Source organism: Callithrix jacchus, chromosome 12 (assembly GCF_049354715.1).
Source record: "Callithrix jacchus isolate 240 chromosome 12, calJac240_pri, whole genome shotgun sequence".
NCBI classification, from domain to species: domain Eukaryota; kingdom Metazoa; phylum Chordata; class Mammalia; order Primates; family Cebidae; genus Callithrix; species Callithrix jacchus.
Genome location: NC_133513.1, coordinates 83,865,610 through 84,338,412, shown reverse-complemented (window position 1 = coordinate 84,338,412; position 472,803 = coordinate 83,865,610). Strand labels below are relative to the sequence as shown.

Below are 472,803 nucleotides of genomic sequence, written 5' to 3'. Positions count from 1 at the left end.
GAAAAGAAATGAGGTCTTTGGTAATATCTTTAAGTCAATGCACCATTCCAGGAACAAAATATTGCCACACTTTTTTTTTTTCTTGTTATGTGAGATAATTAAAGGTATTTATTGCTTGAGTAACTTTGAGTCAGGTTAAGTTGAATGCAGGTCAGATGCACTCCTGATATAATGTGCTCCTCTCTGTTATGGGCTGCCTTGTGGCCTCTGCCCCCCAAAATTGGTATGTTGAAGCCCTAACTTCTGATATCTCTGAATGATTTTATTTGGAGATCGGGCCTTTATGGTGGTGATTAAGTCAAAAAATGAGGCTGTTGGGGTAGGTTTCTACTCCAATCTGACTAGTGTCCTTATGCTAAAAGAAAATTGGGACCCTCATACGTGCATGCTCAGAGTAAAGACCCTGTGAGGGCACAGCAAGAAGGAGGCCATCTACAAGCCAAGGCAAGAGCCTCAGGGAAAACCAAACCTGCCAACACCTTCATCTTAGGCTTCTCTCCTCCAGAACTGAAAGAAAACCAACTTCTATTGTTGAAGACAAGCAGTTTGTGGTATTTTGTTTTGTTAGTTCTAGCAACCTAATGTGCTCTCCATATGTAGATATGGAAAGGGCAAACATAGCCAATTATAATGGACAAAAGTGGGAGCGCAGATGAAATGGTCAGATCTGGTGGTCACATGCAACACCCAGGCAGAAAAGGATCCAGGCGGGGGAGGCAAGAGAATGGGCTGGCCAAATGCCCCCAGAGGAGAGCCGGCTGTACCCACTCAATCTCTCATCCTTCAGAGGCTAAAGCTTCTATACAATGGTACTAATTATAATGAGATAGTAAAGAGGCAGCAGGTTCAGGGGTGTCCAGTCTTTTGGCTTCCCTGAGCCACATTGGAAGAAGAATTGTATTGGGCCACACATAAAATACGTTAACACTAACAATAGCTGATGAGCTAAAAAAAAAAAAATTGCCAAAAATATCTCATGTTTTCAGAAAGTTTACATTCAAAGCCATCCTGGGCTGCAGGAGGCCTGCAGGCTGTGGGCTGGACAAGCTTGAGGTAAATGGTAAATGGAAATAGGATATCTGGTGACCATAGTTGATGAACAAAAGAGAGGAAGGGAGGCCCTACTGAAGGGACAAACACAGAGAGAGGAAAAACTCTGTATTCCTGGAAATGTCGATAAGCCAGATTCCTCTTTGTGTCACTGGGGCTTGGACAAGACACAGCAGGTCACAGACTTTCTGTGGAAGCAAGGCTCTGAGGTGGAAATCAAGTGAAAGCAGTTGCTGCTGTGTGGCTTCTGACTCATTACTTGGGAAGATGGCCAGTTTCATGTGGGATGCCTTCGATTCGTCCTTCTGGTTAGACCTGAGTTGGTCCTACTAATTTGGGGCTTTTTGAAGGAAACTGTGTGGTCCAACATATTGGCTAAGGTGTGAGTGAGGCAGAGTAACCACAAAACCAACTCAGATTAATTGAAGAAAAAAGAGGAACTTATTGGCTTACATAACTAGCAAGTCGAGTTTCACTGGATGGAGGGGCTCCTCCGGGTTGGTTTTCTTCCTCTACCTCTCTGCTTGTCTTGCCTCTATATGGCTTCACTCCTTTGACTGGCTCTTGCTCCATGACTGTCAAGAAAGCCGCTGGTTCTCCTGCCAAGAGTGTATAAATGGAATCCAATCATGAGGAAGAACCAAAAAACCTACACCAAGAAACATTTTACAAAACAACTGGCCTATCTTTAAAAAAAAAAAAAAAAAAGTCGATGTCATGAAAGATGTAGAAAGGCTGAAGTGCTCTTCAAATTAGTACATGTGCTGCTGAAGCAAGCACGTGCTTAAAGTAAGAGTGAAGAGGTAAAAACGAAATGCAAGATGCCATCCTGGATCCTGGATAAGGTAGATGGGGAAAGTTCATTATAACAAACATTATTAAGACAATTAATAGAACTTTGAAATATACCGTATATTAGAAAAGAAGATTGTTTCCATGTAAAATTTCCTGAATTTCGTCATTGTATTGTGGTTATGTAAAAGAGTTTCCTTGTTCCTAAGAGACAAATGCAAAGTAAGGATCATGGTATCGGCAATGTGCTCTCAAATAGCTCAATCACTACAACAAAAATCCTATACACATCATGTAATAAGTAATATGACAGAGGAGGTGAGAGACAGAAGGTGATTGATAAAGCAAATATAGCCAAGTGTTAATGTAGGTGAAGGACACACTAAAATCATTATTATTATTAATTTTTTAAAGATGGAGTCTCACTCTGTCACCCAGGCTGGAGTGCAGTGGCATGATCTCAGCTCACTAAAAACTGTTTCCCAAGTTCAAGCAATTCTCCTGCCTCAGCCTCCCAAGTAGCTGGGATGACGAGCACTGCCACTGTGGCTAATTTTTTTTTTTTTTTTTAAGGTAGAAACAGGGTTTCACCATGTTGGCCAGGCTGGTCTCAAACTCCTGACCTCAAGTGATCAGCCTGCCTCAGCCTCCCAAAATGCTGGGTTTATAGGCATGAGCCACCGTGCCCGGCCTTCATGGTTGAATTATTTTTAATTGAAATTTTTTTTAAAAGGTGTAGATGGCAGACCTCTTATTTCTTACCATCCATGTATCAATCTCAGGAGTCGAACTGGTTAGCCTGGAACATGTGGTCTTTCATCAAGAGTCAGGATTACACACTATGATTGACCGCCTCACCGGGTCTCACTGTGTCACCCAGGCTGGAGTGTAGTGGTATGATCATGGCTCACTGCGGCCTCAACTTCCTGGCCTCACGTGATCCTCCCAACTCAGCCTTTTGAGAAGCTGGGACCCAAGTAGTTGAGATGATAAGTTAGCACCACCATGCCTGGCTAATTTTTTAAAAAGTTTTTTGCAGGGATGAGGCCTTGCAAAAAGGCCAGCATATGTTGCCTATGCTGGTCTTGAACTCCTGGCTCAAGCAATCCTCCCACCTCAACCTCCCAAAGTGCTGGGATTATGGGTGTGAGCCAAGGTGCTTGACCTGGGATCACTAATTAAATCACTAATTTAAACCACTAATTAAATCACTAATTTAATGCTACTGAATACAGAAAGGTGATTCTGTTTAGTCTGGATCTGCGTGGCTGAAAGGTTCTGCCTTCAGGCCCTGTTATGATAGTCTGAAATGTGTCCCCCTTAAAATGTGTATGAAGTCCTAACCCTTGGTACCTCAGAATGTGACTGTAATTGGAGATAGGGTTTTTAAAAAGTAATTAAGTTAAAATGAGGGCATCAGGGTGGGCATTAATCCAATGACTGGTGTCCTTATAAGAAGCGATTACAATAGACACAGAGGAAAGACAGAGCAGATGGCAGCCTATAAACCAAGGAGAGAGCCTCAGAAGAAAGCAACCCTGCTGACGTCTTGACCTTGGACTTCTGGCCTTCAGAACTGTAAGAAAATTAATTTCTGGCCGGGTACAGTGGCTCATGCCTGTAATCCCTGTGCTTTGGGAAGCTGAGGCAGGTAGATCACTTGAGGTCAGGAGTTCAAGAGCAGCCTGGCCAATGTGGTGAAGGTGAAACCCCATCTCTACTAAAAAAAAATACAAAAATTAGTTGGGCATGGTGACACGTGCCTGTAGTCCCAGCTACTTGGAGGGCTAAGGCAGGAGAACTGCTTGAACCCAGGAGGTAGAGGTTGCAGTGAGCCAAGATTATACCACTGCATTCCAGCCAGAGTGACAGAATGAGACTCTGTCTCATTAGTAAATAAATAAATTTCTATTGGTTAACTAAAAAAAAAAAAAAAAAAAGAAACTCCCCAAAGAATCACAACCTCTCTCAGTCTTTTGTCTTACAGCTCCTGGTCTCCCAGATCCTCCTCTGCTGGTCATCCAATACCCACATGCTACCTGACTCCATCTCTCCAAGCCATCCCTTCCTTCGAAATGGCACCAAAGACAGATTTTTCTCAACAAATAGCTCCACATTTGAGCCTTTTTATGATTCCTTTCTCCCCTAAATTTTCCCATTTGGACCCAATTCCTCTTGGTCTCAGTTTTTTGTTTTTTTTTTTGAGATAGAGTCTTGGTCCATCGCCAGGCACCAGGCGCCAGGCTGGAGTGCAGTGGTGCCATCTCAGCTCACTGCAACCTCTGCCTCCCAGGTTCAAGCAATTCTCCTGCCTCAGCCTCCCCAGGCTGGGACAACAGGTGCGCGCCACCACACCCAGCTAATTTTTGTATTTTTAGTAGAGACGGGTTTCACTATGTTGGCCAGGATGGTCTCAATCTCATGACCTTGTGATCCTCCCTCCTTGGCCTCCCAAAGAGCTGGGATTACAGGCGTGAGCCACTGCGCCCGGCCAGTCTGTGTTCATGTGAAAAGTGTTACCTTTGGTGCTCTTTCTTACCTTGAGTTTACAGATCCCTATTTTAACTGGTCTTTAATCCAGGGAAGAGAAACCAATGGCAGGAGTTTCACACACAGAAGCAGTCCAAGGAGATGAGTGATTTGGGGCAGGTGGGCCTCTGGCTTCTTTTGCAACTTTCTGTGTTGGTGTCTTTTTCTTTTATCTTGGGCCAGAGTTTCTAACAGGGAGGCCGACCGCTGTCCCTCTCGGTTGGAGAAAGCCAGAATAGCCAAAAGGAACCAGGCCAAAGTCACTTCATTTTCTATCAAGCAGTTTTGACAACAGATTTGTTCCTAACCAGCAAAGCAGAGTTAACGATGAGGTGGCTGGAACTCAGTCAGTGTGGTCTTGGCTTAGCTACCTCTGAATTCAGCTTTTGTGAGAACAAGGCAAGATTTAGGGAGTCCATTTGCTGAGGGTGAAACTCATAAGGCTAAATGAGGAAAATTATTTGTCATATATTAATCAATTAATTAATTTATGAAAGACTGAATTGCATAGTTTTTAAGGTAGGCCCACATGTACATTCCTGAAAGTTGTGCTGTATTCTGCATAGCTCTAGAGGTGCTGTTCCCAAGGACTATACAGAGCAGCCCTAAGTGAGGGGCACTTGCTCTGAGATTGCATCTCCTGGTTTACGATCTATCTCTGCCACCTCCAACTATGTGACCTTAGATTAGATTCTTCACTGAGTCTGTCACCCAGTGGCCTCATATGTAAGCCGAGGATGATCCCTGCCTCAGAGGGTTGGCATGAGGATTAAGTGAGTAAATGCATTCTAAGTACTCTGGAACACATTCAATAGCATTGTAATTACCCATAAATTAAATTAAAGGGTTGGTAGAATACTCCTGGGAAACCATCTGGGGGTGGGGTCTTTGTAGGTGAGTTGGAAAGAGTGGGTGGGTGGGTTTTTTCCTGGACATTTTAAAGTCAAATCCCAGACAGCATCTTCTTGCATAATATATGTAATATACGCCTGTATATTGCAAATATTTTCAATATATGCGTGTAATAGAAAAGAAAAAAAAAACCAAAACCCACCAATAGACAATATCATTATTATACATATATAATTAGTAATTCCTACATACTGCTAATATCCAGTCCTTATTCAAATTTCCCTGTCTCAGTTTTTTGTATCCAAAATGTGTTTATTGGGATGGTTTCCCACTTTTCTTGAATCAGGGTGCCTTCAGTGCTGCTTTGCCAGAGGACCATCCTTCTGAGAGACTTGCTTTTCATTCTGCAAACTGGCTGAGAGCAGCAGAGCACTCAGCACCCAAACCCACAGTGTGTGTGTGGCTGAAGACTGAGGCAACTGTTTTGTATCCTGGGTATTTTACATCTGTGCAGTAGGAATTGGGGCTTTACCTTGGGTGCTTCTTGGGTTGTTCTTCTCTACCTGAGAGAGATGAAGGTGACCTGTTTAAAGAGGCTTATTCTTGTGGAGACATCATCATAGCCTGAAAGCTCAATTACTTTTTATAGTTGGTTTTCAAATCAGAATCAAAACCAAGCCCACACATTGTATCTATTTTATATTTTTTCCCGATTTGCTTTCAATTGGTGATTATCTCCTTTTCTCTGATCTTTTTCCATGAATCATTGGTCCTATAAAATTTCTACCTTCTGGATTTTGCTGATTACTTTCCCACAGTGTTGTGTAATTTATCCTCTGTCTCCTGCATTTCCTGCAAATTGATCCATTAGATTCATATTCTTGATTAATTTTTTTGTATGAAAATACTTCAAAGGCGGTGCTGAGTTATATCAGCAGGCGCATAGTATCTGGTTGTTTTATTTACGGCCAACCTGATCTCTTCGCTTAAAGTTCATAAAAAACATTCAGCCACTGAACATCGCTCTCCAGATCATTTAATTAGAAGTTACACAATACTGATTTTCTTCTTTCATTATAAAATGTTTATGTATGTTTTTCCATATTTATGATTTTTTTTTCTTTTTTTTTAGATGGAGTCTCACTCTGTCACCCAGGCTGGAGTGCAGTGGCGCGATCTCAACTCACTGCAACCTCTGCCTCCCAGGTTCAAGCGATTCTCTTGCCTCAACCTCCCGAGTAGCTGGGATTACAGACATGCACTACTGGGCCCAGCTAATTTTTCAGCAGAGACAGGATTTTGCCATTTTGGCCAGGCTGGCCTTGAACTCCTGATCTGTCTGCCTCGGCCTCCCAAAGTGCTGGGATTTCAGGTGTGAGCCACCAAGCCTGTCCCGGTTTATACCATAGTTTAATATTGTTAATCTTCCACTTATAGTTCTCTATTCTTAATTCTTAATCCTCCACTATAGAGTCCCTATTAATTTTCAAATATAAGCAATAATAAAATCAATGTATTCCTTTTCCTTTATAAACTTCTCATTCTCTTTCACCACCTAATTTTAGTCAATAATATTATTATTCTTAGTGTTTAGTCTCCATGCTGTGAAATGTGCTTTACCTCTCTCTCTTACTTGGCTTGTCTGCTTTTAATGACATCCTTTGACTCATCGAATTGTAAAGAAAAGGGCATCTGTGTATTTCTCTATTACCTACCACTCTGCTTTCCCTTTTCTTTCCTTTGGTTAGTTGTATCTTTTCTACATTGTTGGAATATATGGTGTTTGCCTTCTTTTCTGTCACCTTAATCCTCACATGTGTTTTCTTCATAGACCTGTGGTTAAATGAAATCTAATACATTCACTGCCCATCCTTTTATACAGTTTTTGTGCTCAGTATGTAATTCACATCAGTTGGTCCTCCAGTACGTTCCTCAAGAGGGATCATGAGAATAACATTTCCTGTTTTTACATGTTCAAAACTACTTGCCTATTAGCTTTTTAACTGAAAAATAATTTGGTTGGTACAAAGGAATATAATTTTTACCCTTTTCCTTCCCTCCCTTCCTCCCTCTCTCCCTTCCTTCTCTCCCCCTTCCCTTTTCTTCCTCCCCCATCTTCCTTCCTTCCTTCCTTCCTTCCTTCCTTCCTTCCTTCCTTCCTTCCTTCCTTCCTTCCTTCCTTCCTTCCTTCCCCTCTTCCCTTTCTTCCTCCTCCTTCCCCTCCATCACTCCCTTTTTCCCTCCCTCCCTCCCTCCCTCTCTCCCTCCTTCCTTCCTTCCTTCCTTTCTGTCCTATGTCCCTTCATTTCTCAAAACACTACTTGTGCGGGGCTCTCAGGGCATGTAGGGGAAATTGGAAGCAGGGGCGGGATGGGCAGAGAACTCATTGAACTGTGGCAACATGCAGCACACAAACACATTGTGGTTCTTTATTATTATTATTATTTGAGACAGGGTCTTGCACTGTCACACAGGCTGGAGTGTAGTGTCATGATCATAACTCATTGCAGCCTTGATCTCCTGGCCTCAAGCAATCCACCTGCCTCAGCCTCCAGAGTAGCTGGGACTACAGACTCATGTCACCATGCCCAGCTAATTTTTAAAGCAATTTTATGTAGAGTTGGGGGTCTCACTAAGTTGCCCAGGCTGGTGTCGAACACCTGGCCTCAAGCGATTCTCCCATTTGGCCTTCCAAAGTGCTGGAATTAAGGCATGAGCCACCATCACCCAGCCACATCCTGCTTCTTAAATGTTCCTCTAATAACCCTGTTACCCGAGACTTCTCACTGCTTTTTGCTACTCCTAGAAATCCTGGCCTCTTGCCATCTTGCTGGGTCCCCCGTCTTCCCCTTGAAGCAACGTCTCCCCATTCCTGTGCTCCTCATTGCCTCCCTCTGGGATTGTCCATGGAAACCTCAATGTCTTAAATAGTTAGGCCAGGAACCTAGTTCCTTAAGTCTGACTACTCTGCCTCAGCACCATGTTGTACGACTTCTTACTGCTGTGAAAAGACCCATCAGAGTGTTTTGTTAAAGTCAGAGTTCCTCAGTCCCCCAGACTCCCACTTCTATATCCTCTATTGCTCTAAAACTATCCTATTCCAGGCCAGCACAATTGTTCACTTGGCCTATTGCAGTGGCCTTATACCTGCCTCCCAGATGCCATGCTGGGCTTTCTTCAGGCCATAGTCTCCAGGCAGAGTGTTCTTTCCAAGACAATTATATCATCACACGACTTCCCTGCTAAAAATGCATTAGTGGGGCTGGGTGTAGTGGCTCATGCCTGTAATCCCAGCACTTTGGGAGGCCGAGGAGGGAGGATCACTTGAGGTTAGGAGTTCAAGATCAGCCTGGCCAATGTGGTGAAACCCCATCTCTACTAAAAATACAAAAATTAGCTGGGCATGGTGGTGGGCACCTATAATCCCAGCTACTTGGGAGGCTCAGGCAGGAGAATTACTTGAACCCAGGAGGTGGAGGTTGCAGTGAGCCAAGATCATGCCACTGCACTCCAGCCTGGGTGACAGAATGAGGCTCTGTCACACACACACAAAATATCATCAGTACCCAGTGTCCTTCAGATAAGAGCCCAAACCCTCAACATGCTCCCAAGGAAGGCTCTGCCTGAGTCCAGGCCTGCCTGCTCCACACCCTCATCTCATGCAGGGCTCTCTCTTGCTCTTGCCATACACACTGATTTTCCTTTTGTTCCAGTGCTCCTGATTCTCTCTAGTGGCCAGACCAGACCGGGGACTGGTGGTTGTGCTGTCTCCTACCAGCCCCTCTGTCCTCCCTCCTTTCAACTGGCCACCTCCCACTCCTCCTCCAAGTGTCTGCTTCAGGAGAATGTCCCTTACCTCTCCAAGTTTCCTGTACTTTCCTCTCCTGGTGTAGCACTTACAGTACTTAAAATTTTTGTCTAAGGTCTGCTTCCCCTGCTAGTGTGTGAGCTCTGTGAGGGAGGGACTGTTCAACAAGACTGTTGAACATAAGCGAGACTGTTACTGTCTTGTTTATGACTCTTTCTCCAACTCCTGATACAGCATCTGGCACAAATAATAAATAATTATAAATGGAATTGAACATCTAAAAGAATGCTGTGACTGCCCACTGGTGCCATGGACACTGATGATAATGAGAAAATCCCAGTAACTCAGAAATGAAGTCATCACTCTTTTAATGAAATCAATAATGCTGCATTAGACTGGGCATGGTGGCTCACCCCTATAATCCCAGCACTTTGGGAGGTCAAGGAGGATGGATCACCTGAGGTCAGGAGTTTGAGACCAGCCTGGTCAGCATGATGAAAAATACTAAAATACAAAAATCAGCTGAATGTGGTGGTGGGCACCTGTAATCTCAGCTACTTGGGAATCTGAGGCAGGAGCATGGCTTGAACTCAGGAGGTGGAGTTGTGGTAAGCTGCACCATTGCACTCCAGCCTGGGTGACAGAGTAAAACTCCATCTCAGAAAAAAAAGAATGCTGCATTACATTCAAATGCAGGTACCAGGATCCTGCCATTTCAAAGGAGAAAAAGAAAAAAAGTGCATTCAAAGCTGCCCAGCTGGTGCTTACAGAAACACTGCTCTGAGATGTTTCTTTCCCCACCCAGGAGAAAATATTTTTTAAGCTACGTTTCCAGAATATATAGTTGCATGCGAAATGCCTCAGCTCCTGCTGATGAAGTGATTTCCGCAGAGAACTGGCTGCCTTCCAAGAGGAAGGACGGGCTCCTGAGATGCCTCCGAAAAAGATGAAAGAATTTCCAAAATAACAGCTTAATGTTGTACCACATATGGGATTTTCAAATTTACAGCTGGTTAGAAAATCATTTCCGGCTTCAAACCATTTGAGTTACTGTCTCCATGGCTCCAAGCACCCAGAACTTCATTTGTCTCCTTGTTGCCAGGGGTTTCTCTGCCTTTTTCCTCCCCCGGCTGCTACCTTTCTGTTGATTATTTCAGTTCTGTGATACTAGCATTTGACAAAGTGTCCACATAGAATATAAGCTCTATGGAGATGGTGCCACATCTGGGCCTTGTCCCTTTGGGCCTGAAAAAGCTGGATCTTAATATATAGTCTTGAATTAATGAGTTCCAGATCAAAAGGTTGTATACTAATCAAAAAAGCATGTGAGAAAGAATCACTCATTGATATAAAAAAGAACACGGATACCAACCTAAACCCTTTATTTAAATACACTCATGCCCATATTACACACACACCCTGTTCCAGTTACTATTGCTGCTTAACAAACCACCCCAAAACTTAGTGGCTTAAAACAACCTTTTTAAAATTATGGTCATAGACTCTACGGGTCAGGAATTTAGATAGAGTACAAAGGGTGTGGCGTGCCTCTACTGCATGACGTCCAGGACTTCAGCTGGGAAGACTCAGAGGCTAGGGTGACTTGACAGGTGGGCTGGAATCATCTTGAGCCTCCTAAGCTGCTATGACTTGAAGACCAGGACTGCTGACGAGAGTACCTACGTGTCACCTCTCTGTGTGACTTGGATTTCCTCATAGCGTGCCAGCCTCTGGGTAGCTGGACTTCTTACATGGCTGGAAATGTTCCAGTAGCAAGATGGAAGCTGCATCACTTTTTATGACTCAGCCCCAGATGTCACGCTGGTCATTTCCTGCCATACTGTATTAGTCAAAGCAGTTCCAGGGCTACTGAGATTCAAAAGGAAGGGAAATTGACTGCCTCCAGATAGGGTCATGGCAAGGTCACAATGTAGACAGGTGATAATTTGTAATCATCTTTGGAAAATACAATCTGGCCCACTCTCTCGAGCTTCACCTCCTGATAGGTGGGTAACCGCTTCCACGTGTCGGATGCTGGAGGGCAAGACATTCAAATAACCTAAATCACCTGCAGTCAAGGTAATGTCAGACTCATTCTGAATCTCTGTGTGTGTGTGTTTGGTAGGGGGGGGCGGTGGCATTACGTTTTTCTTTTCAAGAAAGAGTCCCTGTCTTTTTCTTCTTAATCATGATTGATTTTGGCTTAGAAAATGATGTTTTTCATGCAAATATGTAGACAAGATGAAAGCAACATTTCCTACCTGTGTTATTTATTAAGACTTTAATTAAATGTGCTGATATGGTTTGGCTGTGTCCCCACCCAAATCTCATCTTGACTGTAATTCCCACAAATTTCCACGAGTTGTGGGAGGAACTCGGTGGGAGGTGATTGAATTATGGCGGCGGGTCTTTCCTACGCTGTTCTTGTGATAGTGAATGAGTCTCACAAGCTCTGATGGTTTTAAAAATGGAAGTTTCCCTGCACAAGCTCTGTCTTTGCTTGCCACCATCCATGTAAGATGTGACTTGTCTCTCTTTGCCTTCCACCGTGATTGTGAGGCCTCCCCAGCCACTTGAAGCTGTAAGTCTATTAAACCTCTTTCTTTTGCAAATTGCCCCGTCTCAGGTATGTCTTTATCCGCAGTGTGAAAATAAACTAATACATGCACCTTTGAAAAAAGGGCAAAAAGTTTGGAAAAAGTTTTATAAATGATATTTCCCCCTTATAAATTAATGCATATTATTATTATAAAAACTCTAAAGTCTGGCAGTAGAGAAATCTTTCAATTTTATTTATTTTGGGCACCTACTCAATGGTCAACAAAATATTTATTTCCACCCCTGGCATGATCTCTAATGAACTGAGGCTTTCTGGGCCTTGACTTCTTCATCTATAAGGTGTGATTTGAATGTCTCTTTAGAATAACGTCAGTTGTAAAAGATGCCCAGTAAATGGTAGCTCTTATTAGCATTATTATGCTGTTCTGGCTTCTTTTTGCAGGAAATCAACTGCCCCTCCATTCTTCCCCAGGCCTTCCCAATGAACAGAAAGCTGCAGTTTCCTCTCTGTATTCTTTCTCCACCCCCACTCCCCTCATGTGCCCCATTGACCCAGGTACAAGAAACCCAGCCTGCAGCTTCTGTAGTACCACATGCCTAGACTGAGGAAGGATCCACAAATGCCATTCTTCGTCAAACAGCCTTCCTTCGCGAAGTCCCACCAAGTAAGTGGAACCATTTCTGTGAAGACAAGACCCCTAATGAAAGGAAACGGAGTGGAAGGTGCTTAATTCCATTTGCTTCACATCCCCCCACCCCACTTCTCAGGCCCCAGAGCACTTTCCCGCCTCAGAGCAGGAGCTGCAGCCTTACTTTGCTCTGTCACAGCTGGGTTCATCCCCATCAAGGGGCTTAACAGGCAACCAGGGAGACTGCCACATATACAAACAATACGGTGGGGTGAGAGGAAGGTCTGTGGGGCACACCTGGAGCTGAACCTTGAGGCTCAAGCTGATATATGGGGCTGGAGTAAACTGGCAGAAGAAAGAACACATATTCGGCTCAGGATACCTGGATGCCTGTCCAACTTTGCTCCTTCCTGGCTGTGTGACCCAAAGTAAGTCACCTGCTCTCACTGGGCCTCAGTTTTCCTCACCTTAAAATAGTGCTGGGGCAGGACTCTTACACACAGATGATGGATTAGTTTAATTTTTGAAAATAGTGTGGTATTACCTTCTAAGGCGGAGCATCTGCCCACCCTATGACTCAGAAATTCCTAAAGACACCTACAAGAATGTGCAGAGCAGCACTTTTGTAATAGTGCCAGATTGGAAATTATCTGAATGTCCATTTACTGTGAATGGATAAATATGTCGTACTATATTCAGACAGCAAAATACTATGTAGCAATGAAAAAGCTATAAGCTACAATTATATGCAAGATCATTGGAATAATCTTGGAGACATGGTGTTGAGAGAAAAAGGTACAAATATTAATAGTTATATAAAGATCTAAACACAGAAAAATACCTCAATTTAAGACATTAGAAATAAGGACAGTAGTTATCTTTGGAGTCTAGCATCTGCAGGGAGGTACAGTGGTGCTTCTAGGGTGATGTTTTGTTTCTTGATATGGGTGCTGGTTACTTAAACTTTATTAAAAATTTACCAAACAAAAATGTTCTGAGCGATGTAGTGGGAAAAATCTCAGAAGTGGAAATTAGGAGACCAGAGTCCTGTTCCCAGCTCTGCACCGACCATCTCAAGATCTTGGGCAAGTCACTTCCCTTCTTTGGGCCTCACTTTCTCACACTTGTAAAATGAGAAAGTTGAGTTAGATGATATCTAAGGCCTGGTGGTCCCCAGGGCAGCTATCAGTTCCCTAAAACAACCCCAAATGAACCCACAGCAGAGTGCTTGTCATGCACATCACACATTAAGACAATTCTCCTTCCAGGTCACTGACCCTAAGCAATGCCAATTTAGAACCTAGAGTGGTCACTGAAGGTCCGTTTACTCTTGCCCATCAGTCTCATGGGGTTGTAGTGAGGATCCAGTGTAATGGTGTATGGCGAAGACGCTGTGTCAACTGGACAGAGATGATTTATTGTTGTGTTACCATAACAGCTCTAAGGCAAGGTCACAGTCTAACTTGTCCTTAGAGTGACTGCATTGAGGAGTAGGTGTACTATTGATGATACCGCTGATTATTTGAACTTGTAAACAGTTTATTGGGAGAAAGTTTTAGACAAACAGGCTGGAATTCATGGGATGGAGGTAGGTGTTGAAATCGGTTCAGCAAACAGAAATTTCCACAAAGCCTTTGCAACATTGGGCAGAATGTTCTCTGGACGAAAGGGAGCGGGTGGTTGTGGCTGTCCTGTCTGTGGTCCCTATTGAGACCTTTATCTTGTGCCCCCACATAGAACATTTGGGATTTGGCCAGTGAGTGACACCTGCCAGTCAGCCCAGGCTGCATGAGCTCCCACGCAGTGACAGTTGCCAATGTTTATTAAGTGCTTAATAAATGTCAGGGCCTGTGCTAATGTCTTACGAGCTTGTTCCATTTAGCCCTCATAATGGCCCTCTGAGTTGGGTTCTATTATCATTCCCTTTGTATAGGTAAAGAAACTGAAGATCGGAAAGGGCACATTCTTTGCTAAGATTTGAATCCACATCTTCTGACTCCATAGCCCATGTTTTAGATCCTGCTGTAGCCCTTGGCCTCAGAGAGTTTACACTCTCTGAATTCCGTGCCTCTGCCATGGAAATAAAAGTAATGCCTACCGAGCATCCACAAGGAGGCAAGCACCAAACACACAATTCCTAGGTCTTTGGGCCATGAGGTTCAGGTGGGTGTTGCTATCCTCTCTTAATAAGTGAAAGTGGGTCCCGACATGTTAACAAGTACAAAGTCACACACAGGAAATGAACATTTTAAATCTGCTTGGCCTAGCCCAGGAGTCCTTGCTCTTCATCTTTCTTCCTTCCTGGTCCTCCCTGAGCCTTCAGGTAGAAATGATTGCTCCCTTCTTGGGATTCTGTGGCTCTTTTAGTCTCTCCTACAGGGCACACAACCATGAACTGTATGTGAATCAGTGCGTATAAATTACATCAATGGTAAAATGATATACTCTAGACTTATCTAGCACAAACTGACCTCATAGTAAAAAATAATTTGCATAAGAAAATCGTATCTCCCTACTAGGTGGAAGGCTTTGAAAGGGTAAGGCCAGGGTTATTTCATCTTTGTGTTTTCTTTGACCCCATCCCAGGGGAGCAGAAAAGACATGCTAAGTTGCATGGGGTTTGGAGCAGGACTATAGACAACCTAGTTGTAGAGTCCTGGGGAAGAATTTAGGGGGTTGAGACTACCAAGATGGATCCTGAGATCTTATTGGCAGAGTGTAGTGAATTGGGACAAAGATCTCAGTTGGAGGGAGGGTGGTAGAAATTCTTGTCCTTTGGGGATTAACTGCCTGGACAAGTACTTTAGAAGAAATAGGGAAAAGTAGTAGGGATGTGGGTGCAGGGAAAAGAGGCTCCAACAGTTGATGCCAACCAGGAGTCATGGTGTCAGGCACTTCATAGAGACCCATCACTCTCACAGTTTTTTCTCTTTGGACTGCCCTTTCAGAGACACCAGGAAGACCTTGGCTTCACCCCATTGCTTTTCCTCTGTCCACATGGTTTTTCCTCAGTGCTGTGCAGAGGCATCGCTGGAGGCTTCAGGTATACTGATGAGAGGCAGAAGGTAGATCATGGAGAAAGGAAAGGCAGAGCCCATCCTGATCATGTGATGCAGTGCTGGCTGCCCCACACTGAGAAGCCAGGGCCGCAAAGCCATCTGGCAAACTGTCTAGGGCCAGTAATGATACAACTGTTGCAAGTTGACATGGCTCCAAGAGATCTTGAAAAGTTAGAGTGGCTTGGTCAAGCTTTTTGGGGAACCAGGGTGGAGCCTAGCACGGCCCTCACCAGGTACATGTCGGGGCAGGTCATGCTCTTCTCTCCTGGGGCTCCCCCTGCAGCTTCACACTGAGGAGCTGGACTAGCTGGGGGACTTTTTCTACTTATTAGGGCTCTGGAATCTCTGAAGTTCTGCAAAGACGCCATGAGAGAAGTGAGAAGCTGGGTGGTAGGAGTCCTGAAACACCTTCATTTCAATGAAGCAGCTCCTCTCTCACCTGCTTTCTGTACTTAGTTGATCATGGTCCCTGCAAGACTCTCTTCCTGCCTGTGCCAACCATATAACTGAGGTGAGGGCTGGGCAGTCTTCCTCTCTCTTCTCCCTCTATGGACGAGTGCACACGCACCCAAAATCACAAAGAAAGTTCATTCAGTTCTCTACTGTAGGTCACAGTGATGTATTAGAAAGTTCAGCTGGGCATGGTGGCTCACGCCTGTAATCTCAGCACTTTGGAAGGCCGAAGCAGGTGGATCACTTGACGTCAGGAGTTTGAGACCAGCCTGGCCAACATGGTGAAACCCGGTCTCTACTAAAAATATAAAAATTACCTGGACATGGAGGCGTACGCCCATAATCCCAGCTACTCAGGAGGCTGAGGCAGGAGAATCACTTGAACCCAGGAGGCAGAGGTTGCAGTGAGCCAAGATCATGCCATTGCACTCCAGCCTGGGCAACAAGAGCAAAACTCCATCTCAAAAAAAAAAAAAAAAAAAAGTTCAGACTATGGAAAGGAATAAAAAGCTGTTTGTTGAGAGGCCTCATTTGAGGGCAGCTCCACCAGTATGGGGCCTGTCTGCCAGTGCATTGGGATGTCTCAGGTGAGCCAGCCAAGCAGTTTTCCCCAGGCTCCCCCTTCTCTTCCACACACCCTTCTCTGCACCTACCCAGTGCCCTGGACTGGTTTAGTCCCTCTCATAGTCCACTCCCTGAGACCAGGTCATCTTCAAGCCTTGGGAAGGGAAGGAAGTGCTGTGATGCGTCAGCCCACTTTGGGGCTGGAGAGGAGGGAGAAGGCTGGCAACGCGGCTGGGGACTCGGGGAACCACTTGCTGTTTTGTGTTTTCTTGCATATCCTGGATGGCTAAATGGAAAATCTGGTGAAGCAAAAGCAGTTACTCTCCTGAAAAGATGACCAGATCTTTTTGGGCTTTCTTTGTTCTGAGATCATCCATCTCATTTGCAATGTTGCTTACAAAGTTTCTGGTGCTGTGAACGTTCCCTCCTGGATGGTCCCTGAGTTCTGACTCAGCCTAGAGGGTCTGTGGTTTTACGGGTTCCATCCTTCCTCAAAGGCAGCCTGTGATATTGGCCACAGTAAGACAGGCAAGAAAGAGGCCTTCAACAAATCAACCTTCAGTGGCACAAAAATGACTTTCCCATAACTCCCTTGAATTTGCAAATAGAACCTCAGAAGGAACAAAATCCTTCCATTGGAAAATAGCACCTCCTGAAGTCTCAGATTTCCCAACACTCCAACACTGCCATTGCAGGTAGGATTTTAGGTGGAAGACCTGGGTGGGGACTGTCTCCCCATTTCTCAAACACTGGCTTCTTAGCCAGTGGGGGAGTAGGGGTCCTCCTTTTCCAAGGCCTTCTCTGTGCTCTTGGGTGGGATGAAGGACCAGCCCTTTGGTACAGAGGTTAGCTGATTGTTTCCCTCATCATTGTGTCCTTGAAAGGTGGAACTGATGAGAGCAAAACTCTAGACAGCTCTGGAGGAGATGCTTTGGTTGTGAAAGGAGGCTGAATCTGAATAGGTGCTCCAGTTCTTATTCATTTCACCCCTGTAGAACAAAGCATATACTTCCAGCTTTCAAGAAAATGAAGCAGCACAGTGACTGGATTCATACGGTGTCACTGGGATTCGAGTTTGTTGGAGACAAAGCTTGGTGACTTCCTGGGGACAGACTTTGTTCCTAGGTAGTGAAAGCCTATTTTTTTTCTGGCCCCTGGGGGTGTCACGCAGAAGCAATGCTGTGCTACTCACTAATGCTGTATGTCCCCATCATCCTGTGTTGAATGCCCTGTCGTGGTTGGGGAAGACTATGGTGGCCGCACAAACACCAGCAAAGGGTGCAATGAGAAAGTGCTAGGCGGCACCTCCAGGCTGGTTACCAGCTGGACTGCCTTTCTGCACAGACTCCAGGCCTTTGTGAACCCTGGACAGATGCCCTATCCTGAGCCTCTGGGTAGATCTCAGGCTTTTTATGTGACTCTTCCAGTTCACATGGTGCTGGGTGGGTAAGGTAAACAACCTTGGTGATTTCTGGAAGCTGCTCCCATTTGTCTGCACCCATGTTTTCATGGGCCAGAACCATTCTGGGGTCTATGATCATATCACATTCAGTTCCATCAAGAGAATGGCCTGGTTGTAAAACTCCAACTTTAGGGAGCCAAGGCCCCCTAAGAAATTGTCAATACTACAGTGTTAACAAAGATGATGTGGCTTTGCAATGGGAACACACCAGCCCCTCAAACTTTTGATCCATTTATTACACATGCATCTCTGAGCAAACTGCTAAATGCTCCCCATTACTCCCCATAATCCCCAGTGTCCCAGTCCAAGGTGAAGAGAGGCATGAGTGGGCCATTACTGCACATCTGGGCCCAGAAAACTCTGAGGAGCCCCAGTTGGAATCCCAGGAAGGATCTTATTCAGTGGTTGACCACGGAGCAGCTGAGTGGGAAGAATGTGACTTTGGGAGTCCCACACATCTGCCTTGAATTCCAGCTCTGCTGCTTGCTAGCTGGTGACCTAGTTCTGGGCATCAGGGTATGAAAAGGGGGGTTGTGTTTAGTGACCTCCAGGATCCCTCCCTCTTGAAATCTCGGGGATTCTGCCCTGAGGAATAGGAACTGACCTATTTTGCCCTCATGTACTGAGTGTTTTCCAAAACAAAGTCTGGTTACTAATTACCTGACCTACATTTCCTGTGATTGCAATGGCAGGTGGCATATCTGCACACTTCTAAGGAGGAACTGGAAAGGAGCTAATAGGAAGCACTCAGAGGCAAGGTCCTTAAGGCTCACATTGGTTGGGCAGAATTCTGAAAATTTGGTTGATGCTATTCTTCATCAGTAAAAGGGGATTTTGGAAGATCCTCTTAGTCTTGAAACACAGATAAGCACTGTCCTAATATTTTCCTGGTTATAAAGAATAACATGAGCTTTTTCTATGTATTACATTGCAGACATGATGGCTCAGGAAGCCTATTGCTGCCTTCTCCCTGCTTCCTCAGCCCCCAGGATAAAGTGGTTAACAGTGGCTTATATTCTTGTGGGTATTTTCTCCATAGAAACAAACATATGAATCTATTGTTTTATGAAAATGAGATCGCACAACACATACTGATCTGCAGGTTGCTTTTTATACTTAACTGTGTATTTTGGACATTTGTCCATGTCTGTACATGCGATCTATTCTATTCCTTTTAATAATAAGACGTCGTCTTAATGCATTGGGAAATCAAGAAAAGGGAGGAAACCATGAAGTATATAAAGCTTTTCTTTCATTTTAAATATTATTTCTGCTGTATTGGGAACAGCAAAATATCTGAAATTGTTTGCAATACTTTAGATAACATTTACATTTTAAAAATAACAGGAATGCCAGGTGCCTGTAATCCCAGCACTTTGGGAGGCCAAGGTGGGCAGATCGTGAGGTCAGAAGATCAAGATTATCTTGGCTAACACACTGAAACCCCATCTCTACTAAAAATACAAAAAAGATTAACCAGGCATGGTGGCACGTGCCTGTTGGAGGCAGGCAACTACTTGGGAAGCCGAGGCAGGAGAATCACTTGAACCCGGGTGGCGGAGGTTGCAGTGAGCTGAGATTGCACCACTATAATCCAGCCTGTGCAACAGAGCAAGACTCCATCTCAAAAAAAAAAAAAAAAAAAAAAAATCACAGGAATGATAGTTATACCATTGTAGAAAATCAGTGAATAGGTGGGAAAGACTCAGTATGCCATTCTGACCATTCCTTATTATTATGTTCATTTTGTCTTCAATTCAACTATTCAGATAATAAAAAGCTTTCTGTGGCAGGCAAAGTACTGGCCCCCCAAAATGTTCATGCTCCAATCTCTGGAAGCTGTGAATGCTACCTGACATGGCAACTGGGACTTTGCAGATCTGATGGAGTGAAGGATTTTGCAATGGGTGAATTATCCTGGATGATTTGAGTGGGTACAGTGTGATCACAGAGGCCCTTATGAGTGAAAGAAGAAGGCAAGAGAGACGATGACACCCTGTGGCTTTGGAGATAAGGAAAAGGGTCACCAGCCAAGGCCAGTGGGCAGCTTCTGGAAACTGGAAAAGGCAGGAAGCTGATTCCCTCCCAGAGCTTCAAAAAGGGAGGCGTCCTTTCCCATACCTTGATTTTAGCCAAGTCACACCCATTTTGCACTTCTCATCTCCAGAACTGTGGGATAATACATTCATATAGTTTTAAGCCTCTGAATTTGTGGTAATTTGTTATAGCAGCCATAGGAAAAAAGCCCACCTTCATTCATTCGTTTGGCATGCTTACAAATGCTGCATCTGAAACCATGAACCCATGGCACATCTTGTGATTCTGGGTGACCAGGTTCTCCATATAACGTGGTCCTCTGGGGGATCCAAAGTTAGTGTGTGAAAATCTTTTTAGGTTATCAAAATCAAAAAGAAAAATGACAGGAAGAGCCATTGACTTCCAGGAGGATGCACGCAGACCCTGGAAGCCCATGGATTCAAGGATTTAAAGTATGCCAGAAAGGACATAGACTAGATATACTTGGCTTACTTAATGGTTGAATCATGGAGGCTCTGTGAGGTCCCTTGTCCAAGGTCACAGAGTGGGCTAGGGTCTGAGCAAAAGATGGTGTTTTCTCTCCAGTTCTGTGATGGTTCCTCTGATCTTTAGTGGGAACATGCTGGGACTTACCACAGAGCCCATCAGCACCTTCTATCAGTCACCCACTCTCTGCCAGGCTTCCAGTCTGGGAGTCACTGAGGGGTAGCAGGTGGAGGACTGCTGGACCCAGATTTGCCCATCCTGGGGGGACCTTCCTTTGCAACCTGCTTGCTCCTCATCCATCTCAACTAGCAGCCTGCCAGGCTCCCTGCTCAGAATCATTAGTATGTGTGTGTGTGTGTGTGTTCGGGGGGGTTGTACCCCCTTCTTGGTCCATTGTGGGTCTAGATGACTGAGCACTAACCCAGGCAGTCTTCCTGGGTGGCCACAATTTGTATTTGGGTTGAATTTCCCAATGCCCTCCTTTGAAGGGTCAGAGCAGGGAGGGCTTGGCAGCGGCATCCTCAGCTGTGACGTGCACAGAGAGCTTCCCAACTATTCCTTTGACCACTGGAACCTCAGAGGTGACAGTTGAGAAATAAAAGTAGGTCACTTGGTACAAAGTGGGGATTTATTCCTAGATCTCCAGCTTTCTCTCTTGAACCAGGAAAGTGATCATAGGCTCTCGGCACTTCAGAGGTCAATGCATAATAAACAAGAGCAGTTGTGTAACTTTTACTTAATGAATCACTGAGCTGTGATGAGGTGGGCTCTGGTTGGGGCCATTCATACTCTCAAAGAAGCCCAGTTCAGCAATAAAATCTGGAGACGGAAGCCGTGTTGATCAGACACCTCTGTCTAGGCACTTCACAGGCAGTCTTGCTAGGGTTAGATACCTGGCATCCATCAGCCCTGCTCCGATCAGGGTTCTAATGGAATAAACATAAGGCTAACTGGAGAGCAAACTGTCTTCTATAGCATTCAACTCCCAAGTATAGGGCTCTTTTGTTAAATCAGTTTGGAGAATATGACCCAAGATCTTGCCTGACTGCTAGCTGTCACCCAAATCTGCTTTCCTGTCTTCTTAGACAGACTCCTTTGCAGCAAGGTGTGGCTGTGTGTGGTGGATGTGCAGGTGTGCCTCCAGACGGGCCTTACTACAGCGAGTGCAGTCAGTAGACAATCTCCTGCCATCACCTCCATCAAGGTCGGCCTCAGCTGCAGAGCTTCATCCGCCTTGCTCAATGTCACACCCTACCAGGAGCCTCCTACCTCTGGGACCACATGAGGCGTGGCTCTTTTGGCCCCATAAAGGACACCTCCGACGGGTAACATCCATGCTAGAGCTCCCCACTGGGCTTGTCAGGACCGTGCTGTGGCTTGACTTCTCCTTCTGCCCGATTCTGTTTCTTCTCCCTTTCCTATCACAAGTATTGACTCCCAGTACACTTTATGCACCCCCAGATTTCATATTAGCATCTGCTCCTGAGAATGCAGCCTGCTCCTCTGTGTGACTGAGTTGTCTCTGACACAGTGTGAACAGGACTAGTGTGCACTATTTTTGGCCTGGCCCTTGAAACCTTCAGAGTGAAACCAACTTGCTTTCTCCTTCAGCCTGCTGAATACGGACCCCAACGATGCCCTGGGGGATAGTGAAGCCACCAGATGGAAGTAGCTTGGTGATCCTGAGAAGCAGAGATGGTTCGCTGACCTGAACATCCTTCCAGAACCGTTAAGTGAGTTAGAAATGAACTTCTACTATACAAAGCCACTGAAATTTGGGCCTACTCAAGCTTCTCTCCTCTCCTCATCTCCCTCTCCAGATGCAATGGCAGGTCTTCTGGGGGTTGGGACATTGATCAGAACTGCCTGGAAGCTCACTACAACCTCTCACTATACCTAGGCTCAAGCAGGCCAGATTCCCAGAGAACTAGAGGAAAGAACAAGGCTTGAGGTGCCTTTTCTGTGCAGAGATCCATATACTTCATTAAAATGTGGCCAATTGCTACCAGGCTCTCATAAATAAAGAAGCAGCTGCCCTCCCTTGGGGGCAGCAGTTGGAATGGAGAGAAAGTAAATTCCCATTCTAACAGTCCTTGAGGGAGAGGAAAATCAAAGGCCTGTCTTTTTGTGTGTGTCAAAGGTGGTATGCAGGAAGAGGAGCCATTTCCCCAACAATGGAATCATTCAATTCTTTCAGCAATTTACAAAGAGATACATAATGTGGATGGATAGATGATATATATCAATAGATGGATTATAGATAGGTAATAGAGATGGTACACAGATGAGGATGATAGATACAGATAAATGATAGGTTAATATATACAGAGATGATAGGTTGGTAGCTAGATAGGTAGGTAGGTAGGTAGGAAATTGAGGCTCAGAGTTACTGAGGTAGGTTCTTATGGTCACATAACTTGTATGGGACAGAGGAGGATTCAACTCTAGGTCTAGTTTGACTCAGAAGTGGGATTCAGGCTGGGGGTGGTGACTCACGCCTGTAATCCCAGCACTTTGGGTGGCCGAGGGGGGCGGATCACTTGAGGTCAGGAGTTTGAGACTAGCCTAGACAACATGGTGAAACCCTGTCTCTACTAAAAATACCAAAAAAATCAGCCAGGCGTGGTGGCATATGCCTGTAGTCCTAGTTACTTGGGAGGCTGAGGCAGGAGAATTGCTTGTACCCAGGAAGTGGAGGTTGCAGTGAGCTTAGATCGCATCATTGCACTCCAGCCTGGGCTACAGAGTGAGACTCGGACTCAAAGAAAAAAAAAAAAGAAGTGAGATTCAAAACCTAGCTCCACATCCTTTCTTCTGCTGAGGATGGCAAAGAACATGTTTCCTTTGCTCCATACACAGGGCTTCATTTGCCCAACATCATGTTTTGTTTGCTTTTGTTTTATCTTATGATGTTAAGAATTCGTCTACTTGTAGCTTGAATTTTGTCATTTAGTTGGTTTTTGTTTGTTTTAGGCATTTAAGGGCTGCATTCCCTAAATTCATGCATGTTCAAGCATGTTTTTTCACTTTTTTGTTTGAAGGACAACTCGGATTGGTGCACAATTTCTTAATAACCCCTTTTTTCAGAACTCTTGTCATGGGTTTATGACAAGTTTTTGTGCTGTTTGGGAAAACTGTGGCATATCTGAAGGAAATGCATGAGAGCTAAGGTCGAACAAATTGGGTTGAACAGTTGAAGAAAGCCTTTCATCCCTGGCCATTGTGTTTTGACTTGGAGTTGTTGGCAATAGAAAAACCATAGAAAGTTTCTTTTATTTTCTTTTTTCCATCAACCCTTTTTTTTTTTGAGATGAAGTCTTGCTCTGTCACTCACCCAGGCTGGAGTGCAATGGTGCGATCTTGGCTCACTGCAACCTCTGCCTCCTAGGTTCATGCAATTCTGCTTTAGCCTCCCGAGTAGCTGGGATTACTGGCACACACCACCACGCTTGGATAATTTTGTATTTTTAGTAGAGATGGGGTTCTGCCATGCTGGCCAGGCTGGTCTGGAACTCCTGGCTTCAGGTGATCTGCCCACCTTGGCCTCTCAAAGTGCTGGGATTACAGGTGTGAGCCACTGTGCTTGGCTTTTTTTCATCAACTTTAAGGTCCAGGGTACATGTGCAGGATGTGCAGGTTTGTTACACGGGTAAACTTATGCCATGGCGATTTGCTGTACAGATTAACCTATCACCTAGGTCTTAAGCCCAGCATCCATTAGCTGTTCTTCTCGATGCTCTCCCTCTCCACACCCCTCACATCAATAGGCCCCAGTGTGTGTTGTTCCCCTCCCTGTGTCCATGTGTTTTCATCGTTCAGCTTCCACTTATAAGAAAGAATATGTGATGTTTGGTTTTCTGTTGCTGTGTTAGTTTACTAAGGATCACAGCTTCCAGCTCCAACCATGTCCCTGCAAAGGACATAATCTCATTCCTTTTTATGGCTGCATAGTATTCCATGGTGTGTGTGTGTGTGTGTGTGTGTGTGTGTATACACACACACACACACACACACACTCCCTATTTTCTTTATCCAGTCTATCATTAATGGGGATTTGAATTGATTCCACGTCTTTCCTATTGTGAAGAGTGCTACAGAGAACATACACATGCATGTATCTTTGTAAAAGAATGATTTATATTCCTTTGGGTACATATCTAGTAATGAGATTGTTGGGTCAAATGGTATTTCTGCTTCTAGATCTTTGAGGAATCACCACACTGTCTTCTACAGTGGTTGAACTAACTTACATTCCCGCTAACAGTGTAAAAGTGTTCCTTTTTCTCTGAAACCTCACCAGCATCTGTCGTGTCTTGACTTTTTATCAATAGCCTTTCTGACTGGTGTGAGATGGTATCTCATTGTGTTTTTTTTTTTTTTTTTTTTTTTTTTGAGATGGAGTCTCGCTCTGTCACACAGGATGGAATGCAGTGGCGTGATCTCAGCTCACTGCAGACTCCAACTCCCAGGTTCGAGCAATTCTTTTGCTTCAGCCTCCCGAGTACCTGGGGTTACAAGCTCCTGCCATCACACTTTTAGCTCCTGCTAAAATTGTTTTGATATTTTTAGCAGAGATGGGGTTTCACCGTGTTGGACAGGCTGGTCTAAAATTCCTGACCTCTGGTGATCTGCCTGCCTTGGCCTCCCAAAGTGCTGAGATTATAGGTGTGGGCCACTGTGCCTGAGCTCATTGTGGTTTTGATTTGCATTTCTCCAATGATCAGTGATGTTGAGTTTTTTTCACATTTGTTGGCTACATGAATGTCTTCTTTTGAGAAGTTTTGTTCATGTCATTTGTCCACTTTTTAATGGGGTTGTATTTTTCTTGTAAATTTGTTGAAGTTCCTTGTAGACTCTGGATATTAGACCTCTGTCAGATCCTTGAGAGTTTCTGAGCAATGTGGTGGTGGGTTATATGCAGATGAGTTTGAGGCAGAAGAGACCCGTCACAGACTGGATTGGAGCTACTGCAATGATTAGTGGTCAAGACCTGTGAACAGGTGTATGTGGCACTTTATAAACAGGTACACTGTGGATACAGAATTGATGGGACTTAGCAACTACTTGGGTACAAAAGGGACACGGACAAAAGAGAAAGAGTTGTTAAACAACAATGCCTTGGGTTAACCTGGGGTGAGCAGGTAGATGGTGTCATTTATAGAGCTACAGTAGATGAGGAAGACAAAGGGGAACAGGAGGGAGAGGAGGAGGAGAAGGGGGGAATATGAAACCAGTGGCTGCATTTTGGAGGAGCTGATGGAGCTTCCCAGAGGCTGCTGAAATCTGGAACTAGAGTTCAGAGGAGGTTAGGGTGAGGAGCGGAGTAGAATTGGAAATAGTCCCTAAGTGTGTTGGATATGTCCAATATACTTTCTTTCTACAGGGAAATCCTTAGCCGTTTTCTAGAAGGCATTGTGAAATCAGGCTCTGAAATTCTGTCCTACCAAACTGTTTTCTTCTTCTTTTTTCTTTTTGGGAGAGAGAACTGTGGTCAAGGATGCAGGAAGCTGCCCCCCAAGGCCAAGTCACTACTGGGTGGGAACTACTGTTTTTTTGTTTTGTTTGAGGTTTTTTGTTTTTTGAAAGGAGAAAGATGGAAAAAAAAAGGAATGAAGGAGAGTAAGACAGAGGAAGAAAAAGAGGGAGAGAGAACAGGAATGTTGTTTTATTCTAAAAATGGGTATTGAAAACTTCTTTTATGCCAATAATTGTGCTTAATAATGGCCGATCAATATTTCCTTTAAAGCTATGAGTAGGTGTGGTGTGATACTGATAAGAATGTGTATTTTGTGTATTTAAAGTGGAAAGTTCTATAAATGTTTATTAAGTTTATTTGTTCTGGATCTGAGTTCAAGTCTTGGATAGCCTTATTAATTTTCTGTTTCATTGATCTATCTAATATTGATGTTGAAGTCTCCCACTATTATTGTGTGGGAGTCTAGGGAGTCTAAGTCTCTTTATAGGTCTTATGTATCTGGGTGTTCCTGTATTGGGTACGTATATATTTAGGATCGTTAGCTCAAACTGTTTTCTTCTAGGCAGTGACAAAATTGCCACCCCTGAAAAGCAGGAGAATCCTGGGCTCCATGCCATCCCCCTGCTGTTTGCAACTACATTTGATTCCACTTTTGTGTCTTTTCCCCTTTTTCGTGATTACTATTTGCTAGAAATTTATTGATTTTTCAATCTTTTCAAGAAAACTGCTCTTGGCCTTATATCTCATTTATACTGGTTTTATGTTTCCTCATTTAATTGTTTATTGATGCTTTTATCTTTCTTTCTCTTTTTGTTACCCATACCCCTTCCCTTAAATTTTTAATTTACTTGTTGATCCATTAATTTTATTTTTGGTAATTAATAAAAACATTTCAAGCTATAAATTTCCCCACAAATACTGCTTTGTCTGTATCCCAGGTAGTCAGATATACAGGTACTCACTGTCATGGTTTTATAAGTGGTCACTACTATAGTCATAATTTCTTTCTTGACCCAGAAGAAATTATTTTGTATATTGTAAAATTCTAAGAATATACATAATTGTTTTTGGAAGGCAGAAAGGGAAGCAAAGGGAAGTAAATAAATTATACAAGGTTACACACCATTAAGTGTCAGATTTAGGACTATAATCCAAATTGACTAACTTCTAGTCTAATCAGCAAGAAAATGTTTTCTCTACTTTCAGTGGAATGCTTCAAGCTTGGGAGTTTCTGGAAAGCCTCGTTAGCTGGGAGAGCATGTGAAATGGAAAACTGTGATGTTTTGAGTCAGACAAATGTCACTTCAAATTCTGCCTGGGCTCCTTGATAGCTGTGACCTCGGGCAGGCTTCTAGGCCTGAGTTTCAACTCACTTCTCTGAAATATGGAGAAAATAACATCAATTTTATGCTGCTGTTGTAAAGATTAAATGAAATGTAAAATTGTGTGCATAAAATGCCACATACACCATTAAGTGATCCATAAATATTTATCCCTGTTCCTTTAATATCCTATTGATGCCTGAGGTACTGAATAAAAATTAAGCAAAAATAAAAACATGCATAATCTCAGTGATACCACTGTTTACAAAGTGCAATATAACCTTTTAGAACATACACATAGTTATACACACAGTCATACGTGCGTGGTCTCATGCACATACATATGCTCAAAATTTGGACTGTACCATAAAGCTATCCTGTAACCTTTTTGTTTTTCTCCTTCTCAGTTAATGTACAGTGGCCACCACCACTCACTGCTGCTTCCTTCGACGAATGAGCAACTTGATCACTGGAGGTGAGCAGGTTGAGGCTCTGTGTAGTTTGGAGTTGAAAGGTAGCCCAAGACTGATGCGAACACAGGGCCTGGGGTGGGGGTTCAGAGGCATTTCCCAGAGGCTGAAACACTGAAGTTTTTTTATTGTACTTTAGGTTCTGGGGTACATGTGCAGATCATGCAGGATTGTTGCATAGGTACACACATGGGAATGTGGTTTGCTGCCTCCATCCCCCCGTCACCTACATCTGGCATATCTCCCCATCTTATCCCTCCCCTACCTCTCCACCCCACTACTGTCCCTCCCTTGGCTCCCATCAACAGACCCTAGTGTGTGATGCTCCCCTCCCTGTGTCCATATGTTTTCATTGTTCAGCACCCGCCTATGAGTGAGAACATGCAGTGTTTGATTTTCTATTCTTGTGTCAGTTTGCTGAGAATGAAGTTGGGATGTGAGCAGGTTTCTGTGAGTCAGGGAAACAGGCTATGAATTCAAGATGAAACCACTTACCCATGCAGGTCTCTGGTTCACTACACTGATTTGGTGCCTGCCCCATCAAGTCAAGAAGTCAGGCAGGATTTTACCTGAGTTTACTGACCCAGCACTGTGCTAGGTGCTAGGCAGGGACACAGGAAATACCTCTGCTCTCAAGCTGCTGATATGCACACATTTACCCATTACCAGTGTGAAAATAATACATCTGAGAAATGAAGATTGGTGTGAAGGGTATAAAAAAGATTTGCCTTTCAGCTAGATTTTTGTTTGTTTGTTTTGGGGGTTGGTGATGGCTCACGATAAGGTCTGACAGGGGAGAGAAAATTCTGGTCTGGGGAGGTTGTGGAGGGCAGGAGACTCAGCTAAGTTGGAATAGACAGGGAGGAGTTCATTGGTTGGAAAGGAACAGAAAGACCACAGAAGGCACTAGGTTGAGCAGGCAGTGACGGGACTGAACGGGGTGTGTTCAGGAGACAGTAAAGGACCTATCGGAAGTTGGTATGAGAGAACAAAAATCAATTATGCAAAATAAAAGTGTAACTTATGCTATGCTTTGCAGTTAGAAGGTGGTGAAATAAGCACCAGATACATCTTTGATTTGTAATAGGGAGGCAAATAATAAAAATAGAATTTTATAAAGATTAATTGTAGGGACCTTAGGAAAACTGGGAAAAGAATAAGTCTACAGACAGGGAAGTAAGTTAGTTATGAAGGGTTGAGTATCTAAACCACAGAGGAGGCTGTACAAATTGAGTAGGACAGTGTAAAGATGAAGCTTGTTGACATGGATGTTAAAGAGAAGGTAAAGTCAAAATGAGAGCAATGTTTACAAACCAAAAAAATTAGAAGAATAAGACTGCCAGTGGCAGCAATAGACAAGGTGGGCATATTGAAAGTCTTATAAATGAGGTGGCCTATATAATTGGAAACACAGCACAACATTGTGCTTGAGAAACTCTCCTGAAATAATTCTGTATATTTCCATCGTAATTTGTATGTGTGTACAAGTACACTTAGAAAAAGTAAAGTCTGGTTACAGAAAAACCTACCAGCTTAACTCAGTGGTGACTAATGCTTCTACTATATGCACAAGCTTTTATAATCTCTAAAGTGCATGAAAACATTGAGTTGCATAATTGTCATGAAAACCCTTAAGAAATTTTCTTGCTATGATATACATTTAAGATTTCATGAGATTCAGAATTACATCCGCTGCTTATGTTTATAAAGAATATGTGAATAAGACGCTGAGGATTAGCCTCCTTAAATATGATCACTCAATAAAAAGTGTTAAATAAATTAGCAAATATTAGTGCAATGGGCATGCTTCTATAGACCAAGCTGAAATGGAAGAGGCCATCTATTACTATAAACTTTTATAAATTCTGAACAACATATACACACACACATATGTATACACACATATATACACACACACACATCTATCTATCATCTATCTATCTATATTCAAGCTTGAAAGGAAGGGAAATAGATATGGGAAATAAGGAAGAAATGATAAGCCAGAAATAGGAAGCAGGTGCTGATATTAGGGTGACACATGATGATGAGCTCTCTAACGGATTTTAATGTCCACATGAGCTCAAAAGACATGTTGTAGGCCTCTTCAAGGTGAGGAGCCAAAACTAATTCTCTTGCATAAATCCTAGATCTTATTTAGAAGTGTTGCTCTGTCTATGAAAAGAAGACAGAAGAACTATACACATAAATCCCAACTGTGCCACTGTTAAGTGTGGGGTCCAAATTTACACAAGTGGAAAAGGAATTCTAATTGGAGAAGTTGACATAAAAATCTGTAGGAAACCTGTTTTTGGTTGAGATCAACATGAAACTGCTTTGCTAGGCTACTTACAGTATTCAGGACACACAGGATACCCAGAGGAAAAGATCATCCTTTAAATAGAAATATAAAATTAAAAGTTACAGATCACTGTGAGACAATGGAAGAACAAATAGAAAAATGAGTAATTCAAGGACTAAGGAGAGTAGAACAATTTAAAAGAGAACATTAAACAAGTATGCCAAAATTATTAAAGAAAACTGTATGAAGAAATGGTATGGAAAAAGAGCATGTGAATTTGAAAAGAAACCAAAATAGTTTCTAGAAACTAAAAAATGGAGCCACTGAGATTAAAAACTCAGTGGGTCAGTTAAACAACACATTAGGTACAGAGAAAGAGATGGAAGGATTGAATGAGATGGTTCAACATATGTTCAACAGGAAAAATTAGAGAGAACAGGAAAAAGCAATAGTCGAAGAGGAAACAGCTGAAGAATGTTTCCATAATTGATGAAAGATACCAATCTATAGTTCAAGAACCATAATGAATCTCAAGTGGGAGAAAAAATACACACATACACATGTTGTCTTTGATGATGTTCTACCATTTTTTTGAAAAAAAAAAAAAAAAAATCTTAAAAGTAGCCAGAGAATACTGTTTACAATAGCAAAGACCTGGAACCAACCCAAATGCCCACTGATGACAGACTGGACAAGGAAAATGTGGCACATATACACCATGGAATGCTATGCAGCCATAAAAAAGGATGACTTCAAGTCCTTTGTAGGAACATGGATGAATCTGGAAACCATCGTCAGCAAACTGACACAAGAACAGAAAATCAAACCCCACATGTTGTCACTCAGAGGCGGGTGTTGAACAATGAGAACACATGGACATAGGGAGGGGAGCATCACACACTGGGGTCTGTTGGCGGAGGCCAGGGGAGGCACAGTGTGGGGATGGGGAGGTTGGGGAGGGATAACATGGGGAGATGCCAGATACAGGTGACGGAGGAGGGAGGCAACAAACTACATTGCCATGTATGTATCTATGCAACAATCCTGCATGACGTCTGCACATGTACCCCAGAACCTAAAGTATGATTAAAAAAAAAATGTTGAAGCCCCACAAAAAGTAAATAAAAAATTAAAAACTTATAAAAAAGAACTTACTCATGTAACCAATTACCACCTGTTCCCCAAAATCCTATAAAAATAAAAAATATTAAAAGAAAAAAGAAAACATGTATAGATATGTCAGAAGTAAACATATAATTGCAAGTCTAGAAGAAAAAAAAAGTAGCCAGAGGAAAAAGAGAGATTACCAAGACATACAATTATACTAACAACAAAACCAAAGGTAATGGATTAATATATTAAAAACTGTAAGAGAAAATAATCATCAACCTACAAATATATGCTTAATCTTTCATGAATAAAGGCAACAGTTATTTAAAATTATTTGCTAGCAACCAACCTTCATTAAAAGAATTTCTAATAGATGTTCTTTAGGAGGAAGAGATTTGATCTCAGAGGTGGGTGAAGGATCATAGAAGAGGGAATGGTGTGTGAAGAAACCATAAATGTATGGTTAAATCTAAACATCATCTACATAAAATAATAATGACACCTTATTTTATGGATTACATTAACATTAAAAATTCATAATATAGTAAGTTCTCCTAAGCACTAGTTTAGGAGACATTATAATGCAAAGAATAGCTTGCATTTATAAAATATTTTAAACATATGGCTCTAATTGCCCAGTGTTAAAGAAATAAACTGAAGCCTGACTGACTATATAATTTTAATATTTGAAAATTTTCATCTAGAAATTAATTTAATACAATACAGACTTGTACAAAAATGACTTAAAAACTTCTAATCATACAGACAAAAATATGACTAAGCAAAGATTTTAAAAAAGGAGAGGACATTTAAAAAATACTGATAAATACTGAGTAATGCTTTAATTTACTGTGGCAGATACAAAAATCAGGAATTCATCAACAGATTACATATGTAAAAAAGTAACTACATGAATTTTCTAGCTTTTTAAATTAACAAAATGTAACAGTAGTGGTTTTTATTTTTTAAATGAGGTATTATTACACTGTAAACCAAAAACAGAGCATAAATAAAGGCAATGTGCAATTCTGTGATAAATGATTATAAATTTCAACTTAACAACAGATAACAAAAATTCTCTAGTTATTTATGGACTTCGTCATCAAAAAATTTGGCTTGCTTGTGTGGACTTCTTATTTAAAAGTGACACAGCAATGGATACACAAGCACATCATTAAACATGCAGACCAAGCCAACACAATTTTTCCATGAGTCATCTCTACCAAATAAAAACTGTTTACATTTTATTTAAAACACTTAAATCTGGTTTCTTATACAGGATTCTCTTGTGCTTATAAGAGGTAACCTACATTAAAAAGCTGATTTTCTAATTCAAGCAGTGTAAGAGAGAAGCAGTTTTATTTGCATACAGATTTCAAACAGAACAAAATGAAACAAAACCAGGATGCCTTTACTCCCTTAGTCTTTCCAAAATTTTTAAGAAATACTCTTGAAATAATATACCCAAGAGGAAAAGTGGAATCACTTCCATCTCCAAGAGAATAGTAAACAAAGTAACTCCTTTTCCTCAAAGATTTGTGGATTGGCTTCCGAACTGTTGGAGAACAAGCTGATTAGTTCCTTCACCCTGGAAGAATTCTGCTGGTTGGGTGCAGGAAGCATAGCAACAAAATAGCCTAGCCCAGAAAGATTTTGGGGAAAGTATTATTTGCACATGAACCATATGCTGGTACTAAATGCTGGTTTCATTATTATTGCAAATATAACTTCAGAGTTTTCTGAAGGAAAGCTGTCAAAGTATAGTAGAGAGGTCTTGGTTTCCTAATATTTCTAACATGCTAATAAAACTGCTTCATTTGCTGTAAATTAAAAAAATTTACTGTCTGACTTAACATGAAGTTTATTTTTACATACTACTTTATTAGAAATGCTAAAAAAAAGGGTACTTTGAATTTATTATATTCAGAATCCAGTGAAAAACAAACATTTTGGCCAAAACTTCGAATTTTATTTTTATACGAAGTTATATCATTTTGACACAAATGTTATTATTTTTTTCACTTTTGACAAATGCTTTAACCTACCTTTTTCAAAAATTAGTGTTTCGGTATAACTGGTGATCAAAAAATGTAGATATAAGTCTTGTACATCATTCAAAATATTTATAAAAGCAGTTATATTCTTTTGTGCTTGTAACTGACCTAATTCATCATGATTATTTAGATCTGATTTCTTTTCTTATATCTTGACCCTTTAAGAAGAAATGATCATTATACAAATATTACAGAGTACACAAGTGACTAGTTTACTGCTAATGTGCATGCAGACTAACAGCACTTAAAAGAATATAACCTTGAATCCAATTAGTCTGAAAATACTCTTGTACGATCATCTTTATACATATGTAAAAGCTGTGTACACATCTAAAACCCTGAATTTACTTTGTAAAAATAAATCTTTAGCAATAAATGGCACTATCAAAATCCCATTATTCTCAGGCTATTATGTAATTATTTACATGGTTTTCAGCAATAGCTGAAAAGAATCTTATAGGTCCCAAGCCAGAATATCAAAAAACCCTGTAAACTGCATTTGCAATGATACTGTGTTGTTTACCGCTATATGAAAATATGGCTACATGCCTTATGTTAACAATAATGTAGCTGTTTGTTTTGCTACTGTGTGCTAGCAGTGTACAATCTGCCACTGGGTACAACTATACCATAAATTCATTCTTCATTGCACTTTGCTTTCCCAGTGGAATGCCTGTGACAAACTATGTATAGAGAATGATAAAGTGCTCTAAAAAAAGAGGAACTGGACCATACCTGTCTCTGTCATGTGAACTTTTCCTTAAGCAATTTCTGTGTTTTTAGAAAATTATGCCTTTGTTGAACATACTTCATATTTGATTTTTTAAAAACTCAATACTTTAAAGTTGGTGAGCTTTGTGAAAGTGTTGAGACAGAAACATGAAAAGGCTAAAGGCACAGTAAGAGGGAAGTGAATGCTACATATAAAAGATTGTATTTCAAGTCTTCTAGGTTACTCAAGTCCAAAACCTTCTGAATTTGAAATTCCAATGATCAATTTCTGTTTCAGATCTTTTTTGCTCTTGTAGGGGGGAAGGCAAAGTTGATTGAAGCAGGTATGGGCCACAGGTAACCTAGGGAAAAATTAAAAAAAAAAACAACAAAGTCTTAAAACACACATAAAATGACTGTTACGCAACTTTAAAAAAATACCAGGACACACACATTCAAATCTATTTCACTCTGTTAAGCGATGACTCATCCATTCCTTCACTGAACAGATAATTACTGCGTACCTAACTATGTATCAGGCACCACTCTAGACACTAAGGCTATGGTTACAGACAAGACAAAGATAACCAATGTTACCACCTTCTTGAAACTCATTTAAGAAGCATTTTGTTGGAGTCGGACAGATATGAATTTGAATTCTGCTTTCCCCACTTACTATCTTGTTTGAGTTGTGTAATATCCCCAAATCCTAGTTTCCTCATCAACATGATAGGGTAAACCATCCAATTAGGCTGTCTAATAACCTCATCAGTTTGTTTAATAACCAGGAGTTCCCAATCCCAGGGCCAGAGATGGGTACCATTGTCTGTGGCCTGTTAGGAACTGGGCCACACAGCAGGTGGTGAGCAGCAGGCCAGTGAGCATTACTGCCTGAGCTTCGCCTCCTGTCAGGTCAGTGGCAGCATTAGATTCTCATAGGAGCAAGAACCCTATTGTGAACTGCACATGCAAGGAATCTAGGTTGCATGCTCTTTATGAGAATCTACTGCCTGATGACCCCAGGTGCAACAGTTTCATCCAAAACCATCACCACCTCCCACTCTCCTCACTCCTCCCTGGTTCTGTGGAAAAATTGTCTTACACAAAACCGATCCTGGTGCCAAAAAGGTTGAAGACTGATGGTTTAGAAGATTAAAAGGGTAATCTACACAAAACACCTAGCAGCTGAGGAGTAGATAATATAATGAATGATAGATACTACATTCCGTTTTTAGTATTAAAAAGTAATTTTAAATAGATCATTTTGGGGATACTAGATGCCCCTTGATGCACATGTAACAATTATCTTCTGAATCTTTTTGGTCATCTCCCCAACCCAATCCCTTCGGTCATCTCTTTCAACTATCTGATGATGTTGTTACCAACATTTAAGATTTTTTACAGCTATCTTAAGACTCCTTCAGTCCTTATATACTTCCCAGCATCAGAACAGCTGTCAGAGAAGTCAATGAGTAAAAATGGGAATACACTACAGAAAAGGAAGAAAAAGTAAGAAGTTTGTATGACTTAAAATTAAATTTTGAGAGCCCCCCTGTATTAAAAGACTTAAAACTATTAGAATCAGCATTTACTCAGTGTTTGGTCTATGATAAGCACTGAACTGAGTGCATTTACATGTGTTTTTTCCTTTAATTTAAGCCTCAAAGCAATCTAAATGTGGTTGTTCTCATTTTATTGGTGAGAAAAAATAGACATGTAAATATACAAGTAATCTGTTCAGGGATATAGAGCTGGCAAAGATGTAGGCCCAATATTCAAACCCAGGTTAGTCTGACTTAAAAATCTAGTGTTAATATGTAAGATTTAGCATTCTTATTTTTTATGCATCAGATATACATTTTATTTGTATGAAGTAAAAATATCATCAAATAACAAAGCAAAGAAAAAATGAAAATGCCAAGTCAGTTTTTTAGTATAATTTTTTCTAAAGTGCTCTTCTGTTTACAAGGTCCTAAGCTACACAACAACTTATGTTTATACAACTGTCTCATGCATCCATTCGATAACATTTTCCGAGTTATTTAAAACATTTGTTTTCCCTTCTTTCTGTTAAGGCTGAGGTTTCCAAGTTTATTTAATATCTGTCTACCTAGATACAAACTCTCTTAAAACTGAGGAAAACAATGTCAAGATTCTACCATAAGACTATCTTATGGAAATGTTTACTGAAGAAAACATATGTCTAGGATTATCTTAATCTATCAGGGGCTTCAGTAACATGCACTTGATGGGGGTGCAGGACCAAATTGTGTATATCTTTTAAGGTTGACAGGATGATTTGCAAAAGAAGCTGCTTAAGGACAAGCAGAGATGGAAAAGGATGTAATTTGAAATTTGCTTTGCAATCTTGGTCAATCTACATTACACTCTACTAAATAATCAGAATAATCACAAAATATTGCCAAGGGTTCATGCCATTTTAGGGGAAAAAAGCATTCTGAATACAATTAATGACTGAAGATTATATTCTCCATGGACTTCATTCTAAGAGGCACTGGGAGAAGGCATCTGGTCCTATCTATGAATTTAAAGTTGAAATCCTGTACTGGCTCATTGTGCCCATTATTATGTCCTCATTTCTTGGCCCTTTTCACTGATGCTATTCACTCTCTTTTCTGGACTCCTGTTATTCTCTGCTTCATTAACTTCTAATGAGTTGAGATACAATACAATATAACATGTTTTTCCTCTTTTATTTTAGGTTCAGGGGTACATGTGCAGGTTATGTAAGGTAAATTGCATGTCATGAGGGTTTGGTGTACAGATTATTTCATCACTCAGGTGATAAGTAAGTACCTGATAGGTAGTTTTTAAAATTCTTCTCCTCCTCCCACCCTAACCCCTCAAGTAGGTCTCAGTGTTTGTCATTCCCTTCCTTGTGTTGACATGTACGTAATGTTTAGCTCCCACTTATAAGAATATATGGTATTTGGTTTTCTGTTCCTGTGTTAGTTTGCTTGGGATGGAGCCTCCAGCTCCATCCATGTTGCTGCAAAGGACGTGATCTTGTTTTTTTTTTTTTTTTTTTTTATAATGGCGGATAGTATTCTGTGGTATATGTGTGTCACATTTTTTAAATCCAATCTTTGCTTTGTCAATAGTGCTGCAATGAACATATGCATGCATGTGTCTTTATGATAGAATGATTTCTATTCCTTTGGGTATATACCCAATAATGGAACTGCTGGGTTGAATGATAGTTCTCTTTTAAGTTCTTTAAGAAACCTCCAAACTGCTTTTCACAATGGCTGAAATAATTTACATTCCCATCAGCAGTGTATAAGCATTCCCTTTTCTCTGGAACCTTGTCAGAATCTGGTATTTTTTATTTTTAAATATAATAATAGCCATTCTGCCCACTGCGAGATGGTATCTCATTGTGGTTTTGATTTGCATTTCTCTAACGATTAGTGATCTTGAGCATTTTTTCATATGATTGTTGGCTGCATGTTGTCTTCTTCTGGAAAGTATCTGTTTGTGTCCTTTGCCTACTTTTTAATGAAATTATCATTCTTATTTAACAAAAATCCAGTGAATCTTCTATGGTGGGCCTTATAAGATAAATAGAAACTCCTCTTTTCAGGTGGAGTGTTGTCCTTGTCTTTTGAGGCATACCATTATGGTGTCAGATCAAAATGTTGTATGTTTTTGATGGTCAGTTTTATTCAATATATGTGAGATTCCACTGGGAATCCCAGAGTTGTTCTCAATTCATGTTGAAGCTATGTTAGCTCACATATTCTTGAAATAATAATAATTATTGGCAAATTTTGGAAGTAATGTCACCTTTGTATTAAAATAGATTACCCTTTTAAAATTGAAAATGTTTTTTAATATAAAATATTCTAAAATATTCATTTCTTTTAAGGAAACAAATCTATAATTTAAAAAACATCTCTTGAATTTTTTTTAAAACTAGTAAAAGAACTTTTAATTCTCTTGAATTTTTTCATTTTAGGACTTTAATTGTAAATTTTGTGTAGAAAATTTTAAATTATATATAGATATTTTGTGTTTTAAATGTAATATTGATGATTATATAAATACTATTCAAGAAACAGCTATTGGGCATAACCTCTGCCTTGAAGAACTAAATGATTCAGATATAAAGTACAATATGATAACTAGCACATAACTTCTACAATATATTTGCAAAACTTACTGAAGACATAATAACTTTTGGCTTTACAGAGGATGTCAACATTAAACCGTGACTTTAATAGTGGTAGCTGGCACATGTCACATGTAAAGTGAACAACTGGAAAGCATAGAAAAAGAAAGGCATAAAAATGTATCTAAGGAATTAGCAAAACAGCCTGTTAACTAAAGCATGGGAAGAAATGAAAACTGGGAAGTAGCCTGGGGTAGAAGACTAGAGCTTTATTTTACATTCTCTAGATTCTAGAACTTAAACTGGTAATAAAGTTATTGCCCAGGGAAATATCATGATCTAAATAGTGTTAAAGCACATGAGTTTAATAAGATAAAATAAGTTAATAATGAGGTAGAAGTAACTTTACCAGGGTGAAGGCAGTGGAAAGGCAAAGAACAGATTCCAGTTTTAAAATGAAAGGAAGAACTGAGATCACTCAGGGAATGTTCAATGTATGGGGCAGGAGAAAAAATGATTATAATCAAAGTTATGTCTATTTAAATTAGCTTTAGAAATGATAAGTTATTTGGGAAAAGGAGTAAGCTGATAAGCATTAATGCAGTAACACTGCTAGAAAATATTTTAAATCCATCATCATCATCACTTCATATACAAAAAGCATGAGATTAAAAAAAAAAAGAGGACTAGTATTAGAGGCACTTCTGTTACTAATTATAGTATCCCCACCCACCCCAGATAAAAAGAAAACTCCACAAACAAACCATATATCCCAACTTGATGATTTTCCTAAAAATAGAAAACACATTTCACTTTTAAATAAAAATGAATATTAGACAACATAATACAAAGTAACTAGGTTCTAAAAGAGACAATGAAACACTTATATGACCTAGCAAAGTAAAAAATTGTTAGAAATGAATTATTAGTATGTCTCAAAAACTAATAAGAGAGCTTTTACTCAAAATCTCTTACATTTCAACGCGATGTTTACTCTGAAGATTTTTCTATGAAAATAACTTCATATGAAATAAATCTCCTGATTCCAAATGTATTATTAGTAGTATTTTCAGTAACCTTTAGATTTAAATTAAATTAGATTCAGAAATTTACCAGTTAGTAGAAGTTTCATTCTTTGAGATTTTAAAGTTCAAATCAGCCATTCCTCCTACAGGTACTCTGTCACTCCCTGTAGTAAAATGTAACAACTTCTTTTGAAGATCAAGAGGAAATCCAAGCACGACATCCCAAAAGTATCTAGAGAATACCAAAGGAAATTTACATCAAATGTCTTGATAAAAATCCTAAAATAAAATAATATAAAGGACGCTCTAAGGAAAAGACCTTCCTTAAACATACATATTATCCTGAATGTAAAATTAAGGAATGGTGAGCTTCTATATATGTATTAGACTTTTGACTAACATTATTATAATATTTTTATAAAAGTATATAAGTAGTTCAGCAGTAGATAGTTAAGGAACCATTTTTCTCCTGTATAACTTTCAAGTCTGATTTTTCAACACAGTGCTATTAAACTGCTATTTGTAAGGACAGCATCCATGAAATTCTAGGAGCAAAGTCATTTTTTTAAAAGTAAAATCTCTACACTTTTGTAGAAATTTGTTTCTGGAATTTTCTCCAAAGAGAGTGATTTCATATTAAAATTCTCATAGACTTTCAGAGATAAAATAAGAATGTGGGGCTCTCTAATATTTCGACTAACTTAATTGATTCAAATATTGTAAACTACTCAAATAGATGAAGCACACTCTCTTCTGTTCCCTCTCCACAACCCCGCTATCATAAGTATAAAGAGCTCACTTTATAGTTAAGTCCGTTTTTGCATAGCCATCATACTGAGTACTTCTCTGCAGAGCATACATATCCAGGTCAGGACTTCCACAGACCAGAATTTCAACCTCTTCTGGACGAAGCAGCTGCCAATAATTATCAAAAACAATAATTAAAGAGTCATGGTTTTAAGTGGAATTTTAACTATTTTCACTGGATCAAATCACAAAAGTCATGACTTCTCATAGTAAATCAAACCATTTTTGTTGAAGAAAAATCTCTGGATATATTTTTCTTACCAAGGCAAGATATTTTTACTTCTGAAGTTTACAGATACTGTAAAATAGTGATTAGCAGTTTGCCAGAAAAACAAGCAAATGACTTTGCACAAATCCAAATTATTCTTCTCCAAAATCCTGCATAAAGCTCCAACATTTACTGATCCACCTACCTCCTTCCAATATCCCACACCTCCTGTGTGCACTGTAGATTATGGGTACTTGGTTATAGTCTGTCTTGTGTCTCTCTTCCTTGTTTTTTCACCTTTTAGATGGGTTAGTCTACCGCCTATAAAGATTAAAGTTCTAAAAACAGACCATGCTATGCCATTTAGTTCTTATTTTCCCTCTGTCCACTCCCACAACTACCAGAGTGTCATAAACAAAACTTAACTAGAGCTTAATAAAGTGTTTCTTTTTCAAATGTATTTTCAACAGTAAATATATGACAGAGGTTTCTCTAAAACAAGCTGGCAATAATATAAGCCACTTGCTTTTGCCCCAAAGCAATTTCTATAGTCCATTTCTCTCTCCCATGAAAAATAATTCAAAAGAAAGACCTTACTCCAATCTCTCATAATAAGAGATATTATAAGAATATTATGATAATATTTCTCATAATAAAACTAAGGGCGATACAAGTGGCATGATGAAGTGTGCCCTGGTTAGTTGGGGTGACTGAAAGGTACCCTATGATACTTCTGACATGGTATTCTAAATAGTAGCTGACCCATATTCACATGGCTAAGACAAGTCAGACCAATCTGAGTCCACCATAACTCTGGAGACAAACGACTTGCTAAGGTTAAAAGGCAACTCAGAGTTGCTGAGGGAGACCTGAGGTAGCAGAAAGCAGCTATACATATGTTCCTCAATTATTAAGGAGTTGGGGCTTTTGCCCTGGAGCTACATGTTAACTGTGGTGTGTGCCTTGTCCTTCAGTATTAAGATATTGAGTCCATGGACCCCTTTATTCACTCTACTTGGAGAAAGTTTGTGAAGCTCTAGAAGACGTAGTAGAAGGGGAGAAAAAATGAACTGACTGGATTTTTTCCCCTCTAGAGAATTAAGGCTGAAATGAGAGAACTATTTTTGTTATTAGTTCTACTTTTAAAAAGTAGAAAATATTTTCCATTTTTAAAAGCTTATCTACTAAAATATTTAATAATTATTTGTTAACATGATAATATTACAAAACCTAACTTAAAGCTTGATTTAAAGTTTTAAACTCACCATTAGGGCATTTGAAGCACACACACTATGAAATCCATAATAAAATGCAGCAAACTGCTTATAGATGGATTTGTTCAGAAGGAAGTCCGTATAAAGCTGTACATATTCTGAAAAGCAATTTTACATCTGTTAAACAGTAAAAGCAAATGGGAAATATAAATTCATTTTAATTAAAAATGGTATTAACTTGCCTTTCCTATTTTGATTGGTAACTGAAATTTTATCACCACCTGGCTTTAAATTATAGGACTTGATTATTCCAAATTCTTCTTGGAAAACCTGATGGGAGATGCCATCACACATATTAATATGGTCGATATAATAACAGACTTTGGTGAACAGATATGTAAAATTTAAAAAGAACAGATTTTCCCCCCTCCCTTCTAAACACATAAACTATAAAAAGTCTTAAGCTCTTGTAATATTAAGCTTCTTGTGTTAAGAACAAGGGGTCATAAAAGAATGATAGGGTTAAAAATAGTGCCTTAACTTAACCTTGCCTATACAGTTAAATACTTTAATGAAGCACACAACACTTGTGTGGTCATCTGGATAATATGCGAGTCTTTGGAGCTCTGTAGCTCACTGTAATTTCCATTTCCCAAATACTGTAAAAGGAGTGGAAATGAGAGAGTTTTGGTCTGAACCATTAGTTTCTATTCCTAACTTCTAATGTTGAAGCTAGAGGAGAGGCTTACTTTTAGAAATGGAAAAGTTCTGAGAAAGTAACCAACTCAAGGGGATATATAATTGCCTAGAGAGCCTGACCCTTAGTGAATTTCATTAAGCACTTTCACTGACTGCTCATCTACACATGTCTACTTTATCAGGTTAAGGTCCTTTAAGACAGAGGATTGCATGTATTGGTTAATCCTTGTTCATCTTTTCTAACATTGGGTATTTAATAACAAATTTCATTGTTCTATATGAAATTTATAATTAACAGATAACTAATTGCCCTTAACAGTACCTGAAATGTTGAATAGAAATCTTCTTCAACATTGCCTTCGTGTGATAAGAGTTCACTTAATCCATGGGCCAACTCCTATAAAAAGTAATCTGTTATGACTTTTTCAATCAAATAGCATTAGCTAGGATAGTTAAGTGGCTCTTCTACAGCTCACTCATATGTATATAAAGATAATATTTGACATGTATTTTCCAGGGCACAAAATGCTTAATGATTTCTACCACCCAGAAGCTAGGAAAAAATTCATTATGGGTCACAGATGGGGAAACTATCCGGTTGAAATCACAGGGACATAACTCTGGGGTCTATTCTTAAGCAGCAAGCTAAGCATACCTCTAATGTAGTGTCCATCATAATTCACTGCTATCTGCCACATTATTGTTTATGAATTTGTAGTATTTCTCTGTATCAATTTATATTCCTACAAAAATCTGCTAATGTTTTAGGACTCATATTTTAAACATAAAGCATATAGTTCACGCATGTGGATGCATGAATATACGGTTCATTACATATACAGTGCCCCCCACCCCCAAAGAAAACATTAAGCACACTAAAACAAACATTTTTCCGGCTGGGTGCAGTGGCCCGTGTCTGTAATCCCAGAAGTTTGGGAGGCTGAGGCAGGCGGATCACTTGAGGCCAGGAGTTCGAGATCAGCCTGGCCAATATGGCAAAACCCTGTCTCTACTTAAAAAAAAAAAAAAAAAAAAAAATAGCCAGGCATGGTGGCACATGCCTGTAATCTCAGCTACTTGGAAGGTTGAAGCACAAGAATCGCTTGAACCCAGGAGGCGGAGGTTGCAGTGAGCAGAGATGGTGCCACTGCACTCCAGCCTGGATAACAGAGTGAGACTCTGTCTAAACAAAAAAAAAAAGAAAGAAAAATTTTCTTACAGTATATAACTGAAGTTATCCATAAATATTTAAAAATAGAAAAACATGCAATATTTCAAAATTTTTAATTTTTATGAAAAATTAAAAGTTTTAAATTATTAGAAAAAGGTAAATAACAGCATGATTACAATGATTTTCTATATTTTACAGAATGAATTTTCTCTTCCTTTAAAACCACAAATTTTCATGCAAATCTAGGCTGGCATAGATTTGATATAACTGTCATCATTTAAAAATTATTAATAAAAACTATGTCACTGTTCACATAAAGAAACTAAGCTGAAAGGTTTAATAACTAATTCAAGCTCACAGAGCTAGTAAGTGGCAGAGCCTGGATTCGAATTACCGCCTCTCTAATGTCCAAGTCTATTCTACTGAGTTGTAAGAGCTTAAGAGCACTGCAAAGTGGGTGACAAGTCTCTCTGAAGGAGAAAGCTAGATGAAAAAGGAGATGAGTTATAAAGATAGAAGAAAACCTTACTTAAAAGTAAGAATACCATTCGGAGAAAAGAGACTGTACGGGTAGAAAACATGATTTAGCCTTAAAGGATGAGTTATTAATAACTTTATACTTACAGGCATAATTTGACATAAGTCGTCAACGGTAACACTGCAGATGCCTACTGGTATATTTTGATCACTAGGAATGATGGGAGGGCTCAATAATTTCTTGTAACAGCAGGGAGGAAAACGAATATCCAAGGTGATGCTGTTATAAACAGCTAGTCCCATAAGCTATGCATACTAAATGTTAAGCATTAACATAAAATCCATGACAACAAATGAGTTCTGAATTATGCATCAGTCTATTTCTTGCATACTTTTTTCAGATTTAACACTGACTTTCTAATTAGTCTCACATATTTCCTTTCCCCTCTTTCATTTATTTCCCCTTTATTTTACATAATATAATTCCTTGATTACAAAAAGTCATGTAAAAAGGAGTGGTTTAGTTGATAGTATTCAATGATTTCCCTAGAAAAGTTTATCTAAAATCACAACAGACAGCAACTTCAGACATGCCTGTAATTACTTAACATATAAAAAAAATTTTCTAAATTTAAACAAAGATGTTGGCAATTTTATAAGCAGCAGCAACGGTTTACTGAGTAGAACTCACTGTAGAATACTGATTTTGGAGATAGCCATTTTAGTTATTTTAAAATTAAATACAGACTATGTGTGAAGAGCTGTTGTTAATAATATCTCAATGTGCAGTTTGTCCCCTAATACCCTTTCTTTTATTAATCTGGTCTCTCAATTTCCATATATATGCTTTATAATTTATTCCAACAGATGAAGAGCTAAATGAAATAAACATATGGATATAAACATGCTATTTATAAATTAATAGGATAGATAATTTCCAACAGTAAAACTTGAAAGACTTGTTACTTGGAGTTTCTCAGTGTCAAAGTTAAAAAGCTATAGGTGTTATAAATTTTGCTCAGGATTATTTATTAGTTATATGGTGGAGTGTAACATTCATTTATGGAAAGAGGTTTTATATCAAATTTCACAATATATCAACAGTCAATTATTACATAAAGTTATTAAGAAGTAATTCATTTTATAGGCTCATAAGGAAATCTAAACATATGGACTAAGTAAATTACTGAAAATAACTTTTAAAAATTGGAAGACCACCAAAATTTCAATTTGCTAAGGTGTAATGAAGGCTGATAATAAGGCTTTATACTTCAAAATCATTGTATTAGAAACATACCACTGTCAGAACTACTAGAATAACATATCTTTGGTCCTGAAATTTTAAACCTGGAGATATATATGAAACCAACTATATTTTCTCAATGGTCATACCTGTTATTTCTCAAATTTCAGTTCCCAACCCCTTACTTGACCACAATCCACTCTCATCTCACATTTCTCCAATATAGTATCATGCTTTTACAGCACCAATTTTGCTTTCTATAGGTTTTATATTTGTGTGTGTGATAAACACACATAATAATGAGAGTAGCAATTATAATTTTTACACTTAATTGTTTAACTTGAAATATGGAACATCTAAACATGCTTAATATGCTCTTTTGGGTAATGACTAAATAGGAACGAATGTCTATTGCAAAAAAACAATTAGCAAATTCATAATTTTATGTATACTATCACTTAAAAATATAACTTAAAACTTTATTATAAATATTAGAATCAAAATATCATCCAAATCTAAATTGTGACTTATGAATATAAAGCATGACAAACATATATGTATGAAAATTTAAATATGTCATAGTATAGTGACAAATATCAATGATTAGGGCCTTCAATGAAGTTGAAACATTTCACAAATGATTACTTTAGATACTAGAATATAAACAGAGTCTTGGAATTGTTAAGTGTTATTCTTTTTGTGGAATTTAGCACTTTGGACTTTTAGACATGACAATATATACAAAATTTCAAGCTGAGTTTACTATCTCAATGTGCAGTTTGTCCCCTAATACCCTTTCTTTTATTAATCTGGTCTCTCAATTTCCATATATACGCCTTATAACTTATTCCAACAGATGTTAACAAAGACAGACATTCAAAGATGGCTCTTCATTCATTTTTGGATGGTATTTCCATAATTTTCAGTGTGCTCATTGCTGCTCTGTAACAAGCCCAGCACAATATAGCCATTTTTATTCTCATCATTCTCTCAGCTTATAATATCCCACTACTCTCATCAGCCATATGTTAATCAAATATAATTGTTCCATTTTTAAATCTCTATTCTCTCTGGGAGAAATACATTGTGTATTTTCCTTCTCAGAACTCCTTAGCACTTACTGCCATATGGTCATTTGACTCTGAGAACAGATGAAGAATTTCCCCCCGGCTTTAAACCTTCTTATCTCCAGTGCTTGCTTATTTATTTACTCTTCCCTCCTTTCTTTCACAAACAATTATATTTCTTGGAATCTAAAAAGCTAATGTAAAAGGCATCTTGTCCAGTCTCCTACCCAATGCAGAAATGCCCTTTACGATATACCTGATAGGAATCACAGGCTTGCAAATGGACTTATAAAATTTAAAAAATACTATAAAATAACACTATATTCTTTAAATATTCTAATTCCATTCAATTTTTATGGATCCTTCCTTTATGTTTCAGGATTTGGAGGCATGTTAAAGAGCTAGATTTAATTCTCCCAGTTTCAATTCAGTAAACTGAGGGAAATGAGCACAAAGTGAAAAAACAGAAAAAAAACTTCACTATAAATGGAAAATACTTTGATTTTTAAAAAAGTACCTTAAATTAGTGATAACTTCAATTATATGTGAAATAGGAAAGAACCATTTTTATTTTGAGATAAGGTTTTCAGAAAAAAAATCAAACTCATTTCTTTCAATTAATTAAATCTACTGACATATAGTGATATTACACAATGAAGATTACTGAAAATCTAATAGTACATTTGACAATAATACTTAATTTGGATAAAATGGTTAAAGAAAACAGTTTTCTGAAATACAGATAAAACCTTTAAAAATCTCTAATCTATTAGCACCTCCTAGTGGAAAGTTTAAAGGATACAATTCCAACCAATCGGAATTCAGAATAGTTGTCACATTTAAAGCTGCTAAACCAATGGCAGTGTGAATCCTTGTGATATGTAAACATGCCTAAAAAAAAAACACAAAAATAACTGTATTATTAACATGATTGAATTTAAAAAGTAGTAAACATGTACATGGCATCTCATCTATTAGAAGCTAATCAATTCAATAATAATTCTGTTATAAACCATCTTTCATGTTAAAATTTCAGATTTATTTAAGGGACTATATATTTGCAAATCTCAGCAAATATAAATATATATATTAAATATATAGGGAGAACATTTTATTTTCTTGAACCAAGGGTAGAAACAGGGTAAAGAGAAACTAATCAGATAACTTTATAAAAATTATAGTTTCATAGATTATAGATTATGATCAAAATTAATTTTGAGGATATCTGGAGACTTCAATTTATCACTGTCATCCCTATTTCCCATCACATACACATATAGAAAAGAAAGAAAGCTAAAGAATAAGGAAAACACTCAAAAGTCTCCTTTGAAAAGTTTAACAGATAGTAAGGATTATAAAGGTAGTTTCTGTAAAATAAAAATTAAATTTCAAAGGCTTATTTTTTCTCCATGAATTCTTATTTATTAAAATGACCCATTAATGAAAGAGGCTTTAAATGTTACTATAAAGCAAACTACAGTTTTGAGTTTTAATTTGAAATGTTTTTTATTTCAATGACAAATTAAATTTTCATGCATTTGACTTATTCAGAAAAGATATAGACGTCTTCTCATAAATGTTTAGTTTTAATCTTGATACATTTTGTGTAAGATTCCCAGTAGGAAAATCAACTAATCATCAATCAAACAAGTTTTTAAAATGTAAATAACCATCCTTAAACAATTATTCAACATTTATGATTGACAAAAAGTCTATAAAATCATAAAGTTAAAAATAAGGCTGACTATTTGACTCTAACAATTATGAAGAAACATGGTTTATAAAAAGTATATTAAATACTTACCATAATCTGGATGAAAAATTTGGCGAATGAGAAGAAGGAACCATTCTTTAGTCAAACCACCCATATCCAAACCAGCTTCCCCTACAAATGTAACTTTCAACTTCTTTTTCAAGTCTGCTCTTTTCCGGGTTAGCTATTTGAAGACATTATACAGGCAGAGGAGAACAAAGGGCAGTGAAAAAAAGAATTAACTTTTTAAATCCTGGGAAATGTGTTACATAGTCTTTTTTTTTTTAGATAGAGTCTTGCTCTATTGCCCAAGTTGGAGTGCAGTGGCACAATCTCGGCTCATTGCAACCTCCATCTCCCCAATTCAAGTGATTCCCCTGCTTCAGCCTCCTGAGTAGCTGGGACTACAGGTGCGTGCCACCACGCCTGGCTAATTTTTTGTATTTTAGTAGAGACAAAGTTTGAAAATGGCCAGGATGGTCTCGATCTCCTGACCTCATGATCTGCCTGCCTAGGCCTCCTAAAGTGTTGGGATTACAGGCATGAGCCACCGCACCCGGCCTTGGCAGTCTTTAACTTACTTGCCATGGTACAAAACTCCATCCACCCATTCATCCAATAAATCTGCCAAACACTGTGCGAGCTAGGTGTTTACTATGTTTTATAGATCAGGAAACGGAATTACAGAGTTCAGATACTGCCTCCTGGTATCTACTGCCTTCAAATTTTTAATTTAGCACAACATAAGACAATTCATTTCTTTTTGTTTTTTAACTCCCCATCAATGCTAAACTTTGAAAAATCACATAGCTAGGGCTGGGTGTGGTAGCTTGAGCCTGTAATCCCAGCTACTTGGGAGGCTGAGGTAGGAGGATGGCTTGAGACCCTGAGACCAGGAGTTTAAGGCAGCAGTGGGCTTTGATTGTACTACTACACTACAGCCTGGGTGACAAAATGAAACTTGTTGCCAACAAAAGAAAAAAAAATCACATAGCTAATCAGCCATTATCTTCTAATAACCATATATTAAGATCTAGCTGAAGCATTTTTATGATAATACATTAAAATGCAAGCAAAGTATGCTAGAGGTGAATAGGCCCAGTATAATATAGGTCAGACCTCTAATTTTATATAGTCTGAGACCTGGAGAAGTTAAATGACTTGTTACACATATAACCAGTAACAAAGGTGGGTCTGGAATCTAGGTTATATACTAAGAAACATTAATTACTCATTTAAGTGTTCTACATCAAATCCTTTTCTGGGGCATTCATGAACTATTAATAAGCATACAAACATGAATATAAGACAATTATGAATACAGACCTGATTTTGACTATGGTATCAAAATTTAAGGAAGCTTGGTATTTAACAAGATCTTAAAAAAAATTTAAGGAAGCACACTTATTGGCATACAGAAATAAAAATAAGTTTACCAGGGCCTGTTGGGGGGTGGGGGGTCTAGGGGGTGGAGGGATTGGGGAGGAATAACATTAGGAGAAATACCTAATGTAGATGATTGGGGGATGGATGCAGCAAACCACCATGGCAGGTGTATACCTATGTAACAATCCTGCACGAATTGCACATGTATCCCAGAACTTAAAGTTTAATAAAAACAAAACAAATACTACAGTAATCAAAACAGCATGGTACTGGTACCAAAACAGAGATATAGACCAATGGAACAAAACAGAGGCACCGGAGGCAAAACAACATACATACAACTATACAATCTTTGATAAACCTGACAAAAACAAGCAATGGGGCAAGGATTCCATGTTTAACAAATGGTGTTGGGAAAACTGGCTAGCCATGTGCAGAAAGCAGAAACTGGACCCCTTCCTGACACCTTACACTAAAATTAACTCCAGATGGATTAAAGACTTAAACATAAGACCTGGCACCATAAAAACCCTAGAAGGAAATCTAGGCAAAACTATCCAGGACATAGGAGTAGGCAAGGACTTCATGAACAAAACACCAAGAGCATTGGCAACAAAAGCCAAAATAGACAAATGGGACCTAATGAAACTCCACAGCTTCTGCACGGCAAAAGAAACAGTCACTAGAGTGGATCGGCAACCAACAGAATGGGAAAAAATTTTCGCAGTCTACCCATCTGACAAAGGGCTGATATCCAGAATTTACAAACAACTCAAGCAGATTTACAGGAAAAAAACAAACAAGCCCATTCAAAAGTGGGCAAAAGATATGAACAGATACTTTACGAAAGAAGACATATATGAGGCCAACAATCATATGAAAAAATGCTCATCGTCACTGGTCATCAGAGAGATGCAAATCAAAACCACATTGAGATACCATCTCACGCCAGTTAGAATGGCGATCATTAAAAAATCTGGAGACAACAGATGCTGGAGAGGATGTGGAGAAAAAGGAACACTGTTACACTGTTGGTGGGAGTGTAAATTAGTTCAACCATTGTGGAAGACGTGTGGCGATTCCTCAAGGCCTTAGAAATAGAAATTCCATTTGACCCAGCAATCCCATTACTGGGTATATATCCAAAAGACTATAAATCGTTCTACTATAAGGACACATGTACACGAATGTTCATTGCAGCACTATTTACAATAGCAAAGACCTGGAATCAACCCAAATGCCCATTGATAATAGACTGGATTGGAAAAATGTGGCACATATACACCATGGAATATTATGCAGCAATCAGAAATGATGAGTTCGTGTCGTTTGTAGGGACATGGATGAATCTGGAAAACATCATCCTCAGCAAACTGACACAAGAACAGAAAATGAAACACCGCATATTCTCACTCATAGGTGGGTGATGAAAAATGAGAACACATGGACACAGAAAGGGGAGTACTAAACACTGGGGTCTATTGGGGGGAAAAGGGGAGGGCCAGTGGGAGGGGGAGGTGGGGAGGGATAGCCTGGGGAGAAATGCCAAATGTGGGTGAAGGGGAGAAGAAAAGCAAAGCACACTGCCATGTGTGTACCTACGCAACTGTCTTGCATGCTCTGCTCATGTACCCCAAAACCTATAATCCAATAAAAAATTAAAAAAAAAACAAAAACAAAAAAAACCAAAAAAACAAAACAAATAAACAAAATAACAAATTTTAAAAAAAGTTTACTAAGATTTTTATGATAAATCATATTATAGAATTTTAAGCTTTAATTAATATCATTTTGGAATAAATTATACCTCATCAAGTGAATCGCTAACCAGATGTGTCCGTCTTACTTTCATATTTAGAAATAACATATTCATATCAGGTCTCTGTCTTCGAGATACTTTATCCACCAGACTTTGCTAATTAAATAAGAAAGTAAAAATTTTTGCTTTTACTTAGACTATAATTTCATTTAAAACATTTAAACACTCTAGTAAAAATAATTATTGTCTATGCCATTTCTTATATAAACAATTTTATAAAAATAAATTATACACATTTTGATTTGTGAAAATGATTATTATTATTTCATTTTGTAACAATGATAACCAAAGGGGATCCAAAGTGGAGGACCAAAAATCATTCACCTTTTATAGTAAAAAATGTTGCATCACAGTCTCCTCTCTTAAATAGCGAAGTTTTCTGTTTAATAAATATAAATATAAAATGGGAACATTTAAAGCAAGCTATATTTATGATGATAAACCTGGACTTAGGATTTTTTAGATATTGAATTTTCTCTAAAGGAACAATTAGTCTACTTTAAAAAGTGACTTGTCAACATGTATCAAAGACCATAACAATGTTCATACCCTTTATCCCAATAATCCTTCCACTAAAAATTCTAACTTAGAACATATTTTATACAGTACAATGTTTAACATAGCATTATCTATAAAAACAAAACTTTAGAAATATCTTAATATTTATACTGAATTAATTAATACTGAACTAATGAAACATAATACAGCTAGTAAAAAATAATGGTCATAAAAACTATGTAAATAGTACAAGGAAGGTACAACAGAAAAAAGTAGAAAATAAAATTGTGTTTACAATACTATTTCAACTCTGTTTCTTTTAAAGATACTATAGAAAAAATATAAAAAGAAAATTTACTAAAATGTTAATGGCTTTGCTTGGGCAATGGAGATGTAAGTGACTCAAAATTCTTTTGTCACCATTTTTCAAAATATAGGCACTAAATATGTGAAAAACAATGTATTTAAAAATATAAGGAATATATGGCATTTTTCATATAAAATCTACATGCTTATATATTTAAATAGTCTTAGACTATATCTCTTTTTGGTAACAATGAAAACTATTGTGCAGATTAAAGATAAACATTTCAGACTTCTCCATTTCTCCAATATACAATGCTAAATGCTATTAATAGCCTTTTGCTTCTCTGTGTCCTCACTTATCAAAGAAGTTTGCATTCATAGGATAGTGTGCTGTGTTGCGGACCGTTTTTCTGTTCCCAGTCTAGTTCCTGGGCACTGTCACATTGGAAATAACTAATAAACAAATTTATGCTAGGATGCTAATGGCAAACAAGGTTAGTAGCTACTCCTCCCATCAGGAATTCATATTTACTGGAAAATGCTCCAAAGGAAAAAATAACCCAGCAATGATACAATTCTCGACAGTCTGACTGAGAAAATTATTTTAGGTTAGAAACTTCTTTTGTATATTTAGATTGTACCATTTAAGTTCTTGCTTACACTATTTGTAAGACTGTCCTTGTATCAAAATAATCACCAGTCATTAAGTCCAAGTGATATGGCAATTTACAAGTTAAAATGTTGGGAAACACCCATAAAGAGCTGAATGCCACTTGACTCTCAATGTCAAGTGTCTACTCATTCGTTTCCATGCTCTGCAGAAAACTTAGCCTGTAACAGTCTACAACTGCTACTCTCATTCTTTAAAGTAGAAAAATTCCACAAAAAGATATTTGATTTCTTAAGTGTGAGTGACACAGAAAAAACTGCTTAGTCTTGCTAGTTTAATACAAACTGCTCATTCTGTTATGTACAAAAGCACTGTAGATTTTTTTACAAATATAAAAAAACAGTAGACCAAGTTGAAAAAAATATTAAAAAGGCGCATGACATTGTATGAGTACAACTAACAGAAAATGTCAGAGTAAGTAGCTATCTAGGCTAATTATTGAGCCAGTATCTACCCAAGATCAAGTAACAATTCTGGTGCTGAAGATACCTGTTTAAACTCATTCTTCAGGGGGGTAGTGTGACTTTGGAATTCCCTTGATGGGCATAGGCAATAACATTTCTTCTAATATTCCCATATTCAGTATAAGATGACTTTGAGATATCACCAGTTAGTCAAATCTTTTGTCCTTCTCTGTGATAGAAAGAAATACTCACCTTCTGGGAACTGAATTACTGAAGAATAAACATTCTTATTTTTTATAGTATTTTGATTATAATTTATGCTTTAGGATTCTTTTTATATTCTTGAACAAGATGGAAATCATTTCTTTTTACTCTAAATCTCTTTTTCAATTTAAGAAGACCACAGCCAAGCTTCCCTCTTTTAAAATGTGAGCAATTACATCATACAAGCAGATGATTGAAATACATAATCATTTAAGCATATAGTTTAGAGCTCTAACAAAAAAACCTCATTGAATCTGATATTTATTAGATAAAGTACATAACTTTACTGTCCTGAGCTGAAACACAAGGGGTAGGGAGTGGTAAAAACAGACTGAGTGATAACTTCATACTGCTTTACAATTTGCCTAAACTCAGTCTGACTGCTATTTCCAGCTTCTGTGGGTGTTCCTGTACTTTGATTTCCTAAGAACCAATAAAACGTCTTTCACATTCTTGGGACATATTTCTCAGTCCTCCAAGATATGCTTTTTGTTACGTTTTCTACTTTTTCAGTTTTTTCTGATTTTCATAAAACCTATAAAATGTTTCAGTGGTTTGCCTAATGACACTCAGTTTCACTGCAGCACTCAATGCTCTGCTGATTATCTAAGGTTGGTGGTATGGTATCTGCAAAACGAGGTCCAACAAGCTCTCAGTAATATAAATCTGTGAGAAGCATTTACTCTTCCTATTATATTTGTAATATAATGAGAAGCTGATCAGAAGAGATGAGTTAAATCTTGTCTCCCAAATTGTTAATAGTTTTTAAGCGCTTTTTGGGTGAGTATAACACAAATTTTGCTTTTAACATTCCTGATTATGCTAGAACAATTCACAAGACATTTAAATTATTTATTTACTATATTGATTATAGTCAGCATAAATATGTTTTTATAGCTGACTTACCCTTGCGATGTTTATCATCTGTTGCTCTGAGTCTCTTTGAATAATGATTTTTTTTGCAGCTATAGAAATAACGAATGGGTACTGACAGAAGGAAAACCTGCTCAACAAGTGAAAAAAGAAAAAGCAAAATGGTGTATTTTTAGCAAAATTATACTAAGGGAATCTAAGGTACCCCTTGTAGCAATATAAAACATTACTTCTGGATTGTGTTTTACCATATACGAAATGATTGTATGTGCATCACTTCTTTTAATTCTCACAGCCATGTGAAGAATGTATCATTACTAGAGATGTGCAATCCATTTATTCTCTGCAGAAGCTACATCAAAGGTTCTGAAATGTGTGCTAACCACTTACATTGTCTATACAAATAATTTCAATGTATATTATCACCTGTGAAAAACAAGGCCCACACCAGAACCAGGAGAAGTGTTGGTGAAATAGTACAGAAAACCCATGTGCTCAAAATTAATATAAGACTCCATCATTATATGGCAACTTCTGATGTATGAGCTTTAGAAATGAAAAAAATCTAACAATAACTATAGTATATAAAAAGTAAATATATTTTAAGACCAATAAAAAGACATCAGAAATGTATGTTGCATTTAGCATTATATTTAATGGTGTGGTAATGGGAAACGGTATGTATTTGTAATTACACATTATAATCAAAAGTTATGAAAATAACCTCTCCTAGGCTAGAACATTCTATGCTACACAAAAAAGCCACAAACTACACAGAAATAAATGCATTTAGAAAGAACAAATATGGCAGCAATGACACTTCAGGAGTTGGACTGCCATTCAAGGGAACTACAATGAATCCATCAGTTACAGCTGGAATCCATCTGAGCACAGTTGGGTGGTACAACTGTGACCACTGAGAAAAAAGGCATTATGAGGAAAAAGGATATAGCTTTAGTGTAAACTGAAAATGAGATGGCTTTTACCATAGGACAAAATTGTCAATAAATGTTAAAAGTTCTTCAGTACTGGTATATAATTACTTTGAATCATTAATGCTAACAAAAATTGGAAATAAAAAGAAAATACAATGAACTTAGTAAGATATGTATTAGTTTTATTATGTATTTTAGGACAGTGGTTCTCAACCTTTCCCTTGTCATGCACAAGAGAAATGATACTTTGTGAATGATACACTGAAATAAACAGATGAGGCTATTCGTGGCCAGAGTGACTTGCCATAGGGCTCCTGTCTCCTTCTAGGTTCAGGCTGGCTACCCAAGGGTTGAAGGGATCTTAGTATTAAAACCCTAATGTAACTCATTCTTGGTACACCAGTGTTGCGGCACAGTTTAGAGGAAGCTCCACATTATAAGATGTTATCACTGAAATATGCACAATAATTCTTGGAGTTTTGTGATTGTATCGATAACATGTTATTAAAATGGAAGGAAAAAGCATCTTTGTAAAATAAAATTTGCCAAGAAAATATCCATCACACTGACTAGGGTCCCCAGTACTTAAATTCTTATTCAGTTCTGAGTGTTCAGATGTGCTATGAGATGTGTCCAGAGGCCATTCTGTTTCAGGCCATTTCTGATAAAGAGGGTCCTTGAAGAGTATAACCAATTTACAAACTAATCTGGGGTTTTGAGGTTACTTATATCGATACCGTGTCTCTTTACTCAGATTCTTCTAGAATTAAATTTAATCTCCTGAACATCTCATGGCCTGAGGAGAAATTATGTTTGGAATAGTCTTGCTAGTTTAATCTAAACTAGAAGTGTGGCTATAAAGTGCAGTGAATTAAATAATTTGGTGACTGTTTTACAAATCTATTAATCATTATGATAAATAAGCTCTGGTGAGGCCCTTTCTCTTTTTATATTGCACCTAATGGACAAAGACTTTTTCTTACAAAAGAAAGGAGAAATGAAACGAATCTGTGTGTGTGTCTGTGTGTGATCAATATATTAGATAGGCATTTGCAAACCATGGCCCCGAGACAAATAATGGCCTACAACCTGTTTTTGTAAATAAAGTCATTTGGGACATAGACACACTTATTAATTTACATCCTGTCTAAGGCTACTTTTGTGCTAAAATAGTGAAACAGAATTTCTATAGCTTGTAGTGCTGAAAATATTTACCATCTAGTTCTTTACAGAAAAATTTTGTTTACCCCTGTGCATAGAATAGTAAGAGATAAGAAACTGCATACTAAGATAGAACCTCTCCCTTCTTGAAAAGATTCCATTAACCAAACCAAAACCAAATTATCATGTATATAAATTCAAAATGTAACATAAAAAGAAATTACTTTAATAAATATAATGGTGTTTCAAGGCAATCTGAAATGTATTTATGTATTTATATATAAAGGTATATGTAAACTTCACATAAACTTAAAATCTAGTCATTCTTTTGAATAGTGTTTCATTTAGGTGGATAATCAAAGGAACTTTTATTCATACCTGTGAGAGTTTCCAAAGTTTTGCCAAGTATGATATTCTTCCATGAGATCAATGTGATCCAATGTAGAATTATAGAAATCAGTATAAGGAATAAGGGGAGGGTGAGCTAAATTGTTTGCAGTATCTGTAAAGATAAATTCTCACATGAAGACCTTTTCCAACATGCACAAGATTCATTCTAATTATAAAAACATAATTTTAACGTCTACTAGGTAGTCTTCACCTAGAAACTCCTTTTTAAATAACTGCAGCTCTAAATGTAAAGGGTAATTTTTAAATTGTGATATAAATGCAGCTGATAGTTTCTTATTAAAAAAAAAAACTTGTAGTGAGGATTACAATAGTATTAAAGGGAATATGCAGATGGCCATTTGCTCCCATTTCTGTGTGTTCTCTCCTAGGGGTCCTCAGTAGTTAGTGGAAGTTTTTTTTTTTTTTTTTTTTTTTTTCCAGAAATCACTACATAGAGCAGCTCAAATGCACTTAATTGCCATAATACAGAATACTGCCCACTAAAAGGCATAAAGTTTTTTTCATGCTTACAAATTGTGAAACATAGTATCAAAGTAGAAAATAAAGTACAACTTTTTCCTTCACACTTTGCAGTTTACTTTATGCGATTCGTTTTGCTTCATGTTTTTCACATTTTGGTGCTTTTTGTTCGTGATTTTGCTATTTCAAAATGGCCAAGTGTAGTGCTAAAATGCTGTCTAGTGTTCCTAGCAAGAAGGTTGTGATGTGCTCTAAAGAGAAAATATGTATGTTAGAGAAGCTTCTTTCAGGCGTGAGTTATAGTGCTGCTGGCCCTGAGTTCAATGGTAATAAATCAATGACTTCTATTAAATAAAGTGTGTCTTTAAAAAAACACTCACAAAGCAAAGTTATATATTGATTGGTTGACAAAAGCATAAAGCTTTTTTCATGCTTATAAAATGTAAAATTTATTATCGAAGTAGAAAATAAGTTACAACTATTTCCTTCAAAGAAATGATTTAAAATTTAAGAATGCCTCTATAGTCTTTTGAAATCCTTAAGAAATATCCCTAATATGTAACAAAAGAAAAGTAAAAAATGATAGAATAATAAAAACCTACTAAGTAAAGCCAACACTTTAGCAGCTGATGGAATCCACCAGGAACACTTTGTTATAGGTGGAAATTCTTCAGGCTTTGCAGGAAACAGGCGTAAAGAAATAAATTGCAGCAATCTCTCTACCAGTTGTTTGAACCTCTTCTGGGACAATCTGGTAAAGATTTCAAAATAATTGCAATCAAAATTCACATTTTCTGTTTCCAAAATTATCTGTTAGATATCAAATTGCATCTTAAGCCACAACATTTTAGACTATTCCCTCAAATTCTGTTTCTTAAATTGCCAAATATTTGAAAAGATACAAAATCTTACCTTGAATATTATCTTAGTTAAATGAGAAATAAACACCAACATTACTATAAAGTTAGTAACATTTTATTTTTAAGACTCAATATTCAGTCAGTCTTCATTATTCATAGATTCTATACTTCTACATTTGCCTACTTGCTAAAATGTAATTGTTAATTCCCAAATCAATACTTGTGTTTCTATGGTTATTTGTGGAGATGTGAAAAACGTTGAGTCTCCTGACATGCACATTCCCAGCTGAGGTCAAAGTGATGTTCTGCCTTCTTTTAGCTCAATAATCTCTCTTTGCAAGTGTCCTTTATGCGATCCATTTAGCTTCATGTTTTTCACATTTTGGTGCTTTTTGTTGGTGATTTTGCTATTTCAAAATGGCCATGCGTAGTGCTCAAACGCTGTCTAGTGTTACCAATAAGAAGGTTGTGATGTGCCCTACAGAGAAAATATGTATGTTAGAGAAGCTTCTTTCAGGCATGAGTTATAGTGCTGCTGGCCCTGAGTTCAATGATAATCTTCAATGACATCTATTAAAGTGTGTCTTTAAAAAAACACTCATAAAGCAAAATTATATATTGACCTCTTAGACAAAAATGTGATCAGAGGATCACAGGAACCTAACCCTGCATTTTCTCTTGAAGCAATGGTTCTGTATTTATTAACTCTATGTTTGTGGTGATTTTATAGAATATAACTGCTATGACTAATAATTTACTGTATTTAAAATATCTTTTGGAAATATTTTGCCTTTCTGGTTTTTATCAGTCATAGAGAAGTCATTGTTCATGTGGGCATAGTTCTGTGAAAAAAGTATTATGCTTTTACAAATTGATATTGATGGCTAACCTATATTTTACAATGACATTTTTAGTTAAGGAGAAAGCACCATTTAAATAATGGTAAAATTCATGAATTTATAGATAGAAAATAAAAAGACATATATTAAAATAGTAGTGTCTGAGCAAATCTAGTTGCCATCTTTGAGATATATAAATAAACAATAGTAGGAATATGCTATATAAAAAGTGAAGGCAGTAGACAGAAATTCTCAACAGCTTGTGTAAGCAAATTGGTTACTTACATTAAAAACAGATTTTTCATTACCCTTTATATAGTACTAAAGTAGATTTTTATAATTGGCTTTTGAAGCACTGCGAATATAAGCACCATTTCTAACAACCTGAAAATATTTAAATATATTTTATTGTAAAATTACTAATACCAAATTTAAAACTGTGAGACTAAAAAAGTTCTTAATATCATAGAATGATTTACTTTTTAAACCAGTGAACTAGGAAATGATGGTCAGCTTCCACTAAGGTAGCTATCTGTCGTAGCAAGTGAGCATAGATGACATACGTAGATGTGTTATTAAACTGAGGATTCTGAAAAAGATATTAAAGATAATTGTGTTAAAATTCTGTTAACATGTAAAAGGAAAGACACTAAGCTTAATAACTGGTAAATTCAGGAAACAAAATTTGAGATTATAAAATAACAATAATCTATTTGTTATTCAACAGAGACTTTCATTTATACTGTGGCTATACAGTGAAAAGAGCATGGGCATGGAGATAAGACAGATCTGAGTCTGAGGGCTAATTCTACCATTTACTAGCTACGTGCCCTTAGGCATATTCCATACACTTTTATTTTCAATTTCTTTATCTGTAAAATGGGAATGATATTATCTATCTTAAGGGTTGTTGTGAGTATTGAAAAAGAAAACGTATATAAAGCACCTTCATAAAAAGTGCCTTCGTAAATGGTACCAGTCACTATCATCCAATTAAAAGCATAAAACCTGGATTTTCTTTGATTAAAACCTAGAAAAATGAAGAGCTGGTTGTGAAACTTTTGCCATTGTAAAATGAGTTAGCCTCATATCTCACAAAGAACAACGCGAGAACCACATACAGCTTCTGACAACTTTTAAATGATAAAGGGACACTAAAGGAATACTTGTAAAGTAAGAAAAACCTCTAGTTATGTTTCCAAAATCTCAAATTCTAGCACAATGTACATTTCAGCACATCATGGAAAAAATAAATACTATTGAAAAACACCTCCTAAAATTGTGAAAAATAAGAGAGAACCGTGTGTTTTTCAAAACTGACTGACAGAACAACTCAAAATTTGGGACTGACTTTAATTGATAACTTCATCTGGTGATGGTTCTTGAGAAGAACAAAATATAACCAGAGCTTATGGCTGATCAATATACTCACCTAAAATTTGAGCTCTGAGTCATCTTTCTAGCTTTTACTATCCTACATATCTTTATTCTTTCTTTTTTTTGTAGTTTTGAGTTTTGGCTCTTCTCTTACTTCTCTATTTTCCCTCCTTACATTTCTCTTCTTAACTACCTTTGGTCATTTTTGCCCCTCTTTTCTACTTTTTCCTTTTCTTCTTTCTCTACTTTCTATATCCCTACCCTGCATATTTTCTTTCATTAGACATATTAATATTATAATACCATAATATTGTACTACACACGATACTTAATATAGTTTTCCTTACTTTTAAATGAGATAATAATATACGTGGACAACTTTTATAAATTGTAAAGAATAATGTAAATGTATTACTAGTATGCTAGCTATGGTAATAATGTATTTCTTCCTCAAAAAATAATAAAAAGTAAAAATTACTTTTCATTTGTCTGGATCTTAATTTCTTTTTTTATCTATTAATCTGTGTCTATCAAGAGGAAAAGGTTCATCATCTTTGCTTTACAGCAAATTAAAAAAAGAACTCTTATCTTACCATGAGAATTCTAACTGAAGTTATTGAAAAATAGATAGTGAAGTGAAAAACATACTAGAAGGGAAAATAAAAGAAAATCTTGAAGCCCATTAAAACTAGTTACAAGAAAGAGGTTTGAATGGAGGAGGAGGAAGTGTTTCCATTCTGTTTGTTTCTGAATACTCTGGTGGAAACTAAATCAAAATTTTAATCTTACATAAAATTTAGCTTCTGATTATTTATTTGTTATGGCTTTAATCTTCTGGTTACAGGTAACTGTAATTCTAAAAAGAATCAATAATGTTGCCTAAAATGGTACTTAATATTTAATATCATTTCAGATATACATGTAGAGATTGTGGTCTGACTTAGACAACTTCAACGAAGTTCTGGTTCTCTTACCTGTAAAAGTATAAAATATGCTCTCAGATCATCTTTTGTTCGTGGACTGAAAAAGAAACAAGAATAATTTATTATGGATGAATGTTTAATCTCATAGCATCTAATTTAAAAAGACCAATAAATGTTTCTATGAAGAACTGAGTTGAGAAAAGCCAAAAACTAGGCTTAAATTAAAATGAGTTATTATTGAAAAGTGACATGTCCATAATATGCTGGGAATACAAGTGCTTCTGTGCCTCTCCTAGGCTGGTTCTGAAGATAGCTAAAGACTGAGCTAAATAGGCTATAACATTTTGTGAGGTAAATATGATTAAATCTGGAAGTAGTTAGGAGTGTAATAAAAAATCATCAATTTTAGAATACTTAGGTTTTTGTTTTAATAAAGGATAATCTTTACTAAAGAACATTTATGTATTAAAGAAAGAAAATATGCTTGTGTTTATAGGTCCATTCCTAAAGTGATATAGAAATGTCTATAAATCAAATCACACTTTGTATGTATCTAGTATGCTTCCAACAGAAAGAATCATGAAAAGTAAGTAATTTTTTCCATCTTAATCTGAATTCTCATATTATCAGATTTGACCAAGAACTTTTGTTACTCCCAAGGCTAATAAGGGTTTCTTGCCTGCTCAAGATCTAATAGGTAAATTCTCACAGATATCCGGAATTAACTTCTTGAATTAAAAATGGTTCACCTCTATGACAACCAGATGCAATTCATGATTCCTAACTGGGTCTTGGATTGAAAAACAAAACCCAGATTAAAGCTTTTGTTATTATCTATGCTGTCGAGTGTTTCTTTCTTGCCCACTCAAGATCTATTTGTATATATCATCTTTGCCTCTAAGTCCTTTCCTATCCTATCTAGAACTTCATAATCTTGCCAAGGTCATTTATGCCCACATAAATTATCAGGCATGTACAATAAATTTTATGAGTAGGTTTGATTTATTAGAATTTTTTAAATGATATTTTTACTATAAATATTCAGGAAGCAGTTAACCTCAGTTTGGCCTTAACTCTTCAGTCCTCAGACACTTAACTGAGAAGTAACAGGGGTTTCTTCTCTTTGAGGCTAGTAACTGATTTTCAGAAACATGAGATATAGGAAATATAATACAAGAAGGTCAATTTTCTTATAATAAGCAAGAGTTCCTAACAGAAAAACAGGCAAGTCTGCAATTAAAAAAGGTGAAAGTACATGGAAAACTTATAAAAGAATAAATAAAAATGGCAAACAAATGATAAAATGTTAAGCTTATTAGTATTAAGGAAAAGTACATAAAAATGAGATCCACTTTTCGTTTATCAAATTAGGCCAAGTTTTGTTACAAGGAGATACCACTGAGGTCTCAGTCAGGCCCTCTGCTGTTAGAAGTGTACATTATCAAAACTGCTTTGTGAAGAAATCTGACAAAATGTATTAAGCGTCTTAAAATGTTTACACTCTGATACGGTAATTCAATTTCTAAAACAATTTACATAAATACTCAGAAGATTTTTGTACAAAATATTCACTGTGGAATTATTCATATAAACAACCATTCTTAGAGAATGGTTAGGTAAATTACAATACATTCCTATTCTAGGTTATTAGTCCGACATTAAAAGTGTGGTTTAAGAAGGAAAATGCAAACAAATTACTAGAGTAATAAACTAAGGAAAATACCATTAAATTAAAAGTCACAAGAAACTATACAGTATGATTTTGTTTTAAAAACATGACTAGAAAAACACTGCAAAATATTAATATTTTTTTCTTTTCTTTTCTTTTCTTTTTTTTTTTTTTGAGACAGAGTCTCACTCTATTGCCCAGGCTGGAGTGCAGTAGCATGATCTTGGCTCACTGCAACCCTTGCCTCCAGGACTCAAACAATTCTCCTGCCTCAGTATCCTGAGTAAGCTGGAATTACAGAAATGTGTAACCATGTCCGACTAATATTTGATTTTTACTAGAAACGAGGTTTCATCATGTTGGCCAGGCTGGCACCTTCTTCTTTATACTTCCCCGACTTCTCCCTATTTTTTATAATAAGCATGAATTTCTTTCAAAATCAGAACAATTAAAATATTAATATAAACAACCATTAACAATTAAAATATTATTAAAATATATACGGTACATGTAACATTACATTGAAGAATTCTACTTAGGTATTACTTATTTATTTTTCATTATTTTTTTCACCACTAATGAGGAGGTATTACTTTTAAACTAGACTTAATATGAACATGTGAATTATAATTAATGGCATTCCTTTGGCTTTAATAGAAGTTATTATTGAAATAATATACTTTAATATACATTAAAATTTGTACTTTTAAAAGTATATTTTTATTTTATGCATATTCATGGTTCAAAACATTATCAATTAAATTGCCCATGATTCCTTATATAAGTATCTAATATTTAGTACTGAGAGAAAAAAATACTTTAATAGCTGGCCTTATGTGTCCTTATATTAGAAATGAGGAAAACTTTGCTCTGGCTACCAGGAAGCCCAAGGCTAAATTCAATGCTCATTATTTCAGTTAGGTTACTGAGGTAAGTACCCATTCCATTTTTGTTATGCATATATATCTGCATAGAAAAACCTACTTAAATTTAAAAGAATTCACAGATCTTTTTATGCCCATCTATAGGTCCTACTGAGGAGTCACAGATCTCAAGTTATACAGCTTTGTTGTAAATGGATTATAATTCCTTTCTCATCTATGTTATTATAACTCAACTAAAATATTTTCTGAGATATTTTATAACATATGTATAAAACAAATATACATATGTTAAAGATATATGATATGTGTAAGTTAGACATCTATACTGATTAGCGAAATATTGAAAATATTAGTTTACCCTTTCCATTCACGTAACAGGCTGTTAATGATTCCTTTTAATACTGTCTTCTGAATGTCTTGAGGCTGTAGGCAAAAGAAAACAATAAGGTAATTAGGATTATCTACTTCGGTGATGTTTATATGTTAATTATATTTACAGATCTGCTTCAATAGTTAAAATCAGACTTGACGACTTGGGACTGACACTTATAATAGTATTGATTTTACATTTAAGAACTCTAGAGAGCATCTGTTTGAGTTCTTTGTAAATTCTGGATATCAGCCCTTTGTCAGATGGGTAAACTGCAAAAATTTTTTCCCATTCTGTTGGATGCCGATTCACTCTAGTGACTGTTTCTTTTGCTGTGCAGAAGCTGTGGAGTTTGATTAGGTCCCATTTGTCTACTTTGGCTTTTGTTGCCAATGCTTTTAGTGTTTTGGTCATGAAGTCCTTGCCTACTCCTATGTCCTGAATAGTTTTGCCTAGATTTTCTTCTAGGGTTTTTATGGTGCCAGGTCTTATGTTTAAGCCTTTAAACCATCTGGAGTTAATTTTAGTGTAAAGTGTCAGGAAGGGGTCCAGTTTCTGCTTTCTGCACATGGCTAGCCAGTCTTCCCAACACCATTTATTAAACAGGGAGTCCTTTCCCCATTGCTTGTTTGTGTCAGGTTTATCAAAGACTATATGATTGTAGATATGTTGTGTTGCCTCCGATGCCTCTGTTCTGTTCCATTGGTCTATATTTCTGTTCTGGTATCAGCAGCATGCTGTTCTGATTACTGTAGCCTTGTAGTATAGTTTGAAGTCCAGTAGTGTGATGCCTCCCACTGTGTTCTTTTTGCTTAGAATTGCCTTGGCTATACGGGCTCTCTTTTGGTTCCATATGAAGTTCAAGGTGTTTTTTTCCAGTTCTGTGAAGAAAGGCAATGGTAGCTTGATGGGGATAGTGTTGAGTCTGTAAATTACTTTGGGCAGTATGGCCATTTTCACGATATTGATTCTTCCTAACCATGAACATGGAATGTTTCTCCATCTGTTTGTGTCCTCTCTTATTTCATTGAGCAGTGGTTTGTAGTTTTCCTTGAAGAGGTCCCTTACATTCCTTGTAAGTGTATTCTTAGGTATTTTATTCTCTTTGTAGCAATTATGAAAGGCAGTTCGTTCTTGATTTGGCTTTCTTTAAGTCTGTTATTGGTGTAGAGGAATGCTTGTGATTTTTGCACATTGATTTTATATCCTGAGACTGCTGAAGTTGCTTATCAGTTTCAGGAGTTTTTGGGCTGAGACAATGGGGTCTTCTAGATATACTATCATGTCATCTGCAAATAGAGACAATTTGGCTTCCTCCTTTCCTATTTGAATACCCTTTATTTCTTTTTCTTGCCTGATTGCTCTGGCTAGAACTTCCAGCACTATATTGAATAGGAGTGGTGAGAGAGGGCATCCTTGTCTAGTGCCAGATTTCAAAGGGAATGCTTCCAGTTTTTGCCCATTCAGTATGATACTGGCTGTTGGTGTGTCGTAAATAGCTTTTATTATTTTGAGATACGTTCCATCAATACCGAGTTTATTGAGGGTTTTTAGCATAAAGGGCTGTTGAATTTTGTCAAATGCCTTCTCTGCGTCAATTGAGATAATCATGTGGTTTTTGTTTTTGGTTCTGTTTATGTGGTGAATTACGTTTATAGACTTGCGTATGTTGAACCAGCCTTGCATCCCCCGGATGAATCCTACTTGATCATGATGGATAAGCTTTTTGATGTGCTGTTGCAATTGGCTTGCCAGTATTTTATTGAAGATTTTTGCATCTATGTTCATCATGGATTATTGGCCTGAAGTTTTCTTTTCTTGTTGAGTCTCTGCCGGGTTTTGGTATCAGGATGATGTTGGTCTCATAAAATGATTTGGGAAGGATTCCCTCTTTTTGGATTATTTGGAATAGTTTCAGAAGGAATGGTACCAGCTCCTCTTTGTGTGTCTGGTAGAATTTGGCTGTGAACCCATCTGGACCTGATCTCATGCCAGTTAGAATGGCAATCATTAAAAAATCTGGAGACAACAGATGCTGGAAAGTATGTGGAGAAACAGGAACACTTTTACACTGCTGGTGGGAGTGTAAATTAGTTCAACCATTGTGGAAGACAGTGTGGCGATTCCTCAAGGACCTAGAAATAGAAATTCCATTTGACCCAGCAATCCCATTACTGGGTATATAGCCAAAGGACTATAAATTGGTCTACTATAAGGACACATGCAAATGAATGTTCATTGCAGCACTGTGTACAATAGCAAAGATCTGGAACCAACCCAAATGCCCATTGATGATAGACTGGACTGGGAAAATGTGGCACGTATACACCATGGAATATTATGCAGCAATCAAAAATGATGAGTTTGTGTTGTTTGTAGGGACATGGATGAATCTGGAGAACATTCTCAGCAAACTGACACAGGAGCAGAAGATGAAATACCGCATATTCTCACTCATAGGCGGGTGATGAACAATGAGAACACAGGGGACACAGGGACGGGAGTACTACACACTGGGGTCTATTGGGGGGAATAGGGGAGGGACAGCGGGGTGGGGGAGCTGGGGAGGGATAGCATGGGGAGAAATGCCAAATGTGGGTGAAGGGGAGGAAGGCAGCAAAGCACACTGCCATGTGTGTACCTATGCAACTATCTTGCATGTTCTGCACATGTACCCCAAAACCTAAAATGCAATTAAAAAAAAAAGAACTCTAGAGAGCATCAATGACATAAGATTACAATATGAATATCCCGGGTATGTGTAGGGTACAACATACACAAACATATATGGTGATGGTTGATGACCAACAGAATTTTCACATAACTGGAAAATAAATTTCACTTTTCTTGACTTGACAGGATAGAATAATGAACATGAATCCAAGAGTAACATGTTTACTAATATAACATTACATTATAGTTTAATAATCTCAATACTAAAAATCTTATTTACTATCAAACATCCCAAGAATACATGAAAATAAAATACAACTAGGTAATACTTTAGTTTATAATAGTATAGAAGCTCCATTAACAAGAAACTTCAAATAATCAGTAAAATTTGTGTCATGTTATATGAAAGTGGTAAATGCCAATAAGCATATATTATGCCTTTATTTAAAACCACAACCATTACTTCCAAGACATGTCTGTCAGCACTCATTCAGCCTAGCTCTATGTCACATACACATATACATATATATATTTAATATATCATTCCTTTCTCTTCCTCTGCTTACAGTAACCCTGCACACCCAGAGATTACCCCTGCTCAACCACTTATTTAGCGTTTGCCCCTGAGCAACAAAAGCTGCAGGAGAAAAATCAAAGAAATGTGCTGACTGGACATACTTTAAGTTTATGATCACAAACCTCAAGAGGACACTCAATACCACTGATAGTCCCATATTTCTCTAGTTCATTTACTTCTCTACACTTCAAGACAACTATATTTGAAACCTTCTTATTCCTCAAATCTCTAACACCTTCTTCCCAGCATTGTTCCCAGTTATGACCTTGCTACATACTTTAGTGAGAAAGCAGATGCACCCAGATAAACAGATGCACTGTCGCACTGTAACTTCTACCAATTTGCCTACAACTGCACTTGACCAAGGCCAACCCCTTCATTTGAGTCCTACAACCCATCCCCTCCCATAACCTTGTCAAGGACATGGTTATTAAAGTTTTTTCTTATCTTTCCTGTATCATCCATTTCTCCCTCTCTACTAAAACATTCCTATTAGTATAACACAGACTACCATCACTGGCAAAGATTTGCCATTCTTCTCCACTTTGTTCTATGCCCTTGGAGGCTGACTCTGAAGGACTACATCAACTAGACTCCTTTGCCTTCTGACTGGGTTCAGCTAATAGAAAGCACTAGAAGAAAAGAAGAGAGTGAAATTGGGATATTTGTTCCCTCAGCTCCCCACCTGCAGGGTCACCATGGGATGGTTGTCATGGGTTGGCTGTGTCCCTAGAGTGAAAATCCCATCTCTTGTAAAGCAGCCCTCCCGCCCACAGCTCATCCCTAGATTCTCCCCTGGGGTACTGTGCTCTCCTTATGGTCTCACTTACTCTGCTAACCACTTTGTGAATAATCCAAGTTACCAATTTGAGTGTGCTGTCTGGTTACTACCAGGACTCTGACTGATATATTGCTTTTATTTAGAACATCTCATTTGGACCATTCATGTAGTATTCTAGCTACCCCCTCATTTCTCTGCTTCCCTTCATAGTGAAAGTTCTCAAGAATTATCTGTACTCACTATCTCTTCTTACTGTCTTTCAACTCATTCCAAATAGGCTTATTAATTAAAGTCTTACTAAAGTTATCAATTATCTATAGCTTATGAAAGACAATGGTCAATTCTGTCCAAACCTTACAAAATGTCTCAGCAACATCTGACCAGGTGGACTACTCCTTTCTTCTTTAAACACTTTGATCTCTCCTTTGCTAATGCCTTATCCATCTAATTAAATGGCAACAGTATCCATTCAGTTTCCTTTCTTGCCTTTGAGTGCCACATTCAATGTACTGGAACTTTTACTAGCTCTACTCCATAATTTATGAGTCCAAACATTTCTCATTATTTTCATTGCCAAAACTGCTAATCCAAATATCAACTTTTGCTCTAACTACTGCAATGCCTTCCTGACTCCTTTCTCTTGACACTCTACAGACCATTTTCTGCCAAGCATCTAGAGAGATCTTTCTTAACTATAAGTGATCCCTGCTTAAAACACTCAATCACTTTCCATTACAATACAATCAAACTCACATGGGCATATGCAGTCTGATCTCTTATCAACTTAGTGTCTCCTTTCTCCCTAATTCACCAAACTTTAATCACACAAGTCTTATTTTTGGATCTTCCAATTGTGTTCCCTTCTCAGGGCCTTTGTATTGGCTGAAACTTCTGTTAGTTCATACTAACAGTTAGTATGAACTACAGTTGGCTGGCTTTTTCTTCTCCACCTTTGGAAGAGTTCAGACCACCTGTCTGGCAATTTCTTAATTGGGGGTTTCTGCTAATTTCTTAGATTTGATTCAGGTTATGCATTTTGGAAGGGAAAACTCATAATGTGTCCTCAGTGTAGCACATGAACAAGCACGAGGTGTCAGTTTAGTGATTTATTTCAGATAATGAGTGAATCAATTATTACTATGATGGTTGCAAATCTTAATTTTTTAACTTTAAATTTCTTCTACGTTTATTATTACTTCAAATTTTACTGAGTTTTTAAAATTTTTAATTTTTGTGGGTATATTATTTATGTGGGTGTATATATAGGTTATATGAGATATTTTGATAGAGGCATGCAATGTGTAATAATCACATCAGGGTAAATAAAGTATCCATCACCTCAAGCATTTGTTGTGTTTCAAACAATCCAGTTACACTCTTGTAGTTATTTAAAAATGTACAACTAAATTATTTTTTACTATAGCCACCCTGTTGTGCTAGCAAATATTAGGTCTTATTAATTCTATTTTTTTGTACCCATTAACTATCCACCCTTTCCTCTGCCTTCCCCTCAATTATCCTTCCCAGCCTCTGGTAAGCATCCTTCTACTCTCAAGCTCCATTAATTCAATTGTTTTACTCTTTAGCACTCATTGATAAGTAAGAACATGTGCTTCTGGTTTTTCTGCACCTGGCTTATTTCACTTAATAAAATAACCTCCAGTTCCATCCACGTTGTTGCAAATGACAGGATCTCATTTTTTTTTTAAGGCTGAATCGTTTTCTATGGTGTATGTAAACTACATTTTCTCTACCCATTTGTCTAAATGGACACTTGGGTTGCTTCCAAATCTTGGCTATTATGAATAGTGCTGTAATGAAAATGAGAGTGTGGATATTTCTTTGATATATTAATTTCCTTTCTTTTGAATATATACTTAGGAGTGGATCATATTTTTAAAAATAGTGGATCTATTTGTAGTTTTTTGAGGAACCTCCAAACTGTTCTCCATAGAGGCTGTATTAATTTACATTCCCACCAACAGTGTATCAGGGTTCCCTTTCTTCCACATTCTTGCCAGCATTTGTTAATGCCTGTCTTTTGGAGAAAAGTCATTTTGACTGGGGTGACATCATCTCATTGTAGTTTTGACTCGTGTATCTCTGATGATCCATATTGTTGAGTACCTTTTCATATGCCTGTTTGCCATTTATATATCTCTTTTGAGAATTGTCTATTCAAATATTTTTGCCTATTTTTGATAGGATTATTAGATTTTAAGTTATTTTTTCTAGTTATATTTTGATTATTAATCTCTCATCAGGTGGGCGGTCTGCAAAATGTTTTCTCTCATTCTGTGAGTTGTTTCTTCATTTTGTTGATTGTTTTTTTCTGTGCAGAAGCTTTTTAACTTGATGTCATCCCATTTGTCCATGTTTGCTTTGGTTGCCTGTTTCCCGTGGGGTAGAACTCAAGAAGTCTTAGCCCACTCCAACGTCCTGCAGTTTCCTTTTAGTAGTTTCATAGTTTGAGGTCTTTAAGCATTTAATGCATTTTGATTTGATTTTTGTATATGGAAAGATATGGGTCTACTTTCATTTTTCTGCATAGGGATATTGTTTTCCCAGTAGCATTCACTGAAGAGACTGTTCTTTTTCCAAAGCATGTACTTGAAACATATGTCAAAAATGAGTTCACTGTTGATGTCTGGATTTATTTGTGGGTTCTCTCTTCTGTTCCACTGGTCTATATGACTATTCTTACACCATGCTGTTTTGGTTACTATTAAGTCTGTAGTATAATTTGAAGTCTGGTCATGTGATCCCACCAGTTTTATTCTTTTTGCCTAGGAAATCTTTGATTATTCAGGGACTTTGTAGTTCTGTATAAAAAGCTTTGGTTATTCAGGGACTTTGTGGTTCTGTATTAAAAAAATAGAATTGTTTTTTCTATTTCTGTGAAGATCAGTGGTATTTTGATAGGAACACATTTTACTATTAAAAAAGCCTTTCTTTGCTCTTACATTTATTTATATATTTACCTCCCTAGCAATAATGTACTTACTGATTATCAATATGGATATTTAATATCAGTATGGATCAGATACTTATTTTACCTAGTCAGTTATAATTTATTATTGTCACTTTTTAATAATTTGCAATTTAAAAAACTTATTTTAGGCTCAGGGATACATGTGCAGGTTATATAGGCAAACTGTATGCCATGGGGGTTTCGTATACAGATTATTTCATCACCCAGGTAATAAACATAGTACTTGATGGGTCGTTTTTTGATCTTCACTCTCCTTGCACTGTCCACCCTCAAGTAATCACCAGTATCTGTTGTTCCCCTCTTTCTGTCCATGTGTACTCTGTTTAGCTCTCTCTTGTGAGAACATGCAGTATTTGGTTTTCTGTTCCTGCATTAGTTCACTTAGGATAATAGCCTCTAGCTCTGTCCATAATGCTGCCAAGAAAATGATCTCATTCTTTTTATGACTTAATAGCATTCCATGGTGTATATATACCACGTTTTCTTTATCCAGTCTAAAGTCAATGAGCATTTAGGTTAATTTTATGTCTTTCATATCTTTGTTATTGTGAATAGTGCTGCAATAAACATATATGTACGAGTGTCTTTACGGTAGAATACTTTATATTCCTTTGGGTATACACTCAACAATGGAACTGCTGGGTCAAATGGTAGTTCTGTTTTAAGTTCTTTGAGGAACTGCCATGCTGCTTTCCACAATTGCTGAACTAATTCACGTTCCCAATGTGTACAATTGTTCCCTTTTTTTCCACAACCTCACTAGCATCCACTGTCTTTTTACTTTTCTTTTTGAACTTTTATTTTTTAGGTTGAGGGGTGCATATGCAGGTTTGTTATATAGGTAAATTGCATGGTGTGAGGTTTGGTGTATAGATTATTTCATCATCCAGGTAAATAAGCATAGTACCTGACAGGTAGTTTTTCTGATACTCTTCTGCCTCCCATCTTCCATCCTAATACAGGCCCCACTGTGTCTTGTTTTCCTTTTAGGTTTCATATGTTCTTGTTGTTTAGCTCCCACTTACAAAAGAGAGCATACAGTATTTGGTTTTCTGTTTCTGTGTTGGCTTACTGAGGATAATGGTCTCCAACTCCCTCCATGTTGTTGCAAAGGACATGATATAGTTCTTTTTTATGATTACGTGGCATCCCGTGGTATACATTTACCACATTTTCTTTATCCAGTCTACCACTGATGGGCATTTAGATTGATTCCATGTCTTCACTGTTGTGAAAAGTGCTGCAATGAACATACAGGTGACATGCGTCTTTATGGTAGAACAATTTATATTCCCTTGGGTATATACCCAATAATGGGATGGCTGATTCAAATGGTAATTAAGCTTTACACAATGGCTGAACTAATTTACATTATCAGCAGTGTATAAGCATTTCCTTTTCTCTGCAACCTCCCATTTTTTTTGACTTTTTAGTAACAGCCATTCTGACTGGTGTGAGATGTTATCTCATTGAGGTTTTGATTTGCATTTCTCTAATGATCAGCAATGCTGAGCATTTCTTCACATGCTTGTTGGACACACGTATGTCTTCTTTTGAAAAATGTCTGTTCATGTCCTTTGCCCACTTTTTAATGAAGTCATTTGCTTTTGCTTATTAATTTATTTGAGTTCTTTATAGATTCTGGGTATTAGACCTCTGTTGGATGCATAGTTTGCAAATATTTTCTCCTATTCTGCAGGTTGTCTATTTACTGTGTTGATAGTTTCGCCGTGCAGAAGCTCTTTAGTTTAATTAGGTCTCAATCACCAATTTTTGTTTTAGTCACAATTGCTTTTGGCATCTTTGTCATGTAATCTTTGCTAAGGCCTACATCCAGAATGACATTTCCTAGGTTATCTTCTAGGCTTTTTAGACTTTCAGTTTTTATATTAAAGTCTTTGTCTTGAGTTGGTTTTGTATATGGTGAAATAAATGGGTCCACTTTCAATCTTTTACATATAGCTAGCAGGTTATCCCAGCACTATTTATTGAACAGGGAATATTTTCTCTACTGCTTGTTTTTGTAGACTTTATCAAAGATCAGTTGGTTGTAGGTGTGTGTCATTGGTTCTAGGTTATCTATTCTGTTCCATTGGTCTGTGTCTGTTTCTGAACCAGTACCATGCTGTTTTGGTTGCTGTGGCTTGTAGTATAGTTTGAAGTCAGGTAATATAATGCCTCCAGCTTTGTTCTCTCTTTTTTAGGATTGCCTTGGCTAATCAGACCTTTTTTTCATTTTATATTAATTTTAAAAGTTTTTTTTTTCTAATTTTGTGAAGAATGCCATTGGTAGTTTGATTGGAATAGCACTAAATCTCTAAATTGCCTTGGGTAGTAAGGCCACTTTAATGATATTGATTCTTCCTATCCTTGAGCATGGAATGTTTCTCCATTTGTTTGTTCATATATAATTTCTTTGAGCAGGTTTTGTAATTTTCATTGTTAGTGCTCCTTACCTCACTGGTTAGCAATACTTGTAGGTATTTTATTCTTTTTTGTGGCTATTGTGAGTGGAACTGTGTTCATGATTTGGCTCTTAGCTTTGTCACTGATATATGGAAACGCTACTGATTTTTGTATATTGATTTAGTCAACTTTGCTGAAATTGTTCTTCAGGTCTAGGAGCTTTTAGGCAGAGGATACAGGGTTTTCTAGGTATAGAATAATGTCTTCAAATATTTGACTTCTTCTCTTCCTATTTGGATGCCTTCTTTTTCTTTCTCTTGCCTGCTCTGGCTAGGACTTCCAGTAATACATTGAATAGGAGTGGTGAAAGTGGGCATCCTTGTCCTGTGCTGGTTCTCAAGAGGAACACTTATAGCATTTGCTCATTCAATATGATGTTGGCTGTGGGTTTGTCACAGATGATTCCTATTATTTTGAGGTATGTTCCTTCAATGCCTAGTTGTTGAGGGTTTTTAACATGTAGGGAAGCTGAATTTTATCAAAAGCCTTTTCTGCATCTATTGAGATCTTCATGTGGTTTTCATGTGTTTGTGATGAATCACATTTACTCATATGTGTAGGCTGAACCAACCTTGTATCCTAGAGATAATGCTTAATTGATCATGGTGGATAGCTTGTTGATGTGCCGTTAGATTCAGTTTGCTACTATTTTGTTGAGGACTTTTGCATCAATGTTCATCAAGGATACTGGCCTGAAGTTTTCTTTTTGTATGTGTGTGTGTCTGCCACACACAAAAGATGATTATCAAGATGATGCTGGCCTTGCAGAATGAGTTAGGGAAGAGTCTCTCCTCAAGTTTTTGGAATAGTTTCAGTAGAAATGGTGCCAGCTTATTTGTACATCTGGTAGAATTTGGCTGTGAACTCATCTTGTTCTGGGCTTTATGGGGGGTTGGTAAGCTCTTTCTTATTGATTCCATTTCCGAGCTCATTATTGGTCTGTTCAGGGTTTCCATTACTTCACGGTTTCATCTTGGGAGGTTGTATGTTTCCAGGAATTTTTCCATTTCTTCTAGGTTTTCTAGTTTGTGTGCATAGGGGTGTTCATAGTGGTCTCTGGGGATTTTTGCATTTGTGTGGGGTAAAAGGTAATGTCCCCTTTGTTATTTCTGATTGTGTTTATTTGGATTTTCTGTTTTTCTTTATTACCCTAGCTAGTGGTCTATTAATCTTAGTCTTTCAAAAAACCAAATGCTGAATTTGTTGATCGTTTGTATCATCTTTTTATGTCTCAATTTCCTTCGGTTCAACTCTGATGTTGGTTATGTCTTGTCTTCTGCTACCTTTGGGGTTAGTTTGTGTTTGTGTCTATAGATCTTCTAGGTGTGATATTATGTTAACTTGAGATCTTTCTAACATTTTGATGTAGGCACTTAGCTCCATAAACTCTCCTTTCATGCTGCTTTAGCTGGGTCCCAGACATTCTGATATGTTGTATCTTTGTCCTCATTAGTTTGAACAAATTTCTTGATTTCTGCCTTAATTTCACTGCTTACCTAAAAGTCATCCAGGAGCAGATTGTTTAATTTCCTTATAACTGTATGCTTTTGAGTGTTTTTCTCAGAATGGATTTCTATTTTTATTGTGCTATGAATTCATTTTTTAAAAGTTTGCTGAGAACTGTTTTATGGTTCATTGTGTGGTCAATATTAAAGTATGTGTCATGTGCAGCTCAGAAGAATGTGTATTCTGTTGTTTTGGGGTGGAGAGTTCTGTAGATATCTGTTAGGTCCATTTGGTCAAATGACAAGTTCAGGTCCCATGTATCTTTGTTAGATTGTCCCTCAAACATCTAATACTGTTGGTGGGGTGTTGAAGTCTTCCACTATTATTGTGTGGTTATCTAAGTCTCCTTGAGATCTCTAAAGAACTTCCTTTATAAATCTAGGTGCTCCTGTATTAGGTACATATATATTTGGGATACTTAAGTCTTCTTGCTGAACTGAACTCTGTACCATCATGTAATGCTCTTGTCTTTTTTGATAGTTGTTGGTTTAAAAAGTCTGTTTAGTCTGAAATTGCAATACCAACCCCTCCTCTTTTTTCTTTTCATTTTTCTCACTAGAGCTTTCTCCATTGCTTTACTTTGAGCCTATGGAAGTCACTGTATGTGAGATGGGTCTCTTGAAGATAGCATATAGTTTGGTCTTTCTTCTTTATCCAATTTGCCACTCTGTGCCTTTATGTGGGCATTAGTCTTTTTACATTCCTGTAATCATGTTGTTAAGCTGGTTATTATGCAGAATTGGTTGTGTGGTTGCTTTATAGTGTCAGTGGTTTATGTGCTTAAGTATGTTTTTGTACTGGCTGGTAACAGTCTTTCCTTTCCATATTTAGCACTCCCTTAAGGATCTCTTGTAAGGCAGGTTTGGTGGTAACGAATTCCTTTAGCATTTACTTATCAGAAAATTATCTTATTTCTCCTTCGATTATGAAGCTTAGTTTGGCTGTATATGAAATTCTTGGCTGGAATATGTTTTTGTTAATAATGCTGAATATAGGCTCTCAATCTCTTCTGTATTGTAGGGTCTCTGCTCAAAGGTCTGCTGTTAGCCTGATAGGGTTCCCACTGGAGGTGATCTGCTCCTTCTCTCTAATTGCCTTTAACATTTTTTCATTCATTTTGACTTTGGAGAATCTGAGGACTGTGTGTCTTAGGGATGGTCATCTTGTATATTGCAGGAGTTCTCTGAATATCCTGAATTTGAATGTTGGCCTCTTTAGTGAAGTTGAGGAAATTTTCATGGATGATATACTCAAATAAGTTTTCCAAATGGCTTGCTTTATCTTCCTCTCTTTCCAAGATGTCGTTGAGTTGCAGATTTGGTCTCTTTACATAATCCCATATTTCCTGGAGGCTTTGTTAAGTCTTTCTTTAGCTTGGTCAATTCTGCTGTTAACATTTGCAACTGCATTCTATTTTTTTTTTTTTTTTTTGAGATAGTGTCTAACACTGTTGTTCAGGCTGCAGTGCGGTTGCACAATCATAGCCCACTGCAGTTTTGAACTCCTGGGCTCAAGTGATCCTCCCACTATAGCCTCCCAAGTACCTGGAACTATAAGCATGTACCACCACACCCAGTTAACTTTTAAAAACTTGTAGAGATAGGGGAAAATTTGTGAAGTGAGTTTTTCAGCTCTGTCAGACAGTTTCATTCTTTCTTAAAACAGCTATTTCATCTTTAATCTTCTGTATCATTTTATTGTATTCTTTAGATTCCTTATATTGGGCTTCTACTTTCTCCTGAATCTTAATGATCTTTGTTCCTATCCATATTCTGAATTCTATTTCTGTCATTTCAGCCTGGTTAAGACCTAATGCTGGGGAACTAGCGCAGTCATTAGGAGGTGAGAAGACACTGGCTTTTTGATTTGCCGGAGTTCTCATGCTGCTTCTTTCTCATCTGAGTGAGTTGACATTCCTTCAGTTTCTGGAGTTGTTATCCTTTGAATGGGATTTTGTTTTTGCTTATATCTTCTTTGATGCACTTGTGGGTTTGATTGTGGTATAAAGAGGGTTCAGTTGAATGGCTTTGTTTCTGGAAAATTGTAGTGGGCCAAGGCTCAGCTTAGCACTCCTGGGCTGCATACACTGAGCCCTTGGCTTTGTTCTCTGGCCCCTCAAGGTTAGGAACCTATTGTGCCAAAAGGGCTGAGGTCTTCTTGGCCCACTGACAATAACTCTGATGGGTGGTGCCTGAAAAAAAACTTCATTGGGGTGGTGGTAGTTGGATCTGTGCTTGCTTGCATGTGCCAGCAGCCACTCAGAGCTGTGTGGTGGGATGCATACACATCAGCCGGGGCAAGGTACTAGTGGAAGCAGGCTTGTGGCCTTGCTGCATGCTCTTGAGCTGGCAGTAGTAGTAGTACAGTATGTGTGGGGTGCTGGTGGGGGCAAGGATGCCGGCCTCTGTGCACATGCATTTGTACCAGCAGTGGTGGCAGCATGGGAGTAGAGGGTGTGAGTTGCTAGTGTCCATATGCACGTTTGCAGCAGCAATTGTGGCATGATTGGGCACCTGCATGCCAGTGGGGGAAGCAGAGTGTACTCATGCAGTAGTAGCATGGTGGGGTGCACACACCTACTGATGCAGTAGAAAGAAGTGAGGTCCCCTCACCCACAAACCTTGGAAAAGTGGTGGGAAGGTGACTACGGACAAATTCATGCTGGCAAAGCAGTGCAGGGGAGGTGGTTATGGAGGAAGGTTGCAGGTAGGGTGGTGTGTGTTGGTGGTGGCCACTCTGCTGGACTCTATGACGGTCAAGAGTGGTCTGCTGGTGAAAGACCTGTGCCCCAGGAAGTAACCTGGTTAGGCATAGAGGGTGCACTGCAAGTCAATGTGGCCAGGCTGGGCACCATCTCACAGGCAAGGCTGCCCTACTCTCTCCAGGTCTTGACAGTCATCTCAAGGGTAAAGTCTCCTAGAGGAGCATGGTGGGTCTTGACAGATGGGCATCCCTGGCCATGCTCCACTGCAGATGTTCCCATACCAAACCATCTGGGCTCCACACAGGCTGGAGTTCTGTCACTACCACCTGTGTAAGCAACTCTCCTGCTAGCTCAAGTGTCCATGGGGGTCATGGACTCTCCTGTTGCCAGGATTCTGAAGGTCCGTGGCAAGAGCAGGCTGCTTCTTGCCTGTTCAACTCACCCTTTCCACAGGAGTTGCTGGGGGTCATGAATGAGTTCCAGTACTTGGTAGCCCCACCCAGGTTTCCCAGCTCCTTCTCCCTTCAGCCCAGCATCTATGTCCTTCATCTGTCTAATCTCAATGCCTTCTCTCTGAAGATCTGCTTAGAGTGTGCCAGTCTTCCTGATGTCCAGTCTCTGGGTGGCAGATGTTCCTCCTGGATGCATCTAGTTGGCCATCTTGGCTGCACATCTCCATTATTGTTTCTTTAACAGCCCTTTAAGACTAGCTTCCTTCACTTAGCAATATGTATTTAATGTTTCTCGATGTCTTTTACGTCCATTTGGTATCTCATTTCTTCTTATCACTGAATAATTTCCATAATATGGAATGTACCACAGTTTATCCCTTCACATATGGAGGGACATTTTTGGTAATTAATAAGGCTGCTATAACCATTTGTGTGCAGGTTTTTGAGTGAACATAAATTTTTAACTCATTTGGGTAAATATGTATGAGTATAAGTGCAGGATCATATGGTAAGTCTGTTTAGCACTGGAAAAAAAATACAACGTATCAAAATTTGTGGGACATAACAAAAGCAGTGTTGAGAGGGCAATGTATAGCACTGAATGAATATATTAGCAAAAAAAATCTAACGTTAATCATTTAAGTGCCCACCTTAGGAAATTAAATACAAGGTAAGCAGAAGACAAGAAATATCAAAATTAGAGAAGTCAATGAAACTGAAAAAAGGGAATAGAGAAAATCAACATGACCAAATTATAATTTTTTTATTGCATTTTCGGTTTTGGGGTACATGTAAAGAACATGCAAGATTGATGCATAGGTACACACATGGCAGCGTGACTGGCTGCCTTCCTCCCCTTCACTTATATCTAGCATTTCTTGAAGAGATCAATAAAAGTGATAAATCTCTAGCAAGACTAATCACAAAAGAAAGTGAGAAAACACGAAACTAAATGAAAGATCATTCTCACGGTGATTCTATGGACATTAAAAGGATAATATAGGACTATTATGAGTAACTTTATGCTCATAAATTTCATAACCTAGATATGTTACTGAAAAACTGCATCTACCAAAATTAATATAAGGAGAAACAGATACTCTGAATAAGCCTGTGTCTATTAAAGGTACCAAATCAGTAATTGTTAACCTTCTAAAACAAAAAACACCAGGTCAGATGGCTTTAATGGTAAATTCTACCAAATATTTAAGAAATAAATGATACTAATTCTTTACAATTTCTTCCAGAAAACAGAAGCAGAGAGAATAAATTCTAAGTCATTCTGTGAGGCCAGCATTACCCTAATACTCAAACCAGAGAAAGATATTACAAGAAAGGAAAATTATAGGCCAATACCTCTCATGAACATAGATGCAAAAAATCCTCAACAAAATATTAGCAAATTGAACCAAAAATGTACAAAAATTATACAACACAACCAAGTGGGATTTATTTCAGTTTATGCAAATCTAGTTCAACATTTGAAAATCAAGTAATTCATCACATCAACAAGCTAAAAAAAAAAATCATGTGATCATATCAATAATGCAAAAGAAGCATCTGATGAAATCCAACACCCATTCATGATAAAAATTATCAGCAAACAAGAAATAGAAGCGAACTTTCTCAACTTGATAAAGAACATCTATTAAAAAACCTACAGCTAACATCATAATTAATAGTGAGATACTAGATGTTCCAGGTTCATTTTGTACTTTCCCCGCCTTGGTCTTAGAATTAGCCATTTCTCTAGGGAGCTATGTTTTTTTTTTTTTTTTAGTTTGAAATGGTATTTAGAAACCAAGATAAGTACAGTGAAGTACTTATTGCTACATTGCTACTGGCACATTATTGCTGTAGGCCCTTTCAGTGCACAGGACTAGAACATACACACTTGCATGCACACACATATATCTACATCTATTAAAAACCATGAGATCATTACAATGCCTCCAACTCAAATTTAATTCCCAGAATTGTTTTTAGCCTCCCTCATCCCATATTTGTATCTCCCTTTTCTAAAATGGGAAACCTGACTCCCAGAAACATTGATATATTTACTTATTTGTTTAGTTCAACAATACATAGAATGTAATTTCAGAATTATTTGTCTATAACACTGAGGGGGGAAAAATCCCAAACTACTAAGAAAAGTTAAAGATCTAGGATTACATAAAGTACTATGTATAAAGTTTTTCAGTCAAGGTTTTGAAAATATGATTATAGTATTCATTCAAAATAGAGTTAATTATTTTCTGTCTGTATTTCACTTTAGGGGTTTTCCCCTCATGTCTGTAGATTCAATTTTTTAATGTATATAAAACTTTAATATTTCAAGTCAAAAGAACTCAGAGAGGACTGGTCCATGCTGGGGTAGGCTGAGTGGCTGTCATGTGTGTTATGCCATGGGGCCTCATGCCAACCATGGCCAAGCTCTTGGTGCACAGGTAGCATGGTGTGTGCTCCAACTGTAGCTGTGTCAGCATGTTATGATGGAATCCAGTACTAGTCTGGCTACCAGAATCCTCAACAGTAAAGAGAAATACTCAAGGCTCTGCAGCACAGATGATGGCTACATTGGTCTTTAGTCTACAGAAAGCCCTCCTGGCCAGTCTTGGTTGATACCTATAATCCCAAGGGTTTGGGAGGCCAAGCAGGAGGACTGCTTGAGGCCAGGAGTCCAAGACCAGCCTGAGCAAACATATAATTATCTTATACCTTGTACCTTCAAGTTCCAGTGGAAGACCTTGGTAAAATAAAGTATCAGAGTATGTCCATCTGCAATATTTTTTATTTGCTTTCTTACTGACAGAAACCAGGAATATTTTAAGCCACAGAGTAAGTGTTCAAAATGTGAACACTTTCTCTGTTTACCAATCCTTGGCCAGCTCTGGTTTGGTTCACCAATAGTTTGTTCAGCATATAACTTGGGTCATTCTGGCCTTTGTAGATTAAGATGTTCTGTATATGTCATCCCTTTAAGAATTGGACTTTTGGCTGTTTCCTAATAAAAAAGGTAGGTAAGTGGTTATTATTGAGAATTTATACCCTATTGCTAGCAAATTTGTATTATGATCTTGTCTGCTAAAGATCATAGACTCAGCCTGAATCCCTTGAGGACTAGATTGCCTTAGGTTGATTCTATTTCCTAGTTTGCAAAAAATGACTTAGATTCAAAAGAAATTCAAATTAAAAAAAAAAATTAAGTTCAGAGAAATGTACTTAGGAATGGAATTATTGGGTTACAGAATATGCATATGGTTAGTGTTAGATCATGCCAAATACTTTTCCCAAAGTGGTTGTACCAATTTATGCTTACATGATCAAGGGATGAAAGTTCCAACTGTTCCACAATATTGCCAATACATGGTAAAGTTTTTGAATAATTTTATTAATTTTGACAGATGTGTAATGTTATTTTCATTTCTTTAATGACAAAGGATGTTTATATTTAATAGTGAAGTACTTAGGGCCAGGCACAGTGGCTCATGCCTGTAATCCCAGCACTTTGGGAGACCGAGGTGGGTGGATCACCTGAGGTCAGGAGTTCGAGACCAGCCTGACAAATACGGTGAAACCCCGTCTCTGAAAAAAAAAAATAGTAAAGTACTCATATTGGGAATAAGACAAAGAGGTCTGCTATTACTACTTTTATTCACAATTGTGAAAGAGGTCCCAGTCAATGCAAATACATGCATACATCCATATAAGACACAAGAATTAGGAGATAAAACTCTCCTTTTTAACAAATGACAAGACTGTATACATAGAAAATCCAAGTTAATTTACGGAGGTATTATTAGAATTAATGGATGAAGACAGCAAAGTTAATGGACTCCTGAATACAGGTTTGAATTGTGCAAGCCCACTTATGTACAGATTTTCTTTTACCTCTGCCACCTGAGACAGAAAGACCAACTCCTCCTCTTCCTCAGCCTACTCAGTAAGGATCAAGACCTTTAAAACAGTCCACTCCTACTTAATAGATAATAAATATCTTTTCTGTTCCTTATAATTTTCTTAATAACACTGCCTTTTCCTTAGCTTAATTTATTGTAAGAATACAGTATCTATGTAACATATAAAATATATGTTAACTGTTTATGCTATCAGTAAAACTTCTGGTCAACAATAGGCTATTATTGTTTCTGGGGAGTCAAAAGTTATACACCGATTTTTTTTTACTGCATGGGGGTTAGCACCCCAAATCCTCACATTGTTCAAGGGTCAACTGTATTCAGATAAAGTTAAAGATATGAAAGCAGTTCCATATATTAGTCACAATTGGAAAATGAAATTATAACAGCATCAAAAAACATGAAGTAACTAGAAATAAATGTAATGAGAAATGTGTAACACTTCCACCCAGAAAACTATAAAACATTACGAAGAGAAATTAAAGAAGACCTAGGTACCTAAAGGGATACAGTATGCTTATGGATTGAAAAGATGTCAGATTTTCACAAATTGATCTATAGCGGTAGGGTTCTCAAAATATGGTCCCTGGGTCAGAAGCATCAACATATCCTAAGAACTTCATTTTACAAATGAAAATTCTTGGGCTTCACCCAAGACCTACTGAATCTAAAATTCTGAATTTTAACAAGTCCTTCTTGAGATTCTGATAGAGGCTAATGTTTAAGAAACACTGATATACAGATTCAGCGCAATTCCAGTGTAATTAAATAACTTATCTCCTTTTGCTGAGTAAGTAAAGCATGATTTTAGCACGTCTTTCTTAAAAATGATTGGATAGAAAAGTATTTGCTGCTTATTTCATAGTTAAAAAATAAAAGAATAAAATAATCTAACTTTTTGAGAATTCCAGCCACATTTACTATAAAATTGCATCAGAATTTCTAAGGTAATTATGTTATAAGGTGATTTTTACAATATTTGTGTGGTTGCTTTTGAAATACAGAAGAGACAAAGAATTATACTACTTGCATGTCATAATACTTACAGTATTAATTAAGGTATCATATACAGCATTCACAAATTTAGCATTAATCCCAGAGTCTTCAATGGTATTAAATGAGGCAGTAGCATCTTTCTGCAAATTCAATTTAAGATTTAAGTATATTCAACATTTTAAAGACTATTCTTACTAATATTTGAACCGTACTATTCCTTCATAATTTCTACTATTTTTTAGTCTGATAATTAAAGAGAACTGTTAGACAAAACTTCTGAAAATAAAAAGAAATGTATAAAGATTATTTTAATAACTTTCTTTTTAAAAACTGAAAGAATGGAGTTAAACATTAACAACAGAGCAAGTAAAAACAATATTTAAGGGCTGGATGCAGTGGCTTACACCTGTAATCTGAGCACTTTGGGAGGCCAAGGTGGGAGGATCACCTGAGACCAGGAGTTTGAGACCAGCCTGGCCAACATGGTGAAACCCCGTTTCTACTACAAATAGAACAATTAGCCAAGTGTGGTGGTAGGCACCTGCAATCCCAGATACTCAGGAGCCTGAGGCATGAGAATTGCTTGATTCTGGGAGGTGGAGGCTGCAGTGAGCTGAGATTGTGCCACTGCATTCCAGCCTGGGCAACAACAGAATGAGACTCCATCTCAAAACAAAACAAAAAACCCTCCTAAAAAAACCCATGTACTTATACAATATTTGTAATATTACATAATTGTATACACTGTATAATTTCTGAAATCAATATATATGCATGTAGAAAATGAGGTAAATTTATTGTACCTTTTCGGAAAATTGAAAACTAAAAGTGAAATGAGAAACGCGTTTTATGTATAATTACCTTAAATGCAGCATTTAATTCTGGGAAAGAATCAAACGTTGTTAGATAAAAATCATGTACTGCTTTCCAATCTCCTGATGACTTAACTTTTTCTACATCTTCCCTAAAATAAAAACATACATTAACCATATTTATATATAGACATATTCAGATAAATTATCATTACCTTTTAATAAGTGTCACCAAACATGCAATACAAAATACTGAAACCAAATAAAGAAATATGTCCCAGTTAGTTAATATAGTTTATGGATTTATAATTCTTAATTGGATTAAGATACTAATCCAGCTTCAACTTTCCTATTTATTTTTTAAAAAAGATAATTCTTAACAAGTCTCTTTCAATGATCATTCTTTCCTTCCCTTCATAGCTAAACTCCTGGAGACTTTGTTTACATTCCGTCTTTATCATTCCCACTTAGTCCTCAAATACGCATTTGGATTTTTTTGAATGGTGACATAACTTCTATAGTATGTGTCACATCATAAATGAACTCTTATTTTTTAAAATGGTAAGTCTATTATTTAATTGCTACTTTTATCTCTTTTTGCCTATTTTTATTCACAGACTCTTACTTAATATTTCCTTTATTTTGCTGCAGCCTATCTAACTCTTACCTGTTATTCATACATTTATTTTCTTTCACCTTCAACTTGAGACATCTAGTCTTTTGAATCTCTACTCTTGGCTAATACGTTATAAAGATCATGAAGTTAAATTAATTTCTCAAATAAAGACATTAAATTATATGAAGTGCTGACATGCAGATGACTATACATTTACATAGTAAGTTGAAACTTACTGAAAGTCTTTCATAGTTTTGGGCTGGATAGGAAGAATACATTCTGGAAGGACTGGGGCCTTCACTTCGGATGATGATGCATCCATAGAGATACGCTGTTTTTGTCTAACATCAAGGCTAATTGATGGTTGGTCTCTCACTGTGAAGTATAAAAACACATTCAAAATAATGAATCATTAAACTTTTCCAAATTATAAAACACAAGATTAATTGAACATGAACAGAACACAAATGAATTATTTTGTATTACATTCACTTTGAGATTAAAGAAAAGCCAACCATAGTGAAGGGCACTTACTGGAGGGCTTATTCGCCCACTTCCCCACTTCATTCACAACACATATTAGGCTGTATCTTAACATTGATGTGTATAGTTAATATAGAGCTTCTTCCCTTTTCCCCTTCCCTCTCAAAATTGTCTGTCAATGTAATTAGCATTTCTTTCTTCTCCTCTCTTCCCAAAAGTCACCTTTCAGGGATTATTTCAATAAGGCTCAATGTTTTTAATGTTTATTAGCTTTTTGAATACAGTCCCTATTATTATAAGTCACACATTGCTTAATGATAAAGACACATTCTGAGAAACATGCCAGTAGGTGATTCTGTCACTATGTGAACATCATACAATGTACTTACACAAACCTAGATGGTATAGCTTACTATACACCAAGGGTATATGGTATAGCTTATTGCTCCCAGGCTACATATCTGTATAGCATTTTACTGTACTTAATACTGTAGGCAACTGTAATATAATGATAAGCATTTGTTTATTTAAACACATGTAAACACAGAAAAGGTATGGTTAAAATGTTATTACAATCTAGGGGACCACTGTCATGTATGTGGTCTATCCTTGACTGAAACGTCATGACTGTATATGCACTTATGTCCTCTATAAGTCTTATAATTTTGATTTATGAAAACAGAAAAGTATTTGAAACATTATTAGATTATTCTGTTTATATAATTTTGTCATTTGAAGAATGTTATATGAAAGAAATCACACCTATGTAACCTTTTCATATTGGTTTTGTTTTACTCAGCATAATTTTCTGGAGATTCATCCAAGTTGTTGCATATACAGATAGTTCATTCCTTTTTATTGTTTAATAGTATTCCACTATATGGTGTACCATGGCTTATTTAACTCTTCAACCATTGAAGGACATCTGTTTTTAGGTTATTGTAGATAAAGCTGCTAGAAACATTTGTGTAGAGGTTATTGGGTGAAAGAAGTCTTCATTTCTTTGAGGTAAATGTATGGCAGTTACATGTTTAGTTTTTTAACACACTGCCAAACTTGTTTTTCAGAGTGGCTGTACCATTTTACATTCCTACCAGCAATATATTAGTGATCCAGTTTCTCTATATCGTCACCAGCATTTGGTATTGTCACTATTTTTTATAGTTGTGTAATATTACTGTGTGCTTTTAATTCTCATTTTCCTAATGGTTAATCATGTTGAACATCTTTTAATGTGCTTAGTGTTCATATACCCTCTTCAGTGAAATGTCTCTTTACATCTTTTGTCTGTGTTTTAACTGGATTACTTACTTTTTTGCTGTTAAGTACTGAAAGTTCCTTATATAGTCTAGATAATAGTTCCTTGTCATATGTAAGTAGTTTGCATATGTTTTCTCTCACTTTGTAGCCTGTCTTTTCATCCTCTGCACAGGGTCTTTCTCAGAGCAAAATGGTTAAGTTTTGATGAAGACAAATTTATAAATTTTTCTTTTATGGATTATATTTTTGGTGTCAAGTCTTAAGAACTCTTTTCTAGCCCTAGAGGCCAAAGATTTTTTTTTTTTAATTTTTTATTGGATTTTAGGTTTTGGGGTACATGAGCAGAGCATGCAAGACAGTTGCGTAGGTACACACATGGCAGTGTGCTTTGCTTTCCTTCTCCCCTTCACCCACATTTGGCGTTTCTCCCCAGGCTATTCCTCCCCACCTCCCCCTCCCACTGGCCCTCCCCTTTTCCCCCCAATAGAGCCCAGTGTTTAGTACTCCCCTTTCTGTGTCCATGTGTTCTCATTTTTCATCACCCGCCTATGAGTGAGAATATGCGGTGTTTCATTTTCTGTTCTTGTGTCAGTTTGCTGAGGATGACGTTGTCCAGATTCATCCATGTCCCTACAAATGACACAAACTCATCATTTCTGATTGCTGCATAATATTCCATGGTGTATATGTGCCACATTTTTCCAATCCAGTCTATTATCAATGGGCATTTGGGTTGATTCCAGGTCTTTGCTATTGTAAACAGTGCTGCAATGAACATTCGTGTACATGTGTCCTTATAGTAGAATGATTTATAGTCTTTTGGATATATACCCAGTAATGGGATTGCTGGGTCAAATGGAATTTCTATTTCTAAGGCCTTGAGGAATCGCCACAGTCTTCCACAATGGTTGAACTAATTTACACTCCCACCAACAGTGTAGAAGTGTTCCTTTTTCTCCACATCCTCTCCAGCATCTGTTGTCTCCAGATTTTTTAATGATCACCATTCTAACTGGCGTGAGATGGTATCTCAATGTGGTTTTGATTTGCATCTCTCTGATGACCAGTGACGATGAGCATTTTTTCATATGATTGTTGGCCTCATATATGTCTTCTTTTGTAAAGTGTCTGTTCATATCCTTTGTCCACTTTTGAATGGGCTTGTTTTTTTCCTGTAAATCCGTTTGAGTTCTTTGTAAATTCTGGATATCAGCCCTTTGTCAGATGGGTAAACTGCAAAAATTTTTTCCCATTCTGTTGGTTGCTGATTCACTCTAGTGACTGTTTCTTTTGCCATGCAGAAGCTGTGGAGTTTGATTAGGTCCCATTTGTCTATTTTGGCTTTTGTTGCCAATGCTTTTGGTGTTTTGTTCATGAAGTCCTTGCCTACTCCTATGTCCTGGATAGTTTTGCCTAGATTTTCTTCTAGGGTTTTTATGGTGCCAGGTCTTATGTTTAAGTCTTTAATCCATCTGGAGTTAATTTTAGTGTAAGGCGTCAGGAAGGGGTCCAGTTTCTGCTTTCTGCACATGGCTAGCCAGTTTTCCCAACACCATTTGTTAAACAGGGGATCCTTTCCCCATTGCTTGTTTTTGTCAGGTTTATCAAAGATTGTATAGTTGTAGATATGTTGTGTTTCCTCTGGTGCCTCTGTTTTGTTCCATTGGTCTATATCTCTGTTTTGGTACCAGTACCATGCTGTTTTGATTACTGTAGTCTTGTAGTATAGTTTGAAATCCGGTAGTGTGATGCCCCCCACTGTGTTCTTTTTGCTTAGAATTGACTTGGCTACGCGGGCTCTCTTTTGGTTCCATATGAAGTTCATGGTGGTTTTTCCAGTTCTGTAAAGAAAGTCAATGGTAGCTTGATGGGGATAGCGTTGATTCTGTAAATTACTTTGGGCAGTATAGCCATTTTCACGATATTAATTCTTCCTAACCATGAACATGGAATGTTTCTCCATCTGTTTATGTCCTCCCTGATTTTGTTGAGCAGTGGTTTGTAGTTCTCCTTGAAGAGATCCCTTACGTTCCTTGTGAGTTGTATTCCAAGGTATTTTATTCTTTTTGTAGCAATTGTGAATGGCAGTTTGTTCTTGATTTGGCTTTCTTTAAGTCTGTTATTGGTGTAGACGAATGCTTGTGATTTTTGCACATTGATTTTATATCCTGAGACTTTGCTGAAGTTGCTTATCAGTTTCAGGAGTTTTTGGGCTGAGGCGATGGGGTCTTCTAGGTATACTATCATGTCGTCTGCAAATAGAGACAATTTGGCTTCCACCTTTCCTATTTGAATACCCTTTATTTCTTTTTCTTGCCTGATTGCTCTGGCTAGAACTTCCAGTACTATATTGAATAGGAGTGGTGAGAGAGGGCATCCTTGTCTAGTGCCGGATTTCAAAGGGAATGCTTCCAGTTTTTGCCCATTCAGTATGATATTGGCTGTTGGTTTGTCATAAATAGCTTTTATTACTTTGAGATACATTCCATCGATACCGAGTTTATTGAGGGTTTTTAGCATAAAGGGCTGTTGAATTTTGTCAAATGCCTTCTCTGCGTCAATTGAGATAATCATGTGGTTTTTGTCCTTGGTTCTGTTTATGTGGTGAATTACGTTTATAGACTTGCGTATGTTGAACCAGCCTTGCATCCCCGGGATGAATCCTACTGGATCATGGTGAATAAGTTTTTTGATTTGCTGTTGCAATCGGCTTGCCAATATTTTATTGAAGATTTTTGCATCTATGTTCATCATGGATATTGGCCTGAAGTTTTCTTTTCTTGTTGGGTCTCTGCCGGGTTTTGGTATCAGAATGATGTTGGTCTCGTAAAATGATTTGGGAAGGCTTCCCTCTTTTTGGATTGTTTGAAATAGTTTTAGAAGGAATGGTACCAGCTCCTCTTTGTGTGTCTGATAAAATTCGGCTGTGAATCCATCTGGACCTGGGCTTTTTTTGAGTGGTAGGCTCTTAATTGCTGCCTCAACTTCAGACCTTGTTATTGGTCTATTCATAGTTTCAGCTTCCTCCTGGTTTAGGCTTGGGAGGACACAGGAGTCCAGGAATTTATCCATTTCTTCCAGGTTTACTAGTTTATGTGCATAGAGTTGTTTGTAATATTCTCTGATGATGGTTTGAATTTCTGTGGAATCTGTGGTGATTTCCCCTTTATCATTTTTTATTGCATCTATTTGGTTGTTCTCTCTTTTCTTTTTAATCAATCTGGCTAGTGGTCTGTCTATTTTGTTGATCTTTTCAAAAAACCAGCTCTTGGATTTATTGATTTTTTGAAGCGTTTTTCGTGTCTCAATCTCTTTCAGTTCAGCTCTGATCTTAGTTATTTCTTGTCTTCTGCTGTGTTTTGAGTTTTTTTATCTTGCTCCTCTAGCTCTTTCAATTTTGACGATAGGTTGTCAATTTTGGATCTCTCCATTCTCCTCATATGGGCACTTATTGCTATATACTTTCCTCTAGAGACTGCTTTAAATGTTTCCCAGAGGTTCTGGCATGTTGTGTCTTCGTTCTCATTGGTTTCGAAGAACTTCTTTATTTCTGTCTTCATTTCATTGTTTACCCAGTCAACATTCAAGAGCCAGTTGTTCAGTTTCCATAAGATTTTTTACTTACAGTTTTATTTTTTTCTAAAAGTCCAATCATTTTACATTTAAGTCAATTATCCATTTTAACTTAATATTTGTATTAAGGTGTGAGTTTTGGGTTAGTGTTTATTATTTTTTGTCTATAGATATCCAATCACTCTGGCGCCATTTATTAAAAAGGCTATGTTTCCTCCACTGAATTGCATTTGCACTTTTGTCAAATTACAACTGGGCATATTTGTGTGGGTCTATTTCTGGGCCCTCTATTCCGTTCTACCAATCTTTGTATCTCTCCCTCCACTAGTATCTCAGTATGATTATTGTAGCTATATAACAAAAATCAGGTAGACTGATTCTCTTAACTCGATTCTCTAAAAGAACAGTTTTAGCCATTCTAGTTCTTCTGCCTTTCCAAGTAAATGTGAAAACAATCTTATTTATATCAACAAAAACAAACAAAAAACTTATGGGAATTTTCATAGGAATTGCATGAAATTTGTGTATGAATTTGGGGAGAACTGGCATCTTTACTACAGTAAGTATTCTAATCCATGAAGACGGTATGCCTTTGCACTTACTGACATCTTAACTTTTTTCATCAGCATGGTATAATTCTAAGCCTACATATTCTGTAATGTTTGCTAGATTTAAAACTTTTTCTTTTTAAGTCATTACAAATGACATGCATTTTTATTTTAATGTCCACGTGTTCACTGTTAACATAAAGAAATATAACTGATTTTGTGTTTATCTTGAATTCTTCAACCTTACTGAACTCACTTATTGATTCTAGGAAGGTTTTTTGGGGGAGATTTTATGGGATTTTTTTTTTTCATAGACAGTCACATCATCTGCAAACAAGGACAGTCTCATTTCTTATTTTCTAATCTACATTTTAAAAAAAGTCTTCTGCCTTTTGCATTGGCCAGAATTTAGAGCACTGAGTTGAGTAAGAGTAAGAGCAAACATACTTGCATTATTCCCACTCTTAAAAGAGAAAGCACTAAGTCTTGCCATTAAGAAAAAGGGTAAGCTTTATCAATATAAGGGTACTCCCTTTGATTCTTAGTATGTTGAATAAGAGTGCTAAGAGCAGACATCCTTGCCTTGTTCCTGACCTTTAGGTAAAAGCATTCAGTCTTTTCACATTTATAGAAAATGTTAACTGCAGGATTTTTCTAGATGCCGTTTATCAAGTAAAGAAAAATATTCTCTTATTTTTCTGGGAGTTTGAATTTTTTCATCATGAACAGGTGTTGGATTTTTGTCAAATGATTTTACTGCATGGAATCATTCCCAAATATGTTAGTATGGTGGATTACACTAATTGCCGGGAATGACCTTTCAGTCATGATGTGTAACTTTTCATACATTGCTGAATTTTATTTGCTAATATTTTGTTAAGAATTTCTGCCATCTATATTCCTGAGAGAGATTGATCTGTAATTTAATTTTTTTAACTATCTTTGTTTGGTTTTGTAATAAGTGTAATACCAGTATGTAAAATACAATAGGAAGTATTCCCTTCTCGTCTATTTTCTGGTAGAGATTGTACAAAAATGGTGTTAATTCTTTAAGCATTTGGTAGAATTCTCCTGTGAAACCATCCAGATGTGAATATTCCTTTTTTAAAGTTTTAAAACTAGAAACAATTTTCTTAGTGGCTATAGAACTATTCAAATGAACTATTTCAAACTAGAATTTCAATAGCTTTTGTTTTTTGAGGAATTGATCCATTTCATCTGAAATTTATGTGTGTAGAGTTGTTTGTAGTATTTCCTTATCTTTTTTGATGTTTACAGGGTCTGTATCTCCTATTTCATTTATGATACTGATAATCTGTTTTTGTCAGTCTTCCTAGAGGTTTGTCAATTTTATTGATCTTAACAAAGAACCATCTCTTTATTAATTTTTCTCAATTTTTTTGTTTTCAGTTTGACTGATTTTATCTTTATATTTCCTCCTTCCTGCTTGCTTTGGGCTGATTTTCTCTTCTTTTCCTAGGTCCATGAGCTAAAGGCTTAGATCTTTGTTTTGAAACTTCCCTCCTTTTCCAATATATGCATGACTGCCATAAATGTCCCTCTCAGCACTGCTATAGCGGTATCCCACAAAATTTTGATATATTTTAATTTTCACTCCATCCATTTTTTAATTTCCCTTGAGACTTCATATTTGAAATTAATTTGAATTTCCAAGAATTTTGAAAATGCTCCTGTTATTTTCTGTTACTGATTTCTAATATTATTACAGTCAGAAAACATACTTTGCGTTATCTCAACTCTTTAAAATTTCAGAGTTGTTTTATGGTCCAGAAAATAGTCAGTCCTATTGGCACCTGAAATACCATGTGTATTCTGTTGTTGGGTATAAATGTGGATTAGATCCTGTTGGTTGATAGTGGCATTGAGTTCTTCTATATATTTGTTGATTTTCTATCTAGTTTCATCAAATATATACTTAGGGTTGGAGACTTCAATACCTAATGGTGGATTTTTCTGTTTCTGCTTTCAGGTATTTTCTCTGCATCTTTTACATCTCTGCTCTTTGGTGTGTATGCATTTGAAATCACTATGTATTTTGGGTGATTATCCCTTCTATCATTACATAATGTTCCTCATGTGTCTCCATGAATTTAATTTGTTCTAAGCCCACTTTATCTGATACTATAATAATTTCTGTTTCCTTTGACTGATGTTTGCATGTTTCTTCCTCTATCCATTTGCTTCCAATCTGCTTACACTGTTACATTTGAAGTGAATTTATTATAAACACAATACAGTTGGGTCATATTTTTTGTTTACTCTGACAGTTATCTTTTATTTAGACTATTTACATTTAATGTAATTTTTGATAAGGTAGATCTTAAGTCTGTGATTTTATTTTCTTTTCTCTCTGTTTATCATATCTGTTATTTTTCCAGCCTTTGCATGTTAAAAATGTTTCAGAATTCTCTTGATTTATATATAGTGTTTCTGAGAAGTTTCTCTAGGTATTACCTTATAGATACATAATTTATCATAGGCTACTCTTATCATTTTACTAGTTGGAATAAAGTATAGAAATCCTACCTCCTTTGCCTACCCCTGTTTATAATTTTCTTTTTGTGTGTGTGACAGGGTCTTGCTCTTTCACTGAGGATGGGGTGTGGTAGTGTGACCATAGCTAACTGCAGCCTCAAATGCCTGGACTCAAGTGATCTTCCCATGTCAGCCTTCTGAGTAGCTAGGACTACAGGCATGCACCAACGTGTCTAATTTTTATTTTTTTTGTAGAGCAGAGTCTCACTATGTTCCCCAGGCTGGTCTCAAACTCTTGTTGTCCTCAAGCCATCCTCCTGTCTTGACCTCCCAAAGCACTGGGATTACAGGTATAAGTTGCTGTGCTCAGTCATAATTTTTGTTAAGTATTTCCTTTACATACATTTAGAACCACACCAGTGTTACAATTTTTGTTTCAACTACCAAATATAATTTAGAAAACAATAAAGGAGTAGGAAAGTCTACTGTATTTATCCACACTTTTGTTCATCACTTTCTTTCCTCTTTCCTAATATCTCAAGGTTCCTTCTTTTTTTTTTTGTTTCCTTTCTGTTTACAGAACTTCTTTATTCTTCTAGAGTGAATCTAATGACAACATTCTTAGTTTTTCTTCATCCAAAAATGTCTTGATTTCCCTTCCCTTCATTTCTAAAAAATATTTTCATCAGGTATACGATTCTGCATTGATAGTCCTTTTAGTATTTGAAAAATCCAGTAGCATATCCTTCTGGTGGCCTCCATGGATATTGAAGAGAAATCCGTTATTTAAATGGTTTTTCTGAGGGGCTGCATCTGGTGAGGGCCTTTTTGCTAATAGGGACTCTGCAGGGTCCTGAGGTGGTGCAGGGCATCATGTGGTGAGGGGGCTGAGTGTGCTAGCTCATAGCTCACTTCCTCTTTTTATAAAGCCAATGGTCTTATTCCCATAACCCATGATTCCATGGATGTATGAATGAATTAATCTATTCATAAGAGCAGAACCCTCATGACCCAATTACCTCTTAAAGGTCCCGCCTTTCAATATTGCTACACTGGGGATTACATTTCAACATGAATTTTGGTGGGGACAAATACTCAAATGACAGTATTTTCTTAAATGTGTCTATTTTTTCTGGCTGCTTTCAACATCTTTTTGTTGGTCTTCAGTTTTGACAGGCTTAATTATGATGTTTCTTGCTGTGGATTTCTTTGGATTTCTTCTGAATGAAGTTTGTTTAGCTTCTTGAATCTGCAGACTTATATCTTTCAACAAATGTAGGAAATATTCAGTAATTATTGGGTTATGTTTTCAGCCCTACTGTCTTTTCCTCTCATTCTAGGACTCTGATAATAGAAATATAACACCTTTTGTAATAGTATCAGAGGTCCCTGAGACTCTGTTGATATTTCATCTATTTTCTATTGTTAAGACTGAATAATTTCTATTGTTGTCTTCCACTTCATTGATTCCTATCCCCTCCATTCTGTGGTTGAGCCCATCCACTAAGCTTTTTACTTTGATTGTAGTATTTTCTCAAGTATTAACACTTCTAAATCAACAGAACGATTAATCTTACAGATTTTAAGTTCTACAATGAAATATACATATATAGAATCGTTATATTCTAATGTAATCAAGATATATTTTCAACTATGCAAACACAGCCACATCAGTAGTCACAGAAGTAACATAGCTAATAAGTTCTCCCTACCTTCTTTACCTGCCCTTGTATTCAAGCATGTACCCTTGGCTCTATCATCAGCATTAAAAAGCAAAGATAAATTTCGTTAGCATTGGAAAATATTTTAAACTTCCATATTAGAAGACAGCATACACATGCTAATTTTTTATACAAAAGCAATGGTTTCCAAACTTTACTGTAAATCAGAATAACCTGCAGAGCTTGTTAAAACGTTGAAACATAGACTGCTGGGCCCTCCCCAAAGTTTGTGATTCAGTAGGTCTGGAGTGGGGCACAAGAATTTGTATTTTTTATTACTAAAGTTCTAAGATAAATGTGCAGAAGGTACAGATTTCTTACATAGGTATACACGTGTCATGGTAGTTTGCTACATGTATCAATGTGTCACCTACATTAAGTATTTCTCCTAAAGCTATCTCTCCCTTAGCCCACAACCCCACAAGAGGCCCCAGTGTGTGATGTTCCCCTCCCTGTGTCTAATTGTTGAACTCCCATTTATGAGTGAGAACATATGGTGTTTGGTTTTCTGTTCCTGTGTTAGTTTGCTGAGAATGATGGTTTCCAGCTTCATCCATGTCCCTACAAAGGACATGAATCCATCCTTTCGTAAGGCTGCATAGTATTCCATGGTATATATGTGCCACATTTTCTTTATCCAGTCTATCACTGATGGGCATTTGGGTTGGTTCCAAATCTTTGCTATTGTGAACAGTGCTGCAATAAACATATGTATGCATGTGTCTTTATAGTAGAAAGATTTATAATCATTTGGGTATATACCCAGTAATAGGATTGCTGGGTCAAATGGTACATCTGGCTCTAGATCCTTGAGGAATTGCCAAACTGTCTTCCAGTGTAAAAAGCAGTGTAAAAGCACTTCTATTTCTCCACATCCTCTCCAGCATTTGTTGTTTCTGGACTTTTTAATGATCGCCATTCTAACTGGCATGAAATGGTATCTCATTGTGGTTTTGATTTGCATTTCTCTGATGACCAGTGATGATCACTTTTTCACATGTTTGTTTCATTAATGCCTCCTTTTAAAAAGTATCTGTTCATATTCTCCACCCTTTTTAAAATGAGATTTCTTTTTTTGTAAATATGCTTAAATTCCTTGTAGATTCTGGATATTAGCCCTTCGTCAGATGGATAGATTAAATTTTTCTCCCAATCTGTACGATGCCTGTTCACTCTGATAATAGTTTCTTTTGCTTTGAAGAAGCTCTTTAGTTTAATTTAATCCCTTTGTCTATTTTGGCTTTTGTTGCCATTGTTTTCGGTATTTCAGTCATGAAGTCTTTGCCCATGCCTATGTCCTGAATGATACTGCCTAGGTTTTCTTCTAGGGTTTTTATGGTTTTAGGTCTTAGGTATAAGTATTTAATCCATCTTAATTTTTGTAGAAGGTGTAAGAAAGTGGTCCAGATTCAGTTTCCTGTATTTGGCTAGCCAGTTTTTCCAACAGCATTTATTAAATAGAAAAACTTTTTTCCATTACTTGTTTTTATCAGGTTTGTTGAAGATCAGATGGTTGCAGATGTGTGGTGTTATTTCTGAGGCCTCTGTTCTCTTCCAATGGTCTATATATCCGTTTTGGTACCAGTACCACGCTGTTTTGGTTACTGCAGCCTTGTAGTATAGTCAGAAGTCAGGCAGTGTGATGCCTCCATCTTTGTTCCCTTTGCTTAGGATTGTATTGGCTATCTGGGCTACCTTTTGGTACCATATAAAATTTAAAGTGGCTTTTTTCTAATTCTGTGAGGAAAGTCAATGGTAGCTTGATGGGGATAGGAATGACTCTATAAATTACTTTGGGAAGTATGGCAATTTTCTTTTTTTTTTTAATTGCATTTTAGGTTTTGGGGGACATGTGCAGAACATGCAAGATAGTTGCATAGGTACACACGTGGCAGTGTGCTTTGCTGCCTTCCTCCCCTTCACCCACATTTGGCATTTCTCCCCATGCCATCCCTCCCCAGCTCCCCCCCTGCTGTCCCTCCCCTATTCCCCCCAGTAGATCCCAGTGTGTAGTGCTCCCTTCCCTGTGTCCATGTGTTCTCATTGTTCATCACCCGCCTATGAGTGAGAATATGCAGTATTTCATTTCCTGTTTTTGTGTCAGTTTGCTGAGAATGATGTTCTCCAGATTCATCCATGTCCCTACAAACGACATGAACTCATCATTTTTGATTGCTGCATAATATTCCATCGTGTATATGTGCCACATTTTCCCAATCCAGTCTATCATTGATGGGCATTTGGGTTGGTTCCAGGTCTTCGCTATTGTAAACAGTGCTGCAATGAACATTCATGTGCATGTGTCCTTATAGTAGACCGATTTATAGTCCTTTGGATGGGACTATAAATGGGATTGCTGGGTTAAATGGCATTTCTATTTCTAGGTCCTTGAGGAATTGCCACACTGTCTTCCACAATGGTTGAACTAATTTACACTCCAATCAGCAGTGTAGAAATGTTCCTATTTCTCCACATCCTCTCCAGCGTCTGTTGTCTCCAGATTTTTTAATGATCGCCATTCTAAGTGGCATGAGATAGTATCTCAATGTGGTTTTGATTTGCATCTCTCTAATGACAAGTGATGATGAGCATTTTTTCATATGTTTGTTGGCCTCGTGTATGTCTTCTTTTGTAAAGTGTCTGTTCATATCCTTTGCCCATTTTTGAATGGGCCTGTTTATTTTCTTCTTGTAAATCTGTTTTAGTTCTTTGTAAATTCTGGATATCAGCCCTTTGTCAGATGGGTAAACTGCAAAATTTTTTTCCCATTCTGTTGGTTGCCGATTCACTCTAGTGACTGTTTCTTTTGCCGTGCAGAAGCTGTGGAGTTTCCTTAGGTCCCATTTGTCTATTTTGGCTTTTGCTGCCAATGCTTTTGGTGTTTTGTTCATGAAGTCCTTGCCTACTTCTAGGTCCTGAATGGTTTTGCCTAGATTTTCTTCTAGGGTTTTTATGGTACTGGGACTTATGTTTAAGTCTTTAATCCATCTGGAGTTAATTTTAGTGTAAGGGGTCCAGTTTCTGCTTTCTGCACATGGCTAGCCAGTTTTCCCAACACCATTTATTAAACAGGGAATCCTTTCCCCATTGCTTGTTTTTGTCAGGTTCATCAAAGACTGTATGGTTGTAGATATGTTGTGTTGCCTCTGATGCCTCTGTGTTGTTCCATTGCGCTATATCTCTGTTTTGGTACCAGTACCATGCTGTTTTGATTACTGTAGCCTTGTAGTATAGTTTGAAGTGCGGTAGTGTGATGCCTCCTGCTGTGTTCTTTTTGCTTAGAATTGACTTGGCTATGCGGGCTCTCTTTTGGTTCCATATGAAGTTCAAGGTGTTTTTTTCCAGTTCTGTGAAGAAAGGCAATGGTAGCTTGATGGGGATAGCATTGAGTCTGTAAATTACTTTGGGCAGTATGGCCATTTTCACAATATTGATTCTTCCTAACCATGAACATGGAATGTTTTTCCAACTGTTTGTGTCCTCTCTTATTTTGTTGAGCAGTGGTTTGTAGTTTTCCTTAAAGAGGTCCCTTACGTTCCTTGTAAGTTGCATTCCTAGGTATTTTATTCTCTTTGTAGCAATTGTGAATGGCAGTTCATTCTTGATTTGGCTCTCTTGAAGTCTGTTATTGGTGTAGAGGAAGGCTTATGATTTTTGCACATTGATTTTATATTCTGAGACTTTGCTGAAGTTGCTTATCAGTTTCAGGAGTTTTTGGGCTGAGATGATGGGGTCTTCCAGATATACTATCATGTAATCTGCAAATAGAGACAATTTGGCTTCCTCCTATCCTATTTGAATACCCTTTATTTCTTTTTCTTGCCTGATTGCTCTGGCTAGAACTTCCAGTACTATATAGAATAGGAGTGGTGAGAGAGGGCATCCTTGTCTACTGCCAGATTTCAAAGGGAATGCTTCCAGTTTTTGCCCATTGAGTATGATATTCGCTGTTGGTTTGTCGTAAATAGCTTTTATTGTTTTGAGATACGTTCCATCCATACCGAGTTTATTGAGGGTTTTTAGCATAAAGGGCTACTGTTTTTTGTCAGGCAATTTTCATGTTATTGATTCTTCCTATCCATGAGCACGGAATGTTTTCCCATTTGTGTCCTTTCTTATTTCCTTGAGCAGTGATTTGTAGTTCTCCTTGAAGAGGGCCTTCACATCCCTTGTAAGCTGTATTCCAAAATATTTCATTCTTTTTGTAGCAATTGTGAATGGGAGTTCACTCATGATTTGGCTCTCTGTCTACTATTGGTATATTGAAATACTTGTGATTTTTGCACATTAATTTTGTATCCTGAGTCTTTGCTCAAGTTGCTTATCATGAGCTAAGAAGATTCTGGGCTGCAATGACAAAGTATTCTAAATATTACAATCATGTCATCTGCAAACAGAGACAATTTGACAGCTTTTCTTCCTATTTGAATACTCCTTATTTCTTTCTCTTTCCTGATTGCCCTGGCTGGAACTTCCAATACTATGTTGAAACCGAGTGGTGAGAGAGGGCATCCTTGTCTTGTGCTGGTTTTCAAAGAGAATTTTTCCAGCTTTTGCCCATTCACTATGATAGTGGCTGTGGGTTTATCATAAATAGCTCTTATTGTTTTGAGAAATGTTCCATAAATACCTAGTTTATTGACAGTTTTTAGCATGAAGAGGTGTTGAATTTTATCAAAGTTTTTATTGTATCTACAGAGATAATCATGTCGTTTTGTTTAATAATCATTGGTTCTGTTTATGTGATGGATTATGTCTATTGATTTGTGCATGTTGAACCAGCCATGCATCCCAGGGTTGGAGTCAACTTGATCATGGTGGATAAGCTTTTTGATGTGGTGCTGAATTTGGTTTAACAGTATTTTATTGAAGATTTTTACACTGATGTTCATCAGGGTTACTGGCCTGGAATTTTCCTTCTTTGTTGTGTCTCTGCCAGGTTTCGGTATCAGGACAATGCTGGCCTCACAAAATGAGTTAGGGAGTAGTCCCTCTTTTTTTCTTAAGCCCCTCCTAAGCTGATAAGCAACTTTGTTTGGAACAGTTTCAAAAGGAATGGTACCAGTTCCCCTTTGTGCCTCTGGTAGAATATGGCTGTCAATCTGACTGGTCCTGGGCTTTTCTTGATTGGTAGGGTGTGAATTACTGCTTCAATTTCAAAACATGTTATTGGTCTACTGCAGGATTCACTTCTCCAGGTTTAGTCTTGGGAGGGTGTATGTGTCCAGGAATTTATCCATTTCTTCTAGATTTTCTAGTATATTTGCATAGAGATATTTATAATATATGGTAATGGTAGTTTGTATTTCTATGGGATCAGTGGTGATATCCCCTTTATCATTTTGTATTATGTCTATTTGATTCTTCTCTCTTTTTTCCTTAGTCTGGTTAGCAGTCTATTTTGTTAATGTTTTCAAAAAAAACAGTTCCCGGATTCACTGATTTTTTTTCAAGTCTCTATCTCCTTCATTTCTGCTCTGATCTTAGTTATTTCTTGTCTTCTGCTAGTCTTTAAATTTGTTTGCTCTTGCTTCTCCAGTTATTTTAATTGTGATATTAGGGAGTTGATTTTAGATCTTTCCACTTTAGTGGGCATTTAGTGCTATAAATTTCCTTCTAAACAATGCTTTATCTGTGTCCTAAAGATTCCAGTATGTTGTGTCTTCATTCTCATTTGTTTCAAAGAACTTATTTATTTCTGCCTTAATTTTGTTATTTACCCAGGAGTCATTCAGGAGCATGTTATTCAATTTTAGAATAAGTGTTAAGTGGTGCTGAGAAAAAAGTATATTCTGTGGATTTGGGGTGGAGAGTTCTGTAGATGTCTATTAGGTTTGCTTGGTCCAGATCTGAGTTCAAGTCCTGCATATCCTTGTTGATTTCTGTCTGGTCAATCTGTCTAATATTGACAGTGGAGTGTTAAAGTTTCCCACTATTATTGTGTGGGAGTCTGAGTCTCTTTGTAGGTTAAGAACTTGCTTTATGTATCTGGGTGCTCCTGTATTTGGTACATATATATTTAGAATACTTAGCTCTTCTTGTTGCATTGATCCTTTTACCATTATGTAATGCCCTTGTCTCTTTTGATCTTTGTTGGTTTAAAGTCCGCTTTATCAGAGACTAGGATTGCAACCCCTGTTCTTTTTTGGTCTCCATTTGCTTGGTAAATCTTCTTCCATCCTTTTATTTTGAGTCTATGTGTGTCTCTGCACATGACATGGGTCTCCTGAATACAGCACACTGATGGATCTTGACTTTGTATTCAGTTTGCCAGTGTGTCTGTGTCTTTTGATTGGTACATTAACACTGTTTACTTTTAATGTTAATATTGTTATGTGTGAATTTGATTCTGCCATTTTGTTACTGGCTGGTTGTTTTGCCCATTAGTTGAGTCAGATTCTTCATTGTATCTTTGGTCTTTACCATCTGGTACATTTTTGCAGTGGCTGGTACTGGTTATTCCTTTCCATGTTTAGTGCTTTTGTCAGAAGCTCTTGTAAGGTAGGTCTAGTGGTGATGAAATATCTCAGCAATTGCTTGTCTGTAAAGGATTTTATTTCTCCTTCACTTATGAAGCTTAGTTTGGCTGGATACAAAATTCTGGGTTGAAAGTTCTTTTCTTTAAGGATGTTGAATATTGGCCCCCACTCTCTTCTGGCTTGTAGGGTTTCTGCCAAGAGATGTGATGTGAGTCTGATGGGCTTCCCTTTGTGGGTGACCCAACCTTTCTCTCTGGCTGCCCTTAGCATTTTTTTTCCTTCATTTCAACCCTTGTGAATCTGATGATTATGTGTCTTGGGGTTGCTCTTCTTGAGGATTATCTTTATGGTGTTCACTGTATTTCCTGGATTTGGATGTTGGTGTTGCCTTGCTAGGCTGGGGAAGTTATCTTGGATAATATCCTTAAGTGTTCTCCAGCTTGGATTCATTCTCCCCATCATATTCAGATACATTGATCAAGTGTAGATTAGGTCTTTTCATATAATCCCCTATTTCTTGGGGGCCCTGTTCATTTCTTTTCACTTTTTTTTCTCTAATCTTGCCTTCTCATTTTATTTCTTTGAGTTGATCTTCAATCTCTGATATCCTCTCTTCTGCCTGATCAATTTGGCTAATGAAACTTGTGTATGCGTCACAAAGATGTTGTGCTGTATTTTCAGCTCCATCAAGTCATTTATGTTCTCTAAGCTGGTTATTCTAGTGAGTATTTTGTCTAACCTTTTTTTCAAGGGTTTTGGTTTCTTTGCATTGGGTTAGAACATGTTCCTTTAGCTAAGAGAAGTTTATTACCCACCTTTGAAGCCAGCTTATGTCAATTCATCAAACTCATTCTCCATTCTGTTTTGTTCCCTTGCTGGTGAGGACTTGTGATCCCTTGGAGGAGAGGCATTGTGGTCTTTGAAGATTTCATCCTTTTGCACTGGTTTCTCCCCATCTTCATGGATTTATCTACCTTTGATCTTTGAAGTTGGTGATTTCTAATGGGGTCTCTGAGTGGACATCCTTTCTGCTGATGTTGAAGTTATTTCTTTTTGTTTTTAGTTTTCCTTCTAACAGTTAGGCCCCTTGGCTATAGGACTGCTAGAAGTCCACTCCAGACCTTGCATGCCTGGGAATCACCCACGGGTGCTGCAGAACAGCAAGTATTGCTGCCTAATCTTTCCTTTGGTAGCTTCATCCCATAAGGGTACCTGACAGTTGTCAGCTAGATCTCTCCTCTATGTGGCATCTTATGGTTATGCAGGAGTCAGGGAGTTACTTGAAGAGGCAGTCTGTCCCTTGTCTGCCTGTAGAGGTGCTGCTGGTCTGCCATGGGCTCAGTCCAACTGCCGTGTAAGCTTCCTCTGCTTTTGTTTATACAGGTAAGATCAGCTATGGCAGACGCTCTTCCCCTTCCTAGCTTGATCATCCCAGTTCAAGCCTGAACTGATGTGCTGGCTGCAAAACTCCCAAGCAAGAGGGCTTCAGTTTGCTGATCTTAGTGGAAGTGGGATCCAACAAGCTATATCACCTGTCTACTGCTTTCAGCTCCCTCTTTCTGGGGAGTGGGAAGTTCTGTCCTGCAGGCTCTCTCCATGCTAGTCAAATCATCTGCCCCGATCTGTGCCAACAACCTGCAGTGCCAGCCACAGCTGCTGCTCAGATCTGTGCTAGTAACTCGCAGAGCTTTTCAGCCTGGCAGCAATCTCCTTTTCTGTGGGTTGCAAAGGCCATGGGAGAAGTGCAGTACCTGAACCAGAGTACCAGAAGGGAAGAGACCCCGATCCTCCATCTAGTTGCACTTCCTGGGTGGGGCACTGCCCTGCCCTGCCTTGGTTTGTCCTCCTTGGGCTACACCCACTGTCCAACCAGTCCCATTGAAATGAAACCTGGTACCTTGGTTGGAAAAGCGGAGATTGCTTGCCTTCTGCATTGCTCTTGCTGGGAACTGCACTCCAGAGCTATTTGTATTCAGGCATCTTGGCGGAAATCCAGTCTGTGTCTTAACTGGGGGCATTTAGGCAGTTTACAGTTAAGGTTAACATTGTTATGTGTGAATCTGATCCTGTCATTATGATGCTAGCTAGTTATTTGGCTATTAGTTGATGCAGTTTCTTCAGTGTTGATGTTCTTTACACTTTGATGTATTTTTGCAGTGGCTGGTACTGGTTTTTCCTTTCCATATTTAGTGTTTCCTTCAGGAGCTCCTGTAAGGCAGGCTGGGTGTTGACAAAATCTCTCAGCATTTACTTGTCTGTAAAGGATTTTATTTCTCCATTGCTTATGCAGCTTAGTTTGGCTGGATATGAAATTCTGTTCTTCAAGAATGTTGAATACTGGCCCCTACTCTCTTCTGGCTTGTAGGGTTTCTGCAGAGATATCTGCTGTTAGTCTGATTGGCTTTGCTTTGTGGGTTACCTGATCTTTCTCTCTGGCTGCCCTTAACATTTTTTCCTTCATTTCAACCTTGGTGAATCTGACAGTTATGTGCCTTGGGATTGCTCTTCTCAAGGAGTATCTTTGTGGTGTTCTCTGTATTTCCTGAATTTGAATGTTGGCTTGTCTTGCTAGGTTGGGGAATTTCTCCTGGATAATATAATGAAAAGTGTTTTCCAACGTGGTTGCATTCTCCCCATCACTTTCAGGTAGACTAATCAAACGTATGTTTGGTCTTTTTCAATAGACCCATATTTCTTGGGGGCTTTGTTCATTTCGTTTCATTCTTCTTTTTCTAATCTTCTCTATAGGCTTTATTTCATTAAATTGATCACCAATCTCTGATATTTCTTCTTCTGCTTGATTGATTCAGGTATTGATACTTTCGTATGCTTCACAAAGATCTCATGCTGTGTTTTTCAGCTCCAGCAGGTCATTTATATTCTTCTCTAAACCGGTTATTCTAGTTAGCAATTCCTCTAACCTTTTCTCAAGGTTCTTAGCTTCCTTGCATTGGGTTAGAACATGCTCCTTTAGCTTGGAGAGTTCGTTATTACCCACCTTCTGAAGGCTACTTCTGTTAATCTGTCAAACTCATTCTTAGTCCAGTTTTTTTCCCTTGCTGGGAAGAACTTCTGATCCTTTGGAGGAAAAGTGGCATTGATGCTGTTTCTTTCTGTTTCTTTTTGTTAGTTTTCCTTCTAACAGTGAGGCCTCTCTGCTGCGGGTCTGCTGGAGTTTGCTGGAGGTTCACTCCAGACCCTGTTTGCCTTAGTATCAGCAGTGGAGGGTGCAGAATAGCAAAGATTGCTGCCTGTTCCTTCCTCTCAAAGCTTCAGAGAGGCACCCGCCAGATGCCATCCCGAGCTCTCCTGTATGAGGCGTTTGTTGATCCCTGCTGGGAGGTGTCTCCCAGTCAGAAGGCATGGAAGTCAGGGACCCACTTGAGGAGGCAGTCTGTCCCTTATCAGAGCTCAAGCATTGTGCTGGGAGATCCACTGCTGTCTTCAGAGCTGGCAGGCAGTAACATTTAAGTCTGCTGAAACTGCGCCCACAGCCTCCCATTTCCTTGGGAAGAATTTTCGTTTCTAACATGTTTCCAGGTGATGCTGATGCTGCTAGTCTGCACACCATACTGAGGAACACTATTCCATGGTTTCTGGTGATATAGAACAGTTTATTAAATATACTTCAGTTTTATAGTTAATTTTATATCCTTCATTAATTATGGAAATACCCAATTTCTAGTAATTTATATTCTAAACATAAATTGGACAGAGATTCAGTTTATAAGTGAAACTGAGGGAATGTGTTCTCTTTCTGGATCCATGAGGGGGTGTAGTTTTAAAGGCAAGAATTTCCCTGCAGAGTGCCCCTCTCCCATCTCTATCCATCCAGGAGATTCAATGGTTTATGTTTGAATTTTGTGGGCACAAGAAGAAAATAAAAGTCAATCACTCCAGCAGAAGTTCTAAGAAACTCCTTTCATTGGCCCAGCATTTTGGGGAAGGTGGAAATTTCTCCCAGGATAAATTCCCCTGCTTCTTCACTCGCACCAGATTTCCATCTCTCTGGAATCCCCTCCCACATGGTGGGAGCTGCCTTTCCCCTGTGGGATTTCCTGTCTGGAATCCCCTTCCATGCTCTTTGTGGAAGTCTTTCTCTTCTTCTCTTTTTTCTACCTGAATAAAATCACCTTTCTGCAACACTTCTTGGGTCCGATACTTACTTTTACAAGCCTACAGTGCACCTGCAGTGGTCCCATTGCTTACTCTTTAAGAGGTTGGAGACCAAGAACCCACAGCATTCTCTCGGGGGAGCTGTGCCTCACCAGCACCCAAGAAAAAACCCAGTTATAAAATTAGATATCTCCACAAATGACTTCTTATAGATTATACTTGGAAATCTTTATTTAAGGGAAAGAAAAGGGCATCTCAGCAGAAAACATAAATAATAGTCATCTCCTCTCTCCAACAACAGTTGCATAACTATTATCTCTTGTGGTTCCTCTATAGTTTTTCTTCCTGTTCACCAGGCTTATTTACCCTTTCTTATCCCTTCCCACACACTTTTTTCCAACCTGGCTATAAGCACCTACAATTAAACACAAACAGATTCATTCAAATATAAATTAACTTATTCACACACAGAACATATATACAGTTTTATGCCCACTCATTTTATTAATACCATGCTGAGGTGGACGAGTGAAATTTGAATTAGTAAGAGAACTGGATTTTGCCAGAGCCTGAGAATGGGCAGATTCTTACATAAGAGAAATAGTAATTCCAAGGCCAAGAGGATTACAGGGTAAGGTTAGAAATCGGAAGCCCAATTTGGATTTATTTTTAATTGAAAAAGTAACTTTAATTGAAGAGTCATGCAGAATCTTAACATACTATGTTAATGGAACATGAATCAGAAAGAAAGGTAGAATCCTTTGCTCAGATTAGTGAATGAAAACCAAACTACAAGATGTGACACTCAGCTATTAAGAAAAGTAACAGATCATAGCTTTTCTCAAGTCTCTGAATATCAAGGCATTGTTTCCAGAGACAGGCTTTCTGCCTGCTCTCACAGATGGTTATTAAAATATAATTCAAAAGGAGAAAATCAATAACTATGATGATGAGAGACTGATTAAATCTCAAAATGACATTATAAATAGAGGCAAGTCTTTGTTCTATCATGTGCAAACTTTTCTGCAATATAGAATACTGTAATAGTGAACAAAACAAAAATATATTTATCATGGAAAATCATTTAACTTTCATTCAGTGAATACTTAGGAGCACTGTGCTAAACTGATAAGCAGTAATCATTTTCCCTTTCTTTTAATATACTGTTGCCAATTTTAGTTGGTTGCTTAGAAACATTAAGTAAAACACTAGAAGCCAACATAAGAAGAATAAGGGCTGTGGTCGGGGTTGCCAATATATTAAAAAATGTGAAGATCAGAATATAACTATATATAAGAGTGTGAGATTATTAGCCAAATTTTGCGAGCTCACTGTTTTCATAGGCATCACAATTCTGGTTGGAAACTGGGAATATGAAGCTTTCTACAACTACAGTCTTTCTTCCACCAAAACAAAGACTGACATTTTAAATTGGCCAGGTGATTAGGAGATTGATAACTGTTCCTGGTTAGCCAGCATAGATGGCAACAGCAGTTTCAGAGGTAAGTAAGAGTCTTTATGGAGAGTCTTTATGGAGACTGGATATTCAGGAGGAAGAACCTGGGTTTCCCTTCCTTATCCCTCCACTGCTACAGAGGAAGTGCTGATATAAAAAGGTTTGCTGCTGGATACACATTCTTGCAAAATGCAGTACCTTGAGTTTCATTACAAATAATTTTTTTTGAGATGGACTTCTTCTCTTGTTACCCAGGCTGGAGTGAATTGGTGTGATCTTGGCTCACTGCAAACTCCACCTCCTGGATTCAAGCTATTCTCCTGCCTCAGACTCCCAAGAAGCTGGAATTACAGGCATGCACCACCATGCCTGGCTAATTTTGTATTTTTAATAGAGACGGCATTTCTTCATGTTGGTCTGGCTGGTCTCGAACTCCCAACCTCAGGTGAACCGCCTGCTTTGGCCACCCAAAGTGCTGGAATTATAGGTGTGAGCCACCACGCATAGCATAAATAATTTTAAATTAAATAAGTATGGGACTGGTCCTATTGCTGGCTGAGTTGTGAAATTTGTTAACTTTAGTAGGCAACTGAAAGTCCCTAGGCCTCAGTTTAGACACTATAAAATGAAAGAAGAGGAAGTGGTTGGCAAGATGGCCAAATAGGAACAGCTCTGGTCTGCAGCTCCCAGAGATATCAACTCAGAAGGTAGTGATTTCTGCATTTCCAACTGAGGTACCTGGCTCATTTCACTAGGACGGGTTATACAGTATGTACAGCCCACAGCGGGTGAGCCAAAGCAGGGTGGGGCATCACCTCACCAGAAAAGCACCACAAAGGGTAAGGGAACTCTCTCCCCTAGCCAAGGGAAGCCAGGAGGAACTGTGCCCTGAGAAATGGTACACTCTGGCCAGATACTATGCTTTTCCCACAGTCCTTGCAACCCACAGACCAGGAGATTCCCTCGGGTGCCTATGCCACCAGGGCCCTGGGTTTCAAGCACAAAACTGGGTGGCCATTTGGGAAGAAACTGAGCTAGCTGCGGGGTTTTTTTTTTTTTTTTCATATCCCAGTGGCACCTGGAATGCCAGCGAGACAGAACCGTTCACTCTCCTGGAAAGGGGGCTGCAGACAGAGAGTCAAGTTGTCTAGTTAGCAGATCCCACCCCCACAGAGCCCAACAAGCTATGATCTAGTCGCCTGAAATGCTTGCTGCCAACACAGCAGTCTGAAGTCGACCTGGGATGCTCAAGCTTGGTTGGAGGAGGTGCGTCCACCATTACTGAGTCTTAAGTAGGTGATTTCTGCCTAACAGTGTAAACAAAGCCTCCAGGAAATTCAAACTGGGTGGAGCCAACCTCAGCTAGGCAAAGCAGCTGTAGCCAGACTGCCTCTCTAGATTCCTCCTCTCTGGGCAGGGCATCTTTGAAAGAAAGGCAGTAGCCCAATCAGGGGCTTATAGATAAAACTCTCATCTCCCTGGTACAGAGCACCTAAGGGAAGGGGCAGCTGTGGGGGGTTTCAACAGGCTTAAATGTTACCACCTGCCAGCTCTGAAGACAGCAGTGGATCTCCCAGCACAGTGCTTGAGCTCTGATAAGGGACAGACTGCCTCCTCAAGTGGGTCCCTGACCTCTGTGCCTTCTGACTGGGAGACACCTCCCAGCAGGGGTCAACAGACACCGCATACAGGAGAGCTTGGGACGGCATCTGGCGGGTGCCTCTCTGAAGCTTTGAGAGGAAGAAACAGGCAGCAATTTTTGCTGTTCCACAGCCTCTGCTGCTGATACTGAGGCAAACAGGGTCTGGAGTGAACCTTCAGCAAACTCCAGCAAACCTGCAGCAGAGAAGCCTCACTGTTAGAAAGAAACTAATGAACAGAAAGGAATAGTAGCATCAACAACAATAAAGAGGACGTCCACACAAAAACCCCATCTGAAGGTCACCAACATCAAAGACCAAAAGTAGATATATCCACGAAGATGAGGAAAAACCAGCACAAAAAGACTGAAAATTCTAAAAACCAGAACACCTCTTCTCCTCCAAAGAGTCACAACTCCTCACCAGCAAGACAACTCCTTGCCAGCAAGGGAACAAAACTGGATGGAGAATGAGTTTGATGAATTGACAGAAGTAGGCTTCAGAAGGTGGGTAATAACAAACTCTTCTGAGCTAAAGGAGCATGTTCTAACCCAATGCAAGGAAGCTAAGAACCTTGAAAAAAGGTTAGAGGAATTGCTAACTAGAATAAACCGGTTTAGAGAACATAAAAGACCTGATGGAGCTAAAAAACAGAGCATGAGCACTTCATGAAGCATACACAAGTATCAATAGCCGAATCAATGAAGGCAAAGAAAGGATATCAGAGATTGAAGATCAACTTAATAAAATAAAGCATAAAAACCAGAGTAGAGAAAAAAGAATGAAAAGGACTGAACAAAGCCTCCAAGAAATATGAGACTATGTGAAAAGACCAAACATATGTTTGATTGGTGTATCTGAAAGTGACGAGAAGAATGGAATCAAGTTGGAAAATACTCTTCATATTATCCAGGAGAACTTCCCCAATTTGGCAAGACAGGCCAACATTCAAATTCAGGAAACATAGAGAACACCACAAAGATACTCCTTGAGAAGACCAATGCCAAGACACATAATTGTCAGATTTGCCAAGGTTGAAATGAAGAAAAAAATGTTAAGGGCAGCCAGAGAGAAAGGTTGAGTTACCCACAAAGGGAAGCCCATCAGACTAACAGCAGATCTCTCTGCAGAAACCTACAAGCCAGAAGAGAGTGGGGACCAATATTTAATGTTCTTAAAGAAACAAAATTTCAACCCAGAATTTCATGTCCAGCCAAATTAAGCTTCATAAGTGAAGGAGAAATAAAATCCATTACAGACAAGCAAATGCTGAGAGATTGTCACCATCAGGCCTGTCTTACAAGAGCACCTGAAGGAAGCACTAAATATGGAAAGGAAAAACTGGCAGCAGCCACTGCAAAAATACAGCAAATTGTAAAGAACACTGACACTGTGGAGAAACTGCGTCAACCAATGGGCAAAATAACTAGCTAGCAGCATAATGACAGGATCAAATTCACACAGAACAATATTAACAAGCCACAAACCAGCTAATTGCCCCAATTAAAAGACACAGACTGGCAAACTGGATAAAAAGTTCTGACCCATGGGTGTGCTGTATTCAGGAGACTCATCTTACGTGCAAAGACTAGGCTCAAAATAGAGGAATGAAGGAATATTTACCAAACAAATGGAAAGCAAAAAAAAAAAAAAAAGTGAGTTGCAATTCCAGACTCTGATAAAACAGACTTTTTTTTTTACCAACAAAGACCAAAAAAGACAAAGAAGGGCATTACACAATGGCAATGACATCAATGCAACAAGAAGCGCTAACTATCCTAAATATATATCCACCCAATACAGGAGCGTACAGATTCTTAAAGAAAGTTATTAGAGACCTACAAAGAGACTTAGACTCCCACCTAATAATAGTGGAAGACTTGAACACCCCACTGTCTGTATTAGACAGATCAATGAGACAAAAATTAACAAGGATATTCAGGACTTGAACTCAGCTCTGGACCAAGGATACCTAATAGATATCTAAAGAACTCTCCTCCCCAAATCCACAGAATATACATTCTTCTCAGCACCATATAACATTTATTCTAAAATTGACCACAGAATTGGAAGTAAAACACTCCTCAGCAAATGGAAAATAATGGAAATCATAACAAGCAGTTTCTCAGACCACAGTGCAATCAAATTAGAACTCAGGATTAAAAAACTCACTCAAAATCACACAACTACATGGAAACTGAACAACTTGCTCCTGAATGACTGCTGGGCAAATAACAAAATTAAGGCAGAAATAAATAAGTTCTTTGAAACTAATGAGAACGAATACAATGTACCAGAATCTGGGGATCACAGCTAAAGCAGTGTGGAGAGGCAAATTTATAGCACTAATTGCCCAGAGGAGAAAACAGGAAAGATCTAAAATCAACACTCTAACATCACAATTAAATGAACTAGAGAAGCAAGAGCAAACAAATCCAAAAGCTAGCAGAAGACAAGAAATAACTAAGATCAGAGAAGAACTGAAGGAGACAGAGATACAAAAATCCCTTCAAAAAAAATCAATGAAATCAGGAGCTGGTTTTTTGAAAACATTAACAAAATAGTTAGACCACTAGTCAGACTAATACAGAAGAAAAGAGAGAAGAATCAAATAGACACAGTACAAAATTATAAAGGGGATATAACCACTGATCCCACAGAAACACTAACTACCATCACAGCACACTATAAACATCTTTACACAAATAAACTTGAAAGTCTAGAAGAAATGGATTCATTCCTGGATACTTACACCCTCCCAAGACTAAACCAGGAAGAAGCTGAATCCCTGAATAGACCCATAACAAATTCTGAAATTGCAGCAGTAATTAATAGCCTACCAAACAAAAAAAACCCAGGACCAGACAGATTGCTCACCGAATTCTACCAGAGGTACAAAGAGGAACTGGTACCATATCTTCTGAAACTGTTCCAAATGATAAAAAAAGGGGGACTCCAATCCAACTCATTTTATAAGGCCGGCATCATCCTGATACCAAAACCTGGCAGAGACACAACAAAGAAAAATTTCAGGCCAATATCCCTGATGAACATCGATGCAAAAATCCTCACTAAAATACTGGCCAACCAAATCCAGCAAGCACATCAAAAAGTTTATCCACCACAATCAAGTCGGCTTTATCCCTGGGATGCCAAGCTGGTTCAACATATGCAAACCAATAAATGTAATCAGAACCAATGACAAAAACCACAATTATCTCAATAGATGCAGAAGAGACCTCTGATAAAATTCAACACTTCTCCATGTCAAAAATCTCAAACTAGGTAATAATGAAACATATCTCAAAATAAATGAGCTATTTATGACAAACCCAAAGCCAGTATCATACCAAATGGGCAAAAACTGAAAAAATTCTCTTTGAAAACCAGCACAAGACAAGGATGCCCTCTCTCAACACTCCATTTCAACATAGTATTGGAAGTTCTGGCCAGGGCAATCAGGAAAGAGAAAGAAATAGGGGTATTTGAATAGAAGAAAAAAAGTCAAATTGTCTCTGTTTACAGATGACATGATTGTATATTTAGAAAACTTTGTCATCTCAGCCCAGAATCTCCTAAAGCTTATGATAAGCAACTTCAGCAAAGTCTCAGGATACAAAATTAATGTGCAAAAATCATAAGCATTCCTATACACCAATAATAGAGAGCTTGAGTTAACTCCCATTGACAACTGCTACAGAGAGAATAAAATATACCTAGGATTACAACTAAACAAAGGATGTGAAGAACCTCTTTAAGGAGAACTACAACTCACTACTCAAGGAAATAAGAGAGGACACAAACAAATGGAAAAACATTCCATGCTCATGGATAGGAAAAATCAATATTGTGAAAATGGCCATACTGCCCGAAGTAATTTATAGATTCAATGCTATTCCCAACAAGCTACCACTGACCTACTTCATAGAATTTAGAAAAAACTACTTTAAATCTCACATGGAACCAAAAAGTGGCCCAGACAGCTAAGGCAATCCTAAGCAAAGAGAACAAAGATGGAGACAACATGCTACCTGACTTCTGACTATACTGCAATGCTACAGTAACCAAAACAGCATGGTACTGGTACCAAAACAGATATATAGACCAATAGAAGAGAACAGAGGGCTCAGAAATAACACCACATATCTACAACCATCTGATCTTCAACAAACCTGACAAAAACAAGCAATGGACAAAGGATTCTCTATTTAACAAATGATACTGGGCAAACTGGCTAGCCATATGCAGAAAACTATATCTGGACCCCTTCCTTACACTTTATACAAAAATTAACTCAAGATGGATAAAAGACTTAAACGTAGGACTTAAAACCATAAAATTTCTAGAAGAAAACCTAGGCAATATAATTCATGATATAGACATGGGCAAAGACTTCATGACTAAAACACCAAAAGCAATGGCAACTAAAGCCAAAATAGTCAAATGAGATCTAATTAAACTAAAGAGCTTCTGCACAGCAAAAGAAACTATTATCAGAGTGAACAGGCAACCTAAAGAATAGGAGAAAAATTTTGTAATCTATCCATCTGACAAAGGGCTAGTGACCAGAATTTACACAAATTTACAAGAAAACAACCCCATCAAAAAGTGGGCAAAGGATATGAACAGACATTTCTGAAAAGAAGACATTTATGCGGTCAACAAACATGAAAAGAAGGTTATCATCATTGGTCATTAGAGAAATGCAAATGAAAACCACATTGAGATGCCATCTCATGCCAGTTAGAATGGCAATCACTAAAAAGTCTGGAAATAGATGCTGGAGAGGATGTAGACAAATAGAAATTCTTTTACACTGTTGGTGGGAGTGTAAATTAGTTCAACCATTGTGGAATACAGTGTGGCAATTCCTCAAGGATCTAGAGTCAGAAATACCATTTGACCCAGCAATCCCATTACAAAGTATATACCCAAAGGATTATAAATCTTTCTACTATAAAGACATATGCACACGAATGTTTATTGCAGCACTGTTCACACTAGCAAAGACTTGGAACCAACCCAAATGCCCATCAACAATAGACTGGATAAAGAAAATGTGGCACATGTGAGGCCGGGTGCGGTGGCTCATGCCTATAATCCCCTCACTTTGGGAGGCTGAGGCAGGTAGATCACAAGGTCAAGAGATAGAGACCATCCTGGTCAACATGATGAAAACCCGTCTCTACTAAAAACACAAAAATTAGCTGGGCATGGTGGTACGTCCCTGTAGTCCCAACTACTTGGGAGGCTGAGGCAGGAGAATTGCCTGAACCCAGGAGGCGGAGGTTGCAGTGAGCCGAGATCGCGCCATTGCACTCCAGCCTGGGTAAAAGTGCGAAACTCTGTATCAAAAAAAAAAAAAAAAAAAAGAAAGAAAAGAAAACGTGGCACGTGTACACCATGGAATACTATGAAGTCATAAAAAATGATGAGTTCATGTCTTTTGCAGGGACATGGATGAGGCTGGAAACCATCATTCTCAGCAAACTAATACAGGAACAGAAAACCAAACACCGCATGTTCTCACTCATAAGTGGGAGCTGAACAATGAGAACACATGGACACAGGGAGGGGAACATCACATACTAGGGTCTGTTAGCGGGTGGTGGGCTAGGAGAGAGATAGCATTAGAAGAAATACCTAATGTAGATGATGGGTGTAGTAAACCACCATGGTACGTGAATACCTATGTAAAAAACTAGCATGTTCTGCACATGTATTCCAGAACTTAAAGGACAAAAAAAAAAGAGGATGGCTTAAGTCAGTCATTCCTAAGGTTTCAAAAAAGAACTTCAAGAGCCACCTCAGGGGAATGGGGCCGAATGAACAGGTTTACTCAGAGTAACTCAGCTTACTATAATTATGCTCTAAAAAATTGTATTTTTTAAGTGTTTTGTCACAATCAAAAACAAGTTTAAAAACCACTAGTTTAGATCATTTTTTAAGATTGCTTTCATCTCTACACTATTCAAGAACAAAATGGAAAAGACTTATAAATCTACCAAAAAGTTTTCAAATTCTCTAATACTGTAACCTATATAATGACCTGTAATAGTGGAATTCAGCATGTATGGAAATTTACAATGTATACATTGTCTATTGTAGAAAACAGATTTTTAATTATGAATTTCTGCCATAGAACACGGTATAAGAAAATTTCTAAAACAAACAAACTAAACTAAACTAAAAAAATAAACAACCAAACAAACAAATCTTTTTCTGGATCTACATTATGTTTATAAATTATTTTATATTCCCTCCACAAAAGATGGAGCCTAATTCTCCTTCCTTTGAATATGAGCCATCCTTAATGACTCCTTGCTAATCAACAAATGTGGCAGAAGTGAAGCTGCATGACTAGGTTATTAAAAGGCAGTAACATTTGTGCTTCGCTCTCTCAGGATGTTTGTCTTTGGAATTCAGTCATCATGCTGTGAGGAAGCCAAGGAGCCACCTGAAAAGGCCTTATGTAGGTGTTTCATCTAGGGTCCAAGCCTAGAGTCAGCATCAATCAGCAGGCAAAGGAGTGAGCAAGCCTTCAGGTAAGTCCAGCTTTCAGTATTCAAGCCCCCTCAGCTAATGCTCAGGAGAACAATGATGAGCTGTTCCCATTGATCCCCAGAGAAATTATGTATTTGTGAATAAAATAAACATTACTGGTATTTTAAGCCACCAAGTTTTGGGTGGTTTATTACTATACTCAATAGATACTTTAAAACGTATAAACAAATCACATAATCTCTCAGAATCTCATACTCCTTATCTGTTAAACAAAGAAACAAATGCAGGCTTTTCGGGTTAAGATGGCAGACTGAGCACATTTAATTCCTCCTGAAATTTCACTGGAACTACAGTAAAAGGTTCTGTTGTTTCAAAGGTATAAATCTATAAAGACAAATGGAACAGGTGAAATAGCCAGAGCCTCAAAGGTAAAAAACTACAAGGCAGAGATGTCAGTGAAAATGGGTTTAGTAGACCTGAAACAGCTAAATACCAAGACCCCATAAGGACAGATGAAAAGTAACTTGATTTACACTGCAGAATTCTTAAAGGGCACAGAATCAGAACTGGGAATATATGAGGGGAGGCGTAAATTAGAACTATAGTAAAAACTAAAGAAAAAGCTCCCTAGATCTCTCCCTTGTCACTACATAACTATCCCTCCTCCATCCCTACACAAGCAGAAGTCTGTAAATTCTTATTATTTGGAGAGGGTAAAACAGAGGTGCTTTGGACTAGCGAATGCCAGACACAGATGAGGTTATAAGAACTATACCAAGATATAGGGGCAGTAAACAACTAATTACTGAATACTAACTGATTGACCAATCAAGAGAGACTCCCAATCTCCTTCTTCCAACAAACAGAATACTTACCCTGCCCCTCCCTTGGACAGATTTGAAGACACTTTCATGGGGAATCTGATTAGGCTAAGAAGAAATAACTGAAGATACGACATCAGGGTTCCCCAATCAACAGGCCCCTCATATCACCTCATAATAAAGCTATGGTCAGAAAATCTTATTTATGCCTCACCTTCCAATTATCCATTTTAGTTCCCTACTATTAACCATGAGCAGAAAATCAAAGACTACCAACATGGAGGACAGAGACCAAAACAGACAAAAGCAACGTGGAGGAATCAGAAACCATGCAGGAAGAAGAAAAAAATTCTAAACCTATTACTAGCTTTCTCAGAGGAATAGAAGATAGTACAACCATGAAATAAAAGGGTATCATTAAAAAGAAAGATTCAGAGGGGAAAAAATTCTTCGCAATTAAAGGTATTATAGCAGAAGTAAAATACTCAATAGAAAAGTTTTGAGAAAATTCCCTAAATCATAAAGCAAAAGAGAAGGGAAATACAAGTAAAAATGTAAGAAAATTAGGAGTCCAGAAAGTCTGGCTTTAGAATAATAGGAGATCCAGAAAGAAAGAATAGAAAAAATAGAGGAGAGAAAATCATCAACAAAATAATTCAACAAAATTTTCTGGAATTTCAGGACGTAAAGCTGCTAGATGAGTATATAGCAGCACAAGGGATGAATACAAACCCACACCAAGGCACAACACTGCAACTTCAAAACCTCCAAGGCAAGAGATGGCTTGACAAGCTTCCAGAGAGACAGATACAAAGGTAGAAAGAGATCTGATTCAAAGGAACAGGAGTTACAGCTGCCTGGGGTGAAAACTACACTCTATACAGACTAGAATGAATGGCCTGAAATTTAGCAATGTTGACACCTGTCATCACCAAGACCCTGACTGCCTTTGTACTCTTTTTTAAAACTGAAGATAGAATATACAGGTGAGCCTACTTCTTATTCCTGGCTTGCCAGGGGTGTCATGAAGTCCCTGCTCTCTTCTTTCTCTGCCGACTCAGTTGAAGACATTCAGTTCACCTCACAGATTAAACCTATAGTACTCTTGACAGTTGGAGGGCTCTTTCTGACAGACATTTAATAGTGTCAATTGCAGCTCTGCCAGATGTCCCAAGAGGTGTCCTTTGTTTCTCAGGACTCATTCACACATTCACTCATTCAACTATAAAAATGGGAACAATAGTTAACCTCTGGACAGAAGGGTGGGGCAATATGATTGGGGTGGGCTCCCTGGGGCTTTTACAGTACCAGTAGTGCTCTTGAATGCTGAGTTCTTGGGTTTTAATTTTATTAAGATGTATAGAAATGTTGATTATCATCTTCTGCATTTAACACATTTTGGACTTTTAAAATGTGTGCCATCCGTTGCTGAGATAAGAGTAATGTTCCTGCCCTATCATAATACCTTCCTCCACAATATGTATACATTGTCATAGCATGAATTGAACTTCCTAAGACATAGGATTAAATATTTTTAAATGCTTTCATTCATATCTTTACAACTTCATAAGGTAGCTTCCTTATTATCCAATTTTACAAATGAGAAAATAAACACAGAGGGGTTAAACACATTTTCTAGAATTGTACAGTTTGTATGTTATGGAGCCAGAATTCAAACCCAGCCTGAAAAGCTACAAAAGCTGTGTTATTCTGACTGTTGAACAATGCCAAACCTTATATTATGTATAAAAACAAACAATATAATGAAAAACTAAATTCACATGGGTATAGGAGCTAGTAAACTGTAAGACGTCCAAAGAAAGAAAAAAAATTCAACAAGCATCAAGAAAAATCAATATATTAGGAAATTAACCATTTAAATAATAAAACTTAGGTGTAAATGACACTTTATGACTCAACATGCCAATTTCCTCATTCTATAAATGTTCAGTCATGATAAAAAACAAGAGGACTAAGTTATCTGTTTAAGGTCACACTGGCAGTTACAGGTAGCAGTTGAGTCAAAGACTCAGTTCTTAACTGACAATGTGTGAGTCTAGGCATGTAATAATAAATGAGTTACAATTTGAAGTATCCCTATATCAGTTTAGCACTTTGGTACTGCCTATGACTACTTCAATAGTGGCAGGCAGCTGAAATGAGGAAAGACCAGAATGGATTAGTCATAACAAGGGGTATTTACATCATTGTCTATGGATGACTTTTCTGAACATTTGGCAAAAAATAAAATTGAAGGTGGGAGAGAGAAAGGAAGAAAGATGGGAAAAAAAAGTCTGACTCACAGGACTTTAGCCATCAGAGCCAAATAAAGCAAATACATTCATTAGATTTTGGAGATGTACTTTTTACTAAGTTCAATGATGCATGTGTTTGTAAAACTGTAATAAAACCATCAGTGAAATGTTCTTTTATGAGGCTAGTTATAAAAACTTTTGAGTCTCCTCTCTATAAAGTTTTCTTTTATGAAATAGATGCCTTCGTCTGGACATATCTTACAGAACTTATTACAGCCTTGAGATTGGTTTGATATTCCAACAGGGCAAACATGCCAGAAACCCAGAAAAAGTACCTTCCATTCATTCATTACCTCATTCAGTAAATTATTAACTAATTATGGACTACATGTACCACATGCTGGGTCTTTAAAACAAACAGATGGATTCAAACTGAAGGAACTGTACATGCATTTACTCCTGGACCCAACAACCCCACTTCTAGAAATATCCTATAGATACACCTGCAGATGAACAGAGCGATATATGTATAGTCATTCATTGTGGCATTGTTTACAATAACAAAATAATGAACACAACTCACTTCTTTTAATAGGAATCTGAGTAAATAAATCCAGTTTACTTACTCCAGTAACAATGTACATCCAATATATTCCATCCAATGGAATATATTTGTAAAAAATAATAAAGCTTTCCATGTACTGATACAGAAAGATATCTAGAATACATGAACTGAACAAAAAGCAAGGTTCTAGATGATGTATACACAGTTACTCACCAAAGGTGGAAAATGAGAATATTTATTTATATTTGTTTGCATTTGCCTAAAAAAAACAACAGGAAAGAATACAAGAGACAACAAAAAGGAGAGTGAAAGTGAGATGTCTGAAACGTATTTATTTTTACATTTTTCATTTTTGAAAATGTGTTACCTATTCAATAAAAAGTTGAGTTTAATATAAAAAAGAAAATATAACTCTTCCCATAGGAAGAGCTAAGAAAAGTCAAATCCAAGTTTCCCACACTGACCAAGGGAAAGATCTGGGAGATTTAGTCTAAAGTCAGTCCATTCTCTAAGGAAATCTGTAGATGGAGTTATCTGGACCTTGAAAATACTTCTTCTAAGGTAGGAATCCTAATGTGGCAAGTCCTTTGCTTCCCCCAAATGGCAAGCCCTGTGCCAAGTTTCATCTAACAGCTGTCCCTCAAATTGCTCTTAGAGAAACTGTGAAACTCTGTGGTACTTGATCTGTGACAATCACAGGACTCACACACAAATCCCATCATTATTTCAGCTGAAGACCACTTGTTCTTCCCTGGCTATTTTAGAGTGACAAAGATCACAGGATGCTTTTATTCAAGGTGAGTAAAAACTGCAGAATTCATTATGTCATATCAAGGTTCTACTAAACTCATGAAATGGGTTGAGCTGGCTATTAGCTTGCTCCTAAGGTAAATGTCAGAGTTCATAGCTAATCTTTTCTGAACTACCTAGACTGCAATGATATTTTTAAAAATTTAGGGAAGAATTGCTTCATTTCTTTTAAAGATATTCTGTGCTGCTTAAAAATGTTTCAAGTGTGAAAGGGGCATCATAATTTTAGAAAGATACAAAAGTGTAAGAAAGGATGTAGTGCTAACCTCCTCTCCTCTATCACTTACCATCCAGGTTGTTTCTTAAAGATGTATCGCCACTAGCAGCTGTTATAGTAGGTGAAACTCCTACACTTTTCACATCTTTTTAAAAGGACAGCCAATTTGACAGGCATACCTAGTCATGTGATCCACAGGAAACAAAGGCATTCCTCAGCTGTTAGGTGAACCCACGCTGGGTTTTTGCAGTTTCCCTAATACCACTTGAAGATGAGACAGGGGAAACAAGCTGTCTGAGAATACCCAGCATAGGTCCTGCTACCAGAGAAGAGGGAGGAAAACTGTAATAACTGCTAAGAATGAGACATCTTTGAGAAAACATTCTTATTGGTAAGTAAGAGTGGCTTCCCAAGAGATCAAGTAATTATAAACATGCTTACATTTGGAAGAAGTAGTCTAACTTTCTATTCAATAAAATAATTACTTCCATAGTGCCCCTAACAAATGAACTTCACACCACACCTGAATTGAGGTGGCATCCAGATAGAACAGCTATGAGAATTCAGTACCAGGAGTTCTAATAAGATTTAAAAAAAGTCTGCTAAAAGGTCTACTCATCTAGAGTCAAAGTGACGTATGCAAATACTCCAAGTTCAGGTTGGGGCTAAGTCCAGATTCCACAAGACTGGCACAGATGAGAGGGAAGCAGACATCTGAGACACAGATGAGGTAGAAGCTCAAATAAGTGGATCATATTCAGAGTCAATATAGCCACTCAAAAACTTGTAGGCATATGAGTTGGCAAACTGACTTCAGAGATCAAGATGTTAGTATAGAAAGAATGGAGTAGATAGAAATCAGAGTGTGAACTCAAAGGTGCCTCCTTGGGGCAATATTGGCATGATGGAGGGGTGTGTGTATGCAAATAAATAAAAGAAAGAGGTCATCAAAAGCAAATGTTCAAAAATGAAGTATTATAAACACTAACCTGTAAGAATGTAGAATAGGTCTAGCACTGGCTTAGAGTGTCAAACAGAAAATCTCTATGTAAGAACAATTTATACCACATGCAGCTTATGGACATGGGTAATTTACCAGAAACTATGTCCTTAAATATTTCTAGGTTTGTTTTGTTTGGTTAGAATGTGAGGGGCATTTAAACCTTTGAAGGTTTGTCTTGTTACAAGGTGAGGGGCACTTAGAAGTATTTAAGTAATGTACATTTCCTGTGATAAAACAGTATAGCGCTACATAAAGAAACATTAATAATATATACAATTCTACCTCCCTGAGGAAACTATTAACAGATTGGTGAGCACCCTTCTATGCTCAAAGTACAAAAGGTTTCACCGCACTTAAAAACGTTGGAGTCATATTCTACCTATAATGATGTAACTTACTTTTTTCACTTTACAATGTATTGTCAGCATTTCTCTTAGTCACTTCAACATACATATCATATTCTTAATAGCAGCACAGTATTTGCAATATAGATTAACATAATTTAGTTAACTAATCTAATTAGATTGCTTCAAATATCACTACTATAAATAATGTACATTCTTTCCATTTATCTTTTTACCTATGTTACATCTCTATAATATTTATGGTAAGCTTTTCCATTCAAACTACCTTTTGGTCTTTAGATAATAGTTTTATAGCTTTCTCCATATAGATTTTACACATTTCCTTTTAGGTTTATTTCTAAGTATTTCATATATTTTCCATAAAGAATTCTAATTGATTACCACTCAAATATGGGCTATCTACTAAATATTTGCATACATACATTTATATAATAGATATATAAAAGATATATGTACATTTATTTTATTTATAATGTAGCCACCTCTCTAATCAAATTTGCTTATTATTCACGAGTTTTGTATTTCATTCTCTTACTCTAGGTAACAATCACCTAAAAATAAACATTTTGCTGTTTCCAGTAAATATGTATACGGCTTCTTTTTGTTGCAATAACTAGACCTATCAGAACAATGCTGAATAATTAATGTCTACTTTTTAAATAATTTAATGATATACTTTCAGCCAAAACATATTTAAAAATTATTTACCATTCTTGATGTTGGGGAAAACGAGATGTGCAGGTGAACTTCTGTTTTCAGCGGCTTCTTTCTTCGGGCTAACAGCTGAAATAAAACTGCTCAAAGTGGAAATCTGGCCTTTGGCTCCTCTGTCCAAACCCTAAAAACAGAAAAGTTAACATTGCTATTTAATTCCTATTACCTATACGTAAATCATTTTATTGCAAAAATCACAAACATTTATAAGAGACTTTAATTTGATGATACATAGACATACACATTTAACTTACCTTTTCTAGGACTTAACTGCAAGGGCCTTATCATCTAACCACTTACAAATTGAGAAGTTTGTAAATGGGAATAACAGTACCTATCTTACAGATTTATTGTAAAATTTAACAGAAATAATGCATATAATTAGCATTGTTCCTTGCACATTGTACACCCTCCATTAATGTTAACTACGACTTCAACTATGTATTTAAATAATACTATTTTTGTGACCTCCATAAATCTTATTTTTAATAAATAGCATGCATGTGATTCTTTACAGGCTGATTCACTGAAGGCTATCCTCTCATCTGATGCAACTTTACAGGTTCGGGTAGAGATAACCCTTTAGAGTTTATTTTTTCTAAACACTGTGATTGGGTATACCAGCATTTTTTTTCAGAAGTAGTGATAAGCACTTTGGGATCCTTAGGCACAGGTTTCAGCAATCTTCTAAAACACAGAATCTATCCATTAACACACCTTACACAAAATAACAACTCTATAAAATTCATAGTACATATTTGATTAATCAGTATTTTGTAATTAAACATAAAATCTTTACACATAAAGTACAAGATTAAGCTATAGAGCTGCCGCAGAGCTTATTTTCAGCGGAGATCTTTTTATACTATGTTCTAGCTTCCAGATGCTCAAGAGAATATAGTAGTTAACTTCTTTAACATCTACTTTTTAATTCTAAAGGTAGTATCTTCACTTCCATAGAAGAGGAAGAGTTTCTTTTTCATCTCCCTCTTAATTCACCAGAATGATCGCCATTTATCTTTCCAGAATTCACTCATATAACATAGCAGAAGCATTTACGCTCACTAAATTCCCCATTCTCTTAGTTAGGTAGAGCCATCTGATTAATTCTAATAGGCCACAGGTGGAAATTACATCTGTCATTTCTGGGTCAGAAAGTATCAGTGCATTTAAGACTGGGGCAAAACTCTAGTTCTCTCTTTTCAACTGTGGCAACCATCCAGGATGAGTTGTTACAGCATCTTAGCTTGGGTTCTTGAGTAACTATATGAAACAGAGCCAATTGTGACCAATGTTAGACTACACCATTTGCAATAAGAAATGTTAACAGGTTTCAAACACTGAAACTTGGGGCTAATTTATAACTGCAGAGTAGCCTATCATAACTTGCTTCTGAAGCTTTTTCCAGTGTTCAACATTTCTACAAAACCAATCATTCTTATTTATTCTTGTAATTTATTTAAACTGTTCCACTGAAATTATAATCGTTCTAATATTGGCCCTTCATGCTGGACATGAAATTCATCACAGAGATTGTCATACAGTGAATCTTGTGCATAGGTGCTATACTTTAGAGTAAATTTATTTTTTAAAAAATTAGTATAAAGGAGCCCAAAGACAATAAATTTCAGATACTATACACATAGAATTAAAAAGTCTCTGGAATTAACAGACTTTTAGAAATTAGTTAATTCCTTTATTTCACAGAAAGAAAAGTGGAATTATCTGAGACTCACCTGAAGTGACCTAACAAGCAATGGAGATGAAATGTGTACTAAATGGGAACCTGAGGGACACTTCCATGAGTAAAGTAAAGAAACATAAGCATTTTTTTGGTGTGACATCTTTGCTTGTTCATAGATTTTACTATAATTTGTTTTGTTTTTGCTTCTACTTGATTCTTGGCTAGATTTCAGCTTAGTAATGTCTGGGTTTATATTTCTGTGTTAGAAAACAAATTATTTATTGAGTACTTGTTACATACCTTCTACTACGGTAGCTTCTTTAATACATTATAACATTCCCATATGTATTTACACCCCATTTTATAGGTGGGGAAATTGAATTACCATGCCCATGTTCACAGAGCTGATAAATGTGAAGCCAGGATTCAAACTCCAGTTTGAAGGACCATGAAATCTGTATTCTTTTTTTAAATTAATTTTTAATTGAGATGGCGTTTTGCTGTTGTTACCCAGACTGGAGTGCAATGGCACGATCTTGGCTCACCGCAACCTCTGCCTCCTGGGTTCAAGCAATTCTCCTGCCTCAGCCTCCCGTGTAGCTGGGACTACAGGTGTGCACCACCATGTCCAGCTAATTTTTGTATTTTTAGTAGAGATGGGGTTTCACCTTGTTGACCAGGATGGTCTTGATCTCTTGACCTCGTGATCCACCCGCCTTGGCCTCCCAAAGTGCTGGATTACAGGCGTAAGCCACAGTGCCCGGCTGAAATCTGTATTCTTAACACTTATATTACAGTCTCTCACTTTAGCAGCTGCCACTAATTAAGGGCTTACCATGTGACAGTGGGTGTGTTAAACACATCAGACTTTTTTCACAGTAACCATTTGTGGATGATTTTTGTAATCTCTGCTTTTATGAGTTAAATTTAATCGCTTTAGGAACAATTCACTTAACCAGAGAAAATTACATAAGCAGAACTAATTGTACTTTAGAGAAACTTCTGATGTCTTAAGCCATCCAGGGAAGCTTTACATTTCCTTCTCTTTTCTTCCCCCTTCCTTCACCTTTTCTTAATAAAAGGAGGTCTCAAAGAATATTGCTTAGTTCACTTGCAGGATCTCCAAACGATAAAAATTAAAAATTCAATTAAGTTTTTCAACAACTATCAGTTATAATGTCTAGTGGATTTATAATGTAGAGTCTCAAAGAGAGAAAACTGAAGAGAGGTAAGACAGTGATACGTATTATCTTTCTATAAAATAGTAAATTACATAATTGCATAATATTGGTAAATTAAAGCAATTTATTCAAGTACACAAAACTAGTGTATTGATTAGGAAAATGAAATCTAAACAGGCTACATATTTGAAAAAGTAAATAATTCCATATTATATATATTAGAATGCTTAAATAAGAATTTTATTAACGACTGGAGCTAAGTTTGCTTATTTGTATGTTTTGTTCTGTCAGAAAATCTTAATCGTGGGAACAAATGCCAAACTGGACACACAAATTTGAAAGTTATAAGAAAGTAAACAATTTGTAAAATAAGGTTAGCCATGCTTATATAATAAATAGTCCCTCAGCAACAGACCTTTGTTAACAGTAAATATCCACAATAATTTAACACACGAAGGGAATTTCTTCATTGGCAACTGTCATGAATGTTATCTAAGATTAAGCAACAGTAGAATTTAGGGAGCAGTGCAGTTGGAATATAGAATCAAAAGGGAGAATGGTCTAGCAAGATATGACTAGAAAGGTAGGTAGTGGCCATATTATGAGGTCTTCAGGCTACAGAGTATAGATTCTATCCTGCACAGATATAGGGAAAAATCACTGAGGACTTCTAAGCAAGAAATGATATGATCATATCTGTATTTTAGAAAAAAAAAACCAATATGGTAGCAAGAAATGACATGATCATATCTGTATTTTAGAAAAAAATCACTAAGGTAGCAGTCTAGGGAACAGAATAAAGGACAGGAATACTGGAAGCTGAACAAGGCCTACTGGGAGAAATGAAATTTGAACAGAGATAGTAATAACCGGGAATGAAGAAGAATGGCAGCCTGGGCCAAGCAATGACAAAATGTTAACAGCTATTTCAGGTGTAAGTCTGAAGCATAATGAGAATGAACAAACCCTCCCATCAATTATAAAGTCAATGAAATGAACAATGTAAAATGCTTTCCTCAAATTTGAGAAGAATAGTCATATTTTGTATATGCCTACTGTATATATGCCTATTGTATAGAAGAGGGCATCTTTGAAGAAAATTCTAGACTGGGTTATATCAACATGATTTGTGAGTAACTATAAAAAGGAAACAATGCTCACTAGGCAAAAGAATGCTTTGCATGAAAAAATTATAAATTTTTATAACAGGGTTATTGTAATGTAGCAATAGAAAACCTACAACAAGCTTGTCCAACCCACAGCCCACAGGCCACATGCAGCCTAGGATGGCCTTGAATGCAGCCCAACCCAAATTTGTAAACTTTCTTAAAACATTTAAAAAATTTATGTAAGTTTTTTTTTTAGCTCGTCAGCCATAGTTTGTGTTAGTGTATTTTATGTGTGACACAAGATAATTCTTCTTCCAATGTGGTCCAAGGAAGCCAGAAGATTGGGTACACCTGATAATGTAAGGACAGAACTGTGGGAAATATTGGCACATATGATGTGAGCTGGCAAAGGAGATTAAAAATGAATGACCAAAGAGATAAGAAATCCAGAAGAAAGTGATGTGTTAAAAATAAGGGAGGATAAAGTTTCAAGAAAAAAAATGGTCAATAATGTTAAATAATAAAGAATAGTTAGGCCTAAAATGTGCTTAACTGAAATGGGCAATTATGAAATCTTAAGGACAGCTGAGACAACAGATTTAGGGTAATGGTAGTGGCAGGGACTATAAAAATAAATTGACAAATGAATGGGAAGTTAGAAAATGAAAGCAATGAGCAGGGATGGCTCAGAAGCTTTACTGATGGAGAAAAAAGTCTGAAGAGGGAAAGGTTTGAGGAAAAGCTGATAAGCACATTATCATGGCTGCCAAATCTAAAGTCCCGTTCTATTTAAATTGTCCACTCATGGTCCCCATAGCATTGCTATTATTCTTTGTGCAGGAATGGCTGTGGATTAGAGCAGGGACAGGCACTCGACCAAGAGGTAGCTCATCTGCAATTAGGGTAGCCATGTATTAGTTGGCTTGGCATGTTGGACACTGATGCTTCCTAGCAAGTCAATCAGAGGTCTTTCCAGATTTTAGAGGAATATAGAAAAGATTGACTAGCTAAGAGAGAATAGCAGAGGCACAAAAAACAGCCAGTCTCTGTTCCTGTTTGTTTTCTGGTTCCAATCCATGTGCATCATTCCAATAAATTCTCTTTTGCCAAAAGAAGGCAGAGTGAACTGATTTTCTTTCTTTTTTTTGTAACTAGAAAAGCTTAAATAACATAAAAAATCCTTGGTCTAATAAATCTCTTGTTTGTAAAATAATTGTGCTCTTGAAACTTTATACTTGAGATGACATGAAATTAATCATGTATACTTTCACAATTGATAGATTTAAGTAAATCCTCAAAACAGGAGTTGCCCCACATCAGCTTCCACAAAAGAAATCTTACAACCTAACACTTTCATGAGAAAAAAACCAGGCATCACTTCGTGCAATGGCAAACTGATTAATACTAGAGAATAAAATCAAGAAGTTATTGGGTATTAATATGACACCAAACTCCACACTACACTAAATGTTGAAGAACATTATTTTACAAACCTCCTGAAATTTGGATCACAGCTATTACATCTGGCTTGGTGAGAAGTTTAGTAAACGTTATCTATGTGTCCTACAGGAGAACACTAAAAGTGATGGCCTGGAATGTGGCCAGCTTACATACAGTGGGCTGGGTGGGGGGGTTGAACAATAAACTAGCAGGATACTCAACCAGCTGTTCCAGATTGAAGAAAAGTACAAACAGAGAACATAGGGAAAAACACTAAGAATTCATTGAGGGAAAAAACTACTTAACATATTTAAACCTGGCATAATAAATAACAGACCTGATTCTCTAGGCAGAGGCTAACCATACATACTCGAATTCAATAAACACTGCAAACAGCAGAAAAATGTTATGTAGTAATTACAACAACTAATCAAAAATCTTACTTCACAAGTCCCTTACGTGGGCTTCAATGGTCTTTTTGATGATATAGTCACACAAATGATATGTAAAATTATAGTATAAAATAATCTCAAAATATTGCAATACACAAATACTTAAGAGTCCCTGTTCTATTAACATAAATATTTTCAACCTTATTTTAAATTTTATTTGAATACATGAGTTCCTACTTTCAACCTCTATTGAGGAACAGTCTGAATCTTAAATTTCTGATTTCTTTATCATATTTTTCTACCAATGGCAATAAGAAGAATAACCATGGTTTTCCATAATTGCTTCTTAATTGACTAACAAGTTTTACTATATTCAAAATTCTGGTAAAATTTATTTTGATCATCCTCTCTACTCCAAAAGTTGCTTTAGAAGACCAGCATTTTTCTTCACATTCTACCCAGTCCTTGAAAGAGGAGTAAGTGCTGACTGTTCCAACATGAAACACTTTTCTGAATTAAAATATTTTAAATTGAATGCCTATGTCTACAAAATTCACCCTTTAGTCTCAATGAGTCCAGAAATCTGTGATGCATATAAAAACTACTTTTTCAAAAGAATGAGTGGCTTCCTGAGATATTGAGCAAAGGTTATGTCAAAAGACTGGTAAATAAAAGTATATTTATATGTTTCAAATTAAAACAGAAAATTTTAAGAAATCCTGCTTCACCAATCTTTATTAAACTGACCGAAACTACCAGTCAGGGCTATCCTGGAGGCAACAATATAACTTAGAGTCCACTATTAGGTTCTGATACTGGGTAAAGATATTTTGTTTCTCTTTTTGTATTTTTCACAGTTTCCTGTTAGGATGGTAGTTTATAAAATCAGAAATGCTAACTTTGTTATACATCCTTCTACTAAGATATGAAAAGTCAGCTACTTTCAAGGGGCAAACTTCCCTCCCAACCTACATAGCACCAGCCCAAGTTGGTTTAAGTGATATAAATCATATCTTTAAATGAAGACTAAGAAATAAGGATGTGGATTCCGAAACAAAATTTTGTCCCTGCCCCCACTGCCAAAAAATCAATGCAATTGATCATAAGATGGCTGAAAATTAGCCCTAAAAACATTAGTCCTGACTCAGAAATTTCAGTATTCATTTATCATTAGGAAAGCAAGGTGGCATCAGAGATTTTATTCATTTATTTTATTACATAGGAAAAGATAAAAATACATGAATACATTATGCTTCCACAGTAAAATAATATTAAAATGTGTAATTTGATGCAGTCAAAATTTCTCAACCAATTAAGTCTTGTTCTTCTTTTTAACAAAAACATCTAGAACAAAACCAAGTTAATTTGAAATATATTAAGCAGACTCAAATTTCAAACTGACTTTTCAATTCAGCTGAATTGGTAAAATCTCAATAATTTCTATTTTTAAAAGGCATACTCATTTAATTGTTCATTTCAAAAACATTTTCAATAGCTCACTAGAATATCACACAGATATCCTCCAAGTTACACATCTCAACTTAAGAACAAGTAGTTATTCATATAGCTCATCAGTATAATATTTTACCATACAAGAAGGGATTCTTCACTCAGAGGCAACTATAAAACTATTTAAAAAAAAAAAAGGAGAAAAAGTAGGGAAATCAAAGCTTCTCAGAGCTTTCTCAGCTCCATCTACTTCCTCACTCATCTTCTGTTGATCTTTCTCTACTCTTCTTCATCTCTAACTAAAAATAAAGTTAATTTCCAAACACTATGCCAAAAGTTGCTACTTGGCAATAGCAGCTGTAAACCTTTTGAATGATCTTTCTTTTCCCCTTCAAAAGAAGTTAATACAAACTGAGACATAAATCAGCCCCAAAGAGTTCAGAGAGTGTAAGACATCCCTTAATTCTGGGGGTTGGGAGGGGCAGGATAATAACTGATTTCGGGGGGACAGTGGAGGGTCAGACAGGTTTATAAAGGCAAAAGCAATACATACAGGACCTAAGGCTTGATATAGAAGGCTGTGGAAAAAAAGAATTAAATTCACAGAACAGGAGTAGCGTAGAAAGGGCTGGCTGGCTTACAAAAGGCTTTTCAGCTACAGATGTTGGTTTGGAAATACAATCATGTGTCTCTTAACAATGGGGATATTTTCTGAGACATGCTTCGTTAGACAACTTTGTAGCTGTGCAAACATCACAGAGTGCACTTATACAAATCTACATAGTATAGCTTATTACACATCTAGGTTATATGATATAGCTCATTGCTCATAGGCTACAAACACCTATAGAGCATGTTACCGTACTGAATACTGTAGAGAACTGTAACACAATGGTAAGTGTGCATCTAAACATACTTAAACATAGAAAAGGCATCTTTAAATATGTTTAGATTATGCGATCTGTCATTGACTGGAACATTGTTATGTGCCACATGACTTTAATAATCTCATGTAACATTAAGTGCTTACTTTGTACAAGGTTTTTTTCTAAATGTTTTATGTGTATTAATTTAGACTTCATTTCTACCTTAGGAGGTAGGCTCAAGTATTATTTTCCCCATTTTATAGACAGAGAGTTTCAAACAGATATTTGACTTTTTTGGAGGTTCTCTGGTTCACAATGTATACTAACCACTTTTCTCCAATTGTTAAATACAGTTATAAATTATTTGTGTCCTAACAGGTTATTTATGAAGGGGAGAATAAGCAAGCAATAAACTATGGCTTTGTAGTTTAAAAAAAAGTTGACAAAGAGACTTTACAACCCACTCAAACTTAGAGACATGCTGGATATGTATTTATACAGCCATAGCCCTCTCTTTTTATGTCTTAAGTTTCTTGGACTATTTTGCTTCAATCAAACTGATCTGACATATAATTTAATAATTTATTCACACCATAAAAAAAATCAGATATCCCAGAACAGATCTTTCCTGTAATTGTTCTATCTCTAGTAACAAAAATTTGAACAAATTTGTTACTGGACAACATGATTTTTTTCAAACTAGAAATACTGCTATAACTGCAGCTTCTTTGTACCACATGGCCCCTATTACCTATGACCACAGATACAGAAAGTTCAGAATTGGACAAAGAACATGAGTCAGAAACATCTCAGTTATAAAGCAACCTCTGTCCTTGACTAGCCATTTTAATCTTTAGCAGGGTACACATAACCTGCTCAGATTCCTTTTCTGTGAAGTGGGAAAATATCTTCCTCAAAGGGTTGTTGTGATTGCTTTTGGTTGCATTATTTAACTAAATAAAAGAATACATGGCAAATATTTAGCACAAAGTAGGCACACAATAAATAGCTATTATTGTTATAAACACTTATTTTGTATAGTTGTAATATCTGTAGTTTATTAAATTACTTAAAACATCATCACCATAGCATTCATTCTTTCCCGTCTTACCTCTTGTTTAGAACATAATGAACAAAGGGCACAAGATTTTCCGTGTAAGATTGTTCCAAATACCTAGCTGGGCATATTGTTGTTAAGTACACACACACACACACACAATTTTCTCTCTCTCTCTCTCTCTCTCTCTCTTTTGCTCTCTAATTTGGGATGCTGTTGACCTCACCTGGAAACCTCAGAGTCCTTTTCCTTTATTAATCTTTCTTCTCTTTCTTTTCTGCTGTCTAGTTAGGTTCCGTATAGTATGTATGCTTACATCCCTTACACTCTGTCCCATGGCCACCACCTTAGTGGATGTGCTCATCACCTCAGGTATGAGCTACAATGCTCCTTCCTTCACTTTCTTTCTCCTTTCTCCTCTAGTTAAACTATACACTACCACTAATTTCATTATGTTGTTCCTCTATTTCAGAAATTCCAATAGCTTCCCACTAACCACAGAAAAAACTGTCTAAGCTTCTCTGCCTAGTGATCTGGCTCCAGCCCGCATGCAATCTTTCTTCCCTCCCACAAATTCCCAGCATGCTTCCATTGGGTTCGCTTTATTACTTGCTAATTTTTCCCTTTAAGCCTTGATCATGTTGTTTTCCTCACTGGATTACTTTGCCCACTTTCTTCTGCCTATCCAAACCCTATCATTTTTCATGGCCAGCCAGCCTCAATCATTACCTTTACTTCAAGGCCTTTCTTCATAGTTCTGCACACAGTGATCTCCTTTCTCTCATCTCCGATAGCACAAATTGTTTCTATGGCTCATTTTAGCTTTTATATATTGCTTTGCTTTTCATATGTTAACCCTGTATACCCTGAGGCAGATACCATTTTTTAAAACCTTGTTTTTGCATTTTTTGTAGCACCTAGCACAAAGTTAAACATAACAGATGGTCGATAATTGGTAGTTACATTTTGTCCCAGGGACTCCATCAACCCCATTTACACGCACCTGATAAGCAAACTTCTCATTCTTGTTGCTGAACTTTCCATCAAATCCTCTCCACACAACTTAAGCTCACCCTCAAGCTCTTCCCCTCATCTTTCATTATGGGCTAGCATCCCTTTAAAATTCTCAACTAATTTCCTCCCATTTCTCTTCATCTCCCTGACCTAAGTCAAATCTAGCTCTTTCTGGAACCCACTGTACTGGTACCCTACTCCATGTAGAAACTCTCTTTTCTGTTCACCTGCAGGTATAGAAGTAGATAGTCAAATTCATCCTCACAGCCCCTGTTATTTCTGCCCCACCTCTGAGCATTTTCTTCCTTCTCATTCACCACTTTTTAAAATATTTGTAATACATCAGTAATTAATTTATAATAATCCACTCCAATCCATCAACCTCAGTAAATTTAATATTCATAACATCGGCCCTTCATAACCATACACTACTTCAAATTCTTTATTCTGCTTGACTCCATGGACTTTGCATCACCTCTCTACAGCAGCAAGGCCAAGATCCAAACACTGAAAGTCTCTGAGGGCTCTATCCTGAGCCTCTTGAACATCCTTACCTAGAACCACGTAACCTGCCATTCCTTTCAATTACCCACCATGCCTGATTTCTGCTGTGTCTCATCCACTTAATCCATGCCTGTCAGTAATCCATTTCAAATGCTGCTCCACAAACTAAGTAGATTTGGGCGAGGGCAGTTACAAAACACAGATTCCTACGTCTTGCCCGTGGAACTTTTAACTCAGCATATAGTCTCAAACTTCAATCTTAGTATACCCAGGGAATTAAATTAAAAAAAGATGCCTGAACAACATCCCCAGAAATACTGATTAAAAAGCCTGCATTTGGGCCTGGATAATGATGGCTTTAAAAGTTCCTCAGTTAATTCTTTTTTTTTTTTTTTGAGACGGAGTTTCGCTCTTATTACCCAGGCTGGAGTGCAATGGCGTGATCTCGGCTCACTGCAAGCTCTGCCTCCTGGGTTCAGCCAATTCTCCTGCCTCAGCCTCCTGAGTAGCTGGGATTACAGGCACGCGCCACCATGCCCAGCTAATTTTTTGTATTTTTAGTAGAGACAGGGTTTCACCATGTTGACCAGGATGGTCTCGATTTCTTGACCTCATGATCCACCCACCTCGGCCTCCCAAAGTGCTGGGATTACAGGCTTGAGCCACCGCGGTGGTTCCTCAGTTAATTCTACTGTGCATCTAAGGTTGAAAACCGGTACTCTAGGGTGAGATGTAGAACAGGACTTTAAGGTACTACCAAGGTAACTCTGTGGCCAGTCAGGTTTGAAACTTCTGTGTTAGGTACCTCCTGACTCCTGGAATGGACTTCATGCTTAGGTAGTCTTAGGATAAAACACTTTGGGACTGTCCTTTCCAGCATTCTTTTTCCCACCCCTGTTACCTTTCTATTAACATACAGGATACAACCTAAACTCTTCAACCTTAATTAGGGTCACTGTAAACTGATCTATTTATTTTAGTAAGCAGTCACATTCAATTGTTTCCACATTCTCATAAATATGATACAATGATTTTCTGAAAAAGTCACTATTATAGGGTCATGAATTGAGTCATAAACACAAAGTAGACAGGTAGAGCCATAAAGCTGGGGCAAAAAGGAATAATAACTGGAATATCTCAAAGAAAAAGTTATTGATGACAAGTAGGTTCATAAGCAAACCTCTAGGAGCTCTATTTAATCTACAGGAGGCTGAAAAACAACTAAAGAGGCCACAAGCTGTCTTTCCCTGCCCACCTACCTCACACACCAAGACCTTCTTTCCCTCCCCACACATACCATAGCCTTCTCTAGCTGCTGTGAAAGTCCATCACCATCCCAGTTCTCCTGTATTTCTTATTCTTTGAATGCACCAAGGACCAAGCACAGATTTTCTATACTTAGGCTCTTCACTGCTATAGCTCTGAATTGTAGCTTTGAAGTCTCTCTTTGACAAACACACACACACATATTCTGCTACAGATCCTGTCATAAATTCTGGTTTTTTTTTAGCTATCATAAAAAATCAGTGGTACTGACTCCAAAAGACTTTATAAGGCACAAGCGAGGCTGAGGCAGGAGAATGGCTTGAACCTGGGAGGTGGAGATTGCAGTGAGCTGAGATCGTGCCACTGCACTCCAGCCTGGTGACACAGCAAGACTCCGTTTCAATTAAAAAAAAAATACTCAAGTTTTTCTATGTATCTTTATCCTCTTCTATTCCAACTTACATCTTTTCAAAGTTTAATTCAAAATTTAAATTTTTTTCTTGAATATATTCTCTTTGTCTAGTAGTACAAGTCCATAATCCTCTATTTACAATTTCAAAGTCCTATAAATTCTTGAAACTGAAATATTTTTGCAACTCATTTAGAGGCAAAAACATTCACCTGTCCTGAACTGACTTGAAGCTACAGACTTTGTTCCCTTTAGCATGAACACATACATTTCACTGCAATTATTAATATGCTTGATTAGAGAGAACTGGCTAGGTCCTTACTGTGGGTATTAAATAACATACATGCACTCAATTACCTTTCTAAAATCTGAAAAACTTGAAATCCCAAAGCAAACTGTAGACCTGCATCCACACTTGCAAATTTTTATTCCAAAATGGCATTTTTTTCAGTTACACTGAGATAAACAGGTTTTTGGGAAAGCATTTGCTTGAGGACCTAAATCTACTCATTTAACTGTTTCTATAAGAACATGCATTTACTGTTTTAAACAACCAACTTAGAAATGAACTGCTAGAATTCTGTGAGTTAAAAACTTCCTATAAAAAATCTGAAAACCTGAGGTACTGGCATCAAGAGCCAGGTTTCCAAACAGCTGGGTGACAAATTCCTTCAAAGCATTTCCCAGGGTAATCCCTAACCCCAGCTCTAATCTACCAATCAACTGTAGCTACCCTTTTAAATGTGTATCATACAGCCCACAATTTGCTGCCTTGATTTAACTTAAAGAGCTTGTTTTAACAATTTCCAGTTATCACGGCCCTCAGACATTTTTTAAAACCTACCGAATCCAAACATTATTCCTAACACCAATACAGTACTTAACGAAGAGTGAGCTATTTTGGTAACTTCTTAGTCATTTTAAGAGGGAGGTTTTAAGAAATGAATTGCAAGTAGGAATAAAGAAAATGTATAATGTTCACTAAACTTTTACTATTTTGTCACACACAACTGCATGACAAGTCATGATCTTTAAATATATCAAAGCAAACTTTCAAAAAGTACTTAAATATTATGTCAAAATTAAAAATTGCAAAATCCGAGATTAATTTTTTTTAATTGTGCTTCAAATTAACCAGTCACCACCACCAGTAAAAATAGGGAAAGTGGGGGAGGGGGCTGCCCCATGACATCATCTGGCAATATGTAGTTTGAAGCCTGAGAGCGCTCTCCAAATAACCCTTAGGAAGATACAGCTGGGAAATCATCCCTGTCAAGCTTAGATAACTTGAGTTTAAATAAAAGGTTCAAAAAGCCTCCCCCAACCTGAGTCACATGTCTGTACCATATGAAAAATAAAACCATCACTGATGCATCTACCTCCCACTACCCTGACAGCAACGGAAAGGTCACAATTAAGCGGAAACTCGCCGCAGAGCCTGCTTAATCTGAAGGGGGAAGGGAAAGAAAAGCGAGGAAAAAGACAAAAATCTGCGCGCCTCCAAGGAAGGCAGGCACCTCTGCGGAAAACCCACTCCCGCCTGCTGACACCTATGCTCATCCAACAGATCATGCCGATTCAAGACGCAGGTCATGCTCTTCGAGAAAGTGGGGGCCCAAGCCCTAGAAAATAACCCAAACATCCAGCGGCACCGACCACCCCCAACATTTCCCGAGGGTGGAAGGTGTAGCTCCCGAAGTGTTCGGGGATGTCCACGAGGCACAACTCTTTATATTTCGGCCCAAGGAAGGGCGGCCTGGGTGCGTCTTCCTGCACTGCCCGGGGGACCCTAGGGGAGACGCGGGCCTCCCGGAGCCCCTCGCCCTGCCGCCGTCCCTCCCGACTCCCGCCGTCGGGGCGCCAGGCGGACCCGGCCCAGCACCTACCGCGGTCGCGCCGGCGCCTGCCGACACGATGGGCGGCAGCTTCTCGCGCTCCGGCTCCTTTCCTTTCCTCTCCTCAGGCGCGGCCGCCGCCACCACCAGCGGAGTGGCGGGCGAGGGTACCCGACCCGCCTCACTCATGTCGGGCCGGGCGGCGGGAGCGCCAGGCGGCGGCAGCGCCAAGTGGCGGCGGCGGCGGCCTCAATGTAGCAAGGGCTGGCGTTGCTGCTGCCGCCGCGGCCGCGAGAGGGCTCTGGGCGGCCGCTACCAGCCGCCGCCGCCGCCGCCACTCCGCCCCCGCGCCTTTGGGCGCGAGCCCGAGGCCGCGCGCCCCCACGACCACCCCCGCGCGCGACAGCCCCGCGGCGCGGCTCCCCTCCGCGCCCACAGGTTTCTTGCTCCCGCCTCCCCCGCCCACCCGGGGCTCGCGCGACGCGGCTCGGGAGCGCAGGCAGTAGCCGCCCTCATCAACCCTGAGAGAAGGCGCCGCGGTCGACGCCCGGCCGCCATGTTGTTTGCAGAGGGTCGTCCGAGATGACGAGGAGGGGACTCCCGCACCGGGGCAGTGCAGGAGAACCTAGACTAGGGATGGGCACTGAAGGAGACAAGTCGAGCCCTGCAAAGGGTTGGGCGGGGATAGAGTGTCCGAGTGGTACCAATAGGGCGGGACGTAAGCACAGACTACCCTTTACTGACGGCTCTGGCCTGCGGTGCCTAGTCCCGCGGACGAACGCCCTGCGGGTCTGGGCTGGTGGCCTTTTGCCTTTTTCTCCCAGGCGCCCACAAAGCTGCCAGCCTTTGGGCCTCTGCCCTCTTATGCTTGCCTACCCTTTTGAGCCCAGGAGAGGCGGCCCTGAGCCTGCGCAGCCTGAGGAGACAGCCTTTCCTGCTCAGCGACCGACCCTTTCGTACAAGCCTCGAGGGCCTCAACCTACACCGGCAAAGCCTGAAGGTGGGGAGGAGTGCGACGTGGTGGGCCCCACCTTCCCTCTTCCCCCACAGGATTGGACGGCCAGGCCACACTTTCCCTTCCTGTTCCTCATGTCCCTCTTTGACTGCCAAATCCGCCTCTCCTTTCCCGTTCCCACGCACCTACGTTTTGCTCTCTCCTCGCAACCCTTTGCTGCCTCCTATCCATCCCGTCTTTGTTCCTTTCTGTTTGTTAGAGATGTACGTACCCAAACCCTGCTGTACAGTCCTCAATCAAATCATTAGAAATAGGAGTAAGAACTTGAAAGCCGAAGAAGAGAGTTTTTAATTATTGAAATTAAAATATCCTCCACCTCCACCACCAGGACACCTAGACACTTTCCTTTGTTGTCGCCCTCTCCTTTTCCTTTTTCTCAGTCTACTGGAGCAGCAGAGACACCTGCTGATCTAGGAGGAGGGAGAGACTAAGAATGTGCTATATTGCCTATTAAAAGCAAGGAATTTCGATATTCAGGTCTATCAGATTTTTAATCCGTGCCTTCATTATTTTATTTGAGGTGGAGTGAATTTTTAGATTGAGTAACTAGGTCCAAATATAAGAACCAGAAATATCTCTGAAACAAACCCAAAGATGATTTGGGAGTATCTATTGTTTTACATAATTTGGAGTTATTAGTAAAACTAAGTACTAGTTATGGTGCATATGAGATGAGGTTGCATGTTTTTCAGACCCACAATTTGTAACAAGTAGATCTGAAGCAAGCAATGTTGCTTTCTAAATTATGAAATCTGACTTTAATTTATAGAAAGGCTTTCTACTTTAATATAATTGTTGTTGCCACCTATTGTTAATTAACAAAAGGTGTAGAAATAGTGCCATATAGTCAGCCAAAAAGTATTTCATTACTAATTAGCATTGAGGGAAAATGATGTATCCAGGAATTACTTTGAAGCATCCTCCTCCTTTCTATTAATATTTTTCTTAAATTCTTTTTCAGGATTTTCTTTCCTTTTTTACTGAAATGCTCATCCCATAGAGAGGAACATACCACTATTTTCTGCTTTAACAGGTCTGTATGCTGATCATTGATACAGCAACAATTCAACTGTTATTATTTTATAAAATGAAGCCTTGATTTTAACTGCAATTCCAGATATTCTGTGCTGCTAAGTCTAGGTTGATAGAACAAATACTAGAGGGAAAAGTATCCTCTTTCCTATTGTTTTCAACTAGATTTAGTAATTTGCTATAAAAATGCTTGGATGAGAAACCACTTGGATAACAGACCTTCTGCTTTCTTTTTTCATGTGTGAGACTAAATAAAAGTATGTCTGTACATGTAGTCACATTCAATAGAACAAAATGCTTAAATATTGGCAAAACAAGGCAAGTCAGAAATGTTAATTTCTGCTACTGCGCCAGAGTAGATATTAACCCATTTCTTAACAAATTCTGAGTAATTCATTTGTGAATTCTGTATTAAAAAAAAAAGATAATTTGTTCATGTTTCCTTTTACTTCTTATTAAATAAATGTCCTCAATCACACCACCTCATCCCTCCCTCATACATAGTCCAGGAGGGGGTTGGAGGGTGGGAATGGGGCCTGCTGGAAAGCTGTAGAATGATAGCTCTGGGGGAACTTGCGGTGTGCTTGAGAGACACATTACCAGCTGCCATCAGTGTATTTCTGGAGACCCAGGAGGGAAAAGAGTGTTGTAACGCAGGGCATACAGAGAGCACTGGCCATTCTGTACAGAGATATGGAGAAGGTGATTTTTAGCTATGCCAAGTGTCGGAAGTGCAACAGTGAGGGTATCCAAGTATAAACTCATTCGCTTTGGAAAAACTAGGAGTGTGGCACAAGAAGCATATCATGTTTCTAAGTCCAGATGGAAAATCTGAGCTCATTAATTTACCCATGGAGAATAGGGTTTTGCAGGGTGGGAGTGAGGGTTAGAGAACTCATTATTTCCCTGGAAGAAAAAGAAAGAAAGACAAAATTGCAAGGTAATAGAAGGTTGAAATAATAGATAACTTCTATTTTAATTACCTATAGTAATACTAATGTAAACAATAGCAAAATAGGTGCACAGGTCACCTAAGAATGGTTTATACCACTAATACCTTAATTTAGGTATAGCCATGAAATAGTGCAACTTATTTTTTAAAAAAGACATCTTTTATATATTTCAACTGACTGTTGTCCTAAAGTAAACTTAGGGAAATATACTTATTTTAGCCATGTTGACCAAATTAAAAAGATTGTTAGAACTCTTTCTTAGGTGTAATGATTGTGGATCTTTAAAATTACTCTTTAAAAAATAATTTGGCTGGGTACAGTGGCTCATGCCTGTAATTCTAAAACTTTGGGAGCCAAGGCAGGTGGCTCACTTGAGGTTAGTAGTTTGAAACTAGCTTGGCCAACATGGTGAAAGCCTGTCTCTACATACAAAAAAAAATTAGGTGGGCATTTTGGTGGGCCCCTGTAATCCCAGCTACTGGGGAGGCTGAGGTAGGAGAATTGCTTGAACCCGGGAGGCGGAGGTTGCAGTGAGCTGAGATCATACCACTGCACTCCAGCATGGGCAACAGAGTGAGACTCCATCTCAAAACAAAACAAAACAAAACAAAACAAAACAAAACAAAACAAAACAAAATCTTTATTAAAGAAAAAAAAGATGCTTTGTCATTACAGGAAAAATATTGAAAATATGGATTAGCAGAATGAGTTAAACTTTAGATATTCACTAAGACCTTGCTCTGTATCTTTACAAATCTCCTGTATTTACACACACACACACACACACCACACAGTGTTTCTTCCATTGTTTTTATAAAAATAGAACACTCTGAAAGACTGTTTTGAATCTTTGTAACTCATTCTTTAGAATAACCCCAGTGATGTGATAAATCTTTAGAGGATGTTTTTTAAAATTGCACAATGTTATACAGAGCCAAGAAGAATAAAGTGAGTGATCATCAAGCTTTGTATTTTTAATCAGACTTCTCTTGAATCTGTTCTCTGTCTGCATGACCATTGCCATTGACCTAATCAAGGCCTTCAACATCTCTAACCCCGATTATTTCCGTAGCCTGGCAACTGGTCTTGCCTTCAGTTTCTTACCTGCTCTAACAGCCACCAGAATGACCTCTTCAAAATATATAATTTCTTGCCAGCCCTTTGTTTTAAAATTCCGTAGTAGTCTTTCAAACCCTTTATGCTAAAAATTCCGCTTTCAAACCCTTTATGCTAGTGTGGCATTCTTCTGAATTCTTTCAAAAGAAGGCATTTTCTTAATATCCTAAATAGAATCATTCCTTTCTTTCTGCTACCAGATCATGTTGTATACATTATAGACCTGTTATAATACATCATAGTTATTTGTTTCCCTAATAAGTCATGGCATGGATGGGAAAGACTGTATCTAATTACTCCTTGAGTCCCCACTACCTGGAGTGTGCTATTGAGGAGGCACTCAGCAAACTCAGAAGAAAGGAAACAAAATGTTTTCTTGAAGTGGTTTATACAGGGGCTCTGAAATCTTTTCCAAAGATAAATTATAAAAATGCTCTGAGTGATGGACTAGACTCATTCAGATGATTTGGTCTTGATATTGCTTCTTTAAAATCTTAATCTTCTAGAGCAGTGCTATCAGTAGCACTTTCCGTAACAGGAGAAATGATCTATATCTGCACTGTCCAATATGGTAGCCAATTGCCTCATGTAGTTATTGGGCACTTGAAATGTATCTATTATCAGAGGAATTGAATTTTTAATTTTAGTTCATGTTATGTAAGGTATATTTGAACAGCCACATGTGACTAGTGGCCGCCATATTGGACAGTACATTTTAGAGCTGCATCTCAGCTGTAAAAGATCAAGTCCAAATTAGTGGCTCACTAATTAATGAGCCTCATTTGTATCTTAACCTCATTGTTCAGAATATATGTAAGCAAATGTTCACCAAAGTAATGAGAACAGGTTTAAAAGAGCTCTGATAAAAGCCTAAAAAAACTTCTTCCTTTTTTATTGTTTCTTTTTTAAATATTGTTTTCATAGGAATTTGCATTTGTTGTGAAACCAAATTTATGACGTGGCTGTATGTGTTTTCTAGTTGGTTTTGGATGTCCTCTTTAGATATTTTCAAAGGAAATGCTAATTAAAAAGTTCTAATTAGTGCTAATGCTAATTAGAGAGTTCTGCTTGATAAACTAGTTCTATAGAAATGCCACCTGTGAAATTTTAATAGTCTAACCTGGATATATTTATAACCCTTCTAAATTTAACCCCAATTTTACATTCATTTTCTACACAAAATCAAGAAAAACAACAAAACAAATCTCATATCAGAAAAATCCTATGCATGACATACCTATTTAAATTGTTCTTCAGTCTAAGTTAACTTGTGTATTCTAAAGCTGCTGAAGTCATCCAAACAAGTCAGAATGGCATATACTGCTATACATTTTTACCTTTTGTCTTGCTAAGAGTACCCTGATTTAATTTGGCATAACAGTATGCTCAAATAAAAGTGATTTCTTTTCTGGACTTTCTTGTGGCTAGGGGTGACCATATAACATTATTCTAGCCAATGAGATGTAAGCTGAACATTTTAGGGAAAATATTTGCTACCTTTATTCTTCCTGAAATGAAAATATGATATATGGACAGGGTGCTACAATCTTATACCAGGAGGCTGCAAGCATGAGGATGAAAGTCAAAACACTAAGGACAGGGTGATGGAGAGAGAGAAGGAATCTGGAACAGTCCTGAAACTATAGAACTGCTAAACGCGCTTGGACTGCCCATATCTGCATTTCTTTTTATGTGACACAAGTGAATCCCTATCTTGTTTAAATCCGTATTAGTTCTCTGTCATTTACAGCTAAACAATTCCTGTCACACTTAATGTATGCACGTATGTGCACATGCATGAGTGCGCGCGCGCGCACACACACACACACACACACACACACACACATATAAACCCATGGTTTTTTGTCTTAGTTCATTCCCAAACTTGTCAATTGGTTGAAATTCTACTGGTTTAACCTGTTGTTTGAGGCACAACTTTAATCAAGTAAAATAGCTATCTTCTTATCTCAATTCTATGATTAATAATAGTTCAGGAATTACAGTAACCTTTATAAAAACATGAATTTTCTTCTTCAGAGTTAGAAAAGATGCCTCTATACTTCAACTCATAGTATTAGAATAAAATTTGGAATTCTGAAAATTGGTTTTACTCCTGGCTCTTCCAATTTTTAACTATTTATGTAGTTCTGGCAAAATCACTGTATTTGAATTAATTTGCTTAACCTTGTATGAGTGTTGTGGAAAATGAAAAAACATGCAAAAGTGCTTTGTGAACTATGCTGCATTTTAGTGAATCCAACTTAATGAGCACTGCTAGGCACTAGAGACTGTGCTAAGCACTTTCCATGAATTTGTTCATGTCTTCTTCTCGGAAACCTGCTTTTAGTATTGCTGGAGAGTAGGGACTCATTCCCATTTCATAGATGGGCAAATTAAGGAATTATTTCTAGTAAACTGTTCAGATTCATCTCTGTTCTCTCCACAAAGCATAGACTAGCTGTTCGATAAATGTTTATGGAAGAATAAATGTTCATTTTATTTATTTTGCTATCCTATAATTGTGTACCACTTGGGACGTTATAAACCCAGAGTAGATTTGGCCACTTAATAAATGACTGCTATTGTAAGCCTACTCAGTGCCTCCCTGTTGTCCGGCATCCTAACAGGACATTTTCTTCTAGAGAAACTGAAATAATCAGCTATTACTGAGGTGAAAATCCAATCTAAGCATCTTTGGGTAATAACTCTCTGCCTTTAGAGGTTTTTAAGGACATATACAGATGATCCCTAGTCTTTAGCACACTTCCTGGCCCTCAGGCTCAACAAAGATTGTTGAATGGGTGAGCGTTAAATGCTTCACAGAGACTGCTTTTGGGGACTCGGCAACTATTAATATTATTTTATAATCATGCTTTGATCAGTAGGGTGCATTCTGGAAAGATTTTAGTAAATCTTGTATTCTTTAAACACATCAGGTATTGGAGTTGATTTACTTTTTAGTTTTTTTTTTAGCTTTATTGACGTGTAATTGAAAAATAAAAATTGTATAGATTTGAGGTATACAATGCAATGCTCTGAAATATGTGTATCTTGTGAAATAGTTACCACAATCAAACTAATATTTCTATTACCTCATATAATTACCTTTTTTTGTATGTGGTGAGAGCATTTAAGACCTCTCTTAGCAAATTTCAAGTATACAATATAGTATTATTAGCTCTAGTCACCATGCTGTTCATTAGATCTCCAGAACTTATCTTTTATGGTTCGAATGTGTCCCCTAGAGTTCATGTGCTATGAACGTAATCGCCATTGTAGTAATGAAACTTTTAAGAGGTAAGTAGGCCATGAGGGCTCTGTCTTCATGTATGAATTGATGCTTTTATCACAAGAGTGTATTTGTTATTATAGGAGTGGGTTTGTTATCCCGAGAGTGTGTTTCCTTATAGAAGAGTTTAGGCTTCTTTTGCCTCTCTCTCACTCTTTCTCACCGTTCTGCCTTCTGTAATGGAGTAACTCAGCAAGAAAACCCTCATCAGATGCTGGCACCAGAACTTTGAGCCAGTACATTTCTGTTCTTTATAAATTACCCATTCTGTAGTATTCCATGATAACAGCACAAAACAAAGGCATTATTTGTCCTACATAACTGAAATTTTCTACTTTTTAACCAACATCTCCCCATTTTTCCTGCCTCCCAGGCCATGGAAACCACCCTTCTACTCTCTGCTTCTATGAGTTTAACATTTTTAGATTCCACATATAAGTGAGGATCCATGCAGTATTTGTCTTTTTGTGCTTAGCTTATTTTACTTAGCATAATATCCTTTGGGTTCATCCTTGTCCCAAGTGACAGGATTTCCTTCTTTTTAAAGGCTGAATGACATTCCCGTGTGTGTGTGTGTGTGTGTGTGTGTGTGTCCATTCATTCATCACTTAGGTTGATTTCATTTCTTGGCTTTTGTAAATAATGCTGTAATGAATATGAAAATGCAGATATTAAGATACTGATTCCATTTCCTTTGCATGTGTATCTATTAATAGAAGTGGGATTCTTGGATCATATGGTAGTGAGGAACTTCTATATTACTTTCCATAATGGTTGTACCAATTTCCATTCCCACCAACAGTGCATAAGGGTTCTCTTTTCTCCAAATCCTCTCCAGCACTTGTTATCCTTTATCTTTTTTATAATAGCTGTTCTAATAGGTGTGAGGCAATATCTCAATGTGGTTTTGATTTGTACTTCTCTGATGATTAGAGATGTTGAACATTTTTAAATATGCCTGTTAGCCATTTGTGTGTCTTCTTTTGAGAAAAGTCTTTTCAGATCCTTTGCCCACTTTAAAATCAGTTTATTTGTCTTTTTGCCATTGAGTTGTTTGAATTCCTTACGTATTTTATGTATTAACCCCTTATCAGATGCATGGTTTGTAAATAATTTTTCCTACTGCATAGGTTGCCTCTTCACTCTGTTGATTGTTTCCTTTGCTATGCAGAAGCTTTTTAGTTCGATGCAATCTCATTTATCTATACTTGCTTCTCTTTCTTATACTTTTGTGATAATAGCCAAAATGTTCCTTTCTAAGACCTCTTTCAAGAAGCTTTTCCCCTATATTTTCTTCTAGTGGTTTTACAATTTCAGGTCTCACATTTAAGTCTTTAATCCATTCTGACCTGATTTTTGTAGATGGTGTGAGGTAAGGATCTAATTTTATTATTATTATTATTATTATTATTATTATTTGAGATGGAGTTTCACTCTTGTTTTTTGGCTAGAGTGCAATGGCATGATCTCAGCTCATTGCAACTTCCACCCCATGAGTTCAAGCAATTCTCCTGCCTCAGTCTCCTGAGTAGCTGGGATTACAGGCCTGGCCACCACTGTCAGCTAATTTTGTATTTTTAGTAGAGACAGGGTTTCACCATGTTGGTCAGGCTGGTCTTGATTTCCTGACCTCAGGTGATCTGCCCACCTTGGCCTCCCAAAGTGCTTGGATTACAGGTGTGAGACACTGCATCTGGCCTAATTTTATTCTTCTGCATGCAAATATACAGTTTTCTCAGTACCATTTATTGAATAAATTAACCTTTCCTCATTGTGTGTCCCTGGCACCTTTGTCAAAGATCAATTGACTTTAAATGAGTGGATTTATTTCTGAGGTCTCTCTTCTTTTTGATTGGTGTATGTGAATGTTTTCATGCCAGTATCATACTATTTTTATTTACTATAGCTTTGTAATATATTTTGAAATCAGGTAGTGTGATGCCTCCAGCTTTGCTCTTCTTGATCAGGATGACTTTGGCTATTTGATCTTTTGTGATTTCATGTGAATTTTAGGATTGCTTTTTCTATTTATGTAAAAAAAAAAGCCATTGGAATTTTGATAGAGATTACACTGAATATGTAGATTGCCTTGGGTAGTTTGGACATTTTAACAAATGGCATTGTTTTCTTAATTTCTTTTTTGAATAGTTAATTGTTAGTCTACAGGCTAATAATGTTGTGTGTTTATTTTACATCCTGCAACTTTACTAAATTTATTAGTTCTAACATTTTTTGTGGAGTCCTTAGAGTTTATTATACACACCGTCCCTTATGATGGTATTATTTATGAATTTTTGACTTTACAAGGAGTTTATTAAGATATAATCTCATTATAAATAGAGGAGTATCTGAATTATGATGGCTCACCTTATGATTTTTCAACCTTTTGATTGATTTATTGGGATATAACTTGACACATTCCAACTTAGAGATTTTCAACTTACCGTTGGTTTATTGGGATGTAACCACATTATAAATTTAGGGGCATCTGTGTGTAAGATCATGCCACCTCCAAACAGTGAAAAATTTACTTCTTCCTTTTCTATTTGATGACTTTTGTGTTTTCATCTTGTGTAATTGCTCTGACCAGGACTTCTAGTACTATGTTGAATAGAAATGGTAAGAGTGGGCATCTCTGTCTTGTTCCTGATCTTAGAGGAAAAGCTTTTAGCTTTTCACCATTAAGTACGATGTTAGCTGTGGGTGTGTCATATGTGGCCTTTATTAGATTGAGGTACATTCCTTCTATACCTAATTTGTTGAGCATTTTTATGATAAAAGGATTTGAATTTGGTCAAATGCTTTTTCTGCACCTACTGAGATGATCATATGATTTATATTCTTCATTCTGTTAATGTGGTATATCACATTTATTGATTTGAACTATCTTTGCATCCCAGGGATAAGTCCCATTTGATCATTATATATATGTTAATATGCTCTTGAAGTTGGTTTGCTAGTATTTTGTTGAAAATTTTTGTGGCTATATTCATCAGGGATATTGGTCTGTATTTTTCTTGTAGAATCCTTGTCTGGCTTAACATCAGAGTAATGTTGGTCATAAAATGAATCTGGAAGTGTTCCTCCTCTTCAATTTTTAGAAAAGTTTGAGAAAAATTAATGTTAATTATTCTGTAAAAGTTTGATAGAATTTACCAGTGAAGCCATCAGGTTCTGGGCCTTTTTTCTTGGGAGGTTTTTGGTTGCTGATTTAATCTCATTACCTATTATGGGTCTGTTCACATTGCCTACTTCTTCATGTCTTCAGCCTTATTAGGGTGTATGTTTATAGAAATTTATTCATTTCTTCTAGGTTACCCAACTTATTGCTATGCAGTTGCTCATTTTAGTCTCTTATGATCCTTTGTATTTCTGTACTATCAGTTGTAATGTTTACTCTTTCATTTGTAATTTTATTTGAGTCTCTTCTTCATTAGATTCGTCAATCTTACCTTTTCAAAAAATCAACTCTCAGTTTCGTTATTTTCAATAAATTTTTCTTGTCTCATTTTATTTATTTTTGTTTGGATCTTTATTTCTTTCCTTCTGTTAGCTTTTGTATGGTTTGTTCTATTTTCTAGTTCCTTAAAGTTAAAGGCTAAATTCTTTGAGATCTTTTTTTATTTTCTTAATATAGGCAGTCAGCACGACAAATTTCCCTCTTAGAACTGCTTTCACTATAAGTTTCGGTATATTGTTTCTTTTTTTTTTTTTCCTGAATGTTGTAACATTTAGCTACTTGCTTTTATTTAATATTAAAGTTTGCCATGGATTATTTTCTTGATTTAAATTAACATCTATTTGTTGAGCAAATTTTATATTACTTTTATTTTTTTATTTTTTATTTTTTATTGGATTTTAGGTTTTGGGGTACATGAGCAGAGCATGTAAGACAGTTGAGTAGGAACACACATGGCAGTGTGCTTCGCTTTCCTTCTCCCCTTCATCCACATTTGGCATTTCTCCCCAGGCTATCCCTCCCCACCTCCCCCTCCCACTGGCCCTCCCCTTTTCCCCCAATAGACCCCAGTGTTTAGTACTCCCCTTTCTGTTTCCATGTGTTCTCATTTTTCATCACCCGCCTATGAGTGAGAATATGCGGTGTTTCATTTTCTGTTCTTGTGTCAGTTTGCTGAGGATGACGTTCTCCAGATTCATCCATGTCCCTACAAATGACACAAACTCATCATTTCTGATTGCTGCATAATATTCCATGGTGTATATGTGCCACATCTTTCCAATCCAGTCTATTATCAATGGGCATTTGGGTTGATTCCAGGTCTTTGCTATTGTAAACAGTGCTGCAATGAACATTCGTGTACATGTGTCCTTATAGTAGAACGATTTGTAGTCTTTTGGATATATACCCAGTAATGGGATTGCTGGGTCAAATGGAATTTCTATTTCTAAGGCCTTGAGGAATCGCCACACTGTCTTCCACAATGGTTGAACTAATTTACACTCCCACCAACAGTGTAAAAGTGTTCCTTTTTCTCCACATCCTCTCTAGCATCTGTTGTCTCCAGATTTTTTAATGATCGCCATTCTAAGTGGCATGAGATGGTATCTCAATGTGGTTTTGATTTGCATCTCTCTGATGACCAGTGACGATGAGCATTTTTTCATATGATTGTTGGCCTCATATATGTCTTCTTTTGTAAAGTGTCTGTTCATATCCTTTGCCCACTTTTGAATGGGCTTGTTTGTTTTTTTCCTGTAACTCCGTTTGAGTTCTTTGTAAATTCTGGATATCAGCCCTTTGTCAGATGGGTAAACTGCAAAAATTTTTTCCCATTCTGTTGGTTGCCGATCCACTCTAGTGACTGTTTCTTTTGCAGAAGCTGCGGAGTTTCATTAGGTCCCATTTGTCTATTTTGGCTTTTGTTGCCAATGCTTTTGGTGTTTTGTTCATAAATTCCTTGCCTACTCCTATGTCCTGGATAGTTTTGCCTAGATTTCCTTCTAGGGTTTTTATGGTGCCAGGTCTTATGTTTAAGTCTTTAATCCATCTGGAGTTAATTTTAGTGTAAGGTGTCAGGAAGGGGTCCAGTTTCTGCTTTCTGCACATGGCTAGCCAGTTTTCCCAACACCATTTGTTAAACAGGGGATCCTTTCCCCCTTGCTTGTTTTTGTCAGGTTTATCAAAGATTGTATAGTTGTAGATGTGTTGTGTTGCCTCCGGTGCCTCTGTTTTGTTCCATTGGTCTATATCTCTGTTTTGGTACCAGTACCATGCTGTTTTGATTACTGTAGCCTTGTAGTATAGTTTGAAATCCGGTAGTGTGATGCCCCCCGCTGTGTTCTTTTTGCTTAGAATTGACTTGGCTATGCGGGCTCTCTTTTGGTTCCATATGAAGTTCATGGTGGTTTTTTCCAGTTCTGTGAAGAAAGTCAATGGTAGCTTGATGGGGATAGCGTTGATTCTGTAAATTACTTTGGGCAGTATAGCCATTTTCACAATATTAATTCTTCCTAACCATGAACATGGAATGTTTCTCCATCTGTTTGTGTCCTCTCTGATTTCATTGAGCAGTGGTTTGTAGTTCTCCTTGAAGAGGTCCCTTACGTTCCTTGTGAGTTGTATTCCAAGGTATTTTATTCTTTTTGTGGCAATTGTGAATGGTAGTTCGTTCTTGATTTGGCTTTCTTTAAGTCTGTTATTGGTGTAGACGAATGCTTGTGATTTTTGCACATTGATTTTATATCCTGAGACTTTGCTGAAGTTGCTTCTCAGTTTCAGGAGTTTTTGGGCTGAGGTGATGGGGTCTTCTAGGTATACTATCATGTCGTCTGCAAATAGAGACAATTTGGCTTCCACCTTTCCTATTTGAATACGCTTTATTTCTTTTTCTTGCCTGATTGCTCTGGCTAGAACTTCCAGAACTATATTAAATAGGAGTGGTGAAAGAGGGCATCCTTGTCTAGTGCCAGATTTCAAAGGGAATGCTTCCAGTTTTTGCCCATTCAGTATGATATTGGCTATTGGTTTGTCATAAATAGTTTTTATTACTTTGAGATATGTTCCATCGATACCGAGTTTATTGAGGGTTTTTAGCATAAAGGGCTGTTGAATTTTGTCGAATGCCTTCTCTGTGTCAGTTGAGATAATCATGTGGTTTTTGTTTTTGGTTCTGTTTATGTGGTGAATTACGTTTATAGACTTGCGTATGTTGAACCAGCCTTGCATCCCCGGGATGAATCCTACTTGATCATGGTGAATAAGTTTTGATTTGCTGTTGCATTTGGCTTGCCAATATTTTATTGAAGATTTTTGCATCTATGTTCATCATGGATATTGGCCTGAAGTTTTCTTTTCTTGTTGGGTCTCTGCCGGGTTTTGGTATCAGGATGATGTTGGTCTCGTAAAATGATTTGGGTGGTATATTGTTTCTATTTTTGTCTCAAGATTTACTTTTAACCTTTCAAAAAATTTCTTCTTAAATCATTGGTTGTTTCAGAGTATGTTAATTTCTACATATTTATGAATTTTTAAATTGTTTTTCTGTTATTGATTTTTAGTTTTATACTATTGTGGTACCAAAAGATGATTTCAATCTTATATTTGTTAAGACTTATTTTGTAGCCTAACATATCTATTTTGGAGATTGTTCACAGAACATGCACTTGCAAAGAATATGCATTCTACTGCCGTTGGATGGACTATTCTGTATATATCTGTTAAGTCCATTTGGTCTATAGTGTTGTTCAAGCCCTCTGTTTCCTTAGTGATTTTCTGTACAGATGATATATCCATTATTGAAAGCGGGGTGTTGAAATCATCTACTATTATCAAATTGCCATATATTTATTCCTTCAAGTCTATTAATATTTTGCTTTATACATTTATATGCTCTGATGCTAAGCACTTACATTTTATAACTGTTATATTCTCTTGATGAATTGACTCCTTTTTCATTATATAATGACCTTGTTTGTCTGTTATTACAGTTTTTGACCTATAATCTATTTTGTCAGACATAAGTATAGCTATTTCTGGCTCTCTTTTGGTTACTATTTGCATGGTATATATCCTTTTTCATCTCTTCACTCTGAGTCTATGTGTTGTCCATAAACCTAAAGTGAGTCTCTTGTGGGCAGCATGTAGTTGGATGCTGTGTTTGTTTTATACAATTATTCAGCAACACTATGTCTTTTGATTGGAGAATTTAATCCATTTACAATTAAATGAATTATTGATAGTAAGGACTGACTACATACAGTTTGAGTATCCCTAATCTGAAAATTCAAAATCCAGAATACTCCATATCTTAAAACTTTTTGAGGGGTGACATGATGCTCCAAGAAAATGTTCATTGGAACATTTTGGATTTTGGATTTTTGAATTAAAGATTCTGAGCTGGTCTGTATAATGAAAATATTCTAAAACCAAAAAAAAAAAAAAAAAAACTTAAATACCTCTAGCCCCACATTTCACATAAGGGATACTCAATCTATTCGGTCATTTTGTGAATTCTTTTCTGTTTTTAGTTTCTTTGTTTCTTTCCTTCTCTCTTGCTGCCTCCATTTGCTATTTGATGATTTTCTAAAGTGATATGCTTTAATATCTTTCTCTTTTGTGCAACCGACAGGTTTTTTTCCTTGTGCATACTATGGAACTTGCACAAGACGTCTTATAACAGCCTACTTTAAGTCAATAAAAGCTTAACTCTGACTGCATACAAAAACTCTGCACCTTAACTTCTCTCTCCCCTGCTCATAAGTTATGTTATTGATGCCACAATTTATATCTTTTTATGTTGTATATCTAGTAGCAAATTATTATTGCTATAGTTATTTTTAATACTTTTGTCTTTTATACTAGAGTTAAAATTGATTTACACACTACCACATTACAGTATTGGAGTATTCTGAATTTGACTATATTATTATCTTTATAATATTTTTTACTTTTGTATATTTTAGTGTTACTAATGATAATAATGTTACTTTCATTTCTGCTTGAAGAACTTTCTTTAGCATCTTTTATAAGTCGAGTGTAGTAGGAAGGAAATCCCTCAGCTTTTGTTTGTCTTTATCTCTCCTTCATTTCTGAAGGACAGCTTTGCCAATAGTGTTTCTGGTTGAAAATCTTACTCATATTATTCTTTCAGCACTTAGAAACGTGATCTCACTCTCTCCTTGCATGTGAGATCTCTGTTGAGAAATCTGACTATTAGCCGGATGCACTGAAATTCATTTTATGTGACAAATTGCTTTTCTTTTGCTGCTTCAAAATTCTTTCTCTTTGATTCTTGACAACTTGATTATAAGGTGTCTCAATGAATATCTCTTTATGTTTAATCTATTTAAAGTTCTTTGGGCTTGGTAAAGCCAGAGTTTCCATCTGCATATTTGGGAAGTTTTCTGTAATTATTTCTTTAAGCTTTCTTCCCTCTTTCTCTCTGCTTTTGTTTGAGTCTCTCTTGGCGGATATATTGGTTTGCTTGATGGTATCCCATAAGTCCTGCAGACCTTTTTCATTCTTTTGTTGTTGTTGTTCCTCTGACTGAATAATTTCAAGTAGCCTGTCATTGAGCTCACTGATTTCTTTCTTCTCCTTGATTTTGTCAGCTCGTTGAAACTTTCTATAGAATTTTTCAGTTGCATTATGTTTCTCAGCTCCAGATTTTCTGTTGGATTTATTTTGGTGTGGCTTCAATCTCTTTGTTGAACTTCTAATTTTGTTCAAGAATTGTTTTCCTGATTTTGTTTTGTTATCTATCTGCATTTCTTTTGCAGTTCACTGAGCCTCTTTAAGACAATCGTTTTGAATTGTTTGTCAGACAGTTTGTAGATTTCTATTTATTTAGGATCAGTAACTGATGATTTATTTTATTCCTTTAGGACTGTATGTTTTCTTGATCCTTTTGGCCTTGCTTTGGCATTTGTAGAAGTAGGCACATCTTTCAGTCTTTATAGACTGGCTTCAGCAAGGAAAGTACTTCACCAGTCAGCCCATCCAAAGATTCTGGGTGGGCTGACTGAAACGGTCTATTGGTGGGCTTCATACTAGAGTCCCCAAGTGATCTGAACTGGTGACTGTTTCCATGGGTGGATGGGCCTGGTGCTTCAATACCTGGAAGCTGGCCTGTTCCTAGAGTCTACTGGAGTGAACTTAGTGACTAGATCTGGGAGGATGGGCCTAGTGCTTGGCTCCATGAGGCCAGGCCTGGAGTCTAGGGTTGTAGGGGCTGGCCTGATGCCTGTGTTAATGGGGGCTAAACTGGCACTGAGGCAGGCCTTGATTCTGAGTCTGTAGAGGCTGGCCTCTTGCTGGGGTGGGCTTGGAGCCTGGGTCCTAGGAGTCTCAGGTGGCCAGTGTAGGTAGCCCTAGGATTCTCTGGGGCAGGCCTGGTGATGGGGTTTGCAGTGACATTTGATGTTCACTAAACTTTCCTTCCTCCCTCACACAGGGCCTTTCTATCCATACTACACTACTCAGGCTACTATTACTTGGGGGTAGAGTGATATAGATAATATGAAACTATCCTTTCCACTCTCTACAATGCATCTTTCCCCATCTCTATGCTCCACTGTGCCATAATCTCTCAGCTAGATTTCCCAGCTGTTGTGAAGGCATTCTCATGTATGGATGGTTGTTCAAATTGATATTTCTGTGAGGAAACTAGTGCTGGAAGCTCCTATTCTACCATCTTACTGATGCAATTCTGGAATTTACTTTTTAAAGAGCAGGCAAATATGAGATTGATTTCCAGTATCACTATTTAGGCAAAGGCATTAATACTCCTGAGATGCTAAAGAAAGTTCTTCAAGCAGAAATGAAGATTTACTCACATGGTAAATCTCCATAAAAAAAGGAGGTACTTTAAGCCTTCCTGGGGCCACTCTGTTATATTTTTCTTCAAAGGAGGCTGATGTGCTGTGTTATTTTAGCAGCCATAGGATAAAAGGATCCTGTGGTATGAGGATTGCCCACATGAGGACACCTTCCAGGATGTCAGGGAGTTCCTGGCTTCATGGTCTGTGCTAATGCAGTCTAATGATCAACCAAAAGAAAATCCCAAATGCACAAGTGAAAAAAATCCAAACTGTTGACACAGGTTTAATATCAGCTACTTTTATGTACAGCTGTATAAGTTCAAAAAAGCTATCCTATGTATATATACAAAAGTTGTTTATACACAGGTCTGTACATAAGGGTCTATACATTTATTTCCTCAGAACCCTTAGATGCCACCTTGTGGTGAGGACACCAACACTTCCTTCTTTGACCCTTCTGTTCAGTGCAAAGGAAATTTTCTTAGTCACAGAATGCTAAATGGCACTAAAATATCTACTTCTACAATATAGATGTATTAATATATTAGTAAAGAATCTCACAGTGGAAGTCAAGAAGTTCCATGATGATCTTGAAACTCATATGCTTTCATAATTTATACTGATCATAAACCTCTTTTGGAAACACATTTCTAAGGAGAAATCTGAATTCTTAGTGATGTCCACAACAATTTATATTGTTAGATTCTTTTGTTTATTGCTACTGATGAGACATTTGTCTATAAGCCCACAAAAGCTAGGCTCAATGTCAGTGCTCTCTGCTATTTCCCACAGATATGTCTCCATATCTGCTTTTAAGAGGGCACACAGCTCAAAGTAAATCAGTGCAAGTACGTCTCCTGGGTGATTCATTCAGGAATGGGAACTTGACCTAATTCAGGTTAGCAAGAGATGAAGTGTTTTTCCAGGATCGTTTAAGTCAGACTGCTTCTTTACATAGAGTACTTGCAGGAACAAGCTCTTCTCTCTTCCAAGATGTGGTGGAGGAAGCAAGTTCCCAGGAAATTGGAGATAGATCTCTTCAGAATGAAGCTGACGCCACGGAGGGCTGAGAGGAAGAAACAAAAGGAACCAGATGTTTGATGACGTTGATGAGCTACTGAACTCCTTTGACTCATTTAGTCCTCTTTATTTTAAGAAAGAGTTTGAGTTTTATTATTGTTGTCGTTGTTGTTGTTGTTATTACTTGCAACAAAACAAGTCCTAGCTGGGATGGTAACTTTGGGAGTGGGCCCATAAATCCTAATTTTTAATGATCTACTCCAGGTGATTCTGAAGCAGATGGTGGTAGATCTAGTCTAATATGTTTTGCCAGAATCATTTTCAGAGAGTAGTGGTGTTTGCTTCCTAATCTTAGTTTTGAAAACTTTTAAGGAAAACACATAGGTTAATTACAACATTTAACAAAATTATATTTAATGAATTGTATTTTGATGGATTGAGTCATTTGTCCATAATACATCTAACAGAGATAAATGCTCTTGAAACTTAAAATACATTTTATGCTTTTCTATAAGACATTATTTCATTGCAGCCGCAGTGACACCAATTTTAACTTTTTTATCTGTTGAAGTGGAGAAAATGGGCTTTAAGTAATCATTACTTAGTGAAAATTGAACTGTCATCTTAAATCGTTGACAGTCAGATTCGAAAATATAAACAAAACTAAGTTCCTGTACTCTTCAACTCCACACAAGTAAAAATGCTGCATAAAATTGATAGTACGATTATCATCATTTTACCCTTTCAGATGTCAGCTCATCCTATTCATCTATATTCTGTTGATGAAATAGTTAAATATTAAAAGTTAATGAATGCCAGTTAAAAATGGACCCCCAAAATGTATTGTTTATTAACCTATATCTTAGAGGATTAGGCATAAAAATATTTTATAAATGGCAATTCTTAAATATTCTTAATGTTAATTGAATTAATATTCAGTTATTTGAAGCTGCTCATTATATCTGTGATTAACCTTATACTTTTTTAAAGAGATGATGTTTCATAAGGAAAAGACATAAAGGGAAAAAGATTAAAATAATCTTAATATAGTCTTATAAAGGGCTGGGTGTGGTGGCACACGCCTGTAATTCCACCAATTTGGGAGGCTGAGGTGGGTGGATCACTGAGGTCAGGAGTTTGAGACTGGCCTGACCAACATGATGACACCCCATCTCTACTAAAGATACAAAAATTAGCTGGACATGGTTGTGGGCATCTGTAATCTCAGCTACTAGGGAGGCTCAACCAGGAGAATCACTTGAACCCAGGAGGCAGAGGTTGCAGTGAGCCAAGATCTCTCCATTGCACTCTAGCCTGGATGACAGAGGGAGACACCATCTCAAAAAAAAAAAAAAGTAAAAAAGAAAAAAAGTCTCATAAGATTCCAACCTGCCTTATTATTATTTTTTTAAATTTTATTTTATTTCTTTTGAGACAGGGTCTCATCTGTTGTCCAGGCTGAGGTGCAGTGGTGTGATCTCAGCTCACTGTAACCTCTGCCTCTTGGATTCAAGCAATTCTCCTGTCTCAGCCTCCTGAGTAGCTAGAATTACAGGCCCCTGCCACCATGCCCGGCTAATTTTTGTATTTTAAGTAGAAACAGGGTTTTGCCATGTTGGCCAGGCTGGTCTCAGACTCCTGACCTCAAGTGATTCGCCTTCTTCGGCCTCCCAATATGCTAGGATTATAGGCGTGAGCCACCACACATAGCTCCAACCTGCACTTTTAAAAGACCTTCATTCTATTAAATAAAATCATGTTATATGATTCTAAAACCCTTATCTGAGGCATGGATCTGAAATCTTGAGGCAAAAATTCCACTGGTTAGTACAGTAGGCAGAATATCTAAAATCATCTCCCAAGATGTTATATCCAGCTACCCAGGCCCTCTGTTGTGATGAGATTCAGTCCTGTGATGGTATGGTATTATATGGCATAGTTGACCTTAAGATCAGGAGAATATCCAGGTGGGCCTCATCTAATCAGATAGGCCCTGAAAACAGAAATGCTTTCTCTGGCTGGCAGCAGAGGTCAGAGAAATTCTCAGTATGAGAATTCTCTGTGTCATTGCTGGCTTTGATGTTAGAGGGAGCTACCTGAGAAGGAATATAAATGGCCCTAAGGAGCTGAGAGAGAGGTCCCTGGCTGACTGCCAGCCAGGAAACAGGGATCTGAGCCCCACAACTGCAAGGAACTGGATTCTGCCAACAATCTGAATGAGCTTTTAAGTGGGTTCTCTCTGGTAGAGCCTCCAGCCTTGTGAGCCCCTAAGTAGAGAAACCAGTCAAGTCTACCTGGACCTCTAACCCACAGAACTATGAGATCATGAATGATTTTTTAAAAATTAATTAAGTTTGTGATTTTTGACACCACAGTAGAAAACTAATGTAGTCAGGAAAATTGTGACCAAAATATTCAAGGTAGAAGGAATATCAGAGAGCTTCTATCCACTGGTGTCCTTGACAAAGAATGTCCCTAGACACAGTAGACAGTATGAAACCCAAACTCTTTCAAAGCTTTAAAAAGCTTAAATTAAGTCATATAATTATTAATCAAATAGTGCTGCACAGACCTGCTTCACCTTGATAAGCACTATTTCTTTGTTTTTACCCTTTCTTTGTTTTTGCCTAAGCACCACTTAAGCAGGGATGTTGACTCTTCTGTTTACTATTATCCTTAATGTCAAGAACAGAACCTGATAACCAGTAGGCATTCAATAAACAAATACATAATTAGGGCCAAAACTGTCATCATCAGTATTATAATGACACATTATTCAACTGCTAACAATTACTTATGCTTGAATTCATTAGAGAGATAATAATAAACTTCTTTGAATCTGTACATACAGTTAGATTGGCCAAATCATTCAAAACATAGGCTTCATGGGAAGGAAAAAGTAATAAAAGGGACATTAGTTATTAATTTGTGGTTTTTCTTTAAACATTTTTGTCCATTTCCACTTCAGAAAATCCACATGAGGAAACTGAAGCCAAGTGAGGTTAAGTAATAAATATGTAACTATTAGCTAAATTGTGGTACTGGATCTAAATGTTTATGATAGAAAGCTATTTAATCAAAATTAATCTGTCCATATTTAAAACTGATTGGTGCTTCTGCTAAATCAACTGTGGGAAGAGAAAGTGAAAACAGACTAAAAAAGCAGGCTTCAGAGCCACAGTCACCGGAACACAAACTCCATTCCATTTAGTTTAATTAAACACAACTTAGCAAACATCTATGATGTGCAAGATATTAATAGACACTCTTTGGGTTATGGGGATGAACAGACATGCCCAAATCCTCCTGGATTTCCAGTCTAGGAGGGGAGCTAAGGCATGAACCCAGGTAAATACAACACAAGATAGAATGCAAAGGGCACTAAGGGAGTACAAATAAAAGAACTATGGGAGCAAAACTGGTGGGGAGCTTTTTTTGTGGCTGGAAAGGTGGGGAAAAGTTTCACAGAGGAGGTGTCATCTGGTGCCCTGGCAATGGCACCGAGTGGAGTTTCCTCCAAAGTTTATTTACATTGTACAGAAGAAATGTCACATTGGAAACTTGTCCCTTGAGGCCTGGTGCAATGTCTCATGCCTGTAATCCCAGCACTTTCGGAGGCTGAGATGGGTGGGTCACTTGAGGTCAGGAGTTCAAGCCCAGCCTCAGTAACATGTCAAAACCCTATCTCTACTAAAAAATGCAAAAATTAGCCGGGCATGGTGGCATGCACCTGTAATCCAAGCTACCCAGGAGGCTGAAGCAGGAGAATCACTTGAACCTGGGAGGCAGTTTGCAGGGAGCTGAGATCACTCACTGCATTCCAGCCTGAGTGACAGAGTGAGACTCAGTCTCAAAAAGAAAGAAAGAAAAAGACACTTGCCCCTTGAATTCTTGTTTTATCACTGGCCTGAAGTCTAAACAGAAGGAAAACCAGCTGTAGAATTGCTATGTTCCAGAAATAAATATATAGAAACTTCTTAAACTGAAAGTTGCACTTGATTTGTATTTTACTGAATTACAAGGAAATAAGCACTCAAAATTCGTATTTCCTTATAATTCATTTCGTTGTTAAATACAATAATGCTTAATTCTACCTTGTGGTTAATGTGGAGGATGGAGCATTTTGAGAATATGAGAAGATACGGTACTAATTTATTAGGTTGGCTGCTTTCTGTCTGAGAGGAACCCCATCTCCAATCTCCTTTGTAGCTTGTTTTTTGTCTCCAGGCCAGGCAATTAATTCTTAACACTTCTTAGCACTCTGGCACTTAGTCTCTGTTTCAAGTGTTCTTTTTACATTTGTTGGATATTTCCTCAAACTTAAATACCAAATTGACTAAAAGGCGTGGAAAAAATTACAAAGTATATATGAGAAATACGATATTTTTTAAAAAGCTACTTTTATTCATCTGGAACTGCACCTGTGGTGTATAGTAATCTTGGTTACATTGCCCTCTAGTGGTGGTAGTAGGATATAATGTGCAAGAAGCATTTCCTTTTTGGTAGTCATTAACATTTATTGAGCATCTAATTGTGTAGGTAGGCTCTGAGGATATTGAGACAATTAAGAAACAGTTCCTACTCTTTGATTTCTCATTCTAGCAGGAGGTGCATTTCAGCATGGCACAGTGTGAAAAGAAACTATAGCAGAAGTACGTACAAAGGTCTATGAGTGCTCTGAGGAAGGAATAATTAATTCTAAGTGCATCCAGAAGAGCTTTTCAAATACATTACACTTGAGCAGCACCCTGAAGAGTTCATAGAAGTGTTTCAGGTATTCTGTCTTCAAGAGACTCATCTCAAATGCAGTGATACCCATAAGCTCAAGGTAAAGGGATGGGGAAAAAAGCAAGCAGATGTTGCTTTTCTTATTTAGACAAAGCAGACTTTAAAGAAACAAAGATCAAAAAGACAAAGGCATTACATAATGGCAAAGGGTTCAATTCAACAAGAAGAGTTGACTGTCCTAAATAGATATGCACCTGACATTGGAGCACCCAGATTCATAAAACAATTTATTAGAGACCTATGAAGGGACTTAGATAACCACACAATGACAGTGGGAGACTTCAACACCCAACTGACAGCATCAGACAGATCACTGAGGCAGGAAATTTAAAAAGATATTTGGGATCTAAACTCAACACTTGACCAAATGAACCTAACAGACATTTGCAGAACACTGCCCCCAACAACAGCAGAACATACATGGTTCTCATCTGCATATGCCACATACTCTAAGACAGACCACAAACTTGGCCATAAAGCAATTCTCAATAATTATAAAAAACTGAAATCATACCAACCATACTTGCAGACTACAGCACAATAAAAATAGAAATCAGTACTCAAAAAACTGCTGAAAACCACACAATTACATGGAAATTAAACAATCTGCTCCTGAATGACTTTTAGGTAAACAATGAAATTAATGCAGCAATTAGGACATTTTTTGAAATGAATGAAAACAAAGATACACCATATCAGAATCTTTGGGACACAGCTAAAGCAGTGTTGAGAGGAAAGTATAGTGCCTACATCACTAAATGCCTACATCAAAAAGTTAGAAAAATCTCAAATTAACAACCTAATATCACAACTAGAGGAACTAGAAAAGCAAGAGCAAACTAACCCCAATTCTAACAGAATCACCAAAATCAGAGCTGAACTAAACAAAATTCAGATGTGAAAAACCATACAAAAGATCAGTGAAACCAAAAGTTGGTTTTTTGAAAGAATAAATAAAATTGATAGATCACTGTATAGACTAATAAGAGAAGATCCAAATAAATGCAATTAGAAATGACAAAGGTGACATTACCATTGACCCCACAGAAATAAAAAAAAAATGCACAGAGACTATGAACACCCCTATGCACACAAACTAGAAAAGTTATAAGAAATGGATAAATTCCAGGAAACATACAATCCCCCCAAGATAGAACCAGGAAGAAGTTGACTGCCTGAACAGACCAATAATGAGTTCTGAAATTGAAACAGCAATTAAAAAAAAAAACCTACCAAACAGAAAAACTCCTGGACCAATTGGATTCACAGCTAAATTCTACCAGAAGTATAAAGAAGAGCTGGTACCAATCTAACTGAAACTATTCCAAAAAAAATCAAAAAAGGAGGGATTCCTTCCTAACTCATTCTGTAAGGCCAGCATCATTCTGATACCAAAATCTTGCAGAGACACAGCTTATTTAATTATCAAAATCCAGTTGATTTGTTGAATTTGCTTACATCGTGGGTGTCATGTCTTTTTGCTGTGGTGAGACTTTAGACAATTTCTGACTTCTGGGAGTCCAGTCAACACCTGTGCAGACTCTTGGACTATCCTGAGCTCAGCTACCATTCAGCTGCATACCTTAGGCAATTTATTCTGGTATATAAATATTTTTCAAGTGTGTGGAATAGGGGAATGAGTGAAAGGGTGAGCAGAGTAATTGTCTATGACCTAAGATCCTTCCCTCTGCAAAGGCCTGTAGGGAGGCAAACATGGGTGCTGGAAGCAGACAGAACTTAGGTCAAATCCTGGCTCTGCCATTTATTGTGTGATATTGGAAAGTGTTTTGGTTTCTCCGAATTCCAATTTTCTTATCTGTAAGAAGGAGTTATTAATACCTATCTCCAGGATTGCTGGAGGGATTAATAAGAATATATGAAAGACACCTGGCACCGAGAAAGTAATCTATAAAGATTAAGTACCTTCCCAACTCCCCTTAATCATTGAAACAAGCTTAAGCTGAACCAAACTTCCTCTTAAATATAGGTACAATAAAACAAATTTTATATGTGTTCCACTTTGCCAAAACTACCTAACATCTAGAAAAGGTGTTACCATCTGGAACTTGATTTCATATGTCTCATCTCACTGGATTCTCACACAACTACGGGAGGGAGGGCATCTTAACATCTTCTGTCCACCATTTACTGAGAGTCTGTTCTGTGCCAAATAAAATTCTGGGATTAAAGCACCCAATAGATGACCTCCAGAAGCCCCCACCCACCCCTAGTGAAGTAGGAAGAGGCAGATGATAAAACCAGCCACATTTCAGCTTAATAAATGCCATGGAACAGCTAAACAAAGGGTACTAATGGGGCATGGAGCAAGGACACCTAATTTAAGCTGGCCCTTGAGGTGAAGTGGGCAGGTAAATGGAATCAGGCAGAATAAGTAAGAGTTTTGGTGGGAGATGAGAGGAAGGGTACATATTTTGGGGGTGATGAAAGTGAGCAAATAAGGGAGAGAGCTGTGCAGAGGACAAATGGAGTGGACTTTTCTAGGAAGAGAAATCCCAACTTATTGAGTCTAGAAGACAAAAAGTCTATGTTTGTGATCAAATGAGTCTCTAGGTCATCACATTTTGGTCATTTATTTATCTGCATGGTGGACATAGTGTTATGGAATGGGCTTTGTAGCCCAGGTAACTCAAGCTTCTTAGAAAAACTAAGTTACTTCTATTGAAGTAACTTAGCCATGCTCCAATTAAGTACTGAATCAAAGTCATGAGTTAAAAATCAGCAGCATCTCTAATTCTCATCAGACAAGCAATAATTGTTTTTGGAGTTATGGTGCCTATACAATTATTTCATATATGCAGCTATTCCTGTGATTTTTTTCCTAAAGAAAACCATACATGTTCCAAACTATTAAAACTGCTTTTAAAAAGTGGGGAAAGTTTCTTAGCTAACTATATGATTTACTTATTCACTCTGTCTTTGCCCATTCCATCCATGCAAACTGCTGTTTGGCAGATGTGGCTGTCTTGGACTTATGCCCCCTTTTTTCAGCTGAAAACAAGAATGCCAGTACAGTACCCCTACTCTCTATCCTTGGTTTTGCTTTATGTGGTTTCAGAGACCTGAAGTCAACTGTCATCTGAAAATACTAAATAGAAAATTTCAGAAATAACCAATTAATAAGTTTTAAATTGTGTGCCTCTCTTAGTAGCACAATAAAATCTTGTGCCATCCTGTTCTGTCCTGTTCTGATGGGAATCCTCCCTTTGTCCAGAATATCCAACCTGTCTATGCTACCTGCCTGGTTAGCCACTTAGTAGTTACCTCAATTGTCACTGAATCACAGTGCTTGGTTCAAGGTCAGTAGCAGCCTAATGCTAAGTCACGATGCCTATGTCATTTACCTCACTTCATCTCATTGCATCACACACATCACATTTTATCATCTCACATCATCACAAGAAGGATGAGTAGGGTACAATAAGGTATTTTAAAACAGAGTGAGAGACCACATCCACATAACTTATAGTATATTTTTAGAATTGTTCTGTTTTATTATTAGCTATTGTTGCTAATCTCTTACTGTGTCTAAGTTATAAATTAAACTTCATCACAGATATGTATGTACAGGAACAAACATAGTACACATAGGTTTCTGGACCATCTGTGATTTCAGGCATGCACAGGGGATCTTGGAACATGTTCCCCATGGATAAAGGGGGGACTACTGTAGTGAGATAAAGGAACACAAAGCTTCCAAGCCCCGATGGTGACAGATTTGTGCTACAAGATGCACAGCAGATTTTCACTCTAACTTGGGAAGGGTTGAATTCTCTAGCCTTGATTACTGGCATGAACAACCAAACATTTACATTTTTAGAGTCTTTTTTTGAGTGAATGTTTGGTGTGTAGAACTCTTCCTCCAAGGATAATTTTAGCATGAAAAGTGCACCAAATTATTTCATATCCTGGCAAGTTTCAAAATATGAGTGGGTGAGTAAGGAAGGGTTTATTCATGCTCAGGAAATAACAACGGTGTCAGTACAATCGAAGAGGCTTGGAAAAAAATGTACACACACACACACACACACACAATCACACACACACATATGCACTCTCATTTTCCAGAAAATTTAAATTAATTTTAGCACACTGAGATTATGTTACTTGGGTGTTTTTTTTAAATGCCAAGGAATAAATTTACTTTGGCATTATAGACAAACAGTTCTAATCCACAGAAAAGAAGGCATAGAGTTTGGGCTTACAAAGTATCATGGCAGAATTACTGTTGCAAATGCAACATCTATCCCCTATATACCACCCCTTCTTTCCTGGGGCTTTCCCTCATGGAACACCAAAATATCAACAGGGCAAGCAAGGTAGAGATTCAGGGTATACGCAAATTATCCTGTGTGGTAGCAGAATATACATATGCAAGGGCAAAATGAAACACCGGGAAAGAATAAGTACACATCTATTTTTCAGAAATAATTACCCATGTTTGCTTGCATTCCTCATTCTTCTCCTTTTCATGCTTTCCTCCTACCTCCCAAGTTTTGAGAAAGGAATACAAGATGTAGTTTTTATGTACAATATCTTACCAGGTGGGCTGCTGTCATCCTTGCTAGCAGGTAAACAGTAGACCTGAAGTGACTGCTCTATTTCGGTATGTTTTGCAGAGTCCAAAACAACATAAGAGCTCAGTGTAATAGTTGTATGCACTTACATAATGAGAGTTAATCTACTAATGCATACCAGTTTAACTTGGGAAAATTTTATTTCTAAATGACTGGAGAACGTAGACAGTCTCTTACAATTTGATAATTCATACCTTTTTTCTTTGGCCTCAGTTCCTGACATATATAATAGTAAAATAAAAATGACCCACACTCCCACAGCATGGAGATGACTAATCTATGCACGTATCTCATGTATGACCTTGGCAGGGCCGTGATGAGGTGGGCTCCAGACCATGGTTGCTGGTTTGCCCAAGCACTATGTGTTCTGGCACTTGGCTGGAGTGGAGCACCACTGGGTGTTCTACACTTCACAGCCCACAGCTTTAAAGCAGGAGCAAAAAGAAGCAAATAGAAGTACACTGGAACTAGGAAGAGAAGCCTCCCCATCTGACAGCATCTGTGTGGTACCTGCATTGATAAAGCTTAACAGTGTGTTTGCTGCAAAGGAAAAAGGCTTAAAGAATCCAGCACTGTTAACACAGAGCAGGTAATGAGGAGTATGTTTGGAGCTGAGGGGCAATACATTGATAACTGGTTTATCACCCAAGCAGAAGGCAGGAAGGAAGCCTGCCCAGACATTAATTTTGGATGATTTGAGGAAGGCCAGTTTCACACAAAAGCAGGCTTCCTTTCTCTGGTTTTCCAGGGCAGAGGCTCTGAGTCCCTGAGAACTCTTAGCCCCTCATTATCTAGCTTGGGAAGTGGGAAGCCTAATTTTGCTGGAATCTCTCTCTCTCTCTCTCACAGTTCTCATTTGCTCAGTCACTTACTAAACTTTCAAAAAACTTTCCGCAAGACAGAAAAAAAACAAAAAGTGACTCTCTGATGCTTGTGATCTGTGGGGCCTTAGGAACCTGAGCCCAGGCAAGACTCTGTTTTCCTCCTTGAGTTAGACCAGGAACCTTCCCAGTCACACTGGAGATCCTCAGAGCCACTTAGTGGTCCTTTGCCTCCTAGTTGCTCCCACATCAAATTCTCCAGAGCTGCTCTTCTCCAGGCCCCCGTGTCTGCACTTTCTTAAGCTTTTCTCCAAGGCCCCTCTCTTGATAGGTGACCTGGCCATCTATTTTATCAAGATTTCAGGCTAAATGGTTTCACCTTCTTAGACTTCTCTTTCCTTTGTCTCAAATTCTTCCTCTTCTTTTTTTTTTTTTCATCTTTGAAGAAGAAATACCCCTCCTTGTGGTGCCCACCACAGCCCTGCTGAGTAGACAGTGGGGAGGATCTTGCGCTTGAGCCACAGATGATTACAATATGACTCAAAGCCAGATCATTTTGTTGGCCAAGACTGGACAATCTAGTTCTGCCATAGAAAAATTAAACTCAAAGATGAGAAGTAGTGCCTGTCTACAGGCTTGACCCCAAAATTGCTGTAGAGTCGGACTTGGGACTGACTATCTGGGCCACACACTAGGGAAGCAGAGAGTAGAAAGAGGATGAGGCAGAGAAGCAGAGACCAGAAAAAGGCAGTGTGTGGCCTTGGAGTGAATAAGATGGTGGAAATGGCTTCCAAAGCACTGTCCAGGTCTTATCAGGCTGCAGTCCAAACTTGGCTTCTGGAAAATTCCCCAAATTATGTCAGTATCTTCCAATTTTCACTTGTGCTAGTTTGAATTAGTATCTGTTCAATGCTAACTCTCTGCTTTGTCTCTTTCTAGGCCAAGGTTCTCAAGCTTGACATTAACATTTTGGATAAGAAAATTTGTTGTTGAGAGAGGTGTGTCCTATGCATTGTAGGTTGCTTTAGCAGCATCACTGGTCCCTGCCCACTAGATACCAGCCTCTTCCCGCAACCCTACCCTAGTTCTGATAACCAAATATGTCTCCAGGATTCTCAAGCCTCTGACCAGGAGGATGTCAAGATTTGGGGGCTGCCCTTCTCTGGGCAGTTTGGGGCCTTGGAGATGCAGTGGGCAGTAAGGTGTAGGGCTTTGGTCTGGTGAATAGTCCTCAGAGTGTGGACTGAGTTTTTCTGGCATTTTATTTATATGCTGCCTTTCTTTTCTAATCAATAATCTGTTTTGCCTGTGACACCATGCCTAGTGCTCTCTCTATCCCAGCTGCCCACTTGAAGCATTGCAAGGTTTGAAGCTGGTATTTTAAAACAAGGCAGAATTCAGAAGAGAGCGTAGGTGAGGCTATTTTAGTACTACTGTACTTCAGTACTTCAAAGTACTGGAATTACAGGTGTGAGCCATTGTGCCTGGCCTAAGCTATGGGGTGAAGTTCTGGGGCACCCAAGAAGGGCTTGAATGCAGATAAGAGTCTGAGATGAAATCAGTTCAGGTGGAGCTGATTATTGTGCTCCATTGAGATCTGGGAAGGGAAGCCTGCACCTGACTGCCCTAGTACCAGGACTTGGAGCCAACCAGTGAGATGATGAAAATGTTTCATGAAGATCACTCTAGTAGAGAGAGGGAAGACTCAACACAAAAATCAGAGCTTCTCCATAACTGAGATGTGAGATAATGAGGGTTAGAATGATGACAGTGACAAGAGAAATTGGCGGAACATAATGACAAATTTGATAGTGGAAATAAAGGAGAGGATTAAATAATAGGTTGCAAAGGAAAGGAAGCTGTTTCGGGTTGTCTGTAATCTATTGAGATGAATAGCTTGAAGGGCAACCTGACAGGCACTGCCACTGTTAAGAGCCCAGGTCTGCCTGGGAAGGAAGATTGGCCTAATCTAGTGTGCCTTTTCTTCTGACTTGAATGTGATGCAGTATGAATGCTGAGGCATGTGGTTCAGGCAATTCACAGAGGTTTCACCCAGGAAGCCAGCTGGCTGCCAACACACAGTACAGAGTGACATTCGTGTGTAGTGAATTGGACACAGTGAATGGTCTGGCTTTAACCCTGTTGGCAAGATGAGTTTTTCTCCCTCCCTCTTTTCCTTTCCCTGGAGCATGGCACACACCCAACTGCCCTCTGGGGTCAGACGTGCACTAAGGATAACAGAAAGGGGTCTTTTTTCATGCCAGACCTTCCTCCACCAAGACAGCTGTAAACTCTCTGTAGCTCTATCTCAGGGGGCTGTTGGGGGGTGGTAGGGAAAGAAAAGAAAAGCAGTTGGAGTGGCATGATTGACAATTGCAAGGCAAGCAGGGGAAGAGATATGATCAGAGACTGAGAGCAGAGGGGTTTAATAGGCTGAGAGGTGGTAGGGAACAAGGAGCATTTGATAAAGGAGGGCAGCTCCCTAGGGCATTGGGAGAGCAGGTACAGTGTGGGTGGCCCTGGAAATCGTGGACAAAGAAAGGCCAGGCAGGGGTGAAGCTTTAGAGAGGGTAGATGCTGTTGGGATCAGAGCAGGAAGTTACTGTTCTGAACATTCTTCTGTATGTGAGACTGATCAGCTCCGCTTTCATTTGCACTGTGAGAAACTGCTTTTCAGGAAAGACCTGTAGTAACCAAAGGTACAGAAATGAAAATGTAAGCACAATGCCAATGTATTGATTTTGTAATGAGAAAGAGCTCTCAACAGAGTAGAGTGCTCATGTCAGATCTGTCAGTTATCTCCCTGCAGGCAAGCCACAAGGGAGATTGAATTATGGCCAGGAGGTTGTAGATCAGCCCAGAACCAGAACAAGGGTAGCAGCTACATAACTCACATCAGGGGTGCAGCCTGCACAGAGATCACCTATCTTCTGGACAGTGCTTAGGTGACCCCAGCAACTTTTGCAAACTTTAAATTTTCTCTTTTTATTGTCTAGGCCACTGAAAACTACCTGCATCTAAACTTGCTAGTGAATTTAAATATTCAGATTCCAAGATATCATTCCAAATTTTTGAGAATTAAAATCTCAAGAGAGGAGCCCTGGAATCTGCATTTTTTTTTTTTTTTTTTTTTTTTGAGACGGAGTGTTGCTCTTGTTACCCAGGCTGGAGTGCAATGGTGCGATCTCGGCTCACCGCAACCTCCACCTCCTGGGTTCAGGCAATTCTCCTGCCTCAGCCTCCTGAGTAGCTGGGATTACAGGCATGCGCCACCATGCCCAGCTAATTTTTTTGTATTTTTAGTAGAGACGGGGTTTCACCATGTTGACCAGGATGGTCTCCATCTCTTGACCTCGTGATCCACCTGCCTTGGCCTCCCAAAGTGCTGGGATTACAGGCTTGAGCCACCGCGCCTGGCCTGCATTTTAAACTTTACAGAATTTATGAAGGTTAAATATAGTTTTAGGCCTACCATTCACTTTCTTTTCAGTCTTTCTTCAAGTGGAGTACATTTGATTCATTAGTTTTGTCCAGTTAAACTACTTACATGAGGTCTGGGAAGGTAATAACTCATTCCTTCTCTTTGATTCTAATCCATTAAATGATAAATACAAAAAGGTAAATGAGAATCTAAGTGTCAGTTGTTTGTTGTTTGTTTTTTGGTTGAGATGGGGTCTTAGTATGTTGCCCAGGCTGGTCTTAAACTCATGGGCTTATGGTCTTCTCCTGCCTCAGTCTTATTAAAGTACTGGGTGGAATTACAGGTGTGAGCCATTGTGCCTGGCCTGTGTCAGTTGCATATAGTACTCACTGGTCAGGCTTAGATTGACAAATGGACAGAGGCCTCTCAACGCTCTGTTATGACTTAGATCTTGGGATTTTTGCAGGCCTGAAGCTGGAGAATGATAGGGAGGCCCTGCTAGTGGGGATTTTTTGCACAGAGTGGAGATAGCGTCAGTTACCTATGCACAGGTCCAGAGGAAGTGAGATATAAAATGCTAAAACTATACTGGAACATGGGAACACTGCCTAGTAGATAGGTGGCCCTGCAAGTTCCTCCTCTTTCCATGCTGTCCCCGAAAGGGGCCAGTACCGACAGTTTCCCTCTAGAATCCCATGGAAATTCTGCTTCCTGGGGCTACTCTAAATTGGATTCCACTTGACTTCTCCATGAATTTTAGATATTATATAGTTTGGATATTTGTCTCTACCAAAAATCTCATGTTGAACTGTAATTCCCAGTGCTGGAAGAGGAGCCTGGTAGGAGATCTCTGGATCATGGGTTGTGGGTCCCTCATGGTTTGGGGCTGTCTTCATGATAGTGAGTGAGTTCTCGTGATATCTGATCCTTAAAGGTTGTGGCACCTCTTCCCCTCCTCTCACTTGGCTCTGCTTTCACCATATGAATTTCCTGCTTGTGCTTTGCCTTCTGCCATGATTAAAAGCTCTCTGAGGTTTCACCAGAAGTTGAGCAAATGCCAGCACCATAATTTCTGTAAAAGCCTACAGTACTGCAAGCCAATTAAATCTTTTTTAAAAATTGCCCAGTCTTGGGTTTTTCTTTAGTATTTCGAGAATGACCTAATATAAGACTTCACCTCTCCAGCCCAGTTTTTGGCTTAGCTCTTTCCTCCAGCTCAGTTTCTCCCATTGTCTCTAGTGAGGACTTCTGCCTCCCTTCTGCCCTCAAGGAAGTATACTCAGGCTCTGACCCTTCTGCCACTTCTCTGGGAAGACCAACAGTAATGGTTGGTTGGGCGCGGGGGTAGGGGAAGGTGGGGAGTTGGGCAGAGGCTGGACCCTGTTCTCAGTTACCTTTTCTTAGGCCTCCTCTGAAGCTACCTTCCCAATGATGGAGAGTTGGAGAATGATCGTTCAGTCAAGGGAAGAGGGCCATTTGTGTTTGTTCTCTAGACTCCCCAGAAAGCTCTGTCAGTGGTTTTTCACAACATTCAAAGTGAGCCTTGAGGAAGAGAGGGCTTAAATCAGCCTGAAATGGTCAGGATTGTTCCCCAGAGATGCTCTTCATGGTGAAGTAGGAGCAGAGATGCCTCGTGTGCTTGTGCAGCTTGTGGGGCAGCCCACTGTAGAAACTCACTGGTCAGTGGGGAAAAGGATGCAGTGTGACTGGAATAGGAGGGCATGTTTAGGAAACTGCAGGGACTTAGATACAGCAAAAGCCAGGAAACAAGTGGTGTGCGTCAAAGCCAAAATGTGGACAGGGCTTGCATCCTGATGGACATTCTATTATTCCAAGCTAGAAAGTTTGAGTTTTGCTTTGTGGTCAATGGTCTCCAAAGTGGTTCTAACCATCAATCATTGGGGATGTGCAAGGCGAACTACTGGGGTATGGAAAGAAAGCCTAAACATAATTACATTCATTTGAACAAAATCAATTTTATTGGGGGTATTTTGTGTTATCTGTTTTATGTTTAAAAAAAGGTAGAAATAAATGAAACATTCCTAAATTAAAATGTATAGATTGGCCTTGGCCCCCTCACTTAGTCCATCTGTCCAATATGTCATATATAGATCAAGAAGTATTATGAGTGAAGAGTGAGACTGGGAGCTCTGTAATCCAGTGAAGCTTTCATTAGTGCCTTCAGTCTTTGCTTCCTTTCAACATATAGCACATATTACAATTTATGTTGCCTGGTTAAATGGACTTACTGATTATATTTTGTCTAACTTTAAAAAATGGGCACATGGCTTAAGATAATGTTGCAAAGAAACTACAGATTACTAAAAAGCTTTTTTTTTTTCAAAATGGGCTGAGATACACCTAGATAGCTCACAGCAAATAGCTTTTAACCATATGAAAAGATATTCAGCCTAGCTCACAGCAAAGAAATGCAAATGAAAACCACACAAAGATACCACTTCCCACCTATCAGACTGGCAAAACTCCAGCAGTTTAACTCAGTACTCTATTGGTAAGGTTGTGGGGGAAGCCAGCACTCATACATTGCAGGGGGAAATGAAAAAAGGTACTACCTCTATGGAAAGCGTTTTATATTATCTAGTATAAGTACATAAACCAGAAATATTTTGTCAAACCAGATAGAAGGGAAACTATCAAAGACTACTGGGGCCATGTCAAAAGGATGGAGGAATCACCTTGGATAAGCTCCACTAACCAAAGATGGGACAAACAAAACCTTAACAAGAATCATAAGTGAAATGGATTGAAATACATGAAATATGTTTAAATCCATGAGTTCATAGTGATACAAAAAAATCTTTGGTTACATCTGGAGAATGATAGGGGAAAAAATCACTATTTTGAAAACTGGTAAATGAAGGGGAAAAACAAGCAGTTATCCTGCTTTTCTAATACAATTTCTATCCCTTGGGAAAAAAATACTTGCACTTAAGAACTATGTTTATAGAATATTCAGTCTACTAAGTGAAGAAGGCATGATAGAATTAGAATGTAACCATGAAGAGATTGTCTTTTTACATGTATTCTAGCTAAGAAATGAAGACAAATGATAGAATTAAACATCATAATGAATCTGTGAATTTATGCAATGATTTTCCAGGGCTACTAGTATCACCAAATGTGCATCCTGGTAGAGTTACACACCACCCATGAAGTCGTTTGGTTAAAAAAAAATGAACTTGAATTTGATTAAATGTCTATATATGATTACCAATTTACAGGAAATATAGGTGACAGAGGAATCTCTTAAATGACACCTGATCTTTGAGCAAAATGCAAGTGGTAAAAAACTCAATAGGATAACAGTTGTTTCCTTAGCACATAAATGGCAGAGAAAAAGAGAGCTAGAGGAGCCTATAAATTAAAATATGCTTAAGAAACATATAACCAACCACAATATATGCACATTATTTGGATGCTGATTATCTTAGTTCATTTTCTGCTGCTATAATAGCATATCACAGACTGGGTAATTTATAAAGAACAGAAGTTTATTTGGCTCATGGTTCTGGAGGCTGGGAAGTCCAAGAATATGGCAACAGCATCTGGCAACAGTCATCTTATGGCAGAAGGTGGAAAGGCAAATGAGCATGCAAGACAGAGACAGTAAGTGAGCTGAAAACTCCATTCTTTTATCAGGAGCCACTCCCATGACAAGTAATACATTTCTGCAATAAATGCATTAATCCATTCATAAGAGTGGAGCCATCATGACAATTTACCTCTTAAAGGTCTCATCTCTTAATACTATCACAGTGGCAATTAACTTTTAACATGAATTTTGAAAGGTACCATATCAATGATTCAAATAAACACAAAAACCAAAAAGTTTGAATTAATCAAAAAAGTTTGAAGACCGATTGCATATTCATGATATTAAGCAGTTATTGTTATATTTTTGGGGGGGATAATTAAGCAGTAGTTTGTTTTTTGGATGTACATGCTAAAAGAATTATAGATGAAATAATATAATACCTGGGATTCACTTCAGGATAATCCAGAATGAGGGAGGGCACTGTGAGAAATGGGTGGGAGTATAGAGAAGACAAAATTGGCTGTGAGTTGGTAATTTTCAAAACTGAGTAAAGGGCACATCAGGTTGATTATATGATCTCTACTTCTCTGTGAAAATGAATTTTTCTATAATAAAAATAATATAGATTTCTGCAAACAAAACTCAGATTGAAGATAATAAAATTACACAAATACCAACAAGAAGAAAATGGCAGAGCTGACATATGTACTCCTATGTCTGCCATTTGTCAGCCATCTAACAAGATAAGACTATAGCCTAATTAGAGCTGACACAAAGCTAGGGAAAATCATCTAAATTAACAAGACTATTTGAAATATTTTTAAGGATGAACTCTGATATTGTGCCTTAAGACATTAGCTAATAATAATATGACAATTTACTGATTAAAAGCATATTAAAAACTAAAACTTTACAACTATTCAAGGACTTCTACCCCTGGCCATGATGGAGGGACAGGGATTGACTGGACTTACTCTCCTGAGTTAAATGACCCCAAAACAAGCAAAATATATAAATCAGTGACTTTCAAACACTGAACAACAGGGAGTGCAGGACAGTCATCCCTAGAAGAAGAGAAACAAATAAGGCAAGTCCTATAATTATCCCAACTTACTGCTTAGAGACAATTTTGTGGGGCCACTGAACAGAAAGGACATCCCAAACAGTGCCTGCAGACACTGCACATTCAGGAGACATAGTTGAGATTCTAGAGAGATCAGTGTGGCTAGGGTTCACAAGGCAAAGTCCTGAAGAAGAGCTTTACAGAATCAGACCTCTGAAAATCTGCAGAGGAGTTCTTTCACTCTTTGACTAAGAAATCATTAGGACATGTGTGTGAGGAAACTACCAGAGGCCACCATAAAATACAATAAAAACAATTATTGGACCTCTCACAGGGCTTGAAATAATTTTCTTTTCCCCAAACTGGGATAGAGAAATCTCTGAATACACAGAGCATCAGATGGAGCACTCAGAAGGGTGTTGTCTCGGTAGTGGAACCAAAATAGCCCTGGACCATGGTTTCTCATTCTTGGCTCTATTGACATTTTGGGCTAATAATTATTTGTTGTAGGATGCTGTCCTGTGCATTATAGGATGTGTAGCAGTATCTCTAGCCTCCACCACTAGATGCCAGTAGCACTTCCCCTACCTCACCAGTTATAACAACCGAAAGTGTCTCCATAGACTAAAATGTTGCCTCTGGTTGAGATTAATTACTGAGATTAAAGCCTACTCTAGTTCTACCTAACAGAGCTGAAAAGCAAGGCACAAAAGGATTAAACTGTTTCTAAGGAACTCAACAGCATCACAGAACAAAGTTTAAAAAAGAACACAAAACAATGTAGGGTGCCAAAATATAAAATTCACCATACTTGGCATGTGGTTTTAAAAAAAATGCATACCTGCAAAGAAGCAGAAAAGACAATCTATGATGAGGAGGAAAATAAATTAATTAGAAACAGACTCAGAAATAACACAGATAATAAAATTAAGAGAGAAGGATATTAAAATATATATGATTAATATATTCCACTTGTTCAAGTAAGTAGACAAAAATATGAGCAGTTTTAAGAGACACATAGATGATATGAAAATGATGCACAGTGAACTCCTAAAGATAAAAAATTCAGTATCTAACATGACAAGTACACTGGATGGGATTAATAGCAGATTAGATACTTCAAAAGAAAAAAATAGTGAACTTGAAATTTTAGAATGAAAATCATACCATTAAAACATTACACAGTATCAGAGAGTTTTAGAACAGCTACAACTGATTTACCATAGTCATGATTAGAGTTTTGAAGAAGAAGAAAGGCTGAGGGCAAACACTTTTGAAGAAATAATGGCTGAAAAATTTCCAAATTTGATGAAAACTAAGTATCTAGAGATCCAAGTATCTCAATGAACCATAAGCAAATTAAAGATGAAAAATACCACACCAAGGGACATTCTAATCCAGTTGATTAAAATAAGTGATAAAGAGAAAAGTCTTAAAACAAAGAGCAAAAGTAAAAACACACATTAAATAAAGAAGAACAAAAGCAAGAATGACAGCAGATTTCTTGTTGGAAATAATGCAAGTAAAAAAAAAGGCAGTGGAATAGCATCTTTAAAGTACTGAAAGAGGAAAACTCTGTCAACTTGGAATTCTATACTCAGCAAAAATATTTTAAAAGTGAAAGCAAAATAAAAACTTTTTGCAGGCATTTAAAAAAAAACTGAAAAAATTTACCATTAGTAGACCGGTGCTACAAAGAAATCTTAAAAGAATTATTTCAAGGTAGAAGGAAAATGAAACCAGATGGAAGTCTAGATCTACCCAAAGGAATGAAGAGCACCTAAAATGGTTAACTATGTCGGTAAGTACAAAAGACTTTTTTCTTATTTTAAAATCTCTTTTAAAAGATCAAGACATTATTTTATGAGCCAGATTCTGCTTTTTCCAAAATCACTTAATAAGATAACGTTATTTCACTATTAGCTCATTCTTCAAACATTTCTGTTTTTATGTTTTATTATGTATTACTATTTTAGTCTGGTTATCCATGCACATTATTTATCAACAAAAAAAATACAGAGTTGCACGTTCGTCTTTTTTCTGATAGAATAATAATCAAAGTCTTGGAGATGACTGCTGTGGCCTATAAAGACAATTGTAGTGTCTCGAATAGTGGTATAATACTATTTTATTATTTAATTTGGCTCTTAGAAAAAAAATCACTGAGGTTAACAATATAGACAAATATTTGAAATTGTCTATATATTGGGGAGCTTGAAATGAGATTAAACTGCTGTGTTGAATGTGAGCTCTCAAAATCTGAGGTCATTCAAGAACCTTAAGCTAGCTAAACAACATTTGATTTTGGTGACAAAGTAAAGCAAAAAGACATGTGTCTCATCCTGGTTAATTGTTTCTGATTGTCTGCAACAAAGATAAGCCTCTAATTGTCTGCAACAACGATAAGCCTTTGAACTATTGAGGATTTTTAACTACTATAGAAATGAACTAGTGCTCACTTTATGGATTTGGAAACTGAGATGAAGTTACTTGCTTAAAATCACACAGCAAATTAATTGGATTGCAGTTGGCAGACAGTCACCTTATGTACTAGTCTATGAGGATACTGACACACATGAATTTCAAGCAGCAACATGACTCTTGGTTGTGACATCCTTAGGGTACCTTGTCTGCTGTGCAAAATATTTGTCACTAGGTGGCAATCCAGATGACACAGCACCACCAGATCGTGTGATTTCTCCTGTTTTGAATATCCATTTAAAGCAATCTAATGCTATTCATTCTTTGTTTGCATAAAATAAAGAAATTGCCTAAAAATTTACCTGGCTGTGACAGAATTAAATAAACATGATTTACAAGGATTGACAACAAACAGAAGAAAAACACTTGCAAACACATTTAGGAAGGAATGTTGGTTTGTTTACTATAGTGGCATCCTTTTGCAATAAATTAAACAGTTTGAAATTCCAGTTACTCATAGAAGTCACATAGAATCATCCAGTTTCCCCATTTAGCACAGTTACAGGTGTTTACTGGCCTATTTATTACAAGAAGAGTTTTCCAGGCCCATTCTACCTCAAAAACCTCTTATAAATCTGTCACCTCCTCACCATCTCTACTGCTGCTTCCCAGTCCCACTCTTATTATTGCTCTCCTGGACTCTTCCCTCCTAATTTGGCTTCCTGCTTTTATTCTTAACCCACTTCAAAGTCATGTCCCACACTGTTGTCTAAGTAGTGTTTTGAAAATATGAATCTGGTCAAGTTAATCCCCTGCTGAAAGTGCTTAATAGGGATTTCTGGGTTATTCACCACCAAGAAAATACAAAAAGTGATTCTCATAAGTTACTAACACTATAAGTGTATCAACTAATATTATTTGGAATGAAGCTAAGGAGCAGAAGCATGAGGCTACTCCCCTTACTTCATAGACAAAAGCATTCAACCCTGGGACAAGAGTGTTGTGGGGGAATAGGGGTGTGGGGATGGGTGAGTGACTATGGGAAGAGAGAGAGAGGGAGGCATTACCCTTATTACACAAGAACTACTTTCAGGGTGACCAAACTCAGGTACATCCTCCCTTCTCCCCACATAGGGTTGCAGTTTCTGATATTGTGAGATGGCTGGAAGCACTTACACTTGGCATGTGAGGTTCGTAGTTGCAAGAGACTGAATCTGAAAGAAGTGTTTCTGGGAGGGAAAGAAATATAGAGGGTTTTAAAGAATTCTGAAATATACTCCACTTCTCATGGAAAGGTAATCAGGCAAAAAGATCAAAAGACATCTCCCAAGGACTGCAAATTTATACCAAAATAAAAGGCATAAAAATTCAGAAAGTTATCTAGGACATAGAAATAACTGAGGTTAACAGTATAGACAATTACTTGAAATTGTCTACATATTGGGGAGCTTGAAATGAGATTAAGGTTCTGAGCAAAGAGGAGGATTTTGGTGGTAACTATGTGAATGGCAAGGGAAGCAAGGAGAAACTTATGTTTTCCTGTTTATGGACAAATGCCAGGACTCAATAGAACTTGCTTTTTTGATGAGTAAACTTAAAACAAACAACAAACACAGCACACAAATATTTTCTAGCTTGAAATATGGTAACATAACACTCTGAGGATGAGAAGAACTAATTTTTGAGAAAGACCTACTTCAAGGAGCTAATTTTATAAATAGTCTGTTTTGTACTCTTAAAATGTGGAGAATGTGGACTTCCTTCCTTCTTTTTAAATAATTAGAATGATAAATGAAACTGAAAAGGGAAAATGTTTTTATTTACTCTGATCTCCAGACCTTTGTAATAACACTATAGTCTGGCAGTCTGCACAGACCAAATGCTGATAGACACTCTTTTCAGCTATATTCAGAAACTGACAGAAGAACACACAGCTGAGTGTAACAAAAACATTCATATTTGAACAAGGTTTTCTCTGTGAATCTTTTCCTAAATAGAATTGGCAATTAGAAATCATATAAAAATCACATAAGTACTGGTAAAAGAAAAAAGGAAGAAAAGAAAATAATATCATCATATAAGACCCTGGAAAATACCAGAAATGATCATTGAATACTTCTAAATGGCATGAAGTGGAATAAAATGTGAATCACAAATCCCATTGTAATTTTATTAATTATGCACTGTCACAGATTAATTCATAGTTCTTTGGCTTTGTGTGTGTGTGTGTGTGTCCTATGGAGTGATATTAACACATAAATATAAATAGGTGACACTCAGTCTATTTTATTTTATTTATTTATTTTTTTTTAAGTTTTAAATCTTGTACAAGTTTAATGTCACTGTATCTTTACATATTCATTGGTACAATTCACATCAAATTTTATGCTTATTCATTTTTGCAAAGATATCATGTACACAAAGATACAATTCAGTAACTGAGAAACAAGTGAAACTTCTGACTATACTTTCAGATTTGTTCGATCATGATACTTCTGATAAGGATCGTCGACATACCAGTTTCGCCTCTTCCAGAAGGACGTCGTCATTTTATCTAAGAGTTTACTCTGGGTTTTATTGCAGAATACAAATTCCCTCAGTCGCTTTTTTCTCACAGGTTCCTTTTTCCATAGTTTTTTCTTATAACCAGCCTTTCTTCTCACCCAAAGTCCACAATGAAGTCGAAGAAACCTGTAGATGACAGCTTTCACAGTCTTTCTCTTGCCTTTTCGTGTACTGAAGTATGTTAGAGATCTGACTGGTAGCTTCAGGACACTTGGAAGCAAGGGGGCCACTCTATTAAGGGTCACTGAAGTACGCCCACATGTCAGGTTTTTCTCAGATGTGATAAGTCTGGAAGTGGAGGAAACAACTGATGTCTGAATGTGACCAAAACGTCCAGTGGACAATGCAGAAATAAGAGAGGCATTCTTGACACAGTTTCGATAGGTTGAAGATGCCAAAATATTTAGGGGCCGTAGGATTCCTGAAGCTGTTTTCACCGCACCAGCAAAAGCGCAGGCAGCCATCTTGCCAACCTATTTTAAGCACAGGTAGATTACCAAGAAAATATCCAAACATATAAATGAAATCTATCTGTCTACTTAGTCTGTTGTTACCAATGACCTGAATAGGTTTTAGTATATCTAGAAAATTTCAACAACAAACCATTGGATCCCACTTAAGTTTTCAATACCCATAATTCATGATGTGTAAATAGCATGCTGCCTTATCAGTAGTCACTAGATGAGAAGCCTTGTCTTCAAATGCCAGGACTTTGACATGATATGGTGTTTCGATTCTCATCAGAAGGGCTAAATTTCAGTAGCAGCTTGTTTCTAAAAGTACCCTGTACTTTAGCTGTGTAAATCTGTCCCTGTTACCTTCTAGGGAGCAAAGGGGGTGGGGGGTGGGGGGTGGGGTGACTCAGGCATACAGGAATAGGAAAGAACAGTGACTTCTTAGAAATAAAAACTTGAAATAAAACCCTTTGAGTCAACAGGGAAGATGCTACAATTGTGTGCATTTACACATATGCAAATCTATATTTAGAGATATGATTCACAGCCAGGAAGAATAGAGACTTTATATTTATACCTTATAAGATGTCTTCTTTTCCAGTTCTTCATGGATCAATATGAGAAAATAGGTGCTTTTGTTCCTTGTGATAACTTATGCAAACATTATTCTTCACAGTCTCTGGTAAGTTACAGAATCTCAAGATGTTGTACAAAGTACACTCATAAAGTAACTCTGGATTTGCAAATTCATCACATCTTGAATGCAACAATGATATTTTACACATTGACATCTTAGAATGTAGAAGTTCCTGTCAATGTTGGAAGTCTGTTACTGATTTTGTTTTCCTAAGATAACTCATCCGTATCTCAAAGGTGATAATCTCACCAGATCCTTTGTGGACAGTTCTCATTCTGAGTCTGTTTGGGATCTGTAGGGAATGAATTCAACCTAAGGAAGGCTAAAGAGGCCATATCTTGTTTAGGTCATAACCAAAAAGAGGAGTATGTTTAGGGCCAATGAAGGAGTTCAGAACTCACTGAAGAACTGACTAAGGCAAAAGACTGGAATGAACTTAGCCTGGACTGGATTCTACTATAGGCATGTTGTTACCCATGCCTTTCCAGGTTATTTTTGTCAAGAACCAATCAACCAGTGACTGGCTTGTACATCCATGGAATCTCTAAATCAGTGTATATCTTAGGGTAGGCCTATGGTTACCACCATATTATATCAGTTACAAGTGTACATCATCATGGAACTTGTGGAGTTACTTTGTAAAGGAAAAAAAAGTCATATAAATTAAAGACAAAAAACAAAATGTGGGAATATGAGCACTTAATGGAGTCCTAAATAATGGAATCTAGAGGGATCAGAGCACAACTAGTTATTCCTTTTGATCAGGAACACACTGGCAAAGACATCTGTAGTCAACATTCTAAGTTTGTAGGAGATATCTGAGGGAATAAAATGTCAATCAGCGAAGATAATCACAGGGAGCTCACAGGAAAATTAGCAGCAGAGCGTCAGTGAGGGTGAATGTAAAGTGGAGTGTGAAGAAATGCAATTCAAATTTGGATGATGAGAATGAACGTTAGACTATCAGATATGCTCACAGAAGCCCTAAGGTCACCCTGACCCAGTAAATAACTTTACCATGAAGTCTGGCTTGACATCTTTGGGAAGACCTCTGGAAGCAAGCTGAAAAGAATATGATCTTGCCATGTTTCAAAACCCCAATTTATCTGTATCTAGAAAAAAGGAAACATAAATGATCATTATGACAGGAAAAATCAATAGAACTGAAGGAGGTCCAAGAAAAGGCAATTGGAAAAATCCAGCAGATGGGGAAATATCTGGACAGTTTGAAAACTGTATTCTGATTCAGTTATCTGAACACTAAAAGGAGATATTGTCTTTGTCTGTGAATCTGTAAGAGAAACATGAAATTTGGATTATGATTTGTTTCCCAGTTCCTGGGATGCCACTTGAAATGCTACTAGTAACAATGATGATGATGATGATGACAATGACAACAATGATGGCAGCTCATATTTTTGTGCTTGATAAAGAATTCATACTTAGTGAATGCCTCTTGAATGACATGGGTCATTTGTTTTCATATTTCCTAATAACTCAGAAGCGAAGCTTCTAAGGTATCCCTCAGGGAAAAAGCAAGATTTTTCTGGGCCTGTTGAAACTCCTTTTGTCATTGAACCAAGTTTCCCAGTGTAGTAGGCAGCTATGTACAGAAGCCCAAGACATCCCAGTCCTCTCAGGTATTTAATGGTGTAGGATGGTGTTTGTTCATTTGGGAAATGGGAGCTTCCTGGATTGGTTATTGCAATTCAGGGTCCCCAGGAAGCAGATTCTGTGATGGAGATTGACATTCAGGAGATATTTTAGGGCCTTTTGGTGTCAAAGCTTATGGAAGGAAGGGAAAGTAAGCAGGATTGGGCAGAAGGAGAAACTGAGCTGTAATTTAGTCTCAACAGATGACTTAGCCAACTATACAGGGAGTTATGAAGATAGAGTAAAAGTACAGAGGAGTCTCAGGGACTTTATTCACTATGTTAATCAGTCATTAGATGTGAGGCCCCTTGAAAAGGAGATGTGTTGTTGGTCATCTTCAGCAGAGGTAATCCCCACAAAGGGCTGAAGGTGGAGTGTCAGTAGCAGTCCCAATATCTGGGAGGTGATTGGCCCTTCATTCTCAAAGGGAGATCTTGGCAGTTTATCCCACTGTCGCCCACACCTCTTGACATCCAGTTCCCATTTCTGATTTACATGGCTGAACAGCAAGAGGCTACTACTAAGGCTCTGTTTAGTAAAAGACAGTGGTTTAGTTTCCAAGTACAAGCCCTTGTGGAAATCAAGGAGCTGACAGATCTGCCATCAGTGGTCCTGGCTTTCCTTCCAAGACTCCTTTCTCCCTTTGCAATGCTTTTTCCTTTTTCTGCTCTTCCCTTCCTTGCCTGATGCACTTCTTCTCACCTCCCCTTACCTCTACCACAACCACCTTTCCAGTGGAAATAATTGGATAATTTCATTCACCCAAACTTGTCAATGACAGGACTCAATTTGCATTTCAATTTAAAACAGTCTTAGGCTAAAAGAGTGAAACCTTTTGCAATTTCAGGCTGTCTTGGGTGAGGGAACACTTTCCTGAATCTTAAGAATGAAGTGGTGTTGGGAGTTACCAATTTCTTGAAAGTTAAGTGTGGTCCTGGAGAGATCCCACAAAAACTGGTGTGGATGGGGCCAGAGGGAGAGAGGAGAAAAATAATCTTTTTGTGGAGGTTCTTGCCTGCCAGGCATGAATGACAACTGCTGATAAAACCGAGAGCTGGATCCCTCAGAGCGGTAATTGCTGCTGCCTAGCAACTCAGGCTAAAGAATGAAAGCAGAGGTTTTTCTATCCTGAACTAAGAATCTGTTCCTGGTCAACTGCAACCAATTGGTTAGAGTAAATCCAACTAGAGGGCTGGAGAAGCCAGACCTCTGTTAAAATGATGTTGGTGAAGGTAGTTTGCACAGAACTACAGATAGTTCATTAGTATTCTTCCCCGTCAATGATCCCACCTGTTCTACCTGCCACTATTCCACTTTTTAGTGGTAAGAACTTTTGATAACTTAAAAGAAGACTTTAAAAAGGAAGAATCTTAGAAGATTTTATTGATACATTGCAACCCTCTTTGTTTCAGGCTTGGCAATTTTCTCGAAGATTTTATGGGCTCAAGCATGTTGTAGAATTTGTGCCTTTACAGCTCCATCTAATCCCATCTTATTTGGGGAAACTCATGTCTTCCTTTAATACCTTCCTTTAATTTATACCATCATCAATAAATTTGGCATTGTATTTTGAAAATGTTACCCACGTTTTACATATCAGTGAGTTGTTCCCTAGAAGAAGCATATGTAAAATAAGTGAGTTATGAAGCAGTAGATTTGAAAAAATATTTACAGCTGTATTCACTGTCAATTCTGCTTCATATTGTACCTCTTCATTTTCAGTATAATTCTTCTCTACCATCAGTAATTTTTTATATTCCATTTGAATGTAAATCCATAAAGGCTGGGATTTTTTGTTTCTTCATTCATAGTTGTATTCCTGCACTGAGAATGGTACCTGGAATGTAGTTAGGGAATCAGCAAATATTTGTAAAATGAAATTAACATTTCCTGTTACCATCTAAAGGCTTGAAAATTCTCAAGCTGCCTTTTAGCTTCTCAGAACATCTTATTATCTCTCATCAAAATGAAATTGTCTTTGCTCCAATCTCTTTTTTGCTGATAATGACTTAGATAGTAGTTCTTTTGGTTTAGTATATTGGAAAGGTCAACTAGGAGTTACGCTTTTCAGGATTAATCAATAATTAGCTGGGGGAACATTGGGAAAGTCAAGTAAATTTTCTGGGTCTTCGTTTTTTCATATGTAAAAGGTGGTTTAACGATGCCTTTATGTTATAGGATTTTGAATTGGATCAAATAGCATAATGGTTAAAAGCAAGAACTCTGGATCCAGAGTCAAATCCTACCTTCTCCACTTCCTAATTGTATAACCTTAGGCAGGTTATTGAATTTTTTTATAAGCTTTAGTTTTCTTACATGTGAAATGGAGATAATTATACTACCCCTTCCATAGAATTATGGTGTAGATAAAAATAGTCAATATATGCAAAACACTTAAAACAGCGCCTGCCACATAAAAAGTGCCCAAGTACCCATCATGAATGTTAGGTATTATTATTAAGTGTAAAACACTTTTGGAAAATTGTGAATTGCTGTACAAATGGAAGGTAATTAGATTTCCATTTTAACAGGTCATTGATGGCTCAAGCTAAAATGAATGACTAATGCTGAAATTTTAGGCCCTGTGATTAGCTAGGGAATAAGTGATTTGGCATCTCTCAAATTGTACCTCATAGTTGGCTATGTATTCTGCCTATATGCAGAGCTGGCCTGAGGTTCCCATGTACAGGGAATTAACTGATACATTTATTCACAGTGACTTTGCCTTTCTGAGTTCTGTCATCATCCACCTGTGTGATGTTGGATGACTCAGTTAACTGAATTGATCCTGAGTTTCTTCATTTGCAAAATGGGAGCAATAACAGCTTATCGCCTTTTTCAGAGGATTAGTGAGAGACCCAAATAAGATATTCACAATTCAAATACCAGATAGAGCCATCCTTCTGCTGATTTTCCCTGACATTTTGATATGACTGTCCTCCTCTATATAAATAGTGGGCTGTTCAAACACTTTTTCTATCCAGACTCCCCTTTCATGCAAAGTTGTAAACAGACCCAATAAGTGGTCCAAGAAGCTACAGCCCAGTTCAAATAGACTGTGTGGGCAGAGGTAGTAGAGAAGGCTTACTGACTAATCATTCAGCCTGAATGAACAATCTCAGAGAAGTAGTGTTTGCAAATAACCAAATGGTCTAATTGGCTTAGTTTGGAAAGTTTAGATATTAAACTCCTTACTGAATTAATACATCTACATTCTTATTATGTTCCGTAAATATGAATTTTATAGGGTTGGGAAACTGGGGGTAGAATATGGAAGAGATTCAGGAAATGTTATCATTATTATTATTATTGAGACAGAGTCTCACTCTGTCACCCAGGCTGGAATGCAGTGGTATGATCTTGGCTCACTGAAACCTACACCTTCTGGGTTCAAACAATTCTTGTGCCTCAGCCTCCCAAGCAGCTGAGACTATAGGCATGCACCACTATGCCTATATTTTGTATTTGTTTTTAGTATAGATGGGGTTTTGCAATGTTGGCCAGGCTGGTCTTGAACTTCTGGCCTCAAATGATCTGCCTGCCTTGGCCTCCCAAAGTGCTGGTATTATAGGCATGAGCCACTGTGCCTGGCCTATTTTTATTTTTGTTTCAAATCCTGGTAAACTACTTTTGGCTATGATGGAATAACTGGTATTGGATTGTTATTCCTGTGGTAAGCAATCATAAGACTGGACACAATATATAAAGGAACTATTGTCAAACATTGGAAAACAGGCAGTGCAAACCATGATCCCTGAGAGAAACTTATAAGGTAAGTCCATACTGGTACAGCTTTCTGCCTAGGGACATTTTCCCAACCACAGTGCAGGGAGCTGTGATTTAAGCAAAGCATAGTAGTCCTGCTGAGCTGAGGAAATCTAGATCAGAGTTTGGGGTATCTGAAGTGGCTGGAATCTGCAAAGTAGGGCACCAGAGTTGAGAAGCAGCACAGAATAGTGAGAGAGGTCTTGAAGGGGCTTCTCAAGTTTTCGGCTGAGGATTGCAATCAAGTATTCAGGGTAAGACTGCACAAAGCTTACACAGCTGGGTGTAAGAACACAGAAAGTAAAGGTTAAGATGAACTAAGGAATGCTGGAGGTCCTCTGCAGCTACAGTGGAGGGACATCATTAACAGCTTGTTACCACCTCAAGAATCCAGCTTTGAGACCACAAGGGCCATGCCCTAAGAGGGATGCCCCATGCCTTAGAGTAAAGGCTGCTTTCTCAATCTTTTCTACAAAAGCCTAATATCAATCTCTCACAAGATGCACAGTTGAGGAGATTCCACACATCCACCCCAACAAAGTATAAAGCCAAACCTATACAAATTCAAGGTGGTTAGCCAGAAATTGATCTGCCTGTGAGAACAAAAATAAGATTATTTCTCAGACGATAACAGGATGCAGAGTTTCTATAATGTATTACGAACAATACCCAATGTACAATAAAAGATTACTAGATATGTAAAGAAACAGGAAAGCATAATCCACAGTCAAGAATAAAAGCAATCAATGAAATTATGTCTTAATGAATAAATAGATAGGGAATTTCAGCAGAGAAATATATACGTATATGAAGCAGCTATTGTCAAACATTGGGGAAAAAGCAACACAAATTATGATCCCTGAGAGAAACTCTTGAGGTATACCTCACATTGTTGCCTTTCTGCCTAGGAAAATCTCCACACTGAACTCTACATTCAGTTCACCTTTGAACTGAAAGTCTTCTCTAATGTGAAGCACGGAAGCAAAATAATATGAATAAAAGTAAGTAGAGCCTTACGAATGATGTGTTTAAAGTGAGGAACAAAGAAGAATCAAAGAAAAACCATGTTAACCCACAATTCTATATCCAGTGAAAATATATTTCAATAACTAGGGTGAAATAAAGACATTTTCAGATAAGTAAAAGCTTAAATAATTTATCACTAACAGATCTGCAACAAGAGACAAGCGAAATTCTTTAGGCTAATAGGAAATAATACAGAAGGAAAGTCATATTTAAGGGAGGAAAGACAAGCTCCAGAAATAGTAAATAAGAGATTACATTTTCAAGAAAATATTATTTTTTCTCATAATTTTCTTAAAAGTGAACTGCTAAAGCAAAATTAATAATGTTGTAATGGGATTTTACAACATTTATGGAAGTAAAAGATATGGCAGTGATAGCATGAAGGACAAGGGTTGGTGAGTAAATGGAATTATGCTGTTAGAAGTTGATTACAGACTGGAGACAAAAATTTGTAATACATAATCTGACACATGATTATATCCAGAATATATAAATAACTCTCATAGATTAATAGTAAGTCAAGCAACCCAATACAAAAGTGCACATTTGGACACTACAAAAGAAGACATACAGATAAGCCAATAAGCACATGAACACATACTCAACGTCTTTCATCATTAGGGAAATGCAATTTAAAACAAGAGGGACATTCTCTGACAAATCCACTAGAATGACTATAATTAAAAAGACTGACAACAGCAAATGTTGGTGAGAATCTAGAGCAACCAGAATTAATGATGTAAAATGATGCAATCTTTTTGGGGAACACTTTGGTAGTTTCTTATAAAGTTATGCATACACTTGCCATCAGTTCCTCTTCTAGGTGTTTGTCCAAAAGAACTGAAAGCATATCTCCACACAGGCTTGTATACATTTGTTTTGGCAGCTTTACTTAAAACAGACAAAAACTGGAAATAATCCAAATGTTCATCAAAAGGGGGAATGGATAAACAAATTATGGTACAACCATTGAATGATTTTCAGCAATAATAAGGAACAAGTATCGATATACACAACAAGATAAATAAATGTCAAAGGCTTATGCTGAGCCAAAGAAGCCAGACACAAAAGAGTGTATACCATATGATTCCATTTACATCAAACTTCAGAACAGGCATAATTAATCTCTATTGGTAGAAAACATATCAATGATTGCCTGAAGTCAGGCATGGGTGGATGCCTGCAGAGAGACATAAGGGAACTTTACGGGTGATGAAATGTTCTATATTTGTCTTTACTAGGGTGGAGGTTTCACAAATTATACATTTGTAAAAAATCATTGAACTGTATCCTAAAGTGGGTAGAGTTTACATTTTGTGAGTCTTCAATAAAGACAGTTTAAAAATTGACATGTTCACAACATTGGGGGTTGCTGTCACATAGCAGTTTTACTTTTGGACATAGCTCTAGGTACTTATGTTGCCCAGAAGTCCAGGTAAAGACCAAGGAATAATAACATAACAAAGGAAAAAGAGAAAATAAGAACTATATTAGAAACTATAAATTTATAGTTTCTAAATACTTGTTAGCTTAGAAATACAATGACAGGCCAGGCACAGTTGCTTACCCCTCTAATCCCAGCACTTTAGGGGGATGAGGTGGGTGGATCACTTGAGGTCAGAAGTTCAAGACCAGTATGGCCAACATGGTAAAACCCTATCTCTACTAAAAATATAAAAATTAGCCAGGTGTGTTGGCATGTGCCTGTAATCCCAGCTACTTGGGAGGCTGAAGCAAGAGAATTGCTTGAACCTTGGGGGTAGAGGTGGAGGTTGTAGTGAGCCAAGACTATGCCACTGTGCTCCAGCCTGGGCAACTGAGTGGGACTCCATCTCAATATATATATATTGAGATATATAACGACATGCTATATAATCTTTGAAGGGTAGGAAATGGCCATTGAATGGTGATGGGAAAGTGTATTAGTCCATTCTCACTCTCGTGCTGCTATGAAAAAATACTTGAGAATGGGTAACTTATTAAGGAAAGAGGTTTAATTAACTCACAGTTCAGCATGGTTGGGGAGGCCTCAGGAAACTTAGGATCGTGGCAGAAGGGGAAGCAAACACGTCCTTCTTCACATGGCAGCCGGAAGGAGAAGTGCTGAGCAAAATGGGGGAAAGTCCCTTATAAAATCATCAGATCTCGTGAGAACTCATTCACTGTCATGAGAACAGCATGAGGGTAACTTCCCCCATCATTCAGTTACCGCCCATTGGGTCCCTCCCAAAGCATATGGGGAACAATATAAGATGGGATTTGGGTGGGGACATAGCCAAACCATATCAGAAAGTTAGTTCATTCAAGTGAGTGTGGGAAACTCCTTCTCAAAATAGAAAAACTGGCATCCTATCCTGGTGTGTACCATCAGTAAAAAGCAATACATCCATGACTACCAACTTTATATGAATTAGAAGAGAGCTAAATGAATTCAACATTAAAACTCTGCTGAAAAGAACTGGCTCTTGAATGACTTACCAAGCTTGTCATCCCTTGGGCCATCATTTATAGAAATTGTGCTGGCAAAGAACTGAAGAAATTCATACAGAGATTAACTGATATCCTTTTAATAGAAAGTGGGCAGCAAGGGAGTTTAATGCAGTCATGTTTAAAAAGAGGCCATTCTGAAGTATTAAAAAGTTAGTCCAATAAAGGAGATTTCAGGAACAATGGATCCTAGTGAAGTGGGCCTAGTTTTTATTACCCTTGATCTCATATCACCAGAAGCAAGCTTTTCTCCCTCTCTGCAGAGGCCAGGAGATATTTTTCTCAGTTGGTAAACAAGTTTATCTTGGTAAACAAAATAAACAATTTGCATTTCCTTGGGAAAAAATACCATTATTTAAAGAGGTTTTAGATTTCACCTTTTAACCACTCAAAAAAAAAAAAGAAAAGAAGAAACTTACAAATGTAAAAAGACAAATGAGACAAATCGGCCAATTAAAATGCATTAAATGTATTGAAATGTATGGCCCTAACAATTTAAAGCCTTATTAGAGTACACAAAATGTCAAAACAAAGAAAAATATATAGGGAAATGTGAACACTACTAACTGAACATTGAATATATTCAGAAATTGTTGTTAAAAATGATTAGGTGTTATGATGGATTTGGGGTTTTTCTAAAATCATTTTTGTGTACACTGACATATTTGTGGATAAAATAATTTAATATCTGCCATTTGCCACTATATAATATGGGTGAGGAGAACTATACTACTTTGACTTAACATCAAATTCTTAAGGGAAAGTAGCTCATGGGATTAATTATTTTGGGTGAGCCTGAAAGTTTATTCTAGTATGATGCTCTGGGAAATAGCGTTGGTGTTTTCTCTTCAAGTATTTGAAGCATGCTTCTAACCAGAGCTGTAAGAACAGTATCAAGAGCCCTCATAGCTTTTTATTCTTTGGTTCAGAACTGCCTTATGCTCTGCTTCCTTTTCCTTCTGCCCATGACTTTCACAATCTCCAGCTTACTTGGCTTACAGCTGGTTACCCTCTCTTTCCCTGGTGCTGATTCCAGTTTGATGGCTCTGATTAAGCCTTGGCACTTCGTTGGCATGATGTTTCCAGCATGGACTCCTTTATCTCTGCATGCACCCCAACCACAGCCAAGCAGCACCATGTTCTCCAGTGTTCTCAACCTCCCAGGTATAACATTGGAAGAAGCTTCAAATAACCTGTTTGATGATGTGGAAAGGAGACTGATGTAATTGTATAATTTTCACATCTAACCATCAGAATTGGAAGAGAAAAGAGTAACACTATGGATGCATTAAAATTTCACTGATGAGTTGGATAAGCAGAATTACAGATATCACAGGAACAATACTGGAAACTGATTAAATTCGCTTTCTAGTTATACTTTGAATTTTTTTTTTTTTTTGGGGGGGGAGGAAGGCAGGAAGGAAGGGAAGAAGGACGGTAGGGAGGAAGGAAGGGATGAAGGAAGGAAGGAAGGGAGGAAGCGGGGAGGGAGGGAGGGAGGGAAGGGAAGAAAGGAAATCAAGCAATGAAAGAGACATTGCCGACCTGGATCTAGAGGTTTACAAGTTGATTTCTTTTTTTTTGAGAGAAGGAAAGAAAAAAAAATAATAAGTAAAGGAGAGGAAGAAAGAGGAAGAGAAAGAGGGAGAGTAAATGGAAATATTGCTTTATTTTGAAAAAAATTGGGTATTAATAATGGCCAATCAATGTTTCATTTAAACTAATGGGTAGGTGTGATGTGGTATTGACAAGAATGTATATTTTGTGTATTTGAAGTGGAGAGCTCTATAAATATTTATTAAGTTTACTTGTTCTGGATCTGAGTTCGAGTCCTTGATATCCTTATTAATTTTCTGTCTCATTGAATCTAAGTCTCCTATCTGGGTGTTAGGATCGTTAGCTCTTGTTGTTGCATTGATCCTTTTACCACTATGTCTTTGTTGCTTTAAAATCTATTTTATCCGATACAAGAATTGCAACTCCTGCTTTTTATTTATTTATTCTTTATTTTTGCTCTCCATTTGGTTGGTAAATCTTTCTCCATCCCTTTGTTTTGAGTCTTTGTGTATCCTTGCATGTAAAACAGGTCTGGATGTAACATGCCGTTGGGTTTTGGCTGTGTCTTTTGATTGGGAATTTAGTCAATTTAAATTTAGGGTTACTGCCATTTGATGTTGACTGGCTGTTTTATCCATGTGTTGGTGTAAATTCTTCTTTATGTTGGTGCTCTTTACTTTTTGGTGTATTTTTAGAAAGGCTAATACTGGTTGTTTCTTTCTGTGTGTAATGCTTCTTTCAGAAGCTCTTGTAAAGCAGGCCTGGTGGTAATAAAATCTCTGAGTTCTTGCTTGTTCATAAAAGATTTTATTTTTCCTTCAGTTGTGAAGCTTAGTTTGGCTGGATATGAAATTCTGGGCTGAAGGTTCTGTTCTTTGAGGATGTTGAATATTGGCCCCCACTCTCTTCTGGCCTGTAGAGTTTCTGCCAAGAGATCTGCTGTAAGTCTGATAGGCTTGCCTTTGTGGGTTATCCGACCTTTCTCTCTGGCTGCCCTTAGTATCCTCTCCTTCGTTTCAACCCTGGTGAATCTAACGATTATGTGCCTTGGGGTTGCTCTTCTTGAGGAATATCTTTGTGGTGTTCTCTGTATTACCTGGGGTTGAATGTTGACCTGCTTTGCTAGTTTAGGAAAATTTTCCTGAATAATATCCTGAAGGGTATTTTCCAGCTTGGATTCATTCTCTCCGTTGCATTCAGGTACACCTATCAAACGTAAATTTGGTCTTTTCACATAGTCCCACATTTCTTGGAGACTTTGCTCATTCCTTTTTATCCTTTTTTCTCTAATCTTTTCTTCACGTTTTATTTCATTAAGTTGGACTTTGACCTCTGATATCCCTTCTTCTGCTTGAACAATTCGAGTGTTTAAACCTGTGCATACTTCTCGGAGTTCCTGTATTGTATTCTTCAGTTCCATTAATTCACTCATACTCCGCTCTAAGTTGTCTATTCTCAATAGGATTTCATCAAGCCTTTTGTCAAAGTTCCTAGTTTCTTTACGTTGGGCTACAACATGTTCTTTTAACTCACCGAAGTTTGTTATTATCCATTCCTTGAAGAGTGATTCTGTCATCAGGAGGCGCTCGTTCTCCATCAAGCCTTGTTCCATTGTTGATGTGGAACTGTGATCATCTTTAGAGGGAGAGGCGTTCTGACTTTGAGCATTCTCAGCTTTTTTACGCTGGTTTCTTCCCGTCATTGTAAATTTATCCTCCTCTCGTCTTTGAAATTACCAACTTTCAGATTAGGTCTCTTGAGTGGACGTCCAGGTTGTTAGTTCCCAGGGCCAGAGCAGCGGCGTTAAAACTGATGGTGCTTTTCTGCCCAGGATTCTCCTGTCGGGCTTCCTTCTTGTTTCCGTAGTAGGCGACTCTGCCTTCCCGGGGCTCCAAACCTCGGTCAGAAGGGGAAGCGGTCCCGTTTACTCTGCTCCGAGAGCTGCCGCGCCGAGGTGCCGGCGGAACCGCTGCGCCGACCACGAGAGTCGCGCTGGCGACCCGTGTGTTTCCACCACTGGGGGATCTTCTGCTCCGTGAGCGACCAGACTTTGTCTGAAAGTGTGGCGTCCTCTAGTTCTCCGCGCCTTCCCTGAGAGCTGCAATCCCGGGATGTTAGCGATCGGCCATCTTGGATCGTTCTCTCTATACTTTGAATTTTATCAGAATGCTATAAATTGTCATTTTTCAAACTGCAGGCCATGTTTCTTTCATGGTTTGTAAAATTAATGGGCAGCATAAAACATTTTTAATGGATTAGACTAGACTAGTCTGGAATAAAATAAAGTGAAATATTAAAGTGAATCATACATAGTAAGAGTAAATATACTTTTGCAGAACTTTTGTTTTAGTTTTGCATGTGTGTGTGTTGTCACAGTATGAAATCAATTTCTTACTGTGACCATTATCAAAAATATTTGAAAATCCCTATGTAATGAATTTCTATATATGGTAGCAAAAAAACAAAAGGATTCAGGGGGCAAAAAAGATAACTGAAGGAAAATTTCTGTCAAAACAAAATCATAATAATTCAATAACTAACTTGTCACCTGAATCAGAGAACTAATCTATAGCAACCAGTCAGAAACCGTAAATAACCTGGCAGAAGGAACAGGCTACTAGATATCATCTGATTTGTTCTTTTTGTGTGGTTTTACTGACTACGTTTTCTTGTTGAATTTAAAAGGCCCTTCTCATTTTTGTAACTTGATAACTGCCATTTTCAGACTAGCATTTGTCTGTTTCTAAATGCAGCCCACAGAACACCAGCTGATGGTGGAAGGACTGAGGAAGGTTGTATAATTTTGTACAAGGTCCACCACAAGTGTAGCTAAAGAACTGCTCCAAAGTTTAGGTCATGGTAAAAACAAGGTAAGATGACATTAGTCACTCAAACACAGACTCAAGCTGCAGCAACTAATGCTCCTATAAGATTGGCTATATGCCTATGTCATATTTGGCTAAAGAATGGAAGCCCTTTGAAATCCCAGCAGGCATAGACCTACAAATTCTCAGCTAATGAGATTTTCATTTATTCTTACAGCTCCAGGGTGGAGAAAACAATTTCCCCCTTGCCAATTTTTTCTTTTACATAAAACATTAAGAACTAAGAGCTTTCATAGTGCCTACAAACCTGGAAATTTTTAATACAAATCCTCTAAAAGTTTGTAACACAGTTTATTGCTTTTTATTTAGAGCCTCCTCAAAATGGACTTGCATGTTCCCATTCTAGGAGTAAGTCCTATTCAAACCCTTTAAATCAAATCTGAGCATGGTGGCCCACACCTGTAATCCCAGCACTTTGGGAGGCTAAGCCGGGAAGACCACTTGAAATCAGGAGATTGAGAACAGCCTGGCCAATGTAGTGAAACCTCATCTCTACTAGAAATACAAAAATTAACCAGGCATGGAGGTGGGTGCCTGTAATCCCAGCTACCTGGGAGGCTGAGGCAGGAGAATAGCTTGAACCCAGGAGGCAGAGGCTACAGTGAGCTGAGATTGCACCATTGCACTCCAGTCTGGGTGACAGAGCAAGAATCTATCTCATAACAAAAACCAAAACCCAAACCAAAATCAAAAACAACAAACCCTTTAAATGAAGAGGTGAATCCCCATCTGGAAGGTACTGTGGAAGGGCATAATTATGATAGAGAATCTGTCTCAAAATAACATTTGAAAAATAAGTGTTCAAATTCTGATCAAGGGAGTCAGAAGGAAATAAGTGTTAAAGTCTTAAAAGGGGAAGGTAGGATGGAGAACACAAATGGAGGGAAATCTCAAGGCATGTGAAATGTACTTATCATATGGCTTCATAATGTACTCTTATTGGTGGTGTGTTCCTGGGCACTAAGAAGGCCAGGCCTACCATATTGAAAACAGAATGGAAGGGAGCAAGGTGTGGCTCCTCTGAGCAGTCACAGGTGATTCATTTAGGCCCAGCTGGGGCCCCAAGAAGGGACAGGGTGCAGTAGTGTGGACACCATGGGTTCCCAGGAACCATAGCAATCCACAGCTCCAGCTCAACAATGATGCAGACGAGGACCTTGCCAAGCTATCTTCTTCCAGAGAACAGACTCTGCTCAGGCTTATGTTCTTGCCTCATTGCAAGTTTCAAATGAGATGATGAGAATGGCATCTGGAACATTTCCTGGCAGAGAGGGCATTTCTTCCCTCCCCTCTCCTAGAGCTTGTTCCTTTTCTTACCTCTCTCTGTTCCTGCTCCACACTGAAAGAGCCTGGAAATGGAATGAGACCAAACCTTCATTCAAATCCAGCCTCCCTACTTGCTTGCTTAGAGCAAATCACTGGACTCCTCTAAGCCTCAGTTTCCTCAGCAACAAAATGAAGAGATAATAACTCTTATTTTATAGAGTCGTCTGAGGATTGGAAGAATGTACACAATGTGCTCTGCAAACATTCAACGCTCAAGGTCAGGGTTTCTCAACTTTGTACTTTAGCATTTTGGCCAGGTAATTCTTTGTTGCAGGGAGATGTCTTGTGCATTATAGAATGTTTAACAGAATCGCTGATCTCTACAAACTGGATAGCAGTAGTACCTTCCCTCTCCTCCCCACAGTCATGACAACAAAGAATGCCTCCCGATATTGCCAAAGGTCCCCCTGAGGGCTAAATCAGGCCTGGTTGACTATGACTTCCATCTTGCTTTCTTTTCTCTCTCTGTCTCTCTCTCCCTCTGAGTTTTGGGAAAGCAAACTGTCATGTTATGAACAGCCCAGATCACAAGTAACTGATGTCCCAAGCAAATAGCCAGCAAGCCCCTGAGGCCTGCTCACAGCCAGGAGAGTGACTTTGGAAAATGACCCTTCCTTGGTGGAGCTCTGAGATGACCGTAGACCTAGATGATGCACTGATTACATCGTATTCAGTATATATTAATACATTTTTCTTGGCTATCATCAGTGCTATACTAGTTTGTGTTCTCCTTTTCCTAAACATGTTTTATTATAAATGTAACAAATAGTTAATATAAAGAAATTGAAACAGTGGGGGAAAGCAGAATTTTTATGAGAATTAACCATTATTAACAATTTAGTATGTATCTTTCCAGATATTATTTTCCATGAAACACAATTATACCACATAAAGACTTTTTTTTTTAAAAAAAAAGATTCTTTGTTTCGAGAAATAGAAACCAAAGCAAACTGGCTTAAGCAGAAAGACTTACTTGGCTTGGATAACCAAAATTCTGGAAGCATAAGAATAGAATTAGGGATGATTGAAGCCAGGACTAATCATTCTCTTTGTCTCTCATCTCTGCATCTCAAGGTGTGTTGGCTTCATTCTCTCACATTGGGTTTTCCACGAGTCAAGGAATGCTTATGTCTTGACTTTCGCAATAGCTTGCAAGTAAGAGTTTGTAATGCAGATGTAAATTTCAGGAAAGCAGAAGTTACAGGCAAAATCATAAATCAATACATGGTACACATTGGTTTTTGGCCTGAAAAGGTGGGATATCTTGAAGTAGGGGCTTACAGGTCGTAGGCAGTTTCAAAGATTTTCTGATTGATTTGCAATTGTTTAAGGAAGAGAAGCTTTGTTTAAAAATGTAAAGTCAGCAGAAAGAATGTTAGCTCTGGCTCATGGGTGTGACTTCTCCTGGGACCCACAGGAAGAAATTTAAAACAAAAAATGGTTGTCAGAATTCAGTCCTCAGTTCTCCATTATCTGAGGTTTATGTGCCAGTGTATCCATTTGTTAGAGGTCCAGGTTTCTGGAAAATAAGGCAGGCACATATGTTAAGATGTTGTCTTTACTTTCTGTAGGGAACCAAACATCTAGGGATTCCACGTTCCTTGGCTATTATTTCAGGCTACCATTACCTTCTTGCTTGTCAAGCTGCTTATTCACTTTCAGGGCTAGCTGGGAGTCTGGAATTTCCCTTGAAGGAGCTCAAAATTTTTTTTTATTTCCATGTTTGGGGAGACCTACAGGCACCTAAAATGGGTCCCTGCTCCATCTCAGTACCTGGATTTTCACTTCCTTGCTAAATTAGTCAGTTATAAAAAGCAAATTCAGCTCTAGCCCACATCTGAGTAACTGAGACATTATCATCTCCACTTGGCAAAAACGGAAGCGTGAAATGTGAGTCAGTTGTTTTATTCCACTTCCTAGTAGAGAGAGACAGTTTCTCATCCCGTGTGAATCAAGTCATTCAGGAAGAAACTCAATCCCAGAGAATTATTCAGATGGAGATTGCAGCCCGCTCCTAATTAGACACAGGCTGACTCAGGGGCCAGGGCCTGATGCGGCTGGCGAGCAGCTGTCTCACAGGCTCACTTCTTACTCAGTCTCCTGGCACCTGTGCCTCCCTCTATCAGATAAATACAATTATAATTACTCTCTATTTAAGTGCAGCACAACCTGTTTTCCACGTTATATACACTCTCCACCCCCAAATACACACACCATCTTCTGAGGAGGTGGGTTCCAACTGCTGGAGGGCCCCGAGGTGCTACTAGCATGCAAGGCTGGAGGTGAACTCCCAGGCAGAGCTGAATTGCTCATCAGGAAGGGGATGGGGCGGCGCTGCAGGAAAACAAAAATTCCAGGAGAAAAAAACAGGAGAGGGAGACACAGGACCACAAGATCAGGAAAGGGGTCCAGGACAAAGAAGAATCCAGGTTGGAGACCAGATACTTCCAAAGAGAATTGGAGAGGTCAGGCTGAGATTTTGCATAGGAGTTTCCTATAGGATTTGTACAGGAGATTTTGTGTAGGAGCTTCCCATAGGATCTGTATAGGAGATTTTATAAAATTTTGTGTAGGAGTTTCCCATAGGATTTGTATAGGAGATTTTGTGTAGGAGTTTCCCACAGGATTTGTATAAGAGATTTTGTAAGATTTTATAGGAGTTTCCTATACAAAATCTTGGTCAACATCTATGTAGTTCATTAATGCTTTTGGTGGGGAGCAGATTGTCTATTTACTGGAAAGGAGAGAGATGCTGTGTGTCCTGCATCAAGGTTAGCAAGAGTTGAAAAGAGAGGCTGTTTGTGGGGATGGGAACATCTGAGTTACTCGTGTAGTTACAGTATTTTTTAAATGTCAGTTTGCCAGCCTAATCTGTGAGCTACATGGGAATAGGGATTGTCTCTTGTTAGCAGATCCCCAGTGCCTAGCACAATGTGAGCACATAATAGGTGTTCAAACATTTATTGTATGAATACACTGAATGCCTCTACTCAGTGGCTCCATACAACGTCTGATTCCCAACTGCACTGAAGACTAAAAGAATGCTTTTTGTCCCTGTGCCCAGGGTCCTCAGGGCACATTAGAAAGCTGACGATTTGGAGAATGGTCAGAGTGACAGCAGCAGCTTTAGTGCAATGCTTTCAAAAAGATATTCTTCAGCTCTCAGGAAGTGGTACTGCTGGCTGACAACACAGCTGGAACCCCATATACAGGAAATAACATGGGCCATCGAGATGCCCACTTTATTTCTAATAAGGAAGGCCAATCTGATTTCCATAAGTATTAAAGTCAAGTGTTGCTAAGGGATTTTGCATGCTGATTTATAGAGCAAAATAAAGCTTTGCTTGAAGAATACGTACATTCTTTCTCTGTTTACCCTCTGGAAACATCCATTGTAAAGAGAAATTGAACTTTAGCTGTACTCAATTGTGACACGTAGGAAGAAATGTAAAGTATATGTAGCAGCAACAACCTTCAATCTTTTCCTTGGGCTAAATGAAACATAATAAATTCAGAAGGAAGTGCTATAGGCTTCATGGTGTCTATAGCCATTTTAGAAGAAAATGGTATAAATGGTATTTTGAATCAGAAGATGTGGCTTGAAGGCCCAACTCAATCATTTACTGGCGATGTGAGTTCCAAGGCTTATTTTAATAATTGATTTTGATTTTGCTTAAGTCCTTAATTTCAATAAAAAGTACAATCTTGACTGTATAAAACCGGTAATAAAAATGTGGGAAGAATTTTTAAAAAGAGCAAGAAAAATATTCCTAATAATGATATTTTAATATTTCTTTATATTTGTAGTTTTTCTATTGTGTCTAGATATGTCTGTTTTGCTTAACTTCATTTGAGACCCAGTGTACTTCATCATTCCGAAGACTTATGTCTCTCTTTAATTCTGAAAATTTTTCTGATTTTATATTTTTCAGATACCCTTTATTCTTGCTACTTTGTTTTTCTGGTACTCCTATTTGGTAATGTTGAACTTTATCTAAAATCTGTGCTTCTGGAAAGCAGGGATGGTTATAAAATCTCTCCAGGCTTTTGTGTTCTGCAAACAGCTAACCTCAAAGGGCACCCTGCCCTTATATAGTCTGGTATAAGACACATCTCCATCCTTCCTTATGACTCTGTTAGACTCTTGATGACTCTCTTGTTTGCCTGCCTCTGCAAACCCAGGTTCCCTTTCTTTCCACTGAAACATTTCTTGTTAATGAACATTCATCTATTGCTATAGACTGAATAAAATCATCTCCTTAATTGCTTGGTGCACTTTGTCTTTGACATGTTAGACACACTGGATACATATATCATTAACTTTCTTACTCATTTATCTTTGTTTCTGCTTCTATTTCATGATGAATCTCCATCTCTTTATCTCTCTGTGTTACACTGTGAGTACTTTGTTCAAATCTATCTGCCAGTTCGCTAATTCTCTATTCAGTGTTAAATCTGATATTTAAACAGATTTTCATTTCTAAAAGTTCTATTTGTTCTCTCTCTCTCTCTCTCTCTCTCTGCCTATTCTTTTCACATCCCATTGTTATTTCATGATTATATCATTGCAAGACTTTTCCTTAGTTTAGCTAAAGACAGGGTCCTTGTCCCATGGCCATGAAAGTTCAGGCTTGTAGACAGTTTGAAGGGTGAGTAAGATAGGGTTTTATTGGGTGAAAAGGAAATAAAGGTAGACACAGGGACTCTCCATAAGGCCAGAGTTCCCCTGGTGTGCTTCTCACCTTGCAGCTTGAATCCCAGCTTCCACTCACAGGAAGAGGAGGGGCCAGGCTCCTACCCCCTGCAAGTGGGGTGAACTTCTGTGCCTCTACCCGGCAGACCAGTTGGAGTTTTGCCAGGGACCCCCTCCCACCTGGTTGTCTCAATATCTTTAATTATTTTAAATATACTTATATCTTAATTTCATAGATTGCTATATTTTCTATAGACCATGAAAATACTGCTTCTCCTGTTTGTTGCATCTACCAATTCTCCCTCGAGATAGATGGTTTACTCATGTAGTTTGTAGCTTCTTACTGTAAAGTTATCTTAGTGTTTCATTCACCTTGGAGGGTGATGGTGGCGACTCCTCTGTTCTCTGAATTGTCAAAATATCACTACAACACTATTCTGAGTTTGCTTCTACTTCAGTCCTAGAGTTTCACAAATCCTAGACCAAATTTTTTTTTTTTTTGATACTGGGTCTGACTCTGACACCTAGGCTGGAGTGCAGTAGCACAGTCTCACTCACTGTAGCCTCCACCTCCTGGGCCTAAGTGATCTTCTCACTTCAGTCCCCTGAGTAGCTGGGACTACAGGGGTGCACCACCACCCCTGGCTAATTTTTTGTATTGTTTTTTTGTAGAGACAGAGTTTCACCATTTTGCCCAGGCTGGTCTTGAACTCCTGGACTCAAGCGATCATCTGCCTAGGCCTCCCAAAGTGCTGAGACTACAGGCATGAGCTACCGTGCCCAGCCCAATTTTTTTTCAGTTTAATTTATTTAATTTTGAGACAGGGTATCACTGTGTTGCCCAGGCCAGAGTTCAGTGGTGGAATCTAGGCTCACTGTAACCTCCTCCACCTGGATTCAAGTGATTCTCCTGCCTCAGCCTCCCAAGTAGCTGGGATTACAGGCATGCACCACCATGCCCAGCTAGTTTTTGTATTTTTAGTAGAGACAGGTTCTCACCATGTTGCACAGGCTGGTCTCAAACTTCTGGCCTTAAGTGATCTGCCCCCTTCACCTTCCCAAAGTACTGGAATAAGAGATGTGAGCAGCCACACCAGGCCTTAATTTCTTTTTTTTAGAGACAGGGTCTTCCTCTTCTGCTGAGGCAGGAGTGCAGTGATGCCATCATAGCTCATTGGAGCCTTGATCTCCTGTGCTCAAGTGATCCTCCTGCCTTAGCCTTTCTAGTAACTTGGACAATAGGCATGGACTACTATACCTGGCTAATCTAAGACAAATTTTAATGTTAATTTATCACTTTGGTTTCCTGCAAGAGGAAGGTAGTGAAAATTTGGGCCCTATAACCATGTATGGCATGGGCTTTGATTTCTCATGAGTTATATATTTTCCATCCAGGTCCCTGGTTAACTTCAAGATCTTGACACTTTCCCAGGCTAGTGGATGGGGTTTTCCTAGTTCCATTTTCATAGATAGGATAGTTTTCTAAAATTCTCAGATTTTTTTTTCGTCAGAGACATAGTTCTAGTTCTGTCTTTATGGGAGCTGCTTACACACATAGGCTTTTAAAATTATCCCTTAATAAAAACAAACAAACAAATAAAACTGATCTGTTACAGATCTGTAAATCTTAATTCAAAAATAGTCTCCCATGGATCTCTATACAATTTCCACACCTCTCCTGTTGCCATAATATTGAATCGGATCATACAGATAGAGTGTCTGTTTTCCTCCCAACGTTGATCTCCATTATAAAACTCTCTTTGATTAATGGAGTTTTGGGAGATGCTGACTCAGTTGTAGTCAGCAATGGCAAGAGCAGACAAATTCAAATCTTCAAATGTTAAGCAGTGGAGGAAGAACGTCCATATGGGGAGGAAATTTGGGACCTTATAATTAGAGTCCCAAGAGAGTCTCCTTTCCTTTGCAAGTTACTGTTGCTATCACTATGCTGACTTAGAGGGTGGCTACTATTCCCTGTGCCTCTCTGTGAGCCCCATGTGGATCCACTTTCCTCACTTAAAATAGGGAAGAAAAAAGAGGTCAGGGACATAAAATAGAACTAGAAATGAGGCTCTTACAAGGAAATGTACTAAGCAGTTTTTACATACTTGCTATTGGTAGGGCATAAGTTTGTTTGTAAGCTTTCCAACTGCCAATTTTAAGTAGAAAACACAATTGGTGGCCAGGTGCGGTGGCTCACGCCTGTAATCCAAGCACTTTGGAGGCCAAGGTGAGAGGATCACCTGAGGTCGGGAGTTCAAGAAAACACAATTGGTTAACACATTTCATCTGTATTAGTCCCTTTTCACACTTCTATTAAAAAAAAAAACCTGGCCAGGAGCGGTGGCTCACACCTGTAATCCCAGCACTTTGGGAGGTCAAGGCAGGTGGTTCGCTTGAGTTCAGGAGTTTGAGACCAGCCAGGACAACATGGTGAAACCCTGTCTCTACAAAAAATACAAAAATTGGCCAGTCATTGGTGCTGGCACATGCCAGTAGTCCCAGCCACTTGGGAGGCTGAAGCAGGAGGATCATCTGAGTCCAGGAAGCAGAGGCTGCAGTGAGCCAAGATTATGCCACTCTACTCCAGCCTGGGTGAGAGAGTGAGATCCTGTCTTTAAAAAGAAAAAAGAAAGAGATACCTGAGACTGGGTAATTTATAAAGAAAGGAGGTGTAATTGGCTTGTGGTTCTGAGGGCTGTACAGAAAGCATAGAGGCTTCTGCTTCTTGGGAGGCCTCAGGGAACTTAAAATCTTGGCAGAAGGTGAAGAGAAAGCAACCATGTCTTACATGGCAGAGCAGGAGGAAAAGAGACAGTAGGGAGGTGCTACACATTTTTAAATAACTAGATCTCATGATAACTCACTAACTGATTGTCACAAGAACAGCACCAAGTGGGTGATGCTAAACCATTCAGCAAGGATCCACCTTCATATTTCAGTCACCTCCCACCATGTCCCACCTCTAACACTGGGGATTACAATTCAACATGAGATTTAGATGGGGACACAGATCCAAACCATGTCAGTAACTAAGAGATTAAAACAAATAAATACCTCAACTGAAGTTTTGGATGCTAATAAGTAAGGTGAATTAATATGAGGAGAAGTTGAAAGAAATACTTTGCTATATCACTTGGAGTGAAGAGTATTGGAACCCAGTTTTGTGCTTGAGGAAGAATAAATACACACTAAGCTGCCTTTTAAGGAGGGCAATTCTTCACAGATACCTTGTTTTTCTGGGTAGAAAATGCAGATTTGGGGCCAGAGCTTAAGGGAAACTATGAACTACCCTGGTCTTTCCCTATATTTCACTCGGCCTTCCTTCTAAATAAAAGTAGAGTTTAAAGTGGCATGACGTTTTCCCAGCCTGGCTAGAGAATCCACGTTTCCATCCAAGCCTTTTTGATGGTAAATTTCTCCTGGCACAGGCCCTTCCTTGTGTCTCCCAGATAATCAGTTTCTTACTTTCATATTTACTTTTCTAGTTTTTATTCTCCACTGATATTTGTTTCTGGGTCTCAGCCCTTTCAGGTTCCTATTACCCTTTCTTGTCATCCTACACACGAGGCTGAATGACCGACAACTAACAACTCTTCTCCTGAGTGGTACAACTCCATAATAGTTTTGCAAATCAAGGGGGTAGAATTGCCAAGGAGTGGATAATGTGCCTCTAGGAATTCTAGCCAGAGTTTTTCTCTAGCCACTGTATGTAGACTGGGCACTCTCTTCACTCAGCTTTTAATTTTTTGTTTTATTTTTTAGGTTAGGGGTTCTTTGAGAGACACTCCCCTGATTGGCTTTAATTTAGGGTGGTGGAAGGGCCTCTCAGACCTGAAAATCATGAGATTTGGGTTAGAAGGAACCATGTAACACTGAGTAAGTAATTCACTTTCCCACCTCATTCTTTATGTTCACATTTGATAAAAAAAGTTGAAATAGAATAGTAGATTTAAATGTTCTAAGATGCTGTTTTCCAAAGAAATTTTAATAGGCAACCCAATAGATAAAAAGAGAGTTGAGTGAGAACATGCAGTGTTAAGTTTTCTATTCCTGTGTTGGTTTGCTGAAGATGATGACTTCCAGCTTGATCCATGTCCCTGCAAAGGACATGATCTTATTTCTTTTTATGGCTACATAGTATTCTATGGTGTGTGTATGTACCACATTTTCTTTGTCCAGTCTCTCATTGATGGGCATGTGGTTTGGTTCCATGTCTTTGCTATTGTAAATAGTGCTGCAGTAAACATACATGTGCATTTATCTTTATAGTGGAATGGTTTATATTCCTTGAGGATTTGCCACACTGTCTTCCACAATGATTGAATTAATTTACATTCCCACCAACAGTGTAAAAGCATTCCTGTTTCTCCACAGTCTTGCCAGAATCTTTTGTTTCCTGACTTTTTAATAATCACCATTCTGACTGGTATGAGATGGTATCTCATTGTGGTTTTGATTTTCATTTCTCTGATGATCAGTGATGTTGAGCTTTTTTTTTTTTTTAATGTTAGCCATGTAAATGTCTTCTTTTGAGAAATGTCTGTTCATAGTCTTTGTCCACTTTTTGATGGGGTTTTTTCTTGTAAATTTGTTTAAGTTTCTTGTAAATTCTGGATATTAGACCTTTGTCAGATGGGCAGACTACAAAAATTATCTCTCATTCTGTAGGCTGCCTATTCACTCTGATAATAGTTTCTTGCTTAACTTTTTTTTTTAAAAAAACTGTCATATTGTTTCTCAAAGCAGCAGAATCATTTTACTTCCTCCTTCATTTTTGAAGGATAATTTTGCTGACTATAGAATTTTTGGCCTTTTTCAGCACTTTGAATACATTATGCCATTGCTTTCTGACATCCGTTGTTTCTGATGAGAAATCAGTTGTTAATCTTATTTAGGACCCCTGATGAGAAATGTTAAGTTTATGAATACTGATGAATACTGAGTGTATGATAGAATATATTATTTTCTAGGAAGAATGATGGCAAGGAAAACCTAGCCACCTCCCTCCCAAGTAGAAAACTACTTGGGACATTCCAAAGTGGCAGGACAATGCATGAATATCATAAACTGGTTAAAACAATTCTTTGAGATATCTGACCCTGCCCCCATGGTTCCCTCTTGGAGAATACCTTTTAGCTTGTTTGTAATCAGTGGTAAGCGGGTAACACCTGCCTACTTGGTATATTTTTGTGTTATGAGAAAATACCAGACAACTGTTTGTTAATTATAATCACCTGTTCAGAGAGAATAAATACGAGGATCAGAATCCGCTTGGGACCTTCAGCCTGAAATGCTGTCAGCTCCTGAGGCTCTCAGTTTGGAAGGCTGCTACTGCCCCCTGAGTAGAACTCACTTTGCTGTTCTGTCTGGATGTCTGCCTCTCATTTCCTTCAGCGCTGCCTGGGTGGGGGTCTCTACAGCTGAGCTGGCTCTTGGTAAGTAGCTCCCAGACATGAGGCTCAAATCCAGGATGAAGAGTTGCCTGAGCAATGGAGAGATGGGCATTTGGGTTGGTTCCATGTCTTTGCTATTGTAAATAGTGCTGCAGTAAACATACATGCGTATGTGCCTTTATAGTAGAATGATTTACATTCCTTTGAGTAGGAAGAGGCTATGCTGAAGGTATCCCGAGTACTCTTGAAAAAAAATTTCCCAGGGTAAACTGGGGGAGCTCGGAAAGCAGCCCAGGAACTTTTGAAGGAATCTCCCAAGTGAGTTATGGAGAACCTGGAAGTAAACCTAGAACTCTTAAGGAAAGAAATGGCCCAGGATTATTTGGGGGAGCTTGGAATTAGCCAGAGAACTCTCAGGGTGAGCTGGGGAGCTCAGTAATATTAGGGTAACAAAGATCAAGATCAAGAAAACGCAAGGCTTATTTGGTGTGGTGTATTTGGGCTTTGGTGCATTCTGCTCTGGAAATGTTTCAAGCAGACATTTAGGATGAAGATTCAGGAGAGGGAGTATCATGAAGTATATAGAAAAATTATAGAGCAAAAGGATGAGAAGTCAAATGAGGAAAAGGTGTGCCTGTCAGCCCCAATTCAATATCTTGTCGAGGGATGGCCTCCTGAAATTTCTCCGTTAAAGAAATTGGAAGCTACCTTGAAAGTGAAACTAGCTGTTTCTATTGCCGTGTGTACTCCTAGATCTACGGTAACTGGTGCAGGCGTGTAACCATTCCCGTTCAGGTAGGGATTTAACAGGGGAGAGAAAAGGGAGATTTAGAAGCTCGCAGGTTCGGTTGATTCTTAGAGATTTAGAGACTTTAACCCAAACTTGTTTATCTTTCTTTCAATTTTTACTATTTAAGACCTGTTGGACTGACGAGGCTAATATTCAAGCTAACATAAATGAGAAAGTTACATCAGGAAGTGAAAAAATTCCTTCTTTTGGAGCTGTTAAGCAGGGGCCGAAAGAGCCATATGCTGACTTTATAACTCAATTGCAAGAAGCCTTAAGAAAGGCCATATCAGACACAGAGGCTCAGGATATTGTTTTACGCTTACTGGCATTCGACAATACTAATTCTGAATGCCAGGCTGCTTTACAGCCACTTAAAGAGAAAACTCAGTAGATTAACTTTTAAGGCATGTGATGGAATGGTGGAAGTTTACATAAGGCTACTTTGCTAGCACAAGCTATGACTGGTCTTAAAGGGGATTCAGCTTTTCCTGGAGTGTGTTACAATTGTGGGGAAAAAAGGTCATACAAGAAAGAGATGTAGAAAAGGACAAAAAAAACAAGGCCTTTACCTTCCTTAAAGCAAAGAGTACTGAGCCCGGAGTATGTCCCAGATGTAGAAAAGGAAGGCAATAAGCAAATCAATGTCATTCAAAATTTGACAAGGAAGGAAATCCGATTTCAGGAAAAGGGTTGAGAGGCCCATCTCAGGCCCCCATCCAAACTGGGGCCTATCCAGTATGAACTGTTGAAAGGCTGGGAGCATAGCAGTAGATTTGTGCAGCTCTCAAAATGTGAGCATTTTTACCAGGAGGGCCACCACAAAAAATATCTACAGGAGTTTGTGGCCCTTTACCCTCCCGGAACCGTGGGCTTGCTTCCAGGGAGATCTAGTCTTAATGCTCAAGGAGTTAGAATTCATACAGGAGTTATCAATGCAGACTTTATAGGGGAAATTCAAATTGTAGTGTCATCCTCCGTTCCTTGGAATGCTGAGCCTGGGAATGCATATAGCTCAGCTTTTACTTATACCATATGAGAAAATAGGAAAAATTGAAACTAAAAGAACAAGAGGATTAGGAGGTACAAACAAACAAGACAGCAGAATACTGGGTAAATCAAATTACTGGTAAATGTCCTACATGTGAAATTACGCTTCACAGAAAGAAATTTAAAGGATTGATAGATACTAGAGCAGATGCTTCTATTATTATTTTCCAGCATTGGCCACTTTCTTGCCTGTGTAAAATGCTCAGTTCAATGTGTTTGGAGTAGGGCAGGCCTCTGAAGTACATCAAAGCAGTCACATTTAAGCCTGCGAGGAACCTGAGGGATGGCCTAGAACTATTCAGCCTGTTGTGATACAAATCCCTGTTAATTTACGGGGAAGAGATTTGTTACAGCAAGGGGGAGCTCAGATTTTAATACCTGAGCAATCATATAGTCCCCCAAGCCACCAAATGATGCAGGATATGGGCTATGTGCCAGTGATGAGAACTTAGGGCAATTAATCTGGTGGCGAGATCCACTCACAAAGAATTGGAAAAAGGCAATGTAATAATATGGGGTAGAAGATTTGCTTGTGTTTCTTCAGGTCCAAATCAACAATGAATGTGGGTACCATCCAGACATGTAAAGCCATATTGTGAGCCAGATACCAAAACAGACTTGCAGAGGACCCCCCAGTTGCAGAAATAGTGAGATTAACACTGAGGTGGGAGTACTGTTCCCACGAGAACACGCCAAACATCACCACTGACTTGGGGTCAAATCAAAAAGCTTTCACAAATGGTGGAGGAAAACCTGAAGAAAGCAGGACAGCCTATTACTGTGAGTAACCTGATGATGGCCATGATGACAATTATCACCATTACAGTATTTCTGGAGTTAGGGTAGAAGTAAAAGGAAGTTTCCAATATTGGACAAATATTCTTTCCTTCCTTTATTGGCATATGATCTCTGGCCTTAGTATTTCCTATAATAATTTAGGAAATAAAATAACAATGTTTTGGCCATCAAAACCTGAATACAGATAAGGTAAAAAATGGTCCCCTAAGTTAAAAACATTAATATGGGGAAATTGTGTTGTGGTAGAGGCTGAGGTGCTGTGCAACAATTCCTATGGAATTATTATTGATTATTGGTCCTCTAAGGGGATACTTAACATTGATTGCACTGGTCAGTCCTCTTGTAGTAACACGGAATTCAGATGGCAGATAAAGAACTACAACTATTTAGAATTTATCCCTATGGAGATTAACAACTCTACTGTCTGGAGAGATGGGGGATTAGTAGGACCACGACCAAAAATGGTGTGACCGATGATAAGAGCTGAATAAAAATAATTTTGAAAAATACCTGTGGCCCCAAAACCAATAAAAGTCTGGGAAGGAAAATATAATAGAAGATCAGGCCCTAATTCTTATTCATTAGAATTTAAAAGGAATAAAAAGCTCTTTAGATTCAGAGCTATGTTAAACCCCCCATTCTTTTGGTGGTGGGAGAGTTACAGATTGACTTTATTAACTCTAAAAGTGTAATGAGACTGAACATAATTGGGAGAGAATAAAAACATCACCTGGGGAAGACATGTTGGAAATCTATCACTGGATATGAGAAAATTTTAAAAACAAGTTTTTCAAGCTTCCTAAGCACAAGCACATCTTTGATTTCAGAATTTGAGGTGCTTGAGGGAGCTGCTGATGGATTGGCAGCTCTAAATCCAGCGACTTGGGTGACAGCACTTGGAGGATCTATGATTGCTGTTGTGATTATGTTATAGATCAGTTTTGTTTCTTTGTGTAGTCTACAGGTGCAGATCCCAAATCCTCCAAGATATAGTTTACCACATAAAGCTGTGTTTGCTTACCTACTTTGTTAAAACAAGAAGGGGGAAGATGTTGAGAAATGTTAAGTTTATGAATATTGATGAATGCTGAGTGTATGATAGAATATATTGTTTGCTAGGAAGAATGATGGCAAGGAAAATCTAGCTGCCCCCCACCCCACAAGTAGAAAACTACCTGGGGCATTCCAAAGTGGCAGGACAATGTATAAGTATCATACACCAGTTAAAACAATTATTTGAGATATCTGACCCTGCCCCTGTGGCTCCCTCGTGGAGAATACCTTTTAGCTTGTTTGTAATCAGTGGTAAGCAGGCAACAGCTGCCTACTTGGTATATTTTTGTCTTATGAGAAAATACCAAACACCTGTTTGTTAATAATAATCACCTGTTCAGAGACTATGTGGATCAGAATCTGCTTGAGGCCTTCAGTCTGGAATGCTGTCAGCTGCTGAACCTTTCAGTTCAGAAGGCTGCTGGCCCCCTGGATGTTCTGTCTGGGTGTCTGCCTCTCATTTCCTTCACCACCACGTGGATAGGGGTCTCTGTGGCCAAGCTGGCTCTCGGAAGATCCCTTGTATATGTTCAGTTGCTTCCATCTTGCTGCTTTCAAGATTCTTTTTTTTTTTTTCTTCTTTCTCTTTCTCTCTTTTTTTTGGCAGTCTTTATCACCCAGGCTGGAGTGCAGTGGTATGATCTTGGCTCACTGCAACCTCTGCCTCCCAAGTTCAAGTGATTCTCCCACCTCAGCCTCCTGAATAGTTGGGACTACAGGTGCACAACACCATGCCTGACTAATTTTTGTATTTTCAGTAGAGATGGGGTTTCGCTATGTTGGCCAGGCTGATCTTGAACACCTGACTCAGCCTCCCAAAGTGCTGGGATGATATGCACGAGCCGTCACACCTGGCCTGTCCCTGTCTTATAATAGTTTGATTATGATGTATCCACATATTTGTATCTCTTTGACTTTATCCTATTTGCATTGTGTTTAGCTTCCTGGATACCATAGGTTAATATTTTTAAATTTGGGAAGTTTTGGCCATTTTTCCTTCAAATTTATTTCTGCCCCTTTCTTCTCACATCTTCTTGTGAGACTTTCATTATGCATATGTTGATATGGTTGATGATGTCCATAGGTTTCTGATGCTGTCTCCCTCTCTCTATCTTTTTATATATTTTCTTTCTGTTCCTCACACTGGGTCATCTCAGTCATTTTCAAGTTTGCAGGCTCATTCTTCTACAAGCTCAAATCTGTAAGTCTCACTACTGACTTTTTCATTTTAATTATTATACTTTTTAACTCCAAAATTTCTGTTTTTCTTTTTAATAATCTCTATTCCTTCACTGATAGTCTCTACTTAGTGAGGCATCAGTCTTATACTTTCGTTCTTTGAACATATTTTAAATAGCTAATTTATATTCTTTGCTTATTGATTCTAATATCTGGGCTGCTTCAGCAATAGTTTACATTGAATGCTTTTTGCTTCTGTGTATGAGCCAAACTTGTTTCTTTGGTGACTTTTTGTTAAGAACTGGAGATTTAAAAAAATATAATGTTGTAACATTTGAAATAATATTTGTCTCTTCCCTAAGATTTGTAGTTGTTTCTGCATACTTGTTTGGTAACTTTCTTGAACTAATTTTATAAAGTTTTCATTCTTTGTAAATTTTGGCCAATAAAGTCTTCCTTGGCTCACTTAGTGGTTAGCTAATGATTGAACAAAAAAATTCTTGAATGCCTGGAACCAGTAAGTCTCCCAGCCTTTGCTCACTGGGTCTGTGTGTGATTTGAACACTGTTACAAAGAGTGAGGCAGGCAGTTTTAAACTCTGCCTTAGTCTTCACTTTCTGTTCTTCCTGTGTATGCAGAGCCTCAAGATTAGTTAGTTGTGAAAGCTTACGGTGAGGCCTTTTCAGTTCTTTCTTGGGCATACACAGAGCCATGGGCATATGTACAACTTTACATATGTACATAGCTATCTCAATGCCCAGGAATATCTCAGAGCCTTTTAATCACTGCCTGCACCACCCCCCCAACTCCCATGGAAATCTCATTCCCTAATTTTTTAAGTTTTTTGTTAGTTTCTAATTAGCCCCAACTGTTTTTGCCATCCTAGACAACTGTGGTGTTAAGCAATTGCCACTAATTGTTTTCAGTGAATACTCCCAGGGAAAGGCTGTTTGAAATGAGAGAGTTATGAGTCATGTCAAATAAAGATAAGCCCCACAATTTGCCATTTCTAGGTCCCTGCCATATTAGTCAAATGATAATTCTCTGAGAAAAGTGTTTTGGGGGAACTTAAAACCCATTCTGCCACTTGCTGTGGTTGCCAGGCTGCTGGTTTTTACTGAGTTTAGAGGACCTTTTTTAAGACTGCTGTGGAGCTAAGCAGAAGGGGGAAGGAATAGGGCAAATCAAAACACCACAAATCTTGCTGTTCTTACTGTTTCAGCCATTCATTTTAATTAATGCTTCTTGGATTATTGTCAGTATTTGGTTAATTTCCAGAGTTTTGGAAGTAGTGATTTCGACAACTTTTGCCAGTGTTCTTGTTGCTGTCACAGAGGAGCAAATTTTGGATATCTTTACTCCATCATTCCTGCTGATGTTGTCCTCTGTAGTGTTTAATTGTTTTAAATCCATGATCATATATAGATTTTAAAATAAAACAAATAATACATAAATGAGGAAAAACATAGAGCAAGTTTCAAAATTTGGTCAAGTTTTGGAACTTTGTGAACACAGTTGCTCTTTCTGTATAACTTGGGGGTAGGAAGCAAACTCTAATCCCTAGAAAGGTACGTGTAGACCCAAGTATACCACATATAGGACTTTCAGGCAAAATACAGGATGCCCAGTTAAAATGGAATTTCAGATAAAAGCAAATAATATTCTAGTATACATATGTCCCTAGTATTTCATGGAATATGCTTATACTAAAATTTTGCCTGTTATTTATCTGTAATTCAAATTAATTGGGGCATTCCAGGTTTATGTTGTTGTTGTTTGTTTGTCTTTGTTAAATCTTGCAACCCTAGCCACAAACAATACAAGTTCTGGCACTGCAAGAAACAGGAAGGCCTTCCTGCCCCCCACCTCACCCCACCCCCGAACCCGTGATGTGAACCTCTGAGAAGGCTGGCAGAGCACTTCTCAGCTGTCAGTGGAAGCCAGAATAGAGGTAAATAGGCTACTGATTGTACATTGGCCTGAGGGCAGACGAGTTCCCAGCGGTGGGAAGGAGAGGAACAATGCAAGCCAGCTGTGTTGAGAAGCACTGATTCTTCAGCCTTCGTGCTCCCAGTATCCATTCACACCCCAAACAGAACTCCAGCCTTGGCATCTATCCTGGGAAAGCCCCTTACTAGGAAAGCCACATTCACTGAGTTTCCAGAGGTTCACCTCCTCTTTGCCTTTGTTTCTCAAACTTCTGCTGTTTTCAGGTCTGCCATAGGATTCTGTGTATTTTTTGCCCTTTTTTAACTTTTATTTTTGACACATAATTGTAAGTATTTATGGGATACAGAGTGATATTTTGATACATATCTCTAATGTGTAATGATCAAAACAGGGTAATTAGGATATCTGTCACCTCAAACATTTATTTCTTTGTGTTGGGAATATTAAAAATCCTCTCTTCTAGCTATATAAAAATATATAATAACATTAACTCTCTTCACCCTACAGTGCTGTAGAATGTAAAAAAAAAAGTTATAGCTAGATGGCAGGAATAATTTAGAGGCCTAGTTACCTCTCTAGCCCCAGGATTTCTCTCAGACAGAACTAGTTCTAGTACTTATTTCTGCTATCTAGCTGTAACTTTTTCCTTTTTTTCTTTTGAGATAGCATCTTGCTCTGTCATCCAGGCTGGAGTGCAGTGGCATGATCTTGGCTCATTGCAACCTCTGCTTCCTGGGTTCAAGCGATTCTCTTGTGTCAGTCTCCTGAGTAGCTGGGATTACAGGCTCATGCTACTATGCCTAATTTTTGTATTTTTAGTAGAGATGGTGTTTTATCATGTTGGTGAGACTAGTCTTGAACTCCTGACCTCAGGTGATCTGCTCGCCTCTGCTTCCCAATCTAGCTGTAATTTTTAACCAACCTAACTCTATCCTTCTCAGCTTCTAATAACCATAACTTCATTCTCTACTTTGATTCCAATTGTTTTTTTAGCTCCCACATATAACATGGACTCTATATTATATTTTTGAAGAATATCCCATGAATGTGGGTTGGTTATGAGCCTCAGCCAAAGCCCCATCTTCATTCAGTGTTAGGAAAAGTATAAAGTCAACTCAAAATAACAAGTTTTGATCTCATTTATGTAATATATACATATATGTAGACATATTACATGTAATATATATGATCTCTATCTTGATCTGTATGTTTTTTACAAATGTATATTTCTTAAAAAGTTTTTTAATTGAAGTTTTTATTGAAGTATAACATATATGCAGAAATCATTAGTATAAGCCCAATAAATTCTCCTGAATGAATCTCAAGCTATGAATACAGTTTTAACCAAATTCAAGATGGAACATCTAGACTGAAAGACTTTTTTTCTCTCCTCTGTCCCAGAATCCTTACATGTGCTTAGAGACCTAGTTGCCTCTCTAGCTCCAGGATTTCTCTCATCTAAAGCACTCAGGTGTTTTTTTCTGTACCATATGTATCAGCTGTCAAATGCTAGTTTGAATCATGATCTATCTTGATATGGATGTGCCTTGTGTCCTCCATTGTACTGTGAGCTCCTTGATGCAGGAACCAAGTATGTTCCTCTTTATACCCCCACTCCTTAGCATTGTGCTACACAGTTCAATGAGTTTTGAATGATAATGGTATGACTGGCACTGATGCGTAATACATAGAATTAGCTCCATAGGTAGCCCTAGGATTGTTTTCTCTTAATGAACAGAATTTCATTCTGTTCCAGGGCATGAGACAGAATCATAGGTTTGAGCTGACCATAAAATACCTCCTACTTTGTTTACAATGCCAATTTCCCGTCATCCCCTAATCTCACATGGAAGATTGTTTCTGATGAAGTAATGGGCAATTTCCAAACCTCTGAGGCTTATTTAGGAAGCCTTGTATCCAGGGCACTAAAACTGCCAATCATTTGAACTCCTGGATAACCGATGATTCTGAATCTTGTTTGATTTTTTTAAAAGGTATTGTTGCCTTTCAAACTTAGCCAGAAAATCAATGCAGTGCAATTTAAAATGATTCCAATAGGCTTTCTCTTCCCAGTTTCTTTGGAAGATAAACAGCCCTAATTAAAATGTGTTAAGAAATATTTGTCTTCAGCTTCTTAAGAGAATTCCTCATTTTTGGTTTATTTTTCACAAAAATTTACTCAAAGCTCTATTTTATTTATTATTAAATCCTTCATTTACAGCAGTATGAAGACTATTAAGAATAGGATTATCACCATGATCTGTGGGCATTTTACATTTTTAATGGAGACCAGGGGTTTTCTCCAATCATAATTGTATAAAATGTCTTCCCAACTTTGAATTGTGAAAGATGCCCAGGAGTGAGCCATTTTCAGTACAGCAATGCAGAGGCTCCTTTGCTGTTGTTCATAATCCATTGCATATCCATTGCATGCCCCCTAGACAGGAGCAATTTTCTTTCACAGAGCTCCTTACCTGGATATGTTTCCAATTTATTTATTTGTTTTTGTCTTTGAGACAGAGTCTTGCTCTGTTGCCCAGGCTGGAATGAAGTGAGGCAACCTCGGATCGGCTCACTCCAACCTCTGCCTTCCGAGTTGAACTGATGAATGTGCTTCAGTCTCCCAAGGATATACGTTTCTAATCTGCTTTATTTTATAAACTGGGGAGCCCTTTGCTTATAGTAATAAATAAGATAATTTTCTGAAGAGTTCTGTTTTTGGTTGAACCCCTCAATACCAGTTGAACTCAAAATGTCTTTTCTATAGAGAACATAATCACAAGTTGTATTTGTTTGAATCCTTTCAAGAGCAGTGATACTTTCTTCATATTCTCACAACCTCAGGAGTCAAATTCCTGAAGCCAAGCATATGTTTGGTACTTACCAGCTGTGTGTCCTTGTGGCAAATTGCTTAATCTCTTTTGTTTCTTCCTCTACAGAATGAGGATGATGATAATACTGATTTCATAGAAGTGTAATAAGGATTAAGTGAAAGAACAAAGCTGGAGTGCTTAGCACACTCCACTCAGCAAAAGCTCAACAAATGTTAGCTATTGTTATTTCCACCGTATTGGGCTTTTTATTCAAATCCATGGAATTTTTAGAGACAGAAGTTTAGAGAAATTCCATAGTTACAGAGAACCACTACCAAATCTTTCAAACCTTTGCTCCCAGAAATACTCATATTTCTATTAAGGCCTCGATGTTTTGCCAGCTAATTTACTGTTGTTTCCTACCACTGGTATCCCACAAATGATACCACTCCCTTTTCCATTTCTTGTAACCAAATATGGCTAAACCTCTCCAACAGAAAGCTAGGAAGAAGGGGTAAAAGAAAACCAGAGCAAAATTAAACATTCTGTCCCTTTTCCAAGTATTTCTGGCAACTTGAGGCTGGTGTTAATACTAGTTAAACTGAGTGTTTTCAAAAAGGATACAAGTAAATGCCTATCTTCACACAGAATTGACATTTTCATCTCAGTAGGCTATATATATATAAAATACACTGTGACATTAGGGTGAACTGTTGGTACTCTCCCAAGATAGCCTTTATGTTGAAAGAGGCTGTGGAGTTATTGAAAATGCCTCTTTTATCTGCATAGATTTCCAGGCAAGATACACCCTGGGTGTGGATAGAAATACTCTTAGGGGGCAGAGAACAAGTCTTTGTATGACTACAGCAGTTAAATGCACCGACTGATATCACTAACAATAATGAATAAGCACCCTGAGAAAATTACCCCAAAGAGTACACAGATATGTGACAGGGCTTATGTCACATGACCCAGCAGGTTGTCAAGCCCTGGGGCAGCCATTCCAGTTGAAGAAACCAATGCCTTTTATATATTCATGTTTCTCAGGCAATGGGCCATGTTGTCCATTTTTATATAATGAGATTAATAAACCATTTGTCATTTCACATATATCTATCTTCTTGAAAATTCTTTGTAAGGAGGTGTCCAAGACTAAATGTGATTTTCCTTCTGGAATCCTTTTCCAATAGATGCTCTTCTTTTCCCTTGCTAGAAAACATTTTGAGAAAGCAATGGAATTGTTGGCTGTGACCTGTGGAAACTTCTAGATTTATTGTTAGAAGGCAAGTCAAAGCACATAATAAATAGCATTAACTATAATTGTGCAGTGAACATGCACAAGTCATAAGTTGCATGAGTCTTATGTTAGTGAATTTGAGTAACTGAGTAGATATAACTCATTCTCTTCGTCCTTATTTTTCTGTAGGGACATCCTCTGTGTTGTAAATTTTACGAAGGAGCCCCCATATCTTCTGGAGGCCTACAGATTTCCAGTTCTGCTGTGATTGAGCAGGTGAGTTTAATTCTGGGGCGCAACATTAGAAAGCCCTCTGTTGCCGCATAGCTAAACATGATTCTCCAACCAGATTGCTTCTTTAGGGCTTTTTCTGTGTTATTTCTTAGTCTCTTTCTTAACTGATTCTGAACTTTGACAGAGAAAAAGAGAGCAGTACTTACCCTTTAAATCCCTGATCTTTATCATTTATTGAGTAACTACTATGTGCCAGGCTCTCTGATCACATCATCTCATTTAATCTTCACTAGGCCCGTGAGTTTGACATTGTTATCCCCATTTTGCAGAAGATTTGAGGCCAGGGACATTCAGTGAATATCAATAAGGGGTGGAGCTGAGCTTTAAGTGCACAGTCCTCTGGTTCCAAAATTCATCCTCTGCTTTGCAGCGGTTTCCAAGCAGTTTCTACAAATAAAAGATTTCAAATCCAACATGCGAGACAGGAAACAGATAAGATGTTTTGGTTGTTATGTGGGTGGGGTCTCAGAGTCCCTCTCATCTCATTCCCCCACACTTCCTTCTCTGTGGCAACCCTGAATTGTGTCTCTATGTCTTTTCTAAGCATAGTTTGCAAGACACTGCCTTTCTGGATTTCCAAGTGATCTTTGCAACAAGATCACTCAAGCAGGGGGCTTCCAAGAATTGGGGTATAGTTCTCAATTCTCAGTTCCAAGAACAGCCAGAGGTATACTGACAGTCACCTCCCAATAACCAGATCCTTGCCTGTGTGTGCTTAGACCTGAGCAATCCTGGTCCTGGCCTGCCAGGCTGTGAGAAAAGATGAGATGTGATGCAGCTCAGCTCTTTGAAGGACCCCCAAGGTCAGGCCAATCCTTCCCACATGTGGGGAGTGCTGAGGGCTGAACAGAAAAGAGTAGGGTCTGCAAGGAAGGACACAGCCTCTAGAAGCTCTTCCTTACGTTGGAGGACAGCCACACATGGATAGGGCACGTTTTCAATGGAAAGGAGTGCAAAGCAAGGAAGAACAAATGGTTACATGTACAATTCTTTCCTTTCGTGCAAGTGAAAGGTCTAATTTATAAATTCTGCAAACCCTACTGACTGTGGAAAGATTTGGCCATATGGTAAGGTTTTCTACTGTTGCTGTGGCTGGAGAATATTTGTAGTTTAGACTAATTGCCAGAGATTAGTCACAGGGATGTACGAGATGAAGTCAGCCTTGCTCCCCTACATAGGGGCAGAGCTAGCTTCAATCACAAGATGTTTCTGTGAATGTTTTTTCCCCTCATTTCCTCTTAGAGCAGAATAATTTCTGAGCCTTTCTAGTAAGCAAGTCTTTGTTCAGTAACTAAGAACATCTCTTTGTAGAAGCCTCTAATAATTATGCTTATGACGCTCATCTTAACAGGTGTTACATTGCTTGTCTTAATTAAGCAGACTGCTTTCATTCCAGAAGCCTTTTATGATTTTAATTTACATTCTGATGGATTCTACATGTGCAGGCTCTGAAGGTTTTTTTTTTCTGAGACAGAGTCTTGCTCTTGTTGTCCAGGCTGGAGTGCAATAGCATGATCTTAGCTTACTGCAACCTCTGCCTCTCAGGTTCAAGCGATTCTCTTGTCTCAGCGTTCTAAGTAGCTAGGATTACTGGTATGCACCACCACGCCCAGCTAATTTTGTATTTTTAGTAGAGACAGGGTTTCGCCAGGTTGGTCAGGCTGGCCATGAACTCCTGACCTCAGGTGATCCACCTGCCTCAGCCTCCCAAAGTGCTGGGATACAGGCATGAGCTACCATGCCCGGCCTATTTTTACTTATGGAATAAGACAATCACTGATGAATGCTCATATGCCTGTATGTCTTTGTATATGCTTGGTCTGAAAATTAACAAAGGGTTCAATGGCCCCATTCAAGAGTAGAGAAGAAAAAATCAGGGATTTTCTACAGTGGTAATGCCCAGAGGCAATTGGTACAGTTGTTATTAATGTGTAGTGAATTTCCCGATTATTTAGCAGCTTACAATAATTATTGTATTTTGAGAATCAGGTTTAGAAATAGCTTGGCAGTTCTCACTGTCTCTCATGTGGTTGGGTCAGATATTGGCTGGGGTTGCACTCATTGGAAAGTTTGACTGAGCCAGATGTTTAACATGGCTCATGCACATGGCTGGTAGTTGACACTGGCTTTTTAAAATTTTTATTTTAATTTTTTATAGAGATGGGGTCCTGCCATGTTGACCAGGTCAGCCTTAAACTCCTGACCTGAAGCGATACTGCCATGCCAGCCTCCCAAAGCACTAGGACCACAGTGTGTGAGCCACTGTGCCCAATACTGGCTACTGACTGGGAGCTCAGCTGGGGCTGTTGACCAGAGGTCCACAAACACACGGCACCTCCAGCACAGCAATCCCAGGATAGTCCGAGTTCTTATGTGGTGACAGGGGCAGGCTCTCCTAAAATGAGCACCCTAAGAGGATCAGGTAGAAGCAGGATGCCTTTTCTGACAGCCTCAGAAGTTATGCCACACCACTTCCATTGCATTCTATTGGCTACAGCTGAGTCACAAGATAGGCCAGGAGTCAAGGGGAAAAAATATAGTTGCCCTAGCTCGATGAGAAGCATATCAAATAATTTTACTTACTATGTGCATTCTCCCAGATGACTGAGCCCAGAGATAAGACTTTTCCCCTTTGCTGATTTTATAGCTAAATACTAAGTTTCTCCTGTCTTTTCCCTTCTTTGTCCAGTACTGAAAAAAGGAACTTTATCCAGTTTTTATTTTTTACCTTTAAATTCTCAGTTAAAGAGAAGAAGAAAAATGTATCTTTGCTGTGTATTCATTGATTTGACAAATGTGTGTTATGTGTAAATGGGTGTCTGCTTCCTAACAAACTCATGACATAGCACAGCAAGACAGAGAGCTGTGTGTTTACAGTAATTCTATGTCCATGTGTGTGCAACTTGCAATAATAGTGACTATATGAGTGCTAAGAACAATGCTTTGGGAACTGGAAGGCTGCGGTTATTTCTGAGATTGGAGGAAGGAGAAAGGAGAGGCAACTTTTAAGGAGCCTCATCAGGGTCAATCATTGTAGTGTTTTGGGGCTGGATCTCACAGATAACTGGCTTAGAATCAGGTATTTGTAGTGGGGAAGAAAAGTATAGAAAAGATTTGTTCTGGAGTTTTTAACTTTCTGCCTTGTGCCTAGAGCTTTGCCTGGGAGAAAGTGGATATTAATAAATGCTATTTGACAAGAAAAGCAAGACTCAGTCTAATGAAACTATAAACTTTTTCAAAATTATAAAAATCTGGCCTCCCCATGTCTTTGTTGTTGATAAATTGCAATTAACTTATGTGACCAGCAAAATATTCAAAGCCAAGGCTGTCCAAGTGCTCAGTGACCATGTCATTTTTCATGTATTAATCTAGGCAGTAAGTAGTTATTGAGCACTGGCCGTGGGTCAGGAATGTACTAAACACAGGGATAAATTGGTGAACATGATATATCACATCAACCTTGGTTTGGAACATGGTTCTGTTTTGTTCAACTATGCTGAACTTGTACAAAGGGAATTGATTAACATTCAACTCAAAACTAAACAGGACTACTCCTTTCTGAAAGGGAAGTTGATATGGCTTCAATATCATCAAACCTATGCATGGAGAATTACCCCATCAGAACCACCTAGTGAAGCCCCAGATGCTGCTGTTAGTGCAGCATGTTGCCAGATTAGAATTTTGACTTTGAATGAGAGTGCAGAGATTGGAAGGATCAATGGTTCTTCCTTCCTAATATTTCCCCGCAGTGTGATGGAGGAAAATCAATTGGCTGTTAATGGAACATTGAAGACAAACTTCTACCTTAAAACAAACTGTCACTGTCCCTAGTGAGCAGAACTTCATATTATGTTTTCTGAAAGTTAAAAATCTCAATGAACAAAGATATTCTTTTTTTTTTGAGACGAAGTCTCACTCTGTCACCCAGGCTGGAGTGCAGTGGTGCAGTTTCAGCTCACTGTAACCTCTGCCTCCCAGGTTCAAGTGATTCTCCTGCCTCAGCCTTCTGAGTAGTTGGATTACAGGCATGTGCCACCATGCCCGGCTAATTTTTGTATTTTTAGTAGAGACGGGGTTCACCATGTTGGCCAGGCTGGTCTCGAACCCCTGACCTCAGATAATGTGCCTGCCTCAGCCTCCCAAAGTGCTAGGATTACAGGCATGAGCCACCACACCTGGCTAGACAAAGACAGATTCAATGCTATATTCCCTTTAGTTCTTCTCATCAAAATGATATGATCCTCCCCTTGTGTAAGCAGTATATCTCAATCTATTTTCAGATTTATATTTTATATTGTTTGCTGTGATTCATCTTGTTTTCAAAATACATATTCAAATCCCTTTTTAAAAGTGTGTTTACTTATGAGGAAAAGAGGCTCCCTTCCCTGTAGATCCTAAAACAATTTCTGGAAAGGTGGTACAGGAAGAGGGAAACTGGAGTTTACTCATGTACAAAATAGACAAAATGTGTAACTGGGGTTTGATAGTTCCTGACTTCAGCTGGTGGTCAACTCCTTCATTTCTCTCTAAATGTAGCTCTTATGTATTTTATAACAGTAAAAGCCATATTTCAAAATTTCTGAGTCTGTAGCCTTTTGGTCATTTTGTCACAAGTTGGACTTTGGGACTCTGATCTTGTGCCTACAGACACTGTAGGGTTAGAGGGAACAGCAGGAAAATTGGGGATATTGGCACATGCTGGTTATTCCTTGAAGCCTTCAAGAAAAGGATAGTGTAAGAGGCAAATTTAGATGAAAAGCGACATGCCTGAATACAGAAAGGGAAGACAGTCGAATTTTGCTAATACAGATCTTTCTGCCCATAACCTCCATAGTTTGGAGATTTTCAAGCTTGCACATCCCAGTTTTGTACAAAATTGATGCCCTTCTCCTACTCATCTCCCAAAAGGTAGAGAGAAAAAAAATTTCTCATGAGGTAAGATGATAGAATTGGGACAAAAGCAAATCTGACCCCTCATGCCTCCCCTTAATATCTCTCACCACACATCTTTTGTAAGACGGGAAGCACCATCTAGCTCAGGTCCACCCAGGAGGGCTGGGATCACAGGTGGTATCACCCCTCCCCTGTCTCACACCTTCTTCCACCACATGACTTTTGTTATCAATTGCCTCAAAGTGGAAGCCTTTAAACTTTGTGCTTGAAGGTGGAAAGATCACAGAGACAAGTGGTGACGAGGAGGCATTGTGGCTCTCACAGACCTCATTCAGACAAGATCACTGGCCATTGTCAGTGCCTGGAACTGAACAGAAGTGAATTTCAAACTGCTAAAAGTCTGGAACCATTCAAGTCCTATGGTCCTGAGGCCATAGACTCTGAATCTGCTGGAAGCAAGCTGTTAAATCTGGCAGCATCCAGGAGGGCATCTTCTTCAAGACTCACCCCAGAAATGGCCATTGAAGACAATGGGCAAGGGAGGCTCCAGTGAAGTGGAACCAGGGATGTCCAGGGGGCTGACAGAGAAACTCACTCGATTCCTGGGTCATAGAACTAGTATTTGCTATTCATGTCCTTCAGAAAATGCCATGTGCTATGGATCAGTGATGACAGTCACTTTTCTGAATGAAAGGTTTTATTGGGTTTATCTTATTTTTTTCTTGTCCTGAATGAAAAGTTTTGTTGGGTTTATCTTGTTTTTCTTGATAAGACATTAGGTTCTTTTCACTCATCGAAGGACTATGTGCATTTTGTGGAAGTCTGAGCATTTTTTTAACAATGTATGGAAGCCAGGAAATCAGAGGTAGACTGTGGAAGATGATGGTTCGGTAGTTGTTAGCCCAATAATCTTTCTCCCTGTCTGCCCTGCCAGAAGAACCATTGTTTTATTTGAAAGTCACGCGGGCAAGAGGACTGTATTTCACATTTTAGGAATAAACACTGTTATATGCCAAGTATGGTAATCTCATTCCCTTTGCCAGTAGTTGATTTTTCCAATGGACCTGGATGTAATCCTGGCTGATAAGAAGGGGTACATTTCTAAGGAAAGTTTCTACAGAGAGGGGCGGGTGGGCAAAGGGAAGCCACAGTATCGTTTGCTGTTGGAAGCTGTCATTTCTGGATGTGATTCATGGCATGGCCTCAGTCTAATTGGATGGCCAGGCTCTCCTTAGGTCAAGTCTGATATAGAAAGAATTCAGGTTCTTGTCCATGTTAGCCCAGCTCCATACTTCTTGTGATAAAAAAGAATAAATTTTCCTTATTTGTTAACCCAGTTTGTTAAGTTGAATTGGGGTTCTTGAATTGCATTCTAATGCTTATGGAGGATAAAGAAGAAAAACTACAGGTGTTGGTGGAATTTATATTCAGAATCTATCTCAAGGCAAGTCAAGAAAGGTTTACTAGGACAGCCTTGTGGATAATTTACTATTTGCTTGCTTGGTAAAAATTAGAATAGTATTGTTTTCCAGAAATTATGTAGACATTGCAATAAGGCATTATTTGTCTTTAGGGTCATTGAATGCTGTTTACTGAAATAAACAATATGCGGTCTGATTGGGTTTTTTTGAAAGGGTGGAAATGGAAGTCGGGGAGGTGTGGCAATGGAGAACACTGGGTCTCAACCTGCAGCATGTATTCGAATCACCTGGAAGTCTTGTTAAAACAGATTCCTGAGTTCCACCCTGATAGGTCCATGGCAGGCCTGAGAGTTTGCATTTCTAACAAGTTCCCAGGTAATACTGATGTTGCTGGCTTGGGACCACACTTTGAGAACTACAGAGCTCTGAGAGTGGCCCTTCTCGAGTCTGGCTACACATTAAAAATCACCTGGTAGTCCCCTCCCCACTGCCCTTGCAGAGACCAACTAAATCAGAATCTCTGGGAAGTGGGTGTCAGGTTACGGCTCAGCTCCACAGGTGATTCCAATGTGTATCCAGAGGCCATAATTAGTGCCTTACATCAACAAGACAAATTTAAAAATTACAGGGCAGAGAGAAGGCCCTTGGAGAGAGCCTTAGACACATGAAGTATAAGCTAAATTTTCATATGTCAGTCGATTTGATTAGTACTGACTGCCAAATAGCAAAAGAAGCCCCCACAGATACATGGGGTGGGGGAAGGCTCAGTACTTTTAAAATTTGTGAAGGGATCCCAAGAGCAAGTGTGAGAAGCAGCATTATTAGCTGTTTGGTGAATGATAGCACCTTCAGGAAGTGCCAGACTTGGGAGCGAACTCGGGTACCCTCCAGCCCAGCTCCTCATTTTACAGATGAGAAAACTGAGGCCCGGATCTCTAGAGGTTTGCAGGAAGGTCACCCAAGGGGCAATGACAGAGCCAGCCTTGGCCTCCGATGGCAGCTTCTGTACTTCCTGATTCCCACCCCGGGGATTCAGACGAGGGCAACGCACAATGCTTTCCCACAGGTGTTCCTACATTACCAGCGGATGCTGGGAACAGTTTTCTGTGGCTCATTCTTGCATAGAAAGAAGGCATTCCCCCTAATGGTTTTGAAATCTCGCCCCTCATGTTCACTGTGCTCACACAAAGCTCTTCTTTTTAGAAGCAGTTCTTTTCTTAGAACATTTCAAATGCAACAAATGCACATCCATCAGCGTGGAGCGGCAATCGGCAATCGGCAATCAGCTCCCTATTCTTTCCAGCCGGTGACCCAGGGCCTTCGCGCCCTGGAAACTCTCCACGGGGACACCGCGCCGTGCCAGGGAAGCTGGCCTCCACACAACCCGCTGTAAACAGCTTTGCAGAGATCTTTCACTGGAGGGCACAGATCCCTGGGATTGCTAGGCTGAGGTCTCTCATTCTTTCCGAAGTAAAGGAGACTGGCAAAGTTAAAGCAGGAATGAAAGAGCTTTAATCTTGTGAGGCGGTGGTGCTTATCTCAGCTGGGGTTAATTAGGAGGACATTCAAGCACTGGCAGTAGTCCACTCCTCGTTCTTGCATGCCCCAGCCCTGATAGCAGTGGGTTGCACTCTCCTTACCCTCCAGGTGGATCGGCTTCCTCCTGCCAGCCCCCAGAGGGCAAAGAACCACTGCGGGCTGATGGCGCCCTCTGGAGGCTGTGATGGGGAACTGTGTGTGTCAATTTTGCAGCCAGGGCTGCTTTCCCCTACCCTGCTTTCCAGAGGTCTCCTGCCCAGGTCGGGCTTCTCAGGGTCTCTTCCCCAGTACATTACACACACTCCTTCCTATGTGTGCACGCATAGACAGCAAAGCAACCAGAGGCATGCATACCCTTCTTTAGCCCCAGGTTTAGCTCAAGTCTTATCTGTCAGTTAATGCAGGGAAAAAAAACAATTCCACCTCCCTCTTTTTATTCCATTTGTGTTGCCCAGAGTTTAATCACATCTGACAAGACTCACAGGGGTGTTAGTGAAAGAACTCTACCAAAAGAAAGATACACCACCTGCACTGAAGTAAAACTGAGTGCAGTCAACAGATGTAATCCTGTAGGGCCTGGCCTGAGTGCCAGGCTCCCAGGTAGAGGAAACCACCATCCCAGTTTGCAGAGGACTGGTGGAACTCCTAGCTCATGAGATTGTTAAGTGCCGAAACTGGGACATTCCCATTAAAACTGGCAGTTGGTCACCCTATTTCAAGGACTTGGTGGTTCAGAGGTTTTGTCCTCCCAGGAGATTTCTCCCTGATTCAGTTGGGAGAAATGAAGGAACTCTAAGTGGGAAAGGAAAAGTGAAAGTAAGTTAAATAGCTCCTACAAGTTACCGCATTTGGGGAGCACCCATGGTCACACAGACGTGTAGGCAGGTGTATAGAGTACTCTGATTTGGATTTAATGCTGGATGAGTATTGATTTCATTTTTGAAGCATTCATACTAACCATGCATGCTTGTTAAAAGCAATCCCAAATTTTTGTCAAAGAAACATTAATAATTTTCATTTATGCATGTTTGTGTAGTTTCTTATTACTCTAGTCAAAAAGCTTATGCATCTCATAAAAGCCAAAAAGTAATAGCTACTTTTAACATTTTTTATTTTTATGGGTACATAGTTGGTGTATATATGTATGGGGTATATTAGATATTTTGCTACAGGCATACAATGCATTATAATCACATCAGGGTAAATGAGGTACCTGTCACCTCAAACATTTATCGTTTCTTTGTGTTACAGACATTCCAATTATACTCTTTTAGTTATTTTTAAATGTGCAATAAGTTACTGTTGACTGTAGTCACCCTGTTGTGCTGTCAAACATTTATCTGATTCATTCTAACTATATTTTTGTACCCATTAACCATCCACAATGTCCTCCCCTCCCTGCCACCCCTCCTAACCTATGTTAGCTGTTATCATTCTGCTCTGTATCTCCATGACTTCAACTGCTTTAGTTTTTAGTTCCCGCAAATGAGTGAGAACATGCAAAATTTGTCTTTCTGTGAATGGCTACTTTTTAATGAACACTTGACTACTCATAACTGCTCCAACTTTTTATTATACACAATTGATGCATGAGGAAACTGAGCCTTAGAGAGGCAGGTGACTTGCCCAAAGAAAGGGCAGAGAAATATTAACATTCAGGTCTCTGACCACAAAGCCTGTGATCTAAACCACACATACTTGATTTGTTTTGTATATGGTCTCTTCCCTTATATAAATAACACATTGCTTAACATTTTATAAGCATCTCCCTCCACTGTCATCCAAACAGTCTTTCCAGTCTGCTGTTAACCACCCCCACCCCCACCCCCCCGGCTCCAGTTTCTTTCCTGTGGCTTAGAATTTTGTTTTCTGATAAAGTGCTAGTGTCCTCTGTAAATTTCCCAGTTGACCAGGGGAGAACGGACTTGAGCTGCACTCACACCTGGAATTGAGTTTCATGGGGGAACGTTGGCAAGAAGCCACAAGCCTTAGCTGGCAGTCATTGGATAGGGAAATGACTTACTGAGAAAGAAACCCAAGGCACCTAAACAGCATTGGAGTAAACCATAGATTTTGTCCTTTCTGAGTTCACCTTTTATCTGTTTATGTATGTTACTTCTTGATACAGGGAACAAATTTGATGATATAGAACGGAATGAAGCTAAAAGTGAAAGTTTCTCATTACTTTCTCCTCACCTCAAACCACATGCTTCATTTTAGTTTTCTGTAAATATTACCTTTAAAGTAAAATTCAATCACAACATTTTCTACTTATGAAATTTACTCTTATAAATTTATTTTTAAAAATTATTTAACTTTCACCCACAATGCATGAGATCGCATTATGCTGCCATCACAAGTTAAAGGAAAAAACCACAGATTTCTCTTTTACAAATAAAGATTACAGATAAAAAAGAATCATTTATTGAGTTGGAAATTCTTTAGGCTGTTTGCATTTTATTTTCATTAGCCTCTAGCAGTTGAATTCACAAATGACATTTTTCTGTGGCTTTGTGCAGGGATCAAGCAGACCTTCATTCTTCCACTGAGCATTCATTGAGTGTCTTTCTGGTTGGCCATGTTCAGGCTATGACCCCACCAGCAGCCTATTGATACAGTATAGAAAAAAATAATAGAAAAAAAGAAAGAAAAGAAAAAACAGAAAGCACAGAAGTAGTAGATTATGTAACTATAACATGCAAGAAATGAAGATTCTCAAACCCAGAAACATTTGGTCCAGGTGCTATGACTGACATACTCCCTCTTTTCTCTTCCTTGTTTGTCCACAACACAAAAACCCCTAAGTTCTGAAATCTTTCGACCTGACCAGTTTCTCTCTCTGCATCATGGTCCCCAAACTCCAGAATCCCATTCTTGAAGAAAAGGCAAGACAGCCCACAGGTCTTTGAGATCATGCGCATTCCTGCATGGCTGTATGTCGGTTCTGCAGTAAAGCAAAGGGAAAGTCAAAGAGAAGCAGTAACCACAGAATGCAATTCAGTGCATATTTTTGCAGATCTTTTGCTAAGCTATAATCTATTATACTTTTGTGGTTTTGTTGGACTCTTCTAACTGGTTGAACCATCTGGTGGTTAAACAGTTGTGACCTTTCAGTGATTGGACAGAAAACACATGCTTTTGTTCCTTGTTTGTAACTTAATATATATATTTTTAAGCTCTTACTTTTTGAAGGGATTAACTTTGAACCAATATCAAGGTTTCTCTTTTAAAACAACCCATTCTTTGCTACTTGAAGCTTTATCACTTAAGAACTTTGTTTTTCACATTTGTATGTAGGAGGCCTTATGGGTTTTCAACCCGTTTATAATGGAAACCAATAATTGAGGGAAGAGGTCAACCTTAATTCAAGGCCCACCATGTGGAGGCAGAGAATTTCAGACTCCTCAGCACAATCACTTCACCAACAAAAACCTGGAGGGGTTGGGGAGAGAGATATGAAAGATAGATTTTTTTAAAAATGAAATTTTCTTTTTTAAAAACATTGATCTGTCACTCAGAAAAATGCATTGCGCATTTCCTGTGTTCCAAGCACTGTTCTAAGCACAGTGGAGATGACAGTGAGAAAAGGTGGACAAAGCTCCTGCTTATATGTAGGAGAGGAGAGAGGAGAGACAGATCATAAGCAAGTAAATCACTTATATTACTGGAGTTTTTAAGCTAGAAACATAATGTACTTTTACCATAAATTTGGATAATATAGAGGAGTATAAAGCAAGAAGTAATGGTGACCTTCCCAAGCTCCCTCCAAGTCCTTCCTCAAAGGTAATGATTATTGCAATTTAATGTGTACCCTCCCGGATTTCTACCATGTGTATGCAAATATATATGTTTATTGTGGGGGAGGGATCATAATGTACATATTACGTGGCAGTTGCCTTTCTCCTCCTTGGCAAGGTATTAGTTACAGCTTTCATCACCAGAACAGAGATCTACTACACTCTGCAAGGTCACGGTGTGAATATATGAATCCGTTCCTTTATTGGCAGGCATCTTGTTTCCATTTTCTTGTCATTACAAATACTGCTGCTGTGGACACTCTGTGTATTATGTCATTTGTAATGACAGTAGTGTTCCTAGGAGCTAGAATCCTTCAGCTGAAATATCTGGGTCAAAGGAGGCATGCACATTAGGCTGATTTTGCTGATGATTAAGGCATTTTAAAAACACATAGCAGGGAAAAAAGAAGAGATGAGGAGTCATAAAAACAAAATATCAGGAAAAGCAGCTCTTAGTGAAGAGTGCAAGCAGAGCAGGATGGGAGAAGAACTGACCACAGAATGTAATTATATCATCTCTTTGCCAGCCTCTCATGAATTTCCCGTAAATTCCATAGCAGGACAAAGTTATTTCATCTCAGCTCCACAAAAATACACGTGAATGGTTCTCATTTGGTACTATTTGCTTTAACTCATACTATGTTTTATGGAAACCCAGTAAGTGTTAGTCATTCAAGCCATCAAATATATATTGAATTTATCCTTACAGTACATTGTATTTATTTAATTCAGTCAGTAAATATTCCTAGAGTGCCTGATATGTGTCAGACACTGTGCTGAGTCCTAGAGATTCAGCAGTGAATCCAGTAGAGACCATCAAACTCAAAAGCCTAGCATGGGAGAGAGTTATTAATTCAATCCCGGAGCATAAAGTTGCCAGTGTGACATGCTAAGAAGATATCTGATATTTACAAGAGCCTCTGATGGAAGGCTTGATCCAATTGCAAAGGCCAGGAAAGTTTTCTCTGAAAAAAGGTTTCCTGAGCTAAGTTGGAAAAGGTTTGCTTACTAGGTAATAATGTGTAGGCTAAGACAGGAAGGGGTGCTTGGATTTACTTAGTTACATAGATTAAGAGGGAGGTAGTGGGGACATGATCAAAGCCTCAGCACTGGGGTAAAATTGGCAAGGATGGGATAGAAGAAAGCCAGGTGGGTCTGGATGGAACGTGTAGTTCATGACTAAGCATGAGGCTTTGTTGAACAATGTCAGCTTCACTGGAGAAGCCGAAGAGGACAATGGGATCCTTAAAGAACCTGACACTAGCACAATATCCAGCACACAGTAGGAGCTTTAAAAAGATTGATTAGGCGAGGCATGGTAGCTCACGCCTGTAATTCCAACACTGGGAGGCCGAGGCGGGTGGATCACAAGGTCAGGAGATTGAGACCACCCTGGCTAACATGGTGAAACCCCGTCTCTATTAAAAATACAAAAAATTAGCTGAGTGTGGTGGCATGCGTCTGTAGTTCCAGCTACTGGGGAGGCTGAGACAGGAGAATCACTTGAACTCAGGAGGTGGAGGTTGCAGTGAGCTGGGATAGTGTCACTGCACTCCAGCCTGGGTGACAGAGTGAGACTTCATCTCAAAAAAAAGATTGATTAAAGGCATAAAGGAATGATAGCTCATGACTAATTAAGCCTGAGCATTGAGCAACCATGCAGATACATCCCTGAATTTGCAGGGCTTAAAGCAAGTGTACAAATGAAGCCCACGTAGCATGTGCCTAAATAATTTAAAGTTATATATAATGCCACAGTCACAGACATCCTCTGTTCTTACCCAGGGCCCTGCAGTGTGATCCCCAGAGAATGACACTGGTGTTCTTCCCCTGGGCAGTTCTGCTGCCTGTCAACTTGACTGATGTCATGGCCCTGTCAAGGCAGGTGCGGTGGAAGCTGGCCCAGGCTCCCAGGTTACCTGGACCCACCTGGGCCCACTGGACCTGGGATGGAGACTGACTTGTCAAGTTGCCCAGGAATCCGGGTCTCCTGAAACTATCATCCAAGCAGAGGTGAAGTAGAAGGCACAGTGATCTGTCTGCCTGGATGTCCATCTGGGGTGATTTGGGGTATGTGACTTTAACCAAACAGCAGCCCTTCTCCATTTCCCAGGGCAAAACCCATCATCCCTCACTTCTCCTTCCTACCTGGGAGGCTCAATTGGATGGCATATCCTCTTGCCCCAGTCTAGGGGTGGTGTTGATACTGCAACTGTTTCTGTATTGATAATAGAAGCTTTGAGTTTGGGGTATAGAAGAATTACTGCTCATATTGTTCACTGAGGTGTCTCCTTTCTCTGGTGACCTCCCATGGACAGGCCCCGTGCTAGGGGCTGGGACATAGGGTTAAACACCAAGGCCTAGCCTGTGTGCTCAGGCAGCTTGCACCTTGGCTGGGATGACAGATTCTACACAAGCAGTTGCAATTGAGATGAATGTCACGAGAAGGGAGGTCCAGGGTGATGAAGATGGGCACAGCCACAGGCTAATCTAGTGAGTGGCCTACCTATGAATGAAGCCCACCTTGGTCCAACTCCTGCATCCTTTCTCATCTCCCCAGCACCGTACTATTCAACCCAGAGCCCTGAGGCTGCCTTGGAGGGGAACCCCAGTGGCAGCTCCTGGATGCCCCTCAGTGAGCACATCTTTAAGAGTCACAGACACCATCCTCCAGCTCTTTCCACCTCACTTCTGGGTCAGCCCAAAGGGAAAACTTCCCAGAACACAACCTGCCTGTTCAGCAAAGGATCTCCAAATGCTTCCGTGTGCGGAGCTTGAGAAATGGAGGGCGTTTGATGCCAATAGGCAGCACTGAGCAGCCCAGAGCAGCTGGCACTGACTCTGTGGTCAGGGGCAGAGGCTTCTGCATTTAGATCAGCAGCAGATTTGGCCTGTGGTGCATCAGACAGAGCTTCACTTTCCTTCTCTACAATCCAACTCTTGGCTCTCGGGGGCAGCTGTTCTGAAAGAGCCTGGACTGGACACGGTAAAGAAAGTCATGGGTGGCTCTCTCTTCATCTGCTTTTGCCATCAGGAGCTGAAATATGCCTGAAGGGCTGTGTGCCCTCTTGCTTCTGGACGAGGTAACCATAGAGAGAGCTGTGTTTTTCCTGGGAGCCTGAACAACCTTTGTTTCTCTGGCCACGAAGGTGGAAGAAACACAGAGGGAGAGTCTGCTCAGACCTAGTGATAATAAAGTGCCCAGGTGCTCTGGTTACCTGGGTGACTGGGACTCTCCTTCCAGTTTTCAAAGATATAGTCCAGGAACGAAGGAGGGAAAACTTATGCAGAGGCTTTTTGTGGAGTGAGCTGCACTGTGCATCCTCTGGGTAGAGGGGTGGAGGGTGCAGTTCCCTTCTCCCAAACCAGTGGGAATGGGGCTTCAGCAACACCTTAGGAAGGCTTGACAAGTGTGACTGCAGTTAAGGGATGCCTTGCCTGGAGTCCATGGACCCAGAGGAATCTGAAGACCAGAGGCCGTGCCCCTAGGCCAGAGGCATGGGGCAAGAGGAGGGAGAGAGAACGTGGCTGCTGCTGGATCAACACAGACTCCTCTTGGATAGTGGGTCAATGTTGCTTGACTCTTGGGGATGAGGTGAGGGACGGGCAATAGGAATATCAGTCAGGAGCCACTTAAGAGGAATCCTGCCCAAGATGGTAGCCTGTGGGAAGAGCGCACCCCTGTAGTAAGAGGCTGTGGGCCCTAACCCTGGAACAGGTGAGGGTTATGGGAAACTGCCCACTGAGATGGAGGCATGGCCCCTGGCAAGGCAAGTGGCAGCTGAGAGTTGGGAAGAGGATCCTCCAAAAAACCAAGCAAGATTTCTGAGAGCTTTAAATATCAGACAGGCCCAGATGGGCTGGAGCTGGTTTACAACCTCTTCTGCTCTCCATTCACCTTCCTCCCCAACCAAGTACCACAAATAGGAATGGGAGAAAAGGGAGGGAAACAGAAAACATCCAGGGATTGCTGAAGTTGATCTGTGGAAGGGTCTGTGAGAGGCAAAGACAAAATGAGCAAATGTTTTAATTTACATCTTGTGGGTTCTGTTAGTTCAGTATTGCATTTACATTTGTGTCACAGGGGCCACAGGGGAGAGATTATGGGATTTGCCCATTCTGCAGCCAGTCAGTGATGGAACCCAAACTGGAATCCATGGCCGCACCACTCCAGTGCCTGTGACAGGGCATGATGTGCAAAGCGCTGTGGAGGGAGCAGGCAAGAGCCACCTCTGGGGAGGGCAGAGAGTGGGTGGCACTGAAGAAGGCATGCCAGCACAGGTGCTGGGGCTGGGCCTGGTTGGAGGAGTGAGGGGCTGAGCTGGGGTGCTGGGTGGGGCAGCTAGTTCTGTGGGGAGCCCCTGGATAGGGCTAGTGGAAAAGGCTTTTCAAGATCCCTTCTCTCCTCCTCTCCACTCTCATCTAGAGCTTTACCCATGACCTCAAAACTTAGGTTACATTGAACTGAGGTCCTGTGCACTGGGGTGAGGGGTAAGATGTGCAGAGGACCCCACTCTTCCCCATCAGCATTTATTTTCATCTTGAGCACCACCCACACCACCCTGGGACCCTCGTGTTGTTTTCTGTTAACCTGGACAACTGCACTAGGCTTTTCATCTGTTTCCATTTCTATCCTACCCCTACCCCCTGACAGTCTATTTTCCACCAAGCTCCCAGCATGATCATTTAAAAATATAAATAAGATGATGTCAGTTCCCTGTTTAAAATCCTCTTACTGTGCTCAGAATAAAATACCAGCTTTTAAATATGGCCTGAAAGTGTCTCCGCGACCCGGCCCTGCCTTTCTGCAGAGCCCTCTTCCAGCCTTCTCCTGCTTCTGGCTCTGGCCACACTGGCCGCCTGCAGGTTGCTGGGCTGCCTAAGCTATCATTGTAATGATGACTTTTTCCTCAGGAAAAAGTTTCTTCCTCCTGCCCTTGGCCTGGCTAACTCCAGCTTATCCTTCAGGTCTCAGCTTCAATGTCATTTTCTTAGAAAGGTCCTCTCATTCTTTCTCATTGTGCTTATTTTCTTCAGAACTCACCACCACTCTTTTTATTATGTGTTTATTGTATGTGTTTAGCATCCAGCTCTTCCGCTGTTCTCACCTCCTGCAAGCTCTGCTCTTGTAAAGGTGGAACCTGCTCGGCTCGCCTCCGAGCCCCAGAGCCTAGCACAATACCTGGTATGTTGTGGGTACTCAAGACAGTGTGACCACATGAATGATGTACATGTTGTTTTTGACACACACTGGCCTCCAAGTGTCTGTCCTCCACATTGTCCCTCTTTGAGTGGCCAGGGGTCCTAAGTACAGTCTTCTCTGGATATCTTAGCTCTCAAACCCCTCAGGGCCAGTGCCCCTGAGGACAGGGCTACCCTTGGAAAAAGACCCATCGTGGAGACCCAAATACGTCCCTGGTGATTGTTTCCTAGTTACTTAGATTCACATTCACGTCAGTAAGATTGAGTTAAGAATGCCTGCCTCTTAAGTCAGTTCTGAAGAGTAAATGAGTGTGAGAGAAAGGGAGGACACTTCTAAAGTGTCTACTATGCACTTGAGCCGGTGCTATTAATAGGTCCTTTATGTATTAGCACATTCAGTGGGAATAAGTCTTATGAACCATCATGTGAATGTGATAGCTCTAGGCAAGCAGGATTTTGGCTACTTGGCAGAATTTTTAGATGTAAGTCAAATATAGAACATTGATATAACTAAGGGTTGAAATCTGCAGATGATCAGATAGAAAGAGATTGAAAACAACAGTGCTGTCATTTAGTGTGTACTCTGGCATTGCTCTGAATGCTTTATAACATATTTCATTCCTCCACGAACCTATGGGATACATTATAATAATTTCTGCTTCATAAATGAGGAAACTGAATCTCAATAAGATTAGGTGAATTGCCCAGTTATACAACAGAATGACCCTACATTTGGAGCCAGGTCTGTGGGGCACTGAGTAGCTCTGTTTTGGATTGAATTTGTGTCCTCCCCAAATGTGTATGTTGAAGTTCTAATTCCCAGAGCCTTAGAATATGACTGTATTTGGACATAAGGCCTTTAAAAAGGTGGTTTAGGTTGAATGAGGTTATAAGGATGGGACCTCAGTGCAATATGACTTGTGGCCTTATAAGAAGAGATGCCGAGCGTGGTGGCTCATGCTCATAATCCCAGCACTTTGGGAGGCTAAGGCAGGTGGATCACGAGGTCAGGAGATTGAGACCATCCTGGCCAACATGGTGAAACCCTGTCTCTACTAAAATACAAAGAATTAGCCAGGTGTGGTGGCATGCACCTGTAGTCCCAGCTATTTGGGAGGCTGAGGCAGGGGAATCGCTTGAACCTGGGAGGCAGAGGTTGTAGTGAGCCAAGATCATGCCACTGCATTCCAGCCTGGTGACAGAGCAAGACTAGGTCTCAGAAGAAGAAAGAAGAAAGAAGAAAAGAAGGAAGAAGAAGAAGGAAGAAGAAGAGGAGGAGGCGGAGACATTGAGGTGCTTGTGCACAGAGGGAGGGCCATGTGAGGTCACAGCGAGAAGGCAGCCATCTGCAAGCCCAGGGAGAGACCTTAGGAAGAACCAAACCTGACAACACCTTGACTTTGGACTTCCATCCTTCAGAACTCTGAGGAAAATAATTTTCTGTTGTTTAAGCTACCCAGCCTGCCTGTGGTATTTTGTTATATCAGTCCTAGCAAACTGATATGCTGTCTTACCTTCTGAGACAGGCTATTACCTTGCTGGCCCTTGGGCCTGATTAAAGAGGTCTGGCTGGAGGTTGGCAGTATTTACTGAAGGATCCAAGTTCAACTGCTCCTGCAATATGCTCTCTGCTATTTCCATTTTTCACTGTATGTGTGTGTGAAGTGAGTGAAAATCTGGTTTGCAAAGGAGAGTGACTCCAGGGGTGGGGCAGAAGACCGAAAGGAAAGAAGAATTGGATCTGGAAGAATAGGGAGAAGAGAAAGAAAAAGTATCAAGAGAATGAGATGAAGCTAGCAATGATGGTCCATGAAATGATAGAAAGGAACTGGAAACAGAGACAAGGAGAAGGGAGAGGCAAGGAAGCAACATGTGGGAAAAGGAAAGGAGAGTGTTAGAAGTGGCAGAGGATAGAGAAGACCAATAGAGAAGGAAAACAGGTAAAACAAAAGCACAAGGCAGGGAGGGACTTAGAAGAGGGAAAACAGAAGAGACAGAGGCGATGACAGTGAGGATGAAAATGTGCAGAAAGGCGAGGAGAGAAAAGAAGGCAGAAATAATGGGCTTTGCTTTCTCTGAGAGCCAGCTAGTGTGCACTGCTTTATCTTCTCTGCTCAGCTTCTCCCTCCTCCCACTGGTCAGTGCCATGTAGTTATAGGCCAGCTGCCTGGAATTAAGAATGCAGAGGGGGACCTGGGGAAGGAGAGGAAGCCACAGGCTACTGGGCAGGAGCCCTTGCCTGACCTCCTGCTCTTCAGGCCTGGGTGGTCCAGCAGAATGCCCGACTTTGCTCCCAGTAGGTCCCAGGTGCTGAGAGCTTCAGTAAGCTAATTTCAGAGAAGAAGAAAAGGAAGGGAGCAAAAAAAGGAGAGGCTGGCTGGGGACTGCCTGACACCCTGATATGAGCAATGACCCGGATGAGCTCCCCGGGGACCACAGCTCCATGCCAGAGCCCAAGGCTCTGATATGGGAATTCACTTCTTCACCTGTTCATCCCAGAGTTGTCTGGCATATGAATCTGGGGATATGGTGAGAAAAGGAGGACAGTTCCTGCCTTCCTAGAACTTAAGAAGCCGGTGGTGAAGAGGGAAGCATGTTTGCAAGGGGATGATGTACATAGTAAGTCTAAAAGCTCATGATCTAACAGGTGACTGCTGAGATCCTGGTTTCCTCAGCAGACAATGCTTCATGGAATTGGCTTCCTTTCTAGGGCTTTACTTGCTGCTTGCCCAGGGGTTCTACTTGGGCCATTGGTTTCAAGCATGTCTACTGACTAATGATCATGTAAGCTAACTTTAGCTTGTCGCCTCATTTGAGACTCACCAAAGCAGGTGGGACATATGATCTGATGCCACATAGCCTTCCTCTAGAAACTTATTATAAGAGGGAACACTGTCCACCTAAAGGAACACATCTTAATACTGGGATCTTACACAAGAGGATCAGGATGTCTGTTTTTAAAGTGAAGAGAGGCCCACCTGGTACCTTGGCATCTTTCATATACTTACTATACCGAAGTTCTGAAGGCAGAGATGGAGCCAGTGGGGGGACAGGAGATCGTTTCGGTGAGTGCTTAACTATGTCAGTAATGCTTGTCTTTCTGAAATTCAGTTTCTTTTCCCACTGTATACTGGTGCCAGTAACTATGTGTGTGTCTGTGAGGGTGGGGAAATACCACAGTAACTAAGTCAGCATTCTTCCCAAGCTCACAGTCTAATGGGAGTGCAAAGAAACATCAAAGATTGTGGTTGTGGTAAGAGAGCTAAGGGTTATAAAAGGGGAAGAAGTCTGGATAAGCTTGAGATGATGGACTAGAAATTGGTCTATGTAGGACAAATAGGATTTTGTAAAGAGGGGCAGGCCTTGGTAGGAAGAACAAGCTTTTGGAAGGTAGGGCAAGGCTTGGTAGGAGGAGCACAGTTTCTGATGAGAAGGGGCGTTATGGAGCTTCGCTCTGTAAGAGGAGTTGCACTTTGTAACGAGGCATAGGCGGGGGCTTTGTAGGAGGTACAGGGATTTAGGAGGAGCAGGGCTTTTATAGACAGAATAGGGCTTTGTATGGAGGAGTGGGCTTTGTAGGAACATGGCTGTGTAAGCAGGAGCAGGTCTTAGGAGCACATATTTGTAAGGAGAAACAGTGCTGGTAGCAGCATCAGAACTTTGTAAGGAGGAGCAGGGATCTGCAGGAAGAGCAGGGCTCTATAGGGAGAAGCAGGCTCTGTAAAGGAGCAGGGTTTGTAGCAGGATTGGGGCTTTGAAGGAAGTGCAAGGCTTTGTAAAGAGGAGCTGGACTTTGAAGAAGTGGGGATTCTAGGAGCAACGACATTGGAAAAAGCAGCTCTCTTTAAAAAGAAGGAGAGCTTTGTAAGGAGCAGGGTTTGCAGAAGGAGCGGGGCTTTGTAAAGATAAAGTGGAATTTGTAGGAGTGGTGCTTTGTAAGGAGGAGCAGTGCTTTGTAGGAGAAATAGGGCATTGTTAGGAGGAGCAGGGCTTCCTAAGGATAAGCAGAGATTGTTGAAGAAGTAGGGCTTTGTAAGGATGAGCAGGGTTCTGTCGGAGGAGAAGTGATTTGTAGTAGGAGGAATGCTTTGTACAAAGAACACTGCCTTGTAGGAGAAGCGGGGCTTTGTAGATAGAGTGGGGTTTTGTAGGGGAAACAAAGCTTTTTAAGGACGATCAGGGCTTTGTAGGAGGAGCAGGACTTCTCAGAGAGTAGAGCTTGCTGAAGGAGCAGGACTTCGCATGACAGCAGAGCCTTGAAGGAGGAAAAGGCTTTTGTGAGGAGAAAGAGGCCTTTGTGAGGAAGAAGAGGGATTTGTAGAAACAAGGTTTTGTAAGATGGAGCAGGGCTTTGTGGGAGCAGCAGGATGTGTAAAGAGGAGTAGGGCACTGAGAGAAGGAACAGGGCTTTGTAGGAGAAACAAGACTTCCAAGATTTCCTTGAGAGGACTAGATTCTTTTGAGGAGCTGGGTCTGTAGGAGGAGCAGGGTAAGGATACAGCAGAGCTTTTGTGGAGGAGCAAGGCACTATATGCAGAAACTGGGCTTGTAGGAGGAGCAGGGCTTCCTAGGAAGATGAGAAGTTCTTTTCAGGACCAGGTCTTTTTAGAGAGGAGAGGCTTTTGTAGTAGAGGTGCTTCCTGAGGAGCAGCTGGGCTTTGAAGATGGAACAGGCTCTGTGGGATGAGTGGGGCTTTGTGAGGAGGAGCAGAGCTTCCTAGAAGGAGGGGTGTGAAAGGAAGGTTGAGCTTTGTAAGGAGGAACAGGGCTTTGCTGGTTTCCACTGGTAGCGATTGCTGTGTATTTGTTCTCTCCAGGCATTATTCTCTATTTGGTTGCTAGGGGCAAATCCTGGCACTGCAAAGTCCATAGCAAGGGTTGGGGTGCCAAGTAGGGTTGTACATTGCTTCCAGCAAAAACTACCTGAATGTTCCCCAGCCGCATGAAGAGCACAGTGACTCCCAAACTTCTCAGGCCTGGCCTGAGTGCAGGACCCCTCTTTCACTTTCCAAAAGTGAAAAGGAAGTGCTGAGATTGTGTGGAGAAGACACTTCTAAGACCTAAGGAAACTGTGACCTCGTTTTGCAAATGTAGGGTGTGGCAGACATTAGCAGGTCACAGAACTTTCCTCTTCCTCCTTGGGATGTGGCTTCACTAGGTCCTCCAGCCTTGGTTGCAGTTAGGTGAAAGTATGTTCTGGTCTGTGACATGTGATGAAAGCAATGTGTGCTACATGTTCCAGCACTTCCCATGAGCAATCCTCTACATCCTTTCCCAGTCTGCAGCAGCCTTGAAGAGGGTGGAGCTCAAATACAGAAGGAAGCCAAATTCTGCTCAGAGGAAAAGCTGCTTTCCCTGTCTGAAGGACTGCCATGGTTTCACTAACATAAGACAAAGCTTCAGGCATCAAAATCACAATGGGCAGAGCTAGAAACCATCACAACATTCCTGACATAAATGTCTTGCTTTGGCTTAATGAATTCCTGAGGCAACTGTACACGGTGAGTATTAATAAAACAAAGCTCAGCTATGTAGCTGGCTGAAAGAAATAGTCTTTCAATTCACTTGGATTGGATCTGCCTTTGATTCCTAATTACTTTCAAGAATTTTTTTTGATTTAATCAAACAAAACAAAAAATTCTTCAAGGGGGTGTGTGTGTGTATATGTCTTAAGTAGTATTTGAGCAGTGTGCCATTTTAAAACTAAATAGCTGAGGAATCCTTAGAAAATATTTTGGAGAGGATATGGAGAAATAGGAACACTTTTACACTCTTGGTGGGAGTGTAAATTAGTTCAACCATTGTGGAAGACAGTGTGGCGATTCCTCAAGGACCTAGAAATAGAAATTCCATTTGACCCAGCAATCCCATTACTGGGTACAAATCCAAAGGATTATAAATCGTTCTATTATAAAGACACATGCACACATATGTTCACTGTGGCACTGTTTACAATAGCAAAGACCTGGAACCAACCCAATGATAGATTGGACAGGGATAATGTGGCACATATACACCATGGAATACTATGCAGCCATAAAAAACGATGAGTTCATGTCCTTTGTATGGACATGGATGAATCTGGAAACCATCATTCTCAGCAAACTGACACAAGAACAGAAAATCAAACACTGCATGTTCTCACTCATAGGTGAGTGTTGAACAATGAGAACACATGAACACAGGGAGGGGAGCATCACACACTGGGGTCTGTTGGGGGGTGGGGAGGTTGGGGAGGGATAACATGGGGAGAAATGCCAGATATAGGTGATGGGAGGAGGGGGATGGAGGCAGCAAACCACATTGCCATGTATGTACCTATGCAACAATCCTGCATGATCTGCACATGTACCCCAGAACCTAAAGTACAATTAAAAAAAAATTTATAATCTCAAATACTCAATAAATTTCAATAAAATTTACTACAGGACTAGTACTTAAAGGAGACATTTTTAATGAAGGTTGCAATCCACAACTAATATTAAAGATGACAAACAACAATAAATTATGCAACTGAATTTTTAATAACAAAGATACTATATTTTAACATGGTGAAATATACTTGGCTAAGTCCAGATTAAAAAAAAAAAGTAGCCCAACAGTACAATCATACAGCTTTGTACAGAACATTCCATAGATCAACAGAAAATACCTTTGAGCACAAAAATAAAAAATAAAGAGAATCTCTAAGCAGCATTTTATTTCTGCAAAAGACATATCTTGTATTGATTAAATATCTACAAGTGCTTTTCCTTTACAAAAATACATATATTCTTAATAGACTAAGTCATTAACAATGACCTGGTAATTCTTTCACTTCAATTTGAATGATTTATAAGCTCAATCTTACAACCACAAAAAGGTTTTTATTTGTATTAAGATGTTACCACTTTTGACAAAAAGCTTAAAATATTTTATATTTCAAAGGAAAATTAGCAACATAACTTTACAATATATTCTATGATATTTGACTGATTTTGAGGGCTACTCTATTTAAAACTGATGATCTCTGTTGTGTTGCTCAGATGCAGGAAAGCAGCAGAACCCTGGTACTCCCCCAACAAGCTCCTGTCGTGGACCACAGCTTCATAAGGACACTTAGGCCCCCACCCCCATTCTAAAAAATACAACAAAAGAAAACCGACCCCAAATGATGCTAGGCTGATCCCATTATATTTTAATGTGTAGAACTCCTGCTCCAGTGGACTGATGTGCACAGGATGGATAAATCTGTTGACTATCTCTACATCACCTAGAAATATTTAATCTTCATTTGCACTAGATTAGTTTCTTATTCCATGAAGCTCTATACAGTGGAAGAAAACTAGACTCGGTATTCAACATACATTTTACTTGATTCTAGATTTAAAATTATTAAAATTAAAAAATATTTTTGAAAAATGAGCCTCAGTTTTGAATCATAGAAAAAGGGGCACAACAAGTATACAGACACATTTGAATGAGCATTTAAAATAATTATTTTTAATTTTATAACTGTCTGAAAGGAAGTGCTCAAGCATTTTAATTCTATTTGCAAATATAGTAAGGAAAGCAAGTAAACATTATTTATGAAAACTGTATTACACTAGGAAGAGAATCACTTAAATTGGAAAAACATCACTGCAATAAAAACTATGAAAACTGTATTTTACATTTAAGCACAGTTTAATGAACTTTCAGTCTGATGTCTTCCATCAAAATGCTACTCAACTAGGTTTATCAAGTAAATCCAGAAACGGTTATTGTGTGCCTTGAAAGGGTTTGAGTCTCTGGTGTATTTAATATTTTTCATTATTTTCATAAACTAGATCTAGCAGACATGTTCCTTATTTTTGCCCAAACTGTAGGAATATATATTATAAAACATTGATAACTGCATTTCAAGTTTTTGTGTTTCTAATCCAGAAAAATTAAAGTTATGGCAAACTCATTCATTTTTGAACTACCAACAAATATCTTACTAGTATAAAGCTTAGCTTTCTGGAAAATTCCTTATGATAAACCAGAGTATGTAATAGAGTGTGCATCAATTTTTACCCTATCCAAAGAGATTTACCTAATGACCTATCAGAAAGACTTCATGAGTTTTACCTTTAAGGTAAATCCTATTCCTGCCCACAGCACAAATTCCCAAGAAGAAATGGTACAAGGGGGATAAGGAACTTCCTCTTGATGTACATGCTTGTTTTGTGACCCATATTGTCAAAGTTGGCTGTATGGCTAAATTCTAATAATAAACTAAGTGCTGAGAAAGAAGAGAAAGAGTTGCTTTTTTTTTGGAAATGAAGTTTTGCTCTGTCGCCCAGGTTGGAGTGCAGTGGTGTGATCTTGGCTCACTGCAACCCAACCTCTTCCTCCCGGGTTCAAGAGATTCTCCTGCCTCAGCCTCCCATGCAGCTAGGATTACAGGTGCCTGCCACCACACCCAGCTAATTTTTGTATTTTTAGTAGAGATGGGGTTTCACCATGTTGACCAGGCTGGTCTCAAACTCTTCACCTCAAATGGTCCACCTGCCTTGGCCTCCCAAAGTGCTGGGATCACAGGCATGAGCCACTGCACCTGGCCTACTGTTGCTTTTTAAGGGGGAAAAAAGCCACAGGTCCTTATGGAATATTTTGAATATAGAGACAGTACTTACATAAATCCCACAAAACGTACTCTTTTCTATACAAGTATGTCAGCACTTTTACCAAAGTCTATCTTTAATAAAATTTCTCATATTATGAAGAACACAGGAGCTAAATCTAAGCTTAATTTTAATTTACACTGCCTCCATGAAATAAAAAGCCTCTCAAATTGAAAATCTCACATTTCAAAGTATGTATTTCTCTCACTGTTCATGCAGAGGAAGGCTATTTGTTGTGTTTCTCTTTCTCACCTTTGAGGATTTCCTAAGATCTGTTAGATGATGCTGGAAAACAATAAACATATTTGAAAGGAAGTATGTCCTGATTATTGCAAGAAAAACCTGCATTTGACTGATCTCACCAAGAAAATTCAGTTTAAAGCCTTTCTTTGGTGATATTTCAGCAATTAATCAAGGTTATTGCCTAACTATATAAAATTAAATTGTAATTAAAAATTTCCAACCTCCAAACTGTTAAAACTGTCTCTCCAACATGGTTATTAATTTATTGTAAAATGTCTTTGGTGATATCTATATTCTTATGAAAATCTTTCCAAAAAAGATTAACTTACAAGAGCCTATTTAGTATGAAACCATTCATTGGAGACAGGTACAGATAACTCAAACTTTATGCAGTAAATTTAAAACAGAAATGCACTTTAGCAATGAGGCACTTTCTCTTAAATATTTCAGTAAAGCTAAACAGTTCACAATATTATATGACACACTTTTTTCCTTAAAGAATCAGTTGAAATTTAGATTACATTTGAGTGTGTAATGTAGTTGAGCAACGTCATTACATTTATAAAATATGGCACATTAGCATGGGATAGATGTTTAATGTATAAAGAAATAATATACTTCTCTAAAAGTAGTTAAAATACAGTACCCAAGTTACCTGCACTCCAGACTGAGTAATTACCTCATCAATGAGCATTTTAGTTTATTTTTTCATACTTTGTAAAAGTGTTTTGCTAATTTAGAGAAAAGGCCATATTTTGATTTCTCTATTAACTGATGTGATTACTTCAATTAAAGTAATGCTTATAAACCACAGTCATTCTTTATATCTAAGTTTCTTTGACCCTTTTATAGTTACAATTTCTAAGGCAGATAAAACAGATAACAAAATCTTTTATGGAAGTAAAGGTCTTTCAGTTTATTGCTTAAGAAACAACAGATTAAAGAAAACTTTTAGTTTTATTCTCTGATTTTACAGATTCAGATGATTATTCCTACATATAAATAATTCACTTTATAAGCACCCTAAACTTATAAAGCTAGCCACAGAAGTTGCCTGTATATTTTTTCTACACCTAGTTTCTTGCAAATTCTACAACCTGACTTAAGGGATAATTAACGGGGAATACAGTGTATTACTAGACATAAAAGTAGTCCTATCCTTAGAAAGCTATAGCTGAATATACCAAAAGAAGTCAGTTGAAGAAATCTGTGATTCTAGTAGTAATACGACATCACTTAGGACCATCAAAAAAATGTGTACCTTTCTCCAAATGACAGTTGATGCCTTTCTTTATGTAAGCTTTTCACATGTTTTGGCACATATTCCACAGCATTTCAATAAAAATGTTAATGCATTATCGGTAAATAGAGGAATTCTATATAAAACTATTCTCAGTTTCATCATTGCTTCCTATATATTTCCTTGGAAAATAGTGAAATTACATACGACAAGGCAACTGACCAAATTTAAAGAGATTTTGTAGATAAAATTCATTTATGGCCATTAAGTTTTGGCTGAGGGCGGCAAAAACATCAAAGTCTCACTTGTGATTTTTAAAATGCACTCTTAATTCATTCTGAATTGATTAAAATTAACTTCTATTTGCAAAACTATTTTAATCACTGACCTAGATGTGACAAATTTATAAGTAATTTTTTATAAATAAGTAATTTTTAAAGTTCTTAGGAATATCTGCGAACTGGGTTTCACAGCATAGAAAAATAATTTCTGTAGCTAGGTAGTAAATTCAGTTTTTTCAGCCATTTATAGTTAATGAAATCTGCCTTTTAAATTCTGCTTGTGAGCCATGCCAAGAATAAAAACAATCTAACAAAACAAAGTTAGGAAAGTATTGCTGTAACCTTTTTCACCAAATTTAGAATAACAGAAAAATTTAATAGACTTTTGACTCAAAAAAAGATACAAGGAAAAGATAATTATGAAGTTTCAGCCTTTTACATAGTGAAATGTATTAAGATTTACCTGTATTTTATATGTTTGCTATAGTTGTACAATATCTTATTTCTACGAATCATTTTGAAATTCAGAAGGCATTAATTTCTGATACATTTTACTGGAAAATGTGGGACATTTACCACATATGCAGTATAAAAACTAAATGTGTGTAATACACAGATTGTGCTCATGTCATATTTCTAAAATATTTTTCCTAGCTTTCAAGATTTCTAAGTTTCAAAGGTTAGCTTATTTGTTTCAAAGCAATTTCCAAATAAGTTTTTTGAAAACTGTAAATTTTAAAGGGTTTAAAATGACCGTTTTCATATAACTTAAGGTAAGACTTTCTTTGACTTGCAGACTAATTCTAAAATGAATGGAAGACTTAACAAAACTGCAAAATATAAGACATTTTCTATTTCTGATCTTAATGAACTCATGTATAAAACAATAATCCCATTTCCCCGATTACTACAGGATTTAAAATAAAATACCCTTAACCTATTAATTTTGGTTAGCATAGTTATTTTCTGTACTGCATTTGTTCTATTTTATGCATATAATTTGGAAATGTGAAAGGTAACTAAGAATTTTAATCTACAACTGTTGAGACTTTTGAAATCCATAAAATAGCTAATGTTATGTGCTCTAAAAATCCTATTATTTAAAATCATCATAACTCTCTGCATGCCACAATGACATATACCTAAGGCCAACTTAAAGAGAGAAATAATGCACTCATTGAACAACAGCAACAATGTAATGATACATGAAATGGGCTATACAATGACATTTCATGAAGCAGCACCTGCTTGTCATAAGGCATCATGAAAGAAGATTAACCTTACTTACACATTAATTTTATCAGAAGTAAATATGATCAGCTGCCAACATTTTGAATGGTTGGGAATCTAACTTCAGTTCAAGAGGTCACATACATTTTCAATCTGGAGGGCTAATGTGCCTTCCTTGTGCAATTGGTAGACTATACAGACAGATGCTTAGAATGTCTACAATTATGTTGTGCTCTAATGTTACAGAATAATTGGAATTCTTCGCAAAAGGACTTGCACACTCAAGAATGGACTTTTTTTTTCCACACAAAAAGCTTACCAAGAACAAGACGGTGGCTCAAAAACCACTTTTCTAAATATATTTCCATACAAAACAATTTCAAGATATAATTATTAGTTTCTTGTACAGTACACTATTTAAACAAGAATAAAATAGTAAGTATGTGAAAACTGCAACACCACAACAATTGAGCCGTTTTACTAGTGTAATTAAACATTAGAACAATCTTGGAACAGGCAAGCAAAATATTCAGAAGGCTGAATCATGGCGGCACACCTAACTGATTTTAACCGTGACTTGCACACTTTGAGACAACACAGATACCTTATGCAGATGGTTCAGTAGCAGAATGGCACTTGGTTTGCTCTTAATAGAAACAACATGAATGCAACTGACAATTTAGAGATAGACAATGGCTTATTTGCATGCTGAAAATCTGGTTGTGTTCCTCTAGTCCACACACCGTTAACTGTGCAATCTGTTGACGAGTAAACAAATAGTGCAGGATTCATCTCAGTGAGGTCTGGGCCCCTTGGTCTAACCAAAATCAATTCTTGGTCGATACTGCAATACCATAGGGTACGACTATAAAATAAAGACAGATAACAAATAAGACTGTATTTGGATAAAAACAACACAGTTTATACACAAAAAATTTTAAGAATTTGGGATAATTTACAATATTTCCTGGTACTAGTGATTACAACAGTTAAAATTTGAGTTACCATTAAAACTTGATTTCTTTGGATTGCCATTATTTTTCTAGAATCAGTCAAGTTTTCAATAATATGCAGCAGAGGTCAAGTTAAAAGGCCTACAGACATCATACAGGTTATATATATGACTAGTACTAGCATGACACTTAGGAGAGGCAGGACCTGGGAATGACTGAAAGTTATTTACCCTGCTTAACAGGCATTCAACTAATAACGCTATGACGTGACCAAGACAAATCAGCAGCCTGGATTCCACCAAAGCCTAGACTGCTGAGAGCCCACTAAATCACAAATTGACAAAGAGACTCCCTCTGCTAGGAACTTGTAAACCTGAAGCAGTGTTCACAAATCACATTTATTACAAAGTTTGACACATTTTTTTTTTTTTAGTATCTAAAATTTATTTTAATGATCCTTTAAAAAATATTGAAAAAGTAGCTAATTGTTCTATGAAGCATTTAGGTCACTGCCTCCTTCCAACAGTTGATACTACTAAACATTTGGATTTAACTATTACATAAAATAATTTAATGGTTCATACTGTTCTTCATGTCACTAATTATGTAGAAAAGGTATCATATAGCTGGCTATCACAGAACTAGAGAAGAAACAGCTTTTTTTGGATAAAGGCATATGCCATGCTACCTCTGTGTTTGTTTTTACCCTTTACCATATCTTACAGAACCAAAATATCAATAGTTTTCCTTTTCTTAAAGATGCAGATACCCCTACTCTTAAAATGAAATTTGAGGAGCTACTTTTATAGAATGAAGAAGGGGCTGGGATGGCCATTGACCAATGTTTCTCCATCTTAGTATATGTGAATACAAAAATATGGTACAAAGAACTTGGTATTCTTTCATACAGATAAAAGGGCTAGACTGAGATTAACAATCTTGAAATAGACCATTTCAGTGCTTACTATAGCTATGCTACACACTGGGAAGACTCAGTGTTGGAATCTGTCACCATTCAGCTCAAGATGGGACTAGAGGGTAGGAATATAAATACCCTCTGTCTTGCTCTCCCAGCTGAAGTACAGCAGATGCTACTACAGCTGTCTAAGGGCTGGAGTAAAAGTCTCAGACAGACTTTCAGGGTTTCCAGCATCTAAAACTTCTAAAACTGTTTTGGTTTTGTTTACTTGTTTTTAGTTTAAACTTTATTTAGTTACCTCTGAATCAGAATACCTGGGAGCAAAACACAGATATCTCCACTTTACTAAATTTCTGGATGTTTCTTAAGCCCAGTAAGATTCTGAGACGACCAGCATCCTTTCCATTCCATCTTACCCAACCCACAACTTGCCTTTCACTGTATTATTCTAGTTTTGTGTTTGATTCTTGTTGAATCTGCACACTTTCTGCAAATACATAAGCCACTCACTTTAGAATTCATTCATCATACATAGAAGTATCCATCAACAATTCTACTAGGGATAAAGGTACAAAGAGAAGTAAAGTGGCTTGACTGACAATGCTTAGGATTTTCTCAGTTTTTGGCTGAAGATAATTTTTTCTCCTCCAAGCAACCATTTTTGTGTGTTCTATAATTTTATTGAAATGTGTCACAACACTGAAAATTGTAAAGACATATTTTAAGTTCTATTAGTATTTCAGTTTGTTTTCTGAAATAAAATGGCACCACACAAACTATAATGAAATACAGCATATCATTACCTCTTAAAGTGTTAAGTGACTGCACTAACTAGACCTACATTTCAGTTTCTAGTCCTCAAGTCTCATTATGTACTAAAAATAAAGAACAGATACTTTCAAAGAATACATTTCAAATAAAATATATTTAGAAAATGATAAAACTGTCTTTGATGTCCTTTTTTCCTTAGAGAATAAATTATTTTTATCAAAACTTGTCTTTACTGTAGATATGGAAAACACAAAAAGGTATCAAGAAATGAACTGAGTTATAAGTCTCCTTTTGCTGTACATTTGAGTTTATTCCTTTTTTCTTAGCTATTATAACTTAATCTTAACCCACTGATCTATTTCTTTTGCCCCAGGATAGATTCCTAAAAGTGGAACTGCTAGTTCAAACAGCATACACATTTTAAAAGGCTTTTTGATAAATGCTGTTACACTGGTCTTTGAGAAAGTTGTTCTTTTTTTCTACATTTTTAAAAGAAATTTGAATGCCCATTACTCTATAGCCTCATCAATAATGAGTACTATTTTTTGCACCTCTTCATTTGGCAACTTAATAAGCATAAAATAGTATTTTATTTTTTCATTTCTTGACTTCTAAGGAAGGTCATCCTTTTTATACTTATTAGCCCACTGTTTCCTTCTTGTGTATCTTGCCTGATCATGTCCTTTGCTCATTTTTATGAAAAGCTGGGCTTTTTCTTACATTTGTATGAATTCTTTATGTATTAGTAACATTAAATCTTTCTCTATCATACATTGCAAATATATTTTGATATTGAACAATCACCACCTCAAAGAGGGTTTCCTTTGACTATCTCATTAAAAATACTTACCTATTTTTTCTTCTAACACTATAAATTTTAACCTGTTTATTTTTTGTCTGTTACCATCATTAGTGTAAGTTCCATGAAAGAAAAGATTTGTGTTCATTTTTACTTCTGTACCCCCAAGGGACTAGAAGAGTGCCCAATGCATAATATTCACTAGATATTTGTTAAAGTAATCTTTTTTCTGCATTAATTTGAATACCCTTTACAGACTCATACATACAAGGGTCTGTTCCTGAGCTATTCTTTTTATTCATATGTCTATGTTTAAGGCAGTACCCTATTTTAATTACTTCAGGCTATGTTTTAGTATGTGGTAGTGCACATTCCCTCTCAATACTCTTTGTAAAAACATGACTGATCAGAAGCATCTGTTGATATTTCCTTATGAGCTTTAGAAAGACTGACTTTGTCAAGTTAAACAAAGATCTGGTAAAAATGTGTTTGGAATTGCATTTAACTTTATAATTTAATTGTGGGGAGAACTGGCATCTTTATAAAATTTAATGTACTATTTAAATTTCTTAGGTATGAAATGAAATTTTGGATATATATGACAATGTCTTTGTTCTTAAGAAATATATGCTGAAGTGTTTAGTGATCAACTTTCCTGATACCTGCAATTTACTTTCAAATGATTAAAAAAAAATATATACACACAGATATATACAGATTGATTAATAAGGTAAGGAATTGGGAAGAGAGAGGGGAAGAGGAGGTGAAAATGTGGCAAAATATTAACTGATGAATCTAGGTAATGGTAATATTCCTTTGTATAACTATTTCAATTTTTTGTTTTGAAAAATTTTTAAATAGGAAAAACATCAGGACTTCACATTAAATTTTATCAAATACCTTTTTCAGTATCTACTGATGACTTTTTTTTTTTTGAGACGAAGTCTCGCTCTGTTGCCCAGGATGGAGTGCAGTGGCGTGATTTCGGCTCACTGCAACCTCTGCCTCCCAGGTTCAAGCCATTCTCCTGCCTCAGCCTCCTGAGTAGCTGGGACTATAGGTGTGTGCCACCACGCCTGGCTAATTTTTATATTTTTAGTAGAGATGGGGTTTCACCATGTTGGTCAGGCTGGTCTCAAACTCCTGACCTCATGATCTGCCCACCTCAGCCTCCCAAAGTGCTGGGACTACAAGCATGAGCCACCATGCCTGGCCTAATTTTTGTATTTTTAGTAGAGATGGGATTTCACCATGTTGGCCTGGCTGGTCTTGAACTCTTGACCTCATAATCTGCCTACCTCAGCCTCCCACAGTGCTGGGATTACAGGCGAGAGCCACTGCGCCCAGCCCTGATGATTTTTCTTAGTGTTTATATGTATAAAAAGTATATAAATATATATAACATATACATATTTAATCCCCTTCTCCCAACACTGTCATTCCTTCATTTCTGATTAAAATGATACTAAGTTTTGGTTTACTATTCTTTTACTATATTAGAATATTATTTATCATCTTTCTATTTATATTCAAAATGAGATTTGGTGCTAGTTTTCTAATTGTGGATTCCCTGTCAGTTTTTGCTATTTTAATAATGGCAAAGTGGAAGGATTCCACCTTCTGTAGTGATTCACAATAGATACAGCATAGAAATGATCTATTCCTTAAAAATTTGAGAATGTGACTATAAAATCATTTAGGTATCCTTTCAGGAAGTTAAAGGTGCATCCTATGAGCTAAAAGTTCAATTTTCTTACAGGACTATAATCCGTTAATGAGGTGTTGAAAGAATAAAAGAAAATTTGTATGAATTTACAAATTTGGTCTCACTCCAGTTTTTCTCTAATACTTTGGATCATGGTTTAAGGACATTTTCATTTCTAGGGAAATACATAGGCATCAATACCAAGTGTAAAAGCAGAAAGCCATGTATTACACAGGTTATAGCTACAGGAAGTGTTATCATTACAATTCAGCATCCCCAAATCAGCTATGAGGCTAAAGCAGCTGAAACATTTATACAACTCAGATATACACAAATCTCACCAGCTCAGTTAAATTATTTACCCCTCACCCTTATCTGCATAAAAAGAAAAATGATCTTGCTCCCTCCATGACTTGACTTGGCCTTCAGAGATGTTAAATTTACTTACTACATTGCTGAAAAGCTAGGATTTAAAGAGTGTGTATCAAAAAGCACATATTTTAATGAAGGCATGAGAATTCCCATATCACAGGATTGACAAAAAGGCTGAGGCAAATCTAAACTGCTAATTAAATGTTTTCAATTAGCAATTTCAAGTGATTCTTTTAATGCTTAATATACATTCATTTGTCCCAACTCCAAAACTGTAATAAACTGTTAAGTTTATTATATAATTACAATTATCCTTTCTCCCTCCTGGCTCCAAGGAAATAAAGATGAAAACTACTTTAATTACTGAAATAAAAGAACAATGGATATTTTATTATTTATTTGTTTGTTTGAGACAGGGTCTTGTTCTGTCACCCAGGCTAGGGTGCAGTGGCACAATCTCAGTTCACTGCAACTGCTACCTCCTGGGCTCAAGCAATCCACCCACCTCAACCTCTTAGGTAGCTGGGACTACAGGCGTGTACCAACCCATCCAGCTAATTTTTCCATTTTTTTTTGTAGATACAGAGTTTCACCATGTTGTCCAGGCTGGTCTTGCACTCCTGGGCTCAAGCAATCTGCCCACCTCAGCCTCCCAAACTGCTGAGATTACAGACGTGAGCCACTGTGTCTGGCCTAAAATTTATTTTTAAAAATTTTGTCTTGCTTTATATATATATATATATATTTTTTTTTTTGAGATAGAGTTTCACTCTTGTTGCCCAGGCTGGAGTGCCATGGCACAATCTCGGCTCACTGCATCCTCCGCCTCCCAGGTTCAAGCAATTCTCCTGCCTCAGCCTCTTGAGTAGCTGGGATTATAGGCATGTGCCACCACGTCCGGCTCATTTTTGTATTTTTAGTAGAGACGAGGTTTCTCCATGTTGGTCAGGCTGGTTTCAAACTCCCAACCTCAGGTGATCTGCCTGCCTTGGCCTCCCAGAATGCTGGGATTACAGGTGTGAGCCACTGCACCGAGCTGACTCCTGGCCTCAAGCAATCTTCTATCCTCAGCCTTCCAAAGCTCTGGAATTACAGGCATAAGCCACTATGCCTGGCCCAACAATGGATATTTTAAAGAAATGCTATGATCAATTCACAGGATTAAAGTTGATCATCAATTATGTCTGTACCCAACAATAGTCTTTACTATAACCTTGTCTATTTCTCAAATTTTTAGAATTTATCAGATAAACTTTCCTCAGACACATGTTCAAGTTTTCTTAGTGCATTATTAAATGCATTATGAAATCAGTTCACTATCATTTTTAAAGAAGTAACCCAAGTAAAGTACTTAGGGAAGGGCTAATAAGCAAGCTGTTATTTAGATTCACCTAATTTGGCATTTTATATTTCCCTTGTTGAATGATTCACTAAAAAATAACATTTCTGCAAAGAAAGTAATGTCTCAATCCAATATTGAGCAGAGATTTCTCAAGGACTGAAAGCAGTAATTATTAAAAATTTCTGACTCATAAATAATAGCCTTAACATTTCTAATTTCATTTTTAGTTCAGTAAAATTAAATAGATAATTCAGGAGAAATAAATAATGGGAAATCTTGGGTATATAAGTTGAAAAGATAAATTTTTTGTAGCTCCAATAACAATTAGTTTTACAAAGTCAAATGTCTTAGGAATTGAGTCTGGGATGAACGTGCTCACCGCCATGGTGTCATGATGGTCATATGTACAGTCGTGAGTGCCTCTTACCTGATACAAAGGGCCATCCTGAGAGCAGACTTGCGAAGCTGAGCAGTTCAGACACCGAAACTGCGGAGGAGATGAACTTATCAGATAAGAGGCATCCACAACTGGACACATATTTAAAATTGATTATTTAAAATATTTTAACGTCAAACACAAGAGTCAACATGATTAATGGTAAATAAACACTTTCCAAGAAAATGGTGGTTGTTTTTGAAAAAAAAAAAAAAAAAAAGACTTTAATAACTTAGTAATTGGTAAAATTTAGCTTGAAGCAATTTTAGCATCTAGATATGAGTTTTGTTTAATATTCTGCAAATGCGAAAATGGTGGCCTCTCCTTTCCAGAACGTTTTCAAATACTATTTCCTGGGAAAATCTCACTTGTTGCATACACAAGGGACATCCTCTTTCTTCCATCCTTTCCTGTGATCACTCTCTCCTGGATCTCTTCTTCAACTTCCCCTGAAAGTAATACTGTTCAAGGAGATCAGAGCTCTGAGAGGGACATGGAATTCCACTCAAACTATAAGGCATCTACTTTCTGTTTTACAAAAGTAGGTTATTTATATTGCTCAGATTAGATTAGCATTAGATTGTGAGCTCCTTGAATCTATATTTTAGTCACAGTGATCTTAATAGCTAAGGCCCAGAACTGGCACACATCAGCCACTGAGATGTTTTATGGATAAAGCAATGCAAGAACACGCTTTAAAACTATTGAGTAGATTTATTTGTAAACCTACTACTTTGAAACAATTTATTCACATTAAAAAATCATTCCCAAATTCTAATTTTTAAATATTATGCTAAACGATTATTAAATATAATTTTAATTGTAATTGGACTATAAAACATAAAATGTACTCTTTAAAATTATGCATATATGAATTCAACATTGCCTACTCTTCAAAATGGAAGAAAAATTAAATACATAAAAAATGTAAGGTACAAATTAACCAGGATATTTCTAACATAGCAAAGTAGGTTTTTTAAAGATATACTTTGAAAGAGTATTTAAATGAGCATTGATTAAAACAATTTGTAGCCTTTAAAATAAATTTTAATAAATTTTCTAGTTTCCCAAAATAGTAATTTTTTTCTCTAGCAGTCAGTTCTTAATTTTGGGTACTTTGTGTATCAACATGTTATAAGGCAGGCTCAGCTCTGCTATCCTTTAGCAACCTTATCCTTTCTCTCTGAAGAGTCACCAAATTCTGGTCTATCAAACTCTGCCTAACACTGAAAATCCTAAACAGGGTTCAACAAGGGTAAGCAGTAAAGTGGCAATTTCACTAAGTGATTCTCTTTTTTTTTTTCCTATTGATCTCTTTGGTATCAGTCAAGATGTCCACACTTGCTTTTCTTACAATTGCCTGCTAATGCAAATAAAGCAAAAGAAGACAAGCATAGTGCAGTAACTTTAGGTGCTGGACTGGCAGAGGTGGCTAGAAGACATAAAACTAAATCAGGATGATCTGGGAAAGGTGGCTGTACTGAGAACTACCCAAGAAAAGGTGAGCAGGAAGAATGTGAGTCCATGATGAAAGCTAAGGCTAAATAGAGATATTGACAATAAGCTCTCATGTATGAAACTAAGTGGAAGAGGAGAGAATTATAATCATAATGAAGGTGAATGTACATAAGCTACTAATAAAATAACATTTATCATGTCAGACACTCTACAAAACACTTTAGTATAGTTCATTAATTCTTAGTTTTACCCAGATTTTAAAGAATACAAAAACTGAAAACTGAGACAAAACCAGGAAGCAGGACACAACTGGAAGAAAATAGCTGTAACTCATAAAAGCCAAAGATTCATATTCAGTACACATAAAGAGCTCCTGGAATTCAATAAGAAAAAGAAAAACATCATGAAAAAAAATCAAGGCAATGAATATGAAAGGTGAGTTCACAGAAGAAATATAAAATTGATAATATGCAGTATTGATGAAAATGTCAAAAAATGGGCACTCTCCTACATTATTGGTATAATTATAAATTTCAAATAATATCCACTAAAACCTTTTCAGAGACAATTTGTATCTATCAACATTTAAAACATGCATACTCTTGAAAATCCACTTCTAAGAATCTAGCCAATGGATATGCTTGCATATGTGTAAAAAGACATATGTACTAGAATACCTTGCTTGTAATGTCAAAAAATTTGAAAAAAAATCTAAATGTCCACCAAAGAACTGTGTTAATTAAATTATGCTACAGCCACACAAATGTAATATTATTAATGTATTAAAAATTGTTTCAAAGATTACTGACTCTGCACAAGACACATTCCCAAATTTCAAAAAAAGTTGTAAAACAATACATATGATTCCATTTATGTTTCAAAAAATGTGATGACCCCTGGGCATGAATATTATAAAGAAAATCCAAGTATTAGATTGATGACAGACTAGATGACACAAGTCTCTTCCAAACTGAGATCTGATCTTGTAATTCTGCATCCTCAATTTATAGATGTGGAAACTACAGGGAAAGTCAGTAGTCACAGATCACATCTCCTGAAACACTATATTCAAAGGATGGTCCAAAGATCAGATGCATTAGCAGCTCCTGGGAGTGTGCCAGAAATACATTATCTTAAGCCTCACTCCCAGACCTACTGAGTCAGAATCTGTATTTTACCAAGATCCTCAGATGATTTACATTTGCATTAAAGATTGAGAAGCACTGTTTTTTTCTTTTTTCTCCCACTAATAAGAAAAAGATTAATGTCAATCTTGAGTACAGAATCTTGAGGTGGCAATACTGATATGAACTGAAAAAATTTCAAGAGCCAAGTCTGACCAGCTGTTAGTTTTGATTCCTAGAGATAAAAATCTTTCAAAAATGCATCATAGTAGAGACAAGGGTCTAGAGTGGGCAGGGACCATAGAAAACAGGCTGAGCCTGAAGTGGAACTGCCCCAAGATAAAGGAGAACAGTGGCACAGAATCTGTATGGTGCAGGGAAATACCCAACTATACTTGAGAAATTGAGGCAAAACCAATTCTCCTGAGATTCTTCATAAGAGGCTAGAAACAGAAAGAGGTAAATGGGTGATCTGAATATGGAGTATCCTTGTTGGAGATGAAAGACTCCAGGGGGCAAAGGGAGTATCCAATATGAGGAGGAAAGAAAATGACAGACTTACTCCCCATATGTAGAATAGGTGAGGAGACATCCCATAGTACCAAATAGAATTAAAAAACCGCAAAGATGCCAATTCCAGCCAAATCAATCTAGAAATAACCCAGTGCCAGTCACAATCCCATTCTAAAGCTCTCCTTGAAGAATAAATGGGTAAAACTAGCCAACACAATTTTCCAAAGAATAATTGAAGATTTTGCCCTAACAGGTACTAATACACATTATAAAGCAACCTAGAAGGCCCAACTACTTGCCCTATAAAACATGTTTAAACTTCATCCAAATTTATCCCAAAGAAAGTAGACAACTGCTCTTCAAGGAAAATTACAAGCCACTGCTCAACAAAATCAGAGAGGACACAAACAGATGGAGAAACATTCCATGTTCATGGTTAGGAAGAATTAATATCGTAAAAATGGCTATACTGCCCAAAGTAATTTACAGAATCAATGCTATACCCATCAAGCTACCATTGACTTTCTTCACAGAACTGGAAAAAACCACCATGAACTTCATATGGAACCAAAAGAGAGCCCGCATAGCCAAGTCAATTCTAAGCAAAAAGAACACAGCGGGGAGCATCACACTACTGGATTTCAAACTATACTACAAGGCTACAGTAATCAAAACAGCATGGTACTGGTACCAAAACAGAGATATAGACCAATGGAACAGAACAGAGGCATCGGAGGCAACACAACATATCTACAACCATAAAATCTTTGATAAACCAGACAAAAACAAGCAATGGGGAAAGGATTCCCTGTTCAACAAATGGTGTTGGGAAAACTGGCTAGCCATGTGCAGAAAGCAGAAACTGGACCCCTTCCTGACACCTTACACCAAAATTAACTCCAGATGGATTAAAGACTTAAACATAAGACCTGGCACCATCAAAACCCTAGAGGAAAATCTAGGCAAAACCATCCAGGACATAGGAGTAGGCAAGGACTTCATGAACAAAACACCAAAAGCATTGGCAACAAAGACCAAAATAGACAAATGGGACCTAATCAAACTCCACAGCTTCTGCAAAGCAAAAGAAACAGTCACTAGAGTGAATCGGCAACCAACAGAATGGGAAAAAATTTTTGCAGTTTACCCATCTGACAAAGGGCTGATATCCAGAATTTACAAAGAACTCAAACAGATTTAAAGGAAAAAAACAAACAAGCCCATTCAAAATTGGGCAAAGGATATGAACAGACACTTTATGAAAGAAGACATATATGAGGCCAACAATCATATGAAAAAATGCTCATCGTCACTGGTCATCAGAGAGATGCAAATCAAAACCACACTGAGATACCATCTCACGCCAGTTAGAATGGCGATTATTAAAAAATCTGGAGACAACAGATGCTGGAGAGGATGTGGAGAAAAAGGAACACTTTTAAACTGTTGGTGGGAGTGTAAATTAGTTCAACCATTGTGGAAGACAGCGTGGCGATTCCTCAAGGCCTTAGAAATAGAAATTCCATTTGACCCAGCAATCCCATTACTGGGTATATATCCAAAGGACTATAAATCGTTCTACTATGAGGACACATGCACACGAATGTTCATTGCAGCACTGTTTACAATAGCAAAGACCTGGAATCAACCAAAATGCCCATCGATGATAGACTGGACTGGGAAAATGTGGCACATATACACTATGAAATATTATGCAGCAATCAGAAATGAGGAGTTTGTGTTGTTTGTAGGGACATGGATGAATCTGGAGAACATCATTCTCAGCAAACTGACACAAGAACAGAAAATGAAACACCGCATATTCTCACTCACAGGCGGGTGATGAAAAATGAGAACACATGGACACAGGGAGGGGAGTACTAAACACTGGGGTCTATTGGGGGGAAAAGGGGAGGGCCAGCGGGAGGGGGAGGTGGGGCAGGATAGCCTGGGGAGAAATGCCAAGTGTGGGTGAAGGGGAGAAAGGAAGCAAAACACACTGCCATGTGTGTACCTATGCAACTGTCTTGCATGTTCTGCACATGTACCCCCAAACCTAAAATGCAATAAAAAATTAAAAAAAAAAAAAAAAAGAAAGTAGACAACTGGAGGGTTTTAGATAGGGGTGGTCAGCTCTTTATAAAAGCTAGATGATGTGTAATGCTGGTACAGAATAAGACCTGCTCACAAGAACAAAACAATGACTAGGAACATATAGATATATACACATATATGTACACACACACACACACACACATATGCATAGACATGGTGACGTCTCAAAACAATAAGGTTAAATATGGATTATTCAATACATTGTATTTCTAATTTAAAAATAATTTGAAATAAATTAGAATCTTAACCTTGTGTTTTTGTAGAACTAAATCTCAGGTAGATTAAAATTTTTAATACCAAAAAGTAATAGAAACAAGTAAAAGAACCACATGGTGGCCATTAGTTTAGGAAATAAGCTGACTCCAGTCTAAGGCAGAGCTAGTTAGCTGGTAAGTAGACTAGTAAGAGCTCTTCAGACATCCTGGCATCTTGCTGGCAGTGGATAATGAAGTGAGAAGGGATGTGATCACAACAATATGCTATAGGAGCTTAATCAAGAAATAATTGTTTTAGTGATACTGCTGCATTCGTCCACGTTACTCAACTGTCAGAATTCATCTGTTAATATTATAATAATTCGTAATTGGAAGCTGAACAAAAATTTAAAATTTATTTAACAGAAACAAATAGAAAGCTGAGATTTAAATAAATATTATTTTTAGGATCTATTTTGCATAACCATTACTTTATAAAAGATAACGTTTTCATTCAATTTACTCTTTGAACAAGTACTGATTGAATATATACACTGGGCACGGCTCTAGGTGCTGGAGATTTAGCAGTGAACAAACAAAAATCCCTGTCCTCAGATTACACTTTACTTGGGGGACAAACAATAAACATACAAATAAGAGGCATAATATGTCAGAGGTGGCAAGAAAGAGTATGGAAAACAGTAAGGCATAAAAAGGGAGTAAGAATGCCGTCGGTAGAGGGGGTTGTAATTTTAGAGGAGGTCAGAGGCCTCACTGAGAAGGTGACATAGAAGCAAAGTTACTTAAGTGAAGGGGGTAAAGGAAACCAGTTAGGTGGATACCGTGGGAGGTGAGGGCAAGCCAGGTGTGGTTGAGGAAACAGGCCAGTGTGGCTGCAGCGTTGTGAGGCCAGGGAGGCAGAGTAAACAATGAGGTGAGAGAGTATCTGGGGAGACTATATGGTGGCCACATATGTAGGTCTCTAGAAAGACTCTGATTTTTCCTAAATTAAACATTATTAAAGGAATCGGAGAATGGAGTGGGCATGTTCTAACCTGTTTTAAGAGGATCACTCCGGCTGCTGTGTGAAGTGAAGACAGAGGTTGGGCAAGTGTGGTGGCATGGCCTTGCTAGGAGATTGGCTATGGTGGGTTGGACCAGTAGTGAAGTGGAGGTAAGTGAGACATAGCTGGATTCTGAATGTATATTTTGATGGTAAAGGTTACTGAATTTGCTAAGGATGGATGAAAGAAAAAGAAGGCAGTCAGTGCTCACTTCAGGGATTTTGGTCTGAGCAACTGGAAAAATGGAGCTACCAATCTTAGAATTACTGAGGTTGTGATGACCGAGGGTGAAACAGGTTTGGAGGAGAGTAACCAAAAAACAGGTTTGTTACACCAACAAATGAAATGGGCTAAAGATTGCTTTACTGTTGCACTAAATGTAAAAGGCAGTAATTTTTCTGTTTATTGGTTTAGTTTCCACCTGAATGATAAACCATAGCTACTGAACCACTTTTCGAACTTTTACTAAAATAGGCCTTAAACAACTAAAACATTTAAACTATTCACAAATATGTAATCAGAAATGTAATTACATTAAGGACTGATTTAAATCATAGTCTCTTACTAAAAAATGTCTATAAATTAGCTCTTTCATACTTTGACATTAAAATAATGGCAGCTGGAGGAACTTTGGGAAGAGATCTTATAAAGAACAAGTGAGCACTCATAGAGGTCATGCAGTGGATGTCCACTTACATCTCTTTAACCTTAAAGCAAGTCTATTCATCAAGATGATTTCAAGCACTAAAACACATTGCAATGCCTACTAAACTATCAAAGAAAGCTGAAGTTATATTTAATACAGTATTATGTGTAATATCATAATATCCATTCCTCAACTGTGTTCGGTAAAAAAGAATTTACTACCTGTGCAATCTGTACCTGGTACCTGGAACATTTTGGTTGTAGGGATTAACTGAGGGTAATTGATACATGTACAGTCATTTAAAACATTATGTCACAGAAAGGCAGGTTGTAATTTACCAAATACAAAGGTAGGTAGATTTTTAAAAACATGAGCCACATAGATGTTTGATGAGTTCTTCAGGGGCACACACTATTTGGTGGCTGGTATTAGAATGTATTTTTCCCTTCTTGCTTTCCACTGTTAGTGAAAGCATTCAGTCTCATAAGAAAGGCTTTACCCAGGGTTTTTCCTATGTCTCAAGTAGGAAAAAAACCTTCTGATTTACAAATTTAGGTGCTTCACTTATTATTATATCATATAGAGACATTTCTTCTGCAAAAGAGCCAAGTATCTTACCCATAAGACAATGAATTTTTGAGGCTTGTAACAATTCCACAGATTTTTACATTCAATATAAATACGTTTTTGAAATACTGTTAACATGGCAACCCTCATTATATCTGAATTCCATATTACTTATTCTTGTGTGAGGTTAAATTTCTTAATGCTGTGTTATTTTTTATAATTTACATTTTCATTTACATTTCAGAAAATGTAATAAATCTAGTTTACAGAATAAATTACAGTTTAAGTATGACATATGGTATCATAAATACAACAGAAGATAATTTTAGAATTCCAAAAGATAATCTTAGAAGTTATCTAGTCCAACCTTCTAGTCAATCTTAATTCATGTTTATTTATGCACTCAGATTATGAAGAGAATTTCTGATAGCATTACTACTGTATTCCTTAGTCTCATATGTCAGTCCTACAATCCCTAGGTACCTCAAATTTCCCTAATATCCCATGCTTGAACCTAAGTTATAGTTACTGCTATAGAACTTAGAAGAACCTAAGTTACTATTGTATTCCTTAGTCTCATATCTCAGTCTCATATATCAGTCCTACAAACCAGAATCAAAGATATAGTTCAAAATACAAAATTCATCTTTTGGATTTTCTTCAGTTTTCTCCTTTGAATCATTTCTCCCATACTGCTTAGAGCCTAAGGCACAATAATCTAATTCTGGCATCAGAAAGCACTGCAAACTCACTTATCCTTAAGTCTGAGTTTATATTTTCAATGAAAAGGAGGTATCTGAAAGAAGATTATATAGATTCTACCCTATCTGTCCCCTCTACCACAACCAAAAATAAACTTTCTTGTCAACCATTAATCCTATTAGTCAGGGCAGAACTTAGTTTCCCTCCCTACCATTCCATATATATAGATGTTCCAATAATTTATTGGGTTTAAAAAAATGTTATCTTCTCTGTCTTGGTTAGTAAAGTCCTGAACATAATTTAGATGGGGTTCTAATCTCACTTTAAATCTGATAAAACCACATTTACCACAGACCTTCATTTTATACATGGGACCAATTTTCAGAGTGCTAGGAGAAAATAGTAACTAGAGGAATCAGTTTATTCTCTCTCCCAAGCTAATTTATCTTTTTTAGTTCCTAATATTGTTAAAAATTTGAGTAACATAATGGTATACAACTAAATATACACATAGTAAATATAAAAGCAATTTACGTTTTCGCCTCTTAGTCGCCATCTTGTCATGTAGATGAATTCCATAGTATGATCCTTCCCCATAATTTCACCATTGCACAGCACATCCAACTTTAAAAAGAATAATTATAGCTCTATTAACATAATGTTGAATTCGAAAGTATTTTGCACAGTTTTTGAAATTTCAAAAAATATTCAAATAGTTATAACAAAAGCATTAACCATTATTTTAAATAGAAAGCATATTCTTCTCATAAAGTGTCAACAATTTGGATATAAGTAACACACAGCACTGTTTATCTGGTCCCACATACCTGTATCTCAAGTCCATACACATAATTTACAAATGCAATGTAACTTTCTTAGTCAAAATCTAAGTGGGTGGTGCTTGCCTGTAATCCCAGCTACTCAGGAGGCTGAGGCAGAAGAATTGCCTGAACCCAGGAGGCAGAGGTTACGGTGAGCTGAGATCGCGCCATTGCACTCCAGCCTGGGTAACAAGAGCGAAACTCCGTCTCAAAAAAAAAAAGAAACCTCACAGTTCCTCTCAACTCCTTTGGCTTCTCAGTTCCTCTCTCAGAATTCTTTCACCTTCCCAAGATTTGAAGAGGTTACTTTCTTCTTATTAGTTTGGGCTTGAATAAGGAAATGAATGAATGTGGATAGTGATTTATAGGGTTTTAAAGGTGTATGAGAATTTTCAGTAATTACCAATAGCTAATTTGATACAAAAGTTAGGACTATGCCCCTGGTCTGTGTCTCTTAGGGCTGTCTGGCTTCCCTGGTTTGCCTGGTTGGTAATTTGCACAATACTTACAGGATCCTCTTCTCACTTTGCACAAAGCTTCGAAAAAATGTTGTACTTATCAGCGTTAACTTTTGCTCCAAGTAGCAGGAACCGAACAACCCCTAAATCTTGAAGAAGCATACAGGAACTGTGGCTATATTTCACTAATTCAACAAAGCATAATCAAGCAAATGTTTATCATCAATCCCTATAAATAAAATAACATTTTAGCTATCTAGCTATTAAAAACAAACTGGAAAGATTTCATTTGAAGTGTGGGAGAGGAAGAGGAATGAGGTTTAAATAATTCTTCGTCTGGCTAGAGACTACAGTTTTGAACTTTGTCTAAGATGAGTATAGTTTCAGTTAATTGTATTAGACATATGAAGCAAAGTTATTGATTTTTTATGATTTATGATGACTTACATGGATCCCAAAATGTTTTTCAGGCATCATTAACTCTTAAAAGAATAAAGGAGTCATTTCATTTTTCTTTATCTTGTTTATAAATAAATTCATAAGCAAAGTGAAGGGACTTACTTAGGATGCAATTGCTAATCAGGTATACTGCATCTATTAGCGTCATTTAGCAACTAAACTATCTTGCCCCAGTTAGCAATGCTGTTACAAAAGCTTCTGCTGTCAGGTATTTCATTAAATCATCCCCCTGCATGCTAGGCAGCAAAATAAGGGGGGAACTGAAAAAGATTCCTAAAGTCCTAGGAAAACTCCTTTGCACTGGGATAGATAAGGAGATGTCAGTGTACTGAATCTCTCCCTCCGCCACCTTTATAGAGAAATATGTACATGCCAGAGGTAAGACTATACAAAAGTAATAGTTCTCTTAGTAATAACAGCTTCCTAAAAATTAGAAAATGTTAACTCAATGAATCAGACTTAAAAGGAAATAAAACTGTACATGGTATTTTGGATGAAGAAAATAAAGTGTAAAACCAAATCATAAAAACAATTTTATTGTCTATTTTTCACTGTAGTCATATCTATACATTGTTATTATCATTTATTTTTACCAAGTACATTAGGCTTTGATACTTCCATAATTTTTTCCTATACAAAAGTTGATGTCTCTAGAATTTGAAAAAATATTTGTAGAACCATAATAACAATTGTTATTGTTATACTTTAAGTTCTGGGGTACACGAGCAGATCGTGCAGGGTTGTTACATAGGTATACACATGCCATGGTGGTTTGCTGCATCCATCCCCTCATCACCTACATTAGGTATTTCTCCTAATGTTATCCCTCTCCAATCTCCCCACCCCGTTATCCTTCCCCTAGGCCCCCCACCCCCAAACAGACCCCAGTGTGTGATGTTCCCACCCTGTATCCATGTGTTCTCATTGTTCAACACCCACTTATAAGTGAGAGCATGTGGTGTTTAGTTTTCTGTTCTTGTGTCAGTTTGCTGAGAATGATGGTTTCCAGCTTCATCCATGTCCCTGCAAAGAACATGAACCCATCCTTTTTTATGACTGCATAGTATTCCATGGTGTATATGTGTCACATTTTCTTTAACCAGTGTACCACTGATGGGCATTTGGGTTGGTTCCAAGTCTTTGCTATTGTAAACAGTGCTGCAATGAACACACATGTGCATGTGTCTTTATAACAGAATGATTTATAATCCTTTGGGTATATACCCAGTAACGGGATTGCTGGGTCAAATGGTATTTCTATTTCTAGATCCTTGAGGAATCGCCACACTGTCCTCCACTATGGTTGAACTAATTTACATTCCCACCAACAGTGTAAAAGCATTCCTATTTCTCCACATCCTCTCCAGCATCTGTTGTCTCCAGATTTTTAAATGATTGCCATTCTAACTGGCATGAGATAGTATCTCAATGTGGTTTGGATTTGCATTTCTCTAATGACCAGTGATGATGAGCATTTTTTCATATGTTTGTTGGTCTCATAAATGTCTTCTTTTGAAAAGTATCTGTTCATATCCTTTGCCCACTTTTTGATGGGGTTGTTTTTTTCTTGTAAATTTGTTTAAGTTCTTTGTAGATTCTGGATATTAGCCCTTTGTCAAATGGGTAGACTGCAAAAAAATTTTCCCATTTCGTTGGTTGCCAGTTCACTCTAATGACTGTTTCTTTTGCTGTGCAGAAGCTCTTAAGTTTAATTAGATCCCATTTATCTATTTTGGCTTTTGTTGCCATTGCTTTTGGTGTTTTAGTTGTGAAGTCCTTGCCTATACCTATGTCCTGAATGGCATTGCCTAGGTTTTCTTCTAGGGTTTTTATAATTTTAGGTCTTAGGTTTATATCTTTTAATCTACTGGAGTTAATTTTTGTATAAGGTCTAAGGAAGGGGTCCAGTTTTAGCTTTCTGCACAGGGCTAGTTTTTCCCAGTACCATTTATTAAATAGAAATCCTTTCCCCATTGCTTGTTTTTGTCAGGTTTGTCAAAGATCAGATGGTTGTAGATGTGCAGCGTTAATTCCAAGGCCCTCATTTGGTACTAGTACCATGCTGTTTTGATTACTGTAGCCTTGTAGTGTAGTTTGAAGTCAGGTAGTGTTACGACTCCAGCTTTGTTCTTTTTGTTTAGGATTGTCTTGGCTATGCAGGTTCTTTTTTGGTTCCATATGAGGTTAAAGGTGATTTTTTCCAGTTCTGTGAAGAAAGTCAATGGTAGCTTGATGGGGATAGCATTGAATCTATAAATTACTTTGGACAGTCTGGCCATTTTCACGATACTGATTTTTTTTAACCATGAGCATAGAATGTTTTTCCATTTGTTTGTGTCCTCTCTCATTTCCTTGAGCAGTGGTTTGTAGTTCTCCTTGAAGAGGTCTCTCACATCCTTTGTTAGTTGTATTCCCAGGTATTTTATTCTCTTTGCAGCAATTGTGAATGGGAGTTGACTCATGTTTTGGCTCTCAGTTTGTCTGTTATTGGTGTATAGGAATGCTTGTAATTTTTGCACATTGATTTTGTATCCTGAGACTTGGCTGAAGTTGCTTATCAGTTTAAGGAGATTTTGGGCTGAAACAATGGGGTCTTATAAATATACAATCATGTTGTCTGCAAATAGAGACAATTTGATTTCCTCTTTTCCTAAATGAATACCCTTTATTTCTTTTTGTCTAATTGCTCAGGCTAGAACTTCCAATACTATGTTCAATAGGAATGGTGAGACAGGGCATCCTTGTCTAGTGCCAGTTTTCAAAGAGAATGCTTCCAGTTTTTGGCCATTCAGTATGATATTGGCTGTGGGTTTGTGGTAAATAGCTTTTATTATTTTGAGATGCATTCCACTGATAACTAGTTTATTGAGAGTTTTTAACATCAAGGGCTGCTGAATTTTGTTGAAGGCTTTCTCTGCATCTACTGAGATAATCATGTGGTTTTTGTCTTTGGTTCTGTTTATGTGACAGATTATGTTTGTAGATTTGTATATGTTGAACCAGCCTTGCATCCCCAGGTTGAAGCCTACCTGATCATGATGGATAAGCATTTTGATGTGTTGTTGCATTCGGTTTGCCAGTATTTTATTGAAGATTTTTGCATCAATGTTCATCATGGATATTGGCCTGAAATTTTCTTTTTTAGTTGTGTCTCTGCCAGGTTTTGGCATCAAGATGATGTCGGTCTCATAAAATAGGGAGGATTTTCTCTTTTTGTATTATTTGGAATAGTTTCAGAAGGAATGGTACCAGCTCCTCTTTGTATGTCTGGTAGAAATCGGCTCTGAACCCGTCTGGACTCGGACTTTTTTTTGGTTGGTAGGCTATTAATTGCTGCTTCAATTTCAAACCTTGTTATTAGTCTATTCGGGGATTCAAATTCTTCCTGGTTTAGTCTTGGGAGGGTGTAAGTGTCCAGGAATTTATCCATTTTTTTCTAGATTTACTGGTTTATGTTTATGCATAAAGTTGTTTGTAGTAATCTCTGATGGAAGTTTGCATTTCTGTGGAATCAGTGGTGATATCCCCTTTATTATTTTTTATTGCATCTATTCTATTCTTCTCTTTTCTTTGTTATTAGTCTGGCTAGTGGTCTATTTTGTTGATCTTTTCAAAAAACCAGCTGATGGATTCATTGATTCTTTGAAAGGTTTTTTGTATCTCTATCTCCTTCAGTTCTGCTCTGATCTTAGTTATTTCTTGTCCTCTGCTAGCTTTTGAATGTTTGATCTTGCTTCTTTAGCTCTTTTAATTGTGACGTTAGGGTATTGATTTTAGATCTTTCCTCTCTTCTCATGTGGGCATTTAATACTATACATTTCCCTCTAGACACTGCTTTAAATGTGTCCCAGAGATTCTGGTACATTGTATCTTTGTTCTCATTGGTTTTGAAGAACATCTCTATTTCTGCCTACATTTCAGTATTTATCCAGTAGTCATTCAGGAGCATGTTGTTAAGTTTCCATGCAGTTGTGTGGTTTTGAGTGAGTTTCTTAATCCTGACGTCTAATATGATTGCACTGCGGTCTGAGACTGTTTGTTATGATTTCTGATCTTTTGCATTTGCTGAGGAGTGATTTATTTCCAATTACGTGTTCAATTTTAGAGTAAGTCCAATGTGGTGCTGAGAAGAATGTATATTCTGTGGATTTGGGGTTGAGAGTTCTGTAGATGTCTACTGGTGTGCTTGGTCCAGATCTGAGTTCAAGTCCTGGAAATCAAGTCCTGTCTAATATTGACAGCAGAGTGTTAAAGTATCCCACTATTATTGTGTGAGAGTCTAAGTCTCTTTGTAGATTGTTAAGAATTTGCTTTATGTATCTGGGTGCTCCTGTATTGGGTGCACATATGTTTAGGACAGTTAGCTCTTCTTGTTGCATTGATCCCTTTACCATTATGTAATTCCCTTGTCTCTTTTGTTCTTTGTTGGTTTAAAGTTCATTTTATCATAGACAAGGATTGCAACCCTTGCTTTTTTTTTCTCTCCATTTGCTTGGTAAATCTTCTTCCATCCCTTTATTTTGAGTCTATGTGTGTCTTTGCACATGATATGGGTCTCCTGAATACAGCACACTGATGGTTCTTGACACTCTATCCAATTTACCAGTCTGTATCTTTTGATTGGGGCATTTAGCCAGTTTACATTTAAGGTTAATATTGTTATGTGTGAATTTGATCCTGCCATTTTGATACTAGCTGGTTGTTTTGCCCGTAAGTTGATACAGTTTCTTCATTGTGTTGTTCGTCTTTATGATTTGGTACATTTTTGCAGTGGCTGGTACTGGTTGTTCCTTTCCATATTTAGTGCTTCCTTCAGGAGCTCTTGTAAGGCAGGCCTGGTGGTGATAAAATCTCTCAGCAGTTGCTTGTCCATAAAGGATTTTCTTTCTCCTTCACTTATGAAGCTTAGTTTGGCTGGATATGAAATTCTGGGTTGAAAGTTCTTTCCTTTAAGGATACTGAATATTGGCCCCCACTCTCTTCTGGCTTGTAGGGTTTCTGCCGAGAGATCCTCTGAGTTTGATGGGCTTCCCTTTGTGGGTAACCCTGACCTCTCTGGCTGCCCTTAGCATTTTTTCCTTCATTTCAACCCTGCTGAATGTGATGATTATGTGCCTTGGGGTTGCTCTTCTTGAGGAACATCTTTGTGGTATTCTCTGTATTTCCTGGATTTGAATGTTGGCCTACCTTGCTAGGTTGGGGAAATTCTCCATAATAACAATTTTTAACCCAAAGACTAGTCATTTGAGAGAAAATTTCAAATAAGCTCAGAATCAGAGGCTTCCTCAAAACATAGACATAATAACTGTCAATGTCTGTCACATTTTATTTCTCCTATGATGACTCTTTATGATATTCATATTATGGCAGATAGGCCAGAAATACTATTCTGCCTTTGATGTCCTTGTTTATATAGGAAACTAGTCCTGGTCTTTAATTTTGTTTTCTTTTTTTTTTGAGATGGAGTGTCACTCTGTCACCCAGGACGGAGTGCAGTGGTGCAGTCTTGGTTCATTGCAACCTCCGCCTCCCAGATTCAAGTGATTCTTGCCTCAGCCTCCTGAGCAGCTGGAATTATAGTCACCCGCCACCACACCCAGGTAATTTTTTTAGCTTTAGTAGACACGGGGTTTCACCATGTTGGCCAGGTTGGTCTCAAACTCCTGACCTCAGGTGATCCACCCACCTTGGCCTCCCCAAGTGCTGGGATTACAGGCATAAGCCCTGCCTGGTCTTTAATTTTCTAAATGCTAGTATCAGAACTCAAAAGGGAAGAAAGGGAAATTAATGAATTGTAAGATCAACATTTAGGCAGGTGAGAAATTATAGCCCTATTTCCTTACAATGTTTTAAAAACATTCTCTAAACATGGAACACATGAAAAGCTGTATTGTGATCAGTATCAGGGCAATTTACCTCTTCTGTAAATAAACTGGCAAATTACATTTATGCAGATATAATATGTTGGTTTTATGTAGCGTTAAATAAAACCATGTCTGCATTTCATAGAATTGTGATTAGTTATGAAATCCCTTGGGATAAAAAGACAATGTTTTACATTCTGTAGAAATCTATAAAGAATTGGTAATAATTGATCTCAAAGATCTCAGATAAAAAATGACATACCCTAAGGCATGAATACATTTAACTAGTATATTTATTTTGCGACTACTTAAAGTTCTTTAAATATCTCCTCTAATTATAAAACACTAAGTGTATTAGTATCATAGTTTATTCAGGATATGTTCAATTAGAAAATACATATTACTTAAGTAGAATAATACATTCTGAAAATTTTTAACATGAAAATAACGAACATTTCCACAAAAATTAATTTGAATATATTCTCAGTTTTCACTTTTGTTAGAATTTTACTTCAAATACTTTAATTATTGAAATGATCAAGGTTAGATATTATTTAACTTACCTCATAAGAACTTGGAAGTTTTAGTTTTAAACTTAGAAATTTTTTAATAGTTCCAACAGTTACACGTGTAGAACACCGAATGAATTTCTTCATTAAACCCTAAAGGAAATAAAGATTACTTGTTAAAATGTTCTATCTTGCTTTTGGTGAAACCATAGCTACCATTTCCACTATCATTTTGAATATTTTTAAAACATATTGTGAAACATTTTAATTCACAGTTTTTTAGTACTTGCAAGTAAAAATGTTCCTAATTCTTGCATACTTACATGACATTCTTTAAGAATGTATTATCATGTGTACTAGGAAAATCCTGGCAAATAGGCAATCTGCTTACCTCTAGACATTTTAGTAAAGAAAACATGAGTTTAAATTAAAAAGAAAAAACCAAAAGTCACAAGAAGCATAAAAATATTGTATTATGAAATATAACTTCTGAGACATTAGGGACATTTTCTAAAACATGCTATCACAGCTTTTAAACAATTTTAGAAAGAGCAGTGATTACAAATGGGACTCTGAGGAGCCAGAGAATTCAACAGAGAGAGGCTGGTTAGGCCACAGTATGTCCAATTAGAAGTTGCATAGTGTGGACCTTTGTGTTGGGGAGAATCATGTCGAGTCAGTGTTTGACAGGCTGTGTCAGTACTTTACTGGAAAAACAAGCTTTTATGTGCCTTGATGTATCTCATCTGTAAAATGTGCAGAGCACTACTAATTCACTCTTTAAGCTTGAATATCACTAAAATATAAGAACCAATCTAGAAGGGATACTCAAGCTGAAAATGAAGCAAAATTAGGTTGTAGACATAATAAACATGAACAATATGTGAAACAAAATTACATACCACAACCTCAAAAGTTATTGGAATACTAAAACACACAAAGCAACAATAGAATCTCTTAAAGATATTACTCCTATTCAAATGCATAGGAAATTAGGTCAGCATCTGGAACAACAACTTAGTGTTCTTAAATTCACTAAGTCAAAAGAAGAACTATTCAGTCAATGTTTATTTTCTAGCAAATGTTTTCCTAGCAAAATGTATTTCCTGACAAAGACCAACAGAAGTAAATTAATAAATAATACTTGGTCACAACACAGATGATAAAGTATCCATTAAAAGAAAACGGAAGTTAAAAGTTACATATAAAGCAACACATACTCTACCCATTTCAAATGTGAAGACCGATATTCTAGACAGCATGAAAACAAAGGGATAAATGTACAAGTCATCTTCTCTGTTATCTTCACACCTTCTCAAGAAGCCCAACGTTTCCCATTTTCTATTTTTACAAGCCCCAATTAAGACAGAGAAGAATATAAGGGTGTAGGTTGAGCATCCCCAACCCAAAATCTGAAATGCCCCCAAATCTGAAACTGAGGGCTTACATGACACACACTCATTTCAGATTTGGGAGGTTCAACTGTAAGTATATACAATACAAATATTCCAAAATCCAAAAAAATTCTGGTCCCAACCATTTTGGATAAGGGATATGAAACCTGTACTGGAAGACTCTTTAATACGTATGTTTTTTCATCTGACAAGAAATCAGGAAGAATCTCCAGAAATGATGTTGGTATCACTATTCATAATCCTTCAGACATTAATAGTTAATAGTTTTTATACTATTCACAAAGTTGTGCAACCTTTACCATGATCTAATTCCAAAATATTTTCATCGTCTCTCTAAGTAACCCCAAATTCATTAGCAGTCACTTCCCAACCTTCCCTCCTTCCAGCCCCTGACAACTGCTAATCTACTTTCTGTCTTTATCCTTGTCTGGACATTTCATATACATGGAACCACATAATACCTGACCTTTTATGCTTCGCTTCTTTCACTTAGCATAAAGTTTTCAAGGTTCATCCATGTTGTAGCATGTTTAGCATGTATCAGTACTTCACTGAAGTTTATGACTGAACAATATCACATTTTGTTTCATTTTGTTTTTCCATTCATCAGTTGACAGACATTTAGGTTGTTTTTACTTTGTGGCTATTATGAATAATGCTATTATGAATATACATATACAAGATTTTGTGTGAACATGTTTTCAATTCTTTTATACAGTAGTCCCTCCTTATCTGCAGTTTCATTTTCCTTGATTTCACTTACCCAGTCAGTATTTCTCTGTACAAAAATTCAAAATGTAAAATTCTAAAAATAATTCCTAAGTGTTAAGCTGCATACAATTCTGAGTAGCATGGTAAAATCTTGCATCATCCTACTCCATCCTGCCTGGAGTGGAATCTTCCCTTTGTCCATCATATTCATGCAGTATAGGCTGCCTGTCCATTAGTCACTTAGCTATCTCAGTTATCAAATCAAAATGCCAATATATACAGGGTTATCTGGTACTATCTGTGGTTGCAGCATCCACTGGGGGTCTTGTAACATATGCCCCACAGATAAGGGGGAACTACTGTGTATGATCATATACTTCGAAGTGGAATCACCAGGTCTCTTTGAGAAACTGCTAAACTGTTTTCCACAGTAGTTGCACTTTCACCTTCCCACTAGGAATGTATGAGGGTTCAATTATTCCACATTCTCTAACATTTATTATTTTCCTTAAAAAAAAGTCTGGCCATCCTAGTAGCTATGAAATGATATCTCATTGTGGTTTTGATTTGCAGAGCCCTAATGACTAGTGATGCTTAGCAACTTTTCCTGTGCTTATTGGTCATTTATATAACTTCCTTAGAGGAATGTCTATTCAAATCTTTAGGCTTTTTTTTCAAATTGGGTCACCTTTTTATTGATTTATAAGAGTTCTTCATATATCTGTATATTAAAGGCTTATCAGACATTATTAGCAAATATTTTTTCCCATTCTGTAAGCTTTTTCACTTTCTTAAGTGTCCTTTGATACACAAGAGTTTTACATTTTAATGAAGTCCAATTTATCTGTTTTTTTTTTCTTTTGCTGCTTATGCTTTTAGTGTCATTTCTAAGAATCCACTGCTAAATCCAAGGTCATGGGAATATCTTAATTTCCCTTTCCTCTTGGAAGGCTATAGATTTTTGATGAATATAGATTTACTAGTTGACCGTTTTCTTTAAGCACTCTGCATATATTATCCTACTGTCTTCTAGCCTCCACAGCTTTTGTTAAGAAACTGGCTACTAACACTACTGGGGGGGTCCTTTGTGTGTGAGTCACCTTTATATTGCTGCTTTCAAGATTCTCTCTTTGTCTTTCAATAATTTGATTATGATGTGACTAGTATGAATTTCTTTGAATTTATCATACCTGGAGTTTGTTAAGCTTCCCAGATGTTTAATATTTTTCATCAAATTCAGTTGTTTTTGGGGGGCCATTATTTCTTCAAATACACTTTCTGCCCTTTTTTCTCCATTTCCTCTATGTCTGGAACTTTCATGATGGGTATGCTGGTAAGCTTGATGGTGTCTACAGGTCTCTAAGGACCTGTTCATTTTTCTTCATTCTATTTTCTTTCTGTTTCTCAGACAGAATAATCTCAATTCATTAAACTTCAATTTTATAGGTTCTTTTTCTTTGGCTCAAGTCTGCTGTGAGCCTCACCCATAAAATTTTCATTCCAGTTGCTATACAACTCCAGAATATTAAAAAAATATTTGATATCCTATATTTGTTAATATAATTCTTGTATTTTCATATAGGTGATCAGACCATGGTTTTAGTTCTTTATACATATTTAAATAGATGATTTCAAACCTATGCCTAATAAGTGCAATGTCTGGGCTTCCTCAGGGACAGTTTCTGTTGACTGCTTCTTTTCCTGTGTATGGGTCATAAAGTCAGCTCTCTGTAACTGAAGTCCTACATTTGTAAATTCCACCAACCACAGATCAAAAATATTTTTAAAAACAATAAAAACAATACAGCAATAAAAATAATGCAGTTCAACAACTATTTGCATAGTATTTACATTGCACTAGGTATTACAAGTAATCTAGAGATGATTTAAAGTATATAGCAGGCTGTGCATAGGTTACATGCAAATACGGCACCATTTTATATAAGGGATATGGGATACACAGATTTTGTGATACATGAAGGGTCCTGGAGTTAATCCCCCCCATAATCTGATAGACCACTGTATTTGTTAGTATCTATCATATTTTAAATGATATAATGTTATAGCTAGACATTTTAAATGATATAATGTTGCAATGCTGGAAATCAGATTCCTGCCTGCTCTTCAGTCCTAAACTAATTCCATAAAGTCTGTATTCTTTACCATAGGTAGCCATGAAAGTTTCTGCCTAGAGGTCAGCTAATGATTGAACAGATATTTCTTTACACATCTGGAGCCATTAAGCTGCTTAGTCTTTTGCCAAGGATCTGGGGGTGTGTTTGGGGGCATATCTCCAACATCCAACCAAGGTGTTGACAACTCTGCCTTAGTCTTCACTTCTGGCTTGTGCAGAGTGCCTCAAGGTCAGGCAGAGGTGAGAGCTTAGGGCTTTCTCAGGTTTTTCCCAACATGCATACAACCCTGTGTATGTATGTGGCCCTCTAGATTTCAAGGAATATGTCAGAGATTTTTGAAGCTCCTAAGGACATATCACTTCACAGCTTTCCCTTTTAAGCTTTTTGGTTAGTCTCTTGTTTGGTCCAAATGTTATCTATAACTCAGGCAGCTGTAAAGTTAAAACATTTGTCTGTAACTGTTTTCGACAAATACCCCTTTCCCCAACCCAAAGAGAAGGCTTTTTCCATGGAGGCAAGCTCCAAGTCAAATCAAATACTGACAACCTTGTAAGTGGGGTCTTCTAGGAAACAACCAGACAGGTCAAATAATGACCTTTGGCAATGAGGCTTTAAAAGAGCTCTACCTCTGTCCTTTCCCTTTGGTGCCTGAGAGGCTGCAATGGGAAAGCAGGCTGTTATTTTCAAGGCTACTGCAGAGTTTGAGTTGGGGGGTGGAACTAAGCAAGTTAAAATGCCACAAAGCTCACCCTTTATACTAAGAGTTAGTAATCTTATTGATAAAATGCTCTACGGGCACTTATAAGCCTTTGGTTAATATTAGATCTCTAAAAAAGCTGATACCCAACATTTTTGCCAGTATTTTCATACTTATGGAGAAGTCAGTTTTCAGAGATACTTAGTCTACTCTTTTTATTGACATCCCATTCTTGACTTTGACTTCTGTATTACAAAAGCAGTAGGTATTCTGCATAAACTATACATGCAACTACTGCCCACCACATTTGAGAATCATACCCTACTGCAGAGGAATGAGATGGCAGAGAAAGCTATAAAGCAATACAGACATTGTGTCTCTGCCACTAAGGGATTTACAATCTAGTATCAAGGACAATGCACACATCAAATAAGATAGTGCCTAGAACTCTTAGGTGCATCCTTAATAGATAACAAACCAATCCCTAATTGAGGGATAAATATAAGTACTACAGAATTTCAGAGAAGGGATTCATTAGGTTGGGAAAAGCATCACAAAGAACAAAAATCTCTGGGTCTTGACAGAAGCAAGGACGGTGGAAGAGGAAAGAACAAAGGAAGGGTTGTTCAAAGTTTTAGAGGTCTTAAATATTCATAATACAAGCTTTTATGTATTCTAGATACAGATCTTTTATCAGATAATATGGTTTCCAACACACACACACACACACGCGCACACACACACACGCGCGTGCGCACGGGCAGGTGGGGGTGGGGAGGAGAGAGAAAGAGAATGAACATATACATAAAGGAATAATCACTTGTTTTGAAAGGAGAACTTACTAATGGGTTTGATGGGAGATAAACTTATTAAGAGAGGTGCTTGTTAGTGAAGGGCACTGAATGCTAATATAAGGAGTTATGACCATTGCACAGGCCAAAAGGTGGCAAACTTTTGGCCTATACAATGGCCATGTCCTCAGGCCAAATCTGGCTGGCCATCAATTTCTATGAGTAATGTTTTATTGAAACACAACCATATCCACTCATTTACTGTGCTGCTTTAGTGTTATAATGAATAAGTTGAGTAAACTGCAACAGAGACCATATGGCCTATAGAGCCTAAAATACCATCTGACCCTGAGATTGGTCATGGCCCTCACCCCAAGTCTTACATACACTCAGGCAAATGGCCCTAGCCCTGGATAACAAAAGAAAAATTAAGGCATAGAAAACACTTAATAACTACTTAAAAAAATCTAGATATAAGGATGAGCAGCACTAAACTGGGGGGAATTTTGCAGGACTTAGTAACTGGTTGAAAGAAAAGAGTAACAGGTCAAAGATGACGCCAAGCTTTCGAACTTATTTGACTGACTAAAAGACAGTAGTCATAATTGAAATGCATGTTTAAAGTTAGATGGAAGTATAATGAATTTGCCTTTAGACAAGTCAAGTTTCTGGTGTTAGTGAAATTCTCAACTGGTCTACTTAAAAATACTTCGAGATGTAATACTTCAGCTTGAGAAAGATAGCAGGGTTGGAAATTAGGACTTAAAAGTTCTTTGCATAAAGAGAAGAACAGACACAAGGCCCTACTTGAAGGTGGGATGGTAGGAGGAGAGACAGGATCGAAAAACTACCTATTGAGTATTATGCTTATTACCTGGGTGACAAAATAACCTTATACCAAACCCATGACATACAATTTATCTATATAAAAAACTTGCACATGTAACCCGAACTTAAAAGTTAAAAAATCCTTTGCGTGGTTGAAGCCACATAGAAAATGAAGAAGACCTCCTAAAATAAATATGGAGAAAGTATTAGGGCATATTCACATTTATCAAGTAGAAGGCAAGAAGTAGAGCTAGTAAAGACAAAGTAGGAATGGGCCAGGAAAAAAAGGAAGAATAAGAGAAGTCATTTATAAACTAAGAATGAAGGTACAAGGATGAAGAAAAGTCCATAAAGGTAAGAGTGAATGAATAAAATGTCAGCTAGAACAGAAAAGTGTCAAAGATTTCAAAAAAAAGAATAACAAGCAGGGGTGGTTAATTTTTCAGATAAATTTCTAAAATTCAGTATTTTATACTTTCATATGAGAAATCATGCAGAGAAGTAAACTTTACATTTGTTTATGAGAGGATATACAGCCTTTCCATTGATTTAACTTTCACTAGGTCCTAACTCATGTATTGGAGAGCTAAAGGATGACCATAAACTCTATAAAAAAGAACTTCCCAAAAAGGGGATTGACTTTTGGGAAAGACCATAAGAAACAACTGAAAATATTGGAAGAATAAATTGGTACAGTAATCATTTCTCTAAAGACAGATGCACTTCATTACATGCCCTGTCCAATAAACTCCCCTTAACAAAATTATAACTATTTCTATGTATAAGACCTAACCAAGTTCCTTGAGTGAAAAATGTTTTTTCTTACTAATTATATCTTTACTGCCTACTATTCACATAGTGGATAAATATTCTTTGAATTACTATGTTACGTATGTTGTTATAAAATGCTAGAAAAACTTAATCTGAGTTGAAAAATTGTTTTTCACTTCCTAATAGAAAAATGTCATTAAATATGTTAGTAAAAAAATCAGCTCACTAGCCTATAGACTTACACAGAGGAAGTAAAAGAAAATTAGAGACAATGAATATAGGCATTTGAATAAAACACAGATTACACAGAGATAAACAATATTCTCAGTGGCTGACATTTGCTAGGATAAAGTGACAAAAATCTAACAGTTAAAGTAGTGAAGATTTGTAATAAAAATAAAATCTGCTTTCAATAAAAAGGTAGAAAACATTATTAAAGTAATACCACTTAAAGACCAAAGAAAATCAATGAACGCAGAGTGTTTTAAACTTTCTATAAAGATCCTCTAAGAAATTAGCAGAGGCAGAGGAAAACAGTACCAGAAATGGAGATTCTATAGGAAATAACTGAGAGCCTTCAAGGAATTTAAAATTTCAGAGGCATTTTACAACCTCCAATTTTACTTCAAGACTAATTGATTAAATTATTCACAAAATACATTAGCCCTGACATGAAAATCTTGAGTTGCAAATAAAAATAGAGAAATAAAGGATGAAATTAGAAGACAATTAATAAAAGGGCTAGAATTACTGGTGACATGAAATTCTCAAAGTTTGTCACCATGCTTAAAAAACAGAAACTATGCATATGAACTCCCAACAAAGGTATAAAAGGAGGTGGAGAAAGAGAGGTGTGATTCTGCGCATTAGCCACTAGATGGTGGCATTGACCCAGGACGGTTCAGTTGCGGGAATTGTAACCATTTGTAAGCATAGGATTGTCAAAGAACGACATTTTACTTAATTACGTTAATTAAAACTTTGAAAGCAAGCACTTTGAAGCATTAGAAAATTTGTCAACAAATTACCAAGGGTTTACTATCAACTGATCATAAAAATACCACAGTCTTGTTCACTTACCTTTACTACATTGTCCCCCGATTGTCCATTATTTCGTAAACAATCTAGACAGATAGCAATTTGTGGGTCACTTCTGTGATAATCTTGATTTTCATCACCTTCTTCATCTACTTTCGGTTTGTCAACTTTTGAAGTAACATCTGTATAATTTAAACAAAACGCTATAAATGAAAATTGATTTTAAAGTTAAGCAATAATAATACATTGATTATCAAAAGAAAAATCAACTTAAAAAAATATCCTAACAGCTTTTTAAGAAGAACGTAGTATCTTTAAAATGTTCCAACCAACTCAACAATGGAATTTTTTTTTTTAATTGGAGACTTATTAACTTAGTTTAAGATTTCTAGGCTCACTATGGCATCCAAATGGAAGATTCAGGACTAGCTGTATTTAGCCAAAAAAATGATTACAATTAGTGATTAGACTACGTTAGAAAATGAACAGGATATAAAAAAATACTTCCAAATTATTTATATGTGTATATATAAATTATACTCGTTTATATACATAAGTATATGTTCAAATTCAAATGCTTCAAATTATAAAATTAAGTTCTCAAAATTTCAAATTACAAGATATAAAATCAGCTAGTGAAAAAAACGAGTATAATGATTTAGCTTTGTAACACATATATAGCTATTAATATATGTTACAACTCAAAGAAATCTGAATGGCATACTTTGTATTATATACAAATGTATTTCACCTATTACCTGTACCCTATAAATATTGCAGCTATATTTATCATGCATCTGTTGAGTAGCTTTAACTTTACGTTGGATACCCGTCATACAAGACCTGAGGGAACAATACTGAACCTACAGCCATCATCCTCACTCTCACAGTGGTCAGGATATGGGATGAAATAAAGGTAAATAAAAAAGACAAAAACAAAAAAGAAACCAGACAAAGATAGGATGGGAGAAGTAAAACGGACTATGCAGGCACATATAAAAGAGAGAGTAAACCCAAACTTTGGGAGTGAAGCAGAGGTTCAGGGATGATTTCCAGATGAAATACCTCTAAGATAAAACCTGAAAAAGTTAGCCAGCCAAACATTACATTGTAGAAAAGCCTCCCTGCAAAGTGACACACTAAATCCCCTTGGATACCTATAGTAAAAGCATTACAGGTGTACCATAAAGCAGGAAGGTGCGTTTTTTTTTCTACATGTTTTCTTCTGCTTCTTTATAGAGAATGCACATATACAGGAGTTGCCTTCTATGAATCAAACTCCCAGCTCCAACAAAAGATCCAAATTCTCCACCCAAGCTAAAGACCAAATACCATAAATACTTTTAAAAGGGAGAAGCAATAGGAAAAGGGAGATAAAATTCACAAAGTAGGCTACAGCCCTTCACAAGTCAATCTGTGATATGTAGAATAATAGAGTAAACCTACCACATAATTTCTGAGGACAATCTCCCAGGCTCCTGTCCTCTTGAACAGATAGTCAAAAACTGGAATATTTAATTAGCCTTATCTTATCTGTATTTTTATTACAGCACTACTACAATTGCTTATCGTTGTCTAATTGCAGTGTATATTTGGGTAAAACAAGTCCTATTTTAGTCATTTTTTTGGTCAGGCTTAGCTTCTTTGCCTTTTTTTTTGTTATAGATTAAAAATAGTCTCTTGCTACCTTACTGTAGTCATCAAAACTATTCTCAAACTTCCCCTTCTCTAAGAAAACAGCTTTGCACAGTTAAGTGGAACTAATAAAATGATAATCTCCATTTTACAGATTAAAAGAGAGAGATGGCATTTTCTCATTTACCTTCATCATGTATAATTGGCAATCCTATGATCTTACGGGAAAACCAAGATTGGGAGGCTGAACTCACAAGTGACCCCATAAGAACACACACACAGTCCTGAATAACTTTAAATGATATTTAGGACATCTCAAATTAAATATCATATTTTAAAAAATGGGAATGGTACTACTTTCTTATAATTTCATATATCCCTTTGTGTGAATTTTACACACATATATGTAATGCTAAAAGCCTTTTATCTGCTCAGTAATGTTTGCCCCTTTGCTGCAATTATTAAAAATTACTAATTGCTGAGTCTCTTGGAACCTAGAGGAGAAATTTGGACATGCAGCATAGGTGATGGGGAAAATTCCCATAAGCATCCAGAAATACTTTCTAAATTTCCATGACATATAGGTTTTTATCACCTGAGCTCTACTTAAAAAAACTTCATTCCAGAATATTAGAGCATAGTAAAATCTCCTGATCTGGGTCTCAGCCACATCTCAGTTCCCTCTCCTATAGAGACAAATGTACAAAAGAAATAAAACAAAAAACTCCTCACTGTTTAGTTGCAAGCTGTGGCTATTTCTCACTTCAGCTTCCTTTAGCTCCCTAGAAATTACTACTATAAACATCTAGCCAATTTTCTCTTTTATCTTTTCCCTTTTCTCTTCCCAAAGTCCAATTTCCTCTATTTTCAATTATCTTCTACTAAAGTGACTTCAGATTTACATTCATTTATAAAAAATCTCCTATAGAGAAAAAGGTTCATAATGTAAATAAAAGGAGCAGAAATTTTGTACAGGAAAAATGTGAGCCTGAAGAGAGCTATTAGTTCACCTAAGCTATGAAAAACTGACCAATTTAAGCTTTCAGAAACAGACATAAGAAAAAGTCACCTTGTCCATTTTCTTGAGGCTTATTTTTCTTCCAAAATTCAGATTCACGCTCAAGTTCTTCTAATTTAAATGAAAGAGAGTATAAAAAGAAAGTCATGAAATCTTTAATGGAAATGTTGATTTCATAAAACACAAAAGTCTGCAAGAACCCAAAGAGCCACTTACGTTCTCGGAGTCCAGGGACCAGCTTAAATATAATTTCCTCTAAAGTATTGTCCAACCTTGGAAAGGGGAGAGAAAGAATATACTAACAATGAAGACACCAAAATCTGACACGTAAATAGTCTGAGATGTAGATCTTACATGTATTACAAAATACAGAACATATACAATTTTAGCACATCTACTATACTACACTCTTCTGTCCAGGGAACACACCTATTTCCAGCCTTCCCCAGTAGTAGACTGATTACAAAAATGGTCCCAGTCCCCAGCTCTCTCTACATCCACACTCTTGAGCATGACTTTGAAATTCCTCCCTTGATTAAGGAGCGGAGTCTATCTCCCTGCCTTGGAAATATGGGCTGGCCTTAAAACTTGTTGAGGTCAGCAGAATGTGGCACAAGTGACTGTGCTTGGTTCTAAGTCTAAGCCTTAAGAGGCATCACATGCTTTTGTTTCTATTTCTCTCTCTTTCACAGAATCCTGCTAGCACGAGAACAAGGCTGGAGGATGAGAGACCATGTAGAAGAGACCAAGCTGCCCGGCTGAGGCCATTTTAGACTAGTTCACAAACAGCCCATCCCCCAAAATCAGCACAGCAGATTACCCAATGCACAGCAAACTGCATTTGCATGCGTGAGCCCAGCCAAGACCAGAAGAACCACCCAGCTAACCCAGGGAACCAGGAGGAATAGTAAATGCTTGCTTTTTCAAGCATCAGTTTAGGAGTTGCTGTTATGCAGCAAATAGCTGATACCCCCATTCTCAAAATTTCTACCACAGCTCTGGCTCTTTCCCATAAAGGAAACAATCTCCATTCCACTCTTCTGAGAAATGTAGACCACTTTATCTTTCTACCTTCTGAAATGAAAACTTCAAATATTTATCTTGACATTTTTCTTATTTTCTTTCCTGCTATATAATTTATCTTTTTCATGGCTTTTTGTCTCTAATCCCATTCTCTTGCCCCCACAGCACCCTCTTCCCACCCCATCTCCTTCATCCTGCTCAACAGCATTACTCTTCTACAAGACTACAAACACATAGAGGTTTCTTATATCTAAAAAAAGACCCAAAAACCTTTATTAACTCATTGTATTTTCAAACTATTATTCTGTTTCTCAATCTTTTCTTCTAACTGGAAAAAAATATGAAAGTAAAACCTACATTACTTCTGTCCCCTACTCTGTTTTGCTTCTTTTACTCTACTGAACTCTGCAAATCATCCATAACTTCCATACTGAATAGGTTTAAAAGTTTTAGAATTAAAATTTAAACTTAAAAATTCTTGTTTAAGTTTATATTTCTTCTATATTTCTCTGCAGCAGTTTGACAGTGTTGTCTGACACTGCCTGCCTCCCTGAAAATTTCCTTTGTTTTCATTTTTAAATTTTCCAAGTCTGTTCTTTCTTTGTTACTAAGTATTTTTCTTTTTCCCAGCTACTTTTAAATCTGATATTCTCCCTTGCTTTGTACTCTGCACTCCGACCTTTTCAAAGTTCTGTCTTCCTTGGGGATTTCATCTGCTTTGGTGGCTTCAAAACTAACATATAGACAGAGATCCATCCATGTATCTATCTACCTGCCTATATGTAACATCTCTCTGCTGAGTTCAAGTTCCATATTTCCAAAGGATGCTAAACATTTCAAGTACCTCCTTTTATTCATCTATGTCAAGATTGTCTCATCTATCCTTCTCCAATAAAATACTAAGTACCCCACCATTGTCTCACATTTTTAAATTAAATTTTTAAGTAATACCATAATTCTCCCAAATTGGCTCAAAATATGAGAAGGATCTTACCTTCTCTCTTTCCCTTCATTTACACATTTACTCACCAAACCACATCTGTCCCATCTATTCCTCCATCATTTCTTCCATTCCTTCAATTACCATCCTACTTTGAGCAGAGCAGAGACATCGTCATAATGAATCTTCCTAAAGTACTAATCTGATTGTGTTAGTTACCTCTCAAGAACTAATTTTTCCCTACTACCTGGCTTCATGTATTTACATAACTTCTGGTACTATTCACTCACTGTCTCTCTTTTCTAGCCAACTGGCTTATTTAATTATTTCAAGAACTCCCTGTCTTTTTCAATTCATTTTTTCTCCCTCGTTTTTTACATCCTGGCTCAAATATGCTTTATACTCTCCAACCAAACCAATGCTATCTTATTCAAGACGAAGTCACTTGTAAAGTTCTCCCAGACTATTTAATAGTGGGAGTGCATAAAAAAATAGCACTTCTCACTATGTACAAACAGATCAGGAATCACCTTAGTTTTATTTCTGTTTCCTTTGAAACATTACTTACCACTTTGATGTCCTTTCTGTCCTCTCAACCTAACTTAGGACTAATCTGTTCTATTGTCAGCCATTAAATCACCTCCATACATGTACCCTTGTCTCTATCTTACTTGCTCAAAATTATTTGGTACAACTTGGATTAAATACAACTTTCCTTCAACTCTGCACTGGTATCCATGGCTGCATAAAAACACAACCACACCACTTCAAATTCTAAACTACAACCCAAATATGCCTTTAAGTTTTCCAGGAATCATACTACACTCCCAAGTGTATTGATTCTCTCACTCTCCTTGACAACATGCTTTTTTCTCTCCCCAACTCTCCAAATCCCTTTCTCTGTCCTTAATTTTGGCTGATAAACACTTTCCTCTCAATGAAACATGTCAAAGCAAGGAAAAACAAACTTCCATAGGCCCTGGCCACCATACCTACTTATAGCATCAGTATTATGTACTCTCAGTTTGCCTGCCTGTTGCTACAAACATTTTTGTCAGTGCTCCTATTGAAAACCAGTGTCTCCTCTTAGGCTGTTAAGATTCCATTCCCTACTCTCTTATATTATTAACTTTCTACTTTCTACCGGATCATTCCCTTCAAATATGGCATTATTTCTCCCTTATCAAAACAAAATAAAGAACCTTCTTGGCTGCACTTGACAGTAACCCACCACCGCCCCCAATTTCTTTGCTCCCATTTGTAGCAAAACTCCTTAAAAGAGTTGTCTATACTCACTGTTGCTAATTCCTCTCCCCACTTTCCTCTCTTAAAACAATTCAATTAGGTTTTTGGTCTCACAGCTCCTTTAGAGTTGAGAGGAGCACTTGTAAGTGCTCTTTTCAAAGTTGATGACCTCCATGTTGCTTAATCTAATCATCAATTCTCAATCTTCACCTTGTTTGTACCCATAAACAACAAATGACACAGATGGATCACTCCATCTTCTTTGACATACGTACTGTATTCACTTGACTTCTAGGGCACTACACACTCCTGGATTTTCCTCTACCTCACTGGTTGCACCTTCTCAGTTTCTTCTGCTGGCTCCTCCTGTCTCTGAACACTTAATGCTGGAGTTCTCCAGGGCTCAGTCCTTGGTCCTTTACTCATTCTTCTCTGTACTTACTCCCTGAAGTGATCACATCCTGACTCACAGCTTGAAAAATCTTCTATATGCTAAAGACTACCAAATATTTATCTCTAGCACAGACCTCTCCCTTTGAGTTCCAGACCCATATATACACTTAACAACTTTCTCTGATCTCTGAAATGAATGATAAATCAACATGTCCACAATTTAAGTCCTGATCTACCCCTTCCGTGCTCTATTATGAATCTTCCCAACGAAGTTAATGGCAACTCCATTCTTCCAGTTGCTCAGGTCAGAAATCTTAAAGTCATGCTCACGTCAGAAATCTTAAAGTCATGTTCAACTCTTTTCTTTATCCTATATCCATTCTATCAGCAAACCTTGCTGAATCTACTTTAGAAATATATTCAGAATATGAGCATTTCTTGTCCCCTCTTCAGCTACTACCTCTCACCAGGGTCATTGCAATTACTTTCTAACTATTCTCCCTGCTTCTACCCTTGCCTTGCTATATGCAACGGTGTTCTCAATAGTCATCAAAATGTTCATGTCAGATCAATACTCCAACCAAAATCCTGCATAGGCTCCCCATTTCATTCAGAGTAAAAGATAAAATGTTTATAGTGGCCTATATGGCCCTTCATGATCTGGAATCTGATGATCTCTCTGCCCTTGTTATCCAGTATTCTGTCTCTCACTCATTGTTCTCCAGACACCCAGGTCTCCTTGCTGGTGGTCCAACGAGGTATATATACACTCTTGACTTAGGCACTTTGCACTGGCTGCTCCCTTTACCTGGAATAGGCATGCTTTCCCAGACCTATCCATGGTTAACCTCTCATAGTCTCCAAGTCTTTGCTTAAACTCACCTTCCCATGGAAGCCAATCCTCAACATCTCATTTAAAACTGCAATCTGCTGCTGCTCCCTTGACACTCCTAACCTCTTCACCCCACAACACTTCTCCCTTTCTTCCCTTTGTAATTTTCACTTTCTAACATACCATATAAGTTACTTATTATATGGTTTATTAAATGTCTCTCACTACAAAAATATTAAATCTACAAGGGCAAAGATCCTTACCTATTTTGTCTGCGAATGGACCTCAATCACCTAGAATAGTGTCTGGACATAGCAGGCATCCAGTAAATATTTGCTGAGTGAATGATTCCCCTCATGGAGGGGCATCTTCCTCCAACTTCCTTCTACTGTCTATATCAGTGATGTCCAATAGAAATATAATGTGAGTCAAATATGTAATTTTAAATTTTTAGTAGGCACATTAACATCAGTTACTTTATACTTTTTATGTAAAACTAACTTTAATGTTTTGTTATATATGAAAATATATTTAATAATACATTTAATAATTTTTATTTATTGAAGAATAAAGTTATCTTTAGTGGGAAAATATTTACACTGCTTCAGGTTTTAACTGAAATTAAATTATAAATTCCATTCCTCAGTTGCACTAGCAACATTGAAAGTGCTTAACAACCACATGTGGCTAATTGCTCCCATACTGGACAGTACAAACACAGACTGCTTGTTTCCCAGGCCTGCTGCACAACTGTCATATCTCTTCACCTCTCTGCTATGTTAGATTCCTTTATTCTTTCTTGGTTTATGCTCAAGCTTCCCAAAAGCTTACTGAGAAAAAGTACGCAGAAGGGAAATGTTTTGCTACATGTGCCACAGGCAATTTAGGCACCTAACGAAGGAGCCTAAATTCCCCTTATTGCTTGCTAACAAAATCCAATTATGTTCTGGCTGCAGTGTGGGCACCCCCTAGGATAATTCATGATTTGTTAAAGCATTTCAAAACCCACCATGCCACTTTACCTAGTGGGTGTCATGTGACCTAGTTTTGTCTAAAAGGAAGAAGCCTGCTATAGGAAACTTTGGTAAAGATCTTCCCCTCCCTACTAACTCCCTACCTCCTTAGTTCCCTGGTATACTCAGGCCTCTGAGGTCTGTTCAACTATCACCACCACCAGTTTGCTTTCTAGCTTTCAGTTTCTCCTCACATCTCTTTTACGATTTTTTCTTATCCTTTAAAAAGTGTTTACTGAGAACCTAACATGTTTTAGGAGCTATCCTAGGTGCCGAAGATACAGAGTATCTTGTTCTTATTATCTCTGAGTTTATGTCTTTAAAATAATTCCTTTGTAGTAATTTCAGAAGAATTTTAGGAGGAAAACAATTTCTATAAAGGATATCTTTAGATAATTTGAGAAAACCAGAATATGGAAGTTAGGTGAAAGTATTATACCAATGCAATCATACTGTGGTTATGTGATATAATATCCTTATTCTTAGGAAATACACACTGAAGTATTTAAGAGTAAGGGGCCATGATACATGTAACTTACCATCAAATAGTTCAGAAAAAATAAAGCATGCAGTACACATATGCTCATGACAAAACAAATGATATAAAATGTTAATAAGAGGCTAATCTGAGTGAACAGAATGCAAGTAGTTCTTGTACTACTTTTATTTGGGGGATTATTTCTAAGTTTGAAATTATTTCCAAATAAAAAGTTAAAAATATATGATGTTATACTTTAGCCAACAGATCAGATTTGATTAAACAGTGACTGGATTCCTTCAGGTATCTAATGGCCAGAACCAAGAGATTAAGATAAAATGCCTTATGATGTGGTCCTTTATGAACAGAGAAGGTAATTATTATTAACTGCTTTTATTTTTTTATTTTAATAAAAAATAAATTTTTAGTTTTTATTAACAGTTGGTAATTTTTCATTACAACTGGTTATTAACAGTTTTCTATTTTAAAATTAAGAAAAAAAATTATTTGAGAGAAAATGTTTGCTTTATTCTCTGAATTACTGAAGTCAGTTTCCTTACTGCAGTACTACTGATGTTTTAGGCTGGATAAATTTTGCTGTGTGGGGCCTATCCTGTTTATTGTGAGATGCTTAGTAGCATCCCTAGCCCCTACCTACTAGATGCCAGGAGCACCCACCCAGATCTGACAACCAAAAATGTCTCTAGATGTTGCTAAATGTATCCCGGGGCAAAATTACCCCTGGTTGAGAGGTACTGATAGAAATCCAACTAGAAGAAGGCTTGCTCAGAATTACAGACCAGAGTTGACCAGTGGTTCCCAAATGTTAGTGTATATTAGCATCACCTAGAGAGCTTGCTAAACTAAGTGAGCTCCAATCCCCAAGTTTCTGATTTAGCAGATCTGATGTGTGGCCTGAGAACTGTTGTTTCTAACATGATACTAATAGTTTGGGGATCACACTTTGAAAACCACAGGACTAGGCATTTACCTGTAGACAAATCATCCCAAACAGGCATTAAAATTGAAAAACAAAAGTCTGAAATGTAAGACTTGCAAATCCAGATTTATAGAATAATGGCAAACACCACATAGACATGAGAGTTATGAAAGTTTCCAGAGACTATCTAGCTCTATCTTTAGATGTGTAGCTTCTTAAAGATCACACAGGTGATCTGCATTAGAGCTATAGTGGATGGGAAACAATGGGATGAAAATGAGTCTAGTGGTGAGGACACATGGCCTGTAGCCAGAAAATGACATTTGAGGTACTCTGTGAAACCTTAGGTTAAATCATATCACTTCTCCAGATTTCAATAAAGGGATTTGGGTTAGAATCTCATAGACTACGTCCAGCTTTAAAAATATATGATTATACTGCGTAAGTTGAGGGGTAAACTTAAAAAAACTTTAAGTTTTACATAAATGTTTATATACTATTTTTTGAGTAAATGGTAAATTTAAAAATCAATAGGCCTAATATTAATTTTTCTCTGAGTTCTCCATCTTTCTACTACTGTGTAGCTCAACACAATACAGACTATTAAAATACTGAAAATACCTGTAACCTAAAGTCACTCTTACAGCCAAAGAGAAAGTTATACTTTTAATTTGGAAATGTATTTCTTAAATATTTAAGATGTAAAACCTTATTTTTAATATTTCTTAATAAAATACTTTAAAATAAAAATCATAAGACCTATATTAACTGAGTCAAGACATGAACTATTGTGACATATAATAAAAATTAAGAGCTCATTCAACTTAAATTAGATAAACTGTAAAATATATATCCTTACCTCAACATTTCTAATGGATTTGTCTCATGAACCTGGTTGCCACACCTTGGGCAATCATTGCTATCTTCAAAGTGCTGAACAATACAAGTCTTACAGACTAAGAAGAAAGAAAATGTTAGGTTAAAATGCATCATATTAACTTTCATTTAATGTTAAACTTAGTATAATTAGAAACAACTTAAAATACCTACAAGTAGAATATCATTATTTAATTAAACTTCAAAAACCTTATAATTGTAACACTGTAATAAAACCCAACTGAAATAAAAGTCTACTGCCACAAATAAAAAGCATACACTATTTTGCTTATTGTTTTTCTTAAATACATTCACATACCAAATACTACTCATCATCATAATAGACTAAAAAAGTTGGTGCATGTACATAAAATAGGTTTTTCTCATTTAAAGAAGTAGGACAGAGAAAGGTAAAAAGTAAGTCTGCATTTATTCCATTTGATAAACATTTATTTAAATGCAACATAAATAACTCTTAATATAACTCGAGAGTTTTCAACCTGTTTGCGTTACTTTTATTGGCAGGGTACTCCGGGGACAAACTGGGAGTTACAATGGACTTGCTAGCCTTGGCAGGGTGTAATGAGTTTCCACTCACAGGTACTGTAATTCCATGGAGCACAAAGTATCAACAGTGGTATCAAGCTGGGACAAAGGCATGAGAGGTAAATTGGAAGAATAACTGAAAAACTGACAGGGATAAATAAAATTTCAAATAAAGATTCTAAACAGAGACAATGGAAATATGACTTGTGGGTTTGGAGCCACAAGACTATACATACAGCCCACATTTCCTACAAATACTACTAATCTCTCTGGCTTTAAATCTTTCATCTTTCACTTAAGTGCTTCTACTACTTATTATGCCAATTGTTTTGCCCCAAAATCTTAGACACATTTACAACACCTGAAATATAAAATATTAATTCAATTACTCATTCTAATACCCTCCTCCATTCTATTACCCTGTATAACCTGAAGTTTTCACATGGTATAGATTGGATCTAATACTCCCCTTTCACAGCTGCATTCCAAGCTACTTCTTTCTCACTCTTCATGATCTACACTAAGAGTTTACCTAAATGTTTGGTCAAAAGTAAACACTAGGATTCTTACACATGAGATTAGGTTTGTTAGTGATAAGTAATATTTTTACCTGTCCCCCACCGCCCCCCGCCTCCAAAAAAAAAAATAAGGTAGAGACAGGGTGCTGGGAGCTGGCAGCTATTTTAAATAAAGTGATCAGGATAGTACCCCTTAGCTACCTGTAAATTGGTGACATTTGAGCAGATTTTTGTTAGATGAATGTACCTGAATCCCATACTCTCTACCTCTTTTCACCATTACACACAGCTCCTAGGATAACACCGCCTTCATGACAATTCTCACAAAATGTAGGTAAGAGACGGTATCAGAAAACCTTAAAATAAAAAAAGCTTAGATATAAAAAGTTTAGCCCAGGGCTATTATGTACAATTGAATACTTCCCCTTCTTCCCACATTTCATGTCCCCAAAAGGGTTTCTAAATGTCTTCTCAAGTCAAAGTAATCTTTGGGAAGAGAGGACTGCCTTGTTATGCCAAGTTGAAGTAGCATAAGACAAGCTGAATTCCTTCAGAAGACTGCTGGTATTTGTTCTTTTCTCAGGGATTCTAGATAAGTCTCTGAAATTTGGGAAAGGGACAAAAACAAAAACAAACAAAACCCAGATAAGAAACAAGAGTGGAGGAATTTTAAAAGCCTGATCCTGACATGGAGCTCTGATCCCTGTGGTTCAAAAGGTTTACTTTACTCAATGGTTTGGCAATTCCTGGTTGTCTACTGGGCTTGACCAAATAGAGCGGCATGTGACATGTCCAGAACAAGTCCTTACCTGGATCAGCCAAAAGGCTAAAGGTAGAATCCTATCCTCTCAGAAGCTCTACTAAGCTAGGCTGCTCATGAAAGAGTTGTAGGGCTCAAGCATCCAAAGGTGCACACATTAAAAGTAAAGTTATGCTCATTGCTTATGGTCAAAGCAGCACTAGTACCCAAGAACACTGGTAGCGAACAGTAATCTATATTCTAGATCTGGACTGCCCAATACAGTAGCCACTAGCCACATGTGGCCACTAAGCATTTAAAATGTGGCTAGTTTAAGGTGAGATGTAATGTTAAGTTCACACTAGACTTCAGATATAACGTGAAAAGGTAATCTCAATAATTTTTACAGTAATTACATGTTGAAATGGCAATATTTTAGATATATTGGGTTAATATATTATTAAAATTAATTTCAGTTGTTTTTTATAATGCGGCTACTACAAAATTTTAAATTATACACGTGGCTCACATTTTATCTCTACTGAAGGGTACTATTCTAGATGGAGACAGAACCTCTCCTATCAAGAGGGGAATTTATTTTCACTCTTGAGATACAGTATCTTACTCCACTTTTGCTGGTGAAAAAGAGGTTTCAATAGGCCCAGTCACCTGCCTACCCTGGTGAATGGCACCACAAAGACCTAAATCCAGGTTTTCTGATGTGAATTGTTTGTCTGAGACAAAATATCACTCTGTTGATCAGGCTGGAGTACAGTGGTGCGAGCTCGGCTCACTGCAACCTCTGTCTTCTGGGTTCAAGTGATTCTCCTGCCTCAGCCTCTCTGAGGCTGTAGCTGGGATTACGGGTGCCTACCACCACGCCAGGCTAATTACTTGTATTTTCAGTAGAGATGGGGTTGGCCAGGCTAGTCTCAAACTGCTGGCCTCAAGTGATCCGCCCGCCTTGGCCTCCCAAATTGCTAGGATTACAGGCATGAGTCACCATGCCCAGCCCTGATGTGAATTTTTTAAAACATTTTTTCAGCAGCTAATACCAAAAACTGTTTTTCCTGACAATTTTTTTCAGATAGTTTTAGTAAAAGACAACTTTAAGATGCTGAACAATGTAATATTTTGACTTGCTTTCTTTTTCCTTTGGATGATTTGGTGGTAGCTATCATTATCATTATCACAGTTAACAATGGGTTACCAGCCCTTATCCTAAATATGTACATGTATTCAACATATTATGTCCATGTATGCCCTAATCAACATATATTTTATTCAATACAATTTAGTAATCTAATCCTCACTACACCTCTATTAATTAGATAGCATTAAGCCTCTTATACATAAAAAATTGAATAGAGAATTTGAGCAAGTTGTCTAAAATTATGAAGCCAGTAAGTGATTAAAACCAGTATTTGAATCCATTTTCTTAACCAAGGTATGTGTAGGTGATACATTTACTTCACACTTTATTTACACAGATCTACAATATATAGAAAAAGAATGTCTTATCTCTTATTTTAGGAGCCTTAAATATGTCTAGTTGTACAATTAGATCTCCTTTTAAACAGTATATAGCCCTTTTCAGTAGTTTATTTGTTCCTTTAAAAAAATCTCTAGAAGATATATCTCCCACTTGGCTTTTAAAAACTGTTAAATAAAGCACAACCTTATATAAATTAAAACCTGAGGAAATCCAGGCTAGAAGCTAGAAGCTGGAAAAAGTAAGGTGAGGATTTGGTTTCCCTTAGATGCTTAAAAAACTTCTCAATACTATAAAACTCACATCTAATTCTTAGTTTATAATTTGAAGTCCATACTAGCAGTACAGCACATTTTAAAAATATCTTAAAGATTTAATGCCAGACTCTCTAACTGCTCAACTGCTGTAGTGGTTAACAAAATTGGTCCAAGAGTGATGTTTAAAGGGTCCTAGTCTAAGGTTAAGACTATGTATGCAGATGAAGTCAAGTCTTCATTCTCAACAGCCACTCCACAGACAGATTCTATAGCCATAAGAAACACCTGGGTCAGGGAGTTAAGCTTACCAAAGATGTCCTCAGGTGGGAAAACAAGCACTAACCAAATATCAGGCTTGGGCTCAGGACTTTGTATGAATTATAGTATGGACAGTTACTATCCTCCTTGGCAAGTGAGGAATGTAGTGCTGGAGAGCCTGAATAGGCTGCTTGCATCTGCCCAACTGTGCAGCAAAGATGGTATCCATCTCCAGGCTGTGCAGCTCCAGGCCTAAAATCCAAACCACTATGCAATGTATCTTAGAATTAATAACATTTGGTCCCTGGCATCAAAATAAAAAATTCATATCATATCTATATATTTATTATTATTTCTTTGTTTGAGACAGGGTCTAACTCTGGTCACCCAGGCTGGAGTGCAGTGTCATGATCATGGTTCACTGCAGCCTCAGACTCCTGGGCTCAAGTGATCCTCCTGCCTCAGCCTCCTGAGTAGTCGGGACTACAGGCACGGGCCACTGTATTAGTCCGTTTTCATGCTGCTGCTGAAGACATACTTGAGACTGGGCAACTTACAAAAGAGAGGTTTACTGAATTTAACAGGAGCAAGTCACATCTTACATGAATGGCAGCAGGCAAAAGGAGAGTTTATGCAAGGGAACGCCTTTTTTTTTTGAGATGGAGTCTTGCTCTGTCATCCAGGCTAGATTGCAGTGGCACAATCTTCCCTCACTACAACCTCCACCTCCCATGTTCAAGCGATTCTCCCACCTCAGTCTCCCGAGTACCTGGGACTACAGGCATGTGCTACCAATGACCAGCTAATTTTTGTATTTTTAGTAGAGATGGGTTTCACCATATTGGCTAGGTTGGTCTCAAACTCCCAATCTTGTGATCTGCCTGCCTTGGCCTCCCAAAGTGCTGACATTACCGGTGTGAGCCACTGCACCCACCCAGAAACTCCTTTTTTCAAAACCACCAGATTTTGTGAGACTTACTCACTATTTCAAGAACAGCAGGAGAAATACATGCCCCATGATTCAATTACCTCCCACTGGATTCCTCCCACCGTGTGGGAATTGCGGGAGTTACAATTCAATTTGAGATTTGGGTGGGGACACAGCCAAATCATATCGGCTACCATGCCCAGCTAATTTTTAAAATTTTTTGTAGAGATGGGATCTCACCATGTTGCCCAGGCTGGTCTCAAACTCCCACGTTAAAGCGATTCTCCTGCCTCACCCTCTCAAAGTGCTGGGATTAGCCAGCACTCCTGGCCCTTTACATTTACCCCATCACGAACATCATTAAACTTTTCCTAATGTTTTCTAAGTGAATTCCTTACTTTTACCATTTCTTAGATTTGAACTAGGTTGCTGGACAAATTAATAGAGAAATGGCCACTGCATCATCTAAAGCAGTGGCTCTAAAATTTAAATGGGCATCCAATCACTAATTTGAATCTTTAAAGAACTGACTCACAAGCTCCATCCCAGACCATTTAATTTAGAATATCTAGGAGATTAGCACCAGGACTATAACTCTGCAGAACGTTCACTGATGCAGCCAAAAGATAACTGGGAACCATTGGCCAAGGGAAATCAGAAGGTAATCACAAAAATCTTACTGACTAGTACCATTGTTAGGCTGCCCATTCCAGATTTGGCTCTCTGCTAAACCATCACTAGAAGTCACTTTATTATCACCATTAAGAAATCACTATGAAGGGACAAAAAATAATTAAAGAATTTGTGATCAATGTACTCTCTCCCTATAATGCAGATCTACATGAAAAACCAAGATAGTACAGCAGTTGTTCCAGATAATCTTGAGGCAGACTGCTTATATCTGAATTCCAATTCTGCCATTAGGCAAACTACTTACTTTGTGCCTTTGTGTACAAGGGAGATAACAAAGGTACCTATCTCACAGGGTTCTTGTGAGGCTTAAAGGAGATAATATATGTAAAGTTTACTGGTTTATAGTGTCTAGTAACTTGTAAGTATTCAATAAATGTGAGCATTATCATAAATTAGATTATTGGATGTGCATAAAATGAGAATCAGCATCAGAAAATTGAATAACATCAGACTATGATTAGTTTGATGCACTAATCATAAATAACAGCTATAGTACTGATGAAACCTGAAGTATCTCTCATTCACTGGTATTAATTCCCTGCCACCATTTCTACCTTAGTGATAGTCTTGCAACTCAAGTATGATGTTTAAGATACATTGCTTCACCTGAATAGGAAGGGCCTATCTTTGTATGAAGGACACTTCTTTAACTGGGGTGGGGTGAGGTGTGTGTCCAAGATTGACCAATGCTTTTCTATTATGCATTCTTTCCTTGGCTTTATGTTTAATTTTAACGTAAATTAAATTCCAGTATAGTCTTCGGTCTAGAAGCTATCTTGTTCTTCCACTAGCCAATTAGTTTGCATATAACTGCTCTGAGCTATCCTATTTCCTATTTTCAATTTCTTGAGGCCGTCTATATAAAAGGTACAAGGTCATTTGTCGTTGCTATCTTAGATGTATGTGTGGTCCACCTAGGTCTCTTATGTATCACAGAGAGAGAGCTTCCCAGCTTTGATGTCAAAATACACAAATTTCTGCCCTTGAGTGCTAATTCTGGTATAATTGATGATAAAACAATAATAATCTTTTCTCTCGTGTCTTTAAGTATCTTCATTCATTAGTAATGCTCTGTTTATTAAAACTGACCAAGGGTGACTTCCTTTGTTAAAATCTTTTGGATGTGTTGGTTTTATCTGTCAATTTAAATGCACATTTTTTTCTTCCTTCCTTAAGCAATTTACAATTTCATACACATTTCTTGATAATGCTCATTTTATATATATTTTTGTCTTGAAAACTCTTACCTGCTAACCGTTTTATAAGTAAACTCTGGTCATGTTCAAAGAGAAGAAGCATCAGTTTCCTGCTTTTGATACCTATATTTACACGTGAAACACTAATTTAAAAAAATTCCAGAATAGCTTTAATTTGCTTCCATGCAACAGTATCTTCTTATTTGTATAATGAACTAATTTTTCTCTTACATTATATATGAGATACATATATCTATCTATCTCATATAATGCACCACATATTGGCATATTTCTTTCAAAGGCCTATCAGAGTTCCAGTTTCACAGAGATCGCTAAGGACAGAACTATCTTCTACTGAGTAGAACACTTTATTATTATTATTATTTTTTTTTTTTTTTGCTAAGACAAAGGAACAAGCAGCAAAGCACACCTTGCTTGAAGAGGGTTAGGACAGAGTCTGGGGGCTTAAGCATGGTCTAGTTAGACTGAGCAAACCAGAAGATCTTGAATGGTCTAAGAAGGCAGGAAAGTTTACTCTACCTCTGTAGGCTGGCTTCTAGAGTCAAATGGGACCCTAAGATCACTGAGGCTGGTAGATCAGTGAGTGCTGCGATGGCCCCATTCTTTCTTATCAGTACAAATTCCATGACCAATCAAAAGAATCAATTCCTCACATATAACCTTGATAGCATCACTCTTTTATACTTTGACTACCCTTCTCCTTTATTCTTTGGTCATACTTGCTCAACTAAACTCTAATCCTGGCTAAATCTAACTCTCTACATACTCTGCCTTTACACAATTACAGTGGAACTTTGTGAAAGAAAAACATGCAACCATGCTGACTGGCCTCTCACCCTAAATTCATGACTATGAATCTCACGTGAATCCTTCATCTGCCAGGCTGTCATACTCAATGTCCCAAGTCCATTATGCTCTTGCCTGTATTTCACACCTTCTCCTGTCTCTTCAAACCCCAACATATCCTCCGCCATGCCATCCTCACTCTCCACTGAGGAGCTCACTTTCTATTTTAGTGAAAACAATAGGAAATAAAAGTAACTGGAACAAAGAGAATGTTTACCACCATACCTATTCACCTACTAGCATCTATTCTTTGTGTTCTGCCTGTTTCCAGAACTTTCATGTACGTATCTAAAGCCATCTTCTGCCCTATAAGCCAGATCCTGTTATCATGACCTGAGAACACTGATCCAGTAATTTTTCCTTTTCACTTACATCTTTTGCCATCTACTAAAGATTAATGACATTTAAACATATTTCCCCAGCTCAAGAAGAACCCCCAAAACCACATCTGTTCCCTACTTCCCTTATCAGCTATTTCTTTGCTCTCCTTTACAGTAAAACTCCTTGAGATACTGGCACTTACTCTCTTTAATTTCTCTCTTCCCATTCTTTTTTCACCTATACTTTATTAAGATTAAACACTTATATATCAATAGTACAATATTCGAAACCAGAAAATAAAAAATTTTCCATCTGCTGACATTATCCAAACTTTTGCTCCTACCACTCCATTGAAACTGCTCTTGAAAAGACTGCCATGACCTCTGCACTGCTAAATCTGTTCTCAACCCCATCTTACTCAACCCACTTATCACAGTTGATCTCATCTCAATACTGGGTGTTTACTTTGCCTTCCAGGACCCACCCTTCCCACTGTCCTCCTATCTCATTGATTCCTCCTTTTCTTCCTGATAGGTAAATGCCACAGTGGTGCCCCAAGGCTCAGTCTTTGGTTCTCCCTTCAAACTTTTTTTTTTTTTTTTGAGACGGAGTTTCACTCTTGTTACCCAGGCTGGAGTGCAATGGCGCGATCTCGGCTCACTGCAACCTCCGCCCCCTGGGTTCAGGCAATTCTCCTGCCTTAGCCTCCTGAGTAACTGGGATTACAGGCACACACCACCGTGCCCAACTAATTTTTTGTAATTTTTAGTAGAGACGGGGTTTCACCATGTTGACCAGGATGGTCTCGATCTGTTGACCTCGTGATCCACCCGCTTCGGCCTCCCAAACTGCTGGGATTACAGGCTTGAGCCACCGTGCCCAGCCCAAACTTTCATTGTTTAAATAATGATACATATACTGATCATTCCAGGAGTCGTATGTCAAGCTCCCAAATGAACATCTCCATTTGAACACCTCATAGCTTACATTCCTTTTTCTTTTCATGACCCACATACAATTCATTAGCAAATATGAATCTACCTTCAAAATCTATTAAGATTCAGATGACCTTGGTGCAAGCCATTACCATCTCCTGCCTGGATTACTGCAGTGGCCTCCTAACAGGTCTGCTTTCAACATCGTAGTGTGAGTGATTCTTTTAAACATAAGTCAGATCATTCTTCTACTCAAAACTCTGTCTAAAATGGACCTTCGTTTCTCTCAGAGTAAAAGTAAAATCCTTTACAAGAACTGTACCATGTGCCTGTGGCTTTGCCCACCCCCATCATGTCTCCTTCACTCACTGCTGTCCAGCCATATGGGTCTCAGGTCATTTCTCAACACATCAGTCACACTCCTGCTTTAGAGTCTTTAATCTTGCTATTCCCTCTACCTGAAACACGTCTCCCTGCAGATATCTGATTGGCTAACTCCTTTATCTGGTCTTTGTTCAAATGTCACTCTCTCTTTTTTTTTTTTTTTTGAGACGGAGTTTCGCTCTTGTTACCTAGGCTGGAGTGCAATGGCGCGATCTCGGCTCACTACAACCTCCGCCTCCTGGGTTCAGGCAATTCTCCTGCCTCAGCATCCTGGGTATCTGGGATTACAGGCAGGCGCCACCATGCCCAGATAATTTTTTGTATTTTTAGTAGAGACTGGGTTTCACCATGTTGACCAGGATGTTCTCGATCTCTTGACCTTGTGATCCACCCTCCTTGGCCTCCCAAAGTGCTGGGATTACAGGCGTGAGCCACCACGCCCGGCCCCAAATGTCACTCTCTTAATGACGCCTACCCTGAACACAACTACTTAAAATTGTAACACCTCATTGGCCAATTTCCTTTACTCAGCTTGACTTTCCCCTTTTATACAGTAGTCATCACCTAATATAATATACACTATGATTTGTTCATTGCCTACTAGGTTGCTTGAAGAGTCTCAAGTGTCTAAAATTGTATCTGGAAGACAAAGTGCTCAGTAGTGATTTATAATATAAATGAGAACACTATGGTTAGGAATGCTTAAAGGGAGCCAAAATTGTAGACCCTACCCATGTTACTATTGCAGTCAAGTCAGAAAGAAGCTTACATTTTCAACTAAAGGAAGGGATGAGATTCTGGGTTTACTAGTAAATTTTTTTTGACAATTAAAGTAAGTTAGGCCAGGCACTGGTAACTTGTGCCTGTAATCCCAGCACTATGGGAGGCTGAAGTGGGAGGACTGCTTGAGTCAAGGATTTCAAGACCAGCCTGGGAAACATGGTGAGATCCTATCTCTAAAATAAATAAATAGGCTGGGCACAGTGGCTCATGCCTATAATCCCAGCACTTTGGGAGGTCAAGGCAGGTGATCACTTGAGCCCAGGAGTTCAAGATCAGCCTGGGCAACATGGCAAAACCCCGTCTCTAAAAAGAAAACTAGTTGGGCATAGTGGTGCATACTTGTGACCCAGCTACTCAGAATGCTGAGATACGAAGATCGCTTGAGCCTGTGGAAGGTGGGGAGGTTGCAGTGAGTCAAGATCTTGCCACTGCACTCCAGCCTGGGTAACAGAGTGAGACCCTGTCTCTAAATAAATAATAAGTTAATTCAACGTAAACTAAAATATAACACTGACATTTTCTATGAATTGAATGTCAATGATTCTGACATTATATATTAATATATGTATATATGAATACATATATATTCTGAGAAAATATATCTTTGCTCACTGGTTTTAAAATTTTTGATATAATACTAGTAAAAACCAGTAAGTATAAAACATCGGTAGTTGTGAAGTCTTCAGGATATCCAAATGAAAATTATCATTCTCTTTTTTACGAAGTTAGACTAATTGTTCATAATGCTTATGTTGAACCCTTGTGCTAGACTCTTAAACATACCTGTATACTAACCGTGATTTCTAACCACGGATACTTTTGTATTTTAGGTTACATAATTTTTCTCAACCCAACACTGATATCAGTTCCAACCCATTCTGGTCAAGATATATTCTCAGAAGTCAATATAGAAGATTTCACTTTTTTACTTGTTATCCCTTGGTTTTGTGCGTTAGTGTCCACTGTGACACTTGCTCAACTGTTTAAATATTCCTTCCTATCTAATGCAGTTTTAAAAGCTAAAAGAACTATACACATAATTCTTCTTTAATATTATTACTAATAGATGACACTGAGATTAAGACCTATAATTATTCTTTTTTAAAAAAAGTCATCAAAATGAACACTATAATCACTTTCATGAATGAATGACTAGTTTCTGCCAAAATACTGTTTGAAATCTGTAACATCAGTATACCAATGACCTCATTTTTAGTGTATCTTAAAGCATCATATCTGCACCTACTGAGACTATAAATATAATATCTATTTTGGTCTTTGATTTTTATTCTAAAACATGTTTTTTATTCTTATTAAGAATACATTATTGCAAAGTTCAAAGCATACTTTTTTCATTAAAATGGCTGTTCATTCAGAAAAGTAAATTCAGATCAGTATTGGGTACCTAACAGTTACACCAGTCATGAAAACATAGAAGAGGTTTATTTTATAATAATATAAACTATAATTTTAAATTAGTATGTTGCTTAAAGAAATTTTAGAAAATAAAGCTAAGCAGAAAGAAAAAATAAAATTAGGAAAATGTAATGTTATATACATGTACCTGAGTCAGATATTCAGGATTCAGAATCCAGCTCTAGCCCTTACTGGCTGTGTTATTTAATCTTCCTCAGTCTTATCTCTGGAATAAGAATCTGAAATATGATTCCCTGAACCTTTGCAAAGATTGCTCCTTTCTATTATTTTAGTCTCTGCTCAGATGGGAACTCCCAAGAAAGACCTTTCTGTTCTTAACTCAGAGCATTTGTCATGCACAGCACCTGAAATTCCACTTTACTTGCTTATTGTCTGTCTCTCCTATTAGAACGTTAAGTTCTAGAAGGGCACAGACTATGCTTATTCTATTTATTGCTGTGTTGCAGTGGCTAGAATAATAATGACTGGCACATGTAAAACTTAATGAGCATTTGTTGATGTTTAAATAATGCCACTTAACCAGAATGGTTCTTGGTTGAGTTAAATAAAACAATGAATGAAAATCTCATGATACCCCATATAACAAATATTCAATAAACAACAGCTAATGTTTCATTCCTTTATTAGCATTTATTTTAACAACTCTATGATTAAAAGTACAAACTGCCTACTTTAAGGGATGCTAGTATTACAAATGTCTGGTCCAGAGCAGTGCTTCTTAAATGTTAGCATACCAGAGAATCACCTGCAGGGTTTGTTATTACAGATTTCTGGCCTTTTTTCCAGAGATTCTGAGTCAGTAAGTCTATGATGAAGCCCCAAAATTTGCATTTCTATCTAATAAGTTCCCAGGTGATGCTGCTGATGGTAGATGCAGCTAATTCAGAGACTGCACTTTGAGTCGTATGTGTATGTAGTGTAAGATTTTTAAAAACTGAGTATCAAAGCATCATGAGTTCTCTGTACCTTAAGTACATGTGTACTTATATTTGTTCAAAAACAATAAATGGTTGGTAAACTTTGCCATCTTATGATTAAGTTATTCCTTCTTGCATATTACCACATAAAATCAGAGTCTCTTATCACATCAACTATATTATCAATTAATCCTTCTTCTCAAGTTAACAACTAAGGATAACAATGTGTTTTTTGCAAATAATTTATTCTTAGGTTAGGGATTACTGCCATAATCTCTGAAGAACAGAAAGAGAAAAGAAAGCTTTCCTTTTTTGTACCACAGAACTCTATGTCTACAAACATCTTTTTTTTTTCTTTTTCTGAGGAAACAATCACTAAATTCTTACAGGGGCCTCTGATTACAAAAGGGTTAAGAACAAATATACTGTATTGGTCACATTTGAGCTGCTGGAACAAAGCTCCTTTGTCCTTAGTTTAAGTAAAAAGTCTTTCATTTTAAATCAACAACCTATACCACACCCAGCAGATAAATTCTAAGCAATTTTAAAGTTTCTCTTTTCACCAGGGTCACTTGGTAAAAGAGACAGAACATCCCTTAATCTAGGGCCATCAATTTCTAGCCCCCAGTTCAGAGTCTCTCCCTCTCCCTAGCTAAGATCCCAAAGATGCCTATGTAGATTCTAGGAGATAGTTTTACTAAATTTGTAATTCCTAACCAACACTGGCTATATGCCTTTCAAGTTACCTATCACTGCATTTGAATCTTGGAAAGGAAAAATACACAATAAAATAACTCACTAGCCATGCTAGTGAGTTAAATTTATTAATTTAAGCTTTTATTTAAGCTAGTGATCTTAAATTTATTAATTTAAGCTTTTATTGAGACACTTAACCCAAATGTGCCTGTGGTAGGGCACACCTTAGAGGGGATGAGTTTTAAAGGATGGGTAACTGCTAGCTGGGTAGAGGTGGCATTCATTCCAAGGAGAGCAAACAGCTGAACCAAGTATTTGCATGTATGAGTGTCAGGTGGTAGGGGAGGAAGTAGTAGGCAGAAAACAGTCACCACTAAGTAGCTTTAATTTATCCTGAGGGCAACAGGATAACTTTAGGAAATTGTAAGGTAGGTTAAGAGTGATAATGATGAAGATAGTAAGCTGTTTTTAATTATTACCACTTGGACACAGTTAGGAATGCGCTGCAGTGGCTTTGGTGAAATGTAGTAACAACCTGAATGAAAACAGTAACAGAGGGATGAAACTGAAGGGAGAGATTTGAGAAATATTAAAGAGAGGGACCAGCAGGACTTTGCCCAGTTTTGCTAATAAGGATAAAGACAGTCAAGCATGCAGCATATTTCTTGCTTGGATAACTGAATGCTGGCATCCCATTTGATCATTCGTAGATATGCTACATTTCAGGTGGCTTCAGGACATCCAAATGGACATCCAGTAGGATTCTGCAGCTAAGAAGAAAAGTGTAAGCCAAAAATAAAGATTTGAGAGGCCTCAACCATAGGTAGCTGAAGTCTCAGAGTAGATGAGTTCACATAGGAAAAAAATAAAACATTTAAATAAATGAGTTAGGAATTTCTTCTTGGTGTATAAGTTTGCTCAATAGAGTATATATTTCATATTTATCTTATTTACCACTCTACCCCCAGTGGCTAGTAAAGTGCCTGATACGTGATTACTATTTGAATAATTAAATAATTATTTGTGCAAATGTGTTTATTTCCTTTGGTTTGCTGGCTATTAAAATTATCTCACAGACATGTAAACCATGGCTAATGCAGATTTGGTTCATTCAGTTATTAAGTGATCATTTAAAGCTAAAACTCCTTTGTGTTTGAAGATTTTAACTCATTTAAAAATTTTATCTATCAAATGTCCTTAGCCTACTGAAGGGAAGTGGTATTAGTAAATGAAAAGAGTCTAGTTAAAAGATGTGGGTTTTATTATGCTTTTTTTTTTTTTGCATCTCCTGCCAGGGCTCTGGGCTGCCCCACCATCTCTACCTCCCATTTCCTTTTAATGAGCTCACCTTTTGGGCCCTTGTTTCTACATCTGAACGGCAGCCCAGCAATGCTGGCATCAACATTTCTGAGAGAATGGGGGAGAACCAACCTATCTGGTTTGAGGGTGAAGAAAGAGTTGAAATGCACTTGCATAGTCATCTGAAAGAAGACTGAAGTAACTTCATTTATCCATATCAAAACAGAGAGAGTTATTAATGATCCCTGCCCCCTGCCCATATGTAGTCCTTTGCACCACTACTCAAGGGCTACTATCTGTTTGAGATGTCATATGATTTGTAGCTTTAGGAATTTCACAAAACACAAGTTTCTTCAGCATTTCATTCTGCTCCAATGTCCAGATACACATCTGCTATTATATCATCCTATGTCATTCCTCATTGCACTTAACAGCATTTTTTTTAATATACTTCTTAACTTGATTGCTCTTTCTTCACTTGACTAGACAGTCCAGAAGGGCAGGTTCGATGTCTGGTTTTACACACAAATAATAAAGCTTCATTTATGTATTTCACACTTGAATAGTAGGACCAAAATCTTTGTATTTTCTTTCTTTTTTTTTTTTTAATTTTTAATTTTTTTTTTTTGAGACGGAGTTTCGCTCCAGTTACCCAGGCTGGAGTGCAATGGTGCAATCTCGGCTCACATCAACCTCCGCCTCCTGGGTTCAGGCAATTCTCCTGCCTCAGCCTCCTGAGTAGCTGGGAAAATCTTTGTATTTTCTTTTGCATCTCCATAAAAACTGGTGTTTGCTAATTCTTTACTTAACTCAATCTTTATAGCATCATAAAATTGTAGACTTTGTACAAAGTAAATTAAGATATCCTTTATATATGCCTAAGTCAAGATCTAAAATATTATGGGGTACCACAATGCCACTTAACATTTCTCACTTTCTGTCTTTCCCATTTGATCATTTGATTTTATAACCATCCCAAATTACAGAACAACTGTATCTATCCTACATTATATATGAGAAAACTTTCATATTTATATTGAGGCCTATAGGAAAAAACTGTCCCATTTGCAAAGTATTCCCTTATTTGTACAAATATATACTTGTATTTATTTGTATATAAATACTTCTAACAAGGGAATACTTTGCAAGTGGGACCGTTTTTACCTATAAGCTTCAATATAAATACAAACAAACAATATCGAAATCAAAGGACCTGAGAGTACATAAAGATTAGCGCTACCAGAATCCTTAGATCTCCTCAGACACATGGTGGAGTACCCGACTCCATAATTTACTCTACTTTCTGTGTTCTCTGTTGATGATAAAGTCCACATTTGGGACTTACCATTGTATTTAAATCACATTTCTAACATGTTTATTCTCTCTCAGTAAAGGGGCTTGATGGCCACCAAAGGATCTTTCAGGCCCGGATGACATGTGCAGTTAAACAGTCATTTAATTTACCCCTTTAGGCTTTAAATTGCTGTTGAGAACATTTAAAAAAAAAAAAAACCCTTTGCTTATAAGCTAATTGTTTATACTTCTATTAATCTTTTGTTTTCCTTTTTTTTTTTTTAAAAAAAGTTACATTTAAGTTGGGATTTCATTATGACCCAAAGAAAATTTTCTTCCAAAGGACACATATAAAATTTGTAGCATATAGATAGACATTGGAGAGTCTGTGCTTTCTTCTCATCATCCAGAGTTGGCAGTTTTTGCTGAATGAATCAAAAAATTAAGGACGACATACAAATGTTCAAAGAAGCAAAACAAAACACACTGTGGACTGGGTCCAGGTTCCATGCTAGGTGCAATGGGAAACAGGGAAGTAGAAGATAAAGTCCCCATGCTAGAGTAGCCAATTGGTTCTACCTTCAAAGTATGTCCATAATACAACAACCCTTCACCACCTCCATTTCATATCTTATAACCTTGGTTGAAGGCCCTATAATCTTTTAGCTTTCCTACAGTAACAGGCTTCTAACTGATTTGCTGTTCCTTGAACTGGCCAAGTGTATTTCTATCTCAAGGCCTCTGTACTTGATTTTCCCTTTACATAAGACTGCTCTTCCCATATATCCACAGATTCCTTCAGTCCCTTCAGGTTTCTGCTCAAATGTCATCACATCGAAGAGGCTGACACACTATAAAGTAACCCCATGTCTCCTCTCTACAATCGTGCTTTGTCCCTTTTCATACCACTTATCACTAACATGGCATATATTTTTTATTAGTTTTCCTATTAGGATTATACTTCTTGAGCAGAGACGTTTTTACCATATTGTGCCCTACTGTATCCTGTGTGCCCCAGCACAGTGCCTGGCACACAGAAAGTATTCAATAAATGTCTGTTCGATGATAAGTTAATTATTAACTATTCAAGTTAAATAACAATACAGGGCAACAGCAAACTAAAAATACAAGATAGTTTATAGTTAATTGCTAGTTTAATAGTATGTGCCAGTCATATCTCAAAGAAGTATACATCAGCATCACTTGGGAAGCTTTTCCAAAATACACATGCCCAGACCTTATCACAAGACCCACTGTATCTCCCCAGGCAGGGTCCTGAGCATGTGTATGCTTAGATAGCTGCCCAAATGATTGTATTTTTTATTGTGGTAAAATAAATGTAACATAAAATTTGCCATTTCAATCACTGCCAGATTATTCTATATAGCATCCATTTAAAACTACTGGTATAACACTATGTCAGTTCAGCAGAGCAAGAATAGCTGAAAGCTTACCAACAAAGAAAAAAAAAAGGTATCATGGTATATTAAAGAGCATGGGTTTTGGAGTTGAATATAGGTCCACCACTCAATAGCTATGAGACTAGACAAGTTACTTAACTGTGAGTTTCCACATTCATAAAACAAAGATAATCTCTATACCTTTTCTCTCTTGCTACATCCACTCCAAACTGCTCCCAGGCCACTGTAAATCTAAGACGAAATCAAGTATGTATCTATTTTGGTGCACATACTAGGCATTAAACTAGAACTTACTAGAATTATTTTCACTGAAATAAAAAATGAAATCATGCTGGCATAAACACAAAAAGTATGTGTAACCTTGGCATAAGTGGACAATAAAATATGTCTCTTCCTCTTCCAATGGGACAGTTGAGAATAAAATTTGCTAGGAGTTCCACAGGTATGATACTATTACAACAGTGATTCTCAAACTTGAGCATACTTCAAAATCACCTGAAGGGCTTGTTAAAAGACACATTGCTGGGCCCACTCTCAGAGTCTCCAATTCATTAAGTCTAGAGTAGGACCTGATAATCTGCATTTCTAACAAGTTCCTAGAACTTGTGATGACACTGGTGCCACTAGTCTAGGAATCACACTTTGAGAACAAGTGAATTAGAGTCTGCATATCCTAAAAGAATCTCTGAGATTAATTCCTTGAGTATTTTTTTTTAAAACCTGAAATACTTCACTTAAAAAAACCATAACTGACAATATGCTTATGATTTTTAGAATATTTTATAATGTGATAAAAGTCAACTATGGAGATTCAAATAACACAAGCAGAATTTCATGCCACTGGCATCCCAATTGCAAATATTCTGAAAATGAATTCAAAGTTAAAATAATTCTTAGAATCCTCATTTCTTAAAAGTTACAACTTAGATAAAAACAAAACATGGCAATTTTAATAGAACAAATGTACATATAACCTTTGACAGGTATAATAACCTAAAAGAATACTTACATGTATGGAGGCATTCTGTCACTGTGGTTGGCTTGATCAGATACCCTTTACAGATATAGCAGGTAATATAAGGATTAAAATCTTTCACCAAGTGTTTCCTTTGGGTAGCCATTCGTGGCTAGCTAAGACTGGCTTTAGTAGTTCGGGCAAAGAGGGGTCCTAAGTAGATGAAAGTCTGATCCCAGGAGCTGGTGTGGTGTTCCCAGTAGGACGTCCTGAGGCATGAGAACTAGCATCCAGATTTATCATGAGATCGTTGACCATCACTCCTTTTGGTGGTTCCGCTTTCCCATCTCTGTTTCCAAAATCATTTCAAAAAGATGAGAGAAAGAGGTATCAAATTCCTCATAACATATTAATGTCATTCTATTAAGAGCAAGTGTTGCATGTTCCCAGTTGGGTGAATAGGTGAATAGAATATATCCTTCACTGTACCATTAACTTGCAAATCTGCTATAATTTAATTTGGAATGACAAATTTATCCAGTCCTGGAACCTCACCTATCACCTCTATACTAAAGACACCCAAAGCTAGTAACGCCAGTTTGACATCTTTACCTCTTCACTAATGCATTTTAACTATCTGCTTGACTGATCTATTAGGAGTCCCTGCCAATACAAGTTAGAAGATTAAAAACAAGTCATTATCCTATCAAAATATTTCCCATTTCCGTTTAGAACCCTACATCCAGTTACAGAGTCAAATCAAGTTGATGTTCTCTGCCATTCCACGCTCGGCAGCTCTGCTTGTGTATCACCTCTACACCTGCAATCCATCGTATATTCTGCTACCAGGCACATTTTATTCTGTAGCACTTGGGTCGTCTTATCAACGAATGTGTCTTCTCTTTACAAACAGAAAAAATGTTTCTCATTCTGTCACGGAAGACCTTCTTCAGGTTAACCTTAATATACCCTTCAACAACTTTCTTCAACCTGAAGGGACCACTCCTCTCCCACCGTCCCCTCTGCAAGTTCTATGCACTCTATCAACAAGCCCTTTCTCTCCTCTGCAGTCTACCTATCCCCCGAACCCTTCTCCAATGCTATCCTCAGTGCAATTTTTCCCTAGTTTTTAATGCTTGCTTCTTTCCTGTTACATTTTCCTTTTATGATGATTTATAGTTACATTCATTCTTTACCTTCTTTATTAGACCAGAAACTCTCCAAAAGAAACTGGTCACATTTAGATTTATAACCTGGGTAACGTTACTTTCCTGTCTCAGGTTTTTTAACTGTAAAATACATATCCTTTCAGAAAACACAACATGAAAGATGTTTATTTTCCTAAGCGCATTCTATAAACAGGAACTTTCCCCTATCTTAGCTGGTAGCTAACTCATTGGTTAAGTATAAAGCAACCGGAAAGGTAAAAGGCATTCCATCAACACATACCCACTGCCAATGTGCAGGGAATAGGCTCTGCGTGTAATTATCCTATCCTCTTGGGAAATCGTATTCGTGGGTGTAACAGAAAGCAAGCATAATTAACAGACAGGGGATCAGGGTTCAGGCCCTTAGCCCTGTATGACCTTCAGCAAAGAGTTTCTTATCTGAGAAAGTTTCTCAGCTTTCTCTTCTATAAATTGGGATTAACTGCCTTGCCTTTCCCACAGGTTTGCCATGAAGCTCCAAAGTAAGACAAAGTCCTTTGGAAGAGGAAATGCACGGTCCCGACCTGAGGTGGTGCTAAGATCCTAAGGCACAGAGCCCTGTGACCAAGACAGTTAAGGGAAGCAAGAACTTGCAATGACCGGGCGGGGGCGAGGGGGAACTTTTCTGCGTTCTCCGACAGGATCCAGCGGCACAGGCCAGTGCGGTCCCAGGACCGCCGCGCCCGCTGGGCAGGTGCGCGGGCCCAGGCCCCGTGGGCGCGCTGCTCAGGCCAGGGAGAACGAGCCGCCTTTCCTAGGGCCGGAGTCGGCAGCCTGCCCCTCTCCCCGCAGACCAAGGAACGGCTCCGAAGTCCTCGCCCGGGCAGGTCGCCCCCGGCACCCGAAGGGTCTTCCAGGCTCCAGGCGGGGCCGGCCGGGGCAGGTGTCTGGAAGTGTCGCTCCCGCCTGAGGCGCAAACTTGGGCGGGGAGCCTGGGGTCCCGACCGCTCCCTAGCCCGCCTGGTACCTACCCAGCGGTCGCCACCGCCGCCGCTCCTCGCCCGCCAGCGCGCCAGCCTCAGAGTGAAGGAAAGTGAAAGAGAAACAGCACCCGCCGCGGCCTGGCCGGTCCCCGCACCCCGTCCGCTCTCCCCCTGCAGGCGGGAGCGCGCCGGCTCCGTGGGGCCACTCGGCTCAGGCCCGATAGGGCGCGGCGGGCCTCGGGGCCCAGGTCCGGTGCCGCCTCCAAGGGCAACTCCACCCTCTTCCAACCGGCGGCACCGCCCGACCCGCCTCCCGGCCACGCCCCCGCCTCCCGGCCACGCCCACCACCACGCCCGGAGGTCGCGCCCACTGCCTGCGCTCCTCGCAGGTGCAGCTGCCGCCTTGGCTCCTGTGCTACACGTAGCTCTGGCCAAATATTATCTCGCTTCTTCTTATCCTCACCACCCACCCCTTCGGTTGTTTTCATCATAACAATGACTGGCATATTTTTCTTGGCGGGTTTAAAAGCAACGGTCAGTGATGAGAGTGACTCACCCTGAGAATTTGTCTCCTCAGCTGGGTCTTCCCCAAGTCTGTCCCACCTGCGCCGAAGTGGGGACAAAGCCATCCCTTGACTTGCACCTTATTTGAAAATCACTAACGAACTTGTTACTGTAGCAGTGGGTCCAGAGATCATGGTCGTTGACAACTACAAGCAAACGGGAATGTTGTGGAGAGTGAGGGTGGGGGGAGGGTGAGTGTGGTAAAGCAGCATTACTGTTTGCAAGGTTCAAAACAAACAAAAAACCCAATACTCCTTCTAGTGGACTTTGAGATCTACAAGAGATCATTCACTGCAAAAACCATTCAAAAACGTGCATTTTAGAAGCCAGAGCAGTGACGGCTTAAAAAAATGACAATAATAGAGGGTAGCGGAGACTGTCAATGCAAAGTATTTGCTTTTTCTCCAACTGATAGGCATTAGCTTCTTACTAAAGTGATAGACGACTACGTGGAAAACCAACAAACTTAACCACTGTTCCTGCAGCCATACAGGTGTTCAAAGACTCACTTCAAATTTAAAATGCATCAAGCAGTAGACCAAGGCACTTTAAAAACTATCCATTTTATAGTCAAATTTTGACACAAGTTTAAAACTTGCCATTTCTAATATCACAATAAGAGCAATACATTTCCTGAAACAGCTTTAAATGACCACTTTCGTATAGTCCTTTAAAGAGCCATTTTGCAAAATCATACAGGCCAGTGTCCAAGCTGGGATTAACTTCATCAGTCACAACAATCACAGTGAGTAAGAGAAAACAAGTGAGGTAAAATGACTTAATGGCCGTAGGATTACTCTTTACCCTTCACATCTTTCATTTCAAAAACTAAACAGAACAATATGTGAAAAATCACACGATTTCTAGTGTGTTTAAGATATGCAATAGAAGATATTACTGTATACATACCACAACATATACAAATGACTTGTCCTATTTTGTGTCCAAAACTATTTTAAATATGTTTTAAAAGAGTAACAATAAAGTTCCAGGGGCTTAAATGTGATTGGTGACAAATCACAAGTGGGGTTAATCAGTATTTCTGAAGGAAACAAGCTTGAGGACATATGTTAGCAATGAAGGAAGGGGTCACAAACATGCTATAGAGCAGTACCTGAGGATGAATGTGGAGGTGGGGTTGCCAGAATGGACTTGGAATGAGAGAGAACTACAGCCTTAGGAAGGAAATCTGTGCTTTTTGTCTGGAGAGGCAGCATAGTTTGCAATGTTCTGTGGTTTCTCCTCTGCCCTCTTCAGCAACCATCCCATCTCTCCCACCCCAATTTAAAGGAATGCACACATACACAAAATAAAAGCAAGTCAAAAAACTCAAACATTTGTCAGGTTAAAAAAAAAATAATAGTAATGATAAGGCATGCTGCAAAAGGGCAATTTTCCTGTGTGATGTGTATGCAGATTTTAAGTATTTAAACATGGGACTTTCAGCTGCCGTGCTGCCTCTCCTTCTCCCCTGGGCTCCTTAACAGTTGCTTATTCTAGTCTAGTCCCTTGGTACTGCCAGTGGGGGCAGAGGATAAACCATGGAAGCTACAACATGAGGGGGTAGCTCTGATAACACATCTCAAGTACCGGTGGAACCCTCAAGTAAACAAAGGCCTGGAAGCAACTGGATATATAAGACCAGGAAAATAAAGGCAGGATAAAAGAATCAGCTGGGAGTCCCCTTAACAATAATCTACTTCAGTTTTCTCATTTTACAGATGTAGAAATCAAGATCCTGAGATGTAGCAAATTCATGATTACAGAGCTGATTTTGGTAGAGCCAAGACCAAAATAAAGGTGCCAGGTTCAGTTTTCTTTAATACCTCTTGAGAGTACTTCTCAAGTCCAAGAATTTAAGGGAGGTCTGGTAAGAAACAGATTAACTTTTTTTTTAAAAAAAAAGGAAGAAAGAAAGGGAAGAATAGATGAAGAAGGGGAAAAAATAACTGCCTAGATGGCACTTAGGAGTGAAATGGCCACTGGTGATTACCTATCAAAGAAGCATAATCCCAAAGTGATAAACTGTTGCATTTGAGTATTAGCCCACTCTTCCAGAGAACCACAAATGGCTCTTAATAACTCCTGGAACTACTTGGAGCTATCTGTATATCTAACAAATATTTTCATTACTTTATATTTATGTCTAGATGTTTATTTCATCTGTGGCTGGGCAATGGGTGAGTTCTACACTGAAAGTTCACATTCTTTTCCTGCCTAATAAATACATCATTAATTAACTGACTTTTAATGGCATGATGTGATTAGAAACTGTGGTTATATTTACATTTCCCTGAAATATTAAATATGATGAATTTTTAATTATTATAAATTATGTACCCAGGAATACGAATTAATATTTTAACAGAGTGCCTTTAACATAGAAACTATCTCTGTAATCTAAAAGCCTTCCTATAGAGATTATAGAAAATATTACAATTGAACATAAATGTCCCATAGGCCCACATAAATTTATTTCATGACCATGAATATTATAGCTCTAAATTTATGGTTGCCTAAAATCAGTGACAGAGGAATGAGAGGGGGAACAGAGAATTGAAGAGAACTTCCAATCAACCTTGACCATGTCTTTCTCTTACTGCACCCCCTCCAACAATCCAATAATTTTCAAGGACTTTACCTGCTAAATGTCTCTTGAATCCCTCCACTTAGCCACCTTGTTCAGATCACTATCCTCTCTACTCTCTATCACTCAATTAACTCTTAAATCGTCTTCCTACAGCTTTTTTCTGCCAAACCATCTTCCACAGCACAGCCAGAAGACTCTTCTAACTATATAAATTTGATGATGCTGTTCTCTGGCTTTAAAAATCCCCATTCCTAGAATAATACCCAAACACTTAATAAGGCCATTTCAGATCCCTGTCACTTTTATGGCCTCCCCACCCCTACTTGAACTCTGTGCTCAAGCCATAATGTAACCCTTTACTCTCCAAGTAGCTAGATAGGTCTTCTTCCAAATGAGCACCGTGTCTTTATCCCCTCACCCTTCCCCAACTCTGCTAAGTCTGGCCAACCCTTATATATCCTTTCAGATATCAGCTGAGTTCAAAGGTCACCTTCCTAGGCACTCGTTCAAAGCTGCAGAAGTCTCCTCTATACACATAGACCATAGTCATACATAACAACTCATACTTATCCTCTCAAATCAAATATCACACTGTCTTAGATTATCTGATTTACTCATCTGGACTTCCCACTAGAGTGTAAGCTCAGTGGATCCACTGCTTGGCTATACAACCCTAGCAGAGTAGATGGCAAAAAGCAAGTGTTCAAATAAATATTTATTGAAAAACTGAATAATTGCACACATTCTAAGAACTGATCCTATGTATTCTTTCTTGGGTTTCTTCTTGAAGGGATCTTTAAAAATAACGTGTTAAGGCATAATCCCTGCCTCACTGAATTATTAATTAAAATCACACCAGGGAGTACAGACTTATCTGCAAGAAACAATTATGGAGCAATATATCAAAATTTATTAATAAAGTGTTAAATGGAACATGATCAAGTGACAGAAACTCCAATTGAAAGAAGGAGCACTATGGGTGGACAAGAAATTAGTCCCATATGCCTACTCTGCCAGTTACAAAGACAACAAGACACAATCTCCAAAACTATGGATATGAATGTTAATGGCATATGAATGGTAAATGAGAAGGCCAGAAAAAAGTGTGTTAGCTGTCAACTCCAGCCTTACCACAGTCAGCGTCAGCAGCCTGGGCTGTGGTCTGAGAAGAGGCCCTGAAGGGCTGGGTGGTGAGATTGCCCCATCCCATCTCTTTTCAAAGGCAGCAGAATCAGCAAAAGAGGGCATATTTGGAAATAAGAATACTGCAGCTATGGGAACTAGATCAGACCTGACAGCCTCCCGAGGAGAAGGAGGTATGTTTTTATTTCCATGACGTTAAACAAGGGAATTTAAACGCTGACAGGTATTCTCCCTGACTAGCTTTTTGGATGACTATTATATGCATATTAAGAAGAATCTGTGAACAGGGAGTTTCAAAGTGCTTTTCACACAAGTCACCAAGACCGAGGTCTGTTCACTAACTATATTACTGAATTATAAAAGAGGAGGCTTTGATATGAGATCATTTCAATATTGCCTTTTTAATTTATTAAATTAAGAAAACTGCAGAAAAATCCAAGGAAGAGAAGTAATTACATATAATCATTTATGCTTTTAAAAAGCAAATTTTGTCAAGAATTGTTGTTCCTGATTTGAACAACTTACAATATTTCACTTCCCAAAAATGTTAGGAGGGTGATGCTTATTACAAGTACTGATGAGGAAGTTAATTAGAACTTCATGATTATGAATTCATAGATCATCATTTCCTTTACAATATTTCCATAACTATTGATTCTTTAATCCTTTTTACCAGTGAAGTCTGAAATTTTAAGTAGAGCACTCATTTCTACTAGAAAAGGAAAGACTTACTGTTATTAGAACCTGAACTTACAAACATAAATTGATTTTAAAATAACTGTATTCTGGCTTATATCCCCATTCAGAGATTCTCTGCTCCTTCCTTTCAATTTAGTTTAATCAATCTTTCTCTGGATCCATTTCCTTACTTGTCTTCCTCAGACCCAATGCAATCATTGTTAACTTTCTCCCTGTTCTGGTTATCACATTTTATCTGCAGTTCTTTAGCCTTTTGGCCATTCATCTGCTAGTCCTGCTCCTCTACCAACCAGTGTGCTCGTCTGCAAATCAGTACTACTAAAAATATGCTATCTCAGTCAACTGGGTTCTTAATGCTGCATTTTGTTTTGCTTTGTTCTTGTAATTACTCCTCTATATGCCTGGACACATTCTCACCTATTTCTCATAGCCACGATTTTGAATTTGATCAGTTCCCTTAAATTCTCTAACCAGAGGGAGCTGGGCATAGTCCCTTTTTCTGGTAGTAACCTCCCTGGAGAGAATTTCCTCTCCCCTACAGCATGCAATTGTGCTGCTTCTCCAGTAGTCCCACGGCCGTCTTCTCTCTGTGCATCTATCTTCACATGAGGTTTTCCTTGTTTGTCTCTCCTTTTCTTTAAATATGTATTTTTAAAGAAGAAGTCTCCTATGTCTCCCAGGCTGGAATGCAGGGGCGCAATCACAATTCACTGCAGCCTCGACCTCCTAGGCTCAAGTGATCCTCCCACTTCAGCCTCCAGAGTAGCTGGGACCACAGGTGCATGCCACCATGCTAAGACAATTTTTGTATTTTTTTTTTTTTTTGTAGTGACAGGCTTTCACCATAGTTCCCAGGCTGGCCTTGAGCTTCTGGGCTCAAGTAATCCACTCACCTTGGCCTCCCAAAGTGCTGGGATTACAGGTGTGAGCCACCATGCCCGACCTTCTCTTCTTATAAGGACATGAGTCTTATTGAATTTAGAGCCCAAATTGATTATACCTTCAAAGAATATGACCTTTCCAAATAAGGTCATATTCACAGGTAGCAGAGGCTAAGATTTCAACAGTTCTTTCTGAAAGACTCAATTCAATCCATCATAGCCATTTAGAATAAATCTGTTTAATGCTTAACATGTAGTACTTAACACTTAAGGTGGCCCATAATGAAGTTAATGAAAAAAGTACAGAAAAGTACTTATAATATCTGCCATAGAACTAATTTGTGCTACATATAGCCAAATAGATTACTTATACATACATGCATTTGTATATACAAATATGTACATATATATCCACATGTATATAGAGTATATTTTAAGGACTACACAGACTAAGAAATACATGTGTTTCTTCAAATATTTGTCATACTTTTGATTGATTCATCTCTTACATTTTCTAAAACACAAATAGCATTAATACTAATTAATAACTATTGATGCCAGTAAATGCATGGCATTATATTTGGAGTGCTATACAAGAAGCTATTAGCATTTACAAACTCTGACCCTTGAAACACTTAAAGTGCACATAAGAACACTCTCTATACCAGATATGGAAACATCCATAATATTCAGAATTAAGATACAGATGAACAGCACTTAGGAAGTAAAACTTATTGTGATTAAAATGTGAGTGGTTTGTAATATTATCCTTTGAAGATGCAATTTCTTCATATAGTATAACACATATGCTGTACAATTTTTCATAGCTTCTAATATGAAAATAAGTCTGAAGTGCAACTTATTCAGATCTTTCCAAAGACAGAAGACATCAAGCTTAATAAAAATCCAAACTTCCCATAAGTAAGTGAATTAAAATTACTTTGAGCTAAGAAAAAAATCTTAAGATTAAAGAAAAACTTTAAGGAAGAGTATTAAAACAGAACTCTTGTTTTTATAGAGAGCTGCCTTCCATTTTCTTACCTACCCAAAGTGTGAACACAACTAATAGAATTAGCAGGCATGCATTATAGAAGTTAGGCGCTACAATTCTTCTAGGGATATTCACAGTCATTTTCCACTTTGATTTATTCAGATTCAATTCTCTATCTCATTCCATTCAGTAAAATTGCCTCTGAGCACACAATATAAAATATTAATCAAGAACAAAAAGCAAACAAAACTTCCAAGTTACTTCTGGTGGAATAATTCATTTCCTCTAACTGACCAGAATAAGAGTTCTCTGTGACTTTTAAGGGACACTCCAAATTCCTCTGACCTAATTATTTCTCAGTGGCTTTCAGGCATGATCATTCATCAAATCTGTGAAATGGGGATGTAGTAAAAACACAATGGCCTTGTGCAATACTTCACTCCATGTATTTTCCTGTGCCTTCTTGAACAGAGTCTGGAAGTTATGGTGATACCTCTAACATCCCATCTTCAACTTTATGAAGGCAAAAGGCAATTTGACAAAGCTTTCTCAAGCTTCAATTAACCTATTCTATCAAGCTTTCTTTATTTCTCTCCCCTGCCTAATAACTAAAAATGGAATGAGCTCCTCCAAGTACCCAGCACTTTGCTAATTTTATATAATTTTTGTTTTATCATTTATAGCAACCCTATGAGATAAATAAAATCATTGTCCTCATCTTACAAATGAGGAAATCATGCCACAGAGAGTTTGTGTGACAACCAGTATCACGCTGTTCCTGATGGATGAAGCAGGAGTGGAACCTGGTGGTGCAACTCCTGAACCATCCCAGTGCTGCTCAAGCACCTTCCAGACCACTTTGCTCTGCAGCACTGCAACACCTCTGGGGCCTGGTTCCAGATCTCTATAACCTTGTCTTCACTCTTTCCAAGATAAAACCTCTACTTCAACAACAAGACCAGGTTTCTCATTATCCCTCAGACAGAGTGTGAATGTCATCCTCTAGCTTCTGCTTATACTGTGCCCGACTAACTGGAATGCTCTCCCTCCTCCTCTTCTTCACCATTCAGTTGCAGTTCTACATCCTCCTAAACTGTTCATTCTTCCAGCCTTTCTACCTCACAGGAATCACTCTTCCTATGAAAATAGAAGAACTGCTGGAGACCCATGGACCTATTCTACCTAAGTTGGTTTTGTGTTAGTACTGACATTTCACATTTATGCACATCAGGTCCACTAGTAAATGACCTGAAGAGAGGGACAAGTATGGCCCCTGCAAAGGCCTGGGAACCTGGCAGGAGCTCCACAAATGCTGGATGAATTTACAATAACCTCTAGAGCAATACAGTAAGATTAATACAGCATACTGTCAAGGAGTAACACTCTAAGAAATGATTTCAAAACTTTCAGACATTAAAGGCATCACCTAACTTTCCAGAACATTCTTTAACTTAAAAACCAATTTCCCCAGCTAATCACATCAACTAAGTATGCATTTCTGCGTCTTGATATAGCAAAGTCTGCATATGTATGTATGTGTATATATATATATATATCATATATATATATGATATATATATATATATGCATAAAGAGCCAGGGACTGACATTCAAGCAATGTTCAAACACAGTATTGGAAATCTAATGAGGAATTTAAGTTTGTTGTAATCAAAATAATGCTTGCAAAAAGCTGATAAGATGGGAAATGGAAGTAAAATGCACTCCATTACCATTCATTTTTTCTTTGGACCACTTATTTAACAAATATCTCCTAGTATACACTGCTTTAGGCACTGTAAATGATGTTACTATAGTCCTTTTAGATTTTTGTGTGAAGTAGCTGACTTGTCTGAGATTTTTTCATGTCAGAAAAAGATTACTCTTCTACATTTAAATGAGAGAATAGGTGAAATTTGATCTCCTACTTACTATCTCCAGAATATATACAAATTTTTGAGATGTTACAGAGATTTGGGTTAGAACTGGGAACATTTCTGATTTTCATTGGTTATTTTTAAAAGTAGCTCACAGGAGAGAGAAAGGGAGAGGCCAAACAGCAGAAAGCAGGTGTGGTCTAATTGGTACCGGGTGTCTAGCACCAGAGGCACTGAAACAGCCTTTCTGCTTTCCACCAGGTGTTGGCACCCAGCCATGACAAAGCCCCTGAATACTGTGCTAGTGGCCTCCACAGACCACAAGATCTGCTAGCCGTGCTTCTATAGCAACCACTGAACCTCTGTGGGCCAATGATCTCTTACCAGGCTAAGCCAATTATACATCTGACATTAGAGATCTTCAGGTGGCATCCTCTAACAAAGATGACTTAAAGGGTACCTACTTGTGTATCTTACTAGGTTTGCAGGTTAGTCTTTAGAATAATGTTTTCACAGTGTGGCTACGTTAAACACCCTTCTGTAACATATACATAATTGAGAGATGGAGAATAGAATTCATACTAACTCCACATTATTCAATGAACACAAGTGTGTGCTGTGACCAGAAGATGAAGCACAAGAGTTGTAGCACTTTCTGGTTGATAAAGGATCTCAAGCAGCAGGTAGACTGTTTGCAATAAAGGGAAAGGCATCCAACATCTCTCAGCAGACAGGTGGGGGCCCAGCCCCCTAGGAAGAAGGAAGTTTTAAGGGAGAGCAGTGGGGCATATGAAGTTGTGAATCATTTATATGTCAGAAATTGCCCAAGCTGTACAGACATCTAATGCTATGATCTGCTATCTATCTAAACGCTAAAAGTGACAAAAGACACAAATGGTAGAGATTAAAAGGAATAAACAACAAACAAAAACACCCATTTGGAAATCTCAATTGTTAATTGAGTTGACATGTGCATATTGGTTCCACATTGATTCATTCCCCAATGCTCTTCGGTAGCTAGTAAACTAAGAGACTCTACTCCTATCAGCCGATATCCTCTGATTTCTTTTTCTTTTTAATCTATGTTTTTATAAAGATGAAGCCTCCCTATGCTATCCAGGCTGGTCTCAAACTCCTGGTCTCAAATGACCCCCTGTCTTAGCCCATGCAAAAATGCTGGGATTACAGGTGTAATCTACAGGTGTGTGCTGCTGTGCCAGCCCCATCCACTGACTTCTGACAGACATCCAAAGAGGAAGTCCTCACTTGTAAAGGTCTCTTCTTCTTTAAGGAAGATCCTATCAATTAACATAATTAATAGACTAAGGGAAAATATTAGTCAGATGACAGATGAGTAAATGAAATTAGGTCAGAAAAAAATGATTAATGATAAAATGTAAATAATCAAGTTACTAAGCAGCACAAAATACTATGTATATTTGGAATTTTGAATGAATGAATTGAATGCATTGGTCACAAACTACAAATGACCAGAGTGCCAACCACAATCTGTCTAGAAATGACTTCAAAAGGGAAAAAAAATAAAATGTACTCCATTACCATTTGTTTGACCAAAAGCTACTGAAACTTGCCAACGGCAAAAAGCTTATACTCCTATAGAGCAAGTAAAATGAGCATTTACTTTTTGATTAGGAGAGCTCAAACTGCCTAACTTCCCTTGGTATCAATAAAGTTTAGATTGACTAACAAAGAAAACCAGTAGAGACACAGCTAACCCTGAAGGTGTCACTATTTCCTGTGGTCCCAGAAACTAGAAACTGAAGCCAGTTCCCTGAAAGGTCAGGATTTCAAGAGAAATGCGAAATAAGCAAGAGTGTGAGGAATGCAACATTCCTTATTATCATGATTTCTGGGACTCACGTAGGTGGGGTGCACGTCTTCTCCATGCCTATCAGAGTTCATACATTTTCCAGATCATTCTCTTCCATGATAATGAAGTGAATTTTCCATACTAATACAGGGAGAACAATGTGTTTTGGCTCTTCCCAATGAGCTCACAGATGCCTATAGCTTTGCTACTTCAGCCAGGGTCCACATCAGTATCGGCATCACCAGGGAGCTTGTTAGGAATGCAGAATATGGGCCTTCAGGTGATTCGTGTGCAATTAAAATTAAAGCAGCACTGTGAATGGACTAAAAATGTTTCTTACTCCTAGGATTAGGTATTTCTCTCCCCAGATGTCAAGGATTAGTGCAGTTAGGCCAACTCTAGGACAATCTGAACATCAAAATGAGCAACAGAAATGGATCATACACACTGAATTTAAAGAAAATAATCCATGAGTCCATATTTACAACAAGTAAGCAAATAAATGGGGGAAAAAGAAGACTCTTCTTTACAAGAGAATGTCAACTTACATCAGGAATGAAAGAATTATAAAACCACTATTTTGTAATCATTATTAATTGATTCAGGCAAGAATCTCCAGGGATCCTAAAAGTATTAAGAAAAAAATTCTTGGGGAGTAGGATATTTACACAGTTATACAGTGTCTCTCCATAGAGTCTAATTTCATGCAATAAAAACTGATACTATAAATGTATGAATTACAAAGGGGAAAAGGTACCTTTACAATGGAGAAATCCATTGGATGCTACCTAAACAGTGATTGCATTTAACAGCACTAATAATGGGACAATCTGACATTATGTACTGCTGAGATGATGCTCTTAGGAGGGTACATTAAAACATATGTAATATTTCTGCCCAAAATGTCTATCCTGACTATAATCATTTGGAAACATAAAGTAAGTCCACATTGAGGGCCATATTACAAAACAAATGGCCTATATTTTTCAAAAATATTAATGTCATGAAAGACAAAGAAAAATTGAGAAAGATTAAAGAAACTTGATAATCAAATATATCATGTGATTTTAGACTGTTTCTTGGATTAGTACTTCATTATTGTTAGGGTTATAAAGGATATCATTGGGACAGGTCTGCACATTAGATACTATTATAACAATGCCATATTTCCTGAATATGGTAACTGTATCTCCTTTCTTAGGTGATACAAACTGAAGTATTTGGAGGTAAAGGGTCATATCTGAAAATTGTAATAACATGTATATAGAGAGATAAAGCAAATGTGGCAAAATGTTAAACAATGAATCTAAGATATGTAGATGTTCACTGAAATATTTTGGCAACTTTTCTGTAGATTTTAAGAAGCTGAAAGTAGAAAAACTGTGAAAGATCAAAAGTAATGCAATGACAAATGGCTCATCTCACAACTCTCTAGAATACTATCACCAACTGCACATCCCTCACCAACCTGAATACAAGTAAATGACAGGCTGAAACGTGGTCTTAAACATAAATACAAGTAAATGACAGGCTGAAAACATTCCTCTTTAAAAGGTTTTTAGGAAAAGGGTCTTTCCAGGCTAAAAGCCCCTTCTTAGAAAATGCACCTCCTAATTCCTTTTACGGTGGGCCAGGCTATGTTATCAGAAGAGGAAATACAGTGAACCAGGCAAAGCCGCTGCTCTCATGGACCTTACATCCTAGTAGAAGGAAATAGGCAATAAACAAATAAATAAGGTTATACAGTGACCAGTGCTATAAAGGAAAATAAAACCAAGAGGGACTTGGGGGCAGTGCTATTTGAAACAGGGAGGTGAGAGGACTTAGGTGACATTTAGCATAGACCTGAATGAGGTAAGGGAATAAACTGTACAGGTAACCAGGCAAGGGGTGTACCAAGCAGAGAGTGCAGAATGTAAGGCAAAGGCATGGAGGCAGGATCACGCTCAGGAGTGGAGAGCAAGGGACAGAGCACAGGAAAGGAGGCCAGAGACCATGCAGTCCCTAACAGGCTTTTACTGAGACTTCACCCTTTAAGTTGATTGCTGCCTTCTACCATTTCTACCTACCCAATGTTCTTGGTCCAGACTGGCAACTATGCAGTTTCATGATGAAGCGACCACTGTGGGGAAATGTAGCCAGGTGTACTTCCCTAAGTGTGCTGAGGCTCCATGCAGGCTTCCCCTATCTGCTAGTTCCATCCCAGGTGGTATCTTTCTCATACTCTGCCTAATTTCTTTCTCCTTCCCACTCTTAACCCTCATTCAAAGGCATCAAAAATTGTCTCTGGTTTGAGAGATTTTTTTTAAAAAGTGGCTTATCATGGCTGATATATTGAAGAGTCATATTTATAACATTTAGTGCTTATTTTCACAGAAGTCACCATCCTTTCCAAATGTTACATCTGCACATACCTTTCCATTCTCCTTTAATCAAAGCTGCTTTTTTCTCTGAGTTCTGCTGTTCTGCTCCTTGATGTTAGGGACTACCCTGTTCACTCTTTTACTCCTAGTGACAAGCACAGACTTTGACACATAGTAGTTCTCTAATGAATATCTGTGACACTATTTTATAGGCAAAAGATTAAAAAGACGATTTCTTATTAGGCTGTTGCCAAAATGTTAGTATACCATGTCTTTCGGTTTCTGTTTGCTTGTTTTTTGGTATTGTTTTTTTCGAGACACAGTCTCACTGTGTCACTCAGGCTAGAGTACAGTGGCATGATCTCAGCTTAGTGCAACCTCCACCTCCTGGGTTCAAGCAATTCTTCTACCTCAGCCTCCCAAGGAGCTGGAATTACAGGCATATACCACTACACCTAACTAATTTTTATATTTTTAGTAGAGGTGGGGTTTTGCTATGTTGGCCAGGCTGGTCTCAAACACCTGACCCCAAGTGATATGCCCCCCTTGGCCTCCCAAAGTTCTGGGATTACAGGTGTGAACCACTGTGGCCTGAGTTTCATTAACTATAAATATACTGACGATGATTCTGATGTGGTCTGATGCAGGGCAAAGAGCTTGGCATAAAGTAGAAACTCTCTAGGTGTTTGATGGATAGAGAAATAGACAGACAAAAACAGATTAGCTAGGACGTGTGCGGGCTGGTCTCAGAAACCCATCATTTATAATATTTACAACATTGTTTCTATGGGAAAATGTACTTTGAGCTTGGCTCAAACAGTTTATGAATGAACGCTAGAATACAATCTTGTCACTTATAATACTAATATCTAGGTCTGTGGGTGTGTTTTTATTCACGGATTATCTATGAAGGATTTGGAGTGCCAGGTCTGACTTGGGGAAGGGTGGCAGGTATTTGCTACATGTTAGCTGAGGTGCGTGAGGGAGGGAGGGAGGGAGGGGAAGGGGGGGGAGAGAGAGAGAGAGAGAGAGAGAGAGAGAGAGAGAGAGAGAGAGAGAGAGAGAGAAAGAGAGAGAGAGAGAGAGAGAGAGAGAAAGTATATAAAATGCCTAGTCATTTAGAAACCCAGAAAAAAGAAAAATCATTCCTCAGTAAGCTTTCAAAACATTTGGGAACAATTGTGCTCAAGGCTGGATGACAGGGAAAATCAAAGAAATAAAGATTTTGCCCAACTTAGTGGCTCTAGAGAGAGAAAGAAATATATTTTATACATTTAAAATAATTTTATTTACATATCTAATCTCACTGGACCATAAGAATTTGGATCCTAAACTGTGTTACATATAACTTAGTTTACCCATAAAATTTTTAAAAATTGTTTATGTAGCTAAAAATTACAAGTTTACTAGATAGTTTATAGATATATTTCAATTTAAATATAGCTATGTATTCCAAATTTTAAGAAATATTAATTCTGGTATTTTATGAGAAATAAGTTAAAACTTGAACATCAAGGAAATCTTTCATCTCTGTGCTCAGATAAAGGCATTTATTACACTTCTTGATCTTGGTGACCTATCCAGAATCAAAACAATATCAAAAGTACTCATTTTCATAAAAGACAGTGAGGCAGTGAATGAGGGAAGAAATTTGAGGAAGAGAGAGTAAAAGGGTAGGACGTGGTAATAATGAATTGGCAGTGGGGAACTTTTGCTAAATACAACTATTTTTATCCTCGGAGCTATCCTTCTTAGCATTTTCTGGATTGTCATGTTTATTATCTTCCAAGACTTGAGAACCAAACATTTGTCTGGAAAGAAATGGCTCTACCATTTGATATCCATTTATTCTGTGTTTTAGTAACTTCCAAATAGGCTGTTTGTAAAAATGTGCCTGGAACACAATGGTAAATAAGATAGACCTGGCCTGGTTATCATGGAGTTTGCATTCTAGAAGAATTAATTTAATATCTATGAAGTAAATATTAGTTCAAAGTATGTAAGACAGTTATTTGAATGCAAACTTCTAACAAAAGGAGGAAAGACTAATGTAAGGTTTTTTTTTTAATGTAAACCTTAATTCAGATTAAGGTTTAATTCAAACCTAATCCAGTAAGTTCCACTTGTTATCCAATGCTGGAATCCCATCTAAGACATCCCTAACACCCCTCTTCCCTATCATAGGCTCGTCAGAATCTTTTATGAGGAGTAAAGAGTAGACATAAACTTATGCAAATTAAACAGTATATTTGTAATTCTAAAAGTTTCATCTTTATGAAAGCAAATAATCATTCAAAAAATGTTCTCTAAATTTAATCACTACTTTATCTGTAGTTCTGGTTATGTAAATTAGAACATTTCAATGATTTTTGTGGTGTCATGCTTCACAAACTCAACAATAAACAGCAAGCTAGTTGTACAATCACATTATGAAAACTGCATAAAAGTGTTAAATTAGCTTATACTGACACAATACTCATTTCAGAAAGGTGGACCTGACTGAAATCATTAGATTCACAAAACTTAAACAACCTAAAACAATCAGGTTTAGAACTTTTAAATATATGCACTTGTTTTTGTTGTTGACAGATCGCCTATATTGAAAGAATAAAATATCTATAAAATTTATTTCAATTTCAAAATTACAATGGAAATAAAAAATGTTAGAGAAAGGAGAAAACAATAAGAAAGAAAATTTCCATTAATGTAAGTAATTGGTTTGTCAGGATATTGTTTTGAAGAAATTAAAAACACGACTCAATACAAATATATATTAAGTGTATGTCAAAAATGTATTTTAACTCAGCAGGATGGTACATCTGGTTCACTGTAATATAGGAAAGACTGAGGTGTATACAGTCAATGAAAGAATACTGAAATAAGATTGCGAATTTAGATATAAAACTGGTTACTATCTATAGGACAATGAAACTATAACCTTTGGGGTTATCTTCAACAGAAATCATTTGCAGGTGATCAATCTACAAATTAACATCTAACTTCATAGAATCTGGATCCTAATAAATAGTAAGTTAAACAAAGGAACACATTCCTAGAAAATGACATGATCCTTGGCTGGTATCTTAAGTGCTCCAAGAAAACACTAAAAAGGCATGCAATCATCCTGTACCTTATTCCCAAATGTTGGATAATTTTCCTAAGTATTTTAATATGCAACAAAACCTTGGCTATACAAAGCCCTCATGAATTAGTCTTGATAGTGGCATGCTCTAGAGATCTAAATTAGCTCTTAAAATGCTTAGTTCCAAAAGGTTTGCTGGTAGATTGTAACTGAACCCTTCCCCTGCCCCCAACTCCATCAAGGCTGCAAAATCACCATTTTTTGTTTGCTTTCTTGCTTTTTTTTTTTAAAAAATCATGTTTGGTCTCTATTCTTCTGCATCAGAAAATTTGCTGCCTACACTGTATTGTTTCTAGTCATTTTCACCAACACATTTCTTTACTGCTTTTCTTCCTTTGAAAATATCCCCTCAAATGAACATTAATCATTCCAACCTTTCAAGCAAAGAATGATCTAACTCCTTCAACATAAATACATCTAAAAGTTGAGTCACAATTTGATAATAAGCATCATATTATATATCATAAATGGCTAATCTCTTTGCCCAACCACCCCTTGCCCCAACATTAAGAAGAACATTGAAAGTAACTTATTATTTAAGATCAATAAGTAGTTGATAACCTCTATTTACTAAAATCAATTAGGTAACAAGAAGGAAGTTTTCGAGGCTGCTAAGGAGTCAAATATAGTAAAAACTCCTGGCTGTATATTATATTACAGTATCCCTCATTTAGACTCTTAATAATTAACAGTAATGATGACTGCTATGCAATGACTGCTCACTATGTGCCAAATACTGTGCTAAGAGAGCTTACAAATGTATCCTACTTAATCCTCACAACAATCCTGTTAACTACTTTGTATTATTAGTCTCGTTTTTCAGAAGAATAAACTGAATCACAGAGAAGTAAATTAACTCTCTCCAGGTCACAATGGTGGGTTTTACTGAAATCATTAGGTTCACAAAAATTAATTAGCTTAAAACAATCAGATGACAATGGTAGTAGATTCATATCCAGGTTATTTTGCCTCAGAGTCTATAGGCTTAACCACCACACACATCTAAAAAGACAAAAGAACTATAAAAACAGATACATGGACCATCATCATTATGGCACTTATATAGCACATTTTAATATGAAGCCATGGTTCTAAGCAACGAACATATTTATTTATTTCTCACAATAACCTTATGGGGTGAGTACAATTATTCTCAATTTAGGGAAGAAGGAATTGAGGCAACGAGTGGTTATCCTGAGTCACAATGCTTCCCACTGTATAGAGGAAGAAACCAAAGCTTAATTTGCCCACTGCCCAATGACCACTAAGTGATTATATGCCAGGCTTGGATATAATCCTGGACAGTGTAGCTCCCAAGTCCAGGACCCTCCTTTAATGCCATCCTTCTTCTTTTAACAATTTTAAAAGCACAGTACCAGTAAACAGTCCTAACTCTTCAGAATGTCTGAGGTTGGAAATCACCACATTAAAGCATAGAACCATAACTAAATGTTCATTACAATAATCAAAAGTCATCAAGAACAGATTAACAGGTTTTCATTCAGCCCTGTTAAGAAGGAAAAAAGTAACATACTTAAGCAAAATAACATCCAAGATGAGTTTCTTTAAAAAAAAAAAAAAGTTTTTCTGGAAAATGAACTCAATTCAGAACAAATGAGGTGTTACAGTATTGGTAAAAAAAAAATCCTTCTGCAGACATTGTTTTTGTTCTTGCTGCCTTGGGGTTTCTCAGAATTCCCTCAGGGGCTGTGGGTGGTTGATGAGGAGGGGAGAAGATAGTTCTCCACTCCACTTTCAAACACATAGCTCTGTTTATGTAATTTTTTTTTGTTTTCATATTGGGCTTCCCCGTAAGCTTTCACTTTGATGGCACCTAACCTCATGTTTATAGTCTGAATGTGTTCCCCAAATTTGATGTGCTGAAAACTTAATCTTCAAATTCACATGTTGATGAAATTTGGAGGTGGGGCTTTGGGAGGTAATTAAGATTAGATAAACTCATTGGGGGACATGATAGGACTGGTGGCTTTATATGAAGAGAGACCTGAGCTAACACACTCAGACCCTCACCATATAATGCCTAGCTCAGAAAATTGCAGAGGGTCTCCACCAGCAAGAAGGCCCTCACTAGATACCTTGACCTTGGACATCTCAGCTTCCAGATATGTAGGCAACACATTTTTTTTTCTTTATAAATTACCCAGTCTAAGGCATTCAGCTGTAGCAACAGAAAACGAACAAAAGACAGCTCCCATGAAAATGTGGACTAAGTGGGCGGCCCTTCTCACTTTTATAAAACTTCCCCAATCACCTCCCTGGTGTCTCAGGAGTTCCACTTCACACTAATTTTCCATTAGCTTCTTGAATCTGGTGCTTGCCCAAGCTCTGACCACCCTCCCACCTGACCCTCCCTTTCCACTTCCCTCCATCAACAATAATCACAAACACTGTTAATGTTATCAACCTCCTACACAACAAGCTCTAGGTTAATATTTTTACATCAACTGCTTCATTGAATGCTCTCAACACTCTTGTGAATTGGGCTCTATAATTGGCCCCACTGTATAGAGGAAGAAACCAAAGCTTAATTTGCCCACTGCCCAATGACCACTAAGTGATGAATACAGAATGATAAATTAGATAGCTCACTAGAAAGGCCCCCAAGTCTTCACCAGTTCACGATCCTGCCTCTCTGTCCCTGTTAATCATGTTCAAATTTCCTACTGAGACTGCGTTCGAGACTGAGTATCTTAAAAACAAACAAAACAAAACAAAAAGCACCTTCCCTTCTGGAACAGCCCCTTACAGCAGCACCTCAACAATGACAAATGCAATGCACAACTTTCACTGCAATCTCTTCCATGCCTGTTGATATTAATGCTTATAAAATCTTCTCTGGTTCCTTCAAATATATATGTGCACTTCCCAGAACGGGGCTATATCCCCTTGTTCTTTCTATACCCTGACTCTCTTTTTACTGGATTACTTCAACAGTTTTGGGCACTGAGTAGGCATAAAGGACACTGGTCAGTAGTCAGGATACCAGAGTTCTGGTTCAGTTTCAGGCAGAACTAGAGCAGACACTGTCACTGTCTCCTCCCTCCTATCTCCTCCATGCTCATTTATACACAATGAAGACAGCATTCTTGAATACCTGTGGCTTTTATTCTGGCTCTGGGAGCAGGCTGGGTCCTCTTCCAGAGTGAGGAAGTTAGCATCCCCAGGAAACAGCCCTCAGTCAAGGAGGATGGGCAGTTGATGGGCCAGTAACCTAATTTCCTTATCCTTTGGGTAGAATAAGCTGAAGTGTGTAGACTAGTTCCCAGAGTTCCTTAAAGGGATTGAGCTCCAGTTGCCCACAGCAGTAATTCTCTTGAAATCATACCCTTTATTGCCTTCTTTTCCCTCCCTGTCCCACTTCTCTACTTCCCTGCTGGTATTTCTAGCGAGAACCTCTCAAATAAACCACTTACTCTCAAATTCTTGTCTTGGGGTCTGTTTCTTGGGAAACCACACTAAAGTTTCTTCTACCTTCTTTATTTACTCCACTTCCCTATCTGTCAAACAAGAGGGATGCATAAAGGATTTTTATGGCCTCTTTGACCCTAACATCCTATGATTTCAGTGAAATCAATCAAATTTCAATATTAAACTAAAACTGGCCTTGAAGGTTACTTCTTAACTAAAACACTGCATCATATCTTGGAGTCGTGGCTGAATTTCACCTACATTATTGTGGAAGATGCTGGGAAGCACAAATCAGATACCCCTTCAGAGATGCCTTTGGGCTGCACTTGACAGGCATACTGTTGGCCTCTTGCAAGGATGGCCTCAGATATGAAGATCCTCCTTGCCCAAGGTCACTTTCCCAAGCAAGTAAGGACTGAGGGAAGCTGGAGTATAAAGGCCTGGCTATCCCATCCCAAGTCAAGGAAACTCTGAGGAGTCATTCTAGTTCCAGAGCTCCCTGGCGTGCTGGCTCTACAGCTCAACTCCTCCTCAGCATCCTCTTGCTTCCTTCCCAACCTTCAAAGGTCATTCCCTAATAAACATCCTGGATGCAGAACTCCATCTGAGAGTCAGCTTCCCAGGGAACCCAACCTGTGACAAGTACATTTTCAATCTTTTTTGTTATGTCATAAAATTCATAGACTCTGGAACTTTGCTTGAGGAAGCACGAATGATCTTTGAATGTTGTAAGACCCAGAAAGTGGTAGAGACACAGAACAAAAAACTAAGCTTTTAATAAATAAGAAAGAGGCAGATACAAACCAGCCACGTATGTGATATAGTTTCAGTTTCCAAACAAAAACAAGAAATATGTAAAAGGTCAGCACAGCCAGTGAAACTGAGAGCTAAGATCTCAGATGAGAGTCACAGAGGATGATGAAAGAGAGGAACATCTGAGAGAGGAGGAGAAGAATGGCCTGGTTGAGAAAGGGAAGAAGACTAATACCAAACACACTCAGCCAAACATCATGGGTAGAAATAACCCATCTGAAGGAGGGCTCTTTATCTCAGAAAACTATATCCAATCCCTAAGAGGTACTGCCCTGTGGTATGACAAGGGCAAAATGTCATCCTGGGAATTGCTGTTAATTAAACTCAGGATTGGATCAATGCTGCTGAAGAGGCCATGGGAATTCCCCAAGGTGCTGCCACTAATCAGGGCTTTTACAGAAAACTTCTCCAACAAGATGGAAGGACAGAGACAAGCTTGGTCTCTGCAACCCACAGGCAGGTCTGCCTTCTAGAGAAAAAAACCAGTGATGCTGCTTTGCCAATGGTTATCCCGAACTGGTGGTTTGGGGTGACCTCCAGGGAAGTAGGGATACTAACGCTAGGTAAGGAGGGTGACTGAAATTTAAAACAAGGTGTCAGCAAACGTATTCCTGAGAAGATGGCATCTGGGCAAAGACCAAAAAAAACAGGTAAGGGAGTTGGTCTTACAGTTATCAAAAGGATAAGTGACTACACAGAGAGAAAGGAAAGGGCCCTAACCAGAAATGATGCTGATATCCAAGGTTCCACCATCAAGGAGGCCAGTGTGGTTGAGAATGAGCAGATGGGACTGAGCCTCAAGGAGGCAGGGTGGGTCATGCAGGTCCTTCAGGGCCACTGTAAGGACTGTGGGTTCAATCTGGAGAAGATGAAAAGCCAAGGAATCATAATTAGGTAAAATGACATGATGTGACACTTCTATTCCCCTTCTCTGGGTTTACTTTTCTCCACAGTATTTCTCATTGTCTGACAAAGTAAAAAGTTATATATTTATCTATCTCCACCCATTAGAATGTAAGCTCTGTAAGGGCAGGTATTTTTTTGTCTGTTTTGTTCACCAGTATAGTTTCATTTTCCCAATGTCTGGCACTTAGTAATCAATATTTATTGAATAAATGAATGAATCATCTTGAGAACAAGGAGAACTCTTTCCAAAATGGCAAGATGAATCCAGACAAATAAAATCTTGTTTCTATGTCCTTGGCAGTTCTGTTTGTAAGTAAGTGTTATGAGGCTGAAACAAAAAAAAAAATTTACTATCTCTTTTAGGCACTTGGGAGGGGCCCTAAAACTAAATATGTTTCTAATTTCTAATAACTGTATGCCCACAGTTCAGGGGGAAATCACAGAAGCATGAGCAGTTTGGGACATGTTACATTTGTAGGATTCATTCTTTAAACACATATTAAGTAACAGTATCTAAGAGATGCTCAATACTGACGTTTAAAATGCACAGGATTCCAGAGGTACTGCCTTTCTGCATAGGGCAGGCAGGCCATTCTCAAGGCAGGAGGGAAGAGGTCGGGGTCGGGAGGGGAGCACATACAAAGTACACTTGTTCCCTCCCTATCAGGATGAGGACTCTCCTTTGAAAATCACTGAACCAGGTGATTCTCAGAGTACCCTCTGATTGCAAAACGTTTGACATTCACTGGCAAAAGAAAATGTATCCTTTTCTTCATATAAAAGCTTCCAACACACCCACAGTTTAAGATCCAGAACATTTTGTTTAACCAGTTTAGATGTCTTTTCATGACATTTATGTTTCCAGATCAATCTGGACTCAATACATGACAAAAATGATTTCTGTTCACAATGGAAAAGAGAGTAGGTAAAATATAATTGAAATTTAATAAAACAAAATGAAAATGTATTGAAAATAGGAAGGAAAAAGGGGAATATGGTGGGAGAAGATGATATCCAGTACCTGTTGACAGAGGAGTCAGTAAAGGACCCATTTTCCCTCTGGAAGCAAGGCTCCCACGCACTCTCTATCACCATTAGCCCTTTCCTCAGTAAATTCAAAAGTTCTTTGTGAGCTCGTACCAGTCATTTAACCTCAGTGAGTCCCCATTGCTTCACTGTACAAAAGGGGCTACCTTACAAATCCCACTCGCCAGGGGTCGGGTAATATAATACACGGAGAACACTTGGCACAATGCCGGAACCACAGGAAGCCCTCACCCTCAATAAATGTCAGCAGTTGTGATAACACCGCCTGTGGAGATTTTATTTTCCAAAGATATATGTCTTTGCAGCCATCCTCAGAAAATAATACATCATGGAGTGGTCACACAGAGAGCGGGATGTACCCGAGGAGCCCAGGAGTCTCAGACTAGACCCAGGACATGAGAGTCAGTTCATGAGCTTTCAAATGATTCCCCCAGTCTTTAAGCCTCCCCTGCTGACGCCAAGTGGAATAGAGACAGGCCACACTGCTGACCAGATTCCAGATTCCTGACTCACAGAAACTGTGAGAGATAAACAATTACTGTTGTTTGAAATCATTAAGTTTCAGAGTAGTTTGTCATTCAGCATTAGATGACCAGGACATGCCATTAACTGGCATGCTTGTCCATGTCTAATATAAAAACCACATTACGTTATTTTTCTGTTTAAAAAGAGATTTGAATGGTTCCACATTATGCACAGGATAAAAAGAACCTGGAGGCTCCTCAACAGACTGGGAGACTCAAGGGAGGGGGGGATTATATCTTGTCCACCAGTGAATTTCCAGTGCCTCAGCAGTTCCTCATCCAGCAAGTGACTTCACCAGCTGGGATGAAACCAGATGACAGGGAAAAGAGTAAACAAAGAAGATGAATTATGAAAACCAGGTATTCAACAAGTATAGACAAAACTCCTTCCATGCAGTACTATTGTGAAGCTGCCCTCATAGAGTCTGTGAGGGGGACAAACAATAAATACATAAATAGAATCTGTCACCCTCTGAAATACTGAAAAATCACATTAGTGTAATGGAATGAAGTTGGGTAAGTATGTATCAGAGGTAGGGGATGGGATGGGATATTTTATCAGGACAGTAAGGAAGGTTTCTCTGAGGATACATTTCTGCTGCAACCGGCATGGTTTTGAAGCCATGGAACGATCTGGGAAAATAAAGGAACAAGAAGGCTTAGCAAGTGCAAAGGCTCTGGAGTGAGACGGCACTTTTCTCAAAGGTGTATGGTGGCATTTACTCCTTTAATTTCATGATCACAAACTTGTGCTTCCATGATGGTGTAGGACATGGGTGTTTCAATGTGCATGCACAGGTTTCTTGCTTAGAAAGTCTAATACATAAACATTTTAACTCTGTAAACTAAAATTTGGGTCTGATTATGGTCTATTGGCCAATATTTTAGCAGACATTGTAATTAGTACATTTCTGCACTGGACATCTTTGCCCCACATCACTCCTCTTGGCACTGACACTCCAGCCCTTGCTAACAGAATCTCACTTCAGCTGCACCACTCTGGGCCTTCTTCGCTACCATGTGGATTATCTGTAGGAAACCAGTGAGCCATTCTGACAAATGTGCAGTCCCATGATAGTCTTAACACCCCATGGGGCAACACTTGATCAGCAGGGGATGGGAGAAAGTGGACAAATAGTATCACCCACCCCAATTTTATCTAGTAACCAATTTTAAGGCACATTATTGGAGGGTGTCCTGTGGGAACAAGTCCCAATTGCCCACAATGGTGACCAAATTGACTAACAAACTTTGGATTGGGTTTCCTTCCTTCCCTAGTAACTTTTTCCAGTCTCAAATACTGTTCTTTGGGATTATTCCTCAAAATACACTAATTGGCCCTAATCCCCTGTTTAGAGTCTGCTACTTTAAAGAACCAGTCTAAGACAGCACTTAAATTTGATTTTTAAAAAAAAACAATTTAGGCCAGGCACAGTGGCTCATGCCTATAATCCCAGCCCTTTGGGAGGCCAAAGCAGGAGGATTTTGAGCCCAGGAGTTCAAGACTAGCCTGGGTAACATAGTGAGAACCTCATCTCTACAAAAAAATTTTAAAATGAGGTGGAGGGTTGCTTGAGGCAGGATGTCAAGGCTGCGGTGAGCTGTAACTGCAACACTGCACTCCCACCTGAATGACAGTGAGACCCTGCCTCAAAAATATATATATATGTGTGTACATATATGTGTGTGTGTGTATATATATATACACACACATATGATTTACATTCAATTATTCAAGAATATTATTAACCCTATAAGGCAAGCTATCTTCCAGGACTCTAGACAATGGATAGAAAGGATAACAGAATGCTGGGCTTTTCCTGTATAATTCCACCCTAAATTTTCTCTTTTTTCTTTTGGTAGGGAGTCTTGCTTTGTCACCCAGCCTGGAGTGCAATGGTAGATCTCTCTTCTCACTGCAACCTCCACTTCCCAGGTTCAAGTGATTCTCCCACCTCAGCCTCCCAAGTAGCTGGGATTACGGGCACCTGCCATCATGTCTGGCTAATTTTTGTAATTTTTTTTTTTTTTTTTGGTTCAGATGGGGTTTCACCATGTTAGCCAGGCTGATCTTAAACTCCTAACCTCAGGTGCCTCACCTGCCTGGGCCTCCCAAAGTGCTGGGATTGCAGGTATGAGCCACTGCACCTGGCCCCTAAATTTTCTTTTAGTATTTGACTTTTTTTTGAAGGAGGAGGTATCCAATGTTTGGAGGCACTTTTCTCAAAGGTGTATGGTGGCATTTACTCCTTTAATTTCATGATCACAAACTTTAAGTGGGCCTTTAATGTCACAGGCAATCTGACTATGTGTCCCCATTCTATTAATCTCCTAATGTCCCAATGGACTATTTCTCATCTTTTCTCTCTCTTAAACCCTCAAACCACCTTCCCCATCCTCAATCTCAGCTGCTTCCTATTCCACTGAGAAAACTAAGGCATTAGAAGAAAACTCACACACACACTCACCACTTCCACTGCTTTCTCTATGGGCACCATAATAAACCACAGTACTACTATCGCAGAAGGTGCCCCACACATGGTCTGTATCGCATCCTTTATTTCCCTACTTGAGGATAACACTACAGAAATTCTTTCCTTTCCCCTATATCATCAACATTTGCTCTCTGATGGACAGCTCTGGTTAGCACACAAACATAACCTTAATAGTATCTTTTTTAAAAATGAAGACAATACAAGTTATTTTGCCACAGACTTTGATCTTTTTCTCTTCTCTAGCTCTTCTTATGCTCTTGGTGATCTCAATCAGTCTGTGGCTTTAAACCATCTTTATGCTTTTGAATTCGAGACCTTTTACTCCTCACCTCCAGACTCATATCCAATTGCTTACTCTGTGTATTCATTTTCTATTGCTGTGATAACAAAGTATGACAGACTCAGTGGCTGAAAACAACACAAATTTACTATCTTATAGCTCTATAGGTTAGATATTCATCTCCTTGGGCAAAAATCAAGTTGTTTGCAGGGTTACGTTCATTTCTTGAGATTATACAGGAGAATTTGTTTCCCTGCCATTTCCACCTTGTAGCAGCCACCCACGTTCCTTGGTCAGTGGCCCGCTTCCTCCATTTTCAAATGCAGCAACACTGCATCTCTCTGGCCATTCTCCCATAGTCACCTCGGCCTCTGACCACCATAGGGAAGATACTCTAATTCTAAGGACTTGTGTGACTAGGTTGGGCCCAACAAATAATCCAGATCATCTCTCCAACTCAAGGTTGTTAACCATCACATGCACAACATCCCTCTGGCTACCTAAAGTGACATATTCACAGGTTCTGGAGATTAGGCTATGAACATCTTTAGGAGCCATTATTCTGCCCACCACACTCTGCATCTTCAACTGGATGTTTAACAGATATGCCATACTCAGCATGTCCAAGTTGACCTCCAATTCTCCCTCCACCACAGATCTCTCCACCCAAAGTTTTCTGCATCTTGGTTGATAACATCTTCATTTTCCTAGCTATTCAGGCCTGAACCCAAGGAATCATCCTCAACTCCTCTCTCTCTCTCTCACATCCCAAATCTAAGTCACAGAGAAACAGACTTTGTCTTCAAAACATATCTAGAATCTGATCACTTCTCACCATCTCCACTACTGTTGGTCTGAGCCATCACCCTATTAGGATTCCTGCTATCACTTTTTGATTGGTCTCCCTGCTTCTTCCCTTTCTCTTTATAGTCTATTAGAGTCTGTTTTCAGAGCAGCCTTCAGCCAGTTTAAGCATGATCCTTTTAAAAAATAAGTCAAATAATTTTCCTTCTCTGATCAAAATGCTGCAATGACTCCCTAGCTCACTTGGAACAAAAACCGAAGCCCTTCATGGTCTCCACCCTCCAGCCAGGGTGGACGGCCTTTCTGACCTTATCTCCTATTCATCCCCCTGCTCTCTCCCTTCCAGCTATCCCTTGCCACCCCGTGAACACTCAGGTGTACCTTCCCTTAGGACTTGGCTCTTTCAGACTTGGCTCTCGCTGTTCTCTCTGTCTATAACACATTCTTACTTCACTATCATCTTGGCTAAGGTTCCATCCCCCCATTCCTTTTAGTATTCTATTGCTGCCATGACAAATTACCACTAATAAAGCAACTTAAAACAATACCCACTTATCATCTCACTGTTGTGTAGGTTAGAAGACTGGGTACAATTTGGCTCAGCTGGGTCCTCACAAGGCCAGAATCAAGGTGATAGCAGGGATATATTCCTTTTGGAGGCAATGTGGATGGATCTCCTTCCAAGCTCCTTTGGGTCTTTGGCTGGATTCAGTTTCTTGCAGCCATAGGACTGAGGTCCCATTTCCTTAGAGTCTGTTGTTTGATCTTCCAGGCTACATGCCCTCCTTGTGTTTTCTATGCACCCTCAGCATGGGTGGGTGGAGTCTCTCTTACATTTTGGATCACTCCAACTGTTGCCACATCTCTCCAACTCTAGCCAGTATAATTTCCCAACTTTTAAGGGTTTGTTTATTAGATTGGGCCACCTAGATAATCCAGGTTAGCCTCTATATTTTAATATTTGTAACCACAATTAGAGCTGGAAAGTCCCTTTTGCCATGTAATTTAACCTACATATTTGCAGGTCCTAGGGAGTAGGGCACGGACTTTTGGGGGTCACTCTGCCTACCACATCTCCTTTTCTGATCATGGTATGTGTACTACAACCCAGCTCCCTACTCACTGCTCACTTTTGGTTTTTCCTTTCTCTACTCTATATATTTTTTATTTTTCCACTGCCACCTTATAACAAACCATATAATAAATGTTTACTATGCCCGTTTTATTGTCTATCTTCTCCAGATAGAAAACGAACTCCATTAGGTCAAGAGTCATTGTTTTGTTTATTGATATTCCAAAGACTATCTCGTAGGCACTCAATAGGTATTTCTTAATGAATAAATGAACTTACCCTTCCATAGATTCTGTTTTTAGTTTCAACAGTTTGAAAATGCTAATTAGAATAAAGATTCTTAATTGATCATGAGGAAGATGGATAAATATCAAAGAATTGCTTTCTTAATATTTTCCCATAGCTATGATCAATAGCATCTGACTAGCTTAGTTCTTAATAAAGACTCATGGCAATGTATGTAATTATTGTTTTTATGAAAATAAGAATGCCTCATTTTTAGACTATTATCCAGGTACACAAGCAAAACAAACTGAGTTGAGTTAATCTTTTCTCAAATGTATAGAAAAATAAACTAAAATAGTCATAAATGCTTTTTTAAAAAAAATTCTATAAATGCCTCTGGGATGGAAAACTGAACCATTTTTGTTTAAGGAGGTACTATCAGAAATGAGTGAGACTTGCTTAAGTTTAAGATTACCAATTGCCTTCAGCCAGTTTAAGGTTGGAGGGAGGATGACAAAAGTATAAAGAAAAAAAAATAAGAGAATTTTGGAGCCAAAAGCAATTAAGAAATAAAATCCAAACTTTATGGAGGAGGAAACTGGGACTCAGAGGGGGAAGTAACTTGTCTAATCTCACAGCTTGCCAGTGATGTGATACTTTGGATAAAGATTATTATAAGAGAGTGAAAATTAAATTTCTGTTCTTCCTTTAAGCATTTAAAATATTCACTTATTTGGGGAGATGCCTTTTGGTAAAAAAAAAAAAAAAAAAAAAAAAGGAAAAAAGAAAAAAAAATATTCATTTAGTGAGCTAATTCTCTACCGCAAAGTGCTGTATCCAACATGAATGCTCACAGACAGTGAGACTTTGCCTACCAGCCTTGTACTTGTCCCAACTAGGTCAAAATGTGCATTTCGGGTGGAGTGTTCTGGACAAGGGACAATCCCAAAGAAGCATGGCCAAAGATTCAGAGTGATTCTCGGAGGGCTACATAGGACATCACTGTACTGAGGACAAGCTTATGATACACACATCAAGAAACCAAAAAGCTTATGGGGTAAAACACAGTGGTGTCTGACAAGAGTACCTATACATTATTAGGAAAAAAATGCAGTACTCCCCCACTCTTATCTGGGGTTTGCTTTCTGTGGTTTCAGTTACCTATGGTCAACCTCAGATCAAAAATATTGAATTGAAAATTCCAGAAATAAACAATTGATAAGTTTTAAATTGTGTGCCATCTGAGTAGTGTGATGACATCTCATGTGGTCCTTCTCTGCCATGAATCCTCCCTTTGTCCAGCGTATCCATGCTGTCTATGCCACCATCCGTAGTCAGTTAGTAGCCATCTCAGTTATCAGATCGACTGTCACAGCATCACAGTGCTTGTGTCCAACTAACCCTTATTTTACTTAATGGCCCCAACGCATAAGAGTAGTGATGCTAGCACATTGTTACACGAGTTCTATTTTATTAGTTGGTGTTGTTAATCTCTAACTGTGCCTAATTTGTAAATTAAACTTCATCATATGTGTGTGTGTGTGTACACACACACACACACACACACACACACACACACGGGAATAAAATATAGCATATATAAGGTTCAGTACTATCTGTGGTGTCAGCATCCACGAGGGGCCTTGGAATGTGTTCCCTGAGGACAAGGGGGAACTACTGTAATGGTCAGTGTAAGGATCTTGACAAAACCTGTAAGTATTTATAGATCTGGACTTGTTGCCAGCAGAAAGGCAAAAATGAAGTGAAGTATATTTTCAGGGAAGAATAAGTAAGACATATTTTGAATAGGGTTCTCACACAAACACAAAAGACCGCAGGAACTGTTGTGAAATCGTTTCTAAATTTACCACATCACAACCTTCTGCTTTTTGAATACCTACAACAGGAATGAAAACCAGCACAATAATCCAGATCTGTATTTAAAGCAACAGCTCATTTGTTTGGTATTTAAGACAATCTTTAATTCACTTTTGAGCACTTGGCATTAAGAGGAAAAAAATCAAGAAATTGGTTTATTTAGGCAACATCCAGAGAGTGATTAAATAGGAGAGCATCAATGTTACACAGAAGGAGAAAATAAGTCTATTTCTGGAGCCACCAATCAACTTTCCTCACCATGGTTACACAGGCTGTGTTTCATAACTTTCCAAAATCACAGATGATTCAAAATGACCTTGGTAATAATTTAGACCAAATCTCATGTTTTATACACAGGGAAACTAAAGCTTAGAGGGGTGGGGCAGATCATCTGATACCATAGACCTTTAATAACACATCATGACCAGAACTCAAGTCTCCTGTCTCCTAAGGAAAGATATGAAATCACTTACTGCTGCGGTCTGAATGTATGCATTACCCCAAAATTCATATGTTGAAATCTTAACCCCAAAGGTGATAAGATTAAGAGGTGAGGCCTTTGGAAGGTGACTGGATCATGAGAACATGACTGAGGTTAGTGCCCTTACAAAAGAGATGTCAGAGAGTCAGCCATTCCCTTCCACCATGTGAGGACACAGAGCACCTGGAAACCAGGAAGTAGGTCCTCACCAGAGACTAATCTGCTCATGCCCTGACGTTGGGTTTCTCAGCCTTAAGAACAGTGAGAAATAAATTTCTATTGTACACAGACCACACGGTTTGTGGTGTTTTGTTGTAGCAGCCCAAACAGACTAAGGTATTAACCTCAGGAAAAAAGGTACACTTTAATTTCTATCTGGCTTTTATTTATTTGTAAACTATTTGAAATCGTTTCTGCAGTTAAAATCTCCATATGTTTTCATGTGATTGAGGAAAACCTTTCAAAACTACATTTTTATACTCATAACTTCAATGCAACTTGAAAATATAGATATGTTCAACATGAAAATATTAATGTGCTCAGGAGCTGTCGTGGCTCAGGCCAGTTGTCCTGGTGCTTGAGGAGGTGAGGCTGTGTGTTTAAGGCCAGGCTGGGCAACATAAAAACCTCTCATTAATTAAAAAAAAATGTAAAAAAGAAAATATTAATGTGCTCATTACTGGCTCCGATGCTTCTTAGGATTTTCACATAGGCAAGAAGGCCTATGTGAAAAAGAACTGATAAACCACATGCACTGTGCAGGCCTCTATGAAGTATGTTATCCTAGATATTTAATATTTATGTATATTCTTTGGTCTTAACTTTCTTCCATTACCATTTAGACATGAATGTATACATGGAAACATCTTATTAACTTGGATATTTGGTAAGGGCATATCACAATAGAAATTAAAGCAATATAATTTTTATGTCATATATTACTAAGTAGAATTCATCTTGAAACTCCAAATGACAAGTGTAGATTCTTAATCCTTTACAGATAAATCTTATATTCATCTAACCAGCATTTATGAGTGTCTACTATGTGCCAGGCACCATGTTATAAACTGGGAGTTCAAAACATCACATCCCTGCCTTTGCTGAGTGCACTGTCTATTGGAGATAGGTATAAACAGATACCTGTCGTGGCATGAATAAATTGGGACAGAACGGAGGGAGGTGACTAGGTATCATGAGGGTCAAAGGAGGATGTCTGGAAAAAGGAGAACATTATCAATCAGGGTCATAAAAGAAGATTCTGCCAGGCAAAGAAGAGAAGGAGTGTGTTTCAGATGGAGGCCATAACCACTGTGCAAAAGCAGAGATGAGAAGTGGAATGTCTTAGGCCCTGGAAGAATGCAAGACTCCACCTTCTCCACACCTGTATTCCTGCAGCCACAGGCTAGCTAATCTCACTTTAAATCCATAATCACCTATCTCAGTAGACCTTAAATGCTGCCCAGCCATTACACTTCATTTCCCTAGTGCTATCTACTCTACCTTTCTCCCAGACCACTCTTGCATGCCTCTTTACCTTTCTCTTCAAGCCTCCAATACTACTTTCTGATCCTCAATCTCAGCTAAGGAAGGAAAAAACTGCTATCTAGGAAAATGACAAATGATAAGGGTGGAAAAAAGGCTGGGTAGGCCAGCAGGCTCCAAATGACACTGTAGATTTGGACTTTGCTCTCACACAAGGAAGAGCCAAAGACCTACCTCCATAGAGAAGACTCTGGCAGAAGGATCCTAAGGGGCAAGAGTGGAGGTAGGGAGGGTCAGTGAGGAAATGAATGTGAATGAGAATGAGAATCCAAATGAAGGCAGTGGCCATGAATTAGACAAGGCAGTGTTAAGGAAATAAAATCAAAGTCTATTTTATAATGAAATAGTGGGTATGCAAGGGAGAAGATTCCAATTTCTCAGCAGCAAAATTATATTTAATTTTAATTCACTGGTTTTAAAGTTTATTGTTCCTAAGAAGTTACAAATAATATAATTTTAATATATGTAAAATGGTATTTTCTGCTTGCAGGGTCTTCCTTGTAATAATAAAACAATTAACATTTGAAATGAATTAAAGGCCTATGATTTTAGAGCCAGTAGAATTGTCCCTCTGCCATTAGCATCGGAAGATCCTAGGAATAACAACAGGTCTTTCATCAAGATGTTAAGTCATTCAGTTTTTAGGACAAGTAACTGTATAGAAAATACTCTAATTTTTTCTAAATAATTGGGAAAGCAAAAATAAATACTAGAATTCTGGCTACACAGAAAATTTTCAGGTATACATGTTTATAAGTAAACATAAATACAGATAGTAAGAAGTAAATATATAGACTTCTCTGAAGAAAACATGAAGCATTGAAGTTGTGTATATAACATACTTTTCCTATGATCTCCTACTGAAAGGATGTAGAAAACAGAAGGACCCTGTGAATCAAGAGATACCCACTTTGCACTCATTTATCACTTCAAACGTCCTTCCTATATCAAGTGACATCTGGAGTTTTTTAAATGAAAAGACCATGTTTTTTCTTCTTAGGTATGCTTCTCTGATAGCCACCTCCACCTCACCTCTGAGAATCTAGTAGTGAAGAGGAATTCCTTCTCTATGGACTGTATCCACATATCCACAAAGCAGGTGCACTCACATCATAAAGGCTCTATAAGGTGCTTTCCAGATCCCTACAAAATCTGTACATGAAGATCTTTATCTACCACAGCAAAAGTATGCAGAGCTTGTAACACTGGTTCCCAAACCAATCTCTACATTAGTGTCAAATCTTATATATCTATCTCATATACCTATATATCATGTGGAGGTCCCATCCTGGACCAATTAAATCAGAATCACTACAGATAGGTCCCAGATACCAGTAGTTTTTAAAAGTCCCCAGATAATTCTAATATGAAACCAGGGTTGAGAACCACTAGCCAGAACCTTCTCTGTGTGGTCTGCAGATCAGTAGCATCTCCTGGGAAACTTAGAAATGCAGAATCTCAGCCCCCACCTGAGACTGACTAAACCAGAATCTGCAATGTAATGCCATTCCCAGTATCTCTGTACACTGGCTTAGTGATTCTCACTGGTCTTGCATCAAGTGGGCAAATTCTAAATAACAGTGATGAGATGAAGCAATCCCTCACTTTAAAGATCAGACTTTGGCCCCGCAGTATAAATGTATGTAAATGTAAAGCAGTCCCCCAGAAACCAGCTGGAACAGCTCCCTATACATGGAAAGAATGTTAGGGGCAAGTCCCATCAATGTATGGAGTAGAGCACTGGCTTGATGTAAAACAATTACTAGTACATCCCTAGTTGAATCTAGGGAGGCAGGGAATGGAACTGGTAAAAGGTACAAAAGAAATGTTGTAACTTGACATTTTAAACATTTTAGTTCATTAGGTTATTTATTTATATATGAAGTTTTTCCCTGAGGTCTAAAATATTTATTTTATCTACACAATAAACATTTCTTCTTTTAGGTATACAAAATTTATTTCGTTGAAAGTTCAATGCAACAAGACTTCTAACTTTGTGAAATCATACAGTTCTTATATTCCTTCATCTTGCTTGCTAATCACCTTTCTAAGAATTCTCACCATAGACAACTAGTGAGCTATGAAAACTGCTGGTGACTCCAGTTGCAACCTGGCAATGCTGTTACTGGTGAACGCCTGGTAGACCATGGCTGTGAGGGTCAGGGCAAAATCCAGGTCAGATCAAATAACTTGAGGGCAACCTGAAGGTACAGCTGGGTTAGCCCAAGAGGTAATGTTAAAGGTAAAGAAATAACAAAATGTTTTTAAGTTAAAATTTACTTGAATTTCAGCTCTAAAATTACTCCACAGGAAATTCGAGATAAGTACTGCCTGCAAAACATAAAGAAACAAATATTGAAGGGGGAAGTGGCCAAGATGGCTGACTAGAAGCAGCTAGGATGCGTGGCTCTCAAAGACAGGAATGAAAAGGGCAAGTAAATACAGCACCTTCAAGTAAAACATCCAGGTAGTTGCTTTGGGATTAATCAAGGAAACAACCTGATCCACAGAGAATGGAGAAAAGCAAGGCAAAATGATTGCCCACCTGGGAGCCACATGGAGTGAAGGGAATCTCCTCTGTCCAGGGAAGCAGTGAGTTAATGTTTGGCCCCAGGAAACCATGCTTGCCCCACCAATTTTGCAACCCCTGGGTCAGGAGAACCCCTCATGAAACCACTCCAGTTGTTGGCCTTCATTCCAACACACAGAGCTATGTGGAGTCTTGGCAGAGCAGCCACTCAGGCACACACAGAAACCCAGGAGCTTTACATACTCCAGCTCCGGGCTTCCTGGCAAAAATAACTACAACTCTGGCAAAGAGGGAGGTTAGTTCTCCATACATACCCTAGGAGAGAGGCAAAATCCATGAGGCTAAGCAGTGACGGTCAACAGGCCCCACTTTCATGGCACCTCACAGGATGACACAATGGCTTGGAATTACAGCCGGGCACGGACAACAGTGTTACATGGAACTGTCACACAGTTCCTGGGGGGAGGTGTGGCTGCCATCATAGCTGTTCCAGACTGTGGGCTTTGGAGACTTCAAACCCACTGGGGGCAGAAGGGATTCCCCAGCACAGCACAGCTGTTCTATCAAAACATGGCCATACTGCTTCTTAAGTGAACCCCCCAATCCATTCTTCCTCACTGGGCAAAACCTCCCAATTCAGGCCTCCAGACACTCCCACTGGTGTTCTCTGGCTGAGAGAGATTTGAAAATTTCCTGGAACAGAGCTCCCAGAGGGAGGGGCAGGCCACCACCTTTGCTGTCTGCGTAACTTAGCCCTTTCAGCCTCCACGCTTAGAGAGCTCAAGCCAACTTGGGGCAGAGGTAGTACCCCGGCACAGTACAGCAGAAACATGGCCAAACTTCTTCTATAAGTGAGTCCCCTATCCTGTTCCTCCTGACTGGGTGAGACCACCCAACTGGGGTCTCCAACTATCTCCTAGTGCTGCATTCAGGCTGGCATTCAGGTATGGCAACAGATATGCATTCAGGTATGGCAACAGGTCCACACCACCCTGAGATGGGACTCCCACAGGAAGGGGTATGCTGCCATCTTTGTTGCTTCGTAGCCTTCACTGGTGATACCTCCAGGTACTGAAAAAGCCAAGGCCACTAGGGACTGGAGCAGACCCATAGCAAACCACAGCAGTACTAAAGAAAAGCAGCCAGATTTGGAAAAGAAAAAAAAAAATCAAAAGGTCAGCAACCTCAAATATTGAAGGTAGATAAGCCCACAAAGATGAGAAACAATCAACACAAGAACACTGAAAACTCACAAAGTCAGAGTGCCTCTTTCCTCCATGTGACTATATCATCTCTCTAGCAAGGGTTCAGTTGGGCTGAGGCCCCAATGGCTGAAATGACATAAGTAGAATTCAGAATATGGATAAAACCAAACTTTCTGATCTAAAGGATTACACTGTCACCAATGCAAAGAAGCTAAAAATCATGCTAAAACATTGCAGGAGCTGACAGACAAAACAGCCAGTAAAGAGACTGTGACCAGATAGAGACAAAAAACAAACTACAAGAATTTCATAATGCAATCACAAGTATTCATCTCAGAATAGACCAAGTGGAGGAATCTGACCTTAAAGACTGTCTGTCTGAAATAAGACAGGTGGAGAAGAATAGAGAAAAAAATAATAAAAAGGAATTAATAAAACCTTGGAGAAATAATGGGACTATGTAAAGAGACTGAATCTACCACTGACTGGTGTACCTGAAAGAGATGGGGATAATGGAACCAATTTGGAAAACATATTTTAGGGTATCATCCATAAGAATGTTTCCAACCTAGCTAGACAGACCAACCTTAAAATTCAGGAAATGCAAAGAACTCCAGTAAGATACTCCATGAGAATAGCATCCTCAAGACAGGTAATAATCAGATTCTCCAAGGTGGAAATGAAAGAAAAAATGTTAAAGGCAGCAAGAGAGAAAGACCAGGTAACTTTCAAAGGGAAGACAATCAGACTAATAACGGACTTCTCAGCAGAAACTCTATAAGCCAGAAGAGACTGGGGGCCAATATTCAACATTCTTAAAGAAAAGAAATTCCAACCCAGAATTTCATATCCAGCCAATTAAGCTTTGTAAGTGAGGAGAAATAAGATCCTTTCAGACAAGCAAATGTTAAGGGAATTCATTACCACTGGTCCTGCCTTACAAGATTCCAGAAGGACACAGTAAACACAGAAAGGAAAGACTGCTACCAGCCACTACAAAAACACACTGAAGTACACAGACCACTGATACTATAAAGCAACCACTAAACATGTCTGCAAAGTAATCAGCTAACATCATGATGACATGATCAGAACTACACATATCAATACCAACCTTAAATATAAATGGGCTATATGCCCCAATGAAATGACACAGAGTGGCAAGCTGGAAAAAGAGTCAAAAGAGACCTATCATGCAAACACACACATAGACTCAAAATAAAAGGATGAAGGGAAATCTACCAACAAAGTGGAAAACAGAAAAAAAGCAAAGGTTGCAATTCTAGTTTCTAAAACAACTGGAGAACCACGAGCAAACAAATCCCAAAGCTAGCAGAAGACAAGAAATAACAAAAATCAAAGCTGAATTGAAGGAGATAAGAGACAAAAACTGAAAAGATCAATGAATCCAGAAGCTTGCTTTTGAAAAAAATAATAAAATAGACCACTAGCTAGACTAAGAAGAAAAGAAGATTCAAACAAACACAATTAGAAATGATAAAGGGGACATTACCACTGACCTCACAGAAATACAAACAACCATCAGAGAATATTATAAACTATATGCTTATAAACTAGAAAGTCTAGAAGAAATGAATAAATTCCTGGACACATATACCTCCCGAAGACTGAACTAGGAAGAAACAGAATCCCTGAACAGACCAATAATGAGTTCTGAAATTTTACAAAGAAGAGCTGTCACCATTCCTACTGAAACTATTCCAAAAAACTGAAAAGGAGGAACTCCTCCGTAATTCATTCTATCAGGCCGGCATTACCTTGCTACCAAAACCCAGCAGAAATACAACAGAAAAGGAAAACCTCAGACTAATATCCTGGATGAACACTTATGCAAAAATCCTCAAAACCAAATCCAACAGCACATCAAAAAGCTTTTCTACCACGATCAAGTGGGCTTCATCCCCAAGATGCAAGGTTGGTTCCACATACACAAAGCAGTAAGTGTGATTCATCACATACACAGAACTAAACATAAACTAAAGACAAAACCACAATTATCTCAATAGATGCAGAAAAGGCTTTCAATAAAATTCAACATCCATTCATGTTTAAAATTCTCAATAAACTAGGTAGGTAGTGAAGGAACATGCCTCAAAATAATAAGAGACACATATGACAAACCCACAGCCAACATCATACTGAATGAGCAAAAGATGGAAGCATTCCCCTTGAAAACTGGTACAAGACAAAGATGCCCTGTCTCACTACTCCTATTCAACATAGTATTTGAAGTTCTGGCCAGGGAAATTAGACAAGAAAAAGAAACAAAGTGCATTCAAATAGGAAAAGAGGAAGTCAAACTATCCTTGTTTTCAGATGACAGGATCCTATATCTAGAAAACCCCATCGTTTCAGCCCCAACATTTCTCAAGCTGACAAACAACTTCAGCAAATCTCAGAACACAAAATCAATGTGCAATCATTAGCCTAAAGTCAAATTCCTATACACCAATAAGCGTCAAGCCAAGAGCCAAATCACAAATGAACTCCCATGCACAATTGCCATAAAAATAATAAAATACCTAAAAATACAGCTAACTAGGGAGGTAAAAGATCTCTACAAGGAGAACTACAAATCACTTCTCAAAGAAATCAGAGATGACACAAACTGAAAACCATTCCACTCTCATGGATAGGAAGAATGAATATCATGAAAATGGCCATACTGCTCAAAACAATTTATAGATTCAATGCTACTCCCATTAAACTACCATTGACATTCTTCACAGAACTAGAAGAAATTATTTTAAAATTCATATGGAACCAAAAAGATCCTGAATAGCCAAGGCAATCCTAAGCAAAAAGAGCAAAGCTGGAGGCATCACACTACCCAACTTCAAACTATACTACAGGGCTATAGTAACCCAAACAGCACAGGACCAGTATAAGAACAGACATATAAACCAATGGAGCATAATAGAAAACCCAGAAAAAAGGCCACACACCTACAACTATCCAATCTTTGATAAACCTGACAAAAATAGGCAATGGGGAAAGGGGAAAGGATTCCCTACTCAATAAATAGTACTGTGATAACTGGCTAACCATATGCAGAAGACTGAAACTGGACCTCTTCCTTATACTATAAACAAAAATTAACTCAAGATGGATTAAAGACTTAAATGTAAACCAAAAAACTATAAAAACCTTGGAAGACAATCTATCATTCAGGGCACAGGCATGGGCAAAGATTTCATAATGAAGACACCAAAAGCAATTGCAACATAGCAAAAGTTGACAAATGGGATCTAATTAGCTTCTGTACAGCAAAAGAAACTGCCAGCAGAGTAAACAGCAACCTACAAATGGGAGAAAATTTTTGCTAACTACGCATCTGACAAAGGTCTAATATCCAGCAACTATAAGGAACGTAAACAAATTTACAAGAAAAGAAACAAGCTGCTCCATTAAAAGTTAGGCAAAGCACATGAACAGACAAATTTCAAAAGAAGATAAACATGCCACCAATAATCTAATGATAAAAAGCTCAACATCACTGGTCATTAGAGAAATGCAAATCAAAATCACAATGATACACCATCTCATACCAGTCAGAATGGCTGTTATTAAAAAGTTTTTTAAAAAAGAAAAAATATATGCTGGCGAGGTTGTGGAGAAAAAAGAACATTATACAGTGTTGACATGGGTGCGAATTAGTTCAGCCATTATGGAAAACAGTGTGGTGATTCCTCAAAGACCTTAAGATAGAAACACCATTCAACCCTACCCAAAGGAATATAAATAGTTCTACAAAAAAGACACATGCACGTATATGTTTATTGCAGCTCTATTCACAATAGCAAAGACATGGAATCAAACTAAATGCCTACCAATGACAGACTAGATTTAAAAAAAAATGTGGTACCTATACACCATGGAATACTATGCATAAAACAGAACAAGGGTCATGTCCTTTGCAGGGACATGGTTGGAGCTGGAGGACATTGTCCTTAGCAAACTAACACAGGAACCGAAAACCAAATGCTACATGTTCTCACTTGTAAGTGGGAGGTAAATGATGAGAACATATGGACACACAGAGGGAAACAACACACATTGGGGTCTTTTGGAGAGTGGAGAGTAGAAGGAGAAAGAGGATCAGGAAAAACAACTAATGGGTACTAGGCTTAATTCCAGGATGATGAATAATCTCTACAACAAACCCCCATGACTAAAGTTTACCAATGTAAGAAACCTGTGCTTGTACCCCTAAAGTTGAAGTAAATTTTTAAAAGATTCATTTTTTTAAAAAAAAGGAAACAAATATTGGCTGTCTGATATCCATTCTCATTATTCATGGGTAATCTAACTCACCTCTCCCATGTCTCTTCCTTGCTTTCCTCCTATTCTTCTGACTTAAAAGAGGCCACACTAGTTCAGATATGAGGATAGTGAGAACCTGACTTGAAACAGAAGTACTGAGAGAGGACAAGATGGGAAGAATACAAAAGATATTTAGGGAAGCAGAAGCAAAGATGCTTAAACTACCTGGGCTAGAGGATTTAGCCCTAGCTCCTTATCAGAAGCAGCTAGCAAGCTTTTAAAAATCACTAATTCCCTAGGGCTCACCCAAAACCAAAAAAAAGTCAGAATCTTGAGATGGGAGAGTCATCTGAATTTTTTTTTCTTTTTTTTTAGACAAAGTGTTGCTGTCACCCAGGCTGGAGTGCAGTGGCCTGATCTCAGCTCACTACAACCTCCGCCTCCTGGGTTCAAGCAACTTCCTGCCTCAGCTTCCCAAGTAGCTGGGATTACAGGCACCTACCACCATGCCCAGCTAATTTTTGTATTTTTAGTTGAGATGGGGCTGTACCATGTTGGCCAGGCTGGTTTCAAACTATGATCTGCCTGCCTCAGCCTCCCAAAGTGCTGGGATTACAGGCATGAGCCACCTGTATTTTCTAAAAGCTCCCCCAAAAGATGCTGAGATAGAGTGAGTACTGAAATCACAGTTGTGGGGGATGAATCTAACTTCCAAATAATAATGCTTCATGTATTAGGTTGCTGTAAAAGTAATTGTGGTTTCGCCACTGAAAGGAATGGCTCTGGATACAAGTAAATCATTTTCTAAACTACTTATTACCACTATTTTTTTTTTTACTAATTTTAATCAAAATAACCTGTGAAAATTATTCTTAAAGTGTACTAATAGGTTTAAAATGATAAACAGCAGGCCAGGTGCAGGGGCTCACACCTGTAATCCCAGCACTTTGGGAGGTGGGAGGATTGCCTGGCTCAGGAGTTTGAGACCAGCCTGGACAACATGGTGAAACCCTGTCTCTACAAAAATTTAAAAAATTAGCTGGGTGTGGTGGATTGCACCCGTGGTTCCAGCTACTTGGGAAGCTGACGTGGGGGGATTACTTGAGCCTGCGAAGTCAAGGCTGCCGTGAGCTGTAATCACACCACTGCACTCCAGCCTAGGCAACAGAGCAAGACCTAGGCAACAGAGCAAGACCTTATCTCAAAAAAAAGAAAAGAAAAAAAGAAAAAGGAAAAAGAAACGGCAATACCCTGCCTCACCTCTCCACTCACTTCCAAAGGCAGGCTACTTAAAATTTTTTTAGTTATTTCTTTTGATATGTAATTGCATCTTCCTAAATAATGTTTATACTGCTGTGTCTTGATTTATTAATTTTAGACATTTATTGATATAATTACAGCTGTCCCATTGTACTCTCGCTTATTCTTTTCCATCTGATAATACTGTACGGTTATGTCAGTGTTTTTTTCCCAGCCTACCTTGCAGTCAGGTATGGCCAGGGCCAACATTTTGTCTGTATCTCTTGGTACAGCTGTACCAATTGTTATTAAAATACTTCCAAACTAGCTGGTAAATAGTTGCTACCAAAGCTTTTCCATTTACCAGCTTTTAAAAATCAGTAATACAATCCAAATGCTAGTTCCTGGGGAACCAGGACACCCTTCTGAAGAATATGTTACACTTGGCCAAATGTATCAGATCATCTATCAGTTTTGTATTTGTGTTTGCTGAGTGATCCTTCTTCCTATTCTGATCAGGACTAGCTTCTCAGTAGGCTGCTGTATTAATGTCATCTGAAGTTTCTCTTCACTGTCATCCCAGAATTTTCTTTTGTTTTTCTCCTGTGTTGGATTACCTGTTTCTGGAATTCCATATATTATTCTTTCTTGGTTTATACCCACATTTTAATAAAACATACCACCCATTAGCTTACTGTGAAATGATGCATAGAGAATAAATTTTTGAGATCTTAAATGCCCTTGTCGTCTTTATTCTATTTCCCACTTAATAGTTTGTCTTTGAAATTCTAGATCGAAAATCATTTTTCTCAGAACTCTGAAGGAATTAACCCATAGTCCTTAGATTCCAATGTTGCTATTAAGAAATCTTAAGAAAAGAAAAGAAAAAAAGGCCATTAGACCTCCTAATATTTTTGTATGTGACCTCTTTCACTTTCCTTTTTTTTTTTTAAGACATGGTCTCCCTCTGTCACCCAGTTTGGAATGCAGTGGTGTGACCTCGCCTCACAGCAACCTTTGCCTCCCGGTCTTAGGCTACCCTTCCACATCAGCTCTAAAATAGCTGAGACTACAGGTGTGCATCACCACGCCCAGCTAATTTTTTTTGTATTTTTTGTAGAGACAGGATTTTCATGTTGTCCACGCTGGTCCTGAACTCCTGGACTCGGGTGACCCACTGCTTCAGCCTTCCAAAGTGCTAGGATTACAGGCATGATCCAGCACACCTAGCTATGATCTGTTTTTCTGCAGGAATTTAAGATATCCTCATTTCCCTTTGTATTTCCAAATTTACAATTATTTGTTTTGTATATTACATATCTTTTGTGGTCCCTTTTTCATTTATTCTACTGGCTAATCTATGAATGTATGTCCTCCAATTCTGGGAATTTTTTTGCATTACTTCTTTGTAATTTTTTCTTTGTAATCTTTCTTTTACTTTTCCTTGTAATCACTTTCTGGAACTCTTATTAGTATGGTGGTATACCTGCTAAACCAGCCCTCTAATTCTATTTCTCCTTTCCTATTTTCCATCTTTTTGCTTTTAGTTTCTACTTTATATTCTGGTCCACCCAATGAAACTTTTTGTTTAAATTTTAAAATCTAAGATTTATTATTCTCTGATTATTACTTTTTCACAGTCCCCATTTTTATTTTATATAAACAATGTCTTCTCCTCTCTTTACATATGAATTATAGGTGTTATGGCTTTGATTATTTTCATTTTCTTCTCCTTGCATTTCTGCTTTCTCTGTGATTTTTGTTGTTCATTTGTTTTGAGTTTTGCCTTTTTTATTGAAGGCCTTCTTCAAATGTCTCATATTCATTTACATTTAAGAACAAAGCATCGAAAAGCTGACTGCAAGTTCCAGGTTCACAGGGGGAGGGAAAGGAGGGAGGAGGGTTATAGGGTTGTTGAGTGATAGACTCACTGTAGAAAGAATGTGTGGTCAGTAATGTTTTTCATTGTGGGACCTCAAATGTCAGTTTCTGTAAGTCCTTCTAAGGCTGCTCATTTTACCAGTCCTGACTGGATAATTACCTGACTATCCTAGGATTGGACTTGGGGAAGAGTATGGAGTCTCACTGTTGAGTGAGCAGACTTTCATTAAATTCCTTTTTCAGGTGATCATTTTATCTTTCTCCTGTTTTGTCTGGCATTCCTAAATCCAGAACCTCTATTTTACATTAATTTCTCAGAAAAAAAAAATGCCCAGTCTCTGTCAAAGACTTCATCTTGCTGTATAGCATAGGAGAAGTGAACTGAGTCTAGTTCCCTTACAGATTTTCTGCCTATCCTTCATTTTCAGGCCTATGTCCCACTCCAAAGCCTCTAATTCCAGAAACTTTCTGGAATTCTAGGGCATATAGTGGCTGTATCTTTCCATTATCCCCGCTCAACTTCAGTTAAAGGCACTTAGATACCAACTTCCTTCGTTATACTAAGGCAGATGCCACAGGTCTATTTGCTTTTCATCTTCCAAAAATTTGCTGGTGCCTCCTCTCTACTGTTGCCTCTTCTCATATTTACCATTACTGTAATGGCGTTGCAGGAGAGACTGACAGTAGACACATCGTTCCATCCACCAAATTCTAATCTGAAGTCTCATTAACTAAATCTCAAACCACAGACTGCCACCAAAGATGAATCCTTATCAACTTCTTTTAACAGTCATAATTTTTCTGTCTTTTACAGACATGCCTGATTAGATATTTTTCCAACTATTTTAATGTTTATTACCCTTTATTTTTTAATCATTAAAAAAAATTCAAGAGAAGGCTTTTAGATGCCACAAGACTTTTAATCTATTAATTCATAAACTTAAGTCTTAAAACATGATAGGATTTATTGTAGTAGATTATAATCAAACAAATACAAATACAGATTTTTTTTTTTGAGACAGAGTCTTATTCTGTCACCCACACTGGAGTAAGTTCAACCTACCACTTGTCCTAAATACTAAGTTCACAGTTTTAGAAATAAGAAATAAATTATAAGAGTAACTACAGAATAAAACACTAATATTACACTTTTGATCTTGTTCCACTTGAAAAAAGTGCATATTTTGGACTTGCCAAAATGTATAATTGCATCCTGCTACTACTCATGACTTCTGTGGGGGAAATAAAAAAACCATCTAGCAGAAGAATAAAAGATTCCCATGGGAGGAAAAATAAATTAAATTGGTCTATTTCTTGAGCCGGGTGGTAGTTACATGGATATTCACTTTTTAAAATTCATTAAACTGTGTATTTACATTTCAAAAGTTTTCTGTATATGTTATATTTTACAATACAAAAACTTTTTTTAAAGTTAAAAGAGAAATAAATTAAAAAGGCAGAAATTTCATTTGTCATGAAACACACTGCCTTAATCTCACTCGGCCAGACACACTATAACAGGAACAACAAGAGAAAAGTTGTCATGATTTACTTTAAGGGCCTAAACCAGCGCCCCAGCAAATTTCAATAGTCATCTTTGTTGTTTTATTCAAAAAACACTTTAAAAATTAAGTTCTTAAACATCACAGTATACGTTGCATCCCATATGGTAATACTGACAACTTACATTTGCATAACACTATTTACTCGCAAAGAGTTTTCCCATCGAATACCTGGGAGATAGAGCAGATATTATTTTTCCCTACACTACAGATGAGGAAATTTAGGTACTTACAGAATCAGGACTAATTCCAACTTCCACATGTCGAATTAAGGGTTCCTTTAAAATTTTATGAAGAGAAAGATCTTTCTACTTTTCAAAGTTCTGAGTTCAAAAACAGGATCTCAAAGCTGGTAGTGTCTGTCACCGCATTTGTGAGTTTCCTTACATTCCCAGTGAGGAAGGAGAGATTCACTAAATATGGCTGTGAAAGCAATAAACTGAGGACCTATGCACAAACGTTTCCAAGTCATTTAATTCACTTCTAGTTGACATTAAAATGTGTCTGCTGCCACAAAGGTTTAACTCAGATGCAAATATAAATGTTACCAGTACTCAGTAACCTATGTTCAAGGGGAATCAATACTATTTTGCCATTCAGGAAGTGTTTAAAGGAGAGATATGACCCATCCATTCCTGGCTTCTCATCTACATCATACTATTCCCCACAGATGTGGAGTAATTTATTTGGTTGGTATATGACAGTCATGGGTCTACTTCTTGGTATGGTGAAAAGGTATTCTAAGATTTTGTTCAGTGGATACTTTACTTACTTATTCTGCCCTAGAAGGCATTTATTTTCTTCTGGAACAGAGTTTTGTTCTGTGGCCCAGGCAGTACACAATCCCTGCTCACTATAACCTCCACCTCCCGAGTTCAAACCATTCTTCTGCTTCACCCTCCGAGTAGCTGAGATTACAGGGTGTGCCACCACAACCGGCTAATTTCTGTATTTTTAGTAGGATTTCACTATCTTGGCCAGGCTGGTTTCAAATTCCTGACATCAAGGGATCCACCTACCTCCACTTCCCAAAGTGTTGAGATTACAGGTGTGAGCCACCGCTCCTGGCCCCAGAGGGGCAATATTATCTGAGATTCAGAGATTCCAATTCTTTCGAGAGCCAGCTCCACCATGCATGTCTGTAATCCTGGGAAACTCACATATATCTAGACATGTTTAAAATATTTCAAAGCTTCCTCATCTTTAAAATAAAGGAACAACTTCCTTATCTTTAAGGTACTTTCCAGCTCTATAGACTAAATGCTCAGAAAGTCATTAGGAGGTGTATTCTATAGTTTTAAAGACAGACACTGACACTGACATAAAATCATTTTGATATTTTGGCCTCATAGCTCCCAAAGACCAATGATCTTCTACCTCCACTGGCCTGTGATACTCAACATCCCCACGCTCAGCCACACTTGAATTTTTGTCATCACTCAGAACTGATCTCTCCACAATAACCCTGAAAGTTCCTCATTCCCTTCACTACTACCCTCAGAACCTCGCTCCACATTCCCGTTTTCCCCTTTCCTTCACTCTTGCTGAATCAGCCAATGACATACTCTAATCTTATATCCCCTCCTATTCTCCCAGCCCATTGACACTCTAGTGTCACTTGTGTTCCTACTCAACCAAGGGCCCATATGGAGTTGGCAGTTTCAGTGATACTCACACCATCTTTACTTCCAGTTTTCTGAGCATTGCTGGAGAAAGTAATGAAATACAGGAGTGATTCATCCTATCACTAGGCTAAGGCCTTCTAGCAACTTACCAAGCCCTCATCACCTTTGGCTCCCCACCACGCAGACCCAAAGCTTTCTAAACCTTTTCAACTCTCTTCCACTGCAACTTTACCCCTCACTCCCCACTTACTTTTAGCAAATCAATAAAAGAGAACAAACCCATTTCAAGTGCAGCCACCTGCGAGCCATCTACTTTCCTTTTCTGAACTCAAAATTTCCTTTTGCCTTCATCTAACTTCTTTCTTCCTCCAAGTCACATCTGCATTTTGTATTCTTCTACGTTCTATGGATTTGGACACATGTATAATACCATGTACCCACTGTTATTATTATACAGAGCAGTTTTACTACCCTCTGCCTGTTCAACACTCCATCATCCTAACTCCTGGCAACCACTGATTTTTTTTTTTACTGTCTCTATAGTTTTGCTTTCCCAGAATGTTGTATAGTTGGAATCATACAGTATGAAGCCTTTTCAGATTGGCTTGACCTAGGAACACGCATTAAACTTCTTCCATGTATTTTCATGGCTTGATAGCACATTTGTTTTTAGCACTAATATCCCATTGTCTGGATGTACCACAGTTTATCTTGAATGATATCTTGGTTGCTTCCAAATTTTACCAATTATGAAGAAAGCTACTATAAACATCAGTATGCAGGTTTTTGTGAAGCCACAAGTTTTCAACCTTTGGGTAAATACCAAAGAACGCAACTGCTGGATTGTGCAATAAGCATGTTTCATTTTGAAAGAAACCCCCAAACTGTCTTCCAAAGCAGTTGTACTGTTTGACAGTCCCACCAGTAATAAATGAGATTTCCTGTTCCTCCACATCCTTGCCAGCATTTGCTGTTGTCAGTGTTCTGAATTTTGGCTATTTCAATTGTATATAGTGATATATCATTGTTTTGATTTGCATTTTCCTGATAACATATGATGTGCAGTGTCTTTTCATATGCTTATTTGCCATCTGTGTATCTTCTCTGGTGAGATGTCTCTAAAGGTCTTTGGCCCATTTTTTAAATGAGTTGTTTATTGTTCAGTTTAAAGAGTTCTTTGTATATTCTGGATAACAGACTTTTATTGGATATGTCTTTTGCAAAGATTTTCTCCCAGTCTCTGGCTCATCTTCTTCTTCTCTTGCCAATGTCTTCTGCAGAGCAGAAATTTTTAAATTTTAATGAAGTCCAGCTTCTCAATTCTTTCATGGTTGTTCCTGTGATGTCATATCTAAAAAGTCATCACCAAACCCAAGGTCCTCCATATTTTCTCCTATGTTATCTTCTAGGAGTTTTATAGTTTTACATTCAGGTCTGTGATCCATTTTGAGTTAATTTTTGTGACAAGGCTAAAGTCTGTGCCTAGATTAACTTTTTTTTTTTTTTTTTTTTGCATATGGATGTCCAGTTGTTTCAGCCCCATTTGCTGAAAAGACTATCTTTTCTCCACTGTATTACCTTTGCTCCTTTGTCAAAAATCAGTTGACTATATTTCTGTGGGTCTATTTATGGACTCTCTATTCTGTTCCATGATCTATTTGTTTAATTTTTTTTGCCAATACCACTGTCTTGATTACTACAGGTTTATAGTAAGCCCTGAAGCTAGGTAGTGTCAGGCCTCCAACTTTGCTCTTCTCCTTCAGTATTGTGCTATTATATGCAGAGGTCTTTTGCCTCTGCATATAAACTTCAGTCAGTTTGCCAATATCCACAAAATAACTTGCTGGGATTTTGACTGAGATTACATTAAATCTACAACTACAGTTGGGAAGCACTGACAATATTGGGTCTTCCTACCCATGAACATGGAATATATCTCCATTTACTTAATTCTTCTTTGATTTCTTTTATCAAAATTTGCTAGTTTTCCTCACATAGACTTTATACATATTTTGTTAGATATATATCTATCATATTTCACTTTGTTTAAGGTACTAATATACTGTTTTTAATTTCAAATTCCAGTTGTTAATTCCTAGTATATAGAAAAGTGATGAACTTTCATATACTAGCCTTGTCTCTTACAACCCTGCTACAATTGCTTATTAGTTCCAGGAGGTTTTGTTGTTGTTGTTGTTGAGTCTCTACATAGATAATCATGTCATCTTCAAACAAAGGTTTATTTCTTCCTTTCCAATCATCATATCTTTTATTTCCTTGTTTTTTGCCACATTTTCCCATAAGTAACTTCTTTATTCATATCATGATTAGGGCAATCGATTCAATTATTCAAAAATAGGCTCTCTTCTAGATTAAAAGTGAGCATTATTACCCACTTTTATCCTGTATCCTGTATCCAAATATTATACTGTAATTAAACTGGGCAATCTGCATGTACGGTTAACCTATCCTACCTCTCCTACTTGAGGAGTCCCTAGTGTATTAACTGCCCTCCTACATCCTCCCTTGATTCATTCCTTTCCTCTCTACTGGCAACCACACTACGCACAAATGTTCTCATACCTTCCTTATGGTTTTAAGAAAGTTTCATTGACACTTTTCTTGCCTCAAGTTATTGTCTTCCTTCCTACCCCAGCCTCTGATTTTCACAGCCCAATCGCAATTTACACTTGCTCTCCCATTTCCTTCCATCCTGGCACGCTTCAGGTAACTAGCTGACTTTTGTTATCCCCACTGCCCAACTGACTCTGCTCCTCCAAGGCTACTGATGATGGTCTCACTGACAAATCTAATGTCCTTTCCTTCTTCACCTTTCTTTGCCCTGTTTTTCTCATTCTCCTCCTGCTTCTTTCTTCTGAGCATCCTGTCTGCCTCCTCCTGTCTCCCTCAAGCCCACGAATACTAGCTTTCACAAGGCTCTATCCTAGCCTTTTATTCTCACCACACTCTGAACGGTTCTCATAGGTTCACCATCCCCCTCCAGAAGGATGCCCCAAATCTTTCTCTATTTTTAATGGCTCTCATCCATCTACATGGTCCACAGGCACATACAAGTTAACACATCCAAATCCAAACCAATAATCACCTCCATTAATTAGACAAACATTTATTGATTGCACACTACTTGCAGGTGCTTTACTAGTGTCCCTGCCTATTTCAGTCCTTGCCAACACCAACTTAAGTGACTCAGCTCTGTCTTTGATTTCTTCCTCAACTCCTACATCCAATTAGCCAGCAAGTTCTGCTTCATTTACCTCTGCGGTATCTTGCCCAACTCAACTGCCTCCACCATAATTTAGGTTCTCATCACTTCTCTTCTGGAGAATATTTCAGCAGCTACTTAACCGGACTACCTGTGGCTCCTGTGATGAAAATTACTCTTTCAAAGCATAGTCTTGATCACATCATTCCCCCATTAAAGTACTTCTGATACTTACCTGCTAAACTGTCTCCTTAGCCTAGCATTCAAGATGCTTCACAATATAGCCCTAATTTCCCCTCCCCATGCAGCATTCTCTCCCATTATACTGCCTCCAGGCTCCTCAACCTCCAGTTTAACCACATTCTTCTCCAAACCTGGATATGCTCATATATTCTTGCCTTCAAGTCTTAGCACAAACTGGTCTCTACACCTCTGCCACTTGAAGTCCTCTCAATTCTTTAAGGTCTTGCTCAAAATTCCCTAATTAAATCTTACCCATTTTTTTTTTTTCTGGCTAGAAATAGTCTTTTCCTCCTCTAAATTCACAAAGTATTTTCCTTATGCCTCTCTTAACAGTTCTCCCATGTAAAACAGTCTTTAGTTATCTGTCTTATGCTCTCTATATGACTCTTAAGCCTCTTAAAGAAAGAGTATCTACGTCTAATTAACCAGTATACTCCTTATTTTGCTAGATGAGAGGTGAAATATTCAAGTTAGCTTCATATCCATTATATAGCATATAAAATAATGAATATATGGCATATAAAATAATGACAATGTACTTATCATAAGTTAATTTAGACAAATTCTTAAGAAGGTCTAGAAACTAATAATTTTTATATTTCTTATGTGAATTACCTTAAACTAAAATTTCAGGAGAACTGTATATTTCTTTACGGGTTCCTGAAACCATAGAGCTGGACAAGATCTTAGAGCTCATTAATTCCCCTCTCCCATCCCGACCACCAATTCTCAGTTGAAAAAATGGAAACTTCTGAGACATTAAGCTGCCCCCATGGTTACACAAGTCTGTAGTCATAACTATAGCAGTTACCATTTATTAAGAGCCTCTTATACACCACACACTTTATATATATATGTACACACACACATTATCTCAGTCTCACACAATCCTTCAAGGTAGATGGCATTATCACCACTTTAGAGATCACTTGTTGTGGAGAGCTCTGCTCTTGCTAAGGGCAGAGCTGAGTTTTAGCCCCAAATCTGACTGGCTGTAACCTAGGCTTTTCTATTGAATGCTCTGACAGAGGCAAGACCTATCAGATGTCCTGACTGCTGTCTCCTACTGTTTCTCCAAGTAAATAATTATGCCAAGTAAGCAAATATGCACACTTACAAGTTTTAAGCCTTTTTCTTTTTAAAGTGGAAGCATAAAAATTAAACAGTAGTTTCATTATTATAAAAGTTCTAAGGTTAAATCTAAGGTTATTTAGTATCAACATCTGATTCTATTGTCAGAAAACTTCTTTAATGTGGAAAGGAGATATGTTTTCCTGCTTTTTCACTTCCTAAATATATTTTTGACTTAAAATCCATCTGCTTTCTTTGTTTTCTTTTTTTTTTTTTTCCTTTTTGAGATAAGGTCTTGCTTTGTTTCCCAGGCTGGAATGCAGTGGTGCAATCTCAGCTCACTACAACCTCTGCCTCCTGGGTTCAAGTAATTCTCTGCCTCAGCCTCCCAAGTTGCTGGGATTACAGGTGCCCACCACTATGCCTGGCTTATTTTTGTACTTTTAGTAGAGACAGGGTTTCACCATCTTGACCAGGCTGGTCTTGAACTCCTGAGCTCATGATCCATCCACATCAGTCTCCCAAATTGCTGGGATTACAGGCGTGAGCCACTGTGTCCGGCCCAACTGCTTTCAATAAGCATTTGTTGAGCCCCTAGATGTCCCAGGCACATGGGAGGGTACAAATGTGAATAAGACATGATTTTTCCCTCTGAGAGTTCACAAGGAAAAGGCAGACAATCAACTAATGATAGAAACCACTCTTCTCCACCTATAGCAGCTCTGGCTAATTCAGGAACTTCCAACCACTGAAGCCTTCTCAACCACTTGAGCCCTTTATGGGAGTCAGAGTCTTAGTTCTAACTCTTCCCTGTATCTTAGGAAGTCATCTCTGTGCCTTAGTTTCCTTGGTAAAGAGACTGATTAAAAATGAATGAACTGTGCCAAGTAATTTCAAAGTCTCTTTTAGCTCTAAAATTCTACTGTCTCTGAGCTTACTCTTGAGATTATGCTTCGGCAAGTGATCACAGCTACTATTATGGAAAGGGAACTGCTAGATGTCCATTCTTCCTCAGCACTAACTTCAGAAATACTGAATTCAGAAAATACTGCTACAAGACTGGGGCTGAGTAACATGCCTCCAAAGTTTATCCTATAAACTTTATCAAAGTTTATCCTCTAAAGGGATATTATTAAATGTGACATTCAAATCCTTCTTACATTGTAATTCTTTGGAATTCATTTAAGGTGTTTAAAATATAATTTTAAATAACTCCTTTTATCTACTCTTTTGTGGCATTACCGACATGAATAACAACAAATCAGAGTGAAGGCCTCCGCAGCATAAATCCTGTTTTCACTCGATTAAATTAGTACTTCATATTGGATCACTTGAGCCTAGGGGGTTGAGGCTATGATTGCGCCATTGCACTCCAGCCCCTGTGACAGAGTGAGACCCTGTCTCAAACAAAAAACCTTCATATTAAGTGTTATCTTATGGACCTTCCCAAACTGCAGCTAAACTTCAGGTTGTTTTCCAGGCAGTGGGGAGCGAAAATATAGAAATGTTAGTATTCCAAATGAGTGGAAACACATGACCGCAGGACTTGACTTTGCTGATTCCATTTCAAAATCCTGCACTTTTTTTTCAACTAGCACAGAAAATATTTTTAATCATCCAAAAGTTACACAGTAACATACTTTCTCTTGACAGGGCTCCACATGTTTTATCTTTCTTTATACTAAGTGTCTTAGGATATGATGCTCTAACCCATCTAACATCACAGAAGAGAAAATCAATCAAAACCAGGAGGAAAAAGAATCAGAATTGCACCAACTTGCTGACTTTCCACAAAAAAAGCACTTAATTTCAACTGTCAAAAACAGTCCTACCAAGAAATCAGGAAAAGAGTTTATTCATTCACGAGTCAACAAATACTAAGTGTTTCATGAATGCCAGGCACTGTTCTAGGTGCTAGGGTTTTATCAGTGAACAAAACAGCCCAAATCCCTGCCATGGTGGAGCTTACATTCTAGAAAGAAGAGATCTGACTTAAAAGAACTTAGAAACAAAGTAAGATCAGATAAGCGATTAACTGTGAAGAAAATAAAATAGTATTATGGGGTGGCTCCTGGGGGCAGGGGTCCGGAGATAATGAAGGCGATCAGGAGCGCCTCTCTGAGTAGATGCCACTTGAGATGAGTCCTAAATGATAAGAAAACTTTATTCAATCTTACTAATGTGGGGTGGGAATGAGTCAAGTTAGTCTTTGAGAATGATCACAGTGGGAAAAATTCTGTATTCATGAATGGTAAACGAGGTTCCTTTTAGGATCTGGCTTTTTAAAAACCCTCAAAAAAACTAGCCTTAAGGAGTCACATTTTTCTTTTAAGATCCATTTTAAAAATTTTTCAAATTACTTTAGAGCTACTTAGGTAGACGCAAGTACTAGGAGGATTCCTTCAGAGTCCGATATCTCCCTCACTTGACACCAAATACTGAATGAGACAGGACCCAGCCCTGCAGCGAACCAGAGCTCCTCCACCTATTGATTAATGCAGCCAGGTGGAATTTTGTAACTCCTTCAAGAACGTGAAACAAGCCTTGGGGAATGTGGGGATCCTGACCCCCCAAAATTACTGTGGAAGGGAGAACCCCGCTGCCCCTTTGCACTGTCTCCTCCGCTCCTCCGGGCGTCCCTGATTCCCCTCTCAAAGTTATTGTGGAAGCGGGGGACTCCGCTGCCCTTTTGCACTGTCTCCCCCACCCCTCTGGGCGTCATCACTGCAGAGGGGCCGCTCTCCCTGGGTCAGAGACACTCGGCGAGTACGCGCGCGTGTGTGTACCCCGCATGAATCATCGGGCCCGGTCTGTGGGGCGATGATTCATTCACTGCCCTGGAGCTCACCGCCACACGTTCCGGGCGTACTATGACGGCCGCACACGCAGCTTCCTTAATATTAAACAAATGTTTCAAAGTACAAACGCCTGGGGCCAGAAACGTGTAGACCTAGGCGAGGTGGCGGCGTTTCGGCCGCTGCCCGAGTGTTGGCGGGGCGGGGAGGGGAGAGACCGGCACGTCCGTCCGGGCCCCCGCCAACACCACGGCACGCGCGCGGGCGGCGCCCGCAGGGGGGCGCGGAGGGCGTACAGGTGGGTCCCGCTGGGTCCTGCCTCCAGCCCCTCCCTGCCACTCGCGGAAGGCCACCGCGCCCTCCCCAACGCGCCTCTCGCTCGCCCCTTTTCTCTCCGTGACATCTTATATAATAACCTGAGCTAATCAAAACGGAAGCGACGCGCGCAGCCGGGAGCAGATGCTCGCGCCCCGAGCCCGCGGCCCCCGAACTAGGCGCCGGGGCGCGCGGTTGCTGGCGGGGGAAGGGCCCGAGCGCCGAGTCGGGTCGTCCCTCCTCGGCGGAGGCGCCACTGCAGCCGGTCCCCGTCAGGAAGCCGCGAGCGTCACAAACTGCGTCAGCTTCTTCAAACACATTTCATGGTCCCCTTACAGCCAGGGAGCCGCTGCTCCCGCGGCGGGGCCGCGGCCGGGGCTGGAAGGCGCCCCTCTGGGGAAGAGAAAGTTCCTCGGGGCCCTCCCTTTGCCCGCCCGGCGCCCGGCCCCGCCGCGCCTTGAGCCCCTCTCCGCGCGCCGCCCGCCCGGCCGCGCCGCCCACCGGCCCGCACCGAGGTCAGGTTAGGCAACTTGTGACCCCGAGGCGCCGGGCGGCCCCTTCCAGCCCGCCAGGCTCGCCCAGCTCCCGGGGCCTCCCCCCGGCCCCGCGGAAAACAGCCACGCCACAAACTTCCCTGGGCCGCGTCGGGCGGGGAAGCCTCCCGGGTCCCCGCGCATCGCCCTTACCTTGCTCTCGAGAGGCCACGATCCGGGCGGGCCGCGCGGGGCGCGTGGAGCGCGAGCGCGCGCGCGTGGGGCGGTAGGTGAGGGAGCCCGCGCCGGCGGGGGCGGGGCGGGGCAGCGGGGGTGCGAGCGGCGCGGGGCGGGGGCTGGGCCGGCCGGGCGGGCGGGCGCGAGGAGAGCAAAGCCCTCGGCGGCGGCAGCGGCGGCGGCGGCGCTGGCGGCGGCGGGCGCGGGGCGAGCGCGCCGAGGGGGCGGAGGAGTTACCGTGGGTTTGTTTACGCATTGCTGCCCGGCTCGGGGCACAGCCCGCACTCCCTGATTGGACACAAACTGGGGCACAGCCTCTCGCCGCCGCCCGCCAGGCCTCCTCGAGCCGCCGCGCAGCTCCCGGAGCGCCTTGCCCGGCACGGCCCACGGCGGTGCCCAGGCCTGGAGGGGACAAGCCGCGGCGGCTGCCCGAGGCGGGCGTGGAGCCCAGCGTTTGCCCGGGGCTCGCAGTCGCCCACCTGTAGTGGCCCGACCTTGGCAAGGAGAAATTTGAAACTTCTCAGGCTGAAGACTTCGTATCGTACAGCCGCGGAAGGGCCACCTTCTCCCCCGACAGACGGAGGAAGCGTGCCCTTGAATAAATGGAAGGCAGCTCGAATGTCAGTGTGCCTCTCTGGCGATGGTCAAGTCCAGGCTTCCCGTATAAGCTGCCCCTCTACCTGAGAGCTCGCAGTTTCTTTACCTGCCTCCAGCTTCTTTCTTTCTAATCACGAAGTCCCGGCACCCCGCCCGCCACCCCACCAGAAGTGACCTTGCCGCCCTGATGCTGAAGATCTTCCGATGACTCACCATGGCCTCAAGCCTTAAAGCCTCATTCTCACAGTCCCCAACAGCTGGGCCTCCGCCTTTCAGCCTCCTCTCCACTTTCCTACCCTCACCCCAAAGCCCCCGTTTACTGACACCACCTGAATATGTGTCCTTTGACACTTGATTTTGATCCTGCTCTGTTCTCTGCCAGAAAACCCCTTAGCTGCCTCCACCTGTCAAACTCTCTTGGACTCAGCTCCTGTAGCCATTTCCTACCATCTCTGTGCAGCCTTCCTGCTCCCCCAGGCAGAATCCCCCCTTGTGGCTGGCATCATTCTGACTTGGGGGTCAGTTGTGTACCTGTACTGTACCCCCACTAATCTGTGAATTCCTTGAAGAGAAGTCTGCTTTTAACAGAGCTCTGGTGACGAGAGAAATGAAAGCTGTAAGACTAATACTACCTCCGAGTGTCTGCAGCTCTGGTGGGACTGGAAAAGTTCGGGAGTCTTTATCAAGAGGGTCTCCTTTATGATGAGGTCCACAAACTTCATCTTGCAAAAGTAAACACTTCCAAAAACTTAGCATGCCCTCCGTTTTTCCTGCGTCTCTGTATCTCCTTCCACCACACTTAGCTATGTGCCCTCTATACTCATAATGGGCACTTAAGTAACCTTTGAGGAATAAAATTGAATTCTACAGATATGTTCCTTAAGCTAAGGCTGGCAGTGATCAAAGTGAACAGAGTAAATCATGAAAAAATAGACATGAACCCGGTCATTTTACAGCTAATTCCTAGGCTAAGAGCCCTCCAGCCCTGTTAGCTGGTGTGGATTTGTCGCTGTCTGATCAAACACTGAAGTAGACCATGACCCTTCTTGAATCCTGGGACTGCTAGATTTTCTTCTCGGATGCGCTGCCTGCAGTCCCATTAGGAAAACTGTCTTGGAACTCTGCAAGTGAATCCAAGTGAAAGTAAATTTTTCTTTCCAAAGTGATTCAATAGCAATAATTTAATGCTGCAAATTAGTTACAAGTGTTGAACTGGAAGTTCAACTAGGGTAAGGTGAGGCCGTCCTGAGATTAGCAGCTGCTGGACGTGGGTCCCCCCTGAGGCTGAAAGGGCAAAGAGGGGAGACTGCCAGAACCCTAAAGGGCTTGTTCAATAGGAGTTGGAGCCACAAAGGAAGTGCAACTACTGCAGCAGACATCTTCCAAAGTAGAGAATAAGAGTCCCATGGTTTCTCCCTTCCTCCCACCCTCCAGGGCCATCCTGTGGTAGAAAGCAGGAGAATCCAGTGGACAAGATGACAGAGGGCAGGGGTCAGAATCGCTACAAAACATGTGAGAGCAGCAAAAAGAGAATGGATCGGAGAGCCCAGTGGCAAATGACTGGCACCTGGGCTTGGGTGCTGCATCTGGTTGCCTCTTCCTCCAGGCCAGATTCCACAGTGCGGCACAAACTTTCTCTTCCCAAGTCCTGGAATTCTCTCCCTCTTACTTGTCCCTCTTTGACCTTCTGCTTCCATTACCCTTCTATCTTCCTCTTCTTCTCTGTGACTCCCTTACATTTCCTTTTTCTCTCTCATCTTCTGTACTCTGGCTCTCATTTTTTTCTTTATGTACCCATATATATCCTCCTGACTTCTTTTCTTCCCCCGCAGAGTCTCTTCTCCCCTCTTATTGTCCTACTCCTCCCCGGGCAGGATGGCAGCCTTCTTCAGCATGAAGGAGATGACCAGGTTCCTATGGAAGGAAGAGATTGGGAACTATCACATTGCTGCCCTTCCAGACAGTGTACTAGATATTTTACACACGTTATTTCATTTAATCTTCATCTCCTAGCTGGACAACATTTAATCTGGTGACTTTGTTATTTCCTGTCATAAGGAAGGCTTTGTGCCAGTCACCAACAACACTGCTGACAGTTCTTTGCCTTTCCTGTACATGGTTCCCTGCACCCTTTCTTCTTCTTTTCCTACATCTTTTCCTTTTATTAGCACAGATACTTAGCCCAAATCCCAACCCCCAACAGTCTAATACATCCCCACTCTAAATCTCCAAAGACAAAGAAGGTGGCATTTCAGCTGGCTCTTGAAGGATGGATAGATTTTCAATAGATGGAAAGAGAGGAAGGGTATTCTTGGTGGAACAGTAAATAACATGGTTTACCTTGACTGAAACACAAGGAAAAACTAGGAAATGAGGTCATATTTCAGAAACTTGTCTTCAGCTCTCAGTTCTCCGAGACTATTCAGAAACGCAGATTATCCATGAGCATATTAAATATAGGTATGATTTATATAATTAGAATCAGAGTGTTTTAAAGCTAAAAAGAAATTTTAATCTTGTCTGGTCCAACATGCCCAGTTTTAAGTGAGGGAACCAAAGCCTAAAAGACTTAATACCTGGAATATTGTGATGATTAAACATGGGCATTAGAGTTTGACTACCTGTATTCAAATCCCTACTTTAACCAATTTTAGTTTATCTGATTTTAAATTTTCTCAAGTTTCCTCATCTATAAAATAGAGAAAAATGATAGAATCTACTACATTCTAGTGACAGAATAAATATTGTCATATGTAAAATACTCACTCTTACCCAGTTTGGACTGCTATAACAAACTACCATGAACTGGGTGGCTTAAACAACAAACATTCAGTCCTCACAGTTCTGGAGACTGGAAGTATGACATCAGGGTACCAGCATGGTTAGGGGTTGGCTGAGGGCCTTTCTTCCTCCTCTGGAGTGCTGACTTCTCATGGTATCCATACATAGTGAAAAGACATTGAGCCTCAGAGCTCTCTGCCGTTCCTTTTATAAGGGCAGTCATCCCATTAATGAGGACTCCACTCTCATGACTTAATTACTTCTCAAAGGCCCTACCTCCCAATACCATCATATTGGGGGGTAGGATTTCAACATATGAATTTGAGGGGAGGCGTGAACATTCAGTCAGCTATATACAAGTTATATGGTGCCTGGCATATAGACAGTACTCATTAAATAGAGACAAAAAATATTATAGCTTCCTCTGGCTATCCAGCTAGTAAATACCAGAGCTAGAACTGGTCCCCCAAGTTTTTGAGGCCCTAATTTTATGTTCCCTGCATAATTTGAAGTTATGTCTTATGATGCTTGTTTAACACCATCTGTGAAGATATGGTGCTCCTCTAGACTGCTGTTTAAAGAAGTGCTCAGTTATCTTTCTAGCTCCAATTTCTCTACATTTCCTGCTTCCTGTTTCTGCCAGCCCTGGTTCCCTCCCACCAGCCCTCAGCAATCCTAGCATACTGTGAAGTTCCAGGGAAGGAGGGGAGCATGAAAAAATAGCAGTAAACCTGTATTTTATAGTCAACTGTTTAGGTACAAGTTCTGATATAGTAAAATTTTACTAATTTAAGTTTCAAAGGGCCAAAAAATGTCATTGAATTAAAGATATTCAAATTATCTGTTATTCTTCAGCCTACAGGGTGTCAACCCTACAAGCTTAAATTTTAGTAGTTCCTTAGGGGGATTCACTGGAACCAAGAAAAAACCTTAAGTTTGGGGTATCTGTCTAATTCTTCAACAAAATTGTGATGGACGAGAACAAATTTCTTTGTCCTTCTTTCCTTTCTTAGTCACTGGTCCCACTTTTCAAAACTCCAGCCCCATGACCTTTACATAGTCTACTGTCTCTGGACTGTAAGCATCTTGAGGCAATGAACCACTGCTTACTTGCCTTATAATGTCTAGAACCTGCCTGAAGTATAATAGGCAGCCACATGTTGAACTGACTGACTTGAGCACTGCTGCACTTACCAAAGGAATCCCTTCCTCCTCCCCCTTCCAATCTTCGTGTCCTCAGTTAGTTGTCATCCTGCTACCCTAATGCAGCGGAAAGCATGGCAACAGCTGAATGTGAAATAAATGTACATTTTACATTATGAAGTACATTTAAAGAGGTTTATTTTAATGGTGTAAAGCCAGGCAGTATTTTAAGAAGACCAGGAAGACATTTTTGGGGCAGCTGGATTTTCCCAACACCTTCACGTCACACCACACAAACTGAAGCTTATCTCTCCTATAAATAAAGGCTACTACTTGACTTTCATTGTTACACATTTTACTTTAGATTTCTTAGGTTAACTGTTGACAGCCTCTATTCTGCATATGGGCGTATTAATTATCCTGCCTAAGTCATTTCTTAAAAGGTACTATTTGTCTTAATCTTAGAAAGTGAGTAATTGTCCCACTTTTCTCTTTTACTTCCAGGCCAGACTAATGATTCAATACCTTGATCACTCACTGCCTTTTGAATTCCTGAAATCTACCTTCTACTTCCTCTAATTCATTTACATGCTTCCTCTAGAAAATTGGAAGGAATCCAAAGGATTAATTCTAGATCAACTTTTCATTTTGTGAAAGAGGAAACTGAAGAACAGAAATATGTAGTAGCAGAATCTCCAGTACCCAAAGCACTCATCCCAAGCTCCATCCTCTTATCATGTATCTTTAAAACAGCTAAAGTGAACTTTCCATTGTCAACTCCCCTCCTGACTTCCCTGTTTGTGCCAGTCACCACCATCCATTGGGTTCTTTAGGATTAAAATTGGTGATCTTTGATGACTGCCTTCTCTTTAGACTTCTATTTCCACTTCAGAATGTCTCTCTTGTCTTTTATGTCTGAATTTTCCCCATTGTTCAGGGCGTTTTCTCTTTACAACTGTTATTACCATAGGTTGCTAATAGTTTCACTGTCTTCACACTTTTTCTGTTATAGAGTGAATCTAGCAGAAGAACCAACTTAATATAAGTCAAACAATTTTATAGTTATAGTAAAATGGTGCCATTTTGCCACATAAAATCAAATTCAGCATGCTTTCGGACTATCAATAAGTATAGTTTTTTGTCAAGTCTTTCTGGTTCTGAAATATATAGCAATAACTAACTGTGTGATCTTGGGCACATTTAAGTTCTATGAACTGCAATGTTCTCAGTCTGTTAACTGGTGATATTATTAGTATATGTGCCTAACTCAAAGGGTTGTTTGAAAATTAAATGGGATAACGAATGTAAAGTACTTAATAGTAACATTTGTAATAACTATTTGTTGAGGTTTTACTATTGACCAAACATTAGCCTAAGCTGTTTAAATGAATTATGTCACATCAACCCTATAACATATATACCATTATTATATCTGGATGAGAAAAGTGAGGCCCAGAGAAGTTAAAAAAACTTGCCCAAGGTCAACTAGCTAAGAAGTGGCTAAATCAGGATTCAAAACTAGCTAGTCATACCTGGACAAATCTGTACACCAGTCTGTTACATGGGAATAACTTAGTACATAGTACTAAGTTAATTTGTTATTTATTATCATTAATATCACTTTAAAGAGAGGAGAAAACCTTTTTATCTGCTTTCCTTGAAGATTTGTTTCTGAAATTGAGCCTTAGCATCACTTTTGGCAGACATGGATAATTCTTAATAATTAAATGTGCTGGGTACCACTTGTTTCTGCTTCCCAAAGAGTGGCAGGAAGGATGGTTAGGGGTTCTTGCATTGCTTGACTCTGTAATCACCCTGGTCCTCCCCATCTCCACTTTGCCTTTCATAATATCCTTAATATTATAAAATGGGAATGACATAGGCGATGTCTGACTCAGGCGTAGTTCATAGTGACAGGCCAAAGATTTATTCTCTGATTGCCTCTTACAGTTCCTTTACAGCTTTCTCATGGATAGAACCAGAAAATTCTCTGTGTGTAGTTCTGCTTGTTCTACCTCAGACATTTCTGCCTCAGAAGACAATTTTAAGAAAGGGAATCTCCCCAGTGGCTTCCTAGCAAATAATTCTTTTGGTTTCTACTATAGTTATTTTATTTATTGCCTTAGGGTATCATTTATACCATGATCATCAAATGCTCTTATCTAACTATCTTCTGCCTGTTGATGATACTAAAAATAGAACAAAATGCCTTACTACTGGTTTTGAAGTTCTTTTCCAGGTGCCCATGAATTATATTTCTGCCTTGTGTGGGGGCCACCATACCCTCTCTCCTCCTTTCCTTTCCTCGACAGTGTGTTTTCCTCCTGAGCATCTAGCTGTTTATATTTGAACATCTAGTCTTTTGGATTCAAGCAAAAATTGACCTTGGCCTTCTAATATGAGATTTTCATAGATCTTAGACTCATAAGACGTTAACTCTGGAAGGACTTTTATAGATAACAGAGGCCAACAGATTCTTTTTCTAGTGAGGAACCAAGACCCAGTGAAGCCAAGGGTCAGATACAATCCTATAAAGCCTATGATGGGAGGAAACCAGAACCAGACCCAAGACATCTGCTCCATTTGTTTCTTATGAGTTGGAGTAGGATACCTGGAAATAATGAGAAATTCACAAGGGTCTTCTCCACAAATGTTTTAAGTTTTTGTATTAGTGGTTTTCTTAATACATATTCAGGTGACCTAGAGGAATAGGAATTCCATGATTTAAAACATTGAGGCATAAAGAGCCAAGAAATATAGAGCTAGGACTGTGTCATTTAGGGATCATCTTTCTTTCCCAGTGGTACTTTGTACAGTGCCTTCCACTCAGCCAACCTTCAACAATGTTGATGACAATGATGGTTAAGGATGACTATGTCTCATATTTCTCTGTTCTCAGTCCTTTTCTACCATTTTGTTCTCCATAGACCCAGCTATTTCTGGGTTTTAAGCCTTCTAGAAACTTGCCTCATCTAGTTTGGAGTTTAATGAGGGCATTGGGTGTGTATTCTGCAGTTGCCTTTCATAATTATGATGATGGTAATAACTTCAAATGATTAGGGATCTACCCCCAAGCACACACTTACATTTTGAAACCTTTCTAAACTGGAGGAAGTATGTTCCTAATATGTAACCATTTATTGCAAAAAAGAAACATTATCTGGTTAGATAATCAGGGAAATACTGGATGAAACAAAATTAAAGTTTAATGTTGATTTGTTTTTATAGGAATTTTCAGGATCTTTAGAACACTAATGTGAATCCTGAATTTCTAAGCGGGGCAGGGTGATAAAATATGTAGAATTCTCCAATTTTATGATCTTTGGTCATAAAATCATTTACTCATTGAACATCTTTCTAATGGGACTGTTTCAAATGATCAGATACCTTTCCCTAGGGCTGGTTTCCTTCTGCATAATTACTAAAGCAGTGCCTCTTCTCATTATTTATCATTTCAGGACTGATGCTGTTATTCTCAGCCCGAATTTCTGTTATTTTTCATCCCGATTTTCTCTAACCATAAGCTGTTTAACTCTGACCTCATATGTGAGCTGCTCAGTTCCCATAATCATCTCAGCTCTCCTGTTCTAATCTATAGTTTTCAAGGTACAGAATCAAAAAAGTTAACAATAATTACAGTGACGACAACTAACACTTACTGAGTTTGTACTGTGGTCCAGATATTGAGCTAACAGATGTTGTAACATCCTTCTTAATTGTCACCACAATGCTATGAGGTCGTTATTGTTAATATTTTCTTTTTTTTTTTTTTTTTTTTTTTTTTGAGACGGAGTTTCGCTCTTGTTACACAGGCTGGAGTGCAATGGCGCAATCTCGGCTCACCGCCATCTCCGCCTCCTGGATTCAGGCAATTCTCCTGCCTCAGCCTCCCGAGCAGCTGGGATTACAGGCACGCACCACCGTGCTCAGCTAATTTTTTGTAATTTTAGTAGAGATGGGGTTTCACCATGTTGACCAAGATGGTCTCGATCTCCTGACCTCGTGATCCACCCGCCTCGGCCTCCCAAAGTGCTGGGATTACAGGCTTGAGCCACCGCGCCCGGCCGTTAATATTTTCATTTTACACATGAGGAACCTGAAGAGAGCTTATGTAACTTTCCCCAAGAAGGTAGCACGTGGAGGAATTGGAGCTGAGTTTTTAACCTGTGTTCAACTTTTACCTAATACCTAGCATTGCCCTTTCAGTGCTAGTTCTATTTTTTTTTTTTTTAATAAAAATGTGCTGCCTCTCCGAGCAGAATCCTTTAGAAGCAAAGGGCCCATGGTCCAGCCTTCAGTTCACACTTCTGTACTTGGCACAGCACTTGGCATGCTGTAGCCAATACTCTTTTGAAAAGAGAGATTAAGCAACTTGCCAAAATCATTCAGGTAGTAAATGATAGACCCACGTTTGGAACACATAACCCACTCATCACATCCTCTCATGAAGTTCTCATCAGCACCAGGCTCAGTGCACCAGGTGAGTCCCCTTTCTTTTTTGAGGTCACCCCCACTTGGCTTCTGAGCATCCCAAGTAGGAAGTTTTGTCCACTCCTACCCCCACGTTCATTTTTCTCTCTCCTTAGCAGACAGTGGTCCTAAACCTAGTGAACTAAATTTACTGGTAAATGGCTCATGGGCTAACGGCACTTTGGTGGTTGTCTTTTGGTAATTTTATTGTTAGGAAGATGTTGTCAACCCCAGCACTTTCCATTTGGGAGCTTTTCCAGAGGTCGAAATCTCTCAATTTACAATCAGAACATGAGGGCGGCAGCAAGTACTGCACAGCCCGGTCCTGGTGCGCCCCCGCCACCCCGCCACACCGTTAGTCCCACGCGCTGGCCACGTGCGCGCCCCCGGCATAGCCTTCGGAGGCACCACACAGCATTTTAGGAAGGCGACCCATCACCGGGTCTTCATGAGAGAAACGTGGCTGCGTCCCCGCGGGTGCCGATCTGCGGTGGAGTCTGGCTCCCTGCAGAGAATGACCGCAATCTGCTGGGGCCCGCTGGGTCTTGCACGGCTGGAAGCCACCTGGGCAAGGCTTTAGTGACCGTGTTTCCCTTCGTGACCTTGGCCTCTGTGATAGGCAGGCCTGGCAGCTGCCCCAACTTCCCAGCCAGCTGGAGCCTGTTTTCCTCACGTGGGTTTCCTCTAAACTTCATCATGTCAGGTTCGAAGCGTACTGCTGAGAAGCCCCACGAGAAGGCCTGGACATCTCCCTACCCTGGCTCCAAGGTGGAGCGAAGCTCGGTTCCGGATGAGAAAGTGAGCTGACTGGCCGAGTGGTGAGAGTACACGCCCGTGGAATACAATGTCATCTCTGTCTTGGCCGTGCCCGTGTGGGCAGACCCTCAGGTGGGCGAAAGGAACTTCTCTCCTAAGTTTAACGAAAAGGATGGGCATGTGGAGAGAAGGAGCCAGCATGGCCTGTATGAGATTGAGAAGGGTAGACCCAGAAATCCTGCAAGTTGGGCAGGATTGGTTGGCTGAGGGCTTTTGGGCCGTTGGGGCCCCACTCATGCTGCAGATCCCATCTTAACCAGGTGGAAAAGGGATAGCAAGGGAAATGAAATTACCCACCCTATTTCTTGGGGGAAAATATCCTGCAATTTGTAGCCGTCAAAAGGAAGGAATGTGGAGAATGGGCAATCCCAGGGTGGATGGTTGATCCAGGAGAGAAAATTAGTACTACTTGAAGAGAGAATTTGGTGAGGAGGTCATGAACTCTCTACAGAAATCTAGGGGAGAAGTGCAGGTGTTGGAGAGACAATTTCACAAACTCTTCAGGAACATTTTGTGATCTGTAAAGGCTACGTGGACAATCCTCGGAACACAGATAACTCATGGACAGAGACAGAGGCTGTGAACTACCATGATGAAACTGGTGAAATAATGGGCCACCTTCCTCTGGAAGCTGGCAATGATGCCAAGAAAGTGAAATGAGTGGACATGAGTGATGAACTCGAGCTTTATGCCAGCCACTCCCAATTTATTCAACTTGTGGCCGAGAAACAAGGTGCCCACTAGAGTGAAGACATGTATCCTGATTGCCAGGGATAATGGCTTTGAGTCTCATATGAGCCAAAGGCCTTCAAATGATCAAGAGTGGATAAGAGGCAAACAGCACAGAACCTGGAGGAACACTTATTTGGTGATTATTTCCAAAACTGCTGTATAAAGGCTTTGTATCAGGGAATAATATTAGACAAATATGGGGAATTGGGATCACAGAATTTTTGGCTTTCCTGTTAGAAGAAGAATTTACTCACATGCTGTATATATGTATACATGGGTTAAACTAAGTTGTACGATTACTGCTCTTTGGAGAATTGTAGGAAAAACCATGACATCTTCCTTAATAACGAGAGGCTCTACTTTTCAGCCAGTTTGCATTTGTCAGTTCTTCCTCCTGATGTTCTAATGTGGCTTAATCTAATGTATAATCTGACTTTTGGGTTAACATTTATTTTTTAAGTGTAGCTTTATGTGGGAATGCATTCCTTGTTTTTGAGTATGGAAGCTCTCTGGTTTTTCTTTTTTTTAGAGCTTCAGTTTTATGGGAAAAGTTCAATCTCTATTTTGGTCCACAAGGATCAAGTGCTTATGAACCAGACCCCTCCCCCCAAAAAAGCAGTGATAAAATGAGCTTAGATCCAGCCCTCTGGTTATCAGAACACTTTCTGTCTGAACAGAGTAAACTAAGCTAAAGATACTGGTTTCTTCTCATCTCAGAAGAAGATCCTACAAATGTCAATTCTTGTCATGCAGATGCCATGGGACATGCATGTAATCCAAGCCGAATGAAAATACAATAATTCACACCTACCTTTTCTCGGTTAAAACAAAAATCCAATATATAAACAGAGAAGATGCTTATAGTCAGGTTGCAAACACAGAGACAGCCTCTCTGGCAAGAATGAGGGGATTTCAATAGCAACAAATAGGTCAGAAACCTGTTTTCCTCTTTCATTTCTCATTGCCTAAAACAAGCCAGTTAAATTTATTTGCAACATGTGGAAAATTAACTCAAACCACTATAATTAGCCTTTTATGACTGAGGGAAAAATAGACAATTGCAGGAGTTGATAGCTTCATAAGAAGATCACTTCAATAGTAGCTGACACTTACATTCCTCTTACTATGTACAAGCACCCTTTCACATGCTTTATGTATGGTGACTTACCGATTTCTAAGGATCACCCTACAAGGAAGGTACTCTTCTGTTGCAGGTCAGGTTCGATGGAAAGCAGACTCCAAAAGGGAGATTAGATTACAAGATGTTTACTAGGGCTTGGTCTTGGGATCAATACCTGGGAAAAGAAGAAGAAAGCAGGATTGAGCAAAGTGAGCAGTTGAGCCGGAATACAGGCCCAGTGGAAGCCTCATCCAACTCCATCTGGAACTCCAGAGCTGGGAAGGCCTTTCTAGCTTTCTTGAATTGGAGTGATGGGGTCAGGCCTTTATACCCTGTGTTGATCAGTCCTTGGATATGGCTGACCCTGGAAGGAGTCATGACCTCGAGGGAAAGAATTTCTTCAGCCAAGACAATCCCCAAGGGGACTGACAGCTAAGGGCCATCTTCTGGCAATATTTCCAGACACTAAGAAGTGGAATTTGGTAGAAGGGGGTGGGGGGTGCATTGCAGGGTCTACCACATATTATTATCTCGGTTTATGTAACTGAGGCACAGAGAGGTTACAGAACTTGAACAAAGTTATACAACCAGTAAATGGTGAAGATAAGAGTACAGCATAGACCACTGGGCTCCACAGTCCACACTCTTGACCACAATACCAGTCTCTTGATAATTACCCTCCTACAGTTGCCAGATTCCCTGTGCACTGTTCTTTTAAAGAAAAAAAGAAGTTGTCATCCCATTATATCTCTTCCTACATGCACATTTGATTAGAGTTCCCTTTTCTAAATTTGAAGGACAATTGCATGATTTTATTTTTCTTTTGAAAAATGTATTTATGTGGGTGATGACAGCTGTGAAAAGTTCACCTATGGATGCTCATTGTTGTTCACACCCAGGAATAAATTTAATACATCACTTTTACTTGAGCATTCTACAACTGCTTCTTTTTAGGATGGAGCCCTTTGTCCTCTATATTAGTCTCCTCTCAATCACTTTTCCAGGTGAGATATACCTTCTGTCTTTATTTAAATAATTTAAGCACCAGGTTTACCTAGCATTTTCTGAATGTTCCTGAAACCTACTTCATTTTTATCCCAAAATGTAAAACTCCTTAAATACATTTACATATATTTACTACTCAATTATTGCAAAAACATAAAATAACATTCTTTTAAAAGTCTCAAATTTAATATATCCAGTACAGAATTGTTGATTTTTCCCCCCAGAAAACTGTTCCTCCATCACCCTTCCCTGGTAAGTAGCACCAAAATCCACTCAAATTGGACAAGAAAACAATTATCCTAGATTCCTTGCTTTCCCCGTACCAACACATCCAGTCCATCTGTAAAACTTATTCAGCTCTACCTCCAACAAAATACATCCAGGGTCAGTTGCTGCTCTGCTACTTCACTGACGACCCTAGACAGGCCACCAACTCTCCTTCTCTAGACTCCAGCAATGGCCTCCCAACAGGCCTTACTTCTGCTCCCCTCCTCCTCCTGCAGGTCATTTCCCACAAAAAATGAAATAACATTTTAAAAATGCCAGTCATATCTTGTCCCACCCTCTTTTTTTTTTTTTTTTTTGAGATGAAGTTTTGCTCTTGTTGCCCAGGCTAGAGTACAATGGCACGATCTCGATTCACCGCAACGTCTGCCTCCTGGATTCAAGTGATTCTCCTGCCTCAGCCTCCCAAATAGCTGGGATTATAGCCATGTGCCACCATGCCCAGCTAATTTTGTATTTTTACTAGTAGAGATGGGGTTTCTTTATATTGGTCAGGCTGGCCTCTAACTCCTGACCTCCCACACGCCTCGGCCTCCCAAAGTGCTGGGATTACAGGTATGAGCCACTGCGCCTGGCCTCCCCCTTTTGTACATAAAATGCAAACTCCTGACACTAGGTACTTGTTCTGGACGATGCATACTGCTCCAGTCTCACCTGGAAAGCTAGTAACATTCTACTTTTGACTAGGCTGGCCTTCCTCTTCTTAACACACTTCATGCTTGCTTCTGTCCAGGGCCTTTGCTTTGCTTTTCCCTGCCCAAAATGGCCTTCCCACACAAAATCAGTTCCTTAGGTCATTCAGTTCTCATTCATTTAACGGCCCCTCAAAAAGAGATGTCCTGACCACTTCAGCTAAAGTGACCCATGTAGTCTGTTCCTACTGCCTTGCCATGATTTACTTTCTACACAGTATCTAATACTAGCTCAAATGATTACATGTATTCTGTTTACCTTATGAAGAAGAGAGCCTTGCATAAGAGCAGGGATTTTTCTGTCTCATTGACTGCTGTAGCACTACTACCAAAATAGTCTCTGGGCTGTCAACAATTTATTTGTGGAAAATAGCTGCTGTTAACATTTTTCTATATACTCTTTCCCCCTTTTTAAAAAAGTATAAATGTGACGTAAGTTAAAAAAATTTTTTTTTTAGATTTTGAAAAACATTGCGGAACAGTACATATAATTCCTGTTTAGCCCTTAGCCCCACTTCTGCAAATGTTGACAACTTATTTATTTGTAGTAGTGTTATTGAAACCAGAAAATGAACATTGATTTAATACTTTTTACTATTAATGAATCTACAGATCTAATTCAAAATTTTCCAATTGTTCCACTAATGTTCCTTTTCTATTCCAAAATCAAATGGTTCCACATTTCATTTATTTCTCTTATTGTATCTCTTATTTTCTCCAATCTTGGAAAGTTCCTAAATCTTTTTTGTCTTTCAGAAACTTGTCACTTTCGAGAGTACTGGTCAGCTTTTTGGTAGACTGTCCCTCTACTGACATTTTCTCAAGGATAAATTGAAGTTATACATTTTTTGGCAGTTGTGATTAGCTTGGGTAGTATATTTAAGAAATTAAGGTGAATTTTTTTTAGCATAATCACTACTAAACAGTAAATAGGATATGCTATATATTTTTATGTCACTGTGGAATTTCCAATCACCTTATATTACTTTTGACCCACATTTTTACATTTTTATGCATATACAAACCATATTTAACTTTCCAACCCTTCTCTGTAAAGGACTTGAGGTCTAAGAAGTGCTAAATTTCATTACCTATCCTCTCTATTCTCTTCCTTCAAGTTCCTGAGATGACAATGAATGTTGTGTTATCCTGCTGTTTCAGTTACCTATTTTCACACAAATACTTCAATCCCAAAACACACTGGCTTGAAACAACAAACATGTAATTAGTCTGTAAGTTTAGAGTTTGACCATTAGGGTTTGACTGGGTGGTTTTTCTGGTCACTGCTGGGCTCATTCCCATGCTTGAGAATTGGATGGTATTGGCTGATCTAGGATGACCTTGGATGGGATGGTTGAAGAGAAACTTCTCTATGTCCTGTCTTCCATTTTCTGTCAGATTAATCCAGAGATGTTCTCATGGCAATAGCAGAGGAGCAAAGGTCAAATGGAAATATGCAAGCATTCTTAAGTCCTAGGCTTAGAATCGACATCAAGTCATTTTCCCTGGACTCTATTGGACAAAGCAAATGGCAACATCAACCTAGATTCAATGACTAGGGAAATGACTCCATGATATAGTCTAGGTATGTATCTGTGTCTCCACCACATCTCATGTTAAAATGTAATCCCTAGCGTTGAAGGTGGAGCCTGGTGGGAGGTGTTTGAATCATGGTATATCCCTCATGAATGGCTTAGCACCATCCCCTTGGTGATAAGTGAGTTGTCACAAGATCTGGTTGTTTAAAGTTTGTGGTATCTCCCCCAACTAACTCTCTCTCTCTCTCTCTCTCTCTCTCTCTCTCTCTCTCTCTCTCTCCTGGTCTCCTTCTCTCTCTCTTTCACTCTTGCTCTGGCCATGTGACATGACTGCTTCTGCTTCACCTTCTCCATAAGTAAAATCTCCCTGAGGCCTCCCCAGAAGCCAAGCAAATGTCAGCAACATGCTTGTACATGAGCATGAGCCAATTAAACGTCTTTTCTTATAATTACCCAGTCTCAAGTATTTCTCTATGCAGTGCAAGAATAGCCTAACCCAACTTACATCTGTAGTGAGAGAAAGTAGAAAGTCACATGGCAAAGGGTATGGATACAGAGGGAGTGAATAAGTTGGGGCCATTTGCACAGTCAATAACCCCACATCCTTGTGCCTTTTTTCTTTCTAGCAGCTTTGAGATATAATTCATATACTATACAATTCCCCCAATTAAATTGTTCAGTTCAGGCCAGACCTGGTGGCTTATGCCTGTAATCCCAGCATATTGGGAGGCTGAGGCGAGAGGATCACTTGAGGCCAGAAGTTCAAGATCAGCTTGGGCGACATAGCAAAACCCTGTCTCTATCAAAAAAAAAAAAAAAAAAAAAAAAGTAGCTGAGCATGATGGCACATGCCTGTAGTTCGAGCTACTAGAGAGGCTGAGTTGAGGTGATCGCTTGAGTCCAGGACTTTGAGGCTGCACTGAGCTATGACATGCTACTATACTCCAACCTGGGTGACAGACTAACACCCTGTCTCTTAAAAAAAATAAAAATTAAAAAAATTCAGCATTTAGTTCAATAGTTTTTACTATACTCACAGGTTATGCAACAAAGACCACAATCTCCTTTATAGAATATTTTCAACACCCCAGAAAGAAACGCTATACCTATTAGCAGTCGTTCCCATTTTTTCTCTCTCCATATCCCCCAGTCCTGCCAATCACCAATCTCCTGTCTCTATGGATTTGCCTTTTCGGGACATTTAAAATAAATGGAATCATACAACTATGGTCTTTTGTGACAGGCTTCTTTTACTTAGCATATTTTCAAAGCTGTTTTTCATGTTGTCACATATATCAGTACTTTATTGCTTTTTTGCTTTTTGTTTTTTGAGACAGAGTATTGCTCTGTTACCCAGGATGGAGTGCAGTGGCACAATCTTGGCTAACTGCAGCCTCCACCTCCTGGGTTCAAGCAATTCTCCTGCCTCAGCCTCCTGAGTAGCTGGGACTACAGGTGTATACCACCACACTGGCTAATTTTATGTACTTTTTTTAGTAGAGACAGGGTTTCACCATGTTGGCCAAAATGGTCTCGATCTCCTGATCTGCCCACCTCAACCTCCCAAAGTGCTGGGATTACAGGCATGAGCCACCACACCTGGCTCATTGCTTTTTATGGGTAAGTATTTATCCATATTGCTATATCACATATTTATCCATTCATTAATTGGTAGACATTTGGGTTCTTTCCACTTTTGGCTATTATTAACAATGCCATTATGAATATTCATGTACAAGTTTTTGTACAAGTTTATGTGTAGACATATATTTTATTTTCTTTTGTCTTGGGTATACACTTATACCTAGGAGTGGAATTGCTAGGTCATATGGTAATTCTATGTTTAACCTTGAGGAACTGCCAAATTGTTATTCCAAAGTGATTGCACCATTTTACATTTTCACCAGTCATGTATGAGAGTTCTAATTTCTCCACATTCTTGCCAACACTTGTTATTGCCTGTCTTTTTTATTATAGTTGTGCTAGCAGGCATGAAGTTGTGTCTCATTGTGATTTTGTTTTACATTCTCTTATGGCTAATGATGTTGAGCATCTTTTCAAGTGCTTATTGATGATTTATATATCTTTTATGGAGAAATGTCTGTTCTGATTTTTTGTCCATATTTAATTTGTTAATTACCTTTTAACTATTGAGTTGTAAGAGTTTTTGTTAGTGTATTCTGGATACAAGCCTGTCATTAAATAAATAATTTGCAAATATTTTCTCCCATTCTGTAGGCTGTCTTTTAACTTGCCTAATGGTGTGTCTGAGAAAGCACAACAGTTTTTAATTTTGGTGAAATATAATATTTTGAAATATTTTTGGTCAATTGTGCTTTCAGGTTCATAGCTAAGAAAGTGCTGCATAATCTACAGTCACAAAGATTTATCCCTATATTTTCATCTAAGAGTTGTAAAGTTTTAACTCTTACATTTTAGGTGGTTGGTCCATTTTGAGGTGATTTTTGTATATGGTGTTAGGCAGGGGTCCAATTCATTCTATTTCATGTGGCCATCTGTTGAAAGATTGTTCTGTCTCCCATTGAACTGTCTTGGCACCCTTGTCAAAAATCAATTCTCTAAATGTGAGCGTTTATTTATGTACTCTAAATTCAATTTCATTGATCTATTATGTCTATCCTTATGCCTATACCACACTGTATTAATTACTGTAGTAAGTTTTGAAATTGGGGAGAATCTGTCATGCTTTTGCGCTTAGTTGTTCCTTATTTTTTTCTGATTATTTTCCAATTCACCCCATAAAACTCAACTCAGACATCTTCTCCAAGAAGCTTTCTCTAACTCCCATTGGTAGAGGTGATCTTTTATTCCTTTGCGTGACCTCATATATTTCTCTATTGTAGAATTCTGTTAAAATTTATTTTTATTGAAGTCAAAGGCAGTGTCTTATTCATTTTTACATTCCCAGTGTCTAGCATAGTATCTGATCAACAGTAAGTGCTCAATAAATGTCTATCAAAAAGCATAGAAGAGATAAAGGTTTTGTCTGCTCAACACCGCAGTTTATCTGTTAACATTTCTGGGGATTTTTAGAATAAGTCCAAGAGTATTTGTTTATATTGGTGCAACTTTCTGCCACTTTTCACATCTAGCAATGGTTGGGCAATTGTTCACTTTGATGAATCATTCCAGTTATTCTCAGCATGCTGCTGAATGTTCTCTTTTCATCATGGCCTTTATCTAATAGGATGACAAACTGATGAAAGTAAAATTATGGGAATTACAAAGTAATAGGGTGATGTGGTTTGCTTCACCGCCTGCTTACGGTTTGGTACACACAGTCCCTGTGCGCCTCCCTTTTCCTTCCTGCACAATAATAACAATAACATACATTTACTCTGTGCCAGGCACCATGCAGGCATTATCATGAATGCTTTCTTATCCAGACCAAAGGAAATATTTTAAGATTGCTTTTTGTTTAGCAAAAGAAAAATCTACGTGTGCCACTTCAAACTAGCGGCTTTGTGAGTCCAGAAGCTCTTTTCCTTCTTTCTTGGCATTTACTATGGCTGCATGTATATATAATAAGAACCTGAATGAAATAGAAACGCTGAGAAACATTTTTTCCTTTATTATTAAATAATTCAGAGTGAATTAAGGAGTCAAATACAAATAAAAGCCATTTGATTCAGCCCTGATGAGTTTTATAATACTAAAATGTACATATGGCAGTGTACTTTCTAGGTGAGAAAATTTTTGCCTCTTAGGAGTTCTTGAAAGGTTTTGATGGTATACACTTTAAGAAATGGAAGATGTCAAGACTTTCTCCATGGTTATATGTCCTTGAATGTTAAAACCACATTTCAGTGAGGTAGGTTTTGTTCCTGTATTTGCCACTGGCTGTAGGAACCTGGGCAAGTTACTTCACCTCTCCAAATTTCCTTATAACTTATAATTCCATAAATGTTACATTGACAGATATATGCAACAATTTTATGCATTCATTATTGGAGAGAGTATATAGACTTACACTTTTATAAATTTATAAAAATTTATATACATTTATAAAAAGCAACCTTTTCAAAGCAAGAATAAGGATTTATATGTGTGAAAAACCTGAATCCTATTATAACTGTAATTTCTTTTAAGAAGGTATTTTAAGGCCAGGCGTGGTAGCTCACGCCTGTAATCCCAGCACTTTGGGAGGCCGAGGCGGGTGGATCACAAGGTCAAGAGATCGAGACCATCCTGGTCAACATGGTGAAACCCTGTCTCTACTAAAAGGTACAAAAAATTAGCTGGGCATGGTGGCACGTGCCTGTAATCCCAGCTACTCAGGAAGCTGAGGCAGGAGAATTGCCTGAACCCAGGAGGCGGAGGTTGCAGTGAGCCGAGATCATGCCATTGCACTCCAGCCTGGGTAACAAGAGTGAAACTCCGTCTCAAAAAAAACAAAGAAGGTATTTTAAGAAAATTGATATATTAGTTATCTATTAGTGCTTAGCAATATTATCAACAATGTATGGCTTGAAACAACACACATTTATTATCTCACAGTTCCTGTGGATCAGGAGTTTGGGTGTAGCTTAGTTGCTTCAGGGAAGCAAAAGGGTATAATCAAGGTGTTGGCTGGGGCTGCTGTCTGACCTGAGGCTTGAATGGGGAGGGATCTGTTTCCAAGCTCATGTGGTTGTTGGTCACATTGAGTTCCTTGTAGGTTGTTGCACTAAGGGCCTCAGTTTTTTGCTGGCTACTAACCAGAGGCTATCCTCAGTTTTTGCCACTTGGCCTTCTTGGTAGGCCAGCTCACAACATGGCAGCTTTCTCCATTGATCAGAAGCAAGTCACAGGTCCCATCCCTACTTAAGGGAGAGGATCCACAAGGCATGAGCACCAGGAAGTTAGGACCATGACGGCCACCAGAGCATCTGTCTACCACAATCTGAAAACTACAAAAGATACAAGAGCAGTGGAGTAGGATAACATTCTAGGAGGCACACCATCTCCAACACACACACACACACACACACACACACACACACACACACACACAGACAGAGAGAGAGAGAGAGAGAGAGAGAGAGAGAGAGAGAGATTGAGAGAGAGAGAGAAACTTTTGCAACTGGGGAATATTTGGTTTCTCCCTTATTATCTATTTCAGGAAATGCTGCCATCCATTGCTCAGTCCTCAAACCCAGGAGATACCTCTGACTGAATCCTCTAGCCAGCCAACCCCCTAATCCAATCCACCAATAAGATATCAAAAATGATCCTTCTCTTTATTTTTGCTGCTACTTACCATTCCGAGTCACCACTGTCTTTCCCCAAGCCATTGTTTGACGTCATCGCTCAGTTGGCCTCATGGATAACACTTTTGCTCTCTCCTTTGTAATCCACCCTTCACACAGCAGACATAAATCAGAGTATGTTACTCCTCCACTTAAAATATTCTATTGGCTTCCCATTGAATATAAGTCTAAGCTTTTAAATCTGAACTATAGGACCCTGTATAAACTGACACCTGCCTATTTCTCTAACCTCATCTGTTCTATTAAAGTTTTCTTTATACCCAATTACATTTTTTGATTTGTTATAATTACATAAATTTATTTCATAATCTAAAAATAATTTTAAATAAATAAAATTAGTGTTATTAAGTAATCTAACAAATAATACAGTGTTACCAATATCACTTGAACAGGGTAAGCTAAATTTTAATAAAGTCAAGCATTCGAGGCAAAGATATTGTTGTTGTTTTTGAGAGGGAGTCCTGCCTGTCACCCAGGCTAGAGCCCAGTTGTGCAATCTCAGCTCACTGCAACCTCTGCCTCCCAAATTCAAGTGATTCTCCCACCTCAGCCTCCCAGATAGCGGGGATTACAGGCAGGCACCACCATGCCCAGCTAATTTTTGTATTTTTAGTAGAGATGGGATTTCACCATGGCCAGGCTGGTCTTGAACTCCTGACCTCTGATGTTCCACCCAGCTCGGCCTCCCAAAGTGCTGGGATTACAGGTGTGAGCCATGGTGCCTGGCCAAAAGTTTTTTTTTTTTTATGTTAGAAACATTTAGCAGTTGTGGCTTTGTGGTTCATGCATTGCATCATGTGTCAGATAGTTTGATCCAAAATGAGATAACCTAAGTTAGAGCAAGTTTTGAAATAAGATAAAAATCCCATCTGAAACTACTAATATACACTGAATCTATAATGAGAGAACACGTTTATCTGCAAAGTGGTCAGTTTTACCCTTTTGAAGGGGACAGGCAAAGTTTATATTATATATGACATTATTTGAGGTTAATCAAAATTTGAAGTTAAAAACCATGTCTGTCATAAAATCTAAAATTAATATTACACATTTATACAAGTTAATTTTCTTATATTACATATTCATTAAAGCCAAAAACATTCACTTTTCAATGATCTGGGTCCAAATCATTTATTTATTATAGTCTACCCAAACCATCTTGGAGTATTGAGATACAGCAGGAGAGCACAGCCTCTGGAGGTAGACTGAAGTTGAATCTGAACTCTGTAGCTCATTGGCTAAAAGAACTTGCTCAGTATGTTCAAACTTATTGTACCTCAGTTTCCTCATAAGTAAACAGAGACATTAAAACCTACCTCTCAGAGTTACTTTAAAGACTAAAAGACAACTTATTTAGTAGCTCATTGTGGAGACTTAGTGTGTGTTATTTTTTTCTTTTTCCATCACTGCTTGGCTAATCCATCTAAAGTACCCTAACTTTATCTGCTTTCTATTTCCATTCCCACCATATCAGACATAGAATCAACACAGGCAGAAGAAAAGAATTAGAAAGCATTATAAAGGTAGAGTCATCAAGACATGTCTAACATAGAGGAAGAATGAGACGGAAGCCACATATGAAATAAAGATTTCAGCTGGAATTGCTAAGTCCTGTGAGGATGCTATAAAGATACAGGAAAAACTAATGTGCTTTTTCTACTCATAAACCACTCACCACTTCTGACACCAAAATGGGTATGGGGATGTTTCTCTATATACAAAGAAATCAGTGACAGGAAAAACCAAACTGTTTTTTCCTACTCGGTTACACAGTTACTTACGTAATACTCAAGACAGAACACTTCTGTGACCAGATGTGTGGGGATTTTCCCCTACACACTCAGCAATTCTGCTGCAGACATCAGCTGGGCGTTCTATAAGTCAATTCAATTCTGACACTATGTACAAAGTGGATAGCATCAGATCTCTTAAGTTGAGGACTCAGTCCCACAAGACTGTCCCTCAAGCCAGTTTAGATGCCAATTTCAAGCCACAGTTGTGACCTCTGCTTCTGACTGACCAGCTCTCTAAGTTGGAGTTCCCATAACCACCTCCTTGGGTTCAATTAATTTGCTAGAGTGGGTCATGAAACTCAGGGAAACATTTCACTTATGTTTACCATTTATTATAAAAGATATTGCAGAGGATATAGGTAAACAGCCAGATGGAAAAGATGCATATGGCAAAGCATATGAGAATGGGTTTGGAGCTTCCATGCTCTCTCCAGGTAAGCCGCCCTCCAGAAATCTCCATGTGTTCAGCCTGTTCTTTTGGGTTTTTAGGGAAGCTTCATTACGTAGGCATGGTTGATTAAATCATTGACCATTGGTGATCAACTTAACCTTCATTCTATCTCTTCTCCCTGGAATATGGGAGTTGGGGCTGAAAGTCCCGGCACAAGGTAGTACTGCCTTGATCTTTCTAATGACTAGTCCCCATCCTGATGCTATTCAGGAGCCCCAATCACATCATATCATCAGCATGCAAAAGACACTCTTACCACTCCAGAGATTCCAAGTGTTTTTAGGAGCTGTATTTCAGGAAACAGGGATGAAAACCAAATATATGTTTCACAGTATCACAGATGCTAAGAGAATTTGTATTTATTTGTGAGTAGGTAAATCATGGAAAATGACAGGACAATTTTTTGTTAAGTGATATTGTCTTAGTCTGTTCCTGATGCTATAACAAAATACTTTAGACTGGGTAATTTGTAGACAGCAGAATTTTATTTTGCAGGCTAGGCATGGTGGCACCCACTAGTAATCCTGGCACTTTGGGAGGCCAAGGTGGAAGTATCACTTGAGCCTAGGAGTTTGAGACTAGCCTGGGCAACATAGTGAGGCCCTGTCTTAAAAAAGTAAATTTATTTTCCACAATTCTGGAGGCTGGGAAGTCCAAGATAAGGCACTGATAGATTCCATTTGTAGTGAAGGTTCATTCTCTGCTTCCTAGATGGTGCTTTGTTGGCATGTCCTTAGACTGCAGAAGAGACAGAAGGTCCAGGAAGCTCTCTGAAGCCTCTTTTGTTAGGGCATTAATCTCATTAATAAGGGTGGGATTAGTCTCTGATGGCCTAACCACCTCCCATAGGCCCCACCTCTTCATACCATCATCTTGGGGTTTAAGTTTCCATATATGAATTTTGGAGGGACACATACATTCAAACCATAGCAATATTATTTATTTATTGAATAGTGTATGTCACTGTTTCCCTTGTCTGCATTTTGAATGTAATGAATATTAATTTGAAATAGAAAATCTGTACTGTTCTTGAAGGTGTTTTAGAAAAATTAATTTTCAGGTATTAAATTAATTACTTATAGAATTAATAGAAATTAATTACTTATCTTTATCATCAGAAGTACTTGTTTCATCAGTCAAATATTCTTTCACTATTATTTCCAGAGCAGCAGGGCTTTTGATTTTTTCAGGTTCTTTTAGGAGAAAGGATATAGCAGTTACTTGCAGTTTAATGAAGACAATTCTTTTAAGGCTTCTCACTTTGGGATGCTGTTAGATTGTGTTAGAATGGTGTAGGAAGAATCTTATATTTATAAGCTCTACATGATCTTGGTGGTTTTAATGGTGTAATAGATTCCAAAATATCACTATACAAGTTTTATTATAGGGAGTTAATACCCGAAGGTATTAGGGTATTAATACCTATTAATCTATAGGTTAATACCTTCAGGTATTAACTCCCTATAATACCTGATATTATAATCTATGATACCATAGATTCCAATCTATGACACCAAGAAAACCCAGCAAATTTGAAATAGTAGCTATCTCTGAAACTCTGGGGAGTTTTATTACAGGGAGTTAATATTCTATAATAAAACTTGTATAGTGATACATACCCCACTGTTTCATACCCCACTCATTCACCTTAGTCTGATTTCTTTAATAACCCATTGAAACAACATCAGTGAAAATTTATTCACTTTCTTTCTTTTTTAACCCTGAAAGCAACAACTTAGTCCTTGGTTAACCACAGACACTCGGAATTTTCTCCTACATTTGAATTTTATTGACAGGTAGAGCAACCAACTCTTTCAGTTTACTCAAGACTGTACTTGTTTTAGCACCAAAATTTCCATGTCCTGGGAAGCTCTCCATCCAGGAAAAACCAGGACAGTGCTCACCCTATCAGATTTGTTGGTCAAAAATATGTGTTGAGTATCCTCTATGGGCCGGGTGTTAAGAGTCACAGTGGTGAAAAACACAGGACATCATTCCTACCTTCATAGAACTTAGAAATATGCAACTAGTCCATCTGGATCACATGGGAATTCAACCAAAATGAGTTGACTGGGGTAGACTGGGCTTTGTGATCACTATTATTCAAAAAGCCTTTTTTTCTAATTAGTTACTGTTGTTATTCAAGAGGATCCCATTGATTTCTATATGCTGGTTTTGTATCCTGCCCACACATTTAAATCTTTTAAACTTTTAATGATTTTAGATGCTCTTGGATTTTTCTATATTATGTAATCTCTTTGTGAATGACAAGTTTTCTTTCTGTCAAATTTTTTATATCTTTTTTTTTTTCTTATTGCTCTGACTGGGACTTCCAGAATGCTATTGAATAGAAGCAGTGATAACAGATATCCTAATCTTATTACTCAAAGGGAAAGTTTTGAGTTTAATCTGATATTTGATGTGAGCTTTTGGGAAGATAATCATTATAACATTAAGGTTTTCTTCTGTCCCTATTTGCTAAAAGTTGTATTAGAAATTGCTTTTGAATTTCATTGAATAATTTTTCTGTATCTATTAAGAGAATTAGAAATATTTTCCAATTTTGCTGTTAATAGAATGACTTACGTGACAAATCTCCTGTATTCTTCCTCCTGCCTGAGCCTCCTGAATAGCTGGGGCCATATGCATGCACCACCACACCTGGCCAATTTTTATATTTTTTGTAGACAGGGGGTTTTGCCATGTTGTCCAGGCTGGTCTCAGATCATGTATTCATAAGATGACCCAAGTTGTTCATAATGCCGTGTGTGTGTGTGTATGTGTGTGTGCACGTGCGTGCGCACGTTGTCGGATTCAGTTTGCTAATGTTTATGTATTTTTTGCATTTTTGCATATTTGTTAAGATGTAAGTTTAATCTAAATTTTTCTTTCTCATGCCATTTTTTCCCAGAAAATTCTTGTGTATCAGTTAGCTTTTGCTGCATAAAAAAACCCTTCAAAACTTAGTCACTTGAAACATAAACATATATTATTTCATACAATTCTCTGCCAGATGTGAGTGGTTTTTCTGGTCTGAGATCAGTCAGGTGGCAGCTTGGCTGGGGTCCAGATCATCTCAGGTAATGGCACTAATATGTCTAGCACCTGGCTGGATGGTTGATTTAGGAGGCCTTGGTTGAGAAGCTTATCTCTAATCCATTTGGTCTCTGCACCTCCAATAGGCTAGCTCAACGTTTAGCTTTTTCACCTGGTGGTCCAGGGTTCCCAAGATCAGCTAGAAAAAGCAAGCCCAAATATGTAAACTTCTCAAGTCTGCTTGTGTCACATTCGCTAGTGCCCCACTGGCCAGAGCAAGTTACGTGGCCATGCCCAAAGACACCTGAGAAGATAACACAAAAAATGGGAATTATAGTGGCTCTTTTTGCAAATGATTTATGACATCTTGACTCTTCCTTGATCCTGAGATAGTTGTAGGGCTTCTAAGGCCAAGGACAAAAATTTCTTACAATACTTCCATCACTTCATAGCCTGGCTTCTAGACAAAACGAAGATCTCTTTAAGCAACCTGCGTTCAGAGAGAGTAGTAGAAACGTCACCTTAAAGATATGCAAATATCAGTTAATAAAGACTCTCTGGAAGTGCCTGCTTCTGTCCTTTCCTCTCCCTCCCTCCCTCATTCCTCCCTCTCTCCTATTCTCCTTCCTTTTCTCCTTCCTTCCCTCCTTCCTTCCTTCCTTCCTTCCTTCCTTCCTTCCTTCCTTCCTTCCTTCCTTCCTTCCTTCTTTCCTTCCTTCCCTCCCTTCCTTCTTTCTCTCTTCCTTCCCTCCCTCCCTCCCTCCCTCCCTCCCTCCCTCCCTCCCTTCCTTCCTTCCTTCCTTCCTTCCTTCCTTCCTTCCTTCCTTCCTTCTTTTCCTTCCTCCCTTCCTTTGTGCTTATTGGGTTCCTATTATGTGCTCGGCATTGTGCTAGGAATTAGGGATAAAATGATGACACGTGGTTCAGATTTTGGGCAAACAAGGGAACAGAGAACTACCAGGCTATGAAAAACTCTTAATAAAGGATGGGAGCAGAGATATAGAAGGGGTTGACATATTTTTTGTGAGAAGAAGTATATTAGTAAGAATCTTAAAATCTTGTGATTTTGGAATTATCTATTTTAGATAGATATTTTAAATAAATATGTGTATATACATAATTGGTCATACAAAGATATTCATTGTAGTATTGTTTGAAAAAATGGAAACAATATAAATATATTTGAGCAGAGAAAGGATTATGTAAGTTATGGTACTTCCATATGATGAAATACCATAAATTGGGCATGGGCACGGTGGCTCACACCTGTAATCTTAGCACTTTGGGAGGCTGAGGCAAGTGGATCACCTGAGGTCAGGAATTCAAGACTAGCCTGGCCAACATGGTAAAATGCTGTCTCCACTAAAAATACAAAAATTAGCCGGGTGAGGTTGCAGTGAGCCAAGATTGTACCACTGCACTCCACCTGGGCAACAGACCCAGGCTCCATCCCCCACCACCCCCCAAAAAAGTAGAATGATACAAATTGACCTAGTAAGAAAGTAATATATTGTTATTGGAAAAAGGGAAGTTTTTAAACAATATGTATATGATAATATTGTTTTGTTAAAAAAATCTGTATGTGAGTATATATGTGCATGTGTGTGTGTAGTGTGTGTGCCCATGTGTGTGAAAAAAAAAAAAAGAAAACCCAGCAAATTTGAAATAGTAGCTATCTCTGAAACTCTGAGGAGTGAGATTAGTGGGAGGATGTGATGGGACCTTTTTTTTTTTTCTCTTTTACTTTATATATAATTGGAGTACAATTTAAATTTTGAAAAAGAACATATATTACTTTTTTGGTAATTTTAAAAATAAACTCTATTTTAGATTTACAGAACAATTTAGAAGATGGTACACAGAGTTCTCATACACCCCATACCTAGTACTCCCTATTAACATTTACCATTTATATGGTACATTTGCCACAACTGATGAACTAGGATTGACACATTATTACTAACTACAGTCCTGATAATTGAAAAATCTTACTAGAAAAGTACAGAGAGAATGGGAGATGGGGGCCTAATCTAAATGCCTGCTTCAGAAATACTGGAATAGTCAGGCATCCCTCCAGACACATATTAGCATGGGGACCTTTATTTCTGGGATATATGGTGAAGGTCTTTGAAGTTGATGGTCAGATCCTAGGACACGAGTCATACAGCTCAACCGAGAGGACATAAAAAGGTTCACAACCTCTGGGATCAGTATGCCTCCAAGAAGGCAGAGAATTTAGTGTGAGAAAAAGTATATTCTGAGTGCTCAACACATGGATGTGGTTGATGACTCTTAAACTGGTTCTCCCACTCCATTCCCACTCTCCAGAGCTCATTTCAAGTTCTTCTGCAAGAGAGGCAGGGCATCCTAAGAGCATAAAAATAACTGTTATCAACGGCTTTCCCAGATCTCAAAGACTGGATGAAAATATTGTCCCAGCTTCTAGAACTTCTTCAGTGATGGCAGCAAGGGCAGCAGAGCCCAGCACCACAGACTCTGGCGAACATGGCCACAGTGAGGGTGTGCGGTGGGGTCCAGGCATGTGTTAGAAGAGGCAGTGCAGACAACAAGAAAAGGGCTCACCAGAAAAGGGTAAGCTGCGAAGTTTAGGGTGCCAAATATAACCTCTTGAGATGGATGGATGCAAATGTCTTTGCACTTTTTACCCAAGCCTCATAGATGCCAAAACTGGTGTAGCTAAGGGAAACAAGGACTTAAGGCACAAGCAGTGACCTTCAATAAAGCAGCCATGGTAACAGGAGTTCCTGCACCTTCCCCTGCACTCCCAAAAGCACTGGGTATGTGCCAGTTGGAGTTGCTCATGTCTGCCTCTGTTTCTCCCGTTAGACTGAACTCCTGGAGGTTAAAGGCCAAGGCCTGTTCAGTCTTTTATATTGTCTTCCATATTTGTATTTCCTACAGCATTTTTTCCGGTATGTGCTTGACACAGGTTTATTGAATTCAGCAGTGAGCCTGCACTGATACATTACAATAAGGAGGGAAGCTACAAAATTAGACCAAGTGATAAGAACCAGGAACCCCCAAAAGAACCCCCAAAGAAGGATTTAAACAAATTGTAGCAATTCTTGAAACAGGACCACATACAGAAATAAAAAGTTTGGATTAATACTAATTCTTTCTTAGAAAAGCTAGTTTTTTAATCCACAAAGGAAGAAATATATTGCATTTTATCCTGAGTGGTGATCAGGAATAGCTACAGAAAGTGGCTGTGGGTGAACTGTTACATAACAATGACAACATGATTGAATTCAGAATCTGGCAGGCGGGGTGGGGGGGGATTTTTTTAATCCCATTAAGATCCGTAAGTTTTAAAAGGAAATAAGACTAAAGTGCTAGATTGAAATAAATACCTGTAGTTACATTTTTAAAATAATACAAAGAGATCTGAAGACTTTAAAAATACTTTTGTGAGAAATAAATGTCACCAATTTTACAAATTAGATGTTTGGAGGAAAAAATCACATTTTGTTCACTAAAGGAAATCAGGGAGGTAAAACAAAAAGGGTTCATGGGGAAGGGAAAGATTCCACAAATGAAAGAAACAGAAAAGTGTATAAATTCTGCCAGATCAAGTTCCTATTAGCAATTAGGCAGAAATTAAAGAATCACATACAAAAAAGAATACCATTTTTAATATGAACCAGCTGTGAGTGACTAGGACCCTATGGAATAAGTCACTTGAGCTATGAGATCAAGGACTACTAAATTAAGCGTAAACTACTTGGGATAAATTTTTCTGTAAGGAGAATTCATGTTTGAAATATCCTTTAGGAATCCTCAAGTGGTTACATCTACTTATAGTGAAGGGAAACTATAGATGTGGTAGATTTGGACTATTATCAGCCTTTGTCTAGATTCACACACTACAGACATGTTGAGATTTTGTGAAACTAAGGGGAATGTTTCGTCGAGGGCAGATTGTTGTTTTTGAGACAGAAAACATATAAAGCTAAATAAATGGATGCTTGTTAGTGGTACTAAATACAGATGGCAATCTTACCCAATTTCTCTGTGAATACCCTGGTAAGACAAAACCTCCATGTTTTTAACTAATAGTTACTCTGTGAAAATGAAACCTAGGATGTTCTTCAGCTGATCTCTTGTGACCTGGTGTAAGCACACCACAGAAGCCTCCGGGTAAGCAAGGGTTAGATATTCACATGGCCAAATAATCTGGTTTATTCTTTAAGGACATTGGGTTTGTGCTTTAAAGATGTTACTCCCTGCCTGTTAGTCTGATCAAAGAAGGAGAGCTACAAATTAAGATCTCCTAGATGAGTAGTTCTCAAACTTTTTGGTCCCAGAACCAAAAAATTAAAATTTATTGAGGACTCAAAATAGCTATTTATTAGTTTAAGAATCACAATAAACTAATTACCTGTTAATGTAAATAAAACAATTTTAATTAACTATATTTTTCAAATAAAAAGAATGGCATTGTTTTTTATTTTTATTTTTTGAGACAGGGTCTCACTTTTCACCCAGCTTGGAATTTAGTGATGCAATCTTGCCTACTGCAGCCTCAACCTGGGTTCAAGCAATCCTCCCAACTCAGCCTCCCAAGTAGCTGGGACTATAGGAGTGCACCACACTCAGCTAATTCTTTATTTTTTGTAGAGACAGAGTCTTGCCATGTTGCCGAGGTTGGTCTTGAATGCCTGAGCTCAAGTGATCCACCCACCTCAGCCTCCCAAAGTGCTGGGATTACAGGTGTGAGCCACTGTGCCAGGCCCAGTATTGTTTATTTTTGTAAATCTCTTTAATGTATAACATGAGTTGTATTTTTGTAGATTTCTTTTTTTTTGTAGATTTCTTTAATGTATGTAAAAGTTAGATGAATATATTTGTTTCTACATTCAAGCTGTTGCAGTACTGTTTTAAATGAAGTATATGAAGAAAATCTGGCCTCTTAGAAATGTGTAGCTGGAAAAGGAGTTTATTTTCATAGTCTTTTGAGATGATTGTGGATATTCTTCTTTGATATACACCAAAACTCAACAAGTGGTAGTTTTTTAGGTGCAATGTAGAATCTGAAATCATATCAATTAACTTTTGATGTTCTGTTATACTAAAATTTGTTGGTTTATCCTTCATTTTGAATGTTGTTAAAAATATTTAAATGTGTACATAATTTATATCACATGAATTATTCACCTGTAAATTATTGATTACTGAGTTCCACAGGTGTTGCAAATGTTAATATGTTTCATTCTACAGTATCAAAAAATGCATTTGTTACTACCATGATCTCATCAGGAAAGTCTTTAGATATTCTGAAGCTGTTCAGTTCTCAGTGAAGCATACAAGTTTTCCAAAATTCTAATTTTTCTTGAAAACTAGAATTTTGTCATTGGCAACACATTCCATGTTTTATTTTTTCAAAGTGATAGGCTCACTTCATTCTGGAAAAAATGTGTGCCAGCTCCTAGAGTCATATTTTGTCATTCTTTCAAGTAAAACTTGTGTTCCATGAGAAAAAGCAGTGTAACTCGCAATGCAATTGCATGAGTGTGTTTTCTCAAGACAACCTTCATATTTCTAATGACGCAGAAGTGATTTATGTGTAGTTCTCATTTTGTCATCCAGGATATTAAAAAGACATGTTCTCAAGGTCAAAACTTAATAAAATTAATTATTTGTACTGCTTAATCAAGGACATCTTAAGTGAAATTAGATTTTTTAAAACTATGAGTGCATGGTGGTGAATACAGTGACTACTAGTGCTAAGACACCAGCAGTTTTATCCACCATTGCTTTTTCATCATCTGTATTAATGCAGCAGAGCAACAACTGCAAATGATTTCTTATTATCATTATGAAAATACTTTATGCTTTAGTGACCATCTGAGAGGGTTTCAGGGACCTGAAGTGTTGTGTATCACACTTTAAACCCTGGGTACATTGCTTCACCTAAGATAGCCAAGAAAAGGTTCAGTCTCATTATACTAGTATTAGAAACTAAATGCAAGGTATTTCATAAAACAACAAATATCTGCTCCTCTAGAAACATCTCTTTTATAGTTGACATGTCTGTGTTTAAACATAGAACAATTATTTGGAGAATAATAACCATAATTATTCAGGGTTGGAGGAGCCACCTATAAGAGAAGAAAGTCTAAAATAATTAGAATGTTACTTCCGAAAGAGAGGGGTTTGTCTGTAGTTTAAAAGATCATGATTTCATTTGGTTGGTATTTTTCAAACACTTGTAGAATTCTATGTATGACATAAAGAGGCATATCCTAGGGTCCTGCTCTTATAAGAGCTTGAATGTAGTTGGTAAGGCAGGATATATAAATGTAATAAGGGAAATGAGAATTCAAGAACTAAATGGAGACAGACGACAACAATATCAGAATTTGCTGCGAGCAAACCTGTGATTCAAAGCTTAATGAAGATCAGGGCTCTGCAGTCCCAGGTAAATCTCACCAGTCCTAGCCTCAAGCTAGAGCTGCCGTCCTACTGCCAAGAGCCTGCCCTCGCCTCCAACCTCCCTTCCTCCCAGTTCTGCCACCAGTGAGATTTCAGACTAGCAGGACAGAAGCTTTCTCCTGATTGGTGTGGCAGGGTAATTAGGGAGCTCTGAACGTGTGTTTGTTCCTGCTAGGCCTTCCTTGATGGTCCCAGCCTCTAGTGTGTTTGCAGGGCTACATTTCAGAAGCTTCTTGAGGTCACACTTTTTTTCTTGCTTTTGTGAAAGTCTAAACTTTTAAATTGAGAGGATGATGCCAAGTGGCATACGTAGGGAAGGATGAAGCTGAAGCAGGTGAGAGGAGGCGATTCCTAAAGATGGAACAGGGCTTTAGTGGATAAGCCAGAGCTCCAGGTCGAGGGTGGAACTCCAGAGGAGCTGGCTCTGGGGGCACCAAGAGAGGCTACCTTGTGCCTGTTACTGAACCAACATTCATGGAGTGACCACTATGAGTGGGGTGATGTGTAGGTGATAAGGGTATAGTGGCTGCCCTGAGAACCTCCTTAGACTGTTTTTAAGCTTGATTATTTTATTTTCTCACTCCAGATGTCTTTGTGTACTGACAAGCTAGAAAGATTTTTTAATCCTCGTCATACTGTGCAGTGGCTATACTGCATCTCCCACCTCGATGGCACTTCCCATATTGCTTTCTAAAAATATCACAGGTCCATGGATAGTTGGTGAACTTTTAGAGGTAGAGGAGAAAAACCTAAGGATATTCCGAGGTGATCCTGAAGGTCTGCTTGGGAAGGTTCAGAAGGAGATAGAGTATAACGTTCCTTCTGTTGAACATGAAGGAGAAAATAAGCAAAACAAGATTGCAGACAGGTACTTTCCCAAGAGGAATGCTCTTAAAAGGCTTAAGTGGAAGGCAGACCTTCACACTGTGGAACAGCAAACGTGTCAAAACCTGCTCAAAAGTTCCCACCAAGGTTTTGGTTGGACACTTGGTTATTGGTCACAACTGGAGTAATGAGGAGACCATTACAGTGCATACACTGTAAAACCACCTCTCTCTCCCATTCTTCAGTCTCCATTGTTTTTTCCCCTGTCTCTTTATTAGAGCGGTCCTGTTTCTTCTTCATGGCAACCCCCAGCAGCCTGGCATAAGGCATTTACCATCACATTGACTCCATCCTTCTAGCTCTCTGCAGGTTGTTGGTCTCCTCATTACTCCAGTTGTGGCACTGGAAAACCTCTTCCATTCATGGCTTGTTTGGCCCATTCCTGGTGGCATAACTTGGAGAATTAAGGGCCTTTTCCAAGAAACTAGGATTCACAACTTTCTGGGCATGCTGCAGAATGAATGAACCTACCAGGAGTATATTTGAATAAGTGTCTCTAGCCTGATGGAAAGGATTTTTTTCCAAGAAAGGGAGGTGAGGTGTACAAACTTGGTTCCAAGAAAAGAGATTGAGTTTGGAGAAGTGGGGTCATTCTCAACATAATTAGAGGTATACCGGGGTGGTTTAGGGAAAGAATTTAGCAAGTGTAAAAAGATGAGCCATTAACTGGTAGAGAAGTTATTTTCAATACATATGACTAATAAAGGACAGATTCCTAAGTATGTAAAGAATTGTTAAAAATAATAAAAACTCAGCAGAGTTGAGCAAAATATAGTCACAGACATCTCACAAAAGAATAAACAGAAAGGATTAATAAGCTTAAGAAAATATTCACAATTCCATTAATGAGTAAAATGTCCATTAAAGCCATAATGAGATACTAATTAATGATCACCAAATTGGAAGAAATTAGCTGAATGATGTCACATGTCAGCCCAGATATGGAGCAATGAGACTTTTCATACAATATAGAGAGGGTAAGTTGGAAAATACTTTGGTGTTACCTAGTAAAGCTGAACATTGTGTACACCATGACCCAGGAATCATTTTAGGAGTAGAAATATACCCTAGATAAACTCTGGTATATGTATACCATAGAAGATGTTAACAAATAGTCCAAGGCAGCATTGTTCATAATATTCTTTAATAAACTGGAAAAGCTTAAAATTCAATAGTAGTAAAATATATAAATAAATGTATATTCATGCAATGGAAGAGTCTATAAAAAGAAAATGAAAAAATACAACTATCCACATTAATATGAATGAATCTCAAAGGCAATACTGAGTGATGAAATCAAGCCACAGAATTATTTATTTTATGTGAAGTTCAACAAACAGGCAAAAGTAAGTAATGCATAGTTAGGCATACCAACTCCTGTGATAAAACTCTGGAGAACACAAGGTGGGAGCATGGTAACTCATTCCTGTAATCCCAGCACTTTGGAAGGCCAAGGTGGGTGGATCCCTTGAGCTCAGAAGTTTGAAAGCAGCCTGAGCAACATGGTGAAACCCTGTCTCTACAAAAAATACAAAATTATTCAGGTGTGGTGGCACATACCTCTAGTCCCAGCTACTCAGGAGGCTGAGGTGGTAGGATTGCCTGAGCCTGGGAGGCTGAGGTTTTATGACCATAGCATTGAGCTACGGTTATAAAAACAAGAACACAAGGGAATAACAAGCATGAAATATAGGGTCGTGGTTACCACTAGAGAGGGTTGGAGAGAGGGAGTATTGACTATGAAACCTTTAGGGAACTTTCAAGGTATTGGGAATGTTATATTTCTTAAGGTAGGTTAGTTTAATTTAAAAATTATTATTATTTTTAAATTATGTATTATGTATTCTCTTATGTAATACAGCTTATGATAAAATTATAACTTGGAAAAATAATCTGATTGAAAAATTAACAGTATCTTTCTTTTTTGGCTAGAGGTTTATCATGAAAAATTAAGAGATATTTTATTTCCCCCCTCCTATCTGGTAGATTGTTTCCAGACATGGCACGATCCTTTCTATCATGCATGTTGTTTTGCAATATGACTTTGCATGTCACTCATCAAAAGGTAGAGTCTATTTTCTTGCCCCTGGAATCTGGTTTGACCCTGCGACTTGCTTTTGTCAACAGGATGTGGTGAAAATAACATTGTGAAACTTCTGAGGCTAAGTCGCAAGAGAACACATAGCTTCTGTTTTTACCCTCTTGGAATCCTGAGCCCACCATGCCATGAAGACAGCCAGAGGGAAGATCATGTGGGAAAAGAGGTCTAGTCGTCCTCCTAGCTGTCTCATCTGAGCCAGCCCCTAGCCAATGCACCTGCTGAATATAGCCACATGAGTTAGTCCAGGCAAGACCAGCAGAAAAATAACCCAGCCAACCTCCAAAATAATGAGATATGAGAAAATCATTGTTGTCTTAAGCTATTAAGTTTTGGGAAGGTTTATTAAACAGCAATAGATAAGGAATACAGTCCCCCATACTAGAACGTGTGATTGGTGATTCCCCATAAAAGAACATGAAGACAGCCCACCCAGAGGAATGCCTTGCGCCAGACAGACATTGGAGAATCAGCACTGGACAGAGGCACCACATTGTAGAAGGACCAATGATAATAATGGCAACTAAATGGAATTAGATCAAAGTACTGCCCCCATTTTCCAGGTGCTTTTGAGCCCAAGGGTTGTTATATGATCCTACTAAGTGGGAGCTACCACCACTCATAACAGACACCTCTAGCCTCAGGATATGTAGACATAGAGTCAGATTTCATTCAGAAAAAGTGAGCAAAAAGTGCTATTTCTTTAAGTGAGTGTCATGAACAATTCACATGTCATACAACCAGCATGCATGGCTGGGATTATCCCTGAGTCCTCTTCTACTTCCTGCCACCTCCCAAAACCTTTAGGATTTGGGCCAGAATCTTCATAGAGACAATGACAAGAAGAGGTATCACAACTTCTGAACTAAATGGAGAAACTAGGAGCACAAGACGGAACTGCTTATGAGATGGACACATTAGTTGAGGTTGGGGGAATTTTCTTCAATCCAGGAGTTAACTGTCGTCAAAGCTTGGATTTGGGGATTAAGAACAAAAGTGAACAACGTCCAATACAATGGAAAGGAAAAAGGAACAGTGGTGGAATATTTGGGTTTCACTCCAGTCTGGGCAGTGGGCCTACATTGAGCAGTACTTGGAAAGAGACAATATCGAACCTGTGAGAGCCCTCATTCTGACCCCAAGGATAGATGTCTAGGGGGAAAGCAAGCCTGGTGAGGCCTGAGGAATTGCAGCAGTCATCTATGCTTGTGGCTCTCCCACCATTGTGGGAGAGTCAGTAAGATTAATGTAAACAGGTAATGAGTACTATGAGGCCAATATGTGTAAAACAATGCGTCTATCTGTCCATGACTCAGCAGGGAACAGATGACACACTCAAGCTGGGTAATTAAAGAGAGTTTAATAAAATGTTGATTTCAGTGATGTGGACAGGGCTTACGGAATGTGATAAGGGATGGTACAGAATCCTGGAGCAATGAGTGAAGAGGGAGCCTTTACCAGCCTGAAGGGGAAGCGGGGAAAAACAGTTACAAGAGCTTGAGGAATGAGAAATACAGAGAAAGCTCCCTGGCAGGAGCTGTGAATCTGTGGCTTTTCAGAGACCCTGCTGATACACACCACACCTTGGCCAAATCCAACTGATGCCAGAGGGCAGAGGAGCCTGGTTAACGCAGACCTCTACAGATCAGTCTACAGGAGCACAGAGTGGAGTGGAGGGGAAAGTGGAAATGGGGAATCAAGTAGAAGGTATCAGCACAGAGTACACATAGCAGGACAGTCAGTATGGCTTTGCAGCTCCCTCCAAAAATGAGGCTCTACTTTCCACAGATAAAAATAAGAGAAGGCAGGGTAGAGATGTGGGGACAGGTGGTGGCTTGGGTCCTGTTATGGTCAAGATTATTACTTACTTTTTGTAAAAGAACACTAATACTTGTATCATTTTAAAAACTTTATTATTGAGAGGGGAGAAGATGGCGCTGTAGGACCAACTCAGAATTGCAGCTCCCAGTGAAAACACAGAGGGAGAGTGGATGCTGCATTTCCAGATGGATCTTTATTGCTCACAGACCAGGAGATTCCCAGGTGAAGGAGCCCCATGGGCTGCCAGCACAGCTGTTTGGGCCAGTGTGGCTGTTTGGGCTGGCGCCGCAGCACAGTGGCACTTCATACAAAATACACTGGTTTGGTTGCCCTATTAAATTGGCCATTGGAGATTTCAGAAGGCAGATTAGCACATTCATCTGATTAAACAGGAATTAAACAGAAAGCCAGGCCAGGAGATTCCTGGGCAGCAATGTTGTTTCAGATGGTGCAGTGGGTCGCTGCATGGGAAATCACACAGATCCTGGTACCCTTTCAGCAGGCGACTGGAACACCTGGGAGAGAGTCAACAGTTCAACTTTCAGAAAAAAAAAAGGGCTCTGAGGCAGGGAGCCAGGTGATCAGGCTCAGTGGGTCCCAACCCCACAAAAACAAATAAAATAATTGCACCACAGGATGGTGCAGCTCGGTGGATGAGGGGCATTTGCCATTACTGAGGCACTCGACCCCTACAGAGGTACTCTACCATTGCTGATGTAGCCTGTCATTGCCAAGGCAACCAGCCATAACAGAGACAGTCCGCCACTACAGGGGCGGGCCACCATCACCACGCCAATTCTAACCATATCCATATAAATAGGACTACAGAGAATTACACACGGCAGCAGGGCAGAGCACACAACAGCTGGGCAGAGCCCACAGCAGCAGGGCGGAGCCCACGGCAACAGGACGGAGCCCACGGCAGCTTAGCATAGCCACTACAGGCAGGCAGTGATTAGACTGCCTCTTTGTTGGGCAGGACACTGCAACGGATACTCATAAATAAAGCCCTAACTCCCTAGGACAGAGCACCTGAGGAAAAAAGGGGGCTTTATGAGTTCTGCTGCAGCAGACTTAAACGTACCTGCCTAGCAGCCCTGAATGAACAACGGAGCTCACAGCTAAGCACTTGAGCTCCTATAAAGTACAGACTGTCTTCTCAAGTATAAAGTAAAGACAGTCTCCTCAAGCAGCTCCCTGACCCCCGTATGTCCAAGGAGTCACCTCACAAAGGACTGGTCAGACTGACATTTGGTGGGTATCATTCAGGGACAAAGATAACAGAAGAAGAAACTGGTAGCAACCCTCATGGTTCCGCAGCTGCTACAGGTGTACCCCAGGGCCTGGAGTGGACCTCAGCAGTCCTACAGCAGAGGGGCTAGACTGTTAGAAGGAAAACTAAGTAACAGAAATACTCCATCATCAACAATCTGAACGTCCACTCAGAGACCCAATCGGAAAATCAGCAACTACTCAGACGATACATGGATAAATCCACAAAGATGGGAAGAAACCAGCACAAAAAGGAGGAAAACACCTAAAACCAGAACACCTCGCCTCCTACAAGGGACCACAACTCCTCACCAGCAAGGGAACAAAGCTGGATGGAGAATGAGTGTGATGAAATGACAGAATCAGACTTCAGAAGGTGGGTAATGAGAAACTTCCTTGAGCTAAAAGAACATGTTCTAAATCAATGAAAAGAAACTAAGAACCTTGAAAAAAGATTTGAGGAAATGATAACAAGAATGGACAACTTAGAGAGAAATATGAGTGAATTGAAGGAGCTGAAAAACACAACACGAGAACTTCGCGAAGCATGCACAAGTTTCAACAGCCGAATTGACCAAGTAGAAGAAAGGATACCAGAAGTCGAAGATCAACTCAATGAAATAAAATGAGAAGCCAATATTAGAGAAAAAAACGCAAAAAGGAATGAACAAAGTCTCCAAGAAATGTGGGACTATTTGAAGAGACTTACTTAATCTATATTTGATAGGTGTACGTGAATGTGACAAAGAGAATGAATCCAAGCTGGAAAATACTCTTCAGGATATTATCCAGACAAATTTCCCCAACCTAGCAAGGCAGGCCAATATTCAAGTCCAGGAAATACAGAGAACATCACAAAGATATTCCGTAAGAAGAGCAATCCCAAGGCACATAATCGTCAGATTCACCAGGGTTGAAATGAAGGAGAAAATTCTAAGGGCAGCGAGAGAGAAAGGTCGGGTCACCCACAAAGGGAAGCCCAACAGACTCACAGCAGATTTCTCGGCAGAAACCCTACAAGCCATAAGAGAGTGGGGGCCAATATTCAACATCCTTAAAGAAAAGAACTTTCAACCCAGAATATCATATCCAGGCAAACTGAGCTTCATAAGTGAAGGAAAAATAAAATCCTTTGCAAACAAGCAAGTATTCATAGATTTTGTCATCACCAGGCCTGCTTTACAAGAGCTCCTGAAAGAGGCACTACACATAGAAAGGAACAACCAGTACCAACCATTTCAAAAACATACCAAATGCTAAAGAGCATCAACAAAATGAAGTATCGCCATCAACTAACAGGCAAAACAGCCAGCTAGCATAAAAATTACACTATCAAATTCACACATAACAATATTAACCCTAAATGTAAATGGGCTAAGTGCACCAATCAAAAGACACAGACTGGCAAACTGGATAAAAAGCCAAAACCCATCAGTGTGCTGTATCCAGGAAACCCATCTCACATGCAGGGATACACAAAGGCTCAAAATAAAGGGATGGAGGAAGATTTACCAAGCAAATGGAGAACAAAAAAAAGCAGGAGTTTTCATCTTTGATAAAACAGACTTTAAAGCAACAAAGATCAAAAGAGACAAAGAAGGACATTACATAATGGTAAAAGGATTGATGCAACAAGAAGAGCTAACGATCCTAAATATATGTGGACCCAATACAGGAGCACCCAGATATATAAGGCAAGTTCTTAATGACTTACAAAGAGACTTAGACTCCCACACGATAATAGTGGGAGACTTTAACACTCCACTGTCAATATTAGACAGATCAACCAGACAGAAAATTAACAAGGATATTCGGGACTTGAACTCAGACCTGGAAAAAGCAAACCTGATAGACATTTACAGAACTCTTCACCCCAAATCCACAGAATATACATTCTTCTCAGTACCACATCACACCTACTCTAAAATTGACCACATAATTGGAAGTAAAGCACTCCTCAGCAAATGCAAAACAACTGAAATCATAACAAACAGCCTCTCAGACCATAGTGCAATCAAGTTAGAACTCAGAATTCAGAAACTAACTCAGAATCGCACAGCTTCATGGAAACTGAACAACTGGCTCTTGAATGTTGACTGGATAAACAATGAAATTAAGGCAAAACAAAGAAGTTCTTCAAAACCAATGAGAACGAAGACAGAACATACCAGAATCTCTGGGACACATTTAAAGCAGTCTCTTGAGGAAAATATATAGCAATAAGTGCCCACATAAGAAGAGTGGAGAGATCCAAAATTGACACTCTATCGTCAAAATTGAAAGAGCTGGAGGAGCAAGATCAAAAAAACTCAAAACCTAGCAGAAGACAAGAAATAACAAAGATCAAGCAGAACTGAAGAAGATAGGGACATGAAAAACCCTTCAAAAAAGCAATAAATCAAAGAGCTGGTTTTTTGAAAAGATCAACAAAATAGACAGACCACTAGCCAGATTGATAAAAAAGAAAAGAGAGAATAACCAAATAGATGCAATAACAAATGATAAAGGGGAAATAAATCATCACAGATTCCACAGAAATTCAAACCATCATAGAGAATATTACAAACAACTCAATGCACATAAACTAGTAAACCTGGAAGAAATGAATAAATTCCTGGACACTTGTGTCCTCCCAAGCCTAAATCAGGAGGAAGTCGAAACTATGAATAGACCAATAACAAGGTCTGAAGTTGAGGCCACAATTAAGAGCCTACCACACAAAAAAAGCCCAGGTCCAGATGGGTTCACAGCCGAATTCTACCAGACACACAAAGAGGAACTGTTACCATTCCTTCTGAAACTATTCTAAATAATCCAAAAAGAGGGAATCCTTCCCAAATCATTTTATGAGACCAACATCATCCTGATACCAAAACCCGGCAGAGACTCAACAAGAAAAGAAAACTTCAGGCCAATATCCATGATGAACATAGATGCAAAAGTCTTCAATAAAGGACTGGCAAGCTGATTGCAACAGCACATCAAAAAGCTTATCCACCATGATCAAGTAGGATTCATCCGGGGGATGCAAGGCTGGTTCAACATATGCAAGCCTATAAACGTAATTCACCACATAAACAGAACCAAAAACAAAAACCACATGATTATCTCAATTGACGCAGAGAAGGCCTTTGACAAAATTCAACAGCCCTTTATGCTAAAAATCCTCAATAAACTCGGTATTGATGGAACATATCTCAAAATAATAAAAGCTATTTATGACAAACCAACAGCCAATATCATACTGAATGGGCAAAAACTGGAAGCATTCCCTTTGAAATCCGGCACTAGACAAGGATGCCCTCTCTCATCACTCCTATTCAATATAGTACTGGAGGTTCTAGCCAGAGCAATCAGGCAAGAAAAAGAAATAAAGGGTATTCAAATAGGAAAGGAGGAAGCCATACTGTCTGTATTTGCAGACAACATGATAGTGTATCTAGAAGACCCCATCGCCTCAGCCCCAAAACTCCTGAAACTGATAAGCAACTTCAGCAAAGTCTCAGGGTATAAAATCAATGTGCAGAAATCACAAGCATTCCTATACACCAACAACAGACTTAAAGAGAGCCAAATCAAGAATGAACTGCCATTCACAATTGCTACGAAGAGAATAAAATACCTAGGAATACAACTAACAAAGAACGTAAGGGACCTCTTCAAGGAGAACTACAAACCACTGCTCAATGAAATAAGAGAGGACACAAACAGATGGAGAAACATTCCATGTTCATGGTTAGGAAGAATTAATATCGTGAAAATGGCTATACTGCCCAAAGTAATTTACAGACTCAACACTATCCCCATCAAGCTACCATTGACTTTCTTCACAGAACTGGAGAAAAACACCATGAACTTCATATGGAACCAAAAGAGAGCCTGCATAGCTAAGTCAATTCTAAGCAAAAAGAACACGGTGGGGGGCATCACACTACCGGACTTCAAACTGTACTACAAGGCTACGGTAATGAAAACAGCATGGCACTGGTACCACAACAGAGATATAGACCAATGGAACAGAACAGAGGCATCAGAGGCAACACAGCATATCTACTACCATACAATCTTTGATAAACCCGACAAAAACAAGCAATGGGGAAAGGATTCCCTGTTCAACAAATGGTGTTGGGAAAACTGGCTAGCCATGTGCAGAAAGAAGAAACTGGACCCCTTTCTGACACCTTACACTAAAATTAACTCCAGATGGATTAAAGACTTAAACATAAGACCTGGCACCATAAAAACCCTAGAAGGAAATCTAGGCAAAACCATCCAGGACATAGGAGTAGGCAAGGACTTCATGACCAAAACACCAAAAGCATTGGCAACAAAAGCCAAAATAGACAAATGGGACCTAATCAAACTCCACAGCTTCTGCATGGCAAAAGAAACAGTCACTAGAGTGAATCGGCAACCAACAGAATCGGAAAAAATTTTTGCAGTTTACCCATCTGACAAAGGGCTGATATCCAGAATTTACAAAGAACTCAAGCAGATTTACAGGAAAAAAACAAACAAGCCCATTCAAAAATGGGCAAAGAATGTGAACAGACACTTTACGAAAGAAGACATATATAAGGCCAACAATCATATGAAAAAATGCTCATCATCACTGGTCATCAGAGAGTTGCAAATCAAAACCACATGGAGATACCATCTCATGCCAGTTAGAATGGCGATCATTAAAAAATCTGGAGACAACAGATGCTGGAGAGGATGTGGAGATATAGGAACACTTTTACACTGTTGGTGGGAGTGTAAATTAGTTCAACTATTGTGGAAGACAGTGTGGCGATTCTTCAAGGCCTTAGAAATAGAAATTCCATTTGACCCAGCAATCCCATTACTGGGTATATATCCAAAGGACTATAAATCGTTCTACTATAAGGGCACATGCACATGAATGTTCATTGCAGCACTGTTCACAATAGCAAAGACCTGGAACCAACCCAAATGCCCATTGATGATAGACTGGACTGGTAAAATGTGGCACATATACACCATGGAATATTATGCAGCAATCAGAAATGATGAGTTCGTGTCGTTTGTAGGGACATGGATGAATCTGGAGAACATCATTCTCAGCAAACTGACACAAGAACAGAAAATGAAATACCGCATATTCTCACTCATAGGTGGGTGATGAACAATGAGAACACATGGACACAGGGAGGGGAGCACTACACACTGGGGTCTGTTGGGGGGAATAGGGGAGGGACAGCAGAGGGGGGAGCTGGGGAGGGATAGTATGGGGAGAAATGCCAGATGTGGGTGAAGGGGAGGAAGACAGCAGATCACACTGCCACATGTGTACCTATGCAACTATCTTGCATGTTCTGCACATGTACCCCAAAACCTAAAATGCAATAAAAATAAGAGTTTACTGTTTATTATTATTAAAAATGCATGCTCATTTGTAGCTGCAACCAATCAACAAAATACAGAAAAATCAGAAGAAGGAAACAAAATGCAATGGTAATCTTTAATCTCATCACCCAGGGATAATAACCATTTGCATTTTGGTGTGCCTCCTTCTATTGTTTTTGTCTGTGTGTATGTATATGTGGGTGTACATATCTATAGATTACTTAAAAATAATTGATCACAAAATTCATTATACTGTACAACTTCTACTAGTAGATATTTGTCAAAAATCTTATGTTTTTACTGCCTTTTCTTCATTGACTTAGGAAACGAAGGAACAAATCCAGGCTGTCACTGGTGGTGGTGATATGCTAAGATGACAGAGCTCAGAATCAATGAGTGCCATGTGGCAGGAGGGGCACGTATGAAGCATTCATAAGAGGAGAGAAATAACTCTGAGAGTTTCTTTACAAATAGATTTTGATTACATGTTCACATACAACTTAGCTACTGAATAAGTCATTTTGGTAAATATCCATTTCTTTATGAATAACTTTATTTTCAAAGTTAAGATCTATCATATATACAGTTTATAGATTGCTCTTCTCATCTGTCATTATACTGTGACTATTTTCCTGTGTCATGAAATATTATTGTGTGAAAAGTGTTACCACTCTATTCATAGTCCCCGAAAGGGACCACCCTGATTACCACAAGATCCTGCTCCTCTCCTAACCCTTTTAGTCATAGCTGTTTGGACCAGAGATAGGCCAGCAGGAGAAAAACCATGGGCCCAGCTATGCCAATCAGTTAGTTTCAAGATGTTAGCCTGAGGGACACAGGCTGTGGTGAACATCTTGTTCATAAATTTTTGTGTATATGTATGATTATTTCCTTAGGGCACATTTTTGGAAGGTCAATTAATTGTAGAATGCATATCTTTATGTGTTATAAAATGCCTTGCTGATATCCCTTTTAAAATTTGCATTAGGATAAAAATGTTAATTTATTTGAGATGTCATGCATTAACACGGTTCTGATTAAAAGGGTATAATGAAAAGCTCACAAAAGGGGCTTTGTCAAGCTGTTTCCCTATGTTGATCAATTTATACTTTTCTAACTCTAATGGAGCCCCAGTAGCTTGAAAGCAGTTGCCATGGGATCTAGATTGAGGTGGGTGGGGGGGAATCTTGCCGGACCGCAAAGAAAACAACGGAGTGTACAGGTGCCCTAGTGAGGAGACAGCCAGGTTCTGATGGATGTGTGTGGAGGGTGGTAGCCAGCGTGATTCTGCGGGCTCTGGCATCAACTTTCCATCAGTTTACTCCTTGCCTTTTACCAGGTTTGAAAATGCCAAAGGGGTAGTCTGTTTTCCTTGCAAGATTCAGCACAGTAGGGATGCTTAGCAAAGATTTTTTTTTTTTTCATTTTGTAGCTGAAGAGAGAAAATAAGAATTAGAGAGGAAAGAGTATTCTTCTGGGGACAAAGTCTATTGCCTGAGCAGCCTGCCTTGTGGCTGTTCGGAAGTGGAGGCAAAGGTTTTCTGAATGCTGGCATGGGGTCAGCAAACTACGGCTCTCAGACTGTGAGCTGAGCATATTATTTTTTTGTATTTTTATGTAGTTAAAAAATAAAGAAGAATCTTTTATGATATGTAAAACTTTTATTACATTCATCTTTCATTGTCTATAAATAAGTACTTGGGCAGTTGAGTAGTTGTGACAAAGACTGTATGGCTCACAAAGCCTCAAATACTTACTATTTGGCACTTTGAAGAAAACGTTTGCCTACCCCTGTGATGGGGTACTGTAGTAATCACTTTATCTGCATTTCCTCATTTAATTTCCCCAACTTTTCCTATGAAATAGTGGGTAATTTATTTATGTTTTACATCTTGAAAAATAAAAAGTTTAAGAAGTTTTTGATACCTGATAAAGTGGTGAAGCTGTGTTTCAAAGCCAGGTATCTGACCAGAGAACCTGAAGGTTTAATTGCATGATCTGAAGAGTAGTCAATGGAAATCTTTCTACAATGTTCTTTAGGCTTTCCTGTCTTCTCGGATTCTTGAACCATAGTGAATCTGTACCTGGTATAGAACAGGATAGAATACAGAAAACGCCTGGTGTGGCTCCTGTCACTGAGCAGGGATTAATAGATGTTAGCTAAGATTATTATAAAAATACATCATAATGATTAATAATAATGAAGTGTCCAAATAATTTACAATGACCTTGACATCCTCAGGTCAAATTATCAGTGCTGTTTTCTCTTTCTCCCACCCTACCCCTTTCTACACATACACACACACATGCACACACACACCCCTACCTTCATCTTCGAAGGCTATAGTCTTGAGACAAAACATTGTTCACCATTTCCCCTTTTTAAAGTGCAGCTTAGCAATGTTTTCTTTCTCTGCTCAGGGTATCAATTCCTTTTGATTTCTATTGTGTCTCTAATCTTTTCCAGCTGTTGCTGCAAATCTTTCCCTTCCTTCTCCCCCCACCTCACTTTGCTAATCCATCTCCATTTCTGATCTCTCTGTAGAACTCAAAGGGCTTTCTGTCCCAGAAGGCTTTCAGCACAGGAGGTTTGCCATGCCCATGCTCCAGTAAGTGGGGCAACATAACGGCACAATTAGTTTTTTACATTTAGATGCCCTTTATGAGCCATCTAGCTTTGTGAACTCTGTTTTCTGAAACTGGAGGTTTTCAAAGGTTAAAGAGACTTTAAACATCATTTAAATCAATCTCATGACTATTGTTAGAAACTCTTCTAGCTCCTCCTTGTGCCATGGGTACCCAGGTTGATTTGGATGCTCCCAGTGTCTAGGAGCTCACTTTTCTCCCAAGGCAATTTATTCCTTTGTGAGAAAGCCAATTATTAGAAAAAGTACTTCCTTAATGCTGAATTTAGTTTGCCACTCTATTACATCTATCCAGTGGCCTCAGGAGTCAAATAAAAACCCCTACTTCTTCTTCCATGGGATAGTCATTCATACATTTGCAGGTTATCATTATGTCTTCCTAAACCCTCCCTCTGCCCTTCCACATAGACATTTGTGTCCAGTCCTCATGACAGTCCTGACAGCTGTCACTGGAAGGAGTTCAATTCATTGTCATGATCTCTTTTAAAGCACCTGGAGTAGTGCTGAACAGAAAATACTTTACATGGTCTGCCCAGCACCAAATACTATGGATTTGGACTATCAGCAGTGCAGCCTTGCAGAATGGGATGAGAAGCAAGGCAAAATCTGGAAAGATATCCAGAATTTAGTTGCAAACACAAATTGCAAAACTTGTGTGATCCTAAAGCAATCACCAATATGTGAAAAAAATTAGAATGTTCCATCAAATACAAAGACTTTTAGAGTTAGATTAAAAAGCACTGATTTATCTTAAGAACTAAAGAAATGCAAAATTCAGTCAAATGATCAGTTTTTGGTAGGAACTGTAGATATCTGTGCAAAGAATAAAAACTAGGGATAGTATAGAACTTGGATCCAGGGAAATAGGTTTCTTGTCCTCCCTTTTCTCTCTTCTCTCATCCCATAAACACTCTGACATTATGTAGTATTACAATAAAAACTAATTGGGTACAAAGCATTTCATCAAGTTTTCCAAAATGAAAATACAGATGGCCGGGCACAGTGGCTCAAGCCTGTAATCCCAGCACTTTGTGAGGCCAAGGTGGGCAGATCACCAGGTCAAGAGATCGAGACCATCCTGGCCAACATGGTGAAACCACATCTCTACTAAAAATACAAAAATTAGCTGGGTGTCATGGCATGCATCTGTAGTCCCAGCTACTTGGGAGGCTGAGGCAGGAGAATTGCTTGAAGCCGGGAGGCGGAGGTTGCAGTGAGCTGAGATTGTGCCACTGCACTCCAGCCTGACACCTGGCAACAGAGCGAGACTCTGTCTCAAAAAAAAAAAAAAGGAAAGAAAAAAGAAAATACAGGTGGCTACCCCCTAAAATCTCTGATCATTTTGTAATCTTATTCTGAGAAGATTATTTTCCACATTATATACATTATATGAGTGGGTAATCCCAAAAATTGTGCAGGATAATAAAATAATTAACTTAAAGGCTAAACCCTTTTCAATTGTGGAAGATTTAGAATTGTGTAGATACATTTTAAGAAGAATCAAACATAGTATATTAATATTTTTGTATTATTAAATTGGTGTATAGTTAGCAATTTGTGTATTTGAAATGATTAGAAACATTGTTGAAATGATTAGAAAAAAACCAATTTAAAATGAGTAATTGAGAACTTGACTTAGACTTATGATTCTAAGTGAAAATCTTACTAAATTTATATACAATATTAGAACATTTAAGAAAATGTGAAACGTCATATTTATAAATATAGTCTTTTAATATTAATTGCCTGGGAAGCTTTGTTTTCTAAGTCAGTGGTTAAAGAGATTTGCCAAAATATAACAGCTATATTAAATTTATAAATATAGTTAAAATGTTTTAAGGTCTTTAAGTTTATAAGTAAGGCCAAGTATTATATCAAAGTCCTTTTAAAAATGATTATTACATAGGAATCCAAGATGGCCGAATAGGAACAGCTCTGGGGTGCAGTTCCCAGTGAGAACAATGCAGAGGGTGAGTGATCACCACATTTCTAAATGAGTTATTACTGCCCACAGAACAGGAGATTCCATGGCCGTTTCAGCCGGCACAGCAGGTCTCTGCACAAAAACTCACACAAATCTAGGTAGCCAATTCACTTGGTGCCTGGAACACCTGGGAGACAGAGCTGTCCATTTAACTGAAAAAAGGGGGGTTGAAACAGGGAGCCAGGTGATCTGGCTCAGCGGGCCCCACTCCCACAAAGACCAGCAATCTGAAATGCTCTGGATTGAGAGTTTCACAGCAAGTGTAGCTGGACCCAGAACTGTCCAGGTCTCTTGGGAGAAGGGCGTCTGCCATTACTGAGGCAGTCCACCCTTATTGAGGCAGTCCACCATTTCTGAGGCAGTCTGTCGTTACTGAGGCAGTCTGCCATTACCAAGGCAATCTGCCATTACTGAAGCCGTCCACCATTACAGAGGCAGTCCACCATTACTGAGGCAGACCACCATTACTGAGGCAGTTCTAACTATACCTCTATAAACAAAACTGCAAGGAAGTTTACACAGCAGCTGAGCAGAGCCCACAGCAGCTCAGCAAAGCCTCTGCTGGTAGCCTGTGACTAGGCTACCTCTTTGCTGGGCAGGGCATCTCTGACAAAAGACAGCAGCATCTCAGGAATTTATAAATAAAGTCCTACCTTCCCAGGACAGAGCACCTGATAAAAAAGGTGGTTATGAGTTCTGCAGCTGCAGACATAAACATACCTGCCCAGCAGCTCTGAATGGAACAATAGAGCTCACAGCTCAGCACTTGAGCTTCTATAATGGAAAGACTATCTCCTCAAGCAGCTCCCCATCCCCCGTATATCCAAAGAGACACCTCATAAAGGAGAACCCAGGCTGACATCAGGTGGATATCCTTCTGGGATGGAGATAACAGAAGAAGAAACTGGCAGCAACCCTTACTGTTCTGCAGCTGCCACAGGTGATCCCCAGGCAAGCAGAGTCTGGAGTGGACCTCCAGCAGTCCTACATCAGGGGGCCTGACTGTTAGAAGGAGAACTAAAAATCAGAAAGAAATAACTTCAACATCAACAAAAAGGACATCCACTCAGAGACCCCATCTGAAAATCACCAACTGCAAAGACCACAGGTAGATAAATCTACAAAGATGGGGAGAAACCAGCACAAAAAGGATGAAAACACCCAAAACCAGAATGCCTCTCCTCCTTTAAGGGATCACAACTCCTCACCAGCAAGAGAACAAAGCTGGATGGAGAATTAGTCTGATGAATTGACAGAAATAGACATCAGAAGGTGGGTAAAAACAAACTTCTCTGAGCCAAAAGAACATTTTCTAACCCAATGCAAAGAAACTAATAACCTTGAACAAAGGTTTTACGAAATGCTAACTAGAATAAACAGCTTAAAGAAGAATATAAATGACGTGATGGAGTTGAAAAACACAACACAAGAACTTCGCAAAGGATGTGCAAGTTTCAATAGCTGAATCGACCAAGCAGAAGAAAGAATATCAGAGATTGAAGACCAACTCAATGAAATAAAACAAGAAGGCAAGACTAGAGAAAAAAGAGTGAAAAGAAATGAACAAAGCCTTCAAGAAATATGGGATTATGTGGAAAGACCAAATCTACGTTTGATAGATGTACCTGAATGTGATAGAGAGAATGAATACAAGCTGGAAAACACTCTCCAGGATATAATCCAGGAGAACTTCCCCAACCTAACAAGGCAGGCCAAAATTCAAGTCCAGGAAATACAGAGAACACCACAAAGATATTCCTCAAGAAGAGCAACCCCAAGGCATATAAAACCAGCGTTGAAATGAAGGAAAAACTGCCCAAGGGCAGCCAGAGAGAAAGGTCAGGTTATCTACAAAGAGAATCCCATCAGACTCACAGCAGATCTCTCGTCAGAAACCCTACAAGCCAGAAGAGAGTGGGGGCCAATATTCAACATCCTTAAAGAAAAGAACTTTCAACCTAGAAGTTCATATCCAGCCAAACTAAGCTTCATAAGCAAAAGAGAAATAAAATTCTTTACCAAACAAGCAATTACTGAGAGATTTCATCACCACCAGGCCTGCCTTAAAAGAGCTCCTGAAAGAAGCACTAACCATAGAAAAGAACAACCAGTACAAAAATGTACCAAATTGTAAAAAGTATCAACACAGTGAAGAAAATGCATCAACTCATGGGAAAAACAACCAGCTAGCATCAAAATCGCAGGATCAAATTCACACATAATAATATTAACCTTAAATGTAAATGGACTAAATGCCCCAATCAAAAGACACAGACTGGCAAGTTAAATAAAAAGTCAAAACCCATCAGTGTGCTGTATCCAGGAAACCCATCTCACATGCAAGGACACACATAGGCTCAAAATAAAGGGATGAAGGGAGATTTACCAAAAAAATGAAGAGCAAAAAGAAGCAGGAGTTGTAATCCTAGTCTCTGTTAAAATAGACTTTAAACCAACAAAGATCAAAGGAGACAAAGAAGGGCATTACATAATGGTAAAAGGATGAATGTAACAACAAGAGCTAGCAATCCTAAATATATATGCACCCAATACAGGAGCACCCAGATACATAAAACAAGTTCTTAACCTACAAAGAGACTTAGACTCCCACACAATAATAGTGAGAGACTTTAACACTCCACTGTCAATATTAGATAGATCAACCAGACGGTAAATCAACAAGGATATCCAGGACTTGAACTCAGATCTGGACCAAGCAAACCTAATAGACATCTACAGAACTCTCCACCCAAAATCCACAGAATATACATTCTTCTCAGCACCACATCACACCTACTCTAAAACTGACCACATAATTGGAAGTAAATCACTCCTCAGCAAATGCAAAAGAACAGAAATCATGAGAGCCTCTCAGACCACAGTGCAATTAAATTAGAACTCAGGATTAAGAAACTAATACAGAACTACACAACTTCATGGAAACTGAAAAACTGGCTCTTGAATGTTGACTGGATAAACAATGAAATGAAGGCAGAAATAAAGAAGTTCTTCAAAACCAATGAGAACGAAGACACAACATACCAGAATCTCTGGGACACATTTAAAGCAGTCTCTAGAGGAAAATATATAGCAATAAGTGCCCACATGAGAAGAGTGGAGAGATCCAAAATTTACACCCTATCCTCAAAATTGAAAGAACTAGAGGAGCAAGATCAAAACAACTAAAAACCTAGCAGAAGACAAGAAATAACTAGGATCAGAGTAGAACTGAAGGATTCAGAGACACAAAAAACCCTTCAAAAAATCAATAAATCCAGGAGCTGGTTATTTTAAAAAATCAACAAAATAGACTGCTAGCCAGATTAATAAAAAAGAAAAGAGAGTAGAATCAAATAGATGCAATAAAAAAAGATAAAGAGGATATCACCACTGATTCCACAGAAATACAAAGTATCATCAGAGATTACTACAAACAACTCTATGCACATAAAACAGTAAACCTGGAAGAAATGGATAAATTCCTGGACACTTGTGCCCTCCCAAGCCTAAACCAGGAAGAAGTAGAAACCCTGAATAGACCAATAACAAGGTCTGAAGTTGAGGCAGCAATCAATAGCCTACCAATGAAAAAAAGCCCAGGTCCAGATGGGTTCACAGCTAAATCCCAGCAGACATACAAAGAGGATCTGGTACCACTCCTTCTGAAACATTTCCAAATAATCCAAAAAGAGGAAATCCTTCCCAACTCATTTTATGAGACCAACATCATCCTGATACCAAAACCTGACAGAGACTCATCAAAAAAAAGAAAACTTCAGGCCAATATTCATGATGAACAAAGATGTAAAAATCTTCAATAAAATACTGGCAAACTCATGTGTGTACCTATGCAACAACCTTGCATGTTCTTCACATGTACCCCAAAACCTAAAATGCAATTTAAAAAAATACTGGCAAACTGATTGCAGCAGCACATCAAAAAGCTTATCCATCACAATCAAGTTGGCATCATCCTGGGGATGCAAGGCTGGTTCAACATACACAAGTCTGTAAACACAATCCACCACATAAATGGAACCAAAAACAAGAACCACATGATTATCTCAATAGATGCAGAGAAGGCCTTTGACAAAATTCAACAGCCCTTTATGCTAAAAACTCTCAGTAAATGAGGTATCGATAGGATATGTCTAAAAATAATAAAAGCTATTTACAAACCCACAGCCAGTATCATACTGAATGGGCAAAAACTGGAAGCATTCCCTTTGAAATCTGGAACTAGACAAGGATGCACTCTCTCACCACTCCTATTCAATATAGTATTGGAAGTTCTAGCCAGAGTAATCAGGCAAGAAAAAGAAATAAAGGGTATTCAAGTAGGAAAGAAGGAAGTCAAATTGTCTCTATTTGCAGACAACATGAATGTATATTTATGAGACCCCATTGTCTCAGCCAAAAATCTCCTTAAACTGACAAGCAGCTTCAGCAAATATCATGATACAAAATCAAAGTGCAGAAATCAAAGCATTCCTGTACACCAATAACAGACTAAAACAGAGCCAAATCAAGAGTGAACTCCCATTCACAATTGCTACAAAGAGAATAAAAATACCTAGGAATGCAACTCACAAAGGATGTAAAGGAAAAACTACAAGCCACTGCTCAACAAAATAAGAGAGAACACAAACAGATGGAGAAACATTCCATGCTCATGGTTAGGAAGAATCTATATCATGAAAATGGCCATACTGCCCAAAGTAATTTATAGATTCCATGCTATCCCCATCAAGCTACATATGACCTTCTTCACAGAACTGGAAAAAATCACCTTAAACTTCATATGAACCAAAAGGGAGCCCACGCAGCCAAGACAATCCTAAGCAAAATGAACAAAGTGGGAGGCATCATGCTAACTGACTTTAAACTATATTACAAGGCTACAGTAATCAAAACAGCATGGTACTCATACGAAAACAGAGATATAGAACAATGGAACAGAACAGAGGCCCCGGTGGCAATGCCACACATCTACAACCATCTGATCTTTGACAAACCTGACAAAAACAAACAATGGGGAAAGGATTCCCTGTTTAATAAATGGTGTTGGGAAAACTGGCGAGCCATGTGCAGAAAGCTGAAACTGGACTCCTTCCTAACACCTTACACTAAAATTAACTCCAGATGGATTAAAGACTTAAACATAAGACCTAACACCATAAAAACCCTAGAAGAAAACCTAGGCAAAACCATTCAGGACATAGGCTTAGGCAAGGACTTCATGACTAAAATACTAAAAGCACTGGCAACAAAAGCCAAAATAGACAAGTGGGATCTACTTAAACTCCAGAGCTTCTGTTCATCAAAAGAAACAATCATTAGAGTAAACTGGCACCCAACATAATGGGAAAAATTTTTTGCAATCTGCCCATCTGACAAAAGGCTAATATCCAGAATCTACAAAGAACTAAAACAGATTTACAAGAAAAAAACAAACCTATTCAAAAGTGGGCAAAAGACATGAACAGACAGTTTTCAAAAGAAGACATATATGAGGCCAATAATCATGAAAAAATGCTCATCATCATTGGTCATTAGAGAAATGCAAATCAAAACCACATTGAGACACCATCTCATGCCAGTTAGAATGATGATCATTAAAAACTCTGGAGACAACAGATGCTGGAGAGGATGTGGAGAAATAAAAACACTTCTACACTGTTGGTGGGAGTGTAAATTAGTTCAACTATTGTGGAAGACAGTGTGGCAATTTCTCAAGGACCTAGCAATAGAAATTCCATTTGACCCAGCAATCTCATTACTGGGTATATATCCAAAGGATTATAAATCATTCTATTATAAAGACACATGCACACATATATCCATTGTGGCACTGTTTACAGTAGCAAAGACCTGGAACCAACCCAAATGCCCATCGATGATAGACTGGACAAGGATAATGTGGCACATATACACCATGGAATACTATGCAGCCATAAAAAATGATGACTTCATGTTGTTTGTAGGGACATAGATGAATCTGGAAACCATCATTCTCAGCAAACTGACACAAGAACAGAAAATCAAACACCACATGTTCTCACTCATAGGCAGGTGTTGAACAATGAGAACACATGGACACAGGGAGGGGAGCATCACACACTGGGGTCTGTTGTGGGGGAATAGGGTAGGGACAGTGGGGGAGGGATAATATGGGGATAAATGCCAGATATAGGTGATGGGGGGATGGAGGCAGCAAACCGCATTGCATAGGTACCCATGTATGTACCTATGCAACAATCTGACATGTTCTGCACATGTACCCCAGAACCTAAAGTTTAATAAGTATATATTTATATATAAAATAAAAAATAAATAAAAATTTAGAAAAGATTGTTACGCAAGTATACCTATATGACAAACCTGCACATGTACCCCTGAACCTAAAATAAAAGTTAAAAAAAATTGTTTAAATTTACTAGAATTGAGTGATAGGCTTTGTCACCTTAACTTAAAAGCTTAAGAAATAGATTTAAAAATACATATCTTAAAGTATCACATATTAAAATTTAAAACCAAATTAGTGCCTTGAATAGTCTTTTCAAAAGTCACTTCAAGGGTGCCGAAAAACCTCACACTCAACAATGATCATGGGCGCAGTCTCCTAGATTGGGTTGGTAATTTCAGCCCAGGCTGAAAAATTCTTATTCATACTAAGCTTGCATTCAATTGATCCCTAATTTACCCTTTCCTTAATTTTTCTCATATGAGTTACTATCATGTTAGGGTTACCCAGTTCTGAACTCGTGCAGTTCATATTTTGGACATGAGAACAGGACTTCACATTTATCCCTATCAATTTTCATCTTGCTGCCTTGGGACCATTATTCCTTTCTTGCTAAATGCTATTATTTCTTTTTTAAATGCTGGCTGACTGAGCTAATATTGTTTCTCGCATCAACCTAGCTTTCTGTACTAGCTCTTCTTCCCCAGATGCTATGGCGGTGGGGTTGGGGTGGGGAGCAGATGGAGGGAGGGGGAGGGAATATAAAAGCTTCCCCATGTTTAGCTCCTCCCACATTTATCCAAATCAGATTTTCCTTTAGAGCATAGGTCAGCTTCCTAGGCCTCAGTCCCTACTGCTTTCCTCTTTTCTAACTTCCTGTAACTTCCTTTCTAACCAATTATTTTGCTCCTTAATTGCATGATAGTGTGTGCTGACTTAACTTTCCCTTTCAGGGTGTTACTTCGTGGAGTGTAAGGGCTTTGACTTATTTGTTCTTTGACAGCTAGCACAGAGTCAGTGGTTGATCCATAGGCATTGTTCAATGAAATAATTTCCACAGAAGCATCATTACACACAGTGTCATCACCACCTGTGTGCAGATATCTTTTCAACCATACAGATATGACTGACTACTCCAACTCTTGCCAGGGCATCTCTCTGGTAATGGTAGTCGTATTATTAGCAGCAGCAGCAATCATAGCAAATAATTCCTAAATACTTAACATATGTGACAGATATTGTTCTAAGTGCTTTATCTGCATTACCTCATTTATTACTCACAATATACTTACAAGACAGGTACTGTTATTATTTCCACTTAGCCAAGGAATGGATGAGTAAAATGCCCAAGATTGCACGCTAGTCACTGGTAGAATACACTGGGATCTGCAGATTGGCTCCAGAACTTGCATCTCATAGGGTGCCCAGATAGTGCCTTAAATGGGAATTATATGGAATTTTATATGAAAAAGGACTTCAAGTATCTTCTAGTCCAGTGATCTTCAAACTGGAGCATTTGTATTTCTAGAGGAGTAAAAATATTTTTCAAAAGGTACTTGAGCACAGATATTTGAAGAGGATCCATTTCCAGATCCTGAACTCTGTTATTATTACTAAACTTCATGTTTTTATTAAATTAGGTCTGGCTGAGAAGTGGTTCCTGTTCACAATTGTCATTTTCCCACTTTACAAGAGCAAGACATGTTCCTCACCCACCTAAGATCTTTGGTGCCTTATTAAAAGTTGTGAAGCTCCCTGGGCACTAAGGAAAAGGGAAACCTTGATTAACAATAGCACCATGAATCCCAGGACATTTGACCTTTGGGGAGCATTTCTGTGTAAGCATTTTCAGTAAATTGCCTAACAGATAGAAATGGAGGAGCTTATCCATGATTCCAAACTAGCTAATGAAAGAGCTGAGAGAAAAGCTACATCTCAAATCATGAAAAATGAAATTCAAACTAGGGGTTTATAGGAAAAGAAGTTTTGACAGAAAGGATTGGAGAAGGGATTTCTGTTGGGGGGATAGTAATATAAAACAAAGTTTGGGGGAGGAATGAGTAAGCCCCATATTGGAGACCTGTGGATTTTTCTAGTTTAGGTCTGATTTTGAAAAGAATGAGAAAATAGGCTATTTCAATGACGGTGAAGGGATTTCAAAACTATCCTCAAAGGAACATAAAGCTGCAGTAAATTCCCAAACAAAAGAACTCTGAATGCCTTTGTAGGAGAACTGGGTGGGAGAGAGATCTTAAAAAGAATGCATTCAAGAGGCTCTTGCAATAATTTAGGGGTCACATAAAAGTGTCTAGACTCAATAGAGGCTACACAACTGGAAAAGAAAGAGCTGACCTGAAACAGGTTGCAGATAAAAAATCAACAGGACTTTGGAGTAAGTACTGAAGAAAAATCAAAGATGGCACCTGAGTTCTGAGCCTGGGGACTGAAGATATGGTGGCTCATTATGCCGACTTTAATAGGTGGGAAGGCAAGAAGAATTATTCATTCGCCTTTAAAATCCATTCAACAAGTATTTATTGGGCAAATACTATGCACCAGTTACTAGTATATACAGTGAATATACAGTGGGGGAATAAAACATTTTTTGTTCCTATCCTTATGGAGCTTGGTCCAGGAAGGAAGAAAGAAAGATAACAAGCAACACAGCTACCTGAATTTCAGATAATTGCTATCGAGGAAACGAATTGTGTGTGGATGGTAGGGAATAACAAGAGAGGGAGTTCTACTTAGAGCAAGTGGTCAGATAAAGCCTATTTAGGTGATATTTAAGATGACATATCTGAAGGATAAGCCTAATCTCTTATTTGCTGTCCAAAGAGGAATAAAAGAGGGAAGCAACATTTCTTAAGCAGCAAAGACTAGCAGGAGTTTGATACCATATGACTACATTCTCATTTTACAGATGGTGAAAATTGAAGCTTGCTAGCAACCTGATCAATGTCACACAGAATTCAGCACCATGAGCCCAAATCATATAAATACCTTGTAAGTGCTTCTAAGGAGAATTAATCATGAAAGAAAATAATCTTTAGCAAAGAAGTTGCACTTGATCCTGGAAAGACTGTAGCAAACATTATAAAGAAAGAGAACATGTAGCTACTTCAGATGAATCCACGCCTCTGGATTGAGACAAGTCCCAGACATTCAAGGAGATTTAGGCTGTAATGGAGAACCACTGTCAGAATCCTCTGAAAACACAGGGAGAACATTAGAGATGAACAAATGTACCCCCTTTTAACATAGAGGGGTTTAAGCTACCATAGGTGGTAGCTTATGAAAATAATAGGTCGATAGAACTGGAATTGCTCTCCCTGTCAAATTCTGGACTAGCATGCCAACAGTGAGGTTAGGAGCCCAAGCTTAGTGCCAGACATACTGTAAAGAGCAAATTTCAGTTCCTCCACTTTCTAGCTGTGAGCTGTGACCCTGAACACATCATGTAACCTCTCTGGGCTCAGGTTCTTCATCTGAAAACAGACGAAAATGACTATTTTATAGGGCTGCGATGAAGTTGCAAGGAACTCATGTATACACAGCACTCAGCACAATGCAGAGTAGATGGAAAGCATTCAATAAGCTATAACAATTATAGTTCCAATTTCTCAAATTGCTTATTAAGCACATGACTGGTGAGCACTTAGAAAAGGAAGCGGTAATAGTCAATCAGCCCTTCATTCTACAAATAATTCTCGAGTGCTTACTAGGGGTCTTTCCTAGGGAGAAAAGAAAAGATGCAAAAAGGAATTATGATTTATATTCTGCCTGAAAACGAAAGATTTGGCTTATTCATTAACTACCCTGTTTCCATCACTGGTTATACCGTCCGCAGCTCTTTCTGCCTGAACTGGCAGGGAGGTTGTAATTCTGCATTTTTGTGTGTGGCGTTGCAATCTATCTGTTGCCATGGAGAGATAAAGTGAAAAGAAGGCAAAGCCTGGCTTCAATACAAACAGTGTCAAAGAACAAATATAGAAAAAAAGTAATGAAAACAAATGGAAAAAGCGAAATGGCTTCCTGCTTGAATGTGTATATGACAGCATGAAATCTGTGCTGGCATGAAGGAAAACAGAAAATAAAACCAATACCTTATCTTTTAAATATTTGTTTAAATTCATATTTTTAAATGCATAAAACTAGCCATGAAGATATCACAAGAAGAATGCCAAAAATATTAATTGTAAATCATTTTTGTACTTTATTTTCTTAGTGGTTAGAGCTAATTTTACAGCAAGTTTTTACTCTGAAAACTCAACACCTAGGTTGTTTGAATTGCAAAGATGATATAAGATATGTGGCTCCTTTTCATTTAGACTTGTAAAAATAATTTAAGAAATTTTAGTTATATTATTTAATTTCACATTCTCTTTCCCTAAACACATACTCTCCTGGTAGAAAGGCATATTTCTTGGGATGGCATTGGAGACAATGAGGCAATTGATATTTATTTAGTACCTACCACATTGTAAACATTTTCACATATATTATTTCACTTAATGTACACAACAACAAGGGGCTGAGGATACTCTTTCCATTTTCAGTACTAGGAGTTAAGGTTTAGAGAAGCTGTGAGACTTGCCCAAGATCTCACTGCTAATGAGGCAGGTTAGGGATTTTTATCTCAAATTTTTTTACTCTAAGCTTGGAGCTGTTACCACTTTCTGATACTACTTGATATAAAACTCAATGGTTTAGAGGCCAGAACACAGGCTGGGAAGAGGAGACCTGGTTTCTCATTCCCAGTGTTAAAAACTGTGGGGTGGTGGAGAAACTACTTTTCTGGGGCCATTTTCTTATTTGTAAAAGAAAAAATGGAGGGCTACAAAACCTAGGGTCACCCTCCAACTCCATCCCACAGTCCTACAATCTGTGGTCAGAGGTGGATTTACTGTGAAGCTAATAAAACTTGAGCTCCAGAAATCCTCACTTGTATAGCTCCTATGAATGCTATCTGCTGCAAGGAGCTGTAGAACGTTCTAGGTGGTGAGAAAAGCTACATTGGCATCAGGAAACAATCCTATGTACTCGTTTCTGGAAAACCACCTAAAAAGATCTCAGAGGGATGGTTCTGAATTTCTACGTTCCAGGAATTTGAAAGACTAAATAAATATTCTCTTTTGTACCTGATTTGTTTTCACAATTTTTTTATCCTTTTTCTAATGAAGGCCTTATAAACTGTATAAGCATCAGGGTCTCTCTCCTTCTGTCTTGGTTCTGTGGAGCAGTGGGAAAGGGAGCAGGAAAAGGAGGGAAACTGAGGCAGGAGACTTCAGAAGCTTCCTTAAGCTGTCCAAGTGCCCTCAAAGCTGCTGGCCTGCTTCACACCTCATAGTTCTTCCCTGGAGAGGAAAGTCATATTCTGTGGAGATTGTGGGGCCTACCCACCCTCCTGGCCCTTCCTCAGACACGTGACTACTTTGGACAGCTGCTGTCCTGACTTGTGAGCACCCTGAGAATGCCACCCATGCCCATCAAGCATGAGCTCAGACCCTCCCCAAATAGAAGCTTTTCTTGTACAAGCATCAAGGTCTGTCTTTCTTTGTCTTGGTTCTGTAGAAAGGTAGGGAAGCATACGTGAAAAGGAGGAAAACTGAGGCAGGAGATTTCAGAAGCTTCTGCCTCAGTTTGTTTTATTTAAAATTTTTTTTAAAATAATAGTTGAAAAACACCCTACAAAGAAAAGGATGGAGGTTCTCACTCATCAGCTTTATGTGTGGAAAGTTCTGTGGGATAGTGGCAAAGACAGGCTTCCAGGTAGAAGGCCCTGCAGAGGAAAGAATGCCTTTGAGAATCAGTGTTTCAGCAGCGTTGGGAACCTCTCAAGAACCAACTGATCCTAAGATCTTCCACCATATTCTGCCATCTGCCTGGCCCATGTCTGCCGGTCCATCTTCCCTGCTGTCTTTGCCACTCCCACCTCTTATGGTTCTCACTTCACAGTGTGAAGAAATCACAAGCAAGGGTGGGCAATAAGTTCTCATTCTGTGTCTACACAGGAATGGAATCAAAGCAACAGTCAGATAATTTAAGGCAGAAAATTTTATTTTGCATCAATTTTGCTGATCACTTATTTCAGGCATTTTTCTTTTTGAAATGTCCTGATTGCTTCCCATTTCCACTTCAATTTAAAAGGCAATAAATAACCTCTGAGCTCCTTTCCCAGGCAGCTTAGTTGCAAGAGGTAGAATGGTTGAGGGCTGAATGAATCTTTTTGAGGCCTGTTGCCTTGTTTCTTGGGAGACCTGTTTTGATCTTAAGTAGACTAGAGCTTGCGGAATGTACATGAAGGGCCTGTGTGTGTCCCCTTACTCCTTCTTCCCATCCTGACCGCCACCCTGACCTTCCCCCTATCTTCCAGTTCCAATGATCCTGAACCTCAGGATCAGGCTCAGCTTCTTTAATAGGCATGGCCTAGAGGCTTGGGAAGACCTGAAAGGTTCTATGAATACCCAAGTCAAGCTCTGTCGATCTCTATAGAGACTGGCACTGCCCAATACAAGATCCTGGGGTGTTGGGAATATACCATGTCTATGCTGTCCAATGGAGTGACAATATACTGGAGTGTAAGAGTCACCTGTAGCTATTGAGCACTTAGCATGTGGCTAGTGTAGCTAAGAAAATGAATTTTTAATATTATTTGATTTTAATTAATTTAAATTTAAATAGCCTCATGTGGCTGGTGGCTATCATGTCGGACAGCACAACTCTAGGTTTCGGATAGCATGTGCCTCACCCATGTGGATCTACTTATGTTCCTGGTTTCAGACCAGCGTCATTGGGCAGGTGAATTAATACACTGTTAATGAAGAGGAATTGGTGGTATCAGACTTACCATAAATATATGAGATGCATTATTTTGCCCCTGTTCAGTAATTGACATAAAAGTGAGAAGCAGGCTCATATTGCAGAGTGCCCACCAGGTGAAAGCCCTCTCACTTTCTCGCCTTCTGTGTCTGAGTCAAAAACATTCCACAGTCTTCTGCTTCCCTAACCCCTTGACAACCTCTGTTAGGTTGATAGAAACAAAGGTTGCTTACTAAAGAAACAAGAGAAGTAGAATCTGGGGTACGCTATATTACATGTCAAAGAGCTTGAGCTTACAGAGATGGGAAATGTGAAGATGATACCTGAGGGGCAGGTAAAGGTTATCAGCAAAGGAGCCAGGAGTGTTAGGGAGAGAAAGAGATGAAAGGTTGGGGCATCTGCCACCCAATGTGGAACTTTGGGGACTTGGTTGTGTCAAGAGTTTTAAGGATGTTTTGCCCTGTATTAGGTACTGCAATAAAAAATTTCATGACCAACGCTTTTTAACATTATGTCCCAGGTATTGTTTTTTATGTCTATTAATATATTTAATCTTGAGGCTCTAGGCCTTGACTTTAAGAGAAGCTGAGTCCTCAGAAGCTCAGGAGCATTGGGACTGGATGTTAGGGCAGAAGTGAGGGTGGTGATCAGGGTGGTAGGAAGAAGAATAGGCACAGACACAGGTCTTGCATCTAAATTCTGAAGCTCTAGCCTATCCAACATCAAGATAGGTTTTTGAGACAGCAGGCTTCAAAAACATTTGTCCTAACTTGGACATTCCACCTCTTGTTGTTTCTAGTCTTGTAGGGTCAATACTATCATTACCTCCATCTTACAGAGGAAGAAACCGGCACAGAGATGACCTCAGTAACCTGCTCAAGGGAACACTAACAATAAGTGGGAAAAGCAGGATTTGAACTTAGGCAACCTGGCTCTTAAGTCCAAGGCTTAATAATACATGTGTTGGCACTTCTAAGTCCCTTTGTCATCCTTAAAGAGACTTCTTAATATATATGTATTACTTTTCAAAGTATTTTGGAATTGATTTCTGTTTCCTCTGAGTGTGACACCTGGCTAGACAGGTTGGGAGGAAGGTGGCCCAGATTTATTTGAGACCCACACAAGATTTCCCAACAACTCAAATAGGTTTCTATGATTAGCCTTATTTGATAGGTTTTGAGAGGGTAAACGGCTTAACCAAAATCGTGTCACAAGGATTTGAATAAAAGTCTGTGGTGATGTAGGTAGATCACCTGAGGTCAGGAGTTCAAGACCAGCCTGGCCAACATCGTGAAACCATCTCTACTAAAAATACAGACAAATTAGCTGCGCATGGTGGCACATGCCTGCAATGTCAGCTACTTGGGAGGCTAAGGCAGGAGAACTGCTTGAACCTGGGAGGCAGAGGTTGCAGTGAGCTGATATTGTGCCACTGCACACCAGCCTAGGCAACAGAGCGAGATCTGTCTCAAAAAAAAAGTCTGTGGGACTTCTATTCATGTTCTTTCAATTACCAATGTTTTTTACTCCACAGTTACACTTATAGCTTCCTCTTAGCTTTAGGAAAAATGTCACTGGATTTTTCACCTAAACTTTGAATAAGTGAGAAGATACTGAGGAGGTTTGACAGGAAGGAAGCAAGCCATAATTCTATCATTCTGTCTCCTGAGCCGGCGGTTTCTTACAGGGCTACTCCACATTAATTATGAGGGATAGATCCAAAAGGGAATAATAGCAAAATGAAGATGGGTTGCAGAAAATGAGATTTATGAGCAGAGGCCAAAGGAATTGGATTCATAGCATTGCAAGCACATTTCTCAACTCTTTCTACATGAAAATGACTCAAAAACTTTGGAAATACACATACCCAGGGCCCAAGGCAAGGAATCTCCTATGATTTGAATGGTTGTCCCCTCCCAACTCATGTGAAATTTAATTGCCACTGTAACAGTACAGTCTTAAGAGGTGGGACCTTTAAGAGGTGATTAGGCCATGAAGATTCTGCCCTCATGAATGGATTAATGCTGTTACGGTGGGAGTGAGTTCATTATCATGGGAGTGAATTCCTTATAAAAGGACAACTTTAGCCTCCTTTTGTCTTTCTTTTACCCTCTCACTTTCTCACCTTCTGCCATGGGATCACACAGCAAGAAGGCCCTTACCAGATGCTGGTGTCTTGATCTTGGACTTTTCAGCTTCTAGAACTCTGAGAAATAAATTTCTGTTCATTATAAATTACCCTGTCTCAGGTATTCTGTTACAGCACCACAGAAGGGACTTGGATTCCGATCAGTAGGTCTGAGAACTTGCCCCTGAGCCCTAGCAGAGAGAGGAGGCAAAAAGAAGGGATGGGCATGTATGTGGTTGTACAGATGGTCACATTTCCACAGCAGCTTGTTAACAAAGTGGGTGTATATTTGGACACTACAAGCTGAAGGTCTGGGTTCAAATTCTGGTTCTGAACCTTATTAGCTGAATGACTTTAGCCATGTAAATTAATTTTCCCAAATTAGAATTTTATCATCTGGAAAATGAGGATGTTTTTCTACTTTACTACTACCTGTTATGTGGAATTGGGTTTAAGGATTATTTAAAACAATGATTGCCAAATTAACCTGGCACACAACAGGTGCTCAAAGACTTTGGTAGATCTCATTTAAGGACAAATGGAAAAGAACTTTGGAATAAAAATATCTGTCAAACATAGGGATATACACCAGGAGCAAATGAATTTCACTCCGGGGATTTTAAATAATTTGGAATTTTCTGGGCACTGATTACTGAATAATGACATATACCTTACAGTTTCCTTATAATTAAGCAAATTTGCCATGGAATTATTTTTCTGATGAATTATAAGACATACCTTTCCTATTTGTCTATTTTGGCTTTTGTTGCCATTGCTTTTGGTGTTTTAGTCATAAAGTCCTTGCCTATGCCTATGTCCTGAATGGTATTGCCTAGATTTTCTTCTAGGGTTTTTATGATGTTAGGTCTTATGTTTAAATCTTTAATCCATTTGGAGTTAACTTTTGTATAAGGTGTAAGGAAGTGGTCAAGTTTCAGCTTTCTGCACATGGCTAGCCAGTTTTCCCAACACCATTTTGTAAACAAGGAATCCTTTCCCCATTGCTTGTTTTTGTCAGGTTTGTCAAAGATCAGATGGTTGTAATGTGTGGTATTACTTCTGAGGCCTCTGTTCTATATCTCTGTTTTGGTACCAGTACCATGGTGTTTTGATTACTGTAGCCTTGTAGTATAGTTTGAAGTCAGGTAGCATGATGCCTCCAGCTTTGTTCTTTTTGCTTAGGATTGTCTTGGCTATCTATGCAGGCTCTTTTTAGTTTCATATGAAGTTTAAGGTGGTTTTTTCCAGTTTTGTGAAGAAAGTAGCTTGATGGGAATAGCATTGAATCTATAAATTACTTTGGGCAGTATGCCCATTTTCACAATATTAATTCTTCCTATTCATGAGCATGGAATGCTTTTTCCATTTGTTTGTGTTCTCTCTTATTTTCTTGATCAGTGATTTGTAGTTCTCCTTGAAGAGGTCCTTCACACCCTTTGTTAGTTGTATTCCCAGGTATTTCACTCTTTGCAGCAATTGTGAATGGGAGTTTGCTCATGATTTGGCTCTCTGTTTGTCTGTTATTGGTGTATAGAAATGCTTGTGATTTCTGCACATTGATTTTGTATCCTGAGACTTTGCTGAAGTTGCTTATCATCTTAACAAGATTTTGGGCTGAGATGATGGGGTCTTCTAAATATACAATTATGTCATCTTCAAATAGAGACAAATTGACTGCTTCTTTTCCTAATTGAATACCCTTTATTTCTTTTTCTTGCCTGATTGCTCTGACCAGAACTTCCAATACTATGCTGAATAGGAGTCATGAGAGAGGGCTGCCTTGTCTAGTGCTAGTTTTCAAAGGGAATGCTTCCAGTTTTTGCCCATTCAGTATGATATTGGCTGTGGGCTTTTATGATATTGTAAATAGCTGTTGTTATTTTGAGATACATTCTGTTGATACTTGGTTTATTGAGAGTTTTTACCTAAAGGGCTGTTGAATTTTGTTGAAGGCTTTCTCTGCATCTATTGAGATAATCATGTGGTTTTGTCTTTGGTTCTGTTTATGTGATGGATTACGTTTATAGATTTGCATATGTTGAACTGGCCTTGCATCCCCAGGATGAAGCCAACTTGATTGTGATGGATAAGCTTTTTGATGAGCTGTTGCATTCTATCTGCCAGTATTTTATTGAAGATTTTTGCATCAATGTTCATCATGAATATTGGCCTGAGATTTTCTTTTATAGTTGTGTCTCTGCCAGGATTTGGATCAGGATGATGTTGGTCTTATAAAATGAGTTAGGGATGATTCCCTCTTTTTGTATAGTTTGGAATAGTTTCAGAAGAAATAGTACCAGCTCTTCTTTGTACATCTGGTAGAATTTGGCTGCGGACCCATCTGGACCTGGACTTTTTCTGGTCAATGGGCTATCAATTGCTGGCTCAACTTCAGACTTTGTTATTTGTCTATTCTGGGATTCAACTTCTTCCTGGTTTAGTGTTGGAAGGGTATAAGTGTCCAGGAATTTATCCATTTCTAAAGAGCTTCTGCACAGCAAAAGAAACAACCATTAGAGTGATCTGGTAATCAACACAATGGGAAACAACTTTTGCAATCTACCCACATGACAAAAGGCTAATATCCAGAATCTACAAAGAACTTAAACAAATTTACAAGAAAAAAACAACAACCTCATCAAAAAGTTAATGAAGGATATGAACAGACACTTTTCCAAAGAAGACATTTATGCAGCCAACAAACATGAAAAAATTCTCATCATCACTTGCCATTTGAGAAATGCAATCAAAACCACATCTTCTTATGCCAGTTAAATGGGAATTATTAAAAAATCTGGAGACAACAGATGCTGGAGAAGATATGGAGAATTAGGAACACTTTTACACTGTTGGTGGGAGTGTAAATTAGTTCAACCATTGTGGAAGACAGGGTGGTGATTCCTCAAGGACCTATAAATAGAAATGCCATTTGACCCAGCAATACCATTACTGGGTATATACCAGAAGGATTATAAATCGACCTATTATAAAGACACATGCACACATATGTTCATTGTGGCACTGTTTACAATAGCAAAGACCTGGAACTAACCCAAATTCCCATCAATGATAGAATGGTTAAAGAAAATGTGGCACATATACACCATGGAATACTATGCAGCCACAAAAAAGGATGAGTTCATGTCCTTTGCAGGGACAAGGATCAAACTGGAAACCATAATTCTCTGCAAACTGACACAAGAACAGAAAACACAACACTGCATGTTCTCACTCATAAGTGAGTGTTGAATGAAGAGAACACGTGGACACAGGGAGGGGAACATCATATACTGGGGCCTGTTGGGGAGTTGGAGGGCTAGGGGAGGGATAGCAGGGGGTGGGGGGATTGGGGAGGGATAACATTAGGAGAAATACCTAACATAGGTGACAGAGGGATGGATCCTCAAACCACCATGGCATATGTATACTTATGTAACAATACTGCACGACCTGCACATGTACCCCAGAACTTAAAGTATAATAATAATAAAAATACATGCCTTTCATTTTTAAAGGAATTTTTTTATTAATAGCACACTTTTATAAATGAGTAATTATATTTTTAATTGCACAAATGTCCATCAAACATTATCCATTTCAAATGCTACAAAGCATTGGGAATTTTCAGAAAAGTCTGTTATCTGTTAAATGGCTGCCATGGAAATTCTTTGAAAGGCTGAGTAAAAACCAGACCTGCATTAAAGTACTTTAGAAGTATCAACACAAGAGCTAATTAATTTTCTTCAAAGACATTACACTAGTTTAGAGTTATGACTATAGCATTGAAGGAAATGAATAACGGTAGTACTAGCAAATAACTGTCTCTTTCAAGTAAAGGGTAAAGTTATAGAGTGCTAATCCTCCAGTTCTTATAGCAGAAATACAAAAATCTGCAAGTGGGCACATACACTCTCTGGTTTCATTGTCAGAAGACTAAAGAAATCCTAACATGGAATAATTGTTTGTCATGCCATTTCAGAATGTGATCAGCCAATGTCTGCGAGTGACCACAGGGAAATTCACCTGTTTTACCCTGAGTTTTTACAGAAAATAGAAGAGACCTTTTTGTGACAAAGAGTATAAATTTAATAGATCCCGAGTATATTTGTCTGGCATTCCCTGAAGTCCATTTTAGGGTTGGCATGGTTGCCAATCATCTTCAGTCAGCAAAGCCCCAGTTAAAAATATCTGCCTGCTATACCAAGAACGCAAAGATAGTATTGCCTTTTAATGAGTCTGCTTGGCTGCCTGTTTCCCCAGTTTCCTCCTTGCTCAACAAGCACACTATTGCAGGTTGGGTTGCTTAAGAGTAGGGTCAGCTCCCAGCCTTGCTATCATCTTTTTAGACATCTTTGCTCCATAAAAGCCAAGTGGAGGAAGAAGCAAATATGCAGATTGAAGCATAAAAGAAGAAAGATGAGGGAGAGGTCCAGGTAAACTGCTAGTGTGTGCACTGTGGAGGCAACAGAAGCAGAAACATGGAATGGCAGAGGCTGGGAATGCTGCTACAAGTTGTTGGGCTGCATGCTGCTGTCTGAAATTTGTCTGTCAATGGATATAGAACTTGCATCACCATCTGATCACTAAGACCACTTCTTTGAGACCAACCCTGCTCACACCAAAACAGCTCCTGTTGGTCCTTTGCCCTGGACCTGTGATATTCTAGACTAGTTCTATTCTCAGTTGTGGCTGAGTATAACATCTATATAAGTCATCCCTTCTGCTGTCTTAGCTGAAGAATTTTTTTAAAAGGTAGGCTAATCAGTAGAGACTAAGATCCTAGGATTGACCTTCCATATGAGCCTTCATCAGAGACATTCACACCAAATACTGCAGATGGGCCTCATGATAATGGTGGACATGTTCTTTTATTATCTAAATCACATTATCATGGCTGGGCGTGGTGGCTCATGCTTGTAATCCCAGCACTTTTGGAGGCTGAAGCAGGTTGGCCAACATGGTGAAACCTAGTCTCTACTAAAAATACAAAAATTAGCTGGGCATGGTGGTGTATGCCTGTAACCCAAGCTGCTTGGGAGGCTGAGGAAGGGACTTGCTTGAGCCCAGGAGGCAGAGGTTGCAGTAAGCCAAGATGGTGCCACTGCACTCCAGCCTGGGCAACAGAGTGAGACTCTCTCAAAACATAAAAAATAAAAATAAATAAATAAATATTTAAAGAAATCACATTATCAGTATTGCTACCCACTTCTCCTGCTCACTCCATGTCAAATTCTATTTCACTGATAGATAGGCAAGTTGGAAAGAGCTAGATTTGATGTCAGAGAGACCCAAGTGGATTTGTTGCTTTTCACCTCCATGACCTTGGGTGGGTTAATTAACCTCTTAAGCCTGGGTTTCCTTATCTATACAATGAAAGTAATAAAATCAAACTAATGTAAAGATTAGAAGAAATAAGGCATGTACAGCTGCCAGCACATAATAGGTTGACCTTAGGTCAGAAACATAATTTTAAAAAATTGATTCTTCTTGCTCCTGGCCCAACCGTAGTAACTTGGTTGGTAAACGATGTATTAAACTATTATACAAAAAGTTAAGAAAGTATAATATAGAGAAACTTGCATTTCTGGAAAATTACTGAACTATACCAAAGCCATAATGATCAATCCCTTAGAAAAGCAGATAATAAAACTGTATACACTTCTCATGCTTGTTACAAAAACACAAGCATACACACACACATTCACATTAATGAAAAAAATTCTTGGGACTATGCAATAAGAGGTTATCAACGGTTCCCTGTATGGTTGGTGAGATTTTATCTTTTTGCACAAATGGATTTTCTAATTTTCTTCAATGAATGTGCATTACTTATGAAATGAAAATCCATTTCCAAAACCATTTTGTAGCATTTAAATGACATTGTTAATTTAAAATATACCTTTATCTCAGTTCCATCTTTTTCATCAGGACATGGGCAGCCTGGTGCCCTGGAAGGCTTCCTACTTGCACAGGGGCACAGGAACAGCAGGTGCTCAGGCCTGTGTCTTAAGGTCCAGAGTCTGAGAGATAAGTCCTCTCTCCAGAGGACCTGGTGAAGACCCAGTGAAGAGTACCTCTTTATTCTGCAGATGGGGAAATTGCATTGCTAGATTGGGCACTGACTGAATGTTCAAGACGCAAAACACAGGATATGTTCCTGAAGAGCATCAGGCAGGAAAAGGAAATGCTAACCTGGGGAATGGTCTTACAGGCAGGAAATCTATCTGGAAGAAATATAAAGTGTATAAGGGTATCCAGTCAGGATCTGTCACTCCTAGATTTTCTCCCATATCTCTCTTAATTATTTTGTCCCAATAGGACTGCCCCATCCCATGCACCTCCATGCCATTTCACACCTCTAGATCTCCACTTATACTTGTGCAACTACACGCATGCACACACAGGCACACATGTGAGTACATATAAACACATACTTGTATTTTCCTGTTGTTCAGATCCTGTTCACAGAAAAGGGGCAAACCTACAGATCTAAGAACCTCCTACAGGCTAAGTTGGAGTAGGTGGAGAATCTTCCTTGGGAAAGATAGGGGCAGCATGGAAAGAGGGAGACTTCTAAATATGGTTGATCAGAAAAGCAAAGGTCTGAGTCAGTGAAGAGGTACCCTGGTATCCCATCCTGGGGAATGAGCCAAGTCTAAAACAGAAACCATAGATCCCAGGTCAGATGCTAAGAAAATTAGGAAACTGACCAGGAAGAAACCAAGTGGGCATGCAGATTAGTAAAACACAAGTGCTTGAAGTCAGGCAAACCTGGACTTATCCATGCTTCACCACTCCCTGGTGTGATCTTGGGAAAGTCTCCTCACCTCCCTAAGCCTCAGTTCCTCATCTGAAACATTAGCTTGATTATGCAACCTTACAGTGTTGTTGGGAAGATTCAATAAGGGCAGACATACATGTTACTGTCAGCCTGGCTTAAAAACAGGCTCAGCTGCATGGCTATAGCCTGACCATCCAGCTTCAAGGCAACAGAGTCTGCAATGGAGAGTGGGGAACCCCAAGGGCACATCAAGTGGGGATGGGCCTTGGCATGGCTACCCTGGGTGCCCTTTATGTAGAGAGTTTAAAAGTAGTAATAAAATGGAATAAAAAGTGTTGTTGCATGGGCAAGTTGAGAGCCAAATCATGAATAAACTTCATTCACAATTGCCACAAAAAGAATAAAATATCTAAAAATACAGCTAACAGGGCAAGTGAAGGACCTCTTCAAGGAGAACTACAAACCACTGCTCAAAGAAATCAAAGATGACACAAACAAATGGAAAAACATACCATGCTCATAGATGGGAAGAATCAATATTGTGAAAATGGCCATATTGCCCAAAGCATTTTATAGATTGAATGCTATTCCCATTAAATCACCATTGACAATCTTCACAGAATTAGAAAAAAACTATTTTAAAACTCATATAAAACCAAAAAAGAGCCTGACCAGCCAAGGCAATAATAGGCAAAAAGAACAAAGCTAGAGGCATCATGCTACCTGACTTCAAGCTATACTACAAAGCTATAGTAACCAAAACAGCATGGTACTGGTACAAGGACAGAGACATAGAGCAATGGAACAGAAGAGAGAACGCAGAAATAAGACTGCATACCTACAACCATCTGATCTTTGAAAACCCTGACAAAAACAAGCAATGGAGAAAGGATTTCCTATTTAATAAATGGTGCTGGGAAAACTGGCTAGCCATATGCAGAAAATTGAATTTGGACCCCTTCCTTATACCATATACAAAAATCAACTCAAGATGGATTAACGACTTAAATGCAAAACCCAAAACTGTAAAAATCTTTGAAGAAAATCTAGGCATTACCATTCAGGATATAGGCACAGGCAAAGAATTCATGACAAAGATGCCAAAGGCAATTGAAACAAAAGCAAAAATTGACAAATGAGATCTGATTAAATTAAAGAGCTTCTGCACAGCAAAATAAACTATCATGAGTGAAGAGACAACCTCCAGAAGGTCTAATATCCAGCATCTACAAGGGACTTAAACAAATTTACAAGAAAAACCCAAACAACCTCATTAAAAAGTGGGCAAAGGTCATAACAGACACTTTTCAAAGCACAGCATACATGTGGCCAACAAACATAAGAAAAAAACCCTCAATATCACTGATCATTAGAGAAATGTAAATCAGAACCACAATGATTTTGATTTCACACCAGTCAGGCTATTATGAAAAAGTCAAAAAAAAAAAAAAAAAAAAACAGATGGTGGTGAAGTTGTGGAGAAAAAGCAACATTTTTACACTATTGAGAGAGTTAATTAGTTCAACGATTGCAGAAGATAGTGTGGCAATTCCTCAAAGATCTAGAGGAAGAAATACCATTTGACTCAGCAATACCATTACTGGGTATTACCCAAAAGAATATAAATCATTTCATTATAAACACATATACATATGTATGTTCATTGCAGCACTATTCACAATAGCAAAGACAAAGTGGGAGCTGAACAATGAGAACACATGGATATGTGGGAGGAAAACACATACTGGACACTGGGGCCTATCAGAGGGTTGGTGAGAAGAGACAGCATCAGGAAGAATAGCTAATGAGTGCTGGGCCTAATACCTATGTAATCTGTGCAGCAAAGTACCATGGCACCCATTTACCTATGTTTCATACCTGCACATCCTGCATATGTATCCCTAAACTTAAAATAAAAATTGGAAATCAGAAAAAGAAGAAGAAGAGGAGCAGGAAGAAGAAGAAAAGTGTTGCAACCACTGAATCAATTCAGTATTCACTAATACTGAATTGTGCCAGCAATTCTAAACAATGTCAGTGCTAACACTCCTCCCTGCTAGGGGAAGCTGCTCCACCCCCACACCCCTCTCATTCCCACCCCAGCCTATAGAATACTCTGGCCTGAAGAATTAGCAAAGGAAATGGCCACCACCAGATTCTCATCTCTTTCCCAAATGGACTGCTGCCCCTCTGAGTGGAGAAAGGAAATGACAACTTCTCCCTCCCTGCATGGGACCAGCACTGCAAAGGTCCTCAGGTTGACCATTCATTTCCCTCCCAATGCTTTTGAATGAGAAGGAATAATAATCCACAAGCCAACTCTAATTCTTGGTACCTTTAATAGTGAGGCATGGTCTAGACTGGGTGTGTGGGTGTGCTGACAGAGGAGAGGAAGAGAGAGGGGCCCCTGAAACAAGATAGTAAGATCTCCTTTTTGATCAGAGTTTTCTGCTGAAGTTCTCCCTGGAGTTCCCCCAGGATTTTGTCTGAGTCTTCTTCTCTGTAGAAATTTGAAGTGCCCCAGTTTCCCAGAAATGGTCCCCCATGTGGTACCTGCCAGTGTGAACCAAGGCCTTTAGGCCCAGTGTGGAAGAATTACAGGGTGCTGCAGGCAGAACAGATGAACTGGGCCAACAGGGAAGAGGAATTGAGACCCTAAAACATTGAAGTCAGGGGACACAAACTCAGACATGTAAACTAAATAATCAAAGCTGGCTGGTGTCAGTGGGAAAATGCTATAGACTCCTATTTGTTCAGAAATTCTGACTCTTTCAATGTAGCATTCATTTATCCACTTATGGTGGGAATATGGGTACAGATAAATATTTCTATACCGTGTTAGGAAAACAAAACTCTTGGCTTCCCTATTGTCGAGAAAAATCCCGAGGATGAGGAGGCACCATGTAGCTCAGAGCAGGCTTGTCCCCAGCGAAGTGGGTGGCCGCTGCTGGGCTCTGATCCCTGCAGGAATGGGGGTGAACTGAAGCCGGCGCTCCTGATTTGATGAGAGAACCTAGAAGTCTGGACTGTCATGGGAACTCTTCTAATATTTGAATGTTGGTTCAATTAAAAACAATAGCACAGCACTGGAGACCAAAGAAAATACACCAGATGTGGCCCTTAGGCCACTGTTTTTTGAAGTCTGCATCAAACAAAGTTTCTCCTTTGTTCCCCAAGGGAGGTAAGATAACAATTTCCTGTGTAGGCTGAGCCTTCCTAGAGTGCAGTGCTGCCGACACCTCTCCCTCACCCGGGCTGGTCTTACTCCACAGCTGCTCTTGTGAGATAACAAACCCATACAGCTCCCTGGGCAGTCCCTAAGGAGAAGTCCAATGTGGCAGATGGTTCTGCAATTTCATGCATCCCTTTCATTTCTCCCTGGTTGAAAATCCTTCTTGTCCTAAAGGTACTCATGGCCAAAGGCAGCTCCAGAATTTCTGTTTAGAAAGGACTTAGGGTGGACTATCTGGTTGCATGGAAGGTGGAACTTGAAGCTGCCTTTGCACAATGCTTTATAATACTGATTGAGAAAAGGTTCTAAATTGTCCTTATCACACTCTGAAGAGAAAGCTGCCATAAACCATCATAATGTCTCTATCTCTCCAGTGGAAACATTCTTAGCATGAGATCAGAGACACAGCTGTTCCCAAAAGGCATCAATAAATGAGCAGGTTTTATTATGGCAGCTTTTTCTCAATAGTAGTTGTATCCTTGCAATTCTTTTAAGCCAGATTAATTGATCTTTATTAGTGAAATGCTGCTCAGGGCACCCTCTGTTTAAATCCTTTTAGGATTAAATACAAAGACCGAAGATCATTCACAAAGCTAGGTGGATCCAGCCTCTGCTTGTCTTGCTACTCCGGCCTCACACAGCTTGTCCTTTCTCTTATACTGAGTGTTTTTTAGTTTCTTGAGGGTGTGACACTTTCTCTTTTTAGTATTCCTTGATTTAGCTGGCTCCTGCCATAGTTCAGGGCACTTGAGACATCACTTACTCTAGATTGTCCACCCTGTGCCTCTACCCTCTGCCTTGGGGCTAGATGCCCTTCCTCCTTGCCCTTTCGATCATACCCTCTCATGTGTTACATCCTACTGCTGCAAGTCAGGTTGCTCCAAGAAACCGATGCAGAGTCCCGGTTATGAGTAGAAAAGATTGAGGAGAGACTCTGAAAAGAAAAGGGGAGTGCATCCGTTTTCTAGGGCTGCCACAACAGATCACTATCACCTTATTGGCCGAAAACAATAAAATGCATTATCTTGACGTTCTAGAGGCCAGATGTTCATTATCAAGGTATCAGCAGGGCTGCATTTCCTCCAAAGGCTGTGGGTGGGGTGGAGAATCTCTTCCTTCACTTCTGGCGGTTCCAGGCACTCTTCAGCTTATGGCTGCAACACTCCAGTCCCTGCTTCAGTGGTCACATAGCTTTCTCCTCTTCTCTGTGTCTGTCTTTTTCCTCTATGTGTTTATCTTATTAGAATACACATGATTACATTTAGGGCTCACCTGAGTAATCCAGGATGGTTTCCTAATCTCAAAATCCTCAAGTTAATCACATCTGTAAAGAATATCCTTTTCTGAAATGAGGTAATGTTCACAGATTCTTAAAATTAGGATACAGACATATCTTTTTGCGGGAGAGGGGGTACTGTTCAGCGCAGTTGAAGGAGGCAACCAACTTCCAGACCATGCAGCAGATCTCTGCTGACCAACAGGGATCTCTGGAGTAGACTGCATAGTAGAGCTTTAGATGGAATTGGCCAGGCCTTGCTCTGTCTTTTGCTGGGGGCTACCATGAAGAGAATTGACTTTAAAGAAGCTGAAGAGCTACCAGCCAAGGACAGTCCTCAAAGCCAAGCAATGAGGTTATTTTATTGAAGGGGGATCTGAGCAGCACATCTCTGCCACATTTCTGCCACAGTCCATCCCTTAAACTGTGCAAGAGGCAGCTTTCCAAGGCTCTGGTGGTCCCTTCTTCCTGAGGGAAAACATAGAAGAAAGAGGGACAAACTGCAGCCCCTCATTGCAGCATTTGGTCTTGGGGCTAACCCATGCTCATTGTCCCCTCTTTCACCAACCATTCTAAATTCTCTTTGCCCTCAGCTACTACCTTTGCTGGTCTGGGTAGCCTACCCAGTGGTAAACCCCTGGTAACTATGCCTATTAGACCAGGTTGCTGCTTTTGTCCATTCATAGTCACAACTGCTCGAGGGAGTACTAAGAGGACCCCGGGTCCATCAGGAATACGGTTCCACACATATTCTTCCCTCTCCCCACAATATGAAAGCAGCTCTTCCTCCTTCTGATGGTCAGGGTCAATTATCTCCGACAAGATGATGGCTCCTTTTCTTGTCTGCTGACATCTGAACACAAGGAGCCCAGAGTGCCCATGTAGCAGCCAAATTTATAGTTTAACGACATCTTGGCTGTGTCCCTGTTGAGTGTATTCCCTTGTGGAGCCAGAACTTCTAACCCTTCAGAGCCAGAAGTTGAAGAGAGGAGGAAAACTGTTAAGTGTATAATATTGCCCAATCTAGTTGAATGTGAACTGTTTCTGATGGCCTTTTCTATTTGGGATTGAAAAGCATGCATTTGCCAAATTGGTGGTTGGGTACCATAAACCCGAGGCTATATTTATCGGCTCCCACAATGGTATTATGTCGGGCACAGCAGATATGATTGAGGTCATTACTTGGTTGTACTTGTGGCAGTCTACAGTCATTTTCTAGGATTGATTCAGTTTTTGTAGGGACCAGACTAAGGAATTAAATGGAGATATGACAGAGACCCCCATCCCTGCATCCTTTCATCTTTAATCTCCCTACTCCCCCAGGATGCGATACTGTTTTTGACTTACTTATCATAGCTAGCAATTTCTGAGACTTTCACTTGGCCTTCTCCATTATGACAACTCTTGTCTAAAACCCAAGGACCTAATGAGAAAGTTACATCAACTGCCAAGTATAATAATACAATTTTGGACAGGAAAAATGACCACTATGTGAGCCCGCGGATGAGTGGACCCACTATAAACCATATTTTGGCCAGGAGTCTATTTATTGCCTGGCACCCATGTTCCCTGCTTCTCACAGGAGCCCATGATGATGCTTCAGGTCTTTACATATCAATGGCAGTTCAGACCCTACCTCCAACAGCTGTTGGAAGGTTTGGCTATTTTTATTTTCTCAGTGTAAAGTCAATCAAGTCAATGACAATAGGTTCCTTTGGAGAAGGACATTGGGAATCATCAGAGTGTGTACTTGCCAAGGTATTGTTGGGTCCTTCCCCTTGCAGACCTAGCCACCTCTTTAGCCAACAGGTTTTGAATCTGAAAATCAGCTCAGGCCTGGAAATTTGGCAAAGTTATTATGACTCTTTATAGAGGCAACTGCCCTCAGCCTCCTGCTCACCCATTCTTCCTTTTTGATTGTATATGTAACATATATGTAATATATGTTAAACATATGATAAACAGCACTCTTGCTGGCTGTCTATTTTGTTCCTAAGAATGCTAAGTTCTATTCACCATCTCCATGATATCTGATGATCTATAGGTTAGGCCCTCTTAACTGCCACTCTGTTCTTGTTGGTTGTTATGATAATTACAATCACCTGGCTTCTGGTGGTTAAGTACCACCGTCTGGCATCAATTGCTTTGGGAGAAACCACGAGCCCCACTGCCATCAGTGAGCCAAGTTCTGTGACAGACTCTTCTACTGTCAGCACTGGCCCCACATTCCTGATGGCCTTGGTAAATGATGTGTCCTCTGATTGACTTTCTGGCCTCGCATAATACACTCATTCCTGCAGTCGTACTTCTTCGAGCCTTTTAACCACTTCTCCTGTGTCTTCCATGGCAAGCAGGCATTTCAGCCTCTCAATGGGGGCCTCACTTTCTCTAGGCTTCTAGGAGCTACCCTGGCAGCAAGTTTTCAGAAGCAAATTTGCATCATTTCCTGGGGTGTTAAATCCTGTATCTCAACAAAGTGACAAGTGACCTCAAGTTAAAAAAAAAAAAAGGCAACTTTCCCTTATCCAAACTTATGCTCCAGCCATCTTGATCAAGCACTCTGATCCCTGATGGCTCACCCTGATGCCATCTTGCAGCTCCTTTGGGCTATGGTCACTTTTCTTATCAGGCCCAGCATATTCCCAGCTCAGATGTGTTGTGATTTGTGCTAATGTCCAGGAGTGGAAGAAGGAGCCACCTATTGCGTTTTTGGGGAAAGCTCCTTGTATCATCTTTCTACACAAGGAATGTGCTAGCTCTTAATTGCAAAGGGTGAGCCACCCCTACAGGTTCAGAAGGTTCAGAGGGATCTAGGAACATCCATCCAAATATTTCAATCCCATGTGTTAGAGTCCCAGGTTTTGCCAAGTAGCGCCCTGACTTTGGTCTAACAGCTGTGCTTTGATTGAGCATTCAATTGTCTTTGAAATTTAATAACTCTATTAAATCCTGTGCCTCATCTTCAGCTTTTTCTGCTCACTCACAGTAAAAGAGATTCTTTGTAGAAACGCTTTGCATACTTAGTTTCAGTGGTTTGTTAACTATTCTCAGCTTTTCATTATCCTACTATAGGGCATCAATGTAATTTAGTAATAATCAGCAAATTCTATTATTCTCGTACTTAGAGATTCCCTTACATTCCAATGCTTGAAACAATGCATTCCTCTCTACGTACTTGCCATCCTGGTCTACCATTGGTGAACCTTTTAACAACTGGACCTCCATCTCATGCCATGGACTGTCTGTATACCACCTACCACCAGCCATGGTGTCCTTACAACCAGTGAAGCGGTGGGTGATCCACTTCCCAAACCTTTATCTTACCATATCCTTTCTCAAACCATTCTTGGTACCAACTCTTGCAAGTTGGGCGGAGTGCAGATCTTGGCTCACTGCAACCTCTGCCCCAAGCTCAAGTGATCCTCCTGCCTCCACCTCCTGAGTATCTGGGACTACAGGAGCACTCCACTACATCCAGCTAATTTTTGTATTTTTTGGTAGAAATGGGGTTTCACCTTGTTGCCCAGGCTGATCTCAAAGTCCTGGGCTCAAGTCATCCACCTGCCTCAGCCTCCCAATGTGCTTGGATTACAAGTGTGAGCCACTGCACCCAGCCAACAATTAGTTTTTTTAAAGTAAGTCTTTCTCATGCCATATTTGGCACACAGTTATACTAAAAAACATTCATTGTTTATTTGCAATGCAAATTTAACTCGCTGTCCTGTGTTTTTATTTGCTAAATCTGGCAACTCTAGCTGAGGGTAACTCCGAGATGTGCCTGCTCTCAGATACCACTGCTTTGCCCAGCCATTGTCTAGGAGTCACTGTAAGAATGTGTGGTCTTGGCTTGAAAACCGGGGAAGACTCAAAGGTGCTAAGTACTGGGGGCTGTCAGCTAACTACAGTTTTGATAGCTGCGCAGCAAGTACTTTCTTGAAGGGAAAACTGATCTGCCACATTTATTTTCAATTTAACTGTTGTCTCTCTTGCTAGATGTAAGCCCAATGAGGCTGAGAATTTTCTTGTTTATTGTCATATTCCCAGTGCCTAACAGTGCTTGGCTTATGGTAGATGCTTCATTGTTACTTCTTAAAGTGAACTATAGTTAAGGCTTTAAGAAGCTGGGGCATTTAGGGAGAACAGAAAGAAGTTCTCTTCTTCTGTCCCCACAGTCACACTCTGAGTTCTGCCAACTCTTCGATGGCCTTCCCTTCTGAGTGTGCAGTAAACACAGTTGATATGGTTTGGCTGTGTCTCCACCCAAATCTCATCTTGAATTGTAGTTCCTGTAATCCCTATGTATTGTTGGAGGGACCTGATGGGAGGTAACTGAATCATGGGGGCAATTACCTTCATTTCATTCTCGTGATAGTGAGCAAGTATCCATGACCTGGATATAAGACATAGAGTCCAAGGAGATTATTCCAGAGCTTTAACTATTGCCCTGTTGGATTCTGGACTTGCATGGGGCCTGTATCCTCTTTGTTTTGGCCAATTTCTTCCATTTGGAATGCGTGTATTTGCCCAATGCTTGTAGCCGCATTGTATCTAGGAAGTAACTAACTTGCTTTTGATTTTACAGGCTCATAGGTGGAAGGAACTGGCCTTGTCTCAGATGAGACTGAACTTGAACTTTTGAGTTAATGCTGAAATGAGTTAAAGTCTTTTGGGGAACTGTTGAAAAAGCATAATTGTGTTTTGAAATGTGAGGACATGAGATTGGGAGAGGCTAGGGGTGGAATGATATCACTTGACTGTGTCCCCATCCAAAGCTCATCTTGAACTGTAGTTCTCATATTCCTCATGTGTCAAGGGAGGGATCTGGTAGGTGGTAATTTAATGACAGGGGTTGGTTACCTCCTTGCTGTTCTCATGATAGTGAGTTCTCATGAGATCTGATGGTTTTATAAGGGGCTTTCCCCACCTTCACTCTGAACTTATCCTTGCTGCCACCATGTGAAGAAGGACTTGTTTGCCTCTCCTACTGTCATGATTGTCAGTTTCCTGAGGCATCCCTAGTCATGCTGAATTGTGAGTCAATTAAACTTCTTTCCTGTATAAATTACCAAAATCAGTTTTGGGTATATCTTTATTAGAAGTATGAGAATGGACTAATGCAACAGGTAACAGGTGGAAGGTCAGCTCTAGGTTGTATGGTCTGAGTTCACAGTCACTGAATTCTTCATCAGAGTTAATTATTTGTAAAATTAGCTAAATGGTTTCTAGATAAGCAAAGTAGTTTCTAGTTGAGGAATCTCAAGAGAGACCTTATGTGTGAGGTCAGTGTTTATTGCTAATGTGTCCATGTCTGCTTACCTCCATATATATGTCCTACGGAGGACTCAACTCAGCAGACCCTGAACAAACTTACTTTCTTTTGTTCTACTATGGACTCTTCCATTATGTCTCTTCTGTCATATAAGCCAGATTTCCTTGCCCTACTCAGCTGCCATATGCAGCTTCCAGCTTTCAACCAAGGTCTGCAGATTTCTGTCTCATTTTCTCTCTGATAACCAAATCTTCCTCTCTATTCCTGCTGCACTTTTGTAGTTTTAATCTTCACTATCTCTAACTTACCAGTATATGAACTACACCAGTTGGTCTCCCTGCCTTTGGTATTGCCCTCTCTCCAATCCATCTTCCACACTGTTGTCAGGCATTTAGCTTTGAAACATTAAAATAAAGTGCATCAAATCAAATCCATCAAATTATGTTATTCTTTTCCCTCAAATCTCTCTGCTTTATCCCGGATCATGTCCAAACTTCATCTTATTACTCTGCTTGCCAGAAAAGTTTTTAGTCTACTTTTAAATATACAATCTGATTATATCACACTTTTACTTTACTGGATCCCCATTACTGGTAGGATAAAGTCCAGCCTTTTCTGCATGGATTACAAGGCTCTCTGTGGTTTGGACTTGCTATAGTTTGTGCTGTATCCTCCTTCACATCTTCTGCTGTGATTTACAATCTCATGAACAAATCATGTTCTATCATGTCTGCTAGCCTTTGTTCAAACTAGTCCCTCTGTCTGAAATTACTCTTCCTCTACCTTTCTTGTAGTCTGAATCAGCACTTCTCAAACTTCAATGTGGTGCCAATCACCTGAAGATTGTTTTTAAATTCAAATGCTGATTCATTACATCTGGACTGGGGACCCTATTCTGTATTTCTTTCTTTCTTTTTTCTTTTTTTTTGAGACAGAGTCTCATTCTCTTGCCAGGCTGGAGTGTAGTGGCGTAATCTCGGCTCACTGCAAACTCTGCCTCCCAGGTTCAAGCGATTCTCCTGCCTTAGCCTCCTGAGTAGCTGGGACTACAAGCAGGTGCCACCATGCCCAGCCAATTTTTGTCTTTTTTTTTTTGAGACAGTCTTGCTCTGTTGCCAGGCTGGAGTGCAGTGACACACTTTGGCTCACTACAACCTTTGCCTCTTGGGTTCAGACAATTTTCCTGCCTCACTCTCCCTAGTAGCTGGGACTACAGGTGTGTGCCACTGCACCTGGCTAATTATTGTATGTTTAGTAGAGATGGGATTTCACCATGTTGGCCAGAGTAGTCTCTATCTCTTGACCTCATGATCAGCCCACCTCGGCCTCCCAAAGACCTGGGATTACAGGCATGAGCCACTGCACCTGGCCCCTATTCTGTATTTCTAACAGGTAATGCTGATGGTGCTGGCTCCTGGACCACACTTTGAATAGCAGAGGCCTAGATAACACCATTCAAATGTCAATAAAGGATTATCACCTCCCTGAAGACTTCCCTGAATCTTCCTGAAAATAATTGACTACTTATTTCTTCCTATGCCTACAGTTTCGTATGACCTTTATCAAAACACTGGTGACATTTTACTGCATTTTTATTCAGTGTCTGTTTTCATCTTCTAGACTTGGAGCAGGAACCATATTTAATTCATCTTTGGATTGCACACTCTCAGCACAGTGCCTAGCATGTAATAGGTATTCAGTAAGAGTGTCGAATGAATGAGTATTGGGTCATCCTCAGAAAAATGAAAAGTATATTAACATTTAGGATTCTCATTCTCCTCAACTTTCTGATGTAAGACTTAAGTATGCTAAATTACAATGTTTTGGGTTGCAAACATCAGAGACTGATATGGTTTGAATCTATGTCTCCACTTAAATCTCATGTTGAATTGTAGTCCCAAATGGTGGAGATGGAGACTGGTGGGAAGTGATTGGATCATGGGGGTGGAGCCTTTATGAACAGTTTTGCACTCTTTGGTGCTGTTTCTGTGATAGAGTTCTTTGAGATCTGGTTGTTTAAAAGTGTGTGGCAACTCACCCTCTCTCTCTTCTTTTTTCTCTAGCCATGTAATATAGCGGCTCCTGCTTTGCCTTCTGCCATTGCTAAAAGCTCCCTGAATCTTCCCCAAAAGCAGAAGCTGCCATGCTTCCTGTACAGCCTGCTGAACTGCAAGTGAATTAAACCCTTTTTCTTTATAAATTACGCAGTCTTAGGTACTTTTTATAGCAGTGCAAGAATGGACTAATACAGAAAATTGGTACCAAGGAATGGGGCATTGATATAAAAATATCTGAAAATGTGAAGCAACTTTGGAACTGGGTAAGAAGCAGATGTTGAAAGAATGTGGAAAGCTCAAAAGATAGGAAGATGAGGGAAAATTTGGAACTTCCTAGAGACTTGTTAAATTGTTGTGACAAAAATAGTGGTAGTGATAGGGACAATGAAGGCCAGGCTGAGAGGTTCTCAGGTGGAGATGAAGAACTAATTGGGAACTGGAGCAAAGATCATGTTTGTTTTGCACTAGCAAAGAACCTGGCAACATTGTGCCCCTGCCCAAGAGATCTATGGAACTTGTCCTTGAGAGTGATGATTTAGGGTGTCTGGCAGAAGAAATTTGTAAGCAGCAGTGTTCAAGATGTTGCCTGGCTGCTTCTAACATCCTATGCCCATATGCATGAGTAAAGAAATGACATATTTAAAGAAGAAGCACAGCTTAAAAGTTTGGGAAATTTAAAGCCTGGCCATGTGATAGCAAATAAAAAGCCCATTTCCAGGGGAGCAATTCAAGCCAGCTGCAGAAATCTGTATAACCGAAAGAAAGGCAAATAATGACAGCCAAGACAATGGGGAAAAAGTCTCAAAGGCATTTCAGAGACCTTCATGACAGCCTTTCCCATCACAAGCCTGGAAGTCTAGGAAGAAAGAATGGTTTCTTGGGCTAGGCCAAGGGGCCTGATACCCTGCACAGTCTTGGGACACTGCTACCTGCATCCCAGCTGCACCAGCTCCAGTTGTGGCTGAAAGGGGCCAAGGGCCAATGCTCACAGGTGCAAACATAAGCCTTGGCAATTTCCATGTGCTAATAAGCCTGCAAGTGCACAGAATGCAAGAGCTGAGGCTTGGTAGCCTCTATCTAGATTTGAGAGGATGTATGGAAAAGCCTGGATGTCCTGGAAAAAGCCTGCTGAAGGGCTGTGGCCCTTGTGGAGAGCCTCTACTAGGGCAGTGCAGGGGGAAATGTAGGGTTGGGGCCTCCACTGAGGCACTGCCTAGTGGAGCTGTGAAAAGATGGCCACTATACTCCAGACTCTGAAATGGTAGAGCCACTGACGGTTTGCACTGTGCACCAGGAAAAACTGTAGGGACTCAATGCCATGAGAGTAACTGTGGGAGCCAAACCCTGAAAAACCATAGGTATAGGGCTGCCAAGGCCTTGGGAATCAAAGGATTCCATGTCCCACATCCAGGGCACAATGATGCAAGGAATAGACTCCCAAGCAGAAGAGACTTACCTTGTCTCAGATGTGACTTTGGACTTTTGGGTTAAAGCTGAAATGAGTTAAGACTTTGGAGACTGTTGAGAAGGGATGATTGTATTTTGCAATGTGAGGACATGAGACTTGGGAAGGGCCAGAGACAGAATTTTATGGTTTGGATCTCTATCCCCACCCAAATCTCATTTTGAACTGTAATCCCCAAAGATGGAGGTGGGACCTGGTAAGAAGTAATTGGATCATGGGGATGGATCCTTAACAAACATCCCTTTGGTGCTGTTCTCATGATAGTGTTCTCATGAGATCTGGTTGTTTAAAACTGTGTAGCACTTCCCCATGCCTTCCTCCTGCTCTAGACATGTAAGATACCTGCTCCTGCTTTCCCTTCCACTATGAGTAAAAGCTCCCTCAAGCCTTCCTAGAAGAAGAAACCACTATGCTTCCTATACAGCCTGCAGGATCATGAGCCTATTAAACCTCCTTTATTTATATATTACCCAATCTCTGCTTTTTTTTTTTATAGCAATGTAAGCCTGGACTCACACAGAGACCCAACTCACATTTGTCTTCTCACACTGGTTCAGGTAGCTGGGAAGGATACTGAGAAGCTCATAGAACTGAAGAAAGAGGTGAACAATCAGGATGTTGGAAGGCTGGGCCCAGAGACATCAGAGATATCAGAAACAGGCACTTGTTGGCCTTTTCCTTAGGAGGTGCCATTGGTTGACTCATGTGAGTTGCCTTCTGTGCATCTCTCATTTCTGTTGGTCTCTGCTTCTTTTTATGTTGATCATTTAATTTCCTGCTACAGACAGGCCTATTTTAGGTTGTTGGGCTTTCGGTTCTCAACAGACCAAATTTAGTATCACAGCAAAGAAAAGTCATGTGTCCACCCCTGTGGCCATAACAGGGTATGAATGGTGAGAAGTAGTGCATGTATGCAGGTGTGTATGCATGTGTATTTACATATAGATGGGCCTTTGTGGGATGTGAAGAAGACAGTGCATTAACAGAAGAAATGAGGTGGATATCTTACTACTCTAGTCAACTAAATTACCTGCAGGTCAGAAAAATTGTTATCAGCATAAAGTGAAGAAAAGGGAGGGAGACAGATGGGCTGAGAGGAGGACAAATGCAGGGACGCCAAATTCATCTTCTGCTGTCTGCTCCCACTAGCGGCAAATACCGGTGCAGTCTGTTTAGAGTATCTGTGAACCAAATCTCCATGCATGTCAGTATCCTCTCATGAGGGCCATTCAAGCCATGTGCAGCATTCATTAGTAGCACTACAGAAGGCTTACAGCAGCAAGGCATAATTTTGAATCACTTACTAGCTTTAGTTTTCTCATCTATAAAATGTGACTAATAATAATGCCCACCTCACAGAGGTGTCACGAAGCTTAAAAAGAATCAGGCATGCAAAGCATTAACTTTTACTGAGCTAAAAGCAAGCAATGCAAAGTAGGACCACAGTTCCTGTTAAAAAGTTCTGACGAGGTAAGGAATTCATCCTAGGTCAGATAACTTGTGGTTTAGAGGGCAGGGTTTTAAACTCAATGCACATCTGATTTCTGGGCCTGTGTTCTTTACACTAGCTCCATAAAGATGCAACCTTTTCATATGGAGGTTTGAAGTTTGACAGGAGCAATTTCTCCCTCCTTTCACAGCTCGTTATTACACAACAGCACAATTTGACCACAACTACCCTGACAGTCATGGGGAGAGTGGAAAGACCTCCAGTGAAAAGTGTTTACTGAGGACCACATTGTAACTCTATCATTAGAATTAAGGCTTTAGAAACAAATGAGGAAAAACTGGGAGTTTTTAATACAAGCAACGGTATACCTAAAAGAAGTGCTTCTTTTATGAAAAGAAAATAATCTAGCAATATTCGACCTTAAATAAGGAGTTTTTTCCTGATGTCTGTGTTTAGGTTATTTGCTTTGTAGCTGTTCTGTTGCCACTTTTAACAGTTTGAACTCGCTCCCTCTCCATGTTACTATCTTACTCTAATTGCTTGGCTACCTCTGGAAATGCAAACTAATTTTAATATTATTTTAAGCAAAAACAGAGCAGGATCAGTTGGCTGCTAAAAAGAAATAACATGACCACATAGTTAAATGAATGAGAAGAACATGGGGGATTATCCTGTAGTGTATATTAGCCCGGGAGGGCTTTCTTAGGGACATGACATCTACAGATATATAATACTCCATTTTCAATTGTCTCTGTTAATGTATGTCTGCTGATGGTCTTTGGACGAGAATAGCAGTCAGCTTTGGCCAGTCACTCTATCACACTCTCAACCTTGTGATTAACTCTAAGATAAAAACAAACAAAACGAAACCCAAACAAACAAAATGAAACCTTCAAAGCAAAGTCCAGAAACAAGACAGAGGAAGTATCTCTCTTGAACCAACTATTTTGTGGTTATTTTAACGTATTTTACATATTGACATATTTTGTAAACATTTTGTATTTATCATTACTCTCTGTACCATCAAGAAAAAGTACTGAAAATGAACAGTACACATCTCCTGCTCAATGTCTTTAGCCACGCTGAAATTGTCTTTGTAATAATCCTAGTGGTTTGCAAGCAGCTGTGATTGCTGAGTAAAGAGATTCTTAAGCATCTAAAGAAATAATAAGAGGAACTGCCACACCCTGGGCACGCACAAGAGCCAGGCAAAAGCCAGAAACTTTATATCTTTCAATTCATTTGATCCTAAAAGCAACTTTGTGAGGTAGGACTTTTCCTTATGCCCATTTTACAGATGAAGAATTCAAGGCTTAGGTCCTCTAACTAGTAAATGGGAACTGTGACTTCAGTCCATGTAAAACAATAAAACAATGGCCAACATTTGTATTAGGCTATTTTTGCATCATTATAAAGGAATACCTGAGACCGAGTAATTTATAAAGAAAATAGGTTTAACTGGCTCATGGTTCTGTAGGCTATATATGAAGCATAGTGCCAGCATCGCTTGGCTTCTGGTGAGGATCTCAGGAAGTTTACAATCATAGTGGAAGGTGAAACGGTGCTGGGCACACACATAGTGACAGCGAGAGCCAGGAGATAGGGATGTGGGGAGGGGAGGTGCCAGGCTTTTTAAACAACCAGTATCTCATGTGAACTAACAGAATGAGAACTCACTTATTACCATGGGGAGGGCACCAAACCATTCATGAGGGATCCACCCCCATGATCCAAACACCTCCCACCAGGCCCCACCCCCAACATTGGGGATTACATTTCAACATGAGATCTGGAGGGGACAAACGTCCAAACTATACCAACATTCATTAAGCATTTATCATTTTCCAAGAGCTCTAAAAGTTTGGCATGCATTAACTCATTTAAGTTCCATAAAATCTCTGAGAGGTAGAAACTGTATATAAATACTTCAATTTAGCAGATGAGGATACTGAGAGACAGAGAGTGCTGTCCCCCAAATGCATAGCTTAAAGCCTGATCTCTGCAGGGGTTGGAGCAGCTTCCTCCTTTGTGATTTTCGTCTGCTTCAGTTGTATTCAGCTCCCAGAGACTATCATCTGCCTCTGCCAGTTGTAGAGCAGATAGGATTCAGTGTCGGTTGTATAAGCTCTATTGTGACCTCTTCTGGCAATCAGATTAGAAAACAATTATACTTAGCTGTAGCATATTCAGTGGGGGACAGGGTGTTTCAAAAGTTGAGTCCAAAAAAAGCATTTTTTAGGAAGACAACACAGGATCATACTCAATATTTCCTTCTAAAATGTCATTCTTAGCTCTTCTGCCTGAGAGTTATACTGTTGAGAGACAATGTAGAGGCCGCACCTGCCTTAAGGGTTGCAGAATGTTGCTACCTTTGCTGTGGCAATTTTCTGCCCAGAGAAGTGGAAAAGGCCATGTCCTCCGCAAGTGGTCAGGCCAAAAGATCCCAAGGTCACTTCCAAGGAAAATTAATACGTCTGGGAGACACAGGAGACTAACGACCCAGGGAGTTCAGTCAATACTGAGCCAGTGTCGGCTCTTCTCTGGCTGTTGCAGGACATCATTGACCCTTGTTAATGTTAAAGGCCAGTGCATGCCAGTGCTGGTTATATTTACACAACGGGCTAAAATTAGCTGGCATGCTCTCCTGGCAACTGGAAAGATATAAGGCTCCCAATTTATCTAGCAATGCTAATTTGGGCAAAACCAAAAATGGTTCTTTGGCTGTTCTCAGTGCATAGGCATTCCACAACAACAACAGCCTTTTCCTTCCTCTTCCTCTTCTCTACATTTAAGGAAATTTCAAATATAAAGCCAGGCTGATTTTGGTTCTGTACAACTACTGCAAATATGGAAACCTAAAAGGGGTATTATAAACAGAAGGCTTTAGGGACTTCTCTGTGTTAGAAACAGAACAAAAATAAAGTAAAAACTTATACTATTTTCCATTAACACTGGAAGAAGAGAACTTAGAAGGACACCAATTGGCACATTAGCATTGCGAAGCTAGAACCTTCAGGGGAGGAGTTAATGAAGGCCTTGAATGTCACTCAGGATGGAAGCAGACCTAGATCTACCCATGGCTGGAATTGTGAATGTCTTCACCTCTTTGAAGAAACCTGTAATCTGTCTTGAAGAAGAGTGCAGCTCCGCATGTATAGACTGAACATGAAAGGGCGATAGGATCAATTATTAAGGCTCACTAAAGAGTAATATTAGGACCTGGGGCAAGTATTTGTGATACATTCAACAGACTGCAGATTGGAAGGCAGAATAGAGAAATGAGAAGAACCCAGACTTGAGTTCAAGCTCCATGGTTTCCTTGGGTAGCAGGTAGTTGACCTGAAATTACTGTTCAATCGTAGACTTGTCTTTAAAGGGTTATCAGGGAAGCCAGTGATGGTGAAATTTAAACTGAGTATCTGGTGTCTGAAACTAAATGACAAAACAGGGAAGATATAGAATGAAAAGCATTTGAAAGAATAAGTAAGGTTTCAATAAAGTGTAACAATTATTATATTAAGGGTGTTGTAGAAAGAGACCAGAAAATGGAAAAAAATTCTTATTAGGGGATTTAAAAATATGTATCTGATTTATAGAACATTCTACCTAACAGCTGCAGAATATACATTCTTTTCATCAGAACATGAAACATTCTCCAAGATAGAACATATGTTAGGCCACAAAAGGAGTCTCAACAAATTTTTTAAAATGGAAATCATATCGAGCATCTTCTCAGATCACAGTAGAATAAAGTTAGAGAAACTTCAGAAACCATATAAAAACATAGAAATGAAACAACAGGCTCTTGAATGACCATTGAGTCAGTGAACAAATTAAAACAGAGATGAAAACATTTTAAAACAAATAAAAATGGAAGCGCAACATACCAAAACCTGTGGGATACGGTAGAAACAGTGCTGGGAAGGAGGTTTATAGCATTAAATGCCTACATTAATAAAGTAGAAAGATTGCAAGTTAATAATCTAATAATATACCTCAAGGAATTAAGGACAAATCAAACTCATATTAGCAGAAGAAAATAAATGACAATGATCAGAGCAGAGCTAAAAGAAATAGAGACTAAAAAAATACAAAGGATTAGTGAAATGAAAAGTTGGTTCTTCAAAACGACAAAACCATAAACCACTGACTAGACTAATAAAAAAAAAAAAGGAGAAGACCCAAGTAAATAAAGTCAGAAATGATAGAAAAGACATTAAAACTAATACCATAGAAATATAAAGAATCATCAGGTACTATTATAAACAACTATATGCTTATAAACTAGAAACCTAGAGGAAATTGCCACATTCTTAGAAACATACAACTCCCAAGACAGAACCAGGAAGAAATAGAAAACCTGAACAGACCAATAATGAGCAGCGAGACTGAATCATTAAAAAAAAAAAAAAGCCCCACAATGAAAAGGCTAGGGCCTGCTGAATTCACAGTTAAAGTCTACGAAATGTATAAAGAATAACTAATACTAATCCTACTAAAACTATTCCAAATAATTGATGGAAAAAGATTCTACTGTAACTCATTCTATGAGACCAATATCACTCTGATACTAAAACCAGATAATGACACAACAAAAATAGAAAACTACAAACTAATTCCCCTGGTAAGCATAGACACAAATATTCTCACCAAAATACTAGCACATAAAATCCAACAACACAGCAAAAAGGTAATACACCATGATCAAGTGGGATTTCTATCAGGTATGCAAGGAAGATTCAACATATGTAAATCAATAAATGTGATACATAACAACATTAAGGACAAAAACTATGTGATTATCTCAATAGACACAGAAAAAGCATTTGATAAAATTGAGCATCCCTTCATGATAAAAACTCTCAATCATCTGGTATAGAAGGAACCTCAAAAATAGTAAAGGCTGTATAGAACAAATCCACAGCTAACATCATACTAAAATAGGGAAAAGTTGAAAGCATTTTCTCTAAGAACTGAAACAAGATGAGGATACCCATTTTCACCATTCCTACTCTCTGCAGTACTGCAATTCCTAGCCAGAGCAATCAGGCAAGAGAAAGAAATAAAAGGCATCCAAGTCAGAAAAAAGGAAGCCAAACTATCTCTGTTTGCTGATGATATGATCTTACATCTAGAAAATCTAAGTACTCCACCAAAAAAACTTCCAGATTTGATAAATGAATCAGTAAATTTGAAGGATAAAAAATCAATATGCAAAACCAGTAGCATTTCCATACACCAATAATGATCTAGCTCTGAAAGAAGTCAAGAAGGCAAGCTCATTTACAACAGCTACAAAAAAAAAAAAAAAAACTAGAAATAAATTTAACTAAGGAGGTGGAAGATCTCTATAGGAAAAACAACAAAACACTGATGAAACAAATTACAGATGACACAAACACATGCAAAGAAACATCCCATGCTCTTAGATCAGAAGAATTTATATTGTTAAAATGGCCATAGTAACCAAAGCAACCTACAGATTAAATGCAACCTTTATTGAAATACCAAGATTGCTGGGCTTGGTGGTGCACACCTGTAATCCCAGCACTATGGGAGGCTGAGGTGGGTGGATCACTTGAGGTCGGGAGTTTGAGACCAGCCTGACCAACATGGTAAAACCCTGTTTCTCCTAAAACAAAAATTAGCCAAGCATGGCAATGGTCTCCTGTAATCCCAGCTACTCGGGAGGCTGAGGCAGGAGAATCATGTGAACCTGGGAGGCAGAGATTGCAGTGAACTGAGATCGTGGCACTGGCACTTCAGCCTGTACAGCAGAGAAAGACTCCATCTAAAACAAAACAAAACAAAAGAAAACAGAATAAAACAAAATATCAATGTCATTTTCCACAGAAGTAGAAAAAAATCCTAAATTCATATAGATTCAAAAAAGAGCCAGAATAGCCAAAGCAATCCAAAGGAAAAAGAACAATGCTAGAGGTACCACATTACAAGTTCAAAGTATGTTACAAGGCTACAGGAACCAAAACAGTATGTTGCTGGTATAAAAATAGACACATAGATCAATGAAATAGAAAATAAAACTCAAAATAATGCCATATTCTTTTTAGCCAACTGATCTTTGACAAAACTGACAAGAACATACACTGTGGAAAGAACATCCTTTTCAATGAATGCTGCTGGAAAAATTAGATTGCCATATGAAGAAAAATGAAATTGAGCCACTAATTCTTACTATATACAAAAATCAACTGAAGATTGATTGAAGACTTAAATGTAGGACCTGAAACTATAAAACTACTCCAAGAAGTGAGGTACAGTGGCTCACACCTGCAATCCCAGCACCTTGGGAGCCTGCACCAAGAGGATCACTTGAGGCCAGGAGTTCAAGATCAGTCTAGGCTACACAGTGAGACCCTGACTCTACAAAAAATTTTTTTAAAAATTAGCCTGGCATGGCAGCATGTGCCTGTAGTCCCAGGTACTCAGGAGGCTGAGGCAGGAGGACTGCTTGAGCCCAGGAGTTTGAGGCTGCAGCAAACTATGATTCTTCCATTGCACTCTAACTGTCTCTAAAAAAACAAAAACAAACTGAAAATAACACCAACCAAAATCTAAGTACTAGAAGAAAACCTAGGGAAAACTTTATGAACATTGGTCTTGGCAAAGAATTTCTGACCAAGACCTCAAAAGCACAGACCAAAACCCAAAAAATACACAAATCGTACTTATTTAAACTAAAAACCCTCTTCTCTGCAAAAGAAATAGACTCATAAATAGGTGGTTAAAAATATATATATACACATGGGTCTAGAGGGTGCAGTGATAGATAATGGAGACGTGGAAGGGTGAGGAGGTAGGAGGAAGGTGGATGAGAAATTAGTGGGTACAATTTATGTTACTTGGGTGGTGGATAATCTAAAAGCCCTGACTTGACCATGTACACAATCTATGCATGTGACAAAATTGCACATATACCCCATCAATTTGTACAAATAAAAACAAACTTAAAAAAATAAAATATACAACTAAAAAAGAAAACTTTGCCAATTTTTCCATCATTGGCCCCTTTTTAAACTAATACTAATATGTAATCAAGACTATTGGCTGGACATGGTGGCTCACACCTGTAATCCCAGAACTTTGGGAGTCCAGTATGGCAAAAGCTTGTCTCTACCAAAAATACAAAAATTAGCTGGGCATGGTGGTACATACCTGCAATCCCAGCTTCTCAGGAGGCTGAGGTGGGAGAATCACTTTAACCCACTGGAGAAGAGGTTGCAGTGAGCCGAGATCATACCACTGTACTCCAGCCTGGGTGACAGAGTGAGACTCTGTCTCAAAAAAGAAAAAAAAAAATGAAATCAATACTGTTAGGCTCTGTCTAAATACGGTTTTTTTTTTCCTGCAACTTTGCCATTTATATGTTGTCTTTATGGCAGTGTCTCTTGATACATAAATATACATGTGTGTGCTTATGCATGGTTTTAAAGAGTTAATTTAAGAACATATTGTGTCATAGTTGGGTTTCTTATCAAATTTATGAAAGTCTATTTTTCTAGTGCTTTTATAAATTCATTTTCTCATTGAAATTTTTCATCTATATGGAATTTATTTTGGTGTATGGTATGAGGTCTGTGGTTCAACTTTATTTTTTCCAGGTATCCATCCATTTATCTGAACATTATTTGTTGAATAATAGGTTTCTTTCTGCTAATTTGAAATGGTTCTTTAACAGTTTACTAAATTTCTCAATTTATTTGGATCAATATCTTGCTTCCCGTTCTAATCCACTTACTGTTTATGAATTCATGCACCACACTGCTTGTTGTCATTTCATAATATGCATTAACATCTACTCATTAATTTTCTTTTTTTAGAATGTTTTTGGCTATTTTAGATTTACTTTCCCATATGAACTAGAATTTGCTTGTCTAGTTTTGAATGTTTCCTATTGGTAATTTTATTGAAGAGTATTTCAAAATTATAAATTAAACTTGGGGAGAATTGACATTTTTATAACCTGAGGATTTCTATTCAAGAGCAGGCATGCAGCTCATTTGGTAAAATCTTCTGTTTCCTTTGTAAAATGTTTCTTACAAACAACATATAGTTGGATCTTTCTTTGAGGACTAATTTGATATAATAGATAATTTTAGCCCATTTGCAGTTTGTAGTAGTCTGTTCTCACGCTGCTATAAAAAACTGCCTGAAACTGGGTACTTTACAAAGGAAAGAGGTTTAATTGACTCACAGTTCCACATGGCTGGGGAGGCCTCAGGAAACTTACAATTTTGGCAGAAGAGGAAGAAAACACGTCCTTCTTCTCATGGAAGCAGGAAGAAGGGCCAAGCAAAGGCGGAAGAGCCCCTTACAAAACCATCAGATCTCATAAGAATTTGCTTACTATCATGAGAACAGCATGGGAGTAACTGCCCCTATGATTCAATTACCTCCTGCTGTGTTCCTCCCGTGGCATGTGGAGATTATGGGAACTACAATTCAAAATGAGATTTGGGTGAGGACACAGCTAAACCACATCACAGTTGTTATGACTGGCATGCTTGAAATTAGATCCATCATTCTATTTTATATGCGGTAGGCAAAATGACTGTATGCTTTTCCATCCTAGAGCTTAAGTAAACTCTTATACTGTATGAACTCTGTTTTTCTTTGCTTTACTCTATTTGTCTGTCTTTGTAATAATGCCACACCATTTTGATTAAACTTATAAATAAGTCTTGATATCTGGTACTGTGAGTCCTCCAACTGTATTTTTAAATTTTCTGTTAAATAGCTAATGGATTACATCTTAGTTCAAATGATAGATACATATGTGCATGCATACACACACCCATACAAACATAAATGTATTCTGAGTCCCTACTCACATGATTGTTATGATGGTTCTGTGAGTTAACATACATTAGGATATTTTGCATAAACTTGATCTACACTGATTTTCCACCACATGTCCTTACCCCCGATCAAAATAACCTATAATCAAAGATAGAACAAAGACTCTTCCTGCCCCAAGGTCAGGAAGAGCTTCTGAAAAGTTGAAGAAACAGAACAATAGCAGATAGGACAGGAGAACTCTCCTAATTGTGAAAAAGCATCAGCCTCCTGGAAATTTCCAATGTCAGATACAATCTAAAGAGGAGTCAGAGTTTTAAAACTGACCCAAGAGTGTGGTCACTGCCATTATCTCTGCTGCTTTGGTGTAATGAAATTATTTACAGTCAGAACACCTGGACTTAAATCCCAAGCTGCTGCACTTACTATGTGACCTTGGGTAAATCATCTGACCTCACTCAGTTTTATTATCTGTAAATGGGAATATTATTTTCTTTGCATATATCATAGGATCATTATAATTACACATAACAGGAACAAGAAAGAAGACCATGGTTGTGGAAAGAATGTGCCTGATGTAGGTGAGATTCAGACCTATAGTCAAAATAGCTAGTAGTTAAAGGATTAGCACTCAACAGAAAACCAAGGAGCAAGATTGGCCACAAAATTGGGTCTGCATGGGAAGAGTTAGAAGGAGGTTTAGCCCAATGATCATGTGGTGGGAAGTAGGGTGCCCAGGAACAGTAGAGCACACATCTATACCACAAAGAATAATCTGTTAATGCAGAAGAGACCACGATACAAAAGAGACAAAGTCCTTAGTAAGATAAGGAGGGGAACAAGGTGGATATTTTTTTCATTTGAACCACGAGGCAAGAAGCAGCAGTTAGGGGCAGATGTAGCAGTTTGGTAGAATTGCTCATATGTAGATCAGAGAGTTCCCACCCAATGTTTGCTATCTTTTTCAATGTCTTATGAGATAAAGTCACCAGTGAAATGTAGGGATAGGGCAGTATTGAGAAGTGAAGAAAGATGTAGTGATTATTATTCTTTTTGTATAATCCAAGGGCAAGCTTTTATCACTTTAAAATGGTAAAGCATACAAGGTGTCTCAAGGCCCTCCTTCTTGATCTTCCAGCTCTCTAATTTTATTTGCATTCTCCCTGGCTTGTTCTATACCCTTCCATTCTGTTCAGCATTCTCTTCTATCAGTTGATTCCACTCCTTCTCATGGCCTTCCACCCTTCTGCTACTTTCTATGTCCTGCAAATTGCTGCCTCAGTTTTTGGTAGGATTTGTTTTTAGGTTCTTAGACAATATGCCTTGGGGATTAATTAAATTTTATGATTTTATTTTATCTCTTTTGTTAGCTTATTATTGATAACTCTTTGTTTTGTTAGTTTGGTGATTTCTTTAGAGTTAAAAAAAATCTACCTTTAACTTAATCACAGTCTACATTCAAATGACACTATAATGCCACTTAATGCATGGTATAAAAATCTTAACAACAGCCGGGCATGGTGGCTCATGCCTGTAATCCCAGCACTTTGGGAGGCCAAAGTGGGCAGATCACAAGGTCAGGAGTTCAAGACCAGTTTGACCAACATGGTGAAGCCCCATCTCTACTAAAAATACAAAAAAAAAAAATAGCTGGATGTGGTGGCATGGGCCTGTAATCGTAGCTACTTAGGATGATGAGGCAGGGGAATCGTTTAAACCTGGGAGACGAAGGTCGCAGTGAGTCAAGATTGTGCCATTGCAGTCCAGCCTGGGCAACAGAGCGAAACTTCATCAGAAAGAAGATAGAAAGAAAGAGAGAAAGAAAAGAAAGGAAAGAAAGAAAGAAAGAAAGAAAGAAAGAAAGAAAGAAAGAAAGAAAGAAAGAAAGAAAGAAACATACAAAAATATGCTTCCAATTCTCTCCTCCCAGACTTTCTGATATGGTTATACATTTTATATACTTTTAAACACACACGTATGTTATAAATCCCATACTATATTGTTATGCTTTTCGTTTAAATAATTATATTTTAAAGAGATTTAAATAATAAGAAAAAATCTTATATATTTACCCATGTAGTTACCATTTCTGAAGCTCTTTATTCTTTTGTATACATCCATGTTTCCATGTTGTATAATTTTCCTTAACATTTCTTATAGTGCAGATATGATGCTGATAAATTCTATTAGCTTTTTAGTTTCTTTTTTTGCATTTTAGGTTTTGGGGTACATGTGCAGAACATGCAAGACATTTGCATAGGTACACACATGGCACTGTGTTTTGCTGTTTTCCTCCCCTTCACCCACATTTGACATTTCTCCCCAGGCTATCCCTCCCCAGCTTCCACCCCCACTGTCCCTCCGCTATTCCCCCCAATAGACCCCAGTGTTTAGTACTCCCTTCCCTGTGTCCATGTGTTCTCATTTTTCATCACCCACCTATGAGAGAGAATATGTGGTATTTCATTTCCTGTTCTTGTGTCAGTTTGCTGAGAATCATGTTCTCCAGATTCATCCATGTCCCTACAAATGACACGAACTCATCGTTTTTGATTGCTGCATAATATTCCATGGTGTATATGTGCCACATTTTCCCAATGCAGTCTATCATCGATGGGCATTTGGGTTGGTTCCAGGTCTTTGCTATTGTGAACAGTGCTGCAATGAACATTCGTGTGCATGTGTCCTTATAGTAGAATGATTTCTAGTCCTTTGGATATATACCTAGTAATGGGATTGCTGGGTCAAATGGAATCTCTATTTATAAGGCCTTCAGGAATCGCCATACTGTCTTCCACAATGGTTGAACTAATTTACACTCCCACCAACAGTGTAAAAGTGTTCCTATTTCTCCACATCCTCTCCAGCATCTGTTGTCTCCAGATTTTTTAATGATCGCCATTCTAATTGGTGTGAGATGGTATCTCAATGTGGTTTTGATTTGCATTTCTCTGATGGCCAGTGATGATGAGCACTTTTTCATAGGTTTGTTGGCCTCATATATGTCTTCTTTTGTAAAGTGTCTGTTCATATCCTTTGCCCAATTTTGAATGGGCTTGTTTGTTTTTTTCCTGTAAATCTGTTTAAGTTCTTTGTAAATTCTGGATATCAGCCCTTTGTCAGATGGGTAAACTGCAAAAATTTTTTCCCATTCTGTTGGTTGCCAATTCACTCTAGTGACTGTTTCTTTTGCCGTGCAGAAGCTGTGGAGTTTCATTAGGTCCCATTTGTCTATTTTGGCTTTTGTTGCCAATGCTTTGGTGTTTTCGTCATGAAGTCCTTGCCTACTCCTATGTTCTGAATGGTTTTGCCTAGATTTTCATCTAGGGTTTTGATGGTGCCAGGTCTTATGTTTAAGTCTTTAATCCATCTGGAGTTAATTTTAGTGTAAGGTGTCAGGAAGGGGTCCAGTTTCTGCTTTCTGCACATGGCTAGCCAGTTTTCCAAACACCATTTATTAAACAGGGAATCCCTTCCCCATTGCTTGTTTTTGTCAGGTTTGTCAAAAACTGTATGGTTGTAGATATGTTGTGTTGCCTCCGATGCCTCTGTTTTGTTCCATTGGTCTATATCTCTGTTTTGGTACCAGTATCATGCTGTTTTGATTACTGTAGGCTTGTAGTACAGTATGAAATCCGGTAGTGTGATGCCCCCACTGTGTTCTTTTTGCTTAGAATTGACTTAGCTATATGGGCTCTCTTTTGGTTCCATATGAAGTTCATGGTGGTTTTTTCCAGTTCTGTGAAGAAAGTCAATGGTAGCTTGATGGGGATAGTGTTGATTCTGTAAATTACCTTGGGCAGTATAGCCATTTTCACGATATTAATTCTTCCTAACCATGAACATGGAATGTTTCTCCATCTGTTTGTGTCCTCTCTGATTTTGTTGAGCAGTGGTTTGTAGTTCTCCTTGAAGAGGTCCCTTACATTCCTTGTGAGTTGTATTCCAAGGTATTTTATTCTTTTTGTAGTGATTGTGAATGGCAGTTCATTCTTGATTTGGCTCTCTTTCAGTCTGTTATTGTTGTATAGGAATGCTTGTGATTTTTGCACATTGATTTTATATCCTGAGACTGCTGAAGTTGCTTATCAGTTTCAGGAGTTTTTGGGCTGAGGCTATGGCGTCTCCTAGGTATACTATCATGTCGTCTGCAAATAGAGACAATTTGGCTTCCACCTTTCCTATTTGAATACCCTTTTTTTCTTTTTCTTGCCTGATTGCTCTGGCTAGTACTTCCAGTACTATATTGAATAGGAGTGGTGAGAGAGGGCATCCTTGTCTAGTGCCAGAATTCAAAGGGAATGCTTCCAGTTTTTGCCCATTCAGTATGATATTGGCTGTTGGTTTGTTGTAAATACCTTTTATTATTTTGAGATACGTTCCATCAATATGGAGTTTATTGAGGATTTTTAGCATAAAGGGCTGTTGAATTTTGTCAAATGCCTTCTCTGTGTCAATTGAGATAACATGTGGTTTTTGTCTTTGGTTCTGTTTATGTGGTGAATTACATTTATAGACTTACGTATGTTGAACCAGCCTTGCATCTCCAGGATGAATCCTACTTGATCATGGTGGATAAGCTTTTTGATGTGCTGTTGCAATTGGCTTGCCAGTATTTTATTGAAGATTTTTGCATCTATGTTCATCATGGATATTGGCCTGAAGTTTTCTTTTCTTGTTGGGTCTCTGCCGGGTTTTGGTATCAGGATGATGTTGGTCTCATAAAATGATTTGGGAAGGATTCCCTCTTTTTGGATTGTTTGGAATAGTTTCAGAAGGAATGGTACCAGCTCCTCTTTGTGTGTCTGGTAGAATTCGGCTGTGAACCCACCTGGACCTGGGCTTTTTTTGTGTGGTAGGCTCTTAATTGCTGCCTTGACTTCAGACCTTGTTATTGGTTTATTCATAGTTTTGGCTTCCTCCTGGTTTAGGCTTGGGAGGACACAGGTGTCCAGGAATCTATCCATTTCTTCCAGGTTTACTAGTTTATGTGCATTGAGTTGTCTGTAATATTCTCTGATGATGGTTTGAATTTCTGTGGAATCTGTGGTGATTTCCCCTTTATTGTTTTTTGTTGCATCTATTTGGTTGTTCTCTCTTTTCTTTTTTCTCAGTCTGGATAGTGGTCTGTCTATTTTGTGGATCTTTTCAACAAACCAGCTCTTGGATTTATTGATTTTTTGAAGGGTTTTTCGTGTCCCTATCTCCTTCAGTTCTGCTCTGATCTTAGTTATTTCTTGTCTTCTCCTAGGTTTTGAGTTTTTTTGATCTTGCTCCTCCAGCTCTTTCAATTTTGATAAGAGGGTGTCAATTTTGGATCTCTCCACTCTTCTGATATGGGCACTTATTGCTATATATTTTCCTCTAGAGACTGCTTTAAATGTGTCCCAGAGATTCTGGCATGTTGTGTCTTCATTCTCATTGGTTTTGAAGAACTTCTTTATTTCTGCCTTCATTTCATTGTTTATCCAATCAACATTCAAGAGCAAGTTGTTCAGTTTCCATGAAGCTGTGCGGTTTTGGGTTAGTTTCTGAATTCTGAGTTCTAACTTGATTGCACTATGGTCTGAGAGACTGTTTGTTATGATTTCAGTTGTTTTGCACTTGCTGAGGAGTGCTTTACTTCCAATTATGTGGTCAATTTTTGAGTAGGTGTGATGTGGTGCTGAGAAGAATGTATATTCTGTGGATTTGGGGTGGAGAGTTCTGTAAATGTCTATCAGGTTTGAATGTTCCAGGTCTGAGTTCAAGCCCTGGATATCCCTGTTAATTTTCTGTCTGGTTGATCTGTCGAATACTGACAGTGGAGTGTTAAAGTCTCCCACTATTACTGTGTGGGAGTCTAAGTCTCTTTGTAAGTCATTAAGAACTTGCCTTATGTATCTGGGTGCTATTCTATTGGGTCCATGTATGTTTAGGATCATTAGCTCTTCTTGTTGTATCGATCCTTTTACCATTATGTAATGTCCTTCTTTGTCTCTTTTGATCTTTGTTGCTTTAAAGTCTATTTTATCAGAGATTAGAATTGCAGTCCTGCTTTTTTTTTGCTCTCCATTTGCTTGGTAAATCTTCCTCCATCCCTTTATTTTGAGCCTCTGTGTATCCTTGCATGTGAGATGGGTTTCCTGGATACAGCACACCGATGGGTTTTGATTTTTTATCCAATTTGCCAGTCTGTGTTTTTTTCATTGGTGCATTTAGCCCATTTACATTTAGGGTTAATATTGTTATGTGTGAATTTGATACTGCCATTTTGATGCTAGCTGGCTGTTTTGCCCATAGGTTGATGTAGATTTTTCATTTTGTTGATGCTCTTTAGCATTTAGTGTGTTTTTGGAATGGCTGGTACTGGTTGTTCCTTTCTATGTGTAGTGCCTCTTTCAGGAGCTCTTGTAAAGCAGGCCTGGTGGTGACAAAATCTCTGAGTACTTGCTTGTTCAAAAAGGATTTTATTTTTCCTTCACTTCTGAAGCTCAGTTTGGCTGGATATGAAATTCTGGGTTGAAAGTTCTTTTCTTTAAGAATGTTGAATATTGGCCCGCACTCTCTTTTGGCTTGTAGAGTTTCTGCTGAGAGATCTGCTGTGAGTCTGATGGGTTTCCCTTTGTGGGTGACCCGACCTTCCTCTCTGGCTGCCCTTAGAATTTTCTCCTTCATTTCAACCCTGGTGAATCTGATGATTATGTGCCTTGGGGTTGCTTTTCTTGTGGAGTATCTTTGTGGTGTTCTCTGTATTTCCTGGATTTGAGTGTTGGCCTACCTTGCTAGGTTGGGGATATTTTCCTGGATGATATCCTGAAGAGTATTTTCCAGCTTGGAATCATTCTCTTCATCACATTCTGGTACACCTATCAAATGTAGGTTAGGTCTCTTCACGTAGTCCCACATTTCTTGGAGACTTTGTTTATTCCTTTTGGCATTTTTTTCTCTAATCTTGGTTTCTCGTTTTATTTCATTGAGTTGATCTTCGACTTCTGATACTCTTTCTTCTGCTTGGTCAATTCAGCTGTTAAAACTTGTGCATGCTTCACGAAGTTCTCATGTGTTTTTCAGTTCCTTCAGTTCATTCACATTCCTCTCTACGTTATCCATTCTTGCTATCATTTTATCGAATCTTTTTTCAAGGTTCTTAGTTTCTTTGCATTGATTTACAACATGTTCTTGTAGCTCGCAGAAGATTCTCATTACCCACCTTCTGAGGTCTAATTCCATCATTTTGTCACAGTCATTCTCTGTCCAGCTTTGTTCCCTTGCTGGTGAGGAGTTTTGGTCCTTTGTAGGAGGCGAGGTGTTCTGGTTTCGGGTGTTTTCCTCCTTTTTGTGCTGGTTTCTTCTCATCTTTGTGGATTTATCCACCTGTCATCTGAGTAGTTGCTGAGTCTTCGATTGGGTCTCTGAGTGGACGCCCAGATTGTTGATGATGAAGTATTTCTGTTACTTGGTTTTCCTTCTACCAGTCTAGCCCCTCTGCTGTACAACTGCTGAGGTCCACTCCAGGCCCTGCTTGTCTGGGGTACACCTGTAGCAGCTGTGGAACAGTGAGGGATGCTACCAATTTCTTCTTCTGCTATCTTTGTCCCAGAATGATGCCTGCCAAATGTCAGTCTGATCAGTTGTTTTTGTGATGACTTTTTGGATATACAGGAGTCAGGGAGCTGCTTGAGGAGACAGTCTGTACTTTATAGGAGCTCAAGTGCTGATCTGTGAGCTCCATTGTTCATTCAGTGCTGTTAGGCTGCTATGTTTAAGTCTGCTGCAGCAGAACTCATAAAACCCTTTTTTTTCTTCAGATGCTCTGTCTCGGGGGGTTGGGGCTTTCTTTATGAGTGTCCGTTGCACTGGCCTGCCCAGTCTAGTCACTATTTGCCTGCCGAGGCTCTGCCCTGCTGGCGTGAAGTCCACCCTGTTGCTGCGGGCTCTGCCCTGCTGCTGTGGTCTCCGCCCTGCTGCCACGGGCTCCACCCTGTGGCGGAGTTTCTCTGTTATGGCAGGTTGCCTCGGCAATGGCAGGCTGCTTCAGCAATGGGAGTGTACCTCAGTAGGGGCAGATTGCCTTGGTAATGGCAGACGCCCCTCCCCCACCGAGCTGTACTGTCCTGGGTTCAGCTGTGCCCACAGTGAAACTCTCCACCCGGAGCGTTTTGAATCGCTGTTTTGTTTGTCCCTATGAGGGTGAAACCCACCGAGCCTGCTCACCTGGCTCCCTGCCTCAGAGCGCCTTTTTTTTTTTTTATTTTTTTAAGTTGAATGGTTGACTCTCTCCCAGGTATTTCAGTTGCCTGCTGTTAGGGCACCAGGATCTGTGTGGTTTCCCATGCAGCGACCCACTGTGCTGGCTCAAACGCCACTTCCCAGAAATCTCCTGGTCTGGCTCACTGTCCAAGTTCCGTTTAATCAGATGGATATGCTAATCTGCCCTTTTAAGTCTCAGATTGCCAGTTTAACAGGGCACCCGGACCAGTGTGTTTTGTGTGGCATGTTGTGGAGTGCCGCTGTGCTGCAGCACCAGCTGAAGTGGCTGCACCAGCCAAAACAGGTGCACTGGCATCCTGTGTCTCTCCTACATCTGGGAATTTCCCCGTTCTGTGGGCAACAAAGATCCATGTGGAAATGCAGCTTTGACTCACCCTCTGCACATTCACTAAGAGCTGCAATCCTGGGATGTTCTTACCGCACCATCTTGAATCGACTCAGCTTTTTAGTTTCTAAAGAAGTGTTTAGGGCTGGGCGCGGTGGCTCATGCCTGTAATCCCAGCACTTTGGGAGGTGAATCACGAGGTCAAGAGATCAAGACCATCTCTATCTTGGTGAAACCCCATCTCTACTAAAAATACAAAAAATTAACTGGGCATGGTGGCATGTGCCTGTAATCCCAGCTACTCAGGAGGCTGAGGCAGGAGAATTGCCTGAACCCGGGAGGTGGAGGTTGCGGTGAGCCGAGATCGTGCCATTGCACTCCAGCCTGGGTAACAAGGGTGAAACTCCGTTTCAAAAAAAAAAAGTGTTTATTTCACCTTTATTTTTGAAAAATAAATTTTCTCTCTGAATATAGAATTCTAGTTTTAATTTTTTTTTTTAATTTTTTATTGGATTTTAGGTTTTGGGGTACATGAGCAGAGCATGCAAGACAGTTGCGTAGGAACACACATGGCAGTGTGCTTTTCTTTCCTTCTCCCCTTCACCCACATTTGGCATTTCTCCCCAGGCTATCCCTCCCCACCCCCCCTCCCACTGGCCCTCCCCTTTTCCCCCCAATAGACCCCAGTGTTTAGTACTCCCCTTTCTATGTCCATGTGTTCTCATTTTTTTCAGTAATTTAAGATGTTGCTCCACTAGATTCTCATTTGTATTGTTTCTAAGAAAAACTTTACTAGTATCCTTTGCTTTGTTCCTCTGATTTTCACTCTACCATTGAATTCTGAGCAATTTGATTATTATAACCCCATAACCCTTGGTATCTGCTTTTTTGTTTTGTTTTCTTGTTTTTACATTTCTTCTGCTTGGGGTCTATTGACCTTCTTGGATCTGTGGGTTTGTAGTTTTTAGCAAATTTAGAAATATTAGCTATTATTTCTTCAAATATTCTTCTGTCTCTTTCCTCTTTTGGGGACTCCAATTACATTAAACTGTTTGAAGTGACCCACAGTTCACTGATGCTCTGCTGATTTCAAAAATTCTCTTTTCACTCTGTTTCATTTTGAATAGTTTCTATTGCTCTGTCTTCAAATTCACTTATCTTTTTTTCTGCAATGTCTGATCTGCCATTAATCCCATCCAAAGTATTTTTCATCTCACACATTGTAGTTTTCATCTCTAGAAGCTTAACTAGAATCTTTAAAAAAATCTTCTAAGTCTCTACTTAATTTTTTGATCATAAAGAATGTAGTTCTGTTTTGATGTTCTTGTCTTCTAATTCTAATACCAGTGTGAACTCTGGATTAATTTTAATTGATTAGTTTTTCTCTTTCTTATGACTTATATTTATCCTGCTTCTTCGAATGCCTGATAATTTTTGACTGGTTGCCAGACACTGTGAATTTTACTTTGTTGAGGCTGGATATTTTTGTATTTCTATGAATATTCTTGAACTCTTTTCTGGAGTGCAGTTAAGTTATTTGGAGGTACTCTGATCCTTTTGAGTCTTTCTTTTAAGACTTGTTAAGCAGGACTGGAGCAATGTGAAGTGGAGGTCTAACTTATCCCCACTACTGAAGTAAATTTCTTTTGTGTACTTTATCCAGTGCTCATGAATCATGAGGTTTTTAAAGTCTGACTAGCTGGAACAGGTAATATTCTGAAATGTATTTTATTGCTAGACACTATTACATCTAATCTTTTCAGGTGGTTCCTTCGCCAGCCTCACATGGTTTCTTCACATGGTTGCACTGATCATTATTCAACTGAATAATCGAGGGGGACTCTCTTGAGATGTTCAGTGTGCTCTCTGCTTGCTGGCCTCTCCTCCCCAATATTCTTTTCTACAAATTCTAGCTGCCTTGGTCAGTAACTAATGATTGTCCCAAATCCTTCTCCTAAAGAACTTTGTTTTCCCATATAAGCCATCGCTCTTTTGTGTTCATTCTGAGCTGGGCTTGGATAAAGGTGATGCCCCAGCCAAATTGCCGCTTTATTTATAAATGGCAAATTACTGCAGATTTATAGAAATGCACTCTATGAACCATTTTGGGGATTTAAAGGGAATGATAAAATCCAAAAGCCGTCAGCTGACTTCAATCAGCAAAGCTTGTCACCATCTCTGGTGTACTGAACTATATAAGCACTGGAAATTCATAGGCTTCTGAGCCAAAATGAGATTCACATTCAATGTAAATAAGAAGTAGTCTGTGATTCTGCAGTTTTGTTTCCTGACCCAGCACGTCCTGCAAAAATAGAAATGTCAGTGCCTGGCAGTGGTGGAGCATACCAACTGAGATTGCGACCTGAAAGACCAGGAAGGCGCTGGCTCTACAGCCAGCTGGCAGGCTGCCATTGCCAATGGGAAAATCATTCCTGTGTGATAAGACAGAGACAAATGCTTTCCCTGTGGCTGCGATTAAAGCGGGCTCTGCATTATGACAACAGTGCTCCAAGCTTTGCATAGCAGTCATTTTTGCTAAATATTCATATGCTTATTTATACTCTTACAGGCCTTGCCTGAAATCAGGGAGTTTAGAATTTCAGGCACAAACTATTTCCCTTTTTGGGAAGAAAGATTAGTGGACACAGGCATTGAGGAGTTGAGAAAGGGATGGGAAAAGGGAAAGATGATTCTGTAATCAGTATTTAGAAGATGCTCAGTATAAGGGAGTTACTAATTGTGTAGGGCAGGTAACAGTGTAAGTTTCAATCCCAGGGGGCTGTATTTGTCCTGATCCAGCAACTCATAAATGTGTGCTGAATAAATAAATGAATAATCTATAAAAATGGTGCAATGTCCTCTGGGGCAAAGACTAAAGGTTGTCTTTGTAACCATAGACTCTAATCAGGGTTCCTGGCTCATGGAATAAACTCAAACACATGTTTTTGGATTAGTTAATGAGTGAGGAAAGGAAGGGAGGAAAAGTATGAGGGAGGGAGGAAGGGGAGATGGTATAAGGAAGAGAGGAAGGAAGAGTTTGAGAGCAGACAGTTGGGCTGGCTACCTCACTTCTCTGGACCAGTGCACCCGGCTGCCAAACAGCAGCTTTGCTTGTCATCTCCAGCTGTTTGTTACATCTGCCTTGAGGCCATAAAATCTCAGGCCTCTCTGGTGAGGGCCTTCACAGTTTGTTAGCCTTTGTAGTTTACAAAGCATCTCAGAAGTTTCCACGTAGCACTGGTCACTAGAAAAATTCCTGTCTTTATTAACCCTAGCTCCTCTTGTACCCCTCCCCTAGCTGGGAAGGATGTGCATGTTTGTCACTTAGGGAGAAAGAGGGGAGAAAGGGAGAGAAGGAGAAAGGGAGGGAAGGGACAGAGGGGAGGAATAAAGGGGGAAGGAAAGAGGAATGGAGGGGGACAGAGGGAAAGAGGAAGAGAATGAAAGAGAGATGCTGGAACACAGCTGGAAGACAACTTCCCCAGAAATCCTCTGGAAGCACATCCGTCAGCACTTTTCATCTGCCACATGCCCTTCTGCATTCACGTGGAATTCTGCCTTTGCATATGTCCATTTAAGAGCTTATGGGGTTAAGGCTTCAAGTGTTGAAATAAATACTGAGAATTTATGGCACCTTGGAGAGGACTATGGAAGGGGAATATGGACATTTTATTTCCCTTTAAGTTGACCCTGATGAAGACAGGGGACAAAATTTTCTCCAGGTTCCTCCTATGTGGAACAAACTAGAAACTAGTCTGAGAATCCAGACCATTGGTCTCTGTCTCCTCTATGCCTCCAACTACCTATGTAAATGTGGGCAAGTCTATTCTTTCTGGGTCTTGGTTGACTCATGTGGGTAAAGGACTGGCTGTATTATAGGAGACCTAGAGTCTTTCTTGGCTATAGCTCATCTGCAATTCTAAGGAATGTCCTATAGATTCCCATCCCCTGGTGATGCTTATGCCCAAGAATTCACTGTTCCTAAGGAGCTTGGAGCTTTAGATGAAGGACACTGAGTAATCCCTATCCCCAAGCTACCCCTATTTGATTTTGTCAAGCTCAGAACTCTGGTAGAGAGAAAGATAACCTGCTAGACATCAGAGAAGCCCAGATCTAGAGCCAAAGTTGTTTGAGAGCATGAGGTTGCCTCCTGCCTTGCCTTCCTTGTCCTTCTCACCGGAGACACAAATACCTTCATTTCTAGCTCAGCCTTAGATAGTCCCTGAGCCAAGACAGAGATTACCCTGTACAGATACAAAACCTGGTGCAACTCTTGGTAAAACAACAACGATTATGTATTTGATTGAATCTATACCCACCAACTTTGGAGTGCCAGAAATACCATACTTCTGTGTTTATATAAAAGTAAATTGTATCTCAGAGTTTTCATCCCTCCAGGCCAATGGGAAATCCTCATACTTACTATTGAGGCTCCATACTGATAGCTATTGGATTAAATGTTCTTGAATTTTCCAATGTTAGGGCATTGACATGCCCCCATTTGTTTATTGGTTGGCTGGTTATTGCTAAGCCCTTCTTTGTTCCAGTCCAAATTCTCCCCTTGCATTTGGCGTCTCTGCCCCCACTGCCCCCAACCATGGTATTGTATGATGAGACTTGGAGCTTCCCTGGGGCACAATGCAGTAGTTCTCCCTATGACATATTATTCTTGGGACTCTGCCAGAGAGTGGAGAGAGGATCCCCACTGTTCATGGGTTCTGAAATAACCCCTTCTCTTTCCTCTTGTCCCAAATTCGTTTCTTATTCTCTTTTCCTCTCCCAGGAACATATTTTCAATAAGTTTAGGTATTGAAGTCTAGGAGACATTTCAAGCAATTTGTGCTTTTGGCCTTCAGAAGAAGACTTTAGATGCAAGAAAATAGCATGAATTTTAGTTAGAGTATGGAAAGATACACAAAAGTAAGATGACTTGAAAAGCAGCCAATCACTGAGCCAGTCAGTGTGGCTGAGGCATCTCTGCTCCATGTGGTCCTGCAAGGATGCAGGGCTCCTTCCACCTTCTAGTTCTACCATGTCCCCATGTACATGGCCAAAGCTGGGGCTCCCTCATGTCTGTGGCACAGTCTGTGGAAAGGGAAAACTTGTCTCTAACGAGATGATCTAGAAGCTGTTGTGTCACTTTTATTCCTGAATCATTGTCTGAAGTAATTCACAAGGCCACATCTGCCTCAAAAGAAATACTATAGTGGAAGGAATTCTAGTACTAAGAAGTATCTATTGGGGGACAATTAGGGCAATCTTAAAATGTAAGGGGAAATATATGGAAAAGAAATTATAGTTAACATTTTGACAAATTATTCTATTATTTGCATTGACAGCATTATCATTCACCTCCCATTATTGAGGGCCAGTTATGTGTATGTCTGTGTGTCGGATTTACTTGCATTATCCCTTGTCCTTTACAATAATTCTGCAAGGAAATTATAGCCCTAGTGTTATTTTGGGGACTCTGTGGTGGCTTTTTATTGTGTACATTTAGAGAAGCAAAATTACATCTTTATATGATTTGGGACTAAGGTTGGCCACAAGAGAAATTTGGATGAGATTTGGAAGACAGAAGCGAAGCAGCCATTTCCACACCAGGCTTGGTGGCAGCTCGCACACATTGTCGCTGATCTTCTGGCTCACTTGTGGGCACAGGCAGTATCCAGGCTCTCAGCTCCTCCATCCCCCACTGGATTTTCTCCTTCAGCTTCTCTGAAGCCTGGGCCAAGCATGTGTGCAGCACCATGGGTAAGGGCACAGGCTTCTCCCACAGGTCACTCGTGCCATTGAGGTTGGAGGTAGTTTGTCCTTGTGTATTCTAGTTTGTCCTCATGAGTTCCATTTGTCTGCATGGGTTCTAGTTTGTCCTTACTCTCCCCCATTTCCTGTGCAGCTTTCCTTCCTGCCAGGCTGGCTGATCTATAGTGGCTTAGGTCCAACGTCAGAAGCAGAGGCAACAGCCTTACATAGACTTCACACATCCCACTATTGTGTAAGATCTAAATCCTATAATAAATCCCTTATCCTACAGCACTTATAGTAGACTGCTTCTCTGATCACATCCTGGTAGAGACATTTTGGTTGCAAGTAATAAGAAACCACCTTCACATAGCCTAAGCCCAGAAAGGGTAATTATTTTAAGGATGTGGGAGTGTCTCATGGAATCCGAGTGTGGGAAGGCAGTTTGGTCACAGAGAGGGAGAAGATCTTCCATATTAAAAGGACAACAACACAAAAACACTTATCCCATATTCCATTCTCTAGTCTCTACCCCATTTTTGAGCTCCCTTCAAATGCAAAGATTGTCACATCCTCCTGCATTCCCCCACTTCCAGGACTTCTGAAACCCTGTGAAAACAGAGTTCTTATCCATAATGCCACCAAACTAGATTGTCTTGAACTTGAACTCCTGACCTCAGGTGATCCACCCACCTTGGCCTCCAAAGTGCTTGGATTACAGGCGTGAGCCACTGCGCCCGGCCTAACCAAACTAGATTGTCAAGAGCAACGTATGTCTTCACACTCTCAAGGTGCCTGAACCTCACTACTGCTGACTATTTGCTGTCTGGCTGGGTGTTGTGACTCACTACCCAGATCTCCATTAGGTGAGGGGCTATTGCCCCAGTGGCTAGGGGTAAGGAGGGCAGAGCCTTCAGTGGTGAGCCTGTTTGGGGATGACCTCAGCCACAGACAGCCCCTCAGCCAAGATCATGCTTCCTCTTAGGTGGCCTACATCCAGTGAAGGCCTGGTCACCACAGCTAATCTCTGGACAGCCATTCTAGCTCCAGAAAACCTGTAGGTGGGACAGGGTGCCTTTAGTTCTGTATCACAGCTCAACCTCTCTTTCTACTCACGCCTGTCTTCTTCCCTTCCTTTTCATGATGTCTTGAACCCAAAGACATCCCTGAATAAGGATCCTGGGACACCAAACTTGTTTCAGAGTCTGCTTCCTGAGGAAGCCAACCCGGACACCTTCCTCTTCCAATGCTCCTCCTCTGGTATCTGTGACTCTACTTCCTTTTGGCTCTTTTCTTCTCTGTCCAGTCCACATCTGTTTCTTTGCAGGCTTTCACTTTTTCTCTGCCTTTTCTAAATGGGAGTTTCTCATTTCTTTTCCCAAATGAATTTATCCACTCCTGTTTTCCAGTGGCATCTCTATACTGATGACCCATCAACTTATGTATTTAGCTTAGACTTCCCTTTAGAATTCTGGTCTCTTAAGTCCAATATCCAATTTCCTCCCTGACAATTGCACTTTGCTAACTTATAAGCATCTCAAAATTGATGTTTCCAAAACTGGACAATGTTCTTCCCTCCAAAGTCTGTTTCTCCCCCAAGAATTTTCCAATTCAGTCAACTGTATCCACCCCATGGTTCAGTCAGACACCTGGCTCCATCTATATCCCTCCTCCTTTCACCCACTACGTATCATTCATCATGTGCTGTCACTCATGTCTACTCATAGCCATGCAGCTGGTACAAAGAGTCTGGGATTTCTTTAGGCTTCCTGCTTCCTGACTCCAGCATATGAACATTATGGGAAGCTCCTTCTGGAGACAGGCAGGTGTTGAACAATTAGTCATGCATACAGCCTAGGTCAACTCCCAGAGTGTCCTTTGAGGGCTGCTTAGTTGCTAACAAAGGCATAGAGAAATGCAACGGGTCTGAGGATCCTGAAAACATTCTTATTTTAATAAAACTATATTCTTTATTGTAAGGCATTGTCTAGGAATTGTTGCCATTAATCACTTTTATTAACTAAATATGTCCCTATATGTATGTACTTTGTACTGATATAGTGTATGCTCCTGTTGATAGGGGCAGGAGCTGCTTTGCTTTGCTCACAATTCTTAGTCCCTGGCAATTGAGATTAGGAAAACATTATAGATTTTCAGCAAGAGAGCGAACAAACAAAGTAGAGTGCAAACCTTTTCTATAAAAACATAGTCAATCAAATATTTGATGAATATCCACTTCATACAGGTACTCTGCTAAGTGCTGTGAAGGAGCTCACTGATGAATAAGGCATGGATCCGATGTTTCCACAAAGCACGATAAATGAACAGTTGAATACGAAGGAGGAATTTCATATTATGACTTTGTTTATACAAAGCAATACAGAGAAATTACATATTGGGACCGTTTCTAAACAATGCTTTGCAAACAATTATAAGAGGAAGGTCTAAGAAGCATTAAAAGATCCTTCTATTGTTTTGGGTCCAGTGGAGTATGTATCTAGGTGAACATCAGTATCTCAGCTATTCATTTCCATGGTAACTGAAAAGTCTAGGGGACTAATACCATTAATACTTATCAGGGGAATTAGAATAATAATAGCATATGCTGAGGCTAATTATGTCTCAGGCACAGACAATGCACTTTGTTCATATTATATTATTTAAACCCCACAACAACCCTATCAAGGAGCAACTATTCCAGAGGCCCGGAGAGCATAGATGGTCTCACGTCCTGTAAGTGATAAGAGCTGGGACTTGAACCCAGGTCTCTTTGGCTATGGCTCATGCTTCTAACTAGTAGGTAAGATGCCAAAGTCAGCATAGGAAGTTGTCTCATCCCTTAGTAGCTCCTTCTGAGAAGAAAGAATGAAGAAAGACACTGGAATTATATGGAGGAACAGGTCGGCTGGGGACAGAAGCAGCAGCATGAATTCTCTCAGGTACATTCCTCCAGCAAATTTAAGGGGAGAAAGAAGACTTTGTAGGTGAGTGTCTTCTTTAGATTGCTAGAAAGTCAGCTTCTCATTTGAAAGTACTCCTGGATCTAGGGCTGAAGAGTGTTCTAGAATGTGAATAAAGAAAGGAACATGGAGGTTGTTATTCCTGATGCTTGTAGGGAGAATGTACATAAGAAGTTGTCTGATTTTTAAGATGAACTCACAAATTCAAGAAATAATCCAGAAAACTGAACTTTAGTTTGTAAAAAAAAAAAAAAAATGAGCACAACTCTTTCATAGGAAACTCCATTATCCTTCTAGCAGAAAGTCTTGGGAATCCCCGAAACAGTGGGGACTTGCACCAGCATGAGAGAGAAAACTGTTAAATTTTCAGGAATTTCCCAAACAGATTGACGTGTCATTGGTGGTTGGAAATCAACATGTTGGGACTATTTAAGTCAACCTGCAAATCTCCCAGAGAGCCCATTGTTAAGTATTTACCAGCACACCGTTGCCTAGAAGCAGCAGGGTTTTGATTAGCACCTCTTCACCTGTAGCAGGGTCCTTAGTGGAACTAATGTGGTAAAAATAGGGGAAGAGTAGGTGTAGAGAAGGAAAATGGGGAATACAAAAATGGAGTTAGAGAAGGTAATAAACATGCTATAGATTGTGATTCCCACATCTGGCTGCAAGTGAGAATTACCTGTGGAACTTTTAAAAAGATAAAGACCCCTAGTACTTAGCACATTTGACACTTGGAGCAGATAAACACCTTTTTCCTCTATGTGACAAAATTATTTAATAGTAATTATGCAATAGTCAGTAACCATTAAATATATTATAAAGACATATAAATGTTATATGTAATGTGTGCATGTGTTATACATCATGTATATATAAAAACAACATATATAATGTTATATTTAATTCTTTAACTCATTTTTAGTTTATGAATAAAATAAAAATGAAATAACAACTTTCTATGTAGAAATATTATTGGATAAAATAGTTCATATATGAAATAAAATTCATTGTTTCTAAACTATAGCATACCTCATAATTTATGCCTTATTTTGTTGTTTTCAATTTGAAACACAAATAAAACCCCCTGATGATTACACAGAACGACAGAATTGAAATAACTCATCTGTTTTTTAGTCTATAATAAGACTGAGACTATTGCCACGTGTTATTATTTATTTAGAATCTACTGTTTTAATGCAAGAAAATGTACCACAGATGTTGAGGACACAAATTAAGCCCAAAGCAAACTCAAACTCCCATCCATTAAAAACCTTCTCTTCAAATGAACATATGTAGGTGAGACCACACGGCTGACTGTATATATTATACATATATAATACTGGGATTTCCCCAAATTAACTTCCATGTTGAATATGATTTTTATGAAAGAATAAGTAATAACAATGTACAATTTAAAACTTGCATACATATTACTCAAACTCAACAGTAGCCGCTTAGAATGTAGACAAAAACAAATATTTTTAGAGCTGGGTATAGAGGTTCAAACCTATCATCCCAGCACTTTGGGAGGCTGAGGCAGGAGGATCTTTTGAGCCCAGGATAATGCAACCAGCCTGAATAACATAGAGAGACCCCGTCTCTACAAAAAAAATAGAAAAATTAGCCAGGTGTGATGGTGCATGCCTGTAATCCCAGCTATACTACTCAGGAGTCTGAGTAGGGAGAATCATCTGAGTCCAGGAGATGGAGGCTGCAGTGAGCCATGACTGCAGGACTGCATTCCAGTCTGGGTGACAAAGTGAGTCCCTGACTTGAAGAAAAAAAAAACCACTATTTTCTGCAGGGGAGGAAGAGGTATTTCATCAATGATATCGTTTAGAACTGCTAACACATAGCAGTAATAAAAAGCAGACTGACTTTCGGTTGTTTCTATGATTGTCCTTTAAATTTTCAGAGAATGCACCCACTTATTGCCTGCACCTGTATGTACTGCTCCCATCATCTCTGCCCTTTGCATGTCGCTGTGTGGATCCCCAACTCAAACCAAAATATTCAGAATCTTCTGCAGGGTGAGGTCCAGGAGTCTATTTTCATGAAAATCTCTTGCATGTGATTCTAATGATCAGCTAGTTTTGGGAACTGCTGATATGGGAACAACAGGGACACAAACAGCTGTGACTGAAAGTGAAGCAAGGAGGCCAGGATATCCAAGGAGTTGCTCAACTCTTCAAACCCATCCTTAGTTGTAATCGTTGGTAAATGGACTATCATGGAAAGCAACCCTGTTAAAGGAACCCCCAAAGGCAACTATAAGAAGTTCTCCTATTATGTCATAAAAAATACTTAGCACACAGATATTTACTTGTTAAAACAAGAAAACATAAATTAGGAGAGGGTTTTTTAACTTCATTTCTTTACAATCTAAAAAATTATTATCACTGAGTGTTCATCCTTATTGATTCCTCTGCTCCATCTTCAGACCACTTCAGAAAAGTCTATTCTCAGAAAAGGCAGAATTTCAAAACAAATTCAGAACTTAGATGCCTTTGCCCTTTAATTGGCTTTCTGCCTT

General features: G+C 38.8%; 3 protein-coding genes and 2 pseudogenes across 20 annotated transcripts; 2 read left to right on the top strand and 3 right to left on the bottom strand.

The window, feature by feature from the left end:
- Positions 1 to 31,774: 31,774 nt before the first annotated feature.
- Positions 31,775 to 136,748, bottom strand: HECTD2 (HECT domain E3 ubiquitin protein ligase 2). 3 transcript variants are annotated; one of them, XM_078346000.1, is made up of 21 exons: positions 136,577 to 136,748; positions 121,139 to 121,268; positions 84,355 to 84,493; positions 83,552 to 83,654; positions 82,741 to 82,830; positions 63,615 to 63,679; positions 60,755 to 60,800; positions 58,883 to 58,992; positions 57,307 to 57,455; positions 56,213 to 56,336; positions 53,772 to 53,868; positions 50,712 to 50,819; positions 47,570 to 47,702; positions 46,568 to 46,656; positions 43,603 to 43,761; positions 42,130 to 42,204; positions 41,351 to 41,438; positions 41,160 to 41,266; positions 39,679 to 39,794; positions 38,968 to 39,111; positions 31,775 to 34,084 (listed from the first exon to the last, which is right to left on the bottom strand). In XM_078346000.1, exons 3-21 carry the CDS (start codon positions 84,438 to 84,440, stop codon positions 33,964 to 33,966), a joined length of 2,010 nt encoding a protein of 669 aa, XP_078202126.1. In that variant the 5' UTR covers positions 84,441 to 84,493; positions 121,139 to 121,268; positions 136,577 to 136,748; the 3' UTR covers positions 31,775 to 33,963. The 3 variants fall into 3 exon arrangements, with proteins under 3 accessions (XP_078202126.1, XP_035124347.1, XP_002756441.1); XM_035268456.3 differs by lacking the exon at positions 136,577 to 136,748 and adding an exon at positions 136,227 to 136,339; XM_002756395.7 differs by lacking the exon at positions 136,577 to 136,748 and adding an exon at positions 135,402 to 135,653.
- LOC144578706 (uncharacterized) lies at positions 135,852 to 307,741 on the top strand. Of its 5 annotated transcripts, XR_013525000.1 has the most exons (6): positions 135,852 to 136,350; positions 137,327 to 137,398; positions 184,204 to 184,296; positions 213,722 to 213,808; positions 235,957 to 236,179; positions 237,704 to 238,940. XR_013525000.1 is itself a non-coding variant. In XM_078346009.1 (3 exons), the coding sequence occupies exons 1-2, from the start codon at positions 135,933 to 135,935 to the stop codon at positions 137,347 to 137,349; spliced, it is 441 nt and encodes a 146-aa protein (XP_078202135.1). In that variant the 5' UTR covers positions 135,852 to 135,932; the 3' UTR covers positions 137,350 to 137,398; positions 153,529 to 153,708. The 5 variants fall into 5 exon arrangements, 2 of the variants coding, with proteins under 2 accessions (XP_078202135.1, XP_078202134.1); XR_013524999.1 differs by lacking the exon at positions 184,204 to 184,296; XR_013525001.1 differs by lacking the exons at positions 184,204 to 184,296; positions 235,957 to 236,179; positions 237,704 to 238,940 and adding an exon at positions 304,475 to 307,741.
- On the bottom strand, positions 176,501 to 177,254 carry LOC100410620 (mitochondrial ribosomal protein L35 pseudogene; annotated as a pseudogene).
- On the bottom strand, positions 237,184 to 359,262 carry PCGF5 (polycomb group ring finger 5). Of its 12 annotated transcripts, none has more exons than XM_078346001.1 (11): positions 359,169 to 359,262; positions 305,492 to 305,645; positions 302,859 to 303,153; positions 284,853 to 284,949; positions 277,346 to 277,401; positions 277,181 to 277,240; positions 274,519 to 274,658; positions 266,145 to 266,243; positions 258,514 to 258,603; positions 249,588 to 249,647; positions 237,184 to 243,164 (listed from the first exon to the last, which is right to left on the bottom strand). In XM_078346001.1, the coding sequence occupies exons 3-11, from the start codon at positions 302,968 to 302,970 to the stop codon at positions 243,117 to 243,119; spliced, it is 762 nt and encodes a 253-aa protein (XP_078202127.1). In that variant the 5' UTR covers positions 302,971 to 303,153; positions 305,492 to 305,645; positions 359,169 to 359,262; the 3' UTR covers positions 237,184 to 243,116. The 12 variants fall into 12 exon arrangements, with proteins under 12 accessions (XP_078202127.1, XP_078202129.1, XP_078202130.1 ...); XM_078346003.1 differs by having other exon boundaries at positions 277,181 to 277,237; XM_078346004.1 differs by lacking the exon at positions 249,588 to 249,647.
- A 9,014-nt stretch (positions 359,263 to 368,276) lies between these two features.
- LOC100413482 (ADP-ribose pyrophosphatase, mitochondrial pseudogene) lies at positions 368,277 to 369,776 on the top strand (annotated as a pseudogene).
- The last annotated feature ends 103,027 nt before the right edge of the window (positions 369,777 to 472,803 follow it).

Excerpts from the sequence above, each read along its gene's own strand:
- LOC144578706 (XM_078346009.1), top strand. The coding sequence starts at position 135,933 with ATGACGAGGAGGGGACTCCCGCACCGGGGCAGTGCAGGAGAACCTAGA. Across the intron at positions 136,351-137,326 it reads TACACCGGCAAAGCCTGAAG|GATTTTCTTTCCTTTTTTAC; the intron begins GTGGGGAGGAGT and ends ATTCTTTTTCAG.
- HECTD2 (XM_002756395.7), bottom strand. The coding sequence starts at position 135,539 with ATGAGTGAGGCGGGTCGGGTACCCTCGCCCGCCACTCCGCTGGTGGTG. Across the intron at positions 43,762-46,567 it reads AATTCCGATTGGTTGGAATT|CTTATGGGACTAGCTGTTTA; the intron begins GTATCCTTTAAA and ends TAGTATGCATAG. Across the intron at positions 34,085-38,967 it reads AATGAAACTTCTACTAACTG|GTTACCTGTGGCCCATACCT; the intron begins GTAAATTTCTGA and ends ATTTTTCCCTAG.
- PCGF5 (XM_078346001.1), bottom strand. The coding sequence starts at position 302,970 with ATGGCTACCCAAAGGAAACACTTGGTGAAAGATTTTAATCCTTATATT. Across the intron at positions 284,950-302,858 it reads GACAGAATGCCTCCATACAT|TCTGTAAGACTTGTATTGTT; the intron begins GTAAGTATTCTT and ends CTTTCTTCTTAG. Across the intron at positions 277,241-277,345 it reads GGTCCCTGGACTCCGAGAAC|AAGAACTTGAGCGTGAATCT; the intron begins GTAAGTGGCTCT and ends CATTTAAATTAG.